Source organism: Lepidochelys kempii, chromosome 15, assembly GCF_965140285.1.
Source record: "Lepidochelys kempii isolate rLepKem1 chromosome 15, rLepKem1.hap1, whole genome shotgun sequence".
NCBI classification, from domain to species: domain Eukaryota; kingdom Metazoa; phylum Chordata; order Testudines; family Cheloniidae; genus Lepidochelys; species Lepidochelys kempii.
The window spans coordinates 997,978-1,489,086 of NC_136394.1; the positions used below are offsets into that span (position 1 = coordinate 997,978).

General features: G+C 46.9%; 5 protein-coding genes and 1 long non-coding RNA gene across 32 annotated transcripts; 4 read left to right on the forward strand and 2 right to left on the reverse strand.

Annotated features, from left to right (window-relative positions):
* The first annotated feature begins 15,117 nt into the window (after window positions 1-15,117).
* On the forward strand, window positions 15,118-23,721 carry LOC140898720 (leukemia inhibitory factor). Its single transcript, XM_078848982.1, has 3 exons — window positions 15,118-15,154; window positions 18,912-19,234; window positions 20,847-23,721. Exons 1-3 carry the CDS (start codon window positions 15,118-15,120, stop codon window positions 21,333-21,335), a joined length of 849 nt encoding a protein of 282 aa, XP_078705108.1. The 3' UTR covers window positions 21,336-23,721.
* Window positions 23,722-53,330: 29,609 nt separating this feature from the next.
* Window positions 53,331-62,929, forward strand: LOC140898556 (leukemia inhibitory factor). Its single transcript, XM_073312514.2, has 3 exons — window positions 53,331-53,405; window positions 57,345-57,523; window positions 58,660-62,929. The coding sequence occupies exons 1-3, from the start codon at window positions 53,387-53,389 to the stop codon at window positions 59,095-59,097; spliced, it is 636 nt and encodes a 211-aa protein (XP_073168615.1). The 5' UTR covers window positions 53,331-53,386; the 3' UTR covers window positions 59,098-62,929.
* Window positions 62,930-63,020: 91 nt separating this feature from the next.
* Window positions 63,021-170,853, reverse strand: HORMAD2 (HORMA domain containing 2). 9 transcript variants are annotated; one of them, XR_012155165.2, is made up of 12 exons: window positions 170,770-170,853; window positions 154,109-154,197; window positions 152,637-152,781; window positions 150,732-150,795; window positions 149,093-149,129; window positions 146,206-146,226; window positions 144,700-144,726; window positions 143,292-143,359; window positions 138,449-138,600; window positions 137,200-137,450; window positions 82,601-84,438; window positions 63,021-63,302 (listed from the first exon to the last, which is right to left on the reverse strand). XR_012155165.2 is itself a non-coding variant. In XM_073313619.2 (11 exons), the coding sequence occupies exons 2-11, from the start codon at window positions 154,157-154,159 to the stop codon at window positions 84,400-84,402; spliced, it is 855 nt and encodes a 284-aa protein (XP_073169720.1). In that variant the 5' UTR covers window positions 154,160-154,197; window positions 170,770-170,853; the 3' UTR covers window positions 81,889-84,399. The 9 variants fall into 9 exon arrangements, 6 of the variants coding, with proteins under 6 accessions (XP_073169720.1, XP_073169712.1, XP_073169714.1 ...); XR_012155164.2 differs by lacking the exon at window positions 63,021-63,302 and adding an exon at window positions 81,889-82,371; XR_013634738.1 differs by lacking the exons at window positions 63,021-63,302; window positions 82,601-84,438 and adding exons at window positions 109,499-109,544; window positions 126,033-127,340.
* Window positions 170,854-171,556: 703 nt separating this feature from the next.
* Window positions 171,557-201,700, forward strand: LOC140898958 (acyl-CoA dehydrogenase family member 11). Of its 6 annotated transcripts, XM_073313605.2 has the most exons (15): window positions 171,557-171,661; window positions 172,104-172,395; window positions 178,848-179,080; window positions 179,813-179,912; window positions 182,483-182,600; window positions 183,589-183,731; window positions 183,873-184,022; window positions 184,477-184,571; window positions 187,709-187,808; window positions 189,116-189,256; window positions 191,546-191,638; window positions 192,571-192,678; window positions 197,704-197,875; window positions 198,180-198,246; window positions 198,575-201,700. In XM_073313605.2, exons 2-15 carry the CDS (start codon window positions 172,216-172,218, stop codon window positions 198,699-198,701), a joined length of 1,827 nt encoding a protein of 608 aa, XP_073169706.1. In that variant the 5' UTR covers window positions 171,557-171,661; window positions 172,104-172,215; the 3' UTR covers window positions 198,702-201,700. The 6 variants fall into 6 exon arrangements, 4 of the variants coding, with proteins under 4 accessions (XP_073169706.1, XP_073169704.1, XP_073169705.1 ...); XM_073313603.1 differs by lacking the exon at window positions 171,557-171,661 and having other exon boundaries at window positions 171,949-172,395; XR_012155159.1 differs by lacking the exons at window positions 171,557-171,661; window positions 198,575-201,700 and having other exon boundaries at window positions 171,949-172,395; window positions 197,704-198,066.
* On the reverse strand, window positions 199,573-240,567 carry LOC140898966 (uncharacterized). Its single transcript, XR_012155170.1, has 3 exons — window positions 240,499-240,567; window positions 226,734-226,842; window positions 199,573-199,766 (listed from the first exon to the last, which is right to left on the reverse strand). It is a non-coding gene; the product is annotated as an uncharacterized LOC140898966 (long non-coding RNA).
* MTMR3 (myotubularin related protein 3) lies at window positions 239,824-481,467 on the forward strand. 14 transcript variants are annotated; one of them, XM_073313592.2, is made up of 22 exons: window positions 239,824-240,006; window positions 249,066-249,176; window positions 322,906-322,986; window positions 355,822-355,902; window positions 358,757-358,846; window positions 368,869-368,985; window positions 389,941-390,023; window positions 392,974-393,140; window positions 424,019-424,115; window positions 427,630-427,743; window positions 449,809-450,014; window positions 450,242-450,373; window positions 454,575-454,686; window positions 455,492-455,687; window positions 456,045-456,230; window positions 457,860-458,030; window positions 459,330-459,475; window positions 460,248-461,670; window positions 470,749-470,859; window positions 471,412-471,500; window positions 475,897-475,923; window positions 478,919-481,467. In XM_073313592.2, the coding sequence occupies exons 4-22, from the start codon at window positions 355,900-355,902 to the stop codon at window positions 479,088-479,090; spliced, it is 3,642 nt and encodes a 1,213-aa protein (XP_073169693.1). In that variant the 5' UTR covers window positions 239,824-240,006; window positions 249,066-249,176; window positions 322,906-322,986; window positions 355,822-355,899; the 3' UTR covers window positions 479,091-481,467. The 14 variants fall into 14 exon arrangements, 13 of the variants coding, with proteins under 13 accessions (XP_073169693.1, XP_073169692.1, XP_073169694.1 ...); XM_073313591.2 differs by lacking the exon at window positions 249,066-249,176 and adding an exon at window positions 264,125-264,315; XM_073313593.2 differs by lacking the exon at window positions 249,066-249,176 and adding an exon at window positions 310,876-310,938.
* Window positions 481,468-491,109: the final 9,642 nt, after the last annotated feature.

A 491,109-nucleotide genomic window follows, 5' to 3' on the forward strand; every position in this document is an offset into this window, starting at 1 on the left:
GGGTCGGTCCTGGCGCCAGTTTTGTTCAATATCTTCATTAATGATCTGGAAGATGCCGTGGACTGCACCCTCAGCAAGTTTGCAGGTGACACTAAACTGGGAGGAGAGGTAGATACGCTGTAGGGTAGGGATAGGATACAGAGGGCCCTAGACAAATTCGAGGATTGGGCCAAAAGAAATCTCATGATATTCAACAAGGACAAGTGCAGAGTCCTGCACTTAGGACGGAAGAATCCCATGCACCGCTACAGACTAGGGACCGAATGGCTCGGCAGCAGTTCTGCAGAAAAGGACCGAGGGGTTACAGTGGACGAGAAGCTGTATATGAGTCAACAGTGTGCCCTTGTTGCCAAGAAGGCCAATGGCATTTTGGGATGTATAAGTAGGGGCATAGCGAGCAGATCGAGGGACGTGATTGTTCCCCTCTATTCGACATTGGTGAGGCCTCATCTAGAGTACTGTGTCCAGTTTTGGGCCCCACACTTCAAGAAGGATGTGGAAAAATTGGAAAGTGTCCAGCGGAGGGCAACAAAAATGATTAGGGGACTGGAACACATGACTTATGAGGAGAGGCTGGGGGAACTGGGATTGTTTAGTCTGCGAAAGAGAAGAATGAGGGGAGATTTGATAGCTGCTTTCAACTACCTGAAAGGGGGTTCCAACGAGGATGGCTCTAGACTGTTCTCAGTGGTAGCGGATAACAGAACGAGGAGTAACGGTCTCAAGTTGCAGTGGGGGACGTTTAGGTTGGATATTAGGAAAAACTTTTTCACTAGGAGGGTGGTGAAACACTGGAATGCGTTACCTAGGGAGGTGGTGGAATCTCCTTCCTTTGAGGTTTTTAAGGTCAGGCTTGACAAAGCCCTGGCTGGGATGATGTAGTTGGGGATTGGTCCTGCTTTGAGCAGGGGGTTGGACTAGATGACCTCCTGAGGTCCCTTCCAACCCTGATATTCTATGATTCTATGAATGGACTTAACCTCCATGAATTTATCTAGTTCTATTTTAAACCCTGTTATAGTCCTAGCCTTCACAAGCTCCTCAGGCAAACCTCTTGTTTAAGAAGCTGCTCCCTGCCCCTCAGGAGACCAGAACATGATGGAAGGTCACTCACACTCAGGGCCTGATTCTCCACTGCTTCAAAATTGGTCTTAAGTGGTACATAGCCCTGGTATTGGCCTTTGGCCCAGAGGTGAATTTCACCCTTAGTCCTTGCTCAATTCCCACATAGGCAGTGGAATCTATGGGAGATTAGCTCAGCAAGGCCTGAGAAAAGGCCTGATTAAGATGTGGCCGTTGATGCAAAGTTCATTAACCTTTCCCTTCTGTATCAGACATAGGGAGGCCAGATTCTGCTGTCTGGTGTAATTCTAGTGTAACTCCATCGACTGCTGTGGGGATTTGTGCCAGTGGATGGCGGTTCCCTATGCCTGGAGAACAATGTAAAAATGATTGATACATGAACTATTAATGGTGGAGGGAATGTGGGGAGCAGCTGGTTCCACCCCCATCAAAGAACCTGCCCTGGCATGGCCATGCCTATACCAAATGTTTGCCCAACACGAGTTGAGCCAGATGCTTGCGAGCACCCAGCCATCTCAAGTTCCTGCTACACAGCAGTGGTATGCAGTGCTCTGCCAAGTGCTCTCGCACTCCAAAGCCCTTGAGTTCCTGTGAAGTCCACAGGCTCCTTCCTTCCTCTGTCTCGCTGCCTTTTCCAGAGTCATAAGGCAGCAGTGACGTATGCCAGGAAGATTAAGAAACCAGTCACTGCCAGGGTGGTCACAGACTCTATTTTTAACTGAAATTGGTGTTGAAACCTTCCCCCCCCGCCCTTCTATCTTTATCCTGGTTCAATCAACGTAACCTAAAGGCTCTGACCTCAGAGGAAAACCAGCATTTCCTTCTCTCTTTTTGGGGGCAGGACAGAGATTCTGGGTATTTGAGACCAGGATTTCCCTCCTCCCACCTGGCCTCTGCTTGGGACCGCTTGTGTTTCTCATAGATGGTGACTTGGGAGGATGAGCCATCTCTGGGGAGCATTGTGCATGCTCATGGCACCATCTCAAGAGCACCATGCTCGTTCCTGGGTATGATGGGTGTGCTCCCCACACTGGCCCTGCAAGAGCTGAATTAGGCCAGGTGGGCCCAATCAGCTAATTAGCTGCATTAAACAGGGGAGATTTAGGCTGAAGGCAGCTTATTCGAGAAGCTCACCTGCAAGGGACAGGTATGGCTTTTACAAAAGCCAGGGAATGGGAAGCAGAGGGGGCAGCAGGGAGAAGGCTGCAGTCCCTCCCTGGGAGAAGGGAGGAGTGTTTGGGGGGCTGCAGAGATGAGTTGCCTGCAGTTACTCCCGAGGAGGCGGGAGTGAGGAGACTGGCAAACTTAGAGGCATGGGGAGGGCCAGGAGGTATGAAGCAGCTCAGGGAAAGGCAGCAAGGTGCAGGGAACGAACCTTGGCGGCTGTGCAGAGGGTCTCTGAGCTAGAACCCAGAGTAGGGGGTGGGCCTGGCACTGTGGGGCTGTGAAGCAGAAGACTGCCTGAAGGGGAAATCACACTAGTGACCTGGGTGGAAGGCTGAGTCATGAAGAGGATGCTGCAGTTCCTGGAGCAAGAGAGAGGCTGCGGAAGGTTACACGCTGACAGGGTGTAACCGTGGAAAGGGGCGTTGGCCTGACTGAGCTAATCCCCAGAACCTCCAGGAGGCAGCGCCATGCCACGGTGACTACGGCAACTCGTCACACTGGGGCTTGCATCCTTCCTTTACCCCCGCCCCCCCGCCGTGAAACCCCAGCACTGGGGCTGCCCCCTTCAACCAGCAAAGGCCAAGCGTAGAGTGCAACAGACCCCACGCGATGCACCCAGAAAAATGGTCCCTACAGGAAACTTACAATGCGTGGTTCCTTCCTGCAGTGCCCTCGTTCCACCAGTGGCGTCAATCACGGCTGGCAGCGCAGGGGAAGGGAGGCCAAATCGGGGTAGGACAAAGGTAACTCTGGGGATAAAAGGACAGGCATCCCTTGAAATGAAGGCCAATGGAGAGGTATGAGTGCAGGCCGCTACCACCAGTGCCCATCATATGCTCCCAGTGAGAAAAGACGCAAGGTCTTTCAAGGGACAATAATACGAACCCCTAGCCCTTATCTAGTGCTTTCTATCCGCAGATCTCAAAGTGAAAAGGAGTACTTGTGGCACCTCAAACTTATTTGAGCATAAGCTTTCGTGAGCTACATTCATGCATCCGATGAAGTGAGCTGTAGCTCACGAAAGCTCATGCCCAAATAAATTGGTTAGTCTCTAAGGTGCCACAAGTCCTCCTTTTCTCTTTGCGAATACAGACTAACATGGCTGCTACTCTGAAACAGATCTCAAAGTGTTTCACAAAGGATGGCAGTGTCATTACCTTCATTTTGCAGATGGGGAAACTGAGGCACAGGCCAGTGACTTGCCCCAGGCCATGCAGCAGGCCTGCAGCTGGCTGTTGAATAAAACTTTGTAGCAGAGTATGAGGAACGAGTTTGCTGGGGCTTTGTCAGTGTCCTGTTCCAGTTTGGGGTAGGCATTGTCAGGTCAATGGGGAAAGGGAGAGTTTTCCTGGAGTCAACACCTCCCCCTCTTCACTCCCAGACATTCTCTTTCCCATTTTCATTTAAAAAATAGAAGAGCCCAAAGTCTACCAATGCAAATCCCCACTAGGGTCAAAAGCTGCACAACTCCTTCCCTAGGGGCAGGTCACAAATCCAGGCCCTTGGGAAGACCCCACAGTGACAAGCCCACCTGCCAGCTAGCAGCCCTGGGAGTAGAACGCAGGACCTTCTATGCCAGAACCCACCCACCTGTGCTGAGGGAGACGTTCTGTTAGTCCCTTGCTGTTGGGATTCCTCTCCTCCTTGAAGGCCTCCACCAAGCACAGAAGGATCAGTCACAAACACTGGGGAAGGTCTAGTCCCTCTGAGCTGGGGCCAGGTGTGTTATACGGGCGACGGGGTGGATCACTTGCTGATTACCTGTTCTGCTCATTTCCTCTGGGGCACCTGGAATTGGCCACTCTTGGAATATAGGATACTGGGCTGGATCAACTTTTGGTCTGGCCATTCTTATGTTCTTATACAGTCAACACTGCCTCCACAACACTTCCCAGGTGAGGACTGGGGGAGCTAACGAACAACCAACGGAGAGCTGAACAGAATGAAGACCTAGCTGGAATGACAGCCAGCGATAAAGACCAACAGCCTGTGATAAAGACCCTTGGAGCACAAGATTCCAACGCCAGAAGGGGCCATTGTAGCCACCTAGTGTGGCTTTCTGTATCACACAGGCCAGAGACCTGCCCCAAAACAATGCCTAGTGCAGATCTATTAGAAAAAACATCCAACTTGATTTAAAAATTGTCAGTGATGGAGAATCCCCCACGACCCAATGGTTAATGATCCCCACTGTCAAATATTTACGTCTTATTCCCAGTCTGAAGGGTAAAGCTCAGGGCAGTCTCAGAGATAGTATGCAGAGATGGAGGAGAAATGGCATGAGATGCACCATATTGCAATTTCCCCCAGGGGCATCAGCAGGGGTAGAGCTCAGGACAGTCAGCACCAAAAGCACAGGTTTCCACCACTTTAACTAAGAGAACAACTCTGTTAGCTGCTTGTAGCAGGCTCTTACCATCTCTCTGGGTTGGCCATTCACAGGAGACCTGTCACAACAGCACTGAGAATGTGCAAAATGAAGGAGAGGCATGAAGAGCAAATCAGCAATAATTGTTGGATGGGATGGGGGCAGACAACAGTGGGGATAAGTTCAGAACAGTGAAACTTGTTCAGTACTGAAAAGTTGGCCTCACTGCTCTGGAGAGAACAGAATTCCCCATAGAGAGAAGTACTTATGGTGTCTTAGCCATCCCCAAGAGATTGTCCCATCTGCACATACACTAAACCCAGGCAAACTGACAATCAGCTGCCTCTTGGGAACCGTGGCTATCTTAAGATTTCCTTCAAGCTTGAAATTCAGACTGTGTTACCTATTTAACCACCAGGCAGGGCTAAGTTCTGCGCTGGAGAACAAAGGCCTGATCCTCAAAGGTATTTAGGTTCCTAACTCCCACTGGTTTTCGGGGACTTTAGGAGCCTAAATATTTCTTCGTAGCTGGGCCCAAGCATTCTCAGACTGTGCTCTGTGGCTCAGCAGAGCTATTTATGGTGGTGGGCCTCAGAATGAGTGGTTGTGAGAACTAGCCAACTTTCTCCCATGCAGTGACTCACAGGAAGAATAGGTTGGAAATACTGTTATAATACCTATAGGAGTTGTCATCTAGTACCCTCTGGGAGGAGTGGTAGATACGCTGGAGGGGAGGGATAGGATACAGAAGGACCTAGACCAATTGGAAGATTGGGCCAAAAGGAATCTGATGAGGTTCAATAAGGATAAGTGCAGGGTCCTGCACTTAGGACGGAAGAACCCAATGCACAGCTACAGACTAGGGACCGAATGGCTAGGCAGCAGTTCTGCGGAAAAGGACCTAGGGGTGACAGTGGACGAGAAGCTGGATATGAGTCAGCAGTGTGCCCTTGTTGCCAAGAAGGCCAATGGCATTTTGGGATGTATAAGTAGGGGCATAGCGAGCAGATCGAGGGACGTGATCGTTCCCCTCTATTCGACATTGGTGAGGCCTCATCTGGAGTACTGTGTCCAGTTTTGGGCCCCACACTTCAAGAAGGATGTGGATAAATTGGAGAGAGTCCAGCGAAGGGCAACAAAAATGATTAGGGGACTGGAACACATGAGTTATGAGGAGAGGCTGAGGGAGCTGGGATTGTTTAGCCTGCAGAAGAGAAGAATGAGGGGGGATTTGATAGCTGCTTTCAACTACCTGAAAGGGGGTTCCAAAGAGGATGGCTCTAGACTGTTCTCAATGGTAGCAGAGGACAGAATGAGGAGTAATGGTCTCAAGTTGCAGTGGGGGAGGTTTAGATTGGATATTAGGAAAAACTTTTTCACTAAGAGGGTGGTGAAACACTGGAATGCGTTACCTAGGGAGGTGGTAGAATCTCCTTCCTTAGAGGTTTTTAAGGTCAGGCTTGACAAAGCCCTGGCTGGGATGATTTAACTGGGAATTGGTCCTGCTTTGAGCAGGGGGTTGGACTAGATGACCTTCTGGGGTCCCTTCCAACCCTGATATTCTATGATTCTATGATTCTACCCTGTCACATCATAGTTCTATCCTGACTGGTCTATCCTTCCTCCTTGATCAGAAGAGAAACATTCCTTCTTAACACCCGCCAAAAGCATATGCCCTGAAGCAGGCTGGTTGCTGTTCTTCTGCAACATCTAGATCTAGAATAAAAGTATCTGCAAATGTTATCCCATTCATAAAACTGCTGCACCCCTTTTCAAATCCTGTTGAACCCTTTGCTGCATTGATTTGCAGACAGGTAAACTGAGGCACAGAGTAGTCAAGTGATTTGCCTGTGCGGTGAGTCAGTGGCAGAGCTGAGATAGATGTATTTCTCAAGTGCCATTTCCTGGGTTTAAACACTAGATCATGTTCCCAGGAACAGGGTGGCTTGCCCTTTAAAGGCTGGAGGCCTGGGGTCAGCCAATCTTAGGTTACTAAGAAGGCCCATCTGAGCAGCGATCAGCTGATACTTCTAGAAAGAGCAGCAGGAAGCCTCAGTGGGGGATGCTCAGGTGGAGCACAGAGGCTGCTGGGAGTGAGAAGCAGCAAATTTGGCAGTGGTCCGGTAAGAGGGAAAATGGATGGACTTGAGAACTTTAATTTAATAAACCAGAACCTCAGAGGGGCTGTGAATGTATAGAGGTTCTGGGAGTTACTGATGAAGTCCTTTGAGTGGGGATACTGAGGTAGCTGCTGCTTTTGGAGTTGTGCTGAGGGGGTGCCTTGGCCGCGGCCGCGGCTACGCTGGCATTCCCTGCCTGTAAAGATGCAGCACCTTTGGTTGTACCAAACCTTGTCAGTCAGATTTCAGGGGGGGTTGTTTGTTCCCCAAATCCCTAAGTAAGCCTAGTTCACATCTGCCCCTCATTCCCTGCAAGAGGAAGCTTGGCAGTGCAGGAGAAATGGGGCTGGGTTTGACTCATCTTGGTGGCAGACAAGGGAGAACAAAAAGGGCTCCACTAAAAAAGAGGCCCCACTATTGCAAACTTGCCATTTTGGCACCAGTCTCATGATACGAAGGCTCCGATCAGCTTCCTCTTTGGAAATGTGACAATCTGTCCTGCAGACTGCAATAAATGTTACTCTTTCAACATCCCAGTCAGGAGATGATGTGAGAATCTCAGCTTTGATTAAAAAAAAAAAAGTCTAGCCCTTGTGGCTGTGACGAAAAGCGTGAAATTGTGGCCTAGAGGCTCCAATGCCAGAAGGCAAAAAAAGAGGAGCCGAACCGTGTACATTTTTAAAAAAAATCTCATGATTTTTTAAGACCGTCTCGGGATTTTTGCACATTTGGGGTTGGCAACACTGGGCCTCAAATGAGTCAACTGGGTTTTCCAAAATTGAACCCCAAAGTGGTTTGAATGGAATCTCTGCTCAAAGGAGCTTACGCTGCGATATGCTACAACCTGGAGAATCCATCCTCAATGACCTACAGGAAGTGATCCTGGGAGCCCCTGCAGGTGACTTTGGGTCCAATATGGCAGTGGGGGTGACCTGCTTAGTTCTTATCAATTAAAAAAGATCTCTGTATTCAATTGTATCCGGACGAAATGGAACAATTTGGAAAAGACCCCATATGCTGGCAGCACAATGGATTTCAGGGGAGAGAGAGACAAAGCTCAGAGCACGGACCTCCAAAGCGGGCATTTATATGGGTAACAACAATAGTGTAATACTCACAGAACTCAAAGGATTTACGGACAAACTGCAAGTAATAAGCCTTGCACACACAGGCAGGACTCAAATGTGCAGCATGCTACCACCCCGCTGTCCCCCAAGCTCTGCTACAACAACCTAATAACATGCAAGACAACAACTTAGCAGCATATGGCACCATCGATTGGCAGGAGACCATCTGCATTGATCAGTACAATAGCCAGTTCTCATTAATGGGGAAGGGAAATTAAACCTCATGCTGCAGGGCTCAAGCCAATCTCTTTTAGAGTTGAGGATGAAACCTAATGTGGGGGACAGATGATAGCACACCTGCTACTGTGAGGTTCTTACACCTTCCTTCGACGCGTCTGTTACACAGCTGAGCTAACTGGGCCTCAGCTCCCCTACACAATGTATGCCTTGTCTGTCCCCCAGTTCTCTGTCTGTCTTTTCCTAACTTCTCTTTATTTCACCCCCCAGGCACTTATTCAGATACACACATGCACCCAAAGAATGTACGAGAACAACATTATAAAGAGAGATTTTACACTGGTGAGTCTGGGTGTGTGAGTGAGAGAGAAAGAAAGAGGTCGCATGACATGTAGGTGAACTCCCTGTGTACCTGGGATGTCACATGTAAGGGGAGGGGATACCACAGGCCCCACAGCTCTCAGATCTGGACATCCCCGGCCTGCTCATCAGCGTGTAATTTGGCAGCTGTGTGAGCCAGGAAGGAAACACCTGCATGGGGGAAAGTTTGTCAGCACTTCAGTGGAATGTCTGAGTGCAAGGAAACTGAACGAGTTTGTCATGCAGATAAGCAGCGTCTTCTCCTAGCAAGTGGGCACAATTTCCTAGAATGTGATTAGGGTTTTATGGGTACAGAGCCCTTCTCTGATAAAGCTGGCCCATCACTGTGCAGAGCAGCGAAAGCATCATCATCCTCCTGGGCTGGCAAGGAAACACAGATCCAGTTTTGCCTCTGCACAGCAACAGAGGGGATGCATCCTCTGTTCAGCAGCTGAAGGGGCTGGCTGGGCCCTTGGCACAGGCTACAGCAGCCTTGAGCAATGCCCTGAATTGAACCCCTGCTTCACTGGCACTGTGGGGCTCTGCAGGGCACAGAACAACCAGGGTATTAGAATGCCCCCGCCACACCCCTTCCCTCCTCCAGCCAATCCTTGGCCTTTGCAGGCTTGCCAACTCTTACAAGTCTCGCTATATTTGCTTGGTTTTATTTTAAAGCACCAGCCTCTGGAGTCATTTTCTCACCCAGAAATCTCGGCTTTCTTTAAACACAATGGTAAGTTTTAAACCTGCATAGTTGCGGAGAAAAGCTTGAAAATGTGATTCGGGTGTAACATAGAGACTCGGAAATCAGAAGTTTGGAACACTTAGGGTTGGCAATGCTGCCTTTCCCAGAATTCCGCCTGCCCCTTGGAATACAGCAGAGGCAGCCCCGAGTTGGCTTGGTGCTAGGCATAGAGGCTGGGGAGGGGTTGACATGGGTCTCTGGCAATCCGGAACAGAGGGGAAAAGTCACTTTTCTGAGTTGTTGAGTTCAAGGACAGAAGGGACTACTAGCTCATCTCAAGGGCCCGCGAGACCACTCCTGTGCTGTAACCACAAAGCCACCCTCCACGTCCCAAACGCCTCAGTGTCTCCATGTTATGTTCGCTCCTTCCTGGGCCATGTTTCAGCGAAGGGACCTGCAGCTCACGCAGCTCCATTGACAAGTGCACAGCTTTAGACCATCTAAGCTGACTGCTGTGAGGTTCTTGCCAGTATTCCAGCTTCTTTGGGCTGAAAGCGTTAACAGGAAGAGTGATACGCAATTCTGCTCTGTAAAGTGACTGTGTAGAAATCGCCCCTTGTTACTCACTGGGTCCACCACGCACATAATCATTATTATTATTATTTATTAATTGTTTCCGGCAACACCCACTGCCCAACCTCATGGGGCGGCTTTCCCCAGCCAGCTTACAGCCTGATAACAGGCAAGGCCAGGGATCCCAGTGTACGGTGGCCCAGTCGCTTCTCAAACTTGGCCTGCGTGTGGATATCCAGACCGGACAGACAGTAGGGTTTGAGAGATCCGGGATCAGATTCCTGGGGCCTCCCTGTGCCTTAGCTCCTCAGCTGTCCAGTGGGATAATAGGCCTGCCCCGACACACGGGGGGGAGGGAGGGTAAATGCCTTAAGGAGGCCCCCAGAGGTTGCAGTCATAGGGGCTATGGAGGTACCAGAGCTGGCAAAGTGCTCATGGGATTCTGTGATGTGGGCTGGTGGCCTTGGGGCCAGCTCAGGAAGGGGTAAGGGGTGGGTTAGGGGCATAGGGGACAGCAGAGCATAGGAGACAGCAGCCAATGAAACGAGAAGGGGGGATATAATGGGGGGAGCAGGGGTACTCAGGGCCCTAAAGGGAAAGAAAGGAAGCTGGGAGGAGGTGAAAGTGGGAATTCAGAGTCCTATTTGCTGACTGGATTGAGTTACCTGTTCTTCCTGCAGAACCAACCCAGCTCTGGGAGAGGGAGCTGGGTCTTTTCTGGCTCCATACCTCTGGCAGAATCTATTGTTGGGGATGCGCAAGCCAGAAAGAGCCCCGCCTGATTCTCAGATCCCAGGCCAAGCTGGCAGGGCTAGCAGCTAGAAGGGCTTGACCTGTAAACAGAGCAGTCTGGTTAGTCACTGGGACTCAATGAAGAGGGGACTCTAGGATGCTATTTTCAGAGTAAACGTTCAGAGCGGAACCAAACTCAAAAGCATAAATTAACTCTGCTCGCACTCCAACCAGACAAAAGTGGGGTGATTCTGCAGACTGCAGGGGCCTATCAATCTGCTTTTGACGTGAGGTGAAATTCTCTTCCTAGCGTCCAGCATGATTCACACAAAGAACATGGTACTGATGTACACGTGGCGAGGCCTGCAGGGTGTGTGTCGCACGCTGCGGAACAGATTGAGTGCGTATCAATGGATCGCTATGTAGATTTCTTATCAGATGCTGGAATTGAGATACTGAGAGGAAAGGAGGAGGGCGGAGCAGGAAACGTGACTCAGAGGTGATGGTATAAACCATTGTAAGATAAGGAGAGCTGGCTGTATTTTAAAGAAGTCTTATTGAGGGCGCAGGAACAAACCATCCCGAAGTCCAGAAAGAATAGCAAATATGGTAGGCGACCAGCTTGACTTAACAGTGAAATCTTCAGTGAGCTTAAACTCAAAAAGGAAGCTTACAAGAAGTGGAAATTTGGACAGATGACTAGGGAGGAGTATAAAAATATTGCCAGAGCATGCAGGGATGTAATCAGGAAGGCCTAGGCTCAATTGAAGTTGCAGCTAGCAAGGGATGTGAAGGGTAGCAAGAAGGGTATGTTACAGGTATGTTAGCAGCAAGAAGAAGGTCAGGGAAAGTGTGGGACCCTTAGTGAATGGGGAAGGCAACATAGTGACAGATGATGTGGAAAAAGCTGAGGTACTCAATGCCTTTTTTGCCTCCATCTTCACAGACAAGGTCAGCTCCCAGACTGCTGCACTGGGCAGCACAGTATGGGGAGGAGGTGAGCAGCCCTCAGTGGTGAAATAATAGGTGAAGGACTATTGAGAAAAGCTGGACATGCACAAATCCATAGGGCCAGATCTAATGCATCCAAGGGTGCTGAGGGAGTTGGCGGATGTGATTGCAGAGCCATTGGCCGTTACCTTTGAAAATTCATGGCAATTGGGGGAGGTCCCAGGCAACTGGAAAAAGGCAAATATAGTGCCCATATTTAAAAAAGGGAAGAAAGAGAACCCGGGGAACTACAGATTGGTCAGCCTCACTTCAGTCCCTGGCAAAATCATGGAGCAGGTCCCCAAGGAATCCATTTTGAAGCACTTAGAGGAGAGGAAAGTGATCAGGAACAGTCAACATGGATTCACCAAGGGAAAGTCATGCCTGACTAATCTAATTACCTTCTATGACGAGATAACTGGCTCTGTGGATGAAGGGAAAGCAGTGGACGTGTTGTTCCTTGACTTTAGCAAAGCTTTTGACACTATCTCCCACAGTATTCTTGCCAGCAAGTTAAAAAAGTCTGGATTGGATGAATGGACTATAAGGTGGATAGAAAGCTGGCTAGATCATCGGGCTCAATGGGTAGTGATCAACGGCTCAATGTCTAGTTGGCAGCCGGTATCAAGTGGAGTGCCCCAGGGGTCAGTCATGGGGCCGGTTTTGTTCAATATCTTCATTAATGATCTGGAGGATGGGATTAATTGTACCCTCAGCATGTTCGCAGATGACACTAAGCTGAGGGTAGAGGTAGATACGCAGGAGGGTAGGGATAGGATACAGAGGGACCTAGACAAATTGGAGGATTGGGCCAAAAGAAATTTGATGAGGTTTAACAAGGACAAGTGCAGAGTCCTGCACTTGGGACGGAAGAATCCCATACACCGCTACAGCCTAGGGACCGAATGGCTCAGCAGCAGTTCTGCAGAAAAGGACCTGGGGATTACAGAGGCTGAGAAGCTGGATATGAGTCAGCAGTGTGCCCTCGTTTCCAAGAAGGCCAACGGCATATTGGGCTGCATTAGTAGGAGCATTGCCAGCAGATCGAGGGAAGGGATTATTCCCCTCTATTTGGCACTGGTGAGGCCACACCTGGAGTATTGCGTCCAGTTTTGGGCCCCCCATCTACAGAAGGGATGTGGACAAATTGGAGAGAGTCCAGCGAAGGGCAACAAAAATGATTAGGGGACCGGGCACATGACTTATGAGGAGAGGCTGAGGGAACTGGCGTTATTTAGTTTGCAGAAGAGAAGAGTGAGGGGGAATTCAATAGCAGCCTTCAACTACCTGAAAGGTTGGGGTTAGGGTTAGGGTTAGGGTTAGGTTAGGGGCTGCTTTGGTGATGATGGGGGACTAACAGCTCATGGTGATGTCTCTGGGGGTAGATGCTTTTCAACTATCATCAAGTCCCTAAGAGGAAGAAGGGCTTGATAAATCACTGACCGCACACTCAGTTGGCCCGGCTTCAGTTTCGTAGTGTGCTACAAACTTTCTGTGTGGCCTGAGTACCGTCCTGTGTGGCTCTTGATCTCGTGGTGCCTCAATTCCCCATCTGGGGATGTTACTGCTCCCTCTCTGCCTGGTCTCTGTGGGTGGTGAGCTCTTCCTCTGTACAGCACCTCGCACAGTGGGGGCCTGATCGTGCTTGGCCCTCTAGGCACCGCCTCCGTTGGGGTTTGGCAGGAGCGCCAGCGTTCAGGCTGGAGCCAGCTCTTGTACCGGTGAGGTGCATCAGTGCTCTGGAGGTAGCACAAAGACAGCAGTGAGCTCAGTCCAGTCCCCTGGGTGTCTATGGAAAGCAGAGAACGTCCAGGCCCCAGGCTCTATTGTGGCAGCTGCTGCCTTAGGCAGCACACAGGAGGGTAGCATAGCGCCCCTCCAGAGCTTAGGGTGTAAGAGATTCGTGTATGTTCGCTGCAGCTCGGCACAGAGGGGGGCCGGTAACATGCCCGCGCTAGTGGGTTACGCTAGCGTGCCCACAGGGAGCACCATGGGGCACTACAGGCCAGGGCGTTAGGGGAGCTGGAGGGCCGCAGTGCTTCCTTGGACCTGGGCGGTATAATAATGCTTGGCACTCACACAGCAGTTTCCATCGTGCAGACTCATCAGCCAGGAGTGGATTTACCATGAACCAAACCATGCAGTGGCACAGGGCCCCCAACAACAGGGACCCCCCCCCGCAAAAAGCAGGACAAATCTCATCTGACAACCTGCCCCTGAATCCTGGCTGGCAGCGCAGCACGGCTCAGGCGGCCGGCACGTCTCTGGCGGGGGGTAGGTGGCTCCGCACACTGCCCCCACCCTGAGCAGCACACAGAGACCCGCTGCCCCCCTCCCCCTAAGGGGCACGCAGAGACGTGCCAGCAGCAGGGCTAAGGTAGCTCTCTGCCCGCTCTGCTTCCCTCCCCCTGCATCATGCCAGTCCTGGACCGGCTGGCATGTCCCTGTGGCCCTCGCCCCAAGGCTGACTCCGCAGGTCCCATTGGCTGGGAACTGTGGCCAATAGGAGCTGCGGGTGCTGCACCTGTGGGCAGTGGCGCGTTGAGACCCACTGGCCCCCCCCACGCCTAGGAGCTGGGGGGGGCCGAGGTAAGTACCGCCCCCCTGTCCCCTTCACGCACCCCAAGCCCCTGCCCCAGCCCAGAGCCCACACCCTGCACCCAAACTCCCTTCCAGAGCCCACCCCCGCACCTCTCCACACCCAAACTCCATCCCGACCCCGCACACCCCCCTGCACCCCAACCACCTGCCCAATCAAGGTACCTCACTTTATTTTCATTTACTTCCCATTACTTATAATATAGGAGGAGGATGAAGAAAAAAAGAATGGAAAATGTGGGAGAGATAAGATAGAATGTCCTTTCCCTGTCTGGGTTCCAAGGGGCCCCCAAAGACGAAGCTGCACACAACTCTAAATTCGCCACTGTCATCAGCCCATTTGGCAGACAGAGAAATGTGCATGATCTTCCTTGAGAGCAAGATCATCCACTAGGGCAATGACATTGGCCTGCATGCTAGGTACCAGATCACACATGGTCTCCTGTCTGCAAGCCTGGAGCCTCAAAAGCCCCTCCCTCGACCCTGCAGGGGGAAGGCTCACTGAATAAGAAGCTATGAAACAAGCTACCCCCTTTCCTGGTGGATGGCTGGGGCCTGACTCAGCCCTGTTCTTCTCAAGCTGTATGGGAGTGTAACTCCATTGCAACCTACGCAGCGGCAAGGGCTGTAGAGGATGGTCTATCGCTAGCGGTGGCAAGCTGACTCTAAGCAGCATCTTCTACATGCCCACCGGAGGGCTGGCTTTTGGTTCAGACAGAGCAGCTGCCATTCTGATTCTTTTTCCTCTTTAAAAATAAGGAACTCCCTGAAATGCCATGTGGCTCCGAAGGGTGGAGCAGCCTGGTCTTTTTCTGAAGCAGCCCTCTGACTAGGCACTTGGGACGCTGCTTGCATCACGGATGAGCTCTGGTGGGATCTCGAGGAACTTATTCGAAGAATTAGCCAGCGCGAAGAGACATCATTTCCTCTGGGTGGCCGCACAGTGGAGAACTCATTGGTGCTAGTCATTCCGTTCGCTTCTCTCTTTTTTTCCTGTCACACTGGGCCACCTCCTGCAGTAGGGGTTGGCTAATCAGTGCACTGAAGAAAGCAAAAGGTTCCCCATTTTTGGCCATTAGCAGAGGAAGAGGCGGTGCACTTCACAGCAGGCTGCACTGAACACTTGCCACCCTGAGCATGCTGTGGAGCGTGGAGACCCTGGGCTTTCTTCTGGGTAGGTTACGGCGTTTTCTTCCCTTGCTCAGCTCTTCGGCCAACTGCTTGCTGTCGCGGCAGCTTTGAAAAAGTCCCCACAGTGAGTCGCTGCCGTTCTCCTTTGGCTGCAGGCTGTGATCAGAAGCAAAAGGCTGTGTAGGGTTTGGTGGAGGGGTACGTGAGAGAGAGTTACAGTACTTTAGGAGACTGAGTCACTCCAAAGACAAATAGGACTATGCTATCAGACTGAAATTCAGAGGCGTTTTGCTGAATCTGTAACCTGTTCTGCTAAGCTGGCTCACTGGAAAGTGAGCATCGGAAAGCTTTCTGGGGAAATGGCTCTTTTACTGGAAACAAGTAAAAAGAAGAGTGAAAACTGCTTTGTACTGGTCTGAAAAACATTTGCATTAGGGTTTAGCTTTGCAAGTTCTTACACTCTAGGTTTGGGGGGTGTGAGCTGCTGTACGAGGCAGTTTGGGGGCACTGGCTGGCATAGAGGGGACTGCCACTGGGTTTAGTCTTGGTTTTGGGAATGAGAGATGGTGCTTTTTGCCTCTGAGTTGTTGGTTTGAGACCAGCCACTGCTGGCACCAACCCCAAGTGGTTTCTGTTGCATGGATGTTCCATGGCAGCTTGGTAGGTCTGCCTAATGGTTCTAGCAGGAGAGGGAGGTGTTCTCGTGTCAGCAGAACTGTAGGCAGCCTCCACAAAGAGATCTCGGATGGGAGGTTATAGCAATCTCTTCTCTCCCCCATAGAGCAGATCCTTCCACATCGGGGTGGGTTGGGATGAGATGCAGTCTGTGCCTGTCTGTGGACAGCTTAGGGAGTCCCCAAGTAGTCAGTCTGGTGCCTTTCACCGTCATTTAGCCCAGAGATATGTAGAGATGTTCTTCTTACTTTCATATGGAGCCAGGCAGATGTAGACTAGGTCTAGGACTTGATTTGACAGACACATGGGCACGATCTGGTACCAGAGGGAGATCAGCCAGTAGCTGTCTCTTCCTTAACTGCTGGCAGAGGTAAAAGTTCAGCATGAGGTGACTCCTGGCTAGAAGCGGCACCTGTAGGATCAGTGTATGAAGGCAAGTCAGCCAGCACGGAGCTGAAAGCTGTGTCGATGTGTAACAATCCTGTTCCATCGCTCAGATACCTCCACCACAGCCAGCTTCAAGTGGCACAAGAGCTGGAAACTATCAGGGAGAGGTGCCTACCACATTAGCCCTCTCCACAGGTAACATTTTCAAAAGCACCTAAGCCCCAAGGTGAAATTCTACTGTATGTCCCAGCAGGACATTTGGAGAGTCAAAGGTGTCAGGGTCAAATGATGTCCCATGACACCGTGAGCAGCGTGTCTGAGAATTACTTATGCAAATTAGCTTAGCTGCAGTTATGATGGGTTAATGGTGCGGTAGTTGTTTGAAAATGTGTGAATGCCTGTGTTATACACAACTCTATACTATTAACGCACACGGCAATGCTGCTAAAGAAACATACTTGGCATTTCTGGAGATTACAACTCATTCTGCAACAGGAAAGAGCAAGTCAACTCTGTCCTCGCTAGCATCTCTGCAGCCCAGCCCTGCTGACTTCAGCTGGCCTGTGGTGCGGCATGTTCTGGGAGATTGCTCATCTACAAACTCAGGGGCTTCTCCATGAGCTGTGTGAGTGACAAGAGCAAGCAAAGTTCACCCAGCTCAATTTCTGTCCAAGCATCCCCTTCCCCAGGAGGGAGGGCTGGCTCCAGACCTGGCGTAAGTGGGGCACTTCTGCCAGCATCAATGGAGTTGGCCCCTTCGCGTAAGGAGTGAACTTGCAGCCGAGTCTCGTTTCTTCCCACCTGGGAGGTATGTGGGCAGCACTCTGAGGAATTCAAGTGCTCCCAGCGTGCTGCGTCTAGCAGCTCTGGTGTTGGCCCTGTGGGTCCTGGCTCCTAGCACTGGCTGGGAAGTGGAATTTCCATCCTGTGAAAAATTTCTAGTGTAAAAAGCTAAATTGTCCTGAATTCAGACCAAAAGTCAAAAATCTCAAATCTTTTTGCTGGAAAGGAATTCAGAAATATTTCCCGGAAAAGCTTCGGATGCCTAGGCTCCCCAGCTCTGGGGCTGCCCACCTTGCCAACAGGGAGTTAGGCAGCCCCAGGAGCCCGGGGAACCAGCTGCCCAGGGAGCAGGACAGGCAGATAAGCCTGGGCACCAGGCAGCTAGCCGGCTTAGAGCTGCCCAGGATGCCTGCCTGCTTTCTGTCGAAAGTTTTGATGGATTTGCCATGTTCCCATGGAATGTCCATTGTGTCTAATCGTCATTTCCCAAGGGAAAACTTCTGGTGGAAATCCTTTGCCGAACTCTCCTGGCTAAACAGCCTGAGAAGCACAGAATCATCGAATCGTAGGACTGGAATGGAACTTGAGAGGTCACCTAGTCCCCTGCAACTCATGGCAGGGCCAAGTATTATCTAGACCGTGTTCACTTCAAGACCCAGGTGGCTGCATCTTGTCCTCGAAGCCAAGAGGGTGAATGCTGAATAACCAAAGGCAGATACCACAGTGATGCGTATGAGAGAAACAGGGAGATATGTAGGGTAGGATTCACAAAGGTATTTAGACATCTTCCTCCCCACCCTTGCGGGTACCTTGTGTCCCAGCTATAGATCTAGGGAAGGAGATATAGTTAGGGGATAAAGCATGAACAAAAGAAATTACCCTGAGACACCCCAGAGGTTTCTGGCCAGGAACACCTGGATCGGCATTCGCTGGCGTTGATGCGTCTGCCTCAGATAGCGGTTATGAACTGGATGGAGATGTAATTTGGGGCAGTGCCCTGGCCTGGGTTCTGCAGGAGGTCAGACTAGATGACCAGAATTAACCCTTCCAACCTTAGAATCTATTAATTTTGCCCAAGGAGTTATTAGAAATCTTGGATTCTAGTTTTTCTGCAATATTTATACGGGGGAAGGTGGGGGAGCAGAACCTGTAGCTTCTTAGGTGTCTTCTAGTACCCTTTAGATGCCCCCAGATACCCGGCTAGGATTGTCCCAAGGGACGAGCCCCTCCGTGCTTAGCCCCACGGTATCATGTACACCTCCAACGAGCATTGCTGCTTAGAAGGACAAAGGGCACATTGGGCTCCTTTACTCCAGCCTCTGGGAAATCCCACTTGAAAGCCAGAATGGTCCCCTACTAGGGAGCCCCCAGGCAGGTCACCTGAGCCTGGGTGCCCTGGAGAAAACACTGTTATGGAGCACATGACTCAGGGCCTCATAGACTTCACTGGGAGTAAAATCAGGCCACCTATGAGCTAACAGGAAAATAAATGACAGAGGGATTTTAACTGGCTAACTAAGAAGCAGGCACGTGTCAGCCTTGAGAGCAGATGCAGGGATCCTAGCTCAGTTACCCTAGACACACTAGAATCCATTTCCCAGGGGCAGGTAGCCTGGCTCCCGAATCAGGCTTTGGCCGTCCTGCACTAGTGCAATGCTACAGAGTGTGGGTTGCAAACATGCAGAGGAATGTTGAAATCCAAACCAAAGACTGTTTTCATTAATGCTTTAACCACGCTTGGTCTCACTTTCCCCCCGGGGAAAATCAGGGATGGCTCCTGCTTTTGCAAAGCGCTCTGAGGTCCCAGGGTAAAACACGCTAGGTAACCACGTTATTGCTCTGCCACACGCTGCTGCATGCCAGCGGGTGTGCTCAGCTATTGCTGGTACTAAACGAGACACTCGCCAGCTTTCTCAGAGTGGTGTGTGGCTAGTAGCTGATCTGAGAGCGTAAAGGAGAAGCAGTTACATGGTACTTTTTTTCCTTCCAAAGAAAGCACAGAGGTTTCCAGTTAGCGCCTCCTTCATTCCTGCCTGCCTTGATACAAGGCCTCCAATGTGGGCTGAGGTATCTTGGTGTCTCCCTGCCGTCTGCATCAGTTGATGTGACTCTTTTCTATTCCTTTCTAGCCGTGACTCAGGGTCTCTTCATCCAATGCCTGGCACGTGTAAACTCCAGCACTGCCCCCTGCCGAGGGTGTCATCGGAATTCCCTGGGCAAAATCACAGCAAAGACCAGACAGATGGAAAAGGAAGCCAAGGAGCTGTTCAGATCCTATGTAAGTGCTGCCCTCCAGGGGACACCTCTGGCTGGGGAGAATCGCTCAAGCGAGGCCACTAAGCTCTGCATGGAGGGCACAGCTCTCCAGCACCCGAGGCACTGCTTTGAAGAACAGCAGCATGAAACAGGGGTGGGGAAAGTGGTTGGCCCATGCTGGTAACTGCATAACTGTACCCAGAAGGTGGCAGCCACAGGGATGGCCCCATGGAGCCAGCAAGGGGCTGACGGATCTCCCTGTAGATGGAGGCCGGGTGATGTGTGTAGCACCTCATGCCCAGTGCCTATGGGCCTGTTGCAGCACACAACCTCCCTCTTTCGCTTGAGCTGTAAAGACTCATGTTTCTAGCTCTGGAGGTCCCTAGTTTGGTCCCCAGTGTCTGCCACGAAGGTGGATATTTCACGGACATGCAATGATGTTGGGATCCTTCTGCCCAAAAAAGGCATGAGGCCTGCTCTGGGTCCTGCCTTATTGTTGGGCAGGAGTTTACTGGAAATATCACATGGTAGAGTCAGCATGACTAGCTGGGGTGGCAGACTGGTGTGCCGTGAGTCGTTGGAGGTGTGTGGGTGGTCTGGGGGAACAACCCCACTGACACAGTCACCTTCCCTCCAGCTAGATTTCCCCATCAATGCTTCCCTGAGCTTTGGCCAGAATGTGTGTGTGGGAGGGACTCACAGGCCCATGAATCACGGAGCGAGGAATGTTAAGAGGTGTTTGATGCCTCCAGCGCACCGCGGGTGCCGTCTGGCTGGGTGTACCTGACGGCTATTGTCAAAGAGTAATCACCTGAGAACTGACTGTGCAGAGCACTTCCATCTAGCCTGGCAGGCCGAAGCATTCCCCCTCACATACTCATGTTCCTCAGAGCACCATGACCAGCACAGCCCCCACCCTGCCATGTTGCCAGAGGAGAACTGGGTTCCAAGCAATTTAGAGTGTGGGAGTTTTCTTAGATCTTAAAAGCCGTAGTCCTGCCTGTATGAACATAGAGCTGAAACTGTGTCATGTCTTCAGCCAACATCTCCCATTCTGCTGTTGCCTAGCATGCTGGCTGCTACTCTCCAGCCCAGAAGTAGCTGCATTTTCATGTTGTTGAATGTGTATGTAGTTTGTCAAGCACTAGCACTGGATCCTCTCGTGCAAGGACTATAGCAGAAAACCCATGGTTCGGTAATTAAAGCACTGACCTAAGTACCAAAAAGTCTGGTTCTAGCCTTGGCTTTGTCATCAGCTCACTAATCAAGTTGCTTCATGTTTCTATGCCTCAGTTTCACCATCTATAAAATGGCTGTAATAATATTGACCTATTTCTGTCGGCTGGTGTGACAATTAATTCCTTAATGTCTGCAGAGTGCTTTGAAGGCCCATGATAGGTAGTGTCCTGTTGCTATATATGTAATGTATTGTAGTGATTCATAGACATTTAGGCTGGAAGGGACCTCCAGGAGTCATTTAGCCCATCCCCTCCTGAGGAGGCAGGAGTGAGACAATCGTTGACAGGTGTTTGTCTAAGAGGGTTTCCTTTACTGTCCATGTGACAGTGGCCCAGGCGACTCTGTCTGTCTCTCCCATGGTGGCTGGCATTGCATTTGTTTATTTGTATTTCCAGTTGACTCACCAAGGCTTGCTTCCACCCGACCTTCGCCAACTCTGCAATGAGCCTGTACAGTGGTTTCCCACGGAGAATATAAGAGACCAGCCAAAGAGTGTCATGCTGCAGGAGCTATACCGGACTCTGGAGCACATGAAGGACGCCCTCGAGAACATCGGGAAGCAGCAGCAGGTGCTGAGCACCCCAGGTGCTGCATTACTTGGCAAACTCCAAAGCACCTGGTGGTCGGTGAGAGGGCTCCTCTCCAACACCGGCTGCGCCCTCTGTCTCAAGGGAGTCTCGCCCAACTCCAGGGGCATCCCAGAGAGACCTGTAGCCACTAACGCTTTCCAGCAAAAGATTGACGGATGCAAAGTGCTCTGGAACTACAGCAAGTTCCTGGAGAAACTGGTCAGGGGCTCAGGGGAGAATGCGCCGCAGGGACTCAGAGATCAAAGGAAAAGACGGAAAGGCACAAAAAGAAAGGAGGCTTCCTCACACTCCTGAATGAGCCACCCAGCGGGAGCCAGGGAACCCTAGATGGCTGCCGCTCAGATCTGGTGGTGAGGACGGAGCCAGGAAGGCTTCCGAAAAATACTTGAACGAAATACACAACCCCTGTTTAACCCCGAGAAGCGGCTGCACAGGAGCCTGGTGCAGGTACACCAGAGCCATGTCGTGTCCTGGTCCCACATTCAATGTGCTAGGACAGACAGTCCCTTGGGGCCAGGTTGGCAAAGTGCTTGGCACCCAGCAGCCACCTTTGCTCTCAAGGGTGTGGGGTATTCTCTGTTGTTCTCAAGTGGTTGGAGGGGATTCTCCTTCGCTCTCAGTGGGAGCTGCTGGGGGCCACGCACGTATGGAAGGCCGGCCTGAGAGCTTCCAGGTACCTCTGCACAGTGTACAGAAGCCAAGGTGCCTTGTTTCTTGTCAAAAGCACCACCGGATTCTGCAGGAATGGTTCATTACTGCACTGTTTGAGACCCTTTGCAGAAGAACAGGCTGGATTCAAATGCACAAAGACCCAGCATCTATCCCAGAGGTGGGCAACCTACGGCCCAGGGGCCGCATCCAGCCCTTCAGATGTTTTAATCTAGCCCTTAAGCTCCTGCTGAGGAGCGTGGCTCCCGGAAGCAGCGTCACATCCCTGCTCTAGCTCCTATGCATATGGGCAGCCAGGGGGCTCCCCAAGCGCCGCCCCTGCAGCTCCCATTGGCCAGCAAACGGGGCAGCACGCAGAACCACCTGGCCGTGTCTCTGCGTAGGAGCCAGAGGGGGGATATGCCGCTGCTTCCGGGAGCTGCCTGAGGTAAGCGCCACCTGGAGCCTGCACTCCTGACCCCCTCCCACGCCACAACCCTTGCCCAGCCCTGATTCTCACCCTCCGAACCCCTCGGTCCCACCCTCCTGCACCCCAGAGCCCACACACCCATCCAGAGCCCTCATCCCCTCGCTCACCCCAACCCCCAATTTCATAAGCATTCATGGTGCACCATACAATTTCCATACCCAGATGTGGCCCTCAGGCCAAAAAGTTTGCCCACCCCGATCTATCCTGATGATCCAACCCTAGTTTAACCTATTTTGCCCACTTGGCTGAGTTTTCCATTGCCCAACACCTTGGGTCATCATTTGCCTCAGTGCTGAGTGTAATAAAATGCCTCTAAAACAGAATGGTAACTATTTATGCTCACTTAGCACTGGGGCAAATGATGACCCAAGGTGCTGGGCAATGGACAATCTGATCCCAGGTACAGAAACTTAAATTGCATGTGAAATTAACTCGTTACTCCAAGTCACCAGCAGCACAGAGCCGTTGGGGGTTGGCAAAGTGTATGTCTACACAGCAAAAGGTGCGTATGGGCTACCGAGCTAGCTTGAATCCAGCTAGCATGAGGAACAATAGCACTGAAGACAGCAAGCTGAGTCCATACCCAGGGTCCATACCGGGCTTGTACTGCCTTCGCTGCCATGTCTGCCATGCTATTGTTACCTGCGCTAGCTGGACTGAAGCGGGCTCAGGCCCGCTAGCCTGTGGAGCAGATTCTCACCAGTCACTCCCAGGTCAGATCAGATCATGAGGTTACTGTGGCCCGGCTGCACTGACTGTCTGAACATTAAACATGTTGTTAAACTTGGCCTGATTTTCCAGTGATTCAAAGGTCCAGTGACCCAGCCTGACTAAGTCGCTGTGTATGTGTCTCTCCTAACCAGGATCCAACAACACTCAGCACATGACTGCTGCAGATGTTTGTTCTCTTTATGCCCCTTGTTGTTCTTTCCTAGAAGTAGTTTTGAGATCCCAAACCATGGTCCAGATCTTCAGCTAGAGTAAGTTGGTTTATCTCCACAGACTTCAGTTCACACCTGCTAAGGATCTGGCCTGGTAATTTGTATTGCCGTCAAAATGACTCTAGATGAGTTTTGATTCCCCAGTATTACCTGGGAGTGGCATCACCTGCTGGTGCTGTGCTGACGTCCTAAGGCACCATTGCACTGTACCCCTGGAGGGTCGCATGGCACTGATGCCAACATAATGAAATGTGACCTGTGAAACAACCAGCATGCCTTGCTCTGTAATAATTTATAGATTAATATTTGTACAGGTTCCGTATTTATTATGTACAATGGTTTAATTTAAAATAGCTTTGTACTGGAAAGATCTATTTAAAATATGTGGTGTGTATATATATATGTGTGTGTATGTTTTTAATATATGTTAAAATATGAACACAAGAATATTTTATTTATGGATTTTATTTTATTTTTCTCTCATGGTAGTAGGCTACCTGGATCATTCTGGTAATGTGTAAGTCAGACCCACTTATTTTTGTACAACCAGATTGTTAATTTTATTTTAAAATATTTCATTAAAAGTAATGTTGAAATGAAATGCTGATCTGAATTGAAAAGTAGAACCATTCCATTTAGAAAATGGGGATACAAAACTTTTTGACTTTTTTGGATTTTTTTAATGGGTGGGGGTTTTTGTTTCACCAAAACAATTCCGTGAAATTGACCCATATTCTCAATGTCTGTGTCGACCTGAATATGCATTTCTTTGCTGGGGGAAAATAAGTTTTGGGTGAAAAATGTCACTCAGCTCTTTAGAAGTCCTTGCTGACTGGGGCAATCTCTCCTTGAAGTCAGTGGGCATTTTGCCTGCATAAAGACTTCAGGACGTGGCTCATCTAATGTAACGCTCTCTCTTTTCTCAGCCCTTGCCCATGTTCATAAATTTTGTCATCCTGTAATGGAAATTAGTTCAATGGGATTCCGAGTTGCCTGTATGGATTTACCACTGTTACAAAATAGCCGCACATTTCCCTGTTTTCCTTACTTGCAAAGCTCTTTTTATCTGGCCAAGCATGAGATGGCCAATCACTGAAGAATGCAGTGCAGCAGAGATAACCACTAGAGTGCCTGGGGGAATTTAGGGATTGCCAGACTGGTTCTGACAAGTGGTCCATCCAATCCAGTATCATGGCCACAATCAGATGCGTCAGTGGCCACAATCAGATGCTTCAGAGGAAGGTGTTAGGATCTGTACAATAAACTGTTCATAGGGGAAGTTTCTTCCTGACCTGGAGCAGTGCGTGACTGGACTATGCCCTGAAGCATGGGCATTTATATCTCTTCCGAATGTTTGGGTTTGGGAGAGAGCAGAACTAGTGGGAGCATGATGTGATCCAAACCTCCTCTGGCTAAAGCAGTGTGACGGGTTGGAACACAGAAACCCCCTTGGGACTGCCAACTGCTGTGCCAAGACTAATTCTGCGTCTGCTTTCCCTGCCAGCTTGGGACTCCAGCACCCTGTCTTGTTGAGCCAGACATGCCAGTCTGCTCCAACACAGACCCAGGGTCTGAACCAGGTGCCCAAAGCTTCAGATTTAACTGAAAGAACTCAGATGCCCAACTCCCAATGGGGTCCAAACCCCAAATAAATCAGTTTTACCCTATATAAAGCTTATTCAGGGTAAACTCATTAATTGTTTGCCCTCTATAACATTGATAGAGAGATATGCAGAGCTGTTTGCCCCCTCCCCCAGGTATTAATACATACACTGGGTTAATTTATAAGTACAAAGTGATTTTATTAAATACAGAAAGTAGGATTTAAGTGGTTCCAAGTAGTAACAGACAGAACAAAGTGAATTACCAAGCAAAATAAAATAGAATACGCAAGTCTATGTCTAAGAAAACTGAATACAGATAAAAACCTCACCCAGTAAGCATCCTTTTACAGACTAGTCTCCTTCTAGTCTGGGTCCAGCAATCACTCACACCCCCTGTAGTTACTGTCCTTTGTTCCAGTTTCTCTCAGGTATCCTTGGGAGGTGGAGAGCCTATCTCCTTAGCCAGCTGAAGACAAAATGGAGGGGTCTCCCAGGGGTTTAAATAGACCTTCTCCTCTGAGTGGACTTCCCTCCCTCCCCCGTGTAGAATCCAGCTACAAAATGGAGTTTTGAAGTCACATGGGCAAGTCACATGTCCATGTATGACTGAGTTTCTTACCAGCAAAGCCACATTCCTGGGAATGCTCAGATGTGGATTGGCGTCTTTTCAGATCTGTTGTCCGTGAAATTGGATACAATTAACTTAGGCTTGAATAGAGACTGGGAATGGTTGATTCATTATAAAAAGTAACCTATTTCCCCTTGTTTATTCCTTTCCCCCCCCTCCACTGTTCCTCAGACATTCTTGTTAAACCCTGGATTTGTGCTGGAAATGGCTCACCTTGATTATCATACACATTGTAAGGAGAGTGCTCACTTTAGATAAGCTATTACCAACAGGAGAGTGGGTTTTGGGGCGGGGGAGGGGGGAGAAAACCTGGATTTGTGCTGGAAATGGCCCACCTTGATTATCATACACATTGTAAGGAGCGTGATCACTTCAGATAAGCTATTACCAGCAGGAGAGTGGGGTGGGGGAAGAGAAAATCTTTTGAAGTGATAAACAGCCATTTTTCATGGTCTGTGTGTATAAAAACATCTTCTGCAGTTTCCACGGTATGCATCCGATGAAGTGAGCTGTAGCTCACGAAAGCTTATGCTCAAATAAATTGGTTAGTCTCTAAGGTGCCACAAGTCCTCCTTTTCTTTGTCCATTAAGTGCTTCTCGACTGGGCATTTACCTTGCAGATTCCTTTCTCAAGAAGCTGACCAAATGCTTACGAAGGCTACATAGAAATCAAGCAAGTACACAGCAAATATTCGTAACTTCGAATACAAAAATGATACCTACATACAAATAAGATGAATAGATTCAGTAGATCATAATCTTTACAGAGATATGTTACATGGCATATGTAGCATAAAACTATTCCAGTTATGTCATATATACCTTCATAAGCATATTTCCATAAGGCCTTGTGGGGCAGGCAGAATGCAGGTTTGCTTAATTAGCTACAGAGATAAGCCAAGCTGGGAAAGCTCTTGGATACTGAAGTGGGGGTGGTACATGCATCACTGGTAGCCCCACGTTGTGGGTGGAAGAGTTCGCCTTTGATGGCTGTTTGTAGCCAGTCCTAAGGGACTCTGCAAGGAACTCCGTAGCCAGCCCTAAGGGGCTATCCCAGGCGGGAGGGATGGCTCAGTGGTTTGAGCATTGGCCTGCTAAACTCAGGGTTGTGAGGTCAATCCTTGAGGGGGCCATTTAAGGATCTGGGCCAAATATTGGGGATGGGTCCTGCTTTGAGCAGGGGGTTAGACTAGGTGACCTCCTGAGGTCCCTTCCAACCCTGATCTTCTATGATTCCCTCACACGAACAAGTGTCACAGCACCAATAAGAGAACTCATGCTGGTGACAGAGATGGAAACTAGAAATCTACACCAGTTAAATTAACTAGCCCAGCTACAGGTGCTGTTCTTCATGGCCAGGAGCTGATTCTTTCTTTTGCAACATATCATTATGAATGGATCATAAATCCCAAGAAACTGTCACAGTCATTAGGCCCCCAGAGCAAGGTAATGAATTTTGTAAACCAAATTTCTGTTCCTTCAGGGGATTTTTGGCCACAAGGTCTAGCAAATGCCAGGAATATGTAAATGAAACGGATGTGTGGGAGGGAAGGGAGGCTCAGAGGCTAATAGTGAAAGTTAGACAAGATAGTGACTAATTAGCAATAACCTGAAAGGAAAGTAAGAACTGGTGAAAGAACTCACAGGGGGTTGGTTACCTGTTGGAGAAAGTCTGTTTAAAAAGTAAAACTAAAGGGCAAACTCTTTTGGAATAATCTTCAGCAGGCCCTACAGCAAGAGCAGAAGATAGCATTAGCTACAGCCAGTCACTTTATCGGCAGAAAATCAAACATGACCCATAGCTTATCATTGTAACCAGGCTTTGGTCACCCAGCCTCTCACCAAGGCCACTCACACTTTCAAGGCAACTTGGGCGGGGTGAAAATTTTCCATCAAAACTGGTTGTCAGTGGAAAATGGGTTTGTAACTTAGAGATTTTTTTGAGAAAAATTATTTTGAGAAAAATAGCTTTCTATGTAAAATTTCAATTTTTTTTGTTGAAAAACAAATGGCCCAAAATTGAAATATTTTGCCAAAATAATCTAAGTATTTTGAGTCAGCTCTTGCATTGCAGTGCCCCATGGGAGTCCTAAGTCAGTTTCCGCATGGCCCCATTCTCCTCTTTGTCCTAGGTTCTCCAGCCAGCCCACACCTTCCAGGATGTGCCAAGTCTAGGGATTCCCAGGCTGTAACCATCTCCTCTCACCAAAAAGTAGGGGGACCATAGTCCCCTAAACTGAAAACAGGACACTGGCTGAGAGATCATCAGTGCTCAGGGGAATTTACTTACAGCATGCAAAAAAGATATGGCAGTTTCATATATTGTATATATATATATGTTCATCAATTTTATAGTTTCATTTATTTTACTTGCAATTCAGTAGCTACTAGCATTGTTCCTTGTCTTCCTACTGTTCTTCTGGGTGTGAAGCCGCCTGACACCATGGCCGAGCTCTGCTGCTCGGCCCACAGTTTGAAAACCTCTGGCTTATAGTGTTGCAGTAAGTCACCATTTAACTGAGCCAAATACTTTTTTTAACACTATGCTGGATGGTCTGAATAGTAAAAACGGTTTTATTATAAGTAGACCAGTGTGCCCTTGTTGCCAAGAAGGCCAGTGGCATTTTGGGCTGTATAAGTAGGGGCATTGCCAGCAGATCAAGGGACGTGATCGTTCCCCTCTATTCGACATTGGTGAGGCCTCATCTGGAGTACTGTGTCCAGTTTTGGGCCCCACACTACAAGAAGGATGTGGAAAAATTGGAAAGAGTCCAGCGGAGGGCAACAAAAATGATTAGGGGACTGGGGCACATGACTTATGAGGAGAGGCTGAGGGAACTGGGATTGTTGAGACTGCAGAAGAGAAGAATGAGGGGGGATTTGATAGCTGCTTTCAACTGCCTGAAAGGGGGTTCCAAAGCAGTTGGATCTAGCCTATTCTCAGTGGTGGCAGATGACAGAACAAGGAGTAATGGTCTCAAGTTGCAGTGGGGGAGGTTTAGGTTGGATATTAAGAAACACTATTTCACTAGGAGGGTGGTGAAGCACTGGAATGCGTTACCTAGGGAGGTGGTGGAATCTCCTTCTTTAGAAGTTTTTAAGGTCAGGCATGACAAAGCCCTGGCTGGGATGATTTAGTTGGGGATTGGTCCTGCTTTGAGCAGGGGGTTGGACTAGATGACTTCCTGAGGTCCCTTCCAACCCTGATATTCTATGATTCAGAATAGTTTATTCTGCATAGCATACATGTCATCAGCTGGCAAGAGCAAACAGGCCAAATGTCCTGTGACACTAGGGTTGTCAACCCTCCAGGCGCCGACTTTTGTTTCTGCTGGTGGGTGCGCCACTCCTGTCCCACTCAGCCTCTTCCCCGGAGAACCCTCCCCCCACCCCCATTCCCACCTTTGTTCCCTCCCCTGAGGACCTCCCCCGGCACTAACGCCTCTCCACCCCCTCCTCGAGCGCCGCCCATTGACTCCTCTTTGCCCTCTCCTGCCTTAAGGGTGAGTGATGGGGAGAGGCGCAAGCAGCGGGGGCCTTGGGGGAAGAGGCAGAGCGGGAGCAGGAAGAGGTACAGCATGGCCAGGGCTACGGGGGGAGGAGGCCAAGTGGGGATGGGCCTTGGGGCAGAGTGTGGGTGGGGCCACGGTCCGTGGGTGCTAAGCACCCCCTGTTTTTTTCATGGGTGCTCCATGGCTCAAGCACCCGCAGAGTCGGCACCTATGCCCAGTGACATCTGGGGCAGAGATTAAAAAGAGGGCTGCCCTAGCCAAAAGGGGCCGTATGGTCACCCTGCCAAGAAGGGAGCCCATGAAACCATAGGAGGCGTTGTTCTCCTATGGATCCCGGCCGTCTACAGCAGCAAAAGGGAGCATGGGAAACCTGAACTGCACTCCCATGGGGCCCTGCGGCAGCTTTTCTGAATCAAAAGATTTGTTTTCAATTTCTCACCAAAAAGTCAATGGTGCAGAGATGACATTTTCTAGCTCTCTGTAACAGGCCCCTGCACCCTGCACCCAGCACTGAAATGGGGCCACCTCCATGGCACAGAATAGGCCCTGACTCAGAGGGAGCAGGCCACCCACTGAATCAGCCGCACCACTTCCTGTATTCCTCCTGCCTGACCCATCCATCCAGCACTTCATGTATATATACATATAAATACAGTTCATGTATTTCTGCACTCAGCCCCCCCCCCCCCGATTGGGACTAGAGAAGAAACCTCTAACTGGGTCCCCATTGTTAAAGAATTTTGAGCAGAGATGGGCCTGAGCAACAAAGTTTAGCTACACATCTGGATCCAGACGTCCCCAAATCCTTTAGGCCATCTCTAAGGGAGAGCAAAACTATGTCACAGCCTCTGGTGGGGCCCAGCTGTTGTTTACAAAGGGGTTCTTGTAAACAACACACAACTTACTGCAGATACAGGTGTGACTTTCCACCCCCTCCAGTTTCACCCCAGGATAACTCTGTTGGGCTCAGTCTTCAGCTGTGCTGGCATAGGAAGAAATGCTTTAAGACACCTTAATAACCTTCTGATTGTGGGCTGATCTAAGTAGCGCTGGCTCGTAATGATCATCTCCAACTGCTGGAGGTTGCTGGACCACAGCAGTGCCCCCACCCCTCCCCTTTTCCCAGCCACACCCCCTATCCTGGGGGCTGCAAGGGAAGTGGTGTGGATCTGGTTCTGATAGATCTGTGCAGCCCTGAGATTCCCCACACCAGCAGAAGTCCCCAGGAAGTTGGTTAAGCCGGCTTCATTGCCCCTTTGTGCTGCCCAGAAGTACAAAGAGGCTGTGTCAGGGCAAAAGATCTGGCTCCTTGTGTGCAGGGGAGTTACGCCGGCTTTACGCTGAGTGCAAATGAGAGCAGACTCAGCCCTTCTGCTTGCAAAAAGAAATCTCCCACCTGTCAATTGCTGCAGCAAACTCTCGTGAATTTAGGGTTTGGGTTCTGAATCCTGCCATTTCCACAGAGGGATAGTGCTTTGTGATGCCGTGCGTAAGGGTCTCTCACTGCAAGGCCTCTCAGGGCTGGCTTTGGCTGTCCATGGCAGAAAGCACGGCAACAAAAGAAACAACACAGTGACATGCATGAGGCTAAACCAAAGCATTCTGCGCTAAGAGACATGGCTGCGAAGGATTCTGGGATGTGGGGAGACGTGGATGGTTTTGAGGTCACAGAAGGACACGTGGGTGATATTGGAGTCAGGTTAAAATGATTTCAAACCCCAGAAAGAGAATGTGGAGACTCTAGTCCCCCTCGCCCTCTGAGGCACACTGACTGCTCCGGTGACACAGATCCTCCTCGTGCTGTATCTTGTCTGTGGACTGACTCTCCTGAGCCCTGCACTCACATCCATCAGGAGTCTGTGTCAATGCCTGACTCCCAGGGCCTCATCCTGCTTCCTTGTCCTGGCTGACAGTCAGAAGTAACTCCATAGAAGCCAACGGAGTGACACAGGTGTGCAGCCAAAGTGTCGTGACTGGGACTTGGGCGGCCTGGCCTAGCGGGTGGGCCAAGTCAGCCCTAGTGGTCAGAGCAGCCATCCAGCCACAGTCAGGGAGCAGGAGTCAAGCAGAAGGTCGGAACCGGAGCCAAAATCTCCACTGAAGCACAGAGCTGGGGTCCAAAGCAGGGAATAAGGGCAGGGCCTGTAGTAGCAGCAGGCCAGGTACTGGTAAGTTACACAGACAGCTTCTTGGACTGTCCTGCAGGCTTAAATAGTGCACCTGAACCAATCAGAGGGCACCGGTGTGCTGCCAAGATCCTTCCATGGGCAGCCCTTCCTGTGGTGCGTCGTCGCCCAGGGTTTGTAGTGCATTGATCCGGGCTCGGCCAAGTGACAGCACAGCGCATCAGTCGCCAGGAGCCCTTTAGACACAGAGTCTAGTGGAGTCTCCATCCTCAAGAACAGCCCCTGCAAAGAGCCCCCGAACCCAAAAGCCCACACGTCTCCTTTGGTTTTCCCCAACCTTCCAAACGGGGCCGGACCCCGCGGGAGTGCGCCAACATCAGCGGGGTTGGGCTGAATCACACCAGCTGGGGCGACCCAACCCAGGGGCTCCTCCGAACAGAGACATCACCCAGTGTGACGCCCTGCAAAAAGCCATTGCACTCTGGCACTCTGGCACGTGAGCAGCGGATCTGAAGCCTGATTTTCCCCTGGCTTTGCCCCTCGTCATTTATACCTGTGCAAAGGGAGCGTGAAACACACATCAAACTCAGAGCGTTTTACACCCCGTAGCACAGGTGCAGCGATCACACGAGGCACAAGACATTGGGCCCCAGCCCCTCACGCCTTGCGGTGAGCAGCCTCAGACTCCTGCCTTGAGCAGGGCTGTTTATTCTCTGCCCTGGGAAGGGGTTGCCTAAATGTACAGGGTGGGCCACTCTACCTGCTGATGTAACTCAGGAGCGCCACCGTTGAAGTCAATGTCCTTACACTGGTACAAGGGAGAGGAGAATCAGGCTGTCTGAGTCAAAAGTCCTAAGGCACGCATCGTCTGGTCATGAGCACACGAGGAGTCAGTCATTCCCTTGTGTCTGGCCCCGGTCAGCACTGCCCGGAGCAGAGCCCTGGAGAATCAGCCATCGCTGTGAGTCAGTCCCTGGAAGGATCACTGTTCGGCTGCACATGAGGGCTGTACACTCTCTGGGCTCACCCAAAGGGCCAGTGCCCACTGCCTGACTCTGCTAGGGAACGGTCAAACTTGATGGCATGAAGTCTCCTCATTCTAGCTCAACAACTTCCTAACTTGCAGCATCTCGACTGGGCCACCCCGTGAAAGGGCCACTGAGGAAGGTCCAGCGCAGCAGCTGCTCCACGGAGGAGGCCACCCTTTCTCCTGCAAGAGGCAAGCGCCAGAGATCCTCGAGAAATGTCACAATGAAGCAGCCAGTGTCAGCTTCCTTTGCAGCCAGTGGACAAACTCCAGGCCCTAGGCTGCAGTGGCCAGGTTCATGTTCTACGTCTGTCCAGTGCTCGCCAGCTGAGCTCCGAAGAGGACGTTGTCTGCACGGGCATCGAATGCAAGGACTGAGGTAATATGCTGCCTTCATTCACTGGGGAGCGGCATCTCCGCTACGAGTGACTGACACTTTCGAACACGGCCCCAAGGGGGAAGCCAGTCCAGTGTGGTGCAGGATTCATGCAGCTTGCAGGGGGCAGATTGTATAGTCATGTTTAATAAGGGTGGGAGCAGGACTGTGGGTTTCCTGTGAGAGTCCATGCCCTGCCTGGTGGCCCACCTCTTCACAGGCAGCCACCGCAGTTTCCAAAGCGGCTGGTGCTGGTTTGGCAAGGCAGGAAGCAGGGTAGTCGGGGCTGTGTCAGCTGAGAACACCCCTTCTGCACTTGATGCTAGCTCAGCTCCTATGGCGCTCTCTCGGTGGAGATCGAACTGCCCTGATGGCCCAGAGCCCAGGGGAGGGCACAGTGGAGATGATGATGAGATGAGTTTATTATTAATTATTATTATTATCATTTATTTATTTGTATTATCGTAGTGCCTAGGAGTCCTAGCCATGGCTCAGGACGCAATTGTGCTGGACGCTGTACGTTATTATTAGGTGCATTACGGTAGCGCCTAGGTGCCCTAGTCATGGCTAAGGACCCCATTGTGCTGGGCGCTGTACATTATTATTAGGTGCATTACGGTAGCGCCTGGGCACCCTACCCATGGCTCAGGACCCTATTGTACTGGGCACTGTGCTTGCCACCTCATCTCTCCTAGGGGGAATCCACCTGGTCTCAGTGGCCATCCCAGGACGGACCTGCACCACCCTGCATCACAGGGAATGGAGGTCTCCCTATGGCAGTGTTTAACACAGGGCACCCCATTAACTCTGGCCCTTTTTATCTGGCCTTGAGAGCTGACACCTGGAAACTAACACAGGGGAGTACGCTGCCCTGCAGTGCAATCCTGCCTAGGAGAGCGGTGATTGGCCAGTTACATGTGTTCGGGCTAGTCTCCATCCCCTAATACAAGACATCTCATGACGGGAGCTGGGGAGCAGTGCTGGGATGCCGCTGGTTTAGACTCAGTGGAAGCCAGGGGAGATCAGCTGGGGACCAGGCAGGACTGGTAGATTGGAAATTATTGTCTGGTGGCAGGCAGGCACGTGAATCCCCACGGGATGGTTCCCAAACAGCCAGTGGAACATTGTGCGAAGAGCATGGGATCTGTTTTCTAAACGCTGGCTCTTTTCCACTGGTGCTCAGTGGCAGAGGGCGGTCCGTTTCACCAGAGCCGATGTGTGGCGTCTCCGCATCTCGTGCTGGAGGGGAGCTTTGCTGGAACAATTTGCTTGTGATGTGTTGTGGACCATGTGAAATCCTACAGAGCTGCTTCAGGGATAAACACTTTGCGCCTCCTCGGCCCTGCCCCCTGCCCATAATAGAGGCTCAACTTAAATGTAAACCCCAAATTAAAACACATAGTAAGAGAACCAGAAAAGAGCCACAGTGGCTAAACAACAAAGTAAAAGAAGCAGTGAGAGGCAAAAAGGCATCCTTTAAAAAGTGGAAGTTAAATCCTAGTGAGGAAAATAGAAAGGAGCATAAACACTGGCAAATGAAGTGTAAAAATACAATTAGGAAGGCCAAAAAGGAATTTGCGGAACAGCTAGACAAAGACTCAAAAAGTAATAGGAAATTTATCTTTAAGTACATCAAAGCAGGAAGCCTGCTAAACAACGAGAGGGGCCACTGGACGATCGAAGTGCTAAAGGAGCACTCAAGGACATAAGGCCATTGTGGAGAAACAAAATGAATTATTTGCATCGATCTTCACGGCTCAGGATGTGGCTGAGGCTGAGGATGATTCCCAAACCTGAGCCATTCTTTTTAGGGCTTTCTTTTTATCATTCTAGATAGATCTGAGGAACTGTCCCAGATTGAGGTATCATTAGAAGAGGTTTTTGGAACAAATTGATAAATTAAACAGCAATAAGTCACCAGGACCAGAGGGTATTCACCCAAGAGTTCTGAAGGAACTCAAATGTGAAATTGCAGAACTACTAACTGTAGACTGTAACCTATCATTTAAACCGGCTTCTGTACCAAATGATTGGAGGATAGCTAACGTGATGCCAATTTTTAAAAGGGCTCCAGAGGTGATCCCAGCAATTACAGCCCTGTAAGCCTGAGTTCAGTAGCGGGCAAACTGGTTGAAACTATAATAAAGAACAATATTGTCAGACATATAGATGAACATAATTTGTTGAGGAAGAGTCAACATGGTTTTAGTAAAGGGAAATCATGCCTCACCAATCTATTAGAATTCTCTGAGGGGGTCATGAAGCATGTGGACCAAAAGATCCAGTGGATATAGTGTATGTAGATTTTCAGAAAGCCTTTGACAAGGTCCCTCACCAAAGGCTCTTACGCAAAGTAAGCTGTCGCAGTATAAGAGGGAAGGTGCTCTCATGGATTGGTAACTGGTTAAGAGATAAGAAACAAAGGGTAGGTATAAATGGTGAGTTTTTAGAATGGAGAGAGGTAACTAGTCGTGTCCCCCAGGGGTCTGTTCTGGGACCAGTCCTATTCAACATATTCATAAATGATCTGGAAAAAGGGGTAAACAGCGAGGTGGCAAAATTTTCAAAATTACTAAAGGTAGTTAAGACCCAGGCAGACTGCGAAGAGCTACAAAAGGATCTCTCAAAACTGGGTGACTGGGCAACAAAATGGCAGATGAAATTTAATGTTGATAAATGCAAAGTAATGCACATTGGAAAGCATAATCCCAACTATACATATAACATGATGGGGTCTAAATTAGCTGTTCCCACTCAAGAAAGAGATCTGGGAGTCATTGTGGATAGTTCTCTGAAAACATCCACTCAATGTCCAGCGGCAGTCAAAAAAGCTAACAGAATGCTGGGAATAATTAAGAAAGGGATCGATAATAGGACAGAAAATATCATGTTGTCTCTATATAAATCCAGGGTATGCCCACATCTTGAATACTGTGTGCAGATGTGATCGCCCCATCTCAAAAAAGATATATTGGAATTGGAAAAAGTTCAGAAAAGGGCAACAAAAATGATTAGGTGTACGGAACGGCTTCCGTATGAGGAGAGATTAATAAGACTGGGACTTTTCAACTTGGAAAAGAGACGGCTAAGGGGAGATATGATTGAAGTCTATAAAATCATGACTGGTGTAGAGAAAGTAGATAAGGAAGTGTTGTTTACTACTTCTCATAACACAAGAACTAGGGGTCACCAAATGAAATTAATAGGCAGCAGGTTTAAAACAAATAAAAGGAAGTATTTCTTCACACAACGCAAAGTCAACCTGTGAAACTCCTTGCCAGAGGATGTTGTGAAGGCCAAGACCATAACAGTGTTCAAAAAAGAACTAGATAAATTCATGGAGGATAGGTCTATCAATGGCTATTAGCCAGGATGGGCAGGGATGGTGTCCCTAGCCTCTGCCAGAAGCTGGGAATGAGCAACAGGGGATGGATCACTCGATGATTGCCTGTTCTGTTCATTCCCTCTGGGGCACCTGGCGTTGGCCATTGTTGGAAGACAGGATACTGGGCTAGATGGACCTTTGGTCTGACCCAGTAGGGCCGTTCTTATGCATTCTGGCAGTGCAATGGGCACAGAACCTGGTCACATCTCCTCTGCTGGCAGGAGAGAGTTTCCAAAAGGTATGTAGCTGGCAAAGCCAGCTCCTATGTCCCCAGCCCTTGGAGCAACCAGGAGAGTGAGTAGTGAGGGCTGGGCAGGGTGGGAGCATGCTCTGGCTACCCGATTGGTAGATGGCTCCTTAGACACCTGTATTTACTTGGCAGAGTTAAGCGCCTGGGCAGATGATGAGGACGGGGATGGTGTAAAACTGGCTGGAGGATCAAGGAGCTGTAAGTGGCTCCTGCCCCATGGGGACTGATTGCAGCAGAGACTCTGGGCCATTGGGTCACTAGCACATTGGTGACAAAACTGGGTGCCCTTGCTCCATTCTGGCTAAGGCTGTACGTTTGCCATGGCCAGGACTTTTGTGACAACAGTGACTTATAAAAAGAAAAGGAGGACGTGTGGCTCAAATAAATTTGTTAGTCTCTAAGGTGCCAGAAGTCCACCTTTTCTTTTTGCGGATACAGGCTAACATGGCGGCTACTCTGAAACCAGTGACTTATAAGGGGGTTGTCTGCCAAGTCATGGGGCCTGCTTCCCCCAAGGCCTTGCACCTCTTTCATCTGTACCATGAGGGCATAAAATACCCTGAGATGAGAATTCTCCAAAGATAGCGGTGCTGGGGTTTTATGAGCACTCTGTATAAATGTAAGGGAGGGGAATCGGGCCCATGCTTTTGTAATCCGAGCTGCTGAGCGAGATTCCCATGTATTTATACAGAAGTACTCTCTATGTGCTGGATATTTAAGGGAGCCCGGCATCCCATTTGCATCCAACGGGCTGAGCAATTCTGAAAACCTGGCCATTTATTTATCTAAATGAGAGCAGAACTGAAAATCTGGCCCTTATTATCCTTTTGAAATTTCCAGCCCTGTCTGTTCAGTGTAAAGAAATCTGAGCCAGACCTGGGTTTTTAAATCATTTTCTTCAGAAGAACACGTTAGGATGCAATGTTTTCAAATCACCCCCATTGCAAAATAAACAAGATTTGGCTCCACTTAGTGACAACGTGTGACTCTCTCTCCAATCAGTTTTCCTTTGAATTTGTGACTTCTGCCCATTCGCCATGACAAAGCTCTGCCTTTCCCCCAACATTTGCCATGACAAAAAACAAAACAAAACCCAGCCTTGGGCAGGGTCCAGAACGGAGGCCCACAAAAAACAAACACACAAATGCCCTTGTTTTTAAGTGAAGGCCTGGCATGGTCCGTGCTCTGTGACTGTGTCTCTGAGTGCCCCGGAAACCACTGGGAGCTTTCTCAGCTCTCGATTTACAGGGCCAGAAGTGTGGGATCCTTTGCAAGGAGACCATTTCCCTGTGGTTAGAACAGCCGGGTTTCAGTTAAATCGCTATTGATAAAAGAAGAGTTGGAAGTGGTCAGACGGCATGTCACTGCCTTGGGACAGATTTTAACCAAGGAAAGAGCTGATGTCTAAAGTGCATCTAAGCTTTTCTTACAGGACCATGGAGACATTTCCCAGTCTCCAACAACACAGAGAGGACTTCAGCCTGTCTGCTGCTAAGGATTCCCCCAGTGTGAGGGACAGGTCAGGGCCATGCCAGGAGTGAGACATGCACATGGCTGGTGCATGCTTCACTTGGGCAAGCCCTGCTGGCATAATGAGCCCTAAGGGTCATTACAGGCCAGTTTAATGAAGAGCAGCCTGATGCCCAGCTGCCCATTCCAGGATTAGGGGAGGAGGCAGAACAGTGAGGTCTTTGGGCCTCCTCCCCCTTGGTGCCCCGAGTCCAGTTCTGGCCTGTCTCAGAATCTCCAGCACTGTAGCAAAGAAGGCAACAAAAAGACACAACTACTTGAAACACGCCAGGCTCCTTGAAACCCTGGGCCTGCTCCCACACCCAGACCCCTGCCCTCCCAGAAAGGGGGTATTTCAGCCCTTCCCTAGGAGCTGTTTCCTTGGTAAAGCCCTGAGCAAGGTACGTGCTTAAGTCAGAAGTAGGCTGCAGCTCCTTCTAGTCCGGCTGCTGAACATTCCCAGCTCCTGTGATGTGCTCCTCTAGTTATTCCTTGTCTCTCACTCCTAAGGAGATGAGCTGTTCCCCACTTCAGTTAATTTGGTTCATTTCACTAGTACCTGTGATGGCAGATTCCTCCTAGTTTTCCAGCTGGCCATAGAGTCTTCCAGGATAGACAAGACCTGAACTTCTTATGTACAAAACAACAGGAGGACTTGCAAACAAACTAACCCTTTCAGGCAGTCTTCAAACCATTCTGCTCCAGTGGCCTTTTACGCCCACTTTGCAGAGATCAAAGCACTTATGCACAGGCTTTATTTAAAGTCAATGGGACTTTCAAGTCTTTGTTTAAAGTTAAGCAGGTGCTTCAAGTGCTGGCAAGAACATAAGAACCAAACTGGGTCAGACCAATGGCCCATCTAGCCCAGGATGCTGTCTCTGACAGTGGACGGTACCAGGTGCTTCAGAGAGAACGAACAGAACAGGGGAGTTATCCTGTGAGCCATCCCCTACCATCCAGTCCCAGCTTCTGGCAGTCAGAGATTTAGGGATACCCAGAGCATGGGGCTGCATCCATGACCATCTTGGCTAATTGCCATGAACAAGGCAGTGGAGAATCAGCCCACAGCATCTCAGTCCTTGGTATGGAAGGATCATTCATCTCCATGAGTCAAAGGGGAATTTATGGCTGTAATTATTCAATCCTGGGCTTCCCCAGACTGTGGGTGAAGTCCTGAGCTCCTTACTCAGTCCCTACTTAGCGAAACTCTCCTTGATGTCACATTCGCCAGATGTGGGGAACTCTGACCTCAGACCTGGACGTTGCTGCTTGCTGGAGATGAGGTGTTTTAGTTAACCACACACCAGAGCCCCACCCTGGATGTCAGGAGCGAGCCACCTTCCCCTCTCCATCGCTCGGTCAGCCTTTCCTCAGTCTATCCACCCAGGCAATGTGGCTTAGGGCTCAAGCATTGGGCTGGGACTTAGACATTCTGAATCCTAGGCCCGGCTTTGTCACTGGTCTGCTGGTGACCTTGGGCAAGGCAGTTCTTCACTCTATGCCTCAGTTTCCCCAACTGATGACACCAACCACCTTTATAAAGTCTTTGAGACCTAGTGATGTGGTATTCAAAGGTGGCCACTGATTTTGGTGTCTGGGGGCTGATTTCCAGAACCGAAGCCAGCAGGTGCCATGGCTGCTCCGCTCTTCTGGCTGCCCCATCTCAGCAACAGGATTGGAGGGGCTCAGGGGTGTGAGCGGGGGTGGGGGCAAGCAGGCCCAGAACTCCTCCAGGGCTGGGGCAGGGAGAGCGAGCTCCTCCAGCCCTGTGGACACGGGCGGAGATCCAGCTCCTCCGGCCGGCGGCTGCGGGAGAGCGAGCTCCTCCAGCCCTGTGGACACGGGCGGAGATCCAGCTCCTCCGGCCGGCGGCCGCGGGAGAGCGAGCTCCTCCGGCTGCAGGGGCTGGAACAGCACAGCAGCGACTGACCCTCCCTCACAGATGCAATAAGCTGAGTCTAAACATCACAGCCCATTGGCATCCCACCACCTCTGAGCGTGCCCGCCCCAGTCACAGGGACCAGTGTATCAGAGAGATGGCTGGGGATAGGAATGTAGCAGTGGCCACTTTAAATCAGACCCGAGTCCACGTAGGCTGGCAGCCTGGCTCTGACAGCAGCCAGCACCAGATGCTTGAGACAACAGTGCAAGAAACCCCCTTGTGGACAATTAAGGAACAGCCTGCTCCACGGGCCGTTGGCTCGTGCCCTGGACCACGAGGGTTTAAACGCCACGCCTGGTGTTGCTTAGCCTAGCGAATGTATCGGGGTGCTCCCATAGGAATGGCAAGGCTTTTCTTAGACGGCCGAAGGATAAGGAAGGATAAGCTCTTGAGGCCTGGGACTCTAGTATGTGCATGACATCCTGGCCCTATTGTAATCCATGGAAGTTTTGCCATTGACTTAAATAGGCCCAGGATCTCTCACTAAGCTGTACAGGGCACACTGGGAACACACTCCTGACTGAGCCCCTGGTTGCTGCTTAATATAAAAAGCAGAACTAGTGGACCTGAGGGGCTGAATAGCCAGCTAGGCCCTCCTCAGCTGTGCTAGTGGGCTGCGGGGCATGCTAGGGCGACTCCCTCGTAGAACATTGGGAACCAAGGGTGTGATGCAATAGTCTGACCAATAATTCCCTTCTCTTACAGCATCCACGGCTCACTTGGGCCTTGGGGCACGTGCTCTCCCGAGCCCCTCTGCCAGTTCAGTCCCTAGGGCGCAGGCTCCTGGACCTTTCAGAACTCTTCTGGTTCTGGCCTGGCACAGATGCCAGCAGAGCTTAGCATTTGGTCAGCTCAAGCCATTAGCAGCAGGGTTTCAGCTGGAGCCAGGACTTGGGCAGCTCGCCTCTGGGACCGAAGCTGAGAGGTGCTTTACACAAGGTAACGTGCAGGGGCTGTGGAATACGGAACCTGAGCTGAGCTCCTCAGGAATCCGCTGACCTTAAAATCCTGGCACAGCCAGAATGAATTTGTTCTTGAGAATGGTACTGACGAGCTGTTTGCGAGAGCACCTAAAGGATGACAAGATTGGGGCCCCATATTGCTGGTGGCATGCTAACATATGAGGTGAGATCTTTAGATAGTGCTCAGCTTTGGCCTAACTCAGTTCTCATGGTTAGTCATGGCAAATCTCTCCGTCACTGCAGGCCAGTGCTGAGAGCCCCAGAGTAAATGCTAGGCCTTGCCCCAAAGGCTGGATGGTGAGGCATACCAGGTGGGTTGAGATGCACAGGTGCTGCAACTCAGGGTGCAGGGGTGTAGCAGCCCCCCCCCCCCCGTCTTGAAGGGGGTTTCATCATCTACAGGGTTTGCAGTTTGGTTCAATGGCTCTCAGCCCTTCCCCCCCACTATACACATTGTTCCAGCCCCCGTGTTGAGATGGCGCAAGGGGATAATGGCAATAAGACGGTGTGTGCAATCCTTGCTTGGGCTTGAAGCACTGGCTGGGGGGAAGCTGGGTGTTTCAAAGGTTGAGTGAGATGAGAGCCCCACCCCATGGTCTTTTTTAACATGACTAGAATTGGAGGGTATGTGAGTCAGCCAGCAAGTTCATTTTGAAATTGAAGCAGAGTGGGGCTGAACTGTGGGCATATACAACCAGACCCACAATGGATTCTGAATGAGGTGAGAGCTTTTGCTTCTCTAATCCAGCAGACTCAGCAACCTAGTCCAAAAGGAAGAGCAGAAACTGCATCTGCCCACTCCTTCTTCCTCTTTAGCTCATCCATGCTTTGTTTAGTCAGCCGTGAGGTTTTTTGCCTCTCGAGAAGAACCCTGAGAATATTCTGTGCATGGCTTTGGCTAGCCTGCTTCAGCTCCACTGCCATATCTGGGCTAAATGCTGGAATTACTGGGGGAGGTTCTCTGGCCTGCGTTATACATGGGATCAAGACCAGATGATCAAAAGGGGCCCTCCTGGCCTTAAATACTCTGAATCTGCCTGGGGATTTGCCCCAGTACAGCCATCAGCGTAGCTGCACAGATACAACCTCTAGTGTAGAAGGTCAAGCTGCGATTTGCAATGGGCTAGTTTAATTTCATCAAGTAATTGCTGTGCCTGTTAACCCAGGGGTGCAGCCACATTGATGGCTGTAACCAGGGCAAATCCTTAGTATAGGATAGTATGGGGTATAGGACTATGTTGAAAGGCAGAGAATAATCAATACTTCCATTTTAATGAGTTGTTAGCCCAGAAACCAGGAGGCCATGCCAGTTATTCTGATCTTCTTTTATCTTTGTTATGATTGGACCGCACAGATTTACCATTTTGGGGATCTGTATTCCAAAGTGTCAAAATCCATATGCAGAGGCCAAGAGGATGGAGAAATCAGCTGCAGAACTGGGGCTGAGTTAATGGGAAGCCACTCCGGGCCCCAGGTTGATTTTATACCCTGAAAGCCAGGCAGGATTCCTTCAGGGTTCGGACCGGGAGTTCACTGGACTCAGTTGAACGAGACAGAAACAGGATCAGCTGCATATAGGGGACTTTTGTGCATGTCCTTCCCGGTGGTCCTGCAGGTTCTACAGCCAACGTGAACTGCAGAGAGGCACCTATTCAGCAGGGCAGAGATCCAGATTTCAGCGATTTGCAGTCTGGAGAAGAATGTTCCTATCGTCTTAATTTTCATGTCGGGCACTACTCTGGCTGAGACCTCTTGAGCCAAGGGTGACTTGATTATAGCCCATACGTACCTATTTGGGGAACAAATATGTAATAATTGTCTCTTCAAGCTAGCAGAGAAAGGTCTGACACAATCCAACAGCTGGAAGTTGAAACTAGACAAATTCAGACTGAACAAAGGTGCACATTTTGAATGGTGAGAGTGATTAATCAATAGACCAATTTACGAAGGGTCGTGGTGGATTCTTCATCACTGCCAATTTGTAAATGAAGACTGGGTGTTTTTCTAAAAGCTTTGCTCTAGGAGTTATTGTGGGACCTGTCACTGGCCTGTGTGATACAGGAGGTCATACAAGACCAGAGGTTCTCAAATTTCATTGCACTGTGACCCCCTATTACTACATGACCCCAGGAGGGAGGACCAAAGCCTGCACCCACTTGAACCCTGCCGCCCCACTGCTCCAGGTGGGGTGTGGGGGGGAGTCGAAGCCCAAGGATTTCAGCCCCAATGGGGGCCTGCAACTTGAGCCCCACCACCCAGGGCTGAAGCCCTTGGGCTTCAGCTTCAACCCGGGGCAGTTGGGCTCGGGCTTTGGATTTGGCCCCAGGCCCCAGCAAGTCTAAGCCAGTCCTGGTAATCCCATTAAAATAGGGTTGGGACCCACTTTGGTGTCCTGACCCACAGTTTGAGAACTGCCTGACTAGATGATCACAATGGTGCCTTCTGGCCTTGGAATCATTGAATTTAGGGGACTCAGGCTCCTCTTTTGAAAAAATCTCACCCCAAATTCTTTAGACTCCCTGTCTTGAGCCATCCTCTGTCACCTTCCCAAATCCATATTAATTTTAAAAAGTCAATCAGCCCACTCAAATGGTTTTTCCTTGTTAAGTGAGAAAATTGCACCTCCCTCATTGGGGAAGGTGAATTACTGACAAGTTAGCACACTGCTCTGGAACTCTGGAGAGGTGGCTTCTATTCCTGGTTCTGCCATTGGCCTACTGAGTGACCTTGGGCAAATTGCTTCATGTATTTGTGCCTCAGTTTCCTCCTCTGTAAAATGAGGACAATACTACTTGCCTTTCTTTGTAAAGCTCTTTGAGCTGTTCTGATGAAAAGCTCTATGTAATGCACATGATGCATCATGTTGACTATATGATTGATGCTATCTTCCGATGGGCTCCTGCCTGGTTTAGACCTACCAATCCAGAGATGACAGGCTTTGCTATGAGGGGCAGTGTGATCTAGTGGGTAGGGCATAGGCCTGCCGCTCAGGAAATCTAGGCTCCATTCCAGCTCTACAAACTGACTTGCATTGTGACTTTGGTCATGTCATCTCTCTTTCTTCTCTTGTCTATTCAGATTTTAAGCTGTTTTGGGCAGGGACTGTCTCTTGTGTCTGTGCAGCACCCCATACAATGGGGTCTTCCTTTCAGGTAGGACCTCTAGCTGATACAGTAACACAAATGAATAATAGGTGCTTCTGGAGACTTTAAGCAAAAATCTTCAACTCCAAATTGACGCAGGTGGTTCACTCTTTCTTCTTTGGCATCCTCCCCTGGGGTAGGGATGACCATTATAGGCACTTGAGCTAACTCACACAGGAGTTTTGCAAGAATTGGTGATAATTTCTGGGATTTTAAAAATCATTTTTCTGCCAAACCAGTGTCCACTCTCACTCCTCACATAGAGTGATGGCTTTTGGAGCTGATCCTAGAATCTCTGACCCCTGTTCATATGTCTTTGATATTCAGAAAGAAAACAGGAAAGATCTTCTGGGCAAAGACTTTTCTAGGCAATGTAGCAGATTTTAAAGTTATGCATCAAAGCTTAATTAATGGATTAAACTACAAAACTCCCATTGAATTTGGTGAGATTAGTGCAGCTAAATCCTCTAAATGGCTTTGGGAATAACACAATCCAGCACATGTACCCGCTCAATGGAGTTTTTACAGCAAGTAGCATCTGCCTGTAGCAGGGGAATTTTGGGTATCTATTAGTAATTATTAGTAATTAAAATAATACCTAGTAGCCCCAACTGAGCTCAGGGTCCCATTGCACTAGGTATTGTACAAATGCAGAAAGAGACAATCCTTGCCACAAAGAGTTGACAAAAAGACTTTCCCAAGGTCACTCAATAGATCAGTGTTAAAGCTCTGATTAGTATCTAGGTCTGCTAACTCCCCCCAGGGCAGTAACCATTAGGACACGCTGCCTGCTAACTCTTCAGATTGAAGATAGTGCCTCAGGCGGAGCCTGGGGACAAAATGTGATCCCCACTTTAGTGTGGGGCCTGCTGCTTGAGCTCCCCTGACGATGCCCCTCCACCAACAACTGCTGTTGGTTTTTCTTGCTGCTAACAATCCTTTTGTCCATGTAGAGTGGAGCATCCCACAATACAGCTGTTTGAGCTGTGTGCACAAGTTTCCCACTTGCAAGGGGTGGGGTTTTGCACACACCCTGATGCAGTCGCAGCTAGTGCGGGCACAGTTAGCTGTGGGAACTTACTCCACCCTGGAAGCTGCTGCTTGCCATGTCCTGCTCATTGACATTTAATTCAGATACACGAAACATACGTGCTGGACCGAGCTGGACACCCCCAGCAATGGTACAACCCAGCAACATGCTGGGGCTGCACGCTCAGGCTCAAAGAAACTCGAACAAGCCGGCGTATCTTCATATTTGTACACATGGTCTCCATTGTTTGTTTTACCCACACCGCCTTTTCTAGGGCCAAAGCAAAGTGAGATCCACGCTTCTCATGGCCACCATCCAGGAGCTGAAACATCACAAGTTCAGCCCTTGCCTCATTTGGGCTAGTTGAGACATTACAAAATCCAGTGAAAGAGGAGAAGACAGAGCTAATGGGTGAGATGGAAGCGCAGCCCAGTGGAACATGGGTTCTGTTAACTGAGTTTGTCTATTTAGGTGGTAAACTCTCTGGGGTATGGACTCTCTCTGTGTTTGAACAGTAACTAGCACAGTGGGGCCCAAATATGACAGTAATACAAATGATTAATAATAGATACCAAATGCCTCTCACAGATGTTACTTACTGTGAAATCCCCATGGATCTGGAACATGCACTGGACTGTGTTATCGCATGGGTGGTAATAGTTTAGGTAAAACGATTCCTAGCTGCCATTCTCTGTTCTATAATATTTGCTTTTTGTGGGGCACGTTGTGGCAAAGGGGCGAGGCCTGAGTTGATTGGGCATTTGTAACACCTGCCATCTTGGCGGGTACAGTGGGGAATGAACCAAGAACCTCCAGAGCTGAAACACCCTGGCTCGTGGCTCGTGGAACTGGCTCGTGGCCTGTCCTGCACAGGCACATGGGAGGCTGCAGCGCACCCCCACCTGGGGTTACCCGTCTGCGCCACAACCAGCACTGGGATCACCTTCCCTGGGAGACATCGTGCCCAGATTCACCCGCTCAGCTGTGTGCTGTGGCTGCCATCAAAGGTGAAGCTGCAACAACCAGCCAAATTGGGCTTGTGCTGTTTTTCTGCTTTGTGAGGGCGGATGGAGCCCTAACCAGGGGCAGGTATGTTTTTCCCTTAGAAATATCAGCAGTGTTCACTGAAGCCTTCCTTCTTTTGCTGAACGACTTGTTGGGTGACTCAGAAATGCCAGTTGGTAGCTTTTCCCGCCGTTAGCTGAAGGAAACACACTGAGATCTTAGCACAAGTACCAAGAAAGTGAAAGCTGATTCATCGAGGGGAGAGTCATTTTCACTCAGACTGTTTAACGACTTGTTTCACTCAAACGCTCAGGAGGGAAGCTGGCTGCTGTCAGAATCCCACCAGCTCTCCAGTCATCCATAGAGCCTTCTGGGGTAGGAAAGAGCTGAATTTCTAATACAAAGGGGGAAAGACCCAAGATGAGAAAATAAACATTAAAAATCCCCATCTTTCACATTGAATATGCATAAGCACCTAGCACAGAAATAATTAATAGTGATACCGAAGCTCATCTAGCACTTTGCATCAGCAGCGCTCAAAGTGCTTTACAAAAGAGGCCATGCTCCCACTGTACAAACAGGGAAACAGATACAGCGAGAAAAGTGACTTGATGAGGGGGCCTTGATCCCTCATTTGGATCTCTCAGTGCTACTGCAATAATCAAACTTTACAGGCCTTCTTTTGCTGTAATAAAAAAGCAAATTCACCTTTATGGCCAAAGAATGATCCAGCAGGATGTCAGAGGGCAGGCACTGTCCCTTTATGCTTTTTTAAAGGTGCTCCCCTCACTGATGAGCACTAGCCATGACATGAGTAAATATCTCAAAGACAGCTGCCTGGTCTCCTCACTGCAGCTCAGAGTGCCCTAATGTTTGGCTTCAGAGACATTCAGCTCTTAATCAACTTCAGAATAATGTGCTGTGTTTGATGTGCTGTTGGAAAGACTTGAGGGAGTTACCTGCATATCCAGGACATTCTTGTATTCTCTGTAATATCCCTTGCTTGGGTGGTGAATGACTCCATAAAACATTACGAGGTTCACAGGCCACAGAATGTTTGCTTAAATCTTTGCTATGTCATTTTTATACATCATCCTGTAGACATGAAGTTTAAGCATTTGAACAATGGCATTAACCCCTGCCTGACCCCCCCCTCTTTTTTTTTTTTTTTTTGATGTTCTAATATTCCTCTGCTGACATGGATCAGACCTGCCTGGGGACAAGGTAATTTGCTCATGTGTGTGTAAATTCTATACTTCCTCATAGGACTGGGCACTTTGGAACAGAACCGCTGAGTCCAGTACCACGTTCCCTTGCCACATCTGGTTTGGAAATCCTCTTGAACACAATGTACCTGTGAGACTCATTGCCACAGGAAGTTATTGAGGTTAAGAACTTAGCAGGAGTCAAATAGGGACTGGACATCTATGTGAATAATAACACCATCCAGAGTTACAATAGTAAGATTTTTTTTTAAATCCTATGAGTTTTAGAGATTGCAAATTCTTTGGAGCCCGGACTGTCTTTTTTGTTTTCTACAGTGCCTAGCACAATAGGGTTGTAGTCCTTGAGTGGGGCCCCTAGGCGCTAGCACTATAATAATAATCCTCATGCTTCAGGGCATAAGCCAATCCCTAACTAAAGGGGTCAGTAGGAAACTTTCCCTGGGGAGAAGATTATCCCACATGTGTCTACTACAGGGTTTCTTGCACCTTCCAGTGAGGGATCTGGTACTGGCCCTCATACATGTGGACTGGGACTCTGGACTGAGTTATATTACTGACTGCCACTGGCTTGCTGGATGACCTCCCTCTCTGTGCCTCAGTTTCCTCATCTGTAAAACGGGAATAATGCCACTGACGTCCTTTGTAAAGCACTTTGAGATCTGATGAAAAGTGCTGCATAAGAGCTAGGTGTTATTAGGTGGCAATTCCTATTTTGTCTGAGAGCAGCCAATCCAAAATGCTTCAGACAAAGCCATACAAATCTCATTATTCACCTTGTTGTGTCGTACTAAATAGGGTGTAGGAGGGAAAGATCTTCCTAATCCCAGTTAGTGATTCACTTTCTTATCATAAAGACTGAGGCTGGGAAGCATTAGGGTCTCATGGTTAGGGCATTGCAATAGCCCTCTCAAGATCTGGATTAAATTCCCAGTTCCACAATAGACATCCTATGTGATGCTGGGCAAGTCACTCAGTCTCTGTGAAACGAGGATAATAATGCTGTCTCATAATCTTAGCCTACTTATTGCAACTGCAGTTGCTCTTTTTTATTCATATACATGTCCAGTCCTTTTATGAGTCTTGCCAATCTGGCTGCCACCACACTATCTAGAGGCAGTGAGTTCCGCAGGCTAAGCTAAATTTATGTCAAAATCTATTTCCATGTATCCATCTAGAAGTTAGCTCCTCCTTAGCACAGGCCAGGACATTTCAGGTGATCATTTATTCAGCTGTAACCACTCATTGCAGCCATCCTGACAGTAGGAAGTTGAGGCCAAATTTCAGCTCCACATCCTTCCTCTCTAACACAAAAGCCCCTAGTAATTTCTGTGTTAAAATTAAAACTCTGTGTAACAATATATGCAAATTAAGTGTGGTCCTTGCAGTCAATCTTGCAAAGTTATGCAGCACTGGTAATCGGGACTTACTTCACCCTTCAGTGAAATGCAGCCTCCTCTGGGATGGGATGTGGCCGCTGTGCAACAGCATACAGCAATATTGCACAGGAGGGCAGCTCATCAGGACAAGACAGGGACCCAAATAAAGCCCAAACTAGTGCTATTTGGAGAAAACCAAATGTCTCAGCATTTGTGGTGTATGTTTCACTGCGATTTGGATGCCTCAGGGGCCACATAACTCAGGGTCAGCTCTTCCCATGGGATTGCCACTGTCCAGGAATAGCAATACAGGTTGAGGATCAGACGTTGGGTTATTTCAGACCCATGTGTATGGCTCCCTGGAGCATTACAAAGCCAGTGAAAAATGTAAACACAAATATTTTGGCTACAAAGACTCAACCATGTGCCCAGCCCTACTAGACAATAGTTTAAGACAGGAAGCGAAGAAGAATTCCTGCAGAATTGAACAAGAAGAATGTAGGGAGGTGGGACATAGACACCCAAACTGAAATGGAGCAAGAACACTGTCACCTTTCCTGATCAGTCCCAGAGCTCTTCAATGACTCTGAGTGGCCAGGGCTTCAGTTTTACATTTCACTAAGGAATTGGCATCTCCTCCTGTGACAGGTTCAGTCACAGAGATCCCCTTGGGACTGTCACCTGATGTGCTGAAATTACTTCTGAGCCCATTTTCCCTGCCAGCTTGAGACTCCAGAACCCTGCCTTGTTGAGCCGGACATGCTAGCCTGCTGCAACACAGATTCAGTGTCTGGGCCATGCCCCCAAAGCTGCAGACTTTAACCAAAAACAGCTCAGCAGGTTACCTGTCTCCAGTCCCCAGACATCCAGCCCCCAGATAAATCTGTTTTACTCTGTGTAAAGCTTATACAGTGTAAACTCATAAATTGTCCGCCCTCTATAACACTGATAGAGAGATATGCAGAACTGTTTGCTCCCCCAGGTATTAATCACTTAATCTGGATCTATTAATAAACAAAAGTGATTTTATTAAGTATAAAAAGTAGGATTTAAGTGGTTTCAAGTAATAACAGACAGAACAAAGTAAGTCACCAAGCAAAATAAAGCAAAAACACGCAAGTCTAAGCTTAATACATTAAAAAATTGATTATAGGTAATATCTCACCCTCAGAGATGTTCCAATAAGCTTCTTTTACAGACTACAGAGTGGTAGCCATGTTAGTCTGTATCAGCAAAAAGAACGAGGAGGACTTGTGGCACCTTAGAGACTAACAAATTTATTTGGGCACAAGCTTTCGTGGGCTAAAACCTACTTCATCAGATGCATGCAGTGGAAAATACAGTGGGAAGATATATATATATATATACACAGAGAACATGAAAAAATGGGGGTTGCCATACCAACGCTAATGAGACTAATCAATTAAGGTGGGCTATTATCAGCAGGAGAAAAAAACTTTTGTAGTGATAATCAGGATGGCCCATTTCAAACAGTTGACAAGAAGGTGAGAGTAACAGTAGGGGAAACCTTCAGCCCCCAACTAAAACCTCTCCAGCACATCATCAAGGATCTACAACCTATCCTGAAGGACGATCCCTCGCTCTCACAGATCTTGGGAGACAGGCCAGTCCTTGCTTACAGACAGCCCCCCAACCTGAAGCAAATACTCGCCAGCAACCACACAACAGAACCACTAACCCAGGAACCTATCCTTGCAACAAAGCCCATTGCCAACTGTGTCCACATATCTATTCAAGGGACACCATCATAGGGCCTAATCACATCAGCCACACCATCAGAGGCTCATTCACCTGCACATCTACCAATGTGACATATGCCATCATGTGCCAGCAATGCCCCTCTGCCATGTACATTGGCCAAACCAGACAGTCTCTACACAAAAGAATAAATGGACACAAATCAGACATCAAGAATTATAACATTCAAAAACCAGTTGGAGAACACTTCAACCTCCCTGGACACTCAATTACAGACCTAAAAGTCACAATTCTTCAACAAAAAAACTTCAAAAACAGACTCCAACGAGAAACTGCAGAACTGGAATTAATTTGCATACTCGACACCATTATATTAGGCTTGAATAAAGACTGGGAGTGGATGGGTCATTACACAAAGTAAAAACCATTTCCCCATGCTAATTTTCCCCCAACTGTTACTCACACCTTCATGTCAACTGTTTGAAATGGGCCATCCTGATTATCACTACAGAAGTTTTTTTCTCCTGCTGATAATAGCCCACCTTAATTGATTAGTCTCGTTAGAGTTGGTATAGCACCCTCATTTTTTCATGTTCTCTGTATATATATATTTTTTTCCTACTGTATTTTCCACTGCATGCACCTGATTAAGTGGGTTTTAGCCCACGAAAGCTTATGCCCAAATAAAGTTGTTCGTCTCTAAGGTGCCACAAGTACTCCTCGTTCTTTTTTCAGACTAGACTCCTTCCTAGTCTGGGCCCAGTCCTTTCCCCGGTACAGTCCTTGTTAGTTCCAACAGACATCTCAGGTGGTAAGCAGGGGCTTTCTCATGACTGGCCACCACACTTTGTCCTGTTTCATCCCCTTTTATAGCTTTGGCACAAGGCAGGAATCTTTTGTCTCTTTGGGTCCCCACCCCTCCTTCTAAATGGAAAAGTACCAGATTTAAGATTGATTTCATTATCAGTTGACATGGTCACATGGTCCTGCGAGACCCCAGTCTCCATTCTTCCTGGGCAGGCCCACAGGTACACAGGAAGGTCTGCAAGTAAACAGAGCCACTTACAGTTCATTGATTCTGAATGAACCGGCTTCCCTTAATGTTTGGAACCCTTAATGGCTTCCACTTAAATGTTGACATCAGTGATACAAGTTTATATCTTATTCTCCTAACTCCAGATATAGAAATAATACATGCAAACCAGTAGGATGACCACACTCATTAGATCATAATCGTTGCAATGATGCCTTACAAGAGACCTTTTGCATAAAGCATCTTCCAGTTACATCATCTTCACGTTTATCAGCATCTTTTCATAAAGCTTGTGGCGTGTGATGTCACACCTCCCATTGTAGCCCCTGCGAGTGCCTTGCTGAGGATTGGCGCAATTGGGTGGCACACTCAGAGAGGAGATTGCCCCCTGCTGCAGAGCATCCCTATCACGGCACGGGGCATTGGAATTAGTGAGGGCTCAGAGTAGATGGCGCCCCCTATTGATTGCTCACACCAGTGACTGCTGCACAACTCTCCCTAGCCTCACGCTGGGCACTGGAGTTAGCACTACGCAGAGCAGACAGCCCCCTCCTGAATGAACCAGGCCACTGTCTGCAGTAAGGCACCCGAGCATCATGCTCAGGCACTGGGGTCAACATGGATGCAGAAGGGAGAGCGCCCCCTACTGAGTCACCCACTCTGCTCCCTGCAGCTCTGTGCCCTCAAGCACCCTACTGGGCATTGGTTCAGTACTGACCCAGAAGGAAGAGCTTGCTGCATTGAGACACAAGCATTGGCTGGCTGTTCCTTGGAGCTCTCCCACCCAGGGACTGGAACACGCTCAGGCTGCTGGTGTGAACAGGATATAAACTTGTTAGAACTGCTTCCGGGCTTGAGCATGGCTTTAAAAAATCACTTTAACCCCGTTATGCCCTATCCACACCTTACAGCACAGCTGTGTTCAAGGGCAATTGTGCTTCTTTGATGTCATTGGGGCTGTATTGCTGGCCACCAGCCAAGGAGCCCAGCCCTGTGTGTTCAGACAGCATCCACGAGGCGGAGCTGACTCAGAAAAGGAGCCAAAGTGGGAATTGAGGAGGAGGGGATTTCAGCATACCCCCCAGTGTTGCAGCTGGAAATTAAACTGCATCTTCCTGAGCAGGCTTAGCAGCCAGCCTGAGCACACACTGCAAGGGAGCATCCCGGGGCAGATGGCTCTTGTGTTTCTTGCAGTGCTAATATAATAAAATCAACCCGGCCTTGAACCAAATGCGGGGTCTGAGTCCACAACCTACAGAGTTAGAAGCATGAGCTGCTGCGACCAGAACTAAAGGGTTAACGCCCTTCACTGTCAACAGCACAGCAGGGCTAGTGGAAAATTTTCCATCAAAACTATTTTCTGCCAGGAAATTTGGTTTTCAGCCTAATGAAGATTTTTAATGAAAAGCGTTCACTGTCTGTAAAAGATGTTAAAACCCCCAATGCCTGGGACCAGAAACACTTTCCTGTGGAGCAAGATGGCTGTTGCAAAGAGCCAGCCCTGAACCCCTAACAGCAGGTGGGCTAGTTTCCATGTCAAGTTCAAATCCATAAGCCTGCCATAGGCTGTTGTCACACTCAGGAGTGTGCAGTGAAGTGACCCAGGACTTGCCTACAACAGCCCGGCACGGAACGCCTCATTCACGAGCCCACTGCAGCACATCAACTGCTTGAGCTGGCAGAGAATTCCCAAGTGATTGCAGCCATGTTCGAGACCATGACACACAGCCGAGCAGTTGCAATTCCATCCCTTTCTCCCTCCCTGATTCATGTAAATGTCTATTTTGTAACATCCCCTCCCACTTAAATACTTTCCCGGCCAGCATGACCTTTGGTTTCATTCAGTGTTAGCTCTCACCCTGGCTATTTTCTAAATGAGACAGTCCCGGTGCTCTACCTATGCATTACACAGCATCTGAAATTATGAAAAGCAACTGTTGGGGGGAAACCACCAGCAGGGGAGGTGGGAGGTGAAAGTACTTTCTAAGGAAGAAGACTCACCCTCAGGAAACTGCAGCACTTTTCCCTGGGTGAGTCGCAGTATTGTCCTATGAACGTAGGCAGAATTTTTTTTCTGGAGTCAGTTTGCAAATTCATGGGTTTTCCTTTAATCAACCCATCTCTGCTTCAAACAATTCCAGAATGAAGCATTCAGTAAAACCACAGCATGATGACCTCAACTTTATCACAAAAACTTACTTAGAAATAACCATTCACTGTTTCCAAACTGATCGCTACTTCCTGATTGTTAGTTTGAATGAATCTGCCTAACTTCTTCCCCCCCCCTCCACCTCTTTCTTACAACACAGACTGTATATAAACCAGTGAAATCCCCCAGTATGAACATGAATTTCTGAAAACTCCTTCTGTCAACATCAATCTCTGTTAAGTTGCTCCTGGGATACAGCTCAAAATGAAGTTCATTCCAGCAGGTAAAACCATCTTTGTCAAACCTATTTGATTTTTTTTAAACGTTGCTGATTTTGAAGCAATCAGTCACACCGTTTGTCTGAGACTCTGCTGTTTGGCGCAGAGAGAAACCCTTAAGAAACTTTTTCCCTAGTCTTAGCATCTCTGGGAATTGGCAGTAAAAAGCAAACATGGCTCGCTGGCATATTTCCACCAACATCTGGCAATTTATACCTCTAAATTCTTCCAAAGCGTTGTTGAATTCTTTTGGGTCTCTCGCTGCTGAGAAACACTGGTAACTCTTGTTTAATTAGATTTTTGAAAAATCAGAGAAATAAGGAAGTTGCCAAGTGCAAAATGTTTTTGCATTGAACAGATTAGAGTAGAGCTTATCTAAAGGATAGGCACTGAAGCCAGAATGTTGTTCTCGTGGCCTGAGTACAAGTCATGTCTATGTGAAGTGTTGTAGGATAGATTGCGCTATGCAAACCAGTGCAATAGGGAGAAAAGAGTTTTAAGGGTTTTAAACAGAGCAGGCAGCATGGCCCACTGGCTGGTGCACTTGGCTGTGACTCAGGAGAGCTGGCTTCTAGTCCCAGCACTGCCACCTGGCCTCATGAGTGCCCTTGGACAAATCACTGTGCCTAAGTTTTCCTCTCTGTGAAATGGGGATAATGGCAGTGAGTGCCACCTTAAAGCACGTCAAGATCTAATAAGAATGAAGCTACAGGAGAGCAAGGTATTACTGAGGTCCTGGGCTAGAGAAACTGAATGAGATTGCGAGTTAATATTAATTCAGTGGTGAATGTCACAAGCCACCTCAGCACTGCTGGGCTCTCTGACAGTCCCAGAGCTGAAATATGCATGGGAGGAAATTGCATAGTACTTGTCCACACCAGACCATGTTCCTCCCCACTGAGAGTTTAATTACATCAGGGAGGACATTGGCTGTGTCCTTTGCTCTCCATCCTCCTTTGCTTTCCCTGAAAATGCCCTTGTCCCAAACATGATCACTGCTATGTGAGTGATTGCAACACAGAAGGGAAGTCCTGTCAGTTGCAATGTACAAATTAGGGCACAGATGCTGCTACAGCAAGTGTAAATAAAGTAATTATTGTATGACTTGTGACCTGCAGCGATTCTGAGGTTCTGACAAGTGTGGACAACTTCAGAGTTTGTCAGATCCCAAGAACTATGTGGTTTTTCAGCAGCTGCATTGCGACATTGCTTGTTGAACTGGCTGTCTCTAGGCCCAATCGGCAAAGAGGTTGAGTATCTTCTACTTTGCACAGGATCAGGCCCTTAAGACACTATGCTCCATAGAACCTGAATAGTGTAATTTTTCTCCCTCGCTGTGCAGTTTATAGCATGGGACGGCGGGGGTCAGGACCCCAGGTTCTAGCTATCCAGCTCTGCCACTGCCTTGCTGGGTGACCTTGGTTGTGTCACTCTGTGACTCAGTTTCCCCATCTGTAAAGTGGGGATGATAAGGTTTACCTGTCTTTGTAAAGGGCTTTGGGATCCTTGGATGAAAAGCACCATGTAAGTGCCAAGGATTATTATTCATAATAATAATTCATAACAGCACCATTACCACGTGATACTATTCCCAAACGGCAGCATATTAATCTCTGGGCTGCATGGGCCGATAGAGAACAAGCAGGAATGTCCAGGGGTTGAAACAGAGAGGGAAAGGATACACAGCTCATCTTTCATAACATCCTGACCTAACTCTGCTGTGTTCCGCTGTGACACACTAGGTGGCGCTGTGGCCGGCTTGTGGCTGTGTGCGGAGCTGGTGGGTACCCCAGGCAGTGAGGGGCCGGGTGTGTGCGGTGTGTGGGGGGAGGTAGTTGGAGTCTCAGCCCAAAGACAATGCCTCAGCCTGGTAATATCATCAGATGCAAGATTAGGCTCCTGCTATTATTAGCTATTCATTTTACAGTAGGGCTTACAATAATGACATCTTACACCCAAGACCAGGGCCCCTTTGTACTAATCTCTGCCCCAAAGAGCTCACAGTCTAAACAGACAAGAGGGCAGACGAAACTGAGGCACAGAGAGTGACACTGACTTGCCCTAGATCACCCAGAGGCAAAGGTAGGTTTAGAAACCAGGGGTGAGATCCTGGGAACATCAATGACAAAACCCCTGTTGATGTCCCTAGGGCCAGGCTGTCACCCCAGGTTTCCAATCCGGCTAGGCCACACTGACTCCTGTGAGTGCAACTGGGAACCTGTGATTTTGACACATGACTGCAGGCACTGATGCTTCCTGCATCCGCTCCCATTAACCCATGATGGGGCTGCCTCTCATGCAAGATGGCTAAGCTGCGAGGGAGAGGTGGAATCTTTGCCTATGGGGCCATACCAGGGAGGGGAACCCAAATCAGTGCCCAGTGAGAGACAGGCCAGCAGGCAGTGATGCAGCACACAGCTGATTGCCGATCACCAGCAGGCCACCTCCCGGGTGGGGAGGATCAGGAACTCAAGGGAAGACAAGAGCTCACCTTGGTGTGGAGAGGGGCTAGAAAAAAGATTCTGCTTGAAGAATAATAGCACTGTGTCTTTAAATGTGTAGCAGGCAGCCAGGTTGGGGCAGGCCCAGGAAAGGTCCTAGGCAGAAACCCTACAGTGAATCAGAGAGAGAGAAGCTTAAGGGATAATGCCAACCTCCTACGTCTAATAAAGCTGCTTGTGGAGTGTGAGAAGAGAACAGCTGGTTCTGGGATTCTTTACTGTTGTCGTATGACAGGGGCTGGGGGAATCAATGCTCCACTTGGACTCAGCCTGGTTGGCCAGCCCCATCCATAACCCAGGTCTATCCGTTCTGCTGCGTGTCAGCAGCTTCTCCTACTAGGGATTCAAACCAGCATTTTTTCAAGAATGCTCACGGGTCTGGGGGGCAGGTCCTAGCGCTTATCATCAGTAGACGGCAAAGCAGCTTGTATTATTATCCCCACTTCACAGAAGGGGAAACTGAGAAACTTGTTCATGGCCACCCAGCAGGTAAGGGGTAAAGCTGGGAATAGAACTCAAATATCTTAAGTCCTAAGCTACAGTGCTAGCCACTAGACCACCCTTCCTTTTAGATGACCCCTTGGAAATACCTCAGTTGGCCACTATCAAAACTCTGATCAATTTCGACAACACAAGCCTGGAAAATGGGCACAAAACCCACACCCAACCCTGCCCCTTGCTTTGCATGCTTGACTAAATCTGACAGGTAGTCATGGGCAGTTGCGAAACCTGGGGGAACACAAAAAGCTCCCAGAGGAAAGAAAAATGCAGTGGAATTCCTGCTCCATTGCAGGGCAGGGCTGAGCCGGGGGCAGTACTCAGGCAGTGCTGGAGGATGCAGACAGCAGAGCATCGGGGGTTGGGGAGATGGGAAATAGGAATTTTCTTCTTAGCTACACTGGTAGAAGTGAGAAGAGAATATGGCCCCTAGGACAACCTCCAGCCCCTATCTACAGGAGCTACACCAGATACGTGGGCATGGGGGAGCAAAGGGAAGCTGGGTGCCAGCCGGATGGTTCATGGCAGGTGGGACGTTTCCTCTGCTTTATCAAAGAGCAGACCATGTGCCTCAGTGGCACGTAGTTCTGGCTGCAGTCCTGGTGCTAGCTGGCCTGGGAGGTGGAAATGTTCTTGGTCCCAGAGATCAGCTGCTCCAGCCCAGGCAATAGCTGGTTCCCTTCCTAGTGATCTGATACCCTAGAGAGATCCTGGCTGGAGGCAATGGGGGAGAGCTTCTTTTGATCCTCCTTTCCCTCCAGCATCGGCAAGATCAGGAACGCCTCGTGACTGAGGTGGTCCAATCCCCGTGACACTGGACACTTTCCCGGAGGAGATCTCAGAGCTCTCATCTGGCTGGGTGGGCACTGGACTCTGAAGTGAATGGCTCTGATGGCTGGTTCCCCGTGGCATCATCTCACCACTCCCACTTTCTTCTCTGCACAGGTGTTGTCCCCTTGCTGTTGATGATCCACTGCAAATTGGTGGTTGGCAAGGCACTGCCGGTGAACACCCCCAGCCCCATGTGCGAGAACATGAACTTGTGCAAACCCAATGTGGTCGAGCAGACCCGGAAACTAGTGGTGCTGCTCAATGCGACAGCTCCGGATCTCTTCAGCATCTACGTAAGTTCCCATTGGAGCCTCAGCTCCGCCTAGATTAAAATTGTGTGAGCTACTCAGGCAGGAGACAGGCCCGTCCTATTCGCCCCGCCGAGCTGCTCATCCCCAAGGACATTGCTTGGGGCAAGTGGAATGTGCTTTTTGCTAGAAACTCGAAGGAAGAGTTTACATAAAACTGGCAGGTGTTTGCTTGCCCTGTGCAGGACCTCGGGGACGAGCCATGGATATCAGCTGGGAATGCGGGTGCTCAGCACCTCTGAAAATCAGACCCTGCCCCGGATTTTCCCATCACAAATCTAGGGCGGGTGATGGAGCGCTGGCCTGCAGGGAGGGGTGCGGATTAGTGGGCTAGATTTTCAGGAGTGGAGTGCTGAGTTTAGATGCCAGCCTCAGCTGGGGAAAGCCATTGGTGGGTCACCTTCCAGCCCTTGGGGGGTTATGTTTCTATCACTCCTCCCCACTGCACGGTTCAGCACAGCTAATGGCTCCTGCTGTCCCTGTCCCAGCGGTGGATGGAGCAGGAGGGACTGCAAAGCAGGACCAAATTGCACTGGCAGGTGAGTTATTGGTGCAGTCGGGGGATGGCAGAGAAGAAGGACGGCCCAGTGGATTAGGCATGAGCCCAGACTTAGGAGACCTGCACTCTAATGCCTGTTCCCCGCAGCTGGCCTGTGTGATCTTGGTTGGGCAAAGGGCTCCAGGCCTTGGTTTTCCACACGCATGACAGACAGGGTATTAGCCCTGTAAATCCTTTGCAGACTGCCAGATGCTCGGGTGCTATGACCGGGGGGGCTAGAGAAGTACCTCACGAGAGGTGCCTCAGCTCTTACAGCATTGCCAACGACAAGGGTTCAACAGTCCTGCGTCAGGCTCTTGTTTACTGAGGTTTAGGAGCCTTTCGGGCACAATTGGGCCAAGTTTTCAAGCTTTTCTGCACAGCTAGGAGGGCTAGAAACCTTCTTGTTTAACGACAGCTGAGATTCTCGCAGGGCTCCAGGGACAGGGCTTTAAAACCCACCTAGCAGCGTGAGACGTGTGATAAAACAGTGAGTGGGGGAGGGCTGAAGGTGGGGCAGCGAGTGTGGGGGTGTGTGTGGCTGAGATTCCCTCGTCATTATTTCCCCTCCTGTCTCCCCCAGCTGGACTGCCAGGGCGACCCGTTCAGCAGCCACCTGGATGAACTCTGCAACGCCACCACCACCGACTTCCCTGCTTTCCAAGTGAACCGAACCAGCCACAAGAAGGAGATCATGGTGGCCTTGTACAAGGTCTTTGCCTTCCTGAACGCCTCGCTGGGCAACATCACCAGGGACCAGGAGGAGCTTAACCCCACAGCCAAGGAGCTGCTGGAGCGGCTCCACAACACCACCAAGACCACGCGGGGCCTGATCTCCAATCTGACCTGCCTGCTGTGCAACAAGTACAACGTCTCCCAGGTGGACGTCACCTACGGCAAGAGCAGTAAGGGCATGAACGTCTTCAAGAAGAAGCAGCAGGGCTGCCAGGTGCTGAGGAGGTACGTGCAGGTTGTCTCCCAGGCGGTACACGTCCTCCTACCTCACCTCTCGCAGGCATGAGCTGCCTGCCAGATGGACCCTGCTGCTGCCCCCTCGCCTGCTGGGCCTAGCTGCAGCGGGGTCAGTGCAGCGTGGCCGAGGTAAGCAGGGACCGGCAGGGAGTGAATCGGGGCGGAGAGGGCACACGACAACCAGCTACAGACTCCAAAGGGCGAGGAGGCATGATTGTCCTTTGGGCAGCCCTCTTGGTTTGGAAAGCCCCTGACCTTTAAGACACTTTCAGCTTTCAGGGAATTCATCCATCCAGTGGGGCTGCGGTGGCTCCCTGGCATGGGACTGGATCCCCCTTGACATCCGCCTCCATCCAGCCCTCTGCACCTCCGGACGCTTCCTTCACGGGTGGTTTATTATTAATGAGCCTTGTTTGCTTCCTATTTATTATCTCCCCCCAATCCCTTTTGTGCTATTGCTCCCCCCGCGCCTTTATTTATTTGAATGTTAATGAGGGTTGAGTTCTATCATGTTTGTCTGGTATTTTAATTGTGTCTTTATGATGCTGTTCAGTGCCCAAGTGCCTTAGGGATAGGGTGCGTTATGAATTACCTGAATTATTAGTCTGTGGGAGGCCGAATGGGCTGGAATTGAGACAAAGGACGGTTGGGCAAAAGACCAGAGAATGATGGCCCGGCAGCGAGAGGCGCCGGGCTGCAGAGCAGTCTGGCAATGGCCCTCATGGACGCACCATTTCTTGGGTTGCCAAAAAGCAGGATGGGGAAAGCAAGAGGGAAGGACATTGCCCTGGCCCCAGTGAGATGGACTGGGTAGCTCTTGTCCATCTTTGGGCCACCCTTTCCTCTGACTTCAAAGGGAAGTGAGCAGAGAGTTTGGTCCTTTGATTCTAGGAGGTTCTGCACTGCAGCTGGGAGTTGGGTTTCACTGCTTCCTCTTTGTCCCTCTCTAGCCCCCTCCCCCACTCGGGGCCTTTTTAAATCTTGATTAGAAACAAAGCTTTGGAACTGCTGGAGCCCCAGGCCTGTCGCAGGAGCCCAGGTGCTCTGTGAGACACACCTCCCGTACGGGTATAAAATCGCCAGTGGCAAGGATTTAAGAACAGGGTCTGCTCAGCTGAGTCCAGGTTCTGCAGTAATGGGCACCCTACAAGTTCTCCATTTCAGCCTAGAACCTGACTCTTTGGAGAGTGTCCCATGGGTTGGGCAAACTGTGGCATGCCCTTCTGTGAACCTGAGCGGAGGTCACATAGCTGCTGCAAAGTCCACACATTCAAGGCTGATGTTAGGGGGTAGCAAGCAGGGCAATGGCCCAGGGCCCTACACCACAGGGGGCCCCACATGGGGCAGCTCAGGCTTCAGCTTCTGAAATGTTGCAGAAATCCAATGTCTGAGCAGGTAAGGAAGTGGGGTGGGAACCCACTCCTGAGTTTCTGCCCTGGGCCCCAGTGAGTCTAACCCCATCCCTGCACACATTGTCTTTGTGAACGCCAGCATGAGACTCAGCCTTGCTCAGAGTTAACAAAGGAGAATGTCTCAGAGAGCAGGTCCAAAGCCCATTGAAATCCATAGGAATCGTTAATGGCTTCAGCTCATGCCAGGAGGCTGAGATTTTCCAGGTTGCCTAAGGACTATGGACACCCAATGGATGGTTTTGATAATCCCCTCCTGGCCTCTCCAGTCACACAGGCTTCCCCTTGTGTCCACACGGAAAGGGAACACCCCTCAGATCTCTCTGCCCTGGCTCCCCCTTGTGCACTATACACCACATGGCAAATACAGTCTTGCAGGCTCCTGGATTCCTTCCTGGCTTATTTTCAAAGCGGCAACCTTTCTATCATAGGGCTGAACCATTCGGGGGCAGGCCTTGGGGTGCTTTTAAATCCAGTGAGTGAGTTTTCTCACAACATTTCACTTAAAACAGAAACCAAAACTCCCTATCAAACTCAGTACCAACTTCCACCATGGCAGATGCTTGGTTTTTGAGATGCTTTTCCTCTTTGTGGAGGAAGAGGGTCTGTTTCTAAAGGAAGATATCAAGAGATGGGTTACTGGAAAACCAGAACCATTTAGCTCATTCTCCCCATCACACTCCTCCAAAAAAAGTGTCTGGGATCAGATAAAATGAGACCTGGATTTGAACTACCAGGATCTTGACAAAACCTACAGCAGCCCTAGTTTTGCCTGTCTCTGTAAGATACTCAGAGCATCTGGAAGGAGCTAAAGGACACAGCTGATCTGTGTGATCTTCAGCTCAAGATTGGGTGTCCTTTTAAAAGATCTCCTCTAGTTCAACCTCAAGGAATTGGAGTCAATGCTGGATGAATCAGATGGCTTGTGTTAGGCAGGAGGTCAGATTAGATGATCATAACAGTCTCTTCTAGCCTTAAAATTTAATATAGTGAATTTCTTATTTATGGCCCATAACAATTAGAAGTGGGGAGTTGGACAGAACCATTGCACTACCTGAGCAATCTTGTAAACTCCCATCTATTTGTATTTCCTTGTTGTTACTTGCACACAGTATTAAGGCACTTGTCAGGTGAGTGAAAGGTGTGGTTACTTTGAAACAGACAGACTCTCTCTTCTGCACTGACATCTTCCACGCAGCTGGCTCTGCAAACTTGATTATTTACTGTGCATGGCTTGGGCTGTCAAACCAGAATGATGAGAAAGGCACTCCAATCGAAAGGCAGTTGCAAGGGGTGGAGGTGGGGGAGGGTGGGTGTTGAGGTGCTGGTTGGCCAGCTACCATTTTGGATCATTCTCCCCAAACCCAAGCAGCTGGGGGAGGGAACCCATAGTTTAAAAGGCCAAATATCACGGTTTTTGTTAAATCTTCACTTACATTTTCAGTGACTTCACCCCTGTAGTGAGGAAAAGGGCTTTTCTCATCATGAAGGGGCTTAGGCCACTGTGAATGTAATTAATAGTCCTTATAAAGGGCTCTGTGTCATGTCTAGATGAGCTATTGGAAGTCTCAAGGGGAAGACAATAACACTGGTTCTCTCGAGGCAGCCGGGCTCTGGTGTCCTTATCACAAGTCAGTGGCCCCCCCGTAGAGTTAGGAGCTGACCAGCGCGGGTAAATCTGGCAGCCTTGGTTCCCCTTTTACTCTACTGTAAATCAGCAGTGACACCAGTTCAAGCAGGGCAAGCAGGAGGGAACCAGGTCTATTAGCTAACGGACCCTCATGGTCTCCCAGCAGCAGACAAGGTTTGTATTCTCATTCACCTCGTTTTACAGATGGTGAAACTGAGGCAGCACAATTTCAGCCTCTGCTTTTGGGAGTCCGACTTGAGACACCGAGAACCTGGTTTTCAGAGGTACTGGAACACGAGTACAACTGCAGGTGAAGTCAGGGGATTTCCAGCACCTCTGAAAATCAGGGCTGGGTGCCTCCGGCTAGGCACAAATATCTTTCATTCTAACCCCCTCCATCAAAGTGCACTTTAAAGGCTGTATCACAAATATTCTTATACTGACAGATGAATTCTGTATCCAGACCACAGAATTAGCTGTCTAGTAGATTCAGCCCAGAGCTGGGAGTAAAGAGAGCCCAAGTTCTAATCCCAACTGGACTGATCTGCATGACCTAGTTGCTGTAGCTCTGTGGACTCTGTTTCCACTGTTCCTTACATTCGTGCAAATCACAGTTTGCACCTCTGCAGTGGGCTCAGACTCCATATGGCTTTGCTGTGCAAGAGGCCATACCTCACAGGGACGTTGTGAGGCTATTTAATATTTGGTGACATGAGTGCTAATGATGATGACATGCAAAACTATTGATGTGCTCCATGGTGACAGGGTAGTCTGGGTGTGTCACGGCGTCTGTGTGTCTGTAAAGCCTTATGGGAAGGTATGCTCCATGCCACATATTTGACAGGACTTTTAATAAATAATAATAATAATAATATAATAATAATATATTGTATGATATTTAAATATTTATTTTTATACTTTTTAGAATGTCTTTTTTACAATAAATATTCTGAAACAGTCTCTTTTTTCCCTGTGGTTTTCTTAGCACTCCCCTGTTGTGTTACATTTGTTACCTCTGGTCTTTCCCCAAACTGCAGTAATTGTAGAGCTGCGAATGCATCTTGTGCAATGTTGCATCTCAGCAATGCTGGATCAGTTTCTCTGGAAGCCATTTCATTATGATCTCGAGCCGAAGGCCACCGAAGTCCATGGGCATCTTTCTAGCCTTTGGAGCAGGTCCTCGGAGTCAGATTTTCAAGTGTTCAGCACCCACAACTGGGGCAGAATTTAAAAAGTGCTCAACATGGGGGAATATTCCCCATGGCCTGGCCCCTGAATAGGGGCTGTAAAAGTTTCACATCCTCCCCCAGATGGGCACATGCTGGGGGCAGGGCAGAGGCTGGAGGGGGCATGCACTAGGTCATTCTTGGCAGCACCAGTGACCTTAGGCAGCCTGGGGGAGGCTTAGAACTGCTCCAGTTGCCTACATTTAGTTGGGGATCGGTCCTGCTTTGGGCAGGGGGTTGGACTAGATGACCTCCTGAGGTCCCTTCCAACTCTGTTATTCTGTGATTCTATGAAATTACACCAGGAGCTCTTGCAGACCCTGAAGCAGCTGGAAACCCAAGGGTCCAAGTGGCATAAAGCCACCTTTATCCTCCCTGTGTATCCAAGGGTTGGCAGGATCAGGCCCTTATCAGCTCTTCAGGAATGGGACCATGGGGCTGAAATCACTGGGGGCAGAGCTGAGCTTGGCACAGGAGCGGGCTGTTAGACAGCTGGCCACATGCCACCTCTGCACCACTATGTTGGGAGCCATGTCGTCCCTCAGTGAGATTAGAACATCCAGAGCTGCTGCCCTAACCTATGTCCAGTTGCTCACAGTCCAACAGACCTTTGCAACAGCTGGAAATAGCCAGAGAGTAGCTCTGGCCACACCCCCTTTCCTCTAGGACCACCCCTGTGCCAGAAGCCGCAGCAGTGGGTTGCAGAGTTGCTGGCCCCTCTATGCCTGCCAGGACTCCCGCAGGCTGGGCAAGGCCCCAGAGGGCACCGAACGCATTGTGGCAGCTTTGCGGCTTCTTTACGCCGTCAGAGGCGGTGTAAGCACTCCGGGACACCGATGAGCTTCGGTGCAGGAAGCAGCTGGCGTACTGCTGGCATTCCACAAATAATGCTGATGCCAAGGGGTGGCTGCACAGCCGGGGAGGCCACAGGTGTTACAAAGCCCACAGGCCAGTGAGGAGAAACAAACCAAATCAGATTTAACAAAAATAAAAAATAACCACCTCAAAGGCTCCAGTCCCACCTTGGAGAGGTTCATAAAAGTCTAACTACACCCAGACCGCCTAACTTTCAGACAGAACAACGATCTTGTGCTGGCCAATAAAATGGGATTGTATCAGTTAACAAGAGGGTGATTATGAGCACAGTTGAGCAGGGTGATGAAACCCTCCTCCAGAGCCCCTGGGGCTCCAGCCAAGCCTCCCAGGCATGAGACAAAGCGGATGAGCTAACATCCTGTTTGATCATCCCTCATGTCTCGGAGGAGCACAAAATCTCTCTCTCTTAATAACATGCCCCTTCAGGTTGTTCAGCCCAGGCTTTACAATCATAATTGCTCAGGCACACATCTGTAAAGGCTGCCATCCAACCCAGAGCCATGCGAAGTCATTTATTCTTTGGCAGCCTCTGCAACTTCATCAATGCCCCGTGGCTCTCTTGCTGTTCTCAGAGAGCTGGCTGCTCTGTGTTACTACCAGCCTCCGTGGGTGGCAAGGAGCAACTCCCCACTGTGCCATAGCACGAGGATTTGGGGATGCAGGGGATTTTGGCATTTATGAATTTGCTTTGAAACCAATTTGAAACCAAAGCAAATTTACCAACGTTTTCCAGTAAGCCGGAGATCCCCAAAAATGTTTCAGAAACACCAAAATATGGGTTCTTGAAACAAAATATGATAGGACATTCTAGTTAGCAGCCATGAAACTGACAAGAATGTCAATTTCACTTAGCAGCTCTGCTGCAGCTGGGCCTTTCTGGGCTGGCAGGCTCCCCACTGGGGCTCCCAGGGAGGCTACCATGGAGTGCGGAGCCTGCCAGCCCCCTGAGTTCTGGCTCCAGTTGAGGGTCCAGGGGCTGGCAGGTGTGGATCCTAAAACACTGGTGGGTTTCCATAAAGCTGCCTGTATTTGGCAAACTTTTTATCAAATATGTAATAGATCCAGCAAAATATTTTGCTAAAACAGAATTTTCCCAATGACACCATATTTCATCAGAAAATTTCCAACCTGTTCTAGTTATAGACCTTTTACCACAAATAACCACTGGAGATTCTCTTTTCTGGTGGTTGGGACCTATGCTTTGGGAGCTGGGGAGATCCGAGTCTACTTCTTCAGTCCCTATGAAGCCTAGTGATGCTTGTAAATTCCTAGATAGCCATGGATTAGTTACTATATGAAGGAGGAGAGGAAGGATGGACTCATGGTGAGTGCTCTGTCTTGAGCCCAGGTCTCTCAAGTCCCTGCTCTGCTGCAGACTTCTGTGCAGTCTCAGGGAAATCATCTACCCTATCCGTGCCTCAGTTTCCCAGCTGTAAAATGCACATAATAACCATGCCATCGTGGGGGAAATGGGTTGTAAAGATAGACACACAAAAGATTATGGGTGCTCAGAGGGGACAAAAAGATAAAAAGAAAGAGGGGGCTACCAAACAGAAACTTACTTTGTATTTGGTTTTACGTTTACAAAGAGATGCCCCAGCCCAGGCTCTAGACCTAAGCAGCAGTCAGCAGACTGCTCACCACACTTAGCTTCCAAAGGAGAAGTGGTTCAGTTTTCCTGTCTTCCAGCACAAATTTCTGATTCAATCTTAATGCACAGCAGTGGCCTAGGCAGCCACTGGATCCCTATAAAGAACAGGAGGACTTGTGGCACCTTAGAGACTAACCAATTTATTTGAGCATAAGCTTTGAAGTGAGCTACAGCTCACTTCATCGGATGCATTCAGTGGAAAATACAGGGGGAGATTTATATACACAGAGAACATGAAACAATGGGTGTTACCATACACACTGTAAGGACAGTGATCACTTTAAAGATGAGCTACTACCAGCAGGAGAGTGGGGGGGGAAGGTTTGTACTGATAATCACTAAAAAGGTTTCCCTCCTCCCTCCCCTCCTCTCCTGCTATCCTGCTGGTAGTAGCTCATCTTTAGTGATCACTCTTCTTACAGTAAAAAGAAAAGGAGTACTTGTGGCACCTTAGAGAATAACCAATTTATTTGAGCATAAGCTTTCGTGAGCTACAGCTCACTTCATCAGATGCATAAAGTGGAAACTGCAGTGAGGATGTTTTATACACACAGACCATGAAAAAATGCGTGTTTATCACTTCAAAAGGTTTTCTCTCCCCCCACCCCACTCTCCTGCTGGTAATAGCTTATCTAAAGTGATCACTCTCCTTACAGTGTGTATGATAATCAAGGTGGGCCATTTCCAGCCCAAATCCAGGGTTTAACAATTCTTACAACTACAATACCCACCTGCTGAAGTGAAGGAACAGATTGACAGAGCCAGAAGAGTACCCAGAAGTCACCTACTACAGGACAGGCCTAACAAAGAAAATAACAGAACGCTGCTAGCCATCACCTTCAGCCGACAACTAAAACCCCTCCAGCGCATCATCAAGGATCTACAACCTATCCTGAAGGACGACCCATCACTCTCACAGATCTTGGGAGACAGGTCAGTCCTTGCCTACAGACAGCCCCCCAGCCTGAAGCAAATATTCACCAGCAACCACATACCAGTAGTGCTGGGCAGAGATGGACTCCACCTAATGAAGAGAGGGAAGAGCATCTTCGCAAGCATGCTGGCTAACCTAGTGAGGAGGGCTTTAAACTAGGTTCACCGGGGGAAGGAGACCAAAGCCCTGAGATAAGTGGGGAAGTGGGATACCGGGGGGAGGCACGAGCAGGAGCGCGTGAGAGGGGAGGGCTCCTGCCTCATACTGAGAAAGAGGGGTGATCAGCAAGTTACCTCAAGTGCCTATATACAAATGCACAAAGCCTGGGAAACAAGCAGGGAGAACTGGAAGTCCTGGCACAGTCAACGAATTATGATGTGATTGGAATAAAAGAGACTTGCTGGGATAACTCACATGACTGGAGTATTGTCATGGATGGATATAAGCTGTTCAGGAAGGACAGGAAGAGCAGTAAAGGTGGGGGAGTTGCATTGTATGTAAGGGAGCAGTATGACTGCTCAGAGCTCAAGTATGAAACTGCAGAAAAACCTGAGAGTCTCTGGATTAAAGTTTAGAAGTGTGAGCAACAAGGGTGATGTCATGGTGGGAGTCTGCTATAGTGCACCGGACCAGGGGGATGAGGTGGACAAGGCTTTCTTCCGGCAACTCGCAGAAGTTACTAGATTGCAGGCCCTGGTTCTCATGGGAGACTTCAATCACCCTGATATCTGCTGGGAGAGCAATACAGTGGTGCACAGACAATCCAGGAAGTTTTTGGAACGTGTAGGGGACAATTTCCTGGTGCAAGTGCTGGAGGAACCAACTAGGGGCAGAGCTCTTCTTGACCTGCTGCTCACAAACTGTGAAGAATTAGTAGGGGAAGCAAAAGTGGATGGGAACCTGGGAGGCAGTGACCATGAGATGGTTGAGTTCAGGATCCTGACACAGGGAAGAAAGGAGAGCAGCAGAATACGGACCCTGGACTTCAGAAAAGCAGGCTTTGACTCCCTCAGGGAACTGATGGGCCAGATCCCCTGGGAGAATAACATGAGGGGGAAAGGAGTCCAGGAGAGATGGCTGTATTTTAAAGAATCCTTATTGAGGTTACAGGGACAAACCATCCCGATGTGTAGAAAGAATAGTAAATATGGCAGGTGACCAGCTTGGCTTAACAGTGAAATCCTTGCTGATCTTAAATACAAAAAAGAAACTTACAAGAAGTGGAAGATTGGCCAAATGACCAGGGAGAAGTATAAAAATATTGCTCAGGCTCGCAGGAGTGAAATCAGGAAGGCCAAATCACAACTGGAGTTGCAGCTAGCAAGAGACGTTAAGAGTAACAAGAAGGGTTTCTTCAGGTATGTTAACAACAAGAAGAAAGTCAAGGAAAGTGTGGGCCCCTTACTGAATGAGAGAGGCAACCTAGTGACAGAGGATGTGGAAAAAGCTAATGTACTCAATGCTTTTTTTGCCTCTGTCTTCACAAACAAGGCCAGCTCCCAGACTGCTGTACTGGGCAGCACAGCATGGGGAGAAGGTGACTAGCCCTCTGTGGAGAAAGAAGCGGTTCGGGAATATTTAGAAAAGCTGGACATGCACAAGTCCATGGGGCCGGATGCGCTGCATCCGAGAGTGCTAAAGGAGTTGGCAGATGTGATTGCAGAGCCATTGGCCATTATCTTTGAAAATTCATGGTGATCAGGGGAGGTCCCAGATGACTGGAAAAAGGCTAATGTAGTGCCCATCTTTAAAAAAGGGAAGAAGGAGGATCCTGGGAACTACAGGCCAGTCAGCCTCACCTCAGTCCCTGGAAAAATCATGGAGCAGGTCCTCAAGGAATCAATTCTGAAGCACTTAGAGGAGAGGAAAGTGATCAGGAACAGTCAGCATGGATTCACCAAGGACAAGTCATGCCTGACTAATCTAATTGCCTTCTATGACGAGATAACTGGCTATGTGGATGAAAGGAAAGCAGTGGACGTGTTGTTCCTTGACTTTAGCAAAGCTTTTGACACGGTCTCCCACAGTATTCTTGCCAGCAAGTTAAAGAAGTATGGGCTGGATGAATGGACTATAACGTGGATAGAAAGTTGGCTAGATTGTCGGGCTCAACGGGTAGTGATCAATGGCTCCATGTCTAGTTGGCAGCCGGTATCAAGTGGAGTGCCCCAAGGGTCAGTCCCCGGGCCGGTTTTGTTCAATATCTTCATAAATGATCTGGAGGATGGTGTGGATTGCACCCTCAGCAAGTTTGCAGATGACACTAAACTGGGAGGAGAGGTAGATACGCTGGAGGGTAGGGATAGGATACAGAGGGACCTAGACAAATTGGAGGATTGGGCCAAAAGAAATCTGATGAGGTTCAACAAGGACAAGTGCAGAGTCCTGCACTTAGGACAGAAGAATCCCATGCACCGCTACAGACTAGGGACCGAATGGCTCGGCAGCAGTTCTGCAGAAAAGGACCTAGGGGTTACAGTGGACAAGAAGTTGGATATGAGTCAACAGTGTGCCCTTGTTGCCAAGAAGGCCAATGGCATTTTGGGCTGTATAAGTAGGGTCATTGCCAGCAGATCGAGGGATGTGATCGTTCCATTCTATTCGACACTGGTGAGGCCTCATCTGGAGTACTGTGCCCAGTTTTGGGCCCCACACTACAAGAAGGATGTGGAAAAATTGGAAAGCATCCAGCGGAGGGCAACAAAAATGATTAGGGGACTGGAACACATGATTTATGAGGAGAGGCTGAGGGAACTGGGGATGTTTAGTCTTCAGAAGAAAAGAAAGAGGGGGGATTTGATAGCTGCTTTCAACTACCTGAAGGGGGTTCCAAAGAGGATGGCTTCAGACTGTTCTCAGTGGTAGCAGATGACAGAACAAGGAGTAATGGTCTCAAGTTGCAGTGGGGGAGATTTAGGTTGGATATTAGGAAAATCTTTTTCACTAGGAGGGTGGTGAAACACTGGGATGCGTTACCTAGGGAGGTGGTGGAATTCTGATATTCTGATATTCTATGATTCTATGATATGATACCACACAACAGAACCACTAACCCAGGAACCTATCCTTGCAACAAAGCCCGTTGCCAACTGTGCCCACATATCTATTCAGGGGACACCATCATAGGGCCTAATCACATCAGCCACACGATCAGAGGCTCGTTCACCTGCACATCTACCAGTGTGATCTATGCCATCATGTGCCAGCAATGCCCCTCTGCCATGTACATTGGTCAAACTGGACAGTCTCTACGTAAAAGAATAAATGGACTAAATGGAATAAATGGCGGGGGGGAGGGATAGCTCGGTGGTTTGAGCATTGGCCTGCTAAACCCAGGGTTGTGAGTTCAATCCTTGAGGGGGCCACTTAGGGATCTGGGGCAAAAATTGGGGATTGGTCCTGCTTTGAGCAGGGGTTGGACTAGATGACCTCCTGAGGTCCCTTCCAACCTTGATATTCTATGATTCTATGATTCTATGACACAAATCAGATGTCAAGAATTATAACATTCATAAATCAGTCGGAGAACACTTCAATCTCTCTGGTCACGTGATTACAGACATGAAAGTTGCGATATTACAACAGAAAAACTGCAAAACCAGAGTCCAGCGAGAGACTGTTGAATTGGAATTCATTTGCAAATTGGATACAATTAACTTAGGCTTGAATAGAGACTGGGAGTGCATTATGCCTATGCATTATGCAAGGTAATCTATTTCCCCTTGTTTTTTCCTACCTCTCCCCCCCCACCCCACTGTTCCTCAGACGTTCTTGTTAAACCCTGGATTTGTGCTGGAAATGGCCCACCTTGATTATCATACACATTGTAAGGAGAGTGATCACTTTAGATAAGCTATTACGAGCAGGAGAGTGGGGAGGGGGGAGAGAAAACCTTTTGAAGTGATAAACACGCATTTTTTCATGGTCTGTGTGTATAAAACATCCTCACTGCAGTTTCCACTTTATGCATCCGATGAAGTGAGCTGTAGCTCACGAAAGCTTATGCTCAAATAAATTGGTTATTCTCTAAGGTGCCACAAGTACTCCTTTTCTTTTTGCGAATACAGACTAACGGCTGCTACTCTGAAATCTGGATCCCTATAGAAACTCGTGCTTCCTAAAGGACTCAGGCCTGCAGCCTGAACTCAGAATGACTTGCAGGACTCAAGCCCAGGCATATCCGGGCCCAGCTCCTCACCCTGGTTTCAGTTCATCATTTTAGAAACACTGAGTCAGCCAAAAGCAGATAACAACATTTTATGATCCTACTGAAAGATAAAGCAGCACTAATCAGTGTGGCAAAACTTCCTGGTGCAAAGCAGAAGCAGGAGTCCTGGCCTTCCATGGTCACCCCGGTGACCTGCTCTCTCCTCATCACTCTGCAGAGGCAAATTGATGGCAGAAGGAAATATGTCTCCTGCCATGCCACAAGCATGTTCGGCCAGCTCCGCCCCTAATACCGATGGATCCTGGACCTGACCCAAAGGCCTTATAGTCAATGGGAGTCCTTCCACTGACATCAAATAGTTTTAGATCTGGCTCAGAAAGTCACTTACTGTTGAAACATGAGATTTTCTTCAGGGGTTCACCAAACCTGGGAAACACTCACCATGGAATAGGCCACTGAGTGGGTCAAAGCATCAGACACAAGTGGAATGACTTAGCCCCAGAGAGAAGGAGTTCCAGTTTAAATAATCGACTTGCCCTTTACTGTGGTTAAAGAAATCCCTATAGTCCACAGGTGCTGCTAGGCGGAAGTTACCCAGAAGAGAGGAGCAGGATCTTTTGAAAGATGTGATGTCAGATATGTGATGTCTGCCTGCAGAGAGGGCAATTATCGACTGGAGCCCCCTCCCCTACAGTGGGAGCAACTAGCCATTGGAACAACTCACCAAGGGATGTGGCTGGTCGCCTGCAGTCTCTGCAATGTTACTGGATGCCTTCTGAAACAACATGCTGTGTCTAGTTCACCCACAAGGTATTGGGCTTGATAATGTCACTTATTGAGTAGGTGAGAGCAATTCCCCAAGCTACAGGAGTCACTGAGTACAATTCTCTGGCCTGTGCTATACAGGAAGTCAGGCTAGATGATCCCTTCTGGCCTCACCATCTATGAATCTATACATGGGATTCTTCGGGCTTGGGTGGAGTTTTAGGGTTTTTCTTCCAGAGAGCCTGGCTCAAGCCAGAATCTGGCTTAAAACATGCCTGGGCTGTGGTGAGAATTAGATCTGGAACTGATCTCCATAACTTGGGATGGTCTTTAAGGGAATTTAAACCAGACCCCTGAATCTAAGCACCAACCACTGCTGGAAGGTTCTGATTTGAAAGAGATCATGGATCTGAAATTCACATAGCCAAGGACATGAAAACAAGATCTTAGTATTTTAAATATTCACCTGTTCCAGAGACATTAATTAATTAATTATTAATAATTATTATTGAGACCTCCAAATCAGAGGTCTCAATAATAGTCCTCTCCTGGAAGAAAGTGGACTGCTCTCTTCAGGTGATGGGGGAGTATCTGCCTTTCGTAGATGAGTTCAAGTATCTAGAGATCTTGCTCACAAGTGATGGCAAGCGGGAGCGCAAAATAACTGGTGGATTGGGGTGATGGCAGCAGTAATGCGGGTGCTGTACCGATCTGTGGTGGTGAAGTGGGAGCTGAGTTCTTGGACGAAGCTCTCAGTTTACAGGTCGCTCTACATCCCCATCCTCACCTATGGTCATGAACTTTGGGTAATGACCGAAAGGACGAGATGATGGGTACGAGTGGTAGAAATGAGGTTTCTCCGCAGAGTGGCTGGGCTTGCTCTCCGAGACAGGGTGAGGAGCTCGGCTATTGGGGAGGGCCTCGGAGTAGAGCTGCTACTCCTCCAGATCAAGAGAAGGTGGTTCAGGCACCTGATAAGGATGCTCCCAGGGAGGCTTCCATTGGAATTGTACCATCTCTGGGCTGGCCTGGGAACGCTGGGGAATCCCCCTGAAGGAGCTGGAATCTGTTTGCGGAGGAAAAGGTGGTCTGGACCTCCCTACTCTCCATGCTGCTGCCGTGACCCTCAGCAGGAAAAGTGTCGTAAAGGGAAAAGAAGAAGAAGATTATTATAGAGACAAGATGGGTGAGGCAAGATCTTTTACTGGACCAATTTCAGGTCAGACCAGAAGCAGAGCTCTGTGTAGCTTGAAAGCTCGTCTCTCTCACCAACAGAAATTGGTCCAATAAAAAACATTACCTCCCCCACCTTGTGTCTCCAATATCCCGGGACAGCATGGCTACCACAACACTATATAGGTCTTATTAGTACAGAAATTCCTTGAGACCCCAACCACGTCGGCGCCCCATTGTTCTGGGTGTGGAACACACATTTAGTGAGAGATGGGCCTCGCCCCACAGAACTTACAATCTTAAGTAAAGACACGATGTAACTGGCAAGCGAAACAAATAAATGGGCCTGAGGAGGAAGTGAGGGCAGAGCCTCAGTAATTCAGCATGTTTTACTTAGACTAGCTACATCTTAAGCATTTATTCTATCACAAAGAAGGGGACAGGACATCAGGAGTTGAAGGGAAATGTAGAAAACATGGGCTGGATTCTGCCTTTGTACAGGGGTTAATCAGGAGTAATTCCATCAAAGGTAAAGATAGATGTAACACTTATTGTGAGATCAGAAACAAGCCCTTTGGACTCATCCGAGATCGGTGTACAAAGCTTTCACAAGCGAGTGTTTAGACTCTTTGTAACGGAGACGGGCCTCAAAGCAATGACAGCAAGCAGCAGTGGGTAACGCTCAGCGAGAGTGCTGAAAACAGAGAGGGACCACAGCTTCCAGTCCCTTTCCACAGAGATTACCTAAGGGCCTGGAAGGCACAGAGGGCTGGAAGTGAGTTATGGAGCCTGTCATTGCTTCGTCATCTTAGAACTGGCAAAGAGTGCGGCTCTCACAGCACTTTGTGACCCCTTTGAAAGGGAACATCCACATGTCAGAAACCACCCTGCAAACCCTGGCAGCAAGCCTCTGAGCCTGGGGCTACAGACCGGGCTCACGCTGCAGTGTTACAAATAGTGGTGGAGATGCCCCGGCTTGGGCTGGAGTTCAGGCTCAGAAACGAACCCACCGTACCGGGCTCCAGAGCCGGAGCTCTGCCCGATCCGGAACGTCTCCTTCGCTACTCTTAGTGCTGCAGCATCCGCCCCACAAGCCTGAGCTGTAGGCCCATCATGGGCGGCAGCCGTCATAGGCTGGGGGAGGCTGTGCCTCCCCAAACAGCCTGGCATGGCCCTGCCGATGCTCTGCTCCCAGGCCTCCTACTGCAATTCCCAGCACTCTTCCCTGGCCCAGGCTGGCTGGGGCGGGCAGCCTGCCGCCGGGACTCGGGGTGACTGGCGCTGGGGCCTGGGCCGTGCTGGGACCACTCAGCACTCCAGGGCTGGGGGCGCGGCTGCCATGCTGTCTGCGGTCCGGGGCTGGAGGTGCTGGGACTGTGCTGCCTGGCGCTCCAGGGCTGGGACGCTCAGGGGGCCCAGGGCTGGGGGCCGCAGTGGGGGTGCTCTGGACTCTTTTGGGGGAGGGGAAGGGCTTTGGGCAGAAGGGGAGGTACCGGGGCCTAGCCTCCCTCAATGTCCGGGTTCCCAGCGGCCACCCATGAGGGCCAGTTCTGAGACTTGCTGCCAGGGGGGTTTGACGTGTAATTGTACCCTTACAGGCTTAAGTCCAGCTTCTGGAAGGCAGATGCCCACATCCCACCTGACATTAAATTGATCCTTGTTGCTAGTTTCGCAGGTGAGATTAGGAATGAATGTGTCCCAGAGACTCAGCGATCAGACGCTTTGGTGCTGAATACAAACCCAGACAGACAGAACTCACTCCCAGCCCCTACAGTTCATTCCCCAGATTAGGGTTGAGCCCGATTGTTGCATTGTCACCGTACCTGCTCAGTGAAGGAGAAAAGGATTTCCAGTGGTGTCAATTCAGCTATTTCTTGGGGTGAGGGAGAGATTCCACTCCCTGTTTCCATGCCCTGCCCCACTGGGAACCCTGTCCTGTCCTCACTTGTGCCCCTCTCCTGCTGCAGGGACACGAGTCTCCCCTCTCTTCCCAACATAGTGCTAGCATGGGGTGCTGCCAGGAGGAGCTGGGTTCTCGGCAGACTCCCCTGCACTCTGCTGCACAGGAACAGATTCCCTGTGTGCTAATTACAGCTCCATTTGGCCCAGCCAGCCTCCCCCTGGGCAGAGGGGCAGCCCGCCAAATCTGAGTGTTGCTGCAACCCTGTGCACCAGGTCACAATGCCACTTGCTAAAATTTGGCCTTGCCGCCCACTGTCTGTACGGAGGGGCAGCTAGGTCACATTCCAGTGGCATTGCGACCATGCAGCCAGAGCCAGCAGCAGCTGCATTTAAAAGTGTTCAGGCCGTGGGCCGGCCCCCTGGTTCTGTGGCCTGTGAAACTTTGAGCAATTGCAAAACCCGGGGGGGGGAGGGGGGGCGGGCATTCACCCTCCCCATCCCCCATGATTACCACCCCTGCTTTGGTCCCGCAAGTGGCCTGTCTGCTACCTTTCACCATCACTAAAGTTCACTCCTCCTTAAAAAGGAAATCAGATGTGTGTGTGAGGTTGGGGACAAATGGGGCCAACTCTGGGAACAGAACATTCTGCTTCATCTTATGCCCTGAGTCAGCAACAATATCCTACGTTATCATCATCAACAGCAGCACCACAATCAGATAAAGTATCTGATCACAGCATGCAGTTATCTTGGCCTTGGCTGAAAAGAGAAAATGCAGAAACTTCTGCTACTGTCTCAGTAGCTTTTTGCCTCTGATGGGGCAGCATTAATAAGAACCGACTCTGCACAGAGGCTCTCAGCTATGCTGCATTTGAAGAGCAGGCCCTAGAAAGAGCAGAAGAGATCCAGAATGATCAAACGCACAGCAATAGCCCCAGTTTTACTCATTAACAAGGTCTTAACGTGATTGGCCTAAGGTCACCCAGCAGGTCATTCGCTGAGCTGAGAAGAGAATTAAGGTCTGCCGAGTCCCAGTCCACTCTAGCTACTATGCCACAGTGAAACCTCACGCAACTTTCTCTGGCATAAAATCTTGCTTAAATGTATCCGATGAAGTGAGCTGTAGCTCACGAAAGCTTATGCTCAAATAAATTGGTTAGTTTCTAAGGTGCCACAAGTCCTCCTTTTCTTTTTGCTTAAAAACTGTAGCCCAAAATGTACCACACAGTTAAATGAAACAGCTACAAAGTTGGAACTGCTCACTTTGTAAAGTTAATCATACTTAAGGCTGTGCAAGCCCTTTGCAGGGCCTTAAATGTGACTTGCAAGGGAGAAAATAATGGTGTTTTATCCTATTTTTCTTCCACATCATGGTGAAAGAAGGCCTGAATTAGTTTTTAATTTTTTTTACCTTAAAAATCTCTGGAATTTCTATTCTAATTTTCTCTGTTTGCGTTGGAGGTCTCCGTGGATAACTAGAGAATTTGAGTGGGTGCTTTCTCAGGGCAAAGATACTGAATCTTTCACTGAGTTCTTTTCTCCCAGCTGTTTGCCAGGTGTACGAGTTAAAAAGGTGTTAACAAAAAACAAAACAAACAGAAAAATTGTAAACTGTCTGATACCAAGGCCCATATTTTCAAAGGTATCTAGGTGCCCAAATCCCATGCGACCAAGGATCAGAGCCCAAATCTCTTCCCCCTCCTAATGAACCAAGTTTAACTTCGCTGGGATTGTAGTGTCATAATCCCTACTGATTTTTCATCCTTCCCTCTGCTGATACTCACACCTTCTTGTCAACTGTTGGAAATGGCCGACAAAAGTAATCAACTGTTGAGAACAGGCCATTTCCACCTTAATTGAATTGGCCTCATTAGCACTGACCCCCCACTCGGTAAGGCAACTCCCATTTTTTCCATATACATACTGCTTACCGACAGCTTTCAGAGTAGCAGCCGTGTTAGTCTGTATTCACAAAAAGGAAAGGAGTCCTTGTGGCACCTTAGAGACTAACGTATTTATTTGAGCATCCGATGAAGTGAGCTGTAGCTCAGGAAAGCTCATGCTCCAATAAATTGGTTAGTCTCTAAGGCGCCACAAGGACTCCTCCTTGTTTTTGCTGATACAGACTAACATGGCTGCCACTCTGAACTGATACTCTGACAAAACAAGATCAAACCACCAAAGCCAACTTTCCAGGCTTTCTGTATCAATCATAAAGAAGCAAAGAAAGAGGAGAGAGAAAAATGATGAGTCATTTCAGAAGAGGTTTGAAAACAGCAGCAAAGTCAAGATGCTTGAGAGCAGATGCCAAGAGCAGCGGCTGTGATGACGGCATGAAAGGTCAACAGAAGGTCAGTGCTAGACCAGGGAAAGGGGAGTAAAGTGAAAATATGGACTTGATTCAACTCTTACTTACTCAGGTGTAAATGAGGAGTAACCCCACCATTGTCAAATTCACACTGGTGCAGCCCTTTGTGTGGACTTGCCTATTCTGGTTTAAGGGCAATGTGACCAGGTTTGCCTCTGCAGCGCCCCCTTGTGACCTATTTTGGCATGACTCAGCCAGCCACAGGTCTTTGCTGGTAGGGTCTCTTGCAAGGCCCAGCGCAGCATTGTTTGAGCCCTCCAGCCCAGTCCCTTCTGGAGTATTAATGTCCACAGAAATCTGGACAAACCGCCACTCAAACAAGGTCTTCTAAGGAACTTTTGGCAGGATGCCCCCTTCTAGAAGGGCTTTACAGAACCAGTACTTTGACTGGCTGCCAGGGTCTGGGTCAATCCCTTCCCCAGGAGGCTTGTCCACCCAGCAAACGGTCACAGCCTCTGTGCAAACAGGCTTCTGCAGAGCTCTGTTCTCATCCCTGCTTCACCCTGAACTGGGCTAGGTCTCGTCCTTCGCTGCAGGTGTAGCAGGGTGGGTCCTCAGGCTCTCATTAACCCTCTCCGTGCCAGTGTGGAGCCCTGACTGCCCCGTCACACGCAATTTAAGTTTAGCTTAAACATGTTCCCAGTGGATTTAAGTTAAACTGAACTAAGTCTGGTTTTAGGGAAATAAGAGCATCATAGAATCTCAGGGTTGGAAGGGACCTCAGGAGGTCATCTAGTCCCATCCCCTGCTCAAAGCAGGACCAATCCCCAATTTTTGCCCCAGATCCCTAAATATCCCCCTCAAGGATTGAACTCACAAGCCTGGGTTTCACAAGCCAATGCTCAAACCACCAAGCTATCCCTCCCCTGTCTCCACACAGCCCTTTGTATTGGTTTCATTATGTTAGTTTTAAACACACACCTGTGGTTAAGCTGGCACCCTGTCATGTAGGCAAGCCCTTTGCATCATTTTCTAGCCCTACCAAGGAACACAGTCAGAAAATTAGCTGGGAAGGTGAAGGCTTCAAGAGCAAGAAAGAAAAGAAAGTGGAGGTAAGAAGTCTCTTCCTAGAGACAAAGGCAATGAAATAGTCATGGCCAAGATCTAATCTCCCTTTTGGTATTTTTCATACAATTTCATTTCTGTAAAGTCTCCATCTGCCTTTGCTGTGATCACTGATGCTGATACACAAAGTTTGCAGCAGAGTGGCATATCAAGGGTAGCGATGGAGGAACCAGCTGCTGGAGTTCCATCTTCCTTTGAAGCAGACTGGGACTTTGAAGCTGGAGGAAGAGTTCGCCTGGTACAAAGATTGGCTTTCATCTACAAGTCAGAGTTCAAGTACCCTTCCCACAACCTGTCAACTCCTTACCCTGTAGATTTCCCATTCCATGCTACTGGCTCCAAGCTTCATTGCAAACCAAGCGCAAGGCCTTGTCTGCACTAACAAACAGAAATGTTTGTAGTCAAACCAAACTGGTTTAAGCACCAATAGTTAAGTGCATTCACACTAGCCATGCTGAATCAGTGTCAGTTTTGAGCCTTGCCATGCTGGTGGTATCCAGAATCGCTTCAGCTGCAATCTGGGTACCTGTCCCACCAGTTTCCCAGCCAGTCTCCCAGAAGCAATGCATTATGGGAGATTTCAAAAGGCCACTGGTGTGCTCGGAGAGGATGAATTGAACTATATCAGCTTGTCTGTGTCTGCACTGGCCCTACATTAGTTCAGACTGAAGCAGCTCAGCTTTAACTGGCTATTGAAAGATCTTTGGGCATATATTTGTGGGTTCTAGGGGCTTCACTGGATTCATTTTTTTAGGGTAGACCAGGCCCAAGGGTTGGACCCTTAATTTCCACTAGTAAAATCCTATTCAGTTATTTTCATAATAGACAAAGTTCTTTTCCCACATATTTTTCAACAGTTAAATTTAGCCCAGATGGTTTCTTCTGCTCAGTTCTTAGGCTGGTGTTTCCACAGGACAGCAGGTGTCTAATGAATACAATGTGTGACCATCTGGGAGCAAGGCAAAGCCATGGTGGGAGCAGAGATGAAGCAGGGATTGGGCCAAATCCATCCCTCTCTTGACTTCATCAGTGTTACACCCAAGGTGAATTTGGACCAGTGTTTTCCTCCAGAAGGAGCTATTATTACAGATACTGTGGGCCACCCTGCCTTGTTAGAGATGAAGTCGCAGAACATTCTGGGCTTCAGGCTGCGTTAGGTCAGCCCAGCTTTGTAACCAGGCCATTTACAATGTGAGGAGGTTTTGACTGTTCATTTCCTTGCCTGGACATTCTGCCAACCCTGCACTCAGAACATGACGACACAGATCCTGGAGCCAGCTGGAAACTGGGCCAGTCCCCAATGTAAATTAGAGCAGCCTCAGAGCTGTTCTAATTTACCCCAGCTACCAATAGCCCTGAAGGGGTCACTCTAGGGATCACAGGGAATAGGGACATCCTGGCCTTACCCCTGCACCGGAGACAAGAGGGGTGAAAAACAATAACAGAAAATGCAGAAATGGGAGAAGTGATAGCTTGTGAATAGGGGGGATGTGATATATCTTGACTTCAGTAAGCCTTGTGATACTGTCTCGCATGACCTTCTCATAAAGAAACTAGGGAAATACAACCTAGACAGAGCTACTATAAGGTGGCTGCATAACTGGTTGGAAAACTGTTCCCAGAGATTTCAGAGTAGCAGCTGTGTTAGTCTGCATCCGTAAAAAGAAAAGGAGTACTTGTGGCACCTTGGAGACTAACAAATTTATTTTGAGCATGAGCTTTCGTGAGCTACAGCTCACTTCATCGGATGCAACTGCAGCTCACGAAAGCTTATGCTCAAATAAATTTGTTAGTCTCTAAGGTGCCATAAATCCTCCTTTTCTTGTTCCCAGAGAGTTATCAGTGGTTCACAGTCATGCTGGAAGGGCATAACGAGTGAGGTCCCACAGAGATCGGTTTTGGGTCTGGTTCTGTTCAATATCTTCATCAATGATTTAGATGATGGCATAGAGAGTACACTTATAAAGTTTGTGGATGATACCAAGATGGGAGGGGTTGAAAAAGCTTTGGATGATAGGATTAAAATTCAAAATGATCTGGACAAACTGAAGAAATGGTCTGAAGTAAATAGGCTGAAATTCAATAAGGACAAATGCAAAGTACTCCACTTAGGAATTGGGAATTGGTCCTGCTTTGAGCAGGGGGTTGGACTAGATGACCTTCTGGGGTCCCTTCCAACCCTGAAATTCTATGATTCTAGGAAGGAACAATCAGTTGCATGCATACAAAATGGGAAATGACTGCCTAGGAAGGAGTACTGCGGAAAGAGATCTGGGGCTCACAAGGTAAATATGAGTCTATATAATAAGCAGGGGGGGGGGGGGAAAGAGCTTGATTCACAGCCCAGAGCAGCTAGTAACAGCATCCTTACAACGATGACCTCTCTGCTGTGCAGTGAAATCATGACCTCATTGAAGTCGATGGGAGTGGTTCTACTGGACTTCAGCGTGGCCAGGGTTGCACCCAACCCTGAAACATTACAGCAAGTGCAACACTACAGGACTGTGCGGTTCCATCTGGGACTCTTGGAGCAGCTGGCAAAGAAGGATCCACACAGGCTCCCCTTGCAAGTGGCAAAGCAGATGCCTCATTTCACAGCTGGCAATATTATGGCACCTCTCGCTCCTAGCTAGAATTGCTCACCATACAATGAGGCTCTTTCATGAATAATTTTCAAAAATGTGCATTTTTTGACCATTTTTCCACAACAAATTCCAAAATAGTCCCATTTTTCAATGCAAAAAAATGAATCCCCCTTTTTTCTCATTCCCCCCACCCTTCTCTGACTTTTCCCCTCCTTTTTTGCCTCTTTCCAGTGGAAAAATGGGTGGGGAAAGAACCCCAGAAAAAATTTTCAGGTTTGATTTTTTGGGGGTCAAAATAACAGAAAATTTTAACAGGACAATTTTTCATTTTTGTAAAAAGGTTGGTTTTTTTGTTGACAAAAGTTTCAAACACAAAATTGATCAGTTGCATTCCTAGTGAACCATCCATCAAGACTGGGAGGCTCCGAAGAGAAGTGGGGGTGTCCCTCCACACCTAGAGGGTGCTAGAGGGGAGAAAAGACTGAGTGATCCCAAAAGGGCTACCCACATCCAAATTATAGTATAGAATATCAGGGTTGGAAGAGACCTCAGGAGGTCATCTAGTCCAACCCCCTGCTCAAAGCAGGACCAATCCCCAACTAAATCATCCCAGCCAGGGCTTTGTCAAGCCGGACCTTAAAAACCTCTAAGGAAGGAGATTCCACCACCTCCCTAGGTAACGCATTCCAGTGCTTCACCACCCTCCTAGTGAAATAGTGTTTCCTAATATCCAACCTAAACCTCTCCCACTGCAACTTGAGACAATTGCCCCTTGTTCTGTCATCGGCCACCACTGAGAACAGCCAGGCTCCATCCCCTCTGGACTCCCCGCTGCACCCCACACCCTTCAGGAAATTGAAGGCTGCTATCAAATCCCCCCTCACTCTTCTTTTCTGCAGACTAAATAAGCCCAGTTCCCTCAGCCTCTCCTCGTAAGTCATGTGCCCCAGCCCCCTAGTCATTTTTGTTGCCCTCTGCTGGACTCTCTCCAATTTGTCCACATCCCTTCTGTAGTGGGGGGCCCAAAACTGGACACAGTACTGCAGATTGTACTAGAAACACTGAAGCAAAGAAAACCTTGGACCAACGAGCCATGTTTAATTTCAATCACAAAAGGGAAAAATGTGAGTTTGAATATGCTGACAGCATTTCTCAGACCCATGAAGGAATAATCATTTATGCTGTCTGTGCATGTTTCTTTGTGCCTACACGCATGTGGGCATGGGCATCTGCTTATGATTGTGTGCGTGCATAGGTGTGTGCATGTGTGTGCATGTCAGTACATGTGTGTGCATGTGTGTGGATGTCTGTGCATGTGTGTGCATGTCAGTGCCTGCATGTGTCTACGTGGACATGTCTGTGGTTGCATGTTTCTGTGTGTATTTGTGTGTGCAGATGTCCCCGCACTTCAGAGCTTTGACTCTTGCTTTTGATTTCTAAGAGGCAGAGGAGATGTTTGGCAGCTGTTTCTTGACACCTGCCCTCAGTGCAGCCTCCAGCCAGACAGTAACCACAACCCTGATGATCTAGCAGACGCTTCCCTCAGGGCTTTCCAATGGTGTTGCTAGTTTCTTAGAAACAAATGATATATTAACAGTAATAAATGTCACAAGAGCAACAACTGGCTTTACATGTGTCTGGGAAAACTCCCCCTCCAGAGGCATTTTCAGGAGAGGGTGGTTATAAGCAATGTGCAAACATGCAGGGGAAGCCGACACAAGGGAAAGGTGGTGCAGACAAAGGAACAATGCACAATAGAAATGGGCCAAATCCCCTGGTAGGGTTTGGCCAGGCACTCACAGCAATTTAGGTGGGCAGTGGCAGAAGGGGGCAGTCGCTGGCACAAATCTGGCAGAGGGTTGGGCGGACGCTGGCAGAGACTCAGGCCAGCAATAGCCAAGTAGATCACACCTTTCTTACAGCAGAGGATCCACGTGAGCAGAGACGAAAGGAAAGGAATCAATCAACTTCCAGTATTCCAACACAGGGCCATAACCAGCAGGGCCTGCCTCAATCTGTGAGAAAGCCAGTGTTGCAGGTGCTATGAGCAAGGGATAGAGACGCTAATCATTCTTTTGGCCATTGACTTCAAAATGTCTGCTCATGACAACAAACGAGGAAGGCAGCCAGGGAGACAAAACATACCGAGGGTGTGTCATTGGAAATGACAAAATTTTGTTTCAAACCACAATATGAATCTATCATCCATACCCCTCTATTTCCCCCCACACTCATCTAGATTCATAGATACTAAGGTCAGAAGGGACCATTATGATCATCTAGTCTGACCTCACAACGCAGGCCACAGAATCTCACCCACCCACCCCTGCGAAAAACCTCTCACCTATGTCTGCGCTACTGAAGTCCTCAAATCGTGGTTTAAAAGTGCCAAGAATCCTCCAGCAAGTGACCCATGCCCCATGCTACAGAGGAAGGGGAAAAACCTCCAGGGCCTCTTCCAATCTGCCCTGGAGGAAAATTCCTTCCCGACCCCAAATATGGCAATCAGCTAAACCCTGAGCATATGGGCAAGATTCACCAGCCAGATACCCAGGAAAGAATTTTCTGTAGTAATTCAGATCCCACCCCACCAGATCCCATCCCATCCCAATGATCTTGTCATTCCTCATGCTGCTTCCTCCCACATCCGTGCAGATGAGATTCCCTGATCTTTGTACTCCTCTGGGCCACTGGAAGAACATTTGTGCTCAAGGAGCTCGCATCATAGGAGATACTTTGTATGTTGAGGCTCTATCCTTCATCACTGTAGTACGTGAGCACCTCCGGTTAAAATTGAACAGTCCCCTCTCTCTTTCCTACCAGCAAGGTACAGGCCTATGGCTTTAAATCAGTGAGAACGGGGACATTATTAAGCAAAAGCTTGGCAAATAAGTAGGTTTCAACCCTTGCAATATGAAATTGGGGAAGGCTGTAGACCTCATTGTGTATGTCTGCACTGCAAAAAAACAAACCACCACCCAAAACACAATCCCCCCACAAAATCACAGCAGAGTCTCAGATGCCAGGTTGACTAACTGGAGCTTGCAGGGCTCACACTACTAGTCAGGGATGTCTTAGCAGCATCCAGAGGGGTCTGGCTCTATCAGTGGCAGCCCGCATGCGGACCAGCATGGTGCTTGGCACAGCTCCTTACCTGAAGGCAAAGCAGGGAAAACAAGAGAGCAGGGCACATTTTAGTTCCTACCCCTGACTCACTCCCATTCGAACGATCAGCAATTTGCCTAAAGCTTCCTCCCCTCACCCACCCTCTGTGCGACAAGGTCACCCCTGGGTGTGGATGTGGAGCTGCAGCTTCCTTGCCTCGGAGCAAAAGGGGACAGAAACATAGTTGCTGGGCTCTCAGCAGGGTGCGTGGCTGAGAGTAGCTCTGCCCCCGCGGAGAGGAAGTGCCAATAGCCTAGTCTAGAGGGACTTTCATAGAGCAGAAGGGGTGTAAGGGACAGGATGGTCTGGCCCCCTATGTGTAGCAGAGAGTTGTTTTTTGACCACAGCCTCAGAAACCCCCAATGGTTGAATGCTCCTTCTGGATATTCACGGGAAGGCCTTGCATCTTCTTCGCTCAAACATGCACAGTGGCGTCAAGTTTGTTTCAGAGTCGCAGCGGAGTTAGTCTGTATCTGCAAAAAGAAAAGGAGGACTTGTGGCACCTCAGAGACTAACAAATTTATTTGAGCATAAGCTTTTGTGAGCTACAGCTCACTTCATCAGCTGCATACAGTGGAAAATACACAGTGGGGAGATTTTATATACAGAGAACATGAAACAATGGGTGTTACCATACAGACTGTAAGGAGAGTGATCAGGTAAGGTGAGCTATTACCAGCAGGAGAGGAAAAAAACCTTTTGTAGTGATAATCAAGGTGGGCCATTTCCAGCAGTTGACAAGAACGTCTGAGGAACAGTGAGGGTGTGTGTGTGTGTGTGTGTAGAATAAACATGGAGAAATAGTTTTACTTTGTGTAATGACCCATCCACTCCCAGTCTCTATTCAAGCCTAAGTTAATTGTATCCAGTTTGCAAATTAATTCCAATTCAGCAGTCTCTCGCTGGAGTCTGTTTTTGAAGTTTTTTTGCTGAAAAATTGCTACTTTTAGGTCTGCAATCGAGTGACCAAAGAGATTGAAGTGTTCTCCAACTGGTTTTTGAATGTTAGAATTCTTGACGTCTGATTTGTGTCCATTTATTCCAGTTTAAGTTTATTTCAGACTCTGAAGTAGCCAGTGGGGTCCGACAGTGAGTCTTACACTGAAGCATAGTGCATCCAGGTCAAGTTACCAGCACCTTCCTGACACTGGAGGTTTTTAAATACAGGTTGGACAAACCCATCTCAGGTTACAAGGTCCTGCCTCAATGTAGGGGGGTGGGACTCTATGACCTTGCAGAGTTCCTTCCAGGCTGATGTTTCTATGATATAGAGTGATGCCTCTATTGGAGCAGTTCAGCTGGAAGTCTTTTTGCTTCCAGCAATGTGATTCGTACAACAATACCATAGAACAGCTCTACTGGCTGGATTCTTCCCCCCCGAGCAAACGGTTTGGTTTTGGCAGTGCCGGATGTTTCCTGGGCTCCTGAGAACAATTTTTTGGGAAGGGATATTAAACTGCCTGCTCGAGGGCTTAAGCTGATCTCTAACTATTAGAGCTCAGGATGAAACCAAGCGTGGAGGCAGATTACCCCACATCTGCTACTGTGGGGTTCCTCTGGCAGATTTGGTACTGGCCACTGTCAGGGTCAGACTAATGGACCTTGAGTTGGATCTACCCCAGCAGTTCCTATATTCCCTTTTTAATTTCCTAATTGGCCTCGGAGGAAATTTTCCTCCAAGAACAGACTTGCCTTGCCCAATCCAGCATCCTTCCCCTGCTTTAGAATTTACTCTTACTCAGCAGTTATCAAGGACTTCCTTGTCTTCTAAATAGCGCTTTGTCTCACAGCAGAGCCCAGAGCTGGCTGGGCCTCACTCCCCTCCCACAAGGAGGGGAGTGCTCTTTGCAAAGAGTTGCCTAGTCATGTGCTTTCTTTGATTGCAGCAGAGGTGCGTTCCTTGGGTGTGGGAACAGGCGAAATAGCCGGCGGGTCCTTGGAGGTCAAGGAGCCTTTCGCCCCCGCCCCTCCTTCTCCTGTCCAAGTAGGCCAGTCCAGCTCCTTCATATTTTATACCTAGCAGTCTAAATTCTGGTCCCACTGAAGTCAATCACAACATTCTCATCTGGCTTCAATCAAACCAGAAGTGTATTACAACGCTGCTGCGAGCAGGTCTTGGGAAAAAAAAAAAGTTACCAGATACCCACAGACCTAGCTAAAGGAGTAGCCCTGCTAGCCAGCAGTTGATAGGAAAGAAGAAGCTGGGAACCCAACAAGGTCCAGGGCAATGCTAATGAAATGCCCACGCTCAGTTGCTGAGAAGGGGGAAGGTGCTGGGATTCCTGCAAAGGCACTGTCTTTTGCATCAGCCTCTGATGTCAGATAAGTTTGATGCCCCCACTCCTGTTGGCCAGTGCTAATGAAAGAAAGAGGAGCTAAGCCAGGTTGGGGGAAAAAAAATTACCCCAGAAAATTTCAAGTTTTTGTTGAAAAATCCCAAACCAATAGATGTAAGATTCTGATACGTCACTATGGTGCCTCATGGGAGTTGTAGTTCAGATGTCTCATGTCCCATTCTCCTCTATGGTCTCAACTCCTTGGTTGGACTGCATTGCCCATGATGCATCACGGTCTCCTCGGTTGGTGGGAGGAGGTATTGCATCATGGCAGTGCTGTATAATGGGAGATGTTGTGTGAACAGGAAGCCCTGCTCATAACAGAGAATGGGGATCATGCGACAACTATAATGCCCATGAGGATCTATGACGACATATCACATTCTAAATATTTTGGGCTTCAGTTCTTAAAAAAAAAAAAAAAAAAATTCACAACCTGCCTCTTCCCAGTATCTAAGGCAGCCTGGGGGTCATGGGAAGCATCATTCCCCCCTTCCCTCCCCCCAAAGTCTGGGGCACAAAGCTGGAAGTTATGGGACTTGCAGCTGGGTGGGGACTGCTGCAGGGGTGGAGCATTCAGCCGCTAACGCAGTGTTTTTCAATCAGTGTTTTGCAGAGCCTTCAGGCTTAGGCAGCCATGAAGGTCACACAGTAAGTGAATGCCAGGCCAGTTACAAGCCCTGTCTCCCTCCTAGTTTCTAGCCACTGATGCCTCCCTGCACTGTCCATGTGCCTGATTAATCCTTTTCCACCACACTTTGCTTGCAAAGCTCTTCATACCATACAAAGTTTTTTCAACACGCATGTTCACTTGTTCCTCATTATATTATGTGCCAAGTGGGATCTTTTCTCAACTCCCCAGCAGTTCTTTCCCACACTCAGAGCTCTCAAGGCAACTGTGAAACAGGTAAGTTGCTTTATTTCTGGGGCTAGGCAGAGAGATGGTGGCCTATCCGTACTCCATGTGGAATGCTGTATGTATTGAGGGATGTATATGGATCAACTCTTTACGCTCCACTCTTATGAAACCCAAGGAAAATACCCTCTGTTTCTCAAAGGACTGCAGAAGTACTGAGCGTCAGCGAAATTTTCATCTCCAGTGAGATTAGCTAGTGATGCATAAACATTTGTTTGACTTCCGGTCTGACCCATCTGGTCTATCTACTCCAGTATCCTATCTCTAACAGTGGCCAGCACCAGAAGCTTCAGAGAAAAGATACAAGCAGCTCACAGGAAAATGTGGGCTAATCTGCACCACATTTAGGTCCCTGCAGCTCTTGCAAATATATAAGAGAGTCCACTGATGGAGAAAGGTGCGGATATTAAAATAGCATGGCCTAGTGGTTAGGGAGGAAGATTAGGACTCAGGAAACAATGGTTCAATTCCTGGTTCTAACTCCAGTTTGTTGAGTGACTTTGGGCAAGTCCCTTCCCCACACCTTAGTTTCCCCTTCTGCAAAATGAGACAAAGTGCTTTGAAAACTACAGGTGATATAGGGGCTAGGTATTATTATTACAAAAGCTCTACAGCAGGAATTCCTTTTGCTTATTCTGCAACTGTTTTGTCACTCTTTGTGACCGGTCCAGATTTGAAATGCAGCCAGAATATACAACAGAGATTCAGACTAAAGATAAGAGACAGTGCAGACCAGAATTGTGCCCTATAAATAGAAATGCTGCCTTCAAAGAAAGGAATCACATCTTTCCAGAGCCCATTTCACAAGGCTCTCCTGGTATTTTAATGGTAGATTAAATTCTAAACAGGGTTATGTTAGTACAAACTCCAGACAAGTTTCCAACAGAACACTAAAGATGGGGTTCTATTCTTGGGCCCATCACTGATGGGATGTATGATCTCAGGCAAGTCACTGCCTGGTTCAGTGTCTCAGTTTCTCCATTTGTAAAATGGGGATGACACTTACCCTCCTGTACAAAGTACTTTGAGACCTATAGATGAACAGGGAAGTGTTAAGGATTATAATGATCAGACAGGAGAGGAAATATCAAAGAATTAAAAGCCTGTGAAAATTCCAAATTTACACAGAAACAAAACTTCCTGCCATCAAAAAGCATGAAGCATCAAAGTATGACTGAGAAAAGACCCTGGATGTAATGAATCTGAATCACTCAGCAATGGGCTGTCTGCATGTTGCTCTAAGATCACTACATGCCCTAGCAAGGCCTGAAGTTTTCTGCCAACAACAACAGCCACAACCACACGCAACAGACCACTGGAGTTTCCTTAGTGCTGAAGGAAACTGAACAGCAAACAGTTCACAGACGGAGACTTCAAAGGCATCCTTGCATCAGCAAACCCACCCTTTACATTTCCGTCTAGATGTATTGCAGGTTTATGGAGTTTCACACTCTACTTGAGAGGCAAAGCATTTGAGTCATGAGACGTCTCACTGACCGTTACTCCCTTTGTCCAATAGGGAAGATTGCCAGGGGCAGAAATATCTTTGCAAGTGCCGACTGCGGCACACATTGGCACCACTGAAACATTCTCACTCGAGTCCATAATCAGGGCTTACAGTATGCTCCCGTTGCTAGGCTCTGGGGAGTGTGTGTTTGGGACCCTTGACGTGATCTTTTTCAGACTGAAAATCCTGACTCATGAAGCCATGACGTGGAAGAGCTTGCTGTGTAAGCATGATCGAATTAGTAACATGACACCGGCTTGCTCCCAGGAAGCTGGAGGAAAGTAAATTTGTGTTTTGAGACATTTGTGAGACCCGAGTATTTTTTTTACTGCTCTTAAGTGAAAGGGGAAGAACAAAACCCTCCGCAATGCCTCAGTAATAAATATCACCCCATTACAGACAATGTCTCCCTGTTTAGAGCAAAATGAAGTGAAAGGAGAACTGGAAAGTGTGTTTTCCCTTTTGTGTTGCAATCAGTGGCTAATCCACTCATCCTCCTCTCTGATGAGCAGCTGCCAATTGAACAGAGAAACGAGGACTTCCCGTTTCTGGGAGCCAAATATATTGGCTCCCAAGATCAGCCTAGGAAAGAGAATGAGGCCAGCTAGCCATGTGATTCCTGTTAAAGCAGCAGGTACCTAAACTTTGAGACTGCAACTTGCCACTGGGCCAAAAATTGCCTGTGAGTTGACATTGTTCTTTAAAACCAAAAATAGATGCACAGAAGTAGAATGTTTCTGCCTTCCTTCCCAGAGATATTGCCTGCTGATTGCGGGTCAGATGTTCAAGAATGCCTGAGGGACTTCAGAGCCTCCCACCCAGAGTTCATCAGCAGCAAGCACTGGTGGATGATCTCTCTTAGGCTCACCCAGCAGTTGCAGAATGGCTGGAGAACTGACCATATTTGGTACTCAGAACCCATTTCAGACACTTCTGCCCCAGAGTCACTGGCAAAACCTTCATGGAGTACTTTGAAAATGGAGAAGTGCGTGGTCCGGGATATCAGGCCAAATTTTGTTCTCAGTTACCCCAGTGCAATCCCATTGCACCTCCAGTAAAGAAACCTGGGTAACGGGAAGAGAACACAACATGGAATATTTGTGAAGGCAACAGTGATGTTGTGCTCACAGACCACTACACTTTGACTATACATAGTTCTTTCAGGATCTTTTCTGGGGCAGATCTTGGGCCTGATTCTCTCCAGTTTTACACTGGAACACCACCATTGGCATCCATGGAGACACCCCAGATTTACACCAGGGTAAATAGGAGCAGAATTTGGATTGTTGACCCTGCTCCTGGGCCACACTGCAGTCTCCATGTACTGCTCTGTGGGCAAAAAGTGTCTCCAGTTTCAGTTGATCTAGCCTCCCTTGCATAGGGGAATCTTCAGGTAGCATACAGATGTTGTATGCCACCCACCTCCCAGCTCTGTGCAGGGAGCATGGTCAGGGCTTTCCTATGCCCTGGGGATCCCTTAGTGCAATAGCCCCATGGAGATGACCATTAGCCACTGGCACATGTTTGAGCAGCCTTCATTTATTAATTTGCAAGTCACACTTTTACAAACCCAGTGAAGATAATGGGACTGAAAAGGAGTCACCAAGGGAAGGGTGTGATCTGCATAACTTTTACTCTTTTACCATCGAGATAGCCTTTGAGTGCTCCTTTAGCATAAGGCCATTGCGTAGAAACTAAATGAATTCTTTGCATCGGTCTTCATGGTTGAGGATGTGAGGGAGATTCCTAAACCTGAGCCATTCTTTTCCGGTGACAAATCTGAGGAACCGTCCCAGATTGAGGTGTCATTAGGGGAGGTTTTGGAACAAACTGATTAACTAAACAGTTATAAGTCACCAGGACCAGACGGTGTTCACCCAAGAGTTCTGAAGGAACTCAAATGTGAAATTACAAGACTATTAAGTGCAGTTTGTAACCTATCATTTAAATCAGCTTCTGTACCAAATGACTGGAGGATAGCTAATGTGACGCCAATTTTTTTTTTAAAAAGGGGCTCCAGAGGTGAGCCCGGCAATTATAGGCCTGAATACGGTACCGGGCAAACTATTTGAAACTATAGTAAAGAACAAAATGATCAGACACAGAGATGGACATGATTTGTTGGGGAAGAGTCAACATATTTTTTGTTAAGGGAAATCCTGCCTCACCAATCTGCTAGAATTCTTTGAGGGGGTCCATAAGCATGTGGGCAAGGGGGACCCAGGGGATATAGCGACTTAGCATTTCAGAAAGTCTTTGACAAGTTTCCTCACCAAAGGCTCTTAAGTGAAGTAAGCTGCCATGGGATAAGAGGGAAGGTCCTTGCATGGATTAGTAACTGGTTAAAAGATAGGAAACAAAGGATAGGAATAAATGGTCAGTTTTCAGACTGGAGAGGTAAATAGTGGTGTCCCCCAGGGATCTGTACTGGGCCCAGTCCTATTCAACATATTCATAAATGATCTGGAAAAAGGGGTAAACAGTGAGGTGACAAAATTTGCAGATGATACTAAACTTCTCAAGATAGTTCTTCGCAGTCTGCCTGGGATTTAACTATAAAAGAATCTCTCAAAACTTGGTGACTGGGCAACAAAATGGCAGAGGACATTCAGTGTTGATAAATGCAAAGTAATGCACATTGGAAAACAATCCCAACTGTACATATAAAATGATGGGGTCTAAATTAGCTGTTACCACTCAAGAAAGATCTTGGAGTCATTGTGGATAGTTCTCTGAAAACATCCACTCAATGTGCAGCAGCAGCAAAAAAAGCCAACAGAATGTTGGGAATCATTAAGAAAGGAATAGATAATAAGATAGAAAATATCATATTGCCTCTATATAAATCCATGGTATGTCCACAGTTTGAATGGTACATGCAGATGTGGTTGTTCCCATCTCAAAAGAGATATATTGGAATTGGAAAAAGATTCGGAAAAGGGAACAAAAATAATTAGGGGTATGGAATGGCTTCCATAGGAGGAGAGCTTAATAAGACTGGGACTTTTTAGCTTGGAAAAGAGATGACTAAGGGTGAATATAAAATCATGACTGGTGTGGAGAAAGTAAATAAGGAAGTGTTATTTACTCATAACAAGAACTAGATGTCACCCAATGAAATTAATAGGCAGCAGGTTTAAAAAAAAAGGAAGTATTTCTTCACACAACGCAGTCAACCTGTGGAACTCCTTGCTAGAGGATGTTGTGAAGGCCAAGACCATAACAGGGTTCAAATAAGAACTAGATAAATTTATAGAGGATAGGTCCATCAATGGCTAATAGCCAGGATGGGCAGGGATGGTGTCACTAGCCTCTGTTTGCCAGAAGCTGGGAATGGGCGACAGGTGGTGTATCACTTGATGATTACCTGTTCTGTTCATTCCCTCTGGGGCACCTGGCATTGGCCACTGCTGGAAGACAGGATACTGGGCTAGATGGACCTTTGGTCTGAGCCAGCATGGCCGTTCTTAAGTTCTTATGTACTAGAGTTGATGATTTGAGAAGTTAAGAGCCCAGCTCAATTCTCAAAGCCCACAGAGACTAGGTAAGGGGGAAGAGTCAGTTGCTCCCTCCATTGTGTGTGAGACAGATAGATATAAATGGAGCTCATTTGCTCTGGAATCATTGCTAAACATGGAAACCTATGATGCCATTTTATCATCATCAATATTGAGGTAGCTCCTAGAGGCCTCAATGAAGGTCAGAGTCTCACTGTGCTAGGTACCTGTAGCAGGGTGAGTACCCTGCCCCTGCCCTGAAGGGGTTAAAGCAGCCCAGGAGAGGGCTGAGAGTGGGAAAAGCAGGCTGATTGGGAAAGCAGCCACAGCTGTGGCCAGCTTAATCAGGGTCCACCTGGCCCTTTAAGAGGGCTGTGGGCCAGAAGTGAAGACAGACACTCTCTCTAGCTTCTGAGAGAGAGAGAAAGCTTCCCAGGCAGCCAGGCCCTTCTAAGAAGGGTTCCTAGGGTGGAGCAGTGCTGGGGAAGGGCAGAGGGAGCTCTAGCCTAGCAAAGGCCCAGGCTGCAGGCCTAGTGAAAGGCCTATAAAAGGTACTGGGGCTGCAGAGGGGCAGCCCAGAGCTAGGCAGAGGCAGCTGGTCCAATCCCCCTTGCCGATGAGGAGTGGTTCATAGACTGCAGTCTGCCCCGGGGAGTGGGGGCTAGATTGTGACTGGCAGTGGCAGGTGAGGGTTGGGGGTTGCCCTGGTGGGGAGACTCCGATTGTGGGTTACTGCTGGGGTGGAACCCTGATGAGGAGGGCACCGGGGTCCAGGAGGGACATGGGGGCTAGCAGCAAGGAGACACCAGCCTGCAGAGGGTGCTCCTGGCCAGAAGAGCTAATTCCCAGGATGACAGACAGGAGGCGCTGCACCGGTGAGCTGTTGCCCAGAAACAGCACCACACAAACACATGGTGGCAGATGGTCCCTGCCCCAAAGAGCCTGCAGTGTAAATAGGCGCAACAGCCAAAGCATGAGAGTGGAAGTGATTCACTCGAGGTCACTGCAATGGGGTGCACTCACCTCGTGAGCACCCCCATTTCAGTGCCTGCACTCTCTTGCTCGGTTTGTGGTGGGTCTTTGGCAACTCAGCCCTCCAGCTGACTCTCACACAGTCTGTCTGAGATAAAAGCAAAGCAAACCCCTTCCAGGGTACAAGTCCAACTGGGACCTCTCTCACTGCCATGTGTCTCCCTCAAGCTGTCCCTGCTCAGGTATAGAGTGGTGCCCCAGGTTTCCCTCCCTGGAGGCAATGTCTTTGCCCTCTCGTGGCCTTTCTGGCTGCAGCTCTCCAACTGGACCGCTACAGTTAAGTTTCCCTTTTGGGGTGTCTCCATATTCAGGCCACTTTCCCAGTGGCCGGTGGGGGGGTCCCAACCCAGGGACCCTATAGTTAGCAGCTGTCCACTGTGTCCCTTTAAATCAGGGGTGGGCAAACTTTGACCTGAGGGCCACATTGGGGTTCCAAAACTGTATGGAGGGCTGGGTAGGGAAGGCTGTGCCTCCTCAAAGAGCCTACCCCCCATCTGCCCCCTGACTGCCCCCCCTCAGAACTCATCACCCATCCAAACCCCTCTGCTCCTTGTCCTGACTGCCCCCTCCAAGGACCCCCTGCCCAAACCACCCTCCCAGGACCCCACCCCCCCATCCACCATCCCCTGCTCAGTCTTCCCACCCCCATCCACACCCCTGCCAGGTCCTCTGGGACTACCACACCTATCTAACCCCTGATTTCCCATCCCCTGACCGCCCCCCCCCCCCACAACCTCCACCCCATCCAACCGCCCCGTCCCCTGACTTCTCCCCTGCCCCTTATCCAACCCCTGCACTCCCTGCCCCCTTACCATGCTGCTCAGAGCGGCATGTCTGGCAGCCGTGCCGCCTGGCTGGAGCCAACCATGCCGCTGTGCTGCCCGGCAGGAGCTTGCAACCCCGCTGCCCAGGGCACTGCAGCACAGCAAGCTTGTGGGAGGAGGGACAGCAGGGTAGGAGCCGGGGGCTAGCCTCCCCGGCCAGGAGGCCAAGGGCCAGGCGGCCAAGGGCCAGGCAGGGTGGTCCCACAGGCTGGATGTGGCCAGCGGGCCATAGTTTGTCCACCTCTGCTTTAAATACACTCCACTACTGCTACAATTCCCTGGGCCACTTCCCTGTAGCTCCAACACATTCTTCACCTTTACCTGAGGGCCATGTCCTGGTGGCGTTCCAGCAACCAGCCTGGAGCACCATCCACTCTTCTCCAGCTCTAGCGAGGAACTGAGCTCACTCTGGCCCTGCAGCTCTTCTTATACTGACCTGCTGGGCCCTGATTGGCTGCTTCCCACACAGCTGCTTTAGGCAGCCTGGGGACTCCTCTACTGCCGGTTCCTGGGGAGGGTGTGGCAGGGCCACAAGGCCTCCAACAGGGGGCCTCAGGGCCTAGTCCACTATCACACCCCTCCTCTTTCAGACAAGATTGAGGGGATGCTCTTGCAGATACGGTCTCTGCTTACCCAGTCTTTTGCCCTAGTTTAGCAGGGTATTTACTCTCTCCAACCTTTCCTGTCGGGAGAGTTCCTTTGCACATGGCCCCATTTGTCAGGGCTCTCCCTCCCTGGCCTCTCTTACTCAGGGAGCTTTAGTAGTCCTTGCCCTCGTTTCCCTGCTAGGCCTCTCTGCCTGGAGAGACTTGGCACTCTCACCCCAGTGGATCGGTCTTCTCCCTCAGGCCTTTCTACCTGGAGATCTTTTATAATCATTGCCCCTTTCTGATCAGGGTTCCCACCCAGGCCTCTCTTACCTGAAGAGATTTTCAAGTTCAGGCTCCTTCCTTAAGTAGCTCTGGGACAGGTCTTCTTGCCTTGCTTCCTCAGGGTACTTCTCTCCCAGGTCTCTCTACCTGGAGAGCTTTTAACAGTCCCCTTGCTGCAGTTAGTCAGGGTTCCTCTCAGACCTATTTGTCTGAAGAGGTTTTCATTGTTCAGGCTCCCTGAGAGCTCCTTCTATTCAGGGCCAACCTATCTCAAATTGAGCTCAATCAAAGTTACCGTTTGGCCATGTACCTCAGCCAAGGGAGGTGGTCGTGTTTGTCTGACATTAGGAAGTCCACCAGGTCAATATGAAGTGATCACAGCCTGGGGTCCCCATTTTTGTAGGTAGCCCAAATGGTGCATATAACCCTCCATAGTCACTGCATCTCACTGTGCTCAATTTACAAAGTCAATTCTTGAGGGAAGACCTGCCCTGTTAAACAAAAATACACAAGGAAAACATCTTTTCAGCAGCAGCTCCCTGGCTCCCCTGAGGGTTCTCATGGCTAAGGTATTAGAGCTTTAATTTAGTACCACTGGCTCTGGATGCTTGAGCAAACTGGACATTCATGGATTGGATACCAGTCACAGGTCTAAGCAGATAATAGCTGAATTTAAAATACCAAATTTCCTATTGATACTATTTTCCTCTGAGCATTTTCAGCTGTCTTAGCCTGGGTATATCAGTGAAAGAGTGTGAGAGATCTGAGGCCGCTTCATTATATCAAGGACTTTGATTTCCTGTTGACAAGCCTAAACTTTCATCAGCACAAATAACCCCCCCGGCGCCTCGCATAAAACACCTGAGTATCAAGAAGAGAACAGGTCATGAAATGTTTGTGAAGGAAACAACCACGTTGCGCTTATAAACCACAGTAGTCTGACCTTATGTGAGTCTGGCCCTTAGGGCAGATCCTGTGTTGGAAAGAGTGGTAATAAATGTTAACTCTAGTGACTATATATTTACGGGTGCATGCTCTCAGAGGCACCTCATCCAGGAAAGAATCCATTAAATACAAGAGGTGTTTTAACTGCATTAGCTGGGCAGACGGAAGTGTGTTTAGAACACAGGCCTTGGAGACCAGAGGAAAGCATTCTCCCTTTCCAAGAGAAGCCAGGGTTAACTGTACCATGAGTGCATCCTTATTATATATTATGATTTGTATTACAGTATCACTTAGAGTACACTACTGCAATTGTACTAAGTCAATGGAAAATTTTGTATACGAAAAGATTGCCCTAAAAGTCTTTATTTAGCATGAAAGCAATGTGCCTCATTAAAGGATATTTAGAAGACATCATGTTATGTTTGCTGGACTCTAAATGAGCTCCATAGGAAGTTACTGATGCCCAGGGACATTATAATTTATTTATATATACACATACATACACACTGTCGTATACATTCAAGGTGAGATTTTAAACAGGCATCCAAATCCATTACATGGCTTTAAAAATTTTAGCCCATTTAAAGGAAGGGTATACTTGGCCACTTGACATGAATCAGCCTTGTAAACAGGTCATGGAAAAAGTACCATCTAAGATACAAAACCCACTCCTGACCTGTACCATGACAGTGAGAAATCTAACGTTACTTTGCTTAGCCTCCAAAAAACATGAATTCACTTTAGTCAAGGATGTGTGTGGTCTTTTGATAGGGTAACTATGCTTCACTGTAGGAGACCTTGATCCTAAAACTTCAAGAATGCCAACCCAGTCGGGCACAACTCAGGGATGCAGTATACAGCAGCAGGCCACAATTGTCTATATTAACTTCTGATTGGAAAGGAAAGATGAAGGGCACTGGAAATTAAAGTACCATTCAAAATACAGAGATGGACAAGGAACATAGTTCTTGAGACACAATTTGATCAGTTGAACTGTACTGATGAAAGACATAGGGGGAATTCTGATCTCATTTACATTCGTGCAAATCTAGAGGAATCACTAGATATCCTCTAGATGTTCACCAGAGGAAAGGAGAGCAGAGTTTAGTCCTTGATTAATTACTCAGGCACTATGGTGATCTGGTTTGTACTGCCACCTATGATAGTACTGTGCTTGGTAATAAAGAGCTCTGTCAAGTTCCCATTGAAATCAATGGCAAAGCTCTCATTCTCCTGTTCACTTCAATGAGAGCAGGATCTAAGTCTAAAGCATCAGCTTCTCTTACTTACAGGAGGTTAAATTTCATTTCTTCTTGCTAGTCTATTTTGAAAGACTGAAGTGATCAGATTAGAGAAGCTTTTTTTTCCTTCCTCTCCAGACTAACTCCCATGGAGCTGTGGAAATCCCTAAAATTTATTCAGTTTTCTTCCACTGAAAACCACACATTTATACCTGCTGTATTTCTACTCTGTGACGCTGCAAGTAGGTGTATTTTGTTACTGAGTGCTAACTGTGCGTTATGATTAGCAGGGTCTCAAACCACATCCTTACACATATTCAGCTTGACTTCCTGGCTAAGTCACACAAAAATGGTATTCTTGTTGTTAAATGCTACCCGAATTAGAGAGTGATTTTTAGAATCACCGAGGACTCAGACGTGGCTCCCACAGGTGAAGGATTTCCACACTCACTTGGTTAAAAGGCCTGTGGTCATGACAGACCAAAAAGGGTTACCACTACTCACCAACTTTCTGAAAACGCTGTAGGAAATAGTCACTTTCACCCTACTGCACTTTCCCAATACATTGGTTTTCTAAAATAACTGGTTTGTAACATTCACTAGAATTTGTAGCTCTTTGACAAATCAAAGGGAGGATGTTATCTCTGATTCTCTGTATTACTCATAGGGTTACTAGCATGGAAGTTACCCTGTAAGCCAAAATACCAGAAAATGTACTAGTCTCCTCTCACTGCACACACAGCCTCTTTTAGCATTCATGGGGTTTATTAAATGCTGCGTAGGAGAGAAGAGACCCTTTGGAGCAAACTGTTATAGGGTAAAAAGAAAAGGAGGACGTGTGGCACCTTAGAGACTAACCAATCTATTTGAGCATGAGCTTTCGTGAGCTACAGCTCACTTCATCGGATGCGTACTGTGGAAATTTCCATGGTATGCATCCGATGAAGTGAGCTGTAGCTCACGAAAGCTCATGCTCAAATAGATTGGTTCGTCTCTAAGGTGCCCCACGTCCTCCTGTTCTTTTTGCAGAGACAGACTAACAGGGCTGCTCCTCTGGAAGCTGTTACAGGGTAGTTTAGTTCATGAAGAGTCATGGACCTGCTACTACTAAGGAACTAGTTTTATGTTGGGGTGTAACACAGTTGACGACGACTAACGTAGCATATTAAAATCAGTGATGGATCATTTAACTAGAAATGTGGTTGAAATAAGCACAAGAGAAGAGAGGTTTTAGCTTTAACGGGCATGACAAATTTTCTAATGAATAAAAATATATACATTGAATCACAAAGTTCCAAGCCTATATTGGCGGGTCCCACGCTTCTGGGCAGATTCAGTGGCCTCAAACTCGATAAGACCCCAGCATGACCTCCCTTTCTCAGTGTAGCAGCAAGGGTCACAGCCCCTTGAGTTACCTTCATCACCAGCCAGCATGGGAGATGGGAAGGGGGAATATCCCACAGTCTCTGTTGCTCCTTAGAGCTCAGGGAGTGCAGTTCAGCCTCCTGCCTAGACTGAGAGGGGAAGCAGGACTCAAGGGGATCTCCTGAAAGTAGGGGATGGAGGGGAACCCAGACTCACCCTCTACTCTGGGCTCCAGCCCAGGGACCTGAATGGTAGTAGCTGTTGGTGCCTTTCCCTTCACCACTGACACGGCTTTGATTCCCTGGGCCACTTCCCCAGGGAATCAAAGGTCTCCTTTTCCTAGCTTCACCTTACCTCAGGATTCAGCAATGTTTCTTCTCCTCCAGCTCCTTTCACCTGAGCTCTCAAAAGAGAGAGAGAGCAGTGGAAAGAAGAGCTTTTAAGCAGTATGAGTGGGACTGAAATTGGTTCCAGCTGTCTCCATTAACCTAAGGGCCTTAACTGACCCTTTGCCAGTTAACTGGGGTCAGGTGCTGGCATTAGCCTAATGACCTTAACTGGTTAATTGGTGTCAGCTGTCTTGATTGGCTATTCAGGGACCTGCTCCTGCCCTGGCTGCTCACCCTACCTTCCCCTCTGGCCTGGAGAAAGGGAGGTAGGAGGCTCCTTTTCCTTGCTGTTGCTCCTCCCTCTCTGCTACCTGGTTGCTGGCTGGTGGATGCCCCCTGTCGGGTTATGGCTGCTCCTGCTGCAGCCCCTTGGGGGGTGGGGGCTGCTGGCCCACTCCCTGGGAGAGGGGAGTGAGGGATCCCAGCCCCAGCTTGTGCTGCTGCTGCGGACACTGACACCAACACCACCCCACCCCCCCTGCGGAGGGTCCCTCGTGCCTGGCCACCAGGCTGCCTGCTGGAGCCACAGCTGCTGGGCTTGCTGCCCGGGAGCTGCTGGAACCTCAAGCTGGGGAAGAAGAGGATTGTTCGCCCCTTCCCCTCCTCCCGCTCTGGTGTTTTCCCCTCCATCCCTGCTCACTATGGCTGGGAACAAGGCGGGTGCATTACTCTACAGGGGAGGCCTGGTGCTACCTCTGCCGGGTGATGGGGTACGTCTGGAGGGACTGCCCCTTGGCCCGGCATGGGGGAACGTCCAGGAGCTTGCTGGAGGAGGTGGGCTTTGTGGCATCCTTCCAGGAGTTTTGGCTGGCCTGGCGCAGGCAGAGACGGGCCTTTCCCTCAGTGCAATGGTGGTGGGATGTGGGGATGGTTCACTGCCGACTCTGCCATAGCTACACCCAGGGCGCCAGCCAGCGGAGGGATGTGGCGATAGAGCAGTTCAAACGGGAGGTCTTAGAGCTGGAGAGGCATCTGGCTGCCAGCCCTGGGGATCCATCCCTCTGGTGCTTGCTGGGAGAAGCGGGAGAAGCTCCAGGCGCTTGACGAATTCCGGGGCCCGGGATGCCTTTGTTCAATCTCACATCCATCTCCTGCGGCAGATGGATCGTGGCTCCTGCTTCTTCTACGCCCTGGAGAAAGAGGGGGGGCGAAAAAGCACATCCTCTGCCTTTTGGCACTCCCCTCACGGATCCAGTGGAGACGGCAAAAGGGCCAGGGCCAGGAGGGCCAGGGACTTTCATGCTGGTCTTTTCTCCTCGAATCCAACCAAAGCTGATGCCTGTGGGGTGCTTTGGGACGAACTCCCAGCAGTCAGCGCAGGCAACCGGGACTGCTAGAGCTGCCTCTCACTCTGGCCAAGTTCTCGGAAGCCCTCCGCCACATGCCCATGAACAAATCTCCAGGCACGGACAGGCTGACTATGGAGTTCTACAGCGTGTTCTGGGCCGTCCTCGGCGTGGACCTTGCCATCGTCTGGGCCGAGTCCTTGGGGAGCAGGGTCCTCCCTCTGTCATACAGGCGAGCAGTGCTCACCCTGCTTCCAAAGAAGTGGGACCTCTGCGACCTTAGACATTGGAGTCCTGTCCCACTCATCAGCACGGACTATAAGGTCATGGCGAAGGCCATCTCGCTGTGACTGGAGTCCATGCTGGCAGATGTGGTCCATCCTGACCAGACCTACACCATCCTGGGCCATACCATTTTCAAAAATCTTTATTTGGTCCGGTATCTCCTTGAGCTTGGGTGTAGGGATGGTCTATCGTTCACCCTCCTTTCCCTGGATCAGGAGAAGGCATTGGACCGGATGGACCACGGGTATCTCCTAGACACTCTGCAGGCAGTCGGCTTTGGGCCCTGTTTCATGGGTTTTCTCCAGGTGCTGTATGCTTCCACGGAGTGCTTGGTCAGGCTCAACTGGAGCCTGACTGCACCTGTCAGCTTTGGGCAAGGAGTGTGTCAAGGCTGTCCACTGTCAGGCCAATTGTATACTCTAGCCATTGAGCCCTTCCTCCGTCTCCTCCAGAAGAGGTTGTCTGGGTTGGTGCTCTGTGAGCCAGGGATGTGGCTGGTCCTGTCGGTGTACGCTGATGACATGCTCCTTGTGGTGCAGGACCCAGGTGATCTGGTGCAGGTGGAGGCATGCCAAGCTGTGTACTCGGCAGCCTCCTCTGCCCGGGTCAACTGGGTCAAGAGCTCTGGGCTGATGGTTGGGGCTGGGTGGCAGGTAAGCTCTCTCCCACCCACGCTTCAGGCCATTCGGTGGCGCATGGGTTCAGTGCTGTATCTTGGTGTTTATCTTTCTGCCATGCATTAGTCTCCGTCGGAACTGGCATGATTTGGAGGGCAGGGTGGTTGAGCGGCTGCAGAGATAGGCAGGACTGCTCTGGTGCCTCTCCCTTCAGGGGAGGGCACTGGTGCTTAATCAGCTAGTTGAGCCAGTGGCATGGACAGAACACCCTGTGCCCAGCCCCGGGATTCCTGGCCCGGCTCCAGATTTTGGGCTGGGGCTGCACTGGGTCTCTGCGGGAATTTTGCATCTTCTTCTGGAGAAGGGAGGACAGGGCCTGACGTGCTTGTGCACACAGGTCCACGTCACCTCCAGGCCCTGCAGAGACTCCTTTATGGTGCAGGTGGCTCGGCGTGGAGTATGTTAGCACACACCTTCCTCCGCTGCCTTAGAGGGCTCCCATATGACCAACAACTCCTTTATCTCCATCCGAGAGGTCTTCCGCGAGATCTCTCCGGGCTGCTGGTCTTCTACCAGGACCTCCTCCAGACCTGGAAGCTGGTCTCGGTGACCAGGTCCATGGTGGCCACTGTGTGTGGGGGGAACCTCCTCACGGAGCCCCTGCTACACAATCCCCAACTCCGTGTGCAGGTGGCAGAGTCCCCCTCGGTGTGACAGAGGTTGGTCCTGGCGGAAGCTACCAGGATCGGAGACCTCCTGCGCTACAACCTGGGGGGACTGGGTGGCTCCCTATGCGGTAGACGCATGGGGCTCTCCACCCTTAGTACCCCGGCACTTACTTCAGGAGGTGGAGGCAGCCTTATTGCCCACTTCTCGGTTTTTCCTTGAGCGGGTCCTGCGAGAGGGTATCCCCCGCCCGCTGGATCTCTTCATTGGGCCTCTGCCCCATGAGCCTTCAAGACCTCAACCCCTTTGTACCCCGAGCTGGCTGCGCGATTTGTGACCTGTTCACTTCCGAATGGCGCCACAGGACCATCTCAATATGCTCGTGCTCCATGCTCTTCATTTCCCCACCCTCGTGTCCCACCCCGATACTAAGTGGTGGGACTTTTTACTAGCTGAAGGGGGTGAGGGACCCCAGTGGGCTAGCCTGTGTTCCACCTTGGTTCCACGGCCCACCAGGGACATTATTTGGCAGCTCCTTCATGGAGCCGTGAGCACTGGCATATACCTGGCACGGTTCACCCCTCTTCCTGACGCCTTTTTTGCGGTGTGCGGGAGACCTTGGCACATGTCTATCTACAGTGAGTCAAGTTGCAGCTCCTCTTCCGGCCCCTCCAGAACCTCTTGTTGAGGTTCTGGCTGCACTTTTCCCTGCAACTTTTTCTATATGCACACCCCATCCATGGCCCCAAAGTCGCAGGACCACTTCATCAACCTCCTCCTAGCCAGAGCCAAAGTGGCCATTTATAACACCAGGGAGAGGAGGTCGGCTGAGGGGGGTGGCCTGCGACTGTGGGGCCTGTTTTTGTTCTTTGATCAGTTCCCTAGTTATGGCCCTTTGGCCCCCACACCCATCCTGTTTTCTTCCTTCGTTGTCTCACAACTCTAGCTGAGGTCTGGGCTCAGTAGAATCATAGAATATCAGGGTTGGAAAGGACTTCAGGAAGTCATCTAGTCCAACCCCCTGCTCAAAGCAGGGCCGATCCCCAACTAAATCATCCCAGCCAGGGCTTTGTCAAGCCTGACCTTGAAAACCTCTAAGGAAGGAGATTCTACCACCTCCCTAGGTCACCCATTCCCTTCACCACCTTCCTAGTGAAAATTTTTCCTAACATCCAACCTAAACCTCCCCCACTGCAACTTGAGACCATTACTCCTTATTCTGTCATCAGCTACCACTGAGAACAGTCTAGATCCATCCTCTTTGGAATCCCCTTTCAGGTAGCTGAAAGCAGCTATCAAATCCCCCGTCAGTCTTCTCTTCCACAGACTAAACAATCCGAGTTCCCTCAGCCTCTCCTCATAAGTCATGTGTTTTAGCCCCCTAATCATTTTTGTTGCCCTCTGCTGGACTCTTTCCAATTTTTCCACATCCTTCTTTTAGTGTGGGGCCCAAAACTGGACACAGTACTCCAGCTGAGGCCTCACCAATGTTGAATAGAGGGGAATGGGGCCTTTAGCTGTGCCCACCCATTTCCCAGTACTCAATAGGACTACTCTCATATATATTGTGATAGACTCAGACCAGAAGGATATAAGTGGCTTGGATAACTGCAACTTGCAGTAGAAAGTCATTGTTCTCGAATTTGATGGTAATCAGTGGTTTGTGGGGGAAAAAGAGAATCAGATAATACTGTGGAAATTAATCAAGAGATACATTATTTCTTATCTAGCCTAGATCAGCGGGGACCAAAAGTCATTACCATGTAATAACTGATTAGGAGCCTATGTGAAATGAGTCAGTGAGTCTCAGTTCAAGTTTGTTGTGGTCAAGTCTCCACATCACAAAAACACAGCCCCATAACTGCTCCCTGGGCTGACAGGGAGGCCAAGGACTGAATAGAGAAGGAGAGTGATGAATTCTACTGACTTTAGTGTCAAAACTTCCAGGTTGACACATTGGTGGAACCCATGTTATAATTGCCCTGTGGAGAAACGAAGGACTCCAATTAAAGTGTGTGTGTTTGGTTAGTGGGCGTGATGGGTTGGGTCACAGAAACCCCCTTTGGGACTGCCACCTGTTGTGTTGAGACTACCTCTGACCCTGTTTTCCCTGGCACCTTGGGACTTCGGTGCCCTGCCTGGTTGTGCCAGACACGCTAGCCTGCTACCCAGGTCTGAACCACGTCTTCCAAAAGCTGCAGACTTAACTGAAAACAGCTTAAGAAGTGCTCCTGTCTCTAGCACTCAGATACCCAACTCCCAATAGGGTCCAAAACCCAAATAAATCCATTTTACCCTGTATAAAGCTTATACAGGGTAAACTCATAAGTTGCTCGCCCTCTATAACACTGTGACGGGGTTGGGACTCACCACCGCAGCGCCTCCTGCTGTTCACCCTGGGAATTAGCTCAGTTCATGCAGAGTGCCCTCTGCCGGTGGCGTCCCATCCATCTCTCGCCCTAGATTGGGGTATCAACCCGCATTGCTCCCAGCTTGTGGCGTCCTCTTCAGGACACTGCCCTCCAGCAGTGCCCACTGCTCCGGTCTCACCCCCTTCCGGGGTGTTATCAGCAGTCCTTCTCTTCGCCCCAGCCACAATGGCCAACCACACCCCAAAGTCTAACCCCTTTTGGCAGGGGTCTGGTGAAGTCCGTGATGGCCACTCCTAACGGCCAGGTGGAAGTGCAAGGGGGAAGCGGGGGGACCCAGGCCCACCCTCTACTCTGGGTCCTGACCCAGGGACCCTTTCATGGCCTTCCTGCCTGCCCTCCTTCTCTCTCTGCCTGGGCCATTTCCCCTTCGGCCCCTTTGCACCGGCTAGGCCCTTCTTCTCTGGGCCCGCAGCCCAGCAGGTACCAGGCGGGAGTTCCCTTCTGCTCCGCCCGCCCGCGTTGCACTGTCCCTGGTGCTGGTCTCCTTATGCAGGAGATTGACCTTCACCCTCTGAAGGCCTGGGCGAGACTGCCTGCTCCCGTCCTGGGCAGCCTTTATATAGGGCCTAGCCTAGCCCTGATTGGCTCTCTAACAGGCCCTCCCTGATTGGCTGCCGCCTTTCGCAGCTGCTCTGGCCTGTTGTAGGCCAATCTGGCCTGGGGGTGGGGCACTGCCCCACCACAAACACCGCTAGAGAGATATGCACAGCTGTTTGCCCCCCCCCCATATTAATACATACTCTGGGTTAATTAATGAGTAAAAAGTGATTTTATTAAATATAAAAAGTAGCATTTAAGTGGTTCTAAGTAATAACAGACAAAGTAAATCACCAAGTAAAATAAAACACGGAAGTCTAAGCCTAATACAGTAAGAAAACTGAATACAGATAGAAGCTTATTGAAACATCTCTGAGGGTAAGATTTTATCACAGACTGGATGCTTTCCTAGTCTGGGCCTAATCCTTTCCCTGGTACAATTCTTGTTCCAGCTCAGGTGGTAGCTAGGGAATTTTTCATGACTGCAGCCCCCTTTGTTCTGTTCCACCCTCTTGTATATCTTTTGCACAAGGCAGGAATCCTTTGTCCCTCTCTAGGTTCCCACCCCTCCTTCTAAATGGAAAAGCACCAGGTTAAAGATGGATTCCAGTTCAGGTGATATGATCACATGGCACTGTAGGACTTCATTACCCAATAGCCAGCATACAGGTACACAGGAAGACTTACAAGTAAATAGAGCCATCTACAGTCAATTGTCCTGGTTAATGGGATCCATCAAAATTCCAAGCCACAATTAACAATGGCCCACACTTTGCATCATTACAATAGGACCTCAGAGTTATATTTCATATTTCTAGTTTCAGATACAAGAATGATACATACATACAAGTAGGATGACCACACTCAGTAGCTTATAAGCTTTGTAATGATACCTTACAAGAGACCTTTTGCATGAAGCATATTCCAGTTACATTATATTCACACTCATTAGCATGTTTTCATTACATCACATAGAGTGCAATGTCACAGTGGGCAAATCAGCTAATTACAAACAAGTGCAAAGTTACAGCCACAATACAGAAGGCCAGACAAAAATTTAGGTCCTTCAGATTTCTATGGTGGCATGTCTCTTGGATTAGGCATCAGTCAGTAAAACCCAGTTGGATGCTGTTGCAGGTTCACCAATGCCTGGTATCAGCAGGCTTCTCTGTAGTCCACCTACCTTGTACAGAAGCAAGTGGAAAGAGGGATGTGATACCATCCCGTTTGTAATGCATGACTCAGCTAGCTGTGGAGATGAGTTCAGTGGAGTACTCAGTATGTTCAATTTCAGATGTCCTTCTACTCCAGTCTGTACCATAGCTTCTGGCTCTTCTCGAGGATATACTGGTCAGGCCACGCAAGATCTCTTGCTGGGTTTAAATGAGGGTCAGCTGGCCAGTTTGGTCAGACTGGATTTCCCAGCAGATTTGTATATGACCAATCAAAGGTTGCTTTGGCAATTAAAAGAGGTTGCTGGATGTTTGGAACAGCTCATGTTGTTCAGTTGACGGTGATGGACAATTGTGTGTCTTTGGCGAGGGAGTGGATAGGTGAGGTCCCTCACACACATGTCCCTTCTCCACTGGTCAACATACAGAAGGATGACTTCTAAACACTATGGACCAGATCCTCAGCTAGTGTAAACTGGAGTAGCACCATTGACTTTCATGGAGCCACACTTATTTACACAAGCTGAGAAATGAGCCCTGTTGCCCTGGATTTGAGGGGTGTATATACCCCAGAATGTGATCCAGCCAATTGCAACCATATTATGTGCACTCAGCCACTAAACATTAATAAAATAAAACACCACATAGTTACAAGTTAATTTAAAAACAGGCTTTCGAAAGCAAGGTCATAACTATTAGCAGTTTTGCTAATCAATATTAAAAAAAACCCCTAAAAATAAAAAAAACCTATAAATAAATAGCCTTAAGTCTAAATGCTTCTAATAATAAACATTTACAATTAATAAAGTAATAATTTAATAAAATTGTTATAACCCATGTGTTTAATAAAAATTAATTATAAAAAGTTTAAATAATAAAGTGTACTTAAGCAGATCTCAGAAGCTATCCTGGCAAAGACGTTTTCCTAACATCTTTACTCCCTGGCAAGGAGGCGTTTGGCCAGAGCTAACCTGTCATTAATTACTCAATACCCTGTCAAAATATAGGTAAATATCTAAAATGTTCTAAACCAGGGGTCTCAAACTCAAATGACCACAAGAGGACTAGTGCATTGGCCCGAGGGCCGCATCACTGACACGCCCCCCCTTGCTGCCCCCAGCCGCGCCCCCACTCCACCCCTTCCATGAGGCCCCACCCCTGCCCAGCCTCTTCCCACCCCTTCCCTGCCCTCATTCCAACCCCTTCCCCGAAGTCCCCACCCCAACTCTTCCCCCTCCCTGCCCCCAGGGGGTGGTGCAGGAGGGGTGCGGGGTGTGGTGGGGGCTCAGGGCAGGGAGTTGAGGTGCAGGAGGTGTGCAGGGTATGGCAGGGAGCTCAGGGCAGGGAGTTGGGGTGTGGGGTGCAGGAGGGGGCTCAGGGCAAGGAGTGCAGGAGGTGTGCAGGGTGTGGCAGGGGGCTCAGGGCAGGGAGTTGGGGTGTGGGGTGCAGGGGGGTGAGCGGTGCAGCAGGGGGTCGGGGTGCAGGGTGTGGCAGGGGGCTCTGTGCAGGGGGCAGGCAGGGAGTTGGAGTGCAGGGTCAGGAGGAATGTGGGGTGCAGGAGGGGTGTGGGGTGCAGGAGGGGGCTCAGGGCAGGGAGTGCAGGTGTGCAGGATGTGGCAGGGGGCTCAGGGCAGGGAGTTGGGGTGTGGGGTGCAGGGGGGTGAGCAGTGCAGCAGGGGGTCAGGGTGCAGGGTGTGGCAGGGGGCTCTGTGCAGGGGGCAGGCAGGGAGTTGGAGTGCAGGGTCAGGAGGAATGTGGGGTGAAGGAGGGGTGTGGGGTGCAGGAGGGGGCTCAAGGCAGGGAGTGCAGGTGTGCAGGATGTGGCAGGGGGCTCAGGGCAGGGAGTTGGGGTGTGGGGTGCAGGGGGGTGAGCGGTGCAGCAGGGGGTTGCGGTGCAGGGTGTGGCAGGGGGCTCTGCGCAGGGGGTCGGGGTGCAGGGTGCGGCAGGGGGCGGGCAGGGAGTTGGGGAGCAGGGGGCAGGAGGGGTGTGGGGTGCACGCCGCAGGGACATGGTTCCAGCCGCTTCAGGGAGCAGCGCGGGGCTCGCAGCACAACGGGATAGGCAGAGGGGCAGGGGGGAGCGTGAGGGGGGACGCGGGGAGCTTGGCGGACCCCACCAAAGAACCCTGCGGGCCACGTGTTTGAGACCCATGTTCTAAACCTATTGCTTATGTCTATGTGTGCTTAAATCTAATAAACTGCAGTGTTAAACAAGAGCATGTTTACTTACATTACTCCTTAATTAGACAAAATCACTAAGTTCCTCTTAATTTATTCCTTACACTGCCTAAAGTAAAATAGTTAAGTTGCCCCTGTTGGGGGTTCTGACAACCCCGGGTAACAGCTCTACATTCGAGACCTTACTCTCCCCTGATAGCTGAAAGGCAGGTGGGGTGTGAGCTATCCTACATTGACTGGCATTAGACTGTGCTCATCACCATGGTATCTGAGCCGGTAAGTGGAATCTTTGCTGTGGTGGGTCCTTGGTTCTTGTCTCCATTGCTATCCATCCTAGTCTCTCTTGCTCCCCACCATGATTATAAACTGATTTAAAACCCTTTCCCCAGAAGGTTTTTTTTTTTAAATCGGTATGATCAGGACTGACCTCTGCTATTACATTCCTCTCCCCCCTCTATTATCTATTCATAGATTCCAGCACCAGAAGGGACCATTGTGATCATCCTAGACTGACCTCTTGTATAACACAGGCCAGAGAACGTCCCTAAATTAATGTTCAGCATTGACAATGAACTCAGGGCTGTACAAGACACAAAATACAGACTCCTTACCCCAAAGAGCACAGAAACCACTTTGTATTGCTTTGGATCCTCTTACATTTGATTTGAATTGTAACCAGGGAGGCTTTTTATCATAGGAATGTTTTAAGTGTGCTATATTTCAAAATGGTTTACATCACATAACAGCCTAAGCTTCTTGGTATGAGGTGGGGTGATGCTTTAGAAATAAATTGATCATATAACTATAGCAACACTATTTGCAGAGTCAGAAGAAATTACTCAGTGGCATAAAATGTCTAGATAATTTATTTCCACAGATAATACAGATAGATAAAAACCCTCTTTTGAAAAACAAACCAGAACTATTCTCCGGAAATGGCAGGTCTGATGCAGTTAGATACAAACACTGAACCATACGACTTGTGCTACTTGCAGACGCTGGCACCTTAGAGAGATCATCCTGAAATACTGCCATTGATGCTGGGGGCCAGGTTAGAGAGTGAGAAGGAACGCAGTCAGTGTGGGAATGAAACCCAGAGAAGCTGCCCAGGAGAGATCACTGGTCCTCAGCTTTAGAGCATCCAACAAGTATCTCTAATCTACAGCGCTCTGACAGTAACTTTGTTGTTATCTCTATTCAATAAAAGGTTTAAAACCAGAAGAGAGAGAGAGATAATCTATGTAAAAATAGAAATATGTACACTGTCTAGAGAGTTAAATATGAAGAGAAAAGATCAGTCATCTCTAAAAGAATGCATAAGGTGTGTTATAATCCAAATCAGCACATTCTAAAATATCCTATATGCCACAGAAGCCATCAGTTCCTGCCTGCTGGAAGCAGCTGCACTGGCTCACTGACCTTCCTCTTCTTCCTTGGCCCCATCGTCTCTTCCTGGCTAAATGCAAGGTCCAGGGTGTATGTCTGCAAGAACCACCAGAAAAGGAGGTCATGCTCATAGCACAGACTGCTGGGTGGTTTCTAAGCAAAATATGAGACAAGAAAACCAAACTTCAAATCCCACATCTTACTTCAGGGATCCTTTTGGGTTGGCTAGTTCAGCCTTGCTCTCTAGAAAGGAAATCGGGCAGGGAATCAAAACTAGGGTCCTGAACAACCTGGGCTGGTCGCTTTGTGAAGGCAGGAGGCTCAGCCTCACAGAGAGGGAGCACATCTGGTAGCTCCTAGGAGCAGCATCCATTCCTCACTGCTGAAAGAAGATACAGGTACCAGAGAACTTTTCAGGGAGCTGATTAGCGTTTGGGGTAAAAACTCTTGTCACCAAATTCATCTAGCCATTCAAACAAAGAGCAGAAAGATGCAGGGCCAGTGCAAGAATGTTTTGAGCCCTAGGCAAAACTTCCACTTTGCGCCCGTCCCCCCCCAGCCCTGCAGCAGCTCTCCACCCCCCCTCGCCCTGAGGCGCTCCCCCACGGCAGCTCCGTGCCCCCCACTCCGCCCTGAGGCGCCCCCCTGCGGCAGCTCCCTGCCACCCCCTCCCTCGGCCCGGGGAGCTGCGTGCGGCAACTCCCCGCCCCAGCTCACCTCTGCTCCGCCTCCTCCCCAAGCATGCTGCTGCTTCTCCCGCCTACCAGGCTTGCGGCACCAATCAGCTGTTTGGCGTGCACTCCTGGGCAGGAGAGAAGCAGAGTGGGGTGGCATGCTCGGGGAGGATGCAGAGCAGAGGTGAGCTGGGGTGGGGAGTGGTTCTCCTGTGCGCCTCCCCCCCCCGTTACTTGCTGTAGGTGGCCCTTCCCGCGCCCCCCTGCCCAGCTCACCTCCGCTCCACCACCTCCCCAGAGCACGCTTTTGGCCGTCCCCAACCACTTGGCGCCCTAGGCGACCACCTAGTTCACCTAGTGGTTGCACCAGCCCTGGAAGGATGGTATTCTTTATGTCTGCATGACTAAACAAAAGGCAGCTGGAAACTGGTTCTTAGCAGGAGACATAGGGTATGTCTACATTGCAGTTAAACACCTGGCAGCTAGCCCGTGTCAGCTGACTCGGGCTCGTGGGGCTCAGGCTGCAGGGCTATTACACTTCAGTGTAGACATCTGGAATGACGCTGAGGATACCTAGACACCATACATACTGGAATCAAAATACCATGGGGATTGGTGTAGACAGAGACAGACAGACCAAAATCTTCCTTACTTATTTTCAGTTGCACTAGACACTTCAGTTGTACTTTTCAAAATAATGATCTCGCTTTGCACTCTCAGCTGCTTATGTAATTGTCCCTCATTGCCGATGTAAAGTGCACTCTTTAGTAATCTAGCCCTTACTGCTAGGAACTGAAGGGATGCTCCCAATACAACACATATTCAAGGCCACTAGTTGGCATGATGTGATCATTGCAGAATTTCTCAGTCATATCATCAAGACTTTCTATCTAGCCCATGTGGCTTTGGAACAGAGATTCGTAACATGTAGGTATCTATGGTCTTTCAAACACGTGAAATACACAGATTACAGGTAGCATAAAATAGTCCAAACTTTCCCCCACTCCATGATTCAGTCAGTTTTTAACTTGTTTCTCTTTCCTCCTCTTCATTACCTAGCAAAGCAGAGACACACTTGCTAACAACTTCCTTTCTTAATTCAAGAATGGAAAAAACCAGAACCACAAAGTGAGGCAGGCATGCTCTTGGCCAGCAAAACTTCCACTGAAATCAAAAGGAAGTTTTTGCATAAGAAGGGAGCAATGATACGGTTGCCAAGTTTTGTTGGAGGTATTCCTGGAGGTTTCATCAAAATGACATAATCTTTAATTCCTGGAGACTCCAGGACAATCCTGGAGGGTTGGCAACCCTAAGCAATGAACATATCTCTAGGTCAGAGCCCCCAAGTTGAGAATGGCTTCTCAAATGGGCACTTCAAGCAGGTATTTATGCTCCTCCCCATGGAATCACTTTGTCCCATCTGCTTCCTTATCCCACACAAAAGGCACACTGTCAGGGTTCCTTCCCCACTCTGAACTCTGGGGTACAGATGTGGGGACCCGCATGCAAGACCCCCTAAGCTTATTTTTACCAGCTTAGGTTAAAAACTTCCCCAAGGCACAAATTCCACCTTGTCCTTGAACAGTACGCTGCCACCACCAAGTGATTTAGACAAAGAATCAGGGAAAGGTCCACTTGGAGTTTCTATTCCCCCAAAATATTCTCCCAAACCCTTACACCCCCTTTCCTGGGGAGGCTTGCGAATAATATCCTAACCAACTGGTTACAAAGTGAACACAGACCCAAACCCCTGGATCTTTGGACACTGAAAAAAAAAATCAATCAGTTCTTAAAAGAAGAATTTTATTTAAAAAAAAAAAAAGGTAAAAATCCCCTCTGTAAAATCAGGTTGGAAGATAACTTTACAGGGTAACAAAAGATGCACAAAACACAGAGGAACCCCCTCTAGCCTTAGGTTCAAAGTTACAAAAAACAGGGATAAACCTCCCTCCAGCAAAGGGAAAATTCACAAGTTGAGAAAACAAAGATAAACTAATACGCATTGCCTGGCTGTACTTACAATTTCTGTAACATGAGAGATGGGTTCAGAAGGGTTTGGAGGACATGGATTGATGTCCGATCCCTCTTAGTCCCAAGAGCGAAGGAACACAGAAACAAAGAACCCAAAACAAAGCCTCTCCCCACCCCCCCACAGATTTGAAAGTATCTTTTGTCCCCATTGGTTCCTTTAGTCAGGTGCCAACCAGGTTATTTGAGCTTCTTAACCCCTTACAGGTAAAGAGGAATTTTAGGCTACCCTTATGGTTATGACACATACAGAGGGAAACTATTGGGTTAGTACATTCTCCCACTAGCCAGATGATGAATCAAAGGCGAGATTCCCAGTTGGCGGTGTAGGGAGACCCTCCTTCTGTGCTGCTCTTGCCATGGCAGGAATAGGAGTCACATCACTGCTGACTGGTAGATCACAAGCGTGTTGTATTCCCTTCAGCAGAACCACAAAGCATACAGGGGGAGTCAAGTTACTTCACCCAACATTAACTCTCTGCTGATCTCTGTTGCATCTGAAGAAGTGGTTTTTTACCTATAAAAGCTTATGCCCAAATAAATCTGTTAGTCTTTGAGGCGCCACAGGACTCCTTGTTGTCTCTGCCGATCTGCGCATCTTCTTGTTGGTCCTGAGGCAGAGCAAGCTGGTTAGTGAAACTCTTCCCACTTCTCTGATCCCACCTAGACTTCCCAGGTCGCCTGGACTATTTTTAGGTGGAAGAAAATGGACAGGGAGAGGAGTGTCCATGGGAGAATCCCAATGACTCCATGCAGCTGATTTTGTCTTTACAGAGACCAGTGCAGCTTTGTTCCCTTTCACAACAGATAGCATGGGCAGCATAAGGATCTGAGTATGGAACTATAAAGATCTTTGCAACACCCCCAGAAGACAGACAAGTATTAACCCCATCCTTTAAAATGTGGAAATTAAATCCTAGTAAGGAAAATAGAAAGAAGCATAAACTCTGGAAAATGAAGTGTAAAAATATAATTAGAAAGGCCAAAAAAGAATTTGAAGAACAGCTAGCCAAAAACTCAAAAAATAATAGCACAATTTTTTTTTTAAATACATCAGAAGCAGGAAGCCTGCTAAACAACCAGTGGGGCCACTGGACGATCGAGATGCTAAAGGAGCACTCAAAGACGATAAGGCCATTGCGGAGAAACTAAATGAATTCTTTGCGTTGGTCTTCACGGCTCAGGATGTGACGGAGAGTCCCAAATCTGAGCATTCTTTTTAGGTGACAAATCTGAGGAACTGTCCCAGATTGAGGTGTCATTAGAGATGGTTTTGGAACAAATTGATAAATTAAACAGTAATAAGTCACCAGGACCAGATGGTATCACCCAAGAGTTCTGAAGGAACTCAAATATGAAATTGCAGGACTACTAACTGTGATATGTAACCTATCATTTAAATCAGCTTCTGTACCAAATGACTGGAGGATAGCTAATGTGACACCAATTTTTTAAAAGGGCTCCAGAGCTGATCCCAGCAATTACAGGCCGGTAAGCCTGACTTCAGTACCGGCCAAACTGGTTGAAACTATAGTAAAGAACAAAATTGTCAGACACATAGATAAACATAATTTGTTGGGGAAGAGTAAACATAGTTTTTGTAAAGGGAAATCATGCCTCATCAATCTACTAGAATTCTTTAAGGGGATCAACAAGCATGTGGGCAAGTGGGATCCAGGGGATATAGTGTACTAAGATTTTCAGAAAGCCTTTGACAAGATCCCTCACCAAAGGCTCTTAAGCAAAGTAAGCTGTCATGGGATAAGAGGGAAGGTCCTCTCATGGAACTCTTTGCCAGAGGATGTTGTGAAGGCCAAGACTATAACAGGGTTCAAAAAAGAACTAGATAAATTCATGGAGGAGAGGTCCATCAGTGGCTATTAGCCAGATGGTGTCTCTAGCCTTTGTTTGCCAGAAGCTTGGAATAAGCGACAGGGAAAGGATCACTTGATGATTACCTGTTCTGTTCATTCCCTCTGGGGCACCTGGCATTGACCACTGTCAAAAGACAGGATACTGGGCTAGATGGACCTTTGATCTGACCCAGTATGGCTGTTCTTATGTTCATTTACCAGAGGAGGTTAAAAGTAAGATCTTAGAAAGTGCTGTGAATCTGTTGCTCACATGGGAGACTATGGGGCTGAGCTGCTTCCACTAGTCCTAAGCAACTTATTCAAGTTCATGCAGCTGGGGATAGACCCCAAGTTTCCCAGTCTCCAGATCTTAGCCTTACTACATGTCTATGCTTCTTCCCCAGAACAGGGGGGCCTAAACAGGTTAATGCAGATCCTACATAAAAAGTATTTTTCTTTAACTAAAAAGTAAACTGCTCTAATAGTATGGTGAAGAGCAGGAAAGCACTACCAATGAGAAAACAAACATCAAACCCTTCTGGAGCTGGTTAGTTTTAATTATTCAGATGTCTTGGAATGCGTGCACCGGAACACCTGATGGGAAAGTCAGGGATATATGAATGTTATTCTTGTATCACAGCAGCTTACAGAGGCCCCAAGCTTGGTCCCACTGTGCTTGGTGCTGTATAAACTGAAGAGTGAGAGACTGTCCCTGCCCCCATAAACTTACAACAGAAATAGACAAGACAGAAAACGGGTGGAAAGGGAAAGTCTTGTTCAGCAGCAGAGCTAGGACAGAACAGAGGTCTCTAGACTCTTAGTCCAGAGTCTTATCCACTAGATTATACCACCTCCTTGAACGTAAGCAAAGGCTCTACTATGTATTAACCTGCAGAATGCAATGCATTTCAGCACTGTACTGCGTGACAAGGTGCAATATTTCTTAGTGGAACTTTTTTTGTGTAGAACTGCAGCTAAAATATGAATCATGACATTACTAATTTCAGGCATAAAATAGGGCAGCTGGATGTAGTCTGGGAAAAGGTATTACATGAAAAATAGACTAGGGCCAGATTAAAGCCTTCTTAAAGTCAGGGGGGGCAGGGGAGATCTGGCAGCTGAGTAGCTGTGATCTGAACTACCATGCAGAGACCAGGGTTGGGGTGCCATCCCCAGCCACACACTGCAAAATGAGAGTCCAGTTCTCTACACCATTTCCTGTGAACTGGTAACATTATGTCATCTTTGCCCCCCGCATATTCTAGGGTAGTCACAGACCTGCCAAGCCCTCAATGTAAGTTAAAGCAAACCTCGGGCTCCTCTAACTTATTTTCTGCTTCCCATAGCCCCCTGTGGATTATGGGAAGGAGAAAATAACTAGAGAACAGCGACATTCAGCCACACCCCCTCTTTTCCCTGGCCTGCCTGCATGCTAGGGGCTGAGAGTGTGGCTGGCACAGAGCCACCCTGTTTCATGCCAGCAGGGAAGTCCCTTACCCCGGAGTCCCAAAGTGTTCAAATCCAGGGAAGTGATTTACAGTCATCCCCTGGTAAATTAAAGAGCATATCAATGGATGCTAAGGAGAGTCATGCCCCGTCACCTAAGCCTGGAGGACAGCGTCTACAACACAGGTCCCGGAAGGTGTAAAACAGCAGGATGATCCTCAGGGATCTGTCATAACAGCAGATAATTTCCAAGGGGGGAAATAATCTCAAAAGTCTTTTAATTAAAGTAAGCTGGTCAAAGTGCTATACATTCTGTGTAATCAGCCGCAATTTATCCTGATTCACTGGAGCTGTAGTGCTCAGCCCTTCTGAAAATTCCCAAGGAACCCCAAATCAATGGCCACTTTAATCTCTCTTGCTACCTCACCTCTACAAAGGGGGTAATTCTTATCTGCCTCACAGACAGGGATTAATCCATGCTTGCAAAGTGCAGTCAGAGCGCTGGATGGAAGATGCTACGGAAACAAAAAGTGGTACTGCAAGGCTCAATTCTGATCTATACCAGTTTACCCTGATGTGTCTTCACTGCCTTAGGTTCTCCTGACTTATACCAGCATGGATGGAGAATCAGGCTTATTAGTTTTTTAAACCTATTCACGCAGGGCAGAGGCGGCAGAATGAAAGCCTGTCATTGCAGCGTTCCTATGGAAACTTGCCATCCTCATGTCCCCAGTAAATTATGCCAAGACGTCACTGTCTAGAAGTGACTCTTCTTTTTTCCCTTGCTCATTGTGGTGAAAACACTATCATGAAACACGAGTTCCTCTTCCACAGGCTGGGAAGCTCACAGACCTTATCTCTACCTTGAGGTTTCTCTTGTGCCTTTTAAGGGACTAAGGAACAGAATGTTCAAATGTAAAAAAGAAAAACAGGTTCAAAAGAAAAAAGTTCCAGATCCTCTCTACTCCCTCACCCAAGCCCTGATGGGTCTCCCAAAGGCACATGGAGCTGCATTAATAATAATACCTACCTATTATTTACCATTGTTGTTTGCAGTGGTGTTGTAGCCATATTGGTCCCAATATATCAGAGCCTAACAGACCTGAAGAAGAGCTCCGTATAGCTCTAAACGAAAGCTTCTCTCTTTCACCAGCAGAAGTTGGTCCAATAAAAGATTACCTCACCCACTTGTGTCTCCGGCTCTTACCTAGCATTTTTCATCTGTAGATCATTAGTACATCTGATTGCAAGATTGGGGCCCAGCTTTATGGTATGCTCGCCTCTTAGAATCATAGAAGATTAGGACTGGAAGAGACCTCAGGAGATCATCTAGTCCAACCCCCTGCTCAAAGCAGGACCAACACCAACGAAATCATTCTTGCTTTATCAAACTTCCATGCTGACCCACTGATGAACATTCTTCATGGCAACTTCCCTACTCAGCCCACAGGGGATATCAAAGTTAATGCTGAATCAGTCATTCTTAACTTTTGAGGGTTCCTCCAGAGGGGGTTTGGGAGCCAGTGGCCAGCATGTATACCATGAACATCTTGTGGAGACAGTGCTGCTATGGGGGCTGACAGCCTGTGGCAGAAGCTCTGCGCATCCATGTGGATGTCCTTCTGGCAGATCTCAGGAGATCTGAAGGTATCAGATCTAAATCCCACCAGCTCTACCTGGGAGCAAACCTCACTTCCCATTGTACAGACCACTAGGACACTCTTTCTTGCACCATAGACAGGAATAACTAAGGTTAAGATTCTGTCATGGGTATATTAGTAGAAGTCAGGGTCAGGTCACAGGAAATAAAAATTCACAGATGCCTGCAACCTGACCCTGGTATTTACTAAAAATACCATGAGGAGTGGGGGGGACAAATACAGCACTGCCAGGGACTTGCAGCTGCTCCAGCCCCGCCACTGCTCCTGCAGTAGGAGCCGACTCAACCCTGGCTGCTGGTCTTGCAGGCTGCCAGCCACTGTTCTGGTGGTCCAGGGTGATGGCCAGCTGTTCCGGTGGCCCTGGGGACCGCTGCTCCTGCTCCAGCAGCACTGGGGCTGGCTGCCAGCAGCGGCTCTAGCCATCAGCTCATGCCCCAGGGGCTGACAGCCACTGCTCCAGTCCCAGTGGTGCTGACTCAACCCCAGCCACTAATTCAGCCCTGCCCCAGAGGTCCCATAAAGTCACAGAATCCATGCCCTCCATGACAGAATCCTACCCTTAGGAATAACTCATGCAGGGAATGAATGGCCCTATCCAAGACACAGCTAAGAATCTGATGAGAACCAAGAGAAGCAGCCAGGAATTTCCTGACCTTACAGTGTTGTCTCGTTCCTCCCAGAATGGCCTAAGCTAACAGAAAGGGAAGAGGCAAACTCGGCTTTGAATTTCTCTTTGCACTGATTGGGTGCATGTAACCCGAGCTGTATTGGAAGAGAGATGTTCTGGGAAATTCTCATCAGATACAGCATTGTGTTGATAAGAGGACTAGAGATAAGCTTTTTTTGCAAATGTTTAAGATAATGACGTTACTACAAAAAATGTTCTTCCATCACTCAGCTGAGATGCTGCAGCAGGAAATTTTCACCTTGCAATGGCTTTCTGTCCCCCAACTCTTTAAAAATTGTTTTCGGTGGGAAGATCATAGGACACAGACATCAAGGACATTATACAAGCCCGATCCAGGCAAAGGCCCATCTGTATTAGTGGGACTCAACATAAGCACAAAAATCTGCTTTCACAGATATAACTGTAAGATCACAGCCTTAGTCACTAACAGGATGCTGTCATTCTGTCTGATGGACATGGATGCTCCTCCTTATACTGTCCCATCAATGAAAGGCTGCATTCCCACTGGCTTCAATAAGGAGTTAGTCCCTCAGGCAATCAGAAACAAGTGAATTTGAAATTAAAAGTTGAATAGTTTTCAAATTACAAAGGCATAGTGCAATTTTAAAATTAACCTATTTTTGTTTGCCCAAGTTTGTATTTGATTTGTTACTCCCCTTTTAACTGTTAGCAGAGACTTCCCAGAAACAGCAGCAACCACTGTCTGCTGGGAAACGGAAACATTTCTTAAGACTAGGTGGCAGAATTAAACAACGTTTAAAAAAATTAGGCCTTCATTTTGTTTGCTAAAACTCCTCGGGTCACTAGGAACCATTTCAAGGCCCCAAGGCACAGCTTGCCATATGAGAGAAAAACATGTGGAGATGTACACTCGGCAACCTTGTACTCACCTTCTAATGAAATCTCAGTCCAAGTGGTAGATGTATATTTGGTTGGATGGCTCTGATCTATCCTGCAAAAAGTTTGCTAGGGCCTTATTAGTAGTAGATTACAGTAGGGCTTTGTCAGGGTTCCCTCCACACTCTGAACTCTAGGGTACAGATGTGGGGACCCGCACGAAAACCCCCCTAAGCTTATTTCTACCAGCTTAGGTTAAAAACTTCCCTAAGGCACAAATCCTTCCTTGTCCTTGGATGAGTACTGCTGCCACCACCAAGTGAGCTAGAAAAAGATTCAGAAAAAGGACCACCCTTTGGAGTTCCTATTTCCCCAAAATATTTCCCCAAGCCCGTTCACCCTTTCCTGGGGAGGCTTGAGAATAATCTACCAACCAGATAGGTAAACAAGGCAAGCACAGACCAGACCCTTGGGTTTTTAGGACACTAAAAACCAATCAGGTTCTTAAAAACAGAACTTTATTATAAAAACAAAATAAAAGCAGCACCTCTGTAAAATCAGGATGGAAGGTAATTTTACAGAGTAATCAGATTCAAAACACAGAGGATTCCCCTCTAGGCAAAACTTCAATGTTACAAAAAACAGGGATAAACCTCCCTCTTAGCACAGGGAAAATTCACAAGCTAAAACAAAAGATAATCTAATGCATTTCCTTGCTATTACTTACTATTTCTGTAAGTTTAGATGTATCATTCAGTAGGAGCTGGATTACTTGCTTGGTCTCTCTCTTTGTCTCCGGAGAGAACACACAAGCCCAAACCAAAAACAATCCCCCACAGATCTGAAAGTACCTTCTCCCCTTATTGGTTCTTTTGGTCAGGTGCCAACCAGGTTATTTGAGCTTCTTAACCCTTTACAGGTAAAGGAGGGATTTTATGCTACCCTTAGCTGTATGTTTATGACAGGCTTCAATGAAGCAAACAAGATCAGGGCCTCATTGTAGTAGGCACTGTACAACCACATTGTAAGAGACAGTCTCTGCCTCACAGAGTTTATAATATAAATAAACAAGACAGAAAAAGCATGGAATGGGAAACAGTGGCATAGAGAGCTGACACGACGTGCCCAGGTCACACAGCAGGCCTGGAACAGCAACCAGGCCTTGAGTCCCTGTCCAGTGCCCTAACTGTTAGGACAGTGGTTCTCAAACAATGGGGCAGGCCTCCAAAGGGAGGTGCAGGAATGTGTCAAAGGAGATGCCAGCTGTGTGCCCCCTTTTTTTTTTTCTTAAGAGCTCCAGCTGTGAGTCCTGGGTGGCTGGGGCTTGTACAGAAGGACTGTGCAAACCAGGAAGGTGGGGATAAAGAGGACAGCTGGAGCCCTGCCATCCGGCTTGGGCTTTCCTTCCCCTCCCTCAGTCCCGCACTGGGAGGTGGTGGGGCTCCGGCTTCCCTGGGTTGGCAGCAGCAGCAGTGCAGAAATAAGGGTGGCAATGGGGTGCTAAATCTGCTGTGAAAAGTGATACTGACAAATATCACTTTTCACATTGCCACTCTTACTTCTGTGCTGCTGCTGGCACATGCTGCCTTCAGAGCTGGGTGCCCGGCCAGCAGCTGCTGTTCCACTCTGCCTTCAGAGCTGGGTGCCCGGCCAGCAGCTGCTGTTCCACTCTGCCTTCAGAGCTGGGGGTTGGTATATGTCCTTGTGGGGGTTGGAGGGTAAACAACTGTAGACACAAAGAAGGGGGCCCCGATCAAATATTTTGAGAACCACTGAGTTAGGGTATACCTACACTGAAATAAAAGACCTGCAGACCAGCTATGGCTGGCCTGGGTCAGCTGACTCAAGCTTGCGGCGTTCAGGCTGCAGGGCTACAAAATTGCTGTATAGACATTCAGGCTCAGGCTAGAAGCTCTGAGACCCTCCCTGCTCATAGGGCCTCAGAACCCAGGCTCCAGCCCAAGCCTGAATATCTACATTGCTATTTTTAGCCCCAGAGCCCAAGCCCTGTGAGACTCAGTACCACAGTTTTACAGCAACAGAAACATACCCTAACGGCCTGATCTGCTGAATGCCTCTTAAAAGCTGTTGAGCACTCTGTTGGAATTGAAAGTACCAAGCATTTTTCAGGACGAAGCCTTCAGTCTCCACAAAAGACACAAACAATAAGACAGAGCCTTGAACTTTCTGAACTTCCATTCAAGAAAGATTAGGTGTTAAACATTTAATATCAAACACACAAATGTTTCTGTCGTAATATCTTTATCTTCCTACCCCAAGATATTGCCACCAATATGCTCTATGGATAAAAAACTTCAAAGAAACACGAGCACAGAGAGCAGTCTACTAAAATCTTCAAAAACACACCTTAATTTAACTGCAAGATCCCATTTCCATTAGCAGGTGTCCATATATGAAAACACTAGGTAGAAACTCTGTATCTTACCCCACTCAAAGGTTGGTATCTACTAGAACAGCAGTGGAGAGGAGCATGACATCAAAATATAGCATTGTGGACTAGATCCTCAGCTGATGTAAGTCAGCATAGCTCTTTTAAAGTCAACGGAACTAGGCTAACGTACACCAGGTGAGGATATGGTACCATTTGTCTAACGCTGGAGGATTAAGTAGGAAGAGAGCTTTGGTTGGAAGCAGCAAGTTCTTGTTTAAATCCAAGCCTGTTCAATCATTGAAAAATATAGAAGCAGTATGAAAAGTAAGTGAAGGGGCTTCTGCTTTAGATTCAATATGTGTAAAAGTCCTTCTGTAAGCTTATCCTTAAGGCCTTTATTAAAAAGTGTATTTATAATCAGAAAAGTCCATCTTTTTGCTCTGTGTTTGTACAGTACCTAGCACAATGGGATCCTGGTCAACAACTGGGGCTCCTAGAGATTATCGTAATGCAAATAATAAATAAAACAAAACAACAATAACTAATAATAACAATTCTTTTTCGACAGATCTGCACCCTGTATGTCTCCCTATTGACAAAAATAAGACTTTAATACTTTCTAATCCTGCTTTCCCTTTACAGCTATGGGAGGGGGAGCTGGAATCCATCCCTATGAAGAGCTCATCTACAGATCAATGAATTCAGCTTTCAGTACTTCTCACTTGCTTTTTATGAGCCCAATTTAAGCCTTAATAGGGCAGCTCAATTGCACATTGTTACTTGTATGTGAATGTCCACTTTTCAATTGCACAAGCTTTTGACTTGGTGATGATGCACAAGATAGACGGAACGAAGCAGCTCAACTCAGATCCCAGGGTGAGTTTGTAGGACTGGCAGTTAAAAAAATAACAGCACTCTGGCCAAGATTTTCAAAAGCAACTGGTGATTTTGGGAACCTCTATTTTTGGGTGTTCAACTTGTGACATTTTAAAGAGGCCTCATCTACTAAGGATGGGTGCTCAGCACTTTTTGAATACCCAGTCCTTACAAGATGTCTCAAGTTGGACACCCAAATATTGAGGTTTCCAGAATCATGTCAGTCACTTTTGAAAATCTTGGTCTCAACTTTTAACTTGTAAAATTTGATCTTGCAGTCACTGAGGGAAATCAGGAACCCTACAATACCATGTTTATGGTCACATTTATGGGCCTGGTTTATACTAAAACCCTCTCTACACCATTCTGGCAGTGTCCTTAAGGTAGGTGTACATTATATTTATAGGCCCCTTTGCATTCTCAGAGCAGTGTAAAGGGGTATTAATGTAAATGAGAATCAGGTCATCAGAGTATAACCACAATAAAGACCTCAGGATTTCTTCTACAAGAGAACTCATCTGAAAACATTTACCCGATTGTAAAAAATAATCTGTAATAAGAGACTACTAATTCTAGGAAGCTGTCTACAAAACAGGATGCCTTCATTCACTCACCAATCATTATGTCTGATAAAATGATTGTGTCTGCTCATATCACCTACACTTGACCACATCTGGCAATTCTTAACCCACAAACTTCACTCAATACTCTGGCTTCCTGATTCAAGTGGAATCTATACTGGTCATTTGGTTTGCCTCCTTTCTACTCACACATTAAGAAGGGAAAGTCCCTTTGGTATGGAAAATAATGATGAATTCAAATTAGCAATGGCTTTATCAGGACAATCTGCTTCTTCTGACTAGTGACCTGATTTCATTTTCCCCGAAATTGACCTAAAAACAAAAAATTGGCCAACTTCTAATCTTCCATGATGAATTTTTTGCCAATAAAAATGTTACTGAAGAGTCAATAAAGTGAAGAAACCCTTTGTTAAGCAGATTAGTGCAGTGCAGGTGGATTTGAGGGGTGAATATTCTTTAGATGTGTTCAATGGGTAGATTTCAGAGTAACAGCCGTGTTAGTCTGTATTCGCAAAAAGAAAAGGAGTACTTGTGGCACCTTAGAGACTAACCAATTTATTAGAGCATAAGCTTTCGTGAGCTACAGCTCACTTCCTCAGATGCATATCGTGGAAACTGCAGCAGGCTTTATATATACACAGAGAATATGAAACAATACCTCCTCCCACCCCACTGTCCTGCTGGTAATAGCTTATCTAAAGTGATCATCAGGTGGGCCATTTCCAGCACAAATCCAGGTTTTCTCATCCTCCACCCCCCACACAAATTCACTCTCCTGCTGGTGATAGCCCATCCAAAGCGACAACTCTTTACACAATGTGCATGACAATCAAGTTGGGCTATTTCCTGCACAAATCCAGGTTTTCTCACATCCCCCCCACCCCCATACACACACAAACTCACTCTCCTGCTGGTAATAGCTCATCCAAACTGACCACTCTTCAAGTTTAAATCCAAGTTAAACCAGAACATCTGGGGGGGGGGGGGGGGTAGGAAAAAACAAGAGGAAACAGGCTACCTTGCATAATGACTTAGCCACTCCCAGTCTCTATTTAAGCCTAAATTAATAGTATCCAATTTGCAAATGAATTCCAATTCAGCAGTTTCTCGCTGGAGTCTGGATTTGAAGTTTTTTTGTTTTAAGATAGCGACCTTCATGTCTGTGATTGCGTGACCAGAGAGATTGAAGTGTTCTCTGACTGGTTTATGAATGTTATAATTCTTGACATCTGATTTGTGTCCATTTATTCTTTTACGTAGAGACTGTCCAGTTTGACCAATGTACATGGCAGAGGGGCATTGCTGGCACATGATGGCATATATCACATTGGTGGATGTGCAGGTGAACGAGCCTCTGATAGTGTGGCTGATGTTATTAGGCCCTGTGATGGTGTCCCCTGAATAGATATGTGGGCACAATTGGCAACGGGCTTTGTTGCAAGGATAAGTTCCTGGGTTAGTGGTTCTGTTGTGTGGTATGTGGTTGTTGGTGAGTATTTGCTTCAGGTTGCGGGGCTGTCTGTAGGCAAGGACTGGCCTGTCTCCCAAGATTTGTGAGAGTGTTGGGTCATCCTTTAGGATAGGTTGTAGATCCTTAATAATGCGTTGGAGGGGTTTTAGTTGGGGGCTGAAGGTGACGGCTAGTGGCGTTCTGTTATTTTCTTTGTTAGGCCTGTCCTGTAGTAGGTAACTTCTGGGAACTCTTCTGGCTCTATCAATCTGTTTCTTTACTTCTGCAGGTGGGTATTGTAGTTGTAAGAAGAAACTGTGTGGGGGGTGGAGGGTGAGAAAACCTGGATTTTTGCTGGAAATGGCCCACCTGATGATCACTTTAGATAAGCTATTACCAGCAGGACAGTGGGGTGGGAGGAGGTATTGTTTCATATTCTCTGTGTATATATAAAGCCTGCTGCAGTTTCCACGATATGCATCTGAGGAAGTGAGCTGTAGCTCACGAAAGCTTATGCTCTAATAAATTGGTTAGTCTCTAACGTGCCACAAGTACTCCTTTTCAATGGGTAGAGTGACTCCTCTGTTTTTTCAATCACCAACGTTGTGGTTCCAAGCACCACCTTCACAATTCCTCGCCAACACCATTGCATGCAGACTAAAGTTCATCACACTGCATAAGGTATGTGTCTGATGCTATGAATAGAACATGATGTCACACTAAGGATGTCAGAGCATGATTCAGTAGGACAAAATGAGTTAACAACAAGAAGGCTCCTGTTTTCACACTGATGATGGAATAAACAACAATCAGAAGGAAACTGGAGGCTGTACTTCAGAGAAAGATGTGGTTAAAGTTTGATAAAGATAAACCTGGGCAGAGATCTTCATCTTTGAGAGACAAACTGTTGGCAAATGTTTCAGACAGGGACACTTTAGCTGCTGAAAGGCAAAGCTCTCTTGGTAGCACATTCTTATCTCTGAGTTAGAGAGTCATGGGTTCAAATTCCCACACTTTGAATGAGATGTTAAGCTGAGGTCTCCACTTGATGTGTGGGTGAAAGATGGACATCCCATGGTCCATTATGATCAGAATATGCTCGTGGAGCACTTCTTGTATCACTCAAACTAACTCACTGTGTAAGGGCTTGGTCCTGCACCATTCAAGTCAATGGGAGTTGTTTGGAGACTGATTGTTCAGTGGCTGGCACTCGTTTACCAACCGCGTTCGTCCCATGGTATCTGAGACATTGAACAGGAAAATATTAGTTTCTTAGACATTCTGGTGAGTGAATATTGATTTTTCAATGGAGACCAGTGTAGATCCCTAAGTATGAAATGTGATGTATAACATCAAATTCTAGGCTCCTGATCAATGTTCAAATAAATGGGCTTTGTAAAGAAGTTTTCTGCAGTGCTTTGACAAACCTGTTACCTAAGAGACAAAGAACCAGCAGAGCCTGTGGCCCATACACTCCCTCTTGGAGTGGGGATGGGAGATCCAATTTTGGCCAGTAGATCCAAATAATCCCCAAACATCACTTGTGGTGGTGCATACATTCTTTGAGGAATGTTGCTCCACAATGCCCAGAGGGAATGAAACCAGGTTAGGCTAACGATCCACCCAGTGTGGTATCCTTTCTCCACAATGGCCAATACTGGATGCTCCAGAGAAATGTGCAAAAACTCTTGTAGAAGACAGTTATGGAATAAACTGCCAATGCGAAGTTTCTTTCATTGTTGTGTGCAGTGTTGTTATAGCCATGTCTTTCCCAGACCTGAAGAAGAGGTCTGTTTAGCTCGAACCCTTGTCTCTTTCACTAACAGAAGTTGTCCAATAAAAGATGTTACCTTACCCACTTTGTCTTTGTAAACCCCATCAGTCAGGGTTTATGCCCTGGGCCATGAGAGTTTATATCCTTTACAAACTTCTATCCTATTTAATAAAATTGTTGATATTCTTAATCATATTTATGTTTCATTCTTCTTTAAAAACAATCCTACTAAGCTCCCAGACAAAATAAAAGGACTCGGTAGTGAATTCCAGTTCTCCAGAAGTTTCTTAATCCTAACCACAAGCAAGCCAGAGTGATGCTCACCTGCTGAGAAGCCTTAGTGCAGAGCAGGCTGTCTGCCCCCCTCACTCCCATGTCTTCTTTTTTACCTAAAACGTAAACATTATAATGTCAGACGTGTCAACTTTAAAGACATTGTCCAGCAGCGTGACTGGATTTGATAGATCAAAATCTCATGGTGGCTTTGAAGTTGCACTTTGTTTTCAGACGGTGCTAACATTTCATTCTCAGAAACAAACACACTGTGGTATATTCTCATCTCAATAAGAAAAGGAGTACTTGTGGCACCTTAGAGACTAACAAATTTATTAGAGCATAAGCTTTCATAGGCTACAGTCCACTTCATCGGATGCATAGAATGGAACATATAGTAAGAAGATATATATATATATACATACAGAGAAGGTGGAAGTTGCCATACAAACCGTAAGAGGCTAATTAATTAAGATGAGCTATTATGAGCAGGAGAAAAAAACTTTTGTCGTGATAATCAAGATGGCCCATTTCAGACAGTTGACAAGAAAGTGTGAGGATACTTAACATGGGGAAATAGATTCAATTTGTGTAATGACCCAGCCACTCCCAGTCTCTATTCAAACCCGAGTTAATGGTATCTAGTTTGCATATTAATTCAAGCTCAGCAGTTTCTCGTTGGAGTCTATTTTTGAAGCTTTTCTGTTGCAAAATTGCCACTCTTAAGTCTTTTACTGTGTTGCCAGAGAGGCTGAAGTGTTCTCCTATTGGTTTTTGAATGTTATGATTCCTGATGTCAGATTTGTGTCCATTTATTCTTTTGCATAGAGACTGTCCGGTTTGGCCAATGTACATGGCAGAGGGGCATTGCTGGCACATGATGGCATATATCACATTGGTAGATGTGCAGGTGAACGGGCCCCTGATGGTGTGGCTAATGTGATTAGATCCTATGATGGTGTCACTTGACTAGATATATGTCCACAGAGTTGGCATCGGGCTTTGTTGCAAGGATAGATTCCTGGGTTAGTGTTTTTGTTGTGTGGTTGCTGGTGAGTATTTGCTTCAGGTTGGGGGGCTGTCCATAAGTGAGGACTGGTCTGCCTCCCAAGATCTGTGAGAGTGAGGGATCATTTTTTAGGATAGGTTGTAGATCTTTGATGATGAGCTGGAGAAGTTTTAGTTGGGGGCTGAAGGTGATGGCTAGTGGCGTTCTGTTATTTTCTTTGTTGGGCCTGTCCTGTAGTAGGTGACTTCTGGGTACTCTTCTGGCTCTGTCAATCTGTTTCTTCACTTCAGCAGCTGGGTATTGTAGTTGTAAGAACGCTTCATAGAGATCTTGTAGGTGTTTGTCTCTGTCTGAGGGATTGGAGCAAATGTGGTTGTATCTTAGAGCTTGGCTGTAGACAATGAATCGTGTGGTGTGTCCTGGATGGAAGCTGGAGGCATGTAGGTAAGTATAGCGGTCAGTAGGTTTCCGGTATAGGGTGGTGTTTTTGTGACTATCGTTTAGCACAGTAGTGTTCAGAAAATGGACACTCTGACAACAGTACATCAGAGAGTACACTACAGAGCTTTTAATGTGTGGTAGCAGGGTCCACATGGCCAGTTAGATTTACACCCCATCTTGCCATTCCCTAAGTCTCCATATAGACAAGCACTAAGAAATAAAACCTTACCCACAAGAACTACTCAGACTGAAGACAGGGTCGATAAAAATAAATGATTTTAAAAAATAAATAAATAAAATTGGATTTTTATTTAAATTGGATTTTTTTGATAAAATGCTTTTTGAGGAAAAAACCTATTAAAGATAGTTTTAACTAAGATACATTATAGCTCAAAGAGATCTCATCATAGAATAGGGATTATAAATTCTAATTCTATAATATGAGACAATATATTCATGTAATGTTTAAGAAAAGTTTTGTAAATGAGTTCCAATCGTTCATGGATTACGTACTCAATCTTACGGAGTGCTAGGGGCTTCTGTGTAGATTATTTAGGTTAATCTTTCTATCTACCCAATGGAACTCAGTGCTCAGTCTAGAGGCTTCTGTGTAGATTATTTAGGTAAATCTTTCTATCTACCCAATGGAACTCAGTGCTCAGTCTAGAAGATACCATCAGAGATGCTTAGTTTTTCAGTTCTCAAACGGTGGATTTGTGTCTCCAGAGATAACATGCTTGTTAACAGCAAAAATGTTTTAAAATAAATTAATAATATATAGAGGTGAGAAATAACAGACCTCAACCCTATTATCCCACTGCAAATTTGTGTACAGAGAGTCAATCCGTTACCTCTCTCTAAAAGTGCAAAGTTTCAAAAAGTTCAATGAACAGAAGATTGTTGAGGGCAGAATAGATCTGGAGAAGGAGAAGTCTGGAGATAAATGTGAGAAGGGAGGGACAGGCAGTAGAAACAAAAGTGAAACTATTTGAGCAGCATGTTCCAGAAGTCTTGAGGTCTTTCTGAGTGTAGCCTTCATTGATTTGAGATCTATCATACTATTCTCTCACTAGAAGGGAAAACCTATAATGGCAGCAGGAACCATAAAAGAGACCCAGTTTGGGAATATTTTAATGAAGTTCCTCTACCTGTGGGTAAGACAGGCATGCATGCAAAATGCAAACAGTGCAACAAAGAAATGCAAGGCCAGGTTGCCGGAATGAAACAATATAATGAGAAGTGTTCCTTCTCAAGAGGAAGCTGCATTGAAGACGATGAAAGGAACATGCAGGATCTTCAGGTTGGTAAACTTTTTTATTTCATACTTCTTTCTTAAGGACTGCCTTCCTTCCTTCTGGACTATTCTTGAATTCTCATGTTTGAGCAAAAAATATAGTTGTTACTCTATGGTACTATCATTTTAGATATAGTTGTGATCAAAAATAAATAGCTGAAATAGGCAGATCTTCCTTTTACAATTTCACCTTTAAAGTAGCACTGAGTGTCAGTGAATGCAATGAGTAATACTAAATGAGCAGTATGGTCATAATAATTAAATAACTGCATTGACTTATTTTGTTTAGGAGAATCCATCCTCAACATACACGATTCTGAAGACTATCCACCTTCAAGATAACCATCATTTTCTATAGTTTCAGAGTTATCTGCCAATGATCGTGTTTCAGTCACATCATGTATGTCACATAGCCACAGTATATCACCTGTAGCAAAAAGAAAAAAAAATCTCCATCATCCAGAAACAACCATAGATAAGTTTGTGATAAGAACCAGCAGATTACAAAAAGAGGTAATTGATGAAAAAAATGCCCAGTTTGTTTATACAACAAACTCTCCTTTCCCTATGATTGAGAACCCACACTTCATTAACATGGTTCAATCATTAAGACCAGGATACAGTCCATTCAACAGAGCAGATGTTGCAGGCAAATTTCTGGATAAAGTGTATGAAAGAGAAATTGAGCAGTGTGCAAAAGGTCTGGAGGGTAAAATTGTTAACCTGAGTCGTGATGGGTGGAGTAATGTCCACAATGATCCTGTTGTATGTGCTTGTGTGACAACAGAAGAAGGGAATGTCTTCCTTACAGAAACAATTGATACATCAGGAAATGCACACACAGCAGAATACTTACAAGAAGTAGCAGTAAAAGCTATAACAAACTGTGAAAAAAAAATTCAAATGTCTAGTATGCATCTTGGTCACAGACAATGCTGCAAATGTATCCAAGATGAGAAGAAATTATTTAGAAGAGAGTCCCAAGCTCATAACATAGGTTGCAGTGCTTATTTGATGCACCTCCTAGCCAAAGACTTTTGCAAAATACTTCAGTAACAACCACTTTGCAGCAGCTGCTCTGCAAAAAGCGGGAGGAACCAAGATAACTCCCCCACAGAATGTGCGATGGAACTCAGCAGTGGACTGTTCTGAGCACTAGATCAAGAACTGGCCTAATCTGATGACAGTTTGTGAACAAAATCGTGAAAAAAATAGATGGCCCTGTCACAGCCAAAGTTCCCAACATTGGGCTTCAGAGAAATGTTGAACACGTGCTGAGTACCCTGAAGCCTATTTCTGTAGCCTAGCACAAAATGCAGGGAAATCGCTGTTTTATTGATGACACTGCTGAAATTTGGAAGGAACTGAGTGAGATCTTAAAAAGAGAAATATGCAATGACAGAGTTAAATTACAAGCATTAAAAAAACGACAAGCACTATCTCTAGCTCATTTTCTTGCAGATGTAAACAGAGTCAGAATGAGCTCTACCCTGACATCTGGTGGTGAGCTGCGGAAAAGGACTTCAGGGTCTGATCTCGTTTGCATGGGCACACCCACCCTGCCTAGCATGATGGACTGCTTGCCCAAATGGTCACTTTGGCTGCTGTGGGATCCCCAGTCTCTTTGTTTTTGGGGCAGGAGTAATAAAGTGTTGTTATCCTGGTTATGTGACACAAGGACAGTAGAACTGTACTTGGCATTTTATGATGGCGGGACTTGCCCTCAACTAAGTAGCACTTGCTAGGCGAGGGACATGGGTTCCAAAACCCAGTGAATTGAGAGAGGCTGGGGATAGGTATGTGTACCTGGTAGTGTGGCTCCCCAAACACTACTTTGACCCCTCCTCTCTCCACTGTGTAATGACAGAGCTAATTTTGGCTCCATTAGGAGTCTTGTGACATGCTGCAGAGCTGACATTATTGGTATCTAGGTCTAAGCATTAGCTAGTGGCGCACCAGCACTGAGGCTTCCCTACTACCAGCTAAAAATCACTGAGAGCTGAAATTGCTGAGAGCTGTGTTAAGTAGGGGGAGGGGTCTGAGGCCAAGTTGGTGAGAGGACAGCAGGACGGCTAGCACTGAGAGCAGAGTGGAGCAGATAGCAGGGCAGTGGCGGAGAGGCGCAGCTGGCGATGAAGAGTGCAGCAGAACCCATGGAGAGGAGTGGCATTTGGCTGTTTACCCCGAGCAGTGGAGCATATAAGATGCCCCCCATACCTTCCTCCACTTCCACCCACGCTGGGAGGTAAACTCTGCATATGAACTTCTGAACTCGGGGGGGCCGCACTAACCAAGGACAGAAACTGGGAGTGGAGGGGTGACAATTGGGTTGTTGGACTTAAGATCCTGAGGGGAAAAGGACACTACCAAACTTACTTGGGGATGGGACTTTTGCTCATGGTTGGTGTTATGAATCTTGTTTGTGGTGTTTCCCCAACATAATGCCGCATTGTTTCCCTCCTTTATTAAAAGGCTTTTGCTAAACTCAGACTCCGTGCTTGCAAGAGGGGAAGTACTGCCTCTTAGAGGCACCCAGGGGGGTGGTATGTAATTGTCCCAGGTCACTGGGTGGGGGCTCAAGCCAGTTTTGCATTGTGTTATAGAAATGGAACCCCTAGATACTGAACCCGGCCCTTGTTGCTGTCAACTCTGACCGGCAGAAGGGTTATACAAATTTTCTTAATACTTGGTACCAGAGTCAAACTTTAACTGCTGAAGAAGAGGAGTTGCTATGACATGGACATCTAGCAATCATCCCTCCATAATGCCAACTATAATAAACTTCAGAGCTAAGGGTGATGATGTTGGAAAGAAAGTCACACCAGTGAACTGGTGGAAATCACTTAAGCACTTGGATTCAGAGACCGTTGAAGTGATAATCTCACTTTTAACAGCAGGAGCTTCTTCTGCCAGTGTAGAAAGAATATTTTCTTCCTTTCAACTAATTCATTCCAAATTGAGAAATCATTTGAGACCTGAAAAAGCAGGAAAGGTTGTTTTTCTTTTCCAGATTATGAACAAACAGGAAAATGAGGGTAAAGATGACTGAGTTAGCAGCAGAAGCCAATATTTAAAAAAAAGGAGTACTTGTGGCACCTTAGAGACTAACCAATTTATTTGAGCATAAGCTTTCGTGAGCTACAGCTCACTTCATCGGATGCATTCAGTGGAAAATACAGTGAGGACATTTATATACATACAGAACATAAAAAAATGGGTGTTATCATACACACTGTAAGGAGAGTGATCAGTTAACCCACACACCACACAACAGAACCACTAACCCAGGAACCTATCCTTGCAACAAAGCCCGTTGCCAACTGTGTCCACATATATATTCAGGGGACACCATCATAGGGCCTAATCACATCAGCCACATTATCATGCCATGTACATTGCCATGTACAGTGCCATGTACATTGGTCAGACTGGACAGTCTCTACCTAAAAGAATAAATGGACACAAATCAGATGTCAAGAATTATAACATTCATAAACCAGTCGGAGAACACTTCAATCTCTCTGGTCACTCGATTACAGACCTAAAAGCGGCAATTCCTCAACAAAAAGACTTCAAAAACAGACTCCAATGAGAGACTGCTGAATTGGAATTAATTTGCAAACTGGATACAATTAACTCAGGCTTGAATAGAGAATGGGAGTGGATGGGTCATTACACAAAGTAAAACTATTTCCCCATGTTTATTTCCCATCCCCCACCCCCACCGTTCCTCAGACGTTCCTGTTAACTGCTGGAAATGGCCCACCTTGCTTATCACAACAAAAGGTTTTCTCCCCCCCGCCCCCCGCTCTCCTGCTGGTAATAGCTCATCTTAAGTGATCACTGTCCTTACAGTGTGTATGGTAACACCCATTGTTTCATGTTCTCTATGTATATAAATCTCCTCACTGTATTTTCCACTGAATGCATCCAATGAAGTGAGCTGTAGCTCACGAAAGCTTATGCTCAAATAAATTGGTTAGTCTCTAAGGTGCCACAAGTACTCCTTTTCTTTTTCCGAATACAGACTAACACGGCTGCTACTCTGAAACCAATATTTTAAGTTTCTCATGTTGACCTGGCTGACATAGTCTATTTAATTTTTGGTTTTTGTTTTTAAATATTTCATTTAACTATTTTAGTTAAAAACAACTTTAACAAAAACAAACCTGATTTTAAAAACTTGAATGTTTAACTAAATTCACAAAAAGAAAAGGAGTGAGCTGTAGCTCACGAAAGCTTATGCTCAAATAAATTTGTTAGTCTCTAAGGTGGATACAGACTAACACGGCTGCTACTCTGAAACCTAACTAAATTCAAAAATTCATATGCTTGTTTTGTTAAAATATTATATGTTTGCTATTGAAGAAAAAAATCCAGAATACATAATGTTGTTGTTTTAGTTAAATAAAACAATTTAAATATCTGTTTGGTGATGTTCTCCTCCTAATACAGCACGGCAAGAAAATCCTTCAAATATTAATGATTAACCTGTTGAATTGGAGATAGTCCACCTCCCAATGACTTCATAAATATCTCCTTCAATTACCTTTGGTAAATAAAATAACCAAACAATCATTCATTTTCTGATATAGCTGTAAAACTAATCTGAAAAGTTTTCAAAATAAATCACTGTTTAAAAATGTATAGTGTGTACCTTCTAAAAACGAAACCTACATCTATTTCTGAGTTGTAAAGAATACATATTAAGGTTATAACAACCAACAAGAATGCACTTTTATGTAGAAATCCATGAGTAAATCAAGTCTTCCTGACTAGTGATGTAAATCAATTTGATTTAAATCAAATCCACCCTGATTGAAGATCACTCATTCTGAACTTAAATGCTTTCAGTGCTTTCCCAATCCCACTTGCCCATCCTCAACTACATGCCCTGCGTGGAAATGTAACAAAGGGAAGATTTTCAAAAGAGGTCAGGGCCAGGTTTTTAAGAGGTCAGCACCAAAAGCTGGGGCCAGATTTTCAAAATTGCTCAGCTGCCAGCAGATTCCATCGTGACATTCAGAGGCAGATTTTCAGATCAACGTGCACTGAACTGTGACAGATTTGAGACCTGGGAAGTGTACGGAGTTCAACCAGTGATGCTGGAATGTGCCAGATGGGCATGGACTTTTGGGACAATAAGCTGTTTGAGTTCCCTGGGAATCCTTGGGGAATGGTTAGTGCAAATTCCACAACTGCATTTATGTAAAAACTCAGCCTTTTGAAGCTATGCCCTGAGGAGAAAGCCATTGACTGGTGACTACCTGTTCCTAGAGATCAAAGGCCTGAGCTGTACAAATAAGCTGCTGAACTGTCCAGGTGGGTCTGGTTCCTGATCTAAAAACTGACAAACATGTAACCAAAGGGGTAAACTCAGCGTAGGATTTGAAAGACTGACACATACCAGAGCCCTGTGTTGGAGCTGGGGGTGACCTCTGATAAGCTTTTAGAATGCATGTAGGTTCTTAAATTGTTTTTTTATGTTTTCTCTGTAATGCTTTTTGCCCTAAGAATAAATGCAGTTTGTTTTGTGAAGGCTGGTTGGTGACTGGTGAGCACTGTTATGGTCCCTAAAGAACGAGTAAACCACAGGTGCTGGACCCCAGTCAGACCTGCAAAAAACCACAGTGAGGTGCAACAGGACTGCAAGCCCAAACCCCCATCTGAAGGGAGAGAGTGGCAGGTCTCTTCCCCAAGGAGAGGTAATGACTGTGTGCCCTCGAAAAAGACCAGGGGTGGCTAGGTGGGTGGGGGACAAAGGTGCAGTTAACCCAGAAAACTGTGACACCATACATATTTTGATTTGACATGAGGCTTCATAACTTTGAAAAGGTAATTATTTGTACACATTGGCCTCTCTCTTGTTTTAGGTCTTTGGAACCAGAACAACTTTACCAGAATAAAGTCACTTTTATTTCAGAATCCAGTAATCATACAGGGAGTTATTCCAGAATAGCTACAGGGGAATAACTATTAGCTATGTTGGCCAATAGCCCTGTGTAGACAAGCCCTTGTATTTGGACTGCAGACACTCTGGGGCAGGGACTGTCGCTTCTTAGGTGTTTACACAGTAACTAGCACAGTGGGTCCCTGCTCTATGTTTGAGGCTTCTAAATGCTATGTGGCAAATTGCTGGCACGATTATGATGGGTCCCACGCTTCTTGTTCTTGTGGAGGGGGGTTCAGGGCGCAGTTTCCTGCCCCTGAACTAGGGTATCTACTGTTGTAACCCAGAGAAGGGTAGTGGAAAGAGAGGGACCCGGGCCCGCCCTCTACTCCAGGTCCCAGCCCAGGGGCACTAGGGATAGTGGCAAACCACTTGAATTAGTGCTTCCTTCCCCTGGGCTAATTCCCTCTCCTGCTCTTCAGCTTGTGGGGTTCCTGCCCTCTCTCTGCACAAGCCGGGTGTCTCTTTACCTAGGGTCTTGGTCTTCTAGCCAGCCACAGCACTTCTCCAAACTCTCCTCTACTTCAACTCCTCCATACTGCACTCTGCTCCAACTCCTTCCCCTGGCTGATTGAAGCAGGGGGTCTTTATCAGATGACTGGCTTCAGGTGTTTTAATTGGCTTCAGGTGCTTTTAATTAAGCTATAGAAACCTTTCTTCCCTCTACAGGGAATAAGGCTTCTCCTCATCCTGGGACTTACATATCTCTCCTATATCACTCTCCTGCTGCCTTCTGGCCATGCTGAATCACAGCTACCAGAATAAATATAATAACAATAATGTTTGTGACACGGTTAGGTCTGAGCTGTACAAGACACTAATGTGGAGAGAGAGACTCTCCCAGAAGATCTCATGATCTAGAAGACAGACTTTGGAGAAGTAAGGACATGCTGGGAAATACAAAGAAGAGAACACTTTTTAAAAACACCACCACCACCTAGCCTTTATATTGTACTTTTCATCTGTAGATCTAAAAGCACTTAACAAAAGAAGTGATCATCATTATCCCCATTTCAGAAATGAGAGAGCCAAGGCACAGGGAGGTGAAATGACTTGCCCAAGATCACCCAGCAATCCAATGGCAGAGCTGGGCATCGAAGAGCAAGTCTCCTGAATCCCAGTTGAGTGCTCTAGCCACAGTAATGAGATGGAGAAGAAAATTATGTTATTTACCCAAGGAATTAAGGTTTTTCAAATTCTAAAGAAACAGGAGGTCAGTGGAAGAAGTAGAGACTAATGAGAACCAGGCCAAAATCTATTCTCAGTTATGCACATGTAATCCCACTGGCACTGGGCTCAAGAGAGGTAATTTAATGCCAGAAAAGGTACATGAGACAATTCTGATATGATAGCATTTTAATGTCCACTTTGCACTGATGGAAACGATGCCACAAGGTTCAGCGTAACGGAGACTGAGATCCCATGGATTTTAAAAAAAGATTTTTCAGTCTGTTTACGGAAGGGGGTGAAGACAATCCAGAAAAGCTAGATTACTCGGCTAAAAACAATTAGCTCCCTGAATTGATCTCCTTCACAGATTCTCATGCTCAGATTGTGCACTAAGAACAAAAACCTGGTACAACTTACAAATCAACGTCAGGTCACTGTACTACTTGGAAAATTTTAAAACACTAGTCCACACCTAGACCCAATGGACAAGAAGAACCAGGATGGGTCTATGGAGAAGTCACATTCAGAGACCATAAATTACAGCTATGTAACCCAGTTCCCCATCAAGAAAAGGAGTACTTGTGGCACCTTAGAGACTAACCAATTTATTTGAGCATGAGCTTTCGTGAGCTACAGCTCACTTCATCGGATGCATACCGTGGAAACTGCAGCAGACTTTATATATACACAGAGAATATGAAACAATGTATATATAAAGTCTGCTGCAGTTTCCACGGTATGCATCCGATGAAGTGAGCTGTAGCTCACGAAAGCTCATGCTCAAATAAATTGGTTAGTCTCTAAGGTGCCACAAGTACTCCTTTTATTTTTGCGAATACAGACTAACATGGCTGTTACTCTGAAATCAGTTCCCCATCATTCTGCCTTCCTTCCTACACTGCCAGCATGCAATCCTAGGAGTTGTACCAGTGATTTCAATGAGGCCATGATTTCACCCCCAGTGTTCAAGACTAGAGACATTATTACAACGTCCAAACCAAGAGTTTTAGCACCAGCAGCCGTTGTACAGGTTTTCACCCATAGATTGTAAAGCTCTTTACAAGGGTGGGTTAGTGTCTTTAGCCTCGTTTTGCAGATGGGGAAAATGAGACACAGAGAGAGGATGTGACTTGCCCAGTGAGTCAGTGCAATGTTGGGAAAAAAACGTTAGGTCTACTCACGTCTAGCACCCTGCTCATGGCACTACAGCACTGCTGCCATACCTCAGAATACTGCTAAGCAAGAACAAGTTAAAGCTGGAATTCTTAGAAAACATCTCTCTTTTCAGGGGAGACTATAAAGGCAGAGCCCACTCCCCACAGTAACTGCTGGTGACTTGGAGCCATTTCCTTACCTTGGTACTACCCTCTTCTTCTTCGTCACAATCCAGCCCTTGATGGGAGATCTCAGTAGGGCCGGTCTCCTGGATCAGGCTGCTTCCCAATGTCCTCATCCTCTTGCTCTCAGTTGTCACTCTTACTTTCAGGATATGAAACCCAGTGGATATGGACCCAACTTTCAGGTTGACAGGATCTCCATCAAACAACAGGTTATCTGGGCTGCTGTCTTCCTTAAAGCCAGGGGGCTGGTAATCATCAGGAGTTACTGTGCAGGAAAGAGGGTCCTCGGTTGATAGAGAGACTAAATTCTAAGCCACTTTAATCTGCAATAATGGACAAATCCAGAACCTAGCCCAAGTAATTAGGCACGGCTCTGGATAGATTCAATTGGGGTGTGAAGTGCAAAGGAAACATCGTCCCCAGGACATCAAAGCTTCTGCAGCCCAATGGTGAGAGAAGCCTCCACAAGTCTTTCTGCAGCCCCCTGTTGCCCAGATATACGTGGGTAACCCCACTATCTTCATATTCTCCCCTCATTTATATCATCTAACCCAGCTGAAGGCAGTGAGGTTGAAGAGGTGCAACTGGGCAGCATTTGCTCTACAGAATCTTTATTAATAGTGAAGATACACAAGAAAGAAAGAGACCAGTTTAACGTCAGATCGAAGTTTGTGGGGCTGGCACCTAGGAGGAAAAAATATCTTTTTATGTGTAAACTTGCAGTGGCTTGGTGGTCTAGTGGAAACCTCCTGCTTTGTATGTAAATTCAAATCCTGGCTAATCTCTTACAGAAGTAATAAAAATTCTGTCCTACGATCTATTATGCAAGATGTCAGACTAGATTATCATAACAGTCCTTTCTGGCTTCAAAGTCTATTAACAGAGCACATTTGATCCAGAGTCACTCAGAGATAATAAACTTGGGCCTCTGTGTTGCCATTTATACACTCACTTTCTGGAGAAATACCAACCTAGCCAAGTATGTTTGCGCCTCATACTGAGGTAAAGGGAAAGGATGTGTCCCTTTTCCATTGCTCAGCTGTATTTCTTACACAGTTTGTGACTATTTCCTTAAAAAGCAGGTGCCACATCTTTATGCACTGAATGGCACTATTCTATTTTGCATGCTGTCTCAACACAACAGCTTTCTGGGTCCAGATTTCACCTTTCTAGTCTTTGTTCCCTTTTACGGTGGCATGCGTTGCTCATGGGAGCTAACAGGAGGGGAAATCAGCTCGACGGGGCAGACTGTTCTCCACTTACCATCACTGTAGTAAAAGAGTTTCATGGTGAGGGTAATGTCATTGGGAAGGGGCCCGAGGTTCTGCATTAAGAGGTACAGCTTACGGATCAGCAGGATGCTACCTTTCTTAATCTCTTCACTGCTCACCCCCTTTGCAAAGCTCATTTTGGTGCTGTAGCCAAAACAAAAGAGCAACTGAATCATTAATGTCCAAACCCCAATTAAAAATATTCAGCTCCCACTGGTTTGTCTTGCACTACAGTAACAGAGCTTCAGTGCTTTCATGTAGGCCTAACATGAATAGGGAAGTGACGCAGACTTTCAACAGTGGGAGATGGCATGAAGGAACACAATAGTCCAGGGTTAAGAATCGTGTAATTGACAAGTGAACAGATATTGTAACTGGGGCAATAAACTTCATTATACAAGCGTCATGATTCACTTGTTAGTACATGACTAAATTGGGCACAAGCAGCCACAATGCAAGTGCCTTTCACCTACTTGACTAGCTTCTAAATAATTTTCCTCTAAGGAATGGGGGGAATTGGGTGAGAATCACATGTACAACAAACTCAAAGAGGTTATGTTCAAGTCCGTCCTGTTCTAATTGAAGTGCGTTGAATGCCCTAACTTCAGTCCTAACATGACATGCTAGTCCAGGGATAAAATTTTCAAGCGTGCCTAAGAGACACAGGACCCTAACTCCATTGATTCTCAGTGAGACTTAGGCTCCTACATGTAGTTTATTCAAAGAACAGGACATTTTAATGAGGCCTGTAACCCATTTAGAAAGTCTTTGAGGGCATACAGGCTTGCTACCAAAAGTTACAAAAAGTTGAGATGATTTAAGAAAAGGCTTTTTTCTGGAAAGATAAAAGGACGTAGCTCTAAGTATGTCTAGTGAGTAGAGTTTAGTGTCTGTAGGAGAATCTTGAAGCTTATGAAAACATATTGGTAAGGCAATAAATTATATGGAAGACCAAAAATGCTTTTGGTAAAAAATCTGGATGATGCCTTAGGAAACAAAGCATACAGAGAATGAACCATCAAATCTTGAATTTTGGTTATCCTGTCAGCCAAGGTGATGACTACCAAACACACAGTTTTAACAGAGAAGTAAAAATAGGAGCTGCAGGAACGGCGAACCGTTGACACTGGGAGCTGCGGGGAGCCGTGCCTGCGGACGGTCAACATAAACAAAATGTCTCGCGGCCCACCAGGGGATTATCCTGACAGGCAGCGTGCCAAAGGCTGCCGACCCCTGTTTTAGTGACTGCAGCAGTCACTGAACATACTGCAGCGTCAGACATCCAGTGAGGCTTGCAGAGCTGTCTTGGCCACCAACTGGCCTTCTGTAGCCACTGCCTTCAGTTCATCTATGGTCTCCCGAGGAGGTTTTTCAGACAGATGTAAAACCTTTCCCCTGAAGAAAATTGTTGTTAGCCAATAAGGTTGATCATCAGCTATGCGAGTCTGCAAACTAGCAGATGAGTAAACTTTTCTCCCCAGAAGATCCATCTGCTTCGGCTCCTTGTTCCTGGGTTTAGTTTAGGGGGCCCAGACAGCTTAGAGCTTTCCTAAGCTATCACTACAACCAAAGACCCATGGCCTGGCTGTGTGACAAAGTAGTCAAACGCCTCAAAAAGTACAAATGATCTGCCCTCTTAGATGGCAAACTCGAGAATGCCTTTCATTAATAGGCATGGTCCAACAACCCTGGGATACCGGGTGCAGGATGTCAATAAGTTATGTGACCTCTCCTGCACATTCTCCAGGAGAATCTCTAAAGTACCCACCATTCTTTTAAGGAGGTCCTTAAACGCCCTGACATTGCGTATTGTGGACATATCAGACAGAGTCATGGTCTTGTCAGATGGCCAGGGAACAGGCTGGTCCTCATAGTCCTCCATGAGGACTTCCTCACCAATTTTCAGGAGTTCCTGATGAGATGAATGAGACTCCCTAAAAGAATCCCTAAGGGAAAAGGGCAATTTTACTCTGGATCTCGATGAATCTCTTGAAATCCTGGGAGTGGGTTGGCTTCTGAAGGCCTCTCCCTTAGCCTAAAGGGACAAGCCAATAAACCCAAGGTTCACGTAAAAGCAGAGGATAACAAATGATTAAACAGGAATAGGAGTGAGGGTCACAGGGTCAAAAGCAGGAAGCCAGAGTGGGACGCTGAGCAGAGAACCCCAGACAAGGCCCACTGCTCCTCGAAGGCGTCCAGGGAGCCAGTGGATGCGGCCAAGAGGAACTCTGCGTGGATATGTGAGCAAAGCAAGAAGCGGAAGAACCCCACAGTCACAGGGCACCTCTCTGTCCAGCATCCTCCTCTTGGTATGGTGGATGGCCACTTTGGTCAGCACCAGGAAGAAGATGACCAGGAGGTCTTGTAACTTCATGGGGCCACGGATAGGATGTGCAGACATCAGAAGGTCCGGGGAAAAGTGCAGCCAGAAGCTGAGGAGAAGGTTCTGGAGGAGCCAGAAAAGGGGCTGCAGCCTGGTGCATTCGAGATAGATGTGCACCAGGATCTCCCTCATGCCACAGAAGGGGAAAGTGTCAGGAAGGGGGCTGTACTGCACCAAGTACATGCCTGTGCACACGGTTCCATGAAGGAGCCACCAAAGAATATTCCCAGCGGGCCATGGAACCAAAGCGGAATACAGACTGGCCCAGCAGGGCTCCTCACCGTCCACAGGTGGTAGGAGGCCCTGCCATTTGGTGTCGGGGCAGGAGACGAGGGTGAAGAAATTAGAAGTATGGAGCATGAGCAAGTGCAGCTGTGTCCTAGGCATGGTTCAGTAACGCAGAGAGTGCGGCCGGAGCTCGCGGGGGCAGGCACCGATGACAAGGTCCAGAGGGCCAGGGGCAGGCGGGGAGCATCCTCCCACAGGCTGGTTCTTGACACACATAAATAAGCAGTCGATGGAAGAGGCTGAGGTCTCCACAGAGACCAAGAGGGCCAGGTTTACAAACCACATGGGAAAGGCATATGATACTACAAATGTGGAAACCAGGGCATGAGACCTCTCTGAAGCACTCCTTCCAAGGCCATTCACATGTTGCTAGGTGAGGTGGAGACTTCCTAGAAGGGCTCCTGATGCTGTGCAAAGATGAGGATGCAAATGTATAAAATTCCTTTCACAGAGGTGGTGATTCCTGAGGTGTAGGAAGGGGAAGAGACTCACATCTGACAGCATAGGAGATAGTCAGCAACACCACAGAGGTTGGACACAGAAAAAATTTCATCTTCGGAACATTCGGCTGTGGTACCAAAAGAGTCCTGTATACTGGAGAAAAAGGACAGAAATCTAGCAATGGGGACTCCTGTTCCAAAGTGATAGAAGGTGATGTCAAAGCAACTTTAGTGGATGAAGAAGGAAGCACCCATGACTCCAAGATGCCCACAGTACCGAGATAATGTTGTCAGTCACCGAAGGTATAGGATGCAGTACCATAGCTAAGGAACATGAGCCTCCCAGTCTTTGAAGGCTCACAATACCAATGTGGTTTCAAAGGAGCCATTTTAGACAAGTCCTCTTCTTTGTTGGTACCAGGGATGGCAATTGATGCTGAGCCCTGTCTGGAGATCTTTCTTCTTTTCTGGCTCCGGCAGCAGGAACTACTGATTGACCTGAGGAGGACTGACAAGAAGACTCAGAGTGCTTGAGAGCAGCATGAAGTCTTCTGAGGACAAAGATCTATCTGCCAGAGAGATGTCTCTTATATCTGAATCACTCATTGAAACTGGTTTCAAAGCCAGAAGAGACTGTTCCCAAGGGGGTACCTCAGAGTCAGACACACTCCATGTAGATCTTTCCATTAAAAATAATTTTACACTGGCATCATGAGCCCTCTGTATGTGCTTAGAAAGAGCTATAAATGGCACACTAGCTAGGGATATGAGACTCCCTTAAACACTTTCTAGATGCATCATGGGCAGGCAGAACAGTCTTGCAGGCAGGGCAGATTTTAAAGCTCAGAGACCTGTTCTCTGCCATCAGACTTATTCCTTGGTACTGAGGAAAGACTCATAGAAAGCAAAATTGCTTTAATTTATGTTTGTTTGTTTTAGCAGCAAGCTTAACTAAAACTTACCAAGAAAATACACTAACTCCAAGCTAACTACCTACAACCCTAAAACTACTAAAATGCTAAGAGGAAGCAGGAGGACACTGTGGGCTGTGACTTGCTACCATGGGCAGTGAGAAAGAACTGAGTAGCTGTTGGGGCTGCCCCTCCTTTTACACCCTGCCGTAGGGGGCAGATGGGGCACATGTACAGCCCCAGCAGACACTGCCAGCTAAAAGATTCCAGGCTCACGCACACAGGGCACATACACCTACAGTGGGAGCCGAACAAATGTTTGAAGAAGAACAATCCCCATGGTGTCAATATTATGCTGCACGCCAGGGTGGGTCATTGGCAGCCAGAGATTGAACGAGGGACCTCTGAATTTCAAAGCACGACACTACTGCCTAAAGTACAACACCCTGCTCAGTTAGCCGAGGCTGCAGTAGGCTCATCAAACTCTATGTGTGGCCCAGCCGCCACCAGCAGAGTGCTACACAGAGTGGGTGTGGGATACATCAATCTTGTCCTTAATTCAGCTCTGCTGCATCTAGATGTTACAGCACGTGTACTGTGATATGTAAGCTCATCAGCGCAGGAGTTCAGATCCTGCAGGATGCTGAGTGCCCTTAATTTCCACTGAGTTCAATGGCAGATGAAGCCATTCAGCACCTCGTGATATTGGAGGGGTGCATGATACAATCACAAGGGACAGTTTTCACTTTAAAAATGTTTTGATGAAGCAAATTTATCACTGTGTATTTTTCAGAAATAAAACAGAGCCATTACCTGAGGATGTCCATCTGGGGCCCGTCCTTTGTATACTTGAATTTGAACTGATACAGCTCAGTCACCCTCTAGACATTCACAAAGGGAGCAGAAAAAAACAAGTCTTTCAGCAACATGCTGCCAAAGAAAGCTCAATAGATTGTGCAGGAAACTCTCTGGTGTCCATGCTTCCTCATTCCTACGCCTGTCTAGCAGCATCAAATTATTGACTAGGCTCCATTTTGATTTCAAAAATCATCTGCAGATTTTCTTAAAAGAAGCAAATACAAACCCACTTCTGGGCTGAGAAGAAACATGAGAAACTCCAACTCAAAAGGAAGTTGGGGGAGAAAAAGCAGGAGCCACTTAAAACAGGAGGTCATAATGCAAACGGCATGCGAACTAGAGCGTACACCAGTGACGCTACGGTTCGGGCTGGTTGAAAATTCCGCATCCAAATGGGTTTCTGATGGAACACTGGGTTTCTGACTAAATAATTTTTTGTCAAAATTTTTTGCCTGAGCACAGAAAAATGTCGATTTTGAAATGCTGCTGCAGGGTCTCATGGGAGCTGTAGTCCAGGTGCCTCTTGCTCCCATTTTCCTCGAGGGCCAGGCTCCCCAGCCAGACTACATCTGTGTGATGCACCCGGGCCACGCAACTGCCATTGCCAAGAGGGACCTGTGGTGCACCCTGGCCATGCCCTTCCCTTGCCAAGAGGGGGCCTGTGGTGCATCATGGGAGATGCAGTCCTTCAAGGGAACTCATACAGGTGAATGGGAGCGTGAGGTTTTGGATCTACAACTCCTGTGGGACAGCGGCAGCAGATCAGAATGAAAATATTTCCGTTTTCGATATTTTGCTGAAAACTCAACATTTTCTGAGGAAAATAAGAAACCATAAACAGCTCTGGCTATAACACATTTAAAGGGCATTTCGGTAAGGTTTTGGAGGGGGATACTAATCCCAGCCTTGGTAGCCAAGTATATGGAGTAAATTCTTGCTCTTCTTCCATGAGCCGCATTGCGGGGCAGTGGAACAGTAGTGGATGGGCAGAGGTTCCGTCTTTACAGGACAGATGACGACATAAGGAACAGTGTGCATTATCCTCAGCTCCTGCTTCTGGTCTTCAGCAGAAGGGAGCAAGGTCCTACCTATGCCCCTAAGCTACCCAACAAGCAACACCAGGTGCAACAGACAGGCCCACAGCCTAGTACTCAAGAGGAGCACTGGATCACCACTCTGCCTGGCATCCGAGTTGGTCTGCTGGGGTGAAGGAATAAGAGAAAGAGGTAGCTTATGTCTCCTCGCTCAACCATGCATACCTGTCAAATCAAGGCAGAATTTAACCCTATGAGCCCATTCCAAATATAGTACAACTCACCCCTGCAATTGATTTCCCCCTAAGTAGAGCTTGACTACTCCTTACCTGTGGCTCCTTGGGATTGGTGTAAATCTGTTTTAAGAAAGTACAGTGAATGCATCTTTCTCTCTGATAAAATGTAGAGGTGAGACGTAATCAAACAACTGAATCTCTATCATGCCCTAAGAACACGGGGTATGTCTAGATTGCAATCATGGGTAGTGATTAGGGTGACCACCCATCCCTTCGCTTAAGCGATGTCTCCTGACCATTTTAAACATTAAATTGATACTTATCATAATTGCATGGTATACTGGAGGGTAGCAGAAATCTACACTTGATACGCTAAGGTAAATTGTGTTTCCCTAAAATGTCCCTTAAAATAAAGCGCTGTCCCTTATTTTTCGTGTGGCTTTCCCTTATTTCCATCCAACAAAGGTGGTCGCCCTAGCTGTGACTGCAGCTTGAGCTGATATACCCAACCTAGCTTTAATCTCACTAGCTTGGGTATGGGAACAGTGAAGCTGCTGGTTTGGGGCTGACTTGTATAGCCCAGGCCAATGCTTGCAATGACGCAACTTCACTGCTCCGGGGGCAAGCGCTCCATAAAAGATCAAACCATATGACTGTCTATACAATAGCCTTCCTCTGGCAGCAGCCAATACCTGTTGCTGCAGAGTAAGGTGGAAAAAACATCCATGATGTGAAATTTTGCAGGGCTCAGGGGAGAGCCCATCCTGACCCTCACCAGCGATCAATGAATGCCCTCATGCATGAGGATTAGTTACCCGGATCTTCGCTATGGTGTCTAGAATACCTACAAGTGCTTTACAAAGGTACATGTCGGAGGCTGGCCGTGCACAATCTCTGCAACACCAAGGGTGCCAATGGCAACTTGCCAGAAACCTGAGGGCTAAAGGGTTTGTCCCATCAATGGTAACAAGAAGACAACTAAAGAGAATGCTCATTGAGATGGGAAGGGAAGGAGGCAGTTGCCCATTTCTGTTTGGGGCACAGGCAGAAAGAAGCAGCAATGCGAAGCACATGGCAGTGCTTGTAATCAGTATCCTAGACCTGGGCTCTGATTATGCTACAGACTTCTGCTGGCACAGGTACATCAGCCAGGGGTATAAAGAAGCCTCTACAGCAGACGCAAATATACCAGCAAAACTGTGCTTTTACTGGGATTGCTTGCTTTGCTGGTAGGGGGTTGTTTTACTTTAGTTGGATCCACACTGGGAGCACTCTGCCAGTATTATATGCTGGTGTTCCTATACCAGTAAACTGTTCCTAGTGTGGACATGGCCGTAGTGATTTAAGGATGAATATTCTGCACCACTGATGGAAGCGAAAGCTGCATCCAGCAAATGTTCCCATGCAACCTACGACATTAACATTTATCTTGTGAAGAGAGAAGCTATTGCTCCAAACTGAGGCTAACTCCATTGCCATGAGCTCTTTAACGCTCCCTAAGTACGGACAGAGATGGGCAGAAGGGCCCTTAGTTTAACGTCTCATCCAACCACCGTGGGGGAAGGAAAACACCTTGCATTCATTTAACGGATGACTTACTGCCAGGACAGCCATATGTAACTGGAAGAGAAGATAAGAGCCTAGTCAAAATCTAAGTGCCTCGAGTAATGAAGGAGTAAATACATTCAATGGTTTGCAAGTCAGGGCTTTTCATACATACCCTTGCTAATTCAGATGCACTTGGGTGCAACATCAGTGACACCCTGTGGCCAGTTTTATTAACTACATCAGGGGTCGGCAACCTTCAACGCAAGGCCTATCAGGGTAATCCGCTGGCGGCCGCGAGACATTTTCTTTATGTTGACCATCTGCAGGCACAGCCCCCTGCACCTACCAGTGGCGGCGGTTTGCCATTCCCGGCCAATGGGAGCTGCGGGAAGCGGCGGCCAGCACATCCACAGCTGCCTGCCGCTTTCCACAGCTCACATTGTCAGGAATGGGAGCTGCGGGGGGGTCGCATCAACGTAAACAAAAAGTCTCGTGGCCCACCAGCGGATTACCCTGGTGGGCCGCATGCTGAAGGTAGCCGACCCTGAACAACAATCACATTTTTCGAAAGATCTATAAATAAGGCCCTACCAAATTAACGGCCATGAAAAACACATCACAGACCATGAAATTTGTCTCCCCCAGTGAAATCTGGTCTTTTGTGTGCTTTTACCCTATACTATACCGATTTCAAGGGGGGAGACCAGCATTTCTCAGATTGGAGGTACTGACCCAAAAGGGAGTTGTGTGGGGGTCGCAAGGTTATTTTAGGGGGGGAATCATGGTATTGCCACCCTTACTTCTATGCTGCCTTCAGAGCTGGGCGGCCAGAGAGTGGCGGCTGCTGACTGAAGGCCCAGCTCTGCAGGCAGCAGCACCCAGGAGTGGCAATCCCAGACCAGGCCATCCTTAATTCTGCCCTGCTGCTGGCGGCGGCTCTGTCTTCAGAGCGGGGCTCCTGGCCAGCAGCCGCCGCTCTCCAGCTGCCCGACTCTGAAGGCAGCACTGCTGCCTGCAGCAGTAAGCTTAGCAGTACAGCACCACCCCCTACAATAACCTCGTGACCCTCCCCTCCCCTCCTTTTTGGGTCAGGACCCCTACAATTACAACACAGTGAAATTTCAGATTTAAATAGCTAAAAATCATGAAATTTACTATTTGTTAAATCCCATGACCATGAAATTGACCAAAATGGACTGTGAATTTGGTAGGGCCCTATCTATAAAATAGCTGTACATCCAGTCTTGCCTCACAGTGTTCTCGCTTAACAGATTCCTTCTATTTAAAGCTCCTTGATACTGGCAGCCTTTTCTATTCAAGTCCAATGTAAGATCCCTTTTTTATTATGAATCTCACTGTTTTTACCCCACCTGCCATTAGCAACGAGGTTTCAGTCTTTGATCTCTGATATGGACTTCCTCACAGACACCTAACACCTTGTTCACCTATGGACTGCACTATGGCAAGGAACTGTACTTGACACTAGCCTTGTAAACCACTCGAAAGCTTTGGCTAGAGAAAGCATTAGTTCACTTGCTGACTGAAACAAAGGAACTGCCTCAGTAGATCAAACCAGTGACCCACCTGGCCTAGTACCATCTCCATGACGCTGACTAGAACCAGATGCTTCAAAGGAATGTGCAAAAAACCTGGAGGAGTGGATAATTATGGAATAACTGCTCACAGGAGTTTTTTCCTAATCCCTATCAGTTAGAAGTTGATTTATGTGCTGAAGTATGAGGGTTTGAATCTCTTCTAAATGGTGGAGACCATTATCTATTTAAAGCTGACTGTTTGATTTGTCGGTAAGCAAGTATTTGAGTTCAGAACATTTCACATCATTTCATCTACGACAACAGTAGAATTGACATAGACAAGCGTCAGTCTGATCAGCAGTGCAGATATTGACAAAAATCCATCTGATTTAGGTAAGAGTCATTCAGATATAGATCACAGTCTGATGAACAACGCTGATACACAGAGAGCAATCAGCACTTTATATTTACAGGTCAGATTTTCCTCAGATTGCGTAAGTGAGGGCTGGGATTACTTAAAAATGTGCATTTATTCTGAAACCAGGTACTCAAGCCTTGTATTTGAAAGAATACAAAAAGGAAAGGAAATCTAAACTCAGGGCAGGTCTACACTTAAAAACGTTGCATTAGCACAGCCGCACGCCGCCGTAGTATTTAAGTGAAGACGCTCTTAGGTCTTCCGTTGGCAGAGCTAATCCACCTCTGTGAGAGGCAGTAGCTCTATCAATAGGAGAAGCTTTTCTTTCAGCATAGCGCTGTCTGTCTACATGGGGTGGGGGGTGGTTGGTTAGTATAACAATGTCGCTCGGGGGTATGGATTTTTCACACCCCTGAGCAATGTAGTTACACCAATATAAGTCTGAGGTGTAGACCTGACCTCTATATGGAAAACAGAGATGACAACAAAATGAAGAAAAAGGAAAAGAGGAAAGAAAGGCAAGGAGACGGTAAAAGAAGGGGTGAAGGAAAGAGGGAGCAGAGAAGAATATGGGAAAAAACAAAGGCAGGGAGAGAGATTTGCTTTGACTGACAGAATCTGCATCCATCCATTAAAAGATGTGAATGTAGAACAGAGAATGCAGGGGAGAACCCTGCAGCCTGCAAATTAGTGTGGAAACCATTCACAACAAGCAAGTCTAGACACTAATAATGGTTACTACGCTACGGCACGTTACAAAGGAGTAAGAGTCCACGTCACAAACACACAGAGCAGCTTTCCTTCGTCCCCTGTGGCACAGATCTCTATTGTGTACTTGTTCTGTATGTACAGTTTCCACTGGGATCACTGGCGAATATATAGAAGAGATGCTCCCTGCAGGAATGCACAAGGAAAACTGGAGCGGAATTTTGCCCATTGTTAGTGAAGAAAGATAATATTACCAAAATATCAAACAAAAACTTACATAGTTCTTTTCCAAAGCATCAAAACAGCCCTGAATCCTGCCAGGAAAGAAATGTTAGTAACTAGTCATGCCAGTCTAGCAGCATCACTTATTAGATGGAGTTTAGAGTGCACATTTACAAACATTAAGAAGTACGGAGCTGACAGCATTTTTAGCTTGTAACGCCCTCTTCAGGTCACTCAGCAATTAAGGGTCTCTTCTCCCCTCCATATGTGTGCACAGTTTATACACTAAGGCTCTGGTCCTGTGAACACTTCTTACCAGGCGTCCTGGGACTACTCAAAATAGTAAACCCTAGACTGGGTAGTAATGGCCAGATCGTTGGCCCCATTCTGGCCTCTTTGTGCTGATGGATCCAGCCAGCTGGTGTTCCTTTGGCATAGCTATGAGGAAGGAGGCATGGCTGGAGTGCTGCTCCAGTCATGACTTTAGGCTGCTCTAAACTATCCTGAGACAGTGCAGAACTGGCCCCAGGACTGGAGAACTGCATATGGCTCCTCTGCAGCCTCCTCATCTGAGCCTGGTGTTTACAGGACACAGCAGATAGCTGAGCCATAAGTATTTGCAGGATTGGGCTCTTACAGTATTTAAGCAACACAGAAGTGCTGAAGTGAGCTGTAGCTCACGAAAGCCTATGCTCAAATAAATGTATTAGTCTCTAAGGTGCCACAAGTCCTCCTTTTCTTTTTACAGAAGTGCTACACTCCCTATAACAACTCCCTCTGCAGATAGGAAGGAGTAATGCCATGTTTCTGAAACCTGAAGAAGAGTTCTGTATACGCTTGAAAGCTTGTCTCTCTCACCAACAGAAGTTGGTCCAACACAAGATATTACCTCACCCACCTTTCTCTCTCTGTTTCTGAAATGCATTTCTTAACTAGAACTCTAGAAAGCTAAGGGCCTAGTTATGCCCCCAGAAACAGACACAACTTCCACTGAAGAGAAAAAACGGCACATATTAGTTAAAAATCAATCAAGCATATAAAATCACTTTAAAAACTAGAAATAGCAAATATGTAACCTATGGAAACAAGTAACCTCACAACGTTGTTTAGAGTGAGCCTCATTCCTCCCTTACCTGCTTTGTTTGTTCAATTGAGGGCCTGATCCCGCTCTTATTGAGGTCAATGAGATCACATTTACATTGGAAGCTCGTTGGCGAGGGACCATGCCTTCGTTATATACGGTGCCAAGCACACACAGCTTTTATAATAAATCAGTGAGCACTGCTTTGGCAAATCCAGTATCATTGGCCCTGAAGGATTTCAAATTTAGGAAGTAAAGGCCTGTGGTACAATGCCATATTGCTGTTCAGCATAAACTTATCATAGGACTTGTCTACATGAACAGTTAGACTGCGGAAAACTGAGATTAAAACAACCCCACACAAGCTTGCTGCAGTCTAACTGCCTGAGTGCACCCTGCTGACGTGGGTTAACAGCTCTTTAATGCACCTTGAGCTCGTCCCATTTCAAAGAAGACTAGATTGAAGCGCTCCAGCAAACCGTCAATGGGTACCAGCAGGGTGCACACGGACATTGGAGTGCAGCAGACTAGTCCAGGATAGATTTATATCCCAGCTTGTCGTGGTCTAATTGTTCGTTTAGGCAAGCCCTAAGTTTCACTGTTATTCACTTACCACTTGACTATCTGCAGTGACCCGAGGCAGCTCTTATCTTCCCGAAGGATTTTTAGACAGAGATCTGCAAAACAAAAGTTAGCATCTAGTTACAAAGCATATCTGGAGCCACTGGGCAAACACTGAAATCAAGTCAGTCATCAACGTATGAAGTATTTTATCTGGAAACACTTCCTGAGCTGGAAGAATGGTTTTAACAGCATCCCAGGTGGGCTGACACAGGCTCACTGCTGTAGTTTACAATGCCAAAGACCTTTGCTGAAATACACTGAACTCTTCCAGGAAAAAGTACTGGGGTTACGGATTTATGGAGTGTGGCTTCATTTAGAAATGCCAGCAACTTCCTTTCCCCTCAGTCCCCATTCTCATCTTATTCTGGCACTTCCCAACAGCACCCTCTAGTTCTGCACTCTAGTGTTCACTAACACACAAATAAGCTAAACAACTGTGCTCAAAATAAGCTAACCCTGTGACGTTTCCCCACCGGGCTCCTGTGGCCCTTTCGTCCTCCAAGTTTAGGAGTTAGGATCCACAAGCAGAAAACTCCTAAAGTTGAAGCCAATGCTGATAGGCCAACCACAAAGGTGAATTAATGCCTTGGGGCCCAATCCTGCAGCTCTCTAAGGAATGAGTGGGTCAAATGTCAAGATTCTTGCACAGAAAGGCACTTGAAGATCTGAAATCTGATCAGAAAGACTGATGACCTTTCGGATGGAAAAATCAAAAGTCAAATTTGGGATTTCCTCTTCCGTCCTCAGCAGGCCATAATGAACAAGTGACCAGATTTCAAGATACAACTCTACGAGAACACGGAAATGAACTGTACCCCATTTCAAGCATAAATCAAGGATGATAAATCTATAGAGCTGGAAAATATGGAGTCGCTCCCTCTCCCCACCTTCAGATCCTAACTTAATATAAAGATGCAGATGAATCAAAGTTTCATCATATGGTGTGACCTTGCCACAAGTCTCACAATACCTTGTGTTTTTCTTAAAGCCTCATCTCTGAAGCCACGTGATTATGTGAGAATCTCAGTTTTCATTTACAGAATCTCCAGATTATGGAGAAAAGCTTGAAAATCTGACCCCTATGGCTGAAAAAACAGAAGGCAACAATAAAAAAAACCCTGACATTTATTATTTCTAAAAATCTATGATTTTTAAGCCAGTCTCGTGATTTTGCGGGAGCCTGACACATGGTTTTGGAATGCTTGGGATTGGCAATATTGATGAAATTGCTGAGTAATGAATGCAACTGGAAAACAAAACAAACATTAAGAGAAACAGCTGATGGTTGCCACTAGCTCTAAGGGTATGTCTACACTACAAAATTCGGTCAATTTCATAGAAGTCGATTTTTAGAAATCGATTTTATACAGTCAGTTGTCTATGTCCCTACTAAGTGCATTAAGTCGGCGTAGTGCATCGATTTATAGAGCGGTGCACTGTGGATAGCTACTTTTATTTTTAAAAATCTAATGATTTTTAAGCCAGTCTCGCAATTTTGGGGGAGCCTGACACATGGTTTTGGAATGCTTGGGATGGGCAATACTGATGAAATTGCTGAGTAATGAATGCAACTGGAAAACAAAACAAACATTGAGAGAAACAGCTGATGGTTGCCACTGGCTCTAAGTTGTCTTCCTGCCATAGGAGCTTTTCCTGTATCAGGGCTGCTGGATAAGGCCCATAGGCTCACATCCTGAAAGATATTTAGGTGCCTAATTCCCACTGATTTCAATAGAAATCTGGCACCTCCATACCGCGCGCTGAGGATTTGGGCCACGGTCAGCAATGTTCCTATAAAAGACTGAACTTGTCAAATTTGTGAACAGCACTGGACTAATCTGTACTGGGCAAAGATAATGCATAGAAACATAGTAGCATGCATTGAAAACATTACCATCTAAATAGCGAGTTCCATATGAGCTCTCTGGGAAGAGCCCTCTTAGGTACGTTATACAGGAGACAGAGATGGCCAAAAGCCTTTTCACCAGCACCATGGACTGCTGGTCAGTGGCAATTTTGTGTGGAAACAACACTGATTCCTGACAAAAGACAAAGACAAAAATATTACTGGTTTTAGACCCGTGCAAAGGCCCAGCGCCAGAGGGGAGAATCAGCAGGTTTAGAGGTAGTCTAAATTGGGGTAATTTTACCCTTTCTTTTGGTTTCCATAGTGTGTATGCCACTCACTCACATGTTGGTGGACTAAGTATAACTAGCTCAAGGAGCATCTAACACACTTAGCCCAAAGTTTATTGCTACACAAAAGCTTTTGCTCACAGTATTAATACATTGTCATACAGGCAGAGAACTATTGCCACAGTTCCACAGGGCTGGTGTCACTGATTCCAGTGACAAAAAAGGGCTCTGAGGTCTACACACTGGAAAAGAAGCACTATTCTGGGGGCGGGGGGGGGGGGGGGGGCTTCTCAACTGCTCAGATATTTTGAGTCCAGAAGGCAGACACAGCCTGCAGAAAGGCTTCCAACAAAACCAGAGGTTATAGGCAAATCCGGTTTCTAAAAGAATGTGGGATTCTGCTTAGTAAGAGCTAAGCACTCATACACTTTTCCATGCCTAGGACTCTGTTTATTATGAATAAGGCTAAGATTTTGCCATGGGCAATAAATAAAAATTCATGGGGCCCGTGACTTTTCCTAAAAATAACCACACACGCCACGGCAGAGACGCACAGCCCCAGCTGCAGCCCCCAATGCGGGGCAGGGGCACACGGCCCCAGCAGCAGCCCCCGCCGCAAGCTGCAGGGCAGGAGCATATGGCTCCGATGGCAGCTCCCACCGCGAGGCTATGTGGGGAGTATAGCCCCAGCTCCAGCCCCAGCCACGGCTCCAGCTGCTGACAGCTGAAGAAGTCACGAAGGTCCAGTAAAACCACGGAATCTGTGACTGCCGCGACCTCCATGACTAAATCGTAGCCTTAATTATGAATACTAAACAGCAAGTAGTGGTGACGATCTAGCGGTCCCTTCTGATCTTCATGACACCTGGTATTAACATGCAAAATCTCTGCGAAAAGGAGTCCCACTACCCATTCATTGTCTTTTTCTCCTCTAGGGCGGCTCTGCAAGCCCTAGGACTTTTACGTAGCCAAGCACCAGTATCCAGCACCTCAGCACCGATTCGCCTACAAATCCTCAGGCTGCTTAGCCAGCATCTTCTTGGCTACCCTGGCCTGGAGACAACTGTTTTCAAAACCCAACAAAGACACAGTGTAATCAGCACTGAGTACACTGCCTGCCCTGGGAGCAAGGGATGGGAATGGTAATCAAAGCTAGGTTTCCAGCTCTGCAGGGCTGAGTACTACTAGGCCAGCACGTTGATCAGTAACATTAAGTCCTAAATCCTGTACCTTGGAGGTTTTATGCTTCTGCCCAGTGTGTGAGAGCTGAGCCATGGCCATAGCATTTCAAAGTGCTGCCTTCCACATGCAATTAGAACCTGCAGAGAAATAGACATTAACCACTTGGCAAATACAGGATTCCTGAAATTTCTCATCTTCCTGAGCATAAGAACCAGACTGCATAAGAACTCTCTCCAGGACTGAAAGCCGAGCTCTTGCCAGGACAGCTAAATGGTGTCAGATTGATGTCACTCTGTGCCACAGTTTGGAAGTTCACATGGCAGGAAGAACACCTCATTATCTATAAACAAACTGTCAATAGTACTGGAAATTCAGGGCCAGATCCACAGCTGGTGGAAATTGTTGTGGCTCCAGAGACTTCAATGGAGCTAGGCCAATTTACATCAACTGAGGATCTGGCTCTCTCTCTCTTTGACAGAGGTGCTTTTAATCCTCATGCTGGTGCACAGAACAGTGCTACTGCTCAGAAATGCTGAGCCGACTCCCAGACAGCTGTTTTAACAATCCAAAGAGCATTGTGCTTTTAAAAGAGCACTGTTGAGCTGAAAGCAAAATATTAATCTTGACCCATTTTAAGCCTCTATCTGAAACATCCCACATTATATTTTTAAAATAATAGTAATCTCCATTTATCTTCCATAGAAATATAGGGATTTAATCCCCTTTTAAGTGAGAATTTTATCGGAGCCTGCCTACTGAGCCACTATAGATGTCTTCATAATATAGCATTTTTTACCTTCAAAATTCTTGACAAACATTAACAAACTAATGCTCACTACATTCCCCAAAGGTAGAGAAGCATCATAGAATCATAGAAGTGGAAGGGACCTCGAGAAGTCATCTAGTCCAGTCCGCTGCACTCAAGGCAGGACTAAGTATGATCTAGACCATCCCTGATAGGTCTTTCTCTAACCTGCTCTTAAAAGTCCCCAATGATGGAGATTCCACAACCTCCCTAGGGAATTTATTCCAGTGCTTAACCCCTCTAACAGTTAGGAATTTTTTCCTACTGTCCAACCTAAACCGTCCTTGCTGCAATTTAAGCCCATTGCTTCTTGTCCTATCCTCAGAGGTTAAGAAGAACAATTTTTCTCCCTCCTCCTTGTAACAACCTTTTACATACTTGAAAACTGTTATCATGTCCCCTCTCAGTCTTCTCTTCTCCAGGCTAAACAAACCCAATTTTTTCAATCTTCCCTCATAGGTCATGTTTTCTAGACCTTTAATCATTTTTGTTGTTCTTCTCTGGACTTTCTCCAATTTGTCCACATCTTTCCTGAAATGTGGAGCCCAGAACTGGACACAATACTCCAGCTGAGGCCTAATCAGTGCAGAGTAGATCGGAAGAATTACTTCTCGTGTCTTGCTTACAATACTCCTGCTTAGACATCCCAGAATGATTTTTGCTTTTTTGGCAACAACGTTACACTGTTGACTCATATTTAGCTTGTGATCTACTATGACCCCCAGATCCCTTTCCGGAGTGCTCCTTCCGAGGCAGTCTTTTCCCATTTTGTATGCGTGCAACTGATTGTTCCTTCCTAAGTGCAGTACTTTGCATTGTCCTTATTGAATTTCATCCTATTTACTTCATACCATTTCTCCAGATTGTCCAGATCATTTTGCATTTTAACCAAAGAACCATAGAAGACTAGGGTTGGAAGAGACCTCAGGAGGTCATCTAGTCCAATCCCCTGCTCAAAGCAGGACCAACACCAACTAAATCATCCCAGCCAAGGCTTTGTCAAGCCAGGCCTTAAAAACCTCTTAGGATGGAGATTCCATAGAATCATAGAATATCAGGGTTGGAAGGGACCTCAGGAGGTCATCTAGTCCAACCCCCTGCTCAAAAGCAGGACCCATATCCAATTAAATCATCCCAGCCTGGGCTTTGTCAAGCCTGACCTTAAAAACTTCTAAGGAAGGAGATTCCACCACATCCCTAGGCAACGCATTCCAGTGTTTCACCACCCTCCTAGTGAAACAGTGTTTCCTAATATCCAACCTAGATCTCCCCCAATGCCACTTGAGACCACTGCTTCTTGTTCTGTCATCTGCCACCACTGAGAACAGCCTAGCTCCATCCTCTTTGGAACCCCCTTGGGGTAATTGAAGGCTGCTATCAAATTCCGCCTCAGTCTTCTCTTCTGCAGACTAAATAACCCCATTTCCCTCAGCCTCTCCTCGTAACTCATGTGCCCCAGCCCCCTAATCATTTTCGTTGCTCTCCGCTAGACTCTCTCCAATTTTTCCACATCCCTTCTGTAGTGGGGGGCCCAAAACTGGACGCAATACTCCAGGTGTGGCCTCACCAGTGCCGATTAGAGAGGAATAATCACTTCCCTCGATCTGCTGGCAGTGCTCCTACTGTGACAGTTCAGCCCATAAGGCTTTATGGAAATATGCTTATGAATGTATATATGACATAACTGGAATATGTTTTGTGCTACTTATGCCATGTAACATATCTCTGTAAAGGTTATGATCTACTGAATCTATTAATCCTGTTTGTATGCATGTATCACTTTTTGTATTCAAAGTTATGAATATTGGCTGTGTACTTGCTTGATTTTTAAGTAGCCTTAGTAAAGCATTTGGTCAGCTTCTTGAGACAGGAACGTGCAAATTAAGTGCCCAACCAAGAAACACTTAATGAACAATGGATCTTGGAAGGCTCCAATCCACATAAAAAGTCTTCTGGAGACTTTCAAGATAGCATGTGGGCAATGGCTGCTGCCTGTAAAAACTGAGCCATGCATGGACATGTGACTTGCACAGGTGACTCCAAAACTCCATCTTGGAGCTGGACTTTGCGTAGGAGAGAGAAGGGGGTTCTCCACCCACAAGAGAAAGTCTATTTAAGCCCATGGGAGACCCCTCCATTTGGACTTCAGCTGGCTAAAGAGAGAGCCTCTCCACCCCCAAGGATACCTGTGAGAAACTGGAACAAAGGACAGTAACTACAAGGGATGTGAGTGATTGCTGGACCCAGACAAGAAGGAGACTAGTCTGTAAAAGGAATCATAGAATCATAGAATCATAGAATATCAGGGTTGGAAGGGACCCCAGAAGGTCATCTAGTCCAACCCCCTGCTCAAAGCAGGACCAATTCCCAGTTAAATCATCCCAGCCAGGGCTTTGTCAAGCCTGACCTTAAAAACCTCTAAGGAAGGAGATTCTACCACCTCCCTAGGTAACGCATTCCAGTGTTTCACCACCCTCTTAGTGAAAAAGTTTTTCCTAATATCCAATCTAAACCTCCCCCACTGCAACTTGAGACCATTACTCCTTGTCCTGTCATCTGCTACCATTGAGAACAGTCTAGAGCCATCCTCTTTGGAACCCCCTTTCAGGTAGTTGAAAGCAGCTATCAAATCCCCCCTCATTCTTCTCTTCTGCAGGCTAAACAATCCCAGCTCCCTCAGCCTCTCCTCATAACTCATGTGTTCCAGTCCCCTAATCATTTTTGTTGCCCTTCGCTGGACTCTCTCCAATTTATCCACATCCTTCTTGAAGTGTGGGGCCCAAAACTGGACACAGTACTCCAGATGAGGCCTCACCAATGTCGAATAGAGGGGAACGATCACGTCCCTCGATCTGCTCGCTATGCCCCTATTTATACATCCCAAAATGCCATTGGCCTTCTTGGCAACAAGGGCACACTGCTGACTCATATCCAGCTTCTCGTCCACTGTCACCCCTAGGTCCTTTTCCGCAGAACTGCTGCCTAGCCATTCGGTCCCTAGTCTGTAGCTGTGCATTGGGTTCTTCTGTCCTAAGTGCAGGACCCTGCACTTATCCTTATTGAACCTCATCAGATTCCTTTTGGCCCAATCTTCCAATTGGTCTAGGTCCTTCTGTATCCTATCCCTCCCCTCCAGCGTATCTACCACTCCTCCCAGTTTAGTATCATCCGCAAATTTGCTTACTGGAACACCTCTGAGGGTGAGGTATTCAGTTTTCTTACTGTATTAGGCATTGGCTTGCATGTTTTATTTTATTTTGCTTGGTAATTCACTTCGTTCTGTCTGTCACTACTTGGAACCACTTAAATTCTACTCTCTGTATTTAATAAAATCACTTTTTACTTATTAATTAACCCAGAGTATGTATTAATACTGGGCGGGGGGGGGGGAAGGGAACAGCTGTGCATCTCTCTCTATCAGAGTTATAGAGGGCAAACAATTTATGAATTTACCCTGTATAAGCTTGATATGGGGTGTCTAGGTTCCTTCCCCACTCTGAACTCTAGGGTAAGATGTGGGGACCTGCATGAAAGACCCCCTAAGCTTATTTTTACCAGCTTAGGTTAAAAACTTCCCCAAGGTACAAACTTTGCCTTGTCCTTGAACTGTGTGCTGCCACCACCAAGAGTGTTAAACAAAGAACAGGGAAAGAGCCCACGTGGAGATGTCTTCCCCCCAAAATATCCCCCCAAGCCCTACACCCCCTTTCCTGGGGAAGGCTTGATAAAAATCCTCACCAATCTGCATTGGTGAACACAGACCTAAACCCTTGGCTCTTAAGAACAAGGAAAAAGCAATCAGGTTCTTAAAGAGAATTTTAATTAAAGAAAAAGTAAAAGAAAAACCTCTGTAAAATCAGGATGGTACATATCTTACAGAGTAGTCAGATTCAAAACATAGAGAATCCCTCTAGGCAAAACCTTAAGATACAAAAAGACACAAAAACAGGAATATGCATTCCCTCCAGCACAGCTTATGTTACCAGCCATTAAACAAAAGAAAATCTAACGCATTTTCTAGCTAGATTACTTACTAACTTAACAGGAGTTGGAAGGCTTGCATTTCTGATCTGTTCCCAGCAAAAGCATCACACAGACAGACAAAAGCCTTTTCCCCCCCTTCCAGATTTGAAAGTATCTCGTCCCCTCATTGGTCATTTTGGGCCAGGTGCCAGCAAGGTTATCTTAGCTTCTTAACGCTTTACAGGTGAAAGGGTTTTGCCTCTGGCCAGGAGGGATTTTATAGCACTGTATACAGAAAGATGGTTACCCTTCCCTTTATATTTATGACATGGGGTAAAATGGATTTATTTGGGGTTTGGACCCCATTGGGAGTTGGGCATCTGAGTGTTAAAGACATGAACACTTCTGAAGCTGCTTTCAATTAAGCCTACAGCTGTTCGGGGACGTGGTTCAGACCTGTGTCTGGGTTTGCAGCAGGCTACCAGGTCTGGCTCAAACCAGGCAGGGCACTGAAGTCCCAAGCTGCCAGGGCAGGAAAGCAGGGGCAGAAGTAGTCTTGGCACATCAGTTGGCAGCCCCAAGGGGGTTCCTGTGATCTAACCCGTCACACCCACTAATACAGCCCAATATGCCGTTGGCCTTCTTAGCAACAAGGGCACACTGCTGACTCATATCCAGCTTCTCGTCCACTGTAATCCCCAGGTCCTTTTCTGCAGAATTTCCGCTTAGCCAGTCGGTCCCCAGCCTGTAGCACTGCACGGGATTCTTCCTTCCTAAGTGTAGGACTCTGCACTTGTCCTTGTTGAACCTCATCAGATTTCTTTTGGCCCAATTCTCCAATTTATCTAAGTCACTCTGGACCCTAACCCTACCCTCCAGCGTATCCACCTCTCCCTCCAGTTTAGTGTCATCTGCGAACTTGCTGAGGGTGCAATTCATCCTATCATCCAGATCATTAATAAAGAGGTTGAACAAAACCACCCCCAGGACTGACCCCCTGGGGTACTCTGCTTGATACCAGCTGCCAACTAGACATTGAGCCGTTGATCACCACCTGTTGAGTCCGACAATCTAGCCAGCTTTTTATCCACCTTATAGTCATCCAATCCATACGTTTTTAACTTTTTTAACTTCTTCTCCACATGGGCACCAATGATACTGCCAAGAATGACCTTGAGCGGATCACTGCAGACTACGTGGCTCTGGGAAGAAGGATAAAGGAGTTTGAGGCGCAAGTGGTGTTCTTATCCATCCTCCCCGTGGAAAGAAAAGGCCTGGGTAGAGACCGTCGAATTGTGGAAGTCAACGAATGGCTACGCAGGTGGTGTTGGAGAGATGCTTTGGATTCTTTGACCAGGGGATGGTGTTCCAAGAAGGAGGAGTGCTAGGCAGAGACGGGCTCCACCTAACGAAGAGAGGGAAGAGCATCTTCACAAGCAGGCTGGCTAACCTAGTGAGGAAGGCTTTAAACTAGGTTCGCCGGGGGAAGGAGACCAAAGCCCTGAGGTAAGTGGGGAAGTGGGATACCGGGAGGAAGCACGAGCAGGAGCGCGTGAGAGGGGAGGGCTCCTGCCTCATACTGAGAAAGAGAGGCGATCAGCGGGTTATCTCAAGTGCCTATACACAAAAGCACGAAGCCTGGCAAACAAGCAGAGAGAACTGGAAGTTCTGGCAAAATTGAGGAATTATGATGTGATTGGAATAACAGAGACTTGGTGGGATAAGTCATATGACTGGAGTACTGTCATGGATGGATATAAGCTGTTCAGGAAGGACAGGCAGGGCAGAAGAGGTGCGGGAGTAGCACTGTGTGTAAGAGAGCAGTATGACTGCTCACAGTTCAAGTATGAAACTGCAGAAAAATCTGAGAGTCTCTGGATTAAGTTTAGAAGTGTGAGCAACAAGAGTGATGTCATGGTGGGAGCCTACTATACACCACCGGACCAGGGGGATGAGGCTTTCTTCTGGCAACTCGCAGAAAACTACTACATCGCACGCCCTGGTTCTCATGAGTGACTTTAATTTTCCTGATATCTGCTGGGAGAGCAATATAGCGGTGCACAGACAATCCAGGAAGTTTTTGGAAAATTTAGGGGACAATTTCCTGGTGCAAGTGCTGGAGGAACCAACGAGGGGCAGAGCTCTACTTGACCTGCTGCTCACAAACTGGGAAGAATTAGTAGGGGAAGCAAAAGTGGATGGGAACCTGGGAGGCAGTGACCATGAGATGGTCAAGTTCAGGATCCTGACACAAGGAAGAAAGGAAAGCAGCAGAATACGGACCCTGGACTTCAGAAAAGCAGACTTTGACTCCCTCAGGGAACTGATGGGCAAGATCCCCTGGGAGAATAACATGAGGGGGAAAGGAGTCCAGGAGAGCTGGCTGTATTTTAAAGAATCCTTATTGAGGTTACAGGGACAAACCATCCCAATGTGAAGAAAGAATAGTAAATATGGCAGGCGACCAGCTTGGCTTAACAGTGAAATCCTTGCTGATCTTGAACACAAAAAATAAGCTTACAAGAAGTGGAAGATTGGACAAATGATCATGGAGGAGTATAAAAATATTGCTCGGGCATGCAGGAGTGAAATCAGGAAGGCCAAATCACACCTGGAGTTGCAGCTAGCAAGAGATGTTAAGAGTAACAAGAAGGGTTTCTTCAGGTATGTTAGCAACAAGAAGAAAGTCAAGGAAAGTGTGGGCCCCTTACTGAATGAGGGAGGCAACCTAGTGACAGAGGATGTGGAAAAAGCTAATGTACTCAATGCTTTTTTTGCCTCTGTCTTCACGAACAAGGTCAGCTCCCAGACTACTGCACTGGGCAGCACAGCATGTGGAGGAGGTGACCAGCCCTCTGTGGAGAAAGAAGTGGTTTGGGACTATTTAGAAATGCTGGACATGCACAAGTCCATGGGGCCGGATGCGTTGCATCCGAGAGTGCTAAAGGAGTTGGCGGATGTGATTGCAGAGCCATTGGCCATTATCTTTGAAAACACATGGCGATCTGGGGAAGTCCTGGATGACTGGAAAAAGGCTAATGTAGTGCCCATCTTTAAAAAAGGGAAGAAGGAGGATCCTGGGAACTACAGGCCAGCCAGCCTCACCTCAGTCCCTGGAAAAAGCATGGAGCAGGTCCTCAAGGAATCAATTCTGAAGCACTTAGAGGACAGGAAAGTGATCAGGAACAGTCAGCATGGATTCACCAAGGGAAAGTCATGCCTGACTAATCTAATTGCCTTCTATGACGAGATAACTGGCTCTGTGGATGAAGGGAAAGCAGTGGACGTGTTGTTCCTTGACTTTAGCAAAGCTTTTGACACTGTCTCCCACAGTATTCTTGCCAGCAAATTAAAGAAGTATGGGCTGATGAATGGACTATAAGGTGGATAGAAAGCTGGCTAGATTGTCGGGCTCAACGGGTAGTGATCAATGGCTCCATGTCTAGTTGGCAGCCGGTATCAAGCGGAGTGCCCCAAGGGTCGGTCCTGGGTCCAGTTTTGTTCAATATCATCATAAACGATCTGGAGGATGATGTGGATTGCACCCTCAGCAAGTTTGCAGATGACACTAAACTGGGAGGAGAGGTAGATACGCTGGAGGGTAGGGATAGGATACAGAGGGACCTAGACAAATTGGAGGATTGAGCCAAAAGAAATCTGATGAGGTTCAACAAGGACAAGTGCAGGGTCCTGCACTTGGACGGAAGAATCCAATGCACCGCTACAGACTAGGGACCGAATGGCTCGGCAGCAGTTCTGCAGAGATGGACCTAGGGGTGACAGTGGACGAGAAGCTGGATATGAGTCAACAGTGTGCCCTTGTTGCCAAGAAGGCCAATGGCATTTTGGGCTGTATATGTATTTTGGGGGGAGGGATAGCTCAGTGGTTTGAGCATTGGCCTGCTAAACCCAGGGTTGTGAGTTCAATCCTTGAGGGGGCCATTTGGGATCTGGGGCAAAAATTGGGGATTGGTCCTGCTTTGAACAGGGGGTTGGACTAGATGACCTCCTGAGGTCCCTTCCAACCCTGATATTCTATGATTCTATGTAGGGGCATTGACAGCAGATCGAGGGACGTGATCGTTCCCCTCCATTTGACATTGGTGAGGCCTCATCTGGAGTACTGTGTCCAGTTTTGGGCCCCACACTACAAGAAGCATGTGGAAAAATTGGAAAGTGTCCAGCGGAGGGCAACAAAAATGATTAGGGGACTGGAACACATGACTTATGAGGAGAGGCTGAGGGAACTGGGGATGTTTAGTCTACGGAAGAAAAGAATGAGGGGGGATTTGATAGCTGCTTTCAACTACCTGAAAGGGGGTTCCAAAGAGGATGGCTCTAGACTGTTCTCGTGGTAGCAGATGACAGAACAAGGAGTAATGGTCTCAAGTTGCAGTGGGGGAGATTTAGGTTGGATATTAGGAAAAACTTTTTCACCAGGAGGATGGTGAAACACTGGAATGCGTTCCCAAGGGAGGTGGTGGAATCTCCTTCCGTAGAAGTTTTTAAGGTCAGGCTTGACAAAGCCCAGGCTGGGATGATTTAATTGGGGATCGGTCCTGCTTTGAGCAGGAGGTTGGACTAGATGACCTCCTGAGGTCCCTTCCAACCCTGATATTCTATGATTCTATGATAACTTCCTGGCAAGAATACTGTGGGAGACCCTATCAAAAGCTTTGCTAAAGTCAAGATATATCACATCCACTGCTTTCTCCATATCCACAGAGCCAATTATCTCGTCATAGAAGGCAATTAAATTAGTCAGGCTTGACTTGACCTTGGTGAATCCATGTTGACTGTTCCTGATCGCTTTCCTCTCATCCAAATGCTTCAAAATGGATTCCTTGAGGACCTGCTCCATGATTTTGCCAGGGACTGAAGTGACGTCTGTAGTTCCCCGGGTTCTCTTTTTTCCCTTTTTTAAATATGGGCACTATATTTGCCTATTTCCAATCGTCCAGGACCTCCCCAGATTGACACAAATTTTCAAAGATAATGGCCAATGGCTCTGCAATCACATCAGCCAACTCCCTCAGCACCCTTGGATGCATTAGATCTGGACCCATGGACTTAACCTGTTCTTTGACCACTGAGGGCTGCTCACCTACTCCCCATGCTGCGTTGCCCACTGCAGCAGTCTGGGAGCTGACCTTGTCTGTGAAGACGGAAGCAAAAAAAGCATTGAGTACTTCAGCTTTTTCCACATCATCTGTCACTATGTTGCCTCCCCCATTCACTAAGGGTCCCACACTTTCCCTGACCTGCTTCTTGCTGCTAACATACCTGTAGAAAACCCTTCTTGCTACCCTTCACATCCCTTGCTAGCTGCAAGTCCAATTGTGCCTAGGCCTTCCTGATTACACCCCTGCATGCTCTGGCAATATTTTTATACTCCTCCCTAGTCATCTGTCCAAATTTCCACTTCTTGTAAGCTTCCTTTTTGAGTTTAAACTCACCGAAGATTTCACTGTTAAGCTAAGCTGGTCGCCTGCCATATTTGCTATTCTTTCTGGACTTCGGGATGGTTTGTTCCTGTGCCCTCAATAAGGCTTCTTTAAAATACAGCCAGCTCTCCTGGCCTCTTTGCCCCCTCATGTTAGCCTCCCAGGGGATCCTGCCTATCATTTCCCTAAGGGAATCTAAGTCTGCTTTTCAGAAGTCCAGGGTCCGTATTTTGCTACTCTCCTTTCTTCCTTTTTTCAGGATCCTGAACTCAACCATCTCATGATCACTGCTGCCTAGGTTGCCACCCAATTCTACTTCCCCAACCAATTCTTCCCTGTTTGTAACCAGCAGGTCAAGAGGAGCACAGCTGCAGTTGGTTCCTCCAGCACTTGTACCAGGAAGTTGTCCCCAACACTCCCCAAAAACTTCCTGTATTGTCTGGATCCTATCTTCCAAAGCACTTGCAACCCCTCCCAGCTTGGTATCGTCCGCAAACTTTATAAGAGTGCTCTCTCTGTGCCATTACCTAAATCATTGATGAAGATATTGAACCAAACCAGACCCAGAACTGATCCCTGCAGGAGCCCACTCATTATGCCCTTCCAGCATGACTGTGAACCACTGATAACTACTCTCTGGGAATGATTTTCCAACCAGTTATGCACCCACCTTATAGTAGCTCTATTTAGGTTGTATTTCCCTAGTTTCTTTATGAGAAGGTCATGCAAGACAGTATCAAAAGCCTTACTAAAGTCAAGATATACCACATCTACCACTTCCCCCCATACACAAGGCTTGTTACCCTGTCAAAGAAAGAATCATAGAATCTTAGGGTTGGAAGGGACCTCAGGAGGTCATCTAGTCCAACCCCCTGCTCAAAGCAGGACCGATCCCCAATTTTTGCCCCGATCCCTAAATGTCCCCCTCAAGGATTGAACTCACAACCCTGGGTTTAGGGGGCCAATGTTGAAACCATTGAGCTATCCCTCCCCCACAAGCTAGAAGATTGGTTTGACACAATTTGTTCTTGACAAATCCATGCTGATTGTTCTTTATCACCTTATTATCTGCTAGGTGTTTACAAATTGACTGCTTAATTATTTGCTCCATTATCTTTCTGGGTAAAGAAATTAAGCTGACTGGTCTGTAATTCCCCGGGTTGTCCCTATTTCCCTTTTTATAGATGGGCACTATATCTGTCCTTTTCTAGTCTTCTGGAATGTCTCCGGTCTTCCATGACTTTTCAAAGATAATTGCTAATGGTTCAGATATCTCCTCAGTCAGCTCCTTGAGTATTCTAGGATGCATTTCATCAGGCCCTGGTGATTTGAAGACATCTAACTTGTCTAAGTAATTTTTGACTTGTTCTTTCCTTATTTTAGACTCTGATCCTACCTCATTTTCACTGGCATTCGCTATTTTAGATGTCCAATCGCCACCACCCTTCTTGGTGAAAACCGAAACAAAGAAGTCATTAAGCACCTCTGCCACTTCCACTTTTTTTGTTATGGTCTTTCCCAGCTCATTGAGTAATGGGCCTATTCTGTTCTTGGTGTTCCTTTTGCCTCTAATGTATTCGTAGAATGTTTTCTTGTTTCCTTTTATATGCCTAGCTAGTTTGATCTCGTTTTGTGCCTGGGCTTTTCCATTTTTGTCCATACATACTTGTGTTATTTGTTTATATTCATCCTTTGTAATTTGACCGAGTTTCTACTTTTTGTAGGACTCTTTTTTGAATTTTAGATCACTGACGATTTCCTGGGTAAGCCAGGGCGGTGTCTTGCCATACTTCCTATCTTTCCTACGCACAATTCCCAGATTGTGCCTCAGTTTCCCTGAGCAGTTAACCTTCCAACTTGAGGATGCCTACACTTACTCACCTAAGCCCATAATTAGATACCTGAGTAAGTGACCTGGAGCCTGATTCTGATCTCAGTTCACCATGAAAATCCAGAGTCACTCACTGTAATCAATAGAGTTATTCCCAATTTACACTGGTATAAATAAAATCAGAATCTGGCTCCTGATTTTTAGCGCACTTTGATTTACTGTGGGGATGTCTTAGGTGTCTCAAATTGAGACAGTACTGGCTACTTTTGATAAGTGACGTACCCAGGCCACATATAGAGTCAATTACAGAGCAAGGATCGCAACCCCAGAGTTGCTGGGTCTCAGCCTTAGCATTTCACCACTTTTTCAAAAGTTATCATTCCCAGCTCCAGATATACGAAGGAAAAGGCAGATGGGGATTTCTGTGAAACACACGCTGGATCATATTGCCAATGGAACTACTCTTGATTACATCAGTAACGTGAGAAGAGAAGCCCAGTAAATGAGGCACATGCTCTTGGACCACAGGCTCATGTAGATTTTCTTTTACAGGGGGTAATTATTGGGCTTGGATGATCTGTGTAAAGTACGGGGCATAAAGGCACATGGCCAGATTCTGCTCTGTCACAACACTTGGCCCACAGGCAACACAAGTTGGGGGGCTTGAAAATTTGGCACCAATCCTCTAAATATTCAACTATGAAGTTCTTCCGATTGTCAAGGCCAAGTATTAAAGCAGGAAGGACTATTAGGCTACCTATTAACGCAGCAAGGATTAACCATGTGTCCACAGAGAGCATATGGAGAGGGACAAAAGGGGCTCCAAGTACAGATCCCATCCAACATATAGGTGTGTGTGCAGATGGGGAGCTGGGAGAACACTGCCCCCCCACGGAGTGCAGTAGAGTGGGACGGGTGGGGATCTAAGGGGGAATATCACCCCTCTCTGGGTGTGTTTGGGGGCTGAGGGGGATCCGGGGGACGCCGCCCCCCCCCCAGAGCGTGGTTTTGGGGGGGGGGAGGCTGAGGGGGATCCGGGGGACGCCGCCCCCCCCCAGAGCGTGGTTTTGGGGGGGGGAGGCTGAGGGGGATCCGGGGGACGCCGGCCCCCCCCCCAGAGCGTGGTTTTGGGGGGGGGAGGCTGAGGGGGATCCGGGGGACGCCGCCCCCCCCCAGAGCGTGGTTTTGGGGGGGGAGGCTGAGGGGGATCCGGGGGACGCCGCCCCCCCCCAGAGCGTGGTTTTGGGGGGGGGAGGCTGAGGGGGATCCGGGGGACGCCGCCCCCTCAGAGCGTGGTTTGGGGGGGGGGAGGCTGAGGGGGATCCGGGGGACGCCGCCCCCTCAGAGCGTGGTTTGGGGGGGGGGAGGCTGAGGGGGATCCGGGGGACGCCGCCCCCTCAGAGCGTGGTTTGGGGGGGGGAGGCTGAGGGGGATCCGGGGGACGCCGCCCCCTCAGAGCGTGGTTTGGGGGGGGGAGGCTGAGGGGGATCCGGGGGACGCCGCCCCCTCAGAGCGTGGTTTGCGGGGGGGAGGCTGAGGGGGATCCGGGGGACGCCGCCCCCTCAGAGCGTGGTTTGGGGGGGGGGAGGCTGAGGGGGATCCGGGGGACGCCGCCCCCTCAGAGCGTGGTTTGGGGGGGGGGAGGCTGAGGGGGATCCGGGGGACGCCGCCCCCTCAGAGCGTGGTTTGGGGGGGGGAGGCTGAGGGGGATCCGGGGGACGCCGCCCCCCCCCCAGAGCGTGGTTTTGGGGGGGGGAGGCTGAGGGGGATCCGGGGGACGCCGCCCCCTCAGAGCGTGGTTTGGGGGGGGGAGGCTGAGGGGGATCCGGGGGACGCCGCCCCCTCAGAGCGTGGTTTGGGGGGGGGAGGCTGAGGGGGATCCGGGGGACGCCGCCCCCTCAGAGCGTGGTTTGGGGGGGGGAGGCTGAGGGGGATCCGGGGGACGCCGCCCCCTCAGAGCGTGGTTTGGGGGGGGGAGGCTGAGGGGGATCCGGGGGACGCCGCCCCCTCAGAGCGTGGTTTGGGGGGGGGAGGCTGAGGGGGATCCGGGGGACGCCGCCCCCTCAGAGCGTGGTTTGCGGGGGGGAGGCTGAGGGGGATCCGGGGGACGCCGCCCCCCTCAGAGCGTGGTTTGGGGGGGGGAGGCTGAGGGGGATCCGGGGGACGCCGCCCCCTCAGAGCGTGGTTTGGGGGGGGGAGGCTGAGGGGGATCCGGGGGACGCCGCCCCCTCAGAGCGTGGTTTGGGGGGGGGAGGCTGAGGGGGATCCGGGGGACGCCGCCCCCTCAGAGCGTGGTTTGGGGGGGGAGGCTGAGGGGGATCCGGGGGACGCCGCCCCCTCACAGCATGGTTGGGGAGGGAGGCTGAGGGGGATCCGGGGGACGCCGCCCCCCCCAGAGCGTGGTTTGGGGGGGGGGAGGCTGAGGGGGATCCGGGGGACGCCGCCCCCCCCGAGAGCGTGGTTTGGCGGGGGGAGGCTGAGGGGGATCCGGGGGACGCCGCCCCCCCCCAGAGCGTGGTTTGGGGGGGGGAGGCTGAGGGGGATCCGTGGGACGCCGCCCCCCCCAAAGCTTGGTTGGGGGGGGAGGCTGAGGGGGATCTGTGGGACGCCGCCCCCCCCCAAAGCTTGGTTGGGGGGGGAGGCTGAGGGGGATCCGGGGGACGCCACTCCCCCCAGAGCATGGTTTGGGGGGGGAGGCTGAGGGGGATCCGGGGGACGCCGCCCCCTCAGAGCGTGGTTTGGGGGGGAGGCTGAGGGGGATCCGGGGGACGCCGCCCCCTCAGAGCGTGGTTTGGGGGGGGGAGGCTGAGGGGGATCCGGGGGACGCCGCCCCCTCAGAGCGTGGTTTGGGGGGGGAGGCTGAGGGGCATCCGGGGGACGCCGCCCCCTCAGTGCGTGGTTTGGGGGGGGAGGCTGAAGGGGATCCGGGGGACGCCGCCCCCATCCGGGGGACGCCGCCCCCCCCAGAGCGTGATTTGGGGGGGGAGGCTGAGGGGGATCCGGGGGACGCCGCCCCCCCCAAAGCTTGGTTGGGGGGGGAGGCTGAGGGGGATCCGGGGGACGCCGCCCCCTCAGAGCGTGGTTTGGGGGGGGGACGCTGAGGGGGGATCCGGGGGACACCGCCCTCTCAGAGCGTGGTTTGGGGGGGGAGGCTGAGGGGGATCCGGGGGGACGCCGCCCCCCCCAGAGCGTGGTTTGGGGGGGGAGGCTGAGGGGGATCCGGGGGACACCGCCCCCCCAGAGCGTGGTTTGGGGGGGGAGGCTGAGGGGGATCCGGGGGACGCCGCCCCCTCAGAGCGTGGTTTGGGGGGGGAGGCTGAGGGGGATCCGGGGGACGCCGCCCCCTCAGAGCGTGGTTTGGGGGGGGGGAGGCTGAGGGGGATCCGGGGGACGCCGCCCCCTCAGAGCGTGGTTTGGGGGGGGGAGGCTGAGGGGGATCCGGGGGACGCCGCCCCCTCAGAGCGTGGTTTTGGGGGGGGGAGACTGAGGGGGATCCGGGGGACGCCGCCCCCTCAGAGCGTGGTTTGGGGGGGGAGGCTGAGGGGGATCCGGGGGACGCCACCCCCTCACAGCATGGTTGGGGAGGGAGGCTGAGGGGGATCCGGGGGACGCCGCCCCCTCAGAGCGTGGTTTGGGGGGGGAGGCTGAGGGGGATCCGGGGGACGCCACCCCCTCACAGCATGGTTGGGGAGGGAGGCTGAGGGGGATCCGGGGGACGCCGCCCCCCCCCAGAGCGTGGTTTGGGGGGGGGGGAGGCTGAGGGGGATCCGGGGGACGCCGCCCCCCCCGAGAGCGTGGTTTGGCGGGGGGAGGCTGAGGGGGATCCGGGGGACGCCGCCCCCCCCAGAGCATGGTTTGGGGGGGGAGGCTGAGGGGGATCCGGGGGACGCCGCCCCCCCCAAAGCTTGGTTTGGGGGGGGAGGCTGAGGGGGATCCGGGGGACGCCGCCCCCTCAGAGCGTGGTTTGGGGGGGGGAGGCTGAGGGGCATCCGGGGGACGCCGCCCCCTCAGAGCGTGGTTTGGGGGGGGGAGGCTGAGGGGCATCCGGGGGACGCCGCCCCCTCAGAGCGTGGTTTGGGGGGGGAGGCTGAAGGGGATCCGGGGGACGCCGCCCCCCCCAGAGCGTGGTTTGGGGGGGGGGAGGCTGAGGGGGATCCGGGGGACGCCGCCCCCCCCGAGAGCGTGGTTTGGGGGGGGAGGCTGAGGGGGATCCGGGGGACGCCGCCCCCCCCCAGAGCGTGGTTTGGGGGGGGGAGGCTGAGGGGGATCCGGGGGACGCCGCCCCCCCCGAGAGCGTGGTTTGGGGGGGGAGGCTGAGGGGGATCCGGGGGACGCCGCCCCCCCCAGAGCGTGGTTTGGGGGGGAGGCTGAGGGGGATCCGGGGGACGCCGCCCCCCCCCGAGAGCGTGGTTTGGGGGGGGGAGGCTGAGGGGGATCCGGGGGACGCCGCCCCCCCCAGAGCGTGGTTTGGGGGGGGACGCTGAGGGGGATCCGGGGGACGCCGCCCCTCAGAGCGTGGTTTGGGGGGGGACGCTGAGGGGGATCCGGGGGACACCGCCCCTCAGAGTTGGGGTGGGGCTGACGGGGATCAGGGGGATGCCGCCCCCTCAGGCTCTGGGGGGGGCGGTCTCGATGACCCAGGCCCCTCCCGCAGCCGGTACCTCACCAGGGACTCAGGAGCCTTGCGCCGCCCCGCGATCCACCGAGCAAGAGCGGAGCCCGCCTGGCCCCACACCCCGCCCCCAGCTCCCCGCGCCCAGGCCCCGCCCCGCTCTGAGGCCCCGCCCCCTTCAGAGCCTCGCGCTCAGGCCCCGCCCCCTCCCCCCAGCGCCCCGCGCTCAGGCCCCGCCCCCTCCCCCCCAGCGCCCCGCGCTCGGTCTCGGTTTCCCGCGCGGCGCGCGCTGCGCCCTGCACCCGCCCCCTCAGCAGGGTCGGCCCCGGCCGGCAGGCAGCGGCCCGGCTCCCCGGGGGCGCGGGCAGAAGCAGCCTCCCAGGGCTCCCGCTCCGGGCGCCGCCCTGCCTCGGACCCCAGGGCGCCCTGAGTCCGCCTGCGGTTCCTTACCCGCACCCCGCCACAAAGGGGGTGAAATGGGGGAGGGTTCGAGCCCTGGCCCCGGGCCTCCGCCCCGTCTGCCCAGCAGCCCCGCAGCAGCCCCTGGGGCGCCTGGCCTGGGAAGCGCTGGGACGGGCTGGGTGCGGCGCCCTTGGGCCCAGCTTCGTCCCTCACCCCCTGCTCCGGTGGCCGCTGGCTCTGGCTGCTCGCCTGCCCTCTCGCAGCCCGGCTGTGACTTCGAGCTCGGGGCTGGAGCCGCCGACGCCACCGTCGAGGCACGTTGTTGCTGTCCTGTTTCCTGGCTGACCCGTCCAGACCCCTGGGCCGGAGGACGGGTAAAGGGGGAAGGCGCTCGAGGCCTTTCCCTGCGGCCTGAAGTCCGGGTGGGCTCATCAGCTTCATGCCCAGATGCGCAACTGGCCCCAGGGAAAGATGCAAACGCCCGGGCGCCCGCCCCAGCCCCGAGAAACAGGCCAACGAGCCTGGGAACGAGTTCACGCTGAGGGTGGGTTTTTGGTTCAGTACAGTGGTGGTGGTGGTATTTCCCCTCCTCGTCTCTCTAATTGTGTGCACTTTGCGTTATTACTTGCAGACTGTCACATCACATCCTGTTCTCCCTAGTCCCCAGCTCTGGGAGTGTCACAAATAGGCGGGTTCAAATCAGTGGTTTGACAGACAGGCAAGAAGAGCCAGCATAAATGTTGCCCACATGCACTCTTATTGGTGCTTCTCTCTCCTCCCTCCCGGACCTTTGCTCCACTTGGCAGCCAGTGGCTGCTGGAACCTCAGCCCCAGAGGGAGGGGAAACAAGAAGAGTTCCTTGAGTTGCTTTCTGAGCTACTGAAGGGCTCCTGCGATTAAACACAGACACAGTCGTGGACTGAGGATTGAACCCAGGGCAGTTCTGAACACCAGCAATTGGACTAACCCCCTGTCATGTTCTGCAGGGTCAGGCGTGTCAGTCATTTATCTACGTGGAGCTCTGGCACCAATCACAAGCGGTGGAAGCTGGGCTGCCTCCTGCCTCGGTGCCCAAAGCTGAGCTGTAGAGGAACCAAGATGTCGGCGGGTCAGAGTCAGAAAGTTGAGACCTGGGACAAATGCACCTTGCAAGAGCTGAAGGTGCCATTTGCCAGGACTGAAATTGGGACCTTTTTCCAAGAGCAGCCCAGGATTGGAAATCAGTACCTAGAAGATGCTTTCCTTCAGCGTTACTTGAAAACACGCCTGCCACCCCAGGTTTGACCTGTGTGTGTATGTGTTGTGTGCGCAGCACAACCCCCTGTTGCTGAGATTGTGGACACTTTTTCAGGCTCTCGGTATCGTCGCAGAGTATAGGTGCTGAAATTAGCAGTGCTGGGGGTGCTGCTCCACCCACTGGCTTGAAGTGGTTTCCGTTATATTCAGGGTTTACAGTTTGGTTCAATACCTTTCACACCCCCACTATACACATTTTTCCAGCTTTCCTGCTCAGGATACTTAACATGGGGAAATAGATTCAATTTGTGTAATGACCTAGCCACTCCCAGTCTCTATTCAAGCCTAAGTTAATTGTATCCAGTTTGCAAATTTATTCCAATTCAGCAGTCTCTCATTGGAGTCTGTTTTTGAAGTTTTTTTGTTGAAGAATTGCAACTTTTAGGTCTGTGATTGAGTGACCAGAGAGATTGAAGTGTTCTCCAACTGGTTTTTGAACGTTATAATTCTTGACGTCTGATTTGTGTCCATTTATTCTTTTACGTAGGGACTGTCCAGTTTGACCAATGTACCTGGCAGAGGGGCATTGCTGGCACATGATGGCATATATAACCTTGGTAGATGCGCAGGTGAACGAGCCTCTGATAGTGTGGCTGATGTGATTTGGCCCTGTGATGGTGTCCCCTGCATAGATATGCGGACACAGTTGGCAACGGGCTTTGTTGCAAGGATAGGTTCCTGGGTTAGTGGTTCTGTTGTGTGGTGTGTGGTTGCTGGTGAGTATTTGCTTCAGGTTGGGGGGCTGTCTGTAAGCGAGGACTGGCCTGTCTCCCAAGATCTGTGAGAGTGATGGGTCGTCCTTCAGGATAGGTTGTAGATCCTTGATGATGCGTTGGAGAGGTTTTCGTTGGGGGCTGAAGGTAATGGCTAGTGGCGTTCTGTTATTTTCTTTGTTGGGCCTGTTCTGTAGTAGGTAACTTCTGGGTACTCTTCCGGCTCTGCCGCTCCTCTGTTCCTATGTGTGGTTATTTTTGGTGCTGGGGGAGCCCATCTCCCTCTAGGGAAGCTGTTGCGGTTCAGTGACAAGACAGCACAAAGCTTTAAGCAAGCAAGCAAGCTGGTCTGCCAATGGACTTCTGCCTGTCAGCTTTCCACCCTCTCCTTTGTTCTTTTTCTCTCCCCCCGCGCATTACATTCTCCAACAGATAAAAGGAATACACTGGCTTTGTTTAACATTCTTATTTACCAATTTCTATCTACCACATTCCTTGCTCTCGGGCCTTGAGCCCAGTCCTGGGAGGCTTCCCACGGTTCATGTCATCTGGGCGAGATTCCAAGGTTCATGCCCTTGAGAGGAGCTGTGTGTGCACAGCTCCTATACAACACTCCGGGTGTGCCCTGAATGTTGCCAAGCGCATGAACCCTGTATGAATCCTACAGGAAGCGTCTTCTGTTTCTAGTGGTGGAAACAGGTCTGACTGTAGAAGTGATAATACAGATTTGTGTACACTTGGTTTCTGCATTGCTGAGCTTCCCCATCACTGAAAGAGATGGAACTCCTCCATCTCTCTGTAAAATGCCCTGTAGCGTAAGGGATCATCTCTCTATCATCTCTGTGTTAAAACATTTCTAATACACCGACCACTGGGCTATCCGAGCACTGAATACAGTTAAGCACTGAATGAGGCTGCATGGCAGTTAGCGAATTCTGCTTTGGACTAGATGGTTCGTGGATGATCCTAGTGGAAGAGCACCATTAAGATGCTGCTGGGATGTTATGTTCTGTGGTCACAAATGCAGGGACAGTGATCTCTTTCTACCAGGTGGTAGGCAACACGCCTATTAGAACTCTTGGGCAACATCCTGAATTACAAAGGTAATTGTGGCAGGTCCATTTGGAGTGCGTGTGAATTACCAGGCAGGTTGCCAGTCTCTCCCGTCCTGGAGGGTGGGGACACTTTGCTTGGAGGTGAACAAAGCACAGCACTCTGGGTTTGTTGCAAGCTCATGATCATGTTTTACCTCTGTAACCCTTCTGCCCATCAGCGTTGGTAGCAACAAGGGCCGGGTTCAGTATCCAGGGGTTCCATTCCAATAACACAATGCAAAACTGTCTCGAGCCCCCACCCAGTGACCTGGGACAAATATATACCACCCCCGCTGGTGGTCACCTCCAAAAGGCAATACTTCCCCTCTCGCAAGCACAGAGTCTGAGTGTAGCAAAGCCTTTTAATAACAGAGAGAAACAATGTGGCATTATGTTGGGGAAACACCACCAACAGGATTCATAACACAACCCATGAGCAAAAAACCCACCCCAAGCAAATTGGGGCGTGACTTTTCCCTTGGGTTCTTGAGTCCAGCAACCCAAAATCACCCAAAGTCCCAAAAGTCCAACACCCCAAAAGTCTTTGTCCCTGGTCAGTGCAGCACCAGAGTTCGAAAGTTTAACTACAGAGCTTTACCTCCCAACCTGGGTGGAGATGGGGGGGCGGGTGTTAAGAGGCACCTTATGTGGTCCAAAGCTGATTGCCCCACCTCTCCATGGGGCTCTGCTCCGCTCCACCAGCCGTTCCACGCATTGCTCCTCTCTGCCAGCCATCACCATGAGCCGCTCCAGGCATCCCACAAACTGCTCTGCTCCAAGAGCTGCTCTGCTCTGCCAACCGTCCCACAAACTGCTCCGCAATATATCTTCAGACTCCCCCACTACTTAACACAACACTCAGTGATTTCACCTCTTTTAGCTCTTTTATGATTTCAGCTTGTAGTAGGGGAGCCTCAGTGCTGGTGCACCATTAGCCCAAAGTGAATTCAGCTCAGCAGCCTGTAACTAGACTCCTAATGGAATCAAAATTAGCTCTGATATTCTACAGTGGAGAAAGGAGAAAATGCAATTAGCATGAGGCCCATGCTACCAAGTATTAATGCCTCTCTCTATTCACTGGGTTTTGGAACCCATGACCCTTGCCTAGCGAGTGCTGCATAGTTGATGGTGAGTCCCTCCATCATAACAAAAGGCCAAGTACAGTTCCACTGTCCTTGATTCACATAATCAGGATAATAACAGTTTATTCCTGACCCAATAACAGAGAAACTGGGGCTCCTACAGCAGCCAAAGTGACCATCTATGCAGGGTGGGTGTGCCTATGCAAATGAGTTCAGCCCCTAAAGTTCTTTTCCACAACCCACCATGACTCACCACCAGATGTCAGGGTAGAGCTCATCTTGACTCTGCTTACACTTCCAAAGTCCCTGCCTAGTTAGACGCCTGGCACCGTTTGGAGACTTACCTACTGAGGTCATGCTCTGCTTCTCGACTGAGATTAACAGGTCGGGAGGCCCCGGGGCTCTTGCATTTTCAGGGAAAATTCCAGAACAGTTAAGCACATGCAACTTGGACTCTTAGACTGTGCCTGTAAGGCACAGGTCTGTTTTGGGGTCATGGAAGCCACCTGGCCCTACGAGGCCCTTGTCAGGGGCTGACTGGGTGCCCTAAGCTGGCAGTACCACCTAGTGGCAAGTGTCCAGGGCCACTCTGCCTAGTGGCTATAGTCCCCGGTAGCATTGCCCAAAGGCAAGAGTCAAAATCCACTCTGCCTAGCGGCCATAGTCCCAAGGCAGGGGGCTAGGGGAACCCAGGCTCACCCTACTCCACTGGGTTCTAACGTAGACCATATCTGTGGCCTAGGGTCTGGTACCCTTATTTACACCTCCAAGTTACTTCCTGTCCCTGATCTCTGTACTTCCATTGGGGTCACAGTGTCTTGGGATCTCTCCTGGCTTCTCTGGAGCCCCTTCCCCTAGTGATAGCAAGTTGTCACCCTTGGCTCCTACAGCTGATGGGCTTCCAGCGACTTGGCTAGGAGGCTCCGTCCCAGCGGCTTCTCAGCAGGAGGTTGCTGCACCCGGCTGCTCTCCTCCTTGGTCCGGCGAGAGGGAATGGAGTTGCTCCTTTTCAAATGCTCCCGCCCCTGGGAGCCTGCCCAGCCGAGGCGAGGGGGCGTGACTTCCGGTGTCCAGAGCAGCTCCTTAACCCTTGCCTCACCACTGTGGGATTGATACACAGACCGCCAGGAGGTGTTAGCTCTTCCCTGATCCCCCGGGCACACAGCTTGATCTTTTAGGATGGGGTAGCCTGGGAGAAAACTGGTTGATATGAAGGATGGAGTATTCAAAGAGTTAACTGGAAAATATATATTGTATCCTGGTTATCCAGTTTGAAAGGAAAAATGAGAAAGAAGGTGATCATATAGGGTGTTTTTTAATGAAAAGACAATATGTACTTTGGTACCAAGGAAAGGAAAATGTAATGTTTGTATTTCATCAACATCCAATGGGAGGATGTCTTATAATCTCTCTACTCCGGCCCAGCAACTAAAGTCAGGTCTACGCTGTAAAGTTTTGTCACCTTAGTGAAGTTGGGCAGGGATGTTTAACACCCTCCCTTCTCCCCCAGCTGATATAACTCTGCTTACAAAACCCCAGTTTATACACATCTGTGCTGACATAGCTAATGTTGTTCAGAGAGATGGTGCTGGCAGAATTCTTCCTTCTGTCAGCATACACTGCATCTGCACTAGGGAGCCCTGCTGTTACGGAGGCTGCTGTGACTGGATGCCCAGGGGAGCCAGCCGAGGTCACTCTATTAGGGTGAACTGCAAAGAATGGGGCAGAGAACTCCAAAGCTGGTGGAAATCTTCATACTTAGATTTACCAAGCCAGCACTAAACAGTTTCTGTTATACCTTTCTGGTCACTCAAAGTCCAAAACACAGTTCCCTTAAAGTGACCCAGCCTCAGGCCTCCACCTAGTTACCCAAGTCAGACAGGATGAAAATTGATGAAAATCTTATTTCGTCATATAAAAAGGTTCTACCAATCCCAAAGGATCAGACACATTATCTCCAGATTAATGAATATTCCAGATCTTATCCAAATACACGCTTACAGCCAATTCTTATTAACTAAACTAAAATTTATTAAAAAAGGAAAGAGAGAGAGTGTTGGTTAAAAGATCAATATAACATACAGACATGAGTTCATTTCTTGAGGTTCAGAATTATAGCAGGGATGGTGAGCTTTGTAGTTGCAAAGAGTTCTTTTAGAATTTAGTCCATAGGTTATAGTCCAATGTCCAATATCATATCCAGGATGTACCAGCATAACTGGGATCTCATCTTGCGACTCAAACTTCCCCTGATGAAGTTTAAGCAGATCTGAGATAAAAAGGATTGGGACCCAAGGATATTTTATACAATTTCAAGCTGCCTTTGACAGGTTGGAGTCCCTCGGGGAACAACAGGCCCTCATGTCCTAAGCATCGTCGTTAATTATTCACACAGATTAACATAAGGCAATTGCCTGTTTTTTCCACCATTCACTGATGATTTGCTATAAACTTTGAAGAGAGATGAATACAGCGATTTCCTATGTTTACAATTCATTTAAATGCTAGGATTTTCTTTTGATCTCTGAATTAACAGAATACAGCATAGACAGGGACTGTTGATTATATTGTTGACCACTACCTCATATATGTTTAAATATACAAAACCACAAACATTCTCTTCCCATATGGCTTTAAGTGTTGCATTTGAGTCATTTATTTTGCAGGACGCTTAACCCTTTCTGGCCATGCGTCACAGCAGCAGAGCCTGTGTAGTGTCAGGCCTCAGGAACTTCATCTCCATAACTATGTCCCTTCTGATAAAAGAGCCTTGCCCCATATTGGAGGGAAGAGAGATCCCTGCAAGGGCAGTGTCAGGTGTCATGGTTAGGAGTACAGAAAAGATCAGCTCTTAGCAGGAAGAAGTCTTAGCTACTTCTATGGCCCCTGTTACCTAGTACCAGCGTGTCTCACAAGCTTGGCAGTACTTAGCCTCACTACACTTCTGGGAGATAGGGCATCCTGATCACATGTTATAGATAGGAACTGAGGCCCAGAGAGAAGTGACTTGTCCAGGTCCACACAGGGAGTCGCTGGCGGAGCAGAGAATGGACCCTGGGTTCCCCAAGTCCCAGGCTAGGGCCCAAACTACTGAGCCATCTTCCTTTCCTCATCGAATGGAGTGGTCATTACTCCTTCCTCTCCAGATGGCTCTGGCAGACTCTCCCGCTAGTGTCCCTGTTATCAGTAAATGAGTGCCTGTGTGCTGCTCTCTCAGGGTCTGGTGGACGTTAAATTTCTGTTGCCGTCTGGAAAATCCAGAGGGGTGGCCGTGGGTGATTTGCTTTGCAAAAGGAGAGGAGAATGTGGAGGCAGCGTGACAGCGGAGTGACCCTCTGATCCCAGGCTAAGGGGGAGGCTGCTGTCCCAACTCATAAGAGATGCCACCGAAGGAGCAGCCCAGAGGGGACAGGGTGGGCAAAGAGATGGTTAGTGCCATCCAGGAACAGGGTCCATCCTTTGCCTTGACGGACATTTCAGGGACTGCCTGCAGGTTCCTCACCCCACCGAGTGTGTTCTGAGGTCTCCTCGGGGCTGCCTTGCAGGTGCTGGAGAAGGTGAGTCTGGATCTGGAGAGGTTTGGGGCCCGTGTGGCAGCCGAGATTGACGGTCTGGGGCATGAGTGCGAGTTGAATCCTCCTGCACTGCAGCACTATGATGCTTGGGGGCGGCGTGTGGACCACATTGTCACTTGCCCAGCCTGGAAGAGGATGAAGGAGATTGCAGCAGAGGAGGGGCTGATTGCTGAGGCCTACGAGAGGAGATACTCCAACTGGAGGTAACCACATGGGTATCAAAACCACTACACAGGCTCAGGCATGTGCATCGTCCAGGGCCCAATCCTGTGCATGGTGCAGGTTAAGCCTCAAAAGTTGATGTTCAGCACATCGCGGGATTGGGTCCCCCGTCTTCTCATGGGTAATAAATGCTATATAGGCAAACTCACCCCTACCCCACTGGAAAGAACAGCAGTGTTTCTGCCCACTGTAACACACCACATCATCATTAATCAGTCCTCACTGCCTATAATTTTTCATAATCTTCTAACATGTCACCATGTTCCTTCATCACTCTGGGGGCCTAACTCACCCACTCACTCCAGCTTGTCACACACATACACTGCACTGGAATACCCTGACATAAAACTGGAATAACACAGGGCTGGATCTGGCTCACCAGCAATTTTGAGGAGCTCCAGCCCCAAGAGAGAGCTCTCAGTTATTACCGTGCTCTAGAACTGCACTCCCTGCATGCTGCCTACCAGGGCACAAGCCTGGGGCTCATTTGTGTCCTGGTTCTACTAGCCCTTGGGCCAGGACTCCGGTTCCTACCCTGCCATAGACTGGTTTGGATTGGAGACTGTTCCTCTTCTACTCACAGAGCTGGGTGGTCCTGATACTCTCCAGTTTTTATGGCTGCACCCACTTCTCTCTCCAAACCGGGAACCTTCCTCCTCACTACGGCTGAATTGCTGTGCGGCATGTTCATTCCTGATCTCTTTCTTCGGTAGCCGTGTGTACCAGGTTGCCAAGCTGTACTTATACGCGCCCTCCGCTGGCCTCTTTACCTGCCCACTGGCCATGACTGATGGAGCAGCTAAAGTCATGGAGGTAAGAACACAGCCAGTCACTCATCAGCACAGGCTACTTCATTGCAGGTGTCTACATTTGTTGCAGAGGCAGCATGGCATCGTGGCTAGGGTGCTGGACGAGATCCAGAAGAGCTGGGTTCTGTTCCTGGCTCTGCCACAGACCTGTTCGGTGGTTCTGAGTAAGTCAGTTCCCTGTTCTGTGCCTCAGCGTTGGTCTACACTACAAAGGGCCATTGGTGTCCCCACATCCCTCACGGGTGTGATTGATCCCCCCCGCATGCTGTAGTCACGCCGGCCTGCGTCCAGTGTGGGCAGTGCATGTCCCTGGGAGAGCACGGCAGCAGTGCAGCTGCACTGATGCAAGTTTCTTGCGTAGATGAGTCATTGGTGTCCTGTCTAGTGAGATTTCAAGCTCGTTGTGCCGAGAAGTGCCCGTACTACATTTGAATTCAGCACAGAGCACAGTGGGGTTCTGCTCTCCGACGAAGCCTCTAGCTCAGTGGTCTCCAACCTTTTTATGCCCAAGATCACTTTTGGAATTTAAGGGCAACCCAGAATCTACCCCGCCCCTTCCCCGAGGCCCCACCCCTTCCCCAAAGCCCCGCCCCATGCACTCCATTCCCCCCCTCCCGTCACTCACTCTCCCCCACTTTCACCGGGCTGGGGTAAGGGTTTGGGAGGGGGTGCGGGCTCTGGGCTGGGGCTGAGGGATTCGCAGTGTGGAAGGGGGCTCTGGGCTGAGCCTGGGGCAGGGGGTTGAGGTGCAGGAGGGGATCAGGGGTGCAAGCTCTGGGAGGGAGTTTGGGTGCAGGAGAGGGCTCTGGGCTGGGGCAGAGTGTTGGGGTGCAAGAGGGGGTACAGGGTGCTGGCTCTGGGAGGGGGGTCAGGGCTGGGGTTTGGGGTGCAGGAAGGAGTTTGGGGTGCAGGAGAGGATTTGGGGTGCTGGCTCCAGGAGGGGGCTCAGGGCTGGGGGTTGGGGCGCAGCCTCCTGCTGGGCAGCATTTACCTCCGGCAGTGCAGCAAGGCTAAGTCAGGCTCTCTCCCTACCCCGGCCCCACGTCGCGCCCGGAAGGGGCCAACACGCCCCTGTGGCCCCTGGGAGGGGGCAGGCGGCACATGGCTCCACGCGCGGCCCCTCTCTGCAAGCACCACCACCACAGCTCCCCATTCCCAGCCAATGGGAGCTACAGGGGCGGTGCTTGCAGGCAGGAGTAGCGTGCTGAGGGAGACACCCCCCACCCCCAGCTCCCAGGGCTGTGGGGCACGCTGGCCGCTTCCGGGAGCAGTGTGGGGCCTGGGACCCACACTGTTCTAGCTGTTACTGTAATGCAAATAATAAATAATTACAATAAATGGCCTTCCAGGTACTTTCACTTCAAGGCCACAAATGCCTGATTCTCCATTTCCTTACACCTTGTTCAGTCACTTACACTTGTGCAAAGTGGGTGCTAAACGCCATGGCCAGATCCTCAACTGGTGTAATTAGCTGAGCTCCATTGACTTCCCAGGGCTGAGGATTTGGCCAGGTTTGCACAGGTGTCTGTGCCTACACAAGGTACAGAGCAGGGGAGAATCAGGCCCTGAGCCCACCAGCATAGCTTGGCCTTTGTACAGTGAGCAAATAATCCTAAAGGCCTTGTCCTCCCTCCAGCTTGCTGTGCACTGGCGATGTACATTGTACCCTGGTGCATAGGCTGCTGCGGAAACTCTTGGGCCAAATCTCTAGAGGTGCTGAAGTCAGGGGGAGCTGAGGGTGCTCAGCATCTCCCAGGACGTGTACCTGTGTAATGGAGTCTGGATCTTATCTCTGTACAATGCTACTCTCAGCCCTCTCCCACGGATACGCTGGGCCATTTCTGAGACTCAGCAGCAGTCACCAGACACACAGGGATTCAGGACATTGAAAGATTCCCTGCCCTGTCTAGAGTTTGCCTATTCTGACCCAGGGACAGGTTCCTGGATGACCCTCTGCAGCTTGTGAAGACAATTGTTTTGCAGCGTTTAAGGCCAGAAGGGACTATTAGATCATCTAGTCTTACCTCCTGTATGTCCCAGGCTGCCACCACCACCCAGAGACGCCTCTATGGAGACTTTACTTAGACTAAAGCATTTCAGTCCTAAATTGTGTGTCACAGTGAGAGAACTGAAGACACTGAGATGCCATTAGTGCCCAAGGCTCTGCAATGGCAGGAAATTGATTAGGTGGGATATGCCTGGATGGTCCCAGCAGGTGATCCATGTGCCATGCTGCAGAAGGAGGTGGGAAAAAAACCATGGCCCTTGCCAATCTCACCTGGGGAAAAACTCCTTTCTAACCCCAAATCTGGATATCAGTGTGACCTTGAGCACATGAGCAAGACCCACCAGCCAGGATCTGGAAAGAGGATTCTCTGTACCACCTCAGAGTGCTGGTCCGCCTGTTTGGTGTCCTGTCTCTAGCTCTGGCTGATCTCTGATGCCTCAGAGGAAGGTGGAATCCTCTCCCCGTTGAGTCCATGAACGTTGTCAGTGAAATGTGTAGCTGGCCTTTCTGGATCTTTCTCTCAAGAAATTCTTGGTTTTCTCTCCCCCTCCCACTCCCGCCCCCAGTCTCTTGGTCTTTCAGGGCCTCTAGCGAAAGCTTTTGGCCACCTGACATCACGCGAGCCCAGGAAGTTCTGGACCTCTGGCCAGTGGATGACGGAACGCAAAGGAGGCTCTGATGTCGGTAGGCGTCACAGGTTGAAGGCATCTCCAGCGGCAGCCTCCGTAGGGCCACATTTCTTTGCTGACCGGCAAGGCCAGTGCGACCAGAGTGGGTCGTGTTAACAAGGACGTAAAACAACTGGGGCTGTTTTCAAAACCACGCAGTGGATTAAAACCAAGGGAAGCCATACATCTCCTCCCCCCCCCCCCGCCACAGATGGTCTGACAATCTGTCCTGTTGCCACAAACACACAACAGAACAGATCTTCCAGGCCACTACCACACACCCACTCAGCTGTCTAGAGCCATTGACCCTCCACAGAGAATGCCCTGCGCCCACCTCTGGAAGTTCAGCCCTGAACACGGGCAGCAGAGGTGTTCCAGCCAGCATCTGCTGTGATGGGATAGAGGACTCTGGAAGACGCTGTTTCCAATGCTAGTCCCCCGCTCTTGTTCCCATGCAAATGTTGGCGATATGGGGGGTTTAAGCACGCAGGGAAATCTCAACACTGCATATTGGAGACAGAGGACTCTGGGAGGGGAGTGTTCCCCTCAGCAGGATCCTGGAAGGCGAGGTGTAATTCCCTGTTGGGAGAAATTAAAGGGCCAGCTGAAGAGTGAATGCTGTTGGGTGAGGCAAGACTGCAGGACTCCTAGGTACAGAGCGCCCCTTGCCATTCTTGGTGGAATGGGAGCCCTGATGGCGTTGCATCACTGTGCCTATAAGTCATGCTGCATTCCTCTCCTATCAGCGCTGCCAGTGTTTGCTGTTAGCCTGGAGCAATTGCTGTGGGCTGCTCACACTCTAGCTGGGCTCCTTTTCTAGGGAGGCGTGGGTATTCTACCCTGCTTGCACTTCACCCAAGGACAGTGAAGGGGATTAGTTGCTGATCCCTGTTTCATCTTGACAGCGTAGAGCAATTTGAGGAGGTGCTGCTTAAGCCACAAGCCAGCATTGCCTGTCACAGATGCTTCCCCTAAAGCCAAGATTTTGTGCTCTTTTTTTGCAGCTAGTGGCACAGAGTCAGTGGCCAGAGAGCAGCCAGATGGCACATATTGCCTCTACGGTTTTAAATGGTTTACATCGGCCACTGATTCAGACATGACGCTGACCCTGGCAAGGATCATGGATGCTCAGGGACGTGTAGAACAGGTTAGTTTCCCAGTGGAGCCCAGGGAGGTGGCAGATAAATTGTTTTCCTCCCCTTCCATTCTTCATCACAGCCAAATCCTCCTCCTTCAGCCTATGTAGAACTCCCTGCAGTGAAGGGATCTTACATGTGCTTCTGTGCAGGGCTCCAGAGGTCTGTCCCTGTTCTTCTTGGAGGTGCGAGATAAGGAGGGGAAGCTGAATGGCATTGAGGTGCAAAGGCTAAAAGAGAAGCTGGGGACGAGGCAGGTGCCAACAGCTGAGCTGCTGCTGGATGGAGCCCAGGCACACCGGGTATGCCAGGGCAGCAGTGGGCAGATCGCAATCCACGAGATCAGGTGGCTCTCCCCTACTCAGTGCGCTGAGCTGGCAGACACACACATGGTAACATGGGGGGGAGTTCAGGCAAGAAGTCAGATTTTTCAGGTGACTGAGCCAGATTGGGGGAGGGATAGCTCGGTGTGGGGGGACAGATATAGCTCAGTGGTTTGAACATTGGCCTGCTAAACCCAGGCTTGTGAGTTCAATCCTTGAGGGGGCCACTTAGGGATCTGGGGCAAAAATTGGGGATTGGTCCTGCTTTGAGCAGGGGTTTGGACTAGATGACCTCCTGAGGTCCCTTCCAACCCTGAGATTCTATGATTGAGATGGAGGGAAGAGTCCATTTCCACCAGCCCATGGACACACTCCGCTCCCAAGAAGATTCATTGTGGGATTTATTCTAGCCTTTGTTCCTTGATGCTTTCAGATCTCTGCAGAGGGTCGGGGTGTGGCTTCCATTGCCAACATGTTGACCATAACTAGGATCCACAATGTCATCTCAGCAGTGGCTGGCATGAGGAGGTGAAGCCCACATGGATCTCCAGGCCCCTGGGGGAGCAGCCAGGCGGACAAAGGGGCTCCGCTTTGCGTTGCTGCTATGAGCCATACTGGGCTGTGGTGTGGCTGCATCTGGGAGCTAAGTGCTGCAGGGAAGTGGGAGGAGAAGGTTGTTTCTATCTCACAACATCCTGGCTTTCAAACTTCCTGTTTGCAGTTTTTGTTTCAAGTAGGACTTCCTAATTTTGGCTCAGCTTGTGAGCTGCTCTGGGCAGGGTCCGCCTCTTAGCTCTGTGTTTGTAAGTGCCTAGCATAGGGGGGTCCTAGGCACTACAGCAGGGCAGATAATAATTTCAGCAGAGCCTATGCAAAAAGAAAAGGAGTACTAGTGGCACCTTAGAGACTAACCAATTTATTTCAGCATAAGCTGTCGTGAGCTACAGCTCACTTCATCGGATGCATTCAGTGGAAAATACAGTGAGGAGATTTATATACACACAGAACATGAAACAATGGGTGTTACCATACACACTGTAACAAAAAGAAAAGGAGGACTTGTGGCACCTTAGAGACTAACCAATTTATTTGAGCATGAGCTTTCGTGAGCTACAGCTCACTTCATCGGATGCATGCCGTGGAAACTGCAGCAAACTTTATATATACACAGAGAATATGAAAAAATAACTGTGTATATATAAAGTCTGCTGCAGTTTCCACGGCATGCATCGATGAAGTGAGCTGTAGCTCACGAAAGCTCATGCTCAAATAAATTGGTTAGTCTCTAAGGTGCCACAAGTACTCCTTTTCTTTTTGCGAATACAGACTAACACGGCTGCCACTCTGAAAAGAGCCTATGCAAGAGGCCACACTTGCTGGGCAACCTCCTGTCTTAAGAGTCGCAAAGAATGCCCCCAAATGTACATTGTTCCCCTCAATAGCTCTCCAGGTGAAGAAATGTAAATTGACAAAGCTCCATTGACCTTCCACCCGTAGGGGCTCTGAAGTGTTCCTCTGGCAGCTGCTCCCCCTCCCAATTCAGCAGGACATGTGGTGGCTCAAGCTAGATCCTGAGCCACTCTGGCTACTGTTGGTGTTATAGCAGCGCCCCGGGACCCAGTCAGAGATTGACGAGCATCCAGCACAACAGGGCACCAGCCACCTATGAATACGTGAGCCCGGCTGCATCCAAATCGGGGGATAGTGGAGGTTCCACTCCTGTCCCCACAGCTGGGGAATGGTGGAGAGAAGATGCTGCTGTCACCACGAGCTCAGGGGTGAGGCTGGGAAGGGAGGGGTGCAGCAGCACCAGGGATGAACGTGGCATGTGTATGCGGGTGTGGGGAGCCAGCAGTGGTTCAGGGACTGGTGTTTCTCCTAGTGGTGTTGATGGGGCAGCCAGGGAGTGCAAGAGAAGGGTTTGTCGCTGCTGCCCCTCTGGGTGGGATGGGGGAGGCGCATCAGCATCCACTCAGGGTAGGAGCTCAGGAGGTAGTGGGAAGGTGTGAACTAGCAGGGGTGGAGGGAAAGACCATGACAAACTCCCCAGGGACCTGAGGGATGGTTGCAGCAGGTCTGTCCTCCTTGAGGATCATGCCAGCATCACATGGGCAATTCTTGCCTGAGCTGGCATTGAGACCGACATGCCAGAGCCATGTTAGACCCTCCCAAAGCATCCACTGGGGCAGGACTGGGGGCCAGAAACATCCTACAGAGAAACTTTGTGCTAGGACCCAGGCAGTGCCTCCCCCCACCCCTGCCATGTGGCCTTGGGGAGAAGACAGCCAGCCAGAGACTCCAGTGGGCATGGGCAGAAGCCGCCAAGGCAGGCACCTCTGGACATTCCAGTTAACGCTGTAGGACCTTTGCTGACTTTCTCTGCTTGGTGCTGATTGGTTGTTTGCTCCAGCCCTCCCCTTCCCCTCCCTCACCATCTCTTCCCCGTAGCGGCACTTCATGCCTACCTCTTACTCTCCTTCCCCTGCCCTGCCCCCTCTCTTTCACGGCACTAACATGCCATGTGCACTGGCGTTTTCTGCCTCCTCCCAGCCCACATCTGTCTGATCTACTGAGACTGGACGCAGTTCAGGGCAGAGACTGTCCACTACTCAGGACAGCGCCTAGCACAAGGGGCCCCCCTTCGTAGCTGGGCCTTTGGCAATACCACCCTAAACATGATCACGAATAATAACTGGGAGCTAGGCGGTGTAACAGAGAGAGAGCCTGGAGCACTGCGCCTAGTGCCAGATTTGAGGCCTGAACCAAAGGCTGTAAACCAAAGTAGGCCTGGCCTTGGCAAAAGAATAACACACTAAATATTTACGCAGATACCTTTCAGAAGGCTAGTACAGATACATCCCAACCTTGCACAAGAGCCGATGGTTTAACAGAACAATGAATAGGGATGTTGTGTCTGAGATATCAGGCACAAGGGGAGGTAACAAACATGTCCTGAAACTGGCAGGGTGGTAGGTAAGTTGTTTGTCTCAGGCTGTAAATGCCAGGGTCCCTCGCCTTAACCCTTCGTGTGGCCTAGGGGACAGCAGAGACTCTTGCTGTTGACTGAGCCACTCCTTGCCACATTTCAGAGTAGCAGCCGTGTTAGTCTGTATCCGCAAAAAGAAAAGGAGGACTTGTGGCACCTTAGAGACTAACCAATTTATTTGAGCATAAGCTTTCGTGAGCTACAGCACACTTCATACTGGTGTTAGCATTCCTGTAACCATGGAGCCAGGGTGCTAGGACTGCAACTTGAGGGCAATACACCAGGCCGAGTGCCTCTGTCACCGTAAGCCTCTCTTTATAAGTGACATCGAGGTCTGCTCAGTTGGCAGGCTGCATTAGCTGCTAGTCCAAGGACAGATGCGCTGAGCAGCCTAAACAGTATTACCAAGGCAACAGCATTCCAGCCTTCAGCACTTGACAACAGGCGGGTGAGCGGGAAGAGGTTTGCTGGGGTGATAGGGAAAAGTGAGCACTGCTGCGGGTTAGCTGTCTCCTAGGCTGACAGTACAGTGTCACTTCCATCTGCCATGGCGGGGTTATTCTGCAACCCCAAGCTGTGAATGGCTCAAAGGGGAAGTTAGGAAATGGGTTTAATATATATGGGAATGTAAAGGCTGCAGCCACTAACCCTCCTTGCCTGACTGCCCTTTCGTCCCTAGGATGATTAACCTGGCCAGAGAGTATGCCAGCAAGCGGGTCGTCTTTGGGAAGCTCATCAAGGACCATCCCTTGCACATGCAGACCGTGGCCCGGCTGGAGGTAAGGCTTCCTCGCACTCAGCTGGCTCGCCACTCACTCATACGCAAGGCAAAGATTCAGCACTGCCGCAGGGAGCTGTTAATCAGCAAGGCCAGCCCACCACTGGTGTTCACAACCAGGCTGGTCTGAGCTCTGTGGAGTTTTGTTACTGCTGCTCTCAAACCTAGGGTGACCAGACAGCAAGTATGAAAAATCGGGACGGGGGGGGGGGGGGTGTTATAGGAGCCTATATAAGAAAAAGACCACAAAATCGGGACTGTCCCTATAAAATCGGGATATCTGGTCACCCTACTCAAACCTGCTTAGGCATAAGGGCTGCCAGAACTGGCTAATATCGATCTATGGCATATTAGACAGGGATGTAACACGCACTCCAGCAGGGTTTGAGCTGAGCAGGAATCCAGACTCTCTACAGGAGCCTGGATTTACGTAGGTAGCAGGCAGGTGTAGTGCTGTTCCTCACAGAAGTGCATGGATGCCCATGTAACCTCAGTGCAGGCTATACCTTGCCTTAGGGCACGTAATGGAGCCTGGGACCTCTGGATCTCAAAGCATGAGCCTCAGCGGCCTGAGCTAAGAGGCTCAGCTCCATTAGCCAAGGCCATAGCTGGCTCATTAACTTTGACAGGAGACCCAGCCACCAGTAGAGGTGGACAGAGCACCCCCGGGTGGGTTTCAGCCATGTCCAAAATGGTCCCTGAGCAATTTGTGGGATCCCTGGTGCAGTACATGGTGCTGTATTATTTAAACTCTATGGGGACTGTAAGCACTTCAGAGGGTGGGTGCCTCCCACTCTGTCTGTGCAGCACCTGGCACAATGGGGCCCTGATCCTGCTCAGGAGCTCTAGGCCCTGCTGTAATAGAAATAAATAATAACAATACACAGACAAACAGGACTGAGGATCTGGAGCAAGCTGGGTGCGAACCTGCACTCTGGCTCTGATGGCTCAGTCGGGCTGTGGAAGGGGTTTCAAACCTGGGTCTGGATTTAGCCGCTTGGTCCTTCTCTGCTTTACAGAGATCAGAGGAGAAAATATTGTTTGTTATGGCAAATCACCAAAAAACAACCTGCAGCAACGTATGGCCCTGCTCACTTCCCCAAACCCAACCAAACCTTCTGTTCCCTTCTTGCCCCGAGCAATGTAACATCATGCAAATGCTTGTCGCTGTGGTGGGACAAGTTTCTCTTTCAGGAGCTTGGTAGTGATTCAGCGTAATTCTCCTGGTACAAGGTCAGTTGTGGCTGATGCATGCCTGTGCCCATAGGGATTGCACATGATTGCTCCCTGCTTCTCTTTTCCCTGTAGGTGGAAACTCGAGGGGCCTTTCTCATGCTCATGGAGATAGCCAGGCTGCTGGGATTAGAGGAGACCAAGATGGCCAGTGAGCAGGACCTGCATCTTCTCAGGCTGCTGACACCAGTCGCTAAGCTCTACACTGGGAAACAGGTATTGGGTGGCCACATTCGATCAGCCTGGGATGGGCTCTGTGCAGCATGTCACTGACCCCGGGCTGGACAGAGGAACGAGTTACAGGGAGAATACAAATTGCAGCCGCAATACAGCGTCCAGCGCTTGGGGTAGAAAGAGGAAAACCTGCTCCTGCAAGGCTAGCTGAACAATGAAATGATTGAATCATAGAATCATAGAATATCAGGGTTGGAAGGGACCCCAGAAGGTCATCTAGTCCAACCCCCTGCTCCAAGCAGGACCAATTCCCAGTTAAATCATCCCAGCCAGGGCTTTGTCAAGCCTGACCTTAAAAACCTCTAAGGAAGGAGATTCTACCACCTCCCTAGGTAACGCATTCCAGTGTTTCACCACCCTCTTAGTGAAAAAGTTTTTCCTAATATCCAATCTCCGCTGCTCAGCTGGTTCTCCGCCGCTCAGCTGGTTCGCGAAGCTCTGGCTATTTTTAAACAGCCAGGCTTCCCTGTCGCAAACAAACAGACACCCTACTGCCCGCCCCCTGCAGGCTAGCAGCCAATCAGACACTCACTCAGGCTCTCACACTGCCCCCCCAGCAAACACACGCTCGGATACTTCCTCAGCAAGCAAACAAACACAGACTCGGATACTTACCAGTCCCAGGCAAACTCCTGCTGTGTGCTGCTCTGCTGTCCCCGCTGCTCAGCTGGTTCTCCGCCGCTCAGCTGGTTCGCGAAGCTGCCATTTAGAGCAGGTGTTACTCACCTCACACAGTTGATACTATAAGCTGCTGAACTTCAAGGTTTTGACCAAGTGGCCCTTTGAGTAGGTGCCTTTCCCAATCTGCTCTACACACAGATCATTTCATGTACCATGTAAAACCCAAACTTGTCTCCTCCCAGGGGTTTGGCTTTATTAACACAGAAACCCTCAATAAGATGTTATGAGAATCCTATCAAGCCTACTCCCCATATATGACTGCTCACCCTAGATCAGTGGCTCTCAACCTTTCCCGACCATTGTCCCCCTTCATAGAATCATAGAATATCAGGGTTGGAAGGGACCTCAGGAGGTCATCTAGTCCAACCCCCTGCTCAAAGCAGGAACAATCCCCAACTAAATCATCCCAGCCAGGGCTTTGTCAAGCCTGACCATAAAAACCTCTAAGGAAGGAGATTCCATCACCTCCCTAGGTAACGCATTCCAGTGCTTCACCACCCTCCTAGTGAAAAAGTTTTTCCTAATATCCAACCTAAACCTCCCCCACTGCAACTTGAGACCATTACTCCTCGTTCTGTCATCTGCTACCATTGAGAACAGTCTAGATCCATCCTCTTTGGAACCCCCTTTCAGGTAGTTGAAAGCAGCTATCAAATCCCCCCTCATTCTTCTCTTCTGCAGACTAAACAATCCCAGTTCCCTCAGCCTCTCCTCATAAGTCATGTGCTCCAGCCCCCTACATCATTTTTGTTGCCCTCCGCTGGATGCTTTCCAATTTTTCCACATCCTTCTTGTAGTGTGGGGCCCAAAACTGGACACAGTACTCCAGATGAGGCCTCACCAATGTCTAATAGAGGGGAACGATCACGTCCCTCGATCTGCTGGCAATGCCCCTACTTATACATCCCAAAATGCCATTGGCCTTCTTGGCAACAAGGGCACACTGTTGACTCATATCCAGCTTCTTGTCCACTGTAACCCCTAGGTCCTTTTCTGCAGAGGGTTTCTTTCAAGGGTCTGATTTGTCTTGCATACCCCAAGTTTCACCTCACTTAAAAACTACTTGTTTACAAAATCAGACATAAAATACAAAAGTGTCACAGCCACACTATTACTGAAAATTTACTTTTTCATTTTTACCATAATTATAAAATCAATGGGAATATAAATATTGTACTTACATTTCAGTGTATAGTATATAGAGCAGTATAAACAAGTCACTGTAGGAAATTTTAGTTTGTACTGACAATGCTAGTGCTTTTTATGTAGCCTGTTGTAAAACTAGGCAAATATCTAGATGAGTTGATGTTTCCCCCGGGGGCACACAAAGCCCTAATTGAGAACCACTGCGGCTTAGATCCTCTCCCCAGAGAGTCCCTCCAAATCGCTTTATGTCCATGTAGGGTAACGAGTCACCTGCCTCACTGAGTCAGTATAACCCACTTAACCCCTTCCCCGCAGGATCAGCACCCAAAACTGTTTGGATGCAACGTGGTAATTAGCATGGAGGACAGCATGAGCAATTTCTCCTTCTGGGTCATTTGGATCTTGTAGTTCAAATCCTGGAGTCTTGTACTTTCTGTTTTGCAGGCAATTGCTGTTATTTCTGAGGGACTGGAGTGTTTTGGAGGGCAGGGCTACATGGAGGACACAGGCTTGCCAGTTGCACTTCGAGATGCCCAGGTAAGAAAACACAAACAAAGCACGACAGTTCTTCTCCATAGCTCCTCACTTGGTGCCCCTCAGGCATTCCCTCTGCAGCGCTGCACCACTGTCTGGCTCTCTGCCAAAGACAGATTTCCAAATGTGTATGCTCATGCAGCCAGGCCTTCTCTACCTGCCTAATGTCATGGCTGTTCTCTGCCCATTTGCCAGCCCCTGTCGGGCTCCCCTCAGCCTTGCCTTTGGACTCCACATCACCACAGAGCTCTAACACTGTGATAAAACAGACCAGTCTGTCATTGTTCTTCTCGTCCTGATGGGCCATTCCCTGTCCTGTCACTCGTGATTGACTTCTGCTCAGGGGCGCTATTGAGCTGTCGGCCACATACTGACTTCCACTCATATGGGTTCACCCCTCCCTTAGAGAACCGACCCCTCCTGCTTCACACCCCCTCCCCCCCCGGGCTGCTCCCATAAACTTGGCCTCCCCCTCTCACCTCCCCTACAAGCCCTCCTCACCTCCCTTCACAGTTCATTCCCTCTCCAGCCTGCGTCTCCTCTTTGGGCTTTGCCATGCCACCCTCCCATATCCCATTCAACCTCAGCCTCATCTGCTCTCACAGCCCTCTTCTCTCCCTCCCTTCCACTCTCACAGCACTCCATCTGCCTAGCCACCAGCCTTTAGCCCCGTCCTCCTTCCCCAGCCTTTAACCTCGTGTTCTGCAAGCACTGTGAAGCTCCGGCTTGTTCTCTCCCCCCCAGCCCTGCACATCGGCTCTTTCTGGCTCAGCAGTTCCACTTCTTCTTGCTCATCCACTCCCCTGACTCCATGCCCGACAGCTCTACCTATGGTCCCTATGGGATGTGTGGATGAGACCAGTCTGAGAGCTCCTGTCATTGGTAAGAAATCCAGATAACGGCTGCTTTTCCTGCCTGTCCCTCCCCCTTCACAGGTGCTGACCATCTGGGAGGGAACGACAAATATCCTCTCACTTGACGTGCTGCGCTCTCTCACCAAAAGCCAAGGCCAGGTGCTAGATGCATTCTGCTCTGGAGTGCAGGTTTGTTCACTTGAAGCAACATTGATCATCCAGAGGTACCACCTCCCTGGACCCTCATTCTTGGCTTCTTGCTCCTACAGCAAGACCTGCTGGGAACACCACTGGCTTCAGAGTGCTGAGTTGATAGCATCCAACCAGGCATCTCCCCGACTCTCACTCAGTGCTGAGGCTGCTGCCGCCTGGCATCCCATGTTCCTTTCTTATGGCTGTGATTTGGGAAGGGAAAGACCCTGGGGGGACTTGACAGCTCTCCAACTAAGGCTCTTGGTTTCAACAACCGTGCACTACTTTATCCGTTGCATCCTTGAGCTGTAGGTGGTGAAAAAGGTTTGACTTACTGAACCAATTCTCCTGTCAACATTCCCCATGCCTGCATAGCCATCCCACGGAAGAGCCTCAACAAACAATGTGAAAAATGCCCCTAAGCTTTCTCTGGAGTGGACTGAAGCCCTTAAAAAGCCCACCCAGCTTTGCATTTCATTTGACACTATTCCAGTAGGTTTGAGTGACACCAAGCAAAGCATGGCTAAATGGCTGTCTTATTGCATCTCTCCATGCTGCAGCCAGCTGGGCCTGTCGAGGCTTATTCCACTTGGGGCTTCCAAGCTCAGATCTGTCTAGTCAGGAGACAGCAGGTTTTCTCTGCATCCAGGTACCAAGCACTATTGCATAGACTGGGCTTCTAGACCAAAATCCTGGTTTGACATATGGGTGTTACACAACCTGTTTCTGAGCTGCCAGTGCCCCAACTCTCCTGGCCTCTAAAAATTGGGTTTATTTTGGGTTGTCTTTATATTACCCACTGTTTCCACTCACTGTCATACCACTCCCTGGCATCAGAGTGTGGGGCTGCAGAGATCTTCACCTTTCATGCCACCTGTGGACTACCACTTTGACCTGTGATGGCCTGTTTCTGTCTTCATCTTCCATGGCCTAGCCCTCCAGCCAGGTCACCTCTTAGGGTCAGTCCCCTTCCAAGGTAATGAAAGTCCAAGTGAAAATTCCAATAAACATCCAAACAAAGATTCTTCTGCCCCTCCTGGGCTCTGCTGCAGTTCCCTGCTCCGGGGCCCTGTGCACTTCTTCAGCAGAGCACAGCCTCCCCTCCCACAGTGCTTCCCCTGCAGGTTCCACGCTGCCTCCCCTCCTGGGGACCCCGGCCACTTCTGCTAGGGACCTCCCTACTTCCAGACTGTCACTTCAGCCTGCCTTCCCCAGGGCCTTCCCAGGGAGAGGGAGCTCCTTCCTCTGCAGTCCACTCTGACCTTTTCACAGCAGGGGTCACTAGTTGTAGTGAAGTTCCCAGATCAGAATCAGCTGGGCGATAACTTCTACCTCACAGGCAAGGCTGAAGACGTCTGTTAAAGGGCCAGCCAGCATGTGACACCCGCCTTTCAGGGAGATAGTTTAACCTCCATAAAAGTAATGGATTGTTACCATTCTAGGCACAAGTCTTGTTCCCTATTGTTACTGCCTCTCTTGCTACCCGGTACCATTTGGTTTAGCTCCATCCCTCACGTAGTTGTCTATAGGAGTTGGAATCCACTCCGAGGGGCATCTCTGGAGGAAGGAACATTGCTGGGAATCAGAGTAGCAGCCATGTTAGTCTGTAGCCGTAAAAAGAAAAGGAGTACTTTGGGCACCTTAGAGACTAACAAATTTATTACACCATAAGCTTTTGTGAGCTACAGCTCACTTCATCAGATGCCTTCAGTGGAAAATATAGTGGGGAGATTTTATATACACAGAGAACATGAAACAATGGGTGTTACCATACAGACTGTAACAAGAGTGATCAGGAAAGGTGAGCTATTACCAGCAGGAGAGTGGGCCGGCAGGGGGAACCTTTTGTAGTGATAATCAAGGTGGGCCATTTCCAGCAGTTGACAAGAACAGTAGGAGGGAAAATAAACAAGGGGAAATAGTTTTACTTTGTGTAATGACACTCCCAGTCTTTATTCAAGCCTAAGTTAATTGTATCCAGTTTGCAAATTAATTCCAATTCAGCAGTCTCTCATTGGAGTCTGTTTCTGAAGTTTTTTTGTTGACGAATTGCCACTTTTAGGTCTGTAATCGAGTGACAAGAGAGATTGAAGTGTTCTCCAACTGGTTTTTGAACATTATAATTCTTGACGTCTGATTTGTGTCCATTTATTCTTTTACGTAGAGACTGTCCAGTTTGATCAATGTACATGGCAGAGGGGCATTGCTGGCACATGATGGCATATATCACATTGGTGGATGTGCAGGTGAACGAGCCTCTGATAGCGTGGCTGATGTGATTAGGCCCTATGATGGTGTCCCCTGAATAGATATGTGGACACAGTTGGCAATGGGCTTTGTTGCAAGGATAGGTTCCTGGGTTAGAGTTTTTGTTGTGTGGTGCGTGGTTGCTGGTGAGTATTTGCTTCAGGTTGGGGGGCTGTCTGTAAGGAACAGACTGTCTCCCAAGATCTGTGAGAGTGATGCATCATCCTTCAGGATAGGTTGTAGATCCTTGATGATGTGTTGGAGAGGTTTTCGTTGGGGGCTGAAGGTGACGGCTAGTGGCGTTCTGTTATTTTCTTTGTTGGGCCTGTCGTGTAGTAGGTAACTCTGGGTACTCTTCTGGCGCTGTCAATCTGAAGAAACTACACCATCTGCTCAAGAAACTCCCTGAAGAAGCATAAGAACAAATCCGCACAGACATACCCCTAGAACCCCGACCAGGGGCATTCTATCTGCTACCCAAGATCTATAAACCTGCAAATCCTGGATGCCCCATCATCTCAGGCATTGGCACCCTGACAGCAGGATTGTCTGGCTATGTAGACTCCCTCCTCAGGCCCTACGCTACCAGCACTCACAGCTATCTTAGAGACACCACTGACTTCCTGAGGAAACTACAATCCATCGGTGATCTTCCTGAAAACACCATCCTGGCCACTGTGGATTTTTTTTCTCTCCTGCTGGTAATAGCTCACCTTACCTGATCACTCTTATTACAGTGTGTATGGTAACACCCATTGTTTCATGTTCTCTGTGTATATAAGATCTCCCCACTGTATTTTCCACTGAATGTATCCAATGAAGTGAGCTGTAGCAGGCACGCCCCCCCCCCCGCAGCTCCAAGTGGCCACAGTTTGCCATTCCATGGTCAATGGGAGCTGCAGGAAGCGGCGGTCAGCACATCCCTTCCCGCAGTGATATATTCCATCATGTGCCAGAAATGTCCCTCGGCCATGTACTTTGGCCAAACCAGACAGTCTCTACGCAAAAGAATAAATGGACATAAATCTGACATCAGGAATTATAACATTCAAAAACCAAAAAGAAAAGGAGTACTTGTGGCACCTTAGAGGCTAACCAATTTATTTGAGCATAAGCTTTCGTGAGCTACAGCTCACCAGTAGGAGAACACTTCAATCTCCCTGGTCACTCAATAACAGACTTAAAAGTGGCAATTCTTCAACAAAGAAACTTCAAAAACAGATTCCAATGTGAAACTGCAGAACTGGAATTAATTTGCAAACTGGACACCATCAAATTAGGCCTGAATAAAGACTGGGAGTGGATGGGTCATTACAAAAACTAATTTCCCCATACTAATTTCCCCCTACTGTTACTCACACCTTCTTGTCAACTGTTTGAAATGGGCCACCCTCATTACCACTACAAAAGTGATTTTTCCTCCCTTGGTATTCTACGGTTAATTGAATTGTCTTGTTAGACTGACCCCCCACTTGGTAAGGCAACTCCCATCTTTTCATGTACTATGTATATATACCTGCTACTGTATTTTCCAGTCCATGCATCTGATGAAGTGTGTTCTAGCCCATGAACGCTTATGCCCAAATAAATTTGTTAGGCTCTAAGGTGTCACAAGGACTCCTCGTTGTTTTTGCTTCTACAAAATGCTACTCTAAAATACCGGCTCCTCTTTGCATATCTAACCATTGTAACCCTTCAGTCATATTGTACTACAGCAGAGAAGCACAAATTGCAGAACAACTGGGGTAAAGATGTACAGTTCTGTAAAACATAGCACCCCAGACGCTTGGGCCGAGACCCAGTGTGAAATCTTGGCTTCACTAAGATCCATGTCAAATCACCCATTGCCTTCAAAGGGGCCAGGATTTCACACACACACACTGCAAGTTTTTCAACCCAATGACAATGGAAATGCAGATCGAAACTCAGTCTCATTAATATGGCGTAGTGATGTTCTAATGACATTTATATATTGGATTCAAATACATGTAACGTGAATCAAGAGCCCTTCTGAGACCTCATCATGCGACAGCATGGGAAACCCAGATTAAAGGCTACACTCGATCTCACACACCTAGGCAGCAATGAGCACACTGTATTATTAACAGGAAGCCAGTGTAGAGTGGTATTAGGCTCTCACCGCTGACCTTCTGTCATGTTTTCCACAATACAGCTAGGCCACTGGGGAAATAGCAGCTTAATCAGAGGAGCCAGCAAAGTCCCTTGGAACAACCAGAGCTCTGCCGTCTATGCTCAGGGAGTTGAGCACAGGCCAGCTGCTTTGGGCTTTCCCACATATATGTGGCTCGTAAGGGATGGATTCTTCAAACCTGCCTTTTAACTCAAGGGGAGCTGTAGCTGCAGTCACATGCTGAGCACAGCTCTAACATCTTCATGAAAGTGGAAATATTTGGATGTAAGACAGATCAAATGCAGTGGTGATCGGCATGTATAATTTCTGCCTGATACAGATATGTAATTACAGGGTAGCGTGTACATGAGTTGGTCTCCACATCTTGCTGGAATGCCAGCATGGTGGATCTAGCTCACCGTGTTTTTCAGTTATTAAACTAATGCTGCAAGTTTCCTTCAAACAATGTTCTCCTGAGTGCAGCTGAGCAGCGTTCTGTCAGTGTTGGCTGGCGTGGTATTAGCTTCCCTGTGGAAGCCTCAGCGAGAATTGCAGTGGTTTGATCTCTTTCATTAGGATTTCAGCAGCTATGTTTCCCTACAGGAGGCACTCGATAACTTTTCCTGTAACTCCTTTCTTTGCAGGGGAAGCTAGAGCTGGCTTCCAGCATTTCAGAACTGGAATCTTCTGTGCAGCTACTTCAGGATGCTCTCAACAGGCTTGGCCAGTTCACTCAAAGAGTTGGCTCCAAGGGGGCAGTTGCAATGGAGCTAGCAGCAAGAGACTTTGCCTACACTCTGGCAAGGATCTACACAGGTAATGGAGAGAACTGACAAACAATCCCCTGCAGAGACTCCAAAATGACTCTGAATTAGTCCTGGGATGTTCAGTTTCAGGGATGCTGGAGTAGGTTTCAGCTGGAGGAGATTGGTTTTCAAATGTTGTTGAACAGTGCTGGTGTAAAGAATGCTGGTCACTGCCTCCTTTTCGAGCAGAAGCAGATTCAGGTATGAACCAGCAAGATGCTGTGCTGGAGTAAGGAACACCTGACCCTTCCATTACACTTTGCCATCGGGATGGGAGTCTGGAAACATTTATACCTGATGTGTGCTTTTTGTAGGGGCTCTCTTACTCGAACACGCAGCCGGGCCTGACGCCTGCTCCACAGACACCTACGCAGCTCAGAGGTAAAGAGAACCCCTTTCTCCAGCCCCTTTCTTCCAAGTAGATCCCCTAGGTATATTCAGCAGGCTAATGTGATCCAATCCCTTTTTAGTAGTCAGTCACCCCTTGTACTGAGACAGACCCAGAGCTCAACATCCGCTGCTGATGGAGACAAGTAACAGTCCTGCTGTGGTATCAGTGAAATCTGATCAATCCACTCCATGATGTTCCTGGGAATTGTCTGTCCACAGCATGCCTTTCTAGAGATTGTAACACTACTAGGGGCTAGGTTGCAACAGGTATTGTCTGTACAATGGCTTTGGTTAAAAGTTATTTGCATCCCCTACTCAGGTGGTGTAAACAGGATCTTTGCCCAGTAGACTCAGAAGAAAAAGCTGGCTGTTATGATGCCAAGGCAGCTTCCCGGGATATCTCCTTGGTTTATGAGAGAAGCCCAGTTTTGAAAGGAAAGCTATGACTTCACTGAAGCTAACTGAGAAAAACTGTTGAAGCTAACTCACTTTGGAAGAGAAATTGGATTACAATCCTGGCCAGCGCCTGGGGCATCCAGTACAAATTGCATTTGCTTATAGTATGCTTAATATTTAGCGTTATGCTAAACAAATTGACTATGACCATCTGAGTATCACCGATAGTCTCTTTCAGGAGGAGTTGAAAAGAAACGTGCTTAGAATGTTTTAGCAAACACCTGGTGGTCAAATGTAGTTCATGAATTTAATAAGCAGACTCTGAAGTGCTAATGAGTATTCTTTTCTACACTGAGACAAAGAAAAAAACCAAAGCTACATCTGAAGCCTGGTCTCAAACACAAAAGTCGCAAAAGTTTATAAAATGGAATTTTAACTTTGCAACACCACTTCCCTGCCCCCTCTCTCTGAGCTAACACCCTACATCTGCAATGCTGCCTCCAGCAGCTTTGTGTCAGTGGAGAGTTCCCCTCCACAAGGGCATTCTCCACTGGCCACGTTAGCCACACGAATCTGGCTCCAAGGCTGTAGCATAACTTGAGAACATAAGTCCCATCTACACTGTGATGTAACTAGGTTTCTCAACTCAGCAGTTTTCATCTTAACATATGATATGGTCCTTTGTAATAGGTCCTGATTGCAGCTGGGTAGGACAAAGGACCATATCATATATTAAGATGAAAACTTTATATTATCCTGTAACTGAACCGAGAGCCAAGCTAGCTAACCATTGTGTAGTATTTCGGCTAGCTGTGCTTGTGATTTCCTCTTTAATTTCTTCCTTGTAACAAATAATTTTTGCTTTAACTTAAGATAATTGGATTTAAGATAACATGGAGACTTTAAGCTGGGAATGCCTCTTGTTGGGGGCCTTGGAAAATAGGACACTGACCTCTGAGGAAGTTGAGACTGGAGTAGACGTAATGGTTTGAGCATCTGGCCAGATGAGGAAAGATGAGATCCTCTTTCTCAGGCAATGCCAAAAAGAGACAGATATCAGTCAGCAAGGTTATAGGAGGGTGCTTGGCAGAGTTCCAGTCACCCTATGGATAGGTCTGAAAGAAATGGTTACATTTTATTAGTGAGGAAGTGTACGCAAAGAATTGTTAAATAGAAACTTGATGCTATTGAGACATGCGTGTCACAAGACAGCCTGATGCAGAGAAGTACCTTCGGGCAAGTCTACTCTACAAAATGAAGTTGGCCTAAGTTATGTCGACGTACAGCCACCGCAGTAATTGTATCTGTTTTACATGTCCACATGATGCTCCTTGTGTCGGCAGTGCACATCCTCACCTGGAGTGCTTGCACCAATTTAACTGCCAGTGTGGGACACTGTGGGACAGTTCCTGACAGTCAGTAACAGTCAATGAAAGCAACGCAGTGTCTACAATGTCACTTTGTCAACCTAACTATGTGACGGGTTGGATCACAGAAACCCCCTTGGGACGACCACCTAATGTGCCAAGAATACTTCTGCTCCTGCTTTCCCTGCCAGCTGGGGACTCCAGCACCCTGTCTTGCTGAGCCAGACAAGCCAGTCTGCTCCAACACAGACCCAGGGTCTGAACCATGGGCCCCAAAGCTGCAGACTTAACTGAAAGCAGCTTAAGAAATGTTCCTGTCTTTAACACTCAGATGCCCAACTCCCAATGAGGTCCAAACCCCAAATAAATCTGCTTCTAAAGCTTATACAGGGTAAACTCATAAATTGTTCGCCCTCTATAACACTGATAGATATGCAGAGCTGTTCCCCCCCGCCCGGTATTAATACATACTCTGGGTTAATTAATAAGTAAAAAGTGATTTTATTAAATACAGAAAGTAGGATTTAAGTGGTTCCAAGTAGTAACAGACAGAACAAAGTGAATTACCAAGCAAAATAAACAGAACATGCAAGTCTATGTCTAGAAAACTGAATACAGATAAAACCTCACCAATTCCAGTAAGCGTCCTTTTACAGACTAGTCTCCTTGTAGTCTGGGTCCAGCAATCACTCACGCCCCCTGAAATTACTGTCCTTTGTTCCAGTTTCTCTCAGGTATCCTTGGGGGTGGAGAGACTATCTCTTTAGCCAGATGAAGACAAAATGGAGGGGTCTCCCAGGGGTTTTAATAGACTTTCTCCTCTAAGTGGACACCCCTCCCTCCCCCTGTGTAGAATCCAGCTACAAAATGGAGTTGCGGAGTCACATGGGCCAGTCACATGTCCATGCATGACTTAGAACTTACAGGTAGCAGCCATGGATCACATGCTATCTTGAACATCCTCAAGTAGACTTCTTATGTGGATTGGAGCATTCCAAGATCCATTGTCCCTTAAGTGCTTCTTGATTGGGCACTTAATTTGCACATACCTTTCTCAAGAAGCTGACTAAATGCTTTACAAAGGCTACTTAAAAATCAAGCCAGTACACACCCAATATTCATAACTTCGAACACAAAAATGATACCTGCATACAAATAGGATTAATAGATTCAGTAGATCATAACCTTTACAGAGATATGTTACATGGCATATGTAGCATAAAACATATTCTAGTTATGTCATATATACATTCATAAGTATATTTCCATAAAGCCTTTTGGGGGGGGCACTGGTCAAACTACATTGACTTAAGCGCTATGCCTCTTGTGAAAGTGGAATTATTAAGTCGCTGTAGTCGGCGAGTTACATCGGTGCAAGCTACATTGTAGCTTAGTAGATTACAGAGTTGGGTCGACGTAAGCTGCCTCTGTAGTGTAGACCATGCCTTAGTGTATTAGAAGTTGAATTGTTAAGGTACAGTACTGAGCCAGACTTATCTCTATATGTCATTAAAAAATCCATCTTCGGTGAGATCAAATACATAACGTAGCTGATAAAATTGCTTAGATCTTACATTTCGGTTGTAATTTTTTTTATAATCAGTGCAAACAACTTAAAATGTGAAACCATTTCTTTGAACAAGATGGTTGAGTGATTTGGCTATTCTGCAATAAAGGAATTGGGAAACAGTTAAATACACATGCATTTGTCTTTTTAAAGTACATCTAGTGCTCAACATTTAAATGAGACAGAGCAGGTCCCCTCTCCATACCAGGTAAGTGGAACTCCCTGTTGAACTGAACTTCAACTTATAAAGAGGGCAGATGTGGGGAAGGAATCATAAATACACTGCAACTACGATAGCCTTTTACCCCCACCCAAAAATTACAGTGACATGCAGTATGCTCATTGCCTTACCCAGCCCAGTGACTGTATCGCTAAATACAGTTAACTATTGTTACCAAAGACATGCTGTTCCTTCGCCAATGACATAGGTAACAACAAACTGTAGCCAGGAGGGTTCTATGCCTTCTCTGATAGTCACTTGTTGCTGAGTTATTCAAAGCCTCAGAAGGGCACCAACACTAATGTCAGTCTAGTTCCAGGAAGCTACTCTACAAAAGCTACTGTGGGATGAGACAAGTTACTTCAGTATGAATCTTGCTCCAGGCTCCCAGAATGAGAAAGTTGCTTCCTACTGGTAAAGGAAAATAATCTTTGTCCTCATTAGAGCTCATTCATTTCCCTTGCACATGTGCCTTAATGGTACTGCAGTACACAGGACATAAGGTTTCCAGTTTTAGGTTAAAAATCAGTAAAACACCATCAAAGCAGACACATAGGTATCATTACTGTGGAAAACAAGGGAAATAGCTGTATTATTTTGTATGAATATATGTACTGCAGTTTATCTGCTTGATATTCTGTCTGACTACACAGAGTCAAATGAAAGGGGTTGTTATGAATAGCCAACAGGAAATGAAAGAATGGTGGAGATCAGACATCTGGGGTAAACACCTTCAAGGGACAGGTTCCAGAGTAACAGCCGTGTTAGTCTGTATTCGCAAAAAGAAAAGGAGTACTTGTGGCACCTTAGAGACCAACCAATTTATTTGAGCATGAGCTTTCGTGAGCTACAGCTCACTTCATCGGATGCATACCGTGGAAACTGCAGCAGACTTTATATACACACAGAGAATATGAAACAATACCTCCTCCCACCCCACTGTCCTGCTGGTAATAGCTTATCTAAAGTGATCATCAAGTTGGGCCATTTCCAGCACAAATCCAGGTTTTCTTGCCCTCCACCCCCCCACACAAATTCACTCTCCTGCTGGTGATAGCCCATCCAAAGTGACAACTGTCCACACAATGTGCATGACAATCAAGTTGGGCCATTTCCTGCACAAATCCAGGTTCTCTTACCCCCCCACCCCCCTCCCAAAAACCACACACACAAACTCACTATCCCGCTGGCAATAGCTCATCCAAAGTGACCACTCTCCCCACAATGCGCATGATAATCAAGGTGGGCCACCCCCAGCACAAATCCAGGCCTTCTCACCCCCCCCCCCACCTCCATACACACACAAACTCACTTTCCTGCTGGCAATAGCTCATCCAAACTGACCACTCTCAAAGTTCAAACTCCCTTCAAGGGAGTTAAGGTAACACGGGTTAGTTTATTAATTGGGAAGATCTTTTCTGGGCACCAGCAAATTCATACAGTTGTTTTGCCAAAGCCACAGCCTAGACCTCAAGAAGGTCCATAAACAGTTAAGACCCTTGTCTTAGAGAGGAAGGGGGATGGGGAACAGGGAGACACACGGGGAACAGGGAGACACACAGAGAACGCTGCAGGGGCTGCCGGGCTGTCTGTCCCAGGCCAGGAGAAGGGGTGTCTGGGCTAAGAAAAAAGAATAAATTTAGGTAAGACCCAGACATTTAGGTCTTTTGTTATTTTACCTTTTCTCTGCTTGCTATCTGCCTTTGGCTGAATAGATAATACTGTTTTGAAGAACCTGTTTTTCAGTCACTTCAGTCAGCTGTTGTCACAGGCTCCTAGAGGCTCACACATGCCAAACAAAAGGGACGGTTGAGGAACTGAAGCCCACACCCACTCGTGAGGCACGTCTACACTGCAAGCAGGGGTGTGGGATTGGGGCACACGTCGACCATACCTGAGCTGCCTCGTGTCTAGGTAGCTCGGGTACTAACAGCAGTGAAGTTGTGGCGGCATGGGCTGTAAAAGCACAGTCAGGATCCTGGGTACGCCCGTGGGGTGCGTCCACACTACCCGCCGGATGGGCGGGCAGCAATCGCTCCAGCGGAGGTCGATTTATCACATCTAGTCTAGACGCAATAAATCGACCCCTGAGCGCTCTCCCGTCGACTCCTGTACCCCACCGCCGCGAGAGGCGCAGGCAGAGTTGACGGGGCAGCGGCAGCCGTCGACTCATCGTAGTGAAGACACCGCGGCGAGTAGGTCTAAGTACCTCGACTTCAGCTCCGTTGTTCACATGGCTGAAGTTGCGTAGCTTAGATCGGCCCCCAGGGTAGACCAGGCCTCGGACAGTCTGCACGTGCTGACGTCTGGGCTGCTACTGCTGCCCAGGTTAGCTAGAGTCAGGCTGGCTCATGTATGGCTACCCGTGCTGCAATCACACCTCTGACCTCTGTGTAGCCCTGCCCATATGGTGCCATACAGAGCGGGGTGAAAGTTCTGAAACCCGTCACCAGAGAGGTGCACTTGGGAAGGACTCTAAGGGGGCTAAAGCACAGCTCACCCTGTACCCTGTGTGCCAGATCCAATATAAAATGACCCACATTTAACTTCTAGTGTTCTAGGAGTTCTTTACAGAGGTGATTAACAGACCACCAAGATCCTGATGCTTGCTAGGGGACTGCAGGGCTTTGACAATCCATGTTAACTGGGAGCTTTGGCCTTCTTTTTCTTTTCTTTTTTTCGTGTGGCAGGGTTGGGGTGAGGGAGGAGAGGGATTTTTAAACATAAATAAATAAAAGTTTAAGCCCTGCATATACACTGAGTTACAAAACACAAGGGACTGTATAATTGTCACTGTGTATGTAAATGACAAATTTATTAATATCTAAATAGTCACTTGGAGGTGACAGCAGAATAAATGGTGTTACAAACAAGTAATCCCTAGGCTCTAACAATTTATACTGCTGCTAAGCCGCTCTCCGGTCTCAGATTTGCATGTGTTCCAATACTTAATGTTCTTGAAGCAACTGATCAGATTTCAGATGCTATTTTAATAAAAATTCCACTCCAAATGTATAATCAAATGCATCACCTATGACCACTGCAAGACAATTAATTTAATAATATAACCCTGGGAATTAGGTAAAAAAACATATTTCTTAAATAGTAAGATAAAATTTGAGCAGCACTTCAAAAATTTGAAAGTCCAGAGGGTGTGCTGACCTTAAAACCCCAAAAGCAACAATCTCTCAGCCCCGGAGCCTGTACTGTGAGCATAAAATGAAAGGATGGAGATCATTCTTTACCTCTCCCTAATGGGATGTTTGTACACTGTACAATTATCCAGACAAATGTTGAGATTCAGGGTCATCGATTCCAAAAATAACTCACTAAGCAGCACTGACAAACATCCCCTGCTGGGTCACATCAATCAATGGAATCTAGCTAAAGATAACATTGGAGACAATGTAAATCTTGCTCTGGATCCTGAATGTGAACCAAACGCTCCAGAAACTGAATTTCATATAGCAGTGGTTGCAGCAGTTCCTGTACATCATCATCATTATCATCATGTTCCTATTACACCTCTGGCGTTTAGGGCAGTGATGAAGCTCCTCCACTCCTGTCTGTTTCTGGCAAGTCTTTCAACGGTTCCTCAGCTGTGCCCCAGGTTTTTCAGCTTGGCTTCCACAGCTCTTCGCCATGTTGTTTGATGGTGCTCAGATCCTCTTGGCTGAACCGTGTCAATAGATCTTGGTTTGAGATTGTTCTGGGCCAAAAGATATGGAGGATTTTCTGAGGCAGGTTGTATGGAATGAAGACAGTTTGGACATATCATACTTTCTCATTCCCCAGCATTCTGCACTCTAAAGTAGTGTTGAAAGTACACAGCTCTGATAAATCTGAAGTTTGGTTTTGGCGTAGTATTTTGATGATTTCCAGCGTGTATTTAAGCTCCCGGAGGTGTTTCTGGCTTTATTGATTTTGTTCCAGATGTCCTGGCTTGTTCCACCATCCTAGCTGATGGTGCTGCCCAAGTATGTGAATGTTTCTACATTGGTGAGAACATAATCCTCTATCCGTACCGGTGATTGTGAGGCAATATTAAAGGTGATGATATCTGTCTTATTGCGGGTTTCAGAGTAGCAGCCGTGTTAGTCTGTATCTGCAAAAAGAAAAGGAGGACTTGTGGCACCTTAGAAACTAACCAATTTATTTGAGCATAAGCTTTCGTGAGCTACAGCTCACTTTATTGGAAAGCTTATGCTCAAATAAATCCGATGAAGTGAGCTGTAGCTCACGAAAGCTCATGCTCAAATAAATTGGTTAGTCTCTAAGGTGCCACAAGTACTCCTTTTCTTTTTGCGAATACAGACTAACACGGCTGTTACTCTGAAACCTGCTAATTTATGATTTACTTTGAACAATTCTGCATTCAAGTTATCCTTGCCAGGAGCTTTCCCATTTTTTAAGGATTTGATGGCTTGAATGATCTCTTCCTTTGTTGGGGTGTCTGTGTTGAGATCAAGATCTTCTTCTGCCTCCTGGATGTTTGCTTCTGCGTTAGGTGGCTCCCTGTTCAGCAATTCTTTTAAATACTCTGTCCAGTGCATTTCCTGTTCTTTTTCGGTAGTTAGTAGGTGTCCTTGTTTGTTCCTGATGAGAGTGTTTGTTGATGTCTGCCATTTACCTCTGATAAGTCACGTCATTTTGTAGACGGTTCCTTGTTCACCACAAGCAGCTGCATCCTCTGCTTGTATTACCAGATTATTAATATAATGTCGGTGTGCCTTGCTATACTGCTCGTGGTATTTGTCCTTTAGTTTCTGGGATTTTGTGTCTAAAACTTTTGTCTTCAGGGCTCATCTGGTTTCTATGGCATTCCACGTGCTGGGAGTAATCCACTCTTTCCTTCTCTTCTGCCTGTAGCCTAGACAGGCTTCCCTGCTCTGTTTATAAATTGTTGTTACTTTGTCCCACTTCTTGCTGTTCTCATCTGCATTCCCCTCCTCTTCATCAAGGTCTGCAAGTGCTTGAAACCTGTTCTTTAACTGCAGAACGAAGGCTTTCTGTATTTCAAGGGACTTTAACTTGTCAATATCATAATGCCTATGGCCCTTGTTTGGTGGACCCACACTTCTCAGTTTTAGCTTGATGGAGGCTGTCACAAGGTGGTGGTCACTGTCAACATCTGCCCCCCTTCTAACTTTCACATCTGTCAGTGAGTGTCGTCATTTGTCATTGATCATGATATGGTCAATCTGGTTCTTATCTCTGCCATTTGGAGAACACCATGTCAGCTTGTGAATTTCACGATGCTGAAATAGGGTTCCACCAATGACTAGGTCATTCATATTATAGAAATCAACAAGCCTTTCTCCGTTTTCATTCATGGTGCCACACCCTTGTCTTCCCATTGCTCTGTCATTGTTTGTGTTTATAGAATCATAGAATATCAGGGTTGGAAGGGACCTCAGGAGGTCATCTAGTCCAACCCCCTGCTCAAAGCAGGAACAATCCCCAACTAAATCATCCCAGCCAGGGCTTTGTCAAGCCTGACCTTAAAAATATCTAAGGAAGGAGATTCCACCACCTTCCTAGGGAACCCATTCCAGTGCTTCACCACCCTCCTAGTGAAAAAGTTTTTCCTAATATCCAACCTAAACCTCCCGCACTGCAACTTGATACCATTACTCCTTGTTCTGTCATCAGCTACCACTGAGAGCAGTCTAGATCCATCCTCTTTGGAACCCCCTTTCAGGTAGTTGAAAGCAGCTATCAAATCCCCCCTCATTCTTCTCTTCTGCAGACTAAACAATCCCAGCTCCCTCAGCCTCTCCTCATAAGTCATGTGTTCCAGTCCCCTAATCATTTTTGTTGCCTTCTGCTGGACGTTTTCCAATTTTTCCACATCCTTCTTGTAGTGTGGGGCCCAAAACTGGACACAGTACTCCAGATGAGGCCCCACCAATGTCGAATAGAGGGGAACGATCACGTCCCTCGATCTGCTGGCAATGCCCCTACGTATACATCCCAAAATGCCATTGGCCTTCTTGGCAACAAGGGCACACTGTTGACTCATATCCAGCTTCTCGTCCACTGTAACCCCTAGGTCCTTTCTGCAGAACTGCTGCCGAGCAGTTGTCCTTACCAACCTTGGCATTCAGGTATCCCATAACGCTAGGTCGTGGCGTGGTACTCTCTCTAACTCCGCCTGTAGTGTAAGCTAGAATTTGTCCTCTTTTCTTCATCGCTGTCATTTGTCAGAGCATAGCACTGAATCAAGGTGACATTATTATGTTTCCCTTTCAGTCTGGCTCTCATAAGTCTGCTGCTGATGGATTTCCATTCAAGCAGAGAATGCTCCACTCCCTTCTTCAAAAGAATGGCAACACCCTCATGGTGTTGCCCATCATCCCATCCAGAAAACAGCAAAGTTTCTCCCAAGGCTGTTGTTAATCTTCCTGATCCCATCCATCTGCTCTCTCTGACACCCAGGATGTGTAAGCTGTAGCATCTCTTCTCTGCTGTGACATCAGCTAGCTTCCCTGTATCGTACATTGTCCGTATGTTCCAAAAAACAAGTTTGTTTCTCCCCCCCTCCAGCTTTTGAAAGTATCTTGTCTCCTCATTGGTCATTTTGGTCAGGTGCCAGCGAGGTTATCCTAGCTTCTTAACCCTTTACAGGTGAAAGGGTTTTTGCCCTGGCCAGGAGGGATTTTAAAGGTGTTTACCCTTCCCTTTATATTGATGACACCAGGGGTTCTCACAACAAATTTATTGGTGGCCTCAGAGTGCAGCCACCAACTCTCACTGGTGGCCGCACTAATATTTTCCTAAAATACTTAATTAATTTTAGAAAAAACAATTAAATATGCGCAGATTCACATCCCAATCATTGTAATGTATATTTGTAGGGCTTTTTGGCAGACTCAATAACAAAAATAATTCTGCCTCTCCCTTCGCCCCACCCCCACCCCATCCAGGGCTTCGTGGGTCCTGGGGCTTGCTGTGAAAAGTGGTATTTGTATCTTTGTTAATATCACAGCACACTGAGTCGCTATCTGGGAGGCTATGAAAAGTGATAAGTGATATTAACAAACATGCAAGTATCACTTTTCACACATAGCTAGTAAATCTGCTGTGAAAAGTGAGACTTGCATGTTTGTTAAATCACTTTTCTCAGTATGCCCCAAGACCCATTAAGCCCCGGATGGGGGAGCTGAAGGGGGAGGCAGCAGGGGCCTGGGGCAATGGTGGGATGGATGCAAGGCCAGAAAGGCAGCGAGGTCCTGGGAGGGGGGGATGGATACATGGCCGTGGGAGGCAGCAGGGGCCAGGGGCGATGGGGGTGGGTGGTGAGCCCCACTGTTGCGTTGGCAGAGCCAGGGCCTGGTGTCTGCTGCCATGCACCCAGGGCCAGGGCTCAGTGCCCGCGGCCAGAACCCGGAGCTGGGGACGGGAACTGCGTGGCTGAAGCCAGGGATCAGAGCCTGCGGCCAGGCAGACGAAGCTGTGGGTCAGCACCCAGGGCTAGTGCCTGCCGCCACACGGCCAGAACCCGGAGCTGGGGACGGGAACTGCGTGGCTGGAGCCAGGGATCGGAGCCTGCGGCCGGGCAGACGAAGCTGTGGGTCAGCGCCCAGGGCTAGTGCCTGCCGCCACACGGCCAGAGCCCAGAGCTGTGTGCCGGAGCCCAGGTGTGCGTGGCTGGAGCCAGGAGTCAGCGTTCGCTGCTGCGTGGCCAGGGCCAGGGCCGGCACCACGTGGCCAGAGCCTGGGAACAGAGCTGTGGGTCGGCACTGGCTGCTGTGCAGTGGGGCAGGGGATCAGCACCAGGGGCTAGGCAGGAGTGGCTGGAGACTGGGGCCAGCGCTCGCCACCACACGGCCGGAACCGGGGGCCAGAGGCCGACTGAAGCTCTGCGGCCAGGGGTCAGTACCTGCTGCCCTGCAGCCAGAGCCAGGGGTTGGCGCCCAAAGCCCCATGCTTGGAGCCTGCTCCTGTGTGGCTGGGGGTCGGCGCCTGGGGACAGCGCCTGCCATTGCGCGGACGGAGCTCGGGGCTGGAGCCGGGAGCCAGCACCTGATGCCACGCAACTGGAACCCGGGGCCAGAGGCTGAAGCCCTGCAGCTGGAGCCTGCCGCCCAACTCCCATCCGCATTTGAGAAACGTTGCCTTAGAGTACATGGAATCAACAGATCTTCCACCACCACCTTCAGAGACGCATCTTTGTTAATCACCTCTGAACACAGCTGCATGGGGATTCAGGCTCTAGTGTGGTATTTGCTTGGATGGGACATGCCGAGCTTCACACACTCCTGTGCAATTTCCTGTCTCATGCAGCAATCACCAGACCCCTGCTGCGATGCGTTATGTAAGGGGTCTTGAGGCTTGGATCTTCCCTTTCAGTGGTGGGACAACACTGCCCCTCTGTGGCCAAATATGTAACTGTATGAAATATCCTGCAACGATTTGCTGGACACTGTCCCAGCCACTTTCTCTCTTCAAAGAAGAGCTCTCACACCAGGGGACACGCATCAGAATGAACGCATGGGTCCATCCGCTCTTCAGGGGGCTGGAAACTATTCTTGCCACAGGTGCCAGTTAAGAAGGTCTTCATGTTTAACCAGGGCATCCTCCGTCTCAGGCCCTGTTCGTTCACCTGATCTGGCAGCAAGGTTGCAATGCTGTCGTTGTGACACCTCATCCTTCTCTTTAGCAACAGGCACAGCTGTTAAAAAAGCAGGTCCCCAAAGCAGCCATTGCAGTGTTACAGACATAGGACTATGGTTTTATGACAGGGTTGAGCAAAAGAAGAGACCAAACAGTGACAGAAAGAGCTTCAGTTCAATCACTGAGGGCCAGATTCTGCACCCTTTTCACCCTGAGTAATACCTAGCTTTAGAAGCAATAGGATGACTTGGAACAAATCACAGAGTCAGGTGCTACTCAGCGTGGATAACAATGGAAGGATCTGGCCCCCAAAGCTGAAAACCTGCAGTAGCCCGTAGAGCCAGTGCATGCCCCCATTCAGAGGGGAGTACAGCGGGTGGAATAAGCCACACCCCCATTCCTTCTCTGTCCCATCCCCAGACTCCACTGGGGTTTCCTATGGAGCTGAGCTCCATGGCACAAAGAGAACATCAATCATCCTGCACAGGGTCTGCAAATTCAGCCCCCCTCTGCAGTGACCCCATCGAAGGCCACGCTCTAGCCTTATTGTCCAAGGGCCAACACAAAGCCTAGTGACTGGTACTGCAGGAGGGCAGGCAGAAGAACTCCTGACCATTCATTCCAGCGGCAGACTGAAATGGACACAGTCTTCTTCCTGAGGGGAACTTCTTTAAGTGCCCCGCTCGCAAAGTGTAAAGTTAAATTAAGAGCAAGAGAAACAGAATGCCTTAGCAGGGTTTGCAGGCATCTCAGTGCATTCTCTATTCTCCTGGAAATTTTCACTTCAATGCAGACTTAACTCAGGCCCAGCTGTCGATTTTCCCCTTAACATTCTCTGTGTTCACACATATGCACTCCTCTATCAGTCCTACACAGTGAGGTAGCCAACACTCCCTGAGCCATACAGCAACGATCATAGGACTGGAAGGGACCTCAATAGGTCACCTAGTCCTGTCCTCTGCACTCATGGCAGAACTAAGTATTATCTGCATGTATTACTACCCTGAGGTAACCGCAGTGACAACACAGTCATAACAATCAAGACATGATGGTCCTCCAATCCCTTCCCATAAGTCCTGTGACCAGAACTCCATCTGCCTTTGCTTCACTACCTCGTCTCCTCTGCTCAGTGCCCTGCTTGTCGTTTCTTCAGCTTTGCACAACTCTGGTGTTTGATACAGCACAACAATGTCCACTACCATGCCTGTGCAACAGCCTGCAGCTACCAGAGCAGGCAGACAAGTTGTCCCACAACACCCTGCAAATGTGAGCTGTGACAGGGCAAGGCCAGACGGCTATAGAAAAGTAGTGGGAGATAGAAATATTAGCTCCAGGCTAAACAAATCCCTGGTACCAGGATAAGTGAAATGGCAGCTGCTCCAGGTCAGTTAAGACACCTGGGGCCAATTAAGAACTTTCCAGAAGGCAGGGAGAAGGCTAGGTTGATTGGGACACCTGAAGCCAATCAGGGGCTGGCTGAAACTAGTTAAAAGCCTCCCAGTCGGTCAGGTGGGTGTGCATGTCAGGAGCTGTGGGAGGAAGTTGCGCTGTTGGAGAGGCTGAGCAGTACACACCATATCAGGCACAAGGAAGGAGGCCCTGAGGTAAGGGTGAAGTGGAGCTTGAGGAAGTGAGGGCTGCTGTGGAGGAAGTAGCCCAGGGAATTGTATATGTCATGTTTCTAAAAGGTCAGCTACCATAGCTGATACTATTAGGGTCCCTGGGCTGGAGCCCGGAGTAGAGGGTGGGCCTGGGCTCCCCCCCACCTTTGCCCCCTGATTAATCACTGAGACTGGGAGACAACAGAGACTGTGCAAGGAAGGATAACTTCTCCTCAGCTCCGTCGCTGGCTTATGATGAAAATGGCTCAGTAGACTGTGACCCTTGTCTCTAGAGAGAGAAGGGTTACGTGGAGGGTCACAATGAGCCTCTGAGGCCAGCGAAATCCGCCAAGAAATGCGGGACCCATGGAGGCAAGGACAGAGCTTTGTCACAGAGCGCACAGAGAGTTGTGGTTCTGTGGACCCTGGGATAGATGCCCAGATAGCTGCATTGTTTGTCATAGCCAGATGCAGGGCCAGTGCTGATGGGGGGCATGACAACACAGCAATGTGGTCACCCTGTTGCGGGTTAGGCTACTATGGGTTAATTTAGCCCCTGATTGTTTACTCCATGCTTGGCATGCAGTGAAGGCATTGATAGCCTAACAGAACACAGGAGTTATGTCTTACCCTAACCTACCAACAAGACTCAAGGTATGCTATAGGTGCCCCCATAGCCCCACAATATGCCAACATTTTTATGGCTGACTTAGAACAACGCTTCCTCAGCTCTCATCCCCTAACGCCCCTACTCTACTTACACTACATTGATGACATCTTCATCATCTAGACCCATGGAAAAGAAGCCCTTGAGGAATTCCACCATGATTTCAACAATTTCCATCCCACCATCAACCTCAGCCTGGACCAATCCACACAAGCGATCCATTTCCTGGTCACATAAACACCACCCTATACCGGAAACCTACTGACCGCTATACTTACCTACATGCCTCCAGCTTCCATCAAGGACACACCACACGATTCATTGTCTACAGCCAAGCTCTAAGATATAACCGCATTTGCTCCAATCCCTCAGACAGAGACAAACACCTACAAGATCTCTATCATGCATTCTTAAAACTACAATACCCACCTGCTGAAGTGAAAAACAGATTGACAGAGCCAGAAGAGTACCAAGAAGTCACCTACTACAGGACAAGCCCAATAAAGAAAATAACAGAACGCCACTAGCTGTCACCCTCAGCCCCCAACGAAAACCCCTCCAACGCATCATCAAGGATTTACAACCTATCCTGAAGGACGACCCATCACTCTCACAGATCTTGGGAGACAGGCCAGTCCTCACTTACAGAGAGCCCCCCAACCTGAAGCAAATACTCACCAGCAACCACACAACAAAAACACTAACCCAGGAACTTATCCTTGCAACAAAGCCTGATGCCAGCTCTGTCCACATATCTATTTAAGTGACACCATCATAGGACCTAATCACGTCACCCACGCCATCAGAGTCTCGTTCATCTGCACATCTACCAGTGTGATATATGCCAGCAATGCCCCTCTGCCATGTACATTGGCCAAACCAGACAGTCTCTACATCAAAGAATAAATGGATACAAATCTGGCATTAGGAATCATAACATTCAAAAACGAGTAGAACACTTCAACCTCTCTGGTCACTCAGTAACAGATGTAAAAGTGGCAATTTTGCAACAGAAAAGCTTCAAAAACAGACCCCAATGAGAAACTGCTGAACTGGAATTAATTTGCAAACTAGATACCATTAACTTGGGCTTGAATGGAGACTGGGAGTGGCTGGGTCATTACACAAATTGAATCTATTTCAATCTATTTCCCCATGTTAAGTATCCTCACACCTTCTTGTCAACTGTCTGAAATGGGCCATCTTGATTATCACTACAAGATTATCCTGCTGATAATAGCTCATCTTAATTAATTAGCCTCTTAGAGTTGGTATGGCAACTTCCACCTTTTCATGTTCTCTGCATGTATATATATCTTCTTACTATATGTTCCATTCTATGCATCTGATGAAGTGGGCTGTAGCCCACAAAAGGTTATGCTCAAATAAATTTGTTAGTCTCTAAGGTGCCACAAGTACTCCTGTTCTTTTTGTTAAACCCCTTTCACTTTTGCTGGAACATGCTCATGTCCCATCACCATTTTCCATCACATAGTCAGGAAGCACCAGTAATTCACCTGTGCTTGATATATGGTTCAGCAATAAAGGAGCCTTGGGTTCAGTGATATACAGGGTTTTCACTCTGCAGCAGGAGAGCTGGAGTAATTTGTATAGTGGGGGGTTGAGAGCCATTGAACCAAACTGTAAACCATGAATATAATGGAAACCATTTCAAGCCAGTGGGTGGAGCAGCACCCCCAGCACTGCTAATTCCAGCACCTATACTCTGCGACGATACCGAGAGCCTGAAAAGGTGTCCACAATCTCAGCAACAGGGGGTTGTACTGTGCACACAACGCATACACATACAGGTCAAATCTGGGGTGGCAGGTGTGTTTTCAAGTAACGCTGAAGGAAAGCATCTTTAGCTCAGGGGTGGGCAAATTTTTTGGCCTGAGGGCCACATCTCGGTAAGAAAATTGTATGGCGGGCCATAAATGCTCACGAAATTGGGGGTTGGGGTGCAGGGGGGCAGGTGAGGGCTCCGGCTGGGGGGTGGGGCCAGAAATGAGGAGTTCAGGATGCGGGAGGGGGCTCCGGACTGGGGCAGGGGGTGGGTGCAGGGGTGTGTGTGAGGACACCATCAGGGGGTGTGGGCTGTGGGGTAGAGCTGGGGAGGAAGGGTTGGGGTGCAGGAGGGTGCTCCGTGGGACTGAGGAGTTCGGAGGGCAGAAAGGGGATCAGGCCTGGGACATGGGGTTGGGGAATCAGGGGTGCAGGCTCCGAGCAGCGCTTTCCTCAAGCAGCACCCAGAAGCAGCGGTATATCCCTCCTCCAGCTTTTATGCAGAGGCATAACCAGGCAGCTCTGCGTGCTGCCCTGTCCGCAGGCACTGCCCTGCAGCTTCCATTGGCTGTGGTTCCTGGCCAATGTGAGCTGCGGGGGAAGCACTTGGGGCAGGGGTATGTGCGGAGCCCCGTGGCTGCCCCTATGCATAGGAGCTGGAGGGGGCACATGCTGCTGCTTCCTGGAGCTGCGCAGAGTGGGGCAAGCTCCTGACCCTGCTCCCCGGTGGGAGCTCAAGGTCTGGATTAAAACGTCTGGAGGGTCAGATGCAGCCCCTGGGCCGTAGTTTACCCACCCCTGGTCTATGTACTGATTTCCAATCCTGGGTTGCTCTTGGAAAAAGGTCCTAATTTCAGTCCTGGCAAACGACACCTTCAGCTCTTGCAAGGTGCATTTGTCCCAGGTCTCAACTTTCTGACTCTGACCCGCCGACATCTTGGTTCCTCTACAGCTCAGCTTTGGGCACCGAGGCAGGAGGCAGCCCAGCTTCCACCGCTTGTGATTGGTGCCAGGGCTCCACGTAGATAAATGACTGACACGCCTGACCCTGCAGAACATGACAGGGGGTTAGTCCAATTGCTGGTGTTCAGAACTGCCCTGGGTTCAATCCTCAGTCCACGACTGTGTCTGTGTTTAATCGCAGGAGCCCTTCTGTAGCTCAGGAAGCAACTTAAGGAACTCTTCTTGTTTCCCCTCCCTCTGGGGCTGAGGTTCCAGCAGCCACTGGCTGCCGATCGGAGGAAAGGTCCGGGAGAGAGGAGAGAGAAGCACCAATAAGAGTGCATGTGGGCAACATTTATGCTGGCTCTTCTTGCCTGTCTGTCAAACCACTGATTTGAACCCGCCTATTTGTGACACTCCCAGAGCTGGGGAAGCCACGTGAAGTTCTCAGAGCTGGGGACTAGGGAGAACAGGATGTGATGTGATAGTCTGCAAATAATAACGCAAAGTGCACACAATTAGAGAGACGAGGAGGGGAAATACCACCACCACCACTGTACTGAACCAAAAACCCACCCTCAGCGTGAACTCGTTCCCAGACTCGTTGGCCTGTTTCTCGGGGCTCTGTTGCGGTAGCCCTGCCGTTTGCGTCTTTCCCTGGGTGAGTTCCATAGCTGGGAATGAAGTTGATTAGCCCACTCTGACTTTAATCCAAAGGGAAAGGCCTCTGTAGCGCATTCCCCATTTAACTGTCCTCCTGCATAGGGGTCTGGACTGGTCAGCCAAGTCACAGAAAACAGGAAAGAAACAATGTAGTTTTTGGTGACTTTAGCGGCTCCAGCACTGAGCAAGTGGCTCTAAATAACAGCTGAGCGTCAGATAACACAGGTGAGAAGCCAGAGACTGTGGTCACCGTAGTAGAGGTTGATGAAACAAGCTGAGACTCAAGTGCGTCCCATCCATCCCATCTCAGCATTTCCCAGGCTAGGTGCCCCAGGGCACCGTGCTGCAGCCATTCATCCTGGGGTGCTCAGGGAAGACATGGAAGGAGTCCCGGGTGGCTACTTGCTAGAATCCTTTCCCCCGATTTTACCCCTTTTGTCCCAAAGTGAGGATAAGGAATCGTACACTGATGTACGCAGTCTGAATGAACTCTCCAGTGACGTTTAATGGTGAGCTGTGGAAAAAGACTTCAGAAGCTTATCTCGTTTGGATGGACACACCCACCCTGCCTAGGTGCTCAGCATGATGGGATTGCTTGCCCAAATGATCACTTGTGGCTGGTGTTGGATCCCCAGTCTCCTTGTTATTGGGGCAGGAGTGGAAAAGGGTTGTTATCCTTTTTGTGTGAACTAAGGGCAGCAGAACTGTATCTGGCATACCCAGTGGAGGGACTCACCCTCAACTGAATGGCACTGACTAGGCAGGGTACATGGGTTCCAAAGCCACATAAGCTAAGAGAGGGTGGGGATAAGTACTTGTACCTGGTGGTGTGAGTCTTGTTTAAGGGTCCTGGACATCATTTGATCCTTTCTTTCTTCGTGGCATGATAACATTTTGTCTATGCATACTTGTGTTATTTGTTTATATTCATCCTTTATAATTTGACTGAGTTTTCACTCTGCCGTGGCGTGTGTGGTTATTTTTAGGAAAAGTCACGAGCCCCATGAATTTTTATTTATTGCCCATGGCAAAATCTTAGCCTTATTCATAATAAACAGAGTCCTAGGCATGGAAAAGTGTATGAGTGCTTAGCTCTTACTAAGCACAATCCCACATTCTTTTAGAAACCGGATTTGCCTATAACCTCTGGTTTTGTTGGAAGCCTTTCTGCAGGCTGTGTCTGCCTTCTGGACTCAAAATATCTGAGCAGTTGAGAAGCCCCCCCCCCCCCGCCCCCAGAATAGTGCTTCTTTTCCAGTGTGTAGACCTCAGAGCCCTTTTTTGTCACTGGAATCAGTGACACCAGCCCTGTGGAACTGTGGCAATAGTTCTCTGCCTGTATGACAATGTATTAATACTGTGAGCAAAAGCTTTTGTGTAGCAATAAACTTTGGGCTAAGTGTGTTAGATGCTCCTTGAGCTAGTTATACTTAGTCCACCAACATGTGAGTGAGTGGCATACACACTATGGAAACCAAAAGAAAGGGTAAAATTACCCCAATTTAGACTACCTCTAAACCTGCTGATTCTCCCCTCTGGCGCTGGGCCTTTGCACGGGTCTAAAACCAGTAATATTTTTGTCTTTGTCTTTTGTCAGGAATCAGTGTTGTTTTCACACAAAATTGCCACTGACCAGCAGTCCATGGTGCTGGTGAAAAGGCTTTTGGCCATCTCTGTCTCCTGTATAACGTACCTAAGAGGGCTCTTCCCAGAGAGCTCATATGGAACTCGCTATTTAGATGGTAATGTTTTCAATGCATGCTACTATGTTTCTATGCATTATCTTTGCCCAGTACAGATTAGTCCAGTGCTGTTCACATATTTGACAAGTTCAGTCTTTTATAGGAACATTGCTGACCGTGGCCCAAATCCTCAGCGCGCGGTATGGAGGTGCCAGATTTCTATTGAAATCAGTGGGAATTAGGCACCTAAATATCTTTCAGGATGTGAGCCTATGGGCCTTATCCAGCAGCCCTGATATAGGAAAAGCTCCTATGGCAGGAAGACAACTTAGAGCTAGTGGCAACCATCAGCTGTTTCTCTCAATGTTTGTTTTGTTTTCCAGTTGCATTCATTACTCAGCAATTTCATCAATATTGCCAATCCCAAGCATTCCAAAACCATGTGTCAGGCTCCCGCAAAATCACGAGACTGGCTTAAAAATCATAGATTTTTAGAAATAATAAATGTCAGGGTGTTTTTTATTGTTGCCTTCTGTTTTTTCAGCCATAGGGGTCAGATTTTCAAGCTTTTCTCCATAATCTGGAGATTCTGTAAATGAAAACTGAGATTCTCACATAATCACGTGGCTTCAGAGATGAGGCTTTAAGAAAAACACAAGGTATTGTGAGACTTGTGGCAAGGTCACACCATATGATGAAACTTTGATTCATCTGCATCTTTACATTAAGTTAGGGTCTGAAGGTGGGGAGAGGGAGTGACTCCATATTTTCCAGCTCTATAGATTTATCATCCTTGATTTATGCTTGAAATGGGGTACAGTTCATTTCTGTGTTCTCGTAGAGTTGTATCTTGAAATCTGGTCACTTGTTCATTATGGCCTGCTGAGGACGGAAGAGGAAATCCCAAATTTGACTTTTGATTTTTCCATCCGAAAGGTCATCAGTCTTTCTGATCAGATTTCAGATCTTCAAGTGCCTTTCTGTGCAAGAATCTTGACATTTGACCCACTCATTCCTTAGACAGCTGCAGGATTGGGCCCCAAGGTATTAATTCACCTTTGTGGTTGGCCTATCAGCATTGGCTTCAACTTTAGGAGTTTTCTGCTTGTGGATCCTAACTCCTAAACTTGGAGGACGAAAGGGCCACAGGAGCCCGGTGGGGAAACGTCACAGGGTTAGCTTATTTTGAGCACAGTTGTTTAGCTTATTTGTGTGTTAGTGAACACTAGAGTGCAGAACTAGAGGGTGCTGTTGGGAAGTGCCAGAATAAGATGAGAATGGGGATTGAGGGGAAAGGAAGTTGCTGGCATTTCTAAATGAAGCCACACTCCATAAATCCGTAACCCCAGTACTTTTTCCTGGAAGAGTTCAGTGTATTTCAGCAAAGGTCTTTGGCATTGTAAACTACAGCAGTGAGCCTGTGTCAGCTCACCTGGGATGCTGTTAAAACCATTCTTCCAGCTCAGGAAGTGTTTCCAGATAAAATACTTCATACGCTGATGACTGACTTGATTTCAGTGTTTGCCCAGTGGCTCCAGATACGCTTTGTAACTAGATGCTAACTTTTGTTTTGCAGATCTCTGTCTAAAAATCCTTCGGGAAGATAAGAGCTGTCTTGGGTCACTGCAGATAGTCAAGTGGTAAGTGAATAACAGTGAAACTTAGGGCTTGCCTAAACGAACAATTAGACCATGACAAGCTGGGATATAAATCTATCCTGGACTAGTCTGCTGCACTCCAATGTCCGTGTGCACCCTGCTGGTACCCATTGACGGTTTGCTGGAGCGCTTCAATCTAGTCTTCTTTGAAATGGGACGAGCTCAAGGTGCATTAAAGAGCTGTTAACCCACGTCAGCAGGATGCACTCAGGCAGTTAGTCTGCAGCAAGCTTGCGTGGGGTTGATTTAATCTCAGTTTTCCGCAGTCTAACTGTTCATGTAGACAAGTCCTATGATAAGTTTATGCTGAACAGCAATATGGCATTGTACCACAGGCCTTTACTTCCTAAATTTGAAATCCTTCAGGGCCAATGATACTGGATTTGCCAAAGCAGTGCCCACTGATTTATTATAAAAGCTGTGTGTGCTTAGCACCGTATATAACGAAGACATGGTCCCTCGCCAACGAGCTTCCAATGTAAATGTGATCTCATTGACCTCAATAAGAGCGGGATCAGGCCCTCAATTGAACAAACAAAGCAGGTAAGGGAGGAATGAGGCTCACTCTAAACAACGTTGTGAGGTTACTTGTTTCCATAGGTTACATATTTGCTATTTCTAGTTTTTAAAGTGATTTTATATGCTTGATTGATTTTTAACTAATATGTGCCATTTTTTCTCTTCAGTGGAAGTTGTGTCTGTTTCTGGGGGCATAACTAGGCCCTTAGCTTTCTAGAGTTCTAGTTAAGAAATGCATTTTAGAAACAGAGAGAGAAAGGTGGGTGAGGTAATATCTTGTGTTGGACCAACTTCTGTTGGTGAGAGAGACAAGCTTCCAAGCGTATACAGAGCTCTTCTTCAGGTTTCAGAAACATGGCATTACTCCTTCCTATCTGCAGAGGGAGTTGTTATAGGGAGTGTAGCACTTCTGTAAAAAGAAAAGGAGGACTTGTGGCACCTTAGAGACTAACACATTTATTTGAGCATAGGCTTTCGTGAGCTACAGCTCACTTCAGCACTTCTGTGTTGCTTAAATACTGTAAGAGCCCAATCCTGCAAATACTTATGGCTCAGCTATCTGCTGTGTCCTGTAAACACCAGGCTCAGATGAGGAGGCTGCAGAGGAGCCATATGCAGTTCTCCAGTCCTGGGGCCAGTTCTGCACTGTCTCAGGATAGTTTAGAGCAGCCTAAAATCATGATTGGAGCAGCACTCCAGCCATGCCTCCTTCCTCATAGCTATGCCAAAGGAACACCAGCTGGCTGGATCCATCAGCACAAAGAGGCCAGAATGGGGCCAACGATCTGGCCATTACTACCCAGTCTAGGGTTTACTATTTTGAGTAGTCCCAGGACGCCTGGTAAGAAGTGTTCACAGGACCAGAGCCTTAGTGTATAAACTGTGCACACATATGGAGGGGAGAAGAGACCCTTAATTGCTGAGTGACCTGAAGAGGGCGTTACAAGCTAAAAATGCTGTCAGCTCCGTACTTCTTAATGTTTGTAAATGTGCACTCTAAACTCCATCTAATAAGTGATGCTGCTAGACTGGCATGACTAGTTACTAACATTTCTTTCCTGGCAGGATTCAGGGCTGTTTTGATGCTTTGGAAAAGAACTATGTAAGTTTTTGTTTGATATTTTGGTAATATTATCTTTCTTCACTAACAATGGGCAAAATTCCGCTCCAGTTTTCCTTGTGCATTCCTGCAGGGAGCATCTCTGCTATATATTCGCCAGTGATCCCAGTGGAAACTGTACATACAGAACAAGTACACAATAGAGATCTGTGCCACAGGAAAGGAAGGAAAGCTGCTCTGCGTGTTTGTGACGTGGACTCTTACTCCTTTGTAACATGCCGTAGCGTAGTAACCATTATTAGTGTCTAGACCTGCTTGTTGTGAATGGTTTCCACACTAATTTGCAGGCTGCAGGGTTCTCCCCTGCATTCTCTGTTCTACATTCACATCTTTTAATGGATGGATGCGGATTCTGTCAGTCAAAGCAAATCTCTCTCCCTGCCTTTGTTCTTTCCCATATTCTTCTCTGCTCCCTCTTTCCTTCACCCCTTCTTTTACCGTCTCCTTGCCTTTCTTTCCTCTTTTCCTTTTTCTTCATTTTGTTGTCATCTCTGTTTTCCATATAGAGGTCAGGTCTACACCTCAGACTTATATTGGGGTAACTACATTGCTCAGGGGTGTGAAAAATCCATAACCCCGAGCGACATTGTTATACTAACCAACCACCCCCCACCCCATGTAGACAGACAGCGCTATGCTGAAAGAAAAGCTTCTCCTATTGATAGAGCTACTGCCTCTCACGGAGGTGGATTAGCTCTGCCAACGGAAGACCTAAGAGCGTCTTCACTTAAACACTACGGCAGCGTGCGGCTGTGCTAATGCAACGTTTTTAAGTGTAGACCTGCCCTGAGTTTAGATTTCCTTTCCTTTTTGTATTCTTTCAAATACAAGGCTTGAGTACCTGGTTTCAGAATAAATGCACATTTTTAAGTAATCCCAGCCCTCACTTACGCAATCTGAGGAAAATCTGACCTGTAAATACAAAGTGCTGATTGCTCTCTGTGTATCAGCGTTGTTCATCAGACTGTCATCTATATCTGAAAAAAGAAAAGGAGTACTTGTGGCACCTTAGAGACTCACCAATTTATTTGAGCATGAGCTTTCGTGAGCTACAGCTCACTTCATCGGATGCTACAGCTCACTTCATCGGATGCATACTTTGGAAAGTGTAGAAGATCTTTTTATATACACACAAAGCATGAAAAAATACCTCCTTCCACCCCACTCTCCTGCTAGTAATAGCTTATCTAAAGTGACCACTCTCCTTACAATGTATATGATAATCAAGTTGGGCCATTTCCAGCACAAATCCAGGTTTTCTAACCCTCCCCCCCCCAAACCCACTCTCCTGCTGGTAATAGCTTATCTAAAGTGATCACTCTCCTTACAATGTGTATGATAATAGAGGTGGCTCATTTCCAGCACAAATCCAGGGTTTAACAAGAACGTGGGGGGGGGGTGTAGGAAAAAACAAGGGGAAATAGGTTACCTTGCATAATGACTTAGTCACTCCCAGTCTCTATTCAAGCCTAAGTTAATTGTATCCAATTTGCAAATGAATTCCAATTCAACAGTTTCTCGCTGGAGTCTGGATTTGAAGTTTTTTTGTTGTAATATAGCAACTTTCATGTCTGTAATCGCGTGACCAGAGAGATTGAAGTGTTCTCTGACTGGTTTATGAATGTTATAATTCTTGACATCTGATTTGTGTCCATTTATTCTTTTACATAGAGACTGTCCAGTTTGACCAATGTACATGGTAGAGGGGCATCGCTGGCACATGATGGCATAGATCACATTGGTGGATGTGCAGGTGAACGAGCCTCTGATAGTGTGGCTGATGTGATTAGGCCCTGTGATGGTGTCCCCTGAATAGATATGTGGGCACAGTTGGCAACCCATAGGGTTTGCCGACATTGATAGCAGATATCGGAGGGGTAGCCATGTTTGTCTGTGTCCACAAAGACACTCCACGCATCTGAAGAAGTGGGATTTTTACCCACAAAAGCTTATGCCCAAAGAAATCTGTTAGTCTTTAAGGTGCCACCACGCTCCTCGTTGGTTCAGTAGCAGATGTCTCTCTAGAATGACATGATTAGCTGAGCTTTCAGTAGCCAGTCAATCATTAATGGGCTTGATTCAGTGCCCAGGGAAGTCTACGGGACGTTTGTGTTTTTTCCTTGTGCGCCAGGGTGGTAGCACTTTCCCATAGCTGTCATAGGCGCTGACTCCGTGGGTGCTCTGGGGCTGGAGCACCCATGGGGAAAAATGAGTGGGTGCTTTGCACCCACCGGCAGCTCCCCGCCCCCACCAGCCCCAGCTCACCTCCGCCTCCTCCCCTGAGCATGCCGCGTGCCGCTTTTTCCCCCTTGCTCCCAGCACTTAGGCCGCGAAACAGCCGAGAGGGAGTGGGGAGGAGGGGGGACTCGGCGCACTCGGGGAAGAGGCAGGGATTTGGGGAAGGGGTCCAATAGGGGCAGGGCGGGGGCGGAGTTGGGGCATGGACTTTGTGGAAGGGGTTGGAATGGGGGCGGGGAAAGGGTGGAGTCAGGGCGGGGGAGGAGGGGCGCGAGCTCCCACCAGCGCCTGGGAAAGTTGGTACCTATGATAGCTGTACCACCTCACTGAATGAAATAAACAAAATCTCCAACACCATGCTAGGTGCATGGGTAACGCTACCTAACTTAGAGAGAACCTGGATTTGTGCAGGAAATGGCCCACCTTGATTATCATGCACATTGTGTAGAGAGTTGTCACTTTGGATGGGCTATTACCAGCAGGAGAGTGAGTTTGTGTGTGTGGGGGGTGGAGGGTGAGAAAACCTGGATTTGTGCTGGAAATGGCCCAACTTGATGATCACTTTAGATAAGCTATTACCAGCAGGACAGTGGGGTGGGAGGAGGTATTGGTTCATGATCTCTGTATGTATATAAAGTCTGCTGCAGTTTCCACGGTATGCATCCGATGAAGTGAGCTGTAGCTCACGAAAGCTCATGCTCAAATAAATTGGTTAGTCTCTGAGGTGCCACAAGTCCTCCTTTTCTTTTTGCGAATACAGACTAACACGGCTGTTACTCTGAAAGCTACCTAACTTCAAAGGCTTCACGGCTTCACTCCTGCTGAATATGCCTGGTATGTGAGCAAAACCCACGGCTACATTTGTCCTAGTGTACTAAAAGCTTCATGGTGTTGTGGTGTCTTTTCAGTCCCAGCTTAGAACGACAGCGGAATGTTGTTGCAAAGGGGATGCAGGAATGGAGCATCAGCTGCAAAGCGGATGAGACGTTACGTAATATAATAAAAAGAGATTTTTACAAAAAAAGAATGATTAGATTTTTTTTTTTCCTGTGGAAGATGACAATGCAGCCTGTTACTTATCCTTCTGAGTCTTTTCCAGTTCACTGGCAATGGGAGGGCTCTGAGTATAGCAATAATTTGTACATGTATAGTGCTTTCCACCTGAGGATCTCAAAGTACTTTGCAAACTTAAATAAGTTAAACTTCCCAGCCCACATGTGGTGGGGGAGGCAAGTATCACAATTTGCAGATGGAATAAATGAGGCCCAGAAAATATGTGATTTGTCTATGATTGTCACACAATAGTCCATGCCAGAGTAGGGAATACAGCTTAGAACTTCCATGTGACCTTCGTGTCTAAGAGCTTATGTACATGGGAAAGTTATACCAGCATAAGGGAAGGTGTTAATATAAACCAATGTAGTTATACTGCTATAACACCTTGTGTTTAATATCAGAGGGCTGCCTTTGCTTTAGCTTTTGTTGGAAGGATTTTAAACTAAACCAAATCAAGCCACTCTTATTCTGGAATAACTGGGCATATAGGAGTGTATATTGGTATAACGATATTGGCTCCATTATGCCAGTGTAAGTATACTGGTATAACTGGCAAAACTTTCCTGTGTGGACGAGCCCAGAGGCAGAGAGGAACATCCAAAAGTTACTTAGCTTTCAGTTTCAGCAGTGTAGTTCTTTTGGGTGCAAAAAGCAAAAAGACAATTCTGGCTACAACAGAAATCTGTACGGATCTGATCCCACGCCCAAGTTTAAAATAAAACTCCTTCCACTGTGGCAGAGAATTGGAATAAGACTTTTCCTCCCAAATGTTCGTATCAGGCAGATCATAAGCCTCTGGCTGTGCTAGCACATAGCAGACTTCGTCTTCGAAGCACATTTGCAAACAATTAATTAAAGCTCCCAACCCTATTGCGAGGGAGGTATTATTTTATAGATGAATAAACAGGAACAGAGAGGTAAGTGTGGGAGCCATAAAAGTACTTAGGTGCCTAAATCCTGTTTTTAGGCATAACTGTTATCCAGAAAAGTCCGACATGACTGCAGTTTAACCCTGTTGGCGAATAAAGTCACTTTGCACCTACGTTTTTGCAGTAAAAGTTTCCTAGGTGCCTACATTTCTGCCTCTGAGCAACCACACTTGCTGCCTCATTCCAGGCACCTAGCTCCTGCCTAAGCCCCAGAGTGATCCAGGCACCAGGGACCGATAGGTGTTTGGCCACCTAAATTGCCTAATCCAGTAGGCGTGCTTGGAGGCCACCTGGCTCCACACAAAAGAACTGGAAAGAGGAGGTCATTCTAGCTCTTTCTCTGTCCCAATTCATATTAAATTAAAGTGGAACAGTTTCAATAGGGGATTGAGGGATGCCCCCCACATCAGCATCTTCCATAGCCTAATGGTGGCAAATCCCTGTTCAAATCTTTTCTCCCACTCTGGCAGAGGAGGGACTTGAAGGGGGTGTTTTCTATAGCCTGACTGAGTACCCTAACTCCTGGGCTGAAGGTTACAAAGGGGGGCTGCCTCTTTCCCCCCACTCATGGCTGTTTTGTATGGAGTTAAGCAGCTGCTGATGGACCCCACACACAACTTGGTTGGGCGGCAGAATGCTTCTCTTCTCCACGTTCATGAATCACAAGCAGAGCGAGGTGCCTCTTTGAAACCTGTACTTAGATGCCCAACTCAGAGAGGGATGGGACTCAGCACACACCCCTTTTGTCTGCATCCCCTATTGGCTAACTTAGGTGGTTTGTATGGGAGGCTAGGCGCCTGCCTCAAGTTTGGTGGATCTCAGTGCTGTTCCTGTGATTTTCTAGGCACGCAGAAATTAGGTGCTGTGACATTCAGTATTGCAGTCCCTGGGTCCCCTTGTGATCATGGCCTAAGTGACTTTCTCTAGACCGTAGAGGGAATTTGTGTTCAAGCCAGAACCAAAATGTTCCTGGTTGCCAGGCCTGTGCTCAGGGCCGCCAGGCCACACTGTAAATTCCACCCTATTCAAATTATGACCTAATACTTGGTGACGGTGTTTAGATGGTTTTGTTTATCGTTCGCGATTTTGGTTTGTAAAGAACAAATAGGCCGCCATGTTGGACAGCCTTTTTATTCCCTTCAGGAAAAAAAGGCGGGAAATCTAGTGGCTAGTTGCTAGACAATGAAAGGATTATCTAGGCTGGAAAAGAGCGGGAAGGCGTTGCTTCTCCTTTTGCTCTTACCTTGGAAAGAAGGGAAGCGGTCAGACACCAGTTATCCGCCTAGATAACAGCTCACCTCGGAAGGGAAAATATGTAGATTATTGTTCGGGTTTATTATTTGAAGGGAAGCATCCATCCATCCACAGGGTTTTACCTCGAGTGGTTAGGGCTCTCACCTGCAGACAGGGCATCGCAAAGGGGTTAGGGTGGAAGTTAGTTAGGCCTCTCACCTGAATCATTGTTGTTCATCGCCATTCTCTGCTGCGGTAGCTGTTCCAGTGGTGATCGTGGTCCGGAGAGTCGTCATCATCTATCGAGTCCCGGTCTCAGCAGCAGCTTCTGGACAGGGTAGAGAGAGCAGTTATCACTCGTCCCGTGGTAATTCCTATGTGAAAGAGTGCATGCCTTCCTCTCATTCCTTTGTTCATCCCATTCCTTTTTCCCCTAGTTAATAAAAGTTCGGTTGTTTCAGTGGTGGTTTTCTGTAATTATTTTATATAAGCTCTGATAGATGGGCTATACTGAGGGAATCTCGGGAGACTTCTGTTGGCTCCCCACAGGTTTCTGAAAGTAGGGTCCTGAAATAAATGACAAAATAATTTTCTCTAGACCGTAGAGGGAATTTGTGTCCAAGCCAGAACCAAAATGTTCCTGGATGCCAGGCCTGTGCCCAGGGCCACCAGGCCACACTTCCCTAACATCTTTTTTCACAACAACCCTTTCATTGTAAAAGGGTGTCACAAATGTTCACGTGGTGTGAAAATACAGCTGGTGTAAAATACAAAAATAAATGTCTCCTATCCTGTTACAGGAGAGCCACGGGGATCTGGTTACCAGAATGAAAGCCAGTGCCTGTCAGAATCAGATATCTGCAGTTAAACTTTCCACCCACTGATTTCTTAAGCTCTGTTTTCTCTCGGGTATTTGAGGCGATTCCTGTACAATACAAGCCTGACATTGCAGGACAAGTACCATTCTTGTCAGTTAACACAGGCCCAACTGAAGTCAAAGAACAGGTTAGGCTTGTCAAGCTTATAAACGCACACTAAACCCAGAGGAATCAGACATTCCAGAACGAACCTTAACATTGGGGAACCTGTTACAAGCAGCCTTCTGGAGAGCAAAATATTTCCATTTCTGAAAGCTGGATTGTTGGCAGGTCCAATACACTTTTTTAACCAGACACTCGATTCTACTGTATTTGTGGAATTTCAACAAGTACTGTTGCAACTGGTGGGGTGAGGAGGAAGAAGAGAGATCTGAGGGTGATGACTGGGTGCTGGTGGATGCTGCAGATGAAAACGTTGGGTTGCTGTTGGCATTCACAGAGCATCTCCATGGGGTTTAGCGCTTCTGGGGCGGAGAAAAGAGCACTGACTGGTGGGGCTGCATCGTAATGCAGGTTTGGGACGATGAGCAGTGGCTGCAGAACTTTTGCATGCACAAGGCCATATTCCTGGATCTGTGTGCCGAGCTCATCCCAGCGCATGAACACCAAAAGAGAGTTGCAAGGACAGTGGAGAAGCAAGTGGCGATCACACCTTGGAAACTTGCAACACCAGATTGCTAAGAGTCAGTGAGCAGTCAGTCCAGAAAATCCACAGTGAGGGCCAGTCTCATCCAAGTGTGCAATGCCATTAAGCATCTCCTGCTCCACAGTACACAACAGCTGTTAGAAAAGCCAACCGTAGAGCTGTACAGCTAAGGAAGGCCTAAAAAGAGTATTTAACAGTCAGCTATAGTAGTGTTGTGTGATACTTTTATGAATTAGTGAGCCTGGTGTGTAAAGATCTTAAATATGTCAAGGTTACTGACTCCCATAATCAACTTTGTAATGTCTCATTTATGCTTAGTATAAACTAATAAATATTCTCAGAGTTTCCAAAAATATTTTATTGTGTGCAAAGAGACAGGAAACAAAGTGCAAATATCCAAGTTAAAAACAGTTTAGCAGTACTGTAAAAATATGACTAAGGCTACGATTTTATCACGGAGGTCGCAGAAGTCACAGACTTCCGAAGACCTCCATGACTTCACCTGCTGGCGGCTGGAAGCTACAGGGTACCTCTGCCACCCAAGGCAGTGGGGCGGACCCGGAAGCTCCCAGCCACTGTAGGCAGCAGGAGGGACCCCGCAGCTTCTTGCCACTGCAGGTGCCAGAGGGAAGGGGGAACTCCACAGCTCCTGGCTGGCCCCTGCAGTTCCTGGCCTCTGGTGGTGGGGGACCCCACAGCTCAGGGCTGAGAGGGAGGGAGAACCTGGAGCTCCAAGCCCTCATGGTGCTGGGGGACCCTGGAACTCCCTGCCAGGCCCCCGCAGCTGCTCAGTGGCTCCCCATTTTGTGATGGATCTTTTTAGTTAAAGTCAGGGACAGGTCAAGGGCAATAAAAAAAATTCACCGAAGCCGGTGACCTGTCCCTGACTTTTACTAAAAAGATCCATGACAAAATCTTAGCCTTAAGTATGACCCATGCTTATAAAAATTATAAATATGGAAACAATAAACCTACAGGATGGCATATTAAATACATATAACAGTGTTTCATTCCTGTTACAAAACATGTAGCACAAAGTGTGTGGTGGCTAACGCTGTGGCTATCACAGGGTGGTGTAGTCATGGTTCTCTTTGTTTTCCCCTGGCGTGGAGGGGTAGGGGGAAGAGTTCATGGCACATTGCCACATTGATGGGCATAGGGAGCAATGACCATGGAGTCTTCTCTGGATTGGAAAGGCTGCTGTGTCCAGGGTCTTTGGGCATGTTGCTCAGTAATGTCCCTGATCTGATCCAGATTGAACTTTGGGGTGGTAAACAAGGTCATTCCAGAAGATCTCATGTGCCTTGGTAAGTGACACGAGGCAAAAGACAGATACAGAGAAGTTAAGTGACATGCCCAAAGTCACTCGGCCAATCAGTGTCAGGGTGAGACTAGAACTGAAAGGTTCTGGCTCCCAGGCCCTAACTTCAGACCACTAGACAATACTACCCATGAGAGCTGAGAAATACACTGTCTGCCTTCTACCCTTCAGCAAATTAAGAACCTGAGGTCACTTGAGTACTGGTCTGAAATTTGTTTTCCTCGGTGTACATGTCCTGTGTCCCCTCCATTGTATAGGCATAGGAAGGAGAGGATGGTGTAGGGTTAAATATCTGCATGATTTGTGTCAGGACATTAGGAAAAGCTGATGGTTTTATTAGCATTTGTAATGTTTCCATATTCAACATTTAATTATTAACATGCCAACATTTTCTTCCTGGAAAGTGTGGCTAGAGGAAACTCTTGGAAGGTTCGGTCGACTTCCCCTTCAAATAAGGCGACAGGTTGTTTGGAAAGCTGCAATCTTAGCAGCACTTTTGTCACATCGGTTAAATTATGGATTTTCAAACATGAATGATCAATCTTTAATATTATTTGGCAAACACCATGTGCACAAGCATAAAATAAGTTCAGGCCAACTGAGGTTGGGCTTCCTCCACTCCCATAACTTGAGAGGGTTATCCTATCAGAGGTCTAGTGAATGAATATGCAAGAATCCAAATGTGGTTAAGATTTTGAAGATTAAGCTAATATTTGGCAACTGCAACACGATTCTTTGCAGCAACTTCTGGTTGCTTCAGTTTCTCTGTCAGAGCCTGTTCCGGACACCACTGAAGGCCATGGAATGTCTGCTGTTAACTCAGTGGGTTTCAGAGGAGGCCCAGAGGGCACGGCCACACTGCAATTAAAAACCCATGGCTGGCCTGTGCTGCCAGCTGGCTCAGGCTAAGGGGGCTGTTTAACTGGAGAGTAGACATCTGTGCTTTGGCTGGAGCCCAGACTCTAGGTCCCTGAGAGGTGGGAGGGTCCCAGAGGTCGCAAACTCAAATGTCTACACCACAATTAAACCGCCCCTTAGTCTGAGTCAGTTAGCATGGGCCAGCCAGAGGTGTCCAGTCTCAGTGTAGGCATACCCTGAATGTCCATTTTGATTGTTTTTATTATCTGGTCATCTGTGTACTATGTGTTTGTCTTTCAATGGTGTTCTGAACTATTGAAGCTTCCCTTCAAATGCGTATGAATATTACGGGTAAATATATAGAATCATAGACTATCAGGGTTGGAAGGGACCTCAGGAGGTCATCTAGTCCAACCCCCTGCTCAAAGCAGGACCAATCCCCAATTTTTGGCCCAGATCCCTAAATGGCCCCCTCAAGGATTGAACTCACAACCCTGGGTTTAGCAGGCCAATGCTCAAACCACTGAGCTATCCCTCCATGTATGAGTTCTACTAATTGAATTGAATTGAATTTTATAAATGAATAGAATTCAAGCAATTCTACAAACAAACAAAAATACATTTGTTTACTTCGGTCTTTAATGCCTCATGATGTTGAAGCCATAGATCAAATCTAAGACATTATTGCATATCTAAGGAAAGTCACCTTTCCACTGATATAGGACAACCCTTAAATCCTGACAGTCCAAGGTGAATCTATGTGCAGCCACTGGCCCCAGTTTGTCTGTCTATCTATCTGTGACAAAACATTAAAAACAGCTCACAGACTGCTGAGGTCCACAGAAAAATTCCTTTCTAAGTGACTGATCCGAAGCCCACTGAAGTCATTGGGATCAGTGGGGTTAGGCTCAGACCCTAAGCGGAGAACTTCTTCAAACTATTGAACTTTGGAAAAAAAGGCTTTTATCAAAAGGGATCTTTCTTCTGAGATGATTCATAGGTGGATGGAAATTATTCAGGACTGAATGTAACCATTGAGATTATCAAGATGTCACAAGTCAAACCAGGGGAAGAGAGCCCTGGTTTCAGTAGCACAGTTAGGTTTTTGACAGATATATACCACTCATCTCCTAGACTCCAACTGAGCATTAAAAACACTCCTGGCTTGGCTGGTGATGAGGCACAAAAGCAGCATTTTCATTTCAAGAAATGTGACAAGCTCCAAGAGGAGGCTTGAAATACCGGACCTTCCCCAGGAATGCAACTACTTGAGGTCAGTCTCTTTCTGTCTCTGTGTCTCTCATGTGAGTTACAGTATGATGTTCTGTTTCTTGAAAGGAATGAAGTTTTCCAAAGTTTCTGCTTTGTCTCAAAGTCTGACGGAAGCTCCCAAATGACAACGCTGGTGCTGTTTAAAAGACAAGCCTCATTTACTGTACGTTCCCTGAAGAGATCTGTTAATGTGCTTTTCCTTAACTCATACTATCTTTAGTTGTGGGCCACATGACCTTCCTCCTTGCATGTAAACAAGGCAACTGTGTACTTGTCATCCCCTCTTTTTCAAAGGGAAACAATGGAGTGTTTGCAGAACTCGGCTGGACTTGTGCTGGTTATGGTTAGGTCAGAGAACCTCGGGAGTAGGAACCGGATGTTAGGTATAAACAAATTGAAAATGTAGCATATAAATGAGAAACTCAGGAGTTATAAAATGACTAAAGAAAAATTGCAGTGTAATCTCTAAAAGATTCTAACCCTGACATTAAATTACAAAGTAGTGAGAATTGGTCATCAAATTTTTTAAGCTGCTGAAAAATAATGATAATAATTATAACAAATCGTTGCAGCCCAAGGCCTCACCATTTTTAACCTTTGCCCTACTTTTTCCTTTTTGGTCTTTATGTTAATGGTACATTCCTAAATAGGTTATAAAGGGTTAATAGACGTTCCAAGATGTTACAGTTTTTAGTAGTATGTTATTGATTGTTATAAGCACATTGGTAGAAGGTGCTGTGACCAGGTGCCTGGATGGGCCACACTGAGAATGCCATACTCAGGTCAGCCAGCAAGAAACATGGCAGGCAATCTCCCAAAACTGGTGGTTTATTCTGTAATTACAGTCACCAAACCAGTATCAAAAGAGCTTCTGTACTATCACAGTCGTTAACAATTAGCCAAACACAGTCTCCTTTAGGCATTCCAATCCTTAGCTCCTATCTAAGCAAAAAGGTCTAATGTAGTCAGAAGTTATTGAAAACCAAATTCACCATATGAGACATTCACTAATCCAAAGGATCACACACGTATCCCCAGGTCCATATGTATAGCAGATCTTACCCAAATATCATGCTGTCAGCCAATCCTTAGTAAACTAAAGATTTATTAGTAAAATAAAAGAAGAGTGTTACTGAATGGTTAGGTTTCAGAGTAACAGCCGTTAGTCTGTATTCGCAAAAAGAAAAGGAGTACTTGTGGCACCTTAGAGACTAACCACTTTATTTGAGCATAAGCTTTCGTGAGCTACAGCTCACTTCATCGGATGCATACAGTGGAAACTGCAGAAGACATTATATACACAGAGACCATGAAACAATACCTCCTCCCACCCCACTCTCCTGCTGGTAATAGCTTATCTAAAGTGATCACTCTCCTTACAATGTGTATGATAATCAAGGTGGGCCATATCCAGCACAAATCCAGGTTTTCTCCCCCCCCCCTTTTTTTTTTCCAAAAACCACACACACAAACTCACTCTCCTGCTGGCAATAGCTTATCCAAAGTGACCACCCTCCTTACAATGTGTATGAAAATCAAGTTGGGCCATTTCCAGCACAAATCCAGGTTTTCTCGCCCCCCCCCCCCCCCAAACACACACACAAAAACTCACTCTCCTGCTGGTAATAGCTTATCCAAACTGACCGCTCTCCTTACAATAAGAAAAGGAGTACTTGTGGCACCTTAGAGACTAACCAATTTATTTGAGCATGAGCTTTCGTGAGCTACAGCTCACTTCATCAGATGTTTACCGTGGAAACTGCAGCAGAAGTGAGCTGTAGCTCACGAAAGCTCATGCTCAAATAAATTGGTTAGTCTCTAAGGTGCCACAAGTACTCCTTTTCTTTTTGCGAATACAGACTAACACGGCTGTTCCTCTGAAACCTCTCCTTACAATGTGTATGATAATCAAGGTGGGCCATTTCCAGCATAAATCCAAGTTTAACCAGAATGTCTGGGGGGTGGGGTAGGAAAAACCAAGGGGAAATAGGCTACCTTGCATAATGACTTAGCCACTCCCAGTCTCTATTTAAGCCTAAATTAATAGTATCCAATTTGCAAATGAATTCCAATTCAGCAGTTTCTCGCTGGAGTCTGGATTTGAAGTTTTTTTGTTTTAAGATAGCGACCTTCATGTCTGTAATTGCGTGACCAGAGAGATTGAAGTGTTCTCCGACTGGTTTATGAATGTTATAATTCTTGACATCTGATTTGTGTCCATTTATTCTTTTACGTAGAGACTGTCCTGTTTGACCAATGTCCATGGCAGAGGGGCATTGCTGGCACATGATGGCATATATCACATTGGTGGATGTGCAGGTGAACGAGTCTCTGATAGTGCGGCTGATGTTATTAGGCCCCTGTGATGGTGTCCCCTGAATAGATATGTGGGCACAGTTGGCAACGGGCTTTGTTGCAAGGATAGGTTCCTGGGTTAGTGGTTCTGTTGTGTGGTATGTGGTTGTTGGTGAGTATTTGCTTCAGGTTGGGGGGCTGTCTGTAGCAAGGACTGGCCTGTCTCCCAAGATTTGTGAGAGTGTTGGGTCATCCTTCAGGATAGGTTGTAGATCCTTAATAATATGTTGGAGGGGTTTTAGTTGGGGGCTGAAGGTGACGGCTAGTGGCGTTCTGTTATTTTCTTTGTTAGGCCTGTCCTGTAGTAGGTGACTTCTGGGAACTCTTCTGGCTCTATCAATCTGTTTCTTCACTTCCGCAGGTGGGTATTGTAGTTGTAAGAATGCTTGATAGAGATCTTGTAGGTGTTTGTCTCTGTCTGAGGGGTTGGAGCAAATGCGGTTGTATCGCAGAGCTTGGCTGTAGACGATGGATTGTGTGGTGTGGTCAGGGTGAAAGCTGGAGGTATGTCGGTAGGAATAGCGGTCAGTAGGTTTCCAGTATAGGGTGGTGTTTATGTGACTATTGTTTATTAGCACTGTAGTGTCCAGGAAGTGGATCTCTTGTATGGACTGGACCAGGCTGAGGTTCATGGTGGGATGGAAATTGTTGAAATCATGGTGGAATTCCTCAAGGGCTTCTTTTCCATGGGTCCAGATGATGAAGATGTCATCAATATAGTGCAAGTAGCATAGATGTGTTAGGGGGATGGGAGCTGAGGAAGCATTGTTCTAAATCAGCCATAAAAATGTTGGCATACTGTGGGGCCATGCGGGTACCCATAGCAGTGCCGCTGATCTGAAGGTATACATTGTCCCCAAATGTAAAATAGTTATGGGTAAGGACAAAGTCACAAAGTTCAGCCACCAGGTTAGCCGTGACATTATCGGGGATAGTGTTCTTGACGGCTTGTAGTCCACCTTTGTGTGGAATGTTGGTGTAGAGGGCTGAACTTTGTGGCTGATTTAGAACAATGCTTCCTCAGCTCTCGTCCCCAAACGCCCCTACTCTACTTGCGCTATATTGATGACATCTTCATCATCTGGACCCATGGAAAAGAAGCCCTTGAGGAATTCCACCATGATTTCAACAATTTCCTTCCCACCATCAACCTCAGCCTGGTCCAGTCCACACAAGAGATCCACTTCCTGGACACTACAGTGCTAATAAACAACGGTCACATAAACACCACCCTATACCGGAAACCTACTGACCGCTATTCCTACCTACATGCCTCCAGCTTTCACCCTGACCACACCACACGATCCATCGTCTACAGCCAAGCTCTGCGATACAACCGCATTTGCTTCAACCCCTCAGACAGAGACAAACACCTACAAGATCTCTATCAAGCATTCTTACAACTACAATACCCACCCGCGGAAGTGAAGAAACAGATTGATAGAGCCAGAAGTCACCTACTACAGGACAGGCCTAACAAAGTAAATAACAGAACGCCACTAGCCGTCACCTTCAGTCCCCAACTACAACCTGAAGGATGACCCAACGCTCTCACAAATCTTGGGAGACAGGCCAGTCCTTGCTACAGACAGCCCCCCAACCTGAAGCAAATACTCACCAACAATCACATACCACACAACAGAACCACTAACCCAGGAACCTATCCTTGCAACAAAGCCCGTTGCCAACTGTGCCCACATATCTATTCAGGGGACACCATCACAGGGGCCTAATAACATCAGCCACACTATCAGAGGCTCGTTCACCTGCACATCCACCAATGTGATATATGCCATCATGTGCCAGCAATGCCCCTCTGCCATGGACATTGGTCAAACAGGACAGTCTCTACGTAAAAGAATAAATGGACACAAATCAGATGTCAAGTATTATAACATTCATAAACCAGTCGGAGAACACTTCAATCTCTCTGGTCACGCAATTACAGACATGAAGGTCGCTATCTTAAAACAAAAAAACTTCAAATCCAGACTCCAGCACGAAACTGCTGAATTGGAATTCATTTGCAAATTGGATACTATTAATTTAGGCTTAAATAGAGACTGGGAGTGGCTAAGTCATTATGCAAGGTAGCCTATTTCCCCTTGGTTTTTCCTACCCCCCCCCCAGACGTTCTTGTTAAACTTGGATTTATGCTGGAAATGGCCCACCTTGATTATCATACACATTGTAAGGAGAGTGGTCAGTTTGGATAAGCTATTACCAGTAGGAGAGTGAGTTTGTGTGTGTGTGTGTGTGGGGGGAGTGAGAAAACCTGGATTTGTGCTGGAAATGGCCCACCTTGATTATCATGCACATTGTAGGGAGAGTGGTCACTTTGGATGGGCTATTACCAGCAGGAGAGTGAGTTTGTGTGTGTGTGTGTGTGGGGGGGGTGGATGGTGAGAAAACCTGGATTTGTGCTGGAAATGGCCCAACTTGATTATCATGCACATTGTAGGGAGAGTGATCACTTTAGATAAGCTATTACCAGCAGGAGAGTGGGGTGGGAGGAGGTATTGTTTCATGGTCTCTGTGTATATAATGTCTTCTGCAGTTTCCACAGTATGCATCCGATGAAGTGAGCTGTAGCTCACGAAAGCTTATGCTCAAATAAATTGGTTAGTCTCTAAGGTGCCACTAGTACTCCTTTTCTTTTTGCGAATACAGACTAACATGGCTGTTACTCTGAAACCCTTGATAAGTTGTTCCAATGGTTAATTACCATCACTGTTAAAAATTTACATCTTATTTCCTGTCTGAATTTGTCCAGCTTCAACTTCAAGCCATTAGCTCTTCTTTGCTACATTAAAGGACCCATAGTGACACAGAAGCATTTAGGCAAAGGGTCTCCTGTCCTTTGCAAACAACTCTCACCTCAGACCTGACAAACTCACTACACCAAACACATGTCTTACAGGATATTTACCTGTAAAGAGTAATATGTAAGGGATCTACAGAAACTTCTTAATTTGTCAAGATTCATAATCATTGTGATATGTATGTATGGGTAATATTTAAGGAATAATGTATTTATATTGAAAGTATGCTTTAGGGACTGTCTGGGAGTAAAAATTAGTCACCAGGGGATAATGTGTCTCGATGACAGCCCATTCAGGCAGGAGGGAGTTGTCACCTGGCCCTCTTTACCAAGTAATGCAATGTAAGGCTCAATTGTTTAGCCCTTCTCAATCCCAAGATTTTCAATGGAAAACCAGAAACAACTGGAAATAGTTGAAAGCTCTTGAAGGTAGAAAGGTTTCAGAGTAGCAGCCATGTTAGTCTGTATTCGCAAAAAGAAAAGGAGTACTTGTGGCACCTTAGAGACTAACCAATTTATTTGAGCACAAGCTTTCGTGAGCTACAGCTCACTTCATCGGATGCATATGCTTATGCTCAAATAAATTGGTTAGTCTCTAAGGTGCCACTAGTACTCCTTTTCTTGAAGGTAGAAAATAATCTTTACAAAAAGGCGGGGGTTTACTCTGTCTACGAATAGAAACAAAAATCTGTTTCAATGTAAGAGAGGAGGGAGAAAGATCCTCTGCAAGGAATGAGGTGTTAAAAATTGCAAGCTGTCCTGCCGACATAGCATTGTGTGCACGTGCACTTATGTCGGAGTAACTTATGTCGCTCAGGGGGGTGGTTTATTGACACCCCTGAGTGACACAAGTTTTGCCAGCATAGGCTGTAGTGTAGAAATAGCCTAACTGAGCTTTTTGGGGGAAATCTACTTTATTAGTCAGGAAAGGAAATGATTGGTAAGTGTAGATCCAGATTTGCATTTGATGTGTTTTGCCTTGTAGCCATTTATTTCCATCATTCTCTCTTGTTTCTAGTACTTCTTTCTTAAATAAACCTTTCCCCATGTAGACAAGGCCTATGATTCTATTCTGGGAGGCAAGGGTTAATAAGCAAAGATCAAAATCAGCTGGAGTCCATTAACCTTCCAGGAGACCAGCCTGGTGGTTCTGAAAGGAGGAAGGAGAAATGAATTGCTTGGCAGCTGAGTCAAACAGCTCCTGTGATGGGGAAAGGGTCTCTGAAGCAACTACTTCATTTGTTCACTTTAATCCCAGAGGAAAGGGACTTTGGGATTTTGTAGCCTTAATCCTGAAGAAAGGATGAGTACAGGTTTCTCCTTCCTCCCACTCCAACCCATAAGGAAAGGAAAGGGGCAGGGAGGTTAAGTTGTCTGAACCTTTTCCTTAGAGGAAAGGTGATTTTGAAATTGCTTGTCTGGTCCTGGAAGAGGGAACTGTAGAAGTGTTTTCTACCAGCCTAAGAAGAACCTGTTTATTTTCTTTCCATAGGTTGCCTGGAATTCTTTTTGGCTGAAGGACTTTTTGGAAACGGGCTCACAGGACGACAGCCTGGTACGAGTACCTTTGGTGGGGATTTAATGGCTTGGGGACCAACACTGGTTTCAGTCAAGAGCCTTAACAAAGTTCTAATTCAGATCTGGTTTAATTGTCTGAAGGTCATTACTATCCGCTCTTTGTTCATCATTTATCATCCTCTGTGAAATGTGGGTCTCAAGTTTATATCTTGTATAGGTGTCTATATTACAAAACCAAACACAAATAACCCCTTCTTTAGAGTTCTACAGAGAAGGAAAGACTTGAACTAAGCTGTGGAAACAGAATTCCTCTTTCTACCTTGGAGGGGTGAGGACTAAATAGGGCAAGTTAGGGGAAGGCTGTCAATTGAGTAGGCAGGTTCCAAAGCTCTTGGTCCAGCACCTTCCACCAGCAAGCAGTTACTTCTAAACTTTGTATTTCGCAATTTACAGTTAACTTTATTTTATTTGTATCCACGTCTTGCAGATTGTTCAGAGACAGAGATTTTGTTTAATATGCTGGGGAAATTGATAAAACCCCTAGCCTCTTCTCACAATAGCCATCACTTATTTGTAGAGCTGATTGTACTAGACACTTATACAAACATAAGACCCTCTATCCTGAAGCATTTATGTAAGATAGCAGGTAGAGACCAGAAAGCAATGAGCTGGTAACTGGTCAGCATGATGAGTAGTGGCTACAGCACACCAGCTGCCTGACTATTATTGAGGGGTTTTGTAGGCCTCATGGCAAAGGAGACTGTTTCAACTGGTTTGTAATGTGTGTGTGTGTCCAGTGATGGTGGAAAAGTTATGGAGACAGAACGATAGGACTGATGTTACATGGCAGCGGTTCTCAAACTTTTGTACTGGGGACCCCTTTCACATAGCAAGCTTCTGAGTGCAACCCCCTTCTATAAAAGAGTGTTAATTTATATTTTCCACCATTATAAATGCTGGAGGCAAAGCAGGTTTGGGGTGGAGGCTGACAGCGCCTGACTTTCCCATGTAATAACCTCGCGACCCCCAGTTTGAGAACCCCTGCTCTGTGCCATACATGAAAGAGGGGAGAGGAGAGCCCATCTTGCAAACCTGTAGTGACTCTTGCGATAGGTTTCCCCCACTCAGGGATTTGGGGCGCTGGAGACCCAGCGGAGGAGACGTCACTCCTGACCCCAGGCGGAGGGGAGCCCAGCGCCGCCCTTCGCGCTCAGCCCCCTGGCTCTCCGCAGGGTGGTTTCTGCGGCGCGAAGGATCCGCCAACCACGGACCCGGGCGTTTGCATCTCGCTGGCCGGAGCCAGCGGGGCGGCGGGAACGCTCCGGCACGCGGAGCTCGGGGTCTCCACAGGCGGGGCCGGGGCGGACGCCCGCTCGAGCAGCTCCGCGGGCGCGGGACGCGAAGCTCCCGGCCCCGCAGAGGGCGCCGCGGCGAGCGAAGGCCCCGCCCGGCTCCTGAGGAGACCGGCCTCCGTCGCGCTCGGCGCCGGAGCCCCCGCTTTCCCCTCCCATCACGAACGCCGCTCGCCGCAGCGGCTCCGCCGGGGGAGCGCGGGGCTCAGCGGCCGGCGCCTGACGCGCCGCTGCGCGGGACCGGGCCGGGGGCCGCCGGCCGGGGCGGGGGGAGCGCGCGCGCGCGCGCCGCCGGCCCCGCCCCTCGCCCTGGCCGCGCGCGCCCGTGCCCGCGCGCTGTGCGGCCGCCATGTTGTTGTGCTTGTGAGGAGGCGCTGGCCGCGCAGAGGAGCCAGGCGACCCGGACCCGTCGCTCCCGCCTCAGGCAGGCGGCCGTGCCCCGGGGCGCTCCGCGCCATGCCCCGTCGCACGGTAAGGGGACACGCGGCTGGGGCAGCGCGGGGCCTGCACCGCCTGGCGGCCGCCGGGGCCGGGCCTGGCAGGGGAGGGAGCTTCCCGGGCTGTCAGCGGCGGCGCAGCGGGCTCCTCGCGGGGGCCGGGAGCTGCGGGCCAGGCTCGGGCCCTCGCTTCTTCGTCCGTCCCTCACGCCACCCCGCGGGGCCCTGGGCTCCCGCCCGTCCCGCTCTCGGGCGCGGAGTGCGAGCCAGGCTGCCGCTCGCCCCGGCACGGGCACGCCCCTCCCCGCGTCTCGGCTCGCGCAGGCGGCTCGGGCTTGTTCTCCGCGGCGCGGGCAGAGCTGCCCCTCGGCTCCCGCTCCCGCCGCCGGCGCGGGAGAGAGGCTGGCTCGGGCAGAGCCTTCTCCTCTGCCCCCGCGAGCCTCTTCTGAGGGAAGGTTGGCGGAGCGGGGAGGCACGGGCCGGCCGCATCCCTTCAGCAGCGGCCCTGGGGTCCCTTAAAACCCACCGGGGTTCTCCGCGCCTGGCTTTCCCCGTGCTCTGCAAGCTCCTCCGTCCTGTGTGCGCGCCTGCGCTGGGGTCGGAGGGCTTCTCCTTCCCCGGGCGCAGAGGTGGGTGGTGTCCAGGCTTCCTTCCCTCCCACGTGGCAGAGACACGCCTATGCCTCCTGCAGAGCAGAGCCTCTCCCAACCTTTCCAGGCTACTGTACCCCTTTCTGGAGGCTTTGTCTTACCTACCCCCAACTTTCACCTCACTTAAAAAACTACTTGCTTACAAAACCAGACCTAAAAATACAGACGTCTCACAGCACACTGTTACTAAAAAAATTGCTTACTTTCTCATTTAACCATATAATTATAAAATAAATTGGAATATTAATATTGTACCTACAGTTCAGTGTATGGTACACTGTAGAGCAGTCTAAACAAGTCATTTTATGAAATTTTAGTTTGTACTGACAATGCTAGTGCTTTTTATGCAGCCTGTTGTAAAACTAGGCAAATATCTAGATGAGTTGATGTACCCCCAGAAGACCTTTGCATACCACTAGGGGTACATGTATCCCTGGTTGAAAACCCCTGCTTTTGAGGGAGATTGGTGTGTGCCTCTTTATGCATTGGGCCTATTTCTCCTCCCTTTGCTTCCCCGCTGTACCACGGATCCAGGCTCAAGTGTGGGTTGCTCAGGTTTTTATTGCCTACTGTGTGTGGAGCCCTGACTGCCTCTCCCACTGTCCTGAACAGAGGTAACTGTTCCCATGTGTCAGGGGAATCTAAGCAGCCACCTCCTGCACTCTGTGGGGAGCCTGTGTGAACTGTGGAGCCTGAGCTTCTCCTGTATCAGAGATGTCCTTTCTCCCATCCTCTTCCTTGAGGGAGCCAGGACTTGGCTTCCCTTCCCTTCCCTCCCCACAAGAGACCTCCCATACTTTCCCATCAAATGTCCAAGTTCCCCACATGGTAGATGCCACTCTGGTGAGAGGAGAAGTCAGGTTCCTCAACCCTTTCACTTAAGACATCACCTTTGTGTCGATTTGCCTCTTCCTGACAAGACATGCTTTCCCTTCATTCCTTCCACCCCACCTCTGCAGATATCCCTCTTTTCCCCTTGTTTGGTAAGCCTATGATCCATGCACACGTGGTAGGGATGCAGGTTTTGGTTCAGAAGAAAGAACAGGGCCCCTGCTTGTCTTCCTGAATCAGATCAAGGAGTGTTGATGTGGTGGGGTGTGTGGCACAGCTTGGTTCTGATGGTGTAGATGAGGGAATATTTGGGAGTGGCTGGGAAAAAGTATTAGCAGACTACAGGAATGTAAGTGCAGAACTATGGTATTTTATGGGGTGCTATTGTGAGGGGCCATTTGGGATGGAAAGGAGAGAATGCTTCTAGAATTTTATATGAGGCGCAGGATTGTGGCCCACTGCTTGTTCCTGAGGCAAGTGCTAAATTACTGTGGTGTTTGGAAGGGCAATGCTCTGTTTTCTTGGGAGGTTGGGTTTGAAAGGGACACTTCCAGATTGAGTCTTGAGAGGTAGCTGTGGCATCTCAGTCCTGAGAGTATCATCTGATCCACATGGATTTTGGGAGAGGCAGTGACAGAGAGGTTGGCTTTGAATTATAAACACTGGGGCCTCCTGCAGATTATCCTTAGCTCAGGTAATAGAGAAGATTGGGGAGGGGGAGAAGCTCTAAAATAGTTCATGTCAAATATTACAATATGTGTCATGTTGGTTTAGCATTTTAACAGGTTTCAGAGTAACAGCCGTGTTAGTCTGTATTCGCAAAAAGAAAAGGAGGACTTGTGGCACCTTAGAGACTAACCAATTTATTAGAGCATAAGCTTTCGTGAGCTACAGCTCACTTCATCTGAGGAAGTGAGCTGTAGCTCACGAAAGCTTATGCTCTAATAAATTGGTTAGTCTCTAAGGTGCCACAAGTCCTCCTTTTCTTTTAGCATTTTAACATAAAGCTCTAGTATTTCTGTATGTTATGGAGTTTCTCTAGCAGTTAGGTATGTAGTCCCCCTTCCTACATTCTCTAAAGGGATTTAGTTCTTTAGCTTGCTTATTTTTCCTGAAAACATAAGCCTAAATTTCTCTCTCTCTCTCAAGTGTTGATGTATGATCGTACCCTGGAGCTCCCATCTGCATTGTTACACTGCTTTAAAGATTCAAAGACCAGTGTTTAAGTGGTTTCCTCTTATGCAGGGAATTATGTTGTGCAGACTGAAAAGGAGTAATTGTGGCACCTTAGAGACTAACCAATTTATTTGAGCAAAAGCTTTCGAGAGCTACAGCTCACTTCATCAGATGCATGTAGTGGAAAATACAGTGGGGAGATGTTATATACACAGAGAACATGAAACAATGGGTGTTACCATACACACTGTAACAAGAGCGATCAGGTAAGGTGAGCTATCACCAGCAGGAGAGCGGGGCGGCGGGGGGAACCTTTTGTAGTGATGATCAAGGTGGGCCATTTCCAGCAGTTGACAAAAACATCTGAGGAACAGCTCTCCTGCTGGTAATAACTCCCCTTACCTGATCACTCTTTTTACAGTGTGTATGGTAACACCCATTGTTTCATGCTCTCTATGTATTTAAAATCTCCCCACTGCATTTTCCACTACACACATCCGATGAAATGAGCTGCAGCCCACGAAAGTCCATGCTCAAATAAATCTGTTAGTCTCTAAGGTGCCACAAGTACTCCCCCTCTTTTTACCCATCTTCAATTACGCATCTTCTGGACCCCGTCCCCAGGAAGTGTGCCCCATGCTTTAGGAAATGCTAACTTAATTCATGACTTGTCAGACTGAAGACCTTGGCTATGAAATGTTCTCTCCTTGTTCCTTCTAATGCAAATTCTTTAAACAAGTTTATGCTGGTGTACTTTTCAAGAGAAGATGTGTAATTGAAGATGGGTAAAAAGAGGGGGAGTGCTTGTGGCACCTTAGAGACTAACAGATTTATTTGAGCATGGACTTTCGTGGGCTGCACCTCACTTCATCGGATGCGTGTAGTGGAAAATGCAATGGGGAGATTTTATATACATAGAGAGCATGAAACAATGGGTGTTACCATATACACTGTAACAAGACTGATCAGGTAAGGTGAGTTATTACCAGCAGGAGAGCTGTTCCTCAGATGTTCTTGTCAACTGGTGGAAATCGCCCACCTTGATCATCACTACAAAAGGTTCCCCCCCCCCCCCCCCCCGCCCCATTCTCCTGCTGGTGATAGCTCACCTTACCTGATCACTCTTGTTACAGTGTGTATGGTAACACCCATTGTTTCATATTCTCTGTGTATATAACATCTCCCCACTGTATTTTCCACTACATGCATCCGATGAAGTGAGCTGTAGCTCTCGAAAGCTTATGCTCAAATAAATTGGTTAGTCTCTAAGGTGCCACAAGTACTCCTTTTCTTTTTGCAAATACAGACTAACACGGCTGTTACTCTGAAACCTGTCGTTGTGCAGACTGTGAATGATGTGTAGTATTCCTCATGGATTGTATTTTCTAAATGGACAACCAACCTAATTGTCAAATTACTGAGGGACAATCTCCACTCATTGATATATTTTGCTTTGCACAACCAAATCTCTGTACAAACTTTTCATGATTGATATACCTGAGTATTTGGATTCTAATTTCCAAACTGTTAAATCTGTTCACCTAAATTTGGGTTATTGCTGATTATGTACTCTATGTAGCATATGACATTTAAAAAACTAACGTTGTATTTGTGGATAATCTAAGCACTATACCCAGATGTACAGACACTCTTCCCAACCTACGTACTATGTCATTTTTTAAGCATTAGCTTTAATAAAATTTTTAAATTTGCTGGTGGTAGTTGCAGCTTGATAGAAATCCATTTAGATGGGTTTGAAAATAGCAGTATCTCATTCCAGAAGATTGGGTATCTCCAAGTTGCTGAAGGTAGAGGTAAAATGCCAGATTATCACAGTATCATCTTTTATGTCATTGAGCGTGGTGGAGAGAGGCACTTCTCCAAGAGTCTAAGGAGACTGGAAGGAACAGTTCTGTGTGGTGGTTTGCCAGGTTATTGCTGTGAAGGGGGCAGTGCCAGGGTATGGTGCTCCTATTTTCTATGTTACCAGAGTTAGATAGGGAAGATCAGTAAGTGCTGTGCCATTTCATGTGCTGGTAAACAAGGTATTTCTGTTACTAGGGGGATGGAAAGGGTGGAGCATTTTAAAAAGCTTTACTGGGTGTATAGGGAGGGATGCAAAGCTGAGGAGGAATGCAAAATTGATACTATTGTGTTTTCAGAGCAAAACTGCAGTTAGGCTTATGGGATCACCTTATCAGATATGAAGAAGAGACATGACATCTCTTGATAATTTAAATTACAGACCCTGTATTCCAGGGCATGTGACTCCAACTGGTACAATATTGCTGATTATATCAGAAGAGGTGGTATTTTAAGCTAGACCTGAAGGTTCTTATGAGTCCTTGTAGATATGCACTGATTTCTTCTTAATTTTGTCTGTAGTTATCTTAGTTAATAAAGTGTTACTTTGGTTCAGAGACAAATTTTGATTTACGTATCCGTGTTTATATCACCCACGTGTTCTTTACTATACTTGTCTACACTTACTACAAAACAAGTCATAAAAATTCAGCATTTGAATTTTATTTTGTGCCAAACGTTTATATTTTGCTAGCTGCTTTGTTTAGATTGTGTGAAGAGTTGGAGGCTGACAAGTATTGATTTCAGACAAATTTATTTTGTTTGAGAGTCAGCTGTAGCTTTACCCCTTTAGAAAATAGCCTGACCAGTGATCCCCAGAAAACTGTAAATATAACTTTGTATTGCTCTGGAAACTGCAATGGGGTATGCATTGAACTGAGGAAATATGCTTCTATCTCTGTAATTCCCTGTGTGGTGAAATCAAATACTGTTAGTTATCAAGAACTTGATATCTTTGGTGTGATGTCACAAAATTACTGGTAGGTTGAGGGTAGTTGCCAACAGACACAAGGGTTGTTTTGTACTAATTCAAACACTTGAAAAATTAACTTGGCAGTGAAAGGCTTTTCATGGCAAGTATGGGTCTGAAGACATCAGAATTCAAGGTTTAACTTCTTTGGGGTGGGGTGGAAAATTTCCTGCCCTTATGCTGGCAAAATATACCTTCCAAATGCAAACTGAATATAGACTGGCACAGTGATCTGCCTGAGACTACAGAAAGCCCCAGGACCTCTGCTTGTAGTTCTGGCAAAGAACAGTAAAGTTAGAAGACAAGGAGTACTTGTGGCACCTTAGAGACTAACCAATTTATTTGAGCATAAGCTTTGAAGTGAGCTGTAGCTCACGAAAGCTTATGCTCAATAAATTGGTTAGTCTCTAAGGTGCCACAAGTACTCCTTTTCTTTTTGCGAATACAGACTAACACGGCTGCTACTCTGAAACCAGTAAAGTGAGACTAGACTTCTATTCATGCTGTTGTGTGTAGCAGCTGGGAAACTGTCAAGAATAATTTTTTGTGCTCCAGCTGCTCAGGAAAGCTATGAGTAGCACAGCACTTGGCAATGGAGGCTGGAGGAAGTGTAGAGTAACAGAGATTTGTTTCCTTTTACTGTTAATAGGTAATAGGTTAATAGGTGGAGGTTTAGAGTGGTGGAGACTCATGTAGCAGTCAGGGAAGTTCTACAAGAAAATAACTCATTCTCCCTTCATGCTGCCAGGCTAGCAGTGTGGAGGCCTTAAAATGTCCCACCTACTGGCCAGAAGCTGAGATGAAAGGCAGAGTCACCTAAGTAGGATCTAGGGGACAGTAACTTGATAGGAATCCCTCATCATCCTTCAGCTTAGTCTCTGGGAGAAGTCTGCACGTTTTTCTTGCCATTTCTTGGCAAGTTTCTTGTGTGCTGGGACCTGGAATCGTCATTTTGGAAGCTAGGGTGTTGGGGAGAGGAGGGCTAGATCTTAATTAGCCTTTTTGAGTCTTAATTAGTTTTTGTTACTCTCTTCCCTTAGTTGCCTCTCTTAGAAATGCTGACATTTCACTGTTCCAAGAACAGAGCTGTTTCCTTTCATTTTTATTTCCGTTCTATTAAAAACAATTAAAAGTGTAATTTGCCTGTAACTAAACATAATCCAGTATACAAAAATCTAATGTATAGATCCACATCAATTCTTGGAAAAAGGTATTCAAAATCTGTGACCTGCAGAATTTGAGGTTAATAGCAGATGAGTTGGCACATAAATCTAGCAACAGTGGGTCAGGTTGTTGACTGGAACCATATAAATCCCGCTTCAGTGTTCTCTCAAAATTAATATTTATTTGGATAACAATACTGAAGAGCAATAACTAATTTAAACAAATCCTGTTTTATCAAACATATGGAAATTAACAAAGTTAGTCTCCACAGAACCTGGCTTTGGCACTCTGATAGTCTCTAAAGGTTCAGTGAACATGTATATGTACTTCAATGAGACTCTGAAACTATGCTATCACTAACCTCATATTTATAACGGATAATATAGCATTCAGTTTGTGGATTCATTCAAACTGTTTTAACAAGAGATTCTTTGAACATGATTTAGTTTTATAAAAGCTCTTGGAAGAGGATGGGCAAGCAGAACCAGACCATAAATGACTATTAACTAATTGCCTATGGTTAAAACTGTACAGTTGAGTTTGAATTTAAATTTGATACAGCTTGGGATTGAAAAGTATAGTAACAGGACACTTCAAAATGAAAAAATGTTGAAGTGGTTGTCGGAGTTTATCAGAGTATTAGATATTAGTGGAACTGGGAATAGAGAAATTTGTGTGCAGTATGTGTTTGGGGTTGGCCTTTTTACACAGGAGTAGAGGAGAGTAAAATATTATAGAAGTAGGAAAAATATAATTGTAAAACACCGTAGGGGAGTTCAGAGGCAAAGGATGGTACCTCAAACTACTTAACTAATTTTTTTTTTTTTACGTTGATATGTCCCTTTAGTGGTAATGAAACATGCCTCTAAAAAGAGATTTATCACTGTGATGCTCTGTACCTAAGGGGAACCCCTGAACCCCCATGTTCATCCTTATAATATGATTTTGTGGTATCCAATGCAAACATCGGGTGTCTTCGGAAGGCTCATGAAGAGCTGAGCATTGTTATAGTAATGTTATAGGTTGTAATTTAATGTATATAATTACGAGGCTGAAAATGTGTCCTCACGGGGATTGGTCCTGCTTTGAGCAGGGGGTTGGACTAGATGACCTTCTGAGGTCCCTTCCAACCCTGATAATCTATGATTCTATGTTTTAAAAGGAAAAGGAGTACTTGTGGCACCTTAGAGACTAACCAATTTATTAGAGCATAAGCTTTCGTGAGCTACAGCTCACTTCATCAGATGCATATCGTGGAAACTGCAGCAGACTTTATATATACACAGAGAATATGAACCAATACCTCCTCCCACCCCACTGTCCTGCTGGTAATAGCTTATCTAAAGTGATCATCAGGTGGGCCATTTCCTGCACAAATCCAGGTTTTCTCACATCCCCCCCACCCCCATACACACACAAACTCACTCTCCTGCTGGTAATAGCTCATCCAAACTGACCACTCTTCAAGTTTAAATCCAAGTTAAACCAGAACATCTTGGGGGGGGGGTAGGAAAAAACAAGAGGAAACAGGCTACCTTGCATAATGACTTAGCCACTCCAAGTCTCTATTTAAGCCTAAATTAATAGTATCCAATTTGCAAGTCTCTATTTAAGCCTAAATTAATAGTATCCAATTTGCAAATGAATTCCAATTCAGCAGTTTCTCGCTGGAGTCTGGATTTGAAGTTTTTTTGTTTTAAGATAGCGACCTGGTCACGCAATCACAGACATGAAGGTCGCTATCTTAAAACAAAAAAACTTCAAATCCAGACTCCAGCGAGAAACTGCTGAATTGGAATTCATTTGCAAATTGGATACTATTAATTTAGGCTTAAATAGAGACTTGGAGTGGCTAAGTCATTATGCAAGGTAGCCTGTTTCCTCTTGTTTTTTCCTACCCCCCCGCCCCCCCCCCCCCCAGATGTTCTGGTTTAACTTGGATTTAAACTTGAAGAGTGGTCAGTTTGGATGAGCTATTACCAGCAGGAGAGTGAGTTTGTGTGTGTATGGGGGTGGGGGGGATGTGAGAAAACCTGGATTTGTGCAGGAAATAGCCCAACTTGATTGTCATGCACATTGTGTAAAGAGTTGTCACTTTGGATGGGCTATCACCAGCAGGAGAGTGAATTTGTGTGGGGGGGTGGAGGGTGAGAAAACCTGGATTTGTGCTGGAAATGGCCCACCTGATGATCACTTTAGATAAGCTATTACCAGCAGGACAGTGGGGTGGGAGGAGGTATTGGTTCATATTCTTTGTGTATATATAAAGTCTGCTGCAGTTTCCACGATATGCATCTGATGAAGTGAGCTGTAGCTCACGAAAGCTTATGCTCTAATAAATTGGTTAGTCTCTAAGGTGCCACAAGTCCTCCTTTTCCTTTTGCGAATACAGACTAACAGGGCTGTTACTCTGAAACCTGTCATTATGTTTTAAAACAGGCCCAGGTAGTTCACACCTCATCAGGGCATGTATGGGATAAGCCCAGCTCAGCCTCACAGGAACAAAGGATGCTGGCCTAGGCAACAACAAAAGGATCTGTTAGTCTCTGAGTGAGTCACCCCCCTTCCTTTGGTCATTTTGGGATTGCAATGAGGTAATGCTCACCTAACTCTGAAAGGTGGGGAGCAAAGCCAAGAGGGAAGAAGGGACATGATAAAAGGAAGAGATGTTTGCCATGCTCTTCCTCTCTCTTCCGCCTACATCTACAGACACCACACCAGCGCTGATCAAAGGGGCAAGCCTGACTGAAGGGCAGCCAGCCAGCCTGTGGTGAGAAGCATCTAAGTTTTGTAAGGATGTTGAAAGTGTTAAAAGCAAAACACATTCTAAGCTGATCTTATTTCATTTGACCAAATCTGACTTGTTGTGCTTTAAGTGTTTATATCCATTGTAGTTAATAAATTTGTTTATTCTGCCCTGAAGCAGTGAGTTTGGTGGAAGCGTGTCAGAGACTCCCCTTGGGATAACAAGCCTCATACATATAAATTTTTTTGTTAACATTGACAAACTCATATAAGCTTGCAGCGTCCAGCAGGAACAACTGGACACTGCAGGATGGAGGTTCTTAGGGTTGTGTCTGGGAGTGGAGATATTGGCTAGTGTGATTAGGTTGCACAATCCAAGCAGTGGCTGGCCAAAAGTGCTCACTCAAGTAGCTGTGAGCAGCTTACATGCTAGAGCAGACAGCTAGGTGGGCAAACTATGGCCTGGGGGCCGAATCCAGCCCCTCAGGGCTTTGGATCTGGCCCACGGAATTGCCACTCCCGTGGCGCCACGGGCCCTGCGCCACTCTCAGAAGTGGCCGGCACCACGTCCCTGGGGGAGGGGGGTAGAGGGCTCCGTGTGCTGCCCTTGCCTGTGGATACCTCCCCCGAAGCTCCCATTGGCCAGGAACGGGGAACCGCAGCCACTGGGAGCTTCGGGGGAGGTACTCGCAGGCAAGGGCAGCACGCTCAGCCCTCTTCCCCCCCTCCCCGTCCCCCAGGAGCTGCAGGGATGTGCTGCTGGCTGCTTTGTGGCGCGGGGCCAGGGCAGGCAGGCAGGGAGCCTGCCCTGGCCCTGGTGCATGCGTCTGCTACCCCGAAGCCGCTCCAGGTAAGTGGCACCAGGCTGGAGCCCGAAGCCCTCCTGCACCCGCACCTCAACTCCCTGCCTTGAGTCTCTGCCTGCACCTCAACCCCCTGCTGCACCCCGCACTCCTCCTGCACCCCAACCCCTGCCCTGAGCCCCCTGCTGCACTCTGCACTCCAGCCCTCAGCTCCCTCCCGCACTGTGCACTTCCTCCTGCACCCCAATCCCCTTGCCCTGACCCCCTTCCTGCACACCGCACTCCCTCCTGCACCCCAACCCCCTGACCCAGCCCTACATTCATGGTCCTGCAAGCAATTTCCCTACCCAGATGTGGCCCTTGGGCCAAAAAGTTTGTCCACCACTGAGCTAGAGGTTGTGCATGAACAGCCCGGGACTGGGGGTTCTCGCAGCAGAGCAGGGTAAGGGTGCCTCCCAGAGTCAAGGATTGGAGTGGCCTAACAGATCACCGGTCCGAATAACACCAGGGGAACGTCACAATCACTGAGCAATAAAAAGAAATGTGTACAGTGTTGTTGTCTTGACTCAAAATCAAATGAAATTGTTATAGGGTAAAATAGAAAATAGACTCCTGGTTTCAATTTCTACTTTAAAATATAAACATCAATTAAAACGTTTCGTGAGTTTGCTCCTATGCTGCCAATTGAAATCTTCACAGGTTCGCAAAAATACCTGTAAAATTGTAACTAGAAAGCAGTAAGGAATCGTGAAGTCAAGGGACCTAGATCTAAAGTAGACTTTCAGGCTCTAGTACAGAAACAGTCATCAGGTAAACTTGGAAGAAAATATCTAATTAGGCTTTCTTGCTTGCTTGTCCATCATGTGTTGCTGTGGTTTTCAGTGATCTCGCCCACCTTTTTAAAAAAGAGATTTCTCTGTCATTATTCTTTTTTTTAACTTCTGTAGCTCTGCAGACTGCCTTGTGTTATGTTTATCTTTAAAACAGTGTGAGTAGTCATGAACTTCCTTACTGGTGATGCTGGTGTAGTCTTCCTGTTTCTTCTGTGATATTTTCTTCAGATTGTCTTCCGATGTATATGAATAGTGCGATATTGACTTGTTGGGGATGTGCATCAAATTCTGTTTAGAGGGATTAGGAGACTAGTCTCAAAACACAAGCTTTAGTGTAACTTTTTGTCAAATAAAAGTAGTCCTATCAACACTTTGCCTCTAAACTGCAGTAGCAACAGAGATCCATGTTCATATAGTTCTAGATTGTTTTGGACCATCACTGGGGACAGAACTGGAAAATGAGATTTTTATTTGGGGAACTGGTATGCAGAATTAAGTGAACATCTGAAATTCTGCACACAGATGAGATCTTTGAGATCAGAAAATAATCCCCAATTTTGTAGAGGTAGATCCTAGTTTGAGGGCTTAGTGTACTTCTGCTCTTGTTCCTCTATTCTGTTGCCACAGCTTTATTGTTGACTAAATGATTAATATATCTAAAAAATGAAGCTATTCACAAGTTTGTCTGAATTCCCTCCTTCTCCTTAAACAAATCCTTACCTTTTTGTTTTCATAAACATCCATTTTTTTTAATGGCTTGGGCTTTTCATTCATTTAGAAATGTTTGATAAACCATTACATCTGATTTCTGGTGTGTCTTGGAATTTTAACTAGCCATCCAGTGAATCAATGTACATATTAACTGCTACAGGAAAAGGCTTGTCTTGAAGAAATGTCATTAATGAGCTGTGTGCAACAGCTTCTGAATTTGTAAGAATACTATATACCAGAATACTCATGCTTTGTTTCAGCAACTTTTTTCTTGATGAAGCTTTGTGAGTAATCTATACATACAGTGCCACGAGCAGGGGTTGAAATTTTTTTACCCAGTACTTACTGGATGGGGGGCAAACTGTCATCCTGTTCACAATTTTATTATTTTAAATTGTATACATTCAGGTTTTAAGTTCTCATTTCTTGCTGTGCATCATTATCAAAATCCCCCCCTTTTGTCTCTCCCTGCTGCATAACTTTGTCCATGCTGTCTCTAGCTTTATTTGTATTGCAGTAGCACCTAGGGACCCTAATAAGACCAGGATCCTACTGTGCTAAGCACTTTACAAACCAAAGATTGTGAGATCCTCTGATCAGGAACTATCTAGGCTTAAATGCCACTACTAGGCTTTCTCTCTCCTTCCATATTTTTTCCAGCTCATCAATCTGAATCCTTTCAAAGGCTTCTACCATCCACTGAGTTAAGTTCAAGTTCTTGGTCTTCCCCTACAAGGTCCTAAGTAATGTTGACCTTGCATACATATGACCTCTTCTCTCCCACATTTTTGCCTTTGCCTCTTGTATTGTACAATCACATTCATCTTGAACAACCTCTTCTGTTGAAATCCTTCTGCCCTGACCTTGTTTTTATCTGTTCCACATTCTCTCCCTACCTCAGTGCCATCTTTCTCTTTCCCAAAGAATGATTTGATGTCCTTTTCTCCTCTGTAAGGCTTACATAACTTTTAGTTAGATTTTTTTTTTTTTTTTTGGTTTGGGGATTCCAACTATCTTCCAAGCCTATTTGTAACTTAGCTAATAACGGAAACTGTAGAGTATGTCCCTTTTGTGGGCTGTGTACCCTGGGAGTGAGAGAGCCTAGTGTTGGACTAATTAATACTCAGGGTTGCTTTATGAATTTTGTGAAAAAAATTGAATATTTTCATCTTTTGTACATTGGTGAAGTGGTCACAATTCATAATGCGAGGAAAACTAATGGACCCCCATCTTGAAATAGTGGAGAAACATAACCGAGGCCAGAAGAGATTGATGTAAAAAGGCTAACAAAACCATTTGTCTGAATGGAGTCCTGCTAGGCATCTCTTCTAACCCATCTGATTCTGAGATGAAACCTGGAGTGGTGTACATACATTTGGACATACTGTTTCACTTTGATATCTTCTCCAATAACAGAAAAGGGCAATGAGGATAATACTGCAGGAGCTGTAACTGAGAGGTTGGGAAATCAGATGTATATTAGTGGCATTAATTTTATACTTAAGTGGGATTGCAAAATTTTAGGAAGGAAAAAAATATTCCCTCTTCTGTGTGTAGTGAGGACGATTAGACCCTTGGCCTCTAAATGCTTTTCCATTCCCCAGCTGGTATTGAACAGCTCCCTCAACCACTATTTGTGGCCTTAGACATAGAAGTGCTCCTTACCAGCCATGTGGAGAGGACAGAACTGTCTTGCAGAGGAGTGGGGGGAAGAATTTAAAACTGAAGAATCTGTAATACTGAGTTATGGAGGGGAATAGGGATAAATGATAGTTTTCCAAGCTATCCTTGTAGAGTGGAAGGGGAGGGATGAAGGTCACCATGCAGCACACTGGAGTTCCTCTTATGTGACCAATAGTACCGAAGTTGCATGAGGCTGTATGTCTTAAATTCCTCCTCAGAGTTCCAGGCAGCAGAGAGTTCATGAGCTGAGGTCAGCTCCCAGCAAATTGTCTGCTGGTTTAGCCTTGTCTGCCCTACCGTACAGACTGGGATTCTTTCCTGGGGCTTCTGCACAACTGCAAGCAAGGCTCCGAAGTGTCACTTTCCCCACAATCATGCACTCAACTTAAAACCCCAATAGGAAAAGAGGAGATCAAAACCTTAATGACTGAGGTGTTCATCAAGTGGCTAACATGAAGCTATATTCAAAAGGGTAATATGAACAAAACTAAGAGCATGAACTGACAATACAGTAACAAAGGACAGGGCATGAAGGGAGTTTAAGAGCAGTTTATTTGCACAGAAGATAATTGTGTAGAACAAACTATTCATGATTGCTGTTCCTATTGTGGCCTTTAATATATTTTAAAAACAGACAAGTACAGGTTCATCTGCACAGTACATAGATGGGCTGATCATAGTTTCATTTTTATCCTCAGATACTGACATTAAATTAATGGTAACTTTTCAGGTTTTAGTTTTGGATGCACAGAGGGAGTAAGCAACTGTCTTCACCAATTGATCCACTGTCTGAATGACTTTTATTTGATGGGTAACCATCGCCTTTTAGCACTTTAACTTGAGTATGGAACTGGGGCCCAGTTGTGGCATCCTCCAGCTTTGGTAGCAGATCCTGGAGAAATAGTTGTTTTTTCTCTAGGGTGTGCTGGTATGTGCGGACCGGGAGCCTTACTTCCAGCAGACTTCCTCATGCTCTCAGAAGTGGTTCCTGGAAGAAGAGGCCCATAGCAGCTTGATCACTTCCTTTAATCTCTTGTGGCAGCACTGTATCTAGGAGAGTGTGCCAATGGCATCTCTGTTCATTGAATTTGAATTGGCAAATGTGTTGAAACTTATACCAAAAACAGATGTGGGATGCCACATAGCTCTGCCAGCCTGGTTATAATAAATAATTTAGGGCATTTATCTGGTCAAGTGTTGGTGATTGAGACCTCTGCATTCACATAGGTCAACCCTGATTTGTTACAACTAATCAAATTAGCTACAGTGTAGTACGTGTAGAGCATGTTCTCTTTTGAATACTTTCAATGCCATTACACTATTAATGAACTGCGAATCTTCAAAATAACCTACTTAAAGTTTATAAGAAGGACTAGAGGTGACTTTCATGAAAATCCATTGCTCCAAAGAGGGAGACTACTGGGTTCAGCTGCACGCACTGTGTCCCAAAGGCAGCTTTGCTGAAAAGTTTTTCCTTGACCTGTATCAGAAGGGGAAGATTCTCCGAGCAGTGGCAGGGTTTCTTGGCTGAGCAATAGATCTACAACAGAGCCGGACTGTTATACTAAGCCCTGGTCTGTCTACACTACGAGTTTAGGTTGAATTTAGCAGCGTTAGATCGATTTAATCTTGCACCCGTCTACATGACGAAGCCATTTACTTCGACTTAAAGGGCTCTTAAAATCGATTTCTGTACTCCTCCCCCGACGAGGGGATTAGCGCTGAAATCGACCTTGCCAGGTCGAATTTGGTGTACTGTTGTCGCAATTCGACGGTACTAGCCTCTGGGAGCTATCCTAGAGTGCTCCATTGCACTGCTCTGGACAGCGCTCTCAACTCAGATGCACTGGCCAAGTAGATAGGAAAAGGCCTGTGAACTTTTGAATCTCATTTCCTGTTTGGCCAGCCTGGCAAGCTGCAGGTGAGTGCAGATCTCATCAGCAGAGGTGACCATGATGTAGTCCCAGAATTGCAAAAGAGCTCCAGCATGGACCGAATGGGAGGTACGGGATCTGATCGCTGTATGGGGAGACGAATCTGTGCTATCAGAACTCCGTTCCAAAAGACGAGATGCCCAAACATTTGAAAAAATCTCCAAGGGCATGAAGGACTGAGGCTATAACAGGGACCTGCAGCAGTGCCACGTAAACTTAAGGAGCTCAGGCAAGCCTTCCGAAAAACCAGAGAGGCAAACGGCTGCTCAGAGTCAGAGCCCCAGACATGCCGCTTCTATGATGAGCTGCATTGCATTCTAGGGGGTGCAGCCACCACTACCCCACCCCTGTGCTTTGACTCTGTCAATGGATTATCATGCAACAGGGATGCACATTTTGGGGACAAGGAAGATGATAGCGCACAGCAAGCAAGCAGAGAAAACGTTTTCCCCGAGAGCCAGGAACTTTTTCTCACCCTGGACCTGGAGCCAGTACCCCCCGAACCCACCCAAGGCGGGCTCCCGGACCCGCCAGGTGGAGAAGGGACCTCTGGTGAGTGTAGCTTTGTAAATATAATACATGATTTAAAAGCAAGCGTGTCTGATGATTAATTTGCAGCCAGTACAGCTACTGGAAAAGTCTGTTAACATGTCTGGGGACGAAGCGGAAATCCTCCAGGGACATCTCTATAAAGCTCTCCTGGATGTACTCCCAAAGCCTTTGCAAAAGGTTTCTGGGGAGGGCAGCCTTATTCCATCCTCCAGTGTAGGACGCTTTACCACCCCAGGCCAGTAGCACGTTGTCTGGAATCATTGCATAACAAAGCATGGCAGTGTATGGTCCCGGTGTTTGCTGGCATTCAAGCAACATCCATTCTTTATCTCTCTGTGTTATCCTCAGAGTGATATCATTCATGGTCACCTGGTTGAAATAGGGGAATTTTATTAAGGGGATATTCAGAGGTGGCCGTTCCTGCTGGGCTGTTTGTCTGTGGCTAAACAGAAATCTTCTCCGCTGTTAGCCACGCGGTGGGAGGAGGGGTGAAGTGATCATCCCAGAGAATTGGTTGTGTGTGTGGGGGTTTAGTTGGGTTTATGTTGCATGTTAACTCGAAAATCGCAGCCCCTCCTTTTAAATTGCCAGCCCATTTTAAAAGGCCAACCCAATGGCTGTTTGGTATGGGAAATGAGGACGCTGCTGTTTGAAACCATTCCCACATGTTATGAAGGTTAAAGAAGCCAAAAGACTGTGGCTTACCATGGCTGTCTGCAAGCCGAATTCAGTTGCCCGCCAGCCCTGCGTGTGTGATATCTCACACCAAACCGGCAGACCCTCAATGTAAGAGGCAAAATGCAACCTTGTACTGAATACACATATGCTATGTAATGTTAACAGGAAGCAGTTGTGGCACCTTAGAGACTAACCAATTTATTTGAGCATGAAGTGAGCTGTAGCTCACGAAAGCTTATGCACAAATAAATTGGTTAGTCTCTAAGGTGCCACAAGTACTCCTTTTCTTTTTGTTAACAGGAAGGTTCATCCTGAAAGAGTCTACCCATTGTTCTCTAAAATTTATTTTTTTAACTACTACTTTCCCTTTTTTTTCCCCCTCCCGCAGCTGCAAATGTTTCAACGCTCACCCTATCATCTCCGTCTCACAGGCTAGCGAAGATTAGAAGGTGAAAAAAACACACTCGCGATGAAATGTTCTCTGAGCTCATGCAGTCCTCCCACACTGAAGGAGTCCAGCAGAATGCATGGAGGCAGACTATGTTAGAGTCCAGGACAGCACAATATGAACGCGAGGACAAGTGGCAGGTTGAAGATAATAAGTGGTGGGTTCAAGATGATAGGTAGTGTCAGCTTGCAGACAGAAGGCAGGAGTCAATGCTGAGGCTACTGGAGGATCAAACTGATGCTCTGGCGTATGGTTGAGGTGCAGGAGAGGCAGCATGAGCACAGACTGCTGCTATAGCCCCTGCATAACCAACTGCCCTCCTCCCCAAGTTCCATAGCCTCCTCACCCAGACGCCCAAGAACACAGTGGGAGGGCCTCCGGGCACCCAACCACTCCACCCTAGAGGACTGCCCAAGCAACAGAAAGCTGGCATTCAATAAGTTTTGAAGTGCAGTGTGGCCTTGTTCTTCCCTCCTTCCCCACCCTTCCCAGGCTACCTTGGCAGTTATCCCCCTATTTGTGTGATGAATTAAGAAAGAATGCATGAATTTGAAGCAACAATGACTTTATCGCCTCTGCAAGCGGTGATCGAAGGGGGGAGGGGAGGGTGGTTTGCTTATAGGGAAGTAAAGTGAACCAAGGGGCCAGGGTTTTCATCAAGGAGAAACAAACAGAACACAAAGTAAAACTATTTCCCCATGTTTATCCCCTACCCCGCACTGTTCCTCAGATGTTCTTGTCAATTGCTGGAAATGGCCCACCTTGATTATCACTACAAAAGGTCTGCCCCCCCCTCCCCCCCGCGGGTAATAGCTCACCTTAAGTGATCACTCTGGTTACAGTGTGTATGGTAACACCCATTGTTTCATGTTCTCTATGTATATAAATCTCCCCACTGTATTTTCCACTGAATGCATCCGATGAAGTGAGCTGTAGCTCTCGAAAGCTTATGCTCAAATAGATTTCATAGAATCATAGAATAACAGAGTTGGAAGGGACCTCTGGAGGCCATCTAGTCCAACCCCCTGCCCAGAGCAGGACCAATCCCAACTAAATCATCCCAGCCACGGCTTTGTCAAGCCTGACCTTAAAAACTTCTAAGGAAGGGGATTCCACCACCTCCCTAGGTAACGCATTCCAGTGTTTCACCACCCTCATAGTGAAAAGGTTTTTCCTAATATCCAACCTAACCCTCCCCCACTGCAACTTGAGACCATTACTCCTTGTCCTGTCATCTGCTATCACTGTGAATAGTCTAGATCCATCGTCTTTGGATCCACCTTTCAGGTAGTTAAAAGCAGCTATCAAATCCCCCCTAATTCTTCTCTTCCGTAGACTAAACAATCCCAGTTCCCTCAGCCTCTCCTCATAACTCATGTGTTCCAGTCCCCTCATCATTTTTGTTGCCCTTCGCTGGACCCACTCCAATTTCTCCACATCCTTCTTGTAGTGTGGGGCCCAAAACTGGACACAGTACTCCAGATGAGGCCTCACCAATGTCGAATAGAGGGGAACGATCACATCCCTTGATCTGCTGGCAATGCCCCTACTTATACACCCCAAAATGCCATTGGCCTTCTTGGCAACAAAGGCACACTGTTGACTCATATCCAGCTTCTCGTCCACTGTCACCCGTAGGTCCTTTTCTGCAGAACTGCTGCCTAGCCATTCGGTCCCTAGTCTGTAGCGGTGCATTGGATTCTTCCGTCCTAAGTGCAGGACTCTACACTTGTCCTTGTTGAACCTCATCAGATTTCTTTTGGCCCAATCCTCCAATTTGTCTAGGTCCCTCTGTATCCTATCCCTACCCTCCAGCATATCTACCACTCCTCCCAGTTTAGTATCATCCGCAAACTTGCTGAGGGTGCAATCCACACCATCCTCCAGATCATTAATGAAGATATTGAACAAAACTGGCCCCAGGACCGACCTTTGGGGCACTCCGCTAGATACCGGCTGCCAACTAGACATGGAGCCATTGATCGCTACCCGTTGAGCCCGACAATGTAGCCAACTTTCTGCCCACCTTGTAGTGCATCCATCCAGCCCATGCTTCTTTAACTTGCTGACAAGAATACTGTGGGAGACCGTGTCAAAAGCTTTGCTAAAGTCGAGGAATAACATGTCCACTGCTTTCCCTTCATCCACAGAACCAGTTGTCTCATCATAGAAGGCAATTAGATTAGTCAGGCATGACTTGCCCTTGGTGAATCCATGCTGACTGTTCCTGATCACTTTCCTCTCCTCTAAGTGCTTCAGAATTGATTTCTTGAGGACATACTCCATGATTTTTCCGGGGACTGAGGTGAGGCTGACCGGCCTGTAGTTCCCAGGATCCTCCTTCTTCCCTTTTTTAAAGATGGCCACTACATTAGCCTTTTTCCAATCTTCCGGGACTTCCCCTGATTGCCATGAGTTTTCAAAGATAATGGCCAATGGCTCTGCAATCACATCCGCCAATTCCTTTAGCACTCTCGGATGCAATGCATCCGGCTCCATGGACTTGTGCACGTCCAGTTTTTCTAAATAGTCCTGAACCACTTCTTCCTTCACAGAGGGCTGGCCACCTCCTCCCCATGCTGTGCTGCCCAGTGCAGTAGTCTGGGAGCTGACCTTGTTCGTGAAGACAGAGGCAAAAAAAGCATTGAGTACGTTAGCTTTTTCCACATCCTCTGTCACTAGGTTGCCTCCCTCATTTAGTAAGGGACCCACACTTTCCTTGGCTTTCTTCTTATTGCCAACATACCTGAAGAAACCCTTCTTGTTACTTTTAACATCCCTCGCTAGCTGCAAATCAAGGTGTGATTTAGCCTTCCTGATTCCATTCCTAGATGCCCGAGCAATATTTATATACTCATCCCTGGTCATTTGTCCAACCTTCCACTTCTTGTAAGCCTCTTTTTTGTGTTTAAGATCAGCAAGGATTTCACTGTTAAGCCAAGCTGGTCACCTGCCATATTTACTCTTCTTTCTACACATCGGGATGGTTTGTCCCTGTAACGTCAATAAGGATTCTTTAAAATACAGCAAGCTCTCCTGGACTCCTTTCCCCCTCATGTTATTTTCCCAGGGGATCTTGCCCATCAGTTCCCTGAGGGAGTCAGAGTCTGCTTTTCTGAAGTCCAGGGTCCGTATTCTGCTTTCCTTTCTTCCTTGTGTCAGGATCCTGAACTCGACCATCTCATGGTCACTGCCTCCCAGGTTCCCATCGTCTTTTGCTTCCCCTACTAATTCTTCCCGGTTTGTGAGCAGCGGGTCAAGAAGAGCTCCGCCCCTGGTTGGTTCCTCCAGCACTTGCACCAGGAAATTCTCCCCTACCGTTTCCAAAAACTTCCTGGATTGTCTGTGCACCGCTGTATTGCTCTCCCATCAGATATCGGGGTGACTGAAGTCCCCCATGAGAACCAGAGCATGCGATCTAGTAGCTTCTGCGACTTGCCGGAAGAAAGCCTCGTCCACCTCATCCCCCTGGTCCGGTGCTCTATAGCAGACTCCCACCACGACATCACCCTTGTTGCTCACACTTCTAAACTTAATCCAGAGACTCTCAGGTTTTTCTGCAGTTTCATACTTGAGCTCTGAGCAGTCATACTGCTCCCTTACATACAGTGCAACTCCCCCACCTTTCTGGCCTCCCTGTCCTTCCTGAACAGTTTATACCCATCCATGATAGTACTCCAGTCATGCGAGTTATCCCACTCTGTCTCCGTTATTCCAATCACATCATAATTCCCTGACTTTGCCAGGACCTCCAGTTCTCCCTGCTTGTTTCCCAGGCTTCGTGCATTTGTGTATAGGCACTTGAGATAACCTGCTGATCGCCCCTTGTTCTCAGTATGAGGCAGGAGCCCTCCCCTCTGTCACACTCCTGCTCGTGCTTCCTCCTGGTATCCCACTTTCCCACTTACCTCAGGGCTTTGGTCTCCTTCCCCCGGTGAAGCTAGTTTAAAGCCCTCCTCACTAGGTTAGCGAGCCTGCTCGTGAAGATGCTCTTCCCTCTCTTCGTTAGGTGGAGCCCGTCTCTGCCTAGCACTCCTCCTTCTTGGAACACCATCCCATGGTCGAAGAATCCAAAGCCTTTTCTCCGACACCACCTGCATAGCCATTTATTGACTTCCATGATTCGACGATCCCTACCCCGGCCTTTTCCTTCCACGGGGAGGATGGACTAGAACACCACTTGTGCCTCATACTCCTTTATCCTCCTTCCCAGAGCCACGTAGTCTGCAGTGATCCGCTCAAGGCCATTCTTGGCAGTATCATTGGTGCCCACGTGGAAAAGCAGGAAGGGGTAGCGATCCAAGGGCTTGATGAGTCTTGGCAGACTCTCCGTCACATCGCGAATCTTAGCCCCTGGCAAGCAGCAGACTTCTCTGTTTTCCTGGTCAGGGCGGCAGATAGATGACTCAGTCCCCCTGAGGAGAGAGTCTCCGACCACCACCACCCGCCTCCTTCTCTTGGGAGTGGTGGTCGTGGAACCCCCAACCTTAGGACAGTGCATGTCATGCCTCCAATCGGCAGAGTCTCCTTCTGCTCCCTTCCCGCAGATGTATCATCTGGGCCACTCCCCGCAATGGTACCTGTGGAGAGAACATGAAAACGGTTGCTTACCCGTATCCGTGTTGCTGGTACATGGATGTTCCCCCTTCTTCTTCTGGAGGTCACATGTTGCCAGATTTCTTCACCGTCCTCCTGTCCGCGCTGCGCAGCCTGCTCTGAATCTTCAGAACCTTGTGCCTGTAGAAGCCTATCCTGACGTCTGTCCAGGAAATCTTCAGTTTCTCTTATGCAACGCAGGGTCGATACCTGTTGTTCCAGACCTTGAACCTTCTCTTCCAATATGGAGACCAGCTTGCACTTTGTACACACAAAGTCGCTTCTGTCCTCTGGAAGAAAGACAAACCTGGCACATCCAGTGCAGGTCAGAACAGTTGAACACCCCCCATCCATATTACCTTCCTACTATGAGCTTCCTCAGGAGATGCAGTAATTACTCAGAGAAGTCATTAGGGTGTAAGCCTCAGTAGGCTCACTCCAGGCAAACTCCTGCTGTTTGCTGTTCTGCTGTCCCCCGCTGCTCAGCTGGTTCCCCGCCGCTCAGCTGGTTCGCAGAGCGCCGGCTTTTTTAAACAGCCAGGATCACCTGAAACAAACACTCCCAACTCCCGCCCTTTTCAGCCAACCAATCAAGCACTCACTCAAACTTTCAAGTTTGAGTTAGTTTCTAAGGTGCCACAAGTCCTCCTTTTCTTTTTGCGAATACAGACTAACACGGCTGCTACTCAGAAACAACTGTCACATCGTAGCTTGGCCAGTCATGAAACTGGTTTTCAAAGCTTCTCTGACGCACAGCGCGCCCTCCTGTACTCTTCTAACCGCCCTGGTGTCTGGCTGCGAGTAATCAGCGGCCAGGCGATTTGCCTCAACCTCCCACCCCGCCATAAACATCTCTTCCTTACTCTCTCAGATATTGTGGAGCACACAGCAAGCAGTAATAACAATGGGAATATTTCAGAGTAACAGCCGTGTTAGTCTGTATTCGCAAAAAGAAAAGGAGTACTTGTGGCACCTTAGAGACTAACCAGTTTATTTGAGTATAAGCTTTCGTGAGCTACATCCAATGAAGTGAGCTGTACACGAAAGCTTATGCTCAAATAAATTGGTTAGTCTCTAATGGGAATATTGGTTTCGCTGAGGTCTAACCGAGTCAGTAAACTGCGCAGGCATCCAAATGCACATTCTATCACCATTCTGCACTTGCTCAGCCTATAGTTGAACAGCTCCTGAATACTGTTCAGGCTGCCTGTGTATGGCTTCATGAGCCATGGCATTAAGGGGTAGGCTGGGTCACCAAGGATAACTGTAGGCATTTCAACATCCCCAGCGGTTATTTTCTGGTCTGGGAAGAAAGTCCCTTGCTGCAGCTGTTGAAACAGACCAGCATTCCTGAAGATGTGAGCGTCATGTACCTTTCCCGGCCATCCCCCGTTGATGTTGGTGAAACGTCCCTTGTGATCCACCAGTGCTTGCAGCACCATTGAAAAGTACCCCTTTCGTTTTATGTACTAGCTGCCTTGGTGCCAAGATAGGGATATGGGTTCCGTCTATTGCCCCACTACAGTTAGGGAATCCCATTGCAGCAAAGCCATCCACTATGACCTGCACGTTTCCCAGAGTCACTACCCTTGATAGCAGCAGCTAAGTGATTGTGTTGGCTACTTGGATCACAGCAGCCCCCACAGTAGATTTGCCCATGCCAAATTGATTCCTGACTGACCAGTAGCTGTCTGGCGTTGCAAGCTTCCAGAGGGCTGTCGCCACTCGTTTGTGAACTGTGAGGGCTGCTCTCATCTTGGTATTCTTGCGCTTCAGGGTAGGGGAAAGCAAGTCACAAAGTTCCATGAAAGTGCCCTTATGCATGTGAAAGTTTCGCAGCCATTGGTAATCGTCCCAGACCTGCCAACACTATGTGGTCCCACCAGTCTGTGCTTGTTTCCAGGGCCCGGAATCAGCGTTCCATGGCATGAACTTGCCCTATTGCCACCATGATGTCCACATTGCTGGAGCCCATACTTTGAGAGAAGTCTGTGTCCATGTCATCATCACTCTCCTCACTGCACTGCCGTTGCCTACTCGCCTGCTTTTGCAGGTTCTGGTTCTGCATATACTGCTGGATAGTGCGTGTGGTGTTTAGAACGGTCATAACTGCCGCGGTGATCTGAGCGGGCTCCATGCAGGAGAATAGAGTGGCAGCGGAAGTGGCGGATGGATGGTGATGCTGACAGCAGTATGGCGCCTGCCCTGAAAAAGTTGTAAAATGATTGTTGGCCATTTCTTTCACGGGAGGGGGGAACAAGGGGTAGGCTGGCAGCAGATGGTGCAGTACACCTGCTAGCTGTCATCGTCTCCTGGGTGCTCGCAGTGATGCTGGCTGGGAGAGCAGCCTGAGGCAGAATGGCCCCCTCAAGGATTGAGGTCATAACCCGGGGTTTAGCAGGCCAATGGTCAAACCACTGAGCTATCCCTCTGCCAATATTCCAGGGAGAACTGAATCTCCATTAGACAAAACTTAAAGAAGAGAATGACCTGAGTCACTCCCATTTATGTCCAGGCACCCCTGATCGACCTCACCGAGGCTGGCCCAGAGCATCCAGGCGACGACGAGGACAGCTACCAGTCGTAATGCACCATCTGCTGCCACAAGGGAATGAGCTGCTGCTGTGTAGCAATGCAGTCCCACGTCTGCCAGCACCCAGGAGACTTATGGTGACGTTGAGCTGAGCAGGCTCCATGCTTGCCATGGTATGGCGTCTGCACGGGTAACCCAGGAAAAAAGGCGTGAAACGATTGTCTACCATTGCTTTCTCGGAGGGAGGGAGGGAGGGAGGAGGGGCCTGATGACATGTACCCAGAACCACCAGCGACAATGTTTTTTGCCCCATCAGGCATTGGGATCTCAACCCAGAATTCCAGTGGTCGGCGGAGACTGCGGGAACTGTGGGTTAGCTACCCACAGTGCAAGGCTCCGGAAGTCAATGCTTGGCTCGGTACTGTGGACGCAGTCCGCTGACTTAATGGTCTTAAGTGGGGACACACACAATCGACGCTATAAAATTGATTTCTAAAAAATCAACTTCTATAAATTTGACCTAATTTCATAGTGTAGACATAGCTTAAGACAAGTAATTTAACTTTATTAAGGCTGGCTGAATCTGTTGTGTTTAAAATGTTTTGATTTACATCCCCACCACATGTGAAGGTAAACAATCGTGCGTCCTTGTTGGATGTTAAATGAACATATTTGTAGCTGCAGAATTTTTGGCTTTTTTCATCATTCCCATGTAACTATTAAGCAGCCTTTTGGCATTTTCTTAAGAATGGATAAATCTAACTACACTACATGAGTGAATATTCCGTGTAATGATCAGAAAGGCAAACTCTCTGAAATCTCTGAGCATATTGGGTTTTGTCTTTCAATTATGTGGTGGAATGTGGATCTGTTAGTCATGAGTCTAAGCAAATAGCATATTTGGGGAAAGTTCAAGTACTGAATTTTCTCAGTGACCACTGCTGTTCATACTGCTGGTGACAGCAAATTCCAGTCAATGGGTCATTACATTCTGGTTGGATACCCATTATAATTAAATCATTCTCTTTGTCTATGTTCAGTGAACCTTCTTTATTAGACTAACTCTCACAGGAAGATAATGTACCTTTTCATTTTGGAGAGAGTCCTAGTGGTGTCTCTTTGGCAGGGCAAGGTAAACATTTTGATGTCTGCGTTCTGCCCACTGACATTCCTTGTAGGTTTTGGTTTGTGGATTATAGTTTGGGTACATGGTGCTGCATTGTACAGTACAGTAGTTTGTTTGTGTGGGTGTTTTTGCTTTGAACTGGAATCTTGGTTAATCCCTTCATACTCCAATGTGAGCATCATATGATTTGGAGGTGTTTGTTTAGTTCACACAATGCTGCAGAGCTTCTCCTTTTCCTCTAGTTTTGATCTACTTAAAAACACTGAAAATCTGGGAATCTTCAGTCATGGAAATATCCACATCTGTTGAATTCTTAATAAGTTCTCAATGATTCATGTTGCTTTGGGGTTTCACTCGTGTTTCAGATCTCTCCTGTTCGTAAAAACCTGCATCTCATACAATCATCTGTGATACTAACTTTCTTAGCATTGCAAAACTAGAGTCTCCTCAGTAAAAACATCTAAACTGGCCTTAAAGGGGAAATCTAATTGAAGTCTGGCTCCGTTCATATGTCACAAATTTGTAGTATTTCACTGTTCAAAAAAATTTCCCTTTTCCAGAAAAGGAAGCAGACCTGCCAGGTGAAAGGAATATTTTAAAAAAAAAATGTAGTAAAGAGGTGTGATAAATATTATGTGACACCTTTAAAATCCTGTTGCCATAAATAGGTTTGCACAGATGTAACTGAGTGAAACTTGGTAAACAAGTATGATGCATAAGGGAATACAATCCAGCTCTTGTGTTGGCTCTGGAGTTCTAGCAAGAGTAAGGCCATGTAGCGAGCTTACACAGCTGTATGCTGTAAGATCACTTGTGTAGCCTCTCTCTGCCTATATAAAACCGGTCCTGTCAATATGAAACCACGTCAGTGAGCAGCAGTAGTGATGTCGGCAGGAGGAGCACTCCCACCACGCTGTGCACACTACCACTTATGCCGGTAAAACTTACATCGCTTGGGGTATATGTGTATTTTCACACCGCTGAGTGACACAAGTTTTGCCGACATAAGTGGTAGTGTAGACATAGAATCATAGAATATTGGGGTTGGAAGGGACCTCAGGAGGTCATCTAGTCCAACCCACTGCTCAAAGCAGGACCAATCCCCAACTAAATCATCCCAGCCAGGGCTTTGTCAAGCCTGACCTTAAAAACCTCTAAGGAAGGAGATTCCACCACCTCCCTAAGTAACCCATTCCAGTGCTTCACCACCCTCCTAGTGAAATAGTTTTTCCTAATATCCAACCTAAACCTCCCCCACTGCAACTTGAGACCATTACTCCTTGTCCTATCATCTGCTACCACTGAAAACAGTCCAGATCCATCCTCTTTGGAACCCCCTTTCAGGTAGTTGAAAGCATCTGTCAAATCCCCCCTCATTCTTCTCTTCTGCAGACTAAATTATCTCAGTTTCTTCAGCCTCTCCTCATAAGTCATGTGCTCCAGCCCCCTATTCATTTTTGTTGCCCTCTGCTGGACTCTTTCCACATCCTTGTAGTGTGAGGCCAAAAATTGGACACAGTACTCCAGATGAGGCCTCACCAATGCTGAATAGAGGGGAATGATCACGTCCCTCATCTGCTGGCAATGCTCCTACTTATACAGCCCAAAATGCTGTTAACCTTCTTGGCAACAAGGGCACACTTCATTGACGTAGCCTAACTTTGCTTGGAGTACCTTCAGTAGTGGGCTCGACTCCTGGGACATCTCTGAACACTGAGGCTGCTTTTTTTCTATTTTTGTGTGTGTTTAAAGTGTAATTAGAGTATGGCTCTTAAACTGAAGTAAATGCAGATCTTGGTGGGAGACTCTAGTCCATGTGCTTTGTACCTTGCTTGCTATGCCAACTGGAGAATCTCTTGCCTTTCCAACCAATGTTTCGTTACAGGGCAGTTTAAGAGGAGTTTTTCAGGTTTCAACCACTCTGCTATTCTGACCGCTCTCCAGTGTTTGCATTATTGTATAGGCAATTTTTCTGTGAGCAGTTGGGAAGGTTTACAGTAGAGAACTGTTCTATGCAGTCCATCCATTCACCTCCTGCCCCAAAAAAACCATTCCAAACTCTGATCTTTGCTTACTCTGTCATAATACTATTTGTAGTAGCAAGCTGACCCTGAAACTCCTGTTAGCCTGGTTCATTATGTTGCTGTCTTTCTCCTCTCTGAGCCTTGCATTAAGGAAATGCCTAAGTTGATATTTTAAACTGAATAAAACTTTTTACTGTTAAACTCCTGAATCTCTTTTTTAAATAGTATATGTTCAGCAAAACAAGATTTATAGTTGTAAAAGACTTTTGGCTCTGCTCAGTCTGTTTATCCTTCATTCTTCTATATCTTTAATGACAGCATGGTTTTGTGGCACAGACTCTAGTGTTTTCTGCGTTTCATTTTCAATGTGAGTTTTACTCTCATTTTGTGTCTCTTGGTTTAATATGTATTGTTGATGTACAGGTGGAAGTTCATGCATTGGTTGGCATAATAGTAGTGTTATTCCACCCGCTCATGGCTTGTTTGCCTTTCTGACAAATGTAAACCTTGGAGAATTGTCACTTATGTGGCGATAATCCTGTTGTCCTATCTTTGTCTCTAAATTTACAGCTTTATTGAGAAATAGGGCGGTTCTCATCTCACAAGTACTTGGCTATGATTAAAGGAGACCATTCTCTGAGTTGTGTAGAATTCTGACACCACCAAGATCTGGTCTACACACCAATTTTGTACTGATGCAACTATTTCTATTTCAGAGTAGCAGCCGTGTTAGTCTGTATTTGCAGAAAGAAAAGGAGGACTTGTGGCACCTTAGAGACTAACCAGTTTATTTGAGCACAAGCTTTCGTGAGCTACATCATGCGTCCGATGAAGTGAGCTGTAGCTCACGAAAGCTTGTGCTCAATTAAGTTGGTTAGTCTCTAAAGTGCCACAAGTCCTCCCTTTTCTTTTTGCGAACTATTTCTATTGGTGTTTTTTAAAAAAACAAAATAGCAATATAACTACAGTCCCTAATGTGCAGTTATACTGGGGTAAAGATACCTTATACGATTATAGTGGTTCTTCCCCCCCCCCTCTTTTTTTACAACAATAGCTATACTGGTATAAAGTACTTTTTAAAATGACATAACTGCATCCACACTGGGAGGGTGATTGTGACCTAAAACTAGAGTAGTAATGTAGAACAAATTAGTTGTGTGGGACTGAAAATACTAGAAATATACGAAGTGAAGTAGGTGGCAAAATGCATCAGCTACAGAAGTTGATGGGACAGCAAAGAATACATAATTAGTGGGTCAGTTCACTTATAACATTTAGCTGTCCCAAAATGCTGTCATGTTAGCAGCAAATTTGAACAAAAAGCAACTTGTTTTGACATGTAAATATGTCTAACAGCATTCCAAATGTCTTTTGCTTCACATGCTCATGTGAAAACTGCTCTCCCGAGAGCCAGATAAGGAGCTAAATAGCCTAGCAGGGTTAAAAGCGGCAAAGAGTCCTGTGGCACCTTATAGACTAAGAGACGTATTGGAGCATAAGCTTTCGTGGGTGAATACCCACTTCGTCAGATGCATGTAGTGGAAATTTCCAGAGGCAGGTATAAATATGCAAGCAAGAATCAGGCTAGGGATAACGAGGTTAGTTCAATCAGGGAGGATGAGGCCCTCTTCTAGCAGTTGAGATGTGAACACCAAGGGAGGAGAAACTGCTTTTGTCATTGGCTAGCCATTCACAGTCTTTGTTTAATCCTGAGCTAATGGTGTCAAATTTGCAAATGAACTGAAGCTCAGCAGTTTCTCTTTGAAGTGTGGTCCTGAAGTTTTTTTGCTGCAGGATGGCTGCCTTTAAATCTGCTATTGTGTGTCTAGGGAGGTTGAAGTGTTCTCCTACAGGTTTTTGTATATTGCTATTCCTAATATCTGATTTGTGTCAGATATTACGTAAAAGGATAAATGGACACAAATCGACACAAATGAAATCCCCGGGGCCAGCTGCACTGGCCGCTGCTCAGGCGGCCCCGGGGCCAACCACCCTGGCAGTTGCAGAAGTCACAGAGGTCAGGGAAAGTCATGGAATCCGTGACCTCCGTGACAAGACATGGGGCCCTTGTTATGATGGGGGAGGAAATAACTTGTTGTCAAGCCACCTAAATACATACCACGTGCAATCTAAAGGAATAAGTTGTGTACTGTTGTGCCCTGTATTTAATTGTAACACGTTGCCCAGCTTTCTAATATCTTAAAAATGCTATGCTATTCTAGCCTATCCCAGCAGCTTGAATGTGTGACTGTTTGCCACCAGATCCATGGTATCCAGTGCTGTTAACAGGTGGCTTCGCAGACCCAACACCTCACAATAATCATGATGGTCTCCTTCCTTGAGGTAAAGCTATTTAGAGCTATTGGACAAAGCAGAAGTTGAAGTTACAGATAGTGCTCCGAGTCTCAAAACAGAATTCAATCCCTACTATAAAAGCAGGCATTCCTTTCAAAGCTACCATGATTTCCACTTTGAGATACCCACTGTAACAAAGAGCAAAGAAACAGATCTAGGGGCATTGGATAGCTACAGTGTAGCCAGACAATCCCCAAATCTAAAATGATGGCTGACTTCCACCTACACTATCTTCTGATGGCTTGGTTCCCCAGAAGTTGATTTTTAATCTCCATTTTATCAAAATAAATAGCAGTCAGGACTTTGCTGGGCCTTGTGTACCTGAACATGTCAGGACCCCAAAAGTTTAGATGACAATCCTGAAGTTCACCTTGATAATCTTTCACAAGGTTTATCAGAGACAGACCTGGAGAAAGTTATCTTCATGCTTGCTTTGGTACACTCAAGAAATGCCTCATGTTTTCCCACGGTCAGAATTACTCCCAGTATGTAGCTCTAGCTTTCAGCCTCACTAAATCAAACAATTAACAAAATCTTAGCTGCTGTATTCGTTGCTCTCAGAGAGGGATCCACGTTCACCCATTATTTGGTGATTTTTTTCAGAAGATCACTGTTATGAATACAGAGCCTCTAAGATACACATTGCTGTTTTCTTTTTTTCCAGACTGTGGCTTCTTGATCAGTTTTCAAGTTACCTTACGTGTTTTCAAATAATTTAGCACCCTAGGATGCTCATCTTGGAGAGATGTCTCAAGATACTGTTAACAATTCATCAGCTATGCTTTCAACAATGATCCACTGTAAAAGCATAGAATCTCCTTTCCCCAGCTATTTGGGCTCACCTCTCCTTCAAACTATCAACTGCTTCCCGCCTTTAGCTCATGTAATGGAAAATAACTTTTTTGGGTAGGTGCCCCATCAAGCCTTTGAAAACCTCATTGTGATGGATGAAAGTCTGAGGACGTATGTCCATGTAGTCCAGAAACCATTGTCACCCTAGAGAAGACTTCAGGAAGCTCAGTTGGCTAATGGGCTGAGCAATGAGCTTCTCTGTACAGAGGTACCAACACACTAATCATGGTGAATACTATGGTGACGGCATTGTGGATCACCAAATATGACTGCCCTATATAAGATAGGAAGCAACTGTTTTTTAGTTGATGAAGAGGAGCCATTCCAGAGCTGGCTGGCTGATCAGACACTAGGTGGACAAAGACTGTGAGGAGCGCTTTGAGACTCATAAAAGCAAGCAGGCCTAAGGAACTTTGACATCTAAAATCTGTTCCTGTCCCTCCTTACACAAGAGCTAGGTGTATTGGCTTAGCAGTTGACTTTGAACTCATTTTCTTTTGTCATATTCTGGGAGGGGGAGAACGATGAGGATGGATGTCTGGGCAAGTTTCTCTAGCATGAAAGTGCTAGTTTGCTCACAAAATAAAGCCCTTTCCAAAACATTAATGTAAACAAAAGATGGTTGTTTGAATGTTTGTTTGTGTGGGGCAAAATTGACACTAGTATAAAATGTTCAGATGGAATTGCAATTCAGGAGTAACTAACCAGGTAACTAATCTGGAGTACTGTGTCCAGTTTTGGGCCCCACACTTCAAGAAGGATGTGGATAAATTGGAGAGAGTCCAGCGAAGGGCAACAAAAATGATTAGGGGACTGGAACACATGACTTATGAGGAGAGGCTGAGGGAGCTGGGATTGTTTAGCCTGCAGAAGAGAAGAATGAGGGAGGATTTGATAGCTGCTTTCAACTACCTGAAAGGGGGTTCCAAAGAGGATGGCTCTAGGCTGTTCTCAATGGTAGCAGATGACAGAACGAGGAGTAATGGTCTCAAGTTGCAGTGGGGGAGGTTTAGATTGGATATTAGGAAAAACTTTTTCACTAAGAGGGTGGTGAAACACTGGAATGCGTTACCTAGGGAGGTGGTAGAATCTCCTTCCTTAGAGGTTTTTAAGGTCAGGCTTGACAAAGCCCTGGCTGGGATGATTTAACTGGGAATTGGTCCTGCTTTGAGCAGGGGGTTGGACTAGATGACCTTCAGGAGTCCCTTCCAACCCTGATATTCTATGATTCTATGAACCAGATCATGAATAAACTGTTCACAATTTTTCCAGCTCCACTTTAGGGGAGAGGGTGGGGCTGGGCTACATTTTATTTAACAGCCAAGTAAAAATATCCTTGAGTTGAAAAAGTGATAGTTTGGGACAGTAGTGTGCTCATTTATATTATTTTTACTGTTCACTTGAAACCACTCTTTTGAGGCTTACTTTAATAAAAGTTAATATTTAGATGTTTGCCATGCTCAGTGAAAATATGCTATCTGAACATTTTGTCTATTTGTCAGAATGTTAAATGTGAAATGGAGAAGCTGTGCTTTCATTTTTTAGTTACTGCTTACACAAATGAAGAGTAAAACTTCTTGTCCATGGACCCTATATTAACAGTCTAAGTGAATGTTTATTGATGGACAACATGCAGGGACTTAGAATCATAGAATATCAGGGTTGGAAGGGACCTCAGGAGGTCATCTAGTCCAACCCCCTGCTCAAAGCAGGACCAATCCCCAATTAAATCATCCCAGCCAGGGCTTTGTCAAGCCTGACCTTAAAAACTTCTAAGGAAGGAGATTCTACCACCTCCCTAGGTAACGCATTCCAGTGTTTCACCACCCTCCTAGTAAAAAAGTTTTTCCTAATATCCAACCTAAACCTCCCCCACTGCAACTTGAGACCATTACTCCTTGTCCTGTCCTCTTCTACCATTGAGAATAGTCTAGAACCATCCTCTCTGGAACCACCTCTCAGGTAGTTGAAAGCAGCTATCAAATCCCCCCTCATTCTTCTCTTCCGCAGACTAAACAATCCCAGTTCCCTCAGCCTCTCCTCATAAGTCATGTGTTCCAGACCCCTAATCATTTTTGTTGCCCTTCGCTGGACTCTCTCCAATTTATCCACATCCTTCTTGTAGTGTGGGACCCAAAACCGGACACAGTACTCCAGATGAGGCCTCACCAATGTCGAATAGAGGGGACGATCACGACTTCTGTAATTGCATTCACACTCTCTTGCAGTGTGAGGTGAAACCCTGTCCCACCACTAGGAAATGTAACTAAGGATAACCATCTAATATCTGGGCATAATAAGGTACTAAAAATAAGGTTACCCTCCCTGCTATATCTACCCTATTATGAATTAAGAGCTGTGAATCTCTATGCGAATGGTTTCTGTATAAATTATTTTTTATTCTGTTTGAGGCCATTTAGCAGTATTTATAGATTTGGCCTGCTAAGAGATAAGGCTATCACACTGTTCTCTTGATATCCTGGAAGGGACTTGAGTATGCTTTTTGGCCTATGTTCAGAAACATGCTACAGAGCATAGGCAATGAATGCAAAGTGTTGAGAATCCAAACTTGTTTCCTTAAGCAGTGGGGAAAGTCACCAGGCCTAAGAAAATCTGGTCTGAGCCAGTCTTGTGGGACTCTTGACACAGTTTCTTTTTCTTCTGGTGTTTATAGTAACAGTTCTGCTACTGTTGGTCCTATTTTGTGAGAGAGAGAACGTGCAGTAGAAATGTCATACCAAGCCGCTGCCTTCCTACCATACTGCTCTTCTTCGGGGTTCCTCAGTCTGTAAGGAGTTTTGCTGTGTTGTCCAGTATAATGCTGTGAAAAGAGATCCTGTCTGCTTTTTAAGTCTGTCTTATCTTCTATCTTAATTTTTTGTAGGCAACAGAGAAAATGGATTGGTTAGTTCTAAAGTCAGTCAAAATATAACTAAATCCCAGTCTTTTCCTCTAATTACTATTGGCATAATCCTCTTCAAGGTTTTTTAAAAACCATCAACAAAAAAATCCTCTGATGGTAGTCAGAGATAGGCTTGAAAGACTGGATACGGCAGGTGCACTCAGGAGCACAACAGGATCAATCTACATTCAGTTCACATTTGGACGGCTTCTTTCATAACCAAAAGAGATGGAAACCTAAACTTAAAAAAAAATAAAAATTTAAATCTTAATTCTGCAGAAACTGATAGTTTAGCACCCAGTATGGAATGTTTCCCTCTGACTACTGGTGAGTGTCTTTTTTTCAAACCTAGCTCTTTACATGTGAATTTTTTTATATGTAACTTGGATGCTGGCAGACGTTTTCCAGTAAATATCTTCCACAGAAAAGGTTGGCTGCATCAGAAAAAACATTGCTGTTAATACTCAGCTTCTATTTGGGCTGGCTTTGCAAAAGGTATGTCTTCAGAATTGAAACAGATATAAAAGCAAGAACATACAGTAGCTAAAAAACACTTTAAAATTTATTACAAAAACATGTTTAGTAAGAATGTCATAACCCAGTCCAACAAATAGGAAGAGTCAACTTCAAGAATAAAGTGTATTGTGGACCGAGACTTAACACCAGGAACACAGGTTGAGGGAATGCTTTCAGGTAACGTAAGTCCCCCAGATCTAGCTTTTGGAAACAAGTTAAACTTACAAAACCTAAACTATTTAAAAATAGTGAATTAAATGTTTACATTCCAAACACTGCAGGAGCATTTTATTTCACATGAGCACCCGAAAGTGAAATTTACTAGTCTTTTTCATCCAAGCTGAGGGAGAATACAAAACATATAAACAGCATAGTCAGCAAAATAAGTTAAATGTTTAAAGCTTTCAGTTTTAACTGGGAATTGTAAACATCTGTGGCTTTGTTATGGGAACTTTTTGCCTCGCACTGTAGCTTTAACTTGAAATGTCCTTTATCTTTTAAAATTCTTTTACACCTCGTAGTACACACAATAAATTCTGATCAGTTTCTCAAAACCTGTAACAGTTTAAAAAGTTAGCTTTTTTGCACTTCTGTTTGTGGATCTCAAAGCACTGCAGCTCTGGTGAGGTAGGTAAGAGTTACTGCTCTGAACAGATTAACAAACGTGGACTGATACTCTGTCCAAAGTCTGACTTGTGGCACCTTAGAGACTAACCAATTTATTAGAGCATAAGCTTTCGTGAGCTACAGCTCACTTCCTCAATCTGAGGAAGTGAGCTGTAGCTCACGAAAGCTTATGCTCTAATAAATTGGTTAGTCTCTAAGGTGCCACAAGTCCTCCTTTTCTTTTTGCGAATACAGACTAACACGGCTGTTACTCTGAAACCTGTCCAAAGTCTGTCAGTCTGTGGCAGATCTGGGAATAGGAACGAAAACATCAAGACCTGTCCCGGTCATCAATAAGGGTCCACTTAGCTGCTATCTCCGCCTACCATCCGGGGGCAGGTGGTCTCTCGGTCTTTGCAAATCCTGTAGTCAGTCATTTTCTCAAGGGTTTGGACAGGCTCTTCCCGCACACGCGTCAGCCTATCCCTGCCTGGGACCTCAGTTTAGTCCTCTCCAGGCTTACAGGCACTCCATTCGAACCTCTGGCCACCTGCTCCTTGTTATATGTTTTGTTCAAGGTCGCGTTCCTCATGGCAATTACCTCGGCTCGACGGGTCTTGGAGCTCAGGGCTCTCACGTCTGAGCCCCCTTACACAGCTTTTCATAAGGATAAGGTACAACTCAGGCCTCATCCGGCTTTTCTCCCGAAGGTTATCTCCCATTTTCACATTACCCAGGACATCTTCCTCCCAGTGTTTTATCCCAGGCCACACTCCTCCAATAGGGAGTGCAGGCTCCACTGACTGGATGTGCGTAGGGCCTTAGGCTTCTACGTAGAGAGAACTAAGTCATTCCGGAAGTCCATCCAACTCTTTGTAGCCATGGCGGACAGAATGAAAGGCCTCCCAGTATCCTCTCAACGCATATCGTCGTAAGTCACGTCCTGCATTAGGGAGTGCTACACCCTGGCAAAGGAGCCCGCTCCGCAGATAACCCCCCTCCTCTGTGGCGTTCCTGGCGCAAGTCCCTATTCAGGAAATTTGCAGGGCAGCTATGTGGTCCTCGGTACATACGTTTACGTAGCACTATGCAGTTACACAACAGTCCAGGGACAATGCGGCTTTTGGGCGAGCTGTGCTCCATTCTGTGGATAACTCCAACCCCACCTCCTGAGCTGTAGCTTGTGAATCACCTGCTTGGAATGGACATGAACAATCACTCGAAGAAAAAACGGTTACTCACTTTCTCGTAACTGTTGTTCTTTGAGATGTGTTGTTCATGTCCATTCCAATACCCACCCTCCTACCCGTCTGTCGGAATAGTCGGCAAGAAGGAACTGAGGGGTTGGGAGTTGACATTCCCCTATACTAGGCGTCATGAAGGCGCCACTCCAGGGGGCGCCCAGGCCAACCCTACAGACACTGCTAGGGGAAAATCTTCCAGTTGGCGTGCATGCGGCACGCACACACCTGCTTGGAATGGACATGAATAACACATCTCGAAGAACAACAGTTATGAGAAAGTGAGTAACCATGTTTTCTGCGTATGTTCAGCTTGCGCTTCAATGTAATAAGGAGTGGTGTGTGGGTTTTTTTGTTTTTTTTTTGTTTTTGTTTGTTTTAATTTTATTATTTAATGAATAGCAACCTTGCATTAGACTTGTGCTTTGCATGCTTTACGGAGGAAAGCTTGGCCTTTAGTGCATTCTCCGCACTGGTGGATAGGCTTTTGCAAATCAGAAGGTGAAAAAGTCATGGAAGAATTCTTCTGTCATCCTAGCATTGTCGGAACCAGTGTTTAGGTCAGCTTAACATCTCTCAGCAGTGTGGGTTTTTCACATCCCCGAGAGACATAGCTATGACAGCTTTTCAGTGTAGACCAGCCACAAGGTTAGTATTTGGGTTAATTCCATGTTAGGTAAGGCCAGGTCTACACTATAAACTTGTTTTTTAAAACTGGTATAGCAGTGTGTTAGGGGTGTGACTTTTTATTTGTAAAAAGAAAAGGAGGACTTGTGGCACCTTAGAGACTAACCAATTTATTTGAGCATGAGCTTTCGTGAGCTACAGCTCACTTCATCAGATGTTTACCGTGGAAACTGCAGCAGACTTTATATACACACAGAAATCATGAAACAATACCTCCTCCCACCCCACTGTCCTGCTGGTAATAGCTTATCTAAAGTGATCAACAGGTGGGCCATTTCCAGCACAAATCCAGGTTTTCTCACCCTCCACCCCCCCACACAAATTCACTCTCCTGCTGGTGCTAGCCCATCCAAAGTGACAACTCTTTACATAATCAAGTCGGGCTATTTCCTGCATACATCAAGGTTTTCTCACATCCCCCCCACCCCCATACACACACAAACTCACTCTCCTGCTGGTAATAGCTCATCTAAACTGACCATTCTCCAGGTTTAAATCCAAGTTAAACCAGAACATCTGGGGGGGGGGGGGGTAGGAAAAAACAAGAGGAAACAGGCTACCTTGCATCATGACTTAGCCACTCCCAGTCTCTATTTAAGCCTAAATTAATAGTATGCAATTTGCAAATGAATTCCAATTCAGCAGTTTCTCGCTGGAGTCTGGATTTGAAGTTTTTTTGTTTTAAGATAGCGACCTTCATGTCTGTGATTGCGTGACCAGAGAGATTGAAGTGTTCTCCGACTGGTTTATGAATGTTATAATTCTTGACATCTGATTTGTGTCCATTTATTCTTTTACGTAGAGACTGTCCAGTTTGACCAATGTACATGGCAGAGGGGCATTGCTGGCACATGATGGCATAGATCACATTGGTGGATGTGCAGGTGAACGAGCCTCTGATAGTGTGGCTGATGTTATTAGGCCCTGTGATGGTGTCCCCTGAATAGATATGTGGGCACAATTGGCAACGGGCTTTGTTGCAAGGATAAGTTCCTGGGTTAGTGGTTCTGTTGTGTGGTATGTGGTTGTTGGTGAGTATTTGCTTCAGGTTGCGGGGCTGTCTGTAGGCAAGGACTGGCCTGTCTCCCAAGACTTGTGAGAGTGTTGGGTCATCCTTTAGGATAGGTTGTAGATCCTTAATAATGCGTTGGAGGGGTTTTAGTTGGGGGCTGAAGGTGACGGCTAGTGGTGTTCTGTTATTTTCTTTGTTAGGCCTGTCCTGTAGTAGGTAACTTCTGGGAACTCTTCTGGCTCTATCAATCTGTTTCTTTACTTCTGCAGGTGGGTATTGTAGTTGTAAGAAAGCTTGACAGAGATCTTGTAGGTGTTTGTCTCTGTCTGAGGGGTTGGAGCAAATGCGGTTGTATCGCAGAGCTTGGCTGTAGACGATGGATCGTGTGGTGTGGTCAGGGTGAAAGCTGGAGGCATGCAGGTAGGAATAGCGGTCAGTAGGTTTACGGTATAGGGTGGTGTTTATGTGGCCATTGTTTATTAGCACTGTAGTGTCCAGGAAGTGGATCTCTTGTGTGGACTGGACCAGGCTGAGGTTGGTGGTGGGATGGAAATTGTTGAAATCATGGTGGAATTCCTCAAGGGCTTCTTTTCCATGGGTCCAGATGATGAAGATGTCATCAATATAGCGCAAGTAGAGTAGGGGCTTTAGGGGACGAGAACTGAGGAAGCGTTGTTCTAAATCAGCCATAAAAATGTTGGCATACTGTGGGGCCATGCGGGTACCCATAGCAGTGCCGCTGATCTGAAGGTATACATTGTCCCCAAATGTGAAATAGTTATGGGTAAGGACAAAGTCACAAAGTTCAGCCACCAGGTTAGCCGTGACATTATCGGGGATAGTGTTCTTGACGGCTTGTAGTCCATCTTTGTGTGGAATGTTGGTGTAGAGGGCTTCTACATCCATAGTAGCCAGGATGGTGTTATCAGGAAGATCACCGATGGATTGAAGTTTCCTCAGGAAGTCAGTGGTGTCTCGAAGGTAGCTGGGAGTGCTGGTAGCAAGTATTTGTGATACTTGTATTTGTAGAAGTAGTTATACCAGCATAAAAATGATTTTGCTGGTATTAGCTTATTTTGCTCACGGAACCAGTAACGGTATAATTGCAAAAGCATTCTTTTTTGTTTGTATAAGCTGCATCGATGCAAGGGAAGGTTTTTGTTGGTATAGCTTACTCCTGGGGGAATTCTGCTTCAAAAATATTGTCTGTGCACAATATTTTAAAATTCTGCATTTTTTTTGGAAAAATAACTACATAGTCACGCCAGTTTCATGGTAATTTCAAAATACCTACCAGCAAGCATGTCCGTAACAATATACACACACAATTTTTTTCCCCAGGAGTAGACTATTAAAGAAACCCCTATGACAACCTAGTTCCAATACACCCAAAACCCCTCCCCCCCCCCCAGAGCCTAGCTGCAGGGTCCCTCCAACCTAGAGCCCAGCTCCTGCCTGCCCCCCTGTGTGCTCCCCCACCTCCCGAGCCCAGCCACCCTATCTCCCAGAGGCCAGGGATCCAGAGGGAGAAACAGCCTGATGCTTGGTTCCAAGCTTCTGTGGGGTTTCCTGTGTGCCGCCGTCTCCTTCCCTCAGGGCTTGTGGGGAATTGCAGCTGCTAGAAACCCTCTAGGTCCCCCCAGCAGTGTCTTCTATGTGCAAGCTGAGCTCTACTGGGTCCAGCAGCCCTTAGTAGTGGCCAGCAGCACTGCAGCCCATTTCTGTTCAAGAAAGGAAATTCTGTGCTCACATGAATTTTTGCAAAATTCTGCATTGCGCACTGGCACAGAATTCCCCCAGGAGTTGTAGCTGTACCAACAAAACTACTAAGTGTAGAGTAGGCCAGATTAATGGAGAGGTTCCATAGTATCTGACTGGTTCAGTCACAGAGACCCCCTTGGGGACTGTCACCTGACGTACTGAGATTACTTCTAAGCCCGTTTTCCCTGCCAGTTTGGGACTTCCAGAACCCTTGTCTTGTTGAGCTAGGCATGCTAGCCTGCTGCAACAAAGACCCAGCTCTGGTCCACTCCCCCACAGCTACAGACTTTAACCAAAAACTTCTCAGCAGGTCACCTATCTCCAGCACCCAGACACCCAGCTCCCAATGGGATGCAAACCCCAAATAAATCGATTTTTACTCTGTATAAAGCTTATACAGGGTAAACTCATAAATTGTTTGCCCTCTATAACATTGATAGAGAGGGATGCACCCCATGTATTAATCACTTACGCTGAGTTCAATAATAAAAGTGATTTTATTAAGAATAAAAAGTAGGATTTAAGTGGTTTCAAGTAATAACAGACAGAACAAAGTAAGTCACCAAGCAAAATAGAGCAAAGACATGCAAGTATAAGCCTAATACGTTAAACTGATTACAGGTAATATCTCACCCTCAGAGATATTCCAATAAGCTTTTTTCACAGACTAGACTCTTTCCTAGCCCGGGCCCAATCCTTTCCCCTGGTACAGTCCTTTTTAGTTCCAGCATACATCTTAGGTGGAAACTAGGGATGTTCTCATGACTGGCAGCCCCTTTTGTTCTGTTCCACCCCCTTTTACAGCTTTGCCACAAGGCGGGAATCTTTTGTCTCTCTGGGTCCCCACCCCTCATTCTAAATGGAAAAGCACCAGGTTTAAAATGGATTTCAGTATCAGGTGACACGTTCACGTGTCCTGTGAGCAATGTTCCCTCTAATTTTTGGCAGGCCGTGTGCGCAAAAAATTTCTTCTGTGCAAATTTTTGAAGCAGAGTTCAAATTTGTGTGCCATGAGGCAAATGCGTCCAAGCGAGTAAAATGTTTATACGTTTTATATATATATATTATATATGTGGAATCTGGCTGTGTTGATAGATGGCGAGCGAGCGAAGTCAAAAGTTGTCCGTAAATGATATTTCGGCCTTGCTCTGATGTATTTCATTTTTTGTGTGTGCGGGGTTTAGGATCTGTGTGCGCGCGCATACGCGCGCAGCTTAGAGGGAACAGTGCCTGTGAGACCCCAGCCTCCATTCTTCCAGGGCTGGCCCGCACATACCTAGGAAGGTTTGCAAGTAAACAAAGCCATTTACAACCAATTGTCCGAGTCAGTGGGAGCTATCAAGATTCCAAACCACCATTAATGGCCCACACTTTGCATAAAGCATATTCCAGTTACATCATATTCACACACACAAGCATATTTCCACAAAACATTATGGAGTACACCATCACAGTATCTTCAAACTGAAAGGTGGAATTGTTTTTTGCAGACTGCTTAGAAGTTTTGTTTCAGGGTGGTCCAGGAAAGGTGTGCTGGTTGCCAGAAAGTAACGTAACATTGGGCTGGAGAGGTTAGATAAGGAATTACTCTAATTATTGAAGCCACTAGCAATGGCACTTGATTCTGTACAGGAGAACTTATATTCATTTTCAGAAGCTGTTGAAGTGTAGAAGATAAAAACTTTTGAAAAGTGACCAGTAGTTACATACTGATGATGATTTAGTTGGGGATTGTTCCTGCTTTGAGCAGGGGGTTGGACTAAATGACCTCCTGAGGTCCCTTCCAACCCTGATATTCTATGATTCTATGTTAATAACAGCGTTCTGAAAGTGTTCTCACCAGGCTTTTAAAACTTATAATTTTTCAGTAAATATGACAGGTTTCAGAGTAACAGCCGTGTTAGTCTGTATTCGCAAAAAGAAAAGGAGGACTTGTGGCACCTTAGAGACTAACCAGTTTATTTGAGCATAAGCTTTCGTGAGCTACAGCTCACTTCATCGGATGCATCTCTAAGTCTCTAAGGTGCCACAAGTACTCCTTTTCTTTTTTCAGTAAATATGATCTTCACATGTGCCAATTTCTACTCAAACAGAAAAAGCCATACTTCTTGAGATGTAGAAGAGATTTATGTTGAAAATGGGCTTCTGTCAACAGTAATTCAACTGCAAGTGAAGTCTCCCTTCATTTCAAGTAATAGTCTCAATGAAATATTGAAAAATTAACAGATATTTAGTGGTGCATGAGTAAATGTTCTTGGAGAAAAGGAGGTTGTGATTGTATAAGTACTGTCTCAGTCAGTCATTGCTTCAGCTTGTTCTGCTGTTTGAATGAATCTTTTAATTGTTTGTCCCTAGTATTGAAAGATTAGAAGTTTAATGGGAACTGTTACGTAGATTGTAAGCTCTTTGTTGCGGGGCCCATCAGTTTGCTTTCTGTTTGTACAGCAGAAAGCATAATGGGGTTCTAGTCCATGACTAGGACTCCTAGGTAATACAAATAAAGTTACAAAGTTGGCTTTCTTTAAATATTTAATTGTGAAAATCTTGAAAGCATCCTCTGATTTTGAATTGTATATGGTGAGAACTGACTTTTATTATGGACTGTAATTATGTATTGTATTGCATTAAATAGATGTTGATGTCTTACACTGAATAAAACGTTACATTTTTAGACTTGTGCTGATTGAAACTCTAAGGAATTTTTCAGTGTTAACATAAGTAATTGTTGTCTTTGCCTCTACAAATCCTGCAATTGATGGTGCAGGTGGACTGTCAGTTGTAGGCCTTGGGCTAAAAGCCTTTTTATGTTACTTCAGATGTATAAGAAGTTTTGAATAAAATTACACTTTATAGGTCCAGGTTCTAAAACACTCTCTCATGTAAGTAGTCCCATAAAGCGACTTCAAAGATGCTATTGTAAAAATAAACCATAGACCAAAATGCTCCACTTCCCAGACTTCTCCCCTTGCAGACAGGATGCAAACACAGATAACACAACACAGATGTAAATTATGTTGCTTAATGCACAACTGGAAGGTAACAGCCGTGTTAGTCTGTATTTGCAAAAAGAAAAGGAGTACTTGTGGCACCTTTAGAGACTAACCAATTTATTTGAGCATAAGCTTTTGTGAGCTACAGCTCACTTCATCGGATGCATGTTTGGAAACTGTTCTTCTATGGACAGTGTTATGCAGGAGGTTGAAAAAGATGTCTGGCCTTTGAATCTATGAAAAAACAAAGAGAACTTCAAAAGTTCTTTTGTAAAGCCTTTTTCTTCAAAGCATATATCTTGCTTATTCTTGTCTGTAATACACATTTCTGGCCTACTGTTTTAGAAAATGTTTGTATTTTGATTGTTCCTGTCTTGGAGACTTAACTTCACCAAGGTCTCTTAGCACTTGTCTACTGCTTTCTTATCTTATCTTGGTAATGGACAGATGTCAAGATAACTGTAACCAAGCAAGAGTGTGCAAAGACTTTTAAATCTTTTATAAGCAAGAATATCTTCTATAACCAAGGATCTATTAGAAGCTGAGAAACTGGGAACAATAAAATAGTTTTCTCTGTTGTCTGTACAAATGGGATGCTCTTGTAGAAGTGCAGCAGCAACCATCTGCAAAAGCTTATCACTGATTCTTCCTCCTAAAATGGTTACATTTTAGAGTTTAAAAAAACGAAACCCTCAGACTTAAGTTCACTCACTGTTAATAGGCGAGTCAGTATGGCTAGTCTTCTGGGCCACAAGAGAGCTCAGTGTGCTCTGCTACCTACCTACTATTCCATTATGGGTGAAGGGAGTAGGTTACACAAGTAGTGGATTCTGTAATAGTAGCTGGTGCATTAGACCCTTGTAAACCAGCATAATGACAAATTTCAACCTTTATGTACTGGACTAAATTTTTTTGTGCTGAATTTTTTTTGTCAGAGTCTCATCAAGCTCTGTATAAACGGTTACTGTGGCAACATGGTCATCACATTTTTATGTATATAAAGTACATGTAAATATGTACATAACATATTTATGTATATAAAGGTGACAAAAATGGTGGTTTAACATGAGTTGGTCACCCTTGTGTAAAACTATACTTTCTCAAATAAACACAATTTACTTTAGAGTATGAGTTGAGCTAACCAGGCTCCTGGGTATCCGGTTATGAGAGGAAAAACTTACATTAAGAAAGATCACAGTCCTTGATGTAGGCCTGGTTTATATCACTAGTTAGTTACAGCTGCTGTTGAACTGTGTCTAATATAACAAGTATATTAGATTCTGGAAAGTATAGATTAGGGAATTAAGAAATCTAGTGAGTATGGGGTCAGGAAGAGGAAATATTAAAATAGGTACATGTGGAAGGAAGCTTGGAAAATCGCACTGCAATTAATTGATATTAGGACAGGTGAAGAGAATCAGAATGACTCTGTAGTCTGGTGATTAGAACATGCACCTACGATGTGGGAGACCCAGTTAGAACATCAGGCGAGTGTGCTACCACTGGGTTATGCTGTTGTGGGTCTCTCTCCATTTTAAGTAGGAGAGAGAGAAAAAGACCCACACCAGCATAACCTAGTGGTAGAACACTTTCCTGCAGTGTTGGAGCCCCAGTTCAAATCCTTTCTGTATTAGGGGTGGGGAATTGAACTTGGGTCACTTCCATCTCAGGTGAGTGCACTAATGACTGGGTTAAAGCTTTCAAGGGAGATACCACCTCTTGCTCTTCCAACTATTTTTGTCAAAAAGCCTTGAAATCTAAAAAAAAAAAAAAATTAATAGTCAAAACTAAATGTTTCAATTTGACTCAACTATTTTTACTTACTGTAGATTGCCCCTCCTATGCCCCTAACCTCTGCACTGTGCCTCAGTCCCTACACCCCCTTCACTCCTACCCTCTGAACCACCCTGTTAGGGGCTTATTCCTTCACCCACTTACTTCCCTAGTCCTTCTCCCATGAACAGAGAGCAACAATACCCGAAGTCCAAAGGTGCAAACAATTCAATGTTTATTGGGGTGAACTTCCAGCAAGCATGATTCCAGTTTCCTTCCTTAGTATCCTCCTTCCCAGCTCTGACACCACAGAGCCTTAGACCTGTGGCCCTGTTCCCATTCCTGCCGTTAGCCAAACATGATTCCAATTCCCCCTTTAGCCAAACATGATTCCAATTCCCCCTTTAGCCAAACATGATTCCAATTTCCCCACCCCCATTCCCTGTTCCCATTCCCCACACACACCCACCCAATCTGATTGATTGCAGACTATATAGCAAAACTTGAGTTCTGCTTAGCTATACCTTAACCAATCATTTTCCTGAAATTTAACTAACCAATCCTAACATATTGTAACATGATTATGTAACCAGTTATATCCCACCACCTTGATTAGTTTACACCCAGCAAAATTAATTATACAGCAGACAGGAACAATCACAGAACCAGACAGAGATTATACAGACAAACAATGGCAAAGTGGGAACTATAATGACAAAACAATACAGAAGTGAGGATTTCACATCTCAGCTATTGATAAGTGAGTTCTTGCCAGACAGGATGCTATCAAACTAAGTTTCCTTTTACATCTTCTAGGCACTTCCCTTTCTCTGGAGGCGATAGGCATTATCAGGACAGGATTGTATTCCTAACAGCCCAATAGCACCTTATTTCAATGTGACTAGGTTGGAATGTGAGGAGGTGACCTGTCGCTTCCCAGCTTATGGCTGCCTCTGTTGCTTAGCCAAGGGTCTTAGCCTAAGAACAGGGCCTCAGACTGTCACAGTAAGTGAAGGAGATTACACCAGCAGACAGTGATTTTGATTCTTTCTTTTATACCTCTATAACTAGCCAAGTGATAAGAATACACCTAGATTCTTAGAGTATAGGCCTTTACAGACAGGCCTGAATATCTATATCCTAACAAAAAGAAAAGGAGCCACAAGTACTCCTTTTCTTTTTGAGAATGCAGACTAACACGGCTGTTACTCTGAAATATATCCTAACACTCCCTCCTGTACCCCTAACCCTTGCACTGTGCCCCCTTCACCCGTAACCCCTGAACCTCCCTCCTACACCCCTAATCCCTGCATTGTGCCCCATTTACCCCAACCCCTGCCCCCATCCTGCACTCCTAACCCCTGCACTGTGCCCCGTGCACCCCAACCTCTGCATCTCCCTCCTGCACCCACGCGGGGAAACTGGCCTGGATTTTTGGAGCTGCTGGCATTGTTGCTCACTCCCTGCTTGGACTGCTGCTCCTCCACCCTGCAGACTCCTAAGGGGCTTGGGTAGGGGGAGCAAGGAGCTATGTCAGGGCTCCCTGCATCAGGGTCACTTTCCCCGCCTGGGCTGCGTAAGGAACGGGCAGGAGAGCAGCAGCTCCTGATGCCTCACAGCACAGCCCAGGTGGGGAAAGTGACCTGGATGCAGGGAGCCCTGCTGGTGTGTGTGGGTGTAGGTGTAGGTGTAGGAGCAGGCTTTAAGAAAGCCCTGAATGTCTGGAGCCTGAAGGCTTGTTCAGACACAAGTCGCTGCCGGCAGCTCTGGACCCAGAGAAGCAACAGCACACACAGATTCCCCCTGCCCCATCACACCAGCTCAGTGGAGACTGGGTACATGGGGAGGGGGAAACATGACATTACCCCCTCCCCCACTGCACAGTAGACAGGAGGATGCTCCCAGTCCAGAGTGGCCTGGGGTGGCTCCAGGGGAGGCCGGGGAAGGAGCAGAGGTGGCTGCACATGGCCGTGGAGTGGGGTTGGGTGGGGTGTGTCGGGGCCGGGGGGAGCATGGCACCTCTGCTCTGGAGAAGTCACCTGGCTCAGCTGGTCGTCCAGCTGGCCCCTGTAGCTTGGTTCCCTCCCCCCACTCCAGATGCTGCTGCCTCCGCCTGCCTGCTTGCTGCCTCGCAGGTCAGGTAGGAATCAGACAAATCCTGCGCATGGTGGCTGCCCTGGGCCACTGCCTGGACTGCCCACCCCCAGGGCTGGCCCTGCGAAAAATCCATTATGCATCCAACTCTTGTAATGGTTTTCTCTGAGTTCTTTTGTATCAGTTAGGGAACCCTTCCATTGAGTTTTGAAAGCTTTTAACCAAAGTTTGTGCATTTGTTCTTCCTTATTACTGCAGTTAAGTTGGAGTATTCCTAAAGCTCATTTTGATTAATTCCAAAGCAATGAGAAAAGGTACAGGATTTCCTGTACAGTTTTTGATCTGTCCCCATGTTGTGTTAAGTGGTTTTTAACCCTGTTGGCCGGCACTGATTCATTTTATTTAGATTTTTTTTCAGAAGCCTTTATCAAGGTAAAGAGGAACTGCCAGGGAAGCCTATATTGTATTCATATGAAAAAACAGAAACCGCTAATTGTGAGGACCCCAGGCTTTTCACTCTTTGTATGAATTGAATTAATTTTGTATGTTGTCTTCTATAACAATAGTATTTCTGAAACACATTTAAAATTAAAATAATTAAATACAGGACAGCAGTTATTAAATTACATAAAAACAACAAGAAAACGAGTACTTGTGGCACCTTACAGATTAACAAATTTATTTGAGCATAAACTTTCGTGAGCTACAGCTCACTTCATCAGATGCTCAAATAACTTTGTTAGTCTGTAAGGTGCCACAAGTACTTGTTTTCTTTTTGCGAATACAGACTAACATGGCTGCTACTCTGAAACCTATAAAAACAACAGTGATATTGTTAACCTTTTGACTCGGTGGTTAAATTTGACAGCAATGTGAAATTAGGAAGCAGACCTGGTTACCAGAATAATCTCAGTGCCATTCTAAATATACCTCAATGTAAACAATGCCACTACCTCACCAAAATAATTAATTATGAAACAAGAACTTGACTATAGAAAACAAGTACATCATTACATGAATATTAGCAGTGTGATGCTCTTGCAAAAAAGGCAGATATCATTCTGTGATGAATTAACATGAGTGTTGTATGTAAGATATGGAAGGTAATTGTTCCACTCTACTCAGCATTGGTGGAGCCTCAGCTAGAGTACTGTGTCCAGTTTTGGGTACCACACTTTGTGAACAAATTGGAGAGATTCCAGAGGAGAGCAACAAAAAAGATAAGAATTTTAGAAAACATGACATATGAGAAAAGGTTGAAAGAGTTTGGCATGTTTAATCTAGAGAAGAGAGGCTCTTGGGGAGGGAGAGGGAGAACACAGGCTTCAGATATTTCAGAAGTTGTTATAAAGAGGACGGTGATCAATCGTTCTCCATGTCCAGTGAGGGTAGGACAAGAAGGAATCTATTTAGTTTGCAGCAAGGGAGGTTTAGGTTGGATATTAAGGAAAAATTTCTAACTATGCGGATAATAAAGCACTGGAACAGGTTATTTAGGGAGGCTGTAGATTAGATTCCTGTCCTTGGAGGTTTTGAAGAACAGGTTAAACAAACATCTGTCAGAGATGGTCTAGGTATAAGTAATCCTGCTTAAGTGTGGGGGGATGGACTAGATCAGTGCTACTCAAAGTGGTGGTCCGTGGACCGGCACCAGACCGCAAGCCATCGGCTGCTGGTCTGTGTGCACATTGGAAAAAAAAATTGCCAGTCCCCCACATCAGATAGTTTGAGAAGCACTGGACTAGATAACCTCTTGAGATCCCTTCCAGCTCTACAGTTCTGTGGTTCTTTTCCTCAGGTCTGTAGGATAATCAGTGATGATATTTTTCTACAAAACAGTACAGGTGACTTAGCTATGTACAAGATTTGAAGTTCTGTTGCATTCCATCTGTCTTACACTTGGTGGTATACAAAGTGTTTTTTCTTTGGTTTTAAAGCCAGTTTCTTCAACTTCAGCAGTACTTGACAATATGTTAATTTAAAGACTCCTTTCTAAGTACAGGCAACCAGAAACACCAGCATTTTTACAAAGAACATATGTGGATTTGTGTCCTAGGGTCATGCAGGAGACTGAAAATTAAGTTTGCACTTTTAGAGTTTCCTTCAGAGTCTTCCTTGGAGATGGTGTGATGGTAGCAGGGATGCTGTATCACAAAAAGACTTGATCCATGTGGATTTCAGAGGTGCAGAAGGTGGCCATCTCCCTGTAAAACTATCTCGCTCCACCATTGGCAATTTCCTTCAGAACCAGATCCTTCTTGCATTCTTCTTCCCCCTACCCATCCTCCCAAAAAATGGTCAACAGTACCAACAGTATCAAGGAGAACAGCTGGCAAGCTAATATTGAACGGATCCTTTTAAGACAGGTTTCAGAGTAACAGCCGTGTTAGTCTGTATTCGCAAAAAGAAAAGGAGTACTTGTGGCACCTTAGAGACTTACCAATTTATTTGAGCATGAGCTTTCTTGAGCTATAGCTCACTTCATCGGATGCATACCGTGGAAACTGCAGCAGATATTATACACACACAGAGATCATGAAACAATACCTCCTCCCACCCCACTGTCCTGCTGGTAATAGCTTATCTAAAGTGATCATCAAGTTGGGCCATTTCCAGCACAAATCCAGGTTTTCTCACCCTGCACCCCCCTACACACAAACTCACTCTCCTGCTGGTAATAGCCCATCCAAAGTGACAACTCTCTTCACAATAGATATGAATATGCCCACATATCTATTCAGGGGACACCATCACAGGGCCTAATAACATCAGCCACACTATCAGAGGCTCGTTCACCTGCACATCCACCAATGTGATATATGCCATCATGTGCCAGCAATGCCCCTCTGCCATTTACATTGGTCAAACTGGACAGTCTCTACGTAAAAGATGAAATGGACACAAATCAGATGTCAAGAATTATAACATTCATAAACCAGTCGGAGAACACTTCAATCTCTCTGGTCACGCGATCACAGACATGAAGGTCGCTATCTTAAAACAAAAAAACTTCAAATCCAGACTCCAGCGAGAAACTGCTGAATTGGAATTCATTTGCAAATTGGACACTATTAATTTAGGCTTAAATAGAGACTGGGAGTGGCTAAGTCATTATGCAAGGTAGCCTATTTCCCCTTGTTTTTTCCTACCACCCCCCCCCCCCGACGTTCTGGTTAAACTTGGATTTAAACTTGGAGAGTGGTCAGTTTGGATGAGCTATTGCCAGCAGGAGAGTGAGTTTTTATGTGTGTGTGTGTCCCGGGGGGGGGGGAATGGGGGGTGAGAGAGCCTGGATTTGTGCTGGACATGGCCCACCTTGATTACCATGCACATTGTAGGGAGAGTGGTCACTTTGGATGAGCTTTTACCAGCAGGAGAGTGAGTTTGTGTGTGTGGTTTTTGGAGGGGGGTGAGGGGGTGAGAGAACCTGGATTTGTGCAGGAAATGGCCCACCTTGATTATCATGCACACTGTGAAGAGAGTTGTCACTTTGGATGGGCTATTACCAGCAGGAGAGTGAGTTTGTGTGTAGGGGGGTGGAGGGTGAGAAAACCTGGATTTGTGCTGGAAATGGCCCAACTTGATGATCACTTTAGATAAGCTATTACCAGCAGGACAGTGGGGTGGGAGGAGGTATTGTTTCATGATCTCTGTGTGTATATAAAGTCTGCTGCAGTTTCCACGGTATGCATCCAATGAAGTGAGCTGTAGCTCACGAAAGCTCATGCTCAAATAAATTGGTTAGTCTCTAAGGTGCCACAAGTACTCCATTTCTTTTTGCGGATCCTTTTAATTTACTCACTGAAGTCCTATGGGTTTGGTTGGTCTATTTTTATCTCCCTAATTGTGGCTCTCATCCCCCTTAGAGTGACTTCCCCTTCATACCACTGCTGTCTTTATTCACCTGCATTTTATCTGCTTTATCCATGTAGTGGACAGTGTGGTGTGATTTTTTTTTTCTTCCCCAAAGCTTTCAGTATATAGATCCTGAAATAACTGTTTAGGAAGGATGGATTTTCAGAGTCAGTATGAAATTATCAGTGACTGTTCTTTTAGAAAAAAGAAAAGGAGGACTTGTGGCACCTTAGAGACTAACAATTTATTTGAGCATAAGCTTTCGTGAGCTACAGCTCACTTCATCGGATGCATTCAGTGGAAAATACAGTGGGGAGATTTATATACACAGAGAACATGAAACAATGGGTGTTACCATACACACTGGAAGGAGAATGATCAGGTAAGGTGAGCTATTACCGGGTGGGGGGACCGACGTTTTGTAGTGATAATCAAGGTGGGGCATTTCCAGTGGTTGACAAGAACGTCTGAGGAACAGCGGCGGGGGGGCGGGGGGAACATGGGGAAATAGTTTTACTTTGTGTAATGATACATCCACTCCCAGTCTTTATTCAGGCCTAAGTTAATTGTATTCAGTTTGCAAATTAATTCCAATTCAGCAGTCTCTCGTTGGAGTCTGTTATGAAGATTTTTTGTTGAAGAATTGCCACTTTTAGGTCTGTAATCGAGTGACCAAAGAGGTTGAAGTGTTCTCCGACTGGTTTATGAATGTTATAATTCTTGACATCTGATTTGTGTCCATTTATTCTTTTACGTAGAGACTGTCCAGTTTGGCCTATGTACGTGGCAGAGGGGCATTGCTGGCACATGATGGCGTATATCACCTTGGTAGATGTGCAGGTGAACGAGCCTCTGATAGTGTGGCTGATGTGATTAGGCCCTATGATGGTGTCCCCTGAATAGATATGTGGACACAATTGGCAACGGGCTTTGTTGCAAGGATAGGTTCGTGGGTTAGTGGTTCTGTTGTGTGGTATGTGGTTGCTGGTGAGTATTTGCTTCAGGTTGGGGGGTTGTCTGTAAGCAAGGACTGGTCTGTCTCCCAAGATCTGTGAGAGTGATGGGTCGTCCTTCAGGATACATTGTAGATCGTTGAAGATGCTTTGGAGAGGTTTTAGTTGGGGGCTGAAGGTAATGGCTAGTGGCGTTCTGTTATTTTCTTTGTTGGGCCTGTCCTGTAGTAGGTGACTTCTGGGTACTCTTCTGGCTCTGTCAGTCTGTTTCTTCACTTCAGCAGGTGGGTATTGTAGTTGTAAGAATGCTTGATAGAGATCTTGTAGGTGTTTGTCTCTGTCTGAGGGGTTGGAGCAAATGCGGTTGTATCGTAGAGCTTGGCTGTAGACAATGGATCGTGTGGTGTGGTCAGGGTGAAAGCTGGAGGCATGCAGGTAGGAATAGCGGTCAGTAGGTTTCCGGTAGAGGGTGGTGTTTATGTGACCATCGCTTATTAGCACCGTAGTGTCCCGGAATTGGATCTCTTGTGTGGACTGGTCCTGGCTGAGGTTGATGGTGGGATGGAAATTGTTGAAATCATGGTGGAATTCCTCAAGGGCTTCTTTTCCATGGGTCCAGATGATGAAGATGTCATCAATGTAGCGCAAGGTAGAGTAGGGGCATTAGGGGACGAGAGCTGAGGAAGCGTTGTTCTAAGTCAGCCATAAAAATGTTGGCATACTGTGGGGCCATGTGAGTACCTATAGCAGTGCTGCTGATTTGAAGGTATACATTGTCCCTAAATATGAAATAGTTATGGGTGAGGACATAGTCACAAAGTTCAGCCACCAGGTTTGCCGTGACATTATCGGGGATACTGTTCCTGACGGCTTGTAGTCCATCTTTGTGTGGAATGTTGGTGTAGACAGCTTCTACATCCATAGTGGCCAGGATGGTGTTTTCAGGAAGATCACAGATGGATTTTAGTTTCCTCAGGAAGTCAGTGGTGTCTCGAAGATAGCTGGGAGTGCTGGTAGCGTAGGGCCTGAGGAGGGAGTCTACATTGCCAGACAATCCTGCTGTCAGGGTGCCAATGCCTGAGATGATGGGGTGTCCAGGATTTCCATATTTATGGATCTTGGGTAGCAGATAGAATACCCCAGGTCAGGGTTCCAGGGGTGTGTCTGTGCGGATTTGTTCTCATGCTTTTTCAGGTTCACTTGTGCTTTTTTTTATATATGTCAAATACTCACTCTGTTTTTTTCTTCTTTTCTAATTCACCTTTTTTTTAAAAAAATCCTCAGCTTCCTTAGCTCGGTTGGTCTGAGACACAAGGTTTTGACTTGTACAAAAGTCAGTAATTTATGGTGGTATTCAAGTTCCTAGTCCTTTGCTGAAAGCATTAGTACTTAGCCAACACTAGCTATCAGGTAATCCCCACAATTGTTTCAACTGTTACTCTGAGGGTCTTGCACCAAAGTGGGATGAGCTGGAAAGTCATAGTACTACTGCCATGCTTTTTTAAAAAGAAAAAGTTCTTGGTACAATAGTCAGGGTTTTTTTTTCCTGAATGATCACAGGCTGGAAAGGAACAGCTTTTCATTCTGCAGGTCCACCAGCCTGACAGTGAGAAATGAAACTTGCATGTGGATATATGTGTCCATATCATTTTTAAGGGAAAGGTAGCAGATTTGTTAGTCTCTAAGGTGCCACTAGTACTCCTTTTCTTTTTGCGAAACAGACTAACACGGCTGCTACTCTGAAACGTAGCAGATCATGTATCCAGAATAAACTACAGTGATCCCATTTGTTCTAAGTTTATTTGTACATAAAATGAATGGTGTTACACTGAATAAATACAAAATGAAATTTACACATTTAGCCAAAAGACATCACTAGTTAGTGGGAGTCAGATCACCCACCCTCTCAGAAGGACTGACTGGATCAGAGATTTGCAACAGGTACTTCCTGTACATAAAACTACCTACAGATTGGGAGGGCAGATTAGAAGAATTTAATGTACTCTGGGATCTCTTCATTGCATTAACTATTGTAAAAAGGTAGTTCTGACTCTCTCATGACTGACCTGCAACTTTGAAGAAAAACTGGTTCGTTTCATTCTTTTGAACTTAAAGTATTGAAATTTCATACTTAGTATGACAGATGTGGAATTGCTATGTATTAATGTATGAATACTGATATAATTTTGTGAGCATTGTATGTGATCTGATCAGTGAGGTAAAATTACTGTATAACTGTGTTTCAGAGTAACAGCCGTGTTAGTCTGTATTCGCGAAAAGAAAAGGAGTACTTGTGGCACCTTAGAGACTAACCAATTTATTTGAGCATGAGCTTTCGTGAGCTACAGCTCACTTCATCGGATGCATGCCGTGGAAACTGCAGCAGATTTTATTTATACACAGAGAATATGAACCAATACCTCCTCCCACCCCACTGTCCTGCTGGTAATAGCTTATCTAAAGTGATCATCAGGTGGGCCATTTCCAGCACAAATCCAGGTTTTCTCACCCTGCACCCCCCCACACAAATTCACTCTCCTGCTGGTAATAGCTCATCCAAACTGACCACTCTTCAAGTTTAAATCCAAGTTAAACCAGAACATCTGGGGGGGGGGGGGTAGGAAAAAACAAGAGGAAACAGGCCTAACAAAGAAAATAACAGAACGCCACTAGCCGTCACCTTCAGCCCCCAACTAAAACCCCTCCAACGCATTATTAAGGATCTACAACCTATCCTAAAGGATGACCCAACACTCTCACAAATCTTGGGAGACAGGCCAGTCCTTGCCTACAGACAGCCCCGCAACCTGAAGCAAATACTCACCAACAACCACATACCACACAACAGAACCACTAACCCAGGAACTTATCCTTGCAACAAAGCCCGTTGCCAATTGTGCCCACATATCTATTCAGGGGACACCATCACAGGGCCTAATAACATCAGCCACACTATCAGAGGCTCGTTCACCTGCACATCCACCAATGTGATATATGCCATCATGTGCCAGCAATGCCCCTCTGCCATTTACATTGGTCAAACTGGACAGTCTCTACGTAAAGATGAAATGGACACAAATCAGATGTCAAGAATTATAACATTTATAAACCAGTCGGAGAACACTTCAATCTCTCTGGTCACGCAATCACAGACATGAAGGTCGCTATCTTAAAACAAAAAAACTTCAAATCCAGACTCCAGCGAGAAACTGCTGAATTGGAATTCATTTGCAAATTGGATACTATTAATTTAGGCTTAAATAGAGACTGGGAGTGGCTAAGTCATTATGCAAGGTAGCCTGTTTCCTCTTGTTTTTTCCTACCCCCCCCCCCCCCCCCCCCCAGATGTTCTGGTTTAACTTGGATTTAAACTTGAAGAGTGGTCAGTTTGGATGAGCTATTACCAGCAGGAGAGTGAGTTTGTGTGTGTATGGGGGTGGGGGGGGATGTGAGAAAACCTGGATTTGTGCAGGAAATAGCCCAACTTGATTGTCATGCACATTGTGTAAAGAGTTGTCACTTTGGATGGGCTATCACCAGCAGGAGAGTGAATTTGTGTGGGGGGGTGGAGGGTGAGAAAACCTGGATTTGTGCTGGAAATGGCCCACCTGATGATCACTTTAGATAAGCTATTACCAGCAGGACAGTGGGGTGGGAGGAGGTATTGGTTCATATTCTCTGTGTATATATAAAGTCTGCTGCAGTTTCCACGATATGCATCTGATGAAGTGAGCTGTAGCTCACGAAAGCTTATGCTCTAATAAATTGGTTAGTCTCTAAGGTGCCACAAGTACTCCTTCTCTATATGAATGTATTGATCTGTCTTAATGGGTCTGTGGGAAGAAGAAAGGAACACAATAGAGCTAGATAAGGACACCCCAGTACACACTTGAAAAACAATGGGACAAACTGTTAGTTTCAAGGTGCCAGTCTCCATCAATATGCATGCCTTGTTTGGCAAAGCTAGGAGCCTGGAGATCAAAAGAAAACACTGTTATAAAGTCCTTCACAGAGTAGGGAGGGTGTCACTTGCCAGAAGCTTTCTAGGGAGATAAGCTGCCAGAGTGAGAGAGAAAGGGAGAGACTGCTGAGAGAGTCTAAAGCAGTTCGGCCTTACTGGATCCAAGGAATGGTAACTCTTAGGGTAAAGCTAGATATGTTTTATTGTTTTAAGATTTGTTTTTTTCTGAACTGTTTTTGTTCTAAACAAATACTGTACTTTAAGGAGGCTGCCTGGTCACTGTATAAACCACTGTCAAGAATTTCAGGGTATCAGCCTGTTAGGCGTGTTAAGGAGATCATAGGTTAGTACCAGGAGTCTACTACTTAGAACAGTGGTCCACAAATTGTGGGATGCGCCCCCATAGGGAGACATGGAGGAATGTTAGGGTAGGTATGGCAGGGCCCTGGCTAGCCCCCACGGAGAGTGGGGAGGGAGGACCACCCAGCCCTGTTCTGCCCCAAGGCTGCCCCACTTCCAGCCCCAGCTACCGCCTCGGCTCGTGGACCCGGACCTTCACCTCAGATCTCGACCCTAACCTCGGCCCTGCTCCTGGCTCTGGCCCCAGCTGGAGCTCCGGGCCCCTGAGGTCTTAGCCTCCGGCTCTGACCACGGCCCACATTTGGCCCTGACTGCGGCTCCTGACCCTGGCCCTGTTCCCAGTCCTGGCTCCCAGGCAGGGAGGGCGGCGGGAGAGACAGATATATTTTGTTACGGGTAAGGGGAGACGTGACAGAAAAAGTTTGGGGACCATGATCTAGAAGCTGGTCTGAGAGTTGGATGATGACCAGAGCTAGATGATGACTAGAGCCCTGAGACCAGAAGGAGGGGAGGGTGCTCTCAAAGAAACCAGGAGGGGTCAGAGGTGCAATTAGGTTGGTAACTGTGATTCTTGGTATCACTATTTTTGTAGTACTTTACCAAGTTTCAAGTGATTTAAGATACTCAGAGCTATAATGTTATACGGATTCTTAATTTTGCCTCTGTGCTTTTTTAATATTTTGCTATGTGTTGGGGCAAGAGAATGACAGAGTTTATGATTTTAGCCTGGGATTTTTAAAAGTGCTTTACTTCAGTGATATTTGGGGACCTAACTCCCTCAGTCTCCTTTGAAAGTTCAAGTCCTAAACGCTAATTCTGGAATGTGCCTTTCGTTTAAAACTCTGCAATGAAACTCAATAAAAATAAATAATAAAAATCCCTAGGTAGAGTCAATGTACCTTGCTAAAGAAATCCTGCAACTTTTGTTCTGTTTTTGAAATAAAGGATTGTAACTCTGCATTCAAGTGAACAATAACTTTGTGTATCTGTAAAAAGAAAAGGAGTACTTGTGGCACCTTAGAGACTAACAAATTTATTTGAGCATAAGCTTTCATGAACTACAGCTCAGCCTGCATTCACACATTCAGTGGATCTGAATGCATCCGATGAAGTGAGCTGTTTGTGAGAGAGAAGAGGGGAAGTCAATAAGAAAACAAGTTATTTAAAAAAAATGACTTCGTGTTAGGACTACAGTGGGTGCTTTTATAAAATAAAACATTAACAAGCTTCAGTGGACTGCTTTGTAAACACTTTAACCTTTCATAAATACCAAGTAATTGGGCTACATGCAGAAATGATGATGGTTTGAGGTAATTCACCCTCCACCACAAGAGTATATGATATATGTGTTCAGGCCGGTTTAGTGATTACAGTCCCTGTTGACAGGTTTCAGAGTAACAGCCGTGTTAGTCTGTATTCACAAAAAGAAAAGGAGGACTTGTGGCACCTTAGAGACTAACCAATTTATTAGAGCATAAGCTTTCGTGAGCTACAGCTCACTTCCTCAGATGCATATCGTGGAAACTGCAGCAGGCTTTATATATACACAGAGAATATGAAACAATACCTATTCCCACCCCACTGTCCTGCTGGTAATAGCTTATCTAAAGTGATTTCCAGCACAAATCCAGGTTTTCTCACCCTCCACCCCCCCACACAAATTCACTCTCCTGCTGGTGATAGCCCATCCAAAGTGACAACTCTTTACACAGTGTGCATGACAATCAAGCTGGGCTATTTCCTGCATAAATCCAGGTTCTCACATCCCCCATACACACACAAACTCACTCTCCTGCTGGTAATAGCTCATCCAAACTGACCACTCTTCAAGTTAAAATCCAAGTTAAACCAGAACATCTGGGGGGGGGGTAGGAAAAAACAAGAGGAAACAGGCTACCTTGCATAATGACTTAGCCACTCCCAGTCTCTATTTAAGCCTAAATTAATAGTATCCAATTTGCAAATGAATTCCAATTCAGCAGTTTCTCGCTGGAGTCTGGATTTGAAGTTTTTTTGTTTTAAGATAGCGACCTTCATGTCTGTGATCGCGTGACCAGAGAGATTGAAGTGTTCTCCGACTGGTTTATGAATGTTATAATTCTTGACATCTGATTTGTGTCCATTTATTCTTTTACGTAGAGACTGTCCAGTTTGACCAATGTACATGGCAGAGGGGCATTGCTGGCACATGATGGCATATATCACATTGGTGGATGTGCAGGTGAACGAGCCTCTGATAGTGTGGCTGATGTTATTAGGCCCTGTGATGGTGTCCCCTGAATAGATATGTGGGCACAGTTGGCAACGGGCTTTGTTGCAAGGATAAGTTCCTGGGTTAGTGGTTCTGTTGTGTGGTATGTGGTTGTTGGTGAGTATTTGCTTCAGGTTGCGGGGCTGTCTGTAGGCAAGGACTGGCCTGTCTCCCAAGATTTGTGAGAGTGTTGGGTCATCCTTTAGGATAGGTTGTAGATCCTTAATAATGCGTTGGAGGGGTTTTAGTTGGGGGCTGAAGGTGACGGCTAGTGGCGTTCTGTTATTTTCTTTGTTAGGCCTGTCCTGTAGTAGGTAACTTCTGGGAACTCTTCTGGCTCTATCAATCTGTTTCTTTACTTCTGCAGGTGGGTATTGTAGTTGTAAGAAAGCTTGACAGAGATCTTGTAGGTGTTTGTCTCTGTCTGAGGGGTTGGAGCAAATGCGGTTGTATCGCAGAGCTTGGCTGTAGACGATGGATCGTGTGGTGTGGTCAGGGTGAAAGCTGGAGGCATGCAGGTAGGAATAGCGGTCAGTAGGTTTCCGGTATAGGGTGGTGTTTATGTGACCATTGTTTATTAGCACTGTAGTGTCCAGGAAGTGGATCTCTTGTGTGGACTGGACCAGGCTGAGGTTGGTGGTGGGATGGAAATTGTTGAAATCATGGTGGAATTCCTCAAGGGCTTCTTTTCCATGGGTCCAGATGATGAAGATGTCATCAATATAGCGCAAGTAGAGTAGGGGCTTTAGGGGACGAGAGCTGAGGAAGCGTTGTTCTAAATCAGCCATAAAAATGTTGGCATACTGTGGGGCCATGCGGGTACCCATAGCAGTGCCGCTGATCTGAAGGTATACATTGTCCCCAAATGTGAAATAGTTATGGGTAAGGACAAAGTCACAAAGTTCAGCCACCAGGTTTGCCGTGACATTATCGGGGATAGTGTTCTTGACGGCTTGTAGTCCATCTTTGTGTGGAATGTTGGTGTAGAGGGCTTCTACATCCATAGTGGCCAGGATGGTGTTATCAGGAAGATCACCGATGGATTGTAGTTTCCTCAGGAAGTCAGTGGTGTCTCGAAGGTAGCTGGGAGTGCTGGTAGCGTAGGGCCTGAGGAGGGAGTCTACATAGCCAGACAATCCTGCTGTCAGGGTGCCAATGCCTGAGATGATGGGGCGCCCAGGATTTCCAGGTTTATGGATCTTGGGTAGTAGATAGAATATCCCAGGTCGGGTTTCCAGGGGTGTGTCTGTGCGGATTTGATCTTGTGCTTTTTCAGGAAGTTTCTTGAGCAAATGCTGTAGTTGCTTTTGGTAACTCTCAGTGGGATCAGAGGGTAATGGCTTGTAGAAACTCGTGTTGGAGAGCTGCCGAGCAGCCTCTTGTTCATATTCCGACCTATTCATGACGACAACAGCACCTCCTTTGTCAGCCTTTTTGATTATGATGTCAGAGTTGTTTCTGAGGCTGTGGATGGCATTGCGTTCCGCATGGCTGAGGTTATGGTGCAAGTGATGCTGCTTTTCCACAATTTCAGCCCTTGCACGTTGGCGGAAGCACTCTATGTAGAAGTCCAGTCTGCTGTTTCGACCTTCAGGAGGAGTCCACCTAGAATCCCTCTTTCTGTAGTGTTGGTAGGGAGGTCTCTGTGGATTAGTATGCTGTTCAGAGGTATTTTGGAAATATTCCTTGAGTCGGAGACGTCGAAAATAGGATTCTAGGTCACCACAGAACTGTATCATGTTCGTGGGGGTGGAGGGGCAGAAGGAGAGGCCCCGAAATAGAACAGCTGCTTCTGCTGGGCTGAGACTATAGTTGGATAGGTTAACAATATTGCTAGGTGGGTTGAGGGAACCATTGCTGTGGCCCCTTGTAGCATGTAGTAGTTTAGAAAGTTTAGTGTCCTTTTTCTTTTGTAGAGAAGCAAAGTGTGCGTTGTAAATGGCTTGTCTAGTTTTAGTAAAATCCAGCCACGAGGAAGTTTGTGTGGAAGGTTGGTTTTTTATGAGTCCCTGTTGATGTAGTTAGATGAGGATCCCTATGCCTGCCTCCAGGCTTTTCACACCAGCCTATGTGGGTATACAGCCACACCCCTTTTTCATAGTCATGCAGTCTGCTGCTCCCCCATACAGCACCAGTCCAGGGTTTAAGCAGTATGAAGGGCCTTCACTTGGTCTTTTGCACCACAAATGAATTTTAGCTGTCGAGAAATTTAAAATACCTTAACAGTATCCATATTAAAAAAACTAATTTTTAATCCAGTAAATGTTTGTCATGGAAATGTAGTATATGATTTGATACCTGTACTATCCTTGAAACATGTGAGTAACAAGAATATAGTTTGCCATAGTTGCCCTGGATTTTAATCCTTTTTTATTTTAGGGCTTGTGTATGTGGTGTGGCAATGCGTATGACGGGTCTGATTTCTAAAGTGCACTAAAATGTACATCAATTGAGCGGTGTAGACCCTGCTGATGTGCACTAAAAATTCCTTAGTGTGTTTTAATGTAGCAATAGACAAGCCCTCATTAATTGACTGTCAAAAATCTCATGTATGTTCATCCCCCTAAAGTGTCATTCATGATCTTCTTAGAAGCCACTGAATGAAATGCAAGTTAATTAATAACACACTAGAAATTGTTTCATTATACCCATGATGGAAAAGAGCCATCTAATTCATGGATGTGATGTCAGACTTGAGAGTCAGCCGGTTAGAAACTTATTCATGTTTCCACTGCTCAAACAGCTGCCTCTCTGGTGGCATTCCCAGAGCAAGCTACTCAGCCTGCATTGACAGTTCAACCCAGGCTGCCAGAGTGTTAGCACAAAGCTGCTCTGGTGTCAGTTTTAAGAAGAGCTAAGAGGAATGCACAGAAGTATTGTTCAGAAGCTTGAAGGAAGTTGGCATCGGAGAGAGGGAATGGAGCCATCTGTAGTGGAACAGGGAGGGTTGTAGAAGAAGGTCATGTCTGTGACAGTTTTAACATGGATCAAGCAAGAATAATGCCACTTTTTTCAATTATTAGTTATTCCATCATGATTTTTATAGTGTTAGGAGGCAAAGATAAAAAGCTGTCCCACAAATCCACCCTCAAAATGTTCCATCTTTTTCATAATAGTACAACCTTTCTATATACTTTTTTCACCAGTCGTCAAAGATAGACCCTTTTATCTCAAATAAGTTTTTAAAGAGGTGAGAAGCTTGAAGTATGTTCATCTTTTTTCTCATCAGACTCTAACTTGAAACAGATATTATAGGTGGATTCCGTAGCAACACACATTGTTGACTAACATTTTCCATTATAAGACCCTGTTTTCACTTGCTTACAACTTGTCAGAACTTGAGTTGTTCAGGCTGAAATTTTCAAAGTTGGGTGACTGCCTCAGGCTGATTATATATGTAAAATAAGGATTCAGCAAAAGTGGTCTAGCCATTCTGAGAATGAAGTTAGGGAAAAATGTTACAAAATTCTTATAATTGTGTTGAGACACTCTAGCTTAGTGCCCCTGTGCTTGGGAGCAGAGATTCAAAATTTGGCAGAGAACCGCCTTTTGTCATTCCTGAGAAAATCCACCCAAATTTGTCTGAATTGTTAGCCTCTGAAAATTTTCATTTGCGTGTGCTCAGTAGATGTTTGTTTGAGACTAGCAGCAAAACTATCCAAATGTTCCATCTCCACTGAGCATGCTGCACCCCCAAAGAGGTTACTGGACATACCCCAGCCTGGGGCTGAGCAGAACATTTCCTACAAATGCTCATCCTAGATGAGGGGGCACACTGTGCTGCCATGCACCAGAACTGAGAGCAAGGAGACTGTATCTCCTGTCCTGTCAGTACTTCCACTGCTAGTGCTCATGCAGTGTTTGAGGAGAAGAAGGATGCAGCCGGATTGTCGTGCAGGAGTGGAGAGGGGACAGATTGGTGGTGGGACAGGAATAGCAGTGGGTGGGAATAAGGATGGGGACAGGAGCAGAAACAGAACAGATCTGGCTGGGGGACATAGAAGCAAAGGAGGGTAGATACAGGGAAAGGGAGGTAGGAACAAACGGGATATGAAGGGGTGAGAGGATTTATATAAACACTCTTCACCAGAATCTGGAATAGAACTCAGGGTACTTGAGTCTAAGTATTCCTCTGCTGTCCGCAAATATTTGTGAAACCCACTGGCAAAGTATAAGTCTGATCGTCCTTTAGTGGCTGATGCACAAGGAGGATATCAACCTCCTCCTCCTCCTATGGCTTATGTGTTAGTGGCCTGTGCTGTAAATCTGAAGGTTTTTACCATACTGATGAGTTGTGTGGGGTCATTGTGGTTCCATATGAGATGGTTTTGTTAAAATAACTTGGTAAATTCATTTTTAAAAACTACATTAAAAGCATGTTAAAGTTGCAAAATCAAGCATTCAAAAGTTAGGAATTTCAGAATTATAGTTGCTCGTACAAATTTAATTTCAGTCCCCTTGTGTGCTTGCATTATAATACAGCTGTTAATTACATGACCTGTTTACATGTTTTTCCACAGGACCTCTGCCTTTTTGAGTGGTGTTCAGAGATTGAATCAGGGTCATGTAGTGAATGAGGCTGTTGTCTGTAAGACCACTGCCTTATTTTTTGTGGAAACAGGAAAGTATGAAGTGATTGGGGGAGGCAGCGGGGAGAGAGGTGGTCTTGTCTCATGGTTAAAACATGTGATTGTCTATCCTTGCCTCTGCCATGAAGTTCCTATATGATGCTGGCTGTAGTGGGGTGGTTACCCTGCTCTTGATGTAAGAGGAGTGAGAACAGCTGGGGGAAGCTGAGTGAGTAGCTGACCACAGCTGTGGCCAGCTCAATCAGGGCCCAGCTGGCCCTTATAAGAGGGCTGGGGGCCAGGTTCTGGAGGAGCTGTCTCTCTTTAGTCCTGGAGGGAGAGGGCCTAGCTGCTGGGGAACATATGGTACCTGAAACTGGAGCAGTGCTGGGGAATAGGGTAAGGGAGCTGGGGAACTCCAGCCTGGTAAACCCCCAGGCTGCAGACCTTGGTGAAGGTCTATACAGGTACTGGGGTTGCAGAGGTGCAGCCCGGGGTTAGGCAGAGGCAGCTGGTCCAACCTCCTTGCTAATGATGAGTGGTCATGACAGACTGCAGTTTGCTCCAGTGAGCGGGGGCTAGATGATGATGGCAGTAGTCACTTAGGCAAGGTGGGTGAGAGAGTTGGGGTTTCCCTGGAAGGGGAAACCCAGAGCGTGGTAGGGTACTGCTAGGGCAGCACCCCAAGGTAAAGGGCACAGGGGTCTGGAAGGGACACAGGGGCCAGCGGCAGGCGAGACATCGGCCAGTAGGAGGCGCTCCGTACACTGGAGAGCTAATTCCCAAGATGACCAGCAGGAGGCACCGCACTGGTGAGTCGTTGCTTCGCTACACTGGCCTAATCATTTAAATCGAAATTTTCCACAGATGACCACTGAGTGTTCCTCATTTTCTGGGTGCCCAACTAGAGACATGATTTGCAGAAGTACTGAGCACTCAGACCTATGGGAGCTGTGCTTTGAACATATAAAGAGCTGTAAAAAATGTGAGGTACTCTGAAAAACCTAAATAGCTTGATTTGGGGACCCAAAATTAGTGGACAGTTGAGACAGTTATTCTCTGTCTTAGTTTCTTGTCTTTAAAATGGGGATAGCACCATCACTTTACCTCACAGAGACGTTGCAAAGATAAATTCATAAACATTTTTTAAGCACAATTGGGCTAAGGTAATGAGCATCAGATGAAGCCCATGAGGAAATATCTTTATTCAGTGCGGAGTATCAATAGTGTGAGATAATTAAGGCATGGGTTCACACATTGAATGATGAAGATAGAAAGAAATAGCTTCCCATTCAGTTGAGCGCTGTCCATCCAGGGCATTGAGTGAGGCAAGGGTCCTGTGGAAAGAATGGTATGTGATCATTAAATACTTTAGGCATACACACAAGAGGGCTGAATTAAAAGTTGTACAGGCAACCTTAATTTCTGGCATTCCTAACTTTTTGAGAGCTTGACTTCATAACTTTAGTATTCTTTAATTTTTTTTAGTGTATGTAAAACAGAAATTGAATTATTCAGAAAATGTGTATTATGGTGAGTCGTTGCAGTCTCATTAATATACAGATCTCATAGACTTTTCATGCAGCTTTGTGCCTCTATGTATATTTGCTTCTATTAAGAACATGTTGTGATAGTACCCATAACAACACTAACTTGTAGTCCAAAAACGCATCACAAAAGCATGTCCACCCAGCCCCGGATCCTTTCCTGTGCAGCAGGTTCTACAAGTTAGTGTTCAGATATGTTAAGATATGTTCAGGTATTGTGTAACAGGAAGTGAAATCTGGAAGCAGTGAGTAGGTCTCTGTGTTCATGTCTTTCCCAGTAGGTCTGATAGATATCCTTGGTGCTGAAATGGTAGCTGGAAGAAATGAATACATTCAGTTTACTAATTTTAATGCTGTATTGAGATTGACCATAGAAATTGCTGGTAGCAGAAGTGCTAGTCTATGATTTAAACAATTATAAGAATGGAGGTTGTACTTTGAGAGAAAATGACAAGATTGTGGAAAAATGCAGTTGTACAGGTATCACAATTTCAGATCCAGTTGACAAAAGTATACTTCTAGGTTAATGGAAAAGAGATACAGTCCATAGTGGAAAAGAAATGCAGTCCATGTGGTATTTTAAGAGCTAATCTGTTCATTGATTCTAATTTGGTTTACAGTCAACTTAGAAGAATTTTCATCCAGGACCATTACTTGGCATGCTTTAGAACAGTGGTTCTCAAACTGTGGGTCGGGATCCCAAAGTGGGTCTTGAGCCCATTTTAATGGGGTCACCAGGGCCAGCATTAGAGTGACTGGGACTGAACCTGAAGCCTCAGTGCTTTAGCCCCAGGCAGTGGGGCTTGGGCTTGGGCTCTATCTGCGCCACCTCCCATCCCCGCACTACCTCCCTCCCCTGGTCATGTAGTAATTTTTGTTGTCGGAAGTGGGTCACGGTTCAATGAAATTTGAGAACTGATACTTTAGAATATAATATTTGGGTGGCAGATTGTTCCCAGGGCAATACTGTACAAACATTGTTGGTTTCTGTTGTAGATCCAGAAATAAGTGTACTAAATTTATATAGAAAAATGTAAAACCAGGGCTAAGAAATTAAGTAATCCTTTTAGTGTATTATTGGATGTGTTTCTGCAGTGCTGTTTTGCTTATATATAATAGAAGCAATTTTTATTAAAATTCTGATATACTATAGGTTTCAGAGGGGTAGCCGTGTTAGTCTGTATCAGTACACCCTAATTGAATTGGCCTTGTTATGACCCGCCTTCCCCCCTTGGTAAGGCAACTCCCATCTTTTCATGAGCTATTTATTTATTCCTGCTTACTGTATTTTCCACTCCATGCATCTGATGAAGTGGGTTATATCCCACGAAATCTTATGCTCAAATAAATTGGTTAGTCTCTAAGGTGCCACAAGGACTCCTCGTTGTTTTTACTGATATACTGTACTCCCTCTGGAACCTGCTGGATTACTTTCACTTAGAGATGGGTCTGCAAGTTCTTATGCCAATCAAAATAAAAGGCTATTGGACTATGCGGTCTGAGTTGCTATTCTTCTTTATTCTTCATTTATGTCAATGGAGTTTGAAGGATTCCTTGTAAGTCAGATAAGATCCTAACAGGTTACTTAGAAAACCCTAGTTCTGTGACCTTTCTTTTCCGCTTTTTGTCTGTGGATTTATAAGAGAGGAGGTTGATGGTTTTAATAACTTGTTGCTGAAATGTAATCCTACAAACTAGGCAAATAATATAGGCAAAATAATAAAGGAGTCTGGTTTTCAGTTTAAATCAATTTTCACCAGAAAATAAAATGTATACCATACACTTGGAAATAAAGGCAGCCATTTTGTAAATTAAAATCTATCTCAAAAAAAGTGCAGGATGCCTTTTTGTTGTGTGGGGTGGCCTACGTCATTTTGTTGTACTGCATCTCCTAATGCAAAGTTGTGGCAATGTCTCACTGTATGATCTTTAAACGGGGACTTCTCGTCATTATTTCATATAAACAGGGTCTGAATTTGGTTTCCAGTGCCATGTCCATATCATTCAGTAACCAGGATGAACTACAAGATGTCGCATTGCAAATGCATATAAAACATAACAAGACCAAATGCTGCTGACTAAGGGTCTTATGCTGCCACCAGTGAAGTCAGTAGTTCACTGTTATCTTCACCAGCAGCAAACCATTAATTGTAATACCACTTTTTGTCAGTTTTATACCCAAAAATGGAATAAAGTTGATGAACTTCTGCAGTTGGGATCAGCATGCTGAAAAATATCTGTAAACGTTTAATCTGTAGCATCAATATATAGAGAATTCTCATTTTGAGTTCTCTTATGATGAATATAAGAATGGCCATACTGGGTCAGACCAAAGGTCCATCCAGCCCAGTCTCCTATCTACCGACAGTGGCCAATGCCAGGTGCCCCAGAGGGAGTGAACCTAACAGGTAATGATCAAGTGATCTCTCTCCTGCCATCCATCTTCACTCTCTGACAAACAGAGGCTAGGGACACCATTCCTTGCCCATCCTGGCTAATAGCCATTAATGGATTTAACCTCCATGAATTTATCCAGTTCGCTTTTAAACCCTGTTATAGTCCTAGCCTTCACAAAGCATGATGAGTGCCTGCCCGAAAGGAGGGAGAGGCTATGTATTGTGCCCTAAAGAGTGGTCTCTGTTGGACTAGTGAGGGAATTTGATTACATAGCTGGGGATCTTCCACTTATAAAGCTTTGCCTTGAGTCTCAGATACTTAAATCTAAGCATTTTAAAGTTATCCTAGACTAATTTTAGCTGCCATGATAATACATGGTGGGGTGAAGTGGAGAGGTCATTTCTCAAATAGTCGTGACTTAAATCATAGTTTTGCAGATAAAAATCAACACCTTGATTGCACCCATAAGTGAATAAGAATCCACTTATTAAGAATAAGAATCCAGTCTTAGGAGTTGGAAGATTCATGTAATATGCTGTCTGTGGATAACAAGCAGCCACATTCTGCACTTTAAAAAATATTTTATCAGAAAAATAAACCTCACTGTTTCTTGATCCATGTTAATCTTTCAAATGTACACAGTAAACTTAAATTTGGACCAGAATTTCTTTGGTTTAATAAAAAAACCCCCAAAATCCAAAAGAAATATTTTCAATTAAAAATAAACAAATATATCATTCTCTTGCAATGTTGGTAACAAACACTGAAGCACTAAGAACCTGAGAGTTAAATTCACTGTGAACAGTGAAACTGACTTCATTGATTTTCATTGTTCAGAGTGGCAAAAGTACACAAAGAACATAAATAGTGAAAAGTAAATTGGATTTTAAAAATGTGTTCACTTTTAAGTATCTGAGGTGTTGCATAGGTAAAGAGAGTGTCAATTTAAAAATCATATATTGTAAAACAGTGACCCTTTAAAGTGACCTTCAGTATAAACTTGGCATTATGGCGAGACCTGCACTATTTTGCTGGTATTCTACTCCATGTAGCTGATACTGGTTTCCACAGCCTTGCTCTAAAATTAATATACACATTAATATACTACCAGCCATGGGTCAATAGGCATATGAAGGGTGGATCCCTACCAGTGAGGACCAGAGACTGTCCTCGTGAGAAGCCAGATCCTCAACTGCTGTGGTGAGCAGTGGGATTCTTACTAGAAGGGCTTGTAACATTTATCGACCACTTATAAACTGAGAGATACAAAGATGGGAATCTTCAGCAACCAGATTCAGCATTTGACACCGTAGTGAATAGCCCAGTCACCCTGCTACCATTTACTGGGAAAGGGGCTATGATTTCTACTGTGATGCTGTCCCTGGGCCCTAACTGTGGGAAGAGATGGCCAGCCCTCTGTGGAGATAGAGGTGGTTAGGGACTATTTAGAAAAGCTGGACGTGCACAAGTCCATGGGGCCGGACGAGTTGCATCCGAGAGTGCTGAAGGAATTGGCGGCTGTGATTGCAGAGCCATTGGCCATTATCTTTGAAAACTCGTGGCGAACCGGGGAAGTCCCGGATGACTGGAAAAAGGCTAATGTAGTGCCAATCTTTAAAAAAGGGAAGAAGGAGGATCCTGGGAACTACAGGCCAGTCAGCCTCACTTCAGTCCCTGGAAAAATCATGGAGCAGGTTCTCAAAGAATCAATCCTGAAGCACTTGCATGAGAGGAAAGTGATCAGGAACAGCCAGCATGGATTCACCAAGGGAAGGTCATGCCTGACTAATCTAATCACCTTTTATGATGAGATTACTGGTTCTGTGGATGAAGGGAAAGCAGTGGATGTATTGTTTCTTGACTTTAGCAAAGCTTTTGACATGGTCTCCCACAGTATTCTTGTCAGCAAGTTAAGGAAGTATGGGCTGGATGAATGCACTACAAGGTGGATAGAAAGCTGGCTAGATTGTCGGGCTCAACGGGTAGTGATCAATGGCTCCATATCTAGTTGGCAGCCGGTATCAAGTGGAGTACCCCAAGGGTCGGTCCTGGGGCCGGTTTTGTTCAATATCTTCATAAATGATCTGGAGGATGGTGTGGATTGCACTCTCAGCAAATTTGCGGATGATACTAAACTGGGAGGAGTGGTAGATACGTTGGAGGGGAGGGATAGGATACAGAAAGACCTAGACAAATTGGAGGATTGGGCCAAAAGAAATCTGATGAGGTTCAATAAGGATAAGTGCAGGGTCCTGCACTTAGGACGGAAGAACCCAATGCACAGCTACAGACTAGGGACCGAATGGCTAGGCAGCAGTTCTGCGGAAAAGGACCTAGGGGTGACTGTGGACGAGAAGCTGGATATGAGTCAGCATTGTGCCCTTGTTGCCAAGAAGGCCAATGGCATTTTGGGATGTATAAGTAGGGGCATAGCGAGCAGATCGAGGGACGTGATCGTTCCCCTCTATTCGACATTGGTGAGGCCTCATCAGGAGTACTGTGTCCAGTTTTGGGCCCCACACTACAAGAAGGATGTGGATAAATTGGAGAGAGTCCAGCGAAGGGCAACAAAAATGATTAGGGGACTGGAACACATGAGTTATGAGGAGAGGCTGAGGGAGCTGGGATTGTTTAGCCTGCAGAAGAGAAGAATGAGGGGGGATTTGATAGCTGCTTTCAACTACCTGAAAGGGGGTTCCAAAGAGGATGGCTCTAGACTGTTCTCAATGGTAGCAGATGACAGAACGAGGAGTAATGGTCTCAAGTTGCAGTGGGGGAGGTTTAGATTGGATATTAGGAAAAACTTTTTCACTAAGAGGGTGGTGAAACACTGGAATGCGTTACCTAGGGAGGTGGTAGAATCTCCTTCCTTAGAGGTTTTTAAGGTCAGGCTTGACAAAGCCCTGGCTGGGATGATTTAACTGGGAATTGGTCCTGCTTTGAGTAGGGGGTTGGACTAGATGACCTTCAGGGGTCCCTTCCAACCCTGATATTCTATGATTCTATGACTCTCTTGCATCTAACCCTTTGGCTGGTAGATGTCTGAAATCTAAGTCTTCTCTTCCTCCCTCACTTTCCTTTTTATCTGCCGATAAAAGGAAAGTGACAGGATGGCATGGGTCACCCTCTACTCATATTTGTGAAGTATTCTTCACAACCATAAGGGTTAGAAGCTTAATTTTTGTTTTGAAAGAAATGATAAATTCTAAACACATAGTTGGTAGGCAGGTCCCAGCCATTCTCCAAAGAAAGTGGTTATTCAGACTCTATCTGCCAAGGTGTTGTTCCTAGGCTGGGTATTTCCATACCAGCCTTTTGCTGGTAGGTGTCTGAAACTCGAGTTCCTCTTTCTGCCGTACTCCTCCTGGCTGATGGAATGGAGAAGGGTGTTTTTTTATTTTTTTGCTTAAAGCCTCTCCTCCTTCCTACACACTCCAGAGTTTCCTGTCTTATAGGGGAGAGGGTCTTCTGCTAGTCTAGCTCTTTATTTTCTTGTTGAGGACAATTTTTAAAAAAATGCTGGAAAAACATGCTGTACCTAAATAGGCTGGCCTGAATATGCATTATATGCCCATTATTGGCCAGCTAGCCGTATTTACTCAAAGGTTTAGATCCATCAAGGGTAGCAGCATCCTCACCTTGTCAACCCCAATGAAGTGCTATGGTCATTTATATTAAGAAACCAGAAACATAGATGTGAATTATTCAACTTAAATTTTTCCTCTATATCAAAAATGTTCTTTATTTCTTTTTTAGTTAAAAACATATGTAGGGAAAGTAAAAATGGACAGATGTTTCCTTAGCTATCCTTTGCTAGACTTCTGCAATTCATGTTTCCTGTAAATTTCATAGTAATGTTTAACTACAGATCTAGCACATTCCCTAAATTCAGAATTACATGATAAATCATGGTTCTTAACCAGTGGTTGTGACACCAAGGATGGCTCTGAGCAGATTTCAGGGAGTCACGAACATCCTTCCTTTCTTTATTGCTAGGTGAGAGGGGAGTCCCAAAACGTATGGAAGGGACGGAGGTTCCAAATCTTTTCTGTTGTAACATGAAGGTCACAGAAAGGATAAAGTTGAGACCCACTGGACTTAATGTTCCACAAAAAGCTAATTTGATTTATTGCATAGGGCTGTAAGAGCACTTGAGAATATTTAATTGATAAATATTACAGTTTATCAAAGTTAAATAATTCAGTCAGTATCTTTAAAGTCTCTAAATGCATATTTACTTAGCCCTAATTGCTCAAGTAAATAATGGGTCTTCAAGAATCACTTAAAGTGAATCCATGAATGTAAATTTGAGTACATAAATATGCATTTTACAAAGGTGCCTTAAACACACTTTTTAAAAGTACCATTGGAAGGTTTGGAAACTTACATTAATTCCATTCCCACAGAAATTGGACAGACATACAAACTGTTTAAATAGTAAAGGTTTGATTAAGCTTTCTGAATCCAGGAAATTTAGATTTTACACTGATCCTCTGGTCAGTCTAAATTTCTGACTTTGTTAATTTAGCTCAGTTTACAGATGTTTGTATATTGGTACAGATTTCCCCTTTCTCCCTACTGTTGTCATAGGGTCCCTTGTATATTTGAATTGTTGACTGCTGATAACTATTTTGTTTTTTACCTGCAGTACCTACTGAATGTGTATTTTAGTTGAAGAATTCCACATTCAGATTTGTTGTTTAAAAATGATATAGTCAGTTTGTCACACTTGCATCTGAAAATATTGTACTTTTTCCCATTGCAAGTAAACTGTAAGATTACTGTAACTAAAAGAGATGGGAAAGAAAGAAAATCCACTTATTTTTCTTTTTTCAGTTTGCTTCCATTGTGCATTTTGTGTATAGTAAGTTTAACTAATGATGGAGCATGCCTTTCTTTCAGCCTGCAAGAGGGTGTTTACCAGTGATAGCAGCAGCAGAGTTTAAACTGAAGCTGTAGTGACAGGTAAGCAGCAGGCAGCTTTGTGCACAGAGAGAAAAGAAAACTGGTTAGCCCTAGCACAATTAACTTGAGCTGATGTTGCTCTCAGATCTTCCTTAAAGATCTTTCAAACACAAGAAGAGGAGCAGAAAAACTGTATATAACAGGGTTAAAAAAATAATTAGGACAGTGTTTAAAGAGTGCTATATCAGGAAAAAGAAACAAAAACAAGTTGACACTGTGTCTTTATGAAAAACTTTTCCTTGTACGCTTATATATGACACGGTCACATGCATACATTTCTGTTTAAAGGAGATAACAGATACCTGTGGTTAAAAGAAATGTTCCTGCAGCGCTTTTAGAATTGAAGCAGGTCAAGAAACTGATGATGGACTCTTGGCCTTTTTATTGTAAGCTCACGAAAGTTTATGCTCAAATAAATTTGTTAGTCTCTAAGGTGCCACAAGTACTCCTTTTCTTCTTACTATGGAGCAGGTATTTGGACTGATTTCTAGCAAACAGAACTGTCTTAGGGATCTCAATAGAACCAGCCTGTTGCTTGGTTAATTTCCAAAATGCAAAATTTAACTACTAAGTTAATCAGGCTGGTAGATGCTCTTGTGATTTCACACTTACTGGCTGTTTGGACCAACTTTTGCCCTGTGAAAGTGACTCTTGACTAATGCAAGGGAAGAGAGAATTTTTGTTTTTAAATTTTATGAAAAGAGAATCCAAATTTGTTTTCATGTCTTAGCTCTTGACTGTTTTTCATCCAGCTTTCTTGTCTGTACATTTTGACTAAAACGATGTAAATGCACAGTAGTATGTAAATACTTTGTAGTGGCTTTGGCCAGGTCAAGCATACTTTTTCATCTATGCTTCCATACAGTGGCAACCTTTTCTTTCTGTTATGGTCCTTGTTCCAGTCAGATGCCTTTGTCATCCCCAAGTTGCATCACTGAAATGTGCTGTTGATGGGGCTGGCTATACCTGAAGACAACCTAGAAGATTTTGCTGGTACAAAAGACAGCTCTGTACTTTCGTAACCATTCCATGCAGGGAGCAGGAGGTCTATGGATTGTGCTGGCATCCAGTTTGTTTCTGAGTGTAATTCAGGATGTTGATCTTTAACTATAAATCCTGCTATGGTTTGGGTATTGGGGTGCAGATCCTCAGCTGGTATAAGTGAATTTATACCAGCTGAGTGTCTGCACCGGGTACCTGAAACACTGCCCTTCTCTCTCCTTGTTTTATCTTGACATTTTGCAGCAGTTGTCATACTCAAAGTACCTGTCCGCAGATTTGTACTACACAGAGTGATAGGGCAGGACATTCTCAGTAGTGGACCTTCAGTTGTGGAACTTCTCTTTCACTAAGCAGCACCGCAGTGTGACACAGCCAGCTTAATTTTCAGGTCATGCTCAACTGTTTGTTCAAGCTTCTTCAGAGAAGTGTTGAGAAAGTATTCTTTAATTTGATCGATGGTACAAGTTTTCACAGAAGTCCACTACGAAAATTAATTAGAAAAATAGTAAGGAAAATACTACACTAGGAAAGTGCAGTAATGAATTTCATTATCCTAGAAAATCCTAGAATCCTATCCTTTAGGTGCAATGTACCATGCAAACACACTAAACAAATTGCAAGGATTCACTAAATCTTAACAGTTAGACCCTTTTTGAAATTAGAAAGGGACAGTGCAAGCAACATCCAGAGTGATTGACAGCTTTATAAAGTGTGAGTGCTTAGTCAGTCACATCGCTTGAAATGATTAGCATTCCTAACCCTCTAATTTAGAAGAGTGTGCCTTATCCATTGAGTAATGTAAGTAATAGCCTGAGATTGTACCACTGTCAAAATGGGTGCCAAAATGGGAGCTATGGGTTGTTCAGCATTTGTGAAAATGAGGCCACTTATTTAGGTGCCTGAATATGCATTTGTAAGCCCCTTACTGTAGGCATCCATTTTTTAAAAACTTGGCCTAAGCCCATCCTCATAAAAATAGCTTTATGAGGAAAGCTCCTACAGGCAACTTAGCACTAGGTACTGACAAAGTCCAGAGTACTCCTCAGAACAAAGTGGCTTCAGGGGCCCAGCATTCTTAATTTAGTTCATTTTCAGATGTATCATATTGGGTTACTTTGTTTAGTCCCACTTCTGTGCTGCAGTGGTTTAAAGTGAAATAAAAGCTACAGGAAGTCTGCTCTGGTGTGCACTGCATGCTGCTACTGCAGAGAGAAGCATTTTAGTAAATTTCTCTGTTCAGTTCACAGAACAGAAGAGGACACAGAGTGGTATTGGAGAGATGGAAAAGACAGTTACTTGTGGGCCTGCAGGTAGCAATCTGTTCCTCCCTGATCCTCCTCTATAGGTTGATCATCTTTTTAGAGAGAGAAAGTGAGACGCTGTGGTTGGGGGCAGAGATGGCACAGGGAACTACTTTGGTGGGGAATGAGGGAGGTTGGTGGAGAAGTGGGAAGAAAAAGGGGTATCTTCTTTCCTCTCTGCCTTCCTTCCCCTCTCAGAATGCAAATCTGGGACACTTCACAGTAAAGGTCAGGGTGGGAGAAAGCGTTTGTTCCTCTTTCCACTCCTTTACTTTTCTCTCATACTTTTACCCCTCTCCCTTCATCTTAGCTGTACCCCGCTTTGTCTCTTAATTGTTTCTGTCAGTACCTCCCCCGTCCCCCCACCAATCACCAATTGACTCCATTTGCCCCTACTTAACCCATCCTGTCCTCTTCTCACCTTAGAGCCTTCCCAAGCCCCTTCAATTCCCTCCAACCTAATCGCCATCTGCTCAAAAACATCCCCCAATTTATATACCTATACACTAAGATCAGATCCCCTCTTCTCCTGTCTACAGCTTAGAACTACCCACACAGCTCTGAAACTTTGCCTACCTATCCAGGTACAGAATGCCAACACAGTGTGAAAGGAGCAGAGAGGGAAAACACAGAATAGAGGACGAGGGAAAAGGAGAAACAACAGAATAGATTAATAAAGAGTAAATTAGACCTCCAATGCCCTGTGGATATGCAGTTCGTGTCAGGGAAATTATATCCGACTTTGTACACAAATGCTCACATTTACAATACAATATTCTGTTGGCTTCTAAAATGTTGAATGAATGAAAACAGCACATCAGAAGAGAGGATGTAAAATTTCAGAAGAGAAGTGAACTGGGTGGATTTGATTTAAATCAATTGATTTAAATCATAATTTAAATCACTAGTCAGGAAGACTCTATTTAATCATGGTTTTCTACATAAAAGTGCATTCTTGTTGTTTGTTATAACCATAATACATATTCTTCACAACTCAGAAATAGATGTAGGTTTCATTTTTAGAAGATACACACTATATATACATTTTTAAACAGATTTATTCTGAAAACTTTTCAGATTAGTTTTACAGCTATATCAGAAGATGAATGATTGTTTGGTTATTTCATTTACCAAAGATAATTGAAGCAGATATTTATGAAGTGAGTGGGAGGTGAACTATCTTCAATTCAACAGGTTAATCATTAATGTTTGGAGGATTTTCTTGCCATGCTGTATTAAGAGGAGAACATCACCAGACAGACAAATAAAACAGGTTTCAGAGTAACAGCCGTGTTAGTCTGTATTTGCAAAAAGAAAAGGAGTACTTGTGGCACCTTAGAGACTAACCAATTTATTTGAGCATAAGCTTATGCTCAAATAAATTGGTTAGTCTCTAAGGTGCCACAAGTACTCCTTTTCTTTTTGCAAATAAAACAATTTAACTAACTAAAACAACAACGTTAAGTAGTCTGGATTTTTTTATTCAACAGCAAACATGATATTTTAACAAAAAAAGCGTATGTCCCTCCCTTCTCACATTTATCTCCAGACTTCTTCTCCTTGTCCAGTTCTGTTCCACCCCCCCAAAATCTTCTATTCGTTGATCTTTTTGAAACTTTGTACTTTTAGAGAGAGGTAAGGGATTGACTCTGTGTACACAAATTTGCAGGGGGACAATAGAGTTGAGGTCTTATCTCTCTCCTCTATATATTTATTTAAAAACATTTTTGCTGTTAACAAGCATGTTACCTCTGGAGACACAAATCCACAGTTCGAGAACTGCAAGACTAAGTATCTCTGATGGCATCTTCTAGACAGAGCACTGAGTCCCATTTGGTAGATAGAAAGATTAACCTGTATAATCTATAGAGAAGCCCGTGGAACCCCATAAGACTGGGTCCCTAATTCATGACACTCATTTACAAAACTTTTCTTAAACATGACATGAATATATTGTTTCATACTATAGAATTTATAATCCCTATTCCATGATGAGATGTCTTTGAGCTATAATGTATCTTAATTAAAACTGTCCTTAGATGGGTTTTTTCCCCTCAAAGCATTTTATAAAAAAAAAAATCCAATTTAAATAAAAAAAATCATTGATTTGTATTCACCCTGGAAGTGAAGGATTCTTCCATTTTTCTGCCCTAATGGAAGCTTGAAAGTGTTGGGGTGTCTTTCCCCAGTGTTGAGGAGGATGCAGGAGAATCCTGGTACACGGGGTCTTAACTCGAAATAGAGATTTTTCTCTAAAATATCAAAGTAAAGTGGATCTTAGTGTAATCCCATTTAAGGTTGAAATAATTGTTTATCATGTGATTATTTGTAGGAAATAATAAATTTGGAAAAAATATAGATCCCTTCTAATACAGGATTCTGCCTTTGCTCTCCCTTTCCATTGCAATGATAAATTTCAAACTGCTTCTAGCTGTTAGGTAATATGACAGTAGTGGTCTGGGCTGTGCTTTTGTCTGACTCTTCTCTCATTTGAATCTTTTCTTGCTGCCTGGGACTTGAGAATTTTCTCCATTGGCAGTTGCTTTGAATTCCATTTCTTAGGGGGATGTGAGAGGTAATCTCAAATTTCAACCAGCGTGCAAAGATAAATGAAGATAATCAGATTAATAAAATGACATTTTTCTAAAATGTGGATTAATGCCCAACCCTAACTAGGGATTGGGGGGAGTGAAGGAAACTATCATATCCCCATTTTCACAGAGTTCTATAGAGAGCCAAATCAGTCGCCACTAATGCTTTGAGATTAGCAATGCCTGGATTTAATCTTGAGTAACTGTTGAGAAGGACTTCTCCAAAAGAAAAGCTGGATGAGCAAGCATTTTAGAGAGAGGTTTAAGAAAAAGCAGAAAGCCTACAAAGAGTGGAAGATGGGAGGGATTAGCAAGGTAGCTTTCCTTGCTAATCCCTATTGAGGTCAGAACTTGTAGGGATAAAGTGAGAGGCCAAAAGCCATGTAGAGTTGGACCTTGCAAAGGGAATTAAAACCAATGGTAAAAAGTTCTATAGCTATATAAATAAGAAGAAAACAAACAAAGAAGAAGTGGGACCACTAAACACTGAGGATGGAGAGGAGGTTAAGGATAATCTAGGCATGGCCCAATATCTAAACAAATACTTTGCCTCAGTGTTTAATGAGGAGTTTAGGGATAATGGTAGGATGACAAATGGGAAGGAGGATATGGAGGTAAATATTACCACATCCGAGGTAGAAACCAAACTCGAACATCTTAATGGGACTAAATCGGGGGGCCCAGATAATCTTCATCTGAGAATATTAAAGCCCATTGCAAGCCCATTAGCAAACATTTTTAATGAATCTATAAACTCAGGGGTTGTACCGTATGACTGGAGAATTGACAACATAGATCTTATTTTTAAGAAGGAGGGGCAGGGAAGCGATCTGGGTAACTACAGGCCTGTTAGTTTGACATCTGTAGTATGCAAGGTCTTGGAAAAAATTTTGAAGGAGAAAGTTAAGGACATTGAGGTCAATGGTAATTGGGACAAAATACAGTGGTTTTACAAAAGGAAGATTGTGTCAAACCAACCTGATCTCCTTCTTTCAGAAGGTAACAGTTTTTTTGTTTGTTTTTGTTTTGGTTTTTTTTAGACAAAGAAAACGCAGTGGATCTAATTTACCTTGATTTCAGTAAGCCATTTGATACAGTTCCACCTGGGGAATTATTAGCTAAATTGGAAAACATGGGGATCAATATGAAAATTGAAAGGTGGATAAGGAACTGGTTAAAGGGGAAACTACAACAGGTCATACTGAAAGCTGAACTGGAAGGAGGTTACTAGTGGAGTTCCTCAGGGATCGGTTTGGGGACCAATCTTCTTTAATCTTTTTATTACTGACCTTGGCACAAAGCTGGACTCTGCTAATAAAGTTTGAGGATGACACAAAACTGGGAGATATTGCCAATACAGAGAAGGACCGGGATATCATACAGGAAGATCTGGATGACCTTGTAAACTGGAGTAATAGTGATAGGATGAAATTTAATAGTGAAAAGTGCAAGGTCATGCATTTAGGGATTAATAACAAGAATTTCTGTTATATACTGGGGACGCGTTACGTGGAAGTAACAGAGAAGGAGAAGGACCTCGGAGTACTGGTCGATCACAGGATGACGGTGAGCCGTCAAAAAAGCAAATGTGGTCTTGGGATGTATCAGGCAAGGTATTTCCAGTAGAGATAAGGAGGTGTTAGTACTGTTATACAAGGCACTGGTGAGACCTCATCTGGAATATTGTGTGCAGTTCTGGTCTCCCATGTTTAAGAAGGATGAATTCAAACTGGAACAGATACAGAGAAGGGCTACTAGGATGATCTGAGGAATAGAAAACCTGTCTTCTGAAAGGTTTCAGAGTAACAGCCGTGTTAGTCTGTATTCGCAAAAAGAAAAGGAGTACTTGTGGCACCTTAGAGACTAACCAATTTATTTGAGCATGAGCTTTCGTGAGCTACAGCTCACTTCATTGGATGGATACCGTGGAAACTGCAGAAGACATTATATACACACAGAGACCATGAAACAATACCTCCTCCCACCCCACTGTCCTGCTGGTAATAGCTTATCTAAAGTGATCATCAAGTTGGGCCATTTAGACTCAAAGAGCTTGGCTTGTTTAGCCTAATCAAAAGAAGGCTGAGAGGAGATATGATTGCTCTCTCTAAATATATCAGAGGCATAAATACCACGGAGGGAGAAGAATTATTTAAGCTCAGTATCAATGTGGGCACAAGAACAAATGGATATAAATTGGCCATCAGGAAGTTTAGACTTGATAATAGATGAAGGTTTCTAACCATCAGAGGAATGAAGTTCTGGAACAGCCTTCCAAGGGAAGCAGTGGGGTCAAACGACATATCTGGCTTCAAGACTAAAGCTTGATAAGTTTATGGAAGGGATGATATGATGGGATAGCCTAATTTTGGCAATTAATTGATCTTCAACTATTAGCAGTAGACATGCCCAATGGCTTGTGATGAGATGTTAGATGGGGTGGGATCTGAGTTACTACAGAGAATTCTTTCCTGGGTGTCTGGCTGGTGAGTCTTGCCCACATGCTCAGGGTTTAGCTGATCGCCCTATTTGGGGTCGGGAAGGAATTTTCCTCCAGGGCGGATTAGCAGAGGCCTTGGGGGTTTTTCGCCTTCCTCTGCAGCGTGGGGCACTGGTCAGTTTCTGGAGAATTCTCTGCACCTTGAAGTCTTTAAACCATGATTTGAGGACTTCAATAGCTCAGACATAGGTTAGAGGTTTGTTACAGGAGTGGGTGGGTGAGATTTTGTGGCCTGCGTAGTTCAGGAGGTCAGATTAGACTATCATAATGGTCCCTTCTGAGCTTAAAGTCTATGATTCTATGATAAAACCTTGTAAAAGCTCTTGAATTTGTAGACCTAAAATATATATATTTTTTTCTTGGTGAAGCTGCTCATCTAGGGAATTTTGTAGAAAGGCAGGAATCCAAGTGAAGTAAAAGGCTCTTTAGGTAGTATCTGAGTTACAGAAATCGCCTAAAACCTGAGTTTGGAGGTAGGAAAATCAGTGTGGCTGAATGCTCTTTGTTCATTCAGCCCATTTGTTCACAGGTGTATGTCTAGCTACTGGCCCAATGGATGCTATTTTCTAAACTGGGAAACTAACTCCCTAACTAATCCAGGGAGGTGTATCACAGAGAAGAACAGTGCTAGAATAAAACAGTGCAGGAATAAAACAGCAACTATTTCCTGAAAGCCTCCTGCTTTCCCTCCCTATCTGTGTTTTAGGGTTTTCTTTAGATAGCAGCCTCAATATATACAGCTGCAGGAGAAACTCTTGGGTATAGGCCTGCAGATTCAAGGGTCTCTTATCTGCTCCTGTGGTTTTCAGCTCAGCCACGAGACCACATGGCGCCCAATCCCAGAGCTTTCAGCACTCCAAGGAATATGTAGCCCTCTGATGTTTTGAGGACTAGGAATAAGAAGCTGTGAGAGGAATAGGAGTAAAAGGAAACAAGAGCAGGGGAGAAATAAACAGAAAAGAAGGAAAGTTGAGAGTAAGGAAAACAAAGTGGACAAATAAAGGAGAGAAAGTTGCAGGTGTGCCATTTCATGGACAAAAAGAAAGGGGGGAGGTGCCAATTTACCACACTGCCAATGGGTGTGTGTGTGTGTGTGTGTGTGTGTGTGTGAGCCACTCCATTAAACTATTTAAAAATAAGGAACTACTCATATGAAACCATATTTACATAACATTAGGTTGTGACATAACATGGCACAGTCAAAGCAGAAATGCTACACTTGAGCAAGCAAAAAAACCCCAAACCCTTTCTTAAAGATGATTGTCAAAGAAAGAAACAAAATTGTGCGTTGTTTTTTTTGCTGAAGGCTAAAAAAGATTTGGGTTTGTGTGTGGGTTTTTTTTTTTTCCCCTTCCTCCTTTCCAAAAGCTCTTCCCCTCACTCTGTCTTGCCTTGTAAATATTAGGAATGTAAAATTTTGCCTTTTGAGGTTTTTGCTGGAGGTTTCTTTGGAGGTTCAGAGAAGTGGATTGGGAGCTTCCCGGGCCTTTAATTGACAGGGCAGATGTGTTTAAATTTTTAACTAAGAGATCTTTTCTCTCAGCAGTTTGTCAGAATTTGAGTTAAATAGATGTTAAAGGAAAGATTAACTAAAAATTCCATCTCTTCATAGTTCACTGCCATGGTATTTGTGATGTCATGATGCTACTATTTCTTCTGTTTTCCATAGAGTCTTCCAGGAACAATGGGGTAAACAAGACCTAAATTTCTACTTGTAATAAACAACTAGAATAAAAACAGTTTGGCAGGTGGGTGAGGGTGACTCTTTCGTAACTTCTTTATACATCTCAAAGAAGAAAAACAGAGAGATACAAACTTACTACTTTTCCTTTACAAGTCATCTTTAACTTCTTAGGGCTCAATCCTATACACTCTTACTCGTATGAACAATCCCACTGAAGCCAATGACAGTACTTGTTGAAGCTGGACTTCTTCCGGAGAATAAGGTTTTGTACAGTCATGCCCTTTTTTATGCACTCAATTGTGCCTATGTATTGCAGGTAGCAAGAGACTGTCTCTGAAGTTTTTAGCCTCATGATCATTAAATTAATCATATTTTAAGTACGTCATCTAGCCAGAGTGTGCATATAGGAAATTAACACATCCCCATTTTTAACACAGTTAAGACATACCAATCCATAGTAGTGTATTATACATTATCACAGTATTCTAGACTAGAGTATCAAATGAGATGTGGCTTCTTTATGCCACTCTGGTGGGGCAAAAAGGCCAGAATCTGAACACAAATTGCTAGCAGAAAATTCTCTTGGTGGCATGAAGCGGACCCAGCTGGCTCCTGTCCCATCTGCCCTCTACTCCATTGTAGAGGCATATCACAGATGCTAGGGAAGCATCAGGGGAGGGTAAGTAGTGGAGTTATGCCTAGTTTCCACTGCTATAGTGTCCTTAATGGTATAATTTAAAGCAGCTATGCAGCAGCTCTGACTCTCGGGGTGGGACCAGCACAGACAGGCCTTTAGAATTTGGGAGCTGTAACTAGTTTTCTGGCCCTTTTATCTCATGGGTCAAAGGGAACTTGCGTGCCAGAGATAATCTGTCAGTATTAACTTTCACTTTATTATGTTAAAAATAAATCACCAGCTGTACAACTAGTCACTCTCATACATCAGAAACTGAGACTGTTACCCTCTCTGCTGGTTGGTATTTGTAAGATAGCTTAATTCAGAGTGGTGTTTCTTGGTATAGCCTGTTGTTTTTTGGCCCAAGTTGCTGACTTAGGAAGTGATAACATTTTAGCTGCTTATCTATGACCAGCAGCCTTACAGAGGAATGCTAATGAATCTGTCATGAGGTAGTTTCCAAACACTGCCAGAAATAAATTTCTGTAACAAACTTGATTGGTCTCCATGTCAAACCAAGCTTTGTGCAACTGAGCAACTGTAGAAGTGAGCTTTGTGCAGTAAGCTTGACTTGCTAATCAGGCTGTGTTACTTCTGCTTCATATGTCACTGCTAACCATCATCAATCATAAAGACCCTGGAATTGGAAATTAACCTGCAGTTTTGCTCAATTGTGCAAGGCATAATAAAATACAGTTTCTCAGTATCTTACTTTAACCTGTGTGTTTTAAGAATTGTGATTATTAGTGACACATTTATCCTCTTTTATCTACTATCAAGATAAAACATTGATACTGCAAGATTTTTTTTATTGTAGCTAAAAATTAATGTAAATCTGTGTTCTTCTCTAAAGTGCATTGACTACATACTGTTTTAAAAATCCTTGTGCTTGATAGACTTTGCTCCTATGTTTGTCTTTTTATTTTTGTTTTTCAGTTTTCTCTCCTCACAGCACCTCAGACCTAAAATTAGATATCCCTGTTTTTTGTGAACTGAAAGTATTTTCTTTTTTTATTCTTTCCTGTTCAAACCACTAACTAATTTAGACAATGCATATATAAGAAAATAGAGATTTTTAGCTAGAATCTAATTGAGGGGTATATCTCCATTGATATAATGTCACATTGATAGACTGTTACCATTGGTAGAATGGTATTTTTGTTTAATTTTGATTTTCCTTGTTCATACGCCCCTGGCATGCCATTAGGGTGGTTTCCAAGTTATTGTAAAGAACACAAGCGGTTCACTGGGTGCATGGAAGTGGTATTCCATCTGTTTGGTACTTGCATACTTCTAGAAATGGCTGGTTTGAGACAGGAGTTTTAATTTTGGGGTTCTAGTATTCAATTTAGCATACAGTTTTTTAGCCTCATGTGATTTCAGTTGTCAGAGTAGTCATTCAAATGTGATGAAAGATGCCTGTGGATCCTAGGTGACGTCATTGCCTCATTCCTATGTAGATTAGACCTTTCCTCCCTATAAAGTCTGGGCTTTTGCATAAGTGGGGCAAAAATATTTTACATTGAAAGCTATCTGTTTGCACAACTTTAGGTAACTTAAAAAAATTGGGATTAGGGAGAAACTTCTTATATGGACATAATTGGCCACTTTGGGGTTTCTTACACTCTCTAACTCATCTGGTACTAGGCATGGTCAAAGAGAAGATAACAGATTAATTGGCTACCAATCTGATGCAGTACGTCCTCTCCCATTAATAGTTTTTGTTTTTTAATTTTTTGGTAAAAAGCCAAATCTGTTGTAAGATTTCTGTACAAAGAGAGGTTGGGTCTGGTGTAGATATTAGCTTTCCTAAAGCCTGTTGCTAAATAATATCTTCTGATACTTCCCTGTTGGGAAGAGGGTTGAAAAACAGTTGAGAAACCTTATGGGCAGCTTTTCTGACTCATTCCCTTTCAAGAGTCAGACTTTAACCGGAACTCTGTGTGCTTCATAAATCTATATGACCCCTTCAAAGCTTGTTGCTTTCACCAATAGAAGTTGGTCCAGTAAAAGATATTACCTCAACCACCTTCAGGTATATTGAGATCTGGCTAGTTATGAAGTTTCATCCAGTAGCTAGCAGTTGTTGACTTTTTCGTTTTTAAACTGGGAAGATTTGTGTGGTAACTGAGTTTGTTTTAATAGCCTGTTTTTGAAATAAAAAATGCTTTTTTGATTGAAGACTTTTAAAGCACTGTCTTTGATTTTTGCAGCTTTCAAGGTGAAGTGTCAGAAAAACAACATCTGAAACTTGCTGGGACAAAGAACGCTCATTTGTTATCTATCACTATTTGGTAAGTTTATAGATTTTTATCTAGACAAGTTTTGCTGCTGGTTTGCACAGCTATGATTGATTAGTCTGTTCAAGAAATAAGAGGCAAACTAAGGTCACCCTCCTAAGACATTGGGCAGGATCCAGTAGTGGTTTTTTTTTTTTCCTGTTTGTTTGGTTTCTTTTTTTGCAACTGTGGAACTTACCACAGAATTGTGCTCCAGAATCTTCCACTTTAAAAAAAGTTTTCTAGCCCTTTTGGCTGTGAAAAAAATCTTCCAAATGTGAACCAGTATAGTTTTCCTGAGTCTGTATTAACAGAGAAATCTAAAGATGGCAACATAAATGTCAGTAGTGCTAACCACTTCACTGCTGAACAGTTTTGCAGAATCATTCAGCGAATTTTAGATGCAGTGGTAGACATCAGGGAGAGGGCAGTAGGACAGTTACTGGTAAGGGTTGCTGGGAGGGGAAACTGGAAATTCAAGCCCCTCTCAAAAATAATTTCAAGCCATCTCTGGACTCATGTAGAAGAGGGTAAAAAAGATTTATTCTCTACCCAGTGTCAGTTGTCTCACCTGCCTCTTAGGCCATGTCTACACTACCACTTATGTCGGCAAAACTTATGTCGCTCATCTGTGCAGGGGAAAAAACCCACCCCCCTGAGTGACATAAGTTTTGCCAGCATAAGGGGTGGTATGCACAGCGCTATGTTGATGGGAGAGGTTCTCATCGGTACAGCTGTGCCATTGTAAGCTTGCTAGTGCAGACATGGCATTAGATAAAACCCAAACCATCTCCTGGAGTGCTTAATGTGCCCACCTTGCCACTTTTTTTTTTTTAATCAAAACCTTCAGTTTCCTACCTGCAACTTCTACAGTACACTTACAGGTTGTTAGAACAAAAATATGTATCACACTGGACATTTTGTGGGTAGTACAAAATCTATTAATATCAAAATAATGAAATTCAGGTGCAGGGAAGGAAGGGAAAGAATATTAAATACTGGGGTCTCTGTCCCTTTTTCTTTCTCTCTTACTTTCCTTTGCTCTCAACACTAAGCAGATATCTTTTAAATATGAGAGTATAAACTTTACTAGGCGTCTTGCTCTTTCAGCTAGGACATGCAGATGGAGAAGGTAACAGGAAGAAACATAAACACCTTACTTTGTCAGAAATATAGTTACAGTAGAAAGGATAGCCCCATACTTTGAAAACTTTATATCCTTTTGATTGTCAGAACTGGTGAGCCCCAGAATGAAGTTTTATTTTTAAGAACAAGGATTAGTTTTACTAGCAACCAGCTGTCTAGGAATAGGGATTTGAACTTGAGAGTCAAGTTTTCTTGAACAGTCAGGACCTAAACTATATTGGAGAATTTTCATCTGATTTGGGGGAAATGTTATTAACGCACAGTAAACTACTGGAGATTTGCTAGCTGTAGTTAAACTAGACTGGAACTTTTACTCCATTCAGTTACTAATCAGGGAAGATTAACTCAGGTCCTGTGTGAAAGGTGGTCTTGAGAATGGATTTCTTTGAACGGTTTGTGCTAATCTCATTCTGTACTGAATTGCCCTGGAATGTGGCATGATGTGTGGATTGACATCAGTGAAATCCAACAAAGCTGCCTGTTGAGAGAAGACTAAAGTTCACAGAAACAAGGTTTCATTTTCAGAGTATTGCTGATAATTTTTACAGCCAAATCTTTTTCAGCTATTTATTTTACAGTTCAGGATCCTACTTCTAGTGTCTAAGAAATATGTTGCTTGTTTCCAGGCATATGACACTTTATTGAAAACCTGCTCACTGTTTAATTCATCTGATCTTTAGCAGTGAGAACTGCTAAATCAATTCTGATCATAGTGATTTAACACAGTTTTCTGTAACCCAGATCTGTAAACTAGTAGTGTTCAGATTTTTCAGCCAGAGGGTCAATCATATTAATTCAGAAAGGTCAAGGGGCCACAGTCAATACTTTTGGACAGATTCTCTGGCCCACTTTTCTCCATTTGCATCCCTCAGATGGTACAAAGGAAGCTGAACCCACCCCACCATTCCCCACAAGTTTTCTGCTGGTGATTCACCTAATGTGATGGCATTCCCAGAGGGTGTAGTGCCTGCATATTTGTTTCCCTCCTTGTCTCTTGGGGACTGTCGCAGAGCAGGTGTGCCCAATCCCCTTTTGGGATGGGGTAAGAGTTGTTGTAGCCCCACAGCTAAGTCTGCGTGATCACTCTGGGTCTCGGGGTAGTGTGGCCTAATGGCCAAAGTGAATATGGTTGCCCTCTTCTTCCAGGCAATGTGACCCAATGGCCAAAGTCTAGATGGTTGTCCTCAGGTGCGGGTTGCGTGGCCAAATGGCCAGAGTCTATATATAAGACTACAGTTTAGTCATGGGTATTTTTAGTAAAAGTCATGGACAAGTCATGGGCAATAAACAAAAATTCACAACCCATGAGCTATCCATGATTTATACTAGAAATACTTGTGATTAAATCTTGGGGGAGGTGTGGGGGGCTGCTGCTGGGTGCGGGGCATCCAGGGAGCTGCTGCTGGGGGCGGGACAGCCAGGAGGGACCCCTGCTTGGGGGAACCCGGGGACAGTGACACCAGCTGCTGGGGACCGTGGACAGCAGCTGCTCCAGCCAGGGACTGCGGCTGCTCTGGCTGTCCGGGGACCGCTGCCAAGGCCAGCGAAACGCGGCTGCTTCAGCTGGCGGGAGTCAATACAGCCAGCCTCCCTATCGGGATAGAGTGACCTTCTGTCTGGAGTCAATATCTCTTTGTGGCCTAGCAGCCAAAGTCGATATGGCTGCCCTCTTCAGCAGGGCTGAGTGGCCTAGGGGGGTGGTGGTAGCCAGGGTAGGGGGATCTGGGCTCTCCCTGCTCCACCAGGTACCAGCTCAGGGCCCTGGCAGGGGGGAATATAACCAAAGCACGCTGATGCCACCCAGCACAATGAGTAGTCCCCCTGAGCTACTTCCTACCCTGTCCCTGGTACAGTGGTCCAGATGTTGTCAGGGTCTGTGGGCTCCATCAGCTTGTGCAGCTCTCAGCAACTCCGACACTCTTTGGGTGTCCGCCTGGGTTTTGGCACCTCGGCATCTGTCGCCGGGGCCTCTGCAGTTTTCAGGCTGGAGCTTGCAAGGTGTATCCTCCCTTCTCAGCAGTCCACCCAGAATGAGCTGGGCTGCTCCCTTTTATACCTGGTCTCCAGCTGGAGCATGCCCAGCAGGGCTGAGGGGGCATGGCCTCCTTGTCCCAAAGGGAGGAGTTAACCCCTGCAGTACCAGTGCGGGGCAGGCATGTTCCGTCACAGGGACCATAGCCAGCTGTTCTAAATTAGAACAGACCCCAGGCTGCTCTGACTTGTGCCAGAACTGACACACAAAATCAAGGTGTTGTTTCTCAGCATCTCTTTTTCTCTTTCCATGTGCTGCCCTGCTTTACTGTAGTTTGTGTTGGGAAGGTGGAGCGATCCTTTGCTAGTAGCTCCCATAGGATCAGTGAGAACTATCCTGCTCTCTCTGGGGCACTCACAGATTGGCAAGAATCAGGCAATGGAACCACCTGCACTCTCCTGCAGTGCAGCTCATGGCCTTCAGGGAAGCTGATGAGGTGCTGCAACAGGGAAGGAACAGTAGTTGTGAGTGCTTTCAGCTCCCGTGCACTAGAGCTGCTGCTGGGGTTATGTGCGAGAGGCAGTTAAGGAAGTGGTGCCACCATCCTCCTCTCCATAGAGGCTGATTTAAACACTGTAGTTCAAAAATCACAGGACACAGCTCAGGGAGCACATTTTCAAGTTGCTTTCAAATACATATTTTCTTCTGAACTTCTTCTGGGTAACGATTTAGTCACAAGGGCCACATGTAGGACACCACTACTGTAGACTACATGATGACCCAGGCTCAGCAGCCCTCTAGGTGTACAATTTTGAAAGACCATCTTAGATTAGCCAAGAGGCTCAGCATCTCTTCTACTTAACACAACTGTTAAAGGAAATCTCAAAACAAAAATAAATTCCTTAGCCAGAGACAATTCTTTAAGGGAATAAAACAAGCACACTGTTTTTGAAGTAAATATATAAGATCAGGACAGCTACAGACATGTTAACCATTCATTAATACATTAACAAATCTACTCTTACAGCCCCTGTGTGAGGAAAGTCAATATTAACTCTGTTTAGGATTTTCAACAGTGCTGAGCATGGGCCAAGCACTACTTCCATTGAAATGTTTGGGAGTGTCACTATTGGCTTCAATGGTAGAGTTAGACCAGTGCTGAGGGCTTTTGAAAGTCCCACTCTGAGTGTTGAAGTGCCCACTCGAGAGGCCTTGCAGTGTAATGGGCTAGGCATGGGTCTGTAGATATACACTCTTTGGGGCAGGGACCATCTTTGTGGTCTGTGTTTGGACAGCACCTACGACAATGGGGGCTGGAGTGGCCTTTGGGTAAGTCAGTTAACATCTATGAGCCTCCTTTCTCTCATATGTAAAATAGAGGTAATGCTGTTTACCTATTCCATAGGGTTGTTGTGAAGTATAACTAAACTATACTTATGTTCTACATAAATGCAAGTGTTAAGGCCAGTTAATGGCATGGGGGGTGGAGGGGGATACACAGCTTGGCTGTTGGCCTCTAAAAGAAGCATTCTTTCTCAAAATGGGGGTCACAGCTCTGAGGAGGTTTGTAAACAGGTATCAGGCGGCCACAACCACCCTGTGATTTTCAGACTACTAAATGGAAGAGTGGTCGCAGGTACAGGGTTGAGGGGAGAAGGAGAAGTTGATATAGAGAAGATTGAAAATGGAGCTGGGGATGAGGGGGTTGGGGTGTGGGCTGGGGGTTCAGGCTCTGGGGTGGAGCTGGGGATGAGGAATTTGGGGTGCAGGAGGGGGTTCTGGGTTTGGGGGACTCAGGGCTGTGGCACAGAGTTGGGGTACAGGAGGGGGTCAGGGCTCTGGGCTGGGGTTGGGGTGCTGGAGGAGGTCAGGGCTCTGGGCTGGGGGTGCAGGCTGTGGGGTGGGGCCGGGGATGACGGGGTTGGGGTATGCGGGGGCTCAGGGCTGGGGCAGGGGATTGGGGTGCAGGTTTACCCTGGGTGCTCCCGGTCAGCGGTGCCGCGGAGATGCTAAGACAGGCTGCAGCAAGTCTGGTTCCAAGGTGAAGGCGTGCCAGTGGCTCTGTCCTGCAGGCACCGTGCCCCCCCCCCCCCCAGCTCCCATTGATCGGGGTGGTTTGGGGGCCACTGTTCTAAGGCCATGTCTACACTTACAGGCTTACAGCGGTATAGCTGTACCAATGCAGCTGTACTGCTGTAAGAGCGCTCCTTTAGCTGCATTATGCTGACGGGAGAGAGAGGTCTTCCATCAACCTAATAAAACAAGCTCAGTGAGTGGCAGTAGATATGTCCACGGAAGAGCATCTTCCACTGACATAGCGCTGTGGACATGAGCACTTATGCCGGCAAAACTTACGTTGCTCGGGGGTGTGTTTTTTCACACCCCCGAGCAACAAAAGTTTTTCTGACATAAGTGCCAGTGCAGACATGGCCTAAGTACCTTTCCCAAACCTGAGGAAGAGCTCTGTGTAGCTCAAAAGCTTGTGTCTCTCACTGACAGAAGTTGATCCAATAAAAGACATTACCTCACCCACAGGGAAGTTGTTTTGTAGCCTATAGCAATTGCTAAGTTCAACCAGTATAATTGCTACAGTCAGGCTGTGAGGGAATTTGCTTTTAGTGATAGCTGAAGTAATTTCAGACTAATAGCTCACTCTGGATTTTAGGACCATAATAGTTAGCGATGAAAAAGAGTTATTAGATTACATTTTTCTTCATATAAATCATTTAATTTGGTAGGTTTTTAAAAATAAATTTTGTGACAGGGTCAGGCCAGATGGCTACAGGAGAGTAATCCTGTTGGGATCCGGGAAGTGGGTGGGCAAAGCCCGCACACTGCTAAAGGATCTCCCCCCCCAGCCTAAGAGGGGGATCCACAGGACCTGGACACCAAATAAATCTGGGGGACAACTAATGAAATAACAGGGACAGGAGTGTGGTCAAAGGGTCAAACGAAGGGAACTGGACAGGGACACCGAGCAGAGAACCCTGGACAGCGCCCACTGTTCCTCAAAGGCTTCAAGAGAGTCAGTGGACACCGCCCAGAGGAACTCTGCTCACATAAGTGAATGGACGGAGGATCAGATATAGGCCCCACAGTCACAGGAGACTCCACTGGCCAACCTGCTCACCCTGGTTTTATAGATGGCCATTTTTGCCAGGGCCAGGAGGAGGTTGACCAGGAGGTTCTGTGACTTTGTGGGACCGCGATAAGGAGTGCATAAATAAAAAGGTGAGGGGAAAAGTGCAACCAAAAACATAATAAAATATTTGTGAGGAGCTGGAATGGGGCTGCAGCCTAGCACACTCCAAGTGTATGTCCTCCAGGGTTTCCCTCACGCCGCAAAAGGGGCAGGTGTCTGGGGTAGGGGTGAACCACACCAAGTACACGACCATTCTCAAGGCTCCATGAAGGAGTTGCCAACTGATATCACTGGCAGGCCTCAGAATATAGGCTGGCCCACCGGGGCTCCTCACCCTCCAGAGGTAGCAGGAAATCCCACCATTTTGTATTGGGGTGGGACGCGAGGATGAGGACGTGAAGGGTGTGGAGCACGAGCATGTATAGATGTTTTCTTGGCGCAGTCTGGAAGCAGACCGGCTGCAGCTCGTGCAGCTGGCTCACGGTGAAGGGCGGGGTCAGTTGGGTCCACGGGGCAGGGGGCCTGATGAAAAGGTCTGGTGGGCCTGGGGTGGAGGGTGGGCGGGGCGTGCCCTTGAGCAGGACCTGGTCGAGGTAAGCTTGAGCAGTGGGCGGCAAAGTGGCCTTCGCCTCCTTAAGTATGCGCTGGGGGGTGCGAGGTCTGGAGAGCCCCATGCGCCGGGCGAGCGTAAGGGGATCCAGCCAGTCTCCCCGGTCGTAGTCCCAGGAGGTCTCGGACTCTCATGACTTCTGCCAGGATCAAGCTCTGGCGCACCGAGCGGGACTCTGCCACCTGCACACGGAGCTGGGGGTTGTGCAGCAGGGGCTCTGCGAGGAGATCTACCTCCTCGGTGGCCGCCACGGACCTGGTCGTTAAAAACAGTTTCCAAGTCCGGAGGAGGTCCTGGTAGAAGACCGGCAGCCCTGAGAGGTCTCGCGGAAAACCTCCCGGACAGAGATAAAAGAGCTGCCGGTCGTATCGGAGCCCTCAGATGCGGCGCAGGATGGCGTGCACCAGTGTGCTCCACGCCGAACTGCCTGCACCAGGAGCCTCTGTAGGGCTTGGAGGCGGAAGACACGGACCTGAGTGTGTAGACACTTCAGGCCCTGTCCTCCTTCCTTTAGGGGTAGACTAAGAACCCCTACAGGGGCCCAGTGCGTTCCTGACCAAAAGAACCCCAGAATTGATGACCGGAGGTTGGTCAGGAAACCTGGGGCCGGGGCCAGGGTGTTGAGCCGGTATCAGAGCGTGGACAGGACTAGTTGATTAAGCACCAGCGCTCTCCCTCGGAGGGAGAGACATCGGAGTAGTCCCGTCCATTTCCAGAGCCGCTCTATCACCCCGCCCTCTAAATTTTCCCAGTTTTCCGGCGGAGAGGGATGCATGGCAGAAAGGTAAACGCCGAGGTAGAGCAGCGGACCCGCGCTCCACCGAATGGTCTGAAGCGCAGGTGGGAGGGAGCTCACCTGCCGCCAGTCTTCTACCGCCAAGCCAGAGCTCTTGACCCAGTTGACCCAGGCAAAGAAGGCTGCCGAATAGATGGCCTGGCAAGCCTCCACCCGCCCCAAGTCGCCGGGGTCCTGGATCATGAGGAGCACGTCGTCGGCGTACGCCAACAGGACCAGCTGCAGCTCCGGCTCCCGCAGCACCAACCCTGTCAACCTCCTGTGGAGGAGACAGAGGAAGGGTTTGATTGCCAGAGCGTACAGTTGGCCTGAGAGGGGGCACCCGTGCCGTATTCCTCGCCCGAAGCTGACCGGTTTAGTTAGGGTCCAGTTGAGCTTAACTAGACACTCTGCGGAAGTGTACAGCACCTGGAGAAAACCCACAAACTGGGGTCCGAAGCCAAACGCCTGCAGAGTGCTCAGGAGGTACCCGTGGTCCACCCTATCGAATGTCTTCTCCTAATCTAGGGACAGGAGGGCGAATGAAACACCATCTCTACGCCCGAGTTCCAAAAGGTCCGGAACCATAAATAGGTTATCAAAGATACTGCGGTCTGGGACGGTGTAGGTCTGGTGTGGGTGGATCGTGTCCGCCAGCACAGACCCTAGCCGCAGCGAGATTGCTTTCGCTACGATTTTGTAGTCCCTGCTGAGGAGCGAGATGGGACGCCAATTTCGTAAATCGCAGAGGTCCCCCTTCTTCGGCAATAAGGCAAGCACGGCTCGCCTGCACGAAAGAGGGAGGACCCCGCTCTGCAGAGACTCTGCCCAGACGGTGACTAGCTCTGGGCCAAGGACGTCCCAAAACACGCGGTAGAACTCCACAGTCAGCCCGTCCATGCCTGGAGCCTTATTAGTGGGCATACGATGGAGGGCTTCCGAGAACTTGGTCAGAGTGAGAGGCATTTCTAGCAGGTCTCGGTCGCTCGCGCTGACCGTAGGGAGCTCCTCCCAAAGCACTCTGCAAGCGCTAGGGTCGGTTGGATTTGGGGAGAAAAGACTTGCGTAGAAGGTTCAGGCCTTCCCGCACATCTCCGCTGGTTCCGTGAGGGGGGTGCTGTCTTCTGCCAGGAGGCAGGTGATGTGTTTCTTGGCCCCCCTCGTTTTCTCCAGGGCATAGAAGAAGCGGGAGCCGCGATCCATCTCCCGAAGGAGGCGGATGCGGGATCGAACAAAGGCGCCCCGGGCCCGATGGTCCTCGAGGGCCTGGAGCTCCTCCCGCTTCTCCCAGCACACTCAGCAGAGGAGCGGGTCTTCAAGTCCGGCGGCCAAACGCCTCTCCAGCTCTAAGACCTCCTATTCCAACTGCTCTATCGCCGCATTTCTCCGTCGGCTGGTGCCCCGGGTGTAGTCGTGGCAGAAAAGCTGGGTCCGCACCTTCCCTAGGTCCCACCATCACCGCGCCGAGGGAAAGGCACACCGCTGCCCTCGCCAGGCCAGCCAGAATTCCCGGAAGGATGTCACGAAGCCTTCATCCTCCAACAGGCTGTTGTTAAAATGCCAATGGGCCGGCCCCGGCCTCTCCCCACAGAGAGAGGCTGTCACGGTGGCTAGGTGATGATCAGAAAATGGGGCCAGCTGAATGCTGGAGGAGTGGGTTCATGAGAGATGGAACCGTGATAAATAAATGCCGTCCAACCGGGAGTGGCTCGACTGATGGGCTTCCACTCGGACAAAGGTGAACGTGGAAGTGTCATCTGGGTGGTGGTCACGCCAGATGTGCACTAGGGAGTGATGTTTAACTATCTCCCGGAGGGTGTCCGCGGCGGCCGGGCTCTGCTCGGTCCCCAAGCGGTCTCGCTCTTTGAGGGTGGTATTAAAATCCCCTCCCAGGACCAGGCACTTGTGAGAATCTAAGGTGCCGAGGAAGGCGGACGCCTGCTGATAAAATTGCAGCCACTCCGGGCCCGATGTTGGGGCATAGACGTTAATGAGGTTAACCACGAGCCCCTCTATACGGACCTGGAGATGCAGCAGGCGACCCGGCACGGCCTCGACGACCGCCTAGCACCTCAGGCCATAGGTCGGGGGAGAACAGGGTCGCCACTCCAGTCTGTCGAACCGTGGCATGGCTAAAGTAGACCCTGTCCCCCGACTTCAGCCACCAACTGTCTTCGGCGGTTCGCTCCGTATGGGTCTCCTGCAGGAAAATCACAGAGTACCCTCCCTCCCGAAGGAAGGAGAGCACCTGGGACCTGCGGAGAGCCATCCTACAACCCCAGGTGTTCAACGTTGCGATGGTGAGAGGTGTCATGGGGGGGATCCTCACTGGCAGGGACGCTCGCATCCCCCAGCGAGCCGCGCAACAGTCCTTGACCCATCCCATAGGTGAGTAATTGGTCACGGAAGATGTGGACCTGCCAGTAGGCCTGGCATCCTGCTTCCCCGTCCCTTTACCTTCCCCCATGAGGGCCCTTGTGGCCAGAGGATTTGAAAAAAATCCCCCCATCGCTGGAGAGCAAGCTGTACCTTGTTGCGGGAGCCATGGCCATCCTCTAAAAACTTCCGCAGCTCTCCTCGCAGCTCATGGGGGAGTGGGCTTACGGTTTCCCAGTTGTTCCCCGGCGGGGCCCTTGGTGCAGCCCCGTGGTCCACTAAAACGGACAAGCAGGGTGCAGACCCCCGACGGGGTGCCTGAGGGGCTGGAGCTTCTAGGCCTGCCTCAAGCTCTGGGGCGATAGGGGGCGGTGGAGGGAAAATAGCAGCTCCTAATGGGTCGGGGCAGGAGAACACAAAGGCCGCTCCCTGGGGGTCATCAGTTGGGAAAGGGAAGGAGACAGCCCCGGGGGCAGCAATGACATTGCAGGAGGTAAATTGGATAGGGGTAGGAGCAGGGGTAGGGGCAGAGGAGAGGTTCTGAGTTTCAGGAGGCAAGCAGCTGGATGGTGGCGCCTCCCGATCAGGCTCAAGGGTTAAGGGGGTGCGGAGGGGGCTCTCAATAATACCGGGCGCGCGCTCTATGATGGATTTAGCGGCCACAGCATCAGGAGGTGGATTATTTTCTGTTGGGCCCCTGCCCGGGAAGGAAATCAATTGCTCCGCACCAACGGGGGGTGCCCCTGGCGACTCGTGTCCTGGCTGCGTGGCACCAGCTGTCACCTGAGCAGGCACGGTGGTCGTCAGTGGGGTGCCATCAGTGGCTGGGTCCATGGAGGAGTCCAGGGGCTCCTCGGAGGTGGGAGCAGAAGCAGCCGTTAGGGGGAGGGAGCGTGGGGAAAAGAGGGGTGGAGTGAGGTCGCCCAAATCGAGGTTTGCTGGCAAAAGGTCGTCCTCCCCCTGGGTGACCGGGCTCAGATCTAGGGCCTCCATCTCCTTGAACATGGAGGAGAGGACAGTTTCCGTCACCCCGGGGTTCTCCCCGCTGGCACCTGACACAACGGTTGCCTCGGGGTTCACGGGGGCTTCGGGTAGTGTCAGGACAGAAGGGGCTTCCTGAGGGTCTTGGAGGGGGGGGTCTCGTGGATGCATTCGTGGGAAAGCGGAAGGTTTGGCATTGGTACCCCCCCTTCCTGGTCTTCCGGGGGGCCTCCGCCTTGGGTAGATGAGGTGGAGCTCGAGCCTTCCGCTTGCCTTGGTTCCCCTGGACTAGGGCCCAGCCCTCCATGGCATCATCTGGGGGCTGGTTAGCAGGGGTCATGTCAGAGGCTAAAGGCGATGGCTCAGGGACTTGGGGGGGGGGGGGGGGGGGGATGGTGGGGCGGCATAAGGGAGGGAGGATTCTCCCTGCGGCAGGCTGTCTCCCGTGCCTGGTGGTATCTCTGCCACACTCTCCTCCATAGGCCCTGCCAGATTGTTAGCAGCGAGGCCGGAGCTCGTCTGGGCGTTGTGGGGGAAGTGCCCCTTGGGCCTGAGTGGGAGAAGGGGTGGTCCGAAGGGGGGGGGCGGGGTTTCGGGTATTGGGTAGCCAGGGGCGTCGGCAATGACAGGGCCGATGTCCTGCCGGGTCTCGGGGATCCCAGATGCCCCTCCTTGCCGGGTTAAGGGGTAGTCCCTCTGGACATGCCCTGATGCCCGGCAGAGGTAGCACCGGGCTTACCAGGTGTATTTCTCCACGGGGGAATGGGCCCCCTAGTGGGGGACTAGGAAGGGCCCCTTAAGCACCTGTCCGTTATGCACCACCGATGGCAGTAGAAGCTGCACTTGCCGGCGGAAGGAAAAGATGTGACGGAGGGTGGGGTCTTTGCAGCCCAACGGGAGAGGGCTGATGACAGAAACAGGTTTCCCCAGGATGGAAAGGGCAGGTAACAGGGCAGCAATGGGGAGAAAAGGAGGGACAGAGGTCAGGACCAGGCGGACGCCCATGTCCTCTAGTGGCTCTAGGGGGACAAACACCCCCCCTCACCGCCTTGCCCCTCTCCACCGCCTCCTGGGCCGCAGCCTCCGATGCTAAGAAGAAGACTACCTTCCCATACATTTTGGAGGCTGCCACAATGGCCGAGGGCCCCACCACCCTTGCCAACACCCACACGTAGGTCTCCATGTGGGGGAGGCGGGCATCAGGAGGCATCGGACACCATGCTTCCTTGTCAGGGTGGGGAAGGGGTCCCAGCTGCTGTTGATGGTGGTGGAGGTGGTGGGCAGGAGAGATGACGAGGCGGCAGGCGGGGGGGCTGCTGCCACCCGGGCACGCGTCCTGGGGGGTGATGGAGGGACACCTGCAGAGTTGGTGAAGGGGGCAGCGGGGAAGGATGCCGTGGTCTGTGGTGGGGCCGCAGCAGTGGGGGGGCCGCAGCAGTGGGGGTGGCCCCTGCTACGGAGGGCCTGGTGGTTTTAGCAGGGCCCTTCCCCTTCTTGCCCTGGCGTTTCCCGCCGGCTCAGGGGGCTCCCCTAGAGTCTGGGGAGGTGGTGGGCATGGCAGTGGCAGAGGTCACCCTGGTGCCCTCCATTGCTGATGCCCCAGCAGGAGCGGTGGCAGGTGGTTAACAGGAGTTGGGGTCAGGTAAAAAGGGACAGGCTGTGGGATGGGCAGTTCGGAGGGGGGAGGGGGGCACATGAACCACTATACGCTTGTCCAGAGCGTCCTGTTTGGTTGGCTGGTGCTTCTGGCCCACATGGTGGAATCAGGGCGAGCAGCTAAGTCCAGAGGCAGCTGTTAAACAGCCAGCAATGACAGTGGAGGAGGCAGTTGTGAAGATGGTAGTGTGGGGGTTGGGAGGACACAGATGGATCGGGGGGCAGCTCTGTACCACACCCCCTCTGTCCCTACAAAGTCAAGGCCTCCCCCTACACAAGAGTACAGTTTGAAAGTTACTCAGTCTTGGGCCCCCTCCACGGCGATTTGTAAGTTCCCTGGGTGGTGTTCCTCTGGTAGACAGCTGTTTGTCTGTTCCGGGTTTTCTTTTTTGCATTCCAGAAATGCCGGAGCAAGTGATGAGATTCCTCTCAACCCGAGATGGGGCTGCAGACAAACAGCAAGTGGCTAGGTCCTTCCACTCCCCCCTTCTGGGGAAGCGGTCTGGCAGGCCCCCCCTCTCTCGGGGGGGGGGGGGGGTTCAGCTGGAGCAGCAGCAGCAGCATCTGAGGGAGGGCGGGCGGGCGCTAACAGGCAGCCGGCAAGCACTCTAGCAACAGCGGAGAAAGAAAAAAAACAAAAGGAAAAGAAACGGGGGAGAGTGTCTGGCCTGGTCGGGGGGGAAGCCAAAAGCAGGGGCAAAAAGCAAGGAAAGCCCAGGCCAGAGGGCAGCAGCTGGAGAGCAGGCTAAGTAGGTCCCTTTTCACTGTGTAAGGTAACAATCAGGACCCTTGTGGAGACAAGACAGGCTGATTAGAACACCTGCAGCCAATCAAGAAGCTGCTAGAATCAATTAAGGCAGGCTAATCAGGGCCCCTGGGTTTAAAAAGGAGCTCACTTCAGTTTGTGGTGCAAGTGTGAGGAGCTGAGAGTGAGAACGTTGGAGGACTGAGGAGTACAAGCTTTATCAGACACCAGGAAGAAGGTCCTATAGTGAGAATAAAGAAGGTGTTGGGAGGAGGCCAGGGGAAGTAGCCCAGGGAGTTGTAGCTGTCACCCAGCTGTTCCAGGAGGCACTCCAGCCAGCTGCATTCCTCAGGGCCCTGGGCTGAAACTCAGAATAAAGGGTGGGCCTGGGTTCCCCCCAGGCCTCCCAACTCCTGATCAGACAGACACAGGAGAAGTTGACCTGGAGTGTGGGTTCACAAAAACGGTCAAGGTGAGGGCTGCTGTGAAGCTCCAAGACTAGTAAATCCTCCATTAAGCGCGAGACCCACCAAGGTTGAGGAGGAACTTTGTTACGTGATGGTGCCAAGAATTTTAGACCAAATGCAGCAAAATGCATTGTTGATGAAATTCAGCATGCCTTATACTTTGCTTTCAGTAAAGTTCTTATCTTTCTCATTAGCAATTTATATCTACTAGTTGTGGTTGGGCTCTTTTTGGGGGGGCAGGGGGGGATGATGTATACCTGACTCTTGAATGAGTAAGCTAACAGTTATTTTATGGGTAGAAAAGGAGAGACTCAAATCTTAATTTTAAAACCCATCCTCAAGCATCATGACTCTTCTTCTCTTTTGACATTCAGGATATGCAGCAGGGTATACTGTGCTCAGTTTCTTTTGTTGGGAGATGGACTGAGGTAGGGATGGTCAATTATTTTGTCAAAGTCCAAATTTCTTGGTCAAGGCTCAGATTCCAGAGAAACATTTTTCACACTGCAATAACAACAAATAAGTGAACAATAAGGTTTTGTGGTCCGTTCAAAAGCATATGGCCGTCCAGATTTAGCCCCCAATCTATCTATTGACTACCACTGGTGATGCAGGGGTGGTTGAACAAGCAAGGTCATTATTTAGTTAAGTGGTATTTTAGATTCAGCTGAATAGGTTTTTCACTTTTTGGATCTTTTGTCCTTGATTTTATGTATTTAGTTAACTGCATAGAGCTATTGGGATAGGCACTTACTAAATAAAGAAGAAATGAAGAAAGGTTTTCATCTCTACCTGTACTCCAAAAATTGATCTGTTGCCCAGGACCTGGAAAGATCTTGATAAAGGGGATGCTGCTAAGAAAGGCATAACAAGAACCAGTGTCTGGAACGTGAAGCCAGACAAATTTGAATAAAGCAAAAAAATTTTAACAGTGAAGGTAAGTACCATTGGGAAACTACCAAGGGAATTGGTGGATTCTCCATCTGGATGCCTTTCTGAGGAAGATACGCTTTAGCAAGTTATTAGGTACAATACAGGTGTAACTGGGTGAAATTTAAAGTTTAATATACAAGAGGTCAGACTAGATCTATTTATCCTTTCTGGTTTTAAACTCTGAATATCCTCTTAAGTTACTAATGGACTGAAAAGTACTTCATCATCCTCATATGAAATAAGTACATCATCCTGCTTACTTCCAGATACAGAACAAAAATATTTATTAACACTAAAAAGTTTCTCTAATTTCTGCATTGTAAATAAAATTCTCCATCTAGTAACAATTTCTTTTGTTTCTCCTTCTTATTGTCCTTAGCCCTGGCAGGCATGATTTTCCACATCTTTAGCTTTCTTTATCCATTTTCCACACCTCATAACAACCAATATAAATTAGAAGTTATGTATTTCCCATTTTTCCTATTAATTGCTTTTTCATTTCTAATTTCTGCTTTCAGGTCACCACTGAACTAGGATGGGCTTTTAGCTAAAAATTTCTCCTTTCTTGATTGTGGAATCATGGGTTTTTTGGCCATGAAAAACTCTTAAAGAATTCCCGATTTTCATTCACATTTTTCTGTGTAAAATTTTCCTCCCAGTCAGTTTTGTCATACATTTTCTCAGCTTTGAGAACTTGGTGTTTATACAGCTTCTAGGATAATGTGGTCCTCATCTTATTACTGGAGCTCCTAGATGCTATAATACAAATAATAAGGATATCACATTCTGGAGTGCAGTCCAGACTAGTGTGGGATTTTATCAACACCTGCCCTGCAACCTTGGGTGCCTCACAATGCTTTGCTGCTGTAGCTGCTAACTTAGGCCCCTCACAAATAGTCAAGAGCATGCAGGTCACACCCATAGTATCTGTGTGGAACTGCAACCTTACAGCAACACTCCAGTCAACTCTGGCTTCCACCACCACTTGCAAGGTGACCCCAACACACTTCCAGTCTTGGATTTTCCCCAGAAATGTGTTCTGCATTGTCCAACTCTTTCCTGGGCAGTTCAGATATTAGAGGTCCATTGCTCCTGAAAGAACAACAGGTTGCTTCTTTAATTTGAGTAACCAGACAATTCAGTTTAAACATAACAGGATTAGTTTTCATTAAAAACTAAACATTTATTTAACTATAAAGAGAAATTGAGTACAAGTATAAAGTAATAAGTCAGAAATTGTTATAAGGGAAGTAAGGATAAAATGCTTTCTAGTAGCTACCTTGAATCAAGTCTCGTTTGTCAAGATTTAAAATCCTTGCCACATATTCCCAGCAACATAAAAATGGCCATACTGCATCAGATCAAAGGTCCGTCTAGTCCAATATACCATCTTCTGACAGTGGTCAATACCAGGTGCCCCAGAGGGAATGAACAGAACAGATAATCATTAAGTAATCATCCCGTCGCCCATTCCCAGCTTCTGGCAAACGGAGAGCTAGGGACGTCATCCATGTCCATCCTGGCTAATAGCCACTGATGGATCTATTCTTTATGAATTTCTCTAGTTCTTTTTTTAACCCTGTTATAATCTTGGCCTTCACATCATCTTCTGGCAAGAAGTTCCACAGGTTGACTGTGCGTTGTGTGAAAAAATACTTCCTTTTATTTTAAATCTGCTGCCTATTAATTTCATTTGGTGACCCTTGGAGTCAGTGGGTAGTTCTCTGAAAACATCCATTTAATGTGCATTGGCAGTCAAAAAGCAAACAGAATGCTGGGAATAATTAAGAATGGGACAGATAATAGGACAGAAAGTATCATGTTGCCTCTATATAAATCCATGGTACGCCCACATCTTGAATACTGTGTGCAGATGTGATCGCCCCATCACAAAAAAGATACATTGGAACTGGAAAAGTTTCAGAAAAGGGCAACAAAAATGATTGGGGTATAAAACGGCTTCTGTATGAGGAGAGACTAATAAGATGGGGACTTTTCAGCTTGGAAGAGACAACTAAGGGGGGGGAAATATGAGAGATCTATAAAATCATGATGGGTGTGGAGGAAAAATAAATAAGGAAGTGTTATTTACTCCTTCTCATAACACAAGAACTAGGGGTCAAATGAAATTAATATGCAGCAGGTTTAAAACAAATAAAAGTAGTATTTCTTCACACAATGCACAGTCAACCGGTGGAAGTCCTTGCCCGAGGATGTTGTGAAGGCTGAGACCATAACAGGGTTCAAAAAAGAACTAGATAAATTCATGGAGGATAGGTCCATCAATGGATATTAGCCAGGATGAGCAGGAATGGTGTCCCTAGCCTCTGTTTGCCAGAAGCTGGGAATGAGGGACAGGGAATGATTACTTGTTCTGTTCATTCCCTCTGGGGCACTTGGCACTGGCCACCGTCGGAAGATAGGATACTGGGTAGATGGACCTTTGGTATGACAGAGTAGGGCCATTCTTATGTATAGTTGGGATGTTTTCCAATGTGCATTACTTTGCATTTATCAACATTAAATTTCATCTGCCATTTTGTTGCCCAGTCACCCAGTTTTGAGAGACCCTTTTGTAGTTCTTCGCAGTGTGCCTGGGACTTATCTTGAGTAGTTTTGTATCATCTGCAAATTTTGTCACCTCACTGTTTACCCCTTTTTCCAGATAATTTATTAATATCTTTAATAGGACTGGTCCCAGTACAGACCCCTGTGGGACACCACTATTTACCTCTATCCATTCTGAAAACTGACCATTTATTCCTACCCTTTGTTTCCTATCCTTTATCTAGTTACCAATGCATAAGAGGACCTTCCTTGTTCTCTGAAGACAACTTACCTTGCTTAAGAGCCTTTGGTGAGGGACTTTGTCAAAGGCTTTCTGAAAATCTAAAAAGAGTACTTGTGGCACCTTAGAGACTAACCAATTTATTTGAGCATAAGCTTTCGTGAGCTTCAGCTCACTTCATCGGATGCATACTGTGGAAAGTGTAGAAGATCTTTATACACACAAAGCATGAAAAAAATACCTCCCCCACCCCACTCTCCTGCTGGTAATAGCTTATCTAAAGTGATCACTCTCCTTACAATGCGTATGATGATCAAGTTGGGCCATTTCCAGCACAAATCCAGGGTTTAACAAGAACATCGGGGTGGGGGTGGGGGGAGGAGTAGGAAAAAAGGGGAAAATAGGTTACCTTGCATAATGACTTAGCCACTCCCAGTCCCTATTCAAGCCTAAGTTAATTGTATCCAATTTGCAAATGAATTCCAATTCAACAGTCTCTCGCTGGAGTCTGGATTTGAAGTTTTTTTGTTGTAATATCGCAACTTTCATGTCTGTAATCACGTGACCAGAGAGATTGATTACAGACATGAATTTTCACATAAGAGTTCCTTCAGAACTCTTGAGTGAATACCATCTAGTCCTGGTGACAGATTACTGTTTAATTTATCAGTTTGTTCCAAAACCTCTTCTAATGACACCTCAATCTGGGACAGTTCCTCAGATTTGTCACCTAAAAAGACTGGCTCAGGTTTGGGAATCTCCCTCACATCCTCATCCACAAAGATCAATGCAAAGAATTCATTCAGTTTCTCTACAATGGCCTTATCCTTGAGTGCTCCTTTAGTACCTCAATCGTCCAGTGGCCCCACTGGTTGTTTAGTAGGCTTCCTGCTTCTGATGTATTTAAAATTTTTTTGCTATTACTTTGACTAGCTGTTCTACACATTCTTTTTTGGCCTGCCTAATTATATTTTTACACTTCATTTGTCAGTTTATGCTTCTTTCTATTTTCCTCACTAGGATTTAACTTCCACTTGTTAAAGGATGCCTTTTTGCATCTCAGTGCTTCTTTTACTTTGTTGTTGTTTCGCCATGGTGGCACTTTATTCTCTTACTATGTGTTTTTTAAATTGGGGTATACATTTAAGTTGAGCCTCTATCATGGTGTCTTTAAAGTTTCCATGCAGTTTGCTGGGATTTCACTTTTGGCACTGTACCTTTTAATTTATTTAACTAATTTCCTCATTTTTGTGTAGTTCCCCCTTTCTGAAATTAAATGCTACACTGTTGGGCTGCTATGGTGTTTTCCCTGTGTAACAGGGTCCTCTGCCTGCCCCTCTTCCTGAGGCCCACTGACTGCTCCAATAAAGCTCAGAGAGGCTTCCTGTTATGCAGCAACCATGGCTTTATTTACACACAGAGTTCTCCCACCACCAGTGTTGAGCTAGTTACAAAGCTTACAGGGTTAGTTCCCTCTTTGGCTAACAGCCCACAGCCAGGAGACTGTCCCTTCTCCTAGCAGCCCCTTCATACTGGCTCCCTTATAACTGCTGGCTTGTCAGGCTCACAGGTGGAGCCAATCCCCAGGCCAGGCATCATGCCTGTTACACCAGCCCCAATCTATTTCTCTTGATTGGAGCTGGCTGAGCAGGGGCTAATTAGGTGCTCTTGCAGCAGCACCTTGCTACACCCCACCACAGGGATGTTAAACTTAATTATATTATGGTCACTATTACCAAGCGGTCCAGCTATATTCATCTCTTGGACCAGATTCTGTGCTCCACTTAGGACTAAATCAAGAACTGTCTGTCCTTGTGGGTTCCAGGACTTGCTGCTCCAAGAAGCAGTCATTTAAGTTGTCAAAACTCTGTGTCCCATCCTGAGGTGACATGTACCCAGTCAATATGGAGATAACTCAATAATAAATGGGGGATTTTAACTTTTTATTTTAATAGCCTCTCTAATGTCCCTGGGCATGTCAGTAGCTATCACTATTCTGGTTAGGTGGTCAGTAATATATCCCTACTTCTATATTCTTATTATTAGAGCATGGAATTCATAGAATCATAGAATATCAGGGTTGGAAGGGACCTCAGGAGGTCATCTAGTCCAACCCCCTGCTCAAAGCAGGACCAATCCCCAAATTTTTGCTCCAATCCCTAAATAGCCCCCTCAAGGATTGAACTCACAACCCTGGGTTTAGCAGGCCAAGGCTCAAGCCACTGAGCTATTTTTTTTTTTTTTTTTTTTTTTACACTATCTGGAGATTCTATGGTAGTTTGGTGCATTTAAGATTTTTACTTCATTTGATTCTATGATTTCTTTCACATATAGTGCCACTTCCCCACAAGCACAACCTGTTCTGTCCTTCCAGTATATTTTGTACCCTGGTCCCATTGATTATCCTCATTCCATCAGTTTCTGTGATGCCTATTTTATCAATATCCTCATTTAATATGAAGCACTCCTAGTTCAGCCATCTTATTATTTAGACTTCTAGCATTGATGTGTTTTTAAAGTGCTTATATATCACTTTTCAGCTGTCTGCCATTACATGATGTAATTGAATGGGACTTTTTTCGTTTGACTGTTTTTCATCAGATCCTACTTGTATTTTATCATTTTCCATCCTCTCCTCCCTAGTAGCACAGAGAATCTCCATTAATAGTTCCTCCCCAAGGGATGTCTCTGTCCGAACCATGTGCCCATCTGCATTTGCTGGCTTTCCTCCAGCCCTTAGTTTAAAAACTGCTCTATGACCTTTTTAAGTGCCAGCAATCTGTTTTGGTTTAGGTGGAGCCAGTTTTGGTTTAGGTGGAGCCCATCCTTCCTGTATAGGCTCCCCCTTTCCCAAAAAAGTTTCCCCAGTTCTTAATAAATCTAAACCACTCCTCTCTACACCATTGTCTCATCCACGCATTGAGACCCTGCAATTCTGCCTGTCTAACTGGCCCTGTGTGTGGAACTGGAAGCATTTCAGAGAATGCTACTATGGAGGTCCTGGCCTTCAATCTTGTACCTAGCAGCCTAAATTTAGCCTCCAGGACCTCTCTCCTGTCCTTCCCCATGTCATTGGCACGTACATGTACCACTGGCTCCTCCCCAGCACTGCACATAAGTCTATCTAGATGTCTTGAGAGATCCGCAATCTTTGCACCAGGCAGACAAGTCACCATGCAGTTCTCCTGGTCATCGCAAACCTATGTTTCTAATGATCAAATCTCCCATTACTAATACCTGTCTCTTCATAATAACCGGAGTTCCCTCCCCCACAGAATTATCCTCAATGCGAGAGGATACCACAACATCATCTGGAAAGAGTCCCAACTATGGGATCCTTTCCCCCTGCTCCAGTTGGATGTTCTCTTTCCCTGAGACTTTCATTGTCCTCCACAGAGGCTCTCAGATCGGGGGTGGGACTGTTCTACTTAATCCCAGAAAATCTCATCTGTGTACCTCTGTCTCCCTTAGCATCTCCAGTTCAGCCTCTCTGGTCTCCAAAGCCCATACATGGTCTCTGAGGGCCAGGAGCTCCTTGCACTGACTGCATACATACGCCACCTGCCCATAGGGCAGGTAATCCTACGTGCTGCATTTGGTGCAATAAACTGGATAGACCCCACTCTGTTGCTGCACTTCTGCCTGCATTCTCTTTTTACTCCTGAAGCTTGTTTCTTTGTTGTTGTTTTGTTTTTATCAGGGGGTGTTTTTGGCTTTAAGCTTAAAGAAGTTTAAGGATTGTTAAGTATCTACCCCCCTCACACTCTCCCTGTAAACTCCCTTGCAAAACTCCCCTGATAGCTGCTCCTGTTCACTAGCTCCTCTGGCCACTTAGGAGCAGGCTTTTTAAAGCCCTGGTCTTCCTGAGTGGCCCCACCCCTGGTTAAGGGTTGATGGGGGTTAAAGGGCTTAGGGATCAAAGCCTCGTCAAGAAGCTCTCAGTCTTGCCTAGCAGAGTACTAGGCTCAGCACACACAGTCAGCACATGTCCCCCAAACAGGCTACGTGGTCACATTTCAGTCAAGCAGCAAGCACACCACAAACTCAAACACACATACTACAGACAAACTTACCTCCAGGGAATAATCGCTTCTCCTTCGCCTGGAGAACTCCCTCACAAAAGTCACCTGTTAGCCGCTCCTGTTTGCTAGCTCAAGTCATGATCTGCCCCCAAACTCCGAAGGACTGGTTCCTTTGTTGTCTTAGCTGAAAAAGTAAGAAAGAGAGAAATAGATTGGGGTGGTTTTGCCCCTCGCTTTTATAGTCCCATCCCCCTTTGAAGTAGGTTCTTCTGAGGATTACCCATCAAAGCACAGTTTATTCAAACAGTAAAGAAGGCTGTATGGAGTCTGGAGTGAAGGTGCCCCCATGCTCTTTCTTCTCCCCTGTGTATGTTGAAATGCAGATTTGCTTTTGCAGTCTCAAAGACCCTGTTTACTACTTATATGTAAGTTGAAATAAACATTCTTTTGTTTAACATAGACCGACTTAACCACTCCTGCCTAATCAGGGCTACATGGGTTTGTACTGTGCTATCAGCATCATACAGGGAGGATTCATAACTTTACATATCATGTTGCTAGATACATTTCACCATGAAATTATTGACCAGCGAGTTATTAGTTTTCAGATGATACCTCATAAGGGATATTTTGTACAAAGATTAGTATAAAAGTGTGTATGGTGTGAATACAGGGTGCATTCAGTCACATACAGTAATGCCTCACTTAATGTCGTCCCGGTTAACGTTGTTTCGTTGCTGATAATCTGGAGAACATGCTTATTTAAAGTTGTGCAATGGTCCCATAAAATGTTGTTTGGCAGCCACCTGCTTTGTCCATTGCTTGCAGAAAGAGCAGCCTGTTGGAGCTAGCTGGTGGGGGCTTGGAACCAGGGTGGGCTGGCAGCCCCCCATCAGCTAAGTTCCCTGTGCGGCAGCTGCCCATCAGGCTATCAATTGCCAGGCAGTTCAGCTGTCCCACACCCCACTGCCATGTGCTGCTCCTGCGAACCTCCTGTTTGCTGTGTGGGGCAGGGGAAGAGGGGTGCTAATATCAGGGTCTCTCCCCTCCGCCCCACTCCTTTATCCCACCTCCACAGAGCAGCGGGGATATGACAGGGCTCAGGACTGAGGGAGCTTGCTGGCAGCAGCAGCTGTCTCAACTTGCGGATCTATTTAAAAAGTCAGTGTACTTAAAGTGGGGTCAGTGTACTTTAACAGGCAATGCGCGTCTTTCTCACACACACACTGTGTGTGTCTGTCTCTCCCTCACACACAGCATGTGTGTCTCTGTCTTTCTCTGCCATGCTGTGTCTCCTCTCTCCATTTGTGCTGCCTTGTAGAGTGTGAGCCTACATTAACAACACTGTGTTAACCCTTGAGGGCTCAGCTGAATGGTAATTCATCATTTAGCAGTAAGGCATTCCCTGGGAAATATCCCACCCTATGACTCCCCCACCTCAACCAAGCTTCACAACCATGATTACTGTGTGCATATTAAATTGTTTGTTTAAAACTTATACTCTGTGTGTGTAGTGACAAAGTTCCTCCTCTACCTTGGTGGGTCCTGTGTTTATTGGCAGATTTGCTTGCCTTAAAGATTCACAGCAGCCCTCAGTTTGAGCACTTTCGTGGCTCAAATCTGCCATTCACTCAGATAACCTCATCACGGGCCAGCATGGGGAAAAAAAGAGAAGAATGACCCCCACAGTCTCTGCTGATCCACCATGTAGGTCAGGGAACAGCCTAGAGACCTCCCCTCTGGTGGAGCCCACAGTCCAGGTCAACTCCTCCTGTGTCTGATCAGGAGTTGGGAGGTTTGGGGGGAACCCAGGCCCACCCTCTACTCCAGGTTCCAGCCCAGGGCCCTGTGGATTGCCTAATGTACCTTCTGGAACAGCTGGGTGACAGCTACAACTCCCTGGGCTACTTCCCCGTGGCCTCCTCCCAACACCTTCTTTATCCTCACCACAGGACCTTCCTCCTGGTGTCTGATAACACTTGAGCTCCTCGGTCCTCCAGCAGTACATCCTCTCACTCCCAGCTCCTCACATACCTCTCCCTAACTGAAGTGAGGTCCTTTTTAAACCCAGGTGCCCTGATTAGCCAGCCTGTCCTAATTGTTTCTAGCAGCTTCTTCTTAATTGGCTCCAGGTGTCCTAATTTGTTTGCCTGCCTTAACTGGTTCCAGCAAATTCCTGCTTGTTCTGGAACTGTCCCGTCATCTTACCCAGGGAAAAGAGATCTACTTAATTTGAGACTAATATATCTGACTTCAGTCAGTCTTCTGTAGCCATCTGGCCTGACTCTGTCACAAATAAATATATAAAATATCTTTTGTCTGGCAAAAAACATTTCCCTGGAACATAACCCCCCTATTTATATTAATTTTTCTGGGGAAATTGGATTCGCTTAACATCATTTCGCTTAAAGTAGCATTTTCCAGAAACATAACTACAACGTTAAGCAAAGACTTACTGTATGTATTACGGGTTAGGTTTGTTTTCTGTTTGCCCATATTGAGTATAATCAGGTCATGATTACTGGTCCCTAAGCAACCACCAATCATAATGAATGTAAATGAGTTACTTTCTTGGGCGATGGGTATAATAGGCCAAGGGAGGCTCAGCCTCCCCGGTGCTGCCGCCGCTGCTGGACCACGGGTAGCAGGGTTTTGGGGGAAAGGTTTTAATTTATTATGGCCCACACAGGTTCCGGGGCACGGAGGAGGAGGCCACTCCGGAACCTGCATGAGGAATAGCAAAAGCTTCTTCCGGAGAAGAGAAACTTTGCTGCATGCTTTTCTCCAGGTGGCTTGGGGTCTGGGGAGGAGAGGAAAGGGGCGGCGCGGCTGCAGCTGGCCCGGGACTCCGAGCAGGGCAGCTCGGGACTTCAGCCAGGTGTCTTGGGGCTTCGGACAGCTCCTGGCTTCTCCGGCTCGGGACTTCTCTGGCCAGATGTATATGTCTCTCTCGGGGAGGGTGACCAGACAGCAAGTGTGGAAAATTGGAACAGGGGGTAGGGGGTAATAGGCGCCTAGAGAAGAAAAAGCCCCAAATATCGGGATTGTCCCTATAAAACAGGGACATTTGGTCACCGTAGTCTCGGCCTCAGGCTGGAGGTGGGGGGAAGGGTTGGCAGCAGGGACGGAGCCGGGGCTAGCCTCCCTGAAGGGGGGCTCCACACGCCACCCGTGGTTACTTTGTGTTGGGCACAGTACCTTTTGTATTAGAAAATTACCATCATCATAGGTGATCCCTTGATTCAAGGATGATCTCTATCACAGCTTTACAGATGGTTCCTGAGATGACTCAAGAGTCTGATCCTGGAACCACATATCCGCCCGCAGAAGGTACAAACTTTTCCTGGTGGGTCAGCTGCCTGCTCGAGAAAGTTTTTTCTTTTTTCTTCCTTCTCTCTCTCTTTTCCGCTTCGAGTGCAATGCGCTTCTCCTCGAAGCAGTCCATTGCCTTATGGAGGATGTGGTGCCATTGAGGTCGGTTGGTGGCTTGTGATGTCCACATCAATTTTCTTGAGATACGCTTTCAGTGTGTCTTTGTAGCGTTTCGTCTGACCACCTCGGGATCTCTGACCATGGGTGAGCTGAGAGTAAAGGACTTGTTTTGGGAGGCGAGAGTCTGCTATCCACATACAATGTCCAGCCCAGCATAATTGGTGCATGAGGATCATGGCTTCGATGCTGATGACATTGGCTTCAGTGAGGGTGCTGGCGTTAGTGCAGAGATCTTCCCACTTGATGCGAAGGATCTTCTGGAGGCATAGTTGGTGGTACCTCTCCATATTCTTGAGGTGCTGTCGACAGGTCACCCAGGGTTTGCATCCATAAAGGAGAGTTGGAATAAGAATTGTCTTATAGACCTGGATCTTGGTGTCCTGCCGTAGGTTACTGTCTGTGAAAACACACTGGAGCAATTTCCCAAAGGAAGCACTTGCGCAATGGATTCTGCACTGGATCTAACTTGTTGATTTTTGTATTTTGAGTAAGTTGGCTACCAAGGTAGCAGAAGTGTTCGACTGTCTGTCCCTCGATGGTGATTTGTTGTGGGTCACGTGCAAGGCCTGAGGCAGGCTGATGGAGCATTTTAGTTTTCTCAATATTGAGTGAGAGTCCTAGGCTTCGGTACGCTTGTGCAAATAAATCAAATGTGGGAGTCTAAGGCTTTTGTCAAATCAGTGAAGGCCATGATTTTGCTCCTGAGACTTTTCCTGGATTTGGTGGGCAATGAAAATCATGTCAGTTGTCCTGCGGGATGGTCTAAAACCACACTGAGATTCCAGCAGTTATTTCCTCAGCAAGGGGAAGTAATTGGTTTAAGAGGATTTCCCTGCTGTAGATAGCGAGGCATTGCCTCAATTATTTCCACACTCCGATTTATCTTCTTTCTATAATTCTTCTTTGAATGACCTCTGCATATTCCCACTTGTAGGTGCCTGCCGTGCGAGCTCCCAGAACCATCTGCAGGTCCAGCCAAAGCCTATGTTGGATGGGCATCTTGATGGTCCCTGTTGTATTCTACTAAGGGGTTGTGCGCCCGGAGCTGGAGCTTTTCAAAGTAGTATTGCTTGTCGGTCCGCACATGCACCCTTGTACCACCTCGTGATTTTGCCAGACGCAATGATGGGCCGGGCAGCCCTGCATGGTCCAAGTCAGAGCTTCTGCTTGCCTCTTGTCCTTGGTGACGCATTTTCCAAACTTTTTAGGAACACTGTTTTTACTCTTGATCATAGTTAGGATTTTATTGTTTTTTGCAATAATTTTCTAGGTCCTGGAAGTTTTATAGGATTAAGAACTTGGGACACTGCTTTGGCAGTTTTCCCGCCAAGTAATCGCCTCCACCTCTCTTCCAGCACCCGCGTCTGGGTACTGGAATATGCCAAAGATGTTGGGATTCAAAGTCTGTACTTCCTGCCCTCACTCGTTTTCCATCAGTGATGAGCACCAATGCTGTTTGAACTGTTTGGGGAAAGCCCACACAGGGTCTAGGTGCAGTATTTGCCTCTCCTTCCTTGCGCATGGGTTCGCAATTGGATCCTGGCCAGGGAACCCCCTCTGCACATTGACTTGAACAATCTAAGAGAACTCCCCCTACTGCGGAGCTTTGGTCCGGCTCCTTTGGTACCAGTGCTGTGGACCCCACGCTAGGGCCTATCCATGAGCCATGGAAGCATGCACATAAGCATGGCAGTAAGTCTCCAAATCCAAGAAGGATGCTGTACCCTCTACAAGTTCTGGCCACGGACGAGTGACACGTTCCAAGGCTCACAAGAATGACAAGAAGTCACACTGTTCACCATAGGCTCCAGTCCTGTACCTGTGTATCCCTCCTGCTTCTGCTCTATCTGTATCCTGTGAATCATGGGTCCTGAGACAGATCCCATTACTGTTCCACAGCTACAACAACTAACAAGTAATGAACTATTTACAACTATTTAACAATGAAGACTGAAGTGGACACTGCCAAAAGCTCTTGCAATGCAAAGGCGACCATTGTTCCAGCTAGCTGTCACGGGCGGTAAGAAGGAACTGAGGAGGTGGGGGGTTGGCAGGACCCTATACTGGGTGCCATGAAGGCGCAACTCCAGGGTGCGCCCAGGCCGACCCTATGGATGCTGCTAAGGGAAAAGTCTTCTGGGTGACGTGCATGCGGTGCGCACACACACCTGATTGGAATGGACATAGAATCACAGAATATGAACAACACGTCTCTAAGAACAACAGTTACGAGAAGGCGAGTAACTATTTTTTCCAGGGAGACTCAGAAATGCTCCTGGACCTCACAAACTGTTTGCTCTGAAAAGAGTGAGGTTTCCATGTGTTGTTGGGAGGGCCCCACCTTCTGCATTAGGTCTACCACCTGCTGGCCGTACCCCTTTAATGCATGCTGTTCCGATGGCTCCATCAGCACCACCAGTTGTGCAGGACTCCAGTTCCTCTGAGTCAGGGGATTTGGATGTTCGACACGGTCTGCAGCTTCCAATCCAGAGATATGACTACCAGAGGGTTGTGGCAGCACCGTGGCAGTTCCCTCCTTTTACTGCAGCCAAGGAGCCACTGGTATCTGGCTCCTTGCAAGCAGACGGACTCCAAGCTGCAGAGCCTAAAGGACTCCAGATCTACCTTGAAGTCCTTAGGGTAGTTATACACTGGCACCACAGGAAAACATTATAAGCCTCAACCAGCCTCTCGATTCCTTGTCACCTGTCTGGCAGCGCTCTCACAGGGAGAGGAGTAGGGGCTTTAGGAGAATACTTCCTTCCCAGTCTTCGTCCGCGTCTGTGCCTGCTCCCCCAGATGCTCTGGTGGGTCCAAGATGGGACGCTCAGGGCTGACGTACGAGGACAGAACTTGGATCCAACCTCCCTAGTATTTGCAGAATGCTTATTCCATTTCCATCAGGGGTGGGCCCGTATTACAACGGATGATTGGATGCTGAGCAAGATAGCGGTGTGATATACCCTTCAGTGCATTTCCCCACCTCCCCTTCCCTCTTCAGTGATCCTTCTCATGAGCAGCTTCTAGCTAAAGAGATGCTCCTAAGGGTGGGAGCTGTGGAATAGGTTCCACCAGTGTTAAGGGGCTGAGGGGTTCTGCTCCAGATATTTTCTAATCCCAAAAGCCAACAGTGGTCTCAGACTGATTCTGGATCTGAGAAATCTCAACAGATACACTAAGAAGCTAAAGTTCCGCATGGTCTCCTTGGCTTCCATCATCCCCTGCCTGGGTCCAGGGGACTGGTACACCGCCTTCAATTTGAAGGACGCTTACTTCCATATCTCGATTATTCAGAGACACAGAAGGTTCCTTAGGTTCATTGTGAACCATGTGCACTACCAATATGCAGTTCTCCCATTCGGCCTGTCAGCAGCCCCTCGAGCCTCACAAAGTGCATGTTGATCGTTGCAGCCTTCCTGATGAGACAAGCAATTCAGTGCTACCTCGACTTTACCTCGACGACAGGCAACTCAGAGATCGGACCAAGGTCCAAGTGGAGTCTGATATAAAGTTGATCCAGTCAACGTTCCAGGACTTAGGTCGGCTGATAAATGTGCCGAAGTCTACCCTCTCCCCAGTTCAAATGATAGAGTTTCTCGGGGAAATCCTCGACTCTGTCCAAGCCAGAGCCTTCCTCCCAGAAGCGTGGTTCCAAGCAATAGTGATGCTTAGAGAGAGCCTCAGAGATCACCACATCACAACAGCGAGGAACTGCTTGAAGCTCCTGGACCACATGGCCTCATGCATCTGTGTGGTGCAGTATGTAAGACTTGGACTACGACCTCTCCATGTGTGGCTGGCATCTGTGTACTCACCAAACCAACACCATTTGGACACAGTTATCACAGTTCCGCCATCGGTGATTTCCTCCCTCAACTGGCGGCTAGACCCACTGGCGGTGCACATGGGAGTCCCATTTTCAAGGCCCCAACCATCAGTATCTTTCGTTACGGACTCTTCAGCGATGGGCTGGTGTGCTCACTTGGGTTCCCTCAGAACTCATGGCTCTGGAAGAGCTCTCGCTGCACAACAATGTCAGGGGTCTCAGGGTGGTTCACTTGGCTTGCCAGGCGTTCCAGCCCCGTGTGGCGGGCAAGAACATGTCAGCTCTTACAGACAGCACAATGACTATGTTTTATATCAACAGGGAGGGAGAAGTGCACTCCTCTCACCTGTGCCAGGAAGCACTTTGCTTGGGGACTTTTGCATAGCCTACTCGATCCACCTCGAGGCCTCAAATCTGCTGGTTTTGCAAAATGAGCTAGCGGATCACCTTATGAGATCCTTCTCCAACCACCACAAGTGGTCCATTCATCCAGATATCGTGAAACCATTTTCCAGAGGTGGGGGACTCCCCAGATAGATCAGTTTGCAACAAAGCACAACAGGAAGTGTTTTCAGTTCAGCTCCCTCCTGGGTCACAACCCCAGATCTGTTGCAGACAACTTCCTCCTCCCTTGGATGGGACATCTCTTCTACATGTTTCCTCCCATTCCTCTTATACACAAGGTCTTGCTGAGGATCAGAAGGGACAGAACGTGAGTCATCCTGATAGCCCCTGCCTGGCCCCGCCATTGGTTGGCCACATTCCTAGACCTCTTGGTGGAGTTGTCAATTCTTCTACCTCTGTGTCTACACCTGATCTCTCAGGACCACATCTGCCTGCATCGCCTGAACCTCAAGTCCCTTCATCTGACAGCCTGGAAGCTCCATTGCTGAACCCCGCAGAACTAGCATGCTTGGGGCAGGTCCGCGAGGTCCTACTAGAGAGCAGGAAGCCGTCCACTAGAGCGACTTATCTGGCAAAGTGTAAGAGATTCTCGCTCTGGTCTATGCAGAAGGGTCTCTCACCTACACAATCATTAACACCATTCATTCTGGACTACTTACTACACCTGAAGCAACGAGGTCTAACTGAGTCATCTGTTAGGGTCCATTTGGCCGCAATCTCAGCTTTTCACCTGTGGGTGAATGGCCATTCCATGTTTTCAGACAACATCTGTGATTGTTTTTTTTAAGGGCCTTGAGAGATTGTACTTTCAGGTATGCAAACCAATCCCTCCCTGGGATCTCAAAACTGACAGGACCCCCATCTGAGCCACTGGCAACATGCTCTCTGCTCTACCTGTCCTGGAAGGTGACCTTCCTAGTGTCCATTACTTCTGCCAGAAGAGTCTTGGAGATCCGGGCCCTCACTTCAGAACCACCATACATGGTATTCTTCAAGTACAAGGTCCAATTTTGTCCTCATCCAGCTTTCCTTCCAAAGATGGTTTCAGAGTTCCATAGTAACTAGGGTATCTTCCTGCTGGTCTTTTGTCCGAAACCACATACCAAGAGGGAAGAGCACAGGCTCCACTTGCTAGATGTCAGATATGCACTGGCCTTCTACATAGGAAGGACTAAGCCATTTCAGAAAACTACTCAGCTATTCGTAGCTGTTGCAGAGGGGATAAAAGGTCTTCCCATCTGAGCCCAGAGAATTTAATCATGGATCGCATCCTGCATCTGTACATGCTATGACTAGGCAAAGGTTCGTGCCCCACCTGCCCTAACAGCATATTCCACAAGGGCCCAAGCATCTATGGCAGCATTTGTAGCACAAGTTCCTGTCCAGGACATTTGTAGAGTGGCAATATGGTCATAAGTTCACACTTTCGCATCTCATTACGCCATCACCCAACAGGCTAGAAATGATGCTGGATTTGGCTGAGCACTGTTGCAGTCAGCATGTCAATAAACTCTGAACCTTACCGATGAATGATACCATTCTTCAACCAGTACGACGCACCATGTGGCATGCCCCAGCCACATTCGCCCTCAACTTGAAGGGGACTGAGGAAAGGTACCATGTCTCCATCACAGGGTCCGATTTTTTTATTTTCACACCCTCCACCTAACTCCCTGGTGATCCAAGCAGCCACACCCATGCTCCACCCTGACAGACAGGGAGGGCAAGAGACTGGACCTTATGGGTCAAAAGGTCTTCTCAGCTGGACTGCAGTTCTGGATCTCTAACTAAATTGACTTTATCAGCTATGGATGGTGGGGTTTGCAGATTAATTACCTCAGCAGGATCATTTGTAACAGTGACAACAGTGCCACAAATGTGTGGGATGGCTGCAGATACCACAGGCTCAGATCCGTTCAGCAACCCTGCACCCAGCTCAAAACCACTCTTTCCTCAGTCCTCATCATCAGACTCAGTTTCCCCATAGACTCAAAATCCTTCTGTCCTCCACCTCCAGCTCATCTTCCACAGTGTATCCCCTTCTTCCACGTCTCAGAACCTCTTCATACCAGTTGGGGGTCCTGGAGAAGCAGAATCTGAGACAGTAGAAAGAGATCATATTTGCTGGCAAGAGAGGACTGTATATTCTTGTCTTTGAGAAGCTAACCTGAGTTAGCCCCTCAGGTGCCTCGTCTCACCAGTCTGAGCCTGCTGTGTCGGTGCCTGTAGCCCGTATGCACTACCCTAGGACTCAAGTGAAGCTGAAGCAGCTAAAGTTGCATCAAGAGTTCCACAGTGGTGGTAGATGGAACTGCACCCTGCAGAGCACAAAATCACACTATAAACTAGGGGTCAGCGACTTTTCGGAAGTGGGGTGCTGAGTCTTCATTTATTCACTCTAATTTAAGGTTTTGCGTGCCAGTAATACATTTTAACATTTTTGGAAGGTCTCTTTCTATAAGTCTATAATATATAACTAAACTATTGTTGTATGTAAAGTAAATAAGGTTTTTAAAATGTTTAAGAAACTTCATTTAAAATTAAATTAAAATGCAGAGCCCCCCGGACCGGCGGCCAGGACCCAGGCAGTGTGAGTGCCGCCTTTGGCACGCGTGCCATAGGTTGCCTACCCCTGCCATAGACACAACAGTTACTTTTTAAAAAAAACCTGTCTTTAAACCTGTCAGTGTCCCTTTAAAAAAATTAATTCAGAGTCTGATTAAATATGGGATATATGGACCCTTGCTCATGCAGGAATCCCATTGATATTACTGGGACTATTTAGGTGCAACAGAGGTAGTAGGTCTGGGTTTTCCTTTCTCCTTGGGCATTTTTGCATACTGGAATGTGTCTTGCTTTTGAAATACATGCATCCGCTGCTGTTTTGTGGTTGTCCCCCCAATAAATATTCTGTAGAATATACAGAGTGCAGTTAGTGATATTGCAATGTCATTGTGTTTGTGGGCTAGTAAATTCAGTATGGCTTTCTTCATCAACCACAGTGCTGAAACTTCCATATATAAATGTAAGTGCCGATGAGCTTCAGCACTGTTAAACACTGAACATATTTTAATGTATATTACTTGTATCCTTTTGTGTCACGTGAGTAGGAAAATCCATAATATATTTGTATAAAAAATAAACAGATGGGAAGAGTCTGCATCTACAAATGACTGAGGAATGTTCTCAGGGTAGCCTGGAAAGCCATATGTTTAATTTAAATTATACAAACAGATTACTCTAATTGTTACATTCAAACTATTATTCTCCTGGTGGTCTGTTCACTGGTGATTATTGAGAATGCATTAACGTAGCCAGGCATATTTCATAATGGTGTGTGCTTGTAAAGCAAGTTAGTTTGTATTGACTTTATCTGTTCATTGATGTATAATTGCGATTTTCTTGTAGCTAGTCTTGCTCTTTAAAGTTAACTTGCATTTAAAATAATTTATTTGCCACCAGAAGATAAAATGAATTTGTCCTCACATTTACACTTTGCTATTTTGTTTTCCAGCTTTTATTATTACGGAAAGAAGATCCTCAAAGTGTTGTGAGCAAAGACGAGGATTTCTCCTCCTAGCCTGGGCCTGTCATGGTAAGCACATGGGTTTTGTCAGGACTGACCAAAACAAAGCAGACTGCCGCACAAGAAGGATAAGAGTTGGTACTGTGTGATAATAACAGATACTATTCTCAGTACCTCACAGACTTGTCACTCCAGGCTTCTGGTTGAATTGAAAGAATCATAGAATCATAGAATATCAGGGTTGGAAGGGATCCCAGAAGGTCATCTAGTCCAACCCCCTGCTCGAAGCAGGACCAATTCCCAGTTAAATCATCCCAGCCAGGGCTTTGTCAAGCCTGACCTTAAAAACCTCTAAGGAAGGAGATTCTACCACCTCCCTAGGTAACGCATTCCAGTGTTTCACCACCCTCTTAGTGAAAAAGTTTTTCCTAATATCCAATCTAAACCTCCCCCACTGCAACTTGAGACCATTACTCCTCGTTCTGTCATCTGCTACCATTGAGAACAGTCTAGAGCCATCCTCTTTGGAACCCCCTTTCAGGTAGTTGAAAGCAGCTATCAAATCCCCCCTCATTTTTCTCTTCTGCAGGCTAAACAATCCCAGCTCCCTCAGCCTCTCCTCATAACTCATGTGTTCCAGTCCCCTAATCATTTTTGTTGCCCTTCGCTGGACTCTCTCCAATTTATCCACATCCTTCTTGAAGTGTGGGGCCCAAAACTGGACACAGTACTCCAGATGAGGCCTCACCAATGTCGAATAGAGGGGAACGATCACGTCCCTCGATCTGCTCGCTATGTCCCTACCTATACATCCCAAAATGCCATTGGCCTTCTTGGCAACAAGGGCACACTGCTGACTCATATCCAGCTTCTCGTCCACTGTCACCCCTAGGTCCTTTTCCGCAGAACTGCTGCCTAGCCATTCGGTCCCTAGTCTGTAGCTGTGCATTGGGTTCTTCCGTCCTAAGTGCAGGACCCTGCACTTATCCTTATTGAACCTCATCAGATTTCTTTTGGCCCAATCCTCCAATTTGTCTAGGTCCTTCTGTATCCTATCCCTCCCCTCCAGCGTATCTACCACTCCTCCCAGTTTAGTATCATCCGCAAATTTGCTGAGAGTGGAATCCACACCATCCTCCAGATCATTTATGAAGATATTGAACAAAACCGGCCCCAGGACCGACCCTTGGGGTACTCCACTTGATACCGGCTGCCAACTAGACATGGAGCCATTGATCACTACCCGTTGAGCCCAACAATCTAGCCAGCTTTCTACCCACCTTATAGTGCAACAATCTAGCCAGCTTTCTACCCACCTTATAGTGCACCCACCTTAAAGGATGGTTTTCGTTGCCTTTTTATTTATCTTTGAGTAATTTGTGTTAATTTTCTGATGATAGTCATCATTATTCCATGTGTACCATCTACCAGTAGTCTGGCGTATAAACTAAGGCCGTATTCTTCCATCCAAATTCATATTAATTAGCCATGTACTGTTCATGGCATTTAAGTCAGATTTATTGCAAGGCTGTTTGAAATTAATTTGCTAGTGCAATTTTACTGATATACTGTGTAGAGTGAGGCTGTTTAAATTGTGCAGGAAAGATGCAGATTTGTGCAGTGTAAGGACTGAGTTCATTTCTGTAAGGTGGGCGTAGTTCTCTCCCTGCCTGTCAGGGAGAGAGACCACACCCCCTTGCTGCAATGCTGCTAGAGCAACTCCGTTCAGGGGGAATTAGCCAGCAGTTAATAGGCCCTAGCCTTCAGTCCAGACTGGGTATCAGTTGGGTCTATTAGCTCCAGCACTCAGCCAGAGCGGGGCAGCACACATTTAATGGGTCTGGCCTGCAGTCGGGCCGGGTGGCAGCAAGCCTATAGCCCAGAGCCCTCACTCAGGGTGGGGCAGCGGTCAGGTAAGGGGGCTTTGGCCTGCTGTCAGGCAGAGCAGCCCAACTCAAAAAACAGTCTCAGAGGAGTTTAGCTCTTTGATGGGAGAGCCAGCTAAACCATCTGGGGTCCTAGCTCAGGTGGGCGTCAGACCAGTGCAGGCCTCCTGGCCTAAAGGTGGGGAGGCTGCCACCCCTGACAGTCGGGTGGTAGGGGGATGCAGGCCCACCTACTCCACTGCGTCCCAGCCCAGGGCCCTAACAGTAGCAGAGTAGGCCACCATTGGGTCAGCGGGGAAATCCGGCCGCAACACACTGGCTGGCTTGCAGTCAGTAACACAGCCAAACCCTATTTGGCTTCTCTGGGCTCCTTCCTACACTCCCAGTTTGGGGGTACCTGGGTTCCAGTGTTGTCATTGATCTCTCTGGGGTAAACAGCAAGTGGCAGCCCAACAGCTCCCTGGAATCTGGCAGCTCTGGCAGTCTCTGACACTGTAGCAGCCTCCATCAGGTCCGGGCTCTAGGGGTTGGGGTTGGGGTGGGGCGTGGGAGAGACGTCCTGCTCCTCTGGCAGCTCTGCCCCAACTGAGCTAGAGGGCCAGTCTTTATAGTTCCATTTCCTGTCCTGCACCTCTGCTTCCGGTGGGGTGGCTGCTGATACCTTGGTTCTGCCCACCAGGGGGCAGTCATGGTTCTCTCCCCACCCGTCAGGGAGGGAGACCTCGCCCCCTCTCTACAGTTTCCTAAAAATTGCATTTAAAATTGAAAAGGAAATACTTTGCTTCATGGTTTTGTGTTTAACAAAGGAAAGAGGTCCCAAACCTGTGTTTTACATTGTAAAGATGTGGGCCACTAGTAATGTAAAATTGCAACTATTATGTCACTTCTGTGGGTCACTGGTAACTGAATTCTCATAATAGTTCATAGTGCCTAAACCTTTCATTGGTCACTGGGAACTCTTCATGCCTTTTGTCAATGGAGAGGTCTGCTGTGAATGGGTAGCAGTGTTGAAATTAACTGTAGAGTTTTGTTTCTAGGATGAAGAGACTCAGCACAGCCTTGAATGCATCCAGGCTAATCAGATCTTTCCCAGGAAGCAGCTGATACGAGAGGATGAGAATCTTCAGGTAATCACTGGATCACTCTTTGCTTTTACTGCACTGGAAGATGTGCAGATCTGTTATTGCTCAGTCTAATCAAGATCACACAGTACAGCAGCTGAGCTGTTTGAGTTGGCCTCTGGCATAGAAGTTTCATCCAAAGTTCCACACAGTGATAGGGAAGATAATAGTTTAAGAAAATATAAATTTTCTTTTGAAGCATATCACTGTGCCAGACAGAGAGACCGTGCATTGTGTTGTCCAAAGGGTTTCCTTAGAGTTTCTGAAAATTATAGCCAGTGCTCACTAAGCTTACTCAGGGACTTTTCAATCACTTAGAAATTTTAATTTCTCCTCTTACACCCAAATCTAGTAACGGATTTATTTTTTAATAGGAACTGTTTATGTGAAATGTTGGAATTATTTGTTTATCCATTTTTGTTATTGGTAAGACAAAAAGTCTTACAATGCATAAAGTGTTTATTTTTCAATTTCTAATAACTCCAAAATGTTGTAAGGAGTTTTCATCACCTGGCTTTTAAACTGATTTAGTTAAACTGGTGGCAAGCCCCATTTAGACACACTTATTTTGGTTTAAGAGTGGTTTATTTCAGTTTAACTTAAACCTATTCCTAATATCTTTACTCTAAACTGATACAGACCAGGTTTGTGTCAGTTTAAAAGTGTTCACACAGCCTTTTGCCCTGGCTTAACTAAATAGATTTTAAATTCATAGATTCACAGATTCCAAGGCCAGAAGGGACCATTGTGATCATCTAGTCTGACCTCCTGTATAACACAGGCCATAGAACTTCCCCAAATTAATTCCTAGAGCAGACCTTTTAGGAAAACATCTGAACTTGATTTAAAAATTGTCAGCGATGGAGAATCCACCGTGATCCTTGGTAATTTGTTCCAGTGGTTAATTACGCTCACTGTTAACATTTTTTGCCTTACTTTCAGTCTGAATTTGTCTAGCTTCAACTTCCAGCCATTAGATTGTGTTATACTTTTCTATGCTAGATTGAAAATCCCATTATTAAATATTTGTTACTTGTACTTGTAGACTGTAATCAAGTCACCCCGTAACCTTCTCTTTATTAAGCTAAATTGATTTAGTGCAGATGACACTAAACTGGGAGGAGTGGTAGATACGTTGGAGGGTAGGGATAGGATACAGAGGGACCTAGAAAAAGTAGAGGATTGGGCCAAAAGAAATCTCACGAGGTTCAACAAGGACAAGTGCAGAGTCCTGCACTTAGGACGGAAGAATCCCATGTACTGCTACAGACTAGGGACCGAGTGGCTAGGCAGCAGTTCTGCAGAAAAAGACCTAGGGGTTACAGTGGACGAGAAGCTGGATGAGAGTCAACGGTGTGCCCTTTTGCCAAGAAGGCTAATGGCATTTTGGACTGTATAAGAAGGGGCATTGCCAGCAGATCGAGGGATGTGATCATTCCCCTCTATTGGGCATTGGTGAGGCTGCATCTGGAGTCCTGTGTCCAGTTTTGGGCCCCACACTACAAGAAGGATGTGGAAAAATCGGAAAGAGTCCAGCGGAGGGCAACAAAAATGATTAGGGGGCTGAAGCACATGACTTACGAGGAGAGGGAATTGGGATTATTTAGTCTTCAGAAGAGAAGAATGAGGGGGGATTTGATAGCTGCTTTCAACTACCTGAAAGGGGGTTCCAAAGAGGATGGATCTAGACCAGAGGTGGGCAAACTACGGCCCGCGGGACTGTCCTGCCCAGTCCTTGAGCTCCCAGCCGGGGAGGCTAGCTCTGGCCCCTTCCCTGCTGTCCCCTCTCCCCTGCAGCCTCAGCTCGCCACACCGCCAGCGCTCTGGCCCACTGCTCCTGCCAGGCAGCGCGGCAGTGTGGCTGGTTCCAGCCGGGCGGCGTGGCTGAGAGCTCCTGCTGTGCAGCGTGGCAGCGTGGCTGGCTCCAGCATGGTAAGGGGGTGGGGAGCGGGGGGATTGGATAAGGGACAGAGGGTACCAGAGGGCAGTCAAGGGACAGGGATCAGGGAGCGGCTGGATGGGGCGGATGTTCTGGGACGGGGAGGCGGTCGGGGACGAGGAACAGGGGTGTTGTATAGGCGTGGGAGTCCCAGGGGACCTCTCAGGGCTGGGTGTGTTGATAGAGGTCTGGGCAGTCAGGGAGCAGGGGGTGTTGGATAGGGGGTGGGGTCCCAGGGGAGCCGGTTAGGTGTGAGGGGTCCCGGGGGGGCAGTCAGGAGTCAAGGAACAGGGGGAGTTGGATGGTTCGGGGGTTCTGAGAGGGACAGTGAAGGGGTGGGAAGTGGGAGGGGGCGGATAGGGGGCAGGGGCCAGGCTGTTCGGGGAGGTACAGCTTTCCATACCCAGCCCTCCATACAGTTTCGCAACCCTGATGTGGCCCTCGGGCCAAAAAGTTTGCCCACCCCGATCTAGACTGTTCTCAGTGGTAGCAGATGACAGAACAAGGAGTAATGGTCTCAAGTTGCAGTGGGGGAGGTTTAGGTTGGATATTAGGAAAAACTTTTTCACTAGGAGGGTGGTGAAGCACTGGAATGGGTTACCTAGGGAGGTGGTAGAATCTCCTTCCTTAGGGGTTTTTAAGGTCAGGCTTTACAAATCCCTGGCTGGGATGATTTAGTTGGTGTTGGTCCTGCTTTGAGCAGGGGATTGGACTGGATGACCTCCTGAGGTCTCTTCCAACCCTGATATTCTATGATTGAGCTCCTTGAGTCTATCACTATAAAGCATGTTTTCTAATCCGTATGTCATTCTTGTGACTCTTCTCTGAACCCCCTGCAATTTATCAAAATCCTTCTTGAATTGTGGCTACCAGAACTGGACACCGTATTCCAGCAGCGGTCGCACCAGTGCCAAATATAGAGGCAAAATAACCTCTCTCCTCCTACTTGAGATTCCCCTGTTTATGCATCTGAGGATTGCATTAGTTCTTTTGGCCACAGCGTTGCACTGGGACTCATGTTCAGCTGATTATCCACCACAACCCCCAAAATCACACCTCTAGTTAAACCAGTGCAACTTTGTTTTGTGTTATAAAGCAGAAGTATAATTTTCAACAAGGCTAGGTAAAAGGAGCAAGAGCATATGATTTTACAAGTTTACAGTGAAAAAAGGGAGACAATTTTTAAAATGAAAGTTTAGAATCTGAAGAATCGCAAGAAGTCCTGAAATCACAGGATTTGTAGATTTTTCTTCTTACTTCCAACTTTCTGCTGTGTTTGATAATAAGACAGGTTCTTTTTTTGTCAGGGAGAAGGAGGGCGGGAGTTGAAAGACTTTGCTGTGTGTTTCAATCAGAAAAATGTATGCCAAATTTGGATATTTTAGTTCATACATATTTTTAATTACTCATAAGCAAATAAATTTAACACTTTTCAGCCTAAAATGTCATTCTACTCTGAAAAGTGACTGTAAAAAAGACATCGGGGTTGTCCCATGTTTACTTTCTTAGTGATTTGGTAAGCATATATGTGTCATGACCCATGGGTCTTGAGCCCAGGCCTGCAAAATTCATGGGAGCAGCCATGTTCCAGCCCTCCATCCAGCTGGGAATAGTTTACCTGAGGCCCATTAAGCCCAGCCTCAGTGTGAGGCTCTGCCCCTGAGGCTTGATTGGCAGAGTCCCAGAATGGCTGATCGGCCCACTGGCCCTATTTAATCCAGCAGCAGGAATAAGAAGCTGTCTGAACAGGTGGGCTTCACCCTGCTGTGGACTGTATGCTTCCTGCTCCCTTCTCCTGTCCCTGCTTCCTACTCCCCTGGATTGATTTCCTGGCATTCTGACCCAGCATGACTCCTGGCATCTGACTTGTGGTTTCTGACCTCCAGTTTGTCTGCTGCTTTAACCCCCTGGTATCTTGACCTGGTCTGACTCTTATTCCTGTCTTGTGGATCTGATCTCCAGTTTCTCTCCTGCTTCTGACCTCCAGGTATCCTGACCCAGCCAATTCTTGACTCCTGACATGTGACTGCGGACTCTGGTTCTGACTACTAGGTCTGGCCGCCCATGACCTGTTTGTAACAATGTGTTCTTGTTTTACAAGTAATAAGATATTCCTCACCAAGTGATTGTCTATATGTATTCCATTTCTGGTACACCTGTGCCCGATGCCCTCAAAAGCATAGAATCATAGAATATCAGGGTAGAAAGGGACCTCAGGAGGTCATCTAGTCCAAACCCCTGCTCAAAGCAGGACCAATCCCCAACTAAATAATTTTGAATAACAGTGTCCATTCTCATTGCTTTTCCCCACCAAGATGCTGGTGACAGACACATCCTCTCTTGAATAGGGAGCTTATCTGGATCAGCTGCAGATCCAAGGTCATTGGTCCCTCAAGAAGTGAATCTCTTCACAAAAGTCCGGGAACTACTTCCTGTTCACCTAGCATGCTTAGTGTTCTTGTCCCTACTTTGAGGAATCACCATACAAATACTGATGGACGATGCTCAGCAATGTACTTCATCAACAAGAAGGGGGAGCATGCTCCTTACCTCTCTGCTAGGAAGCAGTCCTTCTTTGGGACTGGCGCATCAGGTCACACTGGTGTCCCTTCACCTTCTAGGCCTACAGAATTCCCTAGAAGATCAGCTCATTAGATCAGAGGTTCTCAAACTTCATTGGATTGTGACCCCTTTCTGACAACAAAGTTATTACATGACCTGGAGGGGGGAGGTGTGGCGCCTGAGCCCTGCCACCCCGAGTAGGGGGAGAGGGGGCTGCAGCCCAAGCCCCGCCGCCCTGGGTAAGGGTGGAGTTTGGGCTTCAGCTCTGGGTCCCAGCAAATCTAATACTGGCCCTGGTGACCCCATTTCTCACTTTGGGGTCATGATCCACAGTTTGAGAACCATTGCATTAAACAATGAAGAACTGGAGATCAGGAACTCCATTCTACAAGACATCTTCTGCAAATGGAGACACCCAAGGGTAGACCTGTTTGCCACAGACCAAAACAAGAAGTGTCAGATGTTCTGCTCTGGGGTTGGAGAACCAGCTCAGGCTCTCTGTCTGATGCCTTCATCTTCTCTTGGGCACCAGAACTCATGTATGCCTACCCTGCCATTCCATTGATACTGAGGGTTCTGAGGAAGCTCTGGCAGGATGTAGCTCTGATGATAATGCTAGACCAGGTCCAGGCAATTTTGGTATGTAGACCTGATGAGCCAGTCAACACAGCCTCTGATGTGAAATCCAACCCGTACCTGGGCTTCAGAGCCTGATCCTTGACATCTACACAGCTGTTTTTAGCGCTGTAGCATGAGCCTGAGTCTGTAGACCTGAGCCTGAGGCTTGCTGCCATGGGTTTTAAAACACCATATAGGCATACCCTTAGTGGCTATAACTTCAGCCAGAAGAATAGGAGCAACCCACTCCCTCACAGGATCACCATATGGAGTATTCCATAAGGACAAAGTGACTTTAAGCGTCACCCAAGGTCCTTGCCTAAAGTTGTCTCAGATTTTCATCTGAATCAAGTTATCCACCTGCCAGTTTTCTTTCCCTCCCCTCATGCTAATCAAAGGGAAGCTAAACTACACCACTTAGATATTGTCAGGACTCTCCTGACAACAAGATCATTCAGGAATTCTGGCCGGCTTCTGACCTTTGCTGACAGGATGAAAGGTGAGCTTATATCCGCACAAAGACTAAATGGGCTTCATTCTGTACTGGAAATTGCTAAATGACAGTGTGTTTGGATTCAAGTACACAGATCAGGGCCTATTCCACCAGAGCTCAAGCAGCTTCTCCAAGAGACATTCCAATATCTGAGATGTGTTGAGCAGCTGCCTAGAATTCAGTTCATATTTTCTTCCAGCACTACTTCTGGGTAGAGAACTCCAGATCTGATATTTGCTTTGACAAAGCTGTCTTAAGTTATTGTCTCAGTAGATTGAGTCGCCATCATCAGGACATACCTAGTTGTAAGTCACCAGAAGTGGAATTTATTTGGACAATCTCTCAAAGACAAAAGAACAGTTCCTTGCTCACATGCATTCTGCGACCTGCCCTCCTTCCTTGTTACTGTGGAGTTCTGTATTCCCTGAGTTCTATTTTAGTGAACAAATTGAAAGGCAGTTGTGGCTTCCCCTCCCTTTATATTTCCAGAGGGCATTCAGGTTGCAGGCATGGCCCCAATGGACATTGCTCTTCCAGAAGATTCCAGTCTTACCCACATGGGGTGCATGTGCAGCAGAATCGTAGGACTGGAATGGACCTCGAGAGGTCATCTAGTCCAGTCCCCTGCACTCATGGCAGGACTAAGTATTATCTAGACCATCTCTGACAGGTATTGTCTAACCTGCTCTTAAAAATCTCCAATGATAGCGATTTCACAACTTCCCTAGGCAATTTATTCCAGTGCTTAACCACCCTGACAGGACATTTTTCCTAATGTCCAACCTAAATCTCCCTTGCTGCAATTTAAGTCCATTGCTTCTTGTCCTATCCTCAGAGGTTAAGAAGAACAATTTTTCTCCCCCGTCCTTGTAACAACTCTTTATGTACTTGAAAACCATTATCATTTCCCCTCTGTCTTCTCTTTTCCAGAGTAAACAAACCCAATTTTTCCAATCTTCCCTCATAGGTCATGTTTTCTGGACCTTTAATCATTTTTGTTGTTCTTCTCTGGACTTTCTCCAATTTGTCCACATCTTTCCTGAAAGGTGGCACCCAGAACTGGACACAATACTCCAGCTGAGGCCTAATCAGCGCAGAGTAGAGCGGAAGAATTACTTCTTGTGTCTTGCTTACAACACTCCTGCTAATGCAGGCCAGAATGATGTTTGCTTTTTTTTGCAACACTGTTGACTCATATTTAGCTTGTGATCCACTATTACCCCCAGATCCCTTTCTGCTGTACTCCTTCTGAGGTAGTCCTTTCCATTGTGTATGTGTGCAACTGATTTGGTCCTTCTACTTTGCATTTGTCCTTATTGAATTTCATCCTATATACTTCAGACCATTTCTCCAGTTTGTCCAGTTAATTTTGAATTTTAAGCCTATTCTCCAAAGCACTTGCAACCCGTCCCAGCTTGGTATTGTCTGCAAACTTTATAAGTGTACTCTCTATGCCATTATCTAAATCATTGATGAAGATATTGAACAGAACTGGACACAGAACTGATCCCTGCGGAACACCACTCATTATGTCCTTCCAGCATGACTGTGAACCACTGATGATTACTTTCTGGGAATAGAGTAACAGCCGTGTTAGTCTGTATTCGCAAAAAGAAAAGGAGTACTTGTGGCACCTTAGAGACTAACCAATTTATTTGAGCATAAGCTTTCGTGAGCTACAGCATCCAATGAAGTGAGCTGTAGCTCACAAAAGCTTATGCTCAAATAAATTGGTTAGTCTCTAAGGTGCCACAAGTACTCCTTTTCTTTTTCTGGGAATAGTTTTCCTACCAGTTATGCACCCATCATACAGTAGCTCCATCTAGGTTGCATTTCCCTAGTTTGTTTATGAGACGGTCATGCGAGACAGTATCAAAAGCCTTACTAAAGTCAAGATATACCACATCTTCTCCCCATCCACAGGGCTTGTTACCCTATCAAAGAAACCTATCAATTTGGTTTGACACAGTTTGTTCTTGACAAATCCATGCTGACTGTTACTTATCACCTTATTATCTTCTAGATGTTTGCAAATTGATTTCTTAATTATTTGCTCCATTATCTTTCCGGGTTCAGAAGCTAAGATGACTGGTCTGTAATTTTCCGGGTTGTCCTTATTTCCCTTTTTATAGATTGGCACTATATTTGCCCTTTTGCAGTCTTCTGGAATCTCTCCTGTCTTCCATGATTTTTCAAAGATAATCGCTAAAGGTTCAGATATCCCCTCAGTCAGCTCCTTGAGTATTTTAGGATGCATGTCATCAGGCCCTGGTGACTTGAAGACATCTAACTTGTCTAATTAATTTTTAACTTAGAATCATAGAATATCAGGGTTGGAAGGGACCCCAGAAGGTCATCTAGTCCAACCCCCTGCTCGAAGCAGGACCAGTTCCCAGTTAAATCATCCCAGCCAGGGCTCTGTCAATCCTGACCTTAAAAACCTCTAAGGAAGGAGATTCTACCACCTCCCTAGGTAACGCATTCCAGTGTTTCACCACCCTCTTAGTGAAAAAGTTTTTCCTAATATCCAATCTAAACCTCCCCCACTGCAACTTGAGACCATTACTCCTCGTTCTGTCCTCTGCTACCATTGAGAACAGTCTAGAGCCATCCTCTTTGGAACCCCCTTTCAGGTAGTTGAAAGCAGCTATCAAATCCCCCCTCATTCTTCTCTTCTGCAGGCTAAACAATCCCAGCTCCCTCAGCCTCTCCTCATAAGTCATGTGTTCTAGACCCCTAATCATTTTTGTTGCCCTTCGCTGGACTCTCTCCAATTTATCCACATCCTTCTTGAAGTGTGGGGCCCAAAACTGGACACAGTACTCCAGATGAGGCCTCACCAATGTCGAATAGAGGGGAACGGTCACGTCCCTCGATCTGCTCGCTATGCCCCTACTTATACATCCCAAAATGCCATTGGCCTTCTTGGCAACAAGGGCACACTGCTGACTCATATTGAGCTTCTCGTCCACTGTCATCCTTTTCCGCAGAACTGCTGCCTAGCCATTCGGTCCCTAGTCTGTAGCTGTGCATTGGGTTCTTCCGTCCTAAGTGCAGGATTCTGCACTTATCCTTATTGAACTTAACTTGTTCTTTCCGTATTTTAGCCTCTGATCCTACCTCGTTTTCACTGGCATTCACTATGTTAGAAGTGCAGTACATGTAGACAATGAACATCTCGAGAACTGTAGTTACTATAGGGACAGCTGTTCTTTTTCTAGCTGCCAGTCCTGCAAGTTCAATTTCAGATCTGAGATTCAAGCTGAGTTTTCCTTCTTGGTCATCACCACTAATAATAAAAGTTCTTCAAGTCAAATTACACGCTGCATAGTCCCATTCTCTGATGGGTTTGTGCCAATGTAATCGATTGGAGCTTAGTAAACAGTGCATTTCTGGTGTACAAGAAGGAATGAAATATTTCTCTTAGCTATATTGGTTCTGCATGGTTAACAAGAACAAAACTTTTGTGACCCTAAGTAAGCAAATATGACTGTGAGTATACACAGGGCGCAGTTTCGTTGAGTACTATTTTTATATTGTCTCTTTTCAGAGCACAATTGCATGTAAAAAAATGATACATAGTTTTAGTTCTTTCATAACTCAGACATCTCAAGGGATTTTGCTCAACTTCCAAAAATATTTCACCTTTGGGCTGAGATCAAGCATGGAGATTTTGAGCCCCAAAGTAGATTATAGAATCATAGACTATCAGGGTTGGAAGTCCCTGATCAAAGCAGGAGCAATCCCCAACTAAATCATCCCAGCCAGGGCTTTGTCAAGCTTGACCTTAAAAACCTCTAAGGAAGGAGATTCCACCACCTCCAGAGGTAACCCATTCCAGTGCTTCACCACCCTCCTAGTGGAAAAGTTTTCCAAATATCCAACCTAAACCTCTCCCACTGCAACTTGAGACCATTACTCCTTGTTCTGTCATCTGCTACCACTGAGAACAGTCTAGATCCATCCTCTTTGGAACCCACTTTCAGGTAGTTGAAAGCAGCTATTCTATCCCCCCTCATTCTTCTCTTCTGCAGACTAAATAACCCCAGTTCCCTCAGCCTCTCCTCATAAGTCATGTACTCCAGGCCCCTAATCATTTTTGTTGCTGGATTCTTTCCAATTTTTCCACATCCTTCTTGTAGTGTGGGGCCCAAAACTAGACACAGTACTCCAGATGAGGCCTCACCAATGCTGAATCATTGTGAGACAATTGTGTATGTTAAAACAAGGCTACAATGGACATCTGCACAAAATCGTAACTGGCTTTCACTGCCAGTTGTAACAACCTTACATGTACCATGCAGTGTTTCAAACCCCGTTTAGGGAGTGTGCGCGAACAGCTTGAGTGGACATTTGTAAGCAGTTGTACATTTGTAGCACATGGTTTTCTAAAGGGCTTCTTTCTCCGTTCTGAAGGTCCCCTTCCTTGAACTTCATGGTGAGAGCACAGAGTATGTGGGACGAGCAGAGGATGCCATCATTGCACTTTCTAATTACAGACTGCACATCAAATTCAAGGAGTCTGTTGTGAACGTAAGTTTTATTCATATTACTGCCATGATACAGGCATTTAGAATGGATTCAGATATTGTTCACTCTGCTTATGTGTTATAACCCTTCCACTCCTGTGTATATCTTGTCTATTTAGATGGTTAGCTCTTTGGGGCAGGGGCTGTCTGCTACTCTATGTTTGAATAGTGCCTAGCACAGTGAGCCCCATTCTTGATTGGTCTTCAGGCACCATCATAGTAACCGTGATTAAGGCTACAAATCTGTCACAGAGGTAATGGAGTCTGTTGTTTTATGAGACCTCCGCGACTGTGTGCACTGCTACAGGCTGGGGACCAACTGGTTAAGTGGCAGTTCTGCAGAAAAGGACCTGGGGATTACAGTGGACAAGAAGCTGGATATGAGTCAGCAGTGTGCCCTTGTTGCCAAGAAGGCCAATGGCATATAGGGCTGCATTAGTAGGAGCATTGCCAGCAGATCGAGGAAAGTGAATATTCTCCTCTATTCGGCACTGGTGAGGCCACAACTGGAGTATTGTGTCTAGTTTTGGGCACCACACTACAAGAAGGATGTGGAAAAATTGGAGAGAGTCCAGCGGAGGGCAACGAAAAGGATTAGGGGGCTGGAGCACATGATTTATGAGGAGAGGCTGAGGGAACTGGGATTGTTTAGTCTGCAGAAGAAAAGAGTGAGGGGGGATTTGATAGCAACCTTCAACTACCTGGAAGGGGGTTCCAAAGAGGATGGAGCTAGGCTATTCTCAGTGGTGGCAGATGACGGTACAAGGAGTAATGGTCTCCAATTGCAGTGGGGGAGGGCTAGGTTGGATATTAGGAAAAAACTATTTCACTAGGAGGGTAGCGAAGCACTGGAATGGGTTACTTAGGGGGGAGATGGTGGAATCTCCATCCTTAGAGGTTTTTAAGGCCTGGCTTGACCATGGCCTGGCTGGGATGATTTAGTTGGGGATCGGTCCTGCTTTGAGCAGGGGATTGGACTAGATGACCTCCTGAGGTCTCTTCCAACCCTAATCTTCTATGATTCTGTTGAAAATCCTAATAATTCAGCCCCACGTGGCAGGGCTCGGGCTTCAGTTCTGGGTGGCAGAGGTTGGGCTTCAGCCCCGTGGGCCTTGGGCTTCAACCCTGGGCGGCGGAGCTCGGACTTCAGTATTGCTGTAGTGAATGTGTATATTACTGTGTATATTTCCATGATTTATTGATCTTTGCCCGCATCCTGTCCAAGAGTTCTATTAAAAATACCCATGCCAAAAACTTAGCCTTAACCATGATTAATAATAATATGGGAATTCAGAATGAAGGGTACAATGAACCTTCTCTTTAGGTTACCTGAAGGGGATAAAACAGGTTAGGATGGTGAGAGCATTCTCTACAGAGAAGAAATTCATACTTAGGGCACGTCTACTCTGGCAAAGTTACAGCGCCAGCAGTTAGAGCGCTGCTCAGAGAGCGCCAAGGAAAACCGCTGTTATGTGTTCACACTGACAGCTGCCTGCACAATAGCATGTTCACACTTGTGGCACTATTTGGAGCGGTGCACTCTGGGCAGTTATCCCACAGACCACCTCTTTGTCTTTTGCCGCTAAGACTTGTGGGAAGGCGGAAGGGGTCATGGGGTATCCTGGGTCCTGTCCAAATACCCCGTGATGCATTGCTTCACATTCCAGCAATCCCTGTGCTTCCGTCTGCTTTTGGTGCCATCTTTCAACGGTTTGTGTACTGTGCGCCCTGCCCTGCCTCTTTCTGGGTGCAGGAATGGATCCTGAGCTGTTGACAAGAATGCTGTTCGCACTGACTAACACGTCACGAGTGGTAGTGGAGTTATTCCTTAAACTACAAAGGCAAGAGGAGTACAACATTGATCTCGCCACACGTAGCAGCTCTGACATGAGAATGCTTGTGGCATTCATGGAGGTGCTGACCACAGTGGAATGCCGCTTTTGGGCTTGGGAAACCAGCCCTGAGTGGTGGGATCACATTGTGATGCACGTCTGGGATGACAAGGAGTGGCTGCAGAACTTTCGCATGAGGAAAGCCACATTCATGGGACTGTGTGATGAGCTTGCACGAGCCCTGTGGCGCAAGGACACGAGAATGAGTGCTGCCCTGTCACTGAAGAAGTGCGTGGCGACTGTACTGTGGAAGCTGGCTACTCCAGACCGCTACCTATCAGTTGCTAACCAGTTCGGAGTGGGAAAGTCGACTGTTGGAGTTGTGTTGATGCAAGTGTGCAGGGCCATTAATCGGATCCTGCTCAGAAAGACAGTGACTCTGGGCAATGTGCGTGAGATTGTGGATGGCTTTGCACAAATGGGCTTCCCTAACTGCGGAGGGGCGATAGATGGCACGCACATTCCAATTCTGGCACCAGACCGTCTAGGACCGAGTACATTAATCGCAAGGGGTATTTCTCAATGTTTCTTCAGGCGCTTGTGGATCACCATGGGTGTTTCACAGACATTAATGCAGAGTGGTCTGGAAAGGTGCATGACACATGCATCTTTCGGAAGACTGGCCCGTTCAAGAAGCTGCAAGCAGGGGCTTTCTTCCCGGACCAGAAGATCACTGTAGGGGAAGTCAAAATGCCCATTGTGATCCTGGTAGACCCTGCCTACCCCTTAATGCCGTGGCTCATGAAGTCATACACAGGGCAATTTGACAGCAGCAAAGAGTGGTTCAACAACAGGCTGAGCAAGTGCAGAATGACTGTGGAGTGTGCATTTGGCCGTTTAAAAGCCCTTGCGATGCCTGTATGGGAAGCTGGACCTGGCCAATGACAATATTCCTATGCTTATAGCCGCGTGCTGTACGCTCCATAATATTTGTGAAGGGAAGGGTGAAAGCTTCACTCAGGGCTGGACCAGAGAGGCTCAGCGCCTGGAGGCTGAGTTTGAACAGCCGGAGACCAGGGCTATTAGAGGGGCACAGCGCAGGACATAAGGATCAGGGATGCTTTGAGGCAGCAATTTGAAGCTGAAAGCCACTAATATTTGTTGCTATGCTCAAGATTGCGGTGCTTGTAATGCTAGGAGGTGATTGGTGTGCATGATGCAAGAAGAGGCCTTAACATAACTTTATGTTGCTTTGCAGTGCTCTTTTTGCTTTCACTGAATAGAATAAAGATTGCTTTCAAACAAACACAATTCTTTTATTGAAAGACAGCAACCAGAGGAGAAAGTCAAATGAAAAAAACCATCAGCAGGGAGGGGGATGCGGGAATGGAAGGAATGGGGGAATGGAAGGTCTCAGGAGGAGGAGAGGTCCTGGGACAGTGACAGATTTGTGTATGTCCAGGGATCATACCCAACCTTCTCCTTTGGAGTACGATGCAGCAGGTGCTGTACTTCAGCAGGGTCAAACTGCAGATGGATGGGTGTTGAGTGCAGTGGGTATTGGGAGTCCACAGGGCTGGACTGTGAGGAGGGAGGAATGGAATGCTGCGGGTAGAGAGTGGAGCCAGGAGGTTGATAAGAGTGTGTTGGCAGGGGAGGACGCATGGGAAAGAGTTTTGCGACAGCGGCTGCAGGGGAGGGCGGGCACGGAGCTGCTCGGTTTGAAGAGCTAGTATTGCGTGGAGTGTGTCTGCTTGGCGCTCCATAACCGCTCCAAGAGCTGCTCCGTGGTTTCTTTCTGGTGTGACGTGTTCTCCTTGTGTTCCCTCTTCTTGCTGTCCCGCAACTCCTTCGATTCCTTTTTCTCGGCGGCAGAGTGTATCATAACCTCATGCATAACGTCCTCCTTAGTTCTTCTTGGACGCTTTCTAATTCTTAGCAACCGTTCTGCCACTGTTAAGGGAGGCTGGCCTCCCAAGGTCATCTCTGTGAAGTTTAAATACAACATTACACAGAAGCAGTATTGTTTGCAACACAGACAACACTGTTTCAGTGCTTCAGAGCCAGTACTCACAAACCTGGCACTAACTGGCTGACCCCAGGCAAGCACCCACAAGCCACAAGACCCCCCAAAATGGTGAGTAGCCGCAGGGGCAGGATAAATCACTGTTCCTGGACCCTGCTGTACACTGGGCATGTGGCTCTTGGGCACTTGGGGAGAGCCAGCACTGTAGGGGGGCCCTGATAATCATTCCTGTCCCCACACTTTCCACAGGAGGTGATCATTATGGAAGATATCTTGCTACTGAGGGTGAGCAGGGAATCAAGAAAGGGTCTTCTCGAAGTCTGCAGCTTCCGCCCTGGCCCCTATGCGGCTAGCCTGTGTGCAGCTATGGTCCCCCCGCACCCAGTGATGGCACAGTGGCGCAGGAAAGCTACCATTAATGGGGCAAGAAACAAAGCAGCTCTGCTGAGGAACCTGTGGGAGAAGATTGCCCAGTATCTCCATGAGAGTTTCCTGGAGATCTCTGAGAGAGATTCCCGTGAAGTGAGGGAGTGTATTAACAGCCTGTTCTGCCACTCAAACTAGGCATGAGATGGAAACAAGCCTGCTTTCTGCAACCCTCCTGCCCCCAACAACTCGCTTCAGCAATTCCCAAAATCAGATCCACTTACCAGGGGCCTCCTCTCCTGTTTGCGCTTCGCAATATCCCACTGCTGTGACTGGCTAGGCTCCTCCAGGGTAGAAAAGAGCTCCCGACTGCCTGCATCTCTGGCCTCCGAGTCATCCTCTGCCTCTGGTTCCCCCTTTCCCTCTTCATCCAAGATTGCCTCCTCCTGGCTCGGTCCACTCTTGACTGGCAACGAAGCCAAGAAAGTATCCACAGGGGACTTTGCAGTGGAGGTGGGGTCACCATTGAGTATTGCGTCCAGCTCTTTGTAGAACCAGCAGCTCATGGGCCCAGCACTGGAGCGGCGGTTTGCCTCCTGCGCCTTGTGGTAGGCATTCCACAGCTCCTTCGCTTTGACCCTGCACTGCGATGTGTCCTGGTCATGGCCCTTTTCTGTCATGCATCGTGAAATCTGTCCATAGGTGGTATAATTCCGACAGCTGGAGCGCAGCTGTGACTGCACTGCCTCCTCTCCCCAAATACTGATGAGGTCCAGCAGCTCGGCATTGCTTTAAGTGGGGGATCGCCTGGTGTGTGGAGCAGGCTTGGCCACCTGGAAAGATGCTCTGAGACCACTGCGTGCATCACCGAGCAGATAGGAAGGGGACTTTCAAATTTCCAAAGGAATGTCTGGGGTGGGGCTGACGGTTTGTCACCTGAGGGCAGAACAGTAGAGTTCACACTGATGGCCAGAGAGGTGAGAACAGGCATTGTGGGACACCTCCCGGAGGCCAGTTGCAGTGCTGTAACCACCATGGTGTCTACACTGGCGCTGCAGAGCTGTAGCCACAGCGCAGAAAGCTCTACGCCTCTTGTCGAGGTGGTTTTCTTAGAGTGCTGCATCTGCGCAGTTTCTGTGCACTCAGTGGCTTGGCCATGTGACGCCTCGGGAGTTACAGCGCTCACAGCTGCTTCACTGCGCACAGACTTGGCAGTGTAGATGGGGCCTTAGGTACTAAAAGATGAAGCCTAATTTTCAGAGGTGCTGAGCACTCAGCAGTTTCTGTTGACACCAGTAGAACTATGGATGCTCAACATCTTTCCAAATCCTATTTAGGAAGCTTGCTTTAGGCACCCATTTTTGAAAATGTTGTCGTGTGTGTCCATAGTTTTTATGCAGTCTTTTAAGTTAATAAATATAATGCTGACAAATAATCTGTGTAGTCTGACTGGCTAAAATATCAGCCATTAATTATATAGAACTGCCTGGTACTTGGCACACAGTGCAGAAGCATACACATTACACACTTGTGATAAAACGAAATCAGCAAAATAAATAAAAGTATCAAAATGCTTAATTTATGAACCACGTCTCTAGGCATTTCCTGAAGATTGCCTGGCTGGAGTTAATGTCATTGACTGCTGCCAGCTAATCAGGAAATGCCCATTGCTGAGCTGGTTGTTAAACAGCATAGGTAGTAATGTTATTTTAGTGCTGACAAAAAACAAAGAAATTCAAACATAAGTTTGACACTTGTGCTCCACTCAGTTAATTGTAGTACATGTCACAAAGTAATCTGGGACATCGGGGTGGGAAACTCTATGGAGGGCCAGGTAGGGAAGGCTGTACCCCCCAAACAGCCTGGCCCCTGCCACCTATCCTCCCCCTCCCACTTCCCACCCCCTGACTACCCCCCTCAGAACCTCTGACCCATCCAAACCCTCCTGCTTCTTGTCCCCTGCCCGCCCCATCCCAGGGCCCCCTGCCCACGGGATCCCACCCCCTATCCAACCCACCCTGCTCCCTGTCCCCTAACTGCCCCCCAGCCCCTATCCACCCTCCTGCCCCCCGACAGGCCCCCCAGGACTCCCACACCCTATCCAAGCCCCCCTGTTCCCTGACTGCCCCAGAACCTCCGCCCCGGGACCCCCTACCCAACCGCCATGCACGCCCTGCTGCCGCCCCCTTACCATGCCACTCAGAGCATTAGGAGCTCCCAGCCCCGCTGCCCGTGCAGCGGCGTAGCTGTGGGGGTGGGGGACAACAGGGGAGGGGCCGGGGGCTAGTCTCTCCAGCCGGGAGCTCAAGGGCCAGGCAGGACGGTCCCATGGGCCGGATTTGGCCTGCGGGCCATAGTTTGCCCACCTCTGATCTAAATCATTTGACAGTTCAAGGGTACTGGTCTTTTCAGGAGAGATCCCTGCATATCAGTGTATTGGAACTGAGAGCTGTTCATTGGCTCTCAAGTCTTTCCTCCCCCACCTGCAAGGGAGCGTTGTGCAGGTGGGGATGGATAATACACTGGCATTGTATTCCATCAACAGGCAGGGTGTGCCCACTCCGCTTCCCTTTGCACAGAGGTGATAAATCTATGGGATTGGTGTATTTGCCATGACATCTATCCTGTGGCCCTGTGTCTAGCAGGGGAAAATAATGTAGTTGCAGACTGTCTAAGCAGATAGTTATGCACGAATGGTCCCTGAGGGTACATCTGCACAGGGATAAAAGACTTGTGACATGGCTGCCGCTGGTCCAGGTTAGCTGACTGGAGCTCATGGGGCTTGGGCTGTGGGGCTAAAAATTGCTGTGTAGACAGTTGGGCTCTGGCTGAAGCCCAAGCTCTGGGACCGTGTACCGTTGCAGGGAAATGTCTACATATCAATTTTTCAACCCGGAGCCTGAGCCCTGTGAGCCTGAGACACCTGACCCAGGCTAGCAACAGGTTTTTATGATCTGTGTAGACATACCATATAAGATCAGTTGGTTCTGACTTTATTCTCCAGCTGGGGTCAACCAGAGGTGGACCTATTTTGAAGCAAGGGTCAATAGAAAGTGTTGCATCTTGTGTTCCAGAGTGGGCAGGAATAGTCAGTCCCTGTTAGATACCTTCCTTTCCCACTGGGGGAAGGGCCTGATGTACACTATTTTCCCCTTCCCATTGATTCAGATGGTGGTAAGGAAGATACCTCAGGACAGGGTGTAGGCGTGTGTGGCCCTCCCTTGTTCTCAGTCTCCAAGAGAGACCACACCTCTTCACTCTCACACCCCTGGAATAACAGTCTTAAACAAGGGGGAGGTTAGCAGTCTTGGGGCTCGATCCCTCCGGAGGGGTAGAGCAGCGAGTGGTCTGGGGGCCCAAGACCTCAGGCAGGGCAGACCAGTGAATAATCCAGCGACCCTGGTCCTCAAGCAGGGCGGGGTACCACACAAAGAGTCTAAGGTGTTGGCAGGGGCTAAGCACCCAGCAAACAGTCTAGGGGGGCTCAGGCAGATGGTAGACTCCCACAGGCCTCCTGGCCAAAGATGGGTTTGCTGCCATCCCAGGGGTGGGGTGGCAGGGGTTGGGGGATGCACCCGATTCCACTGCGTCCCAGACCAGGGCCCTAACAGTGGTGGAGAGTTCTGCCACTGGGTCAGATCCCAGCAGGGATCCAGCTGCAACACGCTGAACTGGATTCAGGCAGCAACCCAGCCGGACCGTAGTCAGATGTCCCTGAGCCACTTCCTACCCTTCCCTCAGTGTGTTCCTGGATCTCTGGGTTGCCCTCTGGGTTATCCTGTCATGTCCCCCCATTCTCTGGGAAGATGAGGTACAGGGGAGGGGGACACCCTGACATCAGTCCCTCCCTCCCCCTGCTCTGCACAGCAAGCAGGAGGCTCCTGGGAGCAGCTAGTCAGGGGCTCCAAGGCAGAGGGCAGGAGCAGCACAGCAGTGTGGGGAGGGACACCTGAAGTGCACGGCACTTGATAGCTTGCTGGGCGGTCGGGCAGCCGCGCAACTTAGAGGGAACTTATATTGTCACTATGATAAATTAAAATTGAGGGTCTGAGTGGTTTATGGGATTGATAATAGGAAGTAGATAAAGGCTTTCACCTCTAGGTCAACAGTTTAATTCTAGCACACACTAGTACTGTCTGAAAATAATTATCTCACAGCTGTCGTGTGGCATGCAAAATTGATGGGTGGTCTGATCATTTCCTAGAAGACTGCTTGCTAGCCTTGTTATAAAATGTATTACCACAGCAAGAACTCAGCTTAGCATCTCAGCAGAGAAGCCAAGGAGTGAACCCCCTACAAACTAAGAGTTTCTCCCTAGAATTGGCCACTGGATCAGGGCTTGTGTAAATGCTTGCACTGCCCCTGCGTATCTGTGGATAAATACAGGATTTAATTTGCAAAGACTGTCAGTTTAGCATTTTTCATGAATGCCACTACACAGTTGGCTGTCATGGGGGTGCCAAAAGCTTTGGTCGCATGATAAGATTACCAGTGATGCATATAGACTGAATTTCCAGCCAGACCGGCTTAAGGACTGAGTTAAGAGAGTGATCCAGGTGGCGCTCAATGCAATGAGGCTGTACCATTTGGGGATTTTCCTTGTTGATGATGATCAGCACTGAAAGTTTGTTTTTAAACCAAAACCTCACTGTTTATGATCAGAAATGAGTCTACAAAATTATGTTGGTATTTCCATATTTATTGTGCCTCAGTGACTTTCCTATCCGGTCGGTTCAGTTTACAAGTTACAATAGTTCACTGCCAGTCAAAACTGCAGACTCCACCTGATACCTCAAGTGATGTTAGTTCTGCTTCATATATCATCATTAATCATAAGAATTCAGATGACATTTATATTGATGATGTAAGAGAGAGACTAGAATGCTTATTCTTCTGCAACAGAATTTGGTCTTCTCTGCTAACCTAGTGCTCTGGGCAGAAAGGTCTTAACATGGAGGATAGAAGCTAAACGCAATGATTAGGCACCATTTTTAGTGTCATAGTTTGGGACAGTAAGAACTTCAGCTATATCTGCACAAATGATGCATCTATGATTTGAAAGTGCTGTGTACTGTTGACCCTACTTATCTCTATTCTTTCCCATTGTTGTTTTTTTTAATCAGAATTGCTCTTTAAAGAAGACCTGATTAACCATAGCAAGGGGCTTTTCATAATTTGCAGGTTTACTAATTTTGTAAGCTTTATTTTAATTTTGAGCATATTGTATTGTCAGAGAGTGGCTGGTCCTTCAAGGCCCCAATCCCACCTGTGACAAGCTTCACTCCTCTCCTCAGGTAGGTCATGTAACTGGTGGGTCAGGAGACCCAATCAGACCTGCAGTAGATAAGGAAGAGGTTGGGAGAGCAAAGGGGGGGCTGCAGGTGGATGGTGGCAGATGTAGAAATACTCTTGCATGTGGGGAAGACACCAGCTCAATATGTAATGGGGGTGTACCTACCCTGTAGCACCACCCGTTGGCCAAATGTGGCTCTGCAGCACTCTGCCTCTGTTTCCCCTTTACTCAGGTTCCTCAATAACTCTACAAAGGCTTTTAGCCAATCAGTGCCCTTTTGGGGGTCAGGTTTATTAACATAAAATAAACACAAAAATAAAGTCTTTTCTGCCCCAGTCTCACAGTGGGTCTGTCTTTTTAAAGTTCCTTTTTTTTCACCGTAGTCCCATGCTGGGCACAACCCCTCCTTCTTGAGGGTCTGCCTTTCTGTTCTCCGAGCACTTCTTACCTGTCATTTGACCTTGTCTGCCTTCTCCACAGGCCTCCTTCCCCAGCAGTGTCTCCCACCCTGACTCAGTGCCCTGCAGCAGCCTTATTACTCCCTGCAGCATCTACAAGCATCTACCAAAATACCCACCTACAGCCCCTTCTTTCCCCAGCCTCTTCTTTATTTACCGTAGGCCTGATTGGGTCCCCTGACCCACCAGCCATATGATGAGATAAGCTTATCACAGGTGGACTGAGGACCATCTCCCTTTAAGGGGCCACCACCTTGTGACTCATACATTCCAATTTCTGTAAGACTTAATATCCTAAATTAAATGTTGGTACTGTGAATGAGCTAACAACCTTCCCACCTCACTGAAGAGAAATACATCTATGTACGAGACAGGACCTCTTACAAAAGTACCTGCTTGTAGCATGTTATGTTGGATGCAGTATTTTCAAATGGAATGAATTCCCAGAGCCTGATTTCACAGCTGCTGTATGCAAGCAACTCCTACTGACGGTAGTGGGAGTTGTTCCCATGCAGCAGCTGAAGAAGTGGCCCCCCAGTGAATGCAATGTGCATGCCAATTCTTGGACTTTTGCAAGGGGCAACTGTGTGGAGAAGATGGAATCCAGGTAAAAATACCAAACCCAGTTTTTGGCTTTTATCTTACTCTTGGTTTTTTGTTTACAATTCAATAGACTGTCTGTCAATCTGATGCTTGTGACATCTCAGTAAGTAGTACAATGCTTCTAGATCACTTGCTGCACCTATGCTTTGAACAGTTAAAAAATGTGTTGATGATGCTCACCTTGCAACGCAGCAGAGAAGGGCTGTATGCATGAGTCCTTTCAACATATAAATTGGTAGATCAGCATAGCCATAGGAACATGGTATTTTAAGTGTAAAAAGAAAAGGCCCGCAGCAGACCATACATAAACTGATGAAACTATGACTGTCAAAATTGTTGACTTATATTCATCCAAGGGCTCATTAGTAAATTCAATAATGGTACTTTGAGTGCACATCAAAACTTGAATTCCCGGGCTGATATCTCTTGATTGGTTTTTCTTAAAGAAAGGCTGGAACCTATGACTCCTGAGAGCATTCTGTACCAAAAAATTAAAAATTCTGCTGCAAAAAAATAAAAATTCTGCACATAATATTTTAAAATTCTCCAAATTTCTGCAAATTGTATTTGTCAAATAAATGTGGAGGCTCCAGCATGGCATTGGGGAGCACAGGCCACTGGCTTCACAGAGGTGGGAGATCACTGTGCAGCTCCTCCTCCCCTGCCGCCACCCCGGAACACAGACTCAGCGGTGAGGCTGCACCCAACCCAAGGACCACCCACTCCACCCAATCCTCAGAAACACCCAAGGGTCCTGCTTCTCCAGGCCAGGTGCACCAGGTATGGGCAGGCAGGCTCAGCAAGGCAGGATCCAAGTGTGGAGGGACTTAGTGTGGGGGATCCAGGTGTGGGTTGAGAGAGTTCTGTGTGGGGCAGTCTGGGTGTGGAGGGGATCTGGGTGCACAGGGGCTTGTTGGGGGACCTTGTGTGCAATGGTAATGCAGGGGGGGTACAGGTGAAGGTGGTTGGGGCTCAGTGGGAGGGTGTCTGGGTGTGGGGGGCTCAGTGGGGAGTCCAGATGCTGGGGAAGTGGGCTCAGTGGGGTGGAGATCCAGATGCAACTGTTTGGGGCTCGATGGGGTGGGGATCTGGGTGTGGGTGACTCATTGGGGAGGTCTAGGTGTGGGGGGCTCATCTGGGGGGTTCTGAGTGAGTGGGGGTGAGGCTCAGCGGGAGGGTCTCGGTATTGGGGGGTCTGGATGTATGGGGGTTGTGTGGATGGGGGAGCAGCTCCCTACACAGGGATCCCACCCTCTGCAGCTGAGGAGCAATGGGTGCAGGAAGCGCGTGGGGGGAGTTTGCAGAGCTTCCTGCAGCCGGGGGAGAAGTCTGGGGGTGGGTCTGAGCCGGCCCTGGATGCTGTGCAGGGGGAGAGGAAGTCCCATCCCCCCCAGCCCGCACTACCAGCTGAGCCCGGCACAGGATAGGAATCACCAACCAGTTGTTCATAGAATCATAGAATCATAGAATATCAGGGTTGGAAGGGACCCCAGAAGGTCATCTAGTCCAACCCCCTGCTCAAAGCAGGACCAATTCCCAGTTAAATCATCCCAGCCAGGGCTTTGTCAAGCCTGACCTTAAAAACCTCTAAGGAAGGAGATTCTACCACCTCCCTAGGTAACGCATTCCAGTGTTTCACCACCCTCTTAGTGAAAAAGTTTTTCCTAATATCCAATCTAAACCTCCCCCACTGCAACTTGAGACCATTACTCCTCGTTCTGTCATCTGCTACCATTGAGAACAGTCTAGAGCCATCCTCTTTGGAACCCCCTTTCAGGTAGTTGAAAGCAGCTATCAAATCCCCCCTCATTCTTCTCTTCTGCAGGCTAAACAATCCCAGCTCCCTCAGCCTCTCCTCATAACTCATGTGTTCCAGACCCCTAATCATTTTTGTTGCCCTTCGCTGGACTCTCTCCAATTTATCCACATCCTTCTTGAAGTGTGGGGCCCAAAACTGCACACAGTACTCCAGATGAGGCCTCACCAATGTCGAATAGAGGGGAACGATCACGTCCCTCGATCTGCTCGCTATGCCCCTACTTATACTTGTTCCCAAGTCCCGCCTCCTGCCCCACAGTGATTTACCTCTCTGTCAGTTGCCCTGGGTACCCGAAACATACTGCTGAGGAGAGTCCCATGACTGCTCTTGTGGCTTCCCTTTGCTTCCCCATCTGAAAGTAGTAGGACAAGAAGTAATGGGCTTAATCTGCAGCAAGTTTAGTTGGGGATTGGTCCTGCTTTGAGCAGGGGGTTGGACTAGATGACCTCCTGAGGTCCCTTCCAACCCTGATATTCTATGATTCTAAGGGAGATTTAGGTTAGATATTAAGAACTTTCTAACTGTAAGGGTAGTTAAACACTGGAATATGCTTCCATATGAGGTTGTGGAATCCCCATGTCTGGAGGTTTTTAAACACCAGTTGGGTGAACACCTATCAGGTTTTGGTACTAGGTCCTGCCTTGGCACAGGGGGCTGGACTTGATGATGTATCAAAATCCCTTTCAGCCCTACATTTCAATGATCTATGAAGTCATAGTGGCTGAGTGGGAATTATTTTGTAGTTTTAATTATTACATGAATCTCAGTGTGGTCTTTCCCTGACCTTCACCTTTACTTGAAAGTTGGGTCAGTTGGTGTTTTCAGATTTTCCCCATTGTATTTATGAATTCTTCTTCGAGTGCTTGCTCATATCGATTCCAATTAGGTGTGCGCATGCCGCGTGCACGGCTGTGGGAGAATTTTTACCCTAACAACACCCAGTGGGTCGGCTGTGGAGCCCCCGGAGTGGCGCCTTCATGGCGCTGGATATATACCCCAGCTGACCCCAGCACCCCCTCAGTTCCTTCTTATCGCCCGTGACAGTCGTTGGAACTCTGGAGCTTGGCTTTGCTACTCTCCACTCTCCCTAGCGTTCACCCTATAGTTTGTTCATAGTTTGTTGTTATAGTATTGTTATAGATTAATAGTTGTAGTTCTAGTTATCGTATAGTAGTTTGTATTAGTGGCGGAGAAGGGGGTTTCCCCTCCTCCCTGTACTTGATTGGGCTCTTGCCCAAAGCTCCAGGCATTAAGCCCTGTGGATCCTGCTCCAAGCCCATGCCAATGGGCTACCCTCACAATTCTTGCCTGAAGTATCTAGGGGAATCTCACTAGGCGGAGAAGTGCAGGATTTGCAAAAGCTTTCGTCCCCGGAATAAGAAGGAGCGGGACTTTCGTTTGAGGCAGCTCCTTTTGGAGGCGGCTCTTAGTCCTCAGCCTCCAGCGGTGTGGCAAGACCTGGTGCCGAGCGCTTCAGTACACAGCGCCCCGGCTTCAGCTACAGGAACAGTACCGTGGTCGGACTCTGATAGAGAGCCTCGGCACTGAGGTTCCCCAGCACCGCAACCAACATCTTCAGCCCGGCACCGTTCTCACTCGCCTGGTCAGAAGCGGCACCGGAAGCCGGAAAAGGCTGGCCCACCTCAGCAGGCACCACCCTTTCTGGCTCCGCCTGCAGAACCTCATCCCGCAGCAGAGCACCTGGGGACACAGGTGACGGCCTTGGCACCGCTGACTCTGGTACCAAGGACGGAGCTGTTGAGTCTGGTGCAACTGCACTCCCCGACTCACAGCGTGGTTGAGGTCCAATTGCCATCTACACCAGATACCTTTGCGGTGGCAAGGGATCTGAGTGCCTTGACTGTATTGGCATCCCCTCAACAGACCAAGGCACTGCCACCTGTCCGTGTGGCACCATCCAGGGGCAAGCCGAATCTTATTTACCTGCCGGCACTGTTGGTTGAGCCTCTGTACCAATCCTGCTCCCGATGCCGTTCCCGTTCCCGACGCCGCTCGCAGTCCCAGCACCGCTCTCCATCGCAGCGCTGGTCATATTTGCGGCACTGCTCCGACTCCCGGCACCGATCTCGACACCGTTCCGTCTGCCAGTTGCCATCCAGGAGTAGGTCCCGGTCCTGACGCCGGTCATAATTGTCAAGACACAGGTCCAGATCTAGGCACCGGTCCAGGTCCCGGCACCGATCTAGGTCCAGATACTGCTCCCCAGCATCACGGCTCCATTCTTCTCCATCTCGGCACCGATCTCCAGCTTCGCGGTACTGATCAACTTCGTCTTGTCGACGTGATTCAGTGCAGATCCACTCGGCACCACCGTGGCCATCGCGTTCCGCCTCTCTCTCATCAGGGTCTGAGGCAGGGTCATGCTTCTCAGACCACCACCACTCGGATCACGGCCTCTTGGGCTTACGGGCGGATCAGTGGAATGCGCAAGAACAGGGCCCCGCCCAAGGGTCCACCCACTGGCCCTTTTGGACACTCTGGGCGTACCACCAGGCCCAGGGTGCTCCCTCTGGGGCTTCTCGCTTGGCCCTGTCTGAGCCGCAAGTGTCTGAGACTTCTGCCAGCCATCCTGCTCCGGAGGCATGGAGACGGTGGCATCGTCCTTACAGGTGCCAGCTCCTCTTCCTCCAACTCCCGGCCCGAACACTGAGGTCGCGGAACTGAAGCAGCGGGGCACAGCTCAGCAAGAGGCCCTGGATGATCCTCTCCCTCCTGTGGCATCCCCCTCATCTTCGCCCGATGAGGCTGTGGCGGGGACTGCTATATCGGGTCGTTCCTCTCCCCCACCCCCCACCCCCCCCGCCATAGACCTCCGCGCCCACCAGGAACTCTTGCGCAGGATGGCGCAGAACATGAATCTGAAAGCAGAGGAGGTGGTTGAGGTGGAGGACATTGTGGTTGACATTATGTCCACAGAGGCTCCTTCCAGGGTGGCCTTACCACTTATCCGGACCATTCAAACCACGGCCAGAACAATCTGGCAAACACCCGCCTCCATTCACCCAACTGCTAAGGGGTGGAGCGGAAGTATTTCATTCCCTCCAAGGGATAGACCTGTCTCTGCACTCACCCTCAGCCCTGTGACTGGTGGTGGCGTCACTGAATGAGAAGGAGTGTCGTGGTCAGCAAGCCCCGGCACCAAAATGGAAAGAAGCCAAGCGGCTCGATTTATTTGAGCGCAAAGTCTCCTCCTCAGGGGGGCTCCAGGTCCGGATTGTGAACCAGCAGGCTCTCCTGAGCCGATACAATTTTAACTCTTGGAACTCCATGATGAAGTTCAAGGAACTGGTTCCTCCGGAGTCCAGAGAAGAGTTTGGGGCTCTGGTAGAGGAGGGCAAAATGGTGATGCGAACTGCTTTGCAGGCCTCATTGGACACCGAGGACTCTGCTGCTTGGACCGTCTCTTCAGGGATAGCAATGAGGTGCATTTCTTGGCTGCAAGTTCTGTCTTCCCACCAGAGCTTCAGCAAACTTTGCAGGATCTCTCCTTTGATGGAGCAGGCCTATTCTCAGACAAGACAGGCTCGAGGCTTCAAAGCCTCAAAGACTCTAGGGCCATAATGCATTTGCTGGGGATGCACACACCATCTACTCTGCGGAAACCATTTAAACCACAGCCTCAACGCTCCTACCCTCCTCCTCGGCCGAGGCAGGACTTCTATAGGAGACGGGGGTGTGGCCGGCCAGGCCCAAGGTCCTTCCAAGCCCTCAGTGGGTCCCAAACAAAAGTTTTGAAGGGACACCTAAGGACAGTGTACCAGACCTCACTCAGGATCCTATCCCATTCTTGAATTGTTTATCCTGTTTCCATCATGCCTGGTCCCTCATAACCACGGACCGTTGGGTTCTTTGCATGGTGGAAAGGGGATACTCTCTCCAATTTTCATTCTCCCCACCCTGTCCCTCTTCAGGGACCCCTCTCACGAGCAACTCCTTATCCAGGAGATGCAGTCACTCCTTGCCATGGGAGTGATCGAGGAGGTTCCAAGGGAGCTAAGGGGCAGGGGGTTCTACTCCCATTACTTCCTAATCCCCAAGGGAAAGGGCAGGCTTCGGCCTATCCTGGACTTGCATGGACTCAACAAATTCATGGTAAAGTTGAAGTTCCGCATGGTCTCCTTGGGCACCATTATACCTTCCCTGGAGACTGGTACACCACCTTCAACATGAAGGACACGTATTTCCACATCGCGATTCATCCGGCTCAGAGACGCTTTGTCCGCTTTGTTGTCAACCGCGAACAGTTCACGGTCCTTCCCTTCTGCCTCTCCACGGCCCCTCGGGTGTTCACCAAATGTATGGAGGTAGTGGCAGCCTTCCTTCATCGACGATGGATACAGGTATACCTATATCTCGACTGCTGGCTCATCCGAGGGCATACCAAAGAGCAGGTGCAGGCTCACCTTCAGTTCGTCAGACACGTTTCAACGGTTAGGCCTGCTGCTCAACGTGGCAAAGTCAACGCTAGAACTGATCCAGAGGATGGAATTTATCGGGGCAGTCCTAGACTCCGTGCGGGCTCGAGCCCTCCTTCCAGATGCTCGCTTCCTTGTCAGGCCTTATCAGGAGCCTTCAAAGTTTCCGAACCTCAATGGCAAGAACATGCTTGAGTCTTCTAGGACACATGGTTTCCTGCACATAAGTGACCAGACATACCAGACTATGGCTCCGCCCTCTTCAAGCCTGGATGGCATCGGTCTACCGCCCAGGTCGAGACAGCGTGAACCTGGTGGTCACCATTCCGAAGCGGATCCTGGCCTCCCTCCAATGGTGGCTAGACCCAAGGGCAGTATGCGGAAGAGTTCCCTTCCACACCCCTCAGCCTTCCTTGTCCCTCGTCACGGATGCGTCAGCCCTGGGATGGGGCACCCACCTCGGGGACATCCAGACGCAAGGTCTATGGGCCCCATCCGATCTCTCTCTCCATATCAGTGTATGGGAGCTGTTGGCGGTGCATCTTGCGTGCCAAGCCTTCCGGGAGTGGTTGCATGGTCGTTGCGTGGCGGTCCTCACAGACAACACTACTGCCATGTTCTACATCAACAAGCAAGGGGGGGGTCTCGTTCCTCCCCCCTCTATCAAGAGGCCATTTGACTGTGGGAATTCTGTATAGCCTACTCCATTCACCTGGTGGCGTTGTTTCTCCCAGGGGTCCAGAACATGTTGGAGGATCACCTCAGCAGGTCCTTTCAATCCCATAAGTGGTTGCTTCACCCTGATGTCATCCACTCCATCTTTCTAAAGTGGGGGTTTCCCCAGGTTGACCTGTTTGCCTCGCGCAGCAACCGGAAGTGTCCAGCGTTTTGCTCCCTCCAGGGCCGCTACCCGGGTTCTCTCACAGATGTCTTCCTACTCCCATGGACAAGCAGGTTGTTTTATGCATTCCCGTTGTTTCCCCTTGCACACAGGGTCCTGCTCAAGGTGCGCAGGGACAGATCACGACTGATTCTGGTCGCCCCGGCTTGGCCCAGACAGCACTGGTACACCATGCTGTTGGAAATCTCGGTGGACGCCCTGGTTCCACTGCCTCTTTTTCCGGACCTGATCACTCAGGATCATGGCTGCCTCTGTCACCCCAGCCTACGATCCCTCCACCTCACGGCGTGGATGCTGCATGGCTGAGCTACTCTGTTCTCATTTGGTACAGCAGGTTTTGTTGGGTAGCAGGAAACCTTTCACTCAGGCCACATATATGGCTAAATGGAAGTGATTCTCATGCTGGTGCACTCACCGCAGCACGCCCCCCCTCCAGGCGTCCGTGCCTCTCATTTTGGACTGTCTCCTGAGCCTGAAATAGCAGGGCCTGGTGATATCATCCATCAGGGTGCACCTGGCAGCCATTTCGGCTTTCCACCCAGGAGCGAATGGCCGATTTGTCTTCTCCAACCCCATGGTCAGTAGGTTCCTTAAGGGCCTGGACCGTCTCTACCCACAGGTACGACAGCCAGTCCCCACGTGGGACCTGAACCTGGTCCTCTCCAGGCTTATGTGGGCCCAGTTTGAGCCCTTGACCACCTGTTCCCTCCTATACCTCTCTTGGAAAACAGCTTTCCTCATCGCTATCACGTCGGCAAGGCATGTATCCGAGCACAGAGCTCTTACTTTGGAACCACCTTACACGACCTTTCATATCAACCGTATCAACCTTTCATATCAACCAGGACATTTTTCTTCTGGTTTTTTACCCCAGACCGCACGCTACTCGTCAGGAACAACGGCTGTACTCCCTAGATGTTCATAGGGCCCTGGCCTTCTACACTGAGCATACGAAGCTGTTAAGGAAAACAACCCAGCTCTTCGTCGCTGTGGCAGAACGGATTAAGGGCCTCCCAGTCTCATCCCAGCAGATCTCCTTTTGGATCACTTCCTGTATTCGTGCTTGCTATGATCTGGCCGATGTTCCGACCCCGCCCCTCACCCCTCACTCTACAAGGGCCCAGGCCTCGTCGACGGCTTTCCTGGCTCAAGTCCCAATCCAGGAGATCTGCAGAGCCGCTACTTGGTCTTCAGTTCATACTTTTACCTCTCACTATGCCATCGTCCGACAAGCCAGAGACGATGCGGCGTTTGGTAGAGCGGTTCTACAACCCACGGTACTTCACTCGGACCCCATCGCCTAGGTAAGGCTTGGGATCAGGAATTGGAATCAATATGAGCAAGCACTCAAAGAGGAAAAGACAGTTACTCACCTTTGTAACTGTTGTTCTTCGAGATGTGTTGCTCATATCCATTCCAAACCCACCCTCCTTCCCCTCTGTCGGAGTAGCCGGCAAGAAGGAACTGAGGAGGCGCTGGGTCGGCTGGGGTATATATTGAGGCGCCATGAAGGCACCTGGTGTTGCTAGGGTAAAAATTTTCCGACAGCCGTGCATGCGGCACATGCACACCTAATTGGAATGGATACGAGCAACACATCTCAAAGAACAACAGTCACAAAGGTGAGTAACCGTCTTTTACTATTCCTTTTCCCCCAGACATAATGTTTCCATTAAGCCACAGTCAGCGTCAGGAATTCAGAAACTCAGAGAAACTTTATTTAATTTTGATAATGTTTTCCAGAGTTCTAAAGTGTTGCTAATGTTTGAAGGGAGATAACTAACTGTAGCAGAAACAGTTGAGAAACGGAGATACTGCAAGAGCATGATGCTGCAATACCCTCTATACGGTGACATTGTTGAGCTTTGATAGCAATGCATGGCTGTTTTTTTAAAAGTTGCATCTCCGCTGCTGTATTTAGATAGACACTATTGTATGGTGTACTGCCTGCAAATATAACTTATGGCTCTTTGAAGAGTAGACTAACTGCACTGAGTGAGTCTGATTTGCAGTGTGCTTCAGCATGAGAAAAGAGCTTGATGGAAACGAAAGGTCATCTGTGAGAAAGGATGGGAGAATAAGGAAAGATAACTTGGCAGGGAAGAGTTTTATAGGGAGAGTAATAAAGGATGGGAAAAGGGGCTGAAGAGGAGATGAAGGTGGACAAAGACTAGAGGATGGATTGTACGGAAAGAAAAGGAAATGAAATTGATATGAAGGGTTGCCTGGAAGAAAGGATGACAAATTGCTTAGAAGGAAATGTGGAAGGCTGTGTTACTAAATAAGGCTTGTCAAAAGGGAAGAGACTTGTTGCTGGAGAAAAGGTGGGTTGGAAGGGAGTAGAACAGAAGAATGATTTTGAAAGAAAGAGGCAAGAAATAGTGTAGAGTTGGTCTTGTAGACTGAGGAAGGAGGAGTAATAATGAGTGGTCATGGTCTGGAGGGTGGGAAGAGGAGACAGTTAGCAATGTAAGGGGCATAGGACATTCAGTGAGGAAGGGTTGTCTATGTAAGATTAGGTTTGGAAGGAGAGTCGTGAAGGAAGGGATGAACAGGTACAGAGATGGACAAATTCTCTGAAAAGGGGAAATCACCTGGATTGTAAACACTCTTTTGGCACCTAGATTGTAATCTTGTATTTGTTTGTAAAGTGCCATGCAGGTTCATGGTGTTTTACAAATAATTAATTATAAATAAGGATATCTGGTCAAAAAGGGAGGACTTAGAAAAACTGCTCCAATTTAGAATGAAGCAGGGTTTTCACATCAAATATCCCCATCTCTTCATTTATTACATGCAACCTTCATGATAATCCTTCCGACTTGCTAGCTAAAGTCAATGGGAGAATGATTGGAAGCATCCATAGGGTAGAGAAATGATATTCTCCCCATTTTACAGGTGGGGAGCTGAGTCACTGAGACTAAGTGACTTTCCCAAGGTCACACAGAAAGCCTGTAGCAGGGCAGGGAGTCTCCTGAGCCCCAGACTAGCACCCATGCCTTCACTCATACTCTCTATCCTTTAGTCTTCGCCATGATATAACCTGTGGTCTCAGCTAAGAAACTATCTTACATACAGCAATACACTGCATAAGAACTATTGATTTAGTTAAATGTATAGCTCTCTTTCTCCACAAAACCCTCTAATAAGCTGCTATGGGACATGCTCAGAAACTGCAGTGTCAGTGTGTTTTGGAATAAGGTCATTTAATCTTTTTAATTACAGGTTCCATTACAGCTTATAGAAAGTGTTGAATGCCGAGATATATTTCAACTTCACTTGACTTGCAAAGACTGCAAAGTTATCAGGTATGTACAAACTACTTTGCAGGTGGAAGGGTTGCTTCATTTGGGAAAGTATGAAATCTAAGCAAGGTAACCTTGCACTACTTCAAATTACGGATTGCTGCAACATTTTAGGGGATATGTTTCCCCCTCTTTTGTGCACATGCTTTCTTCAAAAGATTCATTCTGTGTACTGTAGCTGAACATTTTAGGAAGGAGGGTCTGCTCTCTTATAGTACAATATATTTGTTAGAAATCTTTATGACTCTGGAAATTGATCAGCCAAATAGCTTTGGTTGTAGAGATGTTCTAGCCCTATGGAGCAATACATTTTTAAAGATTATTTTGAAATTAATGTCTGTTTCATGTAGTTTTTCCCAGTGTAACAATGGTCTTACCAAGATACAAAACTAGACACAAATCAATGAATTGTACAGCTTCTTAGACAAAAATGTTAGATCCCAAACTGGCTATCTGGGACTCGAATCTGCTGCACCTTTGTGCTGCTGTTCAGGGATGAGGGAAGGAGTAAGGACGGGCTCCCCTCATGTAGGCCATGTGAGAGTTAGTCAGAGTCGCACTTCCAGCACTTGTGGGAGATATGGGGGAGAACTGGGAAGAGAGGGTATAGGGATGAGACAGATCCATAGCTAGAAACTAGTGATGGGGTGATTTTATATGAATGTGTCTACAGAGTGCAGAACTCCAGGACTCAGAATCTACAAAGTCAAGACCTTAATTCATTTAGGGGACACAACTGCTGCATTTAACCATCAGTGCAACTGGGGTATTATTTGGATGGCATTCATATGAAATTGGTACTAATCACCCCACCACTAATCACCCCACCACTAGTTTCATTTAAACATTATAATTACAAATGAAAAGACTTTTCCCCATGAAAAATATAGTTTGCATGTTTTAAACCTAAGAGTAAATTTTATTTATGTACTCTGGGGCCACCTGTTTATAACTGTAAACTCCTTAATACATTTGTACAAATTTGGGCAAATCCTTATTTCACTGTGCTTGTTCTGAGTCTTATTCCATAGTGGACAGTACCAATTTGGAAATGCTAAGCTGCTGTTGTAATTATGGAATATTATTTCGCAAACTAGTGGCTCTTGTGGTCAGGGTACTCTAATTTGTCTTCCATTACTGTTTCTTTCCTGCTGTAAATGTGAAAACAAAGCTTGAATGAAAGAAGTATTGTTTATACTTGCCTTCTGGCAAATTATTAGTGAGAAAGTTTAGCATTTGAGAGAGGGGGAGAGAGGTGTATGACTACAGACACTGGGACTAGTCCACCTTGGTGTGAAATAAGTGCATTGGTTAAAGGGAATACAGTACTTACTCTGTATCTTACCAGAAATGTGTGTGTGTTTGTAGGGATACATACTAATGTATTACAATTTGTTACAGAGTTCTGTTTTGACTCCCTTTTGAGGTCCCGATTCAGCAAGATACTTTAAACACATTCAGGAGTCTGGTGGCAACTTTAAAGACTAACAGACTTACTTGAGCCTAAGCTTTTGTGGGTGAAAAACCCACTTTTTTTTTTTTTAACCCATGAAAGTTTATGCCCAAATAAATCTGTTAGTTTTTAAGGTGCCACCAGATTCCTCATTGGTTTTGTGGATACAAACTAACACAGCTACCCCTTTGATACTTAAACACATTCTTTACTTTGAGTAGGCTCATTGAAGTCAATGGGACTACTCATGAGTTTAGACATGTGCATAAGTCCCTTTATGAATTAGGGCCCGAGCAACTAGGACAAGATAACAATGGTTTATTTAATAATCCCAAAATTATGCTCTTTATACATAGGGCCCTACCAAATTCACAGCCATGAAAAACACGTCACAGACCGTGAAATCTGGTCTTTCGAGTGCTTTTACCCTATAGTATACAGATTTCACGGGGGAGACCAACATATCTCAAATTGGGGGTCCTGACCCAAAAGGGAGTAGTAGGGGGTTCACAAGGTTATTTTTTGAGGGTTGCGGTATTGCCACCCTTACTTCTGCACCGCCATCAGGGCTGGGTGGCCAGAGAGCGGCAGCTGTCGGCCAGGCACCCGGCTCTGAAGGCAGCGCCCCACCAGCAGCAACACAGAAGTAAGGGTGGCAACACCCTACCATGCCACCTTACTTCTGTGCTGCTGCCTTGAGAGCTGGGCATCCAGAGAGTGGCAGCTGCTGACTGAGGGCCCAGCTCTGCAGGCAGCAGCGCAGAAGGAAGAGTGTCAATACTGTACCAGGCTATGCTTAGTTCTGCCCTGCTGCTGGCGGTGGTTCCGCTTTCAGCGCGGGGCTCCCGGCCAGCAGCTGCCGCTCTCCAGCGGCCCAGCTCTGAAGGCAGCGCCCCACCAGCAGCAGCAGCACAGAAGGAAGGGTAGCAGTACCACAGCCCCCTCTACAATAACCTTGAAGCTCCCACACACACAGTATTCCTTTTTGGGTCAGGACCCCTACAATTATAACACTGAAATTTCAGATTTAAATAGCTGAAATCATGAAATTTACTATTTTTAAAATCCTATGGCCATGAAATTGACCAAAATGGACCATGAATTTGGTAGGACTATTTATACATATGGTTTAATTTGACTTCATGTTTGATATATCTTTCAGTATGATGTCAGCAAGAATCAGACCATTTTCTTTTAAAAACCTGTATTTACAAATGAAGAATTTTTCCCTGGTTATTGTCCCTGTGGAAATTCAGAGAGCCAAAACATAGGCACATACAAAAGAAATAAGGTTATGCGTGGGGGAAGGACAACTCCCTAGGATAGTTACATTACTATCTGAATAATTATGTTTATTATCCATTAAAGTTTACACAACAGCATCTGAAATAGAACAGTTCATTCTCATCTCTGGTTTGCACCAAAGTTAATCACTCATTGCATTTTATGACCAGATCTCTGCATGAAAAATTAATAAATGTATGTTTGGTTCTGGGACAGGTGTCAGTTCTCTACCTTTGAGCAATGTCAAGAGTGGCTTAAGCGACTGAACAATGCCATTCGCCCTCCTTCGAAGATAGAGGACCTTTTTTCATTTGCATACCATGCTTGGTGTATGGAGGTGTATGCCAGCGAAAAAGAACAGCATGGGGATTTGTGCCGGCCAGGTATGCAGAAACACTTTGCATATCTCAAGAGATACTTTGGCCTTTAGATGCCCATCTTCTGCCCTTTTATCTTGTGATTCCTGGAATACAGAATTTGTGAACTTCCAAAGAAGTGTATTGACAAAGTGTGAATTCTGTGCTAATGTTACCCTTTACTTGAATACCCAGTTTCAAACAACTTCACATGAATAGTCTAACTGAAGTATTGTATTAACTTTATTTGAGCGTAAGCTTTCGTGGGCTAAAACCCACTTCATCAGATGCATGCAATGGAAAATACAGTAGGAAGATTACACACACACACACACACACACAAAAAATGGTTGTTACCATACCAAGTAACGAGACTCATCGATTGAGGTGGGCTGTTAACAGCAGGGACTCTGCCATATACATTGGCCAAACCAGACAATCTTTACGCAAAAGAATAAATGGACACAAATCAAGCATCAAGAATTGTAACATTCAAAAACTAGTCGGAGAACACTCCAACCTCCCTGGTCACTCAATTTCAGACCTAGAAGTTGCAATTCTCCAACAAAAAAACCTTCAAAAAACCAGACTCCAACGAGAAACTGCAGAATTGGAATTAATTTGCAGACTGGACAGTTAAATTAGGCTTGAATAAAGACTGGGAGTGGATGGGTCATTACACATAGTAAAACCATTCCCCCATGCTATTTTTCCCCTACTGTTACTCACATCTTTTTGTGAACTGTTTGAAATGGACCATCCTGATTATGACTACAAAAGGTTTTTTTTTCCCTCCTGCTGATAATAGCCCACAAAAGCTTATGCTCAAATACATTTGTTAGTCTAAGGTGCCACAAGTACTCCTCGTTCTTTTTGCCGATACAGACTAACACTGCTACCACTCTGAAACCTGTGGTATCTTTGTGCTCTTATAAAATGACCCTTTGCCAGTCCAACATTGGTATTATCATGTGTCAGACTTCCATGTGTGCAAACTCTTAACATCTGTGCTCACCATGGCTTTAAAGACCAGGGGTGGGGAGGAGGTGCTGTGTATGAGTTAACCAAGCAAAGTTGGTGTACGAGAGTTGTGAAGGATCCTTTTGCCCCTTGAAATCCAGGTTTGAATCCTCACTCATGTCCCGATTAGAATTGAGTTTAATTTCATTCTGGTTCCCATTTGTACCCCTAAAAGCCTCAGAATTTAACAGTTAAATGTAAATGGCGATTTCTGTTCAATTGTGGTCCAGGATATTGCCAGTCAAGTTCAATATAAATTGCCACTGTCATGTGGAGAAAGAAAATGGGAGAGAGTTATGCAGGCTTTCTTCAGCCAGCACTTGATTTTCATGAATGCTGCACTCACCTATAGGTTAAAATAGAGAAATAGCTAAACAAAAGAAAAAAGACCTCTTTCTTCCAAGCTGAATATTCCAGAGTAGAAACAGTGGTTTGAGTAGTGGCCCTATAGGTTCTCCACTGTAGGTGTGCTTGCGTCCCTGCACTGCAGATCAGAGAACTTCCCTAGCAGTGTCCATTAGGCCCATGCATGCATGTCTCCCCACCTGCCCTGCCTTAGGGCTAGTCAGTACACTCCAGCTAACCCCCTCAATTCCTTCTCATCTGCCCCGGCTAGAGATGGAGCTATTCACAGTTTGTTAGGACCATTACTTTTGATTTGCATCACTATAGTTAGACTCCTAGTTCTTAGGCTGCATCTATGCTGCCACTTTCAGTGCTAAAACTTGTGTCGTTCAGGGGTGTGAAAAGAGCCCCCCCCTAAGAAAAAAAAAGTTTTAGTGCTGAAAAGTGCCAGTGTAGACAGCACTTTATCTTGGTGATAAAGTTACCACTGCTCATTTGGGGTGGGTTTTATTTAATTGCTGGGAGAGCTCTGCCTTGGCAATAAAGTGATGTGGGCAGTGTAGACAGCCTTAGTTGTAGTCCTCCCCCCCCACCTTATCTTTACTCCCTGGAAGAAGGGGGAAAAAAAAACCAAAACAAAACCACATAGACTTCTCCTAATTCCTCCCCCATTGGGACACTCCCTCTAATGGGGTATGCCTGGTTCACTGGGCTTCAAGAAATGCCTCTTGAAGAGGTGATCCCTGTTGCAGATAAGCAGTCAGAGTGCATTCACTGTTTTGGGGGAAGACCACATTCAACAGAAGTGTGCTTTCTGCCAGAAACTTGGGCCCTGGTCTCATAAGGGCAGCAACCTCAGACAGAAGATTAGCTTAATGGAGGCAGCTCTCTGACTCTCATGACCTGCACCATGAGTCACCTGACAGACATGAGTCTTCCCACCCAGCCCTCAACATCTAAAGGCTGTGTGTCAAAGAAACAAGCTGCTGACCCCTCACAAATGGTCAAAAACAGAGCGGGAAGTCCTCACAGTGTGTCCCAAGACAGCTGGGAGTGCTTTCTGGAATGCTAGGTATCCTCAGTACCATCAGCACTGAGACCATCTCAGGCTGGAACCCATGGCTCATGAAAGTCCTCAGCGGCAGGTACTATTGACAAACCCATGGACCTAATGAGCGTGTGTGTACCAAGTCAAGGGCACCAAGGGACAAGGACAGGAGAAAGCACTCCTCTGAAAAGTGGGGCTGTCAAGCAATTTAAAAAATTGTGATTAATTGGGCAATTAAAAAAATTGCCCTGTTAACAGAATACAATTTAATTTTTTTGATGTTTTCTACATTTTCAAATATATTGATTTCAATTACAACACAGAATACAAAGTGTACAGTGCTCACTTTATTTTTGATTAAACATTTGCACTGTAATAGTATATTTCAATTCACCTAATAAAGCACTGTAGTGCAATCTCTATCATTAAAGTTGAACTTACAAATGTAGAATTATGTACAAAAACCCTGCATTCAAAAATAAAACAATGTAAAACCTTAGAGCCTACAAGTCCAATCAATCCTACTTCTTGTTCAGCCAATCGCTCAAACAAGTTTACATTTGCAGAAGATAATGCTTCCTGCTTCTTGTTTACAATGTCACCTGAAAGTGAGAACAGGTGTTTGCATGGTACTGTTGTAGCTGGTGTCATATGCCAGATGTGCTAAAGATTCATATGTCCCTTGATGCTTCAACCACCATTCTGGAGGATATGCATCCATGCTGATGACCAGGTTCTGCTTGATAAGAATCCAAAGCAGGGCAGAGCGGCACATGTTCATTTTCATCATCTGAGTCAACTGTCACCAGTAGAAGGTTGATTTTCTTTTTTGGTGGTTTGGGTTCTGTATTTCTGCATCAGAGTGTTGCTCTTTTAAGACTTCTGAAAGGATGCTCCACACCTCATCCCTCTCAGATTTTGGAAGGCACTTCAGATTCTTAAATCTTGAGTTGAGTGCTGTAGCCATCTTTTACATTTTGTCAAATTTGCAGTGAAAGTGTTCTTAAAATGAAAAACGTGTGCCGGGTCATCATCCGAGACTGCTACAATATGAAATATATGACAGAATGAGGGTGAAACAGAGCAGGAGACATACAATTCTCCCCCAATGAGTTCAGTCACAAAATTAATGCTTTAAAAAAAAAAGACGCATCAGCATGGAAGCATGTCCTCTGGAACAATGGCTGAGGCATGAAAAAGTATATGAATCTTTAGTGCCTCTGGCATGTAAATATCTTGCAACACCAGTTACAGTGCCATGAGAATGCCTGTTCTCACTTTCTGGTGAGATTTAATTAAGTGGGCAGCATTATCTCCCGTAAGTGTAAACAAACTTGTTTCTCTTAACGATTTGCTGAAGTAGGACTGAGTGGACTTGTAGACTAAAGTTTTACATGGCTGTTTGAGTGCAGTTATGTAACAAAAACCCTGCATTTGTAAGTTGCACTTTCATGGTAAAGAGATTGCACTAGAGTGCTCATATGAGGTAAACTGAAAAATACTCTTGTTTTTTTAGGGTGTAAATGTTTGTAATCAAAAATGAAGTGAGCACTGTACACTTTGTTGTAACTGAAATATTTGAAAACATAGAAAAACCATCCAAAATATGTAATTTCAGTTGGTATTCTATAGTTTACTAGTGCAATTAATTTGAGTTAATCATGTGAATTAATAGCAATTAAATTGACGGCCCTCCTAAAAATAGAGTGTACACACAATCCTACATTGGTACTCTCAAAGTCTCATTCAGCTCCAAAAGTAACTGGTCTGGGCAAGATTTCCTCTGTCTCCTTCCTGCCCCACTCTGGTACCACCAATGGCACCAAGTCAGTACTGCCGGAATTCGAACACTAGGGACCTCCGTGTACTGGACACACCAGAGTCCCCTCTTCTCAGTGTCTGAGCTTCCACACCAAGTCTTTGACCGGCATAGAAGTCTTCCCTGCTGCCCTGTCATGCTCCTCTACTCTAGTGAGTGCTTAGATACTGAATCTAATGAGGTGGCATCACAATACTCCAAATATCAACAGCACCTCAAGCATAACCTCAGATGACCCTACTGCCACCACCTTGATACGGCCACCCTTGGGCGCCACTCCAGTAGCCATACTGGGACCATTGGGCTGCATATTGCCAGCATGGTTCTTGAGTTTCTTGCACCACCTGAGAACCCTTAAGGCACACCCTTTGGCTGCAGCTTCCAGAGCTTTGGAAGCTCTGGAAGAAATCATGGAGGAACACAAGGGCACTGCTGAAGAAGAAGTGACCCCAAGGACCATATCCTCCTCCTCCCTGGATGAGGCCATCATGCCTCCTCCACCATCTCTGGAGGATGACTTTTGCAGGACCAAATACCACTAGGGGAAGTCAAGGACACATAATTGTCTCCTTGACATCCTCCATTCATCCTCCTCAGATATCTCCCTATCCATTAACAAGGCCATTCTGGACCTGCCAAGAATCATCTAGCAGACCCCAGCGTTGGTGGTACCTACTTGCAAATGGGTGGACAAAAGATATTATGTCCCAGCACAGGAAATAGTTCCTCTTCTCCCACCTTCACTCAACTCCATTGTGGTGAATGCTGTTAATTCCCATGGCTGTCAATACTCAATGAGGTCCACTCCTTGTGATGGGGACTGGAAGTGTTTGGACCTTTTTGGAAAGAAGGTGTATGCCTCAGCCATGCTTCAGTTTCAAATCACCAACTACCAGGCCCTGATGGTGAAATAAGATTATGTAAATTATTCTAAACTGATTTTACTGAGCAGCTGCCCGAGTTACATCGCAACCAATTTAAGGCCATTATTTAGGAGGGACAGTTAATAGCAAAAAACAATGCTACAATCTGCCATCGATGCAGCCAACACAAGAGCCAGGTCCATCTCCATGGTGGTGGTGATGCAACGTGTGTCATGACTCCATCCCTTGGGCTTCTTAAAGGAGGTACAGTGAATTGTCAAAGACCTTCCCTTTGAAGACACTAAACTCTTTGCAGAAAATATTGGTGCCTCTCTTCACACCCTGAAGGATTCTTGAGCCACTCTTCATTTGCTGGGCATCTGCACACTAGGACAAAAGAGGAAGTTTAGTCCACAGCCCCAGCACAAACCACACATCTCCCAATATCCAGTTCAATGCTAGTACAAGCTGCAGAGGAAAAATACATTGTCAAGGTTTCAGAGTAGCAGCTGTGTTAGTCTGTATTTGCAAAAAGAAAAAGGAGGACTATTTTCAAGGTGTAAGCCATCTGGCCTGCAACGTTCCTTATCCCAGGTGTCTGCGTCCAATTACCAATTTTGATGTGTTGGTCAAGGCATCAATAGATTCCCCCTCTCCCTCCCCCCCATTGCTGCACCAACCACTGCTATCCACCATTTGGCCACCGGTTGGCAGTGTTCTGCAGCACCTGGGAACACAACATTGCAAACGCTCTCTAGGATCCATCATTCCAATGTGTACTCTATCCATTTTACTTCCCTGCCCCCTCCACAACACCCTTCTCTGTATCTCTTTAGGGACCCTTCTCACGAGAGAGTTACTATGACAAGAGGTAGATTGTCTTATCCAATTAGGAGCCATAGAACCAGTATCTCAACATCTACAGGGAAAGAGGTTCTACTCTTGCTATTTCCTAGACCTCAGAGCTCTCAACAAGTTTGTCAAAGCTCAAAAATTCAAGATGGTCACTCTAACAACGATTATTCCAGCACTGGAACAGGTTTTCAGCCCTTGGCCTTCAGGATGCCTTTTCATATTTTAATTCTACTGACTCAGATGATTTCCAAGATTCACTCTAGGATAAGACCATTACCAGTACAGGGTACTCCCTTTGGACTATTATTGGCCCCAAGAGTATTTTCCATTATTCCCTCAGCATTGGCTGCACTCTTGTGCTCCCAGGGGACCATGATTTACCCTCCTCAGAGCCTGATCTCTTCAAGAGACTCACTGTGTCACCAAAGCTGCAATGCACTTGTTTACAGACCTGGGCTTACAGATCAATGCCCAGAAATCAATCCTCATTCCAGTGCAACATCTGGAATTCATAGGGGCTGACTTTGAGTCATTACAGGTCAGAGCTCTCCTTATCTCAGATTTCTCTCCTTGGCCACACACACAGAGACTGTTCAAAATAGCCTGCAAATATTAGCCAGAGACCTCCTCCAACTCTTGGGGCATATGGCAGCAGGCACAGGAGTAATACCACATGCCAGGCTTCACATGTGAAGCCTTGAGATGTGGTTCAGCTCGGTTTACAGACCAAACAGGAGCAGACTAGACCAGAGTTCCCCAAACTATGGGTGTGCCCCCCCAAGAGGGGAAGCAGAGGAATGATTGGGGTGTGCATGTGAGCACAACCCAGCCCCTGCCCTATCCCCCAGCTCTGCTCTGGCCTGGTTCCCAGCCCTGGGCCTGGCTCCATCCCAAGCCTTGGCCCCGGCTGCAGCGCCACACCCAGCTGCAGGCCTGGTTGCAGTTCTGCTCCTGGCCCCAAACCCACCCCCTGTAGCAGCCCCTGCACATCCCAGCCCAGCCCCACTTGGGGGTGGATGGGCACAGACAGGAGTAAGCAGGGGCTTGACCCTGAAAAGTTTGGGGGCAACTGGACTAGACAAACCCCTGTCACTATCCACCAGGGTCAAACTACTTGGGCTGGTGGAAAGACCCAGCAAATGTTTGCTAAGGGGTTCCCTTCTCACAAAACCCTGCATTATTGCTTTCCACCCCTGCTGCATTGCTCATAGGGTGAGGTGCACATCTAAACAACCTCATGACACAAAGCAAGTGGTCACCCACAGAGAGATCTCCCTGAGCTAGGGCGGTCAGGAATGTCTGTGCCCACTTCCTCCCACTGATCAGAGGATTGCACACGAGAGTCCCAATGGACAGTCTAGCCTGTATATACACATGACATAAATTGACAAGGAGGAGCCAGGTTGCCCTCGCTCTGTGCAAAGGCAGAGAGACTATGGAACTGGTGTCTTGCCCACAATGTCACATTGTCAGCAGCTTACCTCCCAGGCACACAAAACTCAATAGCAGACCGTCTCAGTCGCAGATTCCCACACAACCACAAGTGAGAGACCCAGTAGCTCTTTACGATCTATTCAGGCGGTGGGGGATGCCAACCACAGATCTGTTTGCCACTTACCTGAACAAGAGATGTCCACACTACTGCTCCCCAGCAGGGATAGGACAACACTCCCTGGGTGAGGCTCTTCTCTTGTCCTGAGATGGGGATCTTCTCTATGACTTTCCTGCCTACTGTCGAAAGGCCTGCTGAAAACAAACAGACGGAGAACACGTCGTATTGATTGCTCCCACTTGGCGGAGACAGACCTGGTACTCTTACCTGTCACAGCTTGCTATATGCCCACCAGTCTGTCTCCCAGTCACTCCATACCTCCTCTTGCAGAACAGGGGACATCCCAGGTTGGAATGTACCCTGTCAAAGAAAACTATAGGTTGGTTTGACATGATTTGTTTTTGACAAATCCATGCCGACTTACTTGTCACCTTATTGTCTTTGAGGTGTCTGCAAATTGATTGCTTAATTATTTTCTCCATGATCTTTCCAGGTATTGAAGTTCCCTAGTAGTTCTGTTTCCCCAGCAAGCATGGGTGCAGTCTACTGTTAATTTACTCCTTGATTAGCTTTTACTGGTCAAAACTCCTTCTCTGAAAGCGTAAGCTATCGGGGGAGAAAAAAAATCTACTGAATCCTATTAATTCTCATTTTATCCTTTGTGAGAATTTTCCCTTCCCCTGCAGTTCACTTATTACTGGTGAGAGTTTTTTGTACTTTAAGTGTTGAATTATAGCTAGAGTGGATTAGTGGCAGACACACAGAGTTGGGGGTGTAATGGAGGAAATTGCTTCAGTACTTTATATTTTATTTCTTTTTATGGAGGTGCCCCAATGGTGTAATAAGTGCAAGAATGCTAAATTGTGCTGCTATGTATCCAAATAGCATAAAACAGAAAAATAGAAAAGTAGAATTCTAAAACATCATGCATGGAGCATTAGAATAGATTATGGCTCAAGATGAACTATAAAAATCTGAAGGGCACAGACCCATTAAATATTGGTCTTAATCTTCCTAGTCACAGGAAATAGTGTCTCAGTTGAGACCCAGGCATCTCAGAAAGAGGATCCTCCCATTCTTCTTCGAGAGATGTCCCTGTGGGTTCTCCACTCCAGGTGTTGGTGTGTCCCTGCCCCTTTGCTCTGAGATTGACAGCAGTACTCATACCGGTCATGCATGCCCCATGCACTGAGTGTGCCTCAATAGTACGCTTACGCCACCGGTCTCCTCAGTTCCTTCTCTACCATCCCCGGCCTGAGACGGAGCTCAGCAGACTCCTTAGAGACCTCTCCCTTTGTTCAAATATCTTCCTTGTTAGTTAGGAGAGACAGATAGGAGAAGTGGTATCTAATTACTACTGGGAAAACAAAAAACCCCCAAAACCCACTTCTTGTTCCTGTCAGTGGCAGCCGCTTCTGACATGCCTGGCTCCCCAGGGTTTAAGCACTGCTCTACCTGCAATGATGCCATCCCTCCCTCAGATGGCCATTCAAAATGTATAAAATGTTTAGGGGAGTGCCACACTTAAGCAAGCTAAAATGTGCCCACTTCAGCAAGCTAAAATCCAGGACACGTAAGGACAGGGAGCGGAGACTAAAACTGCTGTTCCTCCAGAAGTCCTTAGGAGGAGTTTCAGACCCAGGCACCGACTCCACTGCATGCCGCTGCTCCCCCCCAGCCTCAAAGAAAGAAAAACCCTCAAACAAGGCACCCTCTCTCACCCGCAAAAGGTACTTCAGCGGAGAAGACTTTCCTGGGCAGGTCTACAGCCTCCCTCCTGATGCTTCCCCAGCTGAGTACTTTTGATGCTCTGGGCTCCTCTGGTGCTACACGAAACCCGCCTGTGGCTGGAGCGCAGAGCTCGGGTGCAGAGGCTTCCAGTTGCCTGCCTCTCACGGCACCATTTGACACCGCAATGGAAGCAGTTCCGACACATGTTGACATGCTTGACCCCCTGCAGGCTATTCTTGCTCTCCCAGCACTGTCATCCTCTGAGCTGGCCAGCAGTGAAACAAGGTTCAGGACACAGGAGCCTTTCTTCACAAGAAATTCCTCTTACATAGCCCTCATTTCAGAGGGGCTGCAGCACTGCAATTCATGGAGTCATAGGACCTGCTGCTGTCACCTATCTTGCAGTCACCCGTGCTTAACACCTACTTCTCTCCAAATGCTCAGTCAGGGTCCTGACAGCCTTCCTCCAATGTTGAGGAATCTGGACTGTAGGGAGAATTTTCACCCTATCAAATCTCCCGTCGTCAGACACCAACCAATAAAGGTCATAGAAAAGTTACCTCATCCTACTCTTAGGCTCCTGCCCTGTGGTGTGTAAACCCCTGGATGGCACAACCCATGTCCTTCCCACCACAGTGGCAATATTGGGCTCCATGGGCACCTTATCCTTGAGACCACACTCGCTATGCCACCACAGCCAGGCACAATACCTGTCTGGTACTGCCAGTTGACTAATCTGCCACTGGCTTAAGACACCAGGCAGCTCTGTCACAACTGCAGGATCAATCATGACCTGCCTCCAACCCAGTAGTTACGCCTGATGAGGCATTACTCCCCCCACCCCTCCCCCCGAGATCTTTTTAAAAAACTTGCCAATAAGTTAAGAATTAACCTGGAGGAGGTTCCTGAACAGCAGTATGAGCTAATGGACATCTTGCAGCCCTCTTCTTCTAGGATTGCATTACCAATCAATGCAGCCATTTTGGAACCTACTAAGGCCATCTGGCAACCTCCCACTGCAAGCCTACCTACCTGTAAGCGAGCAGATTGGAAGCACTTCATCCCTTCCAAGGGCTCTGAATTCGTTTTCACTCATCCAGCGCCAAACTCGCTGGTAGTAGATGCAGTCAACCAAAAGACCAAACACCAGTTTCCCTGCTCCACCCCGTCTGACAAGGACAGTAAGCGATTAGATCTGCTCAGATGCAAGGTATACGCATCCTCCACGTTAGAATTTCACATTGCTAATTATACAGTTGTTCTGGCAAAAATATGACCACAAAAATTACAATAAATTCATGGACTTTATTGATGACATTCCGGAAGAAAAATAATTTACAGCCCTAGTTTCTGAGGGACAAATCATCTCCCGTACAACTCTTCAAGCAACCCTCGATGCAGCCAATACTGCAGCAAGATCCACTGCTACAGCAGTAGTGGTGTCCTGAGGTTCATGGCTCTACTGCTCTTCCTTTCCTTGAGAGGTCTAGAATACCATTGAAGATCTTCCCTTCGATGGCAACAAACTCTTTGCCTCCACAACGAACTTCATTCAATGAGGGACTCAAGGGCAACTCTCCGGTCCCTAGGAATTTAAACCCCTATGACCAGAAAACAATATAGATCTCAACCTTACCAGCGTCCACGCTACCCCACATACACCCAGCAAATCCATAGATCACATGAGCAACAGCAATGCCAGAGACCCAGTCACCAGCACCGCCGTCCCAACTCATCGGCAGCATCTCAACACCCTCTGACTAATAAGCAAATTTGAAGCCTTCGTTGAGGGTGTAGAAAACAACGTTCCCACTTCAGCATTTACACTGCCTGCCCCTATTTTTGGGCACCGCCTACGACCATTCTTCCATCAATGGCAGAACATTACCACGGACAAGTGGGTTATAGAGGTAGTCACAATTGTCTATTCCATCCCTTTCCTATCCTTGCCTCCTACCCCACCCCCAGTCCCTCTTCAGGGACCCCTCTCACAAGCAACTGTTCCTCCAAGAAGTACAAGTGGAAGTCATGCCCGAACAACACAGAGGGAAGGGTTTGTATTCCCATTATTTCTTAACAGAAAAGAAATCTGTGGGATGGCAACCGATCCTAAACCTCAGGTGGCTCAACAGTTTTATCTAGAAGCAAGAGTTCAAAATGGTGACCCTCACTACCATAATCCCAGTGCTGGAGCAGAGCTATTGGTTTTTGGACGCCTATTTTCATGTGACTATACATCCAGCCCACAGATGTTTCCTTCGTTTTACCCTTGGCTTGACACACTTTCAATACAGGGTCCTACCCTTTGGCCTATCCATTGCCCCCCTTGTTTTTTCCAAGCTCCTAGCTGTAGTAACCGCCCACCTCAGGAAACAAGGGGTCATGATATTTCCTTATTTCAACGATTGTCTCCTCAAAGCCTCAATGCTCAATGAAGCTCTTTGATTCACACAGCTTGCCATTGCTTACTTTGTCCCTCTGCCTACAAATAAATAAAAACAAATCCAGCTTCTCGTACCCAGCACCTGGTGTTCATAGGCGCACACCTCAATTCCTGGACAGGAATAGCATCTCTCCCACCCAACTGTTCCAGCACCATAAAACTCCTGGCCACGAAACTTCACAACAGTCCTCAGGTCACTGCTCAAGACTGTCTACAAGTCTTAGGTCACATGGCCTCGTGCACTTTTATGGTCAAAAATGCATGACTATACATGAGGTGCTTCCAAGCTTGGTTGGCCACGGTTTACAGACCGAATGTACATGCTCTAAACAAGCCTCTAGCCATACCTTTCAGAGTCAAAGACTCTGTGGTGGACCATTCCCTCCAACCTCTGCTCAGGAGTCCCTTTTCTCCAGGATGCGCCATCCCTCATAATGACTACCAGTTCATCCCTTACAGGGTGGGATGCACACATGTCCCACCACATAGCCCAGAGGCTATGGTCTTCAACTGAAACCTCCCTACACATAAATGTCCTAGAGCTTCAAGCCATACGCAACGCTTGCTGTCACTTCCTCCCATTGATTTGGGGCCAACATGTTCAGATAATGACAGATAACATCACCTGCATGTTCTATGTAAATAGAGAGGGAGGAGCTTGCTCTCACTTGATTAGCACAGAAGCTATGAAGCTCTGGAATTGGTGCCTTGGGAACAACATCTGGATATCAGCCACCTATCTACCTGGGGCCCTGAATACCACCATGGACAAATTAAGTGAACGCTTTCCCTGGAATCACGAATGGGAGATAAACAAGACGATCTGCAACATACTCTGCATTTGGGGCTATCCAACCCTAGTCCTCTTTGCAACTTCAAAGAGCAAGAAATGCCCTGACTTTTGCTCCAGAGTGGGACTGGGCAAACATTCATGATCTCATGGGATCAGGACTTACTGTATGCATTCCCTCTCCCCTGCCCCCCGATACCAGTCCTCCACAGAGTTCTGACAAAGATACAAACAGATTGTGCCACAGCAATTCAGATCGTCCCGTCATGGCCGAGAGAACCATGGTTTCTGTTCCTCACCAGAATGTCAATTTGCCCACCAATTGTTGCCCCTCACTCCGAACCTCCTATCTCAGGAACATGGCCGATTTCTTCATCCCAGCCTGTCCATGCTTCACCTCAAAGCTTGGTTCCTACATGGTTCTCCCAAAACAAACTAGCATGCTCTGAGCATATTCAGAGAGTACTCGTATATAGCAGAACACAATCTACTTGCATCACCTATCTCTGAAAGTGGAAGTGATTCACACAATGGTGCTCAACTAATCAAATTCCTCCTACTCCTGCACCTCTTCTGTTCATACTTGACTACCTATTAGGCCTTAAACAATTTGGCCTCACTTTCATCTCCATCAAAGTCCACTTAGCTGCTATTATAACTTGTCATGACAAGATTGATAATACCTCTGTTTTGCTCATCCAATCACCAAGTGTTTTCTCAAAAGGGCTCCAATCACTATATCTGGACATTAAACCTCCTACCCCTCCATGGGACCTTCACTTAGTATTAATCTGCTTAACTCAACAAACATTTGAGCCCCTAGCCACTTTCTCCCTCTTACACCTCTATGAAAACAGCATTCTTAGTGGCAATCACCTCTGCCAGATGCGCAGGAGAAATAGAAGCTCTCGTGGCGGACCACCATACACACTGTTTAATGACAAGGCTACCCTCCAACTACACCCCAAATTTCTTCCAAAGGTGCATTCGTCATTCCACGTCAATGAACTGATACACCTACCAACCTTCTCTCCTAAACCACATGCAAACTTTTGAATCCACAATGTATACATTAGATGTATGCAGAGCTTTGTCCTATTTGGATAGGACCAGGCCCTTTAGAAACTCTTCCAGACTGTCTCCATTGCAGAGTGATCCAAAGGGACACCTATTTCTACCCAGAGACTTTCCAGCTGGATCTGAGTGTATCCGACTGTGCTATCAGATAAAGAAGGTTACTCCTCCAGGTGACATCAGAACTCATTCCACTAGATCCGTAGCTAACTCTGTGGCTTTTCTACACAAAGTTCCTCTGGCTGACATCTGTAAAGTGGCCACTTGGACTTCTGAACACACATTTGTTAAGCATTATGCCCTTACTCAAGACCCTCTGATACATGATTGGGCAGAGCTGTATTATCTACTGCATTCCTACCGGATTCAAAGTCCCTACCTCCTTGAGATCTACTCCAGGTGACTTAAAAGCAGCATAAGAAGGGGAGGAGGTTATTCACCTGTGTGGTAACTGTTTTTCTTTGAGATGATTGGCCCTGTGGGTGCTCCATCCTCCTCCTCTACTTTGGATTTGGGGTAGCCTCTGTGTAGAGAAGGAACTCCATTAATTACTAAGATGTTTTCTTCTCACTCCATATCTCACACAGATCTTGGGACACAGACCAGTCCTTGCTTACAGGCAGCCCCCCAGCCTGAAGCAAATACACACCAGCAACCACACAACAGAACCACTAATCCAGGAACCTATTCTTGCAACAAAGCCCGTTGCCAACTGTGTCCACATATCTATTCAGGGGACATCATAGGGCCTAATCACATTAGCCACACTATCAGAGGCTCGTTCACCTGCACATCTACCAATGTGATATATGCCATCATGTGCCAGCAATGCCCTTCTGCCATGTACGTTGGTCAAACTGGACAGTCTCTGCATAAAAGAATAAATGGACACAAATCAGACGTCAAGAATTATAACATTCAAAAACCAGTCAGAGAACACTTCAATCTCTCTGGTCACGCGATTACAGACCTAAAAGTTGCAATTCTTCAACAAAAAAACTTCAAAAACAGACTCCAACAAGAGATGCTGAATTGGAATCAATTTGCAAACTGGATACAATTAACTTAGGCTTGAATAGAGACTGGGAGTGGATGGGTCATTACACAAAGTAAAATTATTTCTCCCTGTTTATTTCCCCCACCCCCCACTGTTCCTCAGACGTTCTTGTCAACTGCTGGAAGTGGCCCACCTTGATTATCACTACAAAAGGTCCCTCCCCCCCGCTCTCCTCCTGGTAATAGCTCACCTTACCTGATCACTCTTGTTACATTGTGTATGGTAACGCCCATTGTTTCATGTTCTCTATGTATATAAATCTCCCCACTGTACTTTCCACTGACTGCATCCGATGAAGTGAGCTGTAGCTCACAAAAGCTTATGCTCAAATAAATTTGTTAGTCTAAGGTGCCACAAGTACTCCTTTTCTTTTTTACAGGTAGGAAAACAATTGTAGGCTCACTAAGAAGAGTATCCGCGCTAGCGGGAAAGGTTTTGACACTGTACAAACTGATGCAATAGAAGAAAGTTGTTCTTTCCCACAAGAATCTTAAGTTTTTAGGCTAGATGGCTTCATTCATATTTTCTGTTGGGAACAGCTTGGCTATATATTCTCCACAGGGAGCAATGTTATGTAAGTGGTGACTGAAATATTGCTCGCTCTGTGAAGCGTCACCAGATCATAACTACAGACTTTGTCAGTTAAGAAAGCTGAGTAGTTCATATGAAACAAAAGTATACTGAAACCAGGAAAATTATATGGAAATCTTTGGATTTGAAAACTCTCCGGATTTGAAAACTCTCCAGCTGGCAATACATAAGAATGGCTATACTGATTCAGATCAATGGTCCATCTAGCCCACTATCCTGTCTTCCAACAATGGAATGTCAATACCAGGTGCTTCAGAGGGAGTGAACAAAACAGGTAATCATCAAGTGATCCATCCAGTCACCCATTCCCAGCTTCTGGAAAACTATGGCTAGGAACAATGCAGAGCATGGTTTTACATCCCTGCCCATCCTGGCTAATAGCCATTGATGGACCTATCCTCCATGAGCTTATCTAGTTCTTTTTTGAACCGTTACAGTCTTTGCCTTCACAACATCCTCTGGCAAAGAGTTCCAGAGATTGACTGTGTGTTGTGTGAAGAAATGCTTCCTGTTTGTTTTAACCTACTGCCTGTTAATTTCATTTGGTGACCCCGAGTTCTTGTGTTATGAGGCGGAGTAAATAACACATCCTTATTTATTCTCCACACCAGTCATGATTTTCTAGACCTGAATCATATCGCCCCCCACTTAGTCATCTCTTTTCCAAGATGATAAGTCCCAGCCTTATTAATCTCTCCTTATATGGAAGCCGTTCCATACCCCTAGTCATTTTTGTTGCCCTTTTCTGTACCTTTTCCAATTCCAATATATCTTTTTTGAAATGGGTGACCACATCTGCATGCAGTATTCAAAATGTGGGCGTATCATGGATTTATATAGCAGCAATATGATATTTTGTCTCATTATCTATCCCTTTAATGATTCCAAACAGTCTGTTCGCTTTTTTGACTGCCTCTGCACATTGAGTGGATGTTTTCAGAGAACTTTCCACAGTGACTCCAAGATCTTTCTTGAGTGGTAACCGCTAATCTAGACCCCATTGTTTTATATGTACAGTTGGGATTATGTTTTCCAGTGTGAATTACTTTGCATTTATCAACATTGAATGTCATCTGCCATTTTGTTGCCCAGTCACAATTTAGTGAGATCCTTTTGTATCTCTTTGCAATCTGCTTGGAACTTAACTATCTTGAGTAGTATTTAGACTTCTAGGATTTGTATACAAGCACTTAAAAAAAGTCACTTTTTAGCTGTCTGCCATTATGTGATGTAATTGAATGAGACTTTCATTTAACTTTCTCATCAGATCCTACCTGTATTTTATCATCTTCCATTCTCTCTTCCTTACTTGGATACAGAGAATCTCCATTAATAGATCGTCCCCTAAGGGAAGTTTCATTAATAAAGAATACATCATTAATAAATCAGGGACTGATGTTTCCTTAAATGTTTGTTGCCACCATAAATACCTTTTGTGGCACCATTTGTTCAGAGGTCCCAAACGAGTCAAACTGTTCCATATATATATAGATAGATGTGTCAGGATCTCTTGAACCATTACTGAAATGCAGTCACCTCTGAGGCTGCATTTAAACAACACAGTAATATGGTAGGCACTTACTGTGTGACCAACCGAATGAACATTCACTCCAGGAAAAAAATTGAATGTTTAACAGTATTGCACTGCACACAATTTCTAGCCAACATTTCAAGTAGCTGTGTGAAGTAGAGTCTGCATCAGGTTCTATAGATGGGACCTACATCACAATATAATATATGAGCTGTTTTCAAGCTAGGCATTACCATGGGTAGTTTGTCATATGACAGTGCCGAAGGGTGAGGAACTTTATGGCAAGATCCTATCCAGTACAGGAAAGGTGGTATGTTTAAGGAACACTAACTTGAAGGTCATTTATATCTTTTTCTCTTTTCCTCATCCTATTTCTTAGTATTATTTTGGGTTGAGAAGTGATCATCTTTCTACAAAGATAAGGGAAAAGGAAGTAGTATTACAAATATACTGCAGAATTTGTAGTATAAGGTCTAGTCTATATTCAGAATTGTACCAGTTTAGTTGCAGGTGTGATTTTAAACTGATTGTTAAACTAATGCTAAATCCCGTGTGGACACTCTTAATTTGATTTAAGCCAGGCTATATTAAATTTATATTAACCCAATTTCTCAGAATCATGGAGAAGGAGATATTTAGGAAGATACTGATTATTTTCACCATGTCAACACTTTCAGAGAAAACAGAAAATTTTAAGGCTAAAGATTTCATTTAAGAGGGAGAATAGAGAATCACCAATTTTATATCACGTTGATGAGTTAAAAACAAGAAAGAATCAACCAAAATAAAAATGTTTCCATTCTCCAATCGAGGCTCCTGCCACTAAAGTTACTGAAGTTTTATTAAAAGAAAATTGTGGCACCTTAGAGACCAAGTCTAAGGTGCCACAAGTACTCCTTTTCTTTTTGCAGATACAGACTAACACAGCTGCTACTCTGAAACCTTTTATTGGTTGCTCTAAAGCACAATTACCAGTCTACACCTTGGGCCTGTGGCAGGACTTTTAAAATACTGATGGTGGCATCTAGCTAAAAAATTCTCATCTGTTATCCAGTCAGTCCTTCTGCATGTGAAAGCTTTCTCAAGGCCACTTTCCTCAAGACAGCTGATAATTATATCTGCCCTCTGTGCTGAAGGAGCGTGCCACATATTGAGTGATGTGATCACTGCTCCAAAAGAGAAAGCTAGAAAAGTTAAAGTTCAGGGCTAAGAGATAAATATGATGGAGACTGCCAACCGGTTTGATTTCATTTACTAATTTTCTACCTGCTGGGTTAGAAAAGACCAAAATTGTAATGTCTGTCATAATAAGAAATCTGCAGAACCACAAGGTTGCTGGGCTTTACTTTATATGTCAGAATTGATCCCGTTCTGCTCTCTGTATTGGTAATAAGGACTTTATAACTTATTTCTTCTCTTTATATGAAATACAACAAACTCAGAGGGTTAGTGCATGCTTACACACACATGCTTTGTGTGTATATAAAAAGATCTTCTAAACTTTCCATAGTATGCATCCAATGAAGTGAGCTGTAGCTCACAAAAGCTTATGCTCAAATAAATTGGTTAGTCTCTAAGGTGCCACAAGTACTCCTTTTCTTTTTGCGAATACAGACTAACACAGCTGTTACTCTGAAACCAGTGCAAATGAAGTTCTATTGAAAGTGATGCTGGAGTCTTTACCTCTCTGTAGCAGATTGCTGACTCACCGCCACAGCGTCTCCTTCTGGTCAGTCCGGGAATTAGCTTAATTCCAGCCTCAGAGCACCCTCTACTGGCCTGTGTCTCACCTGCCTCAGGCCCCATGTCCCTCCCAGTCCCCGGTGCCCCTTACCCTGAGGTGCTGCTCACAGCAGTGCCCCCACACTCTGGGTCTCCCTTCCCAGGGGAACCCCCTCCCCCTATGCCCACCTTGCCTGAGTGGCTACTGCCAGTCATTCTCTAGCCCCCTTTCCCTGGGGCAAACTGCAGTCTGTAATGGCCACTCATCATTGGCAAGGGGGTTGGACCAGCTGCCTCTGCCTATCCCCGGGCTGTAGCCCCAGTACCTGCTTAGGTCTTTAACAAGGCCTCAGCCTGGGGAGTGCCCGTGCCCATGCCCAGGGAGCTAGGTCCTTCCCACTCCCAGACTGGAGTGAGACTGACCCAGCTCCGCCTTTAGCCCTTATACTGCCCAGCCCCGTCCTTATTGGCTGCCTCAAGCCTGCTCCTGATTGGCTCCCCAGGGCAGCCCTTTCCCAGGGTTGTTTTTAACCCCTTCCAAACCAGAGTGGGGTGACTGCCCTGCTACACTCTCCAAGATGGAACCTAGGCAAAGTTTCCTTTTCGTTCATTTGGAAATGATAGGGATTCTCTGTAGCCTTCGCTTGGAGTGATGCTTGTGTGTGGTCCACCTTGCAAAACAGTCCTAGGCTTGCAGAGCTTAATGTAGTCACAGTAGGCTAGATATCATCAGTCTTCTCCCAAAACCAATGCATTTTTGGGAGGGGGAATATCCTAAATTTATTTTTTTTTTAAATAACTGCTTGTTAGTTATATGTTGATTTCTTTTTCTTTTAGTTATGACAGTAAGTATCTCCATAAGTCTTCCAGTTGAGAATCAGTTATAACTAATTATACACTTCCATTGTACGTATTTAGAAAAGAGGCTTAGAGGAAAATTAGGTGAATTTGCTGAATGTTAGTATTAATGAAAATGTAGTGAAAGGTGGACAGACATTTTGCATTTGCCTCCTCCAGTACATCTCAATGATGGCCTTGGTATCCTTGTTATTCTAGGGCAGGGGTGGGCAAACTACGACCTGCAGGCCAGATCCGGCCCCTCGGGGCTTTGGATCCGGCCCGCTTGATTGCCACCCCCGTGGTGCCACGCCGCTCCAGGAAGCGGCCACACCACGTCCCTGCAGCCTCTGGGGCGGCAGAGAGCTCCGCATGCTGCTCTTGCCTGTGGGTACCTCCCCCAAAGCTCCTGATGTCCAGGAATAGGTTACCGTGGCCAATGGGAGCTTCGGGGGAGGTACCCACAGGCGAGGGAAACATGTGGAGCCCTGTGCCCCCTTCCCCTCCCCCAGTTGCTGTGCAGGGACATGGTGCTGGCTGCTTCCTGGAGTGGTGTGGTGCAGGGCCAGGGCCGGGGCAGGCATGCAGGGAGCCTGCCCTGGCCCCGGTGCGCCGCTGCCACCCCAGAGCTGCTCTAGGTAAGCGGCGCCAGGCCGGAGCCTGAACCCCTCCTGTACCATGCACCCCAACTCCCTGCCCTGAGCCCCCGCCGCATCCCACACCCCTCCTGCACCCCAACCCCCTGCCCGAGCCCCGTCCTGCACCTCAACCTCCTGACCTGAGCCCCCTCCTGCACTCCACACCTCTCCTGCACCCTAACCCCCTTCCATGAGTCCCCTCATGCACCCTGCACCCCTCCTCTGCCCCAACCCCTTGCCTTGAGCCCCTTCCTGCACTCCGCCCCCCCCCTCCCACACCCTGCACTCCGCCCCCAACCCCCTGCCCCAGCCCTGCAATCAATTTCCCCACCCAGATGTGGCCCTCGGCCCAAAAAGTTTGCCCACCCCTGTTCTAGGGCCTGATCCCTGAAGTCAGTGGAAAAACTCCCATGGATTTCAGGAGCTTTGGATCAGTCCCCTAGTACTATAGCTTTCTTGATCAGAGTCTGTGTGATGGCAAGTTTTATAGTGTTGACAAATGATTAGTAGGAACTAGATTGAGTACACAAAACTTGTTTCAATTTTGTGACCTATAAAAGAGTAATTGCCATATCAAAAGACCATTGGTTCATCTAGTCATATATGCTGCTCCAGTTCTGGCTTATATCTAATGTTTCAGAGAGAGTCAATAAAATGCCATTCTTCTTTGAGCGCTGTCCCTGTAGGTGCTCCACTCCAGGTGACGGTGCTTCCCAGCGCTGGTGATCAGAGATCTTCAGTAGCAGTGCCTGGTCGGGACGCACTCATTCAGCTGCTGTCTCATGATCTCGGTAGAGTCTGCCTGAGCGCGCACGTCCCGCACCTCCCTCAGTTCCTTCTCAACCATCCTCGGCTGAAGATGGGACTCGGGGCAGTGCTGTTCCTTTTCCCTGGTCTCTGAAGGAAACAAGTATAAAGACATAGAAATAGTTAGTAACATCTCAGTTATTTCCCTTCCTTTAGAATAGTTACTTAGTTTAAAAAACAAAACAAAAAAAACCCCTTCCTTTTCCTCAAGTTTGTCTCCCATTGAGATACTCTCCCCTGGCATTCCTAGTGCAATAATGCCAGGGTCTTCAGGATTCAAAAAGTGTGCTTCCTGTCAAGACTCTATACCAAGGTCCGACGGACACTCGCATTGTGTGAAGTCCTCAGCGAGACACACGTCCCTGCCAAGTGTGTCCATTGTACCATCCTCAAAACCAGGGCTCATCATGACAGGGACCTGCGGCCGAAAATGCTCCTGATGGAGAAATCCCTACAGCCGTCTATGGAGACGGGCAATAGCAAACCCTCTCCCTCACGCTCCCCGGCCAGGTTGGAACCAATTGGGAGCACGGCTTCACCCTCCCAGGCGAAGAGGCAGGAAGCCCAAGTGTCTCTGTGCAGAGACTTTCAAAAGGTAAAGGGTCTCCTGCCAGATCCTTACCCTCATTGCTGACAGTGCCAAAGGCAGGTGCCTCCGACCGTCCCAGCACCTCAGCCACAGCTCCCGTGGAGCGCAGAGGCAGGGACCTGACTTCCTGTACCAGGAAGGTCTCCTCGGCACCGAAAATAGACCCAGTTCCAACAGCGCATTCTGCCCCGGTGCCCACAAGAACGTTGGCACCAAGACATGGCTCCATGTCTAGTTGGCAGCCGGTGTCAAGTGGAGTGCCCCAGGGGTCAGTCCTGGGGCCGGTTTTGTTCAATATCTTCATAAATGATCTGGAGGATGGTGTGGATTGCACTCTCAGCAAATTTGCGGATGATACTAAACTGGGAGGAGTGGTAGATACACTGGAGGGCAGGGATAGGATACAGAAGGACCTAGACCAATTGGAAGATTGGGCCAAAAGGAATCTGATGAGGTTCAATAAGGATAAGTGCAGGGTCCTGCACTTAGGACGGAAGAACCCAATGCACAGCGACAGACTAGGGACCGAATGGCTAGGCAGCAGTTCTGCGGAAAAGGACCTAGGGGTGACAGTGGACGAGAAGCTGGATATGAGTCAGCAGTGTGTCCTTGTTGCCAAGAAGGCCAATGGCATTTTGGGATGTATAAGTAGGGGCATAGCGAGCAGATCGAGGGACGTGATCGTCCCCCTCTATTCGACATTGGTGTGGCCTCATCTGGAGTACTGTGTCCAGTTTTGGGCCCCCCACTACAAGAAGGATGTGGATAAATTGGAGAGAGTCCAGCGGAGGGCAACAAAAATGATTAGGGGTCTGGAACACATGAATTATGAGGAGAGGCTGAGGGAACTGGGATTGTTTAGTCTGCGGAAGAGAAGAATGAGGGGGGATTTGATAGCTGCTTTCAACTACCTGAGAGGTAGTTCCAGAGAGGATGGTTCTAGACTATTCTCAGTGGTGGAAGAGGACAGGACAAGGAGTAATGGTCTCAAGTTGCAGTGGGGGAGGTTTAGGTTGGATATTAGGAAAAACTTTTTCACTAGGAGGGTGGTGAAACACTGGAATGCGTTGCCTAGGGAGGTGGTGGAATCTCCTTCCTTAGAAGTTTTTAAGGTCAGGCTTGACAAAGCCGTGGCTGGGATGATTTAATTGGGGATGGGTCCTGCTTTTGAGCAGGGGGTTGGACTAGATGACCTCCTGAGGTCCCTTCCAACCCTGAGATTCTATGATTCTAAGCCTGCCTGCCAATCCAGCAGCAGCAGCGGACCTCCCGCAGGGCCCTACAAACGGCCCACAGCACTGGGGAAAGCTAAACAGAAGTCCGTGCGCACTTCTGAGCACAGATCATGCTCAGCAGGATCACAGCCCAGGGAGCAGCAGCGGCAATTCTTAAGTCAGGATGACCTCAGCCTGACTCTCCGCTCCTTGACACAGTGCTCACTCTTTGACCAGCCGCTCTCCCCACCTAACCTGGCTACCTTCAATGACAGCGAGCCTGATATGCAGCAGCAGGCGAAGTTCTCCCCACTTGCCTCTCCTCCTCCACCAGAACCTTTTGCACTTCAGGTCACGGCTCACAACCACCAGCCTCAGTTTCCCTACTTTGCCCCCCTCTCCCATGGGTGGCACCTGACTTCTCTTATCCCATGCCTTAGTCTCAGTGGCACCCTTGGCCAGCTCCTACTGCCACTCGCCCTCATGCTTCTTCCACCAGATCACAAGCTCCTTCTGCGCCTCTATCTCCAGCTCTGTCTACTTCTAGAGCGCCTGAACACCCCCTCCCCCCCAAGAGGTGGGCTATGGACCATAGCCTGATTCACCGACTCCTAACTCTCCATCAGCTCCAGACAGAGCCTTCATGCCTCCCCCTCCACAGAATGTGGACGACTTTAAACAATTCCAAGTACTTTTCAAGAGGGTGGCACTCAGCCAGGACATCCCCTTAGAGGAGGTCCAGGAGACACAACACAGACTCCTCAAAATCCTGCAACCTTCTGTGCCCTCAAAGATCGTGCTCCCCATAAATGAAGCACTTGTAGAACCAGCTGACGCCCTCTGGCAGACCCCAGCCTCTATCCTACCAACTTGCAAAAAGGCTGAACGTGAATATTATGTTCCTGCTAAGGATGTAGACTTCTTATTCTCCCATCCACAACCGAATTCTCTTGTAGTGGATGCAGTGACACACAGGATGAAACAGCCGCACTATCAGCCCACCGCGCAAGACAAGGACCTCAAACACCTTGACCTCTTGGGCTGCAAGGTTTATACCTCCTTCACTCTGCAATTCAGAATTGCAAACTATTCCACCCTACTTGCAAGCTACGACTTCGACAATTTCAATAAACTCTTTGATTTTATCTCCCATATCCCGGAGGACAGGAGAGCAGAATTTAAGTCAGTCCTTGTCAAGGGCTAGTTGGTCTCCAGAACAGCCCTACAAGCATCTTTACGCATGACGGACACAGCAGCCCACACTACCGCAACTGCGGTGGTTATGCACAGATCTTCCTGGCTGTCTGCATCCAGTATCCCCAAAGACCTGCAGACCAAAGTGGAAGACGTCCCCTTTGATAAAGATGAGCTTTTTTCCAAAAAAAAAAAAAAGAAACACGACTAAGTCTTTCACACTATGAAAGACTCTAGAGCAACCCTGCTTACCCTGGGCATCTACCCATCCCTTCCCAGGAGACAACAGTATAAACCTTATCAGAGGCCACTCACACAACGATATCACTGGCCCCAGCCCAGACCATACGATATATCCAGGAATCGCGCTAGACCTCCTAGGCACAGACAAAACCAAGCACAACCAGCTACTTCCCATCCACTGGGAAACAAACAATAATTTTGAAGTGTTGGTCAAGGGTCTGCGCGACCACCCCTTGACTCCACCACCTATTTGCCCATTTGGCTACCGCCTCCAGGCTTTCCACCATTCCTGGCAGCAGATCACACAGGACCATTGGGTCCTGGACATAGTTCAGTCCGGTTACTCCATCCCTTTTATATCCTACCCTCTTACCATTCCCCCTTCCCTGTCCCTCTTCAGGGACCCCACTCACGAGCACCTACTTCGCTTAGAAGTGGCTCGTCTTCTACAGCTAGGTGCAGTGGAGCCTGTGCTGACACAACATTGAGGAAGAGGGTTCTACTCCCACTACTTTCTGACCCAGAAGAAGAGCGGGGGATGGAGGCCTATCCTAGACCTATTCTGACTGAACAAATTCGTACGTGTACAGAAATTCAAGATGGTCACAATGGGCACAATAATACCCGCGCTGGAACACAGCCTGGTTCACAGCCGTCGACCTACAGGATGCCGATTTTCACATATCCATTCATCCAACCCACAGCCGCTTTCTGCGATTCACGCTCAGACATGAACATTTTCAATACAGGGTACTCCCTTTCAGACTCTCCACAGAACCAAGAGTATTCTCCAAGACCCTAGCCGTAGTTGTAGCCCACCTCTGCAGACACGGGATCATACTCTTCCCCTACCTAGATGATTGCCTCATCAAAGGCAACTCATACGACGAGACACTATCATAGAATCATAGAATATCAGGGTTGGAAGGGACCCCAGAAGGTCATCTAGTCCAACCCCCTGCTCAAAGCAGGACCAATTCCCAGTTAAATCATCCCAGCCAGGGCTTTGTCAAGCCTGACCTTAAAAACCTCTAAGGAAGGAGATTCTACCACCTCCCTAGGTAACGCATTCCAGTGTTTCACCACCCTCTTAGTGAAAAAGTTTTTCCTAATATCCAATCTAAACCTCCCCCACTGCAACTTGAGACCATTACTCCTCGTTCTGTCATCTGCTACCATTGAGAACAGTCTAGAGCCATCCTCTTTGGAACCCCCTTTCAGGTAGTTGAAAGCAGCTATCAAATCCCCCCTCATTCTTCTCTTCTGCAGGCTAAACAATCCCAGCTCCCTCAGCCTCTCCTCATAACTCATGTGTTCCAGTCCCCTAATCATTTTTGTTGCCCTTCGCTGGACTCTCTCCAATTTATCCACATCCTTCTTGTAGTGTGGGGCCCAAAACTGGACACAGTACTCCAGATGAGGCCTCACCAATGTCGAATAGAGGGGAACGATCACGTCCCTCGATCTGCTCGCTATGTCCCTACTTATACATCCCAAAATGCCATTGGCCTTCTTGGCAACAAGGGCACACTGCTGACTCATATCCAGCTTCTCGTCCACTGTCACCCCTAGGTCCTTTTCTGCAGAACTGCTGCCTAGCCATTCGGTCCCTAGTCTGTAGCTGTGCATTGGGTTCTTCCGTCCTAAGTGCAGGACCCTGCACTTATCCTTATTGAACCTCATCAGATTCCTTTTGGCCCAATCTTCCAATTGGTCTAGGTCCTTCTGTATCCTATCCCTCCCCTCCAGCGTATCTACCACTCCTCCCAGTTTAGTATCATCCGCAAATTTGCTGAGAGTGCAATCCACACCATCCTCCAGATCATTTATGAAGATATTGAATAAAACCAGCCCCAGGACCGACCCTTGGGGCACTCCACTTGATACCGGCTGCCAACTAGACATGGAGCCATTGATCACTACCCGTTGAGCCCGACAATTTAGCCAGCTTTCTACCCACCTTATAGTGCATTCATCCAGCCCATACTTCCTTAACTTGCTGACAAGAATACTATGGGAGACCGTGTCAAAAGCTTTGCTAAAGTCAAGAAACAATACATCCACTGCTTTCCCTTCATCCACAGAACCAGTAATCTCATCATAAAAGGCGATTAGATTAGTCAGGCATGACCTTCCCTTGGTGAATCCATGCTGGCTGTTCCTGATCACTTTCCTCTCATGTAAGTGCTTCAGGATTGATTCTTTGAGGACCTGCTCCATGATTTTTCCAGGGATTGAGGTGAGGCTGACTGGCCTGTAGTTCCCAGGATCTTCCTTCTTCCCTTTTTTTAAAGATTGGCACTACATTAGCCTTTTTCCAGTCATCCGGGACTTCCCCGGTTCGCCACGAGTTTTCAAAGATAATGGCCAGTGGCTCTGCAATCACAGCCGCCAATTCCTTCAGCACTCTCGGATGCAACTCGTCCGGCCCCATGGACTTGTGCACGTCCAGCTTTTCTAAATAGTCCCTAACCGCCTCTATCTCCACAGAGGGCTGGCCACTATGAGCTACCCATTTCGCCATCTCCCTCTTCCACAGCTTAGATCTGCAAACAAACTTCCAAAAATCCACCCTGACACCTACACAGCAGATTGAATTCATTGGAGCTCACCTGGACTCAGTCCGAACCAGAGCCTCACAGCCACACCACAGATTCCTCGCTATTACACATCTCATACTCACGCTCTCTGTTCATCCCGAGATACAGGCAAGAATTTGTCTACAGCTCATTGGCCACATGGCAGCCACCACCTTCGTGGTCAAGTACGCCAGGCTGCACATGAGATGTCTTCAAGGTTGGCTCAACTCAAACTTCAAACCCAGCAGACACAGCTTCTGCATGATGCTAACTCCTCCAGCTTCTCTACAATGGTGTACAAGACCAGAGAACCTCTACATGGGCGTTCCCTTCCAGCAACGCTCCCTGGCACTCATGCTCACCACAGACGCTTCCCTGATCGGTTGGGGAGTGCACCTGGGGAGACACATGGCACAGGGCCGTTGGTCCCTGCCAGAGATGCATCTGCACATAAAGCTCCTAGAGCTCAGAGCAGTGAGACAAGCCTGCCTTCACTTTCTCCCCCTCATAAAGAACAAATCTGTCCGGGTCCTGACGGACAATATAGCATGTGTGTTTTACATCAACAGATGCGGGGAGCACGATCGCACTCCCTATGCGTGGAGGCCATCTGGCTATGGAATTAGTGCATACAACACCACATAGAAATTACCGATTCATGCTACCTGGGTGTCACAACACTACCGCTGACACCCTCGGCAGACACTTCCCCCCCCCCCCCCCAAAAAAAAAAATAAAAGAATGGGAATTATATCCCACGATACTACAACAGCTCTTCTGTTGGGGGAGGGATAGCTCAGTGGTTTCAGTATTAGCCTGCTAAACCCAGGGTTGTGAGTTCAATCCTAGAGGGGACCATTTAGGGATCTGGGGCAAAAATTGGGGATTGGTTCTGCTTTGAGCAGGGGGTTTGACTAGATGACCACCTGAGGTCCTTTCCAACCCTGATATTCTATGATGATCCCACTGGGGCACCCTATCAATAGACCTCTTTGCTACAACCCAGAATCGCAAATGCCACCTATTTTGCTCCAGAGCGGGATTTGGGACTGCATCCCTAGGAGATGCGTTCCTCATCCTGTGGAACAACTCTCTCATGTACGCCTTTCCACCAATCCTTCTGATACACAGGGTTCTACACAAGATCAGAGATGACAAGGCCCGGGACAGACTTATTGCCCCGGCTTGGCTGAGACAGACATGGCATCCTTACCTGCTCTGCATGTCCATCCGTCCTCCACGGACTCTCCCCAACAGACCAGATCTGCTTTCTCAGGACAACGGCCAGCTTCTTCACCCACAGCTCCAGAAACTCCATCTGATGGCTTGGTTCTTTCATGGTTCCAGACCCACGAACTAGCCTGTTCTGAGCAAGTCCAAGTATGTCCTCCTGCATAGTAGAAAAGACTCCACTTGTAAGACTTACCTGCAGAAGTGGAAATGCTTCTCCATGTGGTGCTCCCAAAAATACTTGACACCCCATACCGTGACTCTCCCTAACGTCCTAGACCACCTTTTGAAACTAAAACAGGATGGGCTATCTCTCAGCTCCATCAGAGTACACCTCACAGCCGTCACCACCTTCCATGATTTGCTGGACGGATATTCACTCTTTCCCCACCCTACTACAAAATGCTTTCTCACAGGCCTGCAAAATCTCTACCCTGAGATTTATCCATCAACAGCTGCCTGGAATCTCAGCCTAGTTCTTCACTGTCTTATGAAACCTCCCTTTGAGCCCTTAGCTACCTCATCTCTTCTCCACATGTCTATGAAGGTAGCTTTCTTGGTTGCTGTAACATCAGTAAGGAGAGTAGGGGAAATAAGCACCCTGATGGCCTACCCTCCCTACACAACCTTCTGTAAAGATAGTTACCCTGCGACCCCATCCTAAATTTCTCCCTAAGGTGGTGTCCACCTTCCACCTTAACCAACCAATATACTTACCTGCATTCTATCCCAAACCTCATGACACTCTGCACAAAGCGGCTCCACACACCCTCGATGTTAGACAACCAATCACCTTTTATCTGGACAGGACTACACCATTTTGTAAGTCCCCGCGGCTATTTGTGTCCACTAGTGAGAGATCAAAGGGTGGGGCTATCTCTAAGCAACGCCTTTCCAAGTGGATCTCTGACTGCATCAGATCCTGTTACTGCATTCAGAATGCCCAACCACCCAAAGGCATCAGAACTCATTCTGTGTGAGCGATGTCAACATCCTTTGCCTTCCTCTATAACGTACCTATTCCTGATATCTGTAAGGCAGTCATGTGGACACCCTGTGGGTGCTCTACTCCCCGCCCTCCTTCTCTCTACTTTGGAGTACTATTCTGACATCACGATAGAGAAGGAACTATCGCGGGACACACGCGCTCAGGCAGACTCTAACGAGACCACGAGACAGCAGCTGAGCGTGTGTTTCGTGACCAGGCACTGCTACTAAAGATACCAGGCACTGGGAGGCACCATCACCTGGAGTGGAGCACCCACAGGGACACACATCTCGAAGAACCTCAGTTACTGAAAGGTGAGTAACCTTCTCTTATACACCCAGCTAATTTTGTAATATTGTTGTTCAGGGAGAAGTTTTCTTCCTGATCCTGTCTGATATTTAGCTTATAACTTGACACATAAAATAGATATCATTATGTATTTTTTTATCGTAGTGTAACTGTAGATGTTAGGCTTTGACTCTCATACATTTTTTATTCTAACTAAGCTATTTGCCATTATATTTTTAATTTTGTCTACAAGTATTTACCAAGAAGATATAAAAATGTAGGTTTTTGGAAGTATGTAACATTAATTTTCATTTTTACAGGTATATAACTATTTCTTCAAGTATTAATGTGTTCTGAATTGTGTAACAGATGTGTAATATGTATGGCACTTAATTTTCAATTTTCTCCTTTTGTTAATAGATACTTTGTCCCATGATGTAGTGATACAATAATTGAAAGTGTTTGATCATGAATAGACTTTTAGAATTGTTCTGTCTAGTGATGGTCAGGCATTCATTGGATTTAATATATTTTGTAGACCTAGAAATCTCTACAAATCATCTTCTTCTGCACCTTGTATGAAAAGGAAGGGAACTTGTTAATATACTGATACCTTTTAGCTATATCAACCTTTCTGGCTCTGATTCACTTTTTTTATTGTCTTGAATTTTTTTTTCAACTGTATTGAGGTACTTTTTCGAAAGGCGCTATACAAAAATATATTGTAAACATTCCAGTTGCCATAATATATTGATTTAGGAATTTCTATGGCCCTCATTACAGTAATATCTAAGAATCTGACAATTGTTAATGAATTTTAATCTCAGAACACCACTGTGAGGAAGGGATGCGAAACTGAGGCTCAGGGTAAATTAAGTGATTTGTCCCAAGGTCATACAGGAAAGGCTGAATTGGGAATTGAGCCAAGGTCTCTTGAGTTCCAGGTTAGTGCCCTATCCATTAGACCAGGGGTTCTCAAACTTAATTGCACCGTGACCTCCTTCTGACAACAAAAATTACTACATGACCACAGGAGTGGGTACTGAAACCTGATCCCACCGGAGCCCGACAGCCCTGGATGGGGGGACCAAAGTTGAAGTCCAAGGGGCTTCAGCCCTGGGAGCGGGGCCTGTAACCTGAATCCCTCCACCCAGGGCTGAAACCCTCGGGCTTTGGGTTCAGCCCCAGGTGGTGGGGCTTGGGCTTTAGCCCCCATAGTGGTGGGGCTCAGGCTTCGACTTCGGGCCCCAGCAAGTCTAACGCCAGCCTTGGCGACCCCATTAAAAGAGAATCATGACCCACTTTGGGGTCCTGACCCACAGTTTGAGAACCGCTGCATTAGACCATCTGTTCCTTCCATCTGGGAATCAGGCAGACCAGAGCTTAGTTTATTTCTCATTGATACAAAACTCTCCTGTGCTCTGGAAAGGAGACATTAATAGAACTTGTCCCTGTGTGGTAGATTGTATTCTGGACTTCATTAGAGCATACTTATCTAAATTATACTTGTTTTTCCTAATGTGTTTGAATCTGGTCTGCTATTTACACAGAAGTTTGGTGTTTCCTGTATGAATCTACAGGGACTTAGACACAATACTGTTAAAAAAAAAATTAGTTATTCTTTACTGTGTGAAGAGTCAATTACTGAGGGTCATCATGGGATACAGTTTTACTCTTGCTTGATATGGATTTTTCAATGTGGGGGTTAAAAATGTATACAGCTTTCCTGCTGCACAGTGCCTGTTACTTTCCTGTTTCCTGAATGAGTGTAGTTGTGTCTTTCTCAACCTATTTTGGAAAGTAGAAACCTTTACTTGTGCTTCTGATTTATTTCCTCTGTCTGCCTTTGATATCCAGGGGAGCATGTAACTTCGAGGTTTAAAAATGAAGTTGAACGGATGGGTTTCGATATGAACAATTCCTGGAGGATATCCAATATCAATGAGAAATACAAGTAAGTTGTATGAATCTCTGTAGACTGTTGCTTCACAGCCAAGTACCCTGTCAAAACACTAATCCTCATGTAGCAGATCACTGGAACGTTTTAAAATGGAGAAGTTCTGCAATGAAAGAAAATCTGCAAAAAGGGAAAAATAAGCTTTTGCCCTTTTTGCAGATTTATGTATTTATAAAGAATGCCTTAAAATGGGCTTTCAAGTATTAGAGGTATCAGGTCTTGATTTTCTGTTCTTCTTGCTGGAAGACTCCGTGGAGGACAGGAGAACTAGAGGGACTATAACATTACAAGAAAGTGAAATTGACCAAATGAGAAGGGAAATGATTCTTATTCAGACTGTTTAAAATATTTTGCTTTTATTAGCAACTGTTTTCCTCAAACACCTGACAAAGACTGGGAAGAAAGAATCTTTGTGGAAGATTGAAACACCCAGGCCTTTGAACTGAGATCTGAGAAAGTTCCCACTCCAGTTCTCTAGTTTCACAGGAGTCCTCCAACAAAACTGGGAGACAAGACTAGATATTCTTGACATGTGTAAGATTTTTTAAAAAAAGAAAAGAGGCCTTTTTTATTTATACATCGTAAAGAAGCACTATGGGGGAAAACCATAATTTTTTCCCTTTTGGCGTTTTTAGAGTCTGAGGTGTCAATTCAGAAAAGCAGTCCTGTTCAGGAAAGCACTTATGCATGTACTTCAGTGCTTTTCTGAATAGAAATAAACTTAGGCACATGCTTACGTGCTGCCCTGAATTGGGGGAAAATGCATGACTTATTGTTTGTAATTACTTCCACTTCTGTTACCCTTATTGGAAGAAAATATTTTCTGTTCCCTGCAATTTATCTCAAGCTGTGGAAGACATTCTTTATGGGCTCACAATTTTCCCCTTAGAAATCTGCTTAAATTTGGATGAGAAATGAAATGCAATTTTAAAACATTACGGTAAGGGTTCCCAAGTGATGGTCTGTGGACAGTGTTATCTGTGTAGAGCTGGCTGGCGCATCGTGCTGTTTCTCCTTGTCTCCTGCTGCTTCCACAGTTATACAGGCTTTTTGTTACAAAGATGAGTTAGGCAGTATCAAGGTTCCTTCCCCACTCTGAACTCTAGGGTACAGATGGGGGGACCTGCATGAAAAACCCACTAAGCTTATTTTTACAAGCTTAGGTTAAAACTTCCCCAAGGTACAAACTATTTCACCTTTTGTCCCTGAACTTTATTGCTGCCACCACCAAGCGTCTAACAAAATATAACTGGGAAAGAGCCTGCTTGGAAACGTCTTTTCCCCCAATATCCCCCCAAGCCCTACACCCCCTTTCCTGGGGAAGGCTTGATAAAAATCCTCACCAATTTGCATAGGTGAACACAGACCCAAACCCTTGGATCTTAAGAACAAAGAAAAAGTAATCAGGTTCTTAAAAGAAGAATTTTAATTGAAGAAAAAGTAAAAGAATCACCTCTGTAAAATTAGGATGGTAAATACCTTACAGGGTAATCAGATTCAAAACATAGAGAATCCCTCTAGGCTAAACCTTAAGTTACAAAAAGACACAAAACCAAGAATATACATTCCATTCAGCACAACTTATTTTATCAGCCATTTAAACAAAACAAAATCTAACGCATATCTAACTAGATTGCTTATTAGCCCTTTACAGGAGTTCTGACCTGCATTCCTGCTCTGGTCCCAGCAAAAGCAACACACAGACAGAGAGAACCCTTTGTTTCTCCCGCCTCCAGCTTTGAAAGTATCTTGTCTCCTCATTGGTCATTTTGGTCAGGTGCCAGCGAGGTTATCTTTAGCTTCTTAACCCTTTATAGGTGAAAGGGTTTTTTCCTCTGGCCAGGAGGGATTTAAAGGTGGTTAGCCTTCCCTTTATATTTATGACAGGCAGCCTGTAAAAGCAGTAAGAGACAAAGATGTTCTGTCATTCCAGAGTTCTGTTTGGTTAGAATTATAACCTTGCTGTTATAGTTCATTCTTGGAAGGTTCCTTTCAACCACTGGTCAGATTGGGGCAGGGGGTGGGGGGAGGAAGTGTTGGTGTTCTCTTATACTCACTGAGATTCAGTGAGAATCCACGCATAGTAGATTGAAAAAAGAAAAGGAGTACTTGTGGCACCTTAGTGACTAACCAATTTATTTGAGCATAAGCTTTCGTGAGCTACAGCTCACTTCATTGGATGCATCCGATGAAGTGAGCTGTAGCTCACGAAAGGTTATGCTCAAATAAATTGGTTAGTCTCTAAGGTGCCACAAGTCCTCCTTTTCTTTTTGCGAATACAGACTAACACGGCTGCTACTCTGAAACCTGTCATAGTAGATTGAGTTGATCTTCAAAATATGACAGGTTTCAGAGTAACAGCCGTGTTAGTCTGTATTCGCAAAAAGAAAAGGAGGACTTGTGGCACCTTAGAGACTAACCAATTTATTAGAGCATAAGCGTTCGTGAGCTACAGCTCACTTCCTCAGATGCATATCGTGGAAACTGCAGCAGGCTTTATATATACACAGAGAATATGAAACAATACCTATTCCCACCCCACTGTCCTGCTGGTGGGGTGGGAATAGGTATTGTTTCATATTCTCTGTGTATATATAAAGCCTGCTGCAGTTTCCACGATATGCATCTGAGGAAGTGAGCTGTAGCTCACGAACGCTTATGCTCTAATAAATTGGTTAGTCTCTAAGGTGCCACAAGTCCTCCTTTTCTTTTTTCAAAATATGAGTATTCTATTTTTGCTTGCAAGTTTGGGTTAGTGGTTAAGTAGTTACCAAAGTTGACATTTATATAAACATCATTTGTCTAAGAATTAATACCCTATGGTAATGAATGGGAACTGTTCACACCTCTCCAAGCTAATCTTACAGACACTTTGTGTAACTCTAGCACACATCACTCTTTTCACTAAATTCTGGAGCAGAAGATGGCAGCCCACAGGGAAAAGTGCCATTTTGCCAAATCACCACAAATCAGCATAATCCAGTTCCTACCTTCCGAAAGGGATTGATAGGTTGATATGTTGGTTCAGTTTTACACATATATCCTCTGCTGACCAAATCTGCCAGGCCATAATGACTCCATTCCTAGTGGCTTTGTGATATGAGCTTATAGAAGAGAGTGGACTTACTAACTCTTTGGTTTTGAAAGATGGGGAATTTCTCTTCTGTTTTGATGTGTTCCTGGCAGCTGGAGTTCAATACCATTGGGTTATAATTTTCCTAAGGAAACGCTGGGTCAGATCCTCAAATGGTGAAAGCAACACTGCTCCATTGAAATAAGTGGAGCTATGCTGACTTACACCAGCTAAGGTTCTGGTCCACTGTATTCTTTAATGTCTGATAAAGAGGATTGTAGCAGTATATATGATTGATCAGGAGCTCACAAATAGTATGGCTTGCGAAATGAACAGCTCTTTGTTTGCTTGTACAGCCTTTTATTTTGTGTTGTCAGTAGGTTGTGTATCTGCTAATTGTCTGCTGCATTTAACCATTCACTTCCTCTTTCCACTCAGGCTCTGTGGTAGCTACCCACAGGAGCTCATAGTTCCCGCTTGGATCACGGACAAGGAGCTGGAGAGTGTGGCAAGTTTTCGGTCCTGGAAACGTATCCCGGCTGTGGTTTACAGGTGAGACTCCAGACCAGGAGCATTCACTGTCACCAAATTGAGGACTGGCACTTTTCAGCAAATAAAACCTTAGCTTACTTGGAACTGGGAATGTCAGTTAGTAATGAAACATGCTCAGGGTGCTAATGTACCAGGGCTCAAAATGGGTGCAAGTAACTACAATGAAAGTAATGAACATTCAGTAGATTCTGTAAATAGTAGGAAACACAAGAGTTACAGCAGTGTATGGTGCCTCTAGTTTCTGAGTATGCATAATCAGAAGGGTTGTAATGTTGTGTGTGCATGCATGAGAAGCTTTGCTGTATTCTGATTCCTTGTTAACTCTGTAACTCTTCCAGCTATGAATTACTAATACCCTCACCTTAACTTTTGTTGTTGCAGAACTCTTACATCAGACGTCAGCATGTAACTCACCTTGTCAGTTTTTGATCCCCCCCCCCTTTTTGGTTTTTACACCCCCATACAATACTGGCGACACACAAGGGCTCTGGGCAGAGATTAAGTGTTTGTGTTGACTGACACTTTCGGCTATTTGTCTCTGGTATATCTGTGATAACTTTATAAATACTGTAAGTTTTTTCCTTTCCAGTCTTTCCAGGAGCTTTCAGTGGAGTCCTTATGCAGCATCTATCTTGAGCAGTTGATTGTGGCAAATTAGAGATTAATTTGATTAGATACGTTACAGTCCCCTAAATCTCTGTAATGCTTCCTGTGTGTGGGGTCTTTACATTTCTACAATTACCTCCATGTTATACACTCCTGTGTATATAACCCTTCCTGTTTGACTAGTGTCCCTATGGGTGCTCCACTGTAGGTGTGCTTGTGTCCCTGCATTGTGGATCAGAGAACTTCAGTAGCAGTGTCCATTATGCCCATGCGTGCGCTATCTCTCCTTATGCACGAGGCTAACCCCCCTTACTTCCTTCTCAACTGCCTCTGGCTAGAGATGGAGCAGTCCATTTCCGACCATTACCTTCTTTGACATTTCTATAGCTAGTTAGTCTCTCCAGTCTTAGTTGTAGTTTTTTTCATTTTACTTTCTTCTCAAACAAAACAAAAAGACTTTATTGTTTCCCCCTTTTTCATCAGGGATCCTTCCGCCAACGGGGTATGCCCGGTTCACCGGGCTTCAAGAAGTGTCTCTCCTGCAAAGAGGTTATCCCTGTAGCAGGCAAGCACTCCTTGTGCATATGCTGCCATTGGGAAGGCCACATTCCACAGAAGTATGGTCTCTGCCAGTAACTCAGGCCCAGGTCTTGCAAGGACAGGCAGTTGAGACAGAAGATCATCTTTATGGAGGCAGCCCTCCAGTCCTTCCCGGACCCATGCCAAGAGTCACCTGGCAGACGTGACTCTTCCCCACAGCCCTCAACATCCAAGGACTGTGGGTTGAAGAAATCAGTTACTGACTCCTTTCGTAAGTCATTGAAAAAGATAGTAGGAAGTCCCCAGAGTGAGCCCCAAGTCAGCCTTAAACAATCTCAAGCATGTTCGGTACCATCAGCACCAAGACAGTCCCAGCCTGGTACCATGGCTCACAAAAATCTGGAGTGGCAGGTGTCGTTAATATGCCTAAGGACCTGATGGGTACAGGCACAGAGTCAGCGGCACCCAAGGACAAAGACAGGTGCCAGCACTCCACTAAGAAGACACTGCCATACACGTGGTTCCATCAGTACTGTCATCAGTGCCCCATAACAGCACCGGAGCAGTTGGTGTGGGCAAGATCACCAACCCCCTCAGTACCGCCAGTAGCACAGAGTCGGTTGGTGCTGCTGGAATTCTGGCTCTTGAGAGACGTCTATGTATCGGACATACTGGTGTCTCCTCTTCTCGGGACCGGGACCTCGGCACCGAGTCGTCTTCTGGCATGAGAGTCTTCCCCGCAGCCCTGCCGTGCTCCTTGAGCAGACCCTCAGACAGCCCCACTGGGTCTTGGGAATTGTTTGCACTGGGTACTCCATCCATTTTATCTCCTTACTCCCTTGACAGCGCTCTTCCCTCTCCCTCTGCAGTGACCCTGCTCACAAGAGTTTTGTACGACAAGAAATAGATAGCGCGATAGAACCAGTACTTCTATGAAGCAAAGGTTTTTATTCTTACCATTTCCTAATAGCCAAGATGAAGGGAGGTTGGAGATCCATGCTAGACCTCAGAGCACTCAACAAATATGTCAAAGCACAAAAATTCAAGATGTTCACTCTAGTAACGATTATTCCCCTGCTGAAACAGGGAGACTGGTTTTTGGCCCTCAACTTTTAGGACGCTTACTTTCATATCTCAATCCTGCCGTCTCACAGACGGTTCCTCAGACTTACCCTAGAACATGACCACTGCCAGTACCGAGTACTCCCCTTCGGTCTGCCGTAAGCTCCAAAAGTATTCTCCAAGGTTCTCTTAGTAGTGGCAATGCACTTATACTCCCAGGGGATCATGATTTACCCCTGCCTGGATGATTGTCTCCTCAGAGGCTTGCCAATTCACCAGATCCACAGTAGACTTGGTAATGGAATTGCCAGTAATCAACCCTCACTCCAGTGCAGGTCCTGGAGTTCATAGGCACTGACCATGACTCATTACAAGCCAGAGCCCTCCTACCTCAGCACAGATTCCTCTCTTTGACAATACTCATAGAGACTGTTTAAAACAGCCCACAAATGTCAGCCAAACACCGCCTCAGACTTTTGAGGCATATGGCCATGGGCACCGCAGTAGTACCACATGCCAGATTACACATGCGATGTCTTCACTTGTGGTTCAGCTCAGCCTACTGACCAAACAGAGACAGGCTAGACAAACCCCTAGATAACTCTCTGTCACTACCCACCAGGGTCAAAAACTCCTTGGAGTGGTGGAAAGACCCAACAAATGTCTGCAAGGGAATTCCCTTTTTGCAAACCTCTCCATCTCTGCTTCTTACCACCAACGCATCCCTCATAGGATCAGGTGCGTATCTAAATGACCTTACAACACAAAGCAGGTTGTTATCCATGGAGGTAGCCCTCCACATCAACTCCCTCGAACTCAGGAGGCCTGCACCCATTTCCTCCCACTGATCAAGGGATTAGACACGAGAGTCCTAACAGACAACATAGCATGTACGTACTGTATAAATCGACAAGAGGGAGCTAGATCACTCTCCCTCTGTGCAGAAGCAATGAAACTGTGGAACCGGTGCATCTCCCATGACGTCATTCTATCAGCAGCTTACCTTCCAGACACTCAAAACTCAATAGCGGACAGTCTCAGTTGCAAATTCCTACACGACTACGAGTGGGAGATAAACACAGCAGTACTTGATGACCTATTCAGGCAATGCGGGACACCAAGCACAGAACAGTTTGCCACTTACCTGAACAAAAAATGTCCGTACTACTTCTCCAGAGCAGGGATGGGGCAATGCTCCCTGGGTGATGCTGTCCTTCTCCCCAGGGCAGGGACCTTCTCTATGACTTTTTCCATTCCCCTTACTGGCAAAGGTCTTATTAAAAATAAAAAGAGAAGGAACACAAATCGTATTGATTGCTCCTACTTGGCTGAGACAGAACTGATACCTTTACCTGTCACAACTCGCGACATGCCTGCAGATCTCTCTGCAATGCATTCCAGGCCACCTCTCACAAAATGAAGGATGCACTCTAAATCCCACCTGAGAATTCTTCGCCTCAAGGCGTGACTCCATGGCTCAAATGTATAGAGAGCTCTTGCTTGAAGGAGGTACAAGAGGTATTACTATGTAGTAGAAAGTCCTCAACACACCATACTTACCTACAAAAATGGTCCAGGTTTTGAAATTGGTGTACTTTCCATCAAATCTCCCCAACATCCGTCACTCTTCCGAAGATCCTAGACTATGTACTGACTAAAAAATTTGGGACTATCTCTCAGTTCACTCAGGGTCCACCTGGTGGCTATAGCAGCTTTTCACCGCCAAGTAGAGGGATACTGAGTGTTACCACATCTGACCACTAAACGATTCCTCAGGGGGTATAATAAACATTTCCCCACAACCCCGACATCGTACCCCCTTGTGGGACCTGAACCTGGTATTGAAACACTTGATTAGACCTCCCTTCAAACCCATGGCCACCTGCTCGCTTACACACCTTTCAGTAAAGATGGCTTTCAGATATCAATAGGAGACAATATCAGAGGGATAGCCGTGTTAGTCTGGATCTGTAAAAGCGGCAAAGAGTCCTGTGGCACCTTATAGACTAACAGACGTATTGGAGCATAAGCTTTCGTGGTTGAATACCCACTTCGTCAGATGCATGTAGTGGAAATAGGAGAAATGGCAGCTCTGATGGCACATCCCGCCTACACAATATTTTTTCGGTATGTGTAGGCCACATCCAAACTTCATCCCTAAGGTAACCTCCCCATTCCACATGAACCAATTGATTGATCTTCCCACTTTCTACCCCAAGCCTCACCATGACAACAGGGAGGCTATATTACACACACTAGATGTCAGGAGAGCGCTAGCCTTCTACCTGAATAGGACGAAGGCTTTCAGGAAGTATCTCCTAAACTTTTCCTCTCTATTGCGGAAGGATCTAAGGGCTCAGCAGTAACAGCCCAGAGACTGTTCAAGTGGCTCTTGAACAATATTATCAGATCTGCAACATGACTCCGCCAGATAGTATTTGCACACACTCCATGAGGTTGATCTCCTCTGTCACCTTCTTCAAGAATGTCCCTATCTCAGAGATCTGAAGAGTGATGACATGGGCATCAGTCCACACCTAAGCAGAACATTATGCGATCACTGGGGACTCCGCCTCTGATACCATCTTCCACTCCATAGTATTTTCATCTGTAACTGACCCCCCTGCAAAGCCCCACCCCTCCAATGGGGATACAGCTCAGGAGTCACCTACAATGGAGCACCCATAGGGACACTACTCGAAGAAGAAGTTATTCACCTTGTGCAGTAATGATGGTTTTTCGAGACGTGTTGTCCCTTTAAGTGCGCCACAACCCACCCTCCTCCCCTCTACTTCGGAGTTCTTGTGTATGATCCTGCGGTAGAGAAGGAACTGAGGGGGATTAGCCCACATGCACTGACTAGCCTGGTGGCGGGGCATGAGGGGAGACAGTGTATATGCGGGCCTAACGGACACTGCTACCAAAGTTCTCTGATCAGCAGCGCAGGGATGCAAGCACACCTACAGTAGAGCACCTGTAGGGGGACACATCTCAAAGAACCATTGTTACTGCACAAGGTGAGTAACTTCTTCTCTTTATCTGATAAAGGGCATTGAACAGCCTGAAATATACTAGGTACCTGTTTGTTTGTTGTTTACTATTACCACAGAAATTATGTAGTAGAGGAAAGGGAAGTGATTTGGAGAAACAGGTGATTTTTCCATGACACCGTCTGTTCTGCTTGCTGCAGCATTGATGGCTGGATTGGCAGCCTGACTTATTGCTGAGGCTTACTTTGATTTATATTTAAAGAAATGAATACTGGTATTCTTTTGATCATGAATGTTTTATCACCTGGGCAGTTATGGTGCTGTATGGATCACAAAGGAGATTTTCTTATCACCATACAAAATTTCTCCATTGCCTACTGCTGGTTTATGTATCAGATGTTCTCTAGATACAATAAGATTTCCCTGGATAAAAATCAGAGACCTTGCCCTAATACTGTTGCAGACATGGGGTAGTTGAAGAAGTTGTTAAGGAAGTTGCTGGTTTCATAAAACTTTCAGCTACCAGCTGTTCAATTCTGTTACTAAAAAAGAATCTCAGTAGTGACTGCCTAATAACTAACTGACCAGTCAGGAAGTTCATTCTGTCTTGGAGAATTTCTCTTAGTGTTTCTGAATTTTCATACAAGATAAGGTATATTTATCTCATGTTCACACTGAGGTGTGAAGAACAACTTGTATCTTTTTAATTCCAAAGAAATGTTGAGAGAACATTGAGCATTGACAGCAACCCCTCTTCTTGGCAGCATGCACCTCAGATAGAGGCTTTTTTTTTTAAGTGACAAATTAAATTCTGCAGAAACTGATCGTGCCACCAGAGGCGTGATGGTGCTGTATGCCACAGAGTACTGGCTCTAGTCTTCCGAAGATTCTAGCCTGGTCATTTGGGAATGAAATCGCCTCATGTACAGAGCAGTCCAAGGGAAACATCATTCAGACTATTTAGAATATACAGGGGCAGATCCTCTGTTGGTGTGAACTGGCATAGCTCCATTAAACTAGGTTCACCAGGGGAAGGAGACCAAAGCCCTGAGGTAAGTGGGGATGTGGAATACCGGGAGCAATTACGAGCAGGAGAGCGCCAGAGGGGAGGGCTCCTGCCTCATACTGAGAAAGAGGGACAATCAGCGAGTTATCTCAAGTGCCTATACACAAATGCAAGAAGCCTGGGAAACAAGCAGGGAGAACTGGAAGTCCTGGCACAGTCAAGGAATTATGACGGAATAACGGAGATTTGGTGGGATAACTCACATAACTGGAGTACCGTCATGGATGGATATAAACTGTTCGGGAAGGACAGGCAGGGCAGAAAAGGTGTGGGAATTGTATTGTATGTGAGAGAGCAGTATGACTGCTCAGAGCTGCAGTGTGAAACTGCAGAAAAACCTGAGAGTCTCTGGATTAAGTTTAGAAGCGTGAGCAACAAGGGTGATGTCGTGGTGGGAGTCTGCTGTAGACCACCGGACCAGGGGGATGATGTGGACGAGGCTTTCTTCCAGCAACTAACGGAAGTTATTAGATCGCAGGCCCTGGTTCTTATGGGAGACTTCAATCACCCTGATATCTGCTGGGAGAGCAATACAGCGGTGCACAGACAATCCAGGAAGTTTTTGGAAATTGTAGGGGACAATTTCCTGATGCAAGTGCTGGAGGAACCAACGAGGGGCAGAGCTCTTCTTGACCTGCTGCTCACAAACCAGGAAGAATGATAGGGGAAGCAGAAGTGGATGGAACCTGGGAGTCAGTGACCATGAGATGGTCGAGTTCAGGATCTTGACACAAGGAAGAAAGGAGAGCATCAGAATACGGACCCTGAACTTCAGAAAAGCAGACTTTGACTCCCTCAGGGAACTGATGGACAGGATCCCCTGGGAGAATAACACGGGGGGGAAAGGAGTCCAGGAGAGCTGGCTGTATTTTAAAGAATCCAAACCATCCCGATGTGTAGAAAGAAGAGTAAATATGGCAGGCAATCAGCTTGGCTTAACAATGAAATCCTTGCTGATCTTAAACACAAAAAAGAAGCTTACAGGAAGTGGAAGATTGGACAAATGACCAGGGAGGAGTATAAAAACATTGCTCAGGCGTGCAAGAGTGGAATCAGGAAGGCCAAATCACACTTGGAGTTGCAGCTAGCAAGAGACGTTAAGAGTAACAAGAAGGGTTTCTTCAGGTATGTTAGTAACAAGAAGAAAGTCAAAGAAAGGGTGGGCCCCTTACTGAATGAGGGAGGCAACCTAGTGACAGAGGATGTGGAAAAAGCTAATGTACTCAATGCTTTTTTTGCGTCTGTCTTCACGAACAAGGTCAGCTCCCAGACGACTGCAATGGGCAGCACAGCATGGGGAGGAGGTGACGAGCCCTCTGTGGAGAAAGAAGTGGTTTGGGACTATTTAGAAAAGCTGGACAAGCACAAGTCCATGGGACCGGATGCACTGCGTCCGAGAGTGCTAAAAGAGTTGGCGGATGTGATTGCAGAGCCATTGGCCATTATCTTTGAAAACTCATGGCAATTGGGGGAGGTCCGGGAAGACTGGAAAAAGGCTAATGTAGTGCTCATCTTTAAAAAAAGGAAGAAGGAGGATCCAGGGAACTACAGGCCAGTCAGCCTCACCTCAGTCCCTGGAAAAATCATGGCGCACGTCCTCAAGGAATCAATTCTGAAGGACTTAGAGGAGAGGAATGTGATCAGGAACAATCAGCATGGATTTACCAAGGACAAGTCATGCCTGACTAATCTAATTGCCTTCTATGGCAAGATAACTGGTTCTGTGGATGAGGGGAAAGCAGTGGATGTGTTATTCCTTGACTTTAGCAAAGCTTTTGATACGGTCTCCCACAGTATTCTTGCCAGCAAGTTAAAGAAGTATGGGCTGGATGAATGGACTATAACGTGGATAGAAAGCTGGCTAGATTGTTGGGCTCAATGGGTAGTGATCAATGGCTCCATGTCTACTTGGCAGCCAGTATCAAGCGGAGTGCCCCAAGGGTCGGTCCTGGGGCCTGTTTTGTTCAGTATCTTCATTAATGGTCTGGAGGATGGCGTGGATTGCACCCTCAGCAAGTTTGCAGATGACATGAAACTGGGAGGAGTGGTAGATACGCTGGAGGGTAGGGATAGGCTAATGGCATTTGGGGCTGTATAAGTAGGGGCATTGATCGTAGAACCATAGAATATTAGGATTAGAAAAGACCTCAGGAGGTCATCTAGTCCAACCCCCTGCTCAAAGCAGGACCAATCCCCAACTAAATCATCCCAGCCAGGACTTTGTCAAGACCGACCTTAAAAACCTCAAAGGAAGGAGATTCCACCACCTCCCTAGGTAATCCATTCCAGTGTTTCATCACTCTCCTCTTGAAAAAGGTTTTCCTAACATCCAACCCAAACCTCTCCCACTGCAACTTGAGACCATTACTCCTTGTTCTGTCACCTGGTACCACTGAGAACAGTCTAGATCCATCCTCTGTGGAATCCCCTTTCAGGTAGTTGAAAGCAGCTATCAAATCCCCCCTCACTCTTCTCTTCCACAGACTAAACAATCCCAGTTCCCTCAGCCTCTCCTCATAAGTCATGTGCTCCAGCCCCCTAATAATTTTTCTTGCCCTCTGCTGGACACTTTCCAATTTTTCCACGTCCTTCTTGTAGTGTGGGGCCCAAAACTGGACACAGTACCTCATATGAGGCCTCACCAATGTCGAATAGAGAGGAAGGATCACGTCCCTCGATCTGCTGGCAATGCTCCTACTTATGCAGCCCAAAATGCCATTAGCCTTCTTGGCAACAAGGGCACACTGTTGACTTATATACAGCTTCTTGTCCACTGTAATCCCCAGGTACTTTTCTGCAGAACTGCCGCTTAACCAGTCGGTCCCCAGCCTGTAGTGGTGCATGGGATTCTTCTGTCCTAAGTGCAGGACTCTGCACTTGTCCTTGTTGAACCTCATCATATTTGTTTTGCCCCAATCCTCCAGTTTGTATAAGTCATTCTGTACCCTATCCCTACTCTCCAGCGTATCTATCTCTTCCCCCGCTTAGTGTCATCCGCAAACTTGCGGAGGGTGTAATCCATCCCATCATCCAGATCATTAAGCTCAAATCTTATTAGCCATAGGATAATAAATGCTTGGACTGTGGGAAGAGCTTCAGTCAGTGCTCAGGCCTTATTAGCCATGAGAACCCACACAGGAGAGAGACCCTATAAATGCTTGGACTGTGGGAAAAGCTTGCATCGGAGCTCAATTCTTACTGCTCATATGAGACTGCACACTGGAAAGAGACCCTATAAGTGTTCGGACAGTGGGAAAAGCTTCAGTTGGAGGGCACATCTTATTAGACATGGGAGACTCCACACTGGTGAGAAACCCTATAAATCTGCGGTTCTCAAACTTTAACAACCTGATGACCCCCCTTTTGATTTAAAAATTTTCAAGGACCCCCGCAAGCCCACCGCTCAGCCACAGGCTCCCCGTCCCGACTCCTCCCTCTCCCGCCCAGTGCCTCCTGCACACTGCTGAACAGCTGTTTTGTGACATGCAGGAGTCACTGGGAGGGAGGGGGAGGAGTTGATCAGCGGGGACAGCAGCCCCGGACATGACTCGTTGACCCACTGGAGTACCCTTGCACACCCTGGACCCCAGTTTGAGAAACCCTGCTATAAATGCCTGTACTTCAGGAAGAGCTTCATTTATTGCTCAAGTCTTAATTAACCATGAGAGAAACCATACAGGAGAGACCCTGTAAATGCTTGGACTGAGGTAAAAGCTTCATTGAGCTCTCAGGCCTTATTAACCATGGGAGAATCCATATGGGGAAGAGACCCTAAAAATGCCTGCAGTGTGAGAAGTTTCAATGCACCATAAGCCCTTATTGTACGTCAGAGAACCCATACAGGAGAAGAACCCCATAAATACTTGGATTGTGGGAAAAGCTTTAATCATTTCACATCTGAGAACCCACACAGGAGATAAAACCTGTAAGTGCCTGCACTGTGGGAAAAGCTTCAGTGAGAGCTCAAATGTGGAAACAAGAATAAATGGATATAAACTGGCCATCAGGAAATTTAGACTTGAAATTAGACGAAGGTTTCTAACCATCAGAGGAGTGAAGTTCTTGAACAGCCTTCCAAGGGAAGCAGTGGGGGCAAAAGACATATCTGGCTTCAAGATTAAACTTGGTAAGTTTATGGAGGAGATGGTATGATGGGATAACATGATTTTGACAATTAATTGATCTTTAACTATTCATGATAAATAGGCCCAATGGCCTGTGATAGGATGTTAGATGGGATGGGATCTGAGTTACTACAGAGAATTCTTTCCTGGGTATCTGGCTGGTGAATCTTGCCCACATGCTCAGGGTTCAGCTGATCGCCATATTTGGGGTCGGGAAGGAATTTTCCTCCAGGGCAGATTGGAAGAGGCTCTGGAGGTTTTTCGCCTTCCTCTGCAGCATGGGGCACGGGTCATTTGCTGGAGGATTCTCTGCACCTTGAAGTCTTTAGACCATGATTTGAGGACTTCAGTAGCTCAGACATAGGTGAGAGGTTTATTGCAGGAGTGGGTGGGTGAGATTCGGTGGCCTGCATTGTGCAGGAGGTCAGACTAGATGATCATAATGGTCCCTTCTGACCTTTAATATCTACAAATCTATAATGAAGATGTTGAACAAAACTGTCCCTAGAACAAACCCCTGGAGCACTCCGCTTGATACCTGCTGCTAACTAGATATAGAGCTGTTGATCACTACCCGTTGAGCCCAACGATCTAGCCAGCTTTCTATCCACCTTATAGTCCATTCATCCAATCCGTACTACTTTAACTTCTTGGCAAGAATACTGTGGAAGACCGTATGAAAAGCTTTGCTAAAGTCAAGGTATATCACATCCACCTCTTTCCCCATATCCTCAGAGCCAGTTTTCTCATCATAGAAGACAATCAGGTTAGTCAAGCATGACTTGCCCTTGGTGAATCCATGTTGACTGTTCCTGATCACCTTCCTCTCCTCTAAGTGCTTCAAAATGGATTCCTTGAGGATTTGCTCCATGATTTTTCCAGGGACAGAAGTGAACCTGACCGGTCTGTAGTTCGCCAGATTCTCCTTCTTCCTATTTTTAAAGATTTTTTACATTTGCCTTTTTCCAATCGTCCAGGACCTCACCTGATTGCCATGAGTTTTCAAAGATAATGGCCAATAGCTCTGCAATCACATCAGCCAACTCCCTCAGCACCCTCGGATGCATTGTAAATAGTCCATAACTTGTTCTTTCACTCACGTCCTCCCCATACTTTGCTGCCCAGTGCAGAAGTTTGTGAGCTGACCTTGTCTGTGAAGACTGCAGCAAAAAAAGCATTCCAAATCATCTGTCACTAGGCTGCCTCCTTCATTCAGTAAGAGTCCCATACTTTTCCTGACCACCTTCTTGTTGCTAACATACCTCTAGAAATCCTTCTTGTTACCCTTCACATCTTTTGGTAGCTGCAGTTCCAGTTGTACTTCCTGATTACACCCCTGCATGCTCGAGCAATATTTTTATACTCTTCCCTAGTCATCTGTCCAAGTTTCCACTTCTTGTAAGCTTCCTTTTTGTGTTTAAGCTCACCGAAGATTTCTCTATTAAGCCAAGCTGGTCGCCTGCCATATTTGCTATTCTTTCTACACATTGGGATGGTTTGTTCCTGCGCCCTCAACAAGGCTTCTTTAAAATACAGCCAGCTCTCCTGGACTCCTTTCCCCCTCATATTAGCCTCCGAGGGGATCCTGCCCATCAGTTCCCCGAGGGAGTCCAAGTCTGCTTTTCTGAAGACAAGGGTCCCTATTCTGCTGCTCTCCTTCCTTCCTTTTGTCAGCATCCTGAACTTGACCATCTCATGGTCATTTCTGCCCAGGTTGCCACCCACTTCTACTTCCCCTACTACTTTTTCCCTGTTTGTGAGCAGCAGATCAAGAGGAGCACGGCTCCTTGTTGATTCTTCCAGCACCTTCACCAGGAAGTTGTCCTCAACAGTCTCCAAAAACTTCCTGGATTGTCTGTGCACCGCTGTCTTGCTCTCCCAGCAGATGTCGGGGTGATTGAAGTCCCCCATGAGAACCAGGGTCTGTGATCTGGAAACTTCTGTTAGTTGTCCGAAGAAAGCCTCATCTACCTCATCCTCCTAGTCTGGTACTCTATAGCAGACGCACACCACAACATCACCCTTGTTGTTCTTGCCTCTAAACTTAACCCAAAGACTCTCAACAGGCTTTTCTCCAGATTCATACTGGAACTCTGATGTCACTGGTAGGCTTCAAACTTACTTTAAAATTGTAAATACAGTAACTCCTCACTTAATTTCATCCAGTTAATGTTGTTTCATGGTTAGGTTGCTGATATATTAGAGAACATGCTCGTCTAAAGTTGTGCAATGCTCCCTTATAACGTTGTTTAGCAGCCACCTGCTTTGTCCACTGCTTGCAGAAAGAGCAGCCTGTTGGAGCTAGCTGGTGGGGGTTTCAAACCAGGGTGAGTCGGCAGCCCCCCTATCAGCTCCCCTGAGTTCCCTTGCAGCAGCTGCCCAGCAGGCTAACAATTGCCGGGCAGTTCAGCTGTCCCTCCCCGCACTGCCCTGTGCTGCTCCTGCTCTCTGCCATGGAGCTGCTCCCAGGAGCCTTCTGCTTGCTGTGCAGGGTGGCGACAGAGGGGTACTAATGTCAGGGTGTCCCCCTGCACCCGCTCCTGCACCCTACCTCCACAGAGCAGAGAATTTTGGGGCTTTTTTATCCCAGAAAACTAGGATTCCTGATTATAATGGAAACATGTCTTCTCCCTGCATGTGGGTGGTACCTGTTGTAAATCTGGCTACATTCCAGTGGCCTCTCCTTTGCTTCTAGTAATGATTGCTGTTTTTTCCTTTCTATATATGAATTTTATTTGAATTAATTACAGAAAGAGCCATCAAAATATATATTTAAAGTGCAGTGTGCCTCCACTCCTCCCAGAGTATATTATAATCTTAGGGTATGGCAAATGTGAAGCCTAAACAGGTTGTTCGAGTTTCTTTAAACATTTAGCATGAAGCAGCCAGTGCCAGCTACTGGTTTGGTCTAGCAGGGACGCTACAGTGTTTATTACCTGTAACAATCAGTTGCCACAAATTTAATAGCCCCAGGAACACATTTTAAACAAGTTCATTTCATCTGCCTGAACATGTCTCAGGGTATGTCTACACTGTAGTTAGACATCCATGGCTGGCGCAGGACAGCTGACTCGGGCTCACAGGGCTTGGGCTAAGATTGCAGTGTAGACACTCAGACTGCAGCCTGAGCTATGGGACCTTCCCACATCACAGTGTCCTAGAGTCTGAGCGCCAGCCTGAGGCCAAGTGTCTGCACTGCAGTTAAACAACCTGGAATCAAAGCCCCGTGAGCCTGGCACAGCCCAGCTGCAGGGCTTGAATTGCAGCGTGGACATACCCTAAGAGAGGTGAGATCTAGGTCAGGGGTTCTCACAACAGCTTTTTGGTGGCCTCAGAGTGCAGCCACTGGTGGCCGCACTGACAGTTTTTTCCTAAAATACTTACCGGTAATTAATTTTAGAAAAAACAATTAAATATGCACAGATTCACATCCCAATCATTGTAATGTATATTTGTAGGGTTTTTTGGCAAACTCAGTAACAAAAATAATGCTGCCTCCCCCTTCAGCCCCCTTCCCCCCCCCCCCCCCCCCGTCCAGGGCTTAGTGGATCCTGGGGCTTGCTGTGAAAAGTGATATTTGTATATTTGTTAATATCACAGCACACTGAGTCGCTACCTGGGAGGCTATGAAAAGTGATAAGTGATATTAACAAATATGCAAGTATCACATTTTACAGACTTAAGTAAGTCTGCTGTGAAAAGTGATACTTGCATGTTTGTTAATATCACTTTTCTCAGTAAGCCCCAGGACCCGTTAAGCCCTGCATCGGGGGGCTAAAGAGGGAGGCAGCAGGGGCTAGAGGCAAGGGTGGGATGGATGTGGGGCCCGAGGGCAATGGCGGGGGAATGGATGCAGGGCCAGGAAGGCAGCGGGGCCTTGGGGGTGGGGTGGGGGTAGAGGGATGGATACATGGCTGTGGGAGGCAGCAGGGGCCAGGGGTGATGGGGGTGGGTGAGGAGCCCCACTGTTGTGTGGGCAGAGCCAGGGCCTGGTGTCTGTTGCCATGCCGCCAGGGCCAGGGCTCAGTGCCCGCGGCCAGAACCAGGAGCTGGGGATGGGAACTGTGTGGCTGGAGCCAGGGATCGGAGTGCAGACAAAGCTGTGGGTCAGCGCCCAGGGCTAGTGCCTGCCGCCACACGGCCAGAGCCCAGAGCTGTGTGTCGGAGCCCAGAGCTGTGTGTCGGAGCCCAGGCGTGCGTGGCTGGAGCCAGGAGTCAGCGCTCGCCGCTGCGTGACCAGGGCCAGGGGGCACCATGTGGCCAGAGCCTGGGAACAGAGCTGTGGGTTGGCGCCGGCTGCTGTGCAGTGGGGGCAGGGGATCAGGGGCTAGGCAGGAGTGGCTGGAGACCATGGCCAGTGCTCACCACCCCACAGCCGGAACCGGGGGCCAGAGGTCGACTGAAGCTCTGCGGCCAGGGGTCAGTACCTGCTGCCCTGCAGCCAGAAGTAGAGGTTGGCGCCCAAAGCCCCATGCTTGGAGCCTGCTCCTGTGCAGCTGGCCTGGGGGTCGGTGCCTGTGGACAGTGCCTGCCATTGCGCAGACGGAGCTCGAGCCTGGGGCTGGGAGCCAGCACCTGATGCCACGCAACTGGAACCCGGGGCCAGAGGCTGAAGCCCTTCAGCTGGAGTCCAGGGCCGAGTGGCCAGAGCTGGGCAGGAGGGTGGTGCAGGGTCAATACCTGCTGGCCCAGTGTCTGAGCCTGGGGCCGCATGGCCAAGTTCCTGAATTCCCACTACTGGAGCCTGCCACCCAACCCCCATGCCCCCCAAGGTGGGTCATGAACTCACCTTGCTCCTGCATCGTTGTGCCCCACCTTTCTCCAGAGGAAGTGCAGGACGGCACATCCAGGAGCAACAAAGCCCTGGTCTACACTATGAGTTTAGGTCGAATTTAGCAACGTTAGATCAATTTAACCCTGCACCCGTCTACACAAGGAAGCCATTTTTGTCGACTTAATGGGCTCTTAAAATCTATTTCTGTACTCCTCCCCGACAAGGGGATTAGCACTGAAATCAACATCACCTGGTCGAATTTGGGTTAGTGTGGAATCAATTCGACGATATTGGCCTCCGGAAGATATCCCAAAGTGCTCCATTGTGACCGCTCTGGACAGCACTCTCAACTCGAATGCAGTGGCCAGGTAGACAGGAAAAGCCCGGCAAACTTTTGAATTTCATTTCCTGTTTGGCCAGTGTGGCAAGCTGATCAGCACAGGTGACTGTGCAGATCTCATCAGCAGAGGTGACCATGAGTCCCAGAATCGCAAAAGAGCTCCAGCATGGACCGAATCAGAGGTACCAGATCTGATCGTTGTATGGGGAGATGAATTTGTGCTATCAGAACTCCATTCCAAAAGACAAAATGCCAAAATATTTGCAAAAATCTCCAAGGGCATGAAGGACAGAGGCTATCACAGGGACCCGCAGCAGTGCCGCATGAAACTTAAGGAGCTCAGGCAAGCCTACCAAAAAACCCAAGAGGCAAATGCCTGCTCAGGGTCAGAACCCCAGACATGCCGCTTCTATGATGAGCTGCATGCAATTCTAGGGAGTGCCCCTACAACTACCCCACACCTGTACGTGGACTCCTGCAAGGGAGTCTCACACAACAGGGATGAGGATTTGGGGGACGAGGAAGATGACGAGGAGGGGGAGGTTGAAGATAACGCACACCAGCCGAGCGGAGAAACCATTCTCCCCGACAGCCAGGAACTGTTGGTCACCCTGGAGCCAATACCCTCCCAACCTGGGCTCCCAGGCCTTGAAGGCGGAGAAGGCAACTCTGGTGAGTGTACCTTTGTAAATATAATACACTGTTTAAAAGCAAGAGTGTTCAATGATTAATTTGCCCTGAAGACTTGTGGTGCTTTCGTGGCCAGTACAGCTACTGGAAAAGTCTGTTAACGTGTCTGGGGATGGAGTGGAAATCCTCCAGGGACATCTCAATGAAGCTCTCCTGGAGGTTCTCCCAAAGCCTTTGCAAAAGGTTTCTGTGGAGGGCAGCCTTATTGCATTCTCCATGTTAGGACACTTTACCATGCCAGGCCAGTAGCATGTAGTCTGGAATCATTGCATAAGAAAGCATGGCAGCGTGTGGTCCTGGTGTTTGCTGGCATTCAAGCAACATCCGTTCTTTATCTCTCTGTGTTATCCTCAGGAGAGTGATATCATTCATGGTCGCTTGGTTGAAACAGGGGAATTTTATTAAGGGGTCATTCAGAGGTGGCCGTTCCTGCTGGGCTGTTTGCCTGTGGCTAAAAAGAAATCATATCCCCTATTAGCCACGTGGTGGGGGGAGGGGTGAAGTGATCATCCCAGAGGATTGGGGGGGGGGGGGCGGTTAGTTGGGTTTGTGCTACACATTAACCCGAAAACATCAGCCCTTCCTTTTAAATGGCCAATGTGTCTTTTTCAATTTTACTCTCCCTTTTTTTCCTCCCGCAGTTGCAAATGTTTCAACGCTGCCACTAACATCTCCGTCCCAGAGGCTAGCGCAGGTAAGAAGACGAAAAAAGTGCACTCGTGATGAAATGTTCTCTGAGCTCATGCAGTCCTCCTGCACTGAAAGAGTCCAGCAGAATGTGTGGAGGTAGATAATGTCAGAGTCCAGGAAAGCAGAAAATGAACACAAGGACAGGTGGCGAGAGCATGATGAGAGGAGGGAGGATGCAAGGCTGAGGCTACTGGAGGATGAAACTGATATGCTCCGGCGTATGGTTTAGGTGCAGGAAAGTTACAGACCGCCACTGCAGCCCCTGTGTAACCAACCACGCTTCTCCTGAAGTTCCATAGCCTCCTCACCCAGACGCTCAAGAACACGGGGTGGGGCTCCGGACTCCCAGCCACTCCACCCCAGAGGACTGCCCAAGCAACAGAAGGCTGGCATTCAGTAATTTGAAGTGCAGTGTGGCCTTGTCCTTTCCTCCTCCCCCACCCCTCCCAGGCTACCTTGGCAGTTATCCCCCTATTTTTGTAATGAATTAATAAAGAATGCATGAATTTGAAACAACAATGACTTTATTGCCTCTGCAAGCGGTTATCAAAGGGGGAAGGGGAGGGCGGTTGGCTTACAGGAAAGTAGAGTGAACCAAGGGGGCGGGTTTTCATCAAGGAGAAACAAACAGAGCTGTCACACCGTAGCCTGGTCAGCCATGAAACTGGTTTTCAAAGCTTCTCTGATGCACAGTGTGCCCTGCTGTGCTCTTCTAACTGCCCTGGTGTCTGGCTGCGCGTAATCAGCGGCCAGGCGATTTTCCTCAACTTCCCACCCCACCATAAACGTCTCCCCCTTTCTCTCACAGATTTTGTGGAGCACACAGCAAGCAGTAATAACAATGGGAATATTGGTTTCACTGAGATCTAACCGAGTCAGTAAACTGCACCAGCGTGCTTTTAAACATCCAAATGCACATTCTACCACTTTTCTGCACTTGCTCAGCCTATAGTTGAACAGCTCCTGACTACTGTCCAGGCTGCCTGTGTATGGCTTCGTGAGCCATGGCATTAAGGGGTAGGCTGGGTCCCCAAGGATAACTATAGGCATTTCAACATCCCCAGTGGTTATTTTCTGGTCTGGAAAGTAAGTCCCTTGCTGCATCTGCTTCATGCAGACCAGAATTCCTGAAGATGCTAGCGTCATGTACCTTTACCGGCCATCCCACGCTAACGTTGGTGAAACATCCCTTGTGATCCACCAGTACTTGCAGCACCATTGACAAGCACCCCTTTAGGTTTATGTACTGGCTGCCAAGGTGGTCCGGTCCCAAGATAGGGATATGTGTTCCGTCTATTGCCCCACCACAGTTAGGGAATCCCATTGCAGCAAAGCCATCCACTATGACCTGCACATTTCCCAGAGTCACTACCCTTGATAGCAGCAGCTCAGTGATTGTGTTGGCTACTTGGATCACAGCAGCCCCCACAGTACATTTGCCCACTCCAAATTGATTCCCGACTGACCGATAGCTGTCTGGCGTTGCAAGCTTCCAGAGGGCTATCGCCACTTGCTTGTGAATTGTTAGGGCTGCTCTCATCTTGGTATTCTTGCTCTTCAGGGTAGGGGAAAGCAAGTCACAAAGTTTCATGGAAGTGCCCTTATGCATGTGAAAGTTTCGCAGCGACCGGGAATCATCCCAGACCCGCAACACTATGCGATCCCACCAGTCTGTGCTTGTTTCCCGGGCCCAGAATCGACTTTCCATGGCATGAGCTTGCCCCATTGCCATCACGATGGCCAAATTGCTGGGGCCCATGCTTTGAGAGAAGTCTGTGTCCAGGTCCTTATCACTCTCATCACCACGTGTCCATCACCTCCTCCTTGGCTTTTGCGTGTTCTGGTTCTGTATATACTGCATGATAATGCATGAGGTGTTTACAATGCTCATAACTGCCGCGATGATCTGAGCGGGCTCCATGCTTGCCGTGGTATGGCGTTTGCAGGAGAGCAGAGTTTCAGGGGGAAGCGGTGGTTAGATGACCAGTTTTGCAGACCTACTGCACCGTCTGCTGCCAGGACACAACAGCTGAGTGGGCTGCACGCTTTCTGTGGTATGGTGAGACAAGAGCAGCTGAGCAGAGTTGCAGCGGAAGCGGCCCTGCGAGACCACCAGGAGAGCAGAAGAGCAGAGTGCCAGCAGAAGCAGTAGATGACGATGGTCATATAGAAGACCTGCGAGGTGGATTCATAGCATCAGGAGAGCAGAGTGGGAGTGGAAGCGGTGGATCACGATGACGGTTAGCAGTCCTACTGCACCGTCTGCTGAAAGCAGTATGGCGCTCGCACGGAGAAAAGGCTGGAAATGATTGTCTGCTGTTGCTTTCACGGAGGGAGGGGCAACTGACGACATGTACCCAAAACCACCCGCAACAGTGTTTTTGCCCCATGAGGCATTGGGAGCTTAACCCAGAATTCCAGTGGGCGGCGGGAACTGTGGGATAGCTACCCACAGTGCAACGCTCCAAAAGTCGACGCTAGCCTTGGTACTGTGGACGCACTCCACCGACTTAATGCGCTTAGTGCATTAGTGTGGGGACACGCACAATCGACTGTATCAATCTAAAAAATAGACTTCTGTAAATTCGACCTAATTTCGTAGTGTAGACATACCCAAAGAGGGAGGGAAAGGAGCGAATGCTTTGCTTCCCCACCCCCATCACTGCCCAGGAGGCTGTCGTGGTCTAGAGGCAATGGTTACAGACCTGGAAGTTCAGGTAGGGCTTCTTTAGGGTATTATAGATCTGCAGGTTTACTTTAGGTTTGGCCTAATGAGTCAAGACATTTACAGGCCTACTGTTTCATTCAGTTTGCTGGTTAGAGGGGATTAAAAACCTCTTGGTTCAAGTGAAGCTTGTTTTTGGCAAGAAAACTGGTAAAATACTTTCCTTTAATGTGCCCTAAGAAGCTGAAACTAGAGTTGATGCATGTATGCTTTTCAAATGTGGATTCTGGCTCTGATAGTGCTCCTTGGCATGTGTGGCCTCGCTTTAGGGCAGGGTTTCTGAAACTGGGGGTTGGGACCCCTCAGGGGGTCATGAGGTTATTACATGGGGGGTCGTGAGCTGTGAGCCTCCACCCCAAACCCCGCTTTGCCTCCAGCACTTATAATGGTGTTATAAATTAAAAATGGTGTTATAAAAAAATAAATTTTTTATATATTTAAGGGGGGGTCACACTCAGAGGCTTGCTAAGTGAAAGGGGATACCAGTACAAAATTTTGAGAACTACTGCTTTAGGGGAACTTGATTTAAGGAATGTGTATCTGCAATTTGCCTGAAATGAAATAGAAATAAACTCTTTGTAGATAAGTAGTAGTGTGATCCAGTGAATACAGTACTAAACTAGTAGTCAGAAGATATGTGTCCTGTTCTTGAATTCTACTTCTGCTTCTAATTCTACATCTGCAAAATGGTAGTAACGATACTTAAACCTCCTTTGTTAACATTCATAGAGATCCTTTGAATGCAAAGTATTATTAATGAAATTCAAGGAGAGTTTTGTAGAGAATGTCTAGCCAAATGTAAACCTTTTGGATGTATGGAAGTGAGAGTATGTATTCCACTGGCTTGATTTAATGGGTGTTGGTCCTGCTTTGAGCAGGGGATTGGACTAGATGACCTCCTGAGGTCTCTTCCAACCCTAATATTTTATGATTCTATGATTGGCAGCAGTAGGATGCACCAGCACTTAGAAAGTAACAAAAAGGCAAATGTCATTATATTTAAAAAAACAAAACACTTTTGACTGTTTTGTTTATACAGACAATGGAAGCGGTTCTCTGGAAGCTTGTTTTCAAAACATATTTGTGGTGGTCAGATGCCTTCCCTTTATATCAAAATCTTCACTTTATTTGTAATAAAATTGAGTATTAGTTGAGACTTTAAAGTAAACTGTTGTTCATATATACAAAGATTATATAGACTTGGAGAAATTTTATTGTAAATAAACAAAACTAATTTTACTATGCGTTTGTCATTGCCCAGTAAGCACCAGATAAACAGCCACTTACAATCACTCCTTTCTTCCGTGATCTCACTATCACATGACATCCTATATTGATAGTGGCACCTCTCTCCCTGACTTTCTAGTCCTCTGCACCATTATGCATACACACATCCAGTTCCAGGACCCTACAAACCCTCACTCACGCAAGCAGTCCTTACTCATGCACATCCATCCACTTAGGTCAATGGAACTGCTTGAGTGAGGAAGGACTAATCACATGAGTACAGGTGTACAGACTCAGGCACTTAATTTTCCATCATGACACTTTTTTTCCTTTTGGCTTATCTATCCTCATGAAGCACATGAGACGTTTAGTTGCAACACAACACTGCATACAGGGAAATCTTGTCTCTGCAGCACTATCACCAGCCTGGTACCAGAAGCCCCCAGATTCGGGAAATGTCTGCTACTTTTTGAACCACTCTTGTCATGTTGTGATCAGTGTTGAGAGGCTACAAAGGGAACCCCATCCATCTGCTTTCTGTCAGAGAAATGGTAGGATCTATCATAAAGGAATCTGGGAGAGGGAGGGCAGGGAAGAATATAAGATGGAAAATTCCCCTTTTGCTTTTATAGTCTCCAATCTAGTTTTTCTTATGATTACTTACAAGCATTTCTCTTCACTGACAGGAACATGGAGGGTATGTCTACACTGCAATTAAAAACCTGCAGCTGGCTTGCGCCAGCTGACTCAAGTTTATGGGACTTGGGCTGCAGGGCTGTTTAATTGCAGTTTAGAAGTTTGGGCTTGGGATGGTCTCAGTGCTCGGGCTGAAGCCTGAGCCCAAACATCTACGCTGCAGTTAAACAGTCCTGTAGCCAGAACCCTGTAAGCCCGAATCAGCTGTCACAGGCCAGCTGCAGGTGTCTAACTGCAGTGTAGCCATATCCCTGGGCACCAAGATTGACTTATGTTGACTGTTATATTTAATCTTTTCATATTACAGCAATTGAGTCAAATATCCTACAAGTGTGGAACACGTTCCTATGGAGCATCCTTCAATTATATATGAATCTGTAGGGTATATGTGCCTCTAGAATACTGATATGATTTAAAACCCTGCAGCAAGCTAGTTAATTCCTAATGTTCTATGTGGTTTAGTTTCTACTGATACTTTTATTTAGGGTGCTAATGTGATGGCTATAGTTAGCTGTTCTTACTCTTTCCTGTGTAGGCACCAGTGTAATGGGGCAGTAATTTCCCGTTGTGGACAGCCCGAGGTCAGCTGGTGGGGTTGGAGAAATGCAGATGACGAACATCTTGTCCAGTCAGTGGCCAAAGCATGTGCCTCAGACTCTAGGTCCAAAAGCAGCAAATTAATGAATGGAAACTGTTCCAGAGACTTCTCCAATGGAGGGGACCTCTCCGATGTGGAATTTGGTGAGCTCACAAGCCCCTCCATTTCTGAAATGGCTAGAGCTTTGTATGTGAGTGTGATCTCCTGTGTATAGTATAAGATATGTGGGGTTTCCTGTGTGTTTACAGAGTGTGTAGGATTCCTCTATACACAGTGCATGCATATTGTGGTTCCTGCATGACTGTTTGTTGCAGATAGTGTCAAAAGTATTTGTTTAATTACTGTTTGGTTGTCCTTTTTCTTTCCATAGATTCCTCAATTTCTAATGCTTCAGGAGCAGAAAGTTTGGCCATCCAGCCTCAGAAGCTTTTAATCTTGGATGCACGTTCTTATGCAGCTGCTGTGGCTAACAGGGCCAAAGGTGGAGGCTGTGAGTGCCCAGGTAAATAGTGTTTGCTCTCAGATCAGTTTATATGAAGGTAGTCAAAAGGACAGATACACATTTAAAGGGGCATGGGGCTTGTCTACAGCGAGGGGTTTTGCACCACGTAGTGTAGTTACAACACTGTTGCAAGCCTTTAGAGTCACATGGATGCAAGTCACAACTTTTTACACTGGTGTAATGCATCTTCATGAAAGTTTGTATCAATATAGCTATCATGGAGCATGAAAACCCAGTGTAGTCAGCCTGTACTTACTTCAAAGGGACAGATTTAGTTGCCAGTTGATGCTGTGCTTCAAAGCATAAGACTAAATCAGTAACAATATACAATTAACACTGAACTATGTACAGTATGTTGAATAGTCTTTCTTCACTGAATCAAATATTTAAGCTTAAATGCAATATAAAAACACACTAAAGATTAATATGTAGATTAACTATAAAAATACAAGAGAAAAAACAAAACAAAACTCAATAAACCATCATGGGTAATAGTGTTGCAGGATTGTTATACGTGAGGGAAACTTGTTTACAGAGACACAGCACTCTTAGTATTTCTGGAACAGTTCCCATATTCAAATGTAATTGAAATACTTATTTATCCTGCATTTGTGAAGTTTACCCAGGATTATTATATTCCATGTTCTTTATCGCCATTTGTGAATTGTGGGTAGTATGAGCAGGAAGCTTTTTGATGACCATTAGCAAATGGGAATATATCCTGGTTAAATTCCATCACTGGAGAATATGGGAAAATACCGGACAGGAAAATTACAGGTAGGAAAGGCAAAGCTATTTCAGTAATATCTAAGATGGACCTCTGAGATCTTTGACCAAAATAGCTGCACTTTGGGGCATGGCTGCCCGTGGTGAGAGAGATCTTAAATGTCCATATAGCTTTCAAAAAGTTATAAAGGAACTCATGATTAATTGAAATGAAATATCTAAATGGAACGCACAATGCAGTACAGCAACTTATCTTGAGTTTCAAGATGAGGATGCTTGAACAGTTTGTAAGGAATTTTCAGACAGCTATGTTAGCTTCATTAAATTTGATACTCAAATCTTGCTCACATTTTTAATAAAATACAGTCAATCCAACAGTACACTCAGGAGATGAAGTCAGAATACAACCATTAAGTGTAACAGCCTTTGTAAGGAGCAGTTTGTTGGCCTTTCACAGACCGTATGCTTTATCTTCAAATATTGATGACTTTTAGAAAATAGTTTGGTTAATGTCTTCATGGCTAAGAAGGGGCCACATTATCCCTGGCTTTAGCATGGTGATTAGAGGTGGTAGAGAAAAGGTGCCTTCTTCCCCGCTCTATGCAAGGGCTAGAGATTGTGCGCTCCATGCACTCATAGGATGCAATCCATCCCAAAGAGGTCCCTGAACAAGAGGGGCCCTCTGCACAGCCTTTGGAGCTAGCAAGGCATGGCTGGGGGCGGGGAGGGCACATTCCAGGAAATGGTTCATCCTGTGCTGGGTGGATTTGATTTATTTAAATCATAATTTAAATCACTAGTCAGGAAGACTCGATTTAATCATGGTTTTCTACATAAAAGTGCGTTCTTTTTGGCTGTTATAACCTTAATACCTGTTCTTCACAACTCAGAAATAGATGTAGGTTTCATTTTTAGAAGGTACACACTATACATTTTTAAACAATGATTTATTTTGAAAACTTTTCAGATTAGTTTTACAGCTATATCAGAAAATGAATGACTGTTTGGTTATTTCATTTGCCAAAGGTAATTGAAGCACATATTTATGAAGTCATTGGGAGGTGAACTATCTCCAGTTCAACGGGTTAATCATTAATATTTGGAGGATTTTCTTGCCATGCTGTATTAGGAGGAGAACATCACCAGACAGACATTTAAATTGCTTTATTTAACTAAAACAACAAAGTTAAGTGTTCTGGATTTTTTTCTTCGACAGCAAACATAATATTTTAACAAAACAAGCATATGTCCCTCGCTTCTCACATTTATCTCCAGACTTCTTCTCCTTGTCCAGATCTATTCTGCTCCCAACAATCTTCTATTCATTGAACTTTTTGAAACTTTGCACTTTTAGGGGGAGATAAGGGATTGATTCTGTGTACACAAATTTGCAGAGGGACAATAGAGTTGAGGTCTGTTATTTCTCACCTCTGTATATTATTTATTGATTTTAAAACATTTTTGCTGTTAATAAGCATGTTACCTCTGGATACACAAGTCCACAGTCTGAGAACTGCAAAACTAAACATCTCTGATGGTATCTTCTAGACTGAGCACTGAGTCCCATTGGGTAGATAAAAAGATTAACCTAAATAATCTTTACAGAAGCCTGTGGAACCCCATAATATTGGGTCCCTAATCCATGAACTATTGGAACTCATTTACAAAACTTTTCTTAAACATTACATGAATATATTATCTCATACTATAGAATTAGAATTTATAATCCGTATTCCATGATGAGATATCTTTGAGCTATGATGTATCTTAATTAAAACTATCTTTAATAGGTTTTTTCCTCTAAAAGCATTTTATCAAAAAAATCCAATTTAAATTTAAGAAACCCAATTTTTTTTATTAAAAAAAAGTCCTTGATTTTTATCCCCCTGATTCTGTGCACTTCCCTACACATCAGGGAATTTGGTGGGGAGTGGAAGATGGTGCCTCCTGGAGCTCCACTTGGGGCAGTACTTCTCCACCCCATTCCCAGTGTCAGCCACTGGCTAAATGGCACAATCTGGTTCTAAAGCATTAGCCTGTAAGTTCTGGGATACGCGCACAATATTATTTATGTTCGGATCAGCAATTAACCCTGTTGAATTTTGCGGATCTCTCGCCTCAGTTTGTAACAGAGTAAAAGAGTGTAAGGTCAAAGAGTTGCACGCAATATTTACTGGCTTGCAAATTGCACCAAATCGTCCAGGCTGTGTGGGCTAAAGGATAGATCTCCAGGAGCTCTGGGATCCAATTTATGTGGACCATAGACGCAACCACAAGGTTAGAGGCATTTGTGAAAATCCTCTGTTTGTGTGTCAAATGTGCCTGTGGTCCAGGAAGAAGACCATACTAGTAGGCCACCCCTGACAGAACTGCAGCCTGATATTATTTAAAGTCCATTCCCTCTGGACATAGAATGTATTTCATACGGGGCAGTTTATTTAATCTGCTATCAACTGGTGAGATGCATAGTACAGAGGTAAGATAAACTTAGGGATGGTGTAAAGGGCATGATCCTGAAACATGCTGAGCCTGAGCACTTCTTATGAGTAGGGTGCCCTATTACACTGATCCTGCCAACCCGTCTCGGGTGAGTAGTTTGAGTATAGACTACAGGTTTGTCCAGAGGATAGCTCTTAGGACTTGCACAAATAGTCCCCTCCATTCTCTATCTACTGCAGCCTTGAGTGTTTCTCATCTGAGTGACACTTGTCACTTCCACACAGTAGATGGGGTGAAGTAAGTAACCTCTTTGGTCTTCCCAAGAGGTATGGGGAAGTAAATCATCTTTAATGTTAAGGTTTAAGGACAATCATGAATTGACAGTTATTTTCAGATTGCTCTGTCTTTTTAGAGCATTGTATAACTTCTAGTAGTGTAATACCATTACCCCTATGGGGAGCTGTCCGTGCACTGCTTCTTGTGGTATGAAATGGAACAGTAAAAAAACAAATAAATAAAAAAACCTCAACAATCTTTTGCCAATAGACCTCTCTCTGGACCTAAACACCACTACTCTCCTGGCCCTGGCTCTCTGCTCCGTAGACATTGCCAGACATATACCAAATTCTGTGCTAGTTCTGTTATGGTTAAGTCAATTTGGAAACCAGTTCTGCAGAGGTGAAAAGATAATGCATTAACCTGTTGTTTCACCTAACAGCAGACAGCAAGGAAGATTCATATGTCTGCACAGTGACTTAGATTTTCATCATAAATTCAGTAGAGAAACAAGCACATGTATTTTCTTTATAGTGTCACAATAGTTACCAGCACTTTCAGTTTTACCACCGTTTGTTGTAATGTCTGGAATACCAGCAGAAGTCCAAGCACAAATATTTGTGTACAGGAAATTGTGCTAAACAGCACTATTTCATCAGTCCACAACTGCAGCAGTTTGTTTTTATAGAAAAGCTTCTTTTTTAACTTAATATTCATGTTGTTTTTAATTCCTCCTCTTGGTTTTTACAATTTTCTACAGAGTATTATCCAAATTGTGAAGTGGTGTTCATGGGGATGGCAAACATCCATTCTATCCGGAAGAGCTTTCAGTCGCTGCGCTTGCTCTGCACACAGATGCCAGACCCAGGAAAGTAAGTGGGCATTTGAGGTTTTTTTCTTTCTTAAATTATATTTTTGTGTCTAACTCTCATTCTTCCCCTGATATTTTCTAGACTGAATTAAGCAGTTGTTTGTTCTTCCACAGCCTTCTCTTTGTAAACATGCTACAGTTATATTTTTCACTTCATATAGATTGAGCAAAAGCTGACTCATTCATTCTAAAATGGAGATAGCAAATGAGACTGGGATCAAAATAGGATCCTTTACTTTAATATTCGAGTGTATAACTATCAGGTGGGCTTGGTTAGTCTCACCTGTGCATCCTGCAATATTTCAGCTTTCCCCTAATTTTCTAAAACTGCTATTGTAACGTGCTATCTAACCCCAGAAGTGTGTAGCAATCTTAATTTCCTTTGAAAGGCACTAGTGTTGCTCCATGAACTTACCACATGCCTAATATCCTCACCCTGGAGATCCAGCCCATCATTTCCATGGTATAACTGACCTCCAGTGACAATACCTGAGGGGTCTTCTGACTGTGAATCTTTCCCAGAATGCTGCAGCATTTCAACCCTCTTTCCTCTAACAGTTTCTCCTGGTTCTTCATTTGGTGCCACGAGCCTTTCACATTCACTAAGTAGACTGTCTGTATTTCCTGCAAACTTGTGAGAGCATTAACAAGACAATTTAAGTGAAAAATAGATTCAAGGAAAGCACTCATTGTTTAGTACTATAATAGGAGTTTAATTATGATCACTCTGATTTTTTTTAATTCAAAGATCTCAGCTGGGAAACATTAAAAAGAGCACAAACTATCCTCCTTTGGTTTTTCTTTAGTTGGTTATCAGCACTGGAAAGTACCAAATGGCTGCAGCACTTGTCTGTGCTTCTGAAATCTGCACTATTGGTAGTGCACGCAGTAGACAGAGACCAGCGACCAGTCTTGGTGCACTGCTCGGATGGCTGGGACCGAACCCCACAGATAGTGGCACTGTCCAAACTGCTGCTAGATCCGTATTACAGGACCATAGAGGTTTGTAAACCATCCATTGATGCATGGGAGGAAGGCCAAGTTTGGGTTTCTTTGAAGATTAATAGGGAAGGCTATGCATGATTGAACTCAGGTTTCTTCATCTGAAAAAGTACAAATGTTATCACCAGTCTTGCTGCATCTGATGGATGCTATTGAGTGATATAGTGGGTTAATTGTGAAGGGAATTAAATAGAAGAAAAGCAGGTTGAAAAAAAAACATGATTAATTCTGAAAAGAAATCAGGTATATTAAGCATGAATACTTCCCATGAGAAGTCTCAGATAGTGTCCTGGAAAATTGTTACATTTGGATTGACAAAAAATCTGGAGACCTTCAACTACACTTTCTTTCCTGCAGGGTTTCCAGGTGCTAGTGGAGATGGAATGGCTGGATTTTGGCCACAAGTTTGCAGATCGCTGTGGCCATGGTGAGAATTCGGATGACCTAAATGAGCGCTGCCCAGTATTTTTGCAGTGGTTGGACTGCGTCCATCAGCTCCAGAGGCAGTTCCCCTGCTCTTTCGAGTTTAACGAAGCATTCCTTGTGAGTTGTGGCTTGAGAGATTACTGTTTTATGAAATACTTCTAAACCAGTAGACAAAGCTAACACACGGAATAGCCCTGAGGGGTTTCCAATTTTCCCATCTACCTTATGCCACAGTGCAGCCTGATAAGCAGATGTTACAACTGTTGAGCCTTGTCTGGCAGACAAAACCACTAGTTGTCATGGAATCTGTAACCGGTTCTCTCTGAAAGCAGGGATGGGGCCTTCTAGGACTTCCTTTAAACTTTAAATAAAGAAAGAAATCATGTCCTGGATTCAAATGTCCACAGAATAGGGACAGCACAGGTAATGGTAATGCAAACTTCCCCAGCACTTCTCCACTACGCTATTTCATCCTCACCTGGAGGGGATGTCTCTTAAGAGCAAGAAGGAGTTTCTATTCTCTTTTTCTGCTGAAACTGCCTAGAAAGTGTGGCTTTTCTGATATTGACAACTGTCCTCTGAGAAGTTTGGCTAAGAGTACTGAAGTCACATCTCAAGGCCACTGTCAAAGTCAGATTCAGGACTCACATAATTTGTCAGACCACTCTGTTTATTAGCAAAGCGCTTTGCCAATGCACCCAGATATGTGACCCGTCTCTGAAGCTCAAGCTAACTTATTTATACAGCTAAGCCAAAGCCAATTTAACATAAGAGACAAAAGGAAGCAGAAACTGACAAATATACATACATATCTTATTTGCATACTAATGTTTACCAATCTCCTAGCTCAGTAGGAGCTCTAAGTTAATTAGTTTGAGAACCCATTGTCTCACACTCCTTAATGTTTCTCTTCCTGACAACTGTATTTCAACAAACCCTTCAAGTAGCATTTCTTTAATGAATTATAATTTCAATATAATCCATTCTACTTTTACACCACCAAGCCAGTCACACCATAATTGTTAGTCACTAACTACATGGATGGATTTGAACTGGCAACCTAGAGGAGAAAGTTTCTGTAATACTTCACCAATCCCTTGAGCATTTCCATCTTCCGGTCTTTTTAGAGCTGAATGCCCTAATCCAGCAAACCAGTTAAGCATGTGCTTAACTTTTAACACGAATAATTCTGTTTGAAGTCAGTTGGGCCATTAACATCTTAAAGATAAGTACATGCTTAAGGGCTTTGCTGGGTTGACGCTATAGTGTGGAGTGAGCTACAATCTAGACTTGGTGAGCTTTCTGTGTCTCCATTTGTGCCACAAGACAGAAGATAACCTATTATTATTGCCAGCTCTGAGCTTTTCTACTTTACTGATGCTATGTGACAGCTGTGTCAAAAATTCCCTTCTCTCCCATATCCTCCAGGGCCCTGGTTTCAGTATGTCAGTTTTAGACACAGCATGTAAATAAACATGCAACCTTTATGTTATATTTCCTCCTAACATTTTATATAATTCAAATATGATGGTGCATCATAGAGAGGAGCCCATTGTGCTGGTGTGTTCTTGTCATTAGCTTTCTAAGAAGGCATGCTAAATAGATTTATATGGCATCCTCCACAAAAGCCTTACATATACAGCCTCACGTGAATGGTAGATTCATTGCCTCTTAAGCGTGAAAATTATATCTTTCACATACACCGTATGTGCTGCCATATGACTCTGTCTGTATTGGTCTGTACAGGTCAAATTGGTGCAGCACACCTACTCTTGCCTCTTTGGTACATTCCTGTGCAACAATGCGAAGGAGCGAGGGGAAAAACATACTCAAGAAAGGACGTGTTCTGTCTGGTCTCTGCTGCGGGCAGCAAACAAAGCCTTCAAAAACCTGCTTTACTCCTCCCAATCAGAAACTGTATGTATCATTTATTCCCCACCAGCTATGGGAGAGTCCCTTTAGGGATTCTGCATTACAACTGTCGGAGTGGGGGAAAGTGACTGTCCCAAAAATATCCACCTCAAGGAAGCATCCCAGTTATTCCTGTGGGTGATGATTTGACTGCCTGTTCCACAAATATACTGCCTAGAGATAACTGTGAAACTCCTTGCCAGAGGATGTTGTGAAGGCCAAGACTATATAACAGGGTTCAAAAAAGAACTAGATAAGTTCATGGAGGATAGGTCCATCAATGGCTATTAGCCAGGATGGACAGGGATGGTGTCCCTAGCCTCTGTTTGCTAGAAGCTGGGCATGGGCAACAGGGGATGGATCACTTGATGATTACCTGCTCTGTTCATTCCCTGTGGGGCACCTGGCATTGGCCACTGTTGGAAGACAGGATACTGGGCTACATGGACCTTTGGTCTGACCCAGTATGGCCATTTTTATGTATATGCCTCAACTTGCCCACTGGATAAGTTACCATTTGAGTGCCATAGCAAGGGTTTGAATAGCCTTAGCTTCACCTCTGCTATGCCATGGACTCCCATACCATCAGAGCCATCTTTCTGAAGAACTTACTTTACACTGTCTTCAGCAGACCACTGGGACATAACAAATGCAGCCATAGAGAGTATCTCTATATCAGATATATGCTGTATTCCTTGTAATATAATATTTTGTGTGCTTGACAAGATATGGTTACCAACAAGAGATCTCTGTCAAGTTACTCTGAGGGGATAAGGGTTGTGTCATAAAAATCTTAAACTCCCAGAGAATTTTGTCAAAAAACTGGCATAACAAAAAATGTTATGGAAGTCTTTGCACATATCTAATTTAATCACTTTCATGTTTTCAGTTAGTTCTCCCATAGTAAGAAACTATCACAAGGGACTGGGGGGGAGAGGCACAGTCATCTTTATGTATATTTGATAGAAGTATATGTTAGGCATTCAGATACTGTGGTGATGGGCATGCCATAAAAACCTGTAGAGAACAGTTAAAATGTCAGTGTTTATTGAAGTAAAGATTTTTCTAAGTTATTTAAACCCTTCCCCTCCCTAAATCCCCATATCTGAAGGCAAGGGTAACAACTTGATCGCTATGAGTAAATTATTAAAAATGCCATTGTTGCTGCTTAGACCCCAAATTATCTGGGGATCCAGTGCAATCTCTCGGCTGCGAACCTGAGCTGTAAAATTAAAGTAGCAAAAGTCCTGGAGAGAGACAGGTTAACATTTCTAAACATGAACGTGCCATATTTTCTCATTTTAGGTGCTGTATCCCGTGTGTCATGTCCGTAATTTAATGCTCTGGAGTGCTGTTTACCTGCCATGTTCTTCCCCCTCCACCCCTGCGGATGACACCTGTGCCCCTTACCCAGTTCCAGGCTCCAGCCCTGAAGATCAGTCTCTGGGCAGGTGAGGCTAGAGCCCAGAAATCCCATCCTGTAAAGTAAGATCAACAGAGAATGTTGTGGGATTTAAGGAGAGGAGCACTTGGTGTGGGAGGGAGGTGCTTTTTCACTATTTTCATGGTGGGACTGTTTAAATGGCTAACAAAAACCCCTGTGTGGTCATTTCAATTTTGAAAGTATTCAGCTTCCTGGATTGTTGTGTAACAAACACATCAGAGCAGAAAATAGGTTTGGAATAAATTAACAGAAAAAACAGAGTTCAGTATACGGAGTATCCCCAATAACATCCCAGGTACTGTCCCCAGTGGCATAATGTATTCTGCTTTAGTATATTGCCTCTGTATTGTGGAGGTCAGAATACCATGGGATATAGCACCTTCAGGGCTGCCTTGCATTTGTTTGCACACTGCTTTTTTTCTTGTATTACATTCATGTAACTACAGCTTCCCTTGTCTTTAGAGAAGCCTTTTCCAGTAAAATGATTCTAGGTGCATGCTAGTTAGGAAATGGAGCTTTGGTGTGGAGGGGTGATTCTGGGAATGTCTGAAGATTAGTCAAAGAAATTTTCTTGATGGAGAGAGAAGGCCTGGAAGGTGCTGGAGCAGCTTTGAACCACAAATTATCAGACTGTACTGTTAGATAATATCGTAGTGCATTGCAGAACTCCACAGTATTGAGTGGCTGGTGGTGATTTCAAAATGGGGAAGCTCATTAATAACCTTTGTAATTAAATATTTTAAAAAGTAACTTTTGATTCTGATTTTTTACCTCTGTAGGCTACCAAAGACAAGATCGTTTGACAATCTGACAATGGCCTGCGACAGCAACGTGCCTTCAACTAACCGACGTAGTAGTGATCCCAGCCTAAATGAAAAGTGGCAAGAGCACCGTAGGTCCTTGGAGCTGAGCAGCCTTGGCAACCCAGGGGATGATCCATTTGATGAGGACAGCCTGAGCAAACAAGGCAGGGCTCTTGTTGGAGCAGAGCTTTCAGTTGCAGCGGGCGTGGCAGAGGGACAGATGGAGAACATTTTGCAGGAGGCCACCAAAGAGGATGTTGGTCTGGAGGAGCTCTTGAGGGGTACCCTAGAGACAACAGGCAAAGAGGATGTGGATGAGGTTATCCTGGGTAAGGAGAACAGAGCTGAAAATCTTGATGGGTATATTGATGGCCTCTGTGAAAAGACTGAGATGGATACAGATACGTTAATAAACAATCCAGTGTCCAATCCACATCCAGTTTCACAAGGTTCTTCTGAGCTTAAAGGACAACAGGAGGAGCCTATGGATTTCAGTAACGGTATCCAGAAGTTACCTCAGATGAAAGGACTACAGACTGTCCCCTTGGAGAGTACTGTAAATAGTGACATTCAGAAGAATGTGGAGGAAGGTGTTAGTAGACTTCATATAGAAGCAGAAAGCCCTTATAGTACTCCAGAGTCGAGTCCTCCATTGCCCATCACAATCCAACATGAGGCAAAAACATCCAACATGGAAAGTTCTACCGAAACCTTAACAGAGATTGGAGCAAAGCAAGAGCTGATTCCGAAAGGCCCTTGCCATGGACCTTGTCTGATGGACAACAATGCTGAGGAACTTTTTCAAACGACTGAAAACAGACCTGAGGGGGAAAACATGATAGAGCTACACAGAGTGGGAACAAAAGTAAACAGGACTTCTAACAGCAGCAACACACACAGCTCAATGCCTTCCCCTTGTGCCTTGCCTTTAGCTGAATGTAAAGATGAGATTGTGTGTAATGGGGAGCTGGAGACTGAGAACATGGTGACAGAGAAACCTGCAGCATTTAGTATTACCCAGAAAAACCCTGCAGCAAATGGACACTGTGTGAATGGAGAGGATGATAGGGTCAAAGCCTCTCTGAGGCGGCAGGTCTCTACAGCTAGTTGTAGTTCTGCCCAGTTTCACTTGAGGAACTTGCACCATAAGTGGGTGCATGGCCATTCTGGGAGGCAACAGACAGTTAGCAGCCCAGACCAACCCACCAGGAGCCACTTGGATGATGATGGGATGCCAGTCTACACCGATGTTATCCAGCAGCGCCTGCGTCAGATCGAAACTGGGCATCAGCAGGAAGTAGAGATATTGAAGAAGCAAGTGCAGGAGTTGAGGAGCCGGTTGGAGAGCCAGTACCTGAATAGCTCACTACGTTTCAGTGGTGATTATGGGGACGAAGTGGTAAGTGTAATGGTAATTCAGCCACTACTGACAATAATGGATTGGTTAATCACATTTCTGGAGCCCACAGTACTAAGTCAGCTGTTTGGTAAGAAATGTTGTTTGGTTAGACAGTGAATTTTGGTTATGGTAATTTTTTTTTAAAAGTCTTAGTCATGCTGATGCTGAGTCCTGCCGTGAGTGCAGGGACTGGACTAGCTGACCTCTCAAGGTCCCTTCCAGGCCTATGAGTCTATACTGAAAAGGACATGCTGTTCTCACTTTCAGTTGCAATCTCTTTATCATGAAAGTGCAACTTATAAATGTAGATTTTTTTTTCACATAACTGCACTCAAAAACAAAACCATTTAAAACTTTAGAGCCTACAAATCCACACAGTCCTACTTGTTCAGCCAATGACTAAGACAAACAAATTTGTTTACATTTGCGGGAGATAATGCTGCTCGCTTGTTATTAACATCACCTGAAAGTGAGAACAGGCGTTCGCATGGCATTATTGTAGCCGGTGTTGCAAGGTATTTATGTGCCTGATATGGTCATTATTCATGCTTCGACTTGTAGATGTTTTCTTTTTTTTATCTTTTTTATAGTGCAGATATTTGTAATAAAAATAATAATATAAAGTGAGCACTGTACACTTTGTATTGTGTTATAATTGAAATTAATTTATTTAAAAATGTAGAGAAACATCCACAAATATTTATAATAAATTTAAATTGGTATTCTATTATTTAACAGTGCGATTAAAACTGATTAATCGCAACTATTTTTTTTAATCTCGTGATTATTTTTTTTAATAGTTTGACAGTCCTAATTTACACACACTTTGGGTGTGCTGTGGAATGAGGCTAATCACGGTGCCTTTACCCAGTTTTTGCTGTGCTCATAAAATGGTTGAGAGAACCTTTTAAACAATTACATATAATTTACTGAGCTAGATCTATAGGACTGGCTGGGATGATTTAGTTGGGGTTTGTCCTGCTTCAAGCTGGTCTCCTGAGGTCTCCTGCAACCCTAATCATCTATGATTCTCTGACTGGCTCTTTAGTCCTTGGCATAATTCACAGGGAGGCAGGTGCAAAGGGGAGCCACTGGGAGCCACTGTGGCACAGGGATATGGGCCCCTGTCCCCTTCCCTCAAAGGTATGGCCTAAAAGTAGGCTCAGTATGCTGCCTCTGCCACCCGGGGGTTTCCCTTACAGAAAGAGAAGTCTTCAGGTGCTGCTAAAGCCAGTTTTTATGGCTTTGCCACATTAAAGCTTCTTAGCCCTAGTCTATACTACGAGTTTAGGTGAAATTTAGCAGCATTAGATCGATTTAACCCTGCACCCGTCCACACAAGGAAGCCATATTTGTCAAGTTAATGGGCTCTTAAAATCTATTTCTGTACTCCTACCCGATGAGGGAATTAGCGCCGAAATTAATATCGCTGGGTCGAATTTGTGGTAGTGTGGACGCAATTCGATGGTATTGGCCTCCGGGAGCTATCCCAGAGTGCTCCATTGTGACCGCTCTGGACAGCACTCTCAACTCGAATGCAATGGCCAGGTAGACAGGAAAAGCCTGGCAAACTTTTGAATTTCATTTCCTGTTTGGCCAGTGTGGCAAGCTGATCAGCACAGGTGACTGTGCAGATCTCATCAGCAGAGGTGACCATGGAGTCCCAGAATCGCAAAAAAGCTCCAGCATGGACCGAATGGGAGGTACGGTATCTGATCGCTGTATGGGGAGATGAATTCATGCTATCAGAACTCCATTCCAAAAGACGAAATGCCAAAATATTTGCAAAAATCTCCAAGGGCATGAAGGACAGAGGCTATCACAGGGACCTGCAGCAGTGCCGCATGAAACTTAAGGAGCTAAGGCAAGCCTACCAAAAAACCCAAGAGACAAATGCCCGCTCAGGGTCAGAGCCCCAGACATACCGCTTCTATGATGAGCTGCATGCAATTCTTGGGAGTGCCCCTACAACTACCCCACACCTATATGTAGACTCCTGCAAGGGAGTCTCACACAACAAGGATGAGGATTTGGGGGATGAGGAAGATGATGAGGAGGGGAGGTTGAAGATAGCGCACACCAGGCAAGCGGAGAAACCATTCTCCCCAACAGCCAGGAACTGTTGATCACCCTGGAGCCAATACCCTCCCAACCTGGGCTCCCAGGCCTTGAAGGCGGAGAAGGCAACTCTGGTGAGTGTACCTTTGTAAATATAATACACTGTTTAAAAGCAAGCATGTTTAATGATTAATTTGCCCTGAAGACTTGGGATGCTTTCGTGGCCAGTACAGCTACTGGAAAAGTCTGTTAACATGTCTGGGGATGGAGCAGAAATCCTCCAGGGACATCTCAATGAAGCTCTCCTGGAAGTACTCCCGAAACCTTGGGGGGGGCAGCCTTATTGCGTCCTCCATGTTAGGACACTTTACCATGCCAGGCCAGTAGCACGTAGTCTGGAATCATTGCATAAGAAAGCATGGCGGCGTGTGGTCCCGGTGTTTGCTGGCATTCAAGCAACATCCTTCTTTATCTCTCTGTGTTATCCTCAGGAGAGTGATATCATTCATGGTCGCCTGGTTGAAATAGGGGAATTTTATTAAGGGGACATTCAGAGGTGGCCGTTCCTGCTGGGCTGTTTGCCTGTGGCAAAAAAGAAATCATACCCCCTGTTAGCCACGCGGTGGGAGGAGGGGTGAAGTGATCATCTCAGAGAATTGGGGGGAGGAGGGTGGGTTAGTTGGGTTTGTGCTACACGTTAACCCAAAAACATCAGCCCCTCCTTTTAAATGGCCAATGTGTCTTTTTTCAATTTTACTCTCCCTTTTTTTCTTCCCGCAGCTGCAGATGTTTCAACGCTGTCACTAGCATCTCCATCCCAGAGGCTAGTGCAGGTAAGAAGGTGAAAAAAATGCACTCGTGATGAAATGTTCTCTGAGCTCATGCAGTCCTCCTGCACTGAAAGAGCCCAGCAGAAGGCGTGGAGGCAGACAAAGTCAGAGTCCAGGAAAGCACAAAATGACAGATGGCAAGAGGAACAGGAGAGGTTGCGGGATCAAGAGGAAAGGTGGCAGCAGCATGATGAGAGGAGGCAGAATGCAATGCTGAGGCCACTGGAGGATCAAACTGATATGCTCCGGCGTATGGTTTAGGTGCAGGAAAGGCACAGACCACCACTGCAGCCCCTGTGTAATCAACCGCCCTCCTCCCCAAGTTCCATAGCCTCCTCACCCAGACATCCAAGAACGTGGGGTGGGGGGGCTCTGGGCACCCAACCACTCCACCCCAGAGGACTGCCCAAGCAACAGAAGGCTGGCATTCAGTGATTTGAAGTGCAGTGTGGAGTGAAGTGCATCCTTTCCTCCTCCCCCACCCCTCCCAGGCTACCTTGGCAGTTATCCCCCTATTTTTGTGACGAATTAATAAAGAATGCATGAATTTGAAACAGCAATGACTTTATTGCCTCTGCAAGCGGTGATCAAAGGGGGGAGGGGAGGGCGGTTGGCTTACAGGAAAGTAGAGTGAACCAAGGGGGCGGGTTTTCATCAAGGAGAAACAAACAGAGCTGTCACACCGTAGCCTGGTCAGCCATGAAACTGGTTTTCAAAGCTTCTCTGATGTGCAGCGCACCCTACTGTGCTCTTCTAATCGCCCTGGTGTCTGGCTGCGCGTAATCAGCAGCCAGGCGATTTTCCTTAACTTCCCACCCTGCTGTAAACATCTCCCCCTTACGCTCACAGATATTGTGGAGCACATAGCAAGCAGTAATAACAATGGGAATATTGGTTTCACTGAGGTCTAACCGAGTCAGTAAACTGCGCCGGCGTGCTTTTAAACGTCCAAATGCACATTCTACCACTATTCTGCACTTGCTCAGCCTATAGTTGAACAGCTCCTGACTACTGTCCAGGCTGCCTGTGTATGGCTTCATGAGCCATGGCATTAATGGGTAGGCTGGGTCCCCAACGATAACTATAGGCATTTCAACATCCCCAACGGTTATTTTCTGGTCTGGGAAGTAAGTCCCTTGCTGCAGCTGGTTCATACAGACCAGAGTTCCGGAAGATACAAGCGTCATGTATCTTTCCCAGCCATTCCACGTTGATGTTGTTGAAATGTCCCTTGTGATCCACCAGTGCTTGCAGCACCATTGACAAGCACCCCTTTAGGTTTATGTACTGGCTGCCAAGGTGGTCCGGTCCCAAGATAGGGATATGTGTTCTGTCTATCGCCCCACCACAGTTAGGGAATCCCATTGCAGCAAAGCCATCCACTATGACCTGCACATTTCCCAGAGTCACTACCCTTGATAGCAGCAGCTCAGTGATTGTGTTGACTACTTGGATCACAGCAGCCCCCAAAGTAGATTTGCCCACGCCAAATTGATTCCTGACTGACCAGTAGCTGTCTGGCATTGCAAGCTTCCGGAGGGCTATCGCCACTTGCTTGTGAATTGTTAGGGCTGCTCTCATCTTGGTATTCTTGCGCTTCAGGGTAGGGGAAAGCAAGTCACAAAGTTCCATGAAAGTGCCCTTATGCATGCAAAAGTTTCGCAGTGACCGGGAATCATCCCAGACCTGCAACACTATGCGATCCCATCAGTCTGTGCTTGTTGCCAGAATCGGCGTTCCATGTCATGAGCCTGCCCCATTGCCAGCAGGATGGCTAATTTGCCGGGGACTGTGATTTGAGAGAAGTCTTGTCCATGTCCTCATCACTCTCGTCACTGTACTGCCGTCGCCTCCTCGCCTGCTTTTGCAGGTTCTGGTTCTGGATATACTGCTGGATAGTGTGTGTGGTGTTTACAATGCTCATAACTGCCGCGGTGATCTGAGTGGGCTTCATGCTTGCCGTGGTATGGCGTCTGCAGGAGAGAAGGAGAGCAGAGTTGCAGGGGAAGCGGTGGTTGGATGACCAGTTTTGCAGACCTACTGCACCGTCTGCTGCCAGGATACAACAGCTGAGTGGGCTGCACACTTGACGTGGTATGGCAAGACAAGAGCAGCCAAGCAGAGTTGCAGCTGAAGCGGCGGATGACAACGGTCATATATAGGACCTGCGAGACCACCAGGAGAGCAGAGTGCCAGCGGAAGCAGTGGATGACGACAGTCATATGGAGGACCTGCGAGGTGGATTCATAGCACCAGGAGAGCAGAGTGGAGGCGGAAGCGGTCATTCGATGATGACAGTTTGCAGCCGTACTGCACCGTCTGCTGAAAGCAGTGTTGCACCCACATGGAAAAAAGGCATGAAACGATGGTCAGCCGTTGCTTTCACGGAGAGAGGCTCAACTGACGACAGGTACCCAAAACCACCTGCAACAATGTTTTTGCCCCGTCAGGCTTTGGGAGCTCAACCCAGAATTCCAATGGGTGGCTGAGACTGCGGGAACTATGGGATAGCTACCCACAGTGCAACACTCTGAAAGCGGATGCTAGCCTCGGTACTATGGACTCACTCCGCCAATTTAATGCGCTTAGTGGGGACACACACAATCGACTGTATAAAATTGCTTTCTAAAACATCGACTTCTATAAATTCGACCTAATTTCGTAGTGTAGACAAACCCTTAAAGCAGTTAGAGTAGGACCTGAATCTGGAGCATAGTTTGATTGTAGTATGTTTGCTACAGCTAGACTACATCACGTATGTAGTTGTTGCAACATTATGGATACTATACAAAGATTACAAATTGTGTAGTATCCACAAGTTTGTAATTGTAAATATGTATTGCGTAGGTAAAGCAAATACATTTTTCACATGTGGGTGTGGTGAAATTTTTAAATTTGCTTCAATCCTCCTCCCCCTACCTATTTTTTCCTACTCCTCCTGTTTGAATTAAACTGCAGTAACAAGACTTTAAAAAAGAAGCCAATGCACCTGCCTCACTCTGCTTCTTGTTGGTAGCGTAGCTTCAAAAAACAAACGTCAGGAGCCACTGGAAATTTGAAGCCCCAATACCAGCAAGCAGCTGTGTTTGTGGCTTCTTTTTTCAGAGGCCTGTCAGTTAGGGAAGGGAAGAGGGAAGAGCTAGAGAGAGGGAAGTGGAAAGCAGCAGAGAAGGGATGGGGGGGAGGATGGAAAGGATGAGGATGGTAGGGGAGGCATAAGGGAATTCTCAGATTGTAAACTCCTTGGGGTAGGGACCATGTCTTCCTATGTGTTTGAACAGCACATAGTACATTGGGATACTGATCCTGAATGATGTCTCTGAGCACTACCACAGTAGAAATTATAATAATAATGAAAACTTCACTCTCTATACACACATGTGGTATGTCAAGTATTAGAGGGGTAGCCGTGTTTGACTGTATCCACAAAAACAACGAGGTGTCTGGTGGCACCTTAAAGACTAACAGATTTATTTGGGCATAAGCTTTTGTGCATAAAAAAACCCACTTCTAGGTGCCATCGAATGCTTCGGTTTTTTAAATGTAGTGTGTATATTTCATTTATATTTACAATACTTAAAGGTTTTACTCCTGGGGGGAATTCTGTGCAAAAAAATTAAAAATTCTGCGCACAATATTTTAAAATTCTGCACATTTTATTTGTCAGAATAACATTATATAATCACACCAGTTTCAATTATTTTGATAATTTATTTCAAAATATCTGTCAGCAACTATGTCTATAACAATACAAAAAGAAAAGGCGTACTTGTGGCACCTTAGAGACTAACCAATTTATTTGAGCATAAGCTTTCGTGAACTACAGCTCACTTCATCGGATGCATACTGTGGAAACTGCAGAAGACATTATATACACAGAGACCATGAAACAATACCTCCTCCCATCCCACTCTCCTCCTGGTAATAGCTTATCTAAAGTGATCACTCTCCTTACAATGTGTATGATAATCAAGTTGGGCCATTTCCAGCACAAATCCAGGTTTTCTCACCCTCCGTCCCCCCTCCAAAAACCACACACACAAACTCACTCTCCTGCTGGTAATAGCTTATCCAAAGTGACCACTCTCCCTACAATGTGCATGATAATCAAGTTGGGCCATTTCCAGCACAAATCCAGGTTTTCTCACCCCCATACACACAGAAACTCACTCTCCTGCTGGTAATAGCTCATCCAAAGTGACCACTCTCCCTACAATGTGCATGATAATCAAGGTGGGCCATTTCCACAGTATGCATCCGATGAAGTGAGCTGTAGCTCATGAAAGCTTATGCTCAAATAAATTGGTTAGTCTCTAAGGTGCCACAAGTCCTCCTTTTCTTTTTGCGAATACAGACTAACACGCTGTTACTCTGAAACCTATTACAATACAGACAACAACAAAAATTCCCCCAGGACTAGAGAGTTAAAGAAACCTCTATGACAACCCAGTTCCTGCTTCTCTTCCTCCTCCAGCCAGGGCCCCAGACACCTCCATCCCCTCCCTCCCAGTGCCCAATCATGGGGTGCCTCCACAGCCCAGACACCTATATCCCCTACCCCCCCCAGAGCCCAGCCACAGGTCGTCCCCCCAGCCCAGAGATTTACACCCCCTATTCCAAGCCCAGACACCTGCACCCCTACCCCTCCAGAGCCCAGCTGCAGGGCACCACCAGCCCAGACATATGCACCCCCTACCCTCAGAGCCCAGCTGACAGGTGCCCTGCATCCCATATACTCACAACCCCAGAGCCCAGGGATCCAGAGGAAGAAACACCCTGATGCTGGGTCCTGGGCTTGTATGGAGTTCCTTGTAGTCCACGCCACGTCCTTCTTTCAGGGCGTGCCGGGGACTGCAGCTGCCAGGAACTCTTCAGCGCTTCCTCTCCCTTCCCCTGGCAGTGTGTTCTATTTGCGAGCTGGGGAGCAGGGCTCTGCTGGGTCCAGTGGCGGCGAGCAGCTCTGCAGAACCATTTCTGTGAGGGGAAAAAGGACATTCTGTGCAGAACATTAATTCTGCACGAATTCTGCATTGCGCAGTGGCGCAGAATTCCCCCAGGAGTAATGTTTATAAGCATTCTTTGGAAGTGGCAAAGGGATCTAGCTGACACAGGGGCTGGATAGTCCCAGGTGCATTCATTTGGAAAGACTTGCATCAACTTCTTGGGCTATTGAGGTTGCAGCTAATATAATAATTGCTAAATACTGATACTGTGAATGCTAGGTCTGCTGAGCATCATTCAAAATGGTCTTCTCTCATTAGCTGGAGCTTGGGTTCCTGACAGAAATGTGACCCACTGGCTTAATTCAAAGTATTCTTATTGAGATAAGGGCCTTCACAATGTATAACGTGTGGGCAGATTGAAATGGATTTTCAAAAGCACTTAGGTGCCTATCTACATCTTTAGGCACCTACATACCTTTACAAACCTGAGTCCTAGTCTCTACCTTTTATTTCTGCCCGGTCTTGATAGGTATATTCTCTAAGCTAGCATCAGAGGTACCAACTCTCCAGCACTGAAAGGTTGAGAACAAAAGTTCTTGAATCTCTCATGTCTGGAAGAGCTGTCGTGTGTGTCCTTTGACCAAAGTCAGTTGAAATAAAGTTCAACCTGGCAAGAAAGCATCAGTCCACTTGTGGAAGTGGGCTCTAATCCTTACCTCCACATGTTTGATTTTAACTTACATCTTCCCAAAGGAACTATCAGAAACAGCAAGGCATATACATTATAAATATTGCTTTTTAAAGTGAAAGAGCTTTGGAAAGGAGATAGGTCTGAGAAACTGGATTGACAGGGTACAGCTATGAGATTTGTGAGGTGCCCACTGTTAATCATGTGCTATGTGTCCGGAATCTTGCACATACACCGCAGCAGGTAGATTTTAACCCCATGTCCTGGCATTAAAGGGATAACAATTTCATTCTGTCCTGTTGCAGTACACCATTACACAAGCAATCTGCCTCACTTGATGCACATTTAGTCCCATCCCAGATAGAACTCTTGTCTGTACTGGCACAACCTAAATTATAGGTATGTAAGAATACTTGACCTGAGCCCCTCCAGTCCAAGCATAATCTATCTTTTCCTAGCAGGAGGTGCACAGATTCTCCCTTCCCAACTGTTTACTTCTGGTTCATGTGGAAGTGGGAGTATGTGCAGGTTCTGTTCAGCTGTGTTTGTTTGCCAACAGACTTCAATACCCGACTCGGAAAGCAATCTGGATCAGAACTGCTTGTCTCGCTGCAGCACAGAGATTTTCTCTGAAGCCAGCTGGGAGCAGGTGGATAAACAGGACACAGAGGTACAGACTAAATCCCTGTCTGTGATATGCCTATGCTGTGATATTCCTCCCTCTTTCCTTCTGTTAGGAAATGATTCTCCATAACGTGGTTATACTACAGCCCCATGGTCACACACCAGTTCTTGTAAACTATCCCTGTTGCCCTCACTTATCTCTAACACTTCAAATATCTGTGCCAAGGAGCCCTCTGCTGTCAGGTGTCTGAACAATTTTTGAGAAACCACGGAAAGACAATAGCTGAAGGAACCCTGAACTAACACATTCCCTGTAAACATGTAAGGTTTGGGTACCTTTTGAAGTATAGAAAGAAATCAGTGAGCTATACATTAGAGGACTTCTCTGTGTGGCTGGAGGGAATTTGGTGGATCAGTTTCTGAGGAGAAGTTTTCTGTCTTTTCTCTTTCATTATTGCCAGGATTGAATCTGTTCAATTTAAGTAGCCAGGGGCACATCCATCTCTGTGCTCTTCATGGGCTTTATAAACTCAGGCCAGACTGGTTTTTCAAGGGCTGTCTCCTTGACAAATTTGTCTTTGTGTTCTGTGTTTCACAGGTGACACGATGGCTGCCAGACCACCTAGCTGCACACTGCTATGGCTGTGACAGTACATTCTGGCTTGCCAGCAGGAAGCACCACTGCAGGTAACCTGTCCATAGAGAGTTAAATGTGAAAGGGGGAGCAGCTGAACAGCGAGGATGTCTGAGTTGAATTGACAATTTCGTTTCTCTTAAATTAGGAAAGACTAGGAAGGATGTCTGGATAAGAGAAATTCTAGAGTAGGAGGACCATACGTGCTGCTGAAGCAAGGAATCCAGCCTTCTCTGGGGGAAAAAGTCTGGTTTTGCTCCTGGGTCTCAATTTATTTGCAATGTCTATTTCGAAAGCCAAACCTGCTGTCAGCTCCGTACCCGTTCAAAGAGTCAGCCTTCCTTTTCCCTTAAATTGTGATTCAGAGACAGTCTGCTCTTTGCAGGCATATTTTTTTAAGTAAATGTAAGTGTTATAAAATATTGTCTACACCTTTTCCCATTCAGTACAATCAACATAGGAATCACAACCTTTTCAGGTTTCAGAGGGGTAGCCGTGTTAGTCTGTAACAGCAAAAACAACGAGGAGTCCTTATGGTACCTTAGAGACTAACAAATTTATTTGGGCATAAGCTTTTTTGGGCTAAAACCCACTTCATCAGATGCATGGAGTGAAAAATATCATAAGCAGTATATATATCACAGCACATGAAAAGAGTTGCCTTACTAAGTGCGGGGGTCAGTGCTAATGAGGCCAATTCAATTAAGGTGGAAGTGGCCTATTCTCAACAGTTGACAAGAAGGGATGAATACCAAGAGAGGGGAAATTACTTTTGTAGTGCTACCGAGGCCAATGCAGTAAAGATTGTATTCCACTGAGGGTTATGTGCATGCACCTGAAGCCAGAACGTTTCAAAGTAATATCGCTCATTGATCCACATATGCACCTTTGCACCGCCTTGTGGTTTCACCCAAGGTGATAAAGGGTAGGGCAGCATCTCCTGTTCCTTCTCAGTGCCGTGTGGTACAAGTCGGAGCTTCTGCTGTCTTGTCACGGGTGATGCATTTTCCAAACTTTCTAGAAAAACTGTTTTTTTTACTTCTTGTTCATAGTTACGATTTTATTGTATTTTTGTAGTAATTTTCACGACGTCAGCAGTTTTCCCACTAAACAATCCCCACCTCACCTCCCTTTCAGTACCCGGGCCTGGTAATAGATTATTCTGAAGACATTAAGTCTGCGCTTCCTGCCCTTGCTCATTTTCCATCAGCGACGAGCACCAACACTGTTTGTGCTGTTTGGGGAGAAGCCCACACTGGGTCCAGGTTCAGTATCTGCCTCTCCTTCCCTGCCTCTACACAAGAAGGCCGAGCTCTCCACCTCAAAAAGCACCTCATGGGGGTCGCTATGGAGCCATAATCAGATCCTGGCTGGGGAACCCCCCCCCCGTACATCAGCCTGAACAATCTGCCATGAGTACCAGTGCTATGGACCCTGTGCCAGAGCATAGCCATGAACTTCGGACGGTACACAAAGCGGTTACATGTGTTCTTATCAGCTATCCATTATTGTCACATCTTCGTCATGTTGGACAACACCACCACAGTATACTACATAAACAAACAAGAGAGCATGAGATCTCCAACGCTGTGTACGGAAGTGGTATGCTTGTGGAAATGGTGCATTGAACATCGTATCCTTTTGTCAGCAGCCTACCTGCCTGGTACCTAGAATGTGATTGACGATACTCTCAGCAGGAGCTTTTTAACCAGCCACGAATGGGAGTTACACGACATAGTAGTCGCGGACATTTTTGGTTGCTGGGGTACTCTGATCGTGGACCTCCTTGCATCCCACACCAACACCAAGTGCACTCACTATTGCTTAAGATGGGGACTTGGTGCCTGCTCACAGGGCAATGCTCCGGTCATTGACTGGTAGACTAGACAAATTATGCCTTTGCCCCCTTACCACTCCTACTGCACGTCCTCCACAAACTGTGGCGGGAGAGAGCAACAGTCATTCTGATTGCTCCATTCTCGCGCTGCCTTCTTTTCTGCATGTCAAAACATCCTCCACTCCTGCTCCAGACATTTCCGGAACTGCTAACACAACACAATGGCAGACTCAGGCACCCCGATTCATGGATGCTTCACCTGACAGCTTGGTTTTTGGATGGACACGTCTGTTAGCACGAGAATGCTTTTTGCCAGTACAAGACATCCTTTCCAGTAGCTGGAGGGACTTTATGAGACGCTCCTATCAGGCTAAATGAGCGTGTTTCATGTTCTGGGTACAACAACAAAGCCTTGCCTCCGAAGCTGTGGGCATCTCAATGCTCTTAGACTATTTCCTCTGTGTGAAGACCTCGGGGCTCGCTCTCAATTCCATCAGGCTGCACGCAGCGGCTATTAGCATTTTCCACCCTGTGGTGGAGGGGCATTCAATTTTTACCCATCCTTTGATGGCCTGATTCTGGAAGGGCCTTATATGTAAATACCCGCCCAGTCAGCCTATCACCCCTCAGTGGGACCTCAAACTATTCCTTACCTCATTAATGAACTCTCCTTTTGAATGTCTGGCCTCCTGCCCCCTTTCTCTCCTCTCCATGAAGGTTGCTTTCCTCTTTGCTATTACCTCAGTGAGGAGGGTTGGCAAACTGTGGGCCATGATGGGAAAACCCTCCTTTCACCATATTCCATAAATACAAGGTTTCAGCGCAGCTACATCCCAGATTTATTCCAAAAGTGGTTTCCCAATTCCACCTCAACCAACTCATCTATTTACCTACCTTTTCCCCAAACCACACACCTCTCATGAGGAACAGCGACTCCAGTCCCTTGATGTACATAGGGCCCTGGTCTTTTACCTATAAAGGATGAAGCCATTTCAAAAGTTAAGGGACAGGCCATCTCCACTCAGAGAATCTCCAGGTAGGTCTCAGGATGTATGATACACTGCTACCAGTTGTTGGGATGATCCCCACCTGAGGGATACGAGTCCATTCCATGAGACTGCAAGCATCAACCACAGCCGCACTCCACATTGTGCCCCTTGCACATAGGTAAGGCAGCCACGTAGAGTTCGGTACACACCTTTTCCTCTCACTATACTCCAGTATATGATTCCATGATGGACGCCTCTTTCGGTACAGCGGTCCTCCATTCCACAGTTCCGTCATCTTCCTCGCTCCTGCCTTCTATATAGGTACTGCTTGTTAATCACCCTCAGTGGAATACAATAGGAACTGTCACTCAAAGAAAAAGGGGAGGTTACTTACCTGTAACGGGGGTTCTTTGAGATGTATGGTCCCTATCTATATTCCAATCCCACCCTCCTTCTCGTCTGTTGGGGATCTGGTATGTCTGCGGTGGAGAAGTAACTGGAGACACGGTCGGTCTGCCCTACCCTTTATCGCCTCAGGTGAAACTACAGGGTGGTACAAGAGCGCATGAGCAGACCGACAAGTAATACTACTTTGAAAAGCTACAGCTCTGGGCACATGGTGTGTGCGCATAACCCTCAGTGGAATACAGTTAGGGACCACATACCTTGAAGAACCTCCAGTTACATGCTTCAGGGAATGAAGATGTATCCCTATATTACCAAATCCTGTTGTTGGATATTGGAGCAGACAAGATGCTCAGAGAAGATAGCACTTAAACAGATGGTGATCATCTGTTTTTGATGCTGTATTGCCCTTTGAAGCAGCAAGGAGTTAAACCATCTGCTGTGCTTTGTGTCCATTTTTATATTTTGTTCCATTCTGTCCTCTTGAGAAGATAAACAAACCCAGTAAAGAATGAATAGAATAAGTTGAGCAGTTTTGATTTTCCCAGGATTCCTCATCTGTATATATATGACTTACAGCTTCAGATGAAAAATATAAATGCTAGGTATTAAAATTACATACATCTGACATATTTGGTGAGAGCTGAGCTCTGCTGTTTTCCTCTGTCCTTTCTCTAGTGGGTTTGCTTATTTTAATTCTCATTGCAAAGAGTTTCCCATTTAGCACTGACACCTTGCTTCCTCTGTCTCCCTGGAATCGCTTTGCCATTTAGCCTACAACTTTCCAGGCCTAGGCTCTAGAGGGCTCCTGTTCAGTATGTACACATTGGACACGCCTAAGGACCCTGGGAACTATAATCACTTCAAGGATTCAAGTTTTATTGCAAATTGCCATTTAGTTCCTGCATTGCATGACATTCTAAGTGTTTCCAACCTGTTTGGAACAAGCTACCCATATTGGTTGAGACGGCTTTCAAGGGACTAGTAAGAAATAAGTGACCTACAACAAGAAGATCAGTTGTTTTCGTATCTTAATGTTTCATTAATCCTGCTGCACAGGGTGGACCTGCTCACCCTGTCCCTGTGAGGGCAAAAATGAGGTTGAAAACCACATATTCTGTACCCTTGAGCAAGTTAAAGAAACTTCAGTGTCCCTTGTTGGCACCATTTGCGTCTTTTACTAGTTTCCCCTCTGAGCTCTTTCTCCCCTCCCTGCAGGGACACTGAACGTGTTGATCAAACCTGGTGAGCATTTGCAACAGCCTCTGTCTGTTGTCTATCTGCATTTCTTTGATAACGTCTCCAAACTAACTTTATTTCCCCCTTCCCCTCATCTTTGTTCTTCACTTGTCCAGAAAACACCAGAAATGAGCCCTGGGTGGATAGTGCAGCCTGTCAGGTGTTTAGATTCATATGACTCTGATCAGGCAGCTCTTTCCACAGAAAGGCATTTAGGACTCAGTTTTTTGTTACGTAATCCACATCACAGTTCAAACTAACCCCCACTTCGTGAGTCATTTGTTTGAGAAAAAGAAACAAATTCAGACTGGATATAAGGCATACATTTTTAATAGTGCGAGTAATTAACCCTTGGAACAGCTTACCAAGTGTCATGGTGGATTCTCCTTCATTGACAATTTTTAAATCAAGATTGGATGTTTAAACCAAGATTGGATCTGCGCTAGGCATTATTTTGGGGGAGATCTACAAGTGGTTATTCAGAGGATCAGACTAGATGATCACGATGGTTCCCCCTGGCTTGGAATCTGTGAATGCTTCACTTCTAATTGCAGGGAGCAGCCTACAAATTTAGTTGTTACCAGTTTATTCTGAACCCTTTTCCTGTATGTCTGAGTATTCTGTGAAGTGTGAATAATATAGGAGAGTTCTGGTGTGGCTGTGACATTTTAGCAGTAGTAAAAAATGCCTCAGGGAAAGCAGTAAGTAGAACCTGGTGGAGGAAGGGTAAGGGTAGATGCTCATTACTTGGCGAGAGAAGGTGGGAGTGGTAGCAGGATTTTGGGAAAGCAAAAGTCAGATTGTCTCTCAAAGGAGGAATATGACCTTTTCCATTGAGCCTCTGGTGTCTGTCTCTCAGAGGAGGAATATGACCTTTTCCATTGAGCCTCTGGTGTCTGTTAGAGAGGAAAGATGGATGAGATTGAATGAACCTCTAGCAGAGTACAAGGCACACAGTGTGACAGGTTCTACTGGCCCTTCAGGAATTAGGGGGAGAATCCTAAGAGAAAACAGATCAGGTGTGTGAGGCAAGCTGCTGATCTAAACAAATAAATTTAAAAAAATGGTTTGCTGCTTTTCTCCAGAAACCCATTTTGTTCTAGTCTGTCAAAAGTAAGTTTCTGCTGGATAATTGTCCTTTCTGCAACAGAGCTGTAGCATATCCAAACTGCTTTCCTGCCGGGCTTCTCGGTATTGCAGTGCATGAAACTGTTTTCACTCCTGCAGTTTTTTCTAATAGCAGTTTCAAATGGAGTCCGTATGAAGACTTCAAAACCCAGTGTATGAGTCTAGCCAAAGGGAGTTTCCTAGTGCTAAAGTTAGAGCTTTATAACCAGAAGCTGCTGTGCACAGCTGGAGAAATTAGCCCATTGAGGTGAGAAATGGGATTTCCCTTTGCTGTCTGTCACTGCACCAGTTACTGGCATCAGGAAATCTTGTCTCCTGGCTTGGAAAGATTAATCAAGGCTGCTAGACACATGCAGACTTTTCTGCCCATCAGTCTCTTGGCAGCAGGAAATCAAGATCTCCCCCCATAAGCCCCCAAGGGCACAACATCCTAACTCCAATGAGTTAATGAGAAAAACATAAGCCAAGCAGATAAAATCTGGAAGCTTCTGTGTAGAATTTGAAAACTTCAGGTCCCTGAAGTACAGTGCTAACACCTTAATAATGCTTGCCTAGTTGTGAAGGGAAGGGGTTGTGAACTATAGTGGTCATCAGATTAGAACGATCAGAGCCAGGATTTGGGCGGATGGAGGTGGGGGTGAAGAACTTAATCATTTTCAAGTTTCCAAATTTATCCATGACTCCCCTGAGGTGCATGAGCCAGCATGCCTCTGCCAACTGACACCTGACAGGAATGTGAATAAGACTGCTTGTTCTGCTGCATTGTTATTGTCACTTTCTAAGCATGGAATACACGGCTGCTTATCCCAAGGAATACACGGCTGCTTATCCTATGGCTTTGCATGGTTCTGGTTGATATTCACATTTTCTGTGTGCAGAAGTATGATGCTGCTATGGTTCCGCTGAGCTACAACCACTGCAGCACAGATCCTTATTGGATCTTGGGGGTAGTGGGTAGACTACATTTATTAAAGTTTTATCCTATTTTATTTGGCCTATACTTAAATCTTCCAAAGCATATACGTGTGAGAAACAAGAAAAAAGGCTTAGTTACCCCTTTGTACTCTCACTTACCAGAAAGGAATACTGTAGGGTTAGAGAATTATGAGGACATGGAGCCTTTCACCTTTAGGTCACTGTTTCAAATATGGACAAGACTGGTAGTAAACAAAAGCTTCACCATCCAACAGCTCTTTGGCCTTCTTCCACTGAGTTGGGGGTCTCAGTCCAGTTCCTAGTGCACCCCACAATTGAACATGGAGTAAAATTTTCAAAGTCACGTGACTTAGGCTGTGTCTACACTGGCACTTACTGCGGTGTAACTTACATAGCTCAGGGGTGTGTGAAAAAGCTCCCCGGCCCCTGAACGATGTAAGTTACACCGACCTAAGCTCCGGTGTAGACAGCGCTGTTGGTGGGTCACATTAGGGAGTTTACAGCTGTGCAAGCTACATCAGTGCAGCTCCGCACCTGTAAACTCTCTGGTGCAGCTGCAGTCTTGGGCACTGGAGTCCCACTGAAAATGGGACTTAGCTGCCTAAGTCACTTGGGGTTAAATTCCAAAAGTACCTGAGTCTTAGTAGAGGCCAGTGATTGGATCCCAAATTGGAGACAGTCTCTTATCATCTTTAGAGGTGGTCCCATGGGGTGAAACACAGGTGTGGCTGGAAGGGGAAACTTGCCCTGTCTCTGCCTGCACTCTGTTGTCTAGAGAATAACTGCAGTCTCCAGAGCTATCAGTCTGACCCCTTTCACTAGCACTTAGTTCACCTGAAAAGGCATACTGTAATATTAGAACTTGTCTCCCTAAATCAAGTTGCTTCTAATTGTTTTTTCTTCCATTTCTCTTCTCTCTTTCTGTTCTTGATCCAAGGAATTGTGGGAATGTGTTTTGCTCCAGTTGCTGTAACCAGAAGGTGCCAGTTCCCAGTCAACAGCTCTTTGAACCCAGCAGAGTCTGCAAATCTTGCTACAGCAGCTTGCATCCCAGTAGTTCCAGCCTTGACCTTGAACTGGATAAACCTATTGCTGCCTCTTCAAATTGAAGCTCCAGCCTAGACGGAAGGGTGAAAGAGGCCATGCTGACTCTTCTCCTAAACAGACATGCTTAGTGGGCAGAGGCTGGTGGGACTGGAGAAGCCGTGCACTTTGGAGTTTGGGCATGGATCACTGCTCAGAGGGACAGAACTCCAGGACATACCACTGGATTGTGGAATTCTTCTTTTCCAGCTATTCCCCCCTTTCCTTTTTATCCTGTTAGTGGGGTGTGGGGGTGTGTATGTGTGTGTGTATATATATATATATATATGTGTGTGTGTGTGTATATATATATATATATATAATATGTTTTTTTGTTTTTCTGAAAGACTGGGGAAGTGGGAAAGGGGCTGGGACCAGGTCTCCCTCATGCTTCTAGCTGCGCCACTATTGAACCGTGCTGCAGACAGACGTCTCAGTGTTATGGAGGAAAGGAGAGGAGGGGATTCAGTCCAGAGGCAGAGTGGTAATTTAGTGCTAGTGCTTTCAGTCACTCCTATTACTTCCAAACAAGAAACTGCTGTTTGGGAACCTGTTGCTGCTAGAAAAAATGGGACTCTCTTTCCCAAGCAAGCACTCTCCCTCTGTTCTTAGAGCGGGTTTAGTTAGCCTCACGGCATGAAAGGGGAATCAGTCGCCCATTACCATGCTCAGCGGCTCTGTATTTACATATGTAATCCACGTGTTTTCTTTCTGTTAGCCAAGCCGGCTGTGGCTTTGAGTGGAAACACCTGGGCACCTCTGGCAAAGGAAAGTGTGTGCTTGTTTGAGGGAAGTGAAAGGGAAGGGCATCAAATGGCTTCCTGTTCAGGATTGGTTTTACACTGGTTTAACGTTCTGTAAATGTAACTCATCATAAAGAAAGCCGTGTTGGGGAAATGAGGAGACCTTTAAACTACTACCCTTGTCCCATTTTTTTAGAATAGTTGATCCAGAATGCAGAGCTGGTTCGTTGATCGGGCACTCTCTGTGGTGCATTCAAACATAGACTGAATGTCACACTGATGATCAAACTCACACTTTAATGAGAGATTTCAAAGCAACTGTGATATCTTGCTGAGTAAAATTTCATTGGCCTGAGGCTGCCAGTCAGTGAAAATAAGTACATTGATGCTTGTCATGTCTGTGGCACATTTCCTCCTTTTCATTCTGTGATCTGTATACTCTAGACATGATAATCCTGATCAAGCATCTAATCAAGAACCAAAACAAATCATGGATTTCCCCCCCTAATTTGAAAGCAATTTTTTAAATCACCTCATTAAATTGTGAGTCTCTTGAATATCTATTTCTAAATGAGAACAGTTGGTACCCACACGTACCCTTTTCCTTTTGATACAGTATGCATAATGCAGTTTGGAAAAGGAAGAAAAGTACTTTATAATGTATAATATATTGTCTAGGGTAAGCTGTGACAGCTTCTACTTCTGACATGTTCAAGTAGAACAGATTCCCTTGGAGTATGTAAAAGTTTTTGAGTACAAAGGTGCAAGGAATTATAATGGGTCTTGGGCTAGAGGGGTACTTGCCTTCAGTAGAACATCAAAATGACAACTCCTAGAGTGAATTTCATAAAAGAGAGAAGCATCTCTGAATACCTGGTAGAACCTTAGGGGAAAGACTTGTCAAGATATTTTATTCTTGATGCCTGAACTTTCCACACCGCTTCAGTGTAAGCTGAAGATTTACAAGATGAAAATGAATGTTCCAAGATGCTGGTTTAGCACAGATGTGCTTAGCGGGCAGGATGTCTGGTGACAATGCTCTTTTGCTCCTAGTACTGTTTTGAAACACTTGGAAATCATCAGCAGGGGAAAAGCAAAGAAAAATCTAGAGTCTCCAATTTGAGTTTTATCAAAAATGAATTATTCCTGTGAAAATGCAGTAAAAATCCTGACTAGAACTGCTACAGCGGTTACAGTTCCTGGTACAGCTGAGAAGGTTGCAACAGAAACCAGGGTAATATACAGCTCCTATCTTGCTGGCTTTCCTTTGAGGTTGGTGGTTAGAAGCTTGACCTTAGTGGACATGGTGTAGTTCTACACATTAACATTGTGTCATTTTGTGGTGCAGAGTCAGGAATAAGTCAGACTCTGCAGTTCCTAATGACAGGTGCCAAGAGGTTATGATACGGGTTTTTTGGGTATGTGATATATAGTGTGAATAAATGCTTGCAGCTTAGTCTTTTTTGATCAATGAAGCACTTTTTTATTAATATTATTTTTCTTTGTATGTAAAGGGGGAACCAAGATCTCTCCATAGCTGTATATATAACCCTTCTCTCCTAAGGAGGAGTAAAGTGCTCCTATATTTTTCATTTTTGTCAAAGCAAGAAGTAAATACTTTAGAATTGTTAAATATATAAATAAAGGTGAATAAAGTTTAGAGTTTTGCATGGGAGCATTTGCTAATACACCTCCTAATTTATTTTTCTTGCTGTCCTTCGTAGGTGAAATATTTGAGGTTTAACAAACACCTACAGACCTTTCATAAAGGAGCTTGTCATAAGCCTCCTCTTGCTTTCTCTTCCACGGAGAGTCTTTGTAAGTTGCACACTGGTGCTCTTAAATTTAGAAGAAAAATATTAAACTTATGTTTTCAAACCAGAAAAACTATGGAGCATCAGGTATTGCTCCATAACAATCAATACAGTTTTCCCTTGGGCAGAAGTATTGTGTGTTAAGAGAATTAAAACTACCTTTGTACCTCAGATTCTCTTACCCTGAATGGACCATCAGATTTCAGAGTTTGAGCCAATAATTTTATTACCACAACCACATCAGTGCAGAATGGCCTAGGTCACCAGAGTCTTCACATCCAATTTCAGTGGGGTTTGGAAACAGGAGATCTGTGCATTTCTACCCTCTGCGGTAACCATGCTGTAACATTTACCATTTGACAATGTTGGTGGGGAAGTTAAGACTTAGTTCTTACTTGCAACCTTTCTCCTTATTCTCAATTTTGATGGTGCAGCTGTGGCTCTTTGGGAACAAACCAAACAGACTCAGGTTTAATGCTGAAAACTCTCTTAATCTCTCCCAAAGGCGGAGAACTCATCTGCTAGTTCTGCAAATCTAACCTACTGAGGGGCCTGAGTAGTGTCCCTCCATTAGGGCAGCTAGTTCATGTCGGCGCCCTAGGCTTACAACACACCTGGCACTTTCCATTACACAAACTTACATTCCTTTTGGTATTTTTGTCTTCCATATTTTAAGTCACAGAAGGGACTGTTTTATGCTGGGGCAGTCGCGGGCCACCGTCCCCCCCCTCAACAGCAGCAGAGTTTGGGTGTGGGAGGGGGCAGGGGATGGGGTGAGGCGAGTGCTGGGAGGCTCCCTGGAAGCAGTGACATAGCCAGGCAGCTCTGCCCTGCCTCTGCATGCAGGCACCTCCTCCCACACAGCTCCCATTGGCCACGGTTCCCGGCCAATGGGAGCTGCAAAGCCAGTGCTCCGGGCTTAGACAGCACAGAGAGCTGTCTGACCACACCTTCGCCTAGCAGCTGAGCAAGGGGGATGTTGCTCCTGCAGCACCTGGGCCGCCCTCCCACAGCATCCCCCCGGGCAGTCCCCCCACCCGCCTCAAGTTTTAGTCTGGGGCATATAGTAAAAATTATGGACAGGTCACGGGCTGTGAATTTTTGTTTACTACCTCTGACCTGTCTGTCACTTTTACTAAAAACACACTGACTAAAACTTAGCCTTATGCACTATTGAAAACGAGTAAGGGAACAAAAGGGAAGAAGGCAGATCCGGGGAACTACGGGCCAGTCAGCCTCACCTCAATCCCTGGAAAAATCATGGAGCAGGTCCTCAAGGAATCAGTTCTGAAGCCCTTAGAGAAGAGGAAAGTGATCAGGAACAGTCAGCATGGAGTCACCAAAGGCAAGTCATGCCTGACTAATCTAATTGCCTTCTATGATGAGATACCTGGCTCTGTGGATGAGGGGAAAGCAGTGGACGTGTTGTTCCTTGACTTTAGTAAAGCTTTTAATACGGTCTCCCACAGTATTCTTGTCAGCAAGTTAAAGAAGTATGGGCTGGATGAATGGACTATAAGGTGGATAGAAAGTTGGCTACATCGTCGGGCTCAACGGGTAGTGATCAATAGCTCCATGTCTAGTTGGCAGCCGGTATCAAAAATAGCCGGTTTTAAAAATAGCCAGAGCTTCGCGAACCAGCTGAGCGGGGGCGAACCAGCTGAGCAGCGGGGACAGCAGAGCAGCTCACAGAAGGAGTTTGCCTGGGACTGGTAAGTATCCGAGTCTGTGTTTGTTTGCTTGCTGAGGAAGTATCCGAGCGTGTGTTTGCTGGGGGGGCAGTGTGAGAGCCTGAGTGAGTGTCTGATTGGCTGCTAGCCTGCAGGGGGCGGGCAGTAGGGTGTCTGTTTGTTTGCGACAGGGAAGCCTGGCTGTTTAAAAATAGCCAGAGCTTCGCGAACCAGCTGAGCGGGGGCGAACCAGCTGAGCAGCGGGGACAGCAGAGCAGCTCACAGAAGGAGTTTGCCTGGGAGTTTGCCTGGAGTGAGCCCAGTGAGGCTTACATCTTGCAAACTGCTCTGAGGAAGCTCATAGTAGGAAGGTGATATGGAAGGGGGGGGTTCAGCTGTTGTGACCTGCACTGGATGTGCCATGTTTGTCTTTCTTCCACAGGACAGAAGCGACTTTGTCTGTACAAAGTGCAAGCTGGTCTCCATATTGGAAGAGAAGATTGAAGGTCTGGAGCAACAGATAACAACCCTGCGTTGCATACGGGAAACTGAGGATTTCCTGGACGAAACTCAGGATAGGCTTCTAGGGGCACAAAGCTCTACAGATATAGAGCAGGTTGCACAGAGGAGCCAAGAGGCCAGTGAAGAAGCTTGGCAACATGTGACCTCCAGAAGAGGTAAGCGGAATGTCCGGGTTCCAGTAACACAGACACAGGTAACTAACCGCTTTCATGTTCTCTCCACAGGTATCGTTGCGGAGAGTGGACCAGATGATATGTCTGGGGCGAGAAAGCAGAAGGAGACTCCGCTGGTTGGAAGGCATGAGATGCGCTGTCCTGAGGTTGGGGGTTCCACGACCACCACTCCCAAGAGGAGAAGGCGGGTGGTGGTGGTCGGGGACTCTCTCCTCCGGGGGACTGAGTCATCTATCTGCCGCCCTGACCGGGAAAACCGAAAAGTCTGCTGCTTGCCAGGGGCTAAGATTCGCGATGTGACGGAGAGACTGCCGAGACTCATCAAGCCCTCGGATCGCTACCCCTTCCTGCTTCTCCACGTGGGCACCAATGATACTGCCAAGAATGACCTTGAGCGGATCACTGCGGACTATGTGGCTCTAGGAAGAAGGATAAAGGAGTTGGAGGCGCAAGTGGTGTTCTCGTCCATCCTCCCCGTGGAAGGAAAAGGCCTAGGTAGGGAGCATCGAATCGTGGAAGTCAACGAATGGCTACGCAGGTGGTGTCGGAGAGAAGGCTTTGGTTTCTTTGACCATGGGATGGTGTTCCATGAAGGAGGAGTGCTGGGCAGAGACGGGCTCCATCTTACGAAGAGAGGGAAGAGCATCTTTGCCAGCAGGCTGGCTAACCTAGTGAGAAGGGCTTTAAACTAGGTTCACCGGGGGAAGGAGACCAAAGCCCTGAGGTAAGTGGGAAAGCAGGATACCGGGAGGAAGCACAGGCAGGAATGTCTGTGAGGGGAGGGCTCCTGCCTCATACTGGGAATGAGGGGCGATCAACAGGTTATCTCAAGTGCTTATATACAAATGCACAAAGCCTTGGAAACAAGCAGGGAGAACTGGAGGTCCTGGTGATGTCAAGGAACTATGACGTGATCGGAATAACAGAGACTTGGTGGGATAACTCACATGACTGGAGTACTGTCATGGATGGTTATAAACTGTTCAGGAAGGACAGGCAGGGCAGAAAAGGTGGGGGAGTAGCACTGTATGTAAGGGAGCAGTATGACTGCTCAGAGCTCCAGTACGAAACTGCAGAAAAACCTGAGTGTCTCTGGATTAAGTTTAGAAGTGTGTGCAACAAGAGTGATGTAGTGGTGGGAGTCTGCTATAGACCACCGGACCAGGGGGATGAGGTGGATGAGGCTTTCTTCCAGCAGCTCACGGAAGCTACTAGATCGCATGCCCTGATTCTCATGGGTGACTTTAATTTTCCTGATATCTGCTGGGAGAGCAATACAGCGGTGCATAGACAATCCAGGAAGTTTTTGGAAAGCGTAGGGGACAATTTCCTGGCGCAAGTGCTAGAGGAGCCAACTAGGGGGGGCGCTTTTCTTGACCTGCTGCTCACAAATCGGGTAGAATTAGTGGGGGAAGCAAAAGTGGATGGGAATCTGGGAGGCAGTGACCATGAGTTGGTTGAGTTCAGGATCCTGACGCAGGGAAGAAAGGTAAGCAGCAGGATACGGACCCTGGACTTCAGGAAAGCAGACTTCGACTCCCTCAGGGAACGGATGGCCAGGATCCCCTGGGGGACTAACTTGAAGGGGAAAGGAGTCCAGGAGAGCTGGCTGTATATCAAGGAATCCCTGTTGAGGTTACAGGGACAAACCATCCCGATGAGTCGAAAGAATAGTAAATATGGCAGGCGACCAGCTTGGCTTAATGGTGAAATCCTAGCGGATCTTAAACATAAAAAAGAAGCTTACAAGAAGTGGAAGGTTGGACATATGACCAGGGAAGAGTATAAAAATATTGCTCGGGCATGTAGGAATGTTATCAGGAGGGCCAAATCGCACCTGGAGCTGCAGCTAGCCAGAGATGTCAAGAGTAGCAAGAAGGGTTTCTTCAGGTATGTTGGCAACAAGAAGAAAGCCAAGGAATGTGTGGGCCCCTTACTGAATGAGGGAGGCAACCTAGTGACAGAGGATGTGGAAAAAGCTAATGTACTCAATGCTTTTTTTGCCTCTGTTTTCACTAACAAGGTCAGCTCCCAGACTGCTGCGCTGGGCATCACAAAATGCAGAAGAGATGGCCAGCCCTCTGTGGAGATAGAGGTGGTTAGGGACTATTTAGAAAAGCTGGACGTGCACAAGTCCATGGGGCCGGACGAGTTGCATCCGAGAGTGCTGAAGGAATTGGCGGCTGTGATTGCAGAGCCACTGGCCATTATCTTTGAAAACTCGTGGCGAACCGGGGAAGTCCCGGATGACTGGAAAAAGGCTAATGTAGTGCCAATCTTTAAAAAAGGGAAGAAGGAGGATCCTGGGAACTACAGGCCAGTCAGCCTCACCTCAATCCCTGGAAAAATCATGGAGCAGGTCCTCAAAGAATCAATCCTGAAGCACTTGCATGAGAGGAAAGTGATCAGCAACAGCCAGCATGGATTCACCAAGGGAAGGTCATGCCTGACTAATCTAATCGCCTTTTATGATGAGATTACTGGTTCTGTGGATGAAGGGAAAGCAGTGGATGTATTGTTTCTTGACTTTAGCAAAGCTTTTGACACGGTCTCCCATAGTATTCTTGTCAGCAAGTTAAGGAAGTATGGGCTGGATGAATGCACTATAAGGTGGGTAGAAAGCTGGCTAGATTGTCGGGCTCAACGGGTAGTGATCAATGGCTCCATGTCTAGTTGGCAGCCGGTATCAAGTGGAGTGCCCCAAGGGTCGGTCCTGGGGCCGGTTTTGTTCAATATCTTCATAAATGATCTGGAGGATGGTGTGGATTGCACTCTCAGCAAATTTGCGGATGATACTAAACTGGGAGGAGTTGTAGATACGCTGGAGGGGAGGGATAGGATACAGAAGGACCTAGACCAATTGGAAGATTGGGCCAAAAGGAATCTGATGAGGTTCAATAAGGATAAGTGCAGGGTCCTGCACTTAGGACGGAAGAACCCAATGCACAGCTACAGACTAGGGACCGAATGGCTAGGCAGCAGTTCTGCGGAAAAGGACCTAGGGGTGACAGTGGACGAGAAGCTCAATATGAGTCAGCAGTGTGCCCTTGTTGCCAAGAAGGCCAATGGCATTTTGGGATGTATAAGTAGGGGCATAGCGAGCAGATCGAGGGACGTGATCGTTCCCCTCTATTCGACATTGGTGAGGCCTCATCTGGAGTACTGTGTCCAGTTTTGGGCCCCACACTTCAAGAAGGATGTGGATAAATTGGAGAGAGTCCAGCGAAGGGCAACGAAAATGATTAGGGGACTGGAACACATGAGTTATGAGGAGAGGCTGAGGGAGCTGGGATTGTTTAGCCTGCAGAAGAGAAGAATGAGGGGGGATTTGATAGCTGCTTTCAACTACCTGAAAGGGGGTTCCAAAGAGGATGGCTCTAGACTGTTCTCAATGGTAGCAGATGACAGAACGAGGAGTAATGGTCTCAAGTTGCAGTGGGGGAGGTTTAGATTGGATATTAGGAAAAACTTTTTCACTAAGAGGGTGGTGAAACACTGGAATGAGTTACCTAGGGAGGTGGTAGAATCTCCTTCCTTAGAGGTTTTTAAGGTCAGGCTTGACAAAGCCCTGGCTGGGATGATTTAACTGGGAATTGGTCCTGCTTTGAGCAGGGGGTTGGACCAGATGACCTTCAGGGGTCCCTTCCAACCCTGATATTCTATGATTCTATGATCAAGCGGAGTGCCCCAAGGGTCGGTCCTGGGGCCGGTTTTGTTCAATATCTTCATAAATGATATGGAGGATGGTGTGGACTGCACCCTCAGTAAGTTTGCAGATGACACTAAACTGGGAGGAGAGGTGGATACGCTGGAGGGTAGGGATAGGATACAGAGGGCCCTAGACAAATTCGAGGATTGGGCCAAAAAAATCTGATGCGGTTCAACAAGGACAAGTGCAGAGTCCTGCACTTAGGAAGGAAGAATCCCATGCACCACTACAGACTAGGGACTGAGCGACTCGGCAGCAGTTCTGCAGAAAAGGACCTAGGGGTTACAGTGGACGAGAAGCTGGATATGAGTCAGCAGTGTGCTCTTGTTGCCAAGAAGACTAACGGCATTTTGGGCTCTATAAGTAGGGGCATTGCCAGCAGATCTATGGACGTGATCGTTCCCCTCTATTTGACCTGGTGTTCTGTGTCCAGTTTTGGGCCCCACACTACAAGAAGAATGTGGAAAAATTGGAAAGCGTCCAGCGGAGGGCAACAAAAATGATTAGGGGACTGGAACACATGACTTATGAGGAGAGGCTGAGGGAACTGGGATTGTTTAGTCTCCGGAAGAGAAGAGTGAGGGGGGATTTGATAGCTGCTTTCAACTACCTGAAAGGGGATTCCAAAGAGGATGGCTCTAAACTGTTCTCAGTGGTGGCAGATGAGAAAACAAGGAGTAATGGTCTCAAGTTGCAGTGGGGGAGGTTTAGATTGGATATTAGGAAAAACTTTTTCACTAGAAGGGTGGTGAAGCACTGGAATGCGTTACCTAGGGAGGTGGTGGAATCTCCTTCCTTAGAGGTTTTTAAGGTCAGGCTTGACAAAGCCCTGGCTGGGATGATTTAGTTGGGGATTGGTCCTGCTTTGAGCAGGGGGTTGCACTAGATGACCTCCTGAGGTCCCTTCCAACCCTGATATTCTATGATTCTATGATAACAGCAGGTTTTCAATTACATATCAGAATTTGCTTTTATTTAGCCCCTTTCATACTTGAGTTACTTCAAAATGCTTTTCCAGTAATGTATTGTTCTCTAATGCAATGACTGTAGACTTTGTGTGCTTACCAACTACCAACCAATTGAATGTTATCGTTGGATGTTATTTTCTGGTTATGGAAAGACCATTGGACAGGACACTAGAATTATCCCTTATTGTCAGAAAGCGCCAGAGGATCTTTCATTTTCACCTGGAGTGACCCCAGAGTTGGGCAGAAGAGTCTTCAATTTAAAGAATCCAAAAGGACCTTCCAACTGGTTAGCCATCCTTGCTTCACTGCATTGTCATCATTGGACAGAAGTCCATGTCCTAGTGGACACCTTCTCCTGAAGAGCATTCATTCCTTTTCCCCTTTGATAGAGCTCAGACACAGAGTAAAAATCCAAAATCAGTCCAAAAATACAGTAGTCATGTTATCACAATCTATGCTGTAATTTTTTTTAAAGGATGTACAAATACCCTTTGTAAGCATTGCTTGTGGATAGCCTCAAAGCGGCTATGGGAAAAGACAGCCCTAAGAGCTCAAAGAACTGTCACATGAAACATAAAATTGGACAATGGCTACCCCAACAGCCACTTATGGAAGGTTTGAATCGAGAGAGTGCATTATATAAAAGTAGAATTCATGACAAAGCAAGGTTATTATGGGGTCCAATTAGTTCAAAGTTTAGGTTTCTGATCCACAGTTGAGCTTTTTGGTTGCAATGCGTATGGCAGTAAGCCAAGGGTTCTTCACCTAGTGGTTAAGAACATGGTACCAGATTGCAAAAAGGGAGTAAGGACTGGTCTATGGGGGAATGAGTCCTGATATGGAAAAGATTTTGAACCATTATCAACCATTTTGTGGAGGTGCCAAGAGCAGTAACCATGAGCAAGTATGCTGAGCTGATTCAGGGGTCCTTTAATGGCACCTAGGAGTGCCTTGTAGACAATGCTTGCCTCTTACATAGATCCTGGGTTACAACAGACTATTGGTACAGCAAGTGAGAGAATTTACCAAGGTCCCTCTAGCACAGGGGTTCTCACAACAAATTTGTTGGTGGCCTCAGAGTGTGGCCACCAACTCTCACTGGTGGCTGCACTGACAATTTTTTCCTAAAATAATTAATTTTAGAAAAAATTAAATATGCACAGATTCACATCCCAATCATAGAATCATAGAATATCAGGGTTGGAAGGGACCCCTGAAGGTCATCTAGTCCAACCTCCTGCTCGAAGCAGGACCAATTCCCAGTTAAATCATCCCAGCCAGGGCTTTGTCAAGCCTGACCTTAAAAACCTCTAAGGAAGGAGATTCTACCACCTCCCTAGGTAACTCATTCCAGTGTTTCACCACCCTCTTAGTGAAAAAGTTTTTCCTAATATCCAATCTAAACCTCCCCCACTGCAACTTGAGACCATTACTCCTCGTTCTGTCATCTGCTACCATTGAGAACAGTCTAGAGCCATCCTCTTTGGAACCCCCTTTCAGGTAGTTGAAAGCAGCTATCAAATCCCCCCTCATTCTTCTCTTCTGCAGGCTAAACAATCCCAGCTCCCTCAGCCTCTCCTCATAACTCATGTGTTCCAGTCCCCTAATCATTTTTGTTGCCCTTCGCTGGACTCTCTCCAATTTATCCACATCCTTCTTGAAGTGTGGGGCCCAAAACTGGACACAGTACTCCAGATGAGGCCTCACCAATGTCGAATAGAGGGGAACGATCACGTCCCTCGATCTGCTCACTATGCCCCTACTTATACATCCCAAAATGCCATTGGCCTTCTTGGCAACAAGGGCACACTGTTGATTCATATCCAGTTTCTCGTCCACTGTCACCCCTAGGTCCTTTTCCGCAGAACTGCTGCCGAGCCGTTCGGTCCCTAGTCTGTAGCGGTGCATTGGATTCTTCCATCCTAAGTGCAGGACCCTGCACTTATCCTTGTTGAACCTCATCAGATTTCTTTTGGCCCAATCTTCCAATTTGTCTAGGTCCTTCTGTATCCTATCCCTCCCCTCCAGCGTATCTACCACTCCTCCCAGTTTAGTATCATCCGCAAATTTGCTGAGAGTGCAATCCACACCATTCTCCAGATCATTTATGAAGATATTGAACAAAACCGGCCCCAGGACCGACCCTTGGGGCACTCCACTTGATACCGGCTGCCAACTAGACATGGAGCCATTGATCACTACCCGTTGAGCCCGACAATCTAGCCAACTTTCTACCCACCTTATAGTGCATTCATCCAGCCCATACTTCCTTAACTTGCTGACAAGAATACTGTGGGAGACCGTGTCAAAAGCTTTGCTAAAGTCAAGAAACAATACATCCACTGCTTTCCCTTCATCCACAGAACCAGTAATCTCATCATAAAAGGCGATTAGATTAGTCAGGCATGACCTTCCCTTGGTGAATCCATGCTGGCTGTTCCTGATC

Coding starts and splice junctions, on each gene's coding strand:
- LOC140898556 (XM_073312514.2), top strand. Junction 57,524..58,659: donor CGGATCTCTTCAGCATCTAC/GTAAGTTCCCAT, acceptor TGTCTCCCCCAG/CTGGACTGCCAGGGCGACCC.
- MTMR3 (XM_073313592.2), top strand. Junction 358,847..368,868: donor GAGAGGATGAGAATCTTCAG/GTAATCACTGGA, acceptor TCCGTTCTGAAG/GTCCCCTTCCTTGAACTTCA. Junction 461,671..470,748: donor GTGATTATGGGGACGAAGTG/GTAAGTGTAATG, acceptor GTTTGCCAACAG/ACTTCAATACCCGACTCGGA.
- LOC140898958 (XM_073313603.1), top strand. CDS start 172,093: ATGTTCTGCAGGGTCAGGCGTGTCAGTCATTTATCTACGTGGAGCTCT. Junction 184,023..184,476: donor ATGGAGCCCAGGCACACCGG/GTATGCCAGGGC, acceptor TGATGCTTTCAG/ATCTCTGCAGAGGGTCGGGG. Junction 189,257..191,545: donor AGCTCTACACTGGGAAACAG/GTATTGGGTGGC, acceptor TCTGTTTTGCAG/GCAATTGCTGTTATTTCTGA.
- HORMAD2 (XM_073313611.2), bottom strand. CDS start 154,159: ATGGCCATGGCTCAGCTCTCACACACTGGGCAGAAGCATAAAACCTCC. Junction 143,360..144,699: donor CCAATCCCAAGGAGCCACAG/GTAAGGAGTAGT, acceptor GTGAATGTCTAG/AGGGTGACTGAGCTGTATCA. Junction 137,451..138,448: donor ACTCTTTTACTACAGTGATG/GTAAGTGGAGAA, acceptor TTTCCTGCACAG/TAACTCCTGATGATTACCAG.
- LOC140898720 (XM_078848982.1), top strand. CDS start 15,118: ATGCTGTGGAGCGTGGAGACCCTGGGCTTTCTTCTGG. Junction 15,155..18,911: donor GACCCTGGGCTTTCTTCTGG/GTAGGTTACGGC, acceptor GAGAGCGTAAAG/GAGAAGCAGTTACATGGTAC. Junction 19,235..20,846: donor AGGAGCTGTTCAGATCCTAT/GTAAGTGCTGCC, acceptor TTGTATTTCCAG/TTGACTCACCAAGGCTTGCT.